Source organism: Erythrolamprus reginae, chromosome 2 (genome assembly GCF_031021105.1).
Source record: "Erythrolamprus reginae isolate rEryReg1 chromosome 2, rEryReg1.hap1, whole genome shotgun sequence".
Taxonomy (NCBI): domain Eukaryota; kingdom Metazoa; phylum Chordata; class Lepidosauria; order Squamata; family Dipsadidae; genus Erythrolamprus; species Erythrolamprus reginae.
The window spans coordinates 146557863-147134578 of NC_091951.1; the positions used below are offsets into that span (position 1 = coordinate 146557863).

At 39.6% G+C, this 576716-nt stretch overlaps 4 protein-coding genes and 3 long non-coding RNA genes across 11 annotated transcripts; 4 read left to right on the top strand and 3 right to left on the bottom strand.

Annotated features, from left to right (window-relative positions):
* Positions 1 to 23277: 23277 nt before the first annotated feature.
* LOC139158614 (phospholipase A and acyltransferase 3-like) lies at positions 23278 to 31454 on the bottom strand. Its single transcript, XM_070735940.1, has 4 exons — positions 31158 to 31454; positions 26583 to 26685; positions 25970 to 26238; positions 23278 to 23701 (listed from the first exon to the last, which is right to left on the bottom strand). Exons 1-4 carry the CDS (start codon positions 31188 to 31190, stop codon positions 23645 to 23647), a joined length of 462 nt encoding a protein of 153 aa, XP_070592041.1. The 5' UTR covers positions 31191 to 31454; the 3' UTR covers positions 23278 to 23644.
* Positions 31455 to 35351: 3897 nt separating this feature from the next.
* LOC139158616 (uncharacterized) lies at positions 35352 to 38133 on the bottom strand. Its single transcript, XR_011557722.1, has 3 exons — positions 37914 to 38133; positions 36071 to 36148; positions 35352 to 35402 (listed from the first exon to the last, which is right to left on the bottom strand). It is a non-coding gene; the product is annotated as an uncharacterized lncRNA (long non-coding RNA).
* A 15006-nt stretch (positions 38134 to 53139) lies between these two features.
* CD7 (CD7 molecule) lies at positions 53140 to 104679 on the top strand. Of its 2 annotated transcripts, none has more exons than XM_070739805.1 (8): positions 53140 to 53261; positions 61477 to 61719; positions 65539 to 65693; positions 67479 to 67796; positions 77827 to 78081; positions 98824 to 99180; positions 103123 to 103229; positions 104260 to 104679. In XM_070739805.1, exons 3-8 carry the CDS (start codon positions 65627 to 65629, stop codon positions 104377 to 104379), a joined length of 1224 nt encoding a protein of 407 aa, XP_070595906.1. In that variant the 5' UTR covers positions 53140 to 53261; positions 61477 to 61719; positions 65539 to 65626; the 3' UTR covers positions 104380 to 104679. The 2 variants fall into 2 exon arrangements, with proteins under 2 accessions (XP_070595906.1, XP_070595905.1); XM_070739804.1 differs by lacking the exon at positions 53140 to 53261 and adding an exon at positions 54020 to 54089.
* LOC139163242 (zinc finger protein 862-like) lies at positions 86401 to 91876 on the top strand. The gene is made up of 5 exons (XM_070744195.1): positions 86401 to 86534; positions 86658 to 86725; positions 86991 to 89131; positions 91180 to 91262; positions 91658 to 91876. The coding sequence occupies exons 3-5, from the start codon at positions 86998 to 87000 to the stop codon at positions 91874 to 91876; spliced, it is 2436 nt and encodes an 811-aa protein (XP_070600296.1). The 5' UTR covers positions 86401 to 86534; positions 86658 to 86725; positions 86991 to 86997.
* Positions 104680 to 112998: 8319 nt separating the features above from the next.
* LOC139161113 (uncharacterized) lies at positions 112999 to 119078 on the top strand. The gene is made up of 4 exons (XR_011558068.1): positions 112999 to 113077; positions 116854 to 117188; positions 118234 to 118340; positions 118993 to 119078. It is a non-coding gene; the product is annotated as an uncharacterized lncRNA (long non-coding RNA).
* A 17609-nt stretch (positions 119079 to 136687) lies between these two features.
* Positions 136688 to 151805, bottom strand: LOC139161114 (uncharacterized). Its single transcript, XR_011558069.1, has 3 exons — positions 151664 to 151805; positions 136867 to 136983; positions 136688 to 136763 (listed from the first exon to the last, which is right to left on the bottom strand). It is a non-coding gene; the product is annotated as an uncharacterized lncRNA (long non-coding RNA).
* Positions 151776 to 458368, top strand: SEPTIN9 (septin 9). 4 transcript variants are annotated; one of them, XM_070739823.1, is made up of 12 exons: positions 151776 to 152256; positions 212423 to 212479; positions 341274 to 341915; positions 428401 to 428592; positions 436514 to 436642; positions 436872 to 436953; positions 440897 to 441034; positions 448573 to 448690; positions 450543 to 450638; positions 452090 to 452186; positions 454664 to 454715; positions 455227 to 458368. In XM_070739823.1, the coding sequence occupies exons 1-12, from the start codon at positions 152235 to 152237 to the stop codon at positions 455363 to 455365; spliced, it is 1764 nt and encodes a 587-aa protein (XP_070595924.1). In that variant the 5' UTR covers positions 151776 to 152234; the 3' UTR covers positions 455366 to 458368. The 4 variants fall into 4 exon arrangements, with proteins under 4 accessions (XP_070595924.1, XP_070595926.1, XP_070595925.1 ...); XM_070739825.1 differs by lacking the exons at positions 151776 to 152256; positions 212423 to 212479 and adding an exon at positions 238139 to 239023; XM_070739824.1 differs by lacking the exons at positions 151776 to 152256; positions 212423 to 212479 and adding an exon at positions 294644 to 294972.
* The last annotated feature ends 118348 nt before the right edge of the window (positions 458369 to 576716 follow it).

Consider the following 576716-nt stretch of genomic DNA (forward strand, 5'->3'; position numbering starts at 1 on the left):
CAAGGACATCTAAGTAAAGTCAAAGCAGAACCATATGCTAGAATCTTAGAATTAACCTCATTGTGTATACAATAAAATTGAATTCCATCCAATACAGTTTTCACCCATACAGCAAATTGTTATAAATAAAATTGCAACAAAAACAAAAAGATCTGCATAACTAACAAACTATGCTGAGTTTTTCACCCTTCAATCCAGTGAGGAAATCCAAGCTGAAAAGGATCCGGCAACCTGTATCTCCAAAGTACATTAATTCAATCAGCAGCATGTAATATCTGACTCTTTGAAGAGAAGAGGGAACGGAAGGAAATACTGCTTAGCTGAGATTAATTTCTGCTAAAATGTCAGAAATACCTGTGATCTTCAGCCTTGTATTTATTCTAGAGAAAAGGCACATGAGGGGAAAAAGAACCTTATTGCAAAATAATATAATGCTATAGCTTTTTCGTTTCTCAACTTTCCGTGTTTCCTAGGCTTGTTAGTAGTTGACAGTTGTTATTTTTATAGGGTTCAACATTTCAACATTTTCATTTCAAGTTCAACATTTTCCACTGCCTCAACATTTGTACTGTTCAAGTCCAGATCTGTCCATTGGGCTATCTGTAATAAGAAAGAAAGGACAGCTTTGATTTGCAGTTGATTTAAAATATTTGGCCAGCAAAATCACTGCTCCACCTCTACAGTTTGTAGCTGGAATGATAAAGGTCTAATATACAGCCACCAGTATAGTTTAGCAAAAGAAACATAAATTGCCTTTTCTAAACCTTAACTCAGTTCACAAGTGAATTAACCATGAATACCATATCTTTGTAGCTAAAGATATAATTATATGGGGTACTATTCAAGTTTTCCCTGGTCTCATTTTCGGCATGACTCTGCTAGAATTAATTATATCCTTCAGATCAGCTTCTTCCTTATAACCCTTCTTTTGCTTTCTCTTTTGGATATCACAGAAGGGATTTGTCCTTCTCTTCAAAATCTTCAATGAGAAGACGGAATGGAAGAAAGCATTGCTTAGTTGAAATTAATTTCTACCGAAATGCAGTATCAGAACACCTGCGATATTCAACCTGGTATTTATTCTAGATAAAAAGACACAAGAAATAATGTGAATTTACTTACTTACTTACTTACTTACTTACTAACTTACTTACTTACCTACTTACTTATTTCATTTTATTTCACTTCACTTCATTTCATTTCATTTCTATGCCATCCAACTCCCAAAGGACTCTGGGAAGTTTACAACAGGATATAAAATACATTTAAAAACATCATAAAAGTTTAAGGAAAAACAGTTAAAAAAATCACATACATACATATCATTCAAAGCCGGACCTTGTAAAATTGCGAGATCAATGGCCCCAACCCTCCCAGAAAATCCAGATCTTCAATGCCTTTCGAAAGGTCAGTAGAGTGGAGGCAGTCTGGATCTCAGGAGGAAGTTGGTTCCAGAGAGCCGGGGCAGCCACAGAGAAGGCCCTTCCCCATGGGCCCACCAGCTGACACTGTTTAGTTGATGGGATATAGAGACCAGCTCTGTGGTATAATACCAGCCACTGGGAACTATGAGGTAGAAGGTGGTCTTGGAGATAATCTGGCCCTGAACCATGTAGGGCTTTAAAGGTAATAACCAACACCTTGAATTGAGCCCAGAGACCAATAAGGAGCCAGTGCAGATCATGGAGGATTAGTGTGAGTATACCTAGTGCACCCACAACCACTCATGCAGCTGCATTCTGGACCAACTGTAGTCTCCAAATGCATTTCAGGGATAGCCCCATGTAGAGCTTGTTGCAATAATCCAACCATGAGGTGATAAGGACATGAATGAATGGACAGAGAACCTCCTGATCCAAGTAGGGTCACAATAGAATAGAATAGAATTTTATTGGCCAAGTGTGATTGGACACACAAGGAATTTGTCTTTGGTGTATATGCTCTCAGTATGCATAAAAGAAAAAGATACATTTGTCAAGAATCATGTGGTACAACACTTAATGATTGTCATAGGGGCCAAATAAGCAATGACGAAACAATCAATATTAATAAAAATCTTAAGGATACAAGCAAAAAGTTACAGACATGCAGTCATAAGTGGGAGGAAATGGGTGATAGGAATGATGAGAAGAAAAACAAAACCACTAGTAATAGTAGTGCTTAGACTTAGCAAATAGTTTTTGAGGGAATTATTTGTTTAGCAGAGTGATGGCACTTGGGAAAAAACTGTTCTTGTGTCTAGTTGTCTTGGTGTGCAGTGCTTTGTAGTGACCTTTTGAGGGTAGAAGTTGAAACAGTTCAAGATGTGGTACACCAGATGAACTCGTGCAAACCTCCCTTAGCCACAGCTGTTAGAATTTGGTCCAATCTTAACTGTAGATGTGGGAGAACACCCAAATTGTCAGCCAGTTCTGAGGGGAACAATTTCCTCCCAGAGCCAAGGATGGACAGTCAATACAGTCTTTAGGAGACAGTACCCAAAGCCACTCAGTCTTGCCTGGGTTATGTCTGAACCTGTTGACACCCATCCAGACCCTCACAGCTTCCAGGCACTGGCACATCACATCACTGCTTCACTTAACTAATGTCGGGTGGAGATATACAACTGCATATCATCAGCATGTTGCTGATACCTCACCCCAAAACATTGGATTACCTCACCCAGTGGTTTCATGTAGATATTAAATAGGAGGGGAGAGAGCCCTGAGGCACCCCACAAACAATTGGGCCGAATGTCTCAGAGAGACATTCTGCTAGACTGAAGTAGTGGTACAATTATCCCTTTTTAATAAAAATACAGTTAGCTACACTAACATATATATTATGAAAGGCAAGTGGTACCAAATATCTGTGACTCTTATTTTCTCAGTCCAAGAAAATTCACTGTAAGCCTTGGAACTCTGGAAATCTCACTGCTCATAATAATAATAATAATAATAATAATAATAATAATAATAATAATAATAATAATAATAATAATATACATGGGATTTTTTTAAAAAAAATGTTTTTCCCATTTCCACTAAAGACTGGAAAATGTCTATCTAATCTCTGATTGTATATTTGTTTCTTCAATATTTCCAAAGAACATATAAGCCTATTCCCATTAACCTATCAATCAAACTTTACTATAAGCTTAAAATGTATAGAAGGCAAAATATCTACACTAGAAATAGCAGATTTTGCCAAGTGTCATCAGTTTTAGTTATCTCAATTCCTTATAATAGAACACAGTGCAATAGGACAGAGACCTTTATTTGACTCTGGCATATGTTTAAATTGATTGATTAATTGATTGATTGATTGACTGACTGACTGATTGACTGACTGACTGGTTCATTATCAACCTTCTTTAAACTGTTTGCAACACTACTTAGAAGATGGAATTGTATTACAAAGCATTGAAGGGGATGGAGAAAGCAGTTCTGTATTGATACATTTTGATTACATTTTAGGAATGAGTAAGTGTGAGTTTTTTCTTTTAAATTCTCTATCTTGCAGACCCAATTCTTTATCTCCTCCGACGCCTAAATAATTTTCACTCATCGGCAAACAACTCTTTGATATACTTGAAGACAGTTAGTTCAAGCTATTTATAATAAAATGGTCTGTTCACTTCAGTTATTTTTGAGGATATAATGCAGTAAGTTCAGTGTGATGCCTATTTTCTCTAACTAAATCTGACTGAGAAGAGTGGGGTTTACATATGTAAATATAAATTGTAGGTTGAATACATATATGCATCATTTCCCATTAACCTATCTATTCTGAGAATTTAAACTTCACTGTAAGATTAAACTCAGAGTCTTTTGGAATGGGAACTATAATAACTGTAACAAATCATCATTGTCTTTTTAGTTTTGTCAGTAAGAGTGACAAAATTAACCACCTGGTATAACATATTTTTCTGAGTTTTGTGCAAAGATAAACAAGATAAACAAAGAGCAAAATGGATAGCTTGCTAAAATGAAAACAGAACAGACACTTGCATCTCTTTGCACGAACAATCACACAGTTTTATTTGAATAATAGTGTAACACTACACCAATAAGCTATTCTTCTTATCCAGATGCCATAACTTTGTTTCAGACAATCAACTTGCCAAATCACTTGTATCTCAAGAAGTTAAAAAATAATTGAAACTTCAGATCCAAACCTGAAAGCCAGTTGAAGGAATTTTTCCTCATAAGGAAAAGTTCTAAACAGAAATCTTGGCTGAGATGTTAGAAATATCTCAATGGAGCCAATGGAGCTCATCTTGCCCAGCCAAAGGAAAAAGATATGGATCAATTCTTCTTCGCTAAAGATATATGGCAATTCTCCCCTCCCAATCCATGCTGCATGATGATGTTGGACTTTGTTGATCTTCAAAGACAGAAAGCTAACGAGCTACAAAAGTAATAATTCCATTTCTGAAGCCAAAAATAAATTGTCAAAAGACAGCCAAGAATTTAATTTAACCCTAATACAGTTTTACAACAGTGGACTTTGTGTTTTGCCTTAAATGCCCACATTACTAACATGGGCAACCAACTGCCCATACCCCATTATCTTTCTCGGAGACCTCAACCTACCACACATTAACTGGTCCTTAAATGAATGCAGCACGGAAATCATCCATTCTAATATATATAATACCGTCACCTATCTGGGACTCGACTAACTAGTAGCTAACAATACCAGACTTGATAACTGCCTGGATCTCATCTTCTGCAACAGCAAAAGTGCAATATATGGGTTACAAATAACAGAACCATTTTCCAATAGTGACCACAGCATGATAAACTTCAGTCTCAACCTAAGCCACACTATGATCCACCAAAATAATACAACACCCAAATTCAATTTCAAAAAAGCGAACTATGAACTCATTGAAGCCCACCTCTCAACATTAAACTGGAAAACTATTCTCTGAATGCTACACTACTGATGACCTCTACAACACATTCCTACTCGAAATGAAAATTATCATCAGACTTCATGTACCATAAACAAAAAATATAACCTCCCCATCTCAATAAGAAAATTACAAACAAGAAAAAAGTCTCTCTGGAGGAAAAACAAAAAAGGACAAGTTTCCAACTTCAAAAGCTGATATAAAAGCATTTGCAATCAAATAAAAACAGAATGCCTTAACTACTACAGAAAACAAAAGGAAAACCTCCTACGCACCAAATCTAATAGAGCTTTCTACAACTTTGTCAAAAATAAACTCAAAGACTCTAGACCAATCCCACCTCTCAAAGGACCCAACAACAAAGAATACCACGATGATTTATCCAAAGCCAACTTCCTCAACTCTTTCTTTAGCTCTGTCTTTGTTAACAGCAATGGCTCATCCCCCAATTTCATCAATCACACCTCAAACTCCCTCAACGACCTAATCCAAGTAGACTTCACTGAAGACTGAGTTGAAAAAGCATTACATGACCTTAAACCTTCTCTATCAGTCAGACTAGATTATCTATGTGCTTACTTCCTAAAAGTAAGCTCTTCTGCAATAGCTGAACCACTAAGCATAATTTTTGAAAAATCCTTCAGAACCAGCACACTTCCTAAGCTATGGTCGAAAGCAATGGTCATCCCCATCTTCAAAAAAGGAGACCCCTCTCTTGTTGATAACTACAGACCAATTTCACTATGCTGCGTCCCATGCAAAGTCATGGAATTAATTATAAACAAGTCAATTACTCTCCATCTAGAAACTAATAATTTGCTCTCTAACAAACAATTTGGTTTCAGAAAAAAATTATCCTGCAACCTGCAGCTCCTCTACTGCAAAAATATATGGACAGCTCATCTAGATCAAGGGAAATCTACAGATGCAATTTATATTGACTTCTGCAAAGCCTTTGATTCAGTGGTCCACGACAAACTACTCCTAAAACTCAAATCCTATGGCATCTCAGCATTCCTGTCAAACAGACAACAAGTGGTCAAAATAGGAAGCACCATATCCACCCCTGTCCCAGTTAAAAGCGGTGTTCCCCAAGGTAGTGTACTGTGACCAATGCTCTTCATTCTCTACATCAATGACCTTTGCAATTACATCACAAGCAACTGTGTCCTCTTCACCGACCGATAACACAACTACTCTCCAGAAAGACCTTGACGCTGTTTCTGAGTGGTCTAACACATGGCAACTCCAAATCTCAACTAGCAAATGCTCTGTCCTACACATTGGGAAGAAGAATCTGAACTCCAAATACGAACTGAATAATCAAATTATCACAGATAATCCCCACTCGGTTAAAGACCTTGGTATACTGATAACAAAAGATTTAAGTGCCAAAGCCCACTGCAACAACATAGCTAAGAAGGCTTCAAGAGTTGTAAACCTAATCCTACATAGCTTCTGCTCTGGTAATCTCACACTACTTACCAGAGCTTACAAAATTTTTGCCAGACCCATCCTTGAATACAGCTCATCTGTTTGGAATCCATATCGCATCTCAGACATTAAGACCCTTGAAAATGTCCAAAGATACTTCACCAGAAGAGCCCTTCACTCTTCCACTTGAAATAGAATACCCTACGAGAATAGACTTTCTATCCTGGGCCTAGAAAGCTTAGAACTAAGATGCCTTAAACAAGATCTCAGTATTGCCCACAAGATCATATGCTGCAATGTCCTGCCTGTCAGGGATTACTTCTGCTTCAACCACAGCAACACAAGAGCACACAACAGATTTAAACTTAATATTAACCGCTCCAACCTTGACTGTAAAAAAGATGACTTCAGTAACCCAGTTGTCAAAACGTGGAACTCATTACCGGACTCCATAGTGTCATCCCCAAACCCCCAAAACTTTACCCTTAGATTATCTATGGTTGACCTATCCAGATTCCTAAGAGGTCAGTAAGGGGCGAGTGCAAGTGCACTAAAGTGCCTTCCGTCCACTGTCCTATTGCTCTCCTATATCTCCTATACCTTTCTTCTATTCCTATATCTCTTCTATTCTTTCATTGATATGTTATATTACTACAACTTCTTTTCTATTATCCCTTAAATATATTTTACTATGAGTATCTCCTCTATAACCTTCATCATGTATTTTACTACGTGTATATAGATATATACCCACTAAAACCCTCATTGTGTATTGGACAAAATAAATAAATAAAAATAAATAAAACATTTATACACCCATTAGGGAGACATAGAATCACTTCCTATTCTACTGCAAGCAAAAAAAGAAAAAGAAATTTTGGATTGGCACAGTGCCATTGTGCCCTTTGAGTGTGCTATTAAAATAAAATCATAGCTTTTGCTTAATCATTATTTAACTTATTTTTATGGGTCTTTCATTCTCCCTGGAAAAATATAGATTAATATGACTAAGCAACAGTGGAGGCATTGTCTTACATAGCTAAGTCTTGCAGAAGTGGTAGAACAGTGTTTGATTGACAGAAATTTTTGCTTCAAATGGCTCAGTCCAGCTATTAATGTACTGAGATGTTTTGTGCCATTCAATACTTGCAGCCTGGGGATTTTAATACTGGAGACTATTTAACCAAGAGATGGTGAAAATTACTGACATTATGAATATGTTTTGAGCACTTAAGATATTGAGTATCATTTTGTAACAATTATTTTTTTCAGTGCAGGCTGAAATGTCAAATTTAAAGGAACTGCATTTTATGGCTGGGTAAAAGCTGGAAATAACACTTTTTCAAATGCAGAACTATATCAGCCCAAGGAGAATCGTTTCATAAATTCTAAGTGAATAAATGAAGCGTAGTAAGAATGAGCACATTTAATTAACCCTTACAATAAATAAAATGAATACTTATATTTTATTATTTATCAGGTCATTTTCTAAAATCATTTTGCATGGGTAGCTAAGCAAACCAGAAAAGAGTAAGAAAATATTGCTAGTGAGAGCGACAAAAACTCTTTCACTGGATAATCATTTGTCTAAGAATCTTGATATACAGTGGAACCCCGACATAAGAGCTGCTCGACTTAAGAGCTACTCGAGATAAGAGCTGGGAGAGGAGAGACATTTTTTTATTTTATTTTATTTATTACTTGGATTTGTATGCCGCCCCTCTCCGCGATACGAGCCGAGAAGAGCCGGGCTGGCTTACTTTCCTTCCTTCCCGCGCTGATGCAGAGCCACTTGAACAAAGCGTCGCGCCCCTCTGATGCTTTCGGCGGCTTCCGAAGCGACGCTGGGCTCTTTTGCCGCCAAAAGCGTCAGGGGGGCGTGACGCTTTGTTCGAGTGGCTCTGCATCAGCGCGGGAAGGAAGGAAAGTAAGCCAGCCCGGCTCTTCTCGGCTCGTATCCCGGCACTTGGTGAGTGGAGAGGCGGTCGCCTCCCCTGCCGCCCCACTCTGGGGGTCCTTGGCTTCTGCTGGGGGTGGGGGGATCCGAACGCTGTTTTGAATTTTACATTCCGAGTGGCCCAAACGCCAAAGGCGAACTTCCGCACCTCAGGAGTTAGCTCGCAAACGGCGCGGCTGTTTTAAAACATCGCTGCCGGCCTGGGGGGGGGAGAGGGAAAGGGGGGAGAGAAAGAGAGAGGGAGAGAGAGAAAGAGAGAAGGAAAGGGGGGGAGAGGGGGGAGAGAAAGAGAGAGGGATAGAAAGAGAGAGAGAGTGAGAGATGCTCAGTGAGCCTTTCTTTGAAGTTGCCTTTCTTTCTTTCTTTCTTTCTCTCTCTCTCTCTTTCTTTTTCTCTCTTGCTCTCTTGCTCTTTCATTCTTTTTTCTTTCTCTTTCTTTCTTTCTTTCTCTTGCTTTCTTTCTTTCTCTTGCTTTCTTTCTTTCTCTTGCTTTCTTTCTTTCTCTTGCTTTCTCTCCTTCCTTCCCTCCTTCCATTTCTTTCATTCTCCCTCTCTATTTTTATTTCTCTTTCATTTTCTTTCTTTCTCTCTTGCTTTCTTTCTTTCTTTCTCTTTTTCTTTCTCTCTTTTACCTTCCCTTCCTCTATTTCTTGCTTTCCTTTTCCTTCCTCCCTTCTTTCCTCCCTCTACAGGATTGGGTGGCAGTGAAGTTACTCTCCCCTTTCATAAGTTTCCTTGCTTCCTTCCTCTGTTCCTGTCCCTTCACCCTTTCTTTCTTCCTTTCTTTCTTCCTTCCTTTCTTTCTTTCCTTCCATCCTTTCCTCCCTCCATTTCTTGCTTTCCTTTTCCTTCCTCCCTTCTTTCCTCCCTCTACAGGATTGGGTGGCAGTGAAGTTGAATAAATAACTACAGTTTAATGAATAAAAATAAAAGTTTGCCATGTTGATTGTTTTGGGTAAAAAGAGGAAGGGAAGGAAAGCTCTCAGCTTATCATCTTATTAATAAGTAAAGTTACATTTATTCTTGCAATGTCTTTTTGCATAATTTAGACTAACTTTGTGAGTTTTTTGAGGGCTGGAACCAATTAAAATTATTTACATTAATTCCTATGGGGAAAAGTCGTTCGAGATAAGAGCTGCTCGACTTAAGAGCGCAGGTCCGGAACGAATTAAACTCGTATCTCGAGGTACCACTGTATCCACAAAGTAATAGAACAGAAAGAATGCCGGACTATATTAGAAGACGACCTCCCAGATCTTGTTGAAAATTAGCCACACTATCCAACTATGGTGTTGGTTTTATTTTTCTTAATCTTCATTGGATTTTCACAGCACTCTTAGGTGAGATGAACTTCAGTGTGATGAAAGGCCTTGCCCATTCAATCTGGTTTGAGCATGAGGCCAATATCTACAAAATACTTGTAAAAGCTGAGGTGAATAAGCCTGTGATCCTTTCATCAAAGCTCTGTTCCTGGGATCACATAGCTTCTCAGGGGATCAGCAAACTAAATAACGAAGTAAATTTTTGCTTTGTTTTCCTCAGCCATCATCTCTGCATTATTTAGTGCAGTGTTTCCCAACCTTGGCAACTTGAAGGTATCTGGACTTCAACTCCCAGAATTCCCCAGCCAGCATTCGCTGGCTGGGGAATTCTGGGAGTTGAAGTCCAGTTATCTTCATGTTGCCATGGTTGGGAAACACTGATTTAGTGGGTTGGGGAAAGGGATATTGTTGCTTTATCAAGCAGAACATCCCCCACTGGCATTTTGATTCTTGTGTAGAAAGTGCAATTCCAGTGTGGTATTGGGAAGTGAAGTTAGGGTCACTAAATTTTAGGCCAATAGCAATTCAATAGTTCACTGGAGACAGGTTGGATGTGTGTGTGTGTGTGATCTTTAAATATCCCAATTTATTTCCACTTCATATGATACTTCTTAACAGGTTTTTCTTATCTCATTTTCATTCACTGAGGGAGGAAGATCACAGGCACTGAAATAACTAGAAATGGATCAACTACCAAAATAATATTTTTTTAAAAACCTGGGAGATGATTCTCCACCTAGAACTATTGATTTTCTTTTCAGAAATGTAACTGACAGAGTCACAAGAGAGCAATGTTTTTGTCCATTCCAATTGTGACAACAATTACTAGGATGATTTCTTTTCCTTTTTCATTTGGGGATCACAAACTGAAGCCATTTAAGTGTCTTCGCTTAAAATCCCCCAGAGAAAGGAACATATTTCTTAAAGGTAATCAGTGGATTTACTGCTGAGATGTCCTTTCCATTAAGAACCTTATTGTGACAATAATTTGAATTGGATTGTTGAGTAACTTAAAGCCATTTGATTCTGTTTACTCTTTGAAACAACAAAGAACCAGGCATGCCAAGCTTTTACAGTGTGGGAGACCCTATAACAAGTTTACTGATTTCTTTTTGAAAAAGTTATTAAATTGAACTATATATATATAGTTCAATATATAGTTATGCCTGTTATATATGTGATATGTTATATGTTATATATGTGATACATACAGAACATAGTTTGTTGGCTATGAATAAATTAACTGCCTTGAAATGGCCCTTGGTTGGGCCTAGGGGCAAAAAGGAGCTGTAGCGTTCTTTCAATATACCAGGGTGATCCAACAGTAAAAACATATAGCCCCTCCCTGGTACAAAGCTGAAGGGATCAGATCTGGTGGCCTAGAGGTTAATTCTCTGCCTTACAAAGAAGAAGCCCTGGGATCAAATCCCAGTAAGGGTATGGCTAGCTCTAGCTGATGAGGCCAGAACAAGGCCGAAATAGTGCTATCCTAGTCTCCCTTAATTTTAAATATTCAGCAAAAATATGTGTCTTTGCATATATATATAATTGCAGAAAATAAAAAGAGGGAAGAGGGTAAGGAAGAAGCAAGACTGGGGAATGTAGATAAGAAGGGGGGGGGAAGCAATAGAAAAAGTAACTGCCAATTTTCTTCAGGGCAGATGCAGGCATAACATATAATGACCTTTTGTGTTAGAATAAATCATAGCATATCCTGGATGGCATGATAAGTAAATGTATTTAGCTAGCTTTAACATTGTATTTAGGAATGCTCATTAATGATTCTTGAAATCTAAGTGAAATATCAAGTGGAGAGTCACAAGGTTGAATCGGAAATTAAAAAAAAGAATAAACAAAAACATTCACACAATTGGTTTTCCATAAACAGGTACATCTCCTGTATGAAGTCTTTAATATAAAGAAATTTCATTTCTCAAAACAATTATTGCAATTTTGGAGTATAAAACACACCTTTTTCCTCCCTAAAAGAGGCTGAAATTTTGGGTGTGTCTTATACTCTGAATATAGCTTTTACCAAAGCTTTCCCCCCCCAGCCCTAATAAGATGCTAATGGTCTTCCCAGTCCTTACTTGCTTGCAGACTCTTTCATTGTTACAGTCTCTGAAGAATGTTTTTCCAGCCCCTTTCCAGTCTTTGCAGGCTTTTTTCATTGCTACTTACTCCAAACAAGTTTTTTCCCAGCCCTAGCCAGGGGATAAAATAATGTGTTGAAGCTGACCAGACTAAGGACTAGTCGGATGAATATCTGGGAGGCAGATTTTTTCCCCTTATATTCCTCCCCCAAAACTAAGGTACCTCTTATTCTCTGGTGCATCTTATACTCTGAAATATATGGTAATTTACCAGTATTTCATGCCCAGTATAGTCACAGTTCCTCAAAAACAGTCAGATTTTAGAGTTTTGAAATATAATTTAACATGATATAAACACCTTCAGCATTAAAAGTTTTCCCTATAAATTAAATGAAATGAACATTAAAATATTGTTCCAGAAAGATGCTAATTACTCACAGGACCAATCATATGGGTCAGACTTTGTATATTAACAACAAAGACAGTCTGACGCAAATCCTTTCAAATATATCAGATATAGATGGCAATTGTCTTTGCTTTGTATAGCTTCTCTATCCTAACAACACCTAGGCTGGTATTTCTTGTAGATGTGACATTTACAACAGATGTCTCATTTTCCCCCCCATAGGGACTCAGACCATGATTCCTGTGACAATGGATTTGTTAAAGAAAGAGTAAAACTGACATATGAGTAAAGGGGTTAATATGACAAAGGAAGACATTAGCTGGCTTGAAAATTGTACTCAAAAAGTACTCATTAAATATTTCCTCATCAAACTAAAGTGCATCTTAAAAGAATGTCACAAAGTTCAGATTCAGGACCTATTTTCAATATGTTTATTAATGACTTGTATGATGAAGGAGAAAAAATGCTTATTAAATTTGCAGGTGACAAAATTGGGTATGATAATTAATACCCTAGAAGATTAAAACATTAAATTCAAAATTAACTTGACAAGTTAGAGAGGGGGATGAGAGCAACAGAAGAAAATTTAGCAGGGACCAATGCAAAATGCTGCATTTATGAAACAGAAATCAAATGTATAGCTGTAGAAGAGAGAAAGTTTGGTTTGTGAATAAGATTTTAGGATAAGAGTTAAACACAAAAGGATTAGGTATCAACTGTATGACACAGTTGCAAATTCAGAAAGGTAGGTACAATTTACAGACAATTCTGCACTGTAGCTGAAACTGCTTGTTTTCAGTGCTACTTCCAGCTCTTTCTCAAATCAACTTCAGAAATTCCATTGCAGTTTACAGTGGGTTATCAAAAGAGTGTCACAAGGCTGAGTTATAGTTCAGCAAAACTATTGCTTCTGCAAGATTAGTAATTGGTCATCCCCATGACTATTGCCCTTCCTATCTGTGACAGGAAGCAAGCTCAATAGCTAGTCTGTGTATGGAGCAATCTACCAGTGTCTGCCCTTTCTATGTAGAGATTTCTTCGTCATCACTAATCTTTATACCTTTTGTTCAATTCCCTAGATCGCCCACCTGAATGCCTTCACAATCCCATCCCAGATTATCTCATTTGACACTAAATGCAGACTTTCTCTCCTCCCCAACCCCATAGATTATCATCATTGCTCTCATGCTGAAGTAATCCAAGGAATATTGTTGTTGGCCAATCCAAGGTTGTTGGTCATAGTTGGATTGCCTGGTTTTATTCATTTATTTACAATGAGAACATCCAGTTGAAGCTGGCAGCTCAGGATGAAATGGTTGCTAAGGAATAATTGCTTGGTCACTAGGACCACAGGTTTAGTCTTCTGAGCTTTTGGACTCGTGCTGGAGCCCATCCTGAGAAAATTTCTCTCTCACCAGAATATGTTTGAGAGAAGTTCCCTCTCATATTCTTTAAATCAAAGCGACTGTCCCAGAATGGATCCTGCAACATTATCCTATATATTTGTCTTCATTTGTGAGTACCATATTTAATGAAGTAAAAAATTACTAAGAGGTCAAGAAGCACAAGCATATTATGTTGTCTTGCTCCCTCAATATACCTAGCCGCAACCTAATCTAGAGAATCATCTTTATCAAGAGTAGTAGGATAAGATTTGTCCACAGCCACACATCCATGTTGATGAAAAATGGTAAATTTGACACTGGTCCATAATTATTAAAAAGAGAGGACTCTAAATATTTTTTTTCAGGTGGGGCCATTCTACTGTCTCTTTCATGGCAGATTGCATTAATAATCTTGTACATTTCTCTTAATGCATGCCTCTTGAACAGAATAATGAAGTAGAAGATAAATCCAGAAGACAAAGAGTATTTCAAATTTTTCAAAGCTATCTGTATCTTCAAGGTATTCAGAAACAAACAAAATCCAGACAAGGATTTTGGCCTCCTCTCAACCAACACTATTTTAGTGGTGTTAATTTGTGAGTATTTTATCAATGGAAAAAAAAAATTGCTAAATATTTGCTGCCAAAAGCACCAGAAGTCTTCCACAATTCCTGTGGGCTGAGTCAGTTCCCATTATCAGTTGGAAGAGATTTTTTGGGGGCTGGTTTTCAACAGATGCAATGGAGGTGTGGAAAAACTTCTCTTTCGTTGCTACATAATAAGCTCTCTAGTGTACTTTAGGCTGTGCTCAGTCATATACCATAATCAGAACACCCTTAATTATTAAAGATGGATTGTCCTCACTTGCTGAAGTGTACATTTTTCATTCCAAGTTCAATTTTAACTCTTCAGGATCTGTAGATTTGCATTAGGAATTCATTCAAAAGAATTAGAGAAGTAGAAGAAAAATAACTGTTCACATTAAGATCATTTAAATAGTTTAAAATTAGCTATATTAAACCAATATTATATTGATCTTAATGATCTTAATGATCTTAATGTTAAGAACAGCCCAGAACCCAAATGAGTGCAGGGGGTGGAGAGATATTAGTGGTAGTGAATAGACAAGATTATGAAAAAAGAATAAGAGAAGAAGTAACAAGTAATTGTAACAAGTTAATGTGCTCGAAGTAACAACTAATTGTACTTGAAGCAAACTGAGGTTAAATTAAATCCTCATTTTAGGGAACAATTTCAGGAGAAAGGCTATATTAAACCTAAATGACCAGTAACTTTAAGTTCACATAATTTGGGTTAATTTATATTAATGAAGCAATTGTGTAAATGATATGCATTCATACATTTAAATTGTAATTTAAATATTTGCATAAGTGCATCATTATGCAAATACTACAACTGATGCAAATATTATGAATTTACATAAATTGCTAAACTACCAGCTGCAATAAACTTTGTTCCTTACTTGGAATGGTGTTTCTCTAAAAGCTTTGGATCCATTACATCAAGGGTTTACTTTAATAGCTTATTTGAAGAAGTATTGATGTAGAGGTATAACACATATGATTTTCTACTATAATTAATATATTCCATGGTAACTAAAATTCATATTAAAAAAAGAAATGCCACCAATGGGAGATCTACAGTTTGAGGCAATGAATCTGATTAGAATTCATTTCCTCTGTCATATTATATAAATATTAGTGCCAACTTGATTATAAAATTGAAGCATTTTATATATTAAATAAGGAATAAGTCACTGAAACATACTTTTGTTCTTTGTGAGTATCTATTTTATTTAATTATTTATTATTTGGGCTTATATGCCTTTTCGAAGATTCAGGGCAGCTTACAAAATATTAAAAAACAATAAAAAAATATCCTGAGTACAAATTTAAAATTAATCTAACTAATCTAAAACCCCAAATCCTTAAAAGCCAATCAGTCTCATTCAGACAGTCAACATACATTCCATTCATTGGCCAGGGGCTAATGTCTAATGACCCCAGACCTGTCATCATAGGTGAGTCTTTAGGCTCTTGCTGAAGGTGGGGTGAAGGCAGTTCGAATCTCTGGCCCCCACAGAGAAGGCTCTTTCCCTAGACCCCGCCAGGCAACATTGTCTAGCTGACAAGACCTGGAGAAGTCCAACTTTGTGGGACTCATGCAGCAGAAGGCAGTCCCATTAGTAATCTGGTCTGATGCCATATAGGGCTTTATAGGTCATAACCTATATCCTGTATATCCCATAAGATGTGGCGTTAGAGATAACAGAGAATATGTTAATCTGCATTTTGATTACTTTGCATGCTTTTTCTGGAATAAGCAACATTAGTCTTTCTATATAGCAGTTGCTGATTTAATATACAGTTTTAAACTGACAAACTGATTTCTAGGGCACCAGCCTATATAACTGTTTGAAGAAGCAGTTTTTTCAAAGTAAGTAACCCACTTAAGATGATATTAAGAACTGATTGTGTTTCAAAAAGCTTACATTTATTTTACTATGGTTGAACTGTAAGGATGTAAATATGAATCTTATATAAAGTGTAATAAACCCACATACTTTTAAAAGATTACAGTAATGAAAGCCAGAAGGGGTTACAAAATACAATCTATTGATAGTTTTGCTCATTGATGCATTTGGAATTCATAATCCATAGACTGGAAGTCACAGGTTGGAATCAAAACTCCAAACATTTTTGTTTTCCTTTTTTGAGAATAGAGGAATTGGAGCATGAAAGAGGAGTATGAAGGAAGCTTGAATAATTGAAAGAAAAATTTGCATTGCCTTAGAATGTAATGTTAAGGCTGCAGAATAAAATACATAGAAGCATATGGCAAGGTTAATAACAAATGGTGTAGACGTGTCTCATAGATATACAATAAGAATACCCTTGTCATTTAAAAAGACCACTGAGAAATCAGCATATATTGAAAAGTGTAGCTTTCTTTTAAGAAACAACCAAATTGTTTGTGTAAGAGAATATGTAATACAAGGTCACATTGCTGAAAAATGAAATGACTAATGTAGTCTAATAAATGGAAAATGAGACAAACAACTCTTCAGCAGGAAGAACTCCATTTGGGATGACTGCCTTCAGAATTATTACATGCTGCCAATACAGAAGACTAAGATTCGTCAATATCATTTGTCAACATGAATGACAAGCAAAGATATTTGTTTTTAAAAAATCATTCAATGTTTAATATAATAAAATGTCCTTTTCATTTAATGTGTGTGGGCATGACAACCCAGAAACTAAATATGGATTAAGAAAACACTGCAAAGGGAAACTGATTTTTCAATAAAAGGTTTTATAGGTAGTGGGCAGAGAACACAACATTAGGGGGGTTTGAGCAGGTGGTATCTATTGGAGAAGTAGATTTTATAAACAAGTATTAGGAGACAGGATGGGTCATTAGATTGGACATAAAAATGACAGCAGGACAACAATATTGCTATATGTTTCCCACTAATTAAGAACAGCTCAAAAGTTATGAGCCTTTCAACTGTAAATAAAATTTGGGGCATTTGCTATTTCACTAGGTCAGCCATTTTGAAAAATCAAGCACAAAAGAAAATTCTGAGGTTTTGGTCCCATTTCCAAGATACTTCCAAATTTATTGTAAACTTCTTTTTAATTACTACTACTACAAGGTGGCTAAAAATACTGCTTTTATTGTGCTCTAATAAAAAAACAACAGTTTCCCTTGGGGTTCTTAATTCTATAGCTGTTCGTCATTTTCTGACAAGGTGGTAATAGTTATTATATTTGAATATTTTGCAGTCTAGCAATTCTCAGTGATTAATGCAGTACAGAAAAACACTTTAAAACATTTGCAGTAGCTATAAGTCCTGCTCAGTAGACCAGAGCAGGAAATCAACTCTATAGAAAAGCTAAATTTATTTTTATTGAGATTGGCTATAATGATAGAATGTTCGAAGTCCAATTGTGGTGCATCTTTCTCTCCTTATAATTCAATAAATTAGTGGTGTGTCTGCCTGAGCTACTTCCAAATGTGACCTCATTATTTTGGATGTAAAATTTAAAAAAAAACCCATCCAGGGGCTGTCTAAGGATATTCTCATTCATACCAGTCGTGGTTGAAGATGTTTCTTCGATGAGATGGTTAGGGGGGGTCTAGCAGTTTTTTTACATAGTAGGATTAGGTCAATTTGGCTTAAATTATGCAACCAGTACTAGGTTAATTTGGGGCTCAAATCCCTTTGGTCACTGGGGAAGGCGGTAAGGGACAGAAAATAGGGCAGAAAGCAACTATGTGATCTCCTTTGGGCACCTTTTGGAAGGTGATAGGCCACTCATCTCCATGATTACAAGGCTGTGCTGGCCCAGTTTATAGAGGTGGGATGCCCTTGGGGCTCAACTACTGGGTGAGCCTTCCCACATGCCTAGGCAAACAGAGAGAAAGGAAGGGTCAAGTTCAAGGCCAAGGCCAAGGTCAAGGGGACCTTCCCCTTGCTCTGCAATGGAGCCTTCACCCATAGTTGCCCAGGAATGTTTGGAACTCATGTTCTACCCCCTTTCGGTTACCTTTGCAGGTCCTGTTCTTGAATTAATAAAGTGACCCATAAATCCCAGTTCTATGGTCTGTGTGCTTATTCCGTGTTCACCGCAAGTGAAAGGTCTTCTAGCAGAAACAAAGAAAGTCCAGTTGCCTTTTGAAAAAGCCCTTTGGGCTGAACTACAGCCACTTTTCCTGCATAGATCTATGGTTCATGTGTTTCTACCTTAAGATCATATTCCTTATTCTCTACATAAAAAAAAAAGAAATCAAGGTAACACTTTGATGACAAATCAGAAACCAAACAATTCCATACAACTCCAAAACAACTATAAACAGAGACAGCTTGATCTAACTGGTATACCTTCTGAAAGATTCAATTTTCAACAATTTTTTTCTGAAAGCAATCATGGAAGGAGGGGCTACCCATATTTCCATCCAGTAGCTGCCCAAAAGAACCAGTCTTTCTACCGAGAAACAAGACCTTCTGGCCTCAGTTTCCTTTACTAAAGAAGAGCAGTGGGCCCTGTTTCTCTCTAGATGACCTAATTGGGGCAAAGGCAAATAGATTCAATTTCAAACCCTAGGCCCAGGATGGCAAACCTATAGCACGTGTGCCCAAAGTGGCACACAGAGTCATCACACCTCTGGGTTTCTGGTGCATATGTGCGCATGACAATCAGCTGGCCTTTTGCATGCAGCAGTGCCAGAAACTGAAAGAGCTGGTCTTCCATTTTCCTGTGTGAGTATGTGTGCTGGCTAGCTGATTGTTATGCATACATGTGTGCCAGAAACCCAGAAAACTAGCTGGAAGACTAGAAACCCAGATATTCATTTTTGAGCATACACATGTGCCCTGGGCAGCTCCTCCTCCAGGCTGCGGCCCACAAAAGCTGAAGAGATTCACTTGAGGCCAGGGGTAGGCAAAGTTGGTTCTTTTATGACATCTGGACTTCAACTCCCAGAATTCCTGAGCTAGCATGATTGGCTCAAGAATTTTGGGAGTTGAAGTCCACAAGTCATAGAAGAGCCAACTTTGCCTACTCCTGATCTAGGCTAATATTTTGCTAGAATTTTGCATGATACAAGAATGAAATTAATATGGTAATTCAGTTTCCAGATACAAGAGCAAAGATGGAATCCTTCTCTAGTTTTATCTGGATTGTAAAATAGAAGCTGCATTGACTTCTAATGTGGAAAAGCAATGCTAAATGATACATCTTCTCCCGTCAGGTCTAGCTTCCCAGGCCAGAGAGAAGAACCTTGGTAATTACTGCCATTATTCAAAAGTGAGGTAGATTCCCAAGGGATACAGTGTCAGAATGAAAAGGTTTTTCATTTTGAAAAAAGATATGCAAGAGGATAAATGTTAGTCATTTATTTAATTCATTTAGATAATTATTTAATGTATTAATCAACTGAAGCCAAAACAAGGACACAGCTGTGAAGGATAAATATTTATAAGAAGGAGGGAGAAACCTTGCAAGATTATATCCTTCCTTGCATAAAGGACAATATGCAGCATTCTTCTTTTGTGAATCAAATGTGCTTGTGCATGTGTGTATGCTATTTCCTTTTGAAGTAAACAACATTATTCAGGCTTCTAAAAGAGATGAGATCTAATAAGGAAATAAAATTAAAAAGCACGAGATGAAAGACGTTTATGGCTGCATCAGTCCCTTGCAAATCTTCCCTTCTTTTACTATGCCCATACAATTATTTATACACTGGCTTTATAAATTTCCTTCTCTCTCCTTCTATGTCTCTTATCAACTCCATCCAACTACAACTTTCTTTGTTTTTTCTTACTTTTGATCTTTTTGTTCCTCCTTCATATATTTCTCAGTCCTTCATTTTCTCTGATTGATTAAATCCTCTCTGCATACTTTTTAAATATAGATATGATTATGTAAACATGTATGTGAACTTGATCATGCTGCATCCACAGAGGCAATGGAAAAATGTCCCAAAATATATTTGTTTTTTACTTCCAATATTACTTCCAATAATCAGACATAGAGGCTCTTTTTACTCACACATTAAACAAGGTTTATAGCCACTCCATAAGCCAACTGCATTCATATTTAAACAGTTCTCCAATTATAATATCTACATTTCCAGTCTTACCATTTTAAACATTCTTACAGGACTTTTTCTGCTTCTTCAATTCTTCAATGAATTGTTATTTTCTTACTACTACTACTAACAACAACAACAACAACAACAACTTTGGAAGGGACCTTGGAGGTCTTCTAGTCTAAACTCCCTGCTTAGACAGGAAACCCTACACCAGTGATGGCTAACCTTTCTGAGACCGAGTGCCCAAACCACAACCCAACACCCACATATTTCTCCCCAAGTGCCAATAGTGGCAATTTACTGTTTCTTTCAGACTATAATATACACCAAGATTATGAAGAGGTAAGTAAGGGGGGGGGGGAAATTCTACACCCCCTCCGCAAGCACTTTGAACGTATCTGAAACCCACTGCGCACTCTGCTTTTCACAAAATTGGATGAAAAACAGGCACATTTTTGCAAAAGAAAATGGAGCACACAGAGGCTTTGGGAGGTCTGCAGAGTACTTCTGAGGGCTGAGGAAAGGCACAAACACCCCAGTTTTTGTGAAAAACAGGCACGGGGGCGAGATTTCAGGAGGCCCAAAATGGATGCATTCAGTGAATAAGACACACTATTTTAGGGTGGGAAAAGATGCATCTTAGTTGTTGTGGTTGGCTCTGGCCCAGCTCCTGGCCCAGGGAATGGGGGGGTGGATGCAGGGGAAAATTCAACATGTCACATGCCTGTGTTATTGCCGACAGAATCAGTTCAGAGTTTAGGTTCCACGGACAAAGAGGAAGGTGGGAGTGACTCAGCAGAGGAGGGCTTGGCACACAGCCAAGACAGTCAATCTTCCTTATCTTCTATTGCTTCAGATGATGACATTTTGGACCCACGCAAGCGCAGAATTATGCGTAGAAGAGACCAAGTAAGAACATATTACAGGAAATAAGGGAGGCCACCTGTGTTTGGATGGCACTCCAGTAATTAGGGCTACTGCTATAAATAGCAGCATGTGGGTTTGGCTGTTGTGAAAGAATATCTGATCCGAGTTTGTCAGGAATCTTATGTTGCTGGACTTTGTTGCTTTTTCATGCCTTTGAAACCAAAGCAGAGCAATGTGTGTGTGTGTCTCACTTCATTGGAAGAAGAAGGGATGTGAAGTTTCTTCACAGCTGCTAGCTAAGTACTTAATGATTGCTTAAGGGAAATTGTACAGACTACCCGGTTGTTTTGGGAAGAGTGCTCTTTGCAATACAAAAAGAGTGCTTTGTTTATTTTGAATTTTGTGATAAAGAACATTGCTTTGAATTTTCAATTGTGTATGTGTCTGAAATTTGTACGCTTGAATTTTTGGGAGGCTCCTATCAGAGAGCCCGGCAGAACATTAGTTAACACTAAATAGATCCTCTGAATCAAGCAATCGACAACAGGGATTCTCAGCTGGGGGTTCCTTTTGAATTTCCTGACCACTAGCAAGTGGAAGAAAGCAGAGTCACAGAAGAGGGGAGGGAGAGGGCTGCAGGATGTTTTGTCTGGGGAAATTCACATCCACTCCCAGACCCCCTTGGGACCAACCAGGACCCTGCAGTCCCTCCATGCCTCCTCACACTGAAATGTGTGTGAAGGGGGATACTTTTGAAGGCGACACAAGGGGGGCTGAGAGCTGGTTTCTGTCCCACATGAAAGGTCTTTTGTTTGCTCCTTGTACTCCTTGTCTTTGCATTGTTATCAACCTTTTATTTTCAGAAGTCAGGTTCTGGATTAAATGGTACTCCAGACAAAAGATGAGAAGGGTATCTTGCTTTTAGACATGATAATAGCTGTCCAGCAAGGTGAGTTATGAGCTATTTTTACATCCTCAGAAATGTAATTTCTTACATAGTAAAAATGTATTTCCTTCAAAAGTAAACACACAGACACACAGACACACACACACGTCCCAACGCCTGAGGAGGCAGGGAAGGGCTGCGGGTGTCTGGGTTTGTCCCAAGGGGCTCTCTAATTCCCTTATTTTTAAGCCAATGAAGACTGAAGGAAATTGGCACACAATATGGTTGCATTGCTACATTATCTATCTGTTTTCAGTATATCAGAAGGAAAAGGTTGCTATATGACAGATATACAAAATGAAAAGCCTCTGAAAATCTCTCTTCTTCCTTTCCTTTCCTTTCCTTTCCATTCCTCCCCTCCCGTCCCCTCCCGTCCCCTCCCGTCCCCTCCGGTCCCCTCCCCTCTAATCTACTATGCTTTCTTCTCCTTCTCTTCCCTCTTTCCTTCTTTTTTCTCCTCTCCTTTTTTCCCTTCTTTTCTTTTTTTGACATGTGGACTTCAACTCCCAGAAATAAAGCCAATTAAAAATATTCCACATAAAGAGCTGATATATAAATTAGTGAAGATTGGACTTAATCCCTGGATAGTTCAATGGATTTGCAGCTGGCTGAAGTGTAGACATCAGAGAGTTATTGTTAATGGTGAGTATTCTGAGCAGAGACAGGTTACAAGTGGTGTGCCACAAGGGTCTGTTCTGGGTCCTATTCTTTTTTAATATGTTTGTAAGTGACATAGGGGAAGGTTTGGTAGGGAAGGTTTGCCTATTTGTCGATGACTCTAAAGTATGCAATAGGGTTGATATTCCTGGAGGCGTCTGTAATATGGTAAATGATTTAGCTTTATTAGATAAATGGTGAAAGCAATGGAAACTTCAGTTTAATGTTTCCAAATGTAAAATAATGCACTTGAGGAAAAGGAATCCTCAATCTGAGTATTGTATTGGCAGTTCTGTGTTAGCAAAAACTTCAGAAGAGAAGAATTTAGGGGTAGTGATTTCTGACAGTCTCAAAATGGGTGAACAGTGTAGTCAGGTGGTAGGGAAAGCAAGTAGGATGCTTGGCTGCATAGCTAGAGGTATAACAAGCAGGAAGAGGGAGATTATGATCCCACTATATAGAGTGCTGGTGAGACCACATTTGGAATACTGTGTTCAGTTCTGGAGACCTCGCCTATAAAAAGATATTGACAAAATTGAATGGGTCCAAAGACAGGCTACAAGAATGGTGGAAGGTCTTAAGCATAAAACATATCAGGAAAGGCTTAATTAACTCAATCTGTATAGTCTGGAGGACAGAAGGAAAAGGGGGGACATGATGGAAACATTTAAATATGTTAAACGGTTAAATAAGGTCCAGGAGGGAAGTGTTTTTAATAGGAACACAAGAACAAGGGGACACAATCTGACGTTAGTTGGGGGAAAGATCAAAAGCAACATGAGAAAATATTGTTTTACTGAAAGAGTAGTAGATCCTTGGAACAAACTTCCAGCAGACGTGGTTGATAAATCCACAGTAACTGAATTTAAACATGCATGCGATAAACATATATCCATCCTAAGATAAAATACAGAAAATAGTATAAGGGCAGACTACATAGTTCATGAGGTCTTTTTCTGCTGTCAGTCTTCTATGTTTCTATGTTTCTGTATTGCAGAAAGCTGATTCTTGGAGAGAATGTGTTGAACACAGACTCAAGTTCTCGTTGCTAGATCTTCAGAGAAGGAGCGGGAGCAAAGCTGCCATCAGAACTAATGAACCAGCAATCCGGGACTGCAAATTGAAGAGAAAGACAATCAGCAAAGATTTTGTCTTTAGTGCAAGAAAAGATTATACAGTGTTCCCTCGATTTTCGCGGGTTCGAACTTCGCGAAACGTCCATACCACGGTTTTTCAAAAATATTAATTTAAAAATACTTCATGGGTTTTTTCCCTATACCACGGTTTTTCCTTCCCTATGACATCATATGTCATCGCCAAACTTTCGTCTGCCTTTAATAAATATTTTTTTAATAAACTTTAATAAATAAACATGGTGAGTAATAATTTAAATAGTTGCTAAGGGAATGGAAAATTGCAGTTTAGGGGTTTAAAGTGTTAAGGGAAGGCTTGTGATACTGTTCATAGCCAAAAATAGTGTATTTACTTCTATTTCGCGGAAATTTGACTTTCGCGGGCAGTCTCGGTATGCATCCCCCGCGAAAATTGAGGGAACAATCTATTATTTAATCCTGAGAAAAGTCGAGAATTTTCTATTGTTTTATCTAGTCTCCCCAACCTAGAACATACCATAGAAATTTTGATAGAAACATTTGGTTGGAGGTCTTCAAATGAAAATCCACCCCCACTCAATTAGGGGATATTATACTACCTTGGACCAAAAGTTGTCCAAACACTTTTCGAAATCCCCAACTTCTGGAGGCAAGCTGTTCCACTGATCAATCGTTCTCACTCTCAGGAAATTTCTCCTTAATTCCAGGTTGGATCCAGTGAAGGGAATGGCTTATTTTGTGGGTGTGCCTTGCCGGCCATGTGGCCAGGTGGGAGTGGATTGAGGATCATGTGACTGGGTGGTGGCTTGAAGGTAAAGTGATTGGCTTAAAGGTGGCCAACTTGACATAACTCACATCAAGGGTTTGGGTTAGGGTTAGAGTGCCCGGCCTCTCCTCACCTCAAAGAGATACAATTTCCCTTACTGTTACTGAACATCCAAAATATACTACAGTGGTACCTCTACTTACCAACTTACTTGGTTCTGTGACCAGGTGCTTAAGTAGAAAACTTTTTAAGAAGAAGCAATGTGTGTGACTGGGGAAACCACAGGGAGGGTGGAGGCCCTGTTTCCTCTGAGGAGATTCCTAGAGAGGTTCCCTGGAGGCTTCTCCCCACTTTTTCTGCCCCTGTTTCCTCCCAGGAGATTCCTAGAGAGGCCCATGGAGGCTTCTCCCCGCCTTTTCCGGTTACAGTTTCAGAGGCTCGGGTTTGTAAGTGAAAAATGGTTCTTGAGAAGAGGCAAAAAATTCTTGAACACCCGGTTCTTATCTAGAAAAGTTTGTAAGTAGAGGCATTCCTAGGTAGAGGTACCACTGTATTTACTTCTATGTATATATGCCATATGTGTACATACATATTACACACAGGGACACAAAAATATACATTATCTAGTATATAAAGTGTATGCACACACACATGCATGCACAGCTCTCCTAAAATTATACACATTCAACCTCATTTACTGTGATAGGAAAAACATACCCAGAGCCCAGAAGGGAAATAATAATAATAATAAATTAATCCCCTCATGGGTTTGGGGCAGAGGTGGGTTCTAATTTACCTCATTGCCGATTCGCTTCCTCTCATGCCTCGTGTGCAGTGCCCAAAAATGTGGGGAGGGGGGGGAATTTAAACAAAAACAGGATGGTAACCACATGCACAGTGAGGAAACTTAGCTTCTGCCCATGCTCAGAAGGGAAAAAAATAAAAATAAAAATAAAAAATTTAATAATAATAATAATAATAATAATAATAAAATAAGCCCCCAAAAAGATGGTGACCGCATACACAGTGCTGGAAACTCAGCTTCTGCCCATACTCAGAAGAAAAATAAAAGAATTCAAAATAAAAAATAAAAAAATAAAAAATAAAATCAAGAAAATTCAAAAAATTCAAAAATGCATTTTTTTTTAAAAAAAATATATAAATAAAAAATATTAAAAAGATAGCGGTACCCATGGACTGACACTAACTGAACCGGTTCCATGACATCATCATGACATCATCAGTGGGGTGTTACCGGTTTGGGCAAACTGGCTCAAATGGGAAGGAATCCACCTCTGGTTTGGGGGCTAGTTGAAGTGCAATTCCCAGAAATCCCCAGCTCTCAGAGCCAAAGGAATTCTGGGAGTTCTAGTCCCAACACAACCCTAGATTGGGGTGAACCTTCTCATCTTACAGGAGAATGCAGCAATGCTGGCTCTTTCTATAGCTCCCTGAGACAGGCTTCACAAGAAATATCTCTAAACCTGCAAAGATGATACTCACTTGATCACTTCGGGGCACATCATAGCGCAGGAAGTTGGCAAAATGCTCACAATTGTCGCTGAAGAGTTTATATTCCACTGTTTTGCCTTCCAGTTTGTTTGCGAGAGCGATAATCTGATCTGGGGTCCGGGCAGGATATTTGGAGTCATGTTTGTTGCTCACACAATAGCGATCGCTCCCTATCACCTGGGATAGCTTTTCCTTCTTTATCACTGCTGTGTCAGCCCAGATTGACCTCAAACTGCCAACTCCAGCTCCTGCAACTTCACCTTCAAAGGAAAACAGACACACACCCAGAAATTCATACATGTAGAAGAGAATTTGTGCAGGGTTAAACAGTAGAGGTTTTGCTCAGAACTTTCTGTTGCAGACCCATGTGAAAGAAGGAGGAGGGGGAAGGAGGGGAGGAGGAGCAAGAGGAGCAGGAAGAGGGGAGGAGGAGGAAGAGGGGAGGGGGAGAAGGAGGAGAAGGGAGAGAGGAGGAGGAAAATTTCGTAGCAGCTTGGCCAGAACTGAAGGACATGTCTATCTTAAATCCTTGCCCCAATTTAATATTGCAGCTCAGATACAAATGTTCAGATGGGGAGTTGAGGGTCCATGCCAGGTTTCTTACTTGGTGGAGCTAGATGGATGACGTCGCCCAAACCCACGTAGACTGCCCAGTGCTGGTATCCCTTCCGAAAGATCCGAATCAAGTCTCCAGGCTCCACGTCCATCTACAAGAAAAGGAAGTCCAGGTTCCAGTGTAGAGAAAGCAACAGTCTCTCAATGAGACCCCCACCCTCCCAGTATCTCTAATAAACCCCAACGGACCATTAAAGCAGAACGCAAGTATATAAGCTCTCGTGCAACAAGGCAGGAAGTTGGAGGGGAAAATGCATAAAGTTGTGATGCAACCTACTGTTGAATCAAAAGAACAACAGAATAACAGGGTTGGAAACATAGAAACAGAAGATTGATGGCAGAAAAAGACCTCATGGTCCATCTAGTCTGCCCTTATACTATTTCCTGTATTTTATCTTAGGATGGGTATGTTTATCCCAGGGATGTTTAAATTCAGTTCCTGTGGATTTACCAACCATGTCTGCTGGACGTTTGTTCCAAGCTTCTACTTTTTCAGTAAAATAATATTTTCTCACGTTGCTTCTGATGTTTCCCCCAAGTAACTTCAGATTGTACTCCCTTGTTCTTGTGTTCACTTTCCTATTGAAAACACTTCCCTCCTGAACCTTTAACATATTTAAATTTTTTGATCATGCCCCCCCTTTCCCTTCTGTCCTCCAGACTATACAGATTGAATTCATGAAGTCTTTCCTTGAGGTTCGACTACTGTAACGCTCTCTACATGGGGCTACCTTTGACCGGATTGCGCCTTTGCGACCTCTCCGTGGCGCTAGACCCCGTAGAGCCCCATGGTTCAACGAGGAGCTCCGGGAGTTGAAACGCCAAAAGAGACGTCTAGAGAAGCGATGGAGGAAGAGTAGGTCTGAATCTGATCGAACACTTGTAGGAGCTTTTATTAAGACTTACAAAGTGGCACTCAAGGCGGCAAGATGCGCGTACCATGCCGCCTTGATTGCATCAGCGGAATCCCACCCGGCCGCTCTGTTTAGGGTGACCCGCTCCCTTCTTAACCAGGGGGGAGTTGGGGAGCCCTTGCAGAGTAGTGCTGAGGAGTTTAACACGTTTTTCGCTGATAAAGTCGCTCAGATCCAGGCCGACCTCGACTCCAATTGTAAAACAGAGTTGACTGACAACGAGTCAGTTGAGGTGACTGGGGCACGTACTTGTCCACCTGTCTGGGAAGAGTTTGATCTGGTGACACCTGATGAAGTGGACAAGGCCATTGGAGCTGTGAGTTCCGCCACCTGTCTACTGGATCCGTGTCCCTCCTGGTTGGTCTCGGCCAGCAAGGAGGTGACACGGAGCTGGGCCCAAGAGATTACCAACGCTTCCTTGGGGAGGGGAGTTTTTCCATCACTCTATAAAGAAGCGCTTGTGCGCCCCCTCCTCAAGAAGCCCTCCCTGGACCCAGCCGTACTTAACAACTATCGTTCAGTCTCCAACCTTCCCTTTATGGGGAAGGTGGTGGCGCTCCAGCTCCAGCGGTCCTTGGAAGAAGCTGATTATCTAGGTCCCCAGCAGTCGGGTTTCAGGCCCGGTTACAGCACGGAAACCGCTTTGGTCGCGTTGATGGATGATCTCTGGCAGGCCCGGGACAGGGGTTTATCCTCTGTCCTGGTGCTCCTCGATCTCTCAGCGGCTTTCGATACCATCGACCATGGTATCCTTCTGCACCGGTTGGAGGGGCTGGGGGTGGGAGGCACTGTTCTTCAGTGGTTCTCCTCCTACCTCTCTGGCCGGTCGCAGTCGGTGTTAGTGGGGGGTCAGAGGTCGGCTCCGAGGTCTCTCCCTTGTGGGGTGCCTCAGGGGTCGGTCCTCTCCCCCTTGCTATTTAACATCTACATGAAACCACTGGGTGAGATCATCCAAGGACATGGGGTGAGGTATCATCAATATGCTGATGATACCCAGCTTTACATCTCCACCCCATGCCCAGTCAACGAAGCGGTGGAAGTGATGTGCCGGTGCCTGGAGGCTGTTGGGACCTGGATGGGTGTCAACAGACTCAAGCTCAACCCGGATAAGACGGAGTGGCTGTGGGTTTTGCCTCCCAAGGACAATCCCATCTGTCCATCCATTACCCTGGAGGGGGGAATTATTGACCCCCTCAGAGAGGGTCCGCAACTTGGGCGTCCTCCTCGATCCACAGCTCACATTAGAAAACCATCTCTCAGCTGTGGCGAGGGGGGCGTTTGCCCAGGTTCGCCTGGTGCACCAGTTGCGGCCCTATCTGGACCGGGATTCATTGCTCACAGTCACTCACGCCCTCATCACCTCGAGATTCGACTACTGTAATGCTCTCTACATGGGGCTACCTTTGAAAAGTGTTCGGAAATTTCAGATCGTGCAGAATGCAGCTGCGAGAGCAGTCATGGGCTTACCTAGGTATGCCCATGTTTCACCATCACTCCGCAGTCTGCATTGGCTGCCGATCAATTTCCGGTCACAATTCAAAGTGTTGGTTATGACCTTTAAAGCCCTTCATGGCATCGGACCAGAATATCTCCGAGACCGCCTTCTGCCGCACGAATCCCAGTGACCGATTAGGTCCCACAGAGTGGGCCTTCTCCGGGTCCCGTCAACTAAACAATGTCGGTTGGCGGGCCCCAGGGGAAGAGCCTTCTCTGTGGCGGCCCCGGCCCTCTGGAACCAACTCCCCCCGGAGATTAGAACTGCCCCTACTCTCCCTGCCTTCCGTAAAGCTCTTAAAACCCACCTTTGTCGTCAGGCATGGGGGAACTGAAACACCTCCCCCGGCCACGTACAATTTATGTATGGTATGTTTGTGTATGTGCTTGTTAATATAGTGGGGTTCTTTTTAAAACTATTTTAAATACTTAAATTTATTGAATTTATTTGGATTTGTACGATTGTTTATATTTTTTGTTATGAGCCGCCCCGAGTTCGCAGAGAGGGGCGGCATACAAATATAAATAATAAATAATAAATAAATAAATAAAAGTGTTCGGAAACTTCAGATCGTGCAGAATGTAGGTGCGAGAGCAATCATGGGCTTTCATAGGTATGCCCATGTTACACCAACACTCCGCAGTCTGTATTGGTTGCCGATCAGTTTCCGGTCACAATTCAAAGTGTTGGTTATGACCTATAAAGCCCTTCATGGCATTGGACTAGAATATCTCCGGGACCACCTTCTTCCGCATGAATCCCGGCGACCAGTTAGGTCCCACAGAGTGGGCCTTCTCCAGGTCTCATCGACTAAACAATGTCGTCTGGCGGGACCCAGGGGAAGAGCCTTCTCCGTGGCATCCCTGACCCTCTGGAATCAGCTCCCCCCAGAGATTAGGAATGCCCCCATCCTCCTTGCCTTTTGTAAACTCCTCAAAACCCACATCTGCCATCAGGCATGGGGGAATTGAGACATCTCCCACAGGCCTATATAGGTTAGGCATGGTATGTTTGTGTGTATGTCTTGGTTTTTAAATAAGGGTATTATTATTATTATTATTATTATTTAGATTTGTAGATATTTTAAATATTATATTTGTTTTTATTGTTGCTGTGAGCTGCCCCGAGTCTAGGGAGAGGGGCGGCATACAAATCTAATTAATAATAATAATAATAATAATAATAATAATAATAATAATAATAATAATACTTCAATTACGTTTAGAAAATCTGTATTGTCTGGAGGACAGAAGGAAAAGGGGGGACATGATCGAAACATTTAAATATGGTAAAGGGTTAAATAAGGTTCAGGTGGGAAGTGTTTTTAATAGGAAAGTGAACACAAGAACAAGGGGACACAATCTGAAGTAAGTTGGGGGAAAGATCAAAAGCATCATGAGAAAATATTATTTTACTGAAAGAGTAGTAAATCCTTAGAACAAACTTCCAGCAGAAGTGGTTGGTAAATCCACAGTAACTGAATTTAAACATGCCTGGGATAAACATATACCCATCCTAAGATAAAATACAGGAAATAGTATAAGGGCAGACTAGATGGACCATGAGGTCTTTTTCTGCCGTCAGTCTTCTATGTTTCTATGTTTCTAAAATTTACAGCTACGCCGCCTCCGAACTGATTTAGCTGTTGTTCATAAAATCTTACAACATAATGTACTCCCTATTAGCGACTACTTCACCCTTAACAACAACAACAACACAAGAGCACACGATAGATACAAAAATCACTCCAAACTAGACTGCAGGAAATACAATTTCAGCAATAGAGTGGTCAACGTCTGGAATTCACTACCGGACTCTGTTGTTTCCTCCCCCAATCCCAAAATCTTTAACCTTACATTATCTACAATAGACCTCTCCCCTTTTCTACGAGGTGTGTACTTTATACTTATATTATGTTAAACATACTACAATACTATGTTTGTATGACAAGTAAATAAATAGAAATAAATAGAATCCAGCATCTAAGAGGGGAGGGTGTTTTTAAAAAGAGCCCAACATCTGCATAAAAACACACACACACACACACACACACACACACACGCAAGCACAATGCACAATGTACACAACTTCCTCTTCAAATGCTTTTTGCTTTCGCTCTCTATCTTACGGCTTCTTACGGCTTCCGTTAGTTTACCTCGTCAGTACACAAAGCAGCAAAGCTGGTCATATTGTTGCTGGCCCACAGTATTGTTCTTGCAGGAATCTGGAAGAAGGGAATCCCCGAATGATAAGAGAAGCTGGGGAGTTTTCAAGAGATTCCAAGCAGGATCTGTTTGAGGGGGGATCCTGTCTGAAGGCAACTAATGGCATGCATCAAAAGCGAAAGTCCCATGAATAGGGTAAATGCTTTCAAATGCATGAGTCCAAAATAGACATTTGGTTTTGATTTCCGAGAAATGAACCGCTTGACTGTCAATGTTTTTTAAAAGGGAGGAAGGAAGCCGAGCCAAAAGACTTTTTGAACTTTGGTATCAAGCTGTTGCAAAAGTTGGCGATATGCCAGACTTTAGAAGGCCTGTTGTTTATGGGAACTTGGAAAGGGTGATTTTCTTTTCTTTTCTTTTTTTAAAAGAATTTTTATTGATTTATATACAGTGCTAAAAAAAAAATTTACGGGAACACTTAATCAACACAATATAAACTTCTGTAAATCAAACTTCTGTGAAATCAAACTGTCCACTTAGGAAGCAACACTGATTGACAATCGATTTCACATGCTGCTGTGCACATTCAATGTTGTACAGAATAAAGTATTCAATGAGAATATTTCAGTCATTCAGATCTAGAATGTGTTGTTTGCGTGTTCCCTTTATTTTATTTGAGCAGTATATATTAAAAACAGCACCTCCCAAAAATAGAAAAAAATAAAACTATAACACTAACCAAAACAACAACAAAAAATCCCACATATAATTTTTTAAAACATTACATCGCACCATTGATGTGAGCCGCCCCGAGTTTGCGGAGAGGGGCGGCATATAAATCCAATAAATTTAATCTAATCTAATCTTGCATCATTTTACGGTTCTTTGTATTGACATATTGATTACTATGATTCTTTGTCTTATATATATTCTAGTTATACTTTGTTTCACCTTACTATAATCATTTTGAAATGGCTAAATTGATCTAAATCATATTTCCTATTAATTACCATTTTAAAGTATATTAATTAATAATAATTATAACAACAACAACAACAACAACAGTGTTGGAAAGGACCTTAGAGATCTTCCATTCCAGCCCCCTGCTTGGGCAGGAGACTCTACATTACTTTAGACAAATGGTTATCCAACATCTACTTAAAAACTTCCAGTGTTGGAGCGATCCATAACTTTTGGGGAGAGAGCGCGTGCCAGCCCGTGCGCCCGACATTGAAAATCACTTTCTCCAGCCTCCGGAGAACGAGAGAGAGTGAGAGCGACAGAGCAAGATAGAGAGAAAGTGAGAGAGAGAGAGAGAGAGAAAGAGGTGGGAGAGAAAGAGATAGCAAGAGAGAGAGAACAAGAGAGAGAAAGAGTGAGAGAAAGAAAACAAGAGAGAAAGAGTGAGAGAGAGAAAGCAAGAGAGAGAGAGAAAGAAAACAAGAGAAGGAAAGTGAGAAAAAGAGAGAGAGAGCAAGAGGGGGAGAGATAGAGCAAGAGGGGGAGAGATAGAGAAAGAGAGAGAGAAAGAAAGAAAGAAAGAAAGAAAGAAAGAGAAAGAAAGGAAGGAAGGAAGAGATGAGAAAGGAAGGAAGAGAGTGAGAGAGAGGAAGAAAGCAAGAGAGAGAAAGAGAGAGAGAGCAAAAGAAAGAAAGAGATGAGAGAGGAAGGAAGAGAGAGAGAGTGAGTGGCAGGAAGAGAGAGAGAAAAATGATAGAAAAAAGGGGAGACAAAAGAGAAATGAGAAAATGATTGAGGCAGAGAATGATAGGAAAGAGAGAGAAACAGAGAGAGAACTGACTCTTGATTTAAAGCATATGGTAAAAGCACTTAAATAATAACAGAAAAAAAACCCAGCCCTCACCTGTTTTTATTAATAGTTTTGCTGGTTGTTTTAGTTTTAATAGTAATGGATTTTGTTTTTTTTTAATTATTAATTTCTTTTAATAAAAAAGAAGGGATTTATTATTAAAAAAATAAGAAAGTAAAAAAAAATTAAAAAATTAAAAAAGAAGAAAAATAGCAATGCTCATAAAAGCTGAATAGATACTTATTTGAGAAATGGCTTTGATTGTGGGAAGACTCATCTTTCAATTCCTGCTCATCACTGTCTTACTTGCAAATTATCTCATAAGATTGTCATAATGGTTTCTCTGTGATTGAGCTCTATTGTACAGCATATTCCATTATCATCATGAATCATTTTTAGAAATGGCTTCAGATACAACTTAGATACACTTGTGTTTACTGTGATGAAGTCACCTGGAGCTGGCTTGTTTTCTTTAAGAATATTTAGCAGAAAGATGACAAAACTGACCTTTTTGATTAGAGATGCAACAATAAGCACTTTTATAGAAGATTGGATAGATTTTATAGACTTTGCACTGAAAATGAATTGGTGACTTCTGGGTTTTCTGATTAAAAGGAGTTGATTATGAAAAAAAAGTATGCTTAATGAAATAGATGGGTCTTGCAGAGTACTGGTTCATGCTGAAAAGCAACCTATTCTCTCACTGCTGGCATCCTTTTTAAGTCTATTTCAGAACATAATTAAATGTAGAAGTTGGACTTTATATACTACAAAGTCCAAATCACTAGTCAGTGCAGGAATTCACCACATCAGCCCAGGTAAGTGTCATCCAGAAACAAGAAAAGGCTGATTAAAAAAAATGTATATTGCAATATTTGTTGAAATAAGTAAAATGGCTTATGTTGTCTATTATGAAAGTGAGAATAAATATAAGTTGAATGCACTGGGTATGAATACATATGAAGTGTGTGAAATATGTTCAGAATAGAGAATTTGAATGAATGTAGATTTAATACATAAGTGAACGACTGCATTCATGACAGCATAAAAATTCAAAATGAGATTATTTGGCTATATAGAGAATAATGACAATTAAAATACAAAATAAGAAATACAAAATAAAATACAAAATAAGAATGAAAAAAGAATGAATGTAGAAGGGGAAGAGTGAAAAAATGTATGGGGGAGGGGATCTTCAAAAAGAAAGCAGGGAGAAGAAAAAGAATAAAAGGATTTGAATTTGTGGTGGAAGTAATGTTGGCTTGCAAATACACAAATGTATGTCCATTTCAAGTCTGAATATTATATTGGCGGTTCTGTGTTAGCAAAAATTTCAGAAGAGAAGGATTATGGGGTAGTGATTTCCAACAGTCTCAAAATGGATGAACAGTGTGGTCAGGTGGTAGGGAAAGCAAGTAGAATAAAACTTATCAGGAAAGACTTAATGAACTCAATCTGTATAGTCTGGAGCAGTGATTTTCAACCTTTTTTGAGTCGCGGCACATTTTTTACATTAACGAAACCCTGGGGCACATTGAGCTGGGGAGGAGGGGGGGGGGCTAAAAAAAGTTTGGACAAAAAAATTCTCTCTCTCTCTCTTCCTCCCTCGCTCTATTTCTCTCTCCCTCCCTCTTTCTCTCCCTTCCTCTTTCTTTCTCTCTCTCTCCATCCCTCTTTCTCTTCCTTCCTTCCTCTCTTTTTTTCTCTCTTTCTCTCTCCCCCCTCCCTCAATGTCTTTCCCTCCCTCTCTTTCTCTCTTTCTTGCTTTCTTTTTCTTGTTCTCTTTCTCTCTTTCTTGCTTTCTTTCTCTCTCTCTTGTTCTCTTTCTTGCTTGCTCGCTCTTTCTCTCTCTTGCTTTCTCTCTTCTCTCTCTCTTGCTTTCTTTTTCTCTTTCTTTCTCTCTCTTCTTTTCTTTCTCTCTCTGAGCTTCGCGGCACACCTGACCATGTCTCGCGGCACACTAGTGTGCCCCGGCACACTGGTTGAAAAACACTGGTCTGGAGGACAGAAGGGAAAGTGGGGGACATGATAGAAACATTTAAATATGTTAAAGGGTTAAATAAGGTTCAAGAGGGAAGTGCTTTTAATAGGAAAGCAAACACAAGAACAAGGAGGCACAATCTGAGGTTAGTTGGGGGAAAGATCAGAAGCAATGTGAGAAAATATTATTTTACTGAAAGAGTATTAGATGCTTGGAACAAACTTCCAGCAGATGTGATTGGTAAATCCACAGTAACTTAATTTAAACATGCCTGGGATAAACACATATCCATCTTAAGATAAAATACAGGAAATAGTATAAGGGCAGACTAGATGGACCATGAGGCCTTTTTCTGCCATCAATCTTCTATGTTTCTATGTTTACCTCTTTGCAGAGCATTTTCTTTCATAACATGTTATTGTTTTGCTCTCCAAATAGAATCTCCTGTGGAAGAAAAGTGAAAATCTATATGTATATAAAAGGAATGTAGGCAGTGCAGCTGGAGCTCCATTTTGTGGAATATAGATGAAAGAAAAATGATTCAATGAACTACAGGATTACATATACTCATATTAATGGATTGTTTGATGTGTGCATTGGAAGGCTAAATACCAGAAAATATATTATTCTATAAAAACAATTTTTACCCAAATAGTAATGCTGTATGGGAATATTTGCATGTTTTAACAATAACCATAGTAACTTCACGAGTCTATTTTTATGTTACTGGTTACTTATACTCATCATAACATGATTGACCTAATCAGGTGAAAACATGGAGATCTGAAACTGCTAATTCCAGAAATAATCTGTATCTTTAAATCTTGGTTTTATCTCCTGCTTTCTGGTTTAGCAGCTCAGTTCAGAGACTTTATTTTAAATTATTATCATAATTATTTAAAATATGTTACTTTTCAGGCATTTTCTATATCTCACCTCTGTGTATTTATAACCACATAATAAACAAAATGATCTCATGCTGATACTGCTTACATTTTAAAAGTTGCTTTACCTAGCAGCCTCTGATGTGTGTGAAAAGTAGAGCTTAGCTGCCCTATTGTGGTTTAGCATCCTTTACAAGCAAAACTAAAAGAAAAGGAAATAATTCCTACCATGAAATTTCCTGAGTGTTTGGAATAGAAGACGTGACTCATAATATCAACTCTCTTGATATTTCAAACAAGATATAACTGTGGGAAAAGTAAAAAAAAGTGGTTTAATTAAATTTGCAAAAGAAAATGCAGATAGAGAACTCTATTTTGGGACTTAGGCTCTTCTTTCATTTATGCAATTTTCTTTGTGTTTTTTTACAAATCTGAAAACATTTTTTGTTCCCTCTTGCAATTCAATTTATAAATAATATATAAATAATATGTTAATTTATAGATAAGTTTAATAATTCAGTACTGTACAGTACAAGATCCAGCACAGAGTTCTCTGGTAAGCTATTCAATTTCCAGGTTGATACCATGCATTTGAAATTTTCTCATTGGATATGATTGTTTACTGAGCTCTGTATTCATTTATTGGGGATATTATTGAGCCTAGATATTTCCAACTTCCTTACTAGGATCTCATGAGAGATTTTTCAGAATGCTTTGCTGTCAAAGTATGCTACATCCAACCCATTTCCTTACTCAAGTAAACTGGCCCTCTATTACAGAAAGGAACACCATAACTTGCTCTTGGTAAATCCATTATAACTCCTGCCAAACAGTATTTTCTATTTTAAATGCTATTTTACACAAGCCAACTGTGTAATATCAACTCTGTTTCCAGCTTTTGCTGAGGTTCAGCATCAAGCTGATACAGATCCATTCCCTCACATTGGCTATTTTTAAAGACATGTTAGTCATCTGGCCTTCTTCAGTCCTCTTGTACTATATCTGACTTCCATGATTTCACAAAGTCACTAAAAGAGGCTCCATGTTGGCATCCACATATTTCTTCAAGACACTTGGATGGTCCATACTTACGAATTAGTACTTGTTCTTGGTAATCAGGTCTCCCTAAATGTCTCTGCCTTGAGAATCTATTTTTTTCACACTGGTCCGTACTTACAAATTAAGTACTTGTTCTTGGTAACCAGATCTTCCTAAATGTCTCTGCCTTGAGAATCTATTTTTTTCACGCTGGTCTGTACTTACAAATTAAGTACTTGTTCTTGGTAACCAGGTCTCCCTAAATGTCTCTGCCTTGAGAATCTATTTTTTCGTTGAAGTTTGCATTGTCCCATTCTTCTAAGACATCTGCTATCCCACGCTTGGTCCAAGATAGGAACATTAACATTGACACTTATTTAGTACTGGTATGTATATATGCAGTATGCATTCTACTAATATAAAGGGAATTATTTGTGCCTTATTTCTCTCCAACTGGTTGAAGGATTAAAGGATTGAGTAAATTAATTGCCTTTTGCTAGCACATTATTCTTGTTTCTGCAAAGCAATCATATTCATTTGATTCTGTAGAACCTTAATAAACTGCTGCTGCAAATCCAACCAAGTTGAACAGTTTGATCTTATTGCATAGCTACAGTTTGTATCCAATTTGGCTGAATGGCATTTACACGTCCCATTTCTTTCTCATGTCTGTTCAGAATTACACTTCAGTGGGTTCAATGGCACATTCCAGTGGGCTCCTTTATTCCCAAGGAGCTATTATATTGTGCTTCAACAGATTTGCTGATTTGCTTATCATTATCAAACAAATGTAATCAATAGTAACAGCAAAAGCAACAACAGCAAAATTGTAAAAGCAGTTTTCTATTTTATTTATTCATTTATTTAATTTGACTTCTATGCCACCCAATCCTGGGGAACTCAGGGTGTCTTACAACAATATAAATTACTATATAAAATTACAAATAACAATAGGAAGAAGTCAAGAGAAAAATATAGTTATAAAATCCTAATTAAAATTCCTAACAAAGCAATTCACAACACATATACATACCATTCACGTAGTCATGTTCATACAGGTGGTCAAGTTGGTGTTAATTTAGGATCCCCAAGCCTATCAGCATAGCCAGGTCTTCGTGGCTTATGGAAAGCCAGCAGGGTGGGAGCAGGGTGGACATTGGGTGGGAGTTGATTCCAGAGAGCCATGGCCGCAACAGAGAAGGCTCTGTTAAGACCTTAGCTAAGAACTTGATTACCAATTTCAGAGCAGGAAATCAAAGAATCCTTAATGAACTGGGTTTGGGACCAGACTGATGATATCTTATGTTTGAAAAACTCAGATCTTGTGTCATACTTAATAAATTAGCACTAATAAATAGCAAAATGTCAATTAATAAGCTCCCAGATTGGAAAGTGTTCCTAAAATCACAAATGAAATATGATTTACTCAATAGACTTGCTATCCATGACAACACTGCGGGGGGAGGTAATAATCAAAACTATTTGGTTTTGATTATTATCATGCAAGAAAACAATTATTGTTTTCTGTACAAATATATGCACTCCATCTCAGCATCAGATAATTAACACATTTATCAAGGGAAAAAAATAACCTTTTTGGTTTTCTTTTCAAAATATGGCGTGAAGATGCATGGAACTGATTCTCTATTTCAAATTAGCTGTCTGATTTTTTTTCTTGATTTTCCATGCTATTGCAGTTAGGTTTGCATCAGTTGCTCCTATAGTGCTATCAGATCAGTAATGAGGCAATAATTCATAAGGGTGTATGCCACAATTTTTAAAAAATTGCGGCATCGCACTCTATAAAAGCATTTTTTTCCATTTCAAGTAACTGACAAATAATTTCAGAAATAGCTAATGTAGTGTTTTGATTGGCATTTTTTTTAAAGGCCAAGATTTTCTCAAATATTAATGGTCTTCATCTACTAACAATTCTGAAAGCCACAAATTCTAAGCCTCCCATTACCATTTTAGATACTGGTGTGCAGAATTTAGAGTTTTGTTCCAATTAAAGATTAACAAATTTACTGTGATATAAAACTTTATGGACTACAGTGGGTAGTTAAAAGTGGTGTTCCCCAAGGTAGTGTACTGGGACCAATGCTCTTCATTCTCTACATCAATGACCTTTGTGATTACATCACAAGCAACTGTGTCCTCTTCGCCGACGACACCACCGATAACACAACTACTCTCCAAAAAGACCTGAACTCTGTTTCTGAGTGGTCTAACACATGGCAACTCCAAATCTCAACTAGCAAATGCTTTGTCCTACACATTGGGAAGAAGAATCTGAACTCCAAATATGAACTGAATAATCAAATTATCACAGATAATCCCCACTTGGTTAAAGACCTTGGTATACTAATAACAAAAGATTTAAGTGTCAAAGCCCACTGCAACAACATAGCCAAGAAGGCTTCAAGAGTTGTAAACCTAATCCTACGTAGCTTCTGCTCTGGCAATCTCACACTACTTACCAGAGCTTACAAAACTTTTGCCAAACCCATCCTCGAATAAGCTCATCTGTTTGGAACCCATATCACATCTCAGACATTAACACCCTTGAAAATGTCCAAAGATACTTCACCAGAAGAGCCCTTCACTCCTCCACTCAAAATAGAATACCCTACAACACTAGATTTTTAATCCTGGGTCTAAAAAGCCTAGAACTAAGACTCCTTAAACAAGAACTAAGTATTGTCCACAAGAACATATGCTGCAATGTCCTGCCTGTCGGCAACTACTTCAGCTTCAACCACAACAACACAAGAGCACACAACAGAATTAAACTTAATATTACCAGAGATTTGGAAACCAGCCTTAAACAAAAAAACATATCATAATCATCACCATGTCAATCCTTCAAGCAATTGTGATTCCACCAACCAATCAAATCACTAAAACATAGTCACCCAATCTATTTGCTACATTCAAACCAAATCTCCACCCCCAAAACTATATACAGTGGAACCCCGACATAAGAGCTGCTCTACTTAAGAGCAACTCGAGATAAGAGCTGGGAGGGGAGATATATTTTTGTTCTACTTACAAGCCCAAATTCGAGATACAAGCGCCAAGGAGCTGTCTCCTGAAGCCAAACACTAACTTCCGCGTTCGGCTTCAGGAGACAGCTGCGAAGCGGCGCGCGTGTTTTAAAAGGTTGCAGCCGGCCTGGGGGGCTCGGGGGGAGTGCTTGCAGCTTTCTTTCTTGCTCTTTTTCTTTCTCTCTTTTACCTTCCATTCCTCTATTTCTTCTTTTCTTTCTCCTTCTCACCTTCTTCCCTCCCTCCCTCCCTTCACTCATTCCTCTCTTACTCTCCCCTTTCATAAGTTTCCTTGCTTCCTTCCTCTGTTCCTGTCCCTTCCCCCTTTCTTTCTTTCTTTCTTTCTTTCTTTCTTTCTTTCTTTCTTTCTTTCTTGCTTGCTTGCTTGCTTGCTTGCTTGCTTGCTTTCTTGCTCTTTTTCTTTCTCTCTTTTACCTTCCCTTCCTCTATTTCTTCTTTTCTTTCTCCTTCCCACCTTCTTCCCTCCCTCCCTCCCTTCACTCATTCCTCTCTTACTCTCCCCTTTCATAAGTTTCCTTGCTTCCTTCCTCTGTTCCTGTCCCTTCCCTCTTTCCTTCCTTCCTTCCCACCCTCCGTCCATTCATTCACCCATTCCTCTCTTGATCGCTTAAAGCCGGTCCCTGGTGCAAAAAGGGTTGGGGACCTCTGTCCTACAGGATTGGGTGGCAGAGAAGTTGAACATATGTAAATTTAAAAGTTTAAGAAAGTTTACAAGTTAAGTGAAAGAAACTTCATTATTCATTTATATGTACATGTACATTTCTTCATTAAAAACATGTCTTTCTGCATAATTTAGACTAACTTTGTGAGTTTTTTGAGGGCTGGAACCAATTAAAATTATTTACATTAATTCCTATGGGGAAAAGTCGTTCGAGATAAGAGCTGCTCGACTTAAGAGCCCAGGTCCGGAACGAATTAAACTCGTATCTCGAGGTACCACTGTATAAGGAACAAATGACAGTTGCAAACATTCCATATTTACAACAGCACGAAGCTCAAAACTTCAGCCTGATGATAGTGAATGTGATTTCACCGAAACGTCGCATAGACACTCAAAACATTACACGGGGCAAAACCCAAACTACATAATTTTTTAATGTCAATTGATTTGCAATAAAATTGGTTGTTCTTTGCTTAAGAGAGTATTTACAAATTTACAAAGGGTGACCATTTAGTCTTTTTATAGTGTATCATCACTTTGTCTCATATATTTAAAGGAAAAGTCTTTGTAAAATTAACTTTAATTCTTGGTACATACATGGATATTTCCATTATGTTCACTTGGCAACATCATGAAAGTAGTTTGCCATTGCCTCTTTGAGGATTTAGGATTTAGTTTTTATTTATTTGACTTTTGCTCTGGGATTAATCTTACTCACCTTTCAAACTCATCAACCTTTGTCATGCTTAGCTTCTGAGTTCAGATAAAGTTGACCAGGTGTAATGGTGAGCTGAGTTTACTCTTAAATGATGGACATTTCCAAATTAGTCAAGATGGCAGAAAGTAGTTCCAACCTTCTCCATACTACTACTGTGTTTCCCTGAAAATAAACCCTGTTTTATATATTTTTGAACCCTAAAATAAGTGCTTCACCTTATTGCCACACACCCAGAAGCCTGATTGGGCTTATTATCAGGGGATGTTTTATTCTGAGGGAAACAGGGTATATCTAGTACCAAAGAACCAACCTTCCCCCCCCCCCTATTGTCAACTGACTGGAACTCCTTGAGAAGCTTAGAATATCTTTCCTTTCATGTTGGTATCCTCTTTTTGTCCTTCAGTTCGGTTAAACTTTCTTCTAGTTAAATATTCAATTAACTTTCCAGCTCCTGCTTCTTCTTTATGCATCTTTAACAATGATATTTATAACTAGATTTCACACTCAGCTGGTCAGCATCCAAAGGACAGAACCAAGGATTTAACCAATGGAATAGTCCTTCTTTAATAATAAGGCTGAAAAAAGCACTCTAGAAGCTTCCTATTTCTTGGGCTATACTCAGAGAACCTTTTTCTTTCTACAATGCCCTAATAACAAATGTGGGTGCTATTTCAGGCAAAAATCTAACCATGATAATAATAGAGCGATACATAAAATCACTCTATAGGGGTCATTGCTCACATTTATGAAAATGCATATTCCCTTCATCCTAATTAACCTCACTGGGATACTTGGGATTTCAGAAATTAGAGGACTCTAATGATCATCCTCAATGCTATTTCTAGAAATAAGCAGCAGAAAGGACTGAATGTGTAGAAAAGGTTTCACTGATGCTCAAAATTCTGTAATTATATGACAAAACCAGAAGCAACTGGAGACTTTCAGTAAGAGAAGGACATCCTGTGCATTGCTAGAAGCCATTAAATGGCTTACAATGTTATAAGCGAATACTAAGGACATTAAAGATATCTCTCTATGGAGATTCTAGGTCATCCAGGACAGGCTTGTTCCAAAGGTGCTTTTTTCAAGAGGGAACTTTCTGGTTTTTATTTGAAGATGTTTTGCTTCTTATTTAAGAAGCTTCTTTGGGGGAAAAAAAGCATATTTGGGACAATTAAAAGGCATCTTCAAAAGAGTGATAATAAATCTGAACATCCACAGTGCTCCTTTATGGCCTCATTCTCACTATCTACTAACCTTAGCATGATGATGCCCTACTAATCGTTTTTTTGAGAACATGTCCCTCATGATGCAGCCATTGTATCATCCCCAGTTTACTCTGGAGATAGCAGAAATCCTTTTTAAAGTAGTATGCCCCTTGATATATCATCATATGAATGATCTACAGTGCCTCATTCATGAGCTTAATGATGATGTGGACAAGGCCTGCCAAGCTCCTACTGGCTGCTGCACAATACCCAATTTGCTCTCCACAGTGCAAGTGCAATTCAGGCATTACTCAGGTTCCTGGCAGATGCAGGCTAATCTTCTGGATGCTGATTAGTCTTTTTACTAAATGTGTGTTGTTTCAAAAGACTGATAGTTATGTGTTGTTGGGTTTTTTTGAAAAAGGCTGCTGGTCAGTTCAAACTGAGAAAGAAAGATTTTCTGGTCCTGTTGAAATGAGTTCATTACAAGTTTTCTGCTACTTTTGTAGAGAAGGTGGCTGGTACATGGCCATAATTTCTACTGTTTGTGCTACTTGTGTTACAGTACCATTTGCCTAATAATGGGATACTTCTAGGTGCTGCCAACAGCACTGTTAATTGAGACCTTTATTGATTTGGGATATTTGAGAGCATTGATCTGAATTCTGCCAATTTCCTCTTCTAGTAGCAAGAAGACAGATAAATCTGTATTCATAGATATCAACTGAAACTTCAGTGACAAGGAGAAGGAGCCTGGGATAAGCAGGAGAAAAGTCTCTTGAAGAAGAAGAAGAAGAAGAAGAAGAAGAAGAAGAAGAAGAAGAAGAAGAAGAAGAAGAAGAAGAAGAAGAAGAAGAAGAAGAAGAGGAAGAAGAAGAAGAACAACAACAATAACAACCACAACAACCACAACAACCACAACCACAACAACAATAACAACAACAACAAAAGATGGAGGCTGAAAGCAGGGGAAAGTATTTGGAATTGAAAGCCAAAGAAAAGGCCTTTTCTGATATAGCTCAGAGGGTTAGCAGCAGGCAGGCAGGAAAGACTAATTTTCGAGACAACTAAGCTTTTCAGCAGCAACATTGGTGGTCATTTGCACCCCTCAGGACCACTTGCTTGCTTTTTTCAATGATATTGTCTACTTTTCTCAGCAAATGTTAGGACACTCCTTTCCCTTCCAGTTCATGGCCATTACTTTGGAAGAGGAAAAATACCTTGTAAATATAATATATACTAGGTAAGGGGGAAAGCCAAATCCCAAACCAAATATAGTCTTTCTTTTCTTTTTCTTTTCTTTCTTTCTTCTTTTTTTTTGCTATTTTCCTTTCCAAGTCAGGCTGACTTTATTCCCCCCCCCCATTCTCCTCTCCAGCTTTTTTCCCTCTCCCTTTTGTTTCCTAATGGGTTTCCAGAAAGAGGACAGCTCATCTGGCCATCAGGCTGAACTGATCACTTCCAGACAGTAGTTTAAAATTAAGGTGATTACCAGTCCTTCAATTATTATTATTACTGAAAATTACAGTGAAATAAATAAAGAAAGAAAGAAAGAAGAAAAAGAAAAAATAGTATGCAGTGAAAAAATAAAGCCTAAATATTTATTTACCGGTATTTATTTACTTTTATTTATTTTTATTTGTCATACAAATATAGTATTGTATTCTAGTATGGTTAACATAATATAAGTATAAAGTAGAGATAGAAAAGATAAAAACACATTAGGACAGGAACAGTAGGCACAAAGGTGCACTTATGCACGGCCCTCTTAGAAAATGGGAAAGGTCTCTTGTAGATAGTCTAAGGTTGAAAATTTTGGGATTGGGGGAAGAAACAACAGAGTCCGGTAGTGAATTCCAGGTGTGCTCAAAATAAAACATAACTAAAAAAAATAAAAGGGTAATTAACACAAAAAAGAAAGAGAAAAAAGTTCCATGTATTAACTAAAGTGATACAAAAATAATTTTACCCTTAAACTTATAATTAGGTAAATCTAGACCATAAACAGTATTGTATCATCTAGAACAAATAACTTTTCCAAAATATCAAACAGAATCATATATTGGATGCATTCCTTAAATGAAGAAAGTAAATTTATCTCTGGTTATAATAAAATATCCTCTTTGCCACTAGGATTATATAAAGTGCTTAACTTTAGTAATGAAATACTGGCTGAAATTAAGTTTCTCTTCACTGGGCCTGGAATCATTGGCTCTAGCAGATGACTAGAATTTACAATGGGCCATATCAGTTTAAAATGAAATAAATTCCACTGGATTAACCATAAATTATATTTTTTCTGCTGGCTATGATCAAGCCTGTTGTGGTTAGCTCTGGCCCAGCTCCTGCCCCAAGGACTGTGTATGTGTGGGAGACATCCACATGCTGCAGGCCTGTTTTGCCCCCCCCCCCCGGTGGAATCTGCTGATTAAGGCTCCTCTGACCAAGAAGACATGAGTGACAGGGAAGAGGAGAGTGTGGCAGACAGCTCAGAAGGAGATCAATTATCTAGCTCCTCCTTGGATTCAGAACAAGAGTTAATGATACAGCCACGCATGCTGATAGTGATGCATAGGCAACAACAACTGAGAGATTATTATCAAAGAAAATGAGGCCACCTGTGGTTGGGTGGGGCTGTGGTAATTAGTGAGGCTGCTATAAATAGCAGCCTGTGGGTTTGGCCACTGTGGAGGATTATCTGATCATTGTGTTTCATGACTGCTTTACCAACTTTGACCTTTTGTGTGCTGATTTTTCCCCGCTTGGAAACTAAACCAGAGCAAAGTGTGTTTCACTTTGTGGAAGAAGAAGGACTGTGAATTGCCTCACAGCTGCAAGCTAAGTATCACAGAACTGATAAGGGACTCGTACAAATTACCAGTTTGTTTGTAGACGAGTGCTGTTTGCTATACCAAAAGAGGGCCTAGTTTAAGTGAATTTTCATTATAAAGAACATTGTTTTGAATTTTCAAACGTGTGTGTGTCTGAAATTTGTACCTGTGAATTCTGGGGAGGAGTGGACCAGAGAGCCCGACACAACACAAGCCAAAGCATTTTTTTTTTAAAAAAGTCAAACACACTGGAGGACACAAAACATCAAATGGAAATTGACTGCTTCTCACAAAGGTTTAGACTACCTATCACTACTTGGATACACATGGAAACCTGAAAACTATCTGAGCATATTAATCTCCCCCAGTTTAAGGAAATATTTTGTGAGCCAGGCAAAATTTACCCTAAGTTCTTTTAGCTGGTAAACATATTAAAATTCCTGCATTGGAGCAAATATGTACATGTGACTCTGTAGAGTTGGAAACCATCCAGCATGTACTTTTCAAATACAATTTTATAGAAATACTAGTGAATTTTATTTAGTACAGATCTTCCTGTGAATCCTAGGAAGAACATATAGGTTTTATACTTTATCATATTATGGAATCTAATATTTTGTTTTAAAAAAATAGGTATCAACCAAGATATAACAAGAAGTATAACCAAATACTGTCTGGTGTTGACATTTGACTTCACTGGATGAATGCTACACCCTTACTTCTTCTTTTTTATACTACTAAACAACTTGTGACTCATGGGGTTATCCTTTAAAAATACTGTATTTTCTTGCTTATATAGGAAAATAGAATGGCCATTGGTATGCAAAAGAAAAGTAATAGTAGAAGGAGCTACTTCTAATTTTCTGCTTGCTTCTCCATTGACGTACTTTGTGGAAAGTTGGCAGGCAGTGTTGGAAATAACTCCTCCTCCTCAAGTGGCCCATGCAACTATCTGCCATTTTTCTGAAGCAACAGAGAACTAATGAAAACTGAACCATCACTCTCCCTCCAAGTACTGCATATGTATCCAAGGGCTCCCTCCAGAGAGGAATAGAGCTCAATTGTCAATTGCAAATGCCCCATAACCACTCAGACATCTGAGTGTCTCCCTCATCCTTCTATCACTTCCAATTTCTATTAAGAGATTTCAATTTTGTTTTGAATCCAAAATAGCCAATTAGATTTTAACTGCAAGGCCTTGCTGCCAGAATAGAATAGAATAGGATGGGATGGGATGGGATGGAATGGAATGGAATGGAATGGAATGGAATAGAATAGAATAGAATAGCTTTATTGTTACTGTGCATGTACACTAATTGCCTGTTCTGTCTGGGTTCCCCCAGACCTCAACACCAACTGGAAAAAACAGCCAGACACGCTGGTAAAAGCAAAAGTACTTTATAGCTTGAAAAATAAACACAGAGAAAAACCTGTTCTTCCCAACAGGCAGGCTATGAGACTTCACAGCAGAGTCCTGATGGCCAGACAATACAGCAAACTTCTTGCTGGCACACCCACCACTGTAGAGAAGAAGACCCACACCTTTTCCTCCCAAGGTTTCAGTAGTCAAAGTCACAAACCAGAATTCCAAGACGCCAAAGAGCACAGCCAGGTCCCAGGACTCCCAAAGATAATACTCCACAAGCCAGGAAGGGTGGGTCTGCCTTTTAGCCTTTCCAGAGAGCACCACACCCAAACCCAGCTGTTGCCTCTTTAGTGCTGAAAGTACCTAGCCAATTGGTCCCTTCTTTGTGTTTCTCTTCTCTGTCGCAGATCGATTATTGCTTGTGCATTTTCCTCTAAGGAATCCAGGCTGCTTGCTGGGGAGAGCTCCCTCTCGGGGGCCTCTGGCTGTTCCCCCTCTTCCTCAGCCTGGGATTCCTCCTCCTCGTCTGCCTGCACCTCCTGTTCCTCATCCTCCCCCTCTGAGCAGGAAACCGACAGAAGATCAGCCGTTCCCTGAGGGGCCTCGGACGGAATCACAACAATTGCCATACATTAAAATTAAATTTTGTTGCAAATAGATTTCAAAAGGTCACCACCTCCAATATATACCACATAAACATGACAAACAAACAAACAAACAAACAAACAAACAGAATAGGAACATGGCCCTCCCATCTTCCCTTGTACCAGATGACCAGATGGTTTGGGGGAAATGTAGTTGGAAGGTGCAGTGGCATTGAAGCTTCCACAATTCCACAATTTCATTCTCATGGGAGCCATAGGTCCCAGCATTCTGTAAGATAACCAGTTCACCCGAACCAGTAGCAAACCGCTGATGATGTCACAATGACATCACAGAACTGTTTTGGTTGGTGCTAATCCATGGGGGCCGCCATCTTTTAATTTAAAAAAAAATCCCTTTTTTTCTATGTGGATTCCCCCCCCCCCAGGTTTTTCCTTCTGCACATGCACAGAAGCCACTTTTCTTCCACTGCGCATGTATCACCATTTTGTTTTTGACTTTTTTGTGTGGGGATTTTTTTGGATTTTTTTTTGCACTGCACATGTATGACTATGTGACATGTGAGGAAGCAAACTGGCAGTAAGGTAAGTTAGAACCCACCCATGATGTGCTCCACAAATTATCTGAAGCACATGTTTGATATGCAGAGGTCCTGTGACCAGCCTCTGTTTTCCCAGTTAATAGGACAAAATGACTTCTGAAGCTTTTTAATTTGAAAAAAAATTATGTCTTTGGGGGCCTGGTAGATATTTTGCAGCAAGTTAGCATTTCACAAGTGCATAAATATAGAAAGGATTATTCTATTATTATGTATGAAATATTGGCCAGAATTTTGCTAAATTCTTTCACTATCTGTTCTCTCTGCTATGATGTAATAAAATAACCTACATTCGCTACTTAATCATATGCACTAATAGTCCTACAACTCATTACATAGATTTATAAATAAGACTTAATTTGGAAGCCAGTACCATTTGTGACTTCAATTAACTCAATTTTCATAATCTGCTAAGCATTTAATGGCTTAACCCATTGGGAATCCTGGAGATGTGGGGTGACAACCATAGTAGATTTTATTACTGGGAATTGATCATAAGAGATAATGTGAAGAAAGTATAGATAAGCCACATTCTTGTAACACTGGCATAACCTTGATTTTTCACTACAATAAATATATTGAATATTGATGATTTACCCTCAATCTGGAAAAATCAATTTGAAAGAATCATGCTGTTCTTGTACTTTCTGACTTTGCAAGTCCTTTGAACCTGCTGATTCTGACCATGAACACAATGTATTATCTAATGGTGTAGCAAAAAATCAATGTGGTAATGATAAAGCTATAATACTTTGTTACTTCTCTTTGCTGAAATCAGGGAAGCCTTACTGATCTGCTCAATGTAATTTGTCTTCATTTTAAGGTAAAATCGATTATAGTACGGGGATTCACCTGCTTAATTAATTCAAGAACCTTAATTAATTTTTCATCATAGCTTTAAGGAGACAACCATTATCTTACCTTTCTGCTTTTATTGGACATCTGGTTTGCATGCTTTCAATAGAAATTGGATTGCCATTGTAGGAACACAATAAAACGGGGATCATTTGTAATAGATGGATTAGGATTGTAGTGCTCAAAATTTTCAAAATTTTAAAAGACAAAAAACAACCACCCCTCTTTGCCTCTTAACTCCTAGCAAAAGATAGAGAGGAGATTTGAATGCCTTAGAAAGTGTCACAAAAATCTTTTTATTTAGAGCAAAATGCTATTTTGCTATAAACTCCCAGATTTTTCCATGATGCAGGTAATTATGTACATGAATATTATCATAACAAAGTAGAACTAAGCAACAACTGAACCTTTCTTGTTTCCTGGAACCCTCCTTTCTGATAATTTTCCTAAAAATGTGATATCATGGGTACACAAAAGCTTTTATTATCATTTCCCATCTACCTTCAAAAGTCAATATAAAGTTGGCTTTTGAACATACATGGTTGTGTGTGTGCTCCACACCATTTAATTGCCCTAAAATGTTATATTATAGAGATGTCAACAATTCCCTCTGATTATTGCTAATACCCAATCATTAGTCCAAATCTGTACTACACTCAAAATTAATACTTTTGCTTACAATATGTGTGTTGATTCAGAATCTATGTTTTGTCTGTATGGCTCACACATTTGTTTATCTAGTGATATTCTCCCAAACTTGTGTAGTACAAGGACATCTAGTGGATAAAGGAAGCAATGATTATTGTAACATTTTTATTTCTGTGGCCCTTTTTGATAGTACAGTGGTACCTCGAGATAAGAGTTTAATTCGTTCCGGACCTGGGCTCTTAAGTCGAGCAGCTCTTATCTCGAACGACTTTTCCCCATAGGAATTAATGTAAATAATTTTAATTGGTTCCAGCCCTCAAAAAACTCACAAAGTTAGTCTAAATTATGCAGAAAGACAAGTTTTTAATGAAGAAATGTACATATACATATAAATGAATAATGAAGTTTCTTTCACTTAACTTGTAAACTTTCTTAAACTTTTAAATTTACATATGTTCAACTTCTCTGCCACCCAATCCTGTAGGACAGAGGTCCCCAACCCTTTTTGCACCAGGGACCGGCTTTAAGCGATCAAGAGAGGAATGGGATAAATGAATGGACGGAGGGTGGGAAGGAAGGAAGGAAAGAGGGAAGGGACAGGAACAGAGGAAGGAAGCAAGGAAACTTATGAAAGGGGAGAGTAAGAGAGGAATGAGTGAAGGGAGGGAGGGAGGGAAGAAGGTGGGAAGGAGAAAGAAAAGAAGAAATAGAGGAAGAGAAAGTAAAAGAGAGAAAGAAAAAGAGCTAACTTCCGCGTTCAGCTTCAGGAGACAGCTGCGAAGCCGCGCATGTGTTTTAAAAGGTTGCAGCCGGCCTGGGGGGCTCGGGGGGGTGCTGGCAAGCCCCCCAGGCTGGCTGCAAGCACCCCCCGAGCTCCCCAGGCCGGCTGCAACCTTTTAAAACACGCGCACCGCTTCGCAGCTGTCTCCTGAAGCCGAACGCGGAAGTTAGCGTTCGGCTTCAGGAGACAGCTCCTTGGCGCTTGTATCCCGAATTTGGGCTTGTAAGTAGAACAAAAATATCTCTCCCCTCCCAGCTCTTATCTCGAGTTGCTCGTAAGTAGAGCAGCTCGTATGTCGGGGTTCCACTGTAGTTTGTTTGGTTGGTCTAAAAATTTTTAGCAGACAGAATCACTTACAATTGATCATTGTATACAATGCTGAAAAACAGGAAAATGTAAGAAATCATAAGGTAACCCACAGCAAGGGATAAAAGACAAGTCATATGTCAGGGACATTTAAAATTCAATGAAAACAAAAATAAAAAATAAAAATCAGTTAATATGCAAATACTGCAACTGTCAATACCAATTAGACCTCTGTTCTTAGGGAGTCTTGACTGTATTCACTGTATGAAGAATGGTTTATGCATTTATTTATTAAAGTTATAGGCTACTCCGCTCAGCCATTGAAGGGCAAGCAGGCAGGCAGAATAACCAAAGCCCTAAAAACTGAAGAGACCCAAGAAGCAAAATAGTTGGATGACAATACCCAATTATTATTTTTCATTCAGATAAGCAAGGCATCAATTGCAATTCCCCTGTTTTCTTGTTGTGTCATTTTCTAATATAGATTGTTAACATAACCTTGTGACACAGCAATAGTCATAGATATGAACTAGTTGCCAAGCATCTGAATTTTGATTACATGGTCACTGGGATGCTACAAAGGTTGTAATTGTGAAAAAAAGTCATAAGTCACTTTTTTCAATGCTGTTGTAACTTTGAATGGTCACTAAATGAACTGTTGTAAGTTAAGGGCTACCTCTACATGGATTTATAATCTGCTTTTGGAGTTTATGTGGAGCTTATTCAATATGGGTGTGAATGCAGCATCTATGCTTATTGATAGGAAAAAATACATTATTTTTCTTTGCTAGAAAGGTTTATATTTATATTGATGAATTAATAAGAAACTATGAACAAATTCCCTTATTAATATCTTGACTTTCAACTTATCAAGAGAGGAAATCAATGGAAACCAAATGTCCCCTACTACATTTCTTCCTGTACTGTGAACAAATTGTCAGTATATCTGGGCATGTATTGATACAAATATACTCCGATATCCAAAAACCTACGAAGGGTTGTATTCACGAGTGGGTTCCTACTGGTACAGGATGGTGCGTACAGACCGGTAGTAGCCTGCTGGTTATGTCACTGGCCCAGTGCAGGTCCCTGGGTGCCACCATCTTTTTAAATCCAATTTTTTTGCGGGTGTGTGAATTTTTGACTTGTTTTTGCTTCTGCACAAGTACTCAACCGTGCAGCGCAGGAGGTAGCGGCAGTAAGATAAGTTAAAACCCAGCGCTGTCCCATCCAGAAAGCCTGCACCTCTCACTGCCTCCATGGCTGCTTTCTGCTTTTGCACTTAAACATAGCACAGAGTAAAGTCTTCCCTTGTTTGGCCGGAAAAAGAGGCAAGAAAAAAGGGGAGAAATAGCCATTTTTCTCCGTGGTAAGTTTAGCACAAAAGTAGAAAGCACAGGCAGCAAGACGAAAATGTCTCCCCATGTCCCAGCTGGTGTCCCAAGGCAGAGTCTTTCCCCATATTCCTCCTGTCTCCCTGGCTTCTTTGGACTTTGCACACAGGCACGCATGAAGGCAGAAAGAAGAAAATGGGGAGACCACTCCAGCCAGTGTTCCAAAGTGGAGCATTTCCCCATATTCCTCCTGCTGTCTTCCTGGCTTCACTTTTGCACTAAACATGGCATGGAGAAAAGTCTCCCCTTGTTGCCCAAAAAAGAGGCAAGTATAGGGAAGAAAAAGCCACTTTTCTCCATGTTAAGTTTGGGTTTTTTTTCTTTTACACCCAGCTATGGATACGCTTTGTAGCTTTAATGCAGGAGAACCTTACTCTGAGAAGTCTTCTCTCCCATCCTCTTCATTCACAGGTACAGCATGTGTAGAAATGTTTTCTATGTTTCTACAAGGCACAGGAGTTCTGCCGGATTTCCCTCCCATCTTTAGTTGGCAATTCCAGTTAGATTTCATTAGCCCACTCTTCATATTGCCTGGAAGAAAACATTGCACACAGGGCAGCGGGGAGAAAATGGGAAGAGATGTATTATGAGGGGTGTATTATTTTTGTATCTTTCCAGAGACAGAAAGAAAGTGGCTGAATTTCCTTGCAGTTATTCTCTGGGTATGAGGGTTGGGGAGTGGGGGCGGGAAGTGGAGGAGAGGAATGGAGGGAGGGAGAAAGAGAGAGAGAGAGAAGAACAAGAGAGAGAGAGAGAATGAGAGAGGGGGAGGGAAAGAATGAAAGAGAGAGAGATATATCTTGCCAGAACTGAAGGAAGAGTCTCTCTTATGCAGCTGTACTCTCTTGTGCAGCTGGTGGCTAGCAGGAGACCAAATCCTCTCCACTCAGGGGCTTTTATTATTGAGTTCTCTCTCTCTCTTTCCCCCATGGGCAAAGGTGGGGAAAGGCCAAGCATGGGACCCAGCTTGATGCAGAATTTGGGGAAGGGGAAGAAAAGGCACCTGGAGAGGAAGACATTGAAGGGAGGGAGTTCCAGTTATCTCACTTTTCCCAGTAGCTTATTCCCCACCTCCCCTGAAATTAAAGCAGCAGGTGTTTCCCTCTGGTTAACTGAAGTGTTTTCTAGCTGGTAATAAGTTATCTATTCAAACTATTCTTTAAAGCACCTGGGGGTAAAACAAGAAGCAATGGGTGGAAACTGAACAAGGAGAGGAGTCACTTAGAACGAGAAATTTCCTGACAGAATAATTAATCAATAGAACAGCTTGCCTCCTGAAGTTGTGAATACACTAGAAATTTTTAAGAAGACGTTGGATGACCATTCACCATCACTGAGCTAGAGGTATCTGGATCATTTCAAGTCCAGTCGTGAGCATGGAATTTCACTGAGTGACTGGAGCAGGCATCTTTAAGTCCAAACTTCCCCCTGCAGAACTTTTGGGGAAAGCTAGAGGACACAGTGTTATGGATGCTACCTTTAGCTTTTTTGAGCAAAGACAGCATGTAAAAGTAAACACTGTAATTAGGGTAATATGTTTCTTATATGTTAATATGTTTTGCTATCTGGGATCTAAAGTGTGTGTGTGGGAAAATGGTTCTGTATGCAGGGGAGGTTGTGTGCTTGGATGCCCAGTTCCCTTTGTGCAATTAATGGACACTTGCACAGATGTGCGAAGTTCCATTTGTGCAAGCAGCTGCCATGCCTTCCACTCACACAAATTGAGCTATATGTGTGCACAAATTGAGCTGTGCACATCTGCTTGACCACCACTTTTGTGTGGCTCATATTTGAATGGACTATTGCCTAGTACTGGGCCATGGCCCAGGGATTGGGGACCCCTGATGTAAAGGCATGAACCTGGCTCCACCTGTTCTTAAGACCATTCTCCCCTCTATCATTTGTACAATCATGACCCTAATTCAAGAATCAAGTGGCAAGGAGCCCACTCTTTCCCAACAGAAAACATAGTACATAGGGTACAGATGAGATCATTCTTGCATTTACCTTAAAGTGTTAATTTTAGATGTAAGAACAGCATATCATAAAACCTGTCTGACTTGTTTGTGCTTTAATCTGAAAATGAAAGCACAACTTTTTGCTGGAGGCATTGACAACAATATTGGAATCTGTTACTATTTCTACCAAGAAACTGGAGTGTGGGCTTATCAGGTACATTTTTCTGTTACTAAAGAATCCAAGTTTCTGCAAATAGTTCTAAAAACTGCTGGTGCCTCGTTGCTAGCTCTATCTTGCTGCTCTATTAAATGCATGTGGTAAAATCTTTACTGGCTCTATTTTTAAAACAAAATATGACTTTCAGTGTACTGCTATGTGAATATGTGGCTGAACGTTCTGCATTTGTAGAAATATGTGATATATATGTATCTGTAGAAATGTGAATATATCTGTAGTTCCAGGTGACATCTGTGGTAAGGGTAGATTCTACTTACTTTCTCTATCAGTACACATTGTGACTGAAGTGGACGTTTTCCATCCTGAAGATATCAGGGCCCTGGGCCATATGGGGTTTGAAAAATAATAATCAGCCCCTTGAATTGCACCTGGTTGCTGACTGGCAGCCATTAACTTAGAGAAAAGCCACTTAGAACTTTCTGAAGAAGAGCTGTTAAATAGGAATTCTCTGCGGCCAAAAAAGCAGAGGTTCTATATACAATATATTAATTTTCACACAAGAAAGTTACTGCAGCTTTGATGAAAGTGGCTACAGCTTTGACCAGTACAGCTGTACTGTTTTTTTCTGTTGCATGTTACTGTAACTGGCATAATTGGTTTCAGTCATAAAACATTTTTAAAATTACTTCCTTAACCCTGCTGTTCTGTTCGGGTTTGAGACCCTGTAAAAAATTTTCCCTGCATATCTGAAACTTGAAATTTCATGACTTTTCATCATTTCAGGAGTTCTCTCTATTAGAATTTTTTTAGGGGGGTGGGGGTTTTCTTTCTTGCTGAAATAAAAAAGTCACACTTGTACTGTTCCCGGGTCACCCTGACCCAGACCGAAAACTCTTCATTTTGAAGTGCTTATGTTTGGTCAATTTGAAAACTTTTTTCTCTTGGAAAGTAGTCTGAACATTTCTGCACACAATGATATGAAAATTGAACTGAAAAAAAATATGCATATTGCTTTATTTTGATTATAAAAGGCAGACCCCCCCCCCGTTTTTGTGAATTTTATTTCAATTTATAGATAGTTTAGCTTGCAAAATGTGTTCAATTTTACTAAAGTTGGTGTGGGATTGGTAGTTTGAACATTTCTGAATATAAGAAAAATATAAATGAACTGAAAGAAATGATTCTTATTGGTTTTTAAAAATCAGAAATAATCCTTCCCCACCCCCTTGGCTGCTTGCAAACATTTTCACTTTTTCACTTTTCACTTTTTAGGCTCCAACATTTTCACTTTTTAGGCTCCAAATCTGAAATATTTTTAGTATCTTATGCATTCATTTAAGTTTAAGTTTAAGTTTAATCAGATTTGTATGCCGCCCCTCTCCGCAGACTCGGGGCGGCTCACAGCAATAAAAATACAATGTAAAACAAATCTAATATTTAAGTTAATTTAAAAAACACCACAAATTAAAACCAATCATACATACTAGTGTACCATGCATAAATTTTATAAGCCTAGGGGGAGGGAACATGTCAATTCCCACATGCCTGACGACAGAGGTGGGTTTTAAGGAGCTTACAAAAGGCTAGGACGGTGGGGGGCAACTCTGATATCTGGGGGGAGTTGGTTCCAAAGGGTCGGGGCCACCACAGAGAAGGCTCTTCCCCTGGGGCCCGCCAAACGACATTGTTTAGTTGACGGGACCCAGAGAAGGCCAACTCTGTGGGACCTAACTGGTCGCTGGGATTCGTGCGGCAGAAGGCGGTCCCGGAGATATTCTGGTCCAGTGCCATGAAGGGCTTTATAGGTCATAACCAACACTTTGAATTGTGACCAGAAACTGATCGGCAACCAATGCAGACTGCGGAGTGTTAGTGTGACATGGGCATATTTAGGAAAGCCCATGATAGCTCTCACAGCTGCATTCTGCACGATCTGAAGTTTCCGAACACTTTTCAAAGGTAGCCCCATGTAGAGAGGATTACAGTAGTCGAGCCTCGAGGTGATGAGGGCATGAGTGACTGTGAACAGTGACTCCCGGTCCAAATAGGGCCACAACTGGTGCACCAGGCGAACCTGGGCAAACGCCCCCCTCGCCACAGCTGAAAGATGTTTCTCTAATGTGAGCTGTGGATCGAGGAGGATGCCCAAGTTGCAAACCCTCTCTGAGGGGGTTAGTGACTCCCCCCCCAGGGTGATGGACGGACAGATGGAATTGTCCTTAGGAGGCAAAACCCACAGCCACTCCGTCTTATCCGGGTTGAGCTTGAGTCTGTTGACACCCATCCAGACCCCAACAGCCTCCAGGCACTGGCACATCACTTCCACTGCTTCGCTGACTGGACAAGGGGTGGAGATGTAGAGCTGGGTATCATCTGCATACCCCATGCCCTTGGATAATCTCACCCAGCGGTTTCATGTAGATATTAAATAGTAGGTGGGAGAGGACCGACCCCTGAGTAGGGGGGAGAAGACCGACCCCCACAAGGGAGTAACCTAGAGGTCGACCTCTGACCCCCCACTAACACCGACTGCGACCGACCAGAGAGGTAGGAAGAGAACCACTGAAGGACAGTGCCTCCCACTCCCAACCCCTCCAGCCGGCGCAGAAGGATACCATGGTCGATGGTATCGAAAGCCGCTGAGAGGTCAAGAAGCACCAGGACAGAGGATAAACCCCTGTCCCGGGCCTGCCAGAGATCATCCATCAGCGCGACCAAAGCAGTTTCCATGCTGTAGCCAGGCCTGAATCCTGACTGCTGAGGACCTAGATAATCGGCCTCTTCCAAGGACCGCTGGAGTTGGAGCGCCACCACCTTCTCAACAACCTTCCCCATAAAGGGAAGGTTGGAGACTGGTCGATAGTTATTAAGAATGGCTGGGTCCAGGGAAGGCTTCTTGAGGAGGGGGCGCACAAGTGCCTCCTTGTAGGGATCCGGGAAGGACCCCCTCCCCAAAGAAGCGTTGACAATCTGCTGGACCCAGCTCCGTGTCACCTCCCTGCTGGCCGAAACCAGCCAGGAGGGACACGGATCCAGTAAACAGGTGGCGGAACTCACAGCTCCAATGGCCTTGTCCACTTCATCAGGTGTCACCAGATCAAACTCTTCCCAGACAGGTGGACAAGTACGTGCCCCAGTCACCTCAACTGACTCATTGTCAGTCGACTCTGTATTCCAATTAGAGTCGAGGTCCGCTCGGATCCGAGCGATTTTATCAGTGAAAAACGTGTTAAAATCCTCGGCACTACTCTGCAAGGGCTCCCCAACTCCCCCCTGATTAAGAAGTGAGCGGGTCACCCTAAACAGAGCGGCCGGGCGGGATTCCGCTGATGCAATCAAGGCGGAATGATACGCACATCTTGCCACCTTGAGCGCCACTTTGTAAGTCTTAACATATGCTCTTACAAGTGTTCGATCGGATTCGGACTTACTCTTCCTCCATCGCTTCTCTAGACATCTCTTCTGGCGTTTCAACTCCCAGAGCTCCTCGTTGAACCATGGAGCACTATGGGGTCTAGTGCCGCAGAGAGGTCGCAACGGTGCAATTCGGTCAAGAGCCTCCGCTGCAGCCTTGTTCCAGGCCTCAGCCAGAGACTCTGCCGAACTGTGTACGAGTGTATCTGGAATAACCCCAAGCACCTTCTGAAAACCCTCTGGATCCATCAGGCGTCAGGGGCGGAACAGCTTAATCAGTTCCGCCTCCCTGCGGGGAAGGATTGGAGCCAGGAAGTCAAGCCACAGTAGAAAATGCTCCGACCATGACAAAAGCAACACTTCTAAGCCCCTTAGTCTCAGACCATTACTCAGTTGCTCAGAGAGGAATACCGTGTAGGGTGCATGCCCCCCCTCGTGAGTTGGACCCTGTACTACTTGGGTCAGGTCCATGGCTGTCATGGTGACCATGAACTCCTGTGCCAGTCCAGAGGTTTCACCGAGTGACGGCAGGTTAAAGTCCCCCAAGACAATAAGTCTGGGGAACCCCACTGCCAACCCGGCTACCTCCTCGAGTAGCAAAGGCAGGGCTTGTGACACGCAGCTGGGAGGCAGGTACGTGAGAAACAAGCCCACCTGGACCCCTAAGTCCAACTTCACCAGGAGGGACTCGCAACCCGCAATCTCTGGAGTAACGAGTCTACGCAAGCCAAGGCTCTCCCTGGCTATAATAGCCACTCCTCCCCCCTTGCCTGCGGTCAAGGCTGATGCCATATCTGAAACCCGGCTGGGCAAATTTCAGAGAGAGGGACTCCTCCCTCTGGGCCCAGCCATGTTTCAGTAACACATGACAGGTCGGCCTCCTCATCCAGGATCAGATCCAGGATGAGGAGAGCTTTATTTACCACCGACCTGGCATTGAGTAGCAGCAGCTTGAGCTCAGGGCCAGAATTACACTCATCACCAGCACCCAGGATTGGGTTCACAGAGCCGGAACAAGGGATTGTTATTAAGCAATGATCTCTCGTTCCCCTGGAACGGCTAGCTCTGTGGCCCCCGCCATATCTGCCACTCTCCAGCAGGACCGGAATATTCCGACCCTCTACCACCTCAGATATCAGTGCCCCCTCCCCTCCTGCCTCTCCAGTGTCAGGTAGGCTAATCAAATCATTCATACCATTTCCATTTATTTCATCCATACCAGAGTCCCACCCAGCCCACCCATAACAATCATACATTTCATACATATCATCATACCCACCCCAATAATTCATTAGTTTTAAAAACCCCTTCTAATAAATTAGCTAAAATATTAATTATTAAAAATTCCATATAAATTTACTCAATTTAACATTGCTGATCATCAAAACAATATTTTTGGGGTGGGGGGCTAATTTTTTTCTGGGCAAAGAAAAAATCACGTTGAGTCTGTTTCGGCTCATATACGACCTGGACCAAAATGATTTTTCCATTTCCATTTCAATGTGTGCAGAAATGTTCAAACATGTTTCCAAGTGAAAAAAGCTTTCAAAAAGACCAAATATAAGCACTTCAAATGAAGAGTTTTCGGTCTGGGTCAGGGTGACCCGGGAACATAACATTAGGGAGTTTTATCAAACAGAACATGGGGGTTAAGTATATGTCAAAGCCTAAACTTTGCAACTGTTGATCATGTCCTGGCTTCAGAACAGCTTGGATTAATTGTTTAGATTTATATCTTCAATTTCCAAGATGTTTGCATTTTATTTCCACAACAGTGGTCTTGTGGGCTAAGACAGAAGGAAATCAATCACTAAAACCAAAACCATGCAGTGAAATATACCATGGTTGAGAATGGATTTGAATCCAACTGTAATCCAGCACTTTCACTAGTCATAATATTTTTCCTGGATATTAAAATATCTTTGCATGTTTTCCCCCAATAGCAGGCTGAGAACCAAAGATCAAATGTTTGCTGACTATTACTTAGCTTGTTTATCTTATGCATATTATTTCACTGTGGGCAAAGTCCATTATGACAGTTGATTACTGTGATTGTGATAGGAATGCCCTTTATCATCTGATCATAGGTTACTGCCCTCTATGCAGAGAGAAAGGGGGGGAGGTAGAGAGAGAGGGAGGGAGGGTTGGAGCCTGAAGATGACGAGTGGGACCTCGTCAAAACGTCACCAGAAATGTCCAAATCCTACACGGGAAGAAACCCGAATATGCCAAGACCATCATACCTTTATATATATACACACACACACATAATTGCTTGATGAAAAAAATAGATTAAATTTTCACTTAAAGTGGGTCATTCCCCACCTTATACATTTCTAGCATTAATATATTTTACTTCACTTTTTTTCTAAACAATAATCAAAAAATACTTTTTACCTATTTTTCCTCTTTTCCTTATCATTCTTACTCTTTAATAAAAGCTGATTTTATCCTATTAACAGTTAATTCCACCATTTAATCATATTTCTAACCATCATTCAAAACTGGTTTTTATCTCTTATACCCAGGGGTGGGCTGCTACCCAGATGGGGTGGGTGGGCAGTGGGGTAGCGAAAATGGAGCTCCACCCCAGAGCACCCAATTTGCACTGAAAGATGTTGAAAGAAAATGCAGGGCATCCTGCATAAGTGTGGTAGTAAAAAGTTTGGTAGCCCTACACTGCTTATACCTGATACAAAACATTGTATAAAGTTACCAACCTTCAATCTTCTAGTTACAATGTACATTCTTCATATATTTTCTTAGGGGAGGTTAGGAGAGTGTTGACATGTTGCTGCAGTACTTTCACTTTGATTTAATTCTGGTAATAAATTGCTGTGTGGGCACAAAGATAGCTGTAAAAATACCCTTAGTCACGAAAAAAAAATCTTCACTACGTAGATGCAGCAATTGTGTTAGAGGGGAAAATGTGATACAATACTATTTACTGCAATTATCTAATTAAAATATATAGAATGAAGATATATATATATATATATTTAATCAAAAGGTGATGATTATGACATGCTATCATAATATATGGGTGTTGGAGTTTTAAGTCCAGGAGAGAAAAATGAGGGGGGGAGAGAGAGAGGGAAAGAGGGAAAGAGAGAGAGCAACCTTCTTTGAGTTTTTGCCCTTATGAGGCATCAAGGCAGTGGGTGCATTAGGAGACATATAGGAAATCAGTGGCAAGAGAGAAAAATTGCTTCAGCGTCCTAGGCTATTGGACTGTGCAGATGTTTCCTGCCTACATAAGAAGAAAAGGGTTAAAGATGTCATCTGGAGACTTTTTGGGGCAAGAGAAGTGACGAACAGACAAAGGGATGTGCTTCGCCTAAAACCCAAAGTGGACAGGGACAAAGAGTCATTGTTGCCTGCAGACAGACGACCGGAGACCAAGGATAAATCCCACACAGGGCAAGTTCAGGAAGAAGAATCACAGGGAGGTGCATTACACAACTTCAGTTGTGGAGGAATGTCTGTCAGGATCCCAAAAAAAAAAGAACAAAGAACAATTTTACGTGCACACCAAAGCCAGTCAATTTCCTTATCTTCTTATCTTTTCCATCTTATGTTTCTGAATAAAAAGCTAAGGGAGAGAGAGGGAAGGAGAGGAAAAAGGGGAGGGTTATTTGCTAAAGGCAGATTGGGTATTTTCTAACAATATAGCTCTAGGAGAAAGGGCAAGTTAAGACAGTGTTGACACTTTGCTGCAATACTTTCACTTTGGTTTAATTCTGGTAATAAATTGCTCTAAAAGTACAGCTAGTACAACTTACAGTTAGCTGTAAAAGTACTCAGTCGCACAACAATCTTGGCTACATAGATGCAGTATTTGTGTTAGTAGGAAAAATATGATACAATACTATTTACTGCAATTATCTAATTAAAATATATAGAATGAAGATATATATTTTAATCAAAAGGTGAAAGGACATGCTCCTGGGGAACAGGCACAGTAATTTTAATTGAAAATTCTGCAGAATTGTTCCTTATCTTACTGCAGAAATCTCTGGAAATCTCTGGAAAACATTCTCTCTCCCTTCTCGGATGAAGCTTTCTTCCAATTCAACAATTGGCGAGCCAGCGGGATTCCCAGCTAACCCAGCTACTGGACAGGGCCTAGAGATACATCCCAGCTGGCACAGATAATCTTCATCCAGGGAAAAATCCACGGACCCACTCTGGATGGCAAAGGATAATAAAGGGAGTCTTTTGAGTCTTAGACCCAACAGCTGCTTGAAAGCAAGTAAGTGCCACTTAAATTTTTAACTAAATTCCTAAATTTGAGGGGAACAAATGTGTGTGTGTGTGGGAGGACTTTGCCTAACTGACAGCCTACTTATACCTCTTTGAACAACCTCTAGTTGCACCCCAACCTGCTGCTAGTTCAAAGGAGCAGTGACCAGCAGGATTTGGAAAGCAAAGTGTGTGTGTGGGGGGGGGGGGGAGCTGAACATATAACTCTTTGTTTAAAGGAACAGAAACCAAGTTAATATCAGGACAAGTGTGAAACGGGGTAATAAAAGGGACAAAAGGGACAAAGGGAAACCCAGTTTGTTTAGAAACATAAAAGCCTATGAAGTGTGAATAGGAGTAGGAGGTGCCAGCACTAGTTGTGAAAGGGGTGACTATGTCCTCACATATTTTTTTTCCCCTGGATCTGATAAACCTAAGGCAATTCCCTGAGGAAGAGGCCCATACTTGTGTGAGGAATCCAAAGTCCTCCCCAGAGGGTTTTTTTTTCTCCTCCGAAAACTGTGAGCGTGCCACTAGCTAAGCCAAAGTGAACCTTACATTTGAAGGGTCATGGGAAGTGCTAGTTTGAGGGTGGCAGAGATCCATTTGAGAGAGCTGCTTGGAGCTTGAGACACTGCTTGGAGGTTGAAACTTTTGAATTCAAAACATTAAAGGCATTTAGGTCCAAAATAAAACCCAGCCACATATTTTATTGGTATTGCTGGGCTGAATTATCTAGAACTGGAGATTTAGCATTAGAAAAATCACCACCTGCTCCTGAAGATATAAATGAAGCAAGGATCATGGCTCCACTAATAAGGAAACCCATACCGAGAAGACAGAGAGGCCAATATGACTGTGTGTTAACATGTACTCCATTTTCTGCTTCGGATCTAGTAATATGGAAAAAAATGACACACCATCCTTCAGGACAGATCCAAAAATGGTTATCCAAACCCTAAAAGCCATTAAAGATAGTCACAATCCACCATGGGGAGATATGACTCAATTGCTGCATGTCTTCCTGACTAAAGATGAATTGCTGAAATTGTTTGAGACAATTGAACAAATAACCAGGCAACCAGTAATAACAACCCCAGGCCAAGAAGGCTACGAGTTGCCTGGCCACTAGAATGTCCCAACTGGGACTATAATAATACCACCAATTGGGATACATACATTAGAGCAAAGGAAAATTTATTGGAATATTGATTTTTTTTTGCTTCCTGTACATGCACAGAAGCAAAATCTCACGAGGGGATGATCATGCGTGGAAACAAAAAAATCACTAAAATCTCATACACATGAGCATCCCCTTGTGAGATTTTGCTTCTGCGCATGTGCAGGAAGAACAAAAAGCACGAAAAAAATCAAGAAAAAAGATGGCGCCACTCAATGAATTGGCACCAGAGTGGTTGCCCACAAATTGTGCAATCTGGTGGCCACTACTGGTACGGAGTCACCTATCGCACTGGTAGAAACCCACCACAGGATAGGGCCCTACCAAGTCCTACTGAACACACAGACAGCCATCAAAGTTAGAGAAAAGGACTGTTGGAGCCACTGGACACACATCAAGTCAGTAGTCATAGATCACAATCCAAAGATTCCTCCAATAAAACTAGGGAAGAATCTAGAAACAGAACTGTGGACTCTAGAAATATGTTTTTCAGAACAGTGATCTTTGATGGACCTTTTCCTTGAAATTTTTTTTCTTTTTCCTCTCTTCTCTTTAATTTTTTACAGCATTTCTTACCTTTTTTTTCTTTACCTTTTTCCTTCCCCCCCCCCCTCTGGTAAGCATGTCAGATAACTTATATTGTATAATTAGCCTATATTGTATATTGTCAGCAATGACCCAGGTCACAGCATTTATGGAACCAAACCTCTTCCTGGATAAAGGAAACATATGGGAATACCTTGTAAGGAAGGCACTCAATACCACTGAATTCTGTTTAGCAGGAGGAAAATCTGTAAAAAAATATACTCAAAACATGTTTGATGGAAGTACCACAAGCTATACTCAACCACACTAAACGTAGACATTTCTCCATTACACCAACATATTCAACCATTTATGACTTGGGAAACATCTCTAGGACAAAAGACCTAGACATGTGTACCCTTCTTTCAGGGAGTTGTGTTTGTGCATATTTGAACATAAAAACAGAAACAAAAGTTTCATCACCTGTAATCTAAAATAACTCAACCTATTCTGCCACTCAGGAGTCTATTCCTATTTTTTGTCTCCTGTGCACTGCTTGGATTGTAATATGCTTTCAATATCAATAAGCACTTGGTAGTAAAACAGTCATCTGTCAATGAAGTGGGTAGATGGGGTTTCTGGGTCTCTGTTCCTTCTACCCTTATTATACCATCAGTTTTCAGGAAATTGATTGATCCAATATAGAAAAAGCTATACAGGGATTTCTTTTTGGCGATGGGGTTGCAACAAGATATTGTCGAAGAAAAAGTAACTGACATTTGTTTGAATTGATTTTAACTTATTTTATTCATTATTTTATCTGTGTTCAGTTCTGGAGACCTCACCTACAAAAAGATATTGACAAAATTGAACGGGTCCAAAGACGGGCTACAAGAATGGTGGAAGGTCTTAAGCATAAAACGTATCAGGAAAGACTTAATGAACTCAATCTGTATAGTCTGGAGGACAGAAGGAAAAGGGGGGACATGATCGAAACATTTAAATATATTAAAGGGTTAAACAAGGTCCAGGGGGGAAGTGTTTTTAAAAGGAAAGTGAACACAAGAACAAGGGGACACAATCTGAAGTTAGTTGGGGGAAAGATCAAAAGCAACATGAGAAAATATTATTTTACTGAAAGAGTAGTAGATCCTTGGAACAAACTTCCAGCAGACATTGTAGATAAATCCACAGTAACTGAATTTAAAAATGCCTGGGATAAACATATATCCATCCTAAGATAAAATACAGAAAATAGTATAAGGGCAGACTAGATGGACCAGGAGGTCTTTTTCTGCCGTCAGACTTCTATGTTTCTATGTTTCTATGTTTCTATCTCAAGTGCTACTTTGATGCATGTTGTTAGTCATACAAATATGCATTATCAGTCTTTTAATTTGAGCTTTTATTCTAAATATATAGATTACAAAGTGCAATAATTATAAATAATAATTACAAAGTGCAAATATATAAATAAGTCCCTTTGAACAGGGAGTACAATCTTTTTATATTTTTTAAAATTTTGATTACCATTCTCTTCCATTTTTTTCTTCCTAGAGCAGGGTGTCAAACTTGCATCATCATGGCATCATCACGTCATGTTATCATGACTATTTTCCTCTTCACTAAACCAAGCACGGGCACCGCATGATGCATCTGGCCCGTGGGCCACGAGTTTGACAGCCCTGTCCTAGAATTTACCCTGCAACTTCATGGCCTGCCTTTTTTTTTTTCGTTTGCATCAACCAAATGTTGATTCACATCTTGCAATTAGAACAGAAATTAGAAATTCAGACAAGCTTGTCACTGGAGCTTGACATAATAGGCTGAGCAAAAATAACTGAGCCAAAGGTATCTAGCCAGCTTTTATTAAAAATCACATCCTCCTGGTTTCTAGCCCATGGGGCCTTCACCATGAGATCAAAATGGCTCCCAGTTACCATTTTCTTTTAATGGTGATGATATTTTTTTTGTTCTACAAAATTTTGCATCACATTGTTTTAAAGAAAAAACTTTAATCCAGAAGTGCAGAGTAAAGGATTATTTGGAAATAATTTTATTCACAGATTTATTTTAATTGAGCCAGATGGAGAAGGAATACTTAATGTCCTCATTTCTCAACAGGAAAAACACTGATTGCTATTTCAAGATGGTGACTCAGTTTCTGAAATACCTTCCACTGAGATTCTAAGCAGGAACAATTGGTGTTAGTATGGCACCTTTCCGAATGTTATCATTCACTTTCCTTCTGTTGAATGCTTTAAGTGACATTCAAGCAGGTAATTTTTTCCTATCTCAGGAAAATACTATCTCAACATATTTTATAGCTACAATAATTTTATATTGCCTTATAATAGGACATAGGTGAGATTTCTTCAACTGCATTTCCTTTTTTTGCTTTGCCTTTTATTGGAGAAGGAAAAGAGTAACATCCATTTCTAACATTAAAGTTACAGCTGCTATCTTTTTAGAGAGTTGAAATGGTGTGTTTCTATTAATGCATGTTGACTGTGTTGAGTCATATAATACTAATAACCTGTACACTAGCCAGGCAGATAGGAAGAATATCCTGCAAGTTTATGCTAAGCACCAAATGCCAAACTCATGATTTTTAGAAATTATTATAAACTTTATGTAAGTCAAATCAATAAAAACAATTCAGCTATAGGATATAGACCATCTATTTTTAAGAGTTTGTTTGCGTACAATATGCTTACTGTATATGATTCTTTTAACGCTTTAGAAAGGGAAAATATTACTTAATAACACATGGCTGAAAAACTAGATATTCTTGTTCATTGTTATACATTCAGGAATATATGGTAATTATTATTCAGTTTTTCCTGCTTACAAACACAATCTGCCCAATATGCCCATGTTACACCAATACAGTCTGCATTGGTTGCCGATCAGTTTCCGGTCACAATTCAAAGTGTTGGTTATGACCTATAAAGTCCTTCATGGCACCGGACCAAATTATCTCAGGGACCGCCTTCTGTTGCACAAATCCCAGCGACCAACAACTAAACAATGTCGTTTGGCGGGACCCAGGGGAAGAGCCTTCTCTGTGGCGGCCCTGGCCCTTTGGAACCAACTCCCCCCAGAGATTAGAATTGCCCTCACCCTCCTTGCCTTTCGTAAACTTCTTAAAACCCACCTCTGCTGTCAGGCATGGGGGAACTGAGATATTCTTTCCCCCTAGGCCTTACAACTTACGCATGGTATGTTTGTATGTATGTTTGGTTTTATAATAAGGAGTTTTTTAGTTGTTTAGTATTGGATTGTTACATGCTGTTTTTGTCACTGTTGTTAGCCGTGCCGAGTCTGCAGAGAGGGGCGGCATACAAATCAAATAAATAAATAATAAATAAATAAACCTATGTATCAATGGAAATGTCAAAGAACTCCTTAAATCCAACTTACAAGAACATAGGTATAGTTTAAAGATACGACCTTAAGTTCAAGAGCGGACTAAGATGCCTATCAAGACATTAAGGAGGATAGATGCAAGTACACAAAGGAGAAAGTAAAAGAAACTGCAAATGTCAGTTTAAAAAGCTTATTTGACCCCAATGCAGCTCACAATGAAACTCCTAAAATTACACACACCACCACATACTGGACCAGTTGTAGTTTCTGGAAGATCTTCCAGAATCTTTCAAGATCTTCTAGAGCACATTGTAGTAATCGGCAAAAAATGGCTGACTTCACAACTCACAATGAACATTTTTTTAATGTGACTTTGAGTTTGTGTGAATTCAGGCACTGTAGTTATTCAGCTAATCATACATTATTTTTAATTGCTGAATCCAATTAATGGCTATTATGAATTCAGTTTATCCATGCTTCAGACAAAACAGAGGTGACTACAATGAATAGCAGACATTGTCCCAAACTTGAGGAAAGCTTTCCTATTAGACGTATTGTCTGAACTATTTCTGAACCTTTTCTATCCAAATATGTCTTCTGGTTGTAGAAATAGTATTCTTAATTCCTAATAACTTAGGTTTGGTAAATGAAAAACATGCAGAGCAATTGTTTGCATCTTCTGTTTTTTTTTTCAGGGGATAATTGTTTATCATGTCCAAAAACCAAAATTGCAGAACTTGGAAAAGACATTAAGATTACATGCAAGAATAATGCACCCAATATCTTGATGAGATTTAGTTACTGCACTCCCAACAGAAAAAAATGTACTTTCAAAGGTGCCATCGAAAAACAGAGTGGAAACTTGTCTGATGGTGAAACAACAATGGAAATCCACAGCAATATGACTTTCCTGAGTATTAACCAAATAAAGATATCACATGAAGGGAACTATATATTAAATTATATAACTGAAAAGTGTATGACTATCCTGATTATATCTCTAAAGGTGTTTGGTAAGTCTGAGCCTATGATCAATGAATGTCAAGAAACTAGATTTGAATGTGTGTTGGCCAAAATCAGTTACAATAGCAACTGTCATTCATAAAATTTAACTATTAATAATGGCTTTCACCATAAAGGGTGAAGGGGTAGGTCGCTCACAGGGAAATAGGACTCACTGTCTTAGAGCAATTCCTTGTTCCGTCCCCTCAGGTTCACTCCATATAGCTGGTGCCAGGGGATGTCAAGGCCCTGGCTTCAGGCTGCTGCTGTTGAATGCCAGGTCTATTATCAATTTGGTTCGAGATCCACTCTTGGAGGAAGGGGCTGACCTGGGATGCATAACCAAGACCTGGCTAGGCTAGGAGGGGAGTGTTTCCCTCTCGGACATGTGCCCAGATTGGTTTTGGGCACTGCATCACTGCAACACTAGGGAAGGAGTGGAGGAGTGGCGATTGTTGTCCGGAAGACTCTTGGTTCTCACAGGATCCCTGCTCCCGAGATTGTCAGGTCTGTGTCTCTCCTTGTGAGATTGGACTAGAGTACAGTTGGGTTTGTTGCTAATGTTCCTGCCTCCCATCTGCATTGCACTGCCTGCACTGGTAGCTAGGCTGGCGGTGGAGTTTCCCAGTCTTATGGTTCTGGGGACTTCAATTTACCATTGCTTGGAAATCCTCAGATGCAGTGCAGGAGTTCATGGCTACATGACAACCAAGGACTTGACGCAAGTAGTCCAGGGTCTGACTCATAGAAGAGAACACATGCTCGACTTAGTGTTTCTCTTGGGACAGTGGAGTAATGATCCACTGGGTATATATTAAAGGGTATATATATTTATCCTTGTATGGTCAGATCATTTCCTGCTGAGGCTAGACTTTAAGACACCAAATCTCCACCCTAGGGAGGCGGAGCCAATTTAGTGGTTCTGCCCCAAATGTCTGATGGACCCAGAAGGGTTCCACAGGGAGCTTGGTGAAATACCTGACTTTCTTGCCCACAACCCAGCTGAATCCCTGGTGGCTGCCTGGAATAAGGCTTCATTGGGTTGTTTAACCTCCTCGTCATTATATCAAGCCCAGTGCAATCCAGGATTTTCTTAAGTATTTCTTCTTCCTTCGGTGTCTCCATTTCTTTCCATCATTGTGCGAAAACAATCCTAGCAGCTACTAATATATGGACTATTAAAAACTGTATGTCTTTTTTGTATTTATAATTCGAGACTCCTAACAAAAAGAATTCTGGGGTTTTCTTAATTTCTTGCTTTATGGCAAGTCCACCATGTATGGTAATAAGTACCTATTTCTGTTTTACATTTCCAACATAGAGGGGATTTATTTTGAAACATTTTTGAAATTCGATTGGGTGGTAAATGCCATCTATAAAACATTTTAACTTGGTTTTCTTTGATGGACGTTGACTTAGTTATTTTCCAATTATAGGTCCATACCTTTTCCCATGTATCTAGGTCTATTTCTTTGCCAAAGTTTCTGCACCAACTAATCATATTGTCTTTTAAAATCCAACTTATATTTTTAAAATTAATTAAAAAATTATATGTTCTCCCAATCAATTTTACTTGATTTGTGGTCAATAGCTTGCCTAAAATATTATTGTCCTTTCTAAATGTGTAAATTTTTATGTCTTTGTGAAATCTTGACTTAATCTGTGTGTATTGCCACCAATCTACCGCGACACCTGTTTCTAATAATTCCTGTCTTGTTTTCAGATTCCACTGGTTATCTAATAGGTCTCTATATTTCCATATTTTTTGTTCTTGTATTAAATTTGGGGGACATATGGCTTAAATCGGGGATATCCATTCTGGCATGACATAGAAATTGTTGTGTTTGGGCCTGGGCCAGCTGTTGCCCCCACAGATGGGGGAGACGCGGCACACAGTGACTGTGAAAGCCTGGCTGACAGCCAGGATGATGCAGCTGACAGCCAGGAAGATGTAGCCAGCAGTCAGGAAGATGGGGCAGAGAGCCAGGACGAATTGGCAGACAGTTCAGGGGAAGGGGCTGGCAATTCGTCAGACAGTTTATCTTCTCTCAGCTCGTCTGCAGGACAATACACCAATTTACGCAGCCGTAGGGCCTTACAAAGAAGGGGTCGCTTTAAGAAGTAGGAGAAACACACCTGGGCTGGGTGTGGTTCCCTTAATGAGGGCTAAACAGCATAAAAAGGGAACGGGGCGAAGGCAAACTGTGGCTGATTATCTGGGTGGTTTGTGGTTCGCTCCTGCTCTGAAGTTCCTGCTCGTGGATTGTTCTTCAGTATTGGGGGAGTTGAACGCTCTGGGACAAGCTGCTGCTTTTGTGCTGTGAATATTCAGAGACTCTTGGACTATTTCTGCTCCGTGACTTTTGTATGGGTTGGCTTTTCACTGAACTTTGTAGCTGATTGAATTTTGCAACGAATCCTCTTGGTTTCTCCTGAAAGTAAGGACCATTTGCTTTAGTCTTTTTTCTTTACTGTTTAAATACAAGTCTGCTGATTAACTATCCACGTGTGTGTTTGACCTTCTTTTCTGGACCGTTAATCATTGCTTGAGGCCGGTCAGGCAGAACAGAAATGATCTTTTTTAATATCAATCCAGACCTCTAAAAGCACCTTTCTAATTGTGTGGTTCTTAAAATACGGATGGGTTTTATATTTTTCGTACCATATAAAAGCATGACAACCTAACATCAGATCATGGCCTTCCAAATTTAATAACCTTCTATTTTGTAAAGTAAGCCAGTCTTTAATCCAAGATAAGACAGCTGCTTGATAATATAGCTTCCAATTTGGGAGGGCAAGGCCTCCTCTTTCCTTCATGTCTTCTAATGCGCATTGTTTTATTCTGGGTTTTTTCCCTTGCCATATAAATTTTTCGGTTATTTTCGTTAGCTCTTTAAAAAAACCTTTCCTGGATTTATTGGGATTACCTGAAATAAAAACAGAACCTTAGGTAAAATATTCATCTTTATTGTAGACATTCTACCTAAAAATGATAATTGAAGATTATTCCAGGTTTCTAGGTCCTTTTTAATTTGCTTTAAAATCTTCAAATAATTATCTTCTTTCAAAGACATAGACTTAGCTGATATCTAAATATTTTACTTGTTTTGTTATCTTCCTTTTTTATATTTTTTCTAGTAGTTTCATCTGTGGTTCTGTCATACTGGTTGGTTATTAATTGAGTCTTATTTTTATTAATTTTTAGGCCTGCTATTCTACCATATTCTTCTATTACTTCTATTAATTTTGGTATTGAAGTTAAAGGATCTTCTATTATAAAGGCTATATCATCGGCAAATGCCTGAAGTTTGTAGGATTCTTTTTTAATTTCTAAGCCTTTAATACTTTTATTTGTTCTTACCTTTATTACTAAAGTTTCTAATGTTAATATAAATAACAATGATGAAATAGGACAGCCCTGTCTAACTTCTCTTTGTATTTCAAACGTTTCTGTTTGGTCATTATTTAAAATAATTTTTGCCATTTGATTTGAGTATATTGCGTCAATTGTATTAAAGAATTTAGTTCCAAAGTTCATTTTATTCAGTTGTAGTTTCATAAAGGACCAATCTACATTATCAAATGCTTTTTTTGCATCTAAAAATATTAGTGCCATTTGTTTTTCAGGATGTTGCTAATAATATTTTAGTGTGTTTATAATTGTCCTTAGGTTATTTTTAATCTGTCTATCCGGTAAAAATCCGTTTTGATCTGCATGTATTATTCTATTCATAATATTTTTTTAGTGTAGAAGCATATATTGAAACAAAAAATTTGTAATCTACACTCAATAAAGAGATCGGTCTATAGTTTGGTATTTTTTCTTTCTCTGTATCTGGTTTATGTATTAGAGTTATTAATGCTTCCAACCAGGTTTTGGGAATTTTGCCATCAGCAATTATATTATTAAAAATCTCTAACATATTTGATAAAAGTATATTACTATTTAACTTATAAAATTCCGCTGGAATAGCGTCTGGGACAGTGGCTTTGTTATTTTTTGGGTTCTTAATTGCTTGTAGTTCTGTCATTGTAAATGGTGCATCATGTTTTTGTCGTTGTTCTTCTGTTATTATTGGTAAGTCTGTTGAGGTTAAGTAGTCAAAAGCCTTATCTTCACTTATATCTTCTTTATTATATAGATTTTTGTAGAATTCTAACGCTATTTCCTTCTTTTCACTTGTTCTATATTTAAGTTTACCTTTACTATCTACTAATTTTTTTATTATTTTAGATTCTCTTTTATTTCTTAATTTATGTGCTAACCAACCTCCAAGTTTATTTGCATGTTCAAAGTATTCCTGCTTGGCATATTTTATTTTTTCTGCTAACTGTTCTTGTTCTATTAGGTTTATTTTATGTTTTATAAGGTCCCTTTTCCTTTTATCTGTATTGTCATCCTGATTACTTTGGGATACTGCTTCTAAATCCCTTAATTCTGCCTCTAATTTTTGCAGTTTGTTTTTTTCTCTTTGTTCATTTTAGCCATGTAAGATATTGTTAAACCACGTATATATGCCTTCATTGTGTCCCACAAGTTTTGTGATGAAGTGTCTGTGTTTTTATTTATTTAAAAAAAAATTCCAGTTCTTTTTCTATCCATTCTATAAATTTAAAGTCCTGTAGGATATTTCTATTCATTCGCCAATGGCTCTGTTTTTTATTTCCTTTCCAGTAAATTACCAATGGGTTGTGGTCAGCCCAATTGTTTGTTTCTATTTCTATATTCAAGATATATTCAGAGATATGAGTGGATATCCAAAAAGAAGAGATATAGCAGTTTATATTGATGAAATGATTGAGACCAAACAACTTTATTAACGATGAAAAGGGCAGAATTTTAATTTTGCAAGAAAATTTGGAAACTTGACCTCTCATCATTATATCGATCTATTCTGGTCCAAATTTTATGGGGATTTGAACAAAAAGTGTACTGTTTTATTGAAGGGTGGCGTTCATGCCAAATATCATGTAATTCTGAACTCATTTTCCAGAATGTTGTTGGTAGTATTGTTTTCTTTTTCTTGTCTTTCTTTTTACCTGAATAGTCCATTTGACTATTAGATATAGCTTTAAAATATCCTATTATAATTATATTTTCAATAGATAGTTCTGTTATTTTTTCATGTAATTTCTCATAAAATGATTTTTGATTTTCATTTGGTGCATAGATCGATATAATGATGAGAGGTCAAGTTTCCAAATTTTCTTGCAAAATTAAAATTCTGCCCCTTTCATCGTTATAAAGTTGTTTGGTCTCAATCATTTCATCGATATAAACTGCTATATCTCTTCTTTTTTGATCGGCCAAACTAGTAAAAATATTGCCTAATTTTGGATTGTGTAATAAAGATCTGTTTGAATTTTTAATATGAACTTCTTGTAGAATTATAATTTGTGCTCTTTGTTTTTTGAGTTTGGAAAAGATTTGTTTTCTTTTTCTTGGATTATTTAATACATTTACATTTACTGAAAAAATCTTTAAATCTGAGTACATGTCTATTTGAAGTATTTTTTAACTTCTTTGGGTTCTTAACACCAATTCTTGTTGAATTTGAGGTTGTTTTTTCTTGGTGCCTAGGGCCTCCTCCCTTTCCTTGGAGGTTGCCCCTTGATCTTCTTCTCGTACTCTAGTTTCTTTGTAAGATTGGTCTGACTTAAAAAGACCAGATTGCTCATAAAAAGCTCTAGCTTCATCAACACTCTCCAATTTTATTCTAGATGTTTGCCAATATAAAGAGATGCCTTCTGGGATGAGCCAACAGAAGGTTATATTTTCTTTAATTAAGATTCTAGTTAAGAAGTAATATTCACTCCGACTTTCCCATACTCTTTTAGGCACTTGTTTTAATATTATAATATCTTTTTCTTTATAGTTTAAGTTTTCACTTCTTGACCATTTTAAAATGTCATCTTTTATGGTCTTCCTGATAAATTTGATATGTACCTCTCTCGGCAAGATGTGGTTTCTAGCAAAACTAGTCTGGACTCTGTAAATTTCATCAATTTATTTTATAACTTCCTGTGGGTAAAATCTCTCCAATTATCTCGGCCATTTTTGAACCCAGGTTCTCGTCTTTTTCTTCTAGAATGTTTTGAAATCTCAAGCCATGTGAAGATTGTTGTAGTTCTAAATGAGTAATGGCTTCATCAAAGCCTCGGTTTATTAAATTGCTATGATCTTCAAATTCCTCCGTTCTCTGTTCTGCTTTTTCCATTTTGTCTTCAAGAGTTTTCATCCTTTGTTCATTTTCCTTTAAGTTTTGTTGTATCACTTCAATTTTCCCTTCCATTGCTTGGACGCTTCCCTTCACATCACCTATTTCTACTTTCAGATGTGCAAGTTCAGCTTTCAGATTGCCCATTTCTGCTTTTATATCTTCATAGTGCTTTTTTGCTTCTTCACGGGTTTCTTCTCTATTGGCTTCAGTTGAGATCTGAGCTTTCTGCATAAAGTCTTGGAGGAGAGCTAGGGAGTCTTGGATGGTCTGTAGGGATGGCTGTTTCGAAGTCTTTTGTTTTTCCTTTTCTTTCTCCTTAAGCAACATACTTGTTATTGTTCTTTGTGGTGTTGGAGATGGGGATGGTGACGGAGAGCCTTGTGATGTAGTAGATGGGGTTGAAGTCTGAATCTAAGAATGTTATTTTTTTTTAAAGGTTTGAAAAGGTAAGAAAAAGCAGAGGAATAAAAAATAATATCTCTTAGGCAAATCTTCACACAATAATGATTATACTAAGTCGAAAATCAGGATCAAAAACCCAGTTGTAATGTCCATTTTATTTCACTGTCTATTTAAGATCACAAGTTTTTAACTGTGTGTATCCCAGAAAAAAAGAAAACAAAACAGCCAATCTAGTTTACTTGTTTTAATTACTTTGTTATTAGTCCATTAAAAATTAAACCAATTCAAATTCAAGTCATAATCATTATAATCCCCTGTGTAGTTCTTCCAGGATAAGATTGTTAAAAGGAAAAAAAATAATTAGAGTTTATATAGCTCCTTTGTTCTCAGGATGAAATCACGAGGAATCAAGTTCGGCTTAGTATTTTTCCACTTGTGCAAGCTAACTGATTTCGCCTTATATTCGATGTTTTTCTTTAAACAATTAATCTAGTGGTATGTAAAATCTTTGCTTTATTCCTTTAATCTTTTACCTTGACTGTTCTCTGTTGATCTTCTTCTCCGTTTGACTTATTTCAGTGTTTGGTCTTCCTTTTATGGGAGTGCGCTGCTATGGCCAGGCGTCTGCCATGGCTGAGACCCGGTTCTTCCTTGCAGGAGCTGCGGGGCAATCCCTTCCCGTCGGGCTGTGGCGATCAGCCTCTCGGGATCCAGGAAACCCCCTGTTCCGGGATCAGACCCTCCAGGTCCGATCACACCACGAATCGCAGCCCCATGAAGAAACATTTTAAAATGTGTGTGTAAACATTTAAAAAACTAATAAAAATATTATTTTTTAAAAAAGCAGCCCCATGAAGAAAAATCAGAGGTTCGGGGACAGAGCTCTGTCCCCTACCTCCCCTCGCAGCACCGCCAGAAATGGAAGACCTGACCAGTCATTGTTAAGAGCCTTTATTAGAACTTATCTAGTGGTGATATGGGTGGCATCCACAGAATCGCATCCAGCTGCCCTGTTTAGACTGACCTTCTCCCTTATTAATGTGAAGAGCATATGAGCCATTACAGGGTAGAGCTGAGGAATTTGCTCAGTCGTTCAGATTCAAATGGACCTGGACTCTGATTGGGCAGTTTAAACCAAGATAACAGGGTCAAGCCATAGTCCTATTGCATGGGTCGCCCCGAGTCTCCGGAGAGAGGCGGCATACAAATCTAATAAATTATTATTATTATTATTAATAAATTATTATTATTATGGGATGAGTTTGATCCTGTGACACCTGAGGAAGTGGGCAAGGTCATAGCAGCAATGACTCCTTCACTTACTTACTGGACCCGTTCCCTTTGTGGCTGGTTTTGGCCAGTAGAGGGGGTGACACAAGGCTGGTTCCAGGTATTGATAAATGCCTCCTTGAGTGAGGGGGCCTTCCCAAAACTGCTTAAGGAAGTGGTCATGAGGCGTTTCCTCAAGAAGCCTTCCTTGGATCCAGCTAACTTGAAAAACTATTGTCCTGTCTCCAACCTACGCTTTATAGGAAAGGTTGTTGAAAAAGTGATGATCCTCCAGCTCCTAAGGTTGTTGGGTAAAACTGATATCTAGACCCTTATCAGTCAGGCTTCAGACCCAGCTACAGCACAGAAACCACTTTGGTCACACTGATGGATGATCTCTAGTTAGATAGGGGTCATTTCGTAATCCTGGTGCTTCTTGACTTTTCAGCAGCTTTTGATACTATCCAAGGTGTAGCTGTAGGGGGACATTTGAACAGGTACACCTAGTGCACCAATCATGACCCTATTTGGATAAGGAGTCTCTACTCACAATCACTCATGCTCTTATCACCTTATGACTCGATTACTGTAATGCACTCTATGTGGGGCTACCCTTGAAAAGTGTTTGGAGACTACAATTGGTCCAGAATGCAGCCGTATGGTTGTTGTGGGTGCATCCAGGTACACCCAAATTACACCAACAGTCCGCGAGCTGCACTGGCTCCTAATTGGTCTCCAGTTGCAATTTAAGGTGTTGGCTATGATCTATAAAGCCCTACATGACTTAGTGCCAGACTATTTATGGGGCCATTTTCTGCCACTTGGTGCCTAGCAGCTGATAAGGGCCGAGAGGGTTGGCCTTCTCTGAGTCCCATCGGCTAGACAATGTCAGTTGATGGGGCTGTATAGGAGGGCCTTCTCTGTGGTGGCTCCAGCTCTCTGAAACCAGTTGCCCTTGGAGGTCCATACTGCCCCACCCTATTGGCCTTCTGGAAACCTGTTAAAACCTGGCTCTGCACTTTCTAAGGCCACCTGGCTGGGCTGCCCAGAGGGAAGTGGCAGCTCCCACCCAAGAAACCTGTGGCACCGGCCGCTGACTTAGTGGGAGGCACCGGCGGTAGACATAGGCAGTGGGAGATGGGAGACATGGCTGGCCCCACCCATTGCGAATGTGCCAGTGCCAAGCCTCCCCACCCCCGGGCTCCACAGAGAAGTAAGGAAGAGAGAAAGAGAGAACAAGAGAGAGAGAGAGTGAAAGAAAGAGAGAGTGTGTGAGAGAGATCAACAGACAGAGAGTGAGAGAGAAAGAAAGAAGGAGAGAGAAAGTGAGAAAAAGAGAGAGCAAGAGAGGGGGAGAAAGAAATAGAGATAGCAAGAGAGAGAACAAGAGAGAGAAAGAAAGCAAGAGAGAGAAAGAGTGTGTGAGAGAAATAATAAAGTGAGAGGGACAGAAAGAAAAAAGAAAGAGAGAGAAGGAAAGAGATAATGAGAGAGAGAGAGAGAAATAAAACAAGAGAAAGAGTGAGAGAGAAAGAAAGCAAGAGAGAGAGAGACAGAGAGAGAGAGAAAGAAAGGGAGAGATAGAGAGGAAGAGAGGAAGAGGGAGAGTGAGTGAGAGAGGAAGAAATCAAGAGAGAGAGAAAGAAAGAAAGCAAGAGAGAGAAAGAGAGGGACAGAGAGAAAGAAAGCAAAAGAGATAGAGAGAAAGAAAGAGGTAGAGGTAGAAAGAGAATGAGTGAGAGAGAAAGAAAGCAAGAGAGAGAAAGAGAGAGAAAATAAAAGGAATAGAGAGGGAGAGAGAAAGGAAGAGGGAGGGATACAAAGAAAGTGAATGAGAGAGAGAGAAAAAAAGTGAGATTGTGTGTGAGAGAGAAAGTGAGAGAGAAAAAAAGGAGAGGAAGGAAGAGAGAGAGAGAAAGAAAGAAAGAAAACTCGGCAAGGAGTTGGGGACTTGCTCCACTTCACCTCCTCCTCCTTCCTCAAGGTGGCGGCATTAAGAAAACTGCAGGTTTTTTTTTAATAGTCCGGCCCTCCAACAGTCTGAGGGACAGTGAACTGGCCCCCTGTGTAAAATGTTTGGGGACCCCTGTTTTATAGTCTATGAGTGATGTAGTTCTGTTCAGATTAATCCATTGTCATATTTTGGCAGCACCATATACAGAACCTGAAGTCTTGGAACGTGGGGACAGTCTTATTTGTACAGCATCTGGAGGTTACCCAGAGGAGAAGCTCTATTGGGTTTCTAAAACTGGAGCTAATCTGACCCATAATTCAACATCTCAGTCTGTGAAAAATGAGGATGGATCATTCAACCTGAGCAATACCCTTCAATTGCAATCTGCTCCCTCTGAAACTGAATTTTGTTGTACTTTGAACAACACAAAAATTCCTAGCAGACAACCAGGTATGTTTCATTTTTCATTATCATATCTATATTTCAGATTGTCAACAATATTACCAAACATTGGTAATTAAAGTTATCAAGAACTAAAAGAACAGTTAACATAAGATATTTTTTCTCAGGATAGCTTGGCAATTGTGTTTGCTCCAACCCCATTAAGATATCACTGTTTCCAATGAACGATCTTGGGAGAGTAATGAGCATTTTTGAATAATTAAATTAAAATTAAAATTTTAATTTTAAGATCTTTAGGAGTGAATTAGTTAAAATGTGAGATTGGTGCTCGGAGGCCATCACTGTCTTGCATTGAATTCTTGGCAAGCTATTGTCTGAAGTTCTGCGTCCAGCAGCACACAAAGTTCACCACACTGTCATGTTACTTGACCCTTGTATCTAATATTCAATATACTGTAATAGAAGCTCCATTTGATTGCTATAATTGTCAAAAATTAATAAGAAGTAATTTTGTTGACAGACATGGGAGAAGAGATCCTTTCAACAGAATAGGGGCAATGATTTTAGTTTAGTGTCAAAGCAGGTCCAACTTTTGGAAAGCAAATGACTTCCTTCGAGTGGTGGGATTAATTTTTTTTTAGTACTGGTTCTGTGGGCATCGCTTGGTAGGCATGGTGTGGTATGGTGTGGCATGGTGGGCATGGATTTGTAGGTGTTGCAGGGGAAAGATACTGTAAAATCTCAATTTCCATCCCACTCCAGTGGAAGGATATTGTAAAATCCCCATTCCCTTCCTGCCCCACTTAACCTGCTTTCCAGTTCTGTTCTCCTGTGCAGGGCAACCAAAGAAGACCCAGCCTATCAGCTGGGATTTAGGAAGCAATGAATAAATCAGGGGAGTACTGTAGTATTTGCTGGTTCTCTGAACTACTCAAAATTTCTGCTATCAATTTGCTAGAACCTGTCAGAACCAGTTGAATGCCATCTCTGGTTGTATCCTTGATAAGTACCATATACCATATTTTTCGGTGTATAAGATGCACCGTGTATAAGACACAACTAGATTTTATAGGGGGAAACCAAGGAAAAAAGTATTCTGAACCAAATGGTATAGTATTATATTGTTTAATAAAATACCAGTCTAGCAGAATACTTTTTACAACAATGTATAGTTTTTTAAACCATGTACACTTTTTACAAACTTCAAACTTGACAGCTTCAAGACTAGTGGACTCCAACTCCCAGAATTCCTCCAGCAATCATGCTAGCTCAGAAATGGGAATTGAAGTCCACAAGCCTTTAACCTGTCAGATTTGAAGACTCTTGCACTCCTAACCGCTAACACAAACAAATAAACAAAACAAATAAGGACAATTCATTTTGTTAGTTGTTCCTTTAGTTACAGAAATGGCTATTGATACAATCATTTACATTTACAGTTCCCTGCTGAGGCTGCCTTAATATTACCATGAGGTTTTCAAAGACCCCTCTCTTGACTACTCCAATTTTCACAAATGAAGTGCATGGAAATATATGGTAATGATCATAAACCTGAAATATTCCTTAAAAGGAGTGTTTCTAGATCTCTAACCTTGGCAACTTTTAAGAGTTGTGGACTACAACTCCCAGAGTTCCTCAGCCACCTTTGTGGGCTGAGGAACCCTGGAAGTTGAAGTCCACAAATCTTAAAGTTGCCAAGGTTGGAGACCCCCATTTTAGAGCACTAAAGATTCAGCTAAACTCCTGTTTTCCTTGAGAGAGAGAAGGTTTAAGAAGCAGAAAGATTTGCCAGGAAGTTATAAACTGGGAACACATATTATTCCTCCCCCCCTTATCTATTCTTATCTACCGTATTTGTTTCTTTCTTTTCCCACAATGATCCACTGTTTCATTTGGGCCACTCGGGTGAAAAGGCTGGCTGGCTTCGGACCAGAAGTGTTTGGAACAGTGTGGGCTTTGCGCTTTTCTCTATGGCAGCATGAATTCCCTTGTTTTCTTCTCTGGCAGGTTCTGGGATACTGGCTCGTTCACTCTCCTGAGTGCTGCTACTGCTGCTGCCACCATGGAAAGGCAGCTGCAGGGGACAGGCTTATTCTCTCCTTTGCTGCCTTTCCATGGCAGGAGCAGTGGTGGCGGCGGCACTCAGGAGAGTAAATGAGCCCACCCTCCAGGACTTGCCAGACTTTCCTCTTCGGCTGCCTTTCCATGGCGGGAGTGGCAGGACCTGGGATAGGGGTTCATTCAGTCTTCTGAATGCCGCTACCGCCGCTCCTGCCATGGAAAGGCAGCAAAGGGGACAGGCTTATTTTCCCCTTTGCTGCCTTTCCATGGCAGCAACAGCGGCGGCAGTGCTCGGGAGACTGAACAAGCCTGCCCTCCAGGACCTGCCAGACTCCCTTTCGGCTGTCTTTCCATGGCAGGAGGAGCAGGTCCTGGGGGACGGGCTCGTTCAGTCTCCAGTGCACCGCCGCCGCCATGGAAAGGCTCCTGCTCATCCCCGGGGTTGAGCCACCGGCTTCCCACTGGGTGCTGCCAGGCGGCCTCGTCAAGATTCGATGTATAAGACGCACCCAATTTTTAAAGCACCTTTTTGAGGTAAAAAGGTGCATCTCATACACCGAAAAATACGGTACTTTGCTAGATAATAGCATAGAGTTGAGCCTGGTTGAATCCAAAAGCAAAGCAGGATCAAAGTTCATACTTGGATTTAAAATCACAAAGAAAACCCAGAAGTAGACTAATTTGAAAGAAGGTAATAAATGATTTCTATGCAGTTATCCAGAAAATCATATGGAAATGTTCATGAAATGATCAGGAATTCAGCACTTCAAGAATATACTTCCTTTTAAATTATTTGCCTGGAAAATTAACTCCATTGTCTTTTCTTAATTTTATACAGCCTCTAAATGTTGGACACTTGAGCATGCTAGAGCTTCCACGTTTGAAGCAAAGGATACTAGACAGAATATGACTGGGACAATAGTCGTTGTGATAGTTTTAGTTATTTCATTGGTTTCCATTTTATTCGGTCTAGTGTATTGTCGTACAGGGAGGAAAAATTATCTTGTGACGGTAAGGGCTAATATTGATATTTTTCAATATGCAAATGACCTTTTACTTTAATTATTACTATAAAGCCAGACATGGCAAAAAAAACCCGAAAAACCCAACACTTGGATTTTCTTATTTGGCATGAAAACATTACATCAGCATTAGCGGCAGCTTGCACTTACCTGCAAACCAGCATGCTATGCGTACATCCTCTTCATTCGGGTGTGCCTGTGCACATGTCTGCACGCACATCCCTTGAATGATTTTGCTTTTGCGCATGTACAGGAAGCAAAACACACCGAAATCTTGCAAGGGGACACTCACACGCGTGAAATTTCAGTGATTTTTTTTTTGTTTCTGGGCATGTGTGGAAGCAAAACATTGCCAAAATCTCGTGCACGTATATCCACTGGCAAAATTTTGCTTCTGCGCACGCACAGAAAGCAAAAAAGCTGATTAAATCAAGAAAAGGATGGTGCTGCCTGACGGACCGGAGCTGTCGCATACAAATTTATTTATTAATTTATTTATCAATTGGATTTGTATGCCGCCCCTCTCCGAGGACTCACAATCTGTGCAATCAAATTGCGCAATCTGGCAGCCGCTACTGATGCAGAGTCACCTACTGCATCAGAACGAATCCACCATTGATCAGCATCATTATTTATCATCTCTGAGATCTCGTGCTTAAACATTCAATCTAAGGGGCCTAGAAAATATTGAACATATTTGAATGGACCCAAAGTGAAAATGAGCCACAGTTTTCATGAGAAACTCAAACCCTTTTCACTGCATCCTATGTCCATGTGCTTCTTTTCTACCTGCATTTTATCTATTAATATCAATTCCCAATAATTGAAAATGCATAGGGAATCCTATATTTAGGAAAAAAAATGTTGAGATTATATTTGAATTTATTTTTCTTACTAAGAAAAAAAATTAGAAGAAAGCAACAGTAGACCATATTTATTCAGTTGTTGAGAACACTGCTTGACTGTCTGAATATAGGTTATCAGGAGTTTAATTAAAAGGAGACTTTTGCCCAATTATTGCCTTAAAAGAAAACACATGGGTCCATTAAATACTGTAATTTCAAACACCCACCAACACTGAAAATGAATGGGAATAATTACAAAACATATTTTATATTGTAATCCATATTATAAATATTTAAAAAGATTGTTTTATTTTATTTACATTATAATCCATTTAAACTGTGTTCACTGCCAGAATCACTGTGGTAAGGGGATTACCCATGTAAATCATTTTTAAAAAAATGTTAATTAAAAATGAACAATAAAAATAAACTTTTTGCCTCATTAAGAAAAAGATAGAAAAGTTTATAATACTCATTAACTGTTTTCTTGGGCTTGTTAATTTCACTATTTGTTATTCCTTGTTTATTTGTGCAGAAATTCCATTTCAAACAAATTCCTCTATTATAATAAAGTTTTCCCTGCTTTCTTCCAATTCAATGTAAGTATATAAAGTATCTCGTGTGTGTGTGTGTTTGTGTGTGTGTCTAACATATTTTTGCTGATAATAATATTTTGTCGGCTGTTATATAAAACTTATATAAAACTTAACTGCCTTGGATATGGCCCCTCGAGGGGCTGAGAGGCAAAAAGGAAGCAGTATGCTCCCTCCCATATTTGGGTATATACATGTACATATGTGTACAACTCATCCAACTTGTCAACTCATCCATCAGGGAAAGAAATTGCTTTTAATCCAATCAGTCAATACAAGGTTGTCTTGAATGGCAATTTGAAACTGGGTCAAAAGTAGCTCTGGGGAGATCCATTGAATAAAGTGATCAGTCGTAAATCAAGATCCACCTGCAATGTACATGAACCATATGCTCTATGCAGGATCATTGTTCAATTCTATGTCCTAAGCAGAACCTTTCAATAAAACACACACAAAAATATCAAGACTCCTTAATTCATCATCTGGAGATTGAATAAATAAAAAAAGCAATTCAAACAGCTTCAAGGCAAATAATGTATTGTTTTATTTATTAATAACATTTGAATACGAATGGTCTTCAGCTTTATGAATCTATTCAATCTTTTTGTTCATTTCTTTTTTTACTTACCAGGAAAAAAAATCCATCATAGTGGGAAGAACATACTTGCATATCCAGCTGAATAAAGGAAATGGGATTCAATTTCTATTTACAGATGTAAATAATAATGAACATTTTGCAATTGCAATTGGATACTGATTCAAAATGTGGACTACAGACTTCCGGTTATGATGTCATGTTGAAGTTTCGGTCGCTCTGGGGCTGTGATCGGCGTTTCTCAATTTTTAAGCAGCTTTGAAGCAATCGCTGACTTGGAGAGCCAGGGGATTTGAAAAGGGAAGACTCAGTGCATCCATGGCTGGCAGGCGTGCTGCCTGGATAGCGAGGGGAGCCTTAGTGCTGACCGAGAAGAACCCAGTCTGACAGGCCGCCCCAGAGACGTGATGGCCCAACTCCACAGAAGAAAGCAAAAGAGAAGCGGCTTGGACGAGAGTGGGAAGAATATTGGAGGGGATCTCTCTTCCGACTGATCGATTAAGGTGGGAATAGAAGAGAAGAGAGCTTTGCTCTCTGGAGGTGATGGAGTGGAGGAGATTAAGCTTGAGACTGTGAAAAGAGTGGCGGCTGCACAGGAGGGGCAGAATGGCGGCAGAGACCTTGTAGAGCGAGCGAACACTAATGCATATAAGATGAAGATTGTGGGTGGCTCACTCTAGGTTTCTGCTGAAGATAAAGCAGCAGGCGAGTGGTTTAAACATTGGATTTTGACAGCAAGAGCTAAGAAGGATTTAGGAAGGTGTGGAAGTGAGGAATCATTTGGATTGAGCTGGATATATATTGAGAGTGAGACTGAGACTGAGACAGATTTCAAAGGGAGTTGGAGACACAATTGAAAACTGGAAGATCAGAGGATATTTACTAATGCAACAGAAGACTATCAATTTCTCCTTTTACTTTTTTTCTTTTTCTTTGGACTTTTTTGGACTCTCACCCCTGGATTTAAGATTAAACGCCATTAACATCTTGGTAAAAGTAAATCATCATAGGAGTATATTTTCCTGACCTTTGAACTATTGAACTATCCACTGACTATTGAACAATCAAATTGAAACATCATCTTTTTCCTCTTAAATTACCAAAGTTTTCTCTCAATTAACATTGTTATTTCTTTTTCTATTGGACTTTGAAATCACATATTGGACTTTCAAACTAGATAATTAAATTTAAAATATTAATCCTTTGCTTAAATTTTAAAGCTGTGTGTGTACTTTTGTTTGTTGTATATAATGTATATGAATTTACGTTTCCTAATAAAAATAATTTAAAAAATAAATAAAATATTAATCCCTTAATTAAATATATATTTACCTGCAATTAATTGTGATACAAATAATTACACTAACATATATTGATAATATATATACTGACTGATTTAAGTACAGTGGTACCTCTACTTAAGAACTTAATTCATTCCGTGACCAGGTTCTTAAGTAGAAAAGTTTGTAAGTAGAAGCAATTTTTCCCATAGGAATCAATGTAAAAGCAAATAATGCATGCAAACCCATTAGGAAAGAAATAAAAGCTCGGAATTTGGGTGGGAGGAGGAGGAGGAAGAAGAGGAGTTGGACAGTCACTGCTGAAAGAAAAAGGTGAGGGGAATAATAAAAAATCCAAAACTTTAAGGCTTAAAAAAAAAAGAGGGACTCTGAGGCAGCGAAGAGGAACATGTGTCTCCCATACACCTGGCATGAGGCTGCCTTCCATACACTGTGCCAGAGAGAGAAACCCAGGCAGGTGAGAGAAGGGAACCTCCCACTCCTTTGACCAAAAGGTGGCTGCTGCTGCTGCTACCTGCTGCCTCTTCCTTCCCATGCTTAAGGGCTCCCCTCTCCTCTTGCTCGCTCGCTTTGTAGCTGGCTCCTTTCCTTCACTGTGGTGACTCCTCAGTTTGGCTGAAGCTGAGTTGATTTGGCCAGGGCGAAGTTAGTTGTATTTTTGTATTTTTGAAGACTTAAATATATATTTTTTCTTTCCCTTTCCCTTTTCTTTTTATGATATTTGCCATTTAATGTGTGAAATTTAAACTTAATAAAGATATTATTTTAAAAAAGAAACATTTCTTCCATTATTCCCACTGTTAGGTCCTACCATCTCTTCCTACATCTGTTGAAGTCCTCCCTGCCACACGGATACGTGCACACATACACACTTTATCTATCTATCTATCTATCTATCTATCTATCTATCTATCTATCTATCTATCTATCATCTATCTATCTATCATCTATCTTTGTTAAGGGAATTTCTTGACCTTGACCTACAACATTGCTAAAATTCACTTGAGAACCACTTCAATACAATAGTTAAAGGCATTTGGCTAGAAACTAAAAGCTCATGAGTTCTATTGTTTTAGGCATAAATGCAGCTGGCTGATTTTGGGGGGAGCCACTTTCTCTTCATCATAAGAAGAATGCAGTGATAAACTTCTTCCAAAAATGTTGCCAAGAAAATTGCAGTAGTCAAGGCTAGCTTGAAGGTACACACGCAGATTTATCATTTCCAATTTGCACATATTTCAACTTCTTTTGAAACTGTAGCTCTATCATACACTTAACATATGATCTAAGCCTGGGATCGACAAACCCAGGCGCCTGGTCGCCAGTGGCGCCTAGAAAATGTTGTCTGGCGCCTAGAAAATGTTGCCTGGTGCTTGAGGAGTTGAGAAGAAAAAATATTACTCTCAATCCAATCCCACCTCCTGCACGGAGTCATCCAATCGGAGGAAGCAGGGACAGTATCGCTCAGGCCGCCTTCCCCACTTTGCTCCGCCCCCCTTATGCTCCGGGACTGGACAGGGAGAGTTGGGTTACGGGGGAAGGATCGCTGTGGCCGGGGGCCCGTTCTCATCTCCCGCTACCTGTGTAAGTACATACAAAGGCCGTGCTCCCCGGGGAGACGCCATGTGTGAGGGGGTCTATATGTACATACAGTGTGTGCCCCACCATCCCCCCTCCCCGGCCGCGTTCAATGAGGCTGCAGTACTGTTTTGGGGGGATCTACTGCACGGATTTTCCTAGGACTAGCGTGTTAGTGATGCATAGCGCATCACTAACACGCTACTGCACCCACTTTAACATGATTTTTGCAGGTGACAGGTTCCCTTTAAGCACTGTGTGGAACGGTCATGCGCGCCTAGCGCGCATGACCGCAGCTGTTCCCTGCCCCCTGCACTGACGTCATCTTTCCAGAGCAGATAAGCGCCGGAAAGATTGCGACTGCAGCCTCTGCACCCTACTGCGCATGCGCGGCTTCTGTGAGCGCGCATCGCAGGCAGTTCATTCATTCACCTCCCGGAGCTGAACCAGGACGTGCAGGGAATCTTGCAAGACGTCGCTGGACATCGCAGCTCACCGCTGAGTAGGTGAGTATGTTGTTTCATTGATTTAGAAAAGTGTTGTTCCTACAAAAAAGGATTTGAAACTTCTTATGGTTAGAAAATAAAATACATGGATAATAAGGCAGATTGATTTTTAATCTTCTCTAGAAGTGCTGAGAGACCCTATCCTGCTGGACCACCACTGAATGGAGTTTCCTACATTGCTAAATCTTTTTGTAAGTAGGGTATAGCAGTATATACACAGTATATGCTGTAATTATATGGTTACTATATGGCAGTATATTCACAGTGTATCCCATTACCAGTACTATATGGCGGACTGCGGAGTGCTGCTGGAAGAACAAAGTCGGGTGCCGCCAGGAGAACGAAGCCGGAGTACTGCCTCATCCACTCGGACAAAGAAGGGTAAAGAGTTCATGTGTAAGTTATAATTGGCATAGCAGAGCAAAGTGCACATTTTTTTTTCTTTTCTGGGTTCAGGAAAAAAATGAAGCGCAGAGCAACAGAGAGAATACCAGAAAATGAAAAGCAACTGAAAATGACACAGTTCTTTACAAAGACCTCTCTTGAAAGCGCAGTGCAACAGGTAGAAAGTGCCGGGCAACAGGTAACTGAAGAAACAAGAGAAGACCCACCAGCAGAGGAGTCCCCATCAACAAGCCGTTGTCAAACTGCTGGACCCAGGAGATTTAGGCAAGAGTGGTGTAAAGAACTCGCATGGCTTAAATTTGACCATACAACTGGTATAGCTATATGCGAGATTTGTGCTTCCTTCCCTGGCATTGCTGACCAAGCATCTAGGATCGTAAAAGGATTTTCAGGACCCTTTAAACTTGAAACCTTCAAAAAGCACGCAAAGTCTCTCCAGCATCTAAATTGTGTGGAGGCTACACATGCAGCGTTGGCTCCAGAAGCTACTCCATTGGCTGCTTGTATAAGGAAAATGGATGAAGACATGTTTAAACATATGACCATTCTATTTAATGTGGCCTATTATATTGCCAAAACCAACAGACCTTTCACAGATTTTGAAGGGTTGCTAGAGTTGACGGAGAAATTAGGGAGTGCTGTGCGACAGGAATATGCAAACGATAAAAGATGCAAAGAATTAATTTCCCATATTGCAGAAATAATCAGGAAAAACCTAATCAGTGAGCTCAAAGAGGCAAAATATGTCAGCTTGATGCTAGATGGCTCAACTGACAAAGCAGGGGTTGAACAACTGATTCTGTATGTCAGGTACATCAAGGACAACAGGGTCAAAGAAGTATTTCTTTCTGTTTCTCCTCTTGAAATGGCTACTGCAGATGGATATTTAGAAGCGCTCACAGAAGAACTTAGAACACTTGGTCTTGTAGGCTGGCTTTCTTCAAGTCACTTGATTGCCATTGGTACAGATGGTGCTGCCAGCATGATTGGGACCGAAAATGGCTTGGTGCAGAAAATACGCCAAAACATCAGTCATTTAATTGGCATTCACTGTGTTGCACACCGATTGAACTTAAGTGTATTAAGTTCAGTAAAACAAGCTAAATTAATTGATGACCTTGACTCTATTTTAAAGAAACTCTACCAATTTTATCAATACTCACCTAAGAGAATGCGACAGCTGAAGCAAGTAGCAGAAAACCTGCAGCTTACAATTCTGAAATTCCAATACTTGCATAATGTCAGATGGGTAGCAAGCAAAGTCGGTGCTCTGTCTGCACTTGTCAAAGACTGGAAATGCGTGACAATCCACCTAGAAAGTGTGGCTGCGGAAAAAGACAGTGCCTCTGCAGCTGCCCATGGTTTACTGAGAAAGCTCACAGATTTTAAATTTGTTCACATGCTCCATTTTCTACTGGACTATCTGGAAATTCTTAAAAACTTGTCACTTATATTTCAAAGGGAAGAGCTTTTTTTAAGCACAATTGAGTTGCATGTGAAAAGCACAATTTCAACAATCAATTCACTTAGAGATGCACCAAAACAACATGAGGCCAGATTTGTCTCAGGAACATCTCTTCAAGGACTGTTTCAAAATGTACAGCTACATGGACTGAGCAACACTGTAGCTGCATCAATTCAGCAGGAAAAAGCTAATTTAATTAATCATGCAGTTAAATACTTGACAGTGCGATTTCTAAGTGATATAAATATTGAAAGATCCACCGCAGTGTTTGACACCTTTGCCTGGCCAGCAGGAACAACATTGCAAGACTACGGTGTGGTTGAGATTACTGCATTGGCTCATCATTTTCGTAAACAGCTATCTCCACCTGAAAGTGATGACCAATGCATTCACTCACTCCTCAATGAGTGGTATGAGTTTAAGGTCCTTGGAAAAGGAAAGAAACTGTGTGAGCTTCTGGATTTGGCACTCTCCAACACCGAGAGATTTCCAGTTCTGGGAAACCTGTTGTCGATTGTAGCGGTGCTCCCTGTCTCAACCTCATGTTGTGAAAGAGGATTTAGTTTGATGAACATGGTCAAAAATAAATTCAGATCAAGGATGCAAGAAGAAAGTTTAAGTGACTTGTTTATGATCACCATGAATGGGCCATCTGTGAAGGCGTTTGATCCTGCCAAGGCTGTGGACCACTGGTACTTCAGCTCTAAAATCACAAGGCATGTTCATGGCCACAAAACGCAAAGTGAAAAACACTAGAATGTTGCCTAAAATCTAAAATATCAAAATATAATATTTATTATCTTTAAAAGTAAAATGTTGTTTATAACGTTTGTAATGTTTTTTTTTGTTAAATTAAAAACCAAGTTTGCTTAAAAAAAATTCTGGCTCCTAAATTTTTTGGCTGGCTCCTAGATTCTGAACAACTTTGTCGACCCCTGATCTAAGCATGCAAGTAAATAACTTGTAGATTTTCATAGCAAAAACAAAATAAAACCTCAAAGCAAAAGTTTATTACACTATATTAATTGTTTAAATATATTATTTATATTAAGTTGATAAATTTATTTTAACTCTGAATTAATGCCAATATATACCATCATTATAGATTGCAACACCCCAGCAAACATCATTTAATGTCCTCCCATATAGGGGAGATGAAAGAGGCTGAGACTTACAGGCAACATTTTTGTGCTACTGGAACTGTGGAATGGAACACACTCTCTCTTTTGATTTCCAGAAATTGTGAATGACAGAGCTATTTTGGAGGATTTTGGGGAAATGTATGGTCACTAATACATAGCAACTTTTATGACTGTTTTGATTTTTATTGCATTTATGCTTCATTCTGCTTTTGTTTTGGACTTATAAACAATCAAGTTATTTTTGTTAAATAAGGCAGTATACAACAAATAAGCCCAAGTATATGTAGCTTCATTCTATGTGTTTATCAATTGACATATATGGAAAATGTAGCATGTGAGACCCACCTAAAGCAACCATGGAAGCAAAAAAGGATTCCTTTGCAGATTTCAGCTGATGCAGCTTGTCAAAACTGATGACTTTGAAGAAAAAAGAAGGCATAGTTTCCACACCAAAAGGCAATTCTCTAAAATCAGGCAATTCCTAGATGAACTGAATGAGTGACAGGCCTATTTCATTTACCTATGAGAAAAAGCCAAGGTGGCACTGGTCAAGCCTTCTTGGAAGTTTCATGTCTGTGTGAACTGCATGCCATGAAATAGGCCTGTCACTCATTCAGTTATCTTCCTATATAATGAATGTTCTATCTGGGTATTCAACCTTGATTCTTCTGGAATTTCAATCTAGATCAGGAGTCTCCAAACCCCTAGTCTATGGACCAGTATTGGTCCACACCATGCCCACAAACAGACCTCACAAACAAGAGAAGTATCACCCCTGGGATGCAGACAGCAACTTAAACTGTGTCCCTGGTGCCCAAAATATTTGGGGCCACTGATCTAGATTATTATTATTATTATTATTATTATTATTATTATTATTATTATTATTATTTATTAGATTTGTATGCCGCCCCTCTCCGCAGACTCGTGGTGGCTCACAGCAGTGATAAAACAATATAGCAAATCTAACATTAAAGTCTAAAATAACCATTTTACATTAAAAGCCTAAAAACCCCATTATATATAAAAGCATACACACAAACATACCATACATAAAGTATATAGGCAAGGGGAGATGTCTCAGTTCCCCCATGCCTGACGGCAGAGGTGGGTTTTAAGAAATTTACGAAAGGCAAGGAGGGTGGGGGCAGTCCTAATCTCTGTGGGGAGCTGGTTCCAGAGGGTCGGGGCCGCCACAGAGAAGGCTCTTCTCTTGGGTTCCACCAGCCGACATTGTTTAGTCGACGGGACCCGGAGAAGGCCAACACTGTGGAACCTAACCGGCAGCAGGGATTCGTGCATCAGAAGGCGGTCTCATAGATATTCTGGTCCAGTGCCATGAAGGGCTTTATAGGTGATAATTATGAGCATCTAAGACTGCCAAGGAGAACACCGATAGGTCAAGCTACTGTATATACCAGTAACGGAGAAAATCCCATACTTACTCTCATGATCTTACCCAATCAGGTAGTAAGACATCTGCAAGCAAACAACCATGCTCAGGAGTGGGTTCCAACTTACCTTGCTGCTGGTTCACTTCCTCCCATGCCACCTGGGTGTGCCTCATGGATACATACGCGTGTTGCATGTGCATACACAATAATGAAAAATTTTTGGGTTGCTACCAATTCAGGCAAACTGGTCCAAACTGTGAGGAACTCACCCCTGACCATGCTCAGAGCAGCAAAGACTGCACAGTTCAACTCTGTGGTACAGGTATAAAAATATGGATTATCTAAGATTGTATGAATGTGGTTAAGATTACTATTTTTTATTAAGAAGCTGGCCAATGAATTTTGAAAAACTCTATTTGTCTCTCGATAAAAATAGAACAAGAAATACTAGACATGTCATGAAACTTCCTTTAGGATCCCCAGTGTCATAAATAAAAAATTAAATGATTCAGTATGGATTACTCAGTGTGTAAGAAAATGAAAGTTTTAACCTTACTTTGTTTGCCATTTTGCACTCCAAGATGCTAGATGGCTGGCAAGATTAAATATTTTTAAAGTGTTTTCAATTTTTTGTTTTTTGCTGAGCATGTGTGAAAAGAACAGAATCCAATCAAAAATGACTGAATAAAACTTTCTGAGTACTGTATATCTTTGCAGTTTGGTACATTAGGGATAGCAGGTATAGCCTGCAAAAAGACTAGACAACCACTAGAGGACAGTAAAATGATGTTTATGTCTGCACATTTACAGTCCAGATTTGTAACTTGTCAATCTGCCAGATTTAAAGCTCTTGATGCAGAGATACTGGATGCTGTTGGCTATATGGAACTTTATTATGTAGCATCATGTGGTCCAACTTGGTCCAGGAAGAAATGATATTGTGAACAAGGATGATTAGATGTTCTGAATGGGTGGCATAATTATTAGTGTGAATTATGAATCTTTAGGGGGGAAATTAGACATGAAAGTAAAGGAAGTAAGTGAAAGAAAGTAGAATGAAAATAGAATGACTGCAGATGAAGAAAGTATGAATGCTGTATTAGAAGATAAATTAATCTAGCAACAAATGAATGGGAAAGGTTCCTGTTCTAACGTTTCCCTCTTATTAGTACCCATCTCATGTATATAAACAGTGTTATATCTATGCATACTATCAAAACACATGACTAAACAAACAAACAAACAAACAAATACATAGATGTAATAAAAATAAATAGTAATAAATCATATAAGATAAAACTCAGGATAAAAAAGATATTGCATAACAGTAATATAGTCAAAAATTAGGAAGCAATAATAATAAGTCGGACACCGCTTAGTCGGAAACAACGTGAGGAACATCAACAACAGAACAGAGTCTAGAACAAGTTAAACCCTTATATATCTCCAGCTGGCTGAGGAGAGGACCAATGAGCTCATTTAGTTTTTCCCGCTCTTGGCTGTCACTATCTGTTTGTAACAACCAATTACAGCTCGTCTCCAGGCAAATCCCGCTTGTTTAGATGGGGACATAACACTCCTCCCCCCTTACTCCGGAATATACATAATCCTTTAAGTAGGCGGGCTTCCGGCAGATTCTACCGGAGTGATGCAGGCCCTTATATTCCTCCCAGGCTTCTGCTGTAGGAGGCGCTCGTGGCTGCACGAGGCATTCAGGAACTACCCTCTCAGGAACTGCCTCCTGAGACAACTGGTAAGTATCATCGGCCTTGCCTATACTCATAGGGGCGGTTTCCTCTAACTGGGCCCCTCTCTCCTGGTTACCTTCATTCAGCGGAGCCACGCTGTTATCTTCCGAGAGGTCCTCTGCTCTGCGTAGGCAGACCTGATCCAGGTGTCTGTGCCATACCCTCCCATCCAGTAGGGCCACCTCAAAAGAACGGAGGCCTGACAACTTAATTACGGCTGCCGGAACCCAGGCAGGACCATCCCCATACGAACAGGCGAACACAGGGGCTCCAACACCGATGTTTCTTGGAGGAGACTCTGGCCAAGGGGAGGTGGTTTCGTAACAAGGGTGCAATCTATCTAACACGATCCGGAGTTTACGTCCCATCAGCAACTTGGCAGGGGTTTTCTGAGTGGCAACACATGGTCTGGAGTGCTGGGCTAGAAGCATCTCCACTAGTTTTTTATGCCACAAACCTTGTGGCAGTTTTTTAAGAGAATCTTTTATCAAGCAGACCATGTGTTCAGCCTGCCCATTGCTGGCCAGGTGCCAGGGCGAAGTGAGGATGTGTCAGATTCCCGCAGCTGCTAAGTGCATTTCGAAAAGGACCAAAGTGAACTGCGGCCCATTATCCAACACCACAAGGTCCAGGTACCCATGGGTGGCAAACAAAACATCCAAAACGTCGATGATGGCTTGCGACTGGGTGGATCGTAAATGCACAACCTCCAGCCATTGGGAATGGGCATCCACAACGATTAGGAAAGTTTGACCTAAAAAAGGACCTGTCAAATCCAAGTGGATGCGGGCCCAAGGTCCTGCAGGGGGCTCCCAGACTAGCGGTTGAGCGTGCGGAGGCGAAGGGTGGTTTTCTTGGCACCGTAGACATGCTGCTACACAACTCTCTATATCTTTGTCAATGCACGGCCACCATACGTAGTCGCGGGCCAGGCCTTTCATCCGGACTATTCCGGGTGTCCCTTATGGAGTAGGGCCAGAACTTGGCGGTGGCGGGGGGGAATAACGACCCTGGGGACATGTAATAAGGAGCCTTTTTCTATCGAAAATTCAGAGTGGCAGCGACAGAATGGGGAAAATTCCGGAGCCTGCTCAGTTTTAGGCCAACCCCGGAGGACCCACTGGCGAACCACTGATATAGTCGGATCCCGGCTTGTCTCTTTCGCTACTTCAGAAGCAGCTAACACTAGTGGGCCTTCATTGATAGCCAGAACTGACAAAGCCGGCACGGGGTCTTCCAGGATATCTGGAAGAGGGCACCTACTGAGTGCATCGGCATGGGCAATGTGTCGACCAGGCCGGTACGAGAGATGGTATGAAAAATTGGCCAGAAAGATGATCCATCTCGACATGTGGAGGGAGAGAACCACTGGGCTCTGGCGATTTCCTGCCAGGAGCCCCAACAAGGGTTGATGATCGGTTACCAATTCAAAACTTCTTCCATAAAGATAATCATGAAACCAACGCACCTCCACAATTAAGGCCAATGCTTCCTTGTCAATTTGGCCAAAATTGTGCTCTGCCTTGGTGAGAGTTCTAGAAAAAACGCTAACATTGCCTCCGAGCCATTTGGAAGCCGATAACTGAGCACCGCCCCCACCCCGAATGGGGAGGCATCGCATATAAGCACCAACGGCAAGGTTGGGGAATATTGGGTTAACATGGTATTTGAGGTAAGTATGTCCTTTACAGCCGTAAAAGCGCCCGCCTCTCTCGGTCCCCAAAGCCACTTGGTCTTATTGTCCAACAGGCGATGTAACGGCTCCGCCACCGACACCTTATGAGGAATGAATACTGCATAAAAATTCAACAACCCTAAGAACTCTTGCAGCTCCCTGATTGCTCGCGTATTCTCGGGGGTTGGGTGGATGCCTTTTACATCCACTATGAACCCTAAGAACTCCACCCTTGGGACCCCGAATACGCACTTATGCAGTTTTAGCTTCAGACCCATTTCCTGGAACTTAGTCAGAACCCTTCTAACCCTCGCTAATAACTCCAATTCTGAACAGGCAGAGACCAATACATCATCGAAGTACGAAGCCTCTCCATAAATCCCTGGAAAATACCTGGGACTATTGATACCCCAAACTGCAATCTATGGCACTGAAATACCCCCTGATGAGTGACAATAGCCTGGGCATCCATAGTTTTAGGGTCCACTGGAAGCTGTTGGTAGGCCTGAGAGAGATCCAGCTTCGCAAACACACAACCCTTCCCTAATGAGTGGAGGAGGTACTGCACCACCGGGGGTGGGTAGGAGTGGTGAGCTAATGCTTTGTTGATTGTACATTTGTAATCTCCACATAAACGAATCCCCCCATCAGCCTTCACAGCCGTCACGATAGGTGTTTCCCATGGGGCTTGATCGGTTGGTTCTAAGACCCCTTGAGCAATCAACCGATCCCTGTTACTTTGAGGCCCAATGATTTGAACCAGTCCAATCCCAACAAGTTTGAAAAGGGCCCATTAACAACAATCAATGGTAGGAGTCCCGCAAAGTTTTTAAAACGAACCGCAAAACGTCCTTCTCCAATAACAGGTATGGTGCGACCTTAATAATCCTGCAGGTTGAGGTGGCATGGGGATAAGTGTTTTTTTGACAGTTGCGGAAAACAGCACTTCGTAGTAGACCAGGAGACTAGTGAGTGAGCCGAGCCAGTGTCCACCTGCATGGCACACGATGTCTGGCCAAGGCGAACCACCACTATAATCTTTATTTATTTATTATTTATTTATTACTTAGATTTGTATGCCGCCCCTCTCCGAAGACTCGGAGTCTTGTCCAGAGAAGAGGAAGTTTCTTGTCCAAAGAAGAGGAAGTTTCACGGATGAAAGTAGGCATCGGAGAGGGGTGCGTAAAAATTATGTTGCAATCCTGACGGCAAAAATTTGAGTCCTTTTGGTTCCCTCGGGGTGCGACAAAATTAGGGTCTCGCTGGCCGAATGACGCCGCAGGGGGCTGTCGGCGAAGATGACAAACCCGGGCGATGTGGCCACGGCCTCTGCAATGCCGGCAGAAAGCATCCTTAAAGGGGCAGCTCACTCTGAAATGGTCGCTCCCACAACCCCGGCAAGGAGATGGCGGTAGCCGAGGTTGATCAGAGGGAGGGCCTCGGTTTTGGCCAACAGCTAAACGGCAAACCTCCTCCTCTGAAATCAAAGTATTCGCTATGTCCTGAAGAAGCTGTGGAGTACCAGCAGAAGGAACTGCTGAAGTGGCATTCATGGCGCCCTCCATTGCCGCCATCGATTGCATGGAGAGCTCAAAAGCCAAGCCTCCATTAAAGCTGCCTTGAACGTCAAATCCTGGACAGCCAACAGGCGGCATTTAAGGCGGCCGTCTTTGACACCGAAAATGAGCCTGTCTAGCAAGTAGTCCTCCAGGTTGTCAAATTCGCAATATAATGCCGCACGGCAGAGAGCTGCTATGAAATCATTGATAGCCTCGCCCTCCAACTGGCTGCGATGAAAAAATTTATAACGTCAGACACAACGAGAGGGCGCCGGGGTATAATTTGAGATAAAATTACTCAAGAGTGCAAATGCTGAAAACATTGTTTTAAAGAAAAACGTGGGAAAATTAGTTAAATTAGAATTGAAACAAAGGGATGGAAATGAAATAACTGTTATGAAATGCTGAAAATGATAAGACTGTGGGGTAGATGAGATAGCGGGAAAATGTATTTATTTAATTTTAAGAACATTTATGGCCATAGTATTAATAGTAATAATATTAATATTATTTACATAGTAATCTTAGGACGCTCAAAAACCAATAAACAATTTCCCCAATTTGTTTTTAACAGTGTTATTTTTATTCATTAATAATATTTTAAATACAGATGTAGTTTGAATATGATATCACCATATGGTTTATTTAATGATGTGTATAAAAACTTCATCTTGGCCTGATGATTGGAAGTATACTATTATTGTTCCCCTTCCTATCAAATATGATTGCAAAAATTACTGTAGATTAGTTTGACATGTGTACCTTGGAGAGTGTTTGACAGAGCTCTGAAAATTGTGATGAAAAGAATATGACAAAAGGACAATAAGCAACACAAAGATAAATGAATAAAGATTGTTTTTATTTTAGTCCTCTTTCAATCTCTTTTACAGAAACTGTGATATATCACTTGTATGTGGGTGTGAAATTAAGTGGGAGCAAACTTTGCTTATGAAAGACTAGCATAAGTATTTTTGTGACTGTTTTGTGATTTTGCTATAAAACAAGGACTAAAACTGAACACATGTTGTTTGTACCTTGTCAGAAATGTGGTTTTATTTGTGGATAGTTACTCACATCATTAGATTTGACTGTATATACTGATGTGGTTTAGGCAACTCATTTGGTTGAAGATCACATGATCACTCAAATGTTAGGCAATTTTTGCTCTGTGGGTAGAGTAGCTGGTTTCAGGTTAGAAAAACAACTACTGCAAAATGCTTTGGACCCTTTGTATGTATTTTCTCTTGCTGATTTCTCCTGGAAATGCAGGATCAAAAGGTAGAAAATATCCAAAAATTATTTTTTTATTTTTAATTCTCACTGAGAATTAATAACATGGGGTAATGTTTTTTTAAGGCTATTTATTTGTCTGGATCTTGCTTTTATTCATGGTATGAAGAGAGCAACTATTTTGGCTGACTACAGGTGAAGAAATCAGATTTGGGTTTAGCACTTTGGCATAAATCAAATTTTTCTTTGAATAATGTAAAAACTCAGAATGTTTATATCAATTATTTTAGAATGTGTAGGCTTTATTTATATCTTAACATGACATGTAGAAGTATATTTGTGTGTGTGTGTGTGTGTGTGTGTGTGTGTGTGTTTGATTTGTGTGTGTGTTTGCAAGGTGAGTAAACAGCGGAGGAACCCAGTCTTCTAACTGGTTGTAGGAATTAATAGGAATTGCAATAAAATATGGTGGCTGTCAGAATTTTTGCCCTATATTAACTGTAGTATTCCATATTTTAAAACATTCCTAAACTGAATCTTAAAAATATAAACATTATACTTTGAGATATTTGGGTCGCTAAGGACTAACTTTCAAAGTATACTATATTTATTCCTCAAATGTGGCTCTTGAAATGTACTTCAAGGAAATCCACTATTGCATAGAATTCCAATCAATAAGTTTAAACCTCAGTTAATGAACTAGTGCATTAAGGCATTCAAACATGAAATAAAAATAGCAGACAGATTTACAGATTTACAGGCTAAGCAAGTAAGAACAGCAAAACATAACAGAATAGCACAGTACAGAAGTTTCTTCAGTCATTAAGAACAACAGCTTGATAGACAGTCCTCATAGGTTCAAAGAAGATAGACAATTAAAAAAAACACCAATACAATGTTATTGATTGAATGTGAGGAAAATAATATTGTCTTTCAAATGGAACTGGTCATTTTTTAAAACCTGAATATCATTGAAGTAGAAAAGTTTTAGGAGATTCCACAAGATTTCTTACAACTGTTCAGTTATTTTAGATGTAATTGTGGAGAGGAGTTTTGAAGAAAAGAATGGACATAGGGAAAAACATGTATTCAAATACTTAAGTGACAAGACTAGATGTGGTCTATGGCAGCTGAAATTGCTTCAAGAAACAATGCACTTTGAAAGGGATAGTCACTGATTTTTAGCAGTTCCACAATTCATAAGTATATTTTTTCCCTTAGCAAAACTATGGAGCAAAAGCTCCCATTCTATGATGTAGTAAAAATAATAAAAAGTTAAATTACAGGAAATGGCAAATTAAAATAAACTTGTTTATTGTGTCTGCCACTTTTCAGGAGAATTTATAGCTTGTAGTATTCAGTAATGCTTGTAGCCTTCAGTAATTCAGTAATGCTCAGTAGCCAGGCTGTTTATAATATGAAAGAAAAACATTGTGAGTGGAAATTGCATACCTGGAAAAAAAAAGATTGGGTTTCAGTATTAAGACTGAAATACAACTGAAAGGATTCTATAATGAAGCTTCCTCTTCGGGGGTTGCAGTTACATTTTTAAATAGCCTTGGAATAGGAACTGGCGCGTACTATAACACTTAATATCCATTGACAGCAATATGACAAGGGTATAAACAATATTCACCATCACCTTCACTCAGGAGATTTTTTTCTTTCCAGATAAAATGGTGAGCCAGGAATTGATGGTTCTTATTGCTGAAGAAGGGCAGTCTGTCAATCTCACCTGCAAGTTTATGCATGAGATTAAAGCTCTATATCTGAAACGAACCGTTGGAGACGTCATGGATGTGCTTTATGTTACCCAACATGGAAAAATCAAGATAGAAGATCCTGCTTATGAAAATCGCACTGAGTATTTTGAGATGAACAACATGGCCACAATCACTCTGAAGAATCTGAGAGAGAATGACAGTGATGTATTCCTGTGTAGGGCAGGCATGTTCAAAGATAATGATCTTGTTCAGGAGAATGGGCCTCCTATCCTTTTGGCAGTAGAAAGTAGGGATGGGGAAAAAGGTAACGTGGATATTTCTCACTTACAAATCATTAACCGTTTTTTCTCAATTTGGTACTTGGATTCTGATTCCCATTAGCCATATTTTCTTAGAATTCTATGAAATGTAAAAGAAAATATGGAATATCTGGATACAAATTAAAGTGATTTTTAATTTTTTTTAAAAAAAGAAATAAACTTGCTAATGCTGGGGTTGGGGAAAGTGGCAGCTCATAAAGTAAAATTCAAGTTACCCTTCCAGACTTCAGCATGTTCACATTTTGTTCTAGACTAACACAAAAATGTGTTTATACAAAAACAAAGTGTAATTAAGGGATATTAAAAAGCATTGTACTAAGAAGGATGAAAAACATATTTATATATTTGAAAAAACTACGTAACTAAGGAGAGCTTTTTAAAGAATAAAACTGCAGATTGAGGTGACAATGGGATGGTCTGAATTTTAAACTAGAAAAATGTAGATTCTCAAATACATTTGAAATTTTATAGATCAGAAAATTCAATCTATATCCTGATTCAGTCATTCAGATAAATTGCTTAATTTATCTCATCTTTGCTCATAGATTTTCTAGTTCAATTTTATTATTTATTTATTTATTTATTAATTATTAGAATTTGTCAAACAAAAATGAGAACAAGAATAAAAGAAAAATACAATGACAGGGATGATAAGCATGTTAGTGCACTTATGCACACCCCCTTCTGACTATTTAAGAATGAAGAAAGGTCCACAGAAGTCAATTTGTGACTAAAACTATTCGAGGACTGTTTTCGCCCTCCCCAGGCATTGAATTATGGGTGTGGGCACTTGTGCATGTGCTATAGTGTGCACCCATGCTCTTTTGGCACCCGAGGAAAAAAAGGTTCTCCATCACTGGTATAGGGTCTCCTCCTTGAGCAGGGAGTTGGACTAGATTACCTACAAGGTCCCTTCCAACTCAAATAAATAAACCATAATACATTTTCCAAATACACCCAAACCAATCTCATATATACAACCGTAAACTATCGTAATATACCTTTTTAAAAATTTCCAAAATCTATTTCCACTCTCTCTAATTTTTAGTTGTCCACCTTTAAAACTGGTAATGAATTATATTAAATCAAAAAGTAGCCTATCACCATTATCAATTAATCAATCTAATGTGTAATATAAACCTGTATAAAAAGAGCAGAAAACGCTTTACCCTTAATAAAATAATTAAATTAATTATGTATATCAAATTCTAAATAGTTAACATTCTTATCACAATTAACTCTAGGATAGTGATAATAATAAAGGGAAGAACAAAAAGAAGAAAGAAAGAAAATTTTTCTATAACATCCCAATACCCCTCATTCATTTCCTTTTAATTTCTCAGCCACTTCCATTATTATTATTATTATTATTATTATTATTATTATTATTATTATTATTATTATTTAGATTTGCATGCCGCCCCTCTCCAAAGACTCGGGGCAGTTCACAACAACAGAAACAATACAAATCCAAAATTAAAACAATTTAAAACCCATTAATATAAACAATTATACATATCATAAAAACCATACATAAAGCGGAAATGGCCCAGGGGAATCAATTTCCCCATGCCTGATGACAGAGGTGGGTTTTAAGGAGCTTGCAAAAGACAAGGAGGGTGGGGGCAGTCCTAATCTCCAGGGGGAGTTGATTCCAGAGAGTCGGGGCTGCCACAGAGAAGGCTCTTCCCCTGGGTCCCACCAGATGACATTGTTTCGTCGATGGGACCCGGAGAAGGCCAACTCTGTGGGACCTAACCAGTTGCTGGGATTCGTGCAGCAGAAGGCGGTCCCGGATATAGATAGATAGATAGATAGATAGATAGATAGATAGATAGATAGATAGATAGATACAAAAGGAACAAATGACAGTTGCAAACATTCCATATTTACAACAGCATGAAGCTCAAAATTTCAGCCTGATGATGGTGAATCATCATCAATCTGGACATGATCATTTTTAGTATCATGTTCTCCTTTATCACTGTAAACTCCAATGGAATCATTATAAGTTTCAATATATTCATCAGCATAGCCATTAATCAATATTTCATTATCAATATTATTTCCCTTTTGATCATCATTTTCATCAATCTTCTTTTCTTCTTCTGTTATCTTCTCCTTTTTTTCTACATGTGCTTCATTCTTTCCTTTCTTACAGCGGCCGCAGGCAGTCGCAGGGAGATGTCGGCGGCGAGAGGGAGCTCTCTCTCTCTCTCAGCTGACTGCAAGCGGGAGCCCTGACGGTGGCGGTTGGACGTGCTGCTGGCGCTGCGGGCCTGGCATATACGGTGTCCAGCAGCACGTCCAGCTGCCGCCGTCAGGGCTCCCGCTTGCAGTCAGCTGAGAGAGAGAGAGAGAAAGAAAGAGAGACATAGCAAGAGAGGCAGAGAAAGAGAGACAGAGCAAGAAAGAGAGGCAGAGAAAGAGAAAGAGAGAAAGAGAGAGAGAAAGAGAGACATAGCAAGAGAGGCAGAGAGAGAGAGAAAGAAAGAGAGACATAGCAAGAGAAAAAGAGAGACTTAGCAAGAGAGGCAGAGAGAGAGAGAAAGAGAAAGAAAGAGAGACATAGCAAGAGAGACAGAGAGAGAGAAAGAGAGAGAAAGAAAGAGAGATAGCAAGAGAGGCAAAGAGAAAGAAAGAGACATATAGCAAGACAGTGAGAGAGAGAGAGCAAGAGAGAGAGAGAGAAAAGCAAGAAAGAGATAGCAAGAGAGACAGAGAGAGAGAGCAAGGGAGAGAGAAAGACATAGAGGAAGGGAAGGAGGGAGAGAGAAAGAGAGAAAAAAAGAGAGGAAGAAAGAAAGAAAGGGATGGAGAGAGAGAAAGAAGGGAAGGAAGGAAAAGAGAGAAAGAGGGAGAAATAGAGCGAAAGGGAGGAAGAGAGAGGGTTTTTTTGTCCAAACTTTTCTTTAGCCCGCCCCCCCGCCCCGCCCCCCTTCAGTGTTCCCCGGGATTTTGAAAATATGAATAATGTGCCGCGGCTCAAAAAAGGTTGGGAAACACTGCTCTAGCCCACCAGCAAGTGCTCATCTTTTCCCCCACCCCTACAGGATGGTTCTGACCTGGTTCTGGATGTACCAGGTCTCCAAATGGCGCGGATATTGGATATCATGTATGCGCATTACATTATTCTCTTCTGTAATAAGCAAAAATATACAATGCATAACAATCTTTTAAACCAATTAAATGTATCTGAGATGTTAAATCTCACAATTAATAATGTAAGTTTTGTGAATGGTGAGAGTTGAAGACCACAGATCAAAGGAATATCCAGGTTATGGAAGGCTGGGCTCCAAAAAAGGGTAGCCTTTTTAAAGCATGTTTTAAAAGATGGCCTTTCAAATAAACTGGAACTACAATTCCCAGACTTTTCAGTTGGCATGAGGAGAGGAAATTGTATACCTTTATATTTGGAGGCTAGGAATGGTTGATGTAAAGCAGGGGTGTAAAGCTCAATTTCTTTGAGGTCCATATCAACGTTGTGTTTCAGCTTTGGGGAACAGGGTGGATGTAGCCAGGGTGGACATGGCTAGCTCGACATCACTTGTGTTGGTGGCACCTGTGATGGCCGTGTGCTCTGACAGCCAAAACAGGCTGCAAAGCTCTATTTTCTGCTGTGACAGATTCCTGAAAGCCTCTGCCAGCCTAAATGGAGCTCAGGAGGACTGTTCCCAGCACTCATAAGCTCCATTTTGGGCTGTGATGGCCTCCTGCAACCCTCTGCCAATGAAAATGAAGTTTAGGGGGGCCACACATGCACTCCCAGCTCTGTTTTAATTGGCAGGGTCTTTGCTGTATCCAGGGCAGCCCTGTGGGCCACATCTCAGCATTCCGTTGACCAAATCTGGCCCCTGGGCCTTGAGTTTGACACCCCTGATGTAAAGCATTATGATAAATCACATGTCCCATTTTCTTCGCTACAGCAGCTGCAAAGAATAATTTTGAATCTTCCTGGATGCTGTATAGCATTATCTTGGTGTTAATACTCTTGCTTATTATTATGGGATTTTATGTCATCTATCATACCAATGTAAGTATGGCTAATATCAAGGTATTATTAGGTATTATTAACTAAGCTCCATCAACTTCCTTTCCCTCCCAAAAATATATATATACATCAGTCAAGAAATATCCCAAGATAATGTCAGGAAAGTCCTTTCCTGAATAATTGTAGGACATTGGATATTTGAAATATAAAAGAATTTCCAATTCAAAGGTTTCCAGGATTCTTTATTCTGGTTTTTCTATACCAACGTAAGGACTGCAGTGTATCCATATAATAACCATAATAACATGTGCAAACTTAAAAGAAAATCCTTGTGATTCAGCACAACATTAATATTTGTTATAGGTACATGTTATTGTGACCTTAAAAATGTCCAGCTATGTCCTTCTTCCTATAAGGATTAATGCTGAAAATTATTCAGTCCAAGACCAATCAAATAAACACATGTAGCATTACAAATCCCTTTTAGAAACATAGAAACATAGAAGACGGACGGCAGAAAAAGACCTCATGGTCCATCTAGTCTGCCCTTATACTATTTCCTGTATTTTATCTTACAATGGATATATGTTTATCCCAGGCATGTTTAAATTCAGTTACTGTGGATTTACCAACCACGTCTGCTGGAAGCTTGTTCCAAGGATCTACTACTCTTTCAGTGAAATAATATTTTCTGACATTGCTTTTGATCTTTCCCCCAACTAAGTTCAGATTGTGTCCCCTTGTTCTTGTGTTCACTTTCCTATTAAAAACACTTCCCTCCTGGACCTTATTTAACCCTTTAACATATTTAAATGTTTCGATCACATTAATATATGTTTCGATCACATTAATATTTTACAACTCCTACATGTTGATTTTGGTTTTATATAATTATTTTATATACTTCATTTTTAATTTTTATATGTTTAGAGTTGTATTTATTTTTTATATCTTGTTTATGCTATGGTTTAACAGAGCTACATATAGCATAAGGAACTGTTAAGTAATTTGAATATGTAAAAAACAAAATCCCTTAGGAGTTATGCCTCTTATTTGTTGTCTTTTTAAATAGATCAAGAAATGCTTCCAAAAAGGCAAGGCAAAGACAAGGCAAAATTTGATCTATGAAGACATGAATTACAGCCTGAGACGCAAGAACACTGAAACTCAAAACAATCACTATGCTGGATAACAAAACATTATTGAAGTGAAATGCTCAAAAGTTTTGGAATAATTGAGAAAATTAAATTGAGGAATAATTGAGAAAATTAAATAATGGCTTGAAGAAATAACAGAACAAAAATTTGAATTGAAACCAGAATTATTTCTTTGGGGAATAATGAAAGAAAATGTGAAAAATAAATTTATTACATTATACAACATATATTAGCGGCAGCAATTATATTCACAGAGAATTGGAAGAAAGATAAAACCCCCTCAAATGTGGTGATTGTGAAGAAGGTTCTAGAATGTGCTGAAATGAGCAAACTAACAATGGAAGTAAGAGAGATGAAACAGGGTATTATAAAATTTGAGATAGATAATATGATTGGCTCGAAAAGAAACGTAAAATTAATTTATAAATTTATGTAAGAATGAAGTTTGTTAAGAAATGAAACAAAAAAGAAAGAGAAAATGTGAGAGCTATAACCTTAAACTTAAATGGTTGTAACATTTATTTGTTTATTATTTGAACTTATATTCTGCTCCACTCTTAGAGGATTCTGGGCAGCTCACACCCAAATACAGATAAAAACAACATTAAAACTCCTAAAAACAATGAGACAATCTAAAACCAGCTATCTAAAATTATAAAAATCAAGAACAACTATGCATACCTCAAGCTGCCAGAAGAGCCAGGTCTTTATGGCTTTTTGGAAGGCCGGTAAGGTGGGGGCAGTCCAGATCTCCAGAGAAAGCTGATTCCAAATAGCTGGAACCACCACAGAGAAGGCCCTCCCCTGCAAGCCCACCAGCTGACATTGTTTAGCTGACAGGAGCCAGAGAAGACTGATCATGTGGGCCCTTATCAGTTGCTGGGAGGTATGCAGTAGGAGGCAGTCTCATAAATTGCCCCTAAGCCATGTAGGGCTTTAAAGGTGATAACCAACACCTTGAATTGCACCCGGATCCAGAAACACAGAGAATTGGTGTGGTGCGGGTGTACCTAGGTGCATCCACAACAGCTCGTGTGGCTGCAATCTGGACTACTTGCAGTCTCTGAATGCTCTTCAGGGGTAGCCTAACCATATGGTGATAAAGGCATGAGTGACTATGAGAAGAGCCTTCCAATCCAAATATGGTTGCAATTGGTGCATTAGGTGAAGCTGTGCAAATGCCCCCCTAGTCACAACTGTCAGAAGTTGATCTAATCCTAGCTATGAATCTAGGAGGATGCCCAAATTGTGAACCTGTTCTGAGGGGAGGCAATCCCCCCCGAACCAAAGTTGCATTGTCGATGTAATCTTTTGGAGGCAGTCCCCACAGTCATTTGGTCTTGTCAGAGTTACATTTGAGTCTGCTAACTCTCATTCAAACACTCACAGACTCTAAGTACTGGCAGGCACATCACATCCACCGCTTCACTGAACTGACATAGGGTGGAGATATATAACTGGGTATCATCAATGTATTGCTGATACCTCACCCCGTGTCATTGGATGATCTCATCCAGTGATTTCATGTAGATATTAAATAAAAGAGGAGAGAGGACAGAACCCCACAAAAGAGGGGCCATGGGATCAACCTCCAACACCAACTGAGATTGACCAGAGACATAGGAGGAGAATCACTGTATAATGGTGCCTCCCACTCCTAACTCCCTTAACCACCGCAGAAAAATACTGTGGTCAATGTTATCAAAAGTAGCTGAGAGGTCAAATAGCACCAAGATAGAGGAGTGACCTCTATCTTGGGCTCACGCGGAAGCAAAAAATTGTACCAAAACATGGGCACACCTGTATCGCTGTGCACGATTCTGTTACCTGCACAGGTGCAGTAGAAAATGATGGAGGGAAAGAACAAGGGAGAGGAAAAAGAAATAAATGAGAGGGAAGGGGAGAGAAGGAAAAAAATGGGAGAGGGAAGAGAGAAGTGGAGAGGAAGGAGGAGGAGGGAGGGAAAAAGGACACTGCAGCAGCACTGCAAGCAAAGGGCAGTCCTTTCACTTAAAAATAAAAATGTTTATTTTTACGTGAAAAGACCTTCCTTTGAAGGAGCTGGCGAATCCCTGCCACAAAGAGATTCCAGGAGCAGAGCTTTGACATCACATATACCGGCAGGTTGCTAAGGACACCAAGGTGATCACTTCCTGGATTCCATGGAATCCAGGAAGTGATCACCTTGGCGTCTTTAGCAACCTGCCGGTATACGTGATGTCAAAGCTCTGCCCCCAGAATCTCTTCGTGGGAGGGATTCCCAAGCTCCTTTTGTGCCTCCATCCCATCCTCCCGACCGTCCGACAGCTCCCCAGTGTTCGCCTTCCTCCGCCACCACTGGCGCCCGGCTCCTCCTCCTCTTCTCAGCAGATGACAGCCGGAGGGTGGCTTTCGCAGTGTTCGGCATGAACGGCGAACAAAAGCGCGAATTTGTTTTAAAAATCAGGTTCGAATCCGGTATGCTGAACACCACAAAATTCAGTATGGACCCGAATTGTGCGGGTTCGGTTCGCCCAACACTATTCCTGATTCTTTCCTGTGTTCGTTTACTATGCATCTGCAGAAAGGAATGTGTGGTGGACTATCTCTCTCTCTCTCACCCCCCCCCCCGTTCCTCCATCACTAGCAAACTGTGTCAGACCAATCTTTTACTTCACATAATTACTTTGGGCCTGACAGAAGGACTTTTTTGGGGGGTTGGGGGATGTAAATCATTTTTAAATTTTCTCTCAACATACATTCAAACAATACAGTGTACCATCTAATTTTCCATGAATAAAATGTGGTATTTTGTTAGTAACTAATATCAATCATCAAAAAATTTGCAAACTTTTTTTCTTTTTTTAAAAAATAAATTTGTATTGGTTTTTCATAAAATAGACAAACAGACATACCAACATTTAACATAAAAAAATGGGGTTGTGGTTTCCCCGCTTATCTCAAAAGTATAAAATTGAATATAGAAAAAAGAATTTTGTCATCCAGGTACATACTTTTCTTTTAATTAAATTCCCTCCTTAATGCTCTTAATGTTATTAACCACTATGCCAAAGTGCTTCCTTCTTTGTATATACATTTTTCTATAAACCAAGAAAACCTTGTATAGCCAATCAGATGTTAACAAAAGAAAATTAAAAACAAAACATAAACATATAGGAATTTCAGACTTCTTCCTCCCCCTCTAAATAGCACATTTACCTAATCCCAAATTTAAAAATTACTTCAGTCCATCTAACATTTAGCCAATTAATACTTATCTACATTTCTTACTTAATTATTAATCTTAAATTTCAGTCAATTTGAGAAAAGAAAAAAATGGAAAAAATCTAAGTATTCTCTATTTTTAATCAATTAAAAATTATTAATATCATTAATCTCCCCAACAATTCTAAATTCAATTCCATTTATGCATTAATCCAAATCTTATTATAATCAATATTTCTAACTTTATTAAAACAGATCAGCAATTCCTAAATTTATATATCTAAATAGAAAAAATAATTAAAGTTAAAAAAGAGCAAACAAAACAACACTCCAAGCTTAATCAATCCTTCTCAAACTCCAATTTCTTTAATCTGAGCAGAACTTTGTACCAAACTCCTTTTTTTGGTATCCCCTTTTAATCCCTTTTTCCATTTTATTCTTTCTATTCTTCCTTTTAGGAAGGAAGGACTTTGTTAGAAAAATAAAGGGGTATTGGATCAAACTTTGGACACTTGACAACATAGTTGTTGTGGTTAGCTCTGGTCCAGCTCCTGCTCCAAGGACTGTGGATGTGGGGGAGACATCCACATGCTGCAGGCCTGTTTTGCCCCGGTAGAATCTGATGATGAAGGCTCCTCTGACCAAGAAGACATGAGTGACAGGGAGGAGGAGAGTGTGGCAGACAGCTCAGAAGGAGATCAATTATCTAGCTCCTCCTTGGATTCAGAACAAGAGTTAATGATACAGCCATGCATGGTGAGAGCGATGCATAGGCAACAACAACTGAGATATTATTATCAAAGAAAATGAGGCTACCTGTGGTTGGGTGGGGCTGTGGTAATTAGTGAGGCTGCTATAAATAGCAGCCTGAGGGTTTGGCCATTGTGGAGGATTATCTGATTGTTGTGTTTCATGGCTGCTTTACTGACTTTGACTTTTTGTGTGCTGATTTTTCCCCGCTTTGAAACTAAACCAGAGCAAAGTGTGTTTCACTTTGTGAAAGAAGACTGTGAATTGCGTCACAGCTGCAAGCTAAGTATCACAGAACTGATAAGGGACTTGTATAAATTACCAGTTTGTTTGGAGACAAGTGCTCTTTGCTATACCAAAAAAAGGGCTTAGTTTAAGTGACTTTTCATTATAAAGAACATTGTTTTGAATTTTCAAACGTGTGTGTGTCTGAAATTTGTTCCTGTGAATTTTTGGGAGGATTCTACCAGAGAGCCCGACAGAACAGTAGTTATGATGGTGGCAATGTCCCAGGGTTTTGTGAACATCTTTTAGGATCTTCTGACAAGCAACTGCATGGATTCACTTAACAACTGTGGCAAGAAAGGTGGTAAAGTGAGGCAGAACTCACTTAATAACCATCTTACTCAGGAGATAGAAACGTTGGCCTCCATTGCGGTCAGAACAGGAGTCGAGGATTATCTGTCTGATCAGTGCACTCTTTTAGAAGCAGATCAGGAGTCCATTTTGAAGCTCCACAGAAAACATCTAGGGGGGAAGGCAGGTTGTCCTCAACTTACAATGGTTCATTTACTGACGGTTCAAAGTTGCAACAGCCCTGAAAAAAGTGACTTATGCACCCTTTTCACACTTAGGAACTTCGCAGCAGCCCGATGATCGCAGGATCAAAACTTTGCTGCATTTCATATTTATGACCATTGCTGTGTGTCCTGAGGTCACGTGACCCCCTTTTGTTTCTAACTGATCCACACCCAGGCATGAAAATGTGCCGCTCAGACATTATGCTTTTCCCCCCACAACGAAAAAAAATAGAGGGAACATTGGTAAGGATAATGTACAGTGATCCCCCGGGTATTGCGCTCCCGATGATTGCGAAACGGCGATTTTTGAACCCGGAAGTAAAAACACCATCTGCGCATGCGCGCCCTTTTTTCTATGGGCACGCATGCGTAGATGGCGCCGGGCAGATCAGCTGCTGGGCGGCTTCCCTGGGTCTTCCCCCGTTCGCCGCTCGCCCGCCCTTCGCCCGGCCACCCGCCCTTCGCCCGCCGTTCGCCCGGCTCGCCCGCCGTTCGCCCGGCCACCCGCCCTTCGCCCGCCCTTCACCCGGCCACCCGCCGTTCGCTCGCTGCTCGCCCGGCCACCCGGGTTCGTTTGGCTTTGGGACATGCCGGCGGCGACGTTTTAAAACAGCCACGCGGTTTACCAACTGAGTCCCGAAGTCAAAGGCAAACTTCGGGACTCAGTTGGTAAACCGCGCGGCTGTTTTAAAACGTCGCCGCCGGCATGTCCCGAAGCCAAACGAACCCGGGTGGCCGGGCGAGCAGCGAGCCCGCCCTTCGCCCGGCCACCCGCCATTCGCTCGCTGCTCGCCCGGCCACCCGGGTTCGTTTGGCTTCGGAACATGCCGGCGGCGATGTTTTAAAACAGCCGCGCGGTTTACCAACTGAGTCCCGAAGTCAAAGGCGAACGTGGGCGTTGGCGGCGGGGAAACCCCAATCTTCGGCTCCTCGCTGCTGGGAAGTAAAAACACCATCTGCGCATGCGCAGATGGTGTTTTTACTTCCGCGGGGCTACTTCGTGAAAACCCGCTCGTTGCGGGGGGTCCTGGAACGGAACCCTCGCAATGATCGGGGGATCACTGTATATCAAACCCAAGCCTAAGCCTAAAACAAAGTATCATATTTTTTCAGAATATAAGATGCACCTTAGTTTTGGGGGAGGAAAATATCATTATAAATAAAAATGATAGTTGGATTAGACACAGAACTACATGAATTATGAGAAACAGCTTGGCATAAAATGAGAAACTGAAGACATAAAATTCAGTAATCTTTAGCATGTACTTCCCCCAGAAAAAAATGTTGGGAGGTATGAATTTACACAGTAATTTAGTTTATGGGTGAATTTGAGTCATTCATTTTCTGTCTACCATAATTGTCTGGCTACCATTTTTTTTCCTACAGTATGCAGTATAGTTCAGTAATGTGACACTGTCTATTTACATTTTTTCTTGTATTGTATGTAATATCACTTATCCTGGAAATACTACATTTTTGGAGTATAAGACACACCTTCTCCCCGCCCCTAAAAGAGGGTAGAAATGATGGTGCATCTTATATACTGAATACACCATTTTTGCTGTCCTGAAGCCCCACCCCCATGTTCCCATTTTTTGCAAATATGGGGTGGACAGAGGTTCTGGGAAGCCTGCAGAGAGTTCCTAGGTGCTGGGGATGGCAAAAATGCTCACATTTTTTTTTATTTCTTTCTTTCTTAGATTTGTATGCTGTCCCTCTCTGAAGACTCGGGGCCTTTTTTGCCTGTTCTTTCTGCAAAAATGAGGTGGGCAAAGGGTCTGGGAAGCCTACAGAGAGCTCCCAGGGAATGAGAGAAAGCAAAAATGCCATTTTTGTGGGAAAAATGGGTGAAAATGGCCCATTTTTCACAAAAACAGAGGTGGTTTGCCTTCTAATTACACCATCTAATATGACTGGAGGAACAACTCTTGGAATTGAAGTTCACTAGTCATAAAGCTCTCAAGTTTGAAGACCCCTGGGTTAGGGTTTAGGAGTGCAAGAGTCTTCAAAATTGGCAAGTTTAAGACTTGTGGATTTCAACTCCCATTCCTGAGCTAGCATGACTGGAGGAGGAATTCTGGGAGTTGAAATCCACAAGTCTTAAAGCTGTCAAGTTTGAAGTTTGTAAAAAGTATATATGGTTGTAAAAGGTATTCTGCTCTACTGGTATTTTGTTAAATAATATATTACTACACCATTTGGTTCAGAATACTTTTTTCCTTGTTTTCCACCTCTAAAATCTAGGTACGTCTTATACTCCGATGCATCTTATACTCCTAAAAATATGGTAAATGATTTGGTGGATATCCTAAAAACAACAAGAGTTAAGGTTCATTTGATGAGGTCTATATGCTAGTTATGATTAACAGTGCATTCCTATCCTTGCCTACTTAGCAATAAACCTAAATAAACATTCACGTTCAAAGCTTTTAAAGTAAATGACCGCTTCTTAATCTAACAAACAAGTTGTTAATAAAAAAAAATGTCAATTCAGAAAGATCACATAGACACACATAAATTAATCAATATTATTTATATTTTAGTCCTCCTTCAATCTATCTTAAAAACACTTCACTATGGAGAGGAGCGGCATACAAATCTAATAGATAGATAGATAGATAGATAGATAGATAGATAGATAGATAGATAGATAGATAGATAGATAGATAGATAGAGACAGACAGACAGACAGACAGACAGACAGACAGACAGACAGACAGACAGACAGACAATTAATCTGTATATGGGGGTGGAATAAAGTGCAAGCGTGCACAAGTGCACCAGAGTGCCTTCCATCCCCTGTCCTACTGTTTTTCTTTTAGTAGTATCATTTATATTATTATATCTCTGTATACCACCAATGCATACTTGACAAAACAAATAAATAAAGTAAAATAAATAAAATAAGCTTTGCTTAATGTTGTGGTTAGCTCTGGCCCTGCTCCTGCCCCAAAGACTGTGGATGTGGGGGAGACATCCCCATGCTGCAGGCCTGTTTTGCCCCCGGTGGAATCTGCTGATGAAGGCTCCTCTGACCAAGAAGACGTGAGTGACAGGGAGGAGGAGAGTGTGGCAGACAGCTTAGAAGGAGATCAATTATCTAGCTCCTCCTTGGATTCAGAACAAGAGTTAATGATACAGCCACGCATGCGGAGAGCAATGCATAGGCAACAACAACTGAGAGATTATTATCAAAGAAAATGAGGCCACTGTGGTTGGGTGGGGCTGTGGTAATTAGTGAGGCTGCTATAAATAGCAGCCTGTGGGTTTGGCCATTGTGGAGGATTATCTGATTGTTGTGTTTTGTGCCTGCTTTACTGACTTTGACCTTTTGTGTGCTGATATTTCCCTGCTTTGAAACTAAACCAGAGCAAAGTGTGTTTCACTTTGTGAAAGAAGAAGGACTGTGAATTGCCTCACAGCTGCAAGCTAAGTATCACAGAACTGATAAGGGACTTGTACAAATTACCAGTTTGTTTGGAGACAAGTGTTCTTTGCTATACCAAAAGAGGGCTTACGTTAAGTGAATTTCCATTATAAAGAACATTGTTTTGAATTTTCAAACGTGTGGGTGTCTGAAATTTGTACCTGTGAATTTTTGGGAGGAGTCTACCAGAGAGCCCGACAGAACACTTAGGAGGGACTAGTATGAAGATTTTTGTGATTGTTAATATTTTGTTAAAACAGGAACTAAGGCTGAATACATGTCTTTGTATCTTCTCAGAAATGTATTTTTATTTGTGTGTTATTACTCACACCATTAGATTTGGCTCTATATATTATTACGATGTACACTTAGCTTAGTACTTGTTAGATTGAAAATCACATGATCACCTAAGTGGGAAGTTACCAGTAATTTTTGTTCTGTGGGTAAAAAGTAGTGGCCTTCAGCTAGAAAAAAGCAGCTGTTGCAAAATGCTCTGGATCCTTTCTACACATTTTCTCTTGCTGCTTTCTCCTGGAAATGCAGAACCAAAAGGTAGAAGATATCCAAAAGATGTTTTTTTTCTTCTGATTTTAACCCTCACTGTGGGTTACATCAATTATTGATGTAGGCTAAGTTCAAAAAGACTGTTTACTTGGCTGGCTCTTTGTTTTATTTATTATATAAAGGGAGACATTGTTTTGCAGTGTAAGAAATCAGATCTGAGTTTAGCCTATTGGTATAAATTAACATTTTTCTTTCAATAATGTGAATATTGAGAATGTTAATATATGATTTATTAAAAACCTATATGCTTTCTTTATATCTTAGCATGACTTGTAGAAGGCTGGTGTGTGTGTGTGTATGAAATAAAAAATAACAAAGAAACCCAGTGTAGTAATTGGGTTTCATATGTTCTTTCAAGAGATTCCATTTCATCTGGCCAATAATTGTTAAGTATTATTTTTGTTTTACAGCTGTGTTGTACCCCATAGCCTTCATTTTCAGTCTTGGCAACGTTCATGTACAGTAAAGTAGACAATTTAAGTGTGAAAAAGCACAAATTGTTCAACAAAGCATAAATATGCATGTCTGTGTGTGGGATACAAAGTAGTATATTTAGATTTGGCTGTGAAATGTATGGTAATATTACTAGAAATTAACTTCATACAAATTCTAAATACAAGTTGTAGTGTTAAAATGTGAGAATCTTCCTTTCCAAATTTATTTAACAGTAATGGATGCAACTATGGTATTAATTTTCATGGTGTCAGAATTGTCAGAATCCCATTAACTTTCTCAGATTAAACTAATGAACTTCCTCAGATTAATCTAACTAACTTTCTCAGATTAAACTAATTTTCTCAGATTAAACTAATGACATTCCTCAGATTAATCTAACTAATTTTCTCAGATTAAACTATCAGAATAGGAAATTCCAAGAAGAAAAATGGAGATGTTATGCACATTTTGTACCTGTCAGTAACTCCTTAAATAAGCCACAGCCAATTTTTGCACGCAATCCTAAGAGAAAAATATGTTTCATAGTGACATGTGCTCTAAGTCACTTTTTCTCTTTCAAATATGAATCTCTGCACTGTTCTGATCCCTATACTGAAGCATGTCCATAATCAGAAGAATTTGATACTTATATCCAAACATTGGGTAGCTACAGTTCTTTCTGTCAGAATTTATGCTTTATTATAATGCCAGCAGAAAATACTTTTAAGCATTCCTAAAATATGTCTTAAAAATATAAAAGTTATATTTTGAGATTTTGGGATGATAAAGACTAACTCTTTAAATTATATAGATATCCTCACAGGTTCAAAGAGGGTGGGCAATCTGAAAACCAATACAGGTAATCCTTGACGTAGACCACAATTGAGCCGAAAATTTATGTTGCCAAGTGAGAAATTTGTTAAGTGAGTATTGCCCAACTTTTTGGGCAACATTTGTTAAGTGAATCACTACAGTTGTTAAATTAGTAACTTGGTCCTTAAGTGAATCTGGATTTTCCACTTACATTGTTTGTCAAAAGGTTGCAGAAGGTAATCACATGACTTCTGTAACCATCATAAATGTGGGTCAGTTGTCAAGCGTCCATATGTCAATCATGTGACCACAGGGAAGCTGCAACAGTCATAAGTGTGAAAAAGGGTCACTAAGTCACTTTTTTCAGTGCTGTTGTAACTTCAAATGGTCACTGTTGTAAGTGGAGGACTACCTGTACGATGTTATTAGTTGAATGCCAGGAAAATAAGCTTGTCTTGCAATTGGAGGTGGTAATTTGTTAGTCTTGAATATCATTGAAATACAAATATTTTAGGAGACACTCCCCACCCCCAAGATCTCTTACAATTGTTATAATTGTTCAGCTGGTTAGATGTAGAGGAGAAAAAAGAACCTGGACATAGGGGGGGAAGCATTCAAATGCTTTGACAATACTGGGTGTAGCATATAATAATAATAATAATAATAATAATAATAATAATAATAATAATAATAATAATAATAATAATAATTTATTGGATTTGTATGCCGCCCCTCTCCGTAAACTCGGGGCGGCTAACAACAGCAATAAACACAACATGTACAATCCAATAATAAAAAAACAACTAAAAACCCCTATTATAAAACCAAACATACATACAAACATACCATGCATAACTTGTAATGGCCTAGGGGGAAGGGCTATCTCAACTCCCCCATGCCTGGCGGTATAAATGAGTCTTGAGTAGTTTATGAAAGACAGGGTGGGGGCAGTTCTAATCTCCGGGGGGAGTTGGTTCCAGAGGGCCGGGGCCACCACAGAGAAGGCTCTTCCCCTGGGACCTACCAAACGATATTGTTTAGTCAACGGGGCCCGGAGAAGGCCAACTCTGTGGGACCTTATCGGTCTCTGGGATTCGTGCGGTAGCAGGTGGTTCCGGAGGTAATCTGGTCCAATGCCATGTAGGGCTTTAAAGGTCATGACCAACACTTTGAATTGTGACCAGAAACTGATCAGCAGCCAATGCAAGCCACAGAGTGTTGAAGAAACGTGGGCGAATCTTGGAAGCCCCACGATGGCTCTCGTGGCTGCGTTCTGCACGATCTGAAGTTTCCGAACACTTTTCAAAGGTAGCCCCATGTAGAGAGCGTTGCAGTAATTGAACCTCGAGGTGATGATGGCTCTCGTGGCTGCGTTCTGCACGATCTGAAGTTTCCGAACACTTTTCAAAGGTAGCCCCATGTAGAGAGCGTTGCAGTAATTGAACCTCGAGGTGATGAGGGCATGAGTGACTGTGAGCAATGACTCCCTGTCCAAATAGGGCCGCAACTGGTGCACCAGGTGAACCTGGGCAAACGCCCTCCTCGCCACAGCCGAAAGATGATGTTCCAATGTCAGCTGTGGATCGAGGAGGACACCCAAGTTGCGAACCCTCTCTGAGGGGGTCAGTAGTTCCCCCCTCCCAGGGTAATGGACGGACAGATGGAATTGTCCTGGGGAGGCAAGACCCACAGCCACTCCGTCTTGTCTGGGTTGAGTTTGAGTTTGTTGACACCCATCCAGGCAGCTGAACCAAGCTTCAACACATGAATGCCCCTTAAAAGTGATAGCCAATGCTTTTAAAGCAGCTCCACGATTTGTATGCATTTTTTTTCTTTGCAAATCTATGCAGGAGAACATAGAAACTCTCAGTCTGTGATGTGGTGTCAATAATAAAAAGCTACTGGGAAATGACAGGAAATGGCAAATTAAAGCTTGTTTATTGTGTCTGCCAGTTTTCAGAAGACTGTATAGCAGGTGATATCCAACAGGAAATGCAGACAGAGGTACATAACTGTGATAAGACTTATAAACCCGGCTGTTCCTAGTGTGAAGGAATAATTGGAACTTGCATTGTGAGTACTGAATGCCTGGAAATAATTTGGGTTTCTTTTCAGTATTTCAGTATTTCAGACTGAAATACAACTGAAAGGATTCTATAATGAAGCTTCCTCTTCAGGGGTTGCAGTTGCATTTTTAAATAGACTTGGAATAGGAACTAGCGTGCACTATAACACTTAAGATCCACCGACATCAATATGGCAAGGGTAATACTCACCATCACCTTCACTCAGGAGCATAGTTCCCTCTAAGCTGAGCAGTGAGCAATCGCTCACTTAAAAATCATCATCAACTCAGAGTTTTCCAAACCTGCCCAGAAGCCAAGAGGGAAATTTTATTATTATTATTTCTGTGCCGCCCAGTCCCGAAGGGACTGCCGCTCAGACACTATACTTTTCCGCTCACCCCAAAAAAAAATTTAGAGAGAACACTGCTCAGGAGATCTTTTTCTTTCCAGATAAAATGGTGAGTCAGGAATTGATGGTTCTTATTGCTGGAGAAGGGCAGGCTGTCAATCTCACCTGCAAGTTTATGCATAGGATTGAAGGTCTACATCTGAAATGAACCGTTGAAGATGTCGTGAATGTACTTAATGTTATCCAACACGGCAAAATCAAGAGAGAAGATCCTGCTTATGAAAATCGCACTGAGTATTTTGAGATGAACAACATGGCCACAATCACACTGAAGCATCTGAGAGAGAATGACAGCAATGTATATATGTGTATGGCAAAACAGACACTGGGCTTAAGCAGAATAATAGTAGCGTGAATATTCTTTTGGCAGTAAAAGGTAAAGATGGACAAAAAATTGATTTTCAATTATAAATCATTAATCACTTTTCCCAATTTGGTACTATCTAGATATCTTGAACTCTATTAATCATGTTGCCTTAAAAGTCTGAGGAATTTAAATATGGAAAGTTTGGATATAAATTAAGGTGATATCTTTTTTTAAAAAAAAGTAATAATGTTACTGGGGTTGGGGAAAATAGCAACTTGTTCACTTTCCCTTACAGACGTCAGCATCTTCATGTTTGGTTCTAATATAACACAAAATGTGTTCATTTGAGTCAAGTACCTACAAAATGAAAGTATAGTAGCATATAAAATACATTGTTCTGAGATGAATGAGAAACAAATAATATACCCTAAGCAAATAATATACCCTAAGCAAACATATAAATAAAATATACATCTGGTATGTGTCTATATTTCAAAAGTACATATTTGAGAAAATACATAAATGGGAAACTTGACAATGGGATGGATTGAATTTTAAACTGGAAATTTCTAGACTGTTAAATAATTGAACTTTATAGACCAGAAGATTCAATCCAGGCCTTGATTTGGTTATTCAGATAACTGCTTAATTTACCTCATTTTTGTTTAGAAACTTTCCAATTCACCTTGAAGCCTACACCCCAATCTTAATTTAGAAACTGATCATCCTTGAAAGTCAACATATTGATTGATTTGTGTATTTATAAAGTTAATACATTGTTTCAGTTGAATTGGACTTAAGGAGTTTACAGAATATATAAAGAAATCACTACCATATGATTTTCTTATATATTCTGTAAACTTAAGTCCAATTGGACTGAAACAATTTGTTAACTTTATAAATTAACTATATATAAGGAAATCACACGCACACACACACGCACACACACATACACTTATATACATACAATGCCCATACAATTGTATGTCCATGCATACAATGATAATCTTTTAAAATAATTAAATATAAATATATTATCCTTTCACTTTTAGAGGCTGGGAAATCTGGTGTAAAATACTATGGTAAACTGCATGTCCAATTTTCTTCACTGTAGCATCTTCAAAGAAGAATTTTGAATCTCCCTGGATGCTGCATATTTTTATTTCTGTGTTAATGCTCTTGGCTTTTATGTTAGGATCGTGTATCCTCTATCATGTGGATGTAAGTATGGCTAATTACAAGGTATTGTATGAATTAAGTTCCATCAATTTCCATTCTTTTCTTCCTAAAAATCATGTGCCTTAGTCACGGAATGTCCCAAAATAATTTCAAATGACTTATTTCCTGCATAATTGTAGTATAGTAAGGAATATTTACAGCACACACAAAAAATCCAATTTAAATGACGGGAGGTTTATTTATTCCAATTATTCTATACCAATGTATAACCATAATCACATAAATGTGAGCTGCAAAGAAAAGCTTTGTGATACAAATACAACATTAATATTTGCTGACAGGTAGTTGTCATTGTTATCTTGAAAATATCCAGCTATGTCCTTCTTCCTATAATGGCTGATGCAGAAATTATTCAGTTCAAGTATAACGTTTATGAAATGAACACGTTACAAACCTATTTTACAGTTCTCACATATTGATTTTTTTTAATTTTACACTATGATTTACATATGGTAATTATCAATTTTAAAAAAATTGTTAAGAATTGTGGAATTTATTTTTTAGATCTTGTTTATGTTATATGTTTCAACAGATCTACACATAGCATAAGGAACTGTTAAGTAATTTGGAAATACTAAAAAAAAAAACAAATTCCTTAGGGATAATGCCTCTCATGTGTTGTCTTTTTAAATAGATCAAGAAATGCTTCCAAAAAACCAAGGTAAAGACAAGGAAAAATGTTATCTATGAAGAGATGAGTTGCAACACTGAGACTCAAAATCAATGTGCTATGTAATATTTAATGCTGAATAATAAAATACTGTTAAAATTCCAACAAATTTGTAATTATTTCATTATTTATGATTCTTTTTTTTTTAAAAAAATGACACTTTGAGCATCAGTTTATATCTAAAATATGTGATTATATCTAAAATATGTGAAGGAGTTAAAATTTGAAATTGAAACACACAGCTTGACAAATAATGAGAAACTTAAGGCATGAAATTCAGTAAACATTAGCATGTATTTTATCTCAGAAAAAATATTGGACGGCATGAATTTACAAAGTAATATAGTTTATGAGTCTATTTGAGTTACCGGTATCCATTTTGTGTCCGCCATAATTGTTTCTCTACCATTTCTTTTCCATTTTTTTTTTATAGTGTATACAGTAGTTGAGATTATGTCACTTGCAGGAGTTAGGGAGAAATGCTATTTGTTTCGCTGATACCTTGCATTTGTGTAGATCCATATACATGGCATACGCTACTAAAGAGATTTATTTATTTATTTATTTATTTATTTATTTAATTTGATTTGATTTGATTTGATTTGAATGCCGCCCCTCTCCTAGGATAGGATTCCTAGGAATCCTATCAGTTTGTGCACATTTCTTTTTCCATCTACTTATCCACATTTCTTGCACTATCTGGAATGGCAGGTATATGTACAGATAATAATCCGTGCCATAAGATCTTTCAACCCACCCATCATCAAGTAGAGATGATCAATGACTCTACTTTGAATACTGATCAATGCATATCAATCTTATGGGATGCCTTACTTTATTTTCCAGGCTGGTCAAATGTGCTGCGCATATAGTAAATGGTGTTTATATACTCATGTTCTACAAATATTACTGATGAATTGTTCCCTGCTGTGGGTTTTAATTCTTCTGATTATTAATTCTTGCTAGTCCTCTTTGTTGGGTGTTTTAAATTGATTTCATTGTATGGTGCATCACTTTGAGTTGTTGTGATGATTGAGGTAGTTTATAAATCAAAGAAATAAATAATCAAATAAAGGTCACACATAGTGAAGCACAAGGAGTTGTTTTAAGTAGTAAAATACATGAATGAAGGTGAATATACATGTCCCAAGATAATGTTGCAGGATCCATTTTGGATCGGTCACCGGAACCAGAGGTTTTGTCTTTCTGAGCTTTCAGATTCATGCTGGGAGTCCATCTTCAGGGAATCTCTCAATAACACAGACATAAAGAAGTTTCTTGAGGATGGACTTCAACATGAATCTGAAAGAGATATATCAGAAGACAAAACCTCTGGTCCCAGTCCCTGTGATCAACCCAGATTGGATCCTGTGGTAAAATGCATCTCAACTGAAGAACTGCCGCCCTCTGGATGTGAGGTCAAAGAAATCTGAAACAGGATATATAGTGGCATAGTCATTACACAGTGGTGTCATATTCCATGCTGCCCTGAAAACAACCCCAGAATCATAGAGTTGGAAAGGTCGTCAGAAACCTAGTTCAATCCTTTCCTCAAGGTAGGAGCCTTACACCATCTCAGTCAAATGGTCCAGTCAATTTTTGAAAACCTCCAGTGATAATGTTCCATCAGAAAAATCAGCCATATCTAGAATCACTCTAGGAAGAGTGAGACCACTATTTATGATTCGTAAAGGATGGAGAGTACACAGGTGCAAAATATTTTGACATTGTAGCACTCTCACCTTAAACTAGCTATTCTAAGTGTTCTGGGCATGAAAGAAAATGTCATTTTGAATGTTTTGACTGCTCTGACCAGAGTGACTATATTTTTTTGTGGGGGTGGTAAATGCTTTCTTTAAAAAAACCCCACTTTTTTCAGTTTTGCTAATATAGTAATTCCAATTAGTCATGTCTTTACCGCTATTATTTTGACTAGATGAAATAAAGGAGAAGAATTTAGGGAGGAAATAAGCAATTAAAAACCTGACCACATAGGAAAATTGCTCAAAGTTGTCAGACGTCTTGGCAATTTATTGCTGACTTAAAGAAAAAAAAAACTATGCAGAGGTGTCAAACTTAATTTCATTGCGGGCCACATCAGGGTTGTGTTTGAGCTCAGGAAGCTGAGATGGGCATGGCCAGATAGACATAACTTGTGTGAGGGAACCCTTTGGTGACCTGGTGACCTGCTCCATTTTCAGCTGCAATGGCCTCCTGCAACCCTCTGCAACCCTCTGCCAGTGAAAATGGAGCTTGGGAAGACCAAGCTCTATTTTTGCTGACAGAAGCACTGTCGGACGGTCCTTTGCTGTTTCCAGAGGAGCCCCGTGGGCCAATTCTAAGCACCCCATAGGCCAGATCCAGCCCTCAGGCCTTGAGTTTGACACCCCTGCCCTAAGCTATAGAGAATCAACATCTATAAGAGAGGTAGTACAGTGCATGCATCTTATGGGACACTGTATTTTTCAGGCAGATGTGTCTCACATATACATGGTGTTCATGCATATTCGTGTTCTATAAATGTAAAGATTTTCCCAACATTCATTCATTCACTCATTCATTCATTCAATTGATCAATTGATTGAGTTATATGCCGCCCCTCTCTGGGCAGCTTACAGCATATAAAGAGCAGTACAAAATATCCTAAATCCAATTTTTAAAACTAAACTAACTAATCTAAAACCCCCAATTTATTTTAAAAAAACCCAGTCATTCTCATTCTAACAAACAAACATACATTCTATTCATTGACAGAGGCTGATGTCTGATAACCCCAGGCCTGTTGGCACAAGTGGGTCTTCAAACTCTTGCGGAAGGCAAGTAGTGTGGGGGTAGTACGAATCTCTGGGGAAGCTGGTTCCAGAGGGCTGAAGCCCCCACCAGAAAAGACTGTTCCTCTAGGCCCCACCAAGTGACATTGTCTAGTTGACAGGACCTGGAGAAGGCCGACACTGTGGGACCTGACCGGTCGCTGGGACTCCTGCGGCAGAAGGTAGTCCCGTAAGTAATCTGGTCCAATGCCATGTGCTGTGGTTAGCTCTGGCCCAGCTCCTGCCCCAAGGACTGTGGATGTGGGGGAGACATCCACATGCTGCAGGCCTGTTTTGCCCCCAGTGGAATCTGCTGATGAAGGCTCCTCTGACCAAAAAGACATGAGTGACAGGGAGGACAGGGTGGCAGACAGCTCAGAAGGAGATCAATTATCTAGCTCCTCCTTGGATTCAGAACAAGAGTTAATGATGCAGCCACGCATGCAGAGAGCAATGCATAGGCAACAACAACTGAGAGATTATTATCAAAGAAAATGAGGCCACCTGTGGTTGGGTGGGGCTGTGGTAATTAGCGAGGCTGCTATAAATAGCAGCCTGTGGGTTTGGTCATGGTGGATTGTTGTGTTGGTCATGGTGATCGTTGTGTTTCGTGACTGCTTTACTGACTTTGACCTTTTGTGTGCTGATTTTTTCCCGCTTTGAAACTAAACCAGAGCAAAGTGTGTTTCACTTTGTGAATGAAGAAGGACTGTGAATTGCCTCACAGCTGCAAGCTAAGTATCACAGAACTGATAAGGGACTTGTACAAATTATCAGTTTGTTTGGAGACAAGTGCTCTTTGCTATACCAAAAGAGGGCTTAGTTGAAGTGACTTTTCATTATAAAGAACATTGTTTTGAATTTTCAAACGTGTGTGTGTGTCTGAAATTTGTACCTGTGAATTTTTGGGAGAAGTCTACCAGAGAGCCTGACAGAACACCATGTAGGGCCTTATAGGTCATAACCTAATTTATTTGATTTTGATTTATTAAATTTTTGTTCTTTGTATCTGTGTGAACTTTGTGCACTTACTTGCATTCATTCTGAGCTTTGGTATACATTCAAAATGCCAAAATTCTATAGTGGCTTGAGGTGACCTGTCACCTTTCAGTTTATTACAGTCCTTTTATGTTGATATGACTCATGCAATTTAGAAACTTGTGCTTGGTGATTTAATTATATTGATTAAGTTTCTCTTTGTCCTTAGTTTGTTGGATAAGCTCATAAAAGGTGCATTTTAATGCTTTAAAAAGCTTTTTAAAATAATCTCCAGCCAGGTATTTTGCAGATTGGTTGGTAAGCAACATTTGGCATGGACTGCCACCTCTAACTAATATTGTGGTGCTGTGGTAAAAAACAAGAGATGAGCAGCTATTGAAGGCTTTTCAAGTTTTGTTCTGCTGAAACCTCAACAATATTGTTCTGAGCTTGAAACAAAACATATTTTTATTTTGTGCACAACCCAATGAAGAACACTTCCCTTTCTACTATTCAAAATTGCAGAAGTTTGAGGCTATTCATATACATTATGAAGAGGATAGACAAAGTCAGGCTTGATTCAAGCATTCCCAATCTTAATGGTTGTATATTATATCTAGGATCAAGAATAATCTATTTTAATACTGGTTATTAGGAAATGTAAGTGAAAACCTGCTGTTTGCACCAGGTTCTACTTGTGACTTTGCTTCAGCATCTGGCTGGTCTTAACACCCAAGCAAATGAACTTTTGGTCTAATTTAGTGGGATCTTCATGTTCTTGTGAGTTCCAACATAGCTTTAAATTGCATTGACCTGAAACACAGATAGCAAACAAGCAATGGTCCTGAAAGGGAAGCAGGTGATGTACAACCTGAAAACAACAGGCCTGACCAGAATAGGACTTCCTGGGTTCAGAGCCACCAAAGATGACCACAGAGTCTACTTTCTTACTTCAAGTGTTTAATCAGGAAATGCTATGATGGAACCGTGTGCCCTGTGGCTGAGATATTTATAAAGATATTTTCCAAACTACTGTTTGGGGTGGTTTAGGTAAATAATTTGTGATACCTGAGTGTAGAAATATATTTCAAAAGTCTAACACAGAAGGGATGTGGTCAACAGATACTTGCAAATAATGTGGTTCAAACTCAAAAACACAAATCATGTATGTTCTAAAAGTGCTGCCCAAAGTGTTTGGGGGTAAATCTTCTTGGGCTGAATGTCCATATATCTGTTTCTGGATATAACTATATAACATAAACTTAAGAACTTTTTTCAAAAGCAAAATGAATGTAACATAAACTAAATTAAGCTAAAATACAAAACAATTAAATTGACATAGCAGATTACAAGGAATTCTTGGTTTAATTTTCAGCCCGAAACTGATAATTGGAAAACAGGGATCAACACAAGGTGTATGACTAATGTAGAGCAAAATTGGTAAGACACAATTGTATTATTTAAATGCCAGAGTATCACAAATATCTATTGAACTCTAACTGTAAGGATCCTATTGGTTACAATATCCTCCTTTTTTGAGAAGCCCTAAAAATATTTTAAATCTAGTCAGTCTGAAAATGCTAGACCTTCTTACGCATGATACTGAATCAAAATTACAAAGTCACACTAATCTCTTTAAAAATAAATGTTATTGATAGGAAACCACCAAAATCAACGAGCATACATGAAAAAAGAGTAGGACTCAACGATTATGTGTAAACAAAGGGTAGACCAATTTAAAATTAAGATTGACCCTCAAGGAAAATAATGTTTAGGGAATTTGGGAGAATCTAGAAAATTCCCAAAATAAAATAAAAAACAAGCAATTGCACTTTTGATTTTTTTTTAATTGAATGTGGAAACCTAGGTGTGTTGGATTTTCTTTCTGAATCCTGGAAGATGTTAGTCCATCTTGGAATGGGTTCAAAATCTATGTTTTCCTCACTAGTAAGATGCTAAAAACAAACTTTTCCATAAGAAATATCTATGTGCTTAGGTATTTAACTCTTTGGTGTTCACATCAGAAATAGAAACAATTAGGATATTGCAAGACAAATTGATATTTTATTTTGGCATTATAAAATTTTTGATGTTGCTTTATTTCAAATAATGTGGATGGAATCAAGTTATAGCTTTCTTTTAGTTTCAAAATATTTCCTATATCCTATTGCTTAGTCGACGGGTCCCGTTGACTAAGCAATGTCGTTTGGTGGGACCCAGGAGAAGAGCCTTCTCTGGTGGCCCCGATCCTCTGGAATCAGCTCCCCCCAGATATCAGAGTTGCCCCCACCCACTTTGCCTTTCGCAAGCTCCTTAAAACCCACCTCTGTCGTCAGGCATGGGGAAATTGAAATTTCCCTTCCTCCTAGGCTTATAGAATGTATACATGGTATGCTTGTATGTATGAGTGGTTCTTTAAATTGGGGTTTTTAAGATTGTTTTTAATATTAGATTTGTTTACATTGTCTTTTATATTGTTGTTAGCCGCCCTGAGTCTTCGGAGAGGGGCAGCATACAAATCTAATACTGTAAATACTAATACAAATACAATTGGAGGAAGACGTATTATAGATAAGAACCATAATGTGGTACTGAACAATATTCTTAAAATGTGGAAATTGCTATCTCATAGATTTTAAACTTCAGTATGAGTTTAGCAAAGAGGATAATTTAACATCAATAGAAGGGATATCTCATTTTAAGGAATGGATTGAGGATATGTCTCTTATCTAACTTTAAAAAAATCTTTGTTTCTAATAAGAAGACATAGCAATGCATAATACAGTTAACAATAGGCTTAAACTTTAATTGAGTTCATGTCACTATTAATATATAACTATTAATAATTGTCTGTACAGTTCTTTCTTTTTGGTTGGATTTTTTTTCATAGGTAGGTAGGTATATGGTAGGTAGGTAGGTACGTAGGTAGATAGATAGATAGATAGATAGATAGATAGATGATAGACAGACAGACAGACAGACAGACAGACAGACACAGACAGACAGATAGAAATTTGCATATAGATATGTGTACATATATAGATATTTAGAGAGTGAGAGAGAGAATATATAACCTATAAGTCACCTGTGTACATGTGTTGGGTCTAAAGGGGGCACTGGAACAGCCCTTGCCAAAGGGCCCATTACTGTCATTTTTGTTTCTCAACATCCTTTCCTTGAATATTATCGTGTGCATGAAGGCCATTTGCAAATGTTATGCTCTTCATAAACATCAATAAGGGCTGCAATTGTTCTCACAATGCATCCAATTAGAAGCCATCTTTAACCATCCATCTGCGAAACAAAACAGACGAGCCAAGGTGAGGACAATATGACAGGTGGCTGTAAATCTAGTCTGAGTTTCAACTGGCAATGATCTTGTGGTGTTGTATTCAAAGCCACATTTTCTTCCTCCTAGATTTCCAGAAGCTTTAACAGCTATGTGAAAGACAACAGTTCAAAAAGGAAAGTCTCTCCCCTCCCTCTCTTTCATTGATTGATATCTCAGAAGTAAGTTTTGATCCTAAGAAGGCACATGTAATTGTATCTAGAAGGGGCCCTAATGCGCAACTGTTTTTGTCAACTGCATGGTAGGGAAGGTGGTTTTTTTCCCCCAGAATTACATGGGAGGGGAGAAAGAATTTCAGCATATGCAATTCATTCTGTCATGACTGAGAAGGGCATTGTCCTAGTTCGTGCTAAATCACATTGATTTGACTGGACCAACAGTGAATCAACTCTCTGATATTTTGCAGGATTGGCAGAAAATATGGGAGGCAGACATTCCCTCAAACAACCAAGCTAAGCCACCATCCAATAGGATAATTTAATCCAATTCATGGCCAATGGTAAAAGAACCCCAGGACCAGGGGCCCCAAACACCCACTGCCATTCAGTCTTGTTAGAGGTGAGTCTCAACGTATTCCACTTATCCAAATCCTTGACCACATTGCTTCCACAGGATAGCTGGATTTAATGTATAATTGATTATCAGTATACTGAAAAATACCTGACCCTAGTCAAGGGATGACCTAACCCAATGGAGCCATGTAGATGTTAAATAGGAGTGACAGCCATGAGTTTTGAAGTTATATGCCTACTTACCTACCTACCTACCTACATACATATCTACATACATACATACATACTGAATCCTTAAGGAGAGTATTCTTAAATTAAATAAAGAAACACATACACACATACACACACACACACACAGTTACTTTCTAATCTCTTTCTTATATCTCTTTTATGAATTTCTTATAAAGTCTATTGCTATTGCCTTCCTCCAACACTGTTTTAAGCGTCTGTTCTGCTGCTACATTCTTTGAAAGTTCTTTATAAACAAGCTGACCACCAAGATCTGCTTGCACAGACAATCCACACTGCTATAATCCAATTCTATTCACACATTTATAATCTGTCACTAAAAACAACAGAAATGGATCAAGACTCACTGGAATTTGCCTTGAGTACCTTCTGAGGGGAGCAGAATCCTATGATAACTCAGTATAAATGAGAAGTCTCAACATCTCCTGAGCCAAATCCTGAAGTCTCAACATCTCCTGGGGCTTCTGGGGCTTTTAATTCTTGTTGAGGTATCAATACTAGCTCTGGAACTCCATCTCATTTGCCAGGATTAGAGAAACAATAGAGGTGGTGGATATTTAGGGACGGTTTGGCACTAGATATGTTTAAGGGGATGGCACTAGCTACATTTTGCTTCTGGTTTAAACAGCTGATATTTAGGTGAGAGCCTGAGAAGGGAACAAAGAGAAGCAAATTATCTTCTATTGGAGGCACCTTAAGTGAAAATGAATTCATCTACTGCTGTGACAATCTGACACACAATTATAATAAAATAAAGCAAGTTTGTGGCAGTCGAAGTAGTTTGTACTAAGGCTTGAAGAAAATGTACAGGATTAGAACAGAGTGGCAGAGAGAGAACAAAGATTTATTGGACTAACAAAGAAAGTACTATTTGATAATATAGTCACTTAATTATTGTTGCAAGCCTTAAGTATAATTACATTTCTATTGGCACAACTCAGTTGAGCGACTTTAGACAATAGTATAATTCATAATGGGGATCTTTAAACAGGAGTTTAAAGAGAAAGCGATCAATGAATGGAAACACTAAACACTGGAAATGAAAACCATAACCATTGTTCCTGGAAAGAAACAATGTTCGAAGTCTTGCTGAAAATAATGATCCCTGCATCTTCAAAGATGAGGAGTGAAGCAGGGACAGAAAGATCCCCTATTGAACTGGGGATAGGATGGTGGAATAGTACAGAGTTTTCTTCAATGCAACAATGATGGTATTTGGCAACTCACTATTATAAAGGACATAAACAAATGAAACTGGCCAAATCCAGGACTGTGTAATGTGCTATCTACGAGAAATGTTGATTAGGATGATGACAGAAGAGGCTCCAATTTTTCCTCCCTGCTATTTCATGTAAGGACACATAACAGTATTGAAAAAAATCTATAGCTCTATCATCATGATATGTGAAGTTCTACAAAGGAAACTCAAGAAGCTAAGGATTCAGGCAGGGGTGCGCAGCAGGCAGGATGGGGTGTAACGCAGTTCCACCAGCGGAAATGAAGCTGTGTGCCCAGCTCCAGCTGACCATCACCCCTCCCATCCCCCTCCTCCTCCTCAGAAAGTGGCAGGGAGACCAGCACCAGCAGGAGTTGCAGGGGGCCCATTTCCTCCCCCGCTTTCTCAACAGATAATCGGCACCCATTCGCCTAGCTACCCAGCCTGAGGCAGGGGGCAACCCCAAAAGGAGAGTGCAGGAAACATGAAGCAGATTGTCACCATAGAGAGCAACACTGGTGAGGTTGTATGTCGAGGACTTAACAGTTCACTTGCACAATGATGATCCTTCAAGCCACTCCCCCCTGGTCACATGGCCGTCAAGCCACTCGTGCCCAGTCACATGACCATCAAGCCACACCCATAAAATAAGCCACACCCACAGTGTGGCAGTAAAAATTTTGGCTACCCATTACTGGATTCAGGTGACATTCTTATCATCCACTGAATCAATGGAAAGGAACTGGAAAGAGAAAGAAGACTGCAGTTAAATGTCTGGCTTCAGAAATGAGTTGAATTTGGGCCTGGGGCTGATATATGTGGATGAGGATCTGCTGGTATAAGATGGGTTTCATCTTTCAAGATCCAGGAAAAATGTGGGTGTAAAAATGTGGCTTTAAGCTGAAGTCTGAGCATATTGAAGAATAAAACTTGCAGTAAGCACCTCCATTAAAGAAGAAGTGTTATTCTAATAAAAATCTATTCAAATTTCATGCACTATCAAAAAAAATATAGCTATATACCTGCATACTTGCAATGGTATTGGTGTGGGTGGGTGGGTAGGCAAGAAGGAGTCATTATTGCAAAACAATTAACAGGAGTAAAATAATAAGAGAAAGAAATTATAGAGATCAGATGAAAAAGGAAATAAAGCAAAAGTTCATATCAACATCATTGTCTATGCTCTTTTGACCTATTCATTCTTGCAAACTGAAAGTTAGTTCTCAGAATGGAAAAAGTGGGTGACTGCCACCTAAACAAAAGGCAGGTGGAAATTATTCCTCTCACTCAAAGGTGGCTGGTTTTATTCATCATTCTTTCTGTTAAAAAAAAACTTCATCCAACTATGATTTTTACATCTTTCCATTTCTTTCTTTCTTTTTAAAATTGTTTTTCATTTTTAAACGTCACAATATTTTCACATAGATCCACACCAGTTTTCATACATTATTATTATTATTATTATTATTATTATTATTATTATTATTATTATTATTATTTCATATACAGTATGCTGCTCACTTGCTTTCAATTCAACACCCATTTATTTTAGACTATGTTTCTTGTTCTACCAAAATACTTTTTAAGTGTCTTGTTCCCCTGGATTTCACTTATTTTTCTGTTTCTGCTCATATAGCAAAAAAAAGAATCGTGTTTTTAGACACAACCATTTTACTTTTTTTGACAGACATTCACTTTTCATAACAATTTGTATTATAGGGATGTATAAGATTTATCAATCTGTTCTGCTCTAGAACATAATACTGTACACCTTTTCTGAACTATGTTGTAAATATTCTGAACCACTTCCAATTCAGAGACTTTACTTCTTTACTGGACTTTACTAGAAATCAACAAATCACCCCAGAATGATATGGTTAAAAATATTTACATGTATCAATGTATATTCCAATAGCATCCTATCATATTTTTTATATTGTCAAATTTCTTGGCCCATTTCATCCTTTGCAAAAATTCTGCTCAGGTACATTATTCCATATATTTGCTCTAGGTTTTTGTCATTTGCTGTATATATAGCTTCCAATAATTCACACCTTTCACCCTGTCAAATAAAACTACTGTAGTGTTTGACACATTAATGATGAGATTTATGCTCCTCTTTGCTTTCTGAAATCTATCTAATGTTCACTGCAAAACATTTATGTTCTTAGCCATTATTACATTGTCAGCTTATAGAAGTACCTGCACTTTTATGTTCCAATCAAGACATCTATATCACCACAAACATTCTTTATAGGCTTGTTCAGAAATATATTGGAGCAATCCAACCCTTGTATAGCTCACTTCTCAGTACTGACCTATTGATCATTAAACTTTCCATTTATTCTCACAAATTATTTATGTTATACAGCATACTTGTTGCATTAAGCTCTCTCTCCCTCCTCTCTCTCCCTCTCTCTTTCCCTCTCTCTCATCCCCCTCTCTCTTTCTCTCTCTTCTTTCTTTTTCTTTCTTTCTTTCTTTCTTTCTCTACCTCTGTCTCCATCTCATGTCTCTCTCTCATCTCTCTCTCATCTCTCCCTCCCTCCCATATTTCTTTCTCTCTCATATCCCTCTCTCACCTCTCTCTCTTTCTTTCTCCCTCTCATCTTTCTCTCTTTCATCTCTCTCTCTTTCTTTCCCCCTCTCTTTCTCTCTCTACTTTTAAAAATATTTTTATTAAGTTATGTACATTAAAAAAAAAACCAAGAAAATACAATAAAAAACCAAAACAAAAAAGAAAAATGAAAACATTTGTAAATGTTTAAATTTTAAAAATCATCCCTACCAGGAATAAGAAAGGTGACGGGAGTGCTACCTGGTTTGATTAGGAGCCTCAGTGGTGCAGTGGTTAGAGTGCAGTACTGCAAGTTACTTCTGCTGATCAGAAAGGCTTAATGAACTCAATCTGTATAGTCTGGAGGACAGAAGGAAAAGGGGGGACATGATCGAAACATTTAAATATGTTAAAGGGTTAAATAAGGTTCAGGAGGGAAGTGTTTTTAATAGGAAAGCGAACACAAGAACAAGGGGACACAATCTGAAGTTAGTTGGGGGAAAGATCAAAAGCAACGTGAGAAAATATTATTTTACTGAAAGAGTAGTAGATCATTGGAACAAACTTCCAGCAGACGTGGTTGGTAAATCCACAGTAACTGAATTTAAACATGCCTGGGATAAACATATATCCATTGTAAGATAAAATACAGGAAATAGTATAAGGGCAGACTAGATGGACCATGAGGTGTTTTTCTGCCATCAGTCTTCTATGTTTCTATGTTTCTATCACCAGCTGCCAGCAGTTTGGCAGACTGAATCTCAGTAGGCTCAAGGTTGACTCAGTCTTCCCTCCTTCCAAGATCGATAAAATGAAGACCCAGATTGTTGGGGGCAATAGTCTTACTTTCTGTAAACTGCTTAAAGAGGGATGTAAAATACTGTGAAGTGGTATATAAATCTAAATGCTAAATCTAAATGTTATTTTTGTGCATCTACCTTTTATTTCAGAAGAAATAATTGAAGTAACAGCAACATGTCCAGTCAACGAAGCAGTGGAAGTGATGTGCCGGTGCCTGGAGGCTGTTGGGGCCTGGATGGGTGTCAACAAACTCAAATTCAACCCAGACAAGACGGAGTGGCTGTGGGTTTTGCCTCCCAAGGACAATTCTATCTGTCCGTCCATTACCCTGGGGGGGAATTATTGACCCCCTCAGAAAGGGTCCACAACTTGGGCGTCCTCCTCGATCAACAGCTCACCTTTCAGCTGTGGCGAGGGGGGCGTTTGCCCAGGTTCACCTGGTGCACCAGTTGCGGTCCTATTTGGACCGGGAGTCATTGCTCACAGTCACTCATGCCCTCATCACCTCGAGGCTCGACTACTGTAATGCTCTCTACATGGGGCTACCTTTGAAAAGTGTTCGGAAACTTCAGATCGTGCAGAATGCAGCTGCGAGAGCAATTATGGGCTTCTCTAAGTATGCCCATATTACTCCAACACTCCGCAGTCTGCATTGATTGCCGATCAGTTTCCGGTCACAATTCAAAGTGTTGGTTATGACCTATAAAGCCCTTCATGGCACCGGACCAGAATATCTTCGGGACCGCCTCCTGCCGCACGAATCCCAGCTACCGGTTAGGTCCCACAGAGTCGGCCTTCTTCGGGTCCCGTCGACTAAACAATGTCGTCTGCCGGGACCCAGGGGAAGAGCCTTCTCTGTGGGGGCTCCGACCCTCTGGAACCAGCTCCCCCCTGAGATTAGGATTGCCCCCACCCTCCCTGCCTTTCGTAAACTCCTTAAAACCCACCTCTGTCGTCAAGCATGGGGGAACTAAAACATCTCCCCCTTGCCCATGTTGTTTTGTCGTCTGATTGATTGACTGTGTGTCTGTTTTTTATATATATTGGGATTGTTTTAGGAATTTTTTAATTTAAAATTGTAATTAGATTGGTGGGAATTGGATTTGTTACTATGTACTGTTTTTATTATTGTTGTGAGCCGCCCCGAGTTTCCGGAGAGGGGCGGCATATAAATCCAATAAATCTAATCTAATCTAATCTAACATGAAAACATTTAAGAATATCATTTTTAAAATGCAATTGTACTAAAATAGTGGAACTCAATAATGGCAGAAAAGAAAATGATTTCCTTCAACTTCAGAGCAGATTGTTCCTTTCCATAGGAGAGATAGAATGGACAATTAAAATCAACAATCCAGCTATTGTTGTATCAAAATGACAATAATGAAAGTAGGATATATCTCCCTACAAAGATAATTGACTGATTTTATGAGGATCTCCTTAAGTGGAAAGTCAGCCTTTGTAAAATCAAGGTTTCTGGACAGAGTGAGCCATATTGATATTTGATTCCATGCTCAAGATGTTCTATAAACTAGAATGGCTTTACTAATGGCTTTTAATAATATTCTGAAGGTAGAATGCTGACATTCTCTGATTTATTTTTCAAAAGGGATCTCGGACAATTAATATGCTTATCTTGGCTCCCCTAAATTCAGAGAAAGCATTTGCTAGAGATGGAAACCATTGTTGCACATGTTTTTGTTAAAGGCTTATTGACATTTCATTGACAAGTTCAGCACGTTTAGATATTCCTAAATTCCCAGCACTCTGAGTGATGAGAAAAGGTTCACTTCTCTGTTTATGAGATGTGTGTAAGTGCCAAAGACTGTTCAGTGCAGAAAGAGACAAAAGGAAATCATTGCTCCTATAGCAGAAAAGCAGCAAATGGGTGAATGGCAGCTGGCCATCTGAACCTCAGGAGATTTCTTGGATCATAAAGAAATGCACCAGTTTGGAGCTGAGGAATGACTTCTCTAAAAGTTTACAAATATTAGCTTTAGAGTTGGAAGAAATTTATTTCCCCTCTAGATGGCAGCTAGATTAATTTGGATACCTGACAGCCGAAAATATATTAAATGATGTATAGTTTTCATATTAGAATATCCTAAATTAGTTTTAACACATATTTCTTTTATGCCAGAAAGCCCTTTTTCTCTGGCACTGACTTCAAGATTTATGACATCGTGCACTGACTGATGAACTACAGTGATATTCCTTGGAGCTTGAGAATTCACATTCCAATTATTATATTGTGGGTGGGACTATTGCAACACTTAGTGTTGAACATGAGAGGGCAATGTTTTCCTAGGAATTGTCATACTAAAAATAATGGCCCTTTGCTCAGGAACTGGTAAGAAAACTAATCTTTAGGGAAGGAATGGATATACACAACTGTGGTCGTGATGCAGATCAATAAAAGAAGCATCATATTATGAAGTGAGCAGTCTGAGATTTCACTGCTAGCATAGACTTTGCTTCTTCCATTAAGCTCTTACCATATTTTTCGCACCTTTTTCCTCCCTAAAAGAGGCTGAAAATTCAGGTGTGTTTTATATTCTGAATGTAGGTTATTTAGAAGCTTTTCCCCCAGACATAACTAGGTGCTAACAATCTTCCTAACTCTTACCTTTATTTATTTATTTATTTATTTATTTATTTATTTATTTATTTATTTATTTATTTATTTATTTATTTATTTATTTATTTATTTATTTATTTATTTATTTATTTATTTATTTATTTATTTATTTATTTATTTATTTATTTTATTGCAGGTTCTTTCATTATTACTCTTTGCAAAGAATGTTTTCCAAGCCCTAAATCTTTGCAGGATTTTTTTTATTCCTCTACTTGCTCCAAATGTTTGTTTCCAGCCCTAACCAGTTACTAAAGATATTCCCAGCTCTTACCCACTTGCAAGCTCTTTCATTGTTCCTCTCTATCAAGAATGCTAATAAGGAAGAAGCATTATTATTTCATTCTTATTTTTCCTTGGTCTTCTGCAAGAAGAGAATACATGCTCCACCAGAAACATGAATAGGCAAGATTGAACTTGAAATTGATATACCCGAATTAGGGAAGAAGCGTCAGTTTTTCCTGATTTACTGTTAAATTGAAGAGCATGACATTGTGAAAATTTATCACATTTGGTGATGGCATGATGGCACAAATGGTGTAATATGCGTTATTTGCATTATTTTAAGTCATTTAGGAACTATCATTGAGCAAATAATGAACAATGAGATGGATAAGGAACATTGGTGCAAGGAAATGGTTCATTGCATATGAAACCCACTGTATCAAGATTTGATACACCAAGATTTTAATGTATCCATTTTGAACAATTTTGAAGGATGGTAGAAGTGCCAAATGTTCTTTGAGGAAGATCAGCTCAAGACATTGATGGGCGCCACAGCAATTATGTTGGGAAGAATTAGTGGTAAAAGTGAAACATTGCTGCCAAAGAACATGTTATGACCTTTAAAGCCCTTCATGGCATCGGACCAGAATATCTCCGAGACCGCCTTCTGCCGCACGAATCCCAGTGACCGATTAGGTCCCACAGAGTGGGCCTTCTCCGGGTCCCGTCAACTAAACAATGTCAGTTGGCGGGCCCCAGGGAAAGAGCCTTCTCTGTGGCGACCCCAACTCTCTGGAACCAACTCCCCCCAGAGATTAGAACTGCCCCTACCCTCCTTGCCTTTCGTAAGCTCCTTAAAACCCACCTCTGCCATCAGGCATAGGGGAACTAAGACATCTCACCCGGGCATATACAATTTATGTATGGCATGTTTGTATGTATGTTTGCTTAATAATGGGTTTTTAAAAATACTTTAAATTGTAAATTATTAGATTTGTCGTGAACTGTTTTATTGTGTTGTGAGCCGCCCCGAGTCTACGGAGAGGGGTGGCATACAAATCTAATAAATAAATAAATAATAAATAAATAAACATGATGGCTGGACACCATCAAAGCAGACACCAGCCAAAGCACAGAAAACCTCAAATAAGCAGTGCAAGATCAGAAGATGTGGAGAAACCTTATCCATAGAATTGTCAAGAATTGAACACAAATGAATTGGATATCATCATCATCATCATCATCATCAATTTACTAAATAAATAAATCAAAAGAGCATGCCAAAATCCTTGCTCTATGTACATGCATGATCAGTAATTCAACAAAAATTGCATACTGAATAATTGTGGCGCAACATCTAGAACATGTTTTAACTCGCAGATTTATTATGTTTTAATTTTTGTACACTCGTGAGGTGTCGAGTGAAGGCTGTTCAGAGGTGCCTGGTATTTGCCCCCTGTTATATGGACATAATCAGAAAAGGATATTTTCTTTTGATCAGACCAAATTCTTGTGTATTCCTAAGATCAGCCACATGCTCGGGGAAACTCGCAACTGGATCTTTCTGCTCATGTGGAAGATTTGTTCCCACCAATAGTGTCTCCATTCTAAACAGCTACAGTTATTACTGTAACCTGCAAGCTCAATATTACCTATTTTGTGTGTCCATCTATTTGGCATTTGCCCCTGTAATAGTTATAGTTATAGTTTATTAGATTTGTATGCCGCCCCTCTCCGAAGACTTGGGGCAATGTCAAAAAAGACTTGAGGAATGCAAGTGGTGGAGGCCCAGAGAAAGCAGGCATACATTTCCCCTTCCTATTAAATTTATACACCTACCTCTCCCGCTGTGATTAAAGACAAGTCAGAGCTGTCTAAACATCTCTTAAATCATGCCAAGGGTGGGAGGTGATTTATGCTGAGCTGAGTGCTTTCATTAAATTCCACCCAATTCCCCTATTCCTGCAGGTGAATTGCTAGTTCTCTATCTCCCTGGTGTACCCATCAACAAGGCAAGCCTGGCACCGCCTGCATTCTCTCTGTCTGCAGAATGTATGCACTGCCCTCAGATTATTCTTTTCATCTACGCTATCCTGAGAATTCAACCTAACTGCAGTGTAGCTGAGAGCTGGTGAAGTATCTGAACATATCTCATTCAAAGGAATAGCAATTTCTTCAAAGGCCTCATTACAAAGGCATCTGGGATTAAGGGAGTAGAAAAGAAATACCTTACTTAGGCCTTCCCGCTCTTGGGTATTCACAAGAATTTCCCTGCTTGGAGAAACCTGAAACAGTCAAATGTTTGTCTAAGGAGACTGAACCAATACTCACAGTCAAGGAACTTTATTGATGTATTTTGGACTAGTCATTCTGTTTCAGACCAGCCAACACAGAAAGTTACTACTGGAGTGGTATAAAGGGGAAAAATGAGATACAAATCAATCAATCAATCAATCAATCAATCAGAATAGAGCTGGAAAGGACTTTGGATGTTTTCTGCTCTTACCCTTTTCTCAAGCAGGACACCCTATGCAATTTGAGACAATTGGCTGTCCAGTCTTGTTTTAAAATTATCCAGTGATGAATCACTCACAACTTCTTCAGGCAAGCTGCCTCAGATGGCCTTGCAAAAAAGAGAGAATAGAATAGAATTCTTTATTGGCCAAGTGTGATTGGACACACAAGGAATTTGTCTTTGGTGCATATGCTCTTACTGTACATAAAAGAAAATATACATTTGTCAAGAATCATGAGGTACAACACTTAATGATTGTCATGGGTGTTAGATAAGCAATGAAGAAACAATCAATATTAATAAAAATCTTAAGGATACAAGCAACAAGTTACAGTCGTAAGTGGGAAGAAATGGGTGATAAGAATGAAGGAATGAAAGAAGTACAGTCCTAAAAAGAAATTGCAGGCATTTCTATGAAAACAGACACAGATGCATATACACATCTTTACATCTCTCTCTCTGTGTATGAATAGAAGGATGAGTTAAAATAGAAGTGTCAACCGTAAGCAAACCAAATGAATGAATAAATAAAATAAATAGTCATTAAGGCTATCATTGTGCTAAGATATAATACCTAAAGTGATCCACCTAAACAGATACCAGCCTGCATTTATAAATGCAAGCCTCTCCAAGGGAAAGGAATTTCATTAAAAAAGATATAAATACATAAGGAGCATTGTTTTTTGGTTTCAAAAATTGAGCATCTGCCACCTAATTCTTTAGGCCAAATTTTGTGATAAGTCTGACCATCACATTAGTTTAGCTTTGTACCTATCCTATGAATTGATGTGACAGACACAATTATTATTATTTAAATTTATTAGCCGACTAGCTCCAGTTGATTTTTTAGCCATTATGTATCAATCTGATTACAAAGAGCACATTCTATGCCATTTTCAACAACGGAACTCTGAAATAATCAAAGTTACTTTGTTAACTTACTTATTTGCCTACTTAATTTATTTTGGGTGAAATGCATGTCATGTATGTCTAGATTGATACATTTTTCCCCTTCTGTTTTTACAAAGTACATTCACTCCAATGATCAAAAGGATGCAGTAGAAATTCGCTGCTCGTCTACGTGTAGTCATGAGCAGAAGGTTGTTCTCAAGCTCCTCTTGAAACTCATCCAAATGCCTAGGCTATTTTTCTGTTAGATGTTGCCCATTGAGGCAGAACTGTAGCATCTCCATGCCATGGAGCACCTGCAACAGAACATGAAAAGACTGAACTGGGAGTCACCTGAGGAGAGTTGCAAAATGAGGGGTGGCTTATTTGAGCTGGAGATGTCAAACTGTTATTTGTTATATGGCATTAATCTTCCAAGGAAAGATTGAAGGCAAACAAGCTCCAGGCGAAAGAAGAATATAATGGCTTCAAGAGACTGGTTTGGACAAAACTCAACAGCACTTTTTGGTGTTGATAAAAAATAGGATCACCAATGTCTGATGATGGATATGGAAGAAGAAAAAGAAGGAGGAGGAGGAGTCACTTATATACAAATTTAGTTTAAATAATGTGTCATCAGCAAATAGACACACATACAGGCACATGCATACATACACAGTATGTGTGTGTGTGTGTGTGTGTGTGTGTGTGTGTGTGTGTGTGTGTGGGTCTTGGCATATTCGAAAGCACCAGCCTGAAGATGACGAGTGGGACCTCGTCGAAACATCACCAGGAATCTATGAAATTTACACGGGAGGAAACCCGAATATGCCAAGATCTAGGCAGAAAAAGAAAGGTCACGTTTTATGGTTTGGTATGGTCTAAAAGCAAATACTGAATACCTTAAGAATGAAGAATACAGGTAGTCCTCGAGTTACGGCCACAGTGAAGTCCAAAATTTATGTTGCTCAGTGAAATATTTGTTTATTATTATTATTATTATTATTATTATTATTATTATTATTATTTATTAGATTTGTATGCCACCCATCTCCGAAAGACTCGGGGCGGCTAACAACAATATAAAAAGACAATGTAAACAAATCTAATATTAAAAACAATCTAAAAAACCCCAATTTAAAAAACCACTCATACATACAAGCATACCATATATAAATTCTATAAGCCTAGGGGGAAGAGAAATTTCAATTCCCCCATGCCTGACGACAGAGGTGGGTTTTAAGGAGCTTGCGAAAGGCAAGGAGAGTGGGGGCAACTCTGATATCTGGGGGGAGCTGGTTCCAGAGGGTCGGGGCCGCCACAGAGAAGGCTCTTCTCCTGGGTCCCGCCAAACTACATTGTTTGCCTCATTTTACAATTTTCTTTGCCACCGTTGTTAAGTGAATCATTGCATTTGTTAAGTGAGTAACATGGCTATTAAGTGAATCTGTATTCCCCATTGAGTTTGCTGGTCAATAGGTCCCAAAGGGGGTGGTGGTGTCATATTACCTCGGGACACAGAATCAGTCATAAATATATGTCAGTTGTCAAGCATCAGAATTTTGTACAAGTGACCACGAGGATGTTGCAATGATCTTAAGTGTGAAAAAATGGTCATAAGTCACTTTTTTTCAGTGTCATTGAAACTTTGAACAATTACCAAATGAACTATTGTAAGTTGAGGACTATCTGTACTGGACATTGAGGCTGCTACTCATCTGTAGTTGAGTTCAGCAATCTTGGATTTGGCTTACTTGCTTTCATCATCTGGAATTGCTTTTTTCCTGGCAGTCAAATCCAGATAGTTACATACTTTCAGAAATAAGGAGAAGGGAAGATTGAGTGGCTTTCCTTACTAATGGGCAGAAGCCCATTGAATGGCTATTATTTTATAATATTATAATGTTTTATAATATTATAATGTTAATAATTTTCTTTCTGCCACTGACACTCAAATCTACATAGTATTAAAAATATTATTCCTGCTATAAAGTTGTTGGGGGTCTCTGTGCTACAGATATTCTCTTCCCCATGCACCTGCTGTATCTGAATTGCAATCAAGTGTCAGAAATTCCTGTATATCTTGGATGCTATCTAGTGGTCAACCCTAAATTTGCAGGTCTTATACAATGGGCTTATTGTATCTGTATTGCTTTATTATACAGCATATACCACTGATGGTTTTCCAATGTGTGTGCTATGGAAATGGGATGGATGGAGAGACTTGTGAGGTCTGGTGTTCCACATTTTACAAAAGCATCCTTTTGATGATAGTTAAACTCTGAAACTAAGGTGGGGAAATGAACTTGTGTCACAGTAGTGAGAGGAAACACTGGCTGAAAAATGGAATCCTAAACTTTAAAATTGTATGTAAACTGATTGCAATGTCCTCTTTTCATTTACCAGGAAAGCTAATCATTCTGAAAGATAACTGGCTAACTTTAATTCCTTTTACAGGGTAGAAAACAGGATAAATATGAGTCCATTATATTTATCCTGTTTATATATCCTGTTTATTTTTCCTTCAGAAAAGGAAGGAAAGATTGCTAAAATGTTATGACTCAACAAGTTTGGCTAACTTAATTAATGGGAGGGCGTATCTGTTGTAAATTTCCTCCTCTTCTTGTTATTTAACCATAATCCTTCTAAATTTGTGTTTGCCTAAAACAATGACAGCACTGATAGTGATGATATAGAGATCATCAGCCCTGCATGCCTTTTAATTGCCTCCCTCCTCTGATGATTGGGTTCACACACATGATTTGATTAAACTTACTTAATAGCAATTGAGTGGATTCCAACATCACGCTAACCAAAAGCAAAGAAACACACAATTTCACTCAAGGATTTTCAAACTTTGTCGTGTTCTTGAGTCATCTGCAGAAAACCACAGTGGTACCAACTTGACAACACACATAGAACGATTTTACCATGCAAATGCCACAGTATGTACTTGTATCAGTATATTTTACAAAGAATGCAAATACTACTTAGATAATTATGTCGTACACATTTGCTCCTTCTCTTTGCTGGAAACAACCCCACAGTAGAATATACACTGCTCAAAAAATATAAATAAATAAAGGGAACACTTAAACAACACAATATACCTCCAAGTAAATCAAACTTCTGTGAAATCAAATCCACTTAGGAAGCAATACTGATTGACAATCAATTTCACATGCTATTGTGCAGATTCAGCTTTGTACTGAACAAAGTATTCAATGAGAATATTTCATTCATTCAGATCTGGGATGTGTTATTTGAGTGTTCCCTTTATTTTTTTGAGCAGTATATATATACACACACATTTTTAATAACTTAATGTTGATGCATAGTTCACAGGTGTTGCCGTGTAACTCAATAACCTACTTTAAGCTAGTATGCAGGCAAAAAATGGAATGGAGCCAGAGTGATTTTTGACAAGGCTACCACTTAAACTTCACATGCTGTGTCATATGTATAAAACATTTTGACTACTTACATTGCTCATATTCTGACTCAGAGTTTAAACCATTGGGTAAAACAATATATTAATCCATTCATTGCTGTGAATGTACTGATCTGTCATTTCTCCATTTTGCTTGAACCTATGAAATATCCAGTCAGCAAAATACCAAACTGAAAACGTTGTTTAAAATATAAATCTAATTAAACTTAGGCTGCTTTTAGGATAGCAGTCTACCTCTTGAAACTCAGAAACCTATACATAGGCACATCATTAGTCATTGAAATTGCTTTGGCTGTAGTGATTCTGGGCCCAGGCACAGATTTGGTGTGGTTGGCATCTGCTGTGACAATTTGGTGTGAAGTTTTTTTCTCCCCCAGCTATAAAATTAAATTAAATTTCACAATGCAGACATCTAATGGATTATTTAAGCAAAATTGCTAAGCCCCCCTTTTTAATGAACTGCAGGCCTGATGGCTTTACCAAAATGCATTTGACAAGTCAGCACTTGGCTGCTGCTGTTTGTGGGAGCCAAGATTGCTGGTGGGATCACAAACTGGCAGTGGCTGGGAAAGCCCTTGAATTGTTATGAGTTGGAGCTGCAGTTGAAATCTGATGCCATCTCCATTTGTTTACTTTGTTTCTGCTATTTAAATCATTTTACAGTTAATTTTCAGGGTGTTTCCCCCACCCCCTTTCCTCTTTCTGGTTCCTTTTCTGCCAACCACTGGGTGGCATTGTACATCTATTGTTTGTTTTGGCAGTTTCCCCCTTATCCCTCCGTTTTGCCAAAGCTAGACTGGATAGACTGACAAGAAGGCAAACCAGATGGAAAACTTTCCAACCATGGAGGTATAGAAGAAGAGGGTTTGTGTGCTAAATGAAGCTGGCGGGGCCAGAGGTAAAACAAACACAGGAGTGGGGAGGTGGATATGCTTGATTTACAGAGCCATCACTCAGGTTTCCATCTTCACATCCACCAACAGAGCTGTTTCCCACATATTATGAAGGTGCTTGGCAGCTAGTAGCCTTGTAACTCTAACCTATTGTTTCCCTACCTTTTCTTATTCACACAATTCATCTACCCTTTGGTTCCCCAACTCTGTCATGGTAGGAAGACATTTGGTTACATTCCCTTGAAACTTCTCTGCTCTACTTTCCCATCCTGAATGGAACACATTTCTACTCTGGAGATCCTCTGGGGAAGTGTTACATCTAATGCAGAAGCACTAATAAGGCTCTTGTACATCACAAGAAGAGGTAACATGGAAGAAACCAAAAGGTCAACAGAAATTTCAGCTGATGAACTACATAATAAGTTATCTATAAACAGTTTCAGGGTTTTGTTTCATTTTGAATCTCAAAGAAACGTAATCAGTATTAATAAAACCACAAGAGTCGGGGAAGTGGTAGAAATCTCAATCCGACACAAACACACTTATAGTCTTTCCTTTTTGTTTAACTCTAGTGGACAAGATATTCATTGTCTGAAAGAAGCCCTCATATTTCTTGTCCTAAAATGTTCCATGAAGTAATATTACATAGAATAAGATGGAAACTAGTTGAAGTCCATCTATATTATGAACTTTTTCATAATATCTGTCAACAAGAAAAATAGCATTTCACCCAATGTGTATTTGCATATGAAATACATTGCCAGCAGCAACTCTGATTCTGTAATTCCCCTAGCTCCATGATGGGGTAAAAACATGTAATATGCTGCTGGTGTGAGTTAATATAGATATTACTTTGTGCCCCAGAGGTATAAAACAATTCCTGCAATCCTACTGTGAGAGTACGACAATTTCTACTCTTTATTTGATCAAGAAAAGACTAAAATTGTCTTTTCTGTTTGATTCTTTGGTTTCATCTCCAGATGATAAAATGGCTGTACTGTCCAGAGACCGTGCATTATAGTTTTCAATTATTTTCACATTTTGTATTATTTGGGTGGTTGTATTATTTTGGTGGGATTTGGGTACTCTTTGTATCTTAATTGTATGTTGCCCAGACAAATGTGAAATGGGAGCTATATGAACTGATTGAGTGACTGATTGAAAAATAAAATAAAATAACATAAAATATCCCTCTCAATTTCAGAAGTAATAATTGGTTAGAAAAAAGAATATTGAAAACAGAAAAGACTTATATTTTAGGATTAAAGCAAAGGATAAATACTAATAGAGTAGCTATTGTATGAATTTTCTAGCACATGTATAGTACTAGAACAAGAGGGATGTAGGACCTATGGTGCTTTTGCATAACTGCAGGCATAAATCTAACCCAAGCTCTTATGTGGAACACATGCAGATGGACACAAGTCCACTTCCACTTTAGATTTACATAATGGAAGTCTGAAGTTAACTGGTACCGCCTGATACCCTTTCATTTTTTGTATATTTAATAGGCATATTGGAGAGAAGCCCAGAGTGATAGCTTTACATGAAACAGAAATGCTGGATAGTGGATAGTGCGATTCAGAACATTCTGAACCAGGAAGACAGACCTCTCTCTCTCAAAATATTTTCTGATTTTGACACCCAAATATCCCAGCAGTGGGTGCTTTCTTCTTAGCCATGTTAATTGGCTTTTTTCCAGAGGCATTTGAAGAGTTCCCTTTTTTTACATAAATCATGCTGCATCACAGCTTTCGGTGTAGACAAATGTGGGCTAATTTACTTAGCATATTTTTATTCTATCTTTATTAATTCATAAATAACTCAGGATAGGGAGCATGCATAATAATTCTTGATCTTCCTATTTCCCCCACAACAACCAAACTGTGAGGTGAGCTGGGCTGGGAGAGAATGACTGGTCCAAAGTCACCCAACCAGCTTTCATGCCTAAACAAAACTAGAACTCACAATCTCCAAGTTTCTAGGCAGCATTTTGACCGCTACTTGGCTCTCTCTAGTTCTCCTTTATCAGGTTACACCTGACTTCTGAAAGCTTTAAGTAGCACATACACATACATGTGCAGTATGTCACAAAAGTGAGTACGCACTCTCACATTTTGTAAATATTAAAGTATATCTTTTCATGTGACAACACTGATGAACTGACACTTGGCTACAATGTAAAGTAGTGAGTATACAGCTTGTATAACTGTAAATGTGCTGTCCCCTCAAAATAACAAAACACACAGCTGTTAAGGTCTAAATTGCTGCAACCGCCCCGAGTTTTCCGAGAGGGGCGGCATACAAATCTAATAAATTAAATTAAATTAAATCAAATTAAAAACAAAAGTGAGAACGTCCCTAAGTGATAATGTCCAAAAGGGGCCCAAGTAGCTGTTTTCCCTCCCTGGTGTCATGTGACTGTGGAACAAGGTCCAGGTGTGAAAGGGAAGTTGGTGTGTTAAATTTGGTGTTATTGCTCTGATTCTCTCATACTGATCAATGGAAGTTCAACATGGCACCTCATGGCAATGAACTCTCTGAGGATCTGAAAAAAAATGTTACTCTACATAAAGATGGCTAGGCTATAAGAAGATTGCCAAGACCCTGAAACTGAGCTGCAGCCCAGTGGCCTAGACCATACAATGGTTTAACATGACAGATTCCACTCAGAACAGGTGGAATCTGTCCATGGTTGACCAAAGAAATTGAGTGCCAATGCTCAGCATCATATCCAGAGGTTGTCTTTGGGAAATAGATGCATGAGTGCCGCCAGCATTGCTTCAGAGGTTGAATGGGTGGAGGGTCAGCCTGTCAGTGCTCAGACCGTACGCCATACACTGCATCAAATTGGTCAACAGGGCTGTCATCCCAGAAGGAGGCCTCTTTTAATGATGATGCACAAGACAGCCCACAAATAGTTTGATGCAGTCAATCAGACTAAGGACATGGACTTCTGGAACCATGTCCTGCGGACTGATGAGACAAAGATAAACTTATTTGGTTCAGACGGTGTCAAGCATGTGTGGTGGCAACCAGGTGAGGAGTACAAAGACAAGTGTGTCTTGTCTACAGTCAAGCATGGTGGTGTGAATGTCATGGTCTGGAGCTGCATGAGTGCCGCAGGCTCTAGGAAGCTTCAGTTAATTGAGGAAAACATGAATTCCAACATGTTTCCAACTGAAACAGAGCACGATCTATTCCCTTCAGCCACAGGGCAGTATTCTAATATAACAACGACCCCAAACACACCTCCAAAATGACCACTGCCTTGCTAAAGAAGCTGAGGGTAAAGGTAATGGACTGGCCAAGCTTGTCTCCTGACCTAAACCCTATTGAGCATCTGTGGGGCATCCTGAAATGGAAGGTGAAGATGCACAAGGTCTCTAACATGTGCCAGCTTTGTGATGTCATCATGGAGGAGTGGAAGAAGACTCCAGTGGCAACCTGTGAAGCTCTGGTGACTCTCTGCCCAAGAGGGTTAAGGTAATACTGGAAAATAATGGTGGCCACACAAAATATTGATACTTTTGGACATTATGGGGATAATGCCCCATTTGGACATTATCATTTAGGGGTGGACTCACTTTTGTCCCTAGCAGTTTAGACATTATTTGTTTTTATTCATTTATTTTCTTTATTAGATTTCGATGCCGCCCTTCTCCGCAGACTCAGGGCGTCTCACAACAGAAATAAACACAAGATACAAAGTTGAACATACTAGAAATCTAAATTTAAAAATAGTTTTTTTAAAAAAAAAACCTCAATTCATAAAAGCAATTATCCACATTCATCCTATCAAATTACACATTCATATCATCAGCTGGAGCTGGATGTTAACACTCAACGGCCCCAGTCCTGCCTGCAAAGATGAGTCTTCAAAACCTTTTGGAAGGCCAGGAGGGTGTGGATGCTACGAATGTCCGGAGGGAGTTGATTCCAAAGGGCCAGAGCCACCATAGAAGGCATTGCCTGGCTGACGGGACCTGGAGAAGGCCAACTCTGTGGGACCTGACCAGTCGCTGGGATGCATGAGGCAGAAGACGGTCCCATAAGTAATCTGGCCTAAGCCATGTAGGGCTTTATTGGCTATAACCAACACTTCGAATTTTGTCCAGGGACCAATTGACAGCCAATGCAACTCACAGAATGATGGTGAGAGGTGGGCAGAATTGAGGAGGCCCATGGTGGCTAACGTGACTGCATTTTGCACTACTTGCAGTCTCCAAACGTTCTTCAAAGGTAGTATTACCTTGAATTTAAAGAATTTACCTTATTTAAAGGGTTAAATAAGGTTCAGGTGGGAAGTGTTTTTAATAGGAAAGCGAACACAAGAACAAAGGGGCACAATCTGAGGTTAGTGGGGAAAGATCAGAAGCAACGTGAGAAAATATTATTTTACTGAAAGAGTAGTAGATGCTTGGAACAAACTTCCAGCAGACGTAGTTGGTAAATCCACAGCAATGGAATTTAAACATGCCTGGGATAAACACATATCCACCCTAAGATAAAATATAGGAAATAGTATAAGGGCAGACTAGATGGACCATGAGGTCTTTTTCTGCCGTCAATCTTCTATGTTTCTATGTTTCTATGAATGTTCTTCAAAGGTAGCATTAATGGCTGTGTGTTGTGTAATTTTGAGGGGCTGTTATAGAAGTGTACAGTGATCTCTCGGTTAGCGCGGGGGTTACGTTCCAAGACCTCCCGCGCTAACCGATTTCCGCGTTATATTGGATGCGGAAGTAAAACCACCATCTGCGCATGTGCGCCATTTTTTTCATGGCCGCACATGCGCAGATGGTGGAGTTTGCGTGTGGGCGGCGGGGAAGACCAAGGGGAGGTTCCTTCAGCCGCCCAACAGCTGATCTGCTCCGCAGCGCGGAAGCAGCGAGGAGCCGAAGATGGGGTAAAGGCAAAGGGGAAACCCCATCTTCGGCTCCTCGCTGCTGCCGCGCTGCGGAGCGGATCAGGTGTTGGGCGGCTGAAGGAACCTTCCCTTGGTCTTCCCGCTTGCCGCTTGCCAGTCCACACACGCCCCCCTGGATGAGCCGGCCACAGGGGCGAGGGGTGGGGATGAAGGGGCAGGACTTCCCGGGCGGAAGGCATGCTCGGCTCTGCCGCTCCAGCCCCTTTCGGCCGAGCAGCCAGGGAAGTCGAGCCAGGCGTGGCGGCGGCCTGCGCCGATGTTCCCCGCTGCGACGGAAGGCAGTCGCTTGGCTAGGGAGGCTCGGCCGAAAGCGGCTGGAGCGGCAGAGCCGAGCACGCCTTCCGCCCGGGAAGTCCTGCCCCTTCATCCCCACCCCTCGCCCCTGTGGTCGGCGGGAATGAAAGGGCAGGACTCCCTGGGTGGAAGGCGTGCTCGGCTCTGCCGCTCCAGCCGCTTTCGGCCGAGCCTCCCTAGCCAAGCGACTGCCTTCCGTCGCAGCGGGGAACATCGGCGCAGGCCGCCGCCACGCCTGGCTCGACTTCCCTGGCTGCTTGGCCGGGGAGGCTCGGCCGAAAGCGGCTGGAGCGGCTGGAGCCGAGCACGCCTTCCATCCAGCGATTGTTCCGCTGCCGCCAGCATGGCCTGGCTGGCAGCGGAAAATGTAACGGAGCCCACGGGGGATTCGCCTTCCTCCCACCCGCAGCCGAGACTGATTGTGGGCTCCTTCGCAACCTCGGAGAGCTTCCGGGGCAGGGAGGAAAGCGAATGCCACGGGGCTGGGCTCGGCTCCCCCCTCGGCTCCCCCCCCTTACCAGCCCCGCCGCGGAAGGCTCCATTCTGTTCCCTGCTGGCCCGATTGAGCGGCCGGCGGTCTCCATTCAGGGAACAGAATAAAAGAAAAAAAATTTTTAAAAAAAAATTTTTTTTTTTAAATAATATTTTAATATTTTATTTTTTAAATAATATTTTTTGAAAAACCGCGTTGCAGCGTTTCGCGCTAATCGAGAACGCGCAAGTCGAGGGACCACTGTATACTCATTATTTTACATTGTAGCCAAGTGTCATTTCTTCATTGTTATCACATGAAAAGACATACTTAAATATTTACAAAATGTGGGGTACTCACTTCTGTGACATACTGTGTATACATATACATAGTCTTCGGATAAGGGCGGCATACAAATCTAATAAATTATTATTATTATTATTATTAATTATTATCATATTCCTATACCTATACCTATACACATACACATACACATATACATATACATATACATATACATATACAGGGGGTGGACAGAAAAATGGAAGCATCTTGAAAATCCAGATTAGGAATCCAGATTTGTGAAGCTCTCTTCGAACAGTTTTTGTGGAAACTGGGTTCTGTACGTGTCTATTGAGCTCTGCAGTGATTTTAGGAGCTGTGGTCTTGCGATCCGCTCTAACAATTTGCTTTAGAGTCTGACGGTCTCTCTCAGAGAACTTCGACTTTCGACCAGACCTGTACTTGGCTGAGGACGTTTTCCCTTCTCTTTCAAAAGCAGTCATTACTTTTGAGACATTACCTCTTGAAATGCCAAACATTCAGGCACTTTCTGTTACACTTGCACCTGTCATTCAAGCACCAACAATTTGGCCTCTTTGAAAGTCTGAGAGGTCTGCCATTTCTAGAAGGTTAACCAATTTCCTTAAATTTCTGTCAAAAAAAAGTTAGTTTAAAAAAACATATCAAATAACAGATTTATTTTTTAAAAAACATTAAAATATGTCAAGTTTTGATTGATTTGAACATGTTCAAACATTATGATGCCAAAAAGTCAAGTGTTTCCATTTTTCTGTCCACCCCCTGTACATACACATACACATTCACATACACATACATATAAATCTTCTTTTCTTCTGTACTGCAGATGTGCTAAACTGTTACAGATGTGCTTTGACAAAGGACCACAATAATGTTAGGTGACCTTACTTATTGGATAGCTTCTTAAAGAGTAACAATTAACTAGAAGCAAAACTTTTTTCCACTAAAAATGAAACTAAGCAAAACAAAACCAGCAATTTACTGGTTATATTTTTTTTGTCTCTCATGAGACAATGGAACACACTTTTCAAAAGCAAGTTGACCTGACCAAAAAAAAACCTCCCACAAAACCTCAAGCTCACAGAGAGATCTGCTTTTTTTAGAAAGTTATGGACAGAAATCCCAACATGAGGAAAATGAAGGGTACTCTTAGAAAAAGCCCTGACCCAGCTGGCATAATTTGTGCATTTTTCTGGGCTGACCTGAGCTGTTTGGCATGACTACACTCCACCTGGCTCCTGCTATTGCTCCAAATTCTCCTTTCTTTAATGAACTATACATTCCCTCACTAATCTTGCAAATGTAGGAGAGAAGGTTATATAAACCCCTGACTGTTGAGGGTTTCTGAAATGTGTATTTTATGAAACATTAACTTGCCCATTCAAAAGACACAGCAGAAAAAAATAAATAACTTCATTCTGTGGCCTCACTCTTTATTTTTTAAATCATTTCTGACATTTTTGGATATTTTCTTTTTCTGTTTTGGCTCCCAGAGTGGAAGAAATCCACAGTAGCACCAGAACAAGTTCATTGCACTTAGAAAATAATTCGTCCTCAGAAATGTTGCATATGTGAGACTTTGTTTAAGTTATGTCAGTGGTAGGAGTCAAATAACAATGGATTCTCTGCCCTAATGACTGTCTAGGTGGGTGTGGCCATCTTGGGTGTGGCAGGCAGTGTGACAGGCAGCACTCGGTCTCCTGCACCCCCATGGAGCAAAAAATGGGTCATGGGGTGATGCGCTGCTCCTCTTGTGCTGCATAGATAGATAGATAGATAGATAGATAGATAGATAGATAGATAGATAGATAGATAGATAGATAGATAGATAGATAGATAGATAGATAGATATCACAACAGCTAGGAAGTAGGGTGAGCGGAGAGACACTGAGTGCATTTCAACTCAACAGACTTGATGAACTTTTGAGGGCCTCAAGCATTTGGCTGCATTAGCCCATTGCTGACACTGAGTTAATGTACTCCATTTTGCTTTCATTCTCACTGGTTCAGAAGGCTAGCACTTTGCTGGTGGACTGTCTGTGGCTTGATAGACTGCAGTCCATTTCTTGAAAATTCTCTTCTGATTCATGAACTGCATGCATTCTCACCGATGCTGATAAGAAATTGTTATTAATTTATTCTAGAGCAAGTGTGTCAAGCTCAATTTAATTAAGGGCCTCATCAGGGTTGTGATTGATCTCAGGGAATGGCGGGGGGAGCATGGCTGATTTGTGGGTGTGGCCAACTGGGTGGGTGTGACCAGCTTGACCCCACTCACTGGGTGTGGCCAATGGGTGGATTGTGCATGTGCATAATCAGATTGATGCCACTCCCCAAACTGCTGGCATGTTTCCTCTTTGCACTGGGGAGACTGGGCCGAAGCCACACTGGCTCAATGTTTCCTCTTCCTCTCCTCTTAGACCAGGCCGAAGCCATGTGGAATGGCCCCTTACATTTTGAGGTTGGCCCCATGGGCCGGATCCGCCCACATCTTGTGTTTGACCCCCCCCCCCCCACTTTCCTTCATTTTTGGCATAGGGATATAAGATAGCTGCTCCTAAATGGTACCTTACTAATCTCAATGGATTTATGGAAGGCAAATAATATGTGTACCCTTTTCTCTGACAAAAATAAAAAGAAGCCTCCATCTTCATCCCCCTCCCAATAGAAAGAGAGACTTTTCATAATTATATAGGCTGCTTACTATTCAAAATCTATGGATACTATTATGACTTTACGTTATGATTTACCTGCATGTAGCAAGCTATGCCACAATTTAAGCTTTCATTATGAAAAATTAACTAGGTCAGACCTACTCAGGACTTGGATGGGAGACCACCAGGAAGAATCTGTATGCTATTTTACTGAAAAGCCAAAAAAGACATAAAAAAGAAAAGCAAAGAAAGAATAAGAAACAGCAAATCGCTATTGGAAAAAAAAATGACTTCAACGTGGACATGAAGTCTAAATGAGCAAAACTTAACTCAAAAACAATGTTCTTGCACATATACACTTTCGGAGTGTGTTATTTGTAGCTAACATCATTGAAAACAATAACCACAACATCTTCTGACAAGACAGGGCAAGAAAGGGTAGAAAGCAAAGTCAGTTGATGAAACAAACTGCAAAGATTAATCATTCTTTAGTCCTAAATACATATATATCTTTCTCAAGTGGCAACCCTCCAAGAAGTGAGAGCGAGTAAAAAGCATATTGGATTTCATTTCATTTCACTAAATATCAATTGCCTGGTCCCATATTTGAACACATACACACACACACCTGTTTTTTTTTTAAATTCCCCTCCTAAAATCTTTTGTTTTCAGATGAAATGTTCATGCCTACTAAGTGAGCTAATGTTGAAAATCACTCAGGCACCATTACCTGGCCTCTTTATACCTGGGGATTTTGTGGCAATGGCAAGGCAAGCATGTCGATTCCCCATTCCTTCACAAGCCATGAAGGGCAGCACTTACACAAACCTTACAAACGATTAGCATCAATATATTTACAATCAGCAGCCATGAGCAATGAATTACCTTCCCTGGGCCTTTGCAAGCAGGAAAAGAAGTCATGTTTACAGTAAACAGGAAGGCAAGCCACCTTGCCCTTTGAACTGGAGCCTGCTGGAACGAGTCCTGCCTCCAACCTGAGTAGCCAGCACAGCTGAGAAGGGAGAGCTAGAAAGAAGGCTCAAAGTTGCAGCAAGACAATCCAGGTGGGGGAAGACGTGCAAAAGGGGGCATATCTGGTAGGGAGTGGAGCATGTACGTGTGCCAGGGCTGGTTTATTTGCAGAAGGGGAAAAGGGGAAATTTCTCCTGCAGCTGAACTCTTCCCTGAACTGCCTCTCTCAGCTTTAGCCTAGTTGGAACAACCCACGGATTAGAAAAGGTGTGTTCTAATGAATGGGAGTGCTGCGCATTCCCTGCCCAGCTGCAATTGTGATTAGGTCTGTATGTAACCTGTAAGAAAAGAACACTTCCTCTGTGGAGCCCTGCCTGCTACAGCAAAAGGATTATCAAGCCCCCTTTCAGAGCATTATTTACAAGGGAGGGCAGCTTGGAGGAACTTTCTTCCCTTCCTATGTAACAGCTGGGATAAGGACAGCATGAAAAAGACATTGTATACAGGTGAGTGGATGCAAAATATTTCCCGGGGAATATTCTCCTCCTTTGCACAGAACGAGAAACTACTTGTTGCAAACTACTGTCTGTCTTCTATTGGCTCAACTCTTTCTAGAGTTGCAAATGTGTTTCAGGGGAGAGGAGAGGAAAGGCATTGGCAATAAATGAAAAATCTTGAGTGAACATATGCTAAATTCTCAGACTGAAAGACAAATATTTGTGTGTTTGTACAGGTATAGAGAGATCAAATGTAGCTGAAAGCTTTGGTATGTAACAAATTCACATTTAAAATGGTAGTTACGGTATTTTATCTAGAACTAGCCCAAAAGTGTGGCTACTCAAGGCTCCTACAGTGCCTTTATGGATTTTTTCATACATTACAGTCATTGTCATAGTTCCCTCTAAGCTGAGCAGGTGAGCAATCGCTCACTTAAAAATCATCATCAACTCAGAGTTTTCCAAACCTGCCCAGAAGCCGAGAGGGAAATTTTATTATTATTTCTGTGTCGCCCAGTCCCGAAGGGACTGCCGCTCAGACACTATACTTTTCCGCCCACCCCAAAAAAAATTTAGAGAGAACACTGGTCATTGTAGTACTCTATACCTTTCTGACCCTTGAGTTCTCATAGGTTGTATGTATACATTGAAAATACATTCTAGACCTTTTATTTATTTTATTTTATTTTTTATTTTTATTTATTTGTCGAGTACATATTGGTAATGCACATAGATATAACAAAGTTTATATAACAACAATTTAGCCTATATTTAATAATAATAGTAATAGTAATAATAGTAGTAATAGTAACAACAACAATATTAATAATAATAGTAATAGTAACAACAACAACAAAATAGTAACAACAACAACAACAACAACAACAACAAAGTTGAAAGGGATCTTGGAGATCTTCTAGTCCAACCCCCTGCTTGGGCAGGAGACCTTACACTACTTCAGATAAATGGTTGTACAGTATCTTCTTTAAAACTTCCAATTTTGAAGCATTCACAACTTCTGGAGGCAAGCCATTTCTCTAAGCAATTATTCTAACTGTCAGGAATTTTCTCCTTAGTTCTAAGTTGCTTCTCTCCTTGATTAGTTTCCACCCATTGCTTCTTGTCCTACCCTCAGGTGCTTTGGAGAATAACCTGACTCCCTCTCCTTTGTGGCAACCCCTGAGATATTGGAACACTGGTATCATGTCTCCCCTAGTCCTTCTTTTCATTAAACTAGACATACCAAGTTCCTGCAACCATTCTTCATATGTTTTAGCCTCCAGTCCCCTAATCATCTTTGTGGCTCTTCTATGCAATCTTTCTAGAGTCTCAACATCCTTTTTAGATTGTAGTGATAAAAAATGAATGCAGTATTACAAGTGTGGCCTTACTAAGGCATTATATAGTGGTATTAACATTTCACGTGACCTTGATTCTATCCTCTATTAATGCAGCCTAGGGGTTTTTTGCAAGCTGCTCATATTTAAATGCTTGTCCACTATAGTTCCTACATCCTCTCACAGTTACTACTGTTGAGGAAGGTACTATATATACTGTAGCTGTGCATTTTGTTTTTCTTGCCTAAATGTAGAACCTTACTTTTTTCTCCATTGAATTTTCCTTTTGTTAGATAGATAGTGCCCAATGTTCAGGTCTGTCAAGATCCTTCCATATCTTGAGCCTATCTTCTGGAGGGATAGCTTTTCCTGCCAGTTTGGTCTCATCTGTAAATTTGATGAGTTCCCCATGTATCCCTTCATCCAAGTTATTGATGAAGATATTGAAGCAGTACTGGTCCTAAAACAAAGTCTTGGAGTACTCCATTGCATAATTCCCTGCATGTAGGTGCAGTTCCATTGAGCACTACGCATTGAATATGGTTGGTTAGCCAATTTTGAATCCATCTGGTGGTGATAGATAGTGATCATGCATAAGATGGGCACTGATAAGAGAGAACATTAAGACATGGATAGGAGCCAGGCTGGTGCGCTTATGCACATTCCTTACTGACCTCTTAGGAATCAGATGAGGTCAACAGTGGACAGTCTAAGGGTAAAGTTTTGAGAGTTAAGTGATGAAACTCCAAGTCAGGTAGTGAGTTCCAGGCATTAACCACTCTGTTGCTAAAGTCATATTTTCTACAGTCAGGTTTGGAGCGGTTCAGTTTGAGTTTGTATCTATTGTGTGCTTGTGTATTGTTGTGGTTGAAGCTGAAAATGTTGTTGATGGGAAGATGTTGTAACAGATAATTTTATGAACTATGCTTGTGTCATTCCGATGGTGATGTAGTTCTAAGCTTTCTAAGCCCAGGATTTGAAGTCTGGTTGCATAAGGTATACTGTTGTGGGTAGAGGAATGGAGGGTTCTTCTCATAAAGAATCTCTGGATACTTTGTTTATGTCCGATATGCAGTGTGAGTTCCAGACAGATGAGCTGTATTCAAGGATTGGTCTGGCAAATGTTTTGTATGCTCTGGTTGTAGAGAAGAAGCTAGGTAAGATTAGGTTAACAACTCTTGAAGCCTTTTTAGCGATGTTGTTGCAGTGGGCTTTGGCACTTAGGTCATTTGATATGCATATTCCAAGGTCTTTGATAGAGTGAGGGTTGTCTGCAAGGTGTTGTTTATTAAGCTTGTATTTGGAGTTTTGATTCTTTTTGCCAATGTGTAGGACAGAGCATTTGTTGGTTGAGATTTGGAGTTGCCAGATGTTTGACCATTCTGACACAAAGTCAAGGTCTTTTTGGAGTGTAGCAGTGTTGTCAATGGTGTTGAATATTTTTACATCATCAGTGAAAAGAACGCAATTGCTTGTAATGTGATCACAAAGGTCATTTATATAGAGTATAAAGAGTATTGGTCCTAGTAGGCTGCCTTGGGGTACACCGCTGATAACAAGATTTGATAGGAATGCCGTTATTCAGTCATGCAGCTGCAGGGGTCCAGAGATGTAGGATTTCAGTTTTAGAAGTAGTTTATCATGAACCACTGAGTTGAAAGCTTTACAGAAGTCTATGTAAATTGCATCTATTGTTTTGCCTTTTTCAAGTTTTGAGGCCCATATGTTTTTGCAGTGTAGTTGTTATAGATTGCAAGATAATTTTTCCTGAAATCGAATTGCTTGTTTGAAAGTAGGTTGTTAGTTTCTAGGTGGAGGGTAATGGAGTGGTTTATGATTGATTCCATGACTTCGCATGTGATGCAGCATAGAGAGATTGGTCTGTAGTTTTCCATCAGACTGGGATCTCTGTTTTTAAAGATAAGGATGACCATAGCTAGTGACCATAGGTTTGGTAGGGAACTGGTCCTGTAGGATTTTTTTCAAATACTTTGCTTCGTGGTTCTGGCTGTGGAGAGCTTTTTTAGGAAGTATGCACATGGTCCATCAGGTCCGATTGACAGAGAAGATTTTAGGTCATGCAATGCTTTTTCAATGTGGTCTTCAGTGAAGTCTATTTGTGTTAAATTGTTGTGAATATTTGTGGTACCTCTAGGGAATGAGCCATTTCTATTTACAAAGACTGAGCCAAAGAATGTGTTGAATGTGTTGATCTTCCACTTTCAGGAGGCAGCAGATCTCTGTAACACTGAGGACTATAAAATTGTCATAAGGATGCATACACATTTACATACTGGAGGGATTGCATAAGGTTTAAATAATGTATAATTGAACAGACTGAGAATGTCAATATTCTGCAGATATTTCTCTCTTGCTGGATTGCTGACAACAGTGTTAAAATTTGGAAGGTATTTCCAGAGATTCTAGCTTGCCTAGAGTAACAAACATGGTTGGGTTAAAAACTAGAATTTGATTGCACTTGTAGCATACTGGCTAAAAAGACAAGTTTCTGTCGTATGCAGCCCATATCCTAATTTGCATCAGTATGAATAAGACTGGTAACCAGGTCCACTCCCATACTATATTATTCAAAAGTGTTAGATATACTGTACAAGGAGTCCTTGACTTACGACCACAATTGAGAAATCAAAATTTATATTGCTAATTAAGACAGCTGTTAAGAGACTTTTGTCCCATTTTATGACCTTTCATGTCAGAATTGTTAAGTGAATCACTGCACTTGGTAAGTCAGTGACATACGTATTAAGTGTCTGCCTTTTGATCACATGCCCATAGGGATGCTGCAACAGTCATATCTCTCAAAAAAGGTCATAAGTCCCTTTTTTCAGTGCTATTGCAACTTCAAATGATCACTAAATGAATGGTTGTAAGTTGAGGAGTACCTCTATATCAAATAGCATACATGAGCAGCAGGTAGACATATCTAATGTCAATCATGGCATAAGGAAAATTGATTTACAATGTAAGAGGGATAAGTGACAACAAGCATGAATTAAATGAAGTGAAATAAACATAGATATGTTGTTCGGAGAAAGTTCAGCAGTTTGAATTTCACCAGGCTCAGCATTGACTCCATCCTTCCATCCTTCCGAGGTCAGTAAAGTGAGGACCCAGATTGTTGGGAGCAATATGCCAACTCTGTAAACTGCTTAGAGTGGTGTAAAGCACTGTGAATTGGCATATAGGTCTACATGCCATTGCTATATATGTAAAACATTGCATCTTTGTGTATCCAGGCTGGACAATTGTAAAAATGCTGTAAAGGGGATGAATAGCAAGGATGAATGCAAACATACAAAAGAGTGACCATTTTAAGTGTCCCAGGGAGGATGAGGGAATTTTGACTGAAAGAATATGAGAGATGGCACTCGGCAAAATCTGAGAATTGCAGTGCCATGTTTTACCAGGCAGGGTATGTGGACCACAGATTTGCTCCTTTGTTGAGAACTGTGGGAAAGTTTATTGTGTATTTTGTTGATTCAGGAAATGAACAAAAAATCCATTGGCTTAAAAGATATGCCAGGCTTTAACAATATGGACCAAGTTCAAATTAACTTTATTTGCTTAGGGGGTAAGGAAATAGGGGAGAGGGAAGTTTTAAGAAGTGAAACAGATGCTTGTAGCCTCAGCAAATTTTGAAGCACCAATTAAAATCCCCACCTTCAAAAATAAGCCTAACTTTTGGGCACCAGCCCACTCTTGGGGCATTCATGAGGGACACCTCGATCTCCTGGCAAAGCAGCCTGTTTTGAACCTCTATCTAACCCCTCTCACATGTCCACAGTACCTATGAGCCTTTGTGGAGTGGTTCTGTATAGCCAATCCCTGTGTGCTTTGGCCGAGCTTCAATCAATTGTGAGAAAGGGCCTGCCTACAGCTCTGCCAGATGCATATAAGTTATGACTAATTGGATTTTTTTTTCATATCTATATCTAAACTATAATAACTCTTCGTGTAATTGCTAAAATGGGGCTGATAGGTGCATTGGAAGTCAACTCTCCATGCTGGCCAGAAACATTTTTGTTTGAAATTGAGGTTATCATAAAGCAGTAAAAAAATAAATAAAATTATGCCACAGCATGCACTTCACGAGCCCAATTAAGGTAATTTCTAGGTTTGTCCCAGAAGCTAAATCTGAATTGCTGAACCAGTATTTCATAATTCTCATAATATCTCAGAAAGTGTTATGTGGAATGTAAGAAACAAGGGTAACTGTGGTTTAACCCAGAAGATTCCCAGATTTATTGGGTGTTGATGCTGGACCTCAGCCTAATTTCACATTATGTCATCGTCTTATTTATTTGTAACATGATATTATGCTGCTTCAATCATTTTAGCAGCTTAACAAAAGCCGTGTAATGATAACATGTACTGTATATTCCACTTTTCTACTTCTGTAAGCCTTCTGGATACCTTGTAACAATGAAGCAAAATTGCAAACTACAAAATGCTGCAGTACCATTAATATTACAATCAAAATGAATAAAGTTAATTATATAAATATTAATATATATATTATATATATATAAAGTTAAAACCACTTTATAATGCCTTGGTAAGGCCACAGAATACTGTGTTCAGTTTTGGTCATCACGATGTAAAAAAGATGTTGAGACTCTAGAAAGAGTGCAGAGAAGAGCAACACAGATGATTAAAGAACTGGAGACTAAAACATACGAAGAACAGTTGCAGGAACTGGATATTTCTAGTTTAATGAAAATAAGGACTAAGGAAATGTGATAACCATGTTCTAATATCTCAGTGGTTTCCACAAAGAAGAGGGAGCAAACCTATTCTCCAAAGCACCAAAGTAGGACAAGAAGCAATGGGTGGAAATTAATCAAGAAGAGAAACAACTTAGAACTAAGAAGAAATTTCCTGACAGTTAGAATAATTAATCAGTGGAACAAAATGCCTCTAGAAGTTGTGAATTCTCCAGCACTGGAGATTTTTTATTAAGAAGATGTGGATAACCATTTGTCTGAAGTGGTGTATGGTTTCCTGCCTAAGCAGGAGATTAGACTAGAAGACCTCCAAGGTCCCTTACAACTCTTGTTGTTATTGTTAAATTCTGATTAAAATCAATAATGTAAGGTTCGATAAAGAAATGGGTTGGGTCTTTTTGCTGTTTTCTTACACTGAAAGAATTATTATTATTTGTATGCCGCCCCGAGTCTTCGGAGAGGGGCGGCATACAAATCCAAATAATAAATAAATAATAATAAATAAAATATTATTATTATTATTATTATTATTATTATTATTATTATTATTATTAATTAGATTTGTATCCCGCCCCTTTCCGGAGACTCAGAGTGGCTCACAATAACAAATACAGTACAAATCTAATGATTAAAAAACAGTTTAAAACCCATTAACATAAAAAACAGTTATAAATCCCAAACAAACCATACATAAAATGGAACATCCCGGGGGAATCAACTTCCCCATGCCTGACAGCAAAGGTGGGTTTGCGAAAAGCGAGGAGGGTGGAGGCAGTCCTGATCTCTGGGGGGAGTTAATTCCAGAAGGTCGGGGCTGCCACAGAGAAGACTCTTCCCCTGGGGCCCGCCAGATGACATTGTTTCATCGATGCGATCCAGAGAAGGCCAACTCTGTGGGACATTGCGGTGCAGGCGGAGTAACAGTCGGACACCAGGTGTGGGTATAATGGGGTCACTTTATTAAACTGAAATCTCAATTAACTATTTAACCAATTAAACCACGTGACCTGCAGAGGTGCACAAATCAAATGGGGGCGGAGTTAACTTTCAACAACCTCATCTGAGCAACTCTCAGGCGAAAGCTCCTTGCCTGGGTGCAGGGGCATGGTAAACTTACACCTGCCCCCTGCCCCTTGCCACGCCCCCATGGCGTGTGGGATGGCTCGCCACTGGTCTCTGGTAAGCCCCAGCCAGCGAGCCTCAGGAGCGACCCCCTCCCCGAACCCAAGCCGGTCGAGCCCTGTAATCCAAGAAGGAGATCTCCCCTCACCTCACTAGAGGTGCCCCTAAAGGAGATCACACAGTTGCTGCTCACGCCCATTTCCGCCCCCTATCGGCCTTTCCCTCCCCCCCAGTGACCTTGGGGGGGGCACTAGTTGGTGAGTCCACCCCCTAACCGCACTCCTACGCACAGAGTGGAGTAGGCGAAAAAAACAATCACAGTTCAGCCAATTTACTGTGACTGCCAAAAATTCCTACTCGGCCCCCCGAGGGGCGACCCATCATATGCACCCTGTAACAGAGGGAGGGTGGGCGGGTGTCCCACGACGCCGGGCGAAGAGGAACTGCGCCACGAGGCAGCCCCTTATATAGGGCTGCTTCCCTCTCGCCCGGTGGCCAATCGGTGCCCAGCGCACCCAAAAAACGTCACTGCGGCCCCCGGCGATGATGTGGGGCCGCAGGCTCCGCCCCAAAATGGCGGCCTCCTTCACCCGGCCACGTCGCAACAACCACCGGCTGGGGTGAGTCGCCGACGGGCTTAATCAGTCGCTGGGATTCATGCGGTCCTGGATATATTCTGGTCCGATGCCATGAAGGGCTTTATAGGTCATAACCAACACTTTGAATTGTGACCAGAAACTTATCGGCAACCAATGCAGACTGCAGAGTGTTGGTGTGACATGGGCATACCTAGGGAAGCCCATGATTGCTCTTGCAGCTTCATTTTGCATGATCTGAAGCAAACACATATCTCTGGAGTGCACATTTCTATAGCTCAAATATCATACCAGAGAAGAGCCTCCCTTGTCTATCAAACATGGTAGAAGGGACATCATCAAGAGACCTTCTCCTGCTTATCTGAGCAATTAGATGGATGCTTAATGGGAGAGGGGATGCCTGCAGAGAGATGCCATGAATATCGACATCAAAAGCTACCAATATGCATTGCACCCATTAATGAATCTGTTTTGAATGGAATGGAAGAGAAGAGGAGGTTCCATCTGAATTTAACAGTCATCAAGGGTGGACAGAGAGACTTTGGTTGACAGAGAAGATAAGGGGAAACTTTGGGGGGCAACTGCTGCTGGATGGAGGAAATTGGGGAGCCATGTGACCCTCCACTGTCCTCTTTCCCTGTTTGCTCTCATTTGCTGCACCACAAAATAGGGCTTAGTGCATATGTTCTCTCAATATTGTGATGTCTCTTTAAGAGATTTACCCTCTTCATGTTTCTCAACTTCCTGGTAAGCCCAAGTGTTAATCAAACTCTGCTAGAGGAAGAACGATGTCAACTATGCATAAGCCAACTATGTATGTGCAAAAGTGTATAACTTATTTTGTGGCCTGCTTCCTATAAAAATAAATAAATCAAACAGCTATTCGGGGGACTATAGAATCAGAGGAACGTAACCCATCCCCTGGTCACCGTTCTTCCATTCTGAATCATCTCTCATTCTTCACTTATTGTTCAATAAGGTTTAAGCAGGTGTTTCCTCTCTGAATTTCTTTTTATGAAAACTGAGATTGATTTACACACACTTGCATTATAGCATGCACGTAAAAAGACACTGATTCTAGAAAAACCTCTGTAGCCAACAGTTCCACAATTCAATCTCGATTATTTTTATATTGTAATTATTTAGCACTAAAATGGATGAAAACTAAAGCAAAAGTCTTGATTCCTTTATATCATGGGTGTCAAACTCGATTGCCTCATGTGACTGTTGTGACATATCATGACATTTTTACCTATTGTGGAGCTGGGATGATGCATCCGGGTTGCCAATTTGACAGGCCTACTATAGGATGTGTTTCAGAACACACGCCTCAAACAATTGAAGAATTACAATGTAAACCTTGCATATTCTCTGAAGATATGTCTTTTGTGCTTCTAGCTTAAAACCAGATTTAGGTGTTCTGGATAACAATGCCATATTGCTCTGACCAAGGTCCCCAAACATGACAAAACCCTCTTTATTTAAATCAGTGATTCTTAGAAACATAGAAGACTGATGGCAGAAAAAGACCTCATGGTCCATCTAGTCTGCCCTTATACTATTTCCTGTATTTTATCTTAGGATGGATATATGGTTATCCCAGACATGTTTAAATTCAGTTATTGTGGATTTACCAATCACGTCGGCTGGAAGGGGCGTACGTAAGTGCACTAGTGTGTCTTTCGTCCCCTGTCCAATTGTCTCTCCTTTATCTCATATATCATATATCTTTTCTTCCTTTCATATATATTCTTCTCTATTTTTATATATTTTCTTCTATTCTTTTCTTTATATATATTACTACATGTCTATTCCCTTCTATATGTATTGTGTATTGGACAAAATAAATAAGTAAGTAAGTAAGTAAGTAAGTAAGTAAGTAAGTAAGTAAGTAAGTAAATAAATAAATAAGTTTGTTCCAAGGATCTACTACTCTTTCAGTAAAATAATATTTTCTCATGTTGCTTTTGAGCTTTCCCCCAACTAACTTCAGATTGTGTCCCCTTGTTCTTGTGTTCACTTTCCTATTAAAAATACTTCCCTCCTGAACCTTATTTAACCCTTTAACATATTTAAATGTTTCGATCATGTCCCCCCTTTTCCTTCTGTCCTGCAGACTATACAGATTGAGTTCATTAAGTCTTTCCTGATAGGTTTTATGCTTAAGACCTTCCACCATTCTTGTAGCCCGTCTTTGGACCCGTTCAATTTTGTCAATATCTTTTTGTAGGTGAGGTCTCCAGAACTGAACACAGTATTACAAATGTATTCACCAGCGTTCTATATTCTTTTATTAGGAGCGCCAGTAGCTCTGGTGAAGTTTGTCTCTCAACACAGGCTAACATGTCTGTCCTGCAGAAAAGTGAATATTTGTTCTGCCACACCTATTCATCTCCGCCCCTGCTAGGGTGGGGCTTTACTAGCAACCCTGACTCTTCCATCCCAAGGATTGGCCCATAGATTTCTACTGCTCTCCTCTCCTCTCCTCTGCCTCCTCCACATCCACATGTCAGGCACTGGAACCAGCTGTTCCTCCTCTTCCTCCTCTTCCTCATGAGCCTCTGATGGACAGACCAGACTTTCTCTCTCTCTCTGACAGCTTCATTCCCTCTTCCCCTCAGAGCTCTCAGGTTGCCTTGATACTGACCCTGACCCCCACGCCTCCTCCTCATCTGATTCGGCTGCTGGAGGAGCCGGTGTCCAGCAGGCCACAACACATATGGATGTGATCGATAGTTCTGAGATGACCCCATTCTGGATCATCTTTTGTATGACGCCCAGAGGAGGTGGTCAGCTTATAAATCTAATAAATTAAATTAAATTTTGAAGTGGTCCAGCTGTTGCCTCCATTTGGTTTGCCAGCAAACCCTTCTAACTCTTCAACAGCAACAATCGCTACTGAAATGCAAGTGAAACCTACAACAACTGCTGTGATATAAAGTTTCTATAATTGCAAATAAAGAGCCTTGCATTTTCTGGCTAGCCCTCCTCACCCAAAATAGTAGATAACAGCTGGACTTGCCAACCACAACAGTTGCCCTTCACATTACAGTTGACCATAAGATACTACAGATGAAGCAACCTCTGTTAAGATTTAAAAAAAAAACATTTTACATAAAACTATCGTATTTCAGTAACTATTCATGCCTTGGTGAAACATTATTTTTAAATGAATACCATATTACTCATTATCTTGGCATGAAATTTAGCCTGCCTTGACATGTTCAGTTCCTGGAAGATAGAAGAGTGGTTATACATATATGGCTTTTTATTGGTTTCAATTAAAAAAAAACCCAACACATACTGCTTATTATATTCATTTTAACTCTAATGATGATGTTCAGCACCAGAAACTAACTACAGCTGAGCTCTTAATTTGTAACACTGAATTTAGTTGCTGTCGAAAGAGGGATATTTAGTGTACCTTAAACAAACACAAGGAAGCATTCGTCTTGACATATCATTAGGAATGTATGGAAAGTAGAAATGTTTGCCAATACAGCCGTATCAAAGTGATATCTGATTTTTATGACTTTTGAGGTTTTAATGCTTTTAGCATGCTAATTGTTTTATTTTACGATATAAGCAGTCCAGAGTTGCTAGGCACTGACAGCCTATCCACAGTAGTATATCTGAACAATAATAAGAAACAAAACATGGTATCATTTTAATGGAAATCTACTGGGGTTTTTTAATCTCAAGAACATTTATTTATTTTATTTATTTTATTTATTGGATTTGTATGCCACCCCTCTCCATGGACTCCGGGCGGCTAACAACAGTGATAAAACAACATGTGACAATCCAATAGTAAAACAATTAAAAACCCTTATTATAAAACCAAACATACATACAAAACTTATTATAAAACCAAACATATATACAATTTGCGTCTTTGGAGAATTTCTATTCCAGTTAACCACGAGGGAAAAGCTAAACAAGAGAGGAGGTTTGATACGAGTTGCCATCTGAGATTTTCCCCATGTCTCTTGGCTAAACTAAACAGGGCTTGATTTGGTAAGGAACAAGATGGAAGGTGATCAGAGAATTACCTGCTTTGAGTTCTGCTGTGGAAGAAAGGCAAGGTTTAAATGTATGAAAGAAGTAAGAGTTCTTTATACCAAGGGATTGTAGCCCTTAGACATTTCTAACAGATTTACCAGCCTATTACCCTCTTTATGTATTTGATATCTGTTTCCCAAATTCTTTAGCCAAACAGCCAGCCATTTACAGAAAATAACAGTTTGGGTAAAGCCGTTACTGAATATTTTCAATGAAAAAATAAACATCCTAAATCTTCATAAAAAAAATAAACATCCTAAATCTACCACCTGACTGCATCTAACAGCAGTCAGGCAGTAGGGAAAGCAGGTAGGATGCTTGGCTGCATAGCTAGAGGTATAACAAGTAGGAAGAGGGAAATTATGATCCCGCTATATAGAGTGCTGGTGAGACCACATTTGGAATACTGTGTTCAGTTCTGGAGACCTCACCTACAAAAAGATATTGACAAAATTGAACGGGTCCAAACACGGGCTACAAGAATGGTGGAAGGTCTTAAGCATAAAACGTATCAGGAAAGACTTAATGAACTCAATCTGTATAGTCTGGAGGACAGAAGGAAAAGGGGGGACATGATCAAAACATTTAAATATGTTAAAGGGTTAAGTAAGGTCCAGGAGGGAAGTGTTTTTAATAGGAAAGTGAACACAAGAACAAGGGGACACAATCCGAAGTTAGTTGGGGGAAAGATCAAAAGCAACATGAGAAAATATTATTTTACTGAAAGGGAAGTAGATCCTTGGAACAAACTTCCAGCAGATGTGGTAGATAAATCCACAGTAACTGAATTTAAACATGCCTGGGATAAACATATATCCATCCTAAGATAAAATACAGAAAATAGTGTAAGGGCAGACTAGATGGACCATGAGGTCTTTTTCTGCCGTCAGACTTCTATGTTTCTATGTTTCTATGTTCATAGGTCTATGCAGGTGACATCCAACAATTCATTCAGTGACCATGTAAAGTTACAATGGCACTAAAGAAAAGTCATTTATAACTATTTTTCATACTTATGACTATTGAGCATTCCCATGGTCACATGCTCAAAATTCAGACACTTAGCAAATTGACAGTTACAATGTCCTGGGATCATGTGATTCCCTTTTGTAACCTTCTGACAAGCAGTCAGTGGGAAAGCCAGATTCATTTAACAACCCATGGTACTAACATAACAACTGCAGTGATTCACTCACCAATGGCAGCAAGAAAATGCATACAATGGGACAAAGCTCATTTAACAACTGTCTCACTTAGCAAGAAAAAAATTGGGCTTAATTGTGGTTGTAAGCTGAGGGCTACCTAGAGTTGGCCCCTAATTCCTCTAGGAAAATGTTGGCACCAAATTAATAAAAGCATGTAATAGTCTCGCTTAATTGAATTTCTAAGGTCAGAAAATCTAGTGTATAAGATGGTTCAAGAGAAGAACTAAATTCCAGGTAGTGTAAAATATCCTGCCTCAGGGCATAATGCAAAAGTTCATCTGAGTGTGAAAGTTTTAGTTGTCAAGTAGGATGTTAGACATTAATCTGGCCTGAGCCATAAACTGTGAATTGCCAGATTTTTGTCCTACTCTTGATTCATTGTTCCTTCACCTTGGAAAGTTCAACCTCTCAACTGATTTAAAAACAATTGGTCAGTTTTGTCCTCTCCTTCCTATTTGCTTTCAAATAACCCATTTTTCACCCTTTGAATCACTCAGAGAGCAAACACACAGTAAATGTTTGCTTTCTTTTAATCTGCAAGCAACAGTAACTGTTCTACTGTGTGAAGACCTTTGTGTTTTTCCTTTAACATACTAGAAGACATTCCTGTGGCCTCTTTTTGTACAATTATGTGAACTAGAGCAGCATGAGTTTACAACATCATGTTAGAGGTCAGCTTTTTTCTCCAATCGTTCCATACTTCAGTCTCCTTCCTCACAACTAAAATGCACCTTTTTTTCCTTCCATAGAAAAGGCTGTGCCCATATTTTAAGCAACTGCTTTTAATTTTTATTTTTATTTTGGTGGTACAGTCATACTGTAATGCTGGTAAACAAAAGTCACAGTGCACTGTCAGATTGCCTGTGGACTTTGGGATTATGAAATATAACCAATTCACATAGAACATTTGTCACACTCATTCATTAGTCACCTCCAACTTTAGGGCTAACAGCAATCTTAATTTCAATATCCTTTTGCATTGTTGTATAAGAAAATCAATACTTTCTTAAGCCAGACACTTGTGGTTAGAAGAATTGTATTTCTTATTCCTTCATCACATTCCTGTCTCTGTAGAATATAGACTCAATGTTTGATTATTGACTAATGGCCTGAAACACATTCTCAGGTATATTTTGAAGTCTAGGTTCTATTCCCAATAAAGTTTCCATTTATATAATCAGCAAGAAAGATGCCAAAAAGGAACACAAATTCCATAAACACATGCATTTTAAAAAGGTATTCATAATTTATAGTTGTTCTTTGGAAGTGTTTTGAATAATGAAGATTTCTACATAATAGACCTGATAATAGCAATAGCGCTTAGACTTATATCCTGCTTCACAGTGCTTTATAGCTTCTCTAAGTGGTTTACAGAGTCAGCATATTGTCTCCAACCATCTGTGTCCTCATTTTATCGACCTTGGAAGGATGGAAGGAAGAGTCTACCTTTTTGCAGGTTGGGATTGAGGGAATTGGACTTCTGGCAATGTGAACAGAGTTAATATGCAGTACTGCATTCTACCACTGCATCACACAGCTCAGTCTGTAATAATAGAATTATAAGTAAAAAAGGAACTTAAAGATCAGGTCCAATCTCTGTTCATCTAGTAGCAGATAACCATCTAACCTCGGTGTGAAGACCTCCAGTAAAGCAGAACTCATCACCTGATATATTGGTTTGTTCCTCTGGTGGACAACATAAAAGCAAGAAGTCCTGATGTCTAGTTTCAACCTGTTTTCTTGTCTTACCACATTGCCTCTGATCTTGTTGAAGGCCATTACCAGAAAAGTCCCCTGCAAAACTTTTTCTTTTAAAAAATTATATCTTATAACTTTTCAAAATTTATATCTTTTTTTAAATTTCTTTTCTGTATGTTAAAAGTACACAGGTCCTTTAACTGTTTCTCATAAGGCTTGGTTTCCAGACATTCACTAATTTGGGAGCCTTCCACCAAACCTATTCCAATCTGTCACTGTCCTTTTTGGATTACGATGCCCAGAACTTGACACAGTATACATGGCAGTATAAAGTAGAAGAATTGCTTCCTGTGATCTGAACTCTGTGCATCCCGGAATGGCATTTTTAAAAAAAATAATTGCAATATTTGCTGGTCTTTAACTTGTGGTTGACAATCCTCCCCAGATAATTTTACATGTGCTACTGCCAAACCAATAGAAAAATATAAAATGCATCTCTCTGTAGAGAGGAAACTTTGTTGTAAACCTTTCAAAGCAGTTAGCCAGAATTGATGGAGAGTTTAGTTCTCTATATTCCTTTCAGATAGTTCTTTATAAGTAGAGTTGTGAGGATACCTTCAAGAAAAGGACTGTTCTCTATAAAATAGGGCACACTGCTATCCTTTTTCCAGTGGAAGAATAGATTCTCAAAGACTTGGCTAATCTGAAACTGTACAACCCAAATACATTTTAAGTATATTTGATTTGTTTATTTTTCATATATTTCATAGTAGATATAGTAATAATAATAATAATAATAATAATAATAATAATAATAATAATAATAATAATTTATTAGATTTGTATGCCGCCCCTGTCCGACGACTCGGGGCAGCTCACAACAATAATAAGAAACAGTGTAACAATGGGAAAAATCTAATAATAAAAAATATATAAAAACCCCAACAATTAAAAACCATACAGCACATACATACCAAACATGAAATATAAAAAGCCTGGGGGAGATGTCTTAGTTCCCCCATGCCTGGCGATACAGGTGGGTCTTGAGTAACTTGCGAAAGACAAGGAGGGTGGGGGCCATTCTAATCTCCAGGGGAGTTGGTTCCAGAGGGCCGGGGCCACCACAGAGAAGGCTCTTCCCTTGGGGCCCGCCAAACGACATTGTTTGGTCGACGGGACCTGGAGAAGGCCAACTCTGTGGGACCTTATCGGCCTCTGGGATTCGTGCAGTAGAAGGCAGTTCTGGAGGTATTCTGGTCCAATGCCATGTAGGGCTTTAAAGGTCAATGTTAACATATAACAGTTTTTATTTAAACTGTGTCTTTTGTATGCACAATTAGAATACAATTGTGTTTTTAAATTGTGCCTTTTGCATGCACGATGAGAATATAATTGATAGATATTAAATTAGAGCCAGTTTTTAATAGCAAAACCAAGGCATGGTTTTTAATGAAGCCACATTCGTCCGTGCATTGGTTTGGGACACAAGCAGCATGAAAATAGAAAGTCTTTTCTCATATCTTTTTTTATTAGTGTATTGGAAGTGGGTTTGTATTTTGGCGTCGGAACAAAAATAGACCCATTATTAAATTTCCGTCTTTGGTTTGCTCCAGCCAGAAGAAGTCCTTTATTTGCATTCAAATGATCCAGCAGTCTACAAAAACAGCCCAAATCAGCAATCTGCTTAGGAGAGTTCTTCCTGGAACATGAGGCTAATACAAAGGACATCAATAATAGCATGTAGTTACTAGGGAGATGTAGTTACTGATTGTCCTCTGTATTCTGCATCCCCTTTTTTATAATCGTACCACAGAGGTAATGCTGCCAATTACATGCATCTTCTATGGCACACATGCCAGAACTGACACGCGGAGCACTCGCCCCTTGCTCTTCTAGGTTCTGGTGTGCCGGCCAGCTGGTTTTCATGTGTATGTGTGCCCCAGAAACCAGAAGAGCAGCTACCCATTTGTGCACACATGCTCCAGGAAGATGATCTTCCTGCTTCCGGTATGTGCAATGCACATTGGCCAGCTGGTCTGGTTTCTGGCACTTTATCGCATGCCATTCCCGGGCTGGCAGCAGGCTCTTTGCCCTCCCCATCACCCTTAACGAACAGCATTAGCAGCAGTTGAAGGGAGAAGGGCAACAGGGACCAGCCAGCTCACATGCACAGGGCAGCATTTGCTGGCTGGGCGGCTGGTGGGGCTGTGGAGGAGGAACGCTGGAGACTGGCAGCAATGCCCAGGGGACTTGCAGGACTGGTGGAGTGAGCAAAGAGGGGCATCTCAGCCCCGCTTTGATGGCAGCCGTAAAGTCATCTGTGCAGGCAGCACCCGCCCCCACCCCTCCTTTACCAACTGCTCATCCAGGAAAGCTCTGAATGCAAAGCCTTGCAGGGGTTCCTCCCTGCTGGAAGCTGCATTCCCCAGCCAGTGACAGGCCCTTTGTCCTCCCCCCCCCCAAGCATCTCAGCAGCACCATGTGCCGACTGGAGAAACTCCAAACACTTGACACAGAACAGACTGGTAAGATCAGTAAGAGGAACACCAGCCCTCTTGGAAGAAGTGGGAAGGCACATGCACAGTGGGGGGTTTGCATGTGCACATGCACACTGGGAGGCACATGTGCAGTGCAGGATATGGGTGCACACAAATGGGTGCACACATTGCATTATGGGTGCCGGCAAGTGTGAACACAGTAGCATTCTCTTGCTTGGATTTTCAGCACGCAACACCAAAAAGGGGCTTGCATAAGCGCACCACTATGCCTACCGTCCCTGTCCTATTGTCTTCTTTTGTTATTTTTTATCATTACTTATCTAATGTTTTATTTGTACAAATTACCACCCTATAATTGTTTGACAAAATAAATAAATTAAATAAATAAATAAAAGGTTTGCCATCACTCCTATAGAAACTATGGGGGATGCATATGCCCTTAGAAACATTTTACACGACAGAAAGTCACAGCAGATTTTTCCCCCTAGAGGGGGCTGCTCTCTCGGCAAATGCTAATAATTTTGGGACTGAATTCCATGAACCAGGAAGTCATCCCAGGGAAAGAATGCGTGTGCGTCTGTGCACCTTTCAGACAAACCTAAATCCTGGTGTTTACGTAGACATATATATGCACTTTCTTGACAACGTTTACAGAAGTGGAATGCCCTTGCAGTCTTCCGATGGCAGAGAAAGGATGACTGGCTTAAAGACAACCAGATGGATTCAGACCTTAGATAGGGCTAGAACGGAAGCTTTCTTGCTCAAAGTCTAGATCTTAACTGCTAGACCAAACGGGCTGTGCCATATGGTAAAATTAATTTCAAATATTCTGAAAAAAATGCTATTGATATATATTATTGTTTTACATTGATAAGAAGTTATTAAGTTCTTCTAAAAGTTCCTCTTAAAACACATACTTTCCATTTTGATTTATTTTCTTCTTAAGTTTGACAGCTTTTCTTCACTGAAATCTGTTGCAGAATTTTTTACTTCAATATTGAAGTTAGTAACCTTTCCGGTGTGCATGCCCATCTGTAGAGCCTTTGACTAACAGGGTGTCGTTTCCTCACTTTAACCTGTTCCTAAGATTTCTCATGTTTTTCTTTTTTTTTTCTTAATTATGATCCTGGGGCCTTTGTGATTCATTGCGACAGGATTTCCTGTCCATTCTTACAATGTGGACAGGAAAAATTATAGAGCTTTATTATCAAGATTACTCAACCCTTGGTCCACAGCTGTAACAGCCAGGACCTGTCTTTCCCACAAAATATATCACCTTTGTTAAATATTATTTGAATGAAGAAACACCTACACGTCACAAAAGGCAAATACAGACAATCTATTGTCTACTCTGTGTAGATTAGTTTGCAATTTTGGTCAAGCAAGGATTGTAAAAACACTGTGATGTTTCCTCTTTTCTGGGTATTAGATATTTGTTTGTGGTGTATAAGAACAGCTTTAGGCTGTTGAGCAATAATTATTTGCTTCTTTTTACAGGATAGGGAGTCAAGAGAATGCTGCATGCAAAAGGCCAAAAGAATTTAGCCAACTTGTCTATTCACCTACTAGTGATCTATATCAGTAGTGGGTTCTAAAATCCTTTGCTACGATTTTTTTGGGTACACATGCAATGCTTCTGTGTATGCGCAGAAGCGTCCCGGGCAGGGGGCAGAGTTTCCCATAGCCGGCGCTACCAGTTCACAGAACTGTACTGAACCGGGAGCAACCCAGTGCTCTTCTATATGTGCATTCAATGAAGCCAGATACTGTTCTGTTGGGCTCTCTGGTAGAATCCTCCCAAAAATTCACAGGTACAAATTTCAGACACACACACATTTGAAAATTCAAAACAATGTTCTTTATAATGAAAATTCACTTAAACCAAGCCCTCTTTTGGTAAAGCAAAGAGCACTCGTCTCCAAACAAACTGATAATTTGTACAAGTCCCTTATCAGTTCTGTGATACTTAGCTTGCAGCTGTGAGGCAATTCACAGTCCTTCTTCTTTCACAAAGTGACACACACTTTGCTCTGATTTAGTTTCAAAGCGGGGGAAAATCAGCACACAAAAGGTCAAAGTCAGTAAAGCAGTCATGAAACACAACGATCAGATAATCCTCCACAATGGCCAAACCCACAGGCTGCTATTTATAGCAGCCTCACTAATTACCACAGCCCCACCCAACCACAGGTGGCCTCATTTTCTTTGATAATAATCTCTCAGTTGTTGTTGCCTATGCATCGCTCTCCGCATGCGTGGCTGTATCATTAACTCTTGTTCTGAATCCAAGGAGGAGCTAGATAATTGATCTCCTTCTGAGCTGTCTGCCACACTCTCCTCCTAACTGTCACTCATATCTTCTTGGTCAGAGGAGCCTTCATCAGCAGATTCCACCAGGGGCAAAACAGGCCTGCAGCATGTGGATGTCTCCCCCACATCCACAGTCCATGGGGCAGGAGCAGGGCCAGAGCCAACCACAACATATCCCAGCATGCTGGTGTTTTCTCAGAGCTCTTTATGATTTGATATTGCTACAAATTTAGTTGAATGTTTGATTGTGCTGTAATTTTGTGCAATTATGTCTGTTTTTATAATAAATGGGTTTTATTATGGGGTTTAGTTTTTAGTTTTAGTTTTTAGATATTACATTCAACTTCTTTTATTGTTTGTATCTTTTGTATTTGTATTATTATTTTGTAAGCTGCCCTGAGTCCTTCGGGATTGGGCAGCATAGAACATGAACGAATGAATGAAAAAACGAACAAACGAATGAATGCTGGAATGTTTCTTGCCATTTTTCTTTAGCACAGTCAAAATATTTTCAGACTAACACCATTAGTTAATGGAATCAATCCTTGAAGATTAAGGAGCTAATCTGTATTTTGTGTCTGCTCCAAATACATGCAATCTTAAAGTGTTCTTCGTTCGCAGTTTTTAATTTGCATTTTAATTAGGCACTTTCATCTCAACTGTGGTATATGTGGGTGTATATTGTCCAATTAGAGGAAAAGTTAACCACAAACATCCCTGTAAAGGCAATTTCTTTATTTAGTAAATTTTTATCCTGTTTTCATTATTTTATAAGTAATTTATAAGGGGGAGAAAACACGTAATAGTTCTTCCTCCTCCTGTCTATGGAGATTCTCAGTCATCCAGGTCATGGTTGTCTCAAAAATGTTTTTTCAAGAGGCAACTGGATTTAAGTCCAATTGTAGCTTGAAAAAGCACCTTTGAGTCTTCCTCTAATTTCCCCCACAACAACAACCCCATTAGGTGATTGGGTTGAGAGAACATGACTGGCCCAAAGTCACCCAACTAGCTTTCATGTGTGATGTGGGACTAGAACTCACCGTCTCCTGCTCTCTAAATCAGCACCTTAACTAATACACCAAACCCGATAACTACGCAATGATAATAAGACAATGAAATTTATGAGTCTGAGGAGATGATTAAAAATATGTTTTTAGTTCAGCTCTACCATCTTTGTCCTTCATAGGCAATAAACAACCTAAGTATCATGATAAAAATGCTATCCCAAAGAACTTTTCATAATTAGCTCAGAATTTTGTTAAGGGGTGTGCAGACCAAACCTTGAGTTATCAAGGACATGCACAAAAGAAAAAGTGGGATTCCAGCAGATTTCCAGGAGACATGAGTAATTATTCAGTCATACAAGACAGATACATTAACAGGTATAAAATAGTATTTACTTTAGAAATAGCACATTCAACACAATAATAATAATATTACAATCCTGTTTTTGTCGTACATATCAGACATACATTAGAGCTTACAAAAACATCACAGAGATTATACATTAGTATCAGTGAAAGAGCAGAGAGAAAGAATCATGCTTTCTGGCTTCCTCATATGGCAATAATACTTCAATACAAACATTCATTGTTAGCTTCTTTATATATACTCTTTGTACATAGTACAAACAATGGTTGTTAGAAAATAAATGGTAAATCTGCCCTTTTCTCTTTTAGTCAAACATTTGGTTCCCTTTTAGCATGCCACCATTGTTAGGATTGACCTGTAATATGATGAACTCTTTCAGAGCTGATTCAGGGCATTTAAGAATAGAATAGTTCTTTAAAAATCTAGAATTATTCCCAGAGGGATTCTGACAGTTCCTCTATAATTGGGCTTGAAATAAAAAATTAAATAGATACATTAACCTTCCAACTGATTTAATGCATTAATTCATGTTAAAGCAAAACCTAGTCCCCCATAATGAAAGTTCACAATTCTTCCAAATTTTAAAAGAAACTCGCTTGATTGATTTTTGTCCCACCCAGATTATTTTTTCTTGAATTTTTAAAGAGAAAAGCAATTGCTGGTCTTACTGTTCAAAAAACGATTTAAGTAGTTTGTACTGTATTAGTCTATCACATCAAGTGTTCTCTGTGGAGGGTATAACAAGTGAGGCCTTAGTTAACCATAATGTTTAATGCAGAACTCATGCCAGGCAGGCAGGTACAGGCTTAGAGCAATAATATCACATACAGTCTTATATAGCACAAACAGGCTGAGGCAGGAACCAATCCATAACCCGTAACTTTCCCGCTTACAATGTAACTGGGGATACGCGCCCTATCAGCACCTTGGATAGGGACGCCTATCGCACGGCTCTAACCGGCCTGCTGTTGCTAAGCAGACACAGCACTCCTATCCCCTTGAATAATACATACATAATCCTTCAAATATGCCGGTTTGGAACGAATTCTTTCCGAGCGCCGAGGCTCGCCTGGAGGCTCTACCCTGGGCTCTGGGTGAGGTTCCCTTGTTTCAAATTCAGGAGTCGGAACGCTCTCTGCCCGTGGAAATTCCGCTTTGGCTGGCTCCTCAGCATTCCTTACTGGCAGACAATACTCCTTGCAAGCGGTTCCAGGCTGATCGGGGTTATAATCTCCGTTCCGTTCACCCCCTCTGTCCAGACGGATCTGTTCCAGGTGTCTCTTCAAAATCCTACCATCTGTTAAATCTACCTTGAAAGACCGAGGCCCCAGCTCTCGGCTTACCCTTCCTCTTTCCCAATTCCGCCCCCGGAGTACGAGCGCACGAACACGGCATCTCCTACCTTCACCTCTCTAGCTGGGGGTTCCGGCCAGGGAACAGTCTGGGAGTACCATGGGTGCAACCTGTCTAACATAATCCTAAGCTTGCGACCCATTAGTAACTCCGCCGGGGTCTTACCCGTAGCCACACAGGGGGTGGCATATTGTGCCAACAGCAAATCAGCCAGCCTTGCCTGCCAGGAACCTTGTGGCATCTTTTTGAGGGCATCCTTTACTGACCTAACTGCCCGTTCAGCCTGACCATTACTAGCCGGATGCCACGGCGATGTTAATGCATGTCTGATGCCAGCTGATGCCAAGAATGATTCAAACAATAGCGCAGTAAACTGCGGGCCGTTGTCCGAGACCAGGAGGTCGGGGAACCCATGCGTGGCAAATAGTGTCATTAAGGCATCTATGATGGCCTGGGACTGAGTTGACTTCAGGTGCACGACCTCCACCCATTTGGAATGGGCATCCACGATAATTAGGAATGTCTGTCCCATGAAAGGACCGGCTAAATCTATATGTATGCGAGCCCACGGCCTGGCAGGCGGTTCCCACACTAGCGGCTCGGCCCGCGGGGGTAATGGACGACTCTCTTGGCATGCAGCACACCCCGCCACCCGTTGTTCCACTTCCTTGTCCATACCTGGCCACCAAACGTAATCTCGAGCTAGACTCTTCATGCGCACAATGCCAGGGTGGCCTTTGTGCAGAAGTGCCAACACCTGGCTGCGTAGCCTTCCAGGAATAACTGCCCTGCACCCCCTAAGCAGGATCCCTTTCTCTATGGAGAGCTCTGTCCTGCATCTGAAAAATGGGACAAATACTTCTGCAGGGGTAGCTGAGGGCCACCCACTCAGTACCCATTGCCTTACCTGGGACAAAATGGAATCCCGTCCTGTCTCCCAAGCCACTTCGGGCGCAGACAAGGTAACGGCTCCTTCAGAGAGAGAGAAAACAGAGCATGCCGGAGCGGGGTCAACTAAAACATCTGTCAAGGGACATCTACTGAGGGCATCTGCGTGCGCTATGTGGCGCCCAGGTTTGTAAGACAGGGTATAACAATAGTTAGCTAAAAAGACAATCCAACGTGACATTCTGGGAGACAAAACAGTCGGACTCTGTCGGGTGCCAGACAATAGCCCCAATAATGGTTGGTGATCGGTTACCAGTTCAAAATGCCGGACATACAGGTAATCGTGGAAACGTCGGACCCCTGCTATCAATGCCAGTGCTTCCTTGTCTATGTGCCCATAGTTCCTTTCCGCCTTGGCCAGGGTGCAGGGAAAAATGCCAAGGGGACTTCTGCTCCATTGGGCAGTTTGTGGCTCAAGACTGCGCCCACCCCATACTGTGAAGCGTCACAGGTGAGCACTAAGGGCAATCCAGGTGAGTATTGGGCCAGAACATTGTTAGAGGTGAGTATTGCCTTAACCCCTTTGAATGCAACCTCCTCCCTTTCACCCCAATGCCAATTTGAATGCTTGTCCAATAACCGGTGCAAAGGTTCGGCCACCGACGCCTTATGTGGAATAAAGACCGCATAGAAGTTCAGAAGACCCAAAAAGGCCTGGAGTTCAGCCTTGGATGTTGGCCTTGGGGCGTCCCTAATCGCCCGTGTCTTCTCAGGGGTAGGATGGATTCCCTCCCCATCCACAGTGAACCCCAGGAATTCCACCTTTGGGACCCCAAATACACATTTCTTGGCTTTCAGTTTAAGCCCCGCGTCCCTGAATTTGGATAATACCTTCCTTACTCTTGCCATCAATTCATCTATGGAACTCCCCGACACCAGAACATCGTCAAAATATGGGACCGTTCCTTCCAGCCCATATAATAATCTTTCCATCAACCCCTGGAAGATCCCTGGGGCTATGGAGACCCCAAACTGCAAGCGATGACATTTGAAGACCCCCCTGTGGGTGATGATTGACTGGGCCTCCGCGGTCAGGGGGTCTACGGGGAGCTGCTGATAAGCTTGAGAGAGATCAAGCTTTGCGAACACTCGACCCTTACCCAGGGTATGCAATAACTGCTGCACCACTGGCAGCGGGTATGAATGGTGGACCAATGCTTTGTTCACGGAACACTTATAGTCCCCACACAATCTGATACCCCCATCCCCCTTGAAGGTAATCACCACAGGGGTCTCCCACTTGGCCTGGTCTACCGGTTCCAAAACCCCTTGGGCAATCAACCTGTCCAGCTCAGCGTCCACTTTCGGGTGGAGGGGAATGGGAACCCGGCGGGCTTTTAAACGAACCGCCGGAATTTGGGGATTTAAACTAAATGAAATAGGGGTTCCCGTATAACATCCCAAACTGCCATCAAATACTGAAGGGAATTCCCGTGCCAAAGTCTCAAATCCCCCAGATTCCTTAACTGCATTTACCCCCGAAACAGAAAGTCCTAGTGACTTGAACCAGTCCAATCCTAAAAGGTTAGAGAACGGTCCATTTACCACAATCAGTGGCAATCTGCCAGCAAAAGTTTTGAAGCGGACCGCAAAACGACCCTCTCCCAGAACCGGAATCGGTGCTCCTTGGTAGTCCTTCAAATGTAAAGTACATGGCTGCAGGTGACTTCTGCTCATAGTGGGGAAACAACGTTTAAGTGTGGCCCAAGAAACTAACGAATGGACAGAGCCAGTGTCCACTTGCATAGGGCACCTCGACCTACCCAGTTGAACCTCAACCGAAATTTTCTCCGTGGAGTCAGACGTCTCCCTGACATACGTGGTAGCCATACGTGGCTGGCTGTAGATGGCATTACAATCCTCGCGTCGACTTGAGGAAAATTTCCGCTGCCATCGGGGAGTGAAACCTTGGGGCTCTCGCTGCTCCCTGGCTGTGGCTGGAGAAGATCTGCGAGAACGGCAGACCCTGGCAATGTGGCCCTTGGCCCCGCAGTACCAACACGCCGAGTCTCGGGAAGGGCAGCTGGACCTGAAATGATTACCCCCGCACCCCCGACAAGGTGACAGTGGTGGATGGGGACGTGCAGGAGGCAGGTCTCGGCTCCGACTAGCCGCCAGCTTACAGACATCTTCCTCTTCTGCCCCAAGACTGCCTTCCTCTTCTGGGGAAACCTTGGCCTTTTCCACTGTTCCCGATCCCTTTTGAGTGACATTTACGGCGCTGTCCATGGCAGTCAGCGACTGCGTTGACAGCTCGAAAGCACGAGCCTCCGCTAGCGCCGCCTGAAATGTCAAATCGCGGATGGCCAGGAGGCGCCGCTTAAGGCGACCATCTCTCACCCCAAAAACTAACCTGTCAAGCAGATAATCATTAAGATCAGCAAACTCACAGTATAGAGCTGCTCGGCGTAGGGCGGCCACATAGTCATTTATCGACTCTCCCTCAGCTTGGTTCCGCTGATAAAATTTGTAACGCCGCACACACCGCGAGGGCGCTGGGGCAAAATGGTCCTGTAAAGTCTTTAAGAAATCTTCCCAAGAAACATCGTGGATGGAGATTGGGGCAAACAATGCTCGGGCCGTCTCGAACATCTCGGGGCCGCAAAAACCAAGAAAATATGACCTTTTCCTATCCCCAGAAATCTCCATGTAGCCATTGGAGATCAGGAAGCAATCAAAACGGGCAACATATGAGTCCCACGTCTCCCCTTGTGGGTCAAAGGGGGCAAAAGTAAGTTGCACAGACATCTTCACTTACTGTCAGTGTGTGAGTATAAAAATCCCTCAAGGAAAAGCTCGAATCCTCGTCGCCAGTATAACAAGTGAGGCCTTAGTTAACCATAATGTTTAATCCAGAACTCGTGCCAGGCAGGCAGGTACAGGCTTAGAGCAATAATATCACATACAGTCTTATATAGCACAAACAGGCTGAGGCAGGAACCAATCCATAACCCGTAACTTTCCCGCTTACAATGTAACTGGGGATACGCGCCCTATCAGCACCTTGGATAGGGACGCCTATCGCACGGCTCTAACCGGCCGGCTGTTGCTAAGCAGACACAGCAGAGGGGCAGTCCAAATAGTTGTACAATAAATAACATGCAAACTATTTGTTCACACAAATCCTCCCTTACTTCCTTGTATTCCCTCATATTGCAATATCTGGTTAGAGAAAAAATGAATGCTAGCCACAATCATTTTGTTTGAGATCAGCACTTTTTTTTGAACAGGAATTGCTTGCTCCCATAGAAAATTTCATTCCCAAAATTGATTTTAATTATTAAATTAAAATATTTTGCCTTATTAGTGAAGTCACATTGAAATAAAATGTCTTTCTCTTTGTCTGAGTACCACGAACACTGAGGTAGTCAGTACTGGAAATGCTACTAAGTCCAACTTTATCTGATTAGAAATGGAGAGAATCTAAATGGCTGCACGAAGTTGTGACATCAGCACATAGTAGTGGAACGTTTTCTCCTCCCCCAATATTTAGCAAATCTACCAAGCAGCTTAACAGTGATGGAAGAACCTAGATACCACTGTTGTCATATTAAGCTGTTAGTATCTATGGAGATTCTCTTTAAAAAAAAAAAAGTATTGATTTTATAATATAAAACGCACACGCAACATATAACAAGTGCTCAGTGATTGTGCCCACTACCAGACAAACATTTGTACCCCACCACCAATCGGGGGTGTTTCTTGTATAAACCATTTTAACCCAAGAGCAAAATATTATTTACATAGTATAAAGTGATTCCAATTTGTTTCTTGTAGCTTGGTGTCGGATTCTACTCGCCATGTATCATCTTACCTTGTCCCATCGTCCCATCAATTGTTGCAAGTCAGTTTCATTAACCAAATTCATCCTTTTGTCCATAATCTCAAATTGAATGTGGTCCACCATATACCGGTACCAATTTTGCATTGTCCATTTTGTCGCATCCTTCCAACCCAAGAGTATTACCGCCTGAGTGCTTTCTATCGCTGCTTGTTTTATTTCTCTAAATTCTCCCATCTCATTACTTTTGACTAATACTGCCACTTCCTTAATAATTGTCCATCTTATATTTAACATCCTATTAATGTCCTCTTACACTTTTTGCCAAAAATTCTGCACTACCGGGCATTCCCAAAACATATGCATAAACACTCCTTTATCTTGGCACCCATGCCAACAAATACCCTTAACATTCTGCTGAAAGTATGCGAGTTGAACGGGTGTGTAATACCACTTATGTAATATATTCCTTCTCATTTCCCTAACTCTTGTATTCTTAGTTTTCCTTATATTCTCTACTATATTTTTCATTTCTTGCACCTCTATTTGTATCTCATTTTGCCACCATTTAGTCAATCCTTGAATCACATCCCAGTATGACTGCACTAACATCTTATATATATTACTTGCTTGCACCTTGGTACCCTCACTTTTTTCTCTTATTATTTTCTCTAACTCTATCTCCTCCCTAAATAGTGCTTCTTTATTCTCCCTTTATCTAAGTTGCTCCTATTCCACCTTATAAAAAATAATTCTCTATTCTTCATCCCATTTATCCGTTTATTCCAATTTCACCCATTTATTTTCGAATAATTGCAGCTCCATTAATCTTTCAATTTGAAATGCTTCCCTATACAACTCCAAACAAAGAATTCCCTATCCACCCTCTTTTTCATTTGCTATTAACCACCTTTTTCCTTATTCTTGGTCTCTTATCTTCTTCAACCCAATAATTAAGTTTTTTATCCCACTCTCTAAACTTGGATGCTAATAAACCCCCTGGCAGTACCTGAAACAGGTACATCATTTTGGGAATTATCATCATTTCCAATCTATGGAGATTCTCAGTCTTCCATGTCATGATCCATGATCTTCCAAAGGTGCTTTTTCAAAAGAAAACTGAACTTTCTTTGGTTTTCTTTGAAGACATTTCTGAAGCTTCTTCAGTTCTAAACAAGAAAAGAAGAAAAGAAACTCTGAATATAACATACCAGTACAAGAGTTTTAACAAATAAAAGTAAAAGAAAGGCACCCCATTTCCACTGTAATTAGGATCAAATGATCCCTTTAGAAAGAGAACGTTGCAATCAGGATTCCTATATTAAGTTCACTGAAGAAATAATTTCTCTCCTTTCACCACTTAAAACAACTCTTCCATTCAATTATTTCTCAAATTTTACAGAACTGAGCAAGCAATGCTGCAAAATCCTGGCATACGAAGCTGTGAAAACAATTAATGTACACTGTATAAGACTTAATTAAATCAAATATGTAGCACTCTCCTTAAATTAATGGAAAACCCCTAATACATATCACTGTGCAATATATAATTATTGCTTTTCAAAAAGGTATTTGCACTTCAAGGGGCTCACAATTATGATATCCCTCATCTCTTCTCTAGGGAACAGAGTTTGGTAGATAAATATAAACACTTCACTAATAAATACCGGTAAGTATAATTTAGGCAAAGAGTGTAGTGGGAAAATGAGAAAGATACTTCTCTAGCTGAAGTATCACAGCTGTGGAACATTGATTCCATTCTAGCCATTTAAGAGTGCCAATTTTTAAGCCACTTAAAGCTGCCAGCTACATTTAATAATGGCAAAAGTTGTTATAAGGAATGTTTTCATCTGGGTGGTCTTTCCTGTTCAAATGGGAAGATGAAATGCCTTGCTGTGATGAATTTCCTGGTGTTGATCTGTGTGTGTTTGTGTATGTGCACAGAGCACAAAAGACAGTATTATATCACTAAGAAGGCAGGTATAGTATCATGTTAGAACTTGCAATGAATCTGTTCCATGGGTTAATGTGGATAGGGACAATTTCAATTTGTTGGATTCCGTCTTTTAGCTTGGTAACATTTTTACTGTTAATATGGTTGTTAGTAATTTTTGCAGCATAAACTTTCCAACATAATTTTTCAAATAATAGCCTGGAGCTATGCCTTTAGACTGTAACAAATCAGTTCAAAAGTACATGATTTAATCAAGAGTCAGTGAAGCAAAATAAGCATCTACTCATTGCTGAGTAAAGAACTATGCACCATTCTAGAGTCAGCAGAATATTTACTAGTGTGAAATTTGTGGATGGTTTCATTGCCAGTTTCTATTATGCTTATTCTGTTGTTTCTGCTGCAAGTTACTGTCAAATGGCACTATTCCGGCAATACACAGGACAAGTAAAATTGATTGGTGCTTGTTTTTTTTCCTGACAAGGAACTCAGCAAAATTAAAATAATCAATCATGGTGTTGTAGTTGAAAGGGGGCTCAGTTTAGCATATTCCATAGTGGTGCAGTGGTTAAAATGCAGAATGGCAGGCTAATTCTGCTGACTGTCAACTGCCAGCAGTTCAAGTCTTATAGGCTCAAGGTTTACTCAGCCTTCCAGCCTTCTGAGGTTGACAAAATGAGGACCCAGATTGTTGAGGAAAATATGCTGATTCTGTAAACCGCTTAGGGCTGTAAAGCACTGTGAAATGGTATACAAGTCTAAGTGCTATTGCTCAGGGATGTAAGCTAATGTTTGAAATATATTTGAAAAGTGTTTGAATATTGATTGATTGATTGATTGATTGATTGATTGATTGATTGATTGATTGATTCATTCATTCATTCATTCATTCATTCATTCATTCATTGCATTCTTATGCTGCTCACTTCGAAACGGACTCTGAGCGGCTAACAATACAAGTAAAAACAGTAAAAAAAATTACTAAAATCACATATATCATAAAAAACCTGACATTGTTTGGCAGATGGGATCTGGGTAAGGCAGACTCTGTGAGCCCTTACTGGCCCATAGAGTCGGGAAGAGGCGGTCCCGTAAATACTCTGGCCCTGAGCCATTTAGGGCTTTAAAGGTAATAACCAACATCTTGAATTGCGCTCAGAGACCGACTGGCAATCAATGCAGCTCGCGTAGAGATGGAGTAATATAATAAGTATCTCAGGTTGATAGTTGGGCTATTGGTCTGAGGTTCAAATTGCCAAGCTCAGAACTCAGCTCAACAGTCCAGCTAATACGATCTTTGACTGGTTTACCTTGGTGGATGGGTGACTTTAGAACAGGGGTGTCAAACTCAAGGCCCATGGCCCAGAACTGGCCTGTGAGGTGCTTAGATCTGGCCTATAGACCTTAGGCCTGTGCACCCCTCCTGAGCTCCATTTTCACTAGCAGAAGGTTGCAGGAGGCCATTGCAGCCGAAAACAGAGCTCGGGACCTCATTTTCACTGACAGAGTACTTGGGCCACCACAAGTGCTCCTGACACGAGTGATGTTGAGCTGGCCCAACCCACCCTGGCCACACACACCCACACACTGACGTCAAACACAACCTTGTTGTGGCCCTGCTTTAACACCCTGCTTTAAAAGGTCAGGTATATTTGATAATTAGCCTTTATTGCATTCTACAGTACACTGTAATTTTGGATCCATGACCTGATATTAAGATCCTTGCAACTTTGGCAGAAAGCAAGCTTATTCCACAAGCCTTTATCTCTAAAATGATCAGAGGTTATTAGAGGAAAAGGTTTTTTCCATCTTCTTTTGCTTGACAGGACGAATAAAGGAAATGAGCACAAATTTCCTCGAGCCATCGGAGAAACTAAGTGGCTCAAGAACTCAAGAGACAATGTCTGGACATGTACAAAAATGACTGCAAAAGATTTCAGAGGAACCAGTACAAGCCAAAACGGGGGATTAAGCAATGGATGGATGAGCAGCATAATTTAATCAATACGAATTAGACGCTGGGAAACTGCCCAGGACTACTGACAGCATGGGAGAATGTTGTCATTACTGTAAATAGAAGGGAGTGAGACTGCCACCACGATACAGTGAAGCAAGCTTGTTCCCTGCCATTTCTTTAGTCATCAGACTGAAGTTCATTGTTCAATACCTAAGACTATTCAGGCCCCTGGCATGCAAGGCTGGTCTGCCATCCTCCTGAGACAGAACAAATAATCTGCTTTAGACAGTGAATTAAGAAGAATATAAGAACCAAGTAATCCCCTTTCTACTGTCCCTGTGCCCTCTCATTCAGGAAGTCTGTAGAGATTCTCAGTCATCCAGGTCATGGTTGTCCCAAAGGTGTTTTTTTGCAGGGGGCAACTGGACTTTCTTCTTTTCTTTTGTTTCTTTTCCCTTTTGAAGATGTTTTGCTGCTAATCCAAGAAGCTTTTTCAGTTCTGACAGGATAGTGAGGAATGGAAGGATTTACATTCCTTGCAGGCAGCTGGCCATTTGCATCCTTTTAAAGAGTTTTTGAAGCATTTGGAGGTTTGTGTCCTCGGGATTATCTGGGTAGTACTCCTGGTTTCTGTAGTCTGTAGTCTCCTTTGGAAAGCCATTTCTACTCCCACACCATTCAAAGGGTATTTGTCCCAAATCTACAGGCTCTTAGCTATACAATTTTAGCTAAACAAAATTGTATAGCTAAAAGCCTGTAGATTGTACAGGCTTAATTGTATGTATGTGTGTATGTATGTATGTATGTATGTATGTATGTATGTATGTATGTATGTATGTATGAATGTATAAAAGAAGAGACAGACATTGCAATCTCCAGAACATAACATGTATGTATGTGTTGCGGTTAGCTCTGGCCCAGCTCCTGCCCCAAGGAATGTGCAAGTGGATGTGGGGGAGACATCCACATGCTACAGGCCTGTTTTGCTCCCAGTGGAATCTGTCGACGAAGTCTCCTCTGACCAAGGAGGACTGAGTGACAGGGAGGAGGAGAGTTTGGCAGACAGCCCAGGAGGAGATCAATCATCTGTATAATCTCTGGATTCTGAACAAAAATTAATGATACATCCATGCATGCATAGCGTGATGCATAGGAAGCAACAACTAAAGGATTATTACAAGAGAAAGTGAGGCCACCTGTGGTTGGGTGGGGCTGCTGTAATTAGTGCTGCTGCTATAAATAGCAGCATGTGGGTTTGGCCGTTGTGGAGAATTATCTGTTGTGTTTCATGAATATCTTGCTGACCCCGGCCTTTGTTTGTTGACTTTTCACCACTTTGAAACCAAAGCAAAGCAAATTGTGTTTCACTTCGTGGAAAAAGAAGGGCTATGACTTTCTTCACAGCTGCAAGCTAAATACTTACGAACTGATAAGGGACTTGTACCAACTACCAGGTTGTTTTGGGACGAGTGCTCTTTGCAATAAAAAAAGAGTGCTTAGTTTATTTTGAATTTTGTGATAAAGAACATTATTTTGAATTTTGAAACATATGTGTGTCTGAAATTTGTACATTTGAATTTTTGGGAGGATCCTACCAGAGAGTCCGGCAGAACATGTATGTATATGTATAGGTTCTCCTGTTTGAGTAAGGGCCTGGACTAGAAGACCCCAAATTCCCTTCCAGGTCTATTCTGTTCTAACTCAAATCCAAGAAGCAATCACTGACAAAAGCATGGCAAAATTATATCCTGCAGAAGGAGAAGTGACTGAATGACTAAACAATTTTCAGCTCAGGCAGGCTAACATTTTGCTTTCCTGCTTGTTTGCCTTTCTCTTCTTACAAACCAAAAAGCTCACCTGACTTGGGGGTTATGCAGGGGTGGGCTGCTGCCCAGATGGGGGGAACGCAGTGGGATAGCAAAAGTGGAGCTCCACCCCAGAGCACCCAATTTGCACTGAAAGATATTGAAAGAAAATTCCGGGCATCCTGCATAAGACACACCCACAGCGTGGTAGCAAAACCTTTGGTAACCCTTCACTAGTGTTATGAGGAAAACAGAAGTTCTTGCCTTGGGTGAGCATGAAACACTGCCCAGAGGAAGCTAAAACAAATATTACTTTTCCCTTTGCATAGGCTAAGGCAAATAGCATAAGAAAATACAAGTTCCTCATTGTAAAAGTTGTAAAGTAAATGCAGTAGTGTTGTCACATCTCCCAATAGCCACGTGCAGAGTTCTAACTCTGTATTAGAAGCTTGTCCCCTCTCATTATTTAATACAAGGACACATGATTTATAATAGGTTGTTTTCGAAAGAGCACAAGAGATATGGGCAATGACCCTTGAATTCAGCTACAGAACTGAAAAGTGCAGCAAATGAAAACCCAAACAAAGGAAGTAATTTAGTGCTTCTGAGCTGTCTTTTAGTAGTAGAAGCTGAGAAACCTGTTATATAGCAAAACAAAACAACAATCTTTGCCTTGGGGCTACTTTCCATTCTATGTAAAGTTCATGTGATCCAGAAAAAAACTTTCAAATAATGGGTTTCTCTTAGAAATACATTGCTATTATGTAATAAAGCCTCTCAGAATACATCTTCTGGAAGAAAATATTTTGCCCCTATGGCAGGGTGAATTTTCTCAAGCCAGGGCCTATGAGGGTTATACTCAGGTTGAATTCCAAAGGAATGAGTAGTTCCAGGACAAAGAACTAAATTTTGTTTAAATTGTGTTAAATGAACATTATAATTAAATTTAAAAATAGTACATTATTCTTCATGTTGTATCCTGGGGTGGTACCAATATTTATTAGCATACTGGTTCTCATAAAAATGATCATTTTACTAATTATATCACAATCCACAAAGGAAACTTCATGCATAACTCTGTAGCTAATGCTAAAACTTCAATTTTTATTTTTTGTGACAGTTAAAATTTGATGAAAACTTTTTGATGGCTTGAGAGTTTGACCCCAAAGTCGACAAAATACAAGGTCCTAGACCCATGATGGCGAACCTATGACATGTGTGTCACAAGTGGCACATGGAACCATATCAGAGAGCATGTGAGGCATTGTCCAATGCACATGTGCACTGGCCAGTTGATTTTCAGCCTTCTTTTTGGCTGTTTTCGCTCTCCCCAATCTTCAGGAGCCCACACTGCTGCCATGCCACTGCCACACCGCTGCCATGAGTGGACCAGCCAGTCACGTCAAAGCAACCAGCAGCTGCTCGGTCCATTTCCTGGGTTTTTTTTATTTCGCTCACGCGTTTCGTTCCAGTAGGGCTGGGATTGGTAGCCCACCCCTGCATGTGTCTGTTCTATAAATCTGATGGCCAGCGGGAGCTACCTATGCGTGCCATAGGTTCACAATCACAGTTGAGACCTTCCCTTGGTACTTACACATTTTTCTTATCACAACTTTTTTACTATTAATTGGAAGCCAATCTGTCCATAGGATCCCATATGCATTCACAATAAATAAAAATGGTGGATAGATGCAATCCATCAAAATGGTGGGTTGATTTATTTATTTATTTATTTATTTGTTTGTTTGTTTGTTTGTTTGTTTGTTTGTTTATTTATTTATTTATTTATTTATTTATTTATTTATTGATTGATTGATTGATTGATTGATTGATTGATTTAGTAGGGAAACTAGATCTGGACTACAAAAACCCAATAAATACAACAGAAATGTATCCAGAGGGTCTAACCTGGTGGTAAAGAAGGATCTCCTGATTTGACTTCAAGCAGTGTCTTCTTCTTATTGGACATGCTTCTGATGGCTGGCTATCAGCTTGGCTGATTTCCAGAAAGGGTTGGACTAGTACCTGGAAGTTCGCCTGTTAGCTGTCAGCCTTGATGGAAATCTGACTGCTTTAAACGGCCATCTTTTGGGAGTCTAGTGGGCTTCCTTTTGCAGTTTGTTGGCCACTAATGAGAACAGATTTTTGAAGTAGATGAGCCAAGGTCTATGTCAGGGTTCCATGTAACGCCCCCATGAAAGACAACTCCAAGGCTTGTGTTTCCTCAAAGTTCGATTTTATTAGAAATGTCATATTGACACATCTGGGGAAACCCGAATCTGAAAGCTACCTGTTTTCCACACCCAAAAAGAAAGTTCAAGTCCCTGCTCCAGTACCCACATGTCCACCATGTTGTCCAATCAAAGCACTGTCCCAACTGGAGATGCCTCCCAGGACCACCACTCCAGCTGCAGGGCAGAGTGACCTTGACTCTCAGAAAGAGGAATGTTATTTTGACTATATCTCCCCAATCACACAATCCCCCTCCCAGTTTCCCACAGCACTGAATGTGGCAGGCCTGAAGACCCAAGACCCAAGATGGTTTCCAGGCCTGACAGTAGCACTGCTTTTATATTATTATATTTGTTTGACTGCCTTTTGTGAGTAGATCCACAGCATTGTGTTCTAAATGTAAAATATGTCTTTAAAAGTTGTCTACTCCTATATTAAGAGCCACTGGAGTGCAGTGGTTAAGGCTAGAAACTGGGAGGCTGAGAGTTATAGACTCATCTTAGGTATGAAGCCAGCTGGATAAGCTTGGAGCAGTCACTCCCAGTCCTAGGAAGCAGGCAAGGGCAAACCACTTCCAAAGAAAACACTCTGCATGGACTTGTCCAGGCATTCTCCAGGAGGCAATTGGAGTGTGAACTATACACATACTTGTGCATTTATCTATAATGGAAACCAATACTATGCTTACATGGAGAAATGTATGATCCATGCTGCTTTGGCTTTTAATATATTCTCAGTATTTGAGAATATTGATTATTATCAGATATAAAGAGAAATAGAAAAAAATGTGACATATGTTATATACGTCCGACCTATCCACCCCTTGATTGGTTGGAGCAGTCCCAAAAGATTCTTTTAGGTTAATTTAGCAAAATGGTTGGATTTTTAGAGGATAATATTCCCCAAGAAAGCACTCCTCATCCTTTCCTAAGTAAAGCAAGGTGTTTTTCATTTTGTCTTATTTTTTACTCCCCAAAATATAATTTCTTGTTCTGGTTTTGATTTGCAAAATGACTGAAGGCATCATTTTGGTGAAATTGTGGGAGCCAGGCTGGGTTTTTTTCTTCAATGATGCAGCTGTCTGATCTCAACTTTTCCCACCAAACTGGATATAGTATAACTCCCTTCCCATCTCACCCCACCCCCTGCTTTTCCCAGTCTACTCCCTTTCTGGGAATATTGAGTTGAGTCTGATTTCAATTTGTTACCTTGTTTTCATAGAATACAATTTAAAAAGACAAAATAATTGGCAAAAGACTTCTTTCCTCCCCAATTTCTATATCCTGCTATGGTAGGGATTGCTGGAAAGGGAATGTTAAAGATCTTATGAAGTTATAGGTGGAAATTCATCCCTACAGAGCACTGCTTGAGGCAGAAGAAAAAAAAGATAAAGCTAGGTTGAAAGTTTCATAAAAGTACTTCAAACATGACTTCTCTAGGCTTCTGTTATGCTATATCTTAATTGGCCTTGAGATCAGGTTCAAAATAATTAATACTTGAGTATGAGCCTTCGGGTGGTGGGAATAACTTGTTACATTGACAGAGATTTTGTTAGAGACAGTTGAACTCTCAATTCCCCCTGGTTCAATTAGTATCGCCAATTATCAAACAAGCTTGGGAGTTTCAAACCTGCATTTTCAAAAAGGATCACAAGTTCTTCCCATATCTTTTTAGGAGAAGGGGTACAAGATCCAATCAAAGTTGGTCACTGGGACCAGAGGTTTTGGAAGTCATGCTGGAGTACCACCAGAAATTCCCTGAGAGAGAGAGAGAGAGAGAGAGAGAGAGAGAGAGAGAGAGAGAGAGAGAGAGAGAGAAAGAGAGAGAGAGAGAGAGAGAGAGAAGTTCCCTGAGGATGGACTCCATCATGAAGGAAAAGGCGGGACATGATGGAAACATTTAAATATGTCATAGGGTTAAATAATGTTCAGGAGGGAAGTGTTTTTAACAGGAAAGTGAGCACAAGAACAATGGGGCACAATCTGAGGTTAGTTGGGGGAAAGATCAGAAGCAATGTGAAAAAATATTATTGTACTGAAAGAGTAGTAGATGCTTGGAACAAACTTCCAGCAGATGTGGTTGGTCCAAAAACTCGGAAGACTAAACTTCTGGTCCCAGTGACTGACTCAGATTGGATCCTGTAACATGTATATTCACTTTCATTCATGAACAAGGGTACATTTTAAGTGGCCATAGCCGCTTCTTTGATTAAAAGCAATTGAGAGAGTAAACAAACACGGACATTAATGACTAAAGAAGGAAAATGCAGATTTATCTTTGCTGCTTTGTCTTGCCCTACCATTAATTCCCTGATGCCTAATTTCCTGCTTTCTGAGCTCTTTGCTCCATGTCTTTATGTGATGACATGTTTAAGTGTCAAGCAAATAGATATGAGTTGACGTTGTCAGCACTTCGAGGTTGGCAATGCGAAGAAACAGAAGCAGCTGGGATGTTATAGAGTAGAGTAACAGAATCTTGGAGGCCCATCCATTTCTTTCTATGTACCTTACCCCAAACAAAACAAGGCTTGAGTTTCTGTCTCATGCTTTCCTTTTTCTCAGGATTGAATAAAGGTTTTCATAAACTAATCAACTGTATAGGGTCATTGCTCCATTGGCTCCATCCTAAGTCTAGTTTAGATTCTTTTACAGGTGAATGTCTGCAGAGTCATCTGTGGTAAACATCCTTGTGCACTTCTCATATAGTAGAATAGATTTGGTCTGCAAAAATTAGAATAGCAGAATATTTCAGTGCTGCCAGCTCATGGTCATCTGGATTTTTGAACTGGCAGGCCGAAAGTGGTAGAAAGGAAAATGTGATAAATTAAGTTTTTATAATATATTTATTTATGTGATTTCTATAGCTGTTCAATTCAACAAATGACTCTGGGTGGCCTAAATGTGTATGACTGCCACATTAATGAATTAACCAAAAAGCAGCATTTTTGCATTGACGAATTTCAACTCTGACACTTATTAAAAGAATAGAAAAGCCATTAGAAACAACCAGTATAATGTCTGTGTACTTTGCTGAGCAATTTACAACATGATGCAAGTTCTTCATCCTATATAGGATAACATCTTTCTACATTAATGTGGTGGTTAGATGAACTACTGCAATTGCATAATCCAGCAGTCTGCTCTTACAGGGGAAAAATGCAAAGCAGGTAGCAATTGAAATTAGGGTGAGATTGAGAATGCTTCAGCTGCAAGACACAACAGTGACAAATTAACTTTTTGTTTCATGTAGTTGCTTTACAAGGGTAGCACTTCCATGGATGACACATAGGGTGTGAATGCTTGGGATGGAGCCATATTGCTAAAGCTAAGCAGATCTGGTGACTGTTAGTCTAGTAACAGTCTAGTTTGTGACTACATTATCATAGTACATTGTGTTCAGTTCCATGAGAAGAAAGGAATTAAATAAATAAATGAATTAAATAATAGGAGCAAGGATGCTTTTAGAGCTAAAAATTCTTTTAAGAAATATTGTAGGTAGAAAACCAGGGTGGTGAACTTTCTATCCTCCATATGTAAGCTTCCAACATCTCATCTTATTGATAGAATTACTGAAGACCATGAGGTTCCCATTCTTGTAGGAAATGAATGGTTTAGATGCCAAGAGATTTGACAGGTCAGGATAAATATTAGTATCTTCCTTTATAATTCCTGCTTTCACCTACCTTATGAAATAAAAATAATCCCTGGATACTTTTTCAGATTGCTTCATAGTTAATTTCATTTGATTTCTGCAAGTCTCTTGAATTTAATACCTTTAGATAAAAGGAAATTTGGTTTTCTTTTTTCTAAATCATTCATTCATAATAAACTTTTTAAAACAACCCATTCCTAATAGATGGCATTTTTCTAGGCAAATATAAGAAATGAATTACTAAGACCAGATTAACGATTGGGTGATGCTTGATTCTGTCTAGTTATTATGAAGATTCTTCTCTCAGGGAGCTGAATGAATTTGGAACTAATGCGGCCCTATTTTGTTCTGAAAACATAATTACTCTCTTCTACTTCCTATTACCAAAACATCTTAATTTGGCATTTCCTGGTTATATCTTTTATTTATTTATTTATTTATTTATTTATTTATTTATTTATTTATTTATTTATTTATTTATTTATTTATTTATTTATTTATTTATTTATTTATTTATTTATTTATTTATTCATATGCCGCCCCTCTCCGTAGACTGTAATAGACTATATTACATTTAATGATGTGCTTCTCTTCTTTCTTTCTTTCTTTCTCCATTCTTTCCCTTCTCCTATCTAATGTACATTTATTATAATTTATTTTATTTTTATTTTATTTATTTTAAAAACATGTACAAGATAAAAGGTATAAACATAAACAAAAAACAAAGTAGGTATAGGTAAATTTGGACAATAGGACAGTGGGATAGGGATGGTAGGCATGATGGTGTGCTTATTCATGCCTAACAAATCATTGTATCACCATATGATTTTTGACTGGGATGCTGAATTTACTACACAATCTGTGTATATGTGCATTTATCCGATATTAGTTCTCTGGAAGCAGTTCCTTCCTCCTTTATGTTGTGGTTCCGTCTGAGGCCCCTCCGGGAACGGCTGACCTTCTGTCGGTTTCCAGCTCAGAGGGAGAGGCTGAGGAACAGGAGGTGCAGACAGACGAGGAGGAGGAATCCCAGGCTGAAGAAGAGGGAGGACAGCCAGAGTCCCACCAGGGGGAGCTCTCCCCAGCAAGCAGCCTGGATTCCTTAGAGGAAAGTGCACAAGCCATAATTGATCTGCGACAACGAAGAGCTACTCAGAGACGGAATCAATTGGCTAAATACTTTCAGCATTAAAGTGGCAACAGCTGGGTTTGGGTGTGGTGCTCTTGGGAAAGGCTAAAAGGCAGACCCACCCTTCCTGGCTTGTGGAGTTTTATCTTTGAGAGTCGTGGGACCTGACTGTGAACTTTGGCGTCTTGGAATCCTGGTTTGTGCCTTTGACTATTGAAACCTTGGGGGGGGGGGTGCCAGCAAGAAGCTTGCTGTATTGTCTGGACATCAGGACCCTGCTGTACCGTATTATAGCCTGTCTGTTGGGAAGAACAGGTTTTCCTCTGTGCTTATTTTTTCCAGTTATAAAATACTTTTGGCTTTTACCAGAGTGTCTGGCTGTTTTTTCCAGTTGGTGTTGAGGTCTGGGGGAACCCAGACAGAACACTTTATATAGCTTGTGGTATGAAGATCATAATAGTCACCTGAAATCCAAAACAACAAACAAACAGGCAAACAAAAAGAAATAGGAGTAAGAATTTTTCAAAGATACATTTTATAGCACCCTGGATTAAAGCGATACAATTTCACTGTAGTTCATTCCATGGAAAGAATTGTTTAACTAATTAGTTACATTTTACACTCTTGCTATGCTAGCAACATCACAGACGTTTTGTTAGACTGGACACTCACAGAGGAGAAAGGCTTCAGGCCTCAAATACAGGGTGTCCCAAAAAATGTATACACATTTTAAATAATTATAAACTTGGTGTTTATTATAATTTTATTATTTCAAAAATGTAAAAATATTTACAAGTATCATTTTATTGTTTTTTATTGTTTCATTGTTTTATTGTTTTTACTTGTTTTTGAAAGTTAGTCTGGCTGTTATTATTGTGTTCAGGGATTGAATCTGCAAAATAAACACAAACAATTTAATTATTGGATATTTACAATTAGTTAAAATTAGTGAAAATGCAGTGAAAAAAACAATAAAATAATACTTGTAAAAAAAATTATATTTTTGAAATAATAAAATTATAATAAATACTAAGTTTACAATTATTTAAAATGTGTATACATTTTTTGGGGGGACACCCTGTATATAGCCATTTTTATGGAGATCCAGGAAACTCTGCTGCCCTCTACCAAACAGACTGATGCTTAGTGATGATATTAGCCATCCATTAAAGAAAATACCCACAGAGAATAATCCAGATGTTGTAACATGGAATGCACATATACAAACCACAAGGGAATTGCCCTGATATTTTCCCAGTTAAGCTGGAGTTGCTTTCACATTAACTTTAAAAGCTGAATTGTAGAAGAATCTAAGTTGTCTCCCAATCAAAGGAGGATGGAGCACATGAAGGTTCGGTATATGTGCCTTCAAGTCAATAGACTCTTGGCAACTGTTTGGATTAGTCCCTGCATAATTTATTGGCATTTCAGAAGTGGTTTGCCCTTGCCTACTTTCTAGGGCTGAGAGAGAGAGTGACTGGTCCACAGTGATCCAAGTGGCTTTTGTGTCCAAGACAAGTCTAGAACGGTCTGCCTCTAATCCAGTGATTTAACCACTACACCTAACTGGCGTACAAATCTACATGAAGATTTAATGATCTTGTTTTCTGTTAAAATCAAGAATAAACTGCATCTAGGAGAGACATCTTTGTATGCCAAGGAATGCTTCCATTATAATACATTTCATAGTTTTAAACTATGATTTGGGTAGAGAACTGGTAGTTCAAAGTGGAAAAAGAAACTAAAGCAAACTTTGAAGAAAATATACCTAAATAAATTTTGAGTATCCAAAGTCACTAGAACTACAAGTGTTTGACCCCCACTAGGAAGCTGATTGGTTCTTTTTGAATATGCCAAAGTAAGTAACCTGATGAGTTTCAGCCTCACCAAGAGAAAGATAATAAACAATGTCTATTAATAAATCTTGTTTCTCAATTGTTAGAGTTGCCTTTATTTTCTTTCTTCCACAACCCAGCAAATCTGCACTCTTTTTGTGGCTTCTATTCCTTTTGTGCAGCTACTCTTTTTGATAAAATCCATAGGGTTAAATAAATCCAAATTTGTTCTATGCTGTACTTTATATTTGATGGATGAGGGGTTTATCCAGCAGTTTTAGTTCAACTGCTTTATAGCATAGTGAGTCTTTTTAATAATGGAGTATGAAAGTCTACTTTGTTTGCAAGTGAATTGATCACATGTATTCCCGCGATCTCATACTTCAGTGAGCAATTATTTTGATAAATACAAAGAGATGCATTCAAAGGTTATAGCCTGGAGCAGACCTTTATGGATGCTCAGGAGGAGATTCTGCTTGTTTTCCACTTCTCTGCTTTATAAACAGAACTGAATTCTCACTGACTGAATTCTACATGATCATATACGTGCAACTCTATATTCTTGTGAACCTTAATTAAGGACGAATGGTTTTAATTTGTGAACTTCTGGACTGAGGTGCTGCATGGAACAGTTATTGTCATATTTAAATACAATTTGACAAGTATGATTTTGTTAATCAAGGACTGATCAGTCCTCAGAGAGGGGTGGCATACAAATCTAATAAATTATTATTATTATTATTATTATTATTATTATTATTATTAATCAGCTAATAAAAATGACATTCTGTTCTTTAAGGGGAATAATTTACAAATAAAACATTATTAAACTACCATATTTTTGGAGTATAAGAAGCTTCGGAGTGGTTTTGGGGGAGGAAAATAAGGAAAAGCATTAAAGGGCATACATAAGTGCACCAGTGTGCCTTTCGTCCGTTGTCCAATTGTCTTTCCTTTATCTCATATATCATATATATTTTCTTCCTTTCATATATCTTCTCCTCTATTTTATATTTTTATTTATATATATTATGTCATGTCTATTCTCTTCTATATGTATTGTGTATTGGACAAAATAAACAAATAAATAAAAAAATATCTGCTTACCAGGTATTCATCTGGCTAGCACCCTTAGTTTGGTCAGCTTCAGCACATTATTTTATCCCCTGGTTAAGGCTTTAAAAAACTTTATTTGGAGAGAGCAACAATGAAAGTGCTTGCAAGCTGGTAAGAGCTGGGAACATTATTAGCACCTGGTTAGGGATGGAAAGAAATGTATTTGGAGAAAGTTAGAGCAATAAAAAAACCCTGCAAAAACTTAGGGCTTGGAAAACATTCTTCACAGAGAGAAACAATGAAAGACCATGCAAAGTAAGCTGGGAAGATCATTAGCAGTTAGTTAGGGCTGGAAAAAGAGTTTTCAGAGTATAAGACGCACCCAAATCATCAGTCTCTTTTAGGAAGGAAAAAGGTACATTTTATACTCGGAAAAATACGGTAATGACTATTGGACTGATTGCTGATTGATTGAGCAGGAATGGTGGCAAGGTACATAATCTGGGTGCTGACATTAAAGGAGGGGGGCAATGGGGATTCCAAAAGTGTCTTGAGGTTGCAGTTTGGCCATCCTTACTTGATTGGGCAAGGATCGAGTTTGGTTATTAAAATACATTGGTCTTTCTCTTCCCTTTATTCCTGTCCTTTCAATATAAGTTTTGATGCAACATGTAAATGTGACTGCTAATTTTATAATTTTGGTTTAAGAAGCCCAAATTAAGTAGAAGTTAACAATCATATTCTGAAATACAGGAAGTTTATGTAGGTGTGCATGAACGTACTGTATCCAAAAGAAAGTGTGTTTGTAACAGAAATCTTAAAAGAGAAATCTGCCATAGATTTAGGTCCAAAACAAGCTGTTGGAAGTGGTGGTAACAAATTAGGTTTGTATATAGGGGTCCCTAAACTCCAGTCCATGGACTGGCACCGGGCCGCAGCATGCCAGAAAACAGTCTAAGCAAACAAGTGAAGCCCTATCCACGGGATGCAGGCAGCATGCAAACCCTCTTGTCCATAGAAAAACATTTCTCTATGGAATCAGTCCCTGTTGCCCAAAAGGTTGGGGGCCACTGTTCTGTACTATGTTATTCCTTCCTCAAGAACAACTCGTTTTCCCCAGTCAGGATGGCTCATCTTCTTTTAATATCCAAATGGACAGTGAAGGGAAGAATCTTCTCTTTCACAGAGCCTTCAGGGAATATCCTGATATTGTATACCAAACTAAATTTGTGTTGGCCTTTGATAAGATACAATTAAGTACTTGAGTTACCCTTCATTTCTCACTGGCCTCTAACACATGGGAAAAATAGCACTGACAATGTTTTTCTCTAAATAGATCATCTTCTGGGAAAATCCAACATTAGATGGCTGGAATCTGACCAACAGGGGTTACAGCGGTTCGCACGTTTATCCTCATGACAGTTAAGTTCATGAAGTTGCAGCATTGGCGTAATTAATGCTGAAGCTTCATTTGAAAGTTTGAGAGATGCGCAGGAAGATGAGCCTTTTAAATAAAGTGTACAAATGAAGTGTTTTTGAAATCAGGTCAGAAAAGAAGGCAAGGGCCTCAGGGGAAATTCTGCAGCCAGAAAGCAAGAGCATCTGATTAAAAGACCCTGGCAAATGCGTTTAAAAATATCTTTGATAAAGCAAATGTTGGATTTAAGAAAGCATTGCTGTTTCGTGTCGGAAAACTCTCCGTGGTGTCAAAATGAAGAGGTTTTCAGCTATAGGAATAAAAGAGATTCTATACAGCGCGTGATGTTCCCAACACAAAACTCAGGACAGAGAGAAAAATGAAGTGCAGGGCAGCAGAGGGAGTTTGAGGACAACTAAGGGTTCCAGGCAAATACTAGAACTATTGGTTTAAAATTCTCCTTTTCTTTTTTGAGAAAGAATTGTGCTGGGTGGGCTGGCTTCCACCTGCTTTAGCACAAATCAACCTGACTTTTTAAGTTTTACAATTTATTATGACATTTCCTTAATATTACGGAATAGGTGTTTCCACCCCCAAAGAGGCCTTTTAAATGTATTAACCATTTTGCTCCCATATCTAGGAAAAAGTATGTCTCTAAGCAAAAAGGAATCTCTCATTGCTTTTCTCTCTCTGTTACAATGGTTGAAGGAACCTCTGGAGATATTTTTTCTTCTATGCACATTGTCAGTTCTGTATTGTTCAAGAATATGGTTTACGTGTTCCAAGTCAGCAGGCTTTAGAATGAATTACACCCCTAAATGGCCATCTTGAGAGCTTTGATTCAGAAAGCAAGGGTAATCACAAGATTGCAGGAGTCCCTTACTCAATTAGAAAACTTTTAATGTAGAAAACTGAATTTGCCTGGCATGTTTACTGGTGCAAGCCTTTAAAAACAAAAGCAAAAGAAAATTATTTATCTACTGCTTATTTGGGGGGATTTTTTTAATGTTCCAGTCTGGGTAATTTAATTAATTTAATTTAATTTAATTTGATTATTTGATTTATATGCAGCCCAATCCCATGGAAATACCCCCAGAATACCCACTTGGTCTGACCTTGTTTAACTTCTAAACCAAAGTCACCCAGATTGTGTCACTTGCTGAGATTGTAAATAACAGGTAAATAGAGGTATTTCATGTATTTTACAATTCATATTTACCTCTCCTTGTCAGCCTGTCTGCCCAGTTTCCATTTGTTTTGTCAACCACTCTCCTAGAAAATTGGTGCATGAAACCATAAATACTGCCTTTCCTCCTTTCCCATTACCTGGTACCTGGTAAGCAAAACAAGCCATGCATTTTAGCCTTCAAACCATGCAGTCAATAAAGTAAGCAATCCCTGAGATGTTTATATGCTGGCTAAATTGCAGTGCCATCCTCATTTGCTTGTGAGTGACATTTCTGAACTTTATTGTCTTGGATTAGAATTGCCCTAGCATTAAACCCTAGAAATCGTAAGGTCTCCAAATTGTTTTTCAGCTCCTATCAATGGTGACAGTGCTTGTGGGTGAATAATTGTTGGAGAAAGATTAGCTGCTCTTACAAAGAAAGGATTAAGGATGAAAGGCTTTGCCTGCAGGCCTGGTGGAGTTTCTATTACTAAATTATACACAGAAGACACTGAGAAAACATACATATCCACATAGCAGATATAATTCTGCCATCAGTTTTATACACACAAATGGCATTTCCTTCTGTTTACATATGTGTGTACATTCTTAGGACTTTATGTTAACAGAGTGCAAATTTGTCTGTGTTCATAACATGGGACTTTCCTTTCTTTTACTTTGCTTCTGATCAGGAACAGATACGTCACCAGATTCCTAGGGTTTGCTAACAGGAGGGTGAATGTATCTATCCCATCACTGAAATCCTTCCAATTATTATACCTCTGGAATTAAGGCAAGATGCATTAGTGTATTGTGTGAATCCAGTTACTGTGGTTTATAAATCATGATTTATGGCCTAGCACCCAGCAAGTTGTGTTTCATTTAATAAGCGATAATAAAACAAACTATAGTTTAGCATAATAAGTAAACCCAATCACTGTGTCGTGGACGGAATGAAACTGGGGTTGGAAATGAAGATGCACTCCAGATTCTGTGAGGAACGTCTTGTTTTCAGGACTCAAAGGGACAAAGGAAATGTATATGTTTCTTTGAAATCAATCTATGGCAGCAGCAGGAAAGAGGGCATTCAGAACCAGACACATATGCCACAAAAGTCAATCGGAGCTCTGGCTGATGTCCTCCAGGAAGAGGGTTTGGTTCTGGCAATCTTACCGGTGAGTAAGTCAATGGGCTGCAAATGGGGGCCTCAAGCCACCCAGGGGGCTGTTGCCAATCTGAAGAGCAAGCTGCCAGGGCACTTTGCCCTCCTGTGGAGCGAGCCGCCTGCCTCTCACTGCTGCCAGGCAAAAATAAATACAAAACATCCCAACACATGGCTTATGTTTTCAGTGCAGCTGTGCTTGGCTTATGTTTGACAAGGGCCTCCCTTCCACAGAGGCTGAGAAACCATCATTTTTTTCAATGAGTGTTTCTGATTAATGTTGGAAAGCATCTGTGGCTTTGCCAATTCCTTTTGCTGGTTTAATTTCAAGGCTAATAAAAGGGAAGTGCTTTTCGACCTGATAGCAAGCAGCCATAAGCAACAAACTTTGCATTTCTCATTTACCCTTAGTTACTCCATTTTAACCTTTGCAAAGAAATGCTCCACACTCAATCCAACCCTCTTGTAAGGCAGGCCAAATTGGTATAACTCTGAAGCAGCCTGGGAGCTGACCTCAACCCTTCTCCCACTGACCCTGCAAAGACGGGACCCAGGACTGTTCAGTTTGCATCTGCTTGCTCTATTTTACTACTGTACTACTATTTTATGACTACTGTAATGCTCTCTACATGGGGCAATCTTTGAAAAGTGTTTGGAAACTTCATATCATGCAGAATGCAGCTGCAGGAGCAATCATAAGCTTCCCCAGGTATGCCCATGTTACACCAACACTCCGCAGTCTGCATTGGTTGCCGATCAATTTCCGGTCACAATTCAAAGTGTTGGTTATGACCTATAAAGCCCTTCATGGCATCGGACCAGAATATCTCCGGGACTGCCTTCTGCCACATGAATCCCAGCGACCAGCTAGGGTCTTCACCAAGGGCTTGCAGCTTGTTAACCCAGCGTCCTAACCAGATAAACCACTGTGCACCCAAATAGGGCAGATTAAAAGATAAATTGCATAAAAGTCGTTCAAATCCAAGCTTCAATCACAGGTCCAGATTACTTCCAGAAGAAAAGTGGTGGACAGAAGATGACTCACAAAAGCAGAGCTGATGACTTCAGTGGAATGAAGAGCCGGCATGTTAACCAGATCTTCAATAATATCAATAGCACATAGACTTATCTACCACTTTAAAGCCGTTTCTAAGTAGTTTACAGAGTTAGCATATTGCCCCCAATATTTTGGGTCCTTATTTTACAGACTTTGGAAGGGTGGAAGGCTGAGTCAAGCTTGGGACTAGTGAGATTTGAACTGGCAAATTGCCGGCAGCCAGCAGGTAGCAGAAATAGCCTGCAGTACTGCATTCTAACCACTGTTCCACCACGGCTCTTATAATAGCAATAATAATATAACAACCCCTCTCAGGACAAAGAGAGGGCTTGAGTTAGGCCACAGTGGTCACCAGTGGGGTTAGAGCTCTGGGAGAAAAGGAAAAGCCATGTTGCTCAAACCATAGTTGGTGCCTTTGAAAGGACACTAGAAATACATGTTTACATGCTTCTAATCTCACTTGGGAATTGCTTGTTAGCTGTTTTCCAGCCATCAGAAACCTTTGGATCAAAGTGTTTTATAGCAGCAGATGATTTACCTTCAATCTGTAGGGAGTTTATGGTCTTTTTAAGGTCCTTAAAAAGAACTACTTTGGTATATGCAGCAAAAAGATTTTGAAATTAATAATAAAGAATCCTTCCTATGGGAAAAGTGTTGTTTTATTTTTTTTTAAAATAAAATAAGTTAAGATTTTAATAACTGAACACTAGATGGAACTAAAGATAACAATTAAAGGAAAAGTATCACATAAAACACATCTTATAATTAGAAAATGAAGCAAAATATTTGAATTCTGGAGAAACTGGAGGATATGTTTGAATAGAGAAGTAACTTAATAGTGCTAAAAATGTCTATGAATCTACAAGTATCTAAAACATAGAAACATAGAAACATAGAAGTCTGACGGCAGAAAAAGACCCCATGGTCCATCTAGTCTGCCCTTATACTATTTTCTGTATTTTATCTTAGGATGGATATATGTTTATCCCAGGCATGTTTAAATTCAGTTACTGTGGATTTATCTACCACGTCTGCTGGAAGTTTGTTCCAAGGATCTACTACTCTTTCAGTAAAATAATATTTTCTCATGTTGCTTTTGATCTTTCCCCCAACTAACCTCAGATTGTGTCCCCTTGTTCTTGTGTTCACTTTCCTATTAAAAACACTTCCCTCCTGGACCTTATTTAACCCTTTAATATATTTAAATGTTTCAATCATGTCCCCCCTTTTCCTTCTGTCCTCCAGACTATACAGATTGAGTTCATTAAGTCTTTCCTGATACGTTTTATACTTAAGACCTTCCACCATTCTTGTAGCCCGTCTTTGGACCCGTTCAATTTTGTCAATATCTTTTTGTAGGTGAGGTCTCCAGAACTGAACACAGTATTCCAAATGTGGTCTCACCAGCATTCTATATAGCGGGATCATAATCTCCCTCTTCCTGCTTGTTATACCTCTAGCTATGCAGCCAAGCATCCTACTTGCTTTCCCTACTGCCTGACTGCACTGTTCACCCATTTTGAGATTGTCAGAAATCACTACGCCTAAATCCTTTTCTTTTGAAGTATTTGCTAACACAGAACTGCCAATACAATAGTCAGATTGAGGATTCCTTTTCCCCAAGTGCATTATTTTACATTTGGAAACATTAAACTGCAGTTTCCATTGCTTTGACCATTTATCTAGTAAAGCTAAATCATTTACCATATTGCCGACGCCTCCAGGAATATCAACCCTATTGCACACTTTAGAGTCATCGGCAAATAGGCAAACCTTCCCTACCAGACCTTCCCCTATGTCACTCACAAACATATTAAAAAGAATAGGACCCAGAACAGACCCTTGTGGCACACCGCTTGTAACCTGACTCTGCTCAGAATACTCGCCATTCACAACAACCCTCTGGTGTCTATGCTTCAGCCAGCTGCAAATCCATTGAACTATCCAGGGATTAAGTCCAATCTTCACTAATTTATCTATCAGCTCTTTATGTGGAACCGTATCAAAGGCTTTGCTGAAGTCCAGGTAGGCAATATCCACGGCACCACCTTCATCCAACACCTTTGTGACATAGTCAAAGAAATCAATGAGATTAGTCTGACATGATTTGCCTTCAGTAAAGCCATGCTGATTTGGGTCCAATAATTTATTGTTTTTTAGGTGCTGATTTATCCTCTTTTTCAGTAGAGTCTCCATCATTTTAACGACAACTGATGTCAAGCTAACTGGCCTGTAGTTACCAGCTTCTTCTCTACTGCCCTTCTTGTGGATAGGCACAACACTTGCCATTCTCCAATCCTCAGGAACATCTCCGGTTAACAAGGATTGGTTAAACAAATCAGTCAGGGGGGTAGCAATGACAGATCTGAGTTCTTTAAGAACTCTGGGGTGGATGCCATCTGGACCCATTGCCTTGTTTATCTTTAATCGTTCAAGTTCTTCTAAGACATCGGCTTCTAAGATCACTGGAGCTGAATCCGTACAGTTGGAGGCAATGCTATATCCCTCTATAGTATTATTTTGTAAGGTGTCTTTTGAGAAAACTGAACAGAAGTAGCTATTGAAATGGTCAGCGATCTCCTTATTCCCATTAATGCATGTATTTTTCCCGGTACTAAGCTTCGTGATGCCGCAGTTTTTCTTCTTCTTATCACTAATATATCTGAAGAAGGTTTTATCCCCCTTCTTTAGAGATTTGGCAATTTCTTCCTCTTTTGAGGCTTTAGCAGCATATATTATCTGTTTCGCCTCCTTCTGTCTCATTTTATACACCTCCCTATCAGCTATACTTCCAGACTCTTTATACCTCCTATAGGCAGCCTTTTTTTCATATTATGGAAAGATAATAAATTCTACCTGCCAAGATTGGGATTGAGTAAAATGACAGGCTACAAGAATGACATGGCTAAAAATATATTGGACATTAAAAATAGTTGTTGTCTTAATAATTAGAAGAGATGTACAAATGAAGCAAGAGAGTGACTGGATAATTTCTCTACATTGGATTTAAAGCAAGGCTTATTAAAGTTTTACAGAATCTTGTGAGAAGGGAAAAAAAAGAAAAAACAATTAAAAAACTCAAGTTCTACAACATTACTTGTATGGACTAGGTATTAAGATTGTTAGAAGTAAAAGGAATATAAGTGTGCTTTATTTGATCAAGGTTAAAATAGTGTAAATAAGTTGTTAATGGACTTTTTCTGACACCAGGGCTGAAATGATAATGTGTTGTAAATTTGTTTGTAAGTATGAGATGGAATATGGAAAGAAGAGATTATTTGTTGTAGTTTAAGAGGAAGCTCTATATTGCTAAAATTGTATATATTTGTGATTAAAGTGGGAAGTCGCTTTTGATATTCTATTTTCTTTACTATATTCTTATTTTTCTATTTTTTTTCCTGTTTTCATTATTTTTGTACTTGGTCCTTTTTATTCTATTTCAGTGTATGTCAGTAACTTCTAATTACAATCTTTAGTAAATTTCCCCCCAAAACTTCTTGACTCACAGTTCCAACAAAATAAAAGATATTTTTTAAAAAGAATATAGCAAAGGTGGGGGGGAAAGGTAGTTACAAAGTAGAGGAATGACAAAAACAACATATCAGCACACTGAGACAATACAATGATTAGTTGATCAGATGAAGAGGGCAAAGAGTATAACACTTCCACATTTGTTTATTTGTTTATTTGTTTATTGGATGGGTGGTTGAAAAGTAGCAAAATTTGCTTTGAAGAAGATCCTCTTTTTACTCTGTGAATATAGGCAATGTGCTCTAAGAGATCCTGTCATTCTGGAATTTCTAGAAAAAGGTGTCACAGCAGTTGCCAATACATATCCAATCTTGGCTGATATCTAAAAGCTGAGTGGGATTGGATCTGGGTCGGGTATGGATGGAAATACATGAAGAAATCTCATATACAGGCTTGTAAACTGAAAATAATTCTGGAAAAAAGAACAGAAAGCCACTTCTGTATTGTTGACAGACAAAACTCATGCAAGCAGTAAATAAGGCCCCAATCAAGAAGCCACTAATTCGGACAAACAAGCTAACAGTAAACAACCTAATCAAGGAACCACTAGTATATAGACCAAGTCCCACTCCCTTCTAGCATTGATGTGTTGCCAGGTTTGGTTGTCTCCAATAAAACAACCAAGCTCAGAAAGAAAACAACCAAGCTTGGTGACCTACCAAACCATATGGATGTGTCCACTAGGATTTAAGAATATTTTAAATCATGTTAAGGAAGGATGGACTGAAAAAGATTTTGAAAAAATTGCAGCACTGGAGGATAATGTAATGGCTAAAATATTGGACTAGAAGTGAGGACAGCAAGGTCCAATTCCATCATTAGCTATTAAAAGTAACTGGTGACTTTGGACCAATCATTCTCTGTCAGCTTAATTTACTTCATATACTTGCAGTGGGGGAAAACTGGTAAGGGAGTATTAGAGAAATGGTCTTAGTTACAAACCTAACAAATAAGTCAGATTGTTTGCAGCATGAGGAGAAATGGCTAAATATTGAGGATCTTTTTGGCAGCTCTTGCGACAAAAGTATGTCAAGAGGCAAATAGTAATTTTTTTTTAGTAAGTTGATATAGAAACCCAGTTTGTATCTGGAGCACATTTTAGATTAGAGCTTCATTTCGTTCCTATTCCTTAAAAATCAAAGTGGCTTGCTTAAGTGCGTGCTTTGAAAAAAAAAGCAGGCACAATGTACTGTATAATTTTGCCCAGCAGGAATATTTTTAATATACCACTGTTGAAAGATGCTGCTTTCCATGTGGTTCTGCTCTTATTGCATTATTATTCTTAGGGGAAAGTTGGAGAGCAGACCACAAATTCCTTGTGACTGGCTTGAAGAGGGAATGTTGGCAGGTGCAGCATTTGCTCTATTCTCCCTTTTTTCCTTACCTGAATCTTTTCTAATCCAGTGTCCTCAAGTTATAGGGTCATGTTAGATTGTGGTTCATGTTTTCTCCAGCCCATCCTTAATTGACAAATGGAAACAACAGGTTTATAATCCAGTTATGGAAACCACCATAGCCAGGAAGACAGCCTTAATATTTTCTACTTCAGATCAGTGAGATTATTTCATAAAATAGAACAAAGTAGTGATTAAGGGAAACTCTAATCCTGTATTCCCACTGATTCTAGTTTCTTGCTTCCTGATATATACATACAGTGTTCCCTTGATTTTCGCGGGGGATGCGTTCCGAGACTACTCGCAAAAGTCGAATTTCTGCGAAGTAGATATGTGGAAGTAAATAGACTATTTTTGGCTATGAACAGTATCACAAGCCTTCCCTTAATACTTTAAACCCCTAAAGTGCAATTTCCCATTCCCTTAGCAACCATTTAGATCATTACTCACCATGTTTATTTATTAAAGCTTATTAAAAAAAATATTTATTAAAGTCGGATGAAAGTTTGGCGATGACATATGATGTCATCAGGCGGAAAAAAATGTGGTATAGGCAAAAAAACCGCAAAGTATTTTTAATTAATATTTTTGAAAAACCGTGGTATAGACTTTTCGCAAAGTTTGAACCCGCGAAAATTGAGGGAACACTGTATATTGTAAATATACTGCTCAAGATAAATAAATAAAGAGAACACTTAAACAACAGAATATAACTCCAAGTAAATCAAACTTCTATGAAATCAAACTGTCCACTTAGGAAGCAACCCAGCATACCCAAATATGGAAGGGAGCTCACTGCTCCCTTTTGCCTTTTCAACCCCACTCCAGGTGCCATCCAGACAACAAGCCATATTTCCCAAACTTGCAAAGAACTAATAAAGAAATAAAGGGAGACTGGTATAGATCTATTTCAAGCTTCTTAGCTTTCGTCAGCCAAACCATACCCTCTAGGATTCGAACTTGGACTGCTTATGCCTAGCTAACGGCTAAGCTAATTACAGGAGGGAAGGAAGGGTGTGGGCCTATGACATGGACAATGAGCAAAGTGAGAAGCATTATATAAAATCAACACTCTTCAATGGGGATTTTAACACTCTGATGATGTTAGTAGAGGACTAACGAAAGCTTAGTTAATGTTAGTAGTTTTAAATAAATGTTAAATGTTCCGGAGATCACAATGGCTGTTGCCTCTCTTAAGCAGTTTACAGAATCAACATATTGCCCCCAGCAATCTGGGTCCTCATTTACTGACCTCAGAAGGATGGAAGGCTGAGTCAACCTTGAGCTTGATGAGATTCGATGTGCCAAACTGCTGGTAGCCGGCGATTATTTATTATTTATTATTTATTTTATTTTATTGGATTTGTATGCCGCCCCTCTCCGTAGACTCAGGGCGGCTAACAACAATGATAAAAACAGCATGTAACAATCCAATCCAATACTAAAAAAACTAAAAAAAACCCCTTATTATAAAAAACCAAACATACATACAGACATACCATGCGTAAATTGTAAAGGCCTAGGGGGAAAGAATATCTCAGTTCCCCCATGCCTGATGGCAGAGGTGGGTTTTAAGTAGCTTATGAAAGGCGAGGAGGGTGGGGGCAATTCTAATCTCTGGGGGGAGTTGGTTCCAAAGGGCCAGGGCCGCCACAGAGAAGGCTCTTCCCCTGGGTTCCGCCAAATGACATTGTTTAGTTGACGGGACCTGGAGAAGACCCACTCTGTGGGACCTAACTGATCGCTGGGATTCGTGCAGCAGAAGGCAGTCCCTGAGATAATCTGGTCCGGTGCCATGAAGGGCTTTATAGGTCATAACCAACACTTTGAATTGTGACCGGAAACTGATCGGCAACCAATGCAGACTGCAGAGTGTTGGTGTAACATGGGCATATTTGGGGAAGCACATGACTGCTCTTGCAGCTGCATTCTGCATGATCTGAAGTTTCCGAACACTTTTCAAAGGTAGCCCCATGTAGAGAGCATTGCAGTAGTCGAACCTCGAGGTGATGAGGGCATGAGTGACTGTGAGCAGTGATTCCCGGTGCAAATAGGGCCGCAACTGGTGCACCAGGCGAACCTGGGCAACCCCCCCCCCCACTTGCCACAGCTGAAAGATGTTTCTCTAATGTGAACTGTGGATCGAGGACGACACCCAAGTTGTGGACCCTCTCTGAGGGGGTCAATGACTCCCCCCCCAGGGTGATGGATGGACAGATAGAATTGTCCTTGGGAGGCAAAACCCACAGTCACTCTGTCTTATCAGGGTTGAGTTTGAGTCTGTTGACACCCATCCAGACCCCAACAGCCTCCAGGCACATCACTTCCACTGCTTCGCTGACTGGATTAGCAGAAGTAGCCTGCTTTACTACAGTCTAACCACAAAGGCTAATTACAACATAATAATAGAATTGTAGGGGTAAAAACAAGAAACCATGATTTATACCTTAGGTTTAAGTGCGGCAATCTGAGATTGACTTAAAAAAAAGGAAACTCTTCATTTAATTTATTTTTCAAATATGGATTCAAATAATTTATTTAAATATATTATTTGTGGTAGACAAATGATTATTATTTTGCATTTTTATGGCATGGGTTAGGGAGGGTTTTTTTTCTTCTGCCTTTTTGTTGTTGTTTTTCAATATTTTTGCATTTTTTATACTGGAATTTTTAAGTACTGTGTTTAGTTATTGTTGATATTTTTTAAATGAAACTATAGATAGTGAAAGTGAAAATAAGAGATTGAGAAAGAAAGAGAGGCAGAGACCAGGCAGAGAAATGTATGAAATGCTGGCTGGAATTAGGTTGAAGTTCAGAGGTTTGCCCACAAAAATTCTGCTTAGAGTGGATATTTCCACTCACTATTAATTTATAACATTGGATGGAGTCAGAACATCATCATGTGGCAATCTAAACCTATCTTTATTAATGATATATTGTCACACTGTTGTTGCGTGGCTTTATAAACTGCTGTGTTGGTGTTTCAAAACTTTAAAAACATAATATAGCCATATTTTTCAGAGTGCAAGACACACTTTTCCCCCCTGAAAATAGGCTGAAAATTTGGGTACGTCTTATATTCTGAATGTCGCTTTTTCGAAGCTTTTTTTCAGCCCTAACAAGGTACTAAGAGTGAATTCTGTGCTTTGCTTGCTTTTTTAAAATTGCTACTCCCTCTGAAAATCAGCTGTGCTTTAGAAGCTAAGAGTGAAACCATCTTCTGTGCTTGACCTGCTTTTTTTCATTGCTTCTCTTTATCAACTGTGCTTTAGAAGCTGTTTTTATCCCACTCAAAACCAGCAAACTAATGTGCTGAAACTGACCAGACTAAGGACACTAGCCAGATAAATACCTGTTAGACAAAATTTTTCCCCTACAGTGTTCCCTCGATTTTCACGGGTTCGAACTTCGCGAATAGCCTATACCACGGTTTTTCAAAAAATATTAATTAAAAAATACTTCGCGGGTTTTTTCCTATACCACAGTTTTTCCCACCCAATGACGTCATATGTCATCGCCAAACTAATAATTTTTGCAAATAAATAACAAAAAAAATAATTATTGTTAATAAATAATTATGTTTATAAATATTAGGATCACTAAGTGTCTTATTCAATGGTGAGCACCAGTAATAATGGTGAGTAAATGGTTGTTAAGGGAATGGGAAATGGTAGTTTAGGGGTTTAAAGTGTTAAGGGAAGGCTTGTGATACTGTCCATAGCCAAAAATGGTGTATTTACTTCCGCATCTCTACTTCATGGAAATTCGACTTTCGCGGGCGGTCTCTTAACGCATCCCCCGCGGAAATCGAGGGAACACTGTATTTCCCCCCCAAAAGGTGCATTTTATACTCCAGTGTATCTTATATGGTATATGTTTCCTAAAATTATATGTAAAGTAAAAAACTTCACAAGACAAGTTAACTGGACATATGTTCAGAGCATGCAACTAAACTCGCAGAAAATGATTGTCAGAAAAAGAATTTTCAAAGTGAGGAGATGGTATTTGTCAAGTTGACAAATAGTTGTTGATGGTGTTTTTGCAGCAATAGAAAACACTCCAAATTAACCTTGAAATAATATATGGTTGAAAGGATTAAAATTTACACTATGTTGTACTCTTAAAAAGAAAGATCATAAAATGATGTATTCTTGGTATATATCACTGGAAAAATGGCTAGAATATATAAAGATCCTTCAAATTTATGTTGGAAGAGTAATAAACAGGAAGGCACATTTTATCATACTTGATGAATGTGTAAAAGAGCTACAAAATTTTGAGCTCAGCCTGCATAAAATAATATAGAAGATTTTAAAGATTGATATACAATTAAATCCAGAGACTTTTTTTTGGGGGGGGGGGGTGTTTGATGAAAAATCAGTTGGGGAAAGCAGCCAGGGAAAAAGTCAACTTTATTTTAATAAATGACAATTGGAGCAAAGCTATTAAAGGCACAAAGGTGGGAAGATTCAACTTTATCATTTAATTTTATTCTCCCCACAATGGGGGAATGAATGGTGAACTTGTTGATATGGGCAAATTGAGCACTTTAATTAGAAAGAAAACATTGTCTAACAATGACTGGAAATCCCTTATTGACTTTCTGTAGGAAAGAAAATAATGTAGTTATGATATGGTTTTAACAACTAGAGCCAAAACAATAGATCATAGAAAAAATTATGCTGTAATCATACTGTAAGAAGGTTAATTTGCTCCCATAACTGTTGGAAAAGGAAAATCATTTTTCATTTTTTCATTTTCTTTGATTTCTGCACTTTGCTCTTTATTCTTCTTTCTTTTTCCCCTTGTTCATTCTAATATTATTTCTTGTTAGTTTTTATTCTGTTGTCAAAATTCTAAGATAGATAGATGGATGGATGGATGGATGGATGATGGGTGATTGATAGATGGCAGATGACAGATGATTGATGATGACAGATGATTGATGATGACAGATGATAGAGAGAGAGAGAGACAGGAGCAGGGGAGAAAGGGGAGAGAAGGAGAGAGGGAGGGAGAGAGGGGTGGGGGACATTCCAACTACAGATTCTGTTTTCATGGGGTGGAAGCAAGTGGATATAATTACAAACATTCCAGAATAATCTTCCAGAAGGGGCCATTCTTAAATCAGCAGTTACAATATATTTTCCAGGAGTTGAGTTTTATTTATTTATTTATTGGATTTGTATGCCGCCCCTCTCCATGGACTTTTATTTTAGTAACTGTATAATAGCCAATTATTAACCATCTGCTTTAACCATCTTAACTCTTCTTCATTAGTTTGCACTGTCACTAACAAATCCAGATTTGCTTAATGTGGGCCATGAATTATGCAGTCTTTTTCTACTGTTTCACTTGCTGCAAAACACAAATACCAGGAAGGAGAGTAAGGGGCATAAGTGTATAACAGGTCTTTCTTTTGTCAAGCAAAGGGCTGGGTTCAGCGAGATTTGGCCATGTCATGTGGAGAAATTCAATGCAGAAAGCAATTATGTTTGGAAAACTTAGCTGCAAAAGGAAACCAGGCCACCAAAGAACATAGTAGCTGGACACCAGCCAGAATATGGAACAACGCAAAGAAGTAGTGCATGATGGGAAGAGAAACCTAGCCCATAGAATTGCCAAGAGACGGACATGACTGAATGGATAATATCATCATCATCACCACCCATTTTTATGGCACTAGTTCTCTGCTGCTGTCCAGTGTTTAATGTCTTGCTAGAATTGAAGCAAGGAATAAATAATTGTCCCCAATGGACTAGAATGATTGAATAACAGTTTGTGGTCCTTTTCTGACTGTTGAAATGCTTTTCACTCATCCTTGAACCAGCAATGAATTATAGAGTGAAACCGCTGATGTTTCCTCTGCCTCTATGGCCTCACTCACTAGCCTTGGAGAGTCACTTGACTTTCTTAGAAGGTTAATGGGGAACAAACTCTTTCAGATTCAATGCACCTGGAATCTGTCCTTGGATTGTGTGGGAATAAATGGGAAAATACTGCACTAGTAGAAGTAAGGATACCTTATTGTTGTCTTACTCATAATCAGTGATGGCCTGCTACCAGAACTATAAGGTGCTCCGTTCCAGTAGTGATTTTTGGGATGCATGCACAGCTGTGCACTCTCAATGCACACACACACACACACACACATGCAAGATTTGGCTTTTGCACATGTGCAGCAAGCAAAATATTGTGTGAAGACGCTCATGTGATGAGATTTTGGTGATTTCGCCCATTTTTTTCTTCTGCGCATGCGTGGAAGCAAAAATATTGGTGAAAATCGCCAAAATCTTGCTCACGCACATGTCCTCATGTGAGATTTCGCTCTCTGCACATGCACAGAATCTTGAGTCAATGGGCATGCATACACCCACTGGGTGCATGCACGCCTGCGATGGCCTCAGAGGGCGCACAGCTAGTGCCGAAGACGGCAGGCCTTCGCTGCTCATAAAATAATAAAAAAAATAACATTACAGTTTAAGAATAGTACAGAAGAAAAATGAGTCCAGGCTTTTGGTAGGAGAGGCTTCAAGAGCGTTTTGATTTACATATGAAATACTTGACCCCAAATAAAAGCATCCGTTAGAAGGAAGTCAATTATCAGGATTGTTGACTTGTGGAAAATGGTCTGGAGCTTGCCAAGTCATATGTCATAAAGTCACAAGGAATAATGTTTAGCCACAAATCAACTAGCCTTCCTCAACGTTGTAATTTTGCAGAGAGTTATGCTGTGGAATGTTCCAGGATGGTCATATTTTAATTTTCCGATGCTTGCCTTTGAGTGTTGGAAAAAAGTGAGAGAATTGTCATTATAGAGTTATATTTCTTTCAAGTTATCTTCTCCCTTGCTCTACAAAGCATTGAATTTGTTGTGGAATGTTTCTAATAGAACTAAAAGTATGTTTCAATACTTTCAAAGCTGGATTAACCTTCTGATCCCTGGAGAAAATAAGTGCTGCAACTTTATCCAAATTATACTTAAATGTACATATTCTGATACGCTTGCTGTATAAAAGGTTTGAGGACTTGTAATGCTTCCAGCCTGGCTCCATTTTTGACCCCTTCCCCAGGCTGGAGGCTAAAACATATGAAAAATGATTGCAGGAATTGGTTATGTCTAGTCTAGTGAAAAAAAGGACAAGGAGTGACATGATAGCAGTGTTCCAGTATTTGAAGGGCTGCCACAAAGAAAACAGGGTCAATCTATTTTCCAAAGCACCAGAAAGCAAGAGAAGAAGCAACGGATAAAAACTAATCAAGGATAGAACCAACCTAGAACTAAAGACAAATTTTCTGACAGTGAGAATAATTAACCAGTGGAATGGCTTGCCTCCAAAAGTTTTGAGTACTCTATCACTGGAAGTTTTTAAGAATAGATTGGGCAGTTATTTGTCCAGAATGGTAAATTGACCGAGGGTTGGCACAGAAGACGTTCAAGGTCTCTTCCAAATCTGTCATTCTGTTATGCTTATGCTATTCCATTCCATTCCATTCTATTCTATTCTATCCTATTCTATTCTATTCTTTTAATGGAGATAATGAATACCTCTTGGCCTGTGCTGGAGGAGGAAAAACAAATGTGCTTCAACGTGTATATTTTTAGTCATCTTTGCCTTTTATGATTTTGTTGATGAAACTGCAGCCATAATCTGTGATGTGCTGAATACATTCAGTTGATTTATAACTGCATACTCAACATTCCAAGTTTATTTACTGTATTAGCTTTTGTCAAAACAGCCAGAGGATGCCCCGAATCTAGCATCTGTTTAATCACCCAAATGCATTTTTGTCTTTGTCCCAGGAACCTCAAGGACCTCCAGTGGGAGACTCCGAAGATTTGGAAATCCATCAAGTCCAAGTAAGCTGCCTGGGTAGGATTAGATTAAAGAAATAGACTCCTTGATGATGGTTGCAACGTTACAAAGAGACAATCCTTGAGGATCCTTCTCAGTAATTTTTAGAAATTTACTTAGAGGTTTATTCTATTCCATTCCATTCCATTCTATTGCAGTGAAGTTCAAACAATAGCTACCATGGAAGGATCAGAATACGGATAATGGAAGGAAAAGGCAGTCTATATTCCATATCAGAGAGTATTGAGGTTTTTTAGAAGTTATAGCCAAAACAATACTTGCTGTAGTTTGCAACTATATTTATTGCAACAGGAACTCTTGTAAAGAACAATCACTTTGACAAAAAATGGACTCCTAATTGCTTTATGTTTATAACAAAGCAAGTATGTCTCCAGTCTCCCCTCCACCCGCTGGGCTAGCCCATGGAGGATAATTACAATGCAGGTCTGGCCCTCTAAGAAATGCAGTCTGACACCCCTGTCATGGGAAGAGTGAAATGCTGATAAAAGAAACCTTATAATAATTGCTTTCTCTGAAAATCATTTTTTTCATAAAAGATGTAAACCTTCTCAGCTGTCTTCAAGAAAGAGAAACTTAGACAGTTTGCACAAACCTAAGAGAATTGGTGTGTGTGAAGCTGTACCCATTAGACCTACTGACTCATTGTTTGATGGGCTGGTTCAATAAATAGTCTGCTACAATTCTCATTTGTTTACTTTGTTTGCTAAGTGCATTTTGAAGCATGTCATGCCCTTGTGAAAGCGGCTGCCTGGCACAGATGGCGCATCACGTCACTCAATAATATGCCCCATGTATACTCTCTGCCTATGGTTCTTGGATGGATTGAAACCACAGGTGGCTCTTTGAGCTCCGAACGTAACATTCCAAATATGGCTGACTTTGCAGCATAGTGTTGAGGCACAAAGAGCTCATCTTAGGCCTGCTTAAGAAGTTGACTGCCAGGCTGCTGCATCTGTAATATGGCATCATAGAAAGAAACAAAGAACGACTTGTGCTAGTTTTGTATTTGTAGAACCAGAGACAGATTGCCACCCCTTTTGAATGTGTGTCCTTTCCAAAGGCCCTGTTGCATTTGTACATTCCAAAGGACCATACTTATTTGATACAATGCTGTTCTCCAACTAGAGGCTGGATGATGTGATATGGCAACACAGATGTCCAGTTTCTTATTTGTCAAAAGGTTCAAGAGAGAACAACATAAAGACCCATATCATCTCCTTCAAGATCACCCATAATTAGAAACATAGAAACATAGAAGATTGGTGGCAGAAAAAGACCTCATGGTCCATCTAGTCTGCCCTTATACTTTTTCCTGTATTTTATCTTAGGATGGATATATGTTTATCCTAGGCATATTTAAATTCAGTTACTGTGGATTTATCAACCACATCTGCTGGAAGTTTGTTCCAAGCATCTACTACTCTTTCAGTAAAATAATATTTTCTCACGTTGCTTCTGATCTTTCCCCCAACTAACCTCAGATTGTGCCCCCTTGTTCTTGTGTTCACTTTCCTATTAAAAACACTCCCCCCCTGAACCTAATTCTGACCACTATATAGGGAATCCTATGCTTTGTTTTTAGTGGAAGCTACAGACACACCATCGCCGCTGGTTGAGCATTTTTTAAAATAACTTTTACAAAAGTAAGACATTGAAGAGCAATTTTAACATTATCTTTCTGTAACATTTTTATAATTAATTCAAATGAGAAAGGTTCTTGTTACAATACATATAAAACAACACAATCAATAGTGTTTGCATGCGTATTAACTTATTTATGTTTTTAGTTTATACAATTTTTATCTTTTATGATTGTAAACCACCCAGAGTTACCCTGAGATAAAATGGATGGCCAATAAATTTAAAAAACAAACAAATAGGTAGTTTAGTGAGGTTTTCCCATTAGGGGAGAACAGGTGTGTGAAAAATGCAGTGTGTGTTCCCCATACCTAACACCTAAAAATATTGTAAGTCTACCCAAATTGTTAGCATCTCTTTTTCTCTTGTATACTGTAACTCTTCTTGAATGGAAAAAGAAGTAGACCAAACTGTTTCACAGATAATGCCACAAATCTGTTTTTCCTTAGACATCTCTGTGAGCACTTTTTAAGTAGGGTAATATGCTCCACAGTGAATTGAAAAACATTTCAAACTTGAAAGATGGGTCCTAATTTTTCTTTGACCAGTTGATTTTTTAAAAACAGTATTCAGACCTTGCTGGAAGGGATTTTTCTTTCTTTCTTTCTTTCTTTCTTTCTTTCTTTCTTTCTTTCTTTTTCTTTTTTGAAAAGAAAAAGTCATTTACTTTTCTCCCTTGCTGCAATATGAAACCATTAAAAGAAAGGCTTTATGTTGGAACCAACTACAATGTAGGTATTTGCTCAGAGTGTGTCAGCGGGCTTGTAACCCCATTTCTGCACATTCAGCATCTGGCCACTGACCGATCATGGCTTGTTTTGAGGCTTCTTGGATGCAGAGTACATAACTTGTGTTGTAATAAAACCACAGAGCCATTAACAGTAAATCATGTGCTTTTGCTGACAGCAGGGAAACTTCAGTTAGAAATGTTTGTCCTTCTGATGAATCTGTTGTTTCTGTCACATTTTGTTCTTGGTTCACCTTAGAATTCAGATGTTGAACAAATACTTCATTTTCACATAGACTGTGAATTTCTTTGGCATCGCGGGATGGAGCAGAAGCCATGAAATGCTCCGCCACATTTTACAGTCGGTATATTTAGAAAATTTAAAGCCAAGGAGAAATTGGGTTAAAATTATTGAATGTTCTACCACAGGGGTTCACCAACCCCCAGGCAATGGCCCTATACTACATGGTGTATTCTGAACCGGGCCCCACAAGTGATTTGCACAAGCAGTGGGCTGACACACATATACACGTGTGTGCAGCTCAAGTTGAACTGCATGTGTGCCAGCCCGCTACTTGAGCATGTTGAGCTGCCTATGTAAGTCTGCACTGGACCACTGCTCACATGGCACATTTCCCCTGCCTCCCCTTGATGGGCCACCAAGCCAGAAGGTTTGAGGATTGCTGCCTTACCATCTATATCTCCTTTCGCCTTAAAAAAACATCTCAGAATCAGAAGAAGCATTTATACCATTTTCTTTCCTCTGAATTTCTCTTTTTTTATGTTTATAGCTAAATGGGATGCATGTATGGTATTTTGCCCAGCCATACATATCCATATATGTATGGATATATGCCGCTCCGAGTCTACAGAGAGGGGCGGCATACAAATCTAATAAGTAATAATAATAATAATAATAATAATAATAATAATAATAATAATAATAATAATAATTATTATTATTATTATTATTATTATTATTATTATTATTATTATTATTATTATTATTATTATTATTATGTCAATACAACACAGCAAACAAGATCACTATGCTGGATTTCGTATTTCATCACCAGTCAGGTGCTTCCCAAGCACCTAGGACTGTGTGATGTAGCGGCGAATTATGTTTGCCGTTCCCAGTAAAGCAGCCTTTTGCAATTGACAAATGGAGATTTTGTCAATTCCGATGGTTTTTAAATGTCCGCTGAGATCCTTTGGCACTGTGCCCAGCGTGCCAAGTACCACTGGGACCACTTTCACTGGCTTATGCCAGAGTCGTTGCAGCTCAATTTTTAGATCTCTGTATTTCACTAATTTCTCAAGCTGCTTCTCCTCAATTCTGCTGTCTCCTGGGATTGCGATGTCGATGATCCATGCTTTCTTTTTCTCCACAATCAGGATATCTGGTGTGTTAAGCTTCAGAATTTGGTCAGTCTGAAGTCGGAAGTCCCACAGTAGTTTTGCTTGCTCATTTTCGACCACTTTTTCGGGCTTATGATCCCACCAGTTCTTTGCCACTGTTAGATTTTAGTTGTGGCACAAGTTCCATTGGATCATCTTTTTTATATTATTATTATTATTATTATTATTATTATTATTATTATTATTATTATTATTATTATTACCTTTATGGATTTTACAAAAAAATCATCCTATGTGTGCCCTATAATATACCAATTATATAGTCCTCAACTTAACAACAGTTCATTTAGTTCAAAGTTACAGTGGCATTGAAAAAAATGACTTATGACCATACTTCACACTTATGACCATTGCCGCATCCCCATGGTCATATGATCAAAATTCAGGCTCTTGGAAACTGACCCCAATTTATGATAGTTGCAGTGTCCTGGGATCATGTCATCAACTTTTGCACTTTTCTAACCAGGTAAGTCAAAGGGGAAGCCAGATTCACTTAACAACCATTATGATTCACTTAAGTGTGGTAAGAAAGGTTGTAAAATGGGGCAAAATTAACTTAGTTGTCTCAGTTAGCAACATAAATTTTGGCCTGAATTATGGTTGTTAGTCAAAGGCAAATAATTCATTTATTTATTTATTCGACTTCTATGCCACCCAATCCCAAAGGACAGGTTGTCTATTAGTTTCCTTTGGCAGAGTATTGCTTCATAATTTTCCAATCCAAAAGCAAAAATTCCTTTTAAAATAATTTAAAAATCTTTGGTACATATATGATTCTTTTTGATGTTTAGCGCAAGGTGAAATTTAATAGGGCTATACGAAACTTGGTTTCAGTGAAACTTCAGTCATATTATCCTATTGATGCATACTCCCAAATCGAAACAGAGACTCTTTTGATGCACTAAATAGAATCAGATGATGATGAAATGTTTTGTGTCTGAGCAAAATGCTTCACATTTTGATAACAGGTGAAAAAAACCCAGGCTAATACTTATAAGTGTTAGTCCAAATGTTTATGTCACCCCAAAAGGACAAGTTGTCATGACCTTGAATTAATTGAATAGACTGAATCACATTTGCCCATTTTGGACTTCCAACCACAATAGTTATTATTAAAAATTCTGGGAGTTGAAGTCACTTACCTGGAGGCTACCCAGACTGGAAAAAAATGTGGTATGAAGTGATGGGAACAATATGTGCATGGGGTTAATGGAAACACGGGAGAAAGAGAGGACAAGAGAAGAAAAGAAGGAGGGGGGGGTGTTAAAGAGAAACCTTTGGTGAAAAAGCATTGCCAGCTGCTAAGTAAAAAGAGGTTTAGTGCTCTGGAATTTCTTTTCTCATCTGGCAGGATTTAGGAGTAGGAGGTTCTAACCAGGAGTGAAATGCTACCACTTCAGCCCGGTTCGGCGTACTGGTAGTAGCAGCTGCCAATGGTTTGAAGAACCACTAGCGGTGGTGGCACAAACCCTTCACATGCACAAAGGATGAAAAAGCACATGTGATGGTGGTGCACAAGGGCAAAGCTAGCGGGCAAGCAAAGCTACCACGCATGTGCAAAATCAATAGAGAAAGTAAATAGATTTCACTGCTAGTCCTAACACAGATGTTGTAGTGAGCAGCAAACTTTATCTAATTTGTATGTTTAAATTAAGCTCTTGTGTGTTTATAATCATCCAATTTCAGACAAAGACTTGGTAGCCAGAAAAATATATTCCAAGCAAGGCAAACCTATCATTGGTCCTCTATGGTTTGTATTTTTAGTTGCTGTTTTTAAATTACATTTCTGGATGGTCATGTTACATTATTTTGTAAACTGCCCTGGGAAATGTTTTTGTGGGCAGTAAATACAATTTAAAAGGAAGTAAAATGGAAGCTTTCTGCAATCTTCTCCAATGCAAGGAGGCCAGTGGCCCCGTGAACAGGCACCCAAAAGGATATTGACAGAAGAAGACCTCAGGCAAGCCTCATTTGGGATTCTCTGTGGGAGTAGATATCAGATGCCACTCCTGAAACAGGACATTCTGTGATTTGATGAAACCTTTTGCTATGAAGGATGTGAGACTGTAGTGCTGGAACAGATGGAAGGGCTTTGCACTGTTCTCTTGCCAGGGAAGACAGTCGTGCCATCTTAATAATAGACAAAAGTGCACTATTTTTAATAACTGGCAGCAGATGATCCACATGCAAAGCTAATTCCGACTTTACAGTTGACAGCCCATGCTCAACGAAATAAACATCAGCAAGGGAGGCCAACCTACACAAAGGTTTAGAATTTTGTACAGACTCATGCGTACACACACACAGAGAGACTTCAAAACTCAGGTTCAACATTTGCTTTGAACATTCCCATTCAAACATTGGCGGAAACAGATTTTATTCCCAAATGTGGAATATTTATTTATGAATTGGAGAACTGAAGAGAAAGGCAAGTGTAGACATAATGCAAATTATGCATTTGCCATGGAGCACTTTATCTGTTTGTTTGTTTGTTTGTTTGTTTGTTTGTTTGTTTGTCAAACATGTACAGGATAGTAGTTTGTAAAAAAATACATAACATCAGTAAAAAGTAATGATAAAAATACATAACATAACAATAGGACAGTAGGACAGGGAGGGTAGGCACAATAGTGTGCTTACACATGCCCCTTACAAACCTCTTAGAAACAGGTCAACTGTCGACAATCTAAGGTTAAAGATTTGGGGGTTTGGGGAATAAGGAGACCATGCAAGGATGATCTCCTTATTTTCAATCCATGCTCAGTGCTTTTTTGCCTTTGCCAATGGCCAAATTAGCTACATGTTGGCTGATACTGCCCATCTGCTTTGAATGCCTTCTTAGCTGAGATCATTTGCATTTCCTGTGGCTGGTCTGCTCCATGTGCCTCATTAGCTGGGTGAGTCAGCTCATGAACAGTCAGTTTCCCTGCTACAAAACTTTGCTCATTGCTCAATGCACACATACTATGCTGAGAAAGGTTATTGACAACCAACAAGAGAATAAAGTCAGGCCATTTCCAAATCTCCACATCTCTAGTATGTCTGTTTCCATTTTCCATAATCATAACCAACAGTTACTCTGACTGGAAGAGAGTTAAAGCTGAAGTTCTATATACTGTATGTAGGTTAAGAGTGACTGCTTTACATGTCTTTGAAATCTCTATATTTTCTCAAGTATATAGCTTGACTTCTTGTGACTTCATAGACAAATCCACGCTGGAAATCTTAGGGATTTCTAGGAAGGGATTCACCATTGCATTCTGGGACTTTTAGCCAATTTCCCAAGGTTGAACACAGCCCTGGGATTTCCTAGTGACTTCCCATCCTTAACCAGATTTAACTCAGCTTATTATTTTTCATTGGAGAAGACCCTAATGCTGGGAAGGATTGAGGACAAAGGAAGAATGGGATGACAGAGAATGAGGTGGCTGGATGGAGTCACTGAAGCAATAGGTGTGAGCTTAAATGGACTCCAGGGTCTGGTAGAGGACTGGAAGGCCTGGAGGAACATTGTCCATGGGGTCATGATGGGTCAGACATGACAATGCAAGTAATAACAACAATCATTTTTCATATCAGTTATTCTTTGTTTATTGGTGGCTGCATCAGTGATTTGGATGTCCCAATTTTTGTTTTCTTTTTTTTATCTATGGCTAAAAATACTACATTACAGTATGTATCACTGAGTTATTATTATTTATTATTATTATTATTATTTATTAGATTTGTATGCCACCCCTCTCTGGAGACTCGGAGTGGCTCACAGCAACAAAACACAGTACAAATCCAATACTTAAAAAACCAGTTTAAAACCTTAATATAAAAACAGTCATACTTGAGTTCCTTACTCTACAGCAGCACCTTCCTCCCAAGCAATCATTTCTTATTCTGGCTCTCATCAACACAATTTTCTACATGTTGTAGCAAATATCAGTGTTTCTCAACCCCGACAACTTCAAGATGTATGGACTTGAATTGCTGGTTGGGGAAATCTGGAAGTTCAGTATGCATATCTTAAAGTTGCCAAGATTAAGAAATGTTGATATATATTACAGCATTCAATGGATTTTGTATTTTTAGGGATGCAAGTGAACATAGGATAGCTCATTTAATCTTGAGTAGGGCAGCCCATCCTGTTGCATACAATATCATTTATAGTACAGTATATTGTACTGTATGGAAGCCTTCTCTGAGTATCATTGAGGATGGGATTCCTGGCCATCATGAGGTTAGATTATCTTTCTCTTTTCAGCTTCTTCTTTTAAATATACTTGATATTGAGGTGGATTTAGGTTATTTCTTGTTAATTCTGATTTAAACCTTGAATTGTCAACATGGAAAGCATGTGCTGCACTGTGAGGCTGCAGCCTTCCAAAAACCACCAAGCCACAGAGTTCAGTTTTTTATTGACCTGCTGCATAGTGAGATTCCCAAACTTTTCATCATTTAGCTAATTGCCAAAGTTGATTGAGTAATATATCTTTTGGTCTCATAAAGCACCAGCTAGCATTTTAGAGATACTGTACACAGACAGACAAACACAGACAGACAGACAAAGTTCTGTGGGAACTTCTGTGGAGTAGGTATTAGCCGTTCCTTTTGTTGGATTGCAAGATTATAAGATTGTTTTACTATAATCTATGTGCGTACATTCTGGCTATCATTTTGCACTGACCAAAGATTATCCAGATTTTTGTCAAAATCATATGACATGCCACGTTCTTTTATAACAGATATATGCCACCAGTGGGGTGCTTTAGGGTTTAGCTTGGCTTATTGACAAATTAAAGAGAAAACCACCTTGGTCATTTTTAATCTGAAGGGGGCAACCTCATTTCAACCCAAGTTATCATATAGGCAATGGTAAGGGATGCTGGGGTAAGATCTTCAATATGTTGCTGGCCACAAAGGCCATAATTCTGCTTTTGCATTCTGAATTAGACTCTTGATAAGCTGTCCCGTACAATAGACATGGCTATTTATATTTTTCTGCTTAAATACATATGGCGTCTCTTCAACTGTGCATAGGGCTAATACAATGCTTGTAGGACACATGCCTAAACATTCCTATTGCTTTCTACCTTATCCTTGGGTGATACAATGTACTCTTAGCACATATATATTTAAGAAGTTGCTTTTCCTTGGTTTTTTTGTTTTTCTGAAATATACATTGTAATTTTCTCAAGGTTAGAAACAATCACATCTAGTGACTGCAATAGCATTTTATCAAGACAGTCATGGAATAAATACATTTTGCTTGGTCTCTTTCCCAGTTGCAATAAATTTTAAATTCCATGACACAAAGCCTGTTTTCATGACCAGAACTTTTATGAAATGTAACCCAAAAGTCTATAATTCTTTTCGCTGGTGGTAATGCTGGAGGGAGATGCTAAGCAATATAATTTTATGGCAGAGTCTATAATAAAGGATATGTTTTGTGAATGTTCTCACCTCCTGTGAAATGCATCCTTTATTTTTTGCAAAGTTAAATTGTATCTCTTTACAAAAATGGGACAGTTGTTGCTGTAGCGGTAGTGCCCATCAGTGAGGGCAAAAGGGAAATGGGGATATGTACCTTCTGATAAATATCAATAGAATGCATTGGGTTGTTCCTGGTTCTTAAAACCAGTAGTGCCAGAGGAGGGAGGCTCCACCCACCCTCCTAGGACATTTCTACACATTATTATTATTATTATTATTATTATTATTATTATTATTATTAATTAGATTTGTCAGCCGCCCCTCTCAGCAGATTCAGGGCAGCTCACAACAACAATAAAACAATGTACAACAAATCTAATAATTTAAGAATCACTAAAAACCCCTTATTAAAAAGCAAACATACACACAAACATACCATGCATAAACTGTATAGGCCCGGGGGAGATGTCTCAATTCTCCCATGCCTGACGGCAGAGGTGGGTTTTGAGGAGTTTACGAAAGGCAAGGAGGGTGGGGGCAGTTCTAATCTCTGGGGGGAGCTGGTTCCAGAGGGTCGGGACTGCCACAGAGAAGGCTCTTCCCCTGGGTCCTGCCAAACGACATTGTTTAGTCGACAGGACCCGGAGAAGGCCAACTCTGTGGGACCTAACTGGTTGCTGGGATTCATGCAGCAGAAGTGTCATGTGTGTGTTCATATGCAAAGGGTTTTAGAACCCTTTACTGATTTTACCCCATCTATATGTTGGAATAAGGTTAGCCTAGAAAAAAACAAAACTTTGCAATGTAGCACTTGGAGGCAACCATTTCCCCAACGTGGTATGATAAGGAAGAAAACATTAACCAATTTGTCTGTTCCTCTTCTCCTGCTCAGAGCGAAACTAATAAGAGTGTGAAATGTCAATGCATTTGTTATGTAGTTCTAAGGTCATAGACAAATGCGGTAAAAGACCCATTTCTGCATTGGTTGCCTCTTAATTTCTGGACAAAATTCAAAGTGTTGCTTATGACCTATAAAGCCCTACATGGCATCGGGCCCGATTACCTCTGAGACCGCCTTCTGCAGAATGAATCCCAGCATCTGGTCAGGTCCCACAGTGTCGGCCTTCTCCAGATCCCGTCAACCAGACAATGTTGTTTGGCGGGGCCTAGGGGAAGAGCCTTCTCTGTGGGGGGGCCTGCCCTATGGAATTATCTCCCCTTGGAGATTTGCACTGCCCCCAACCTCCTTGCCTGCTGTAAATGCTTATTTGTGCTACCAGGCTTGGGGCTATTAGATCCTCACCCGCTGACCGACGAGTGTATTAGTATGTTTTGTTGAGTGAATGGAGATGAATGTTTTAAAATCATATTAGAGGTTTTTTTAAGTCTTTTTAGCCATATTAATTGGATTTTGAGATATATTTCCTATATTGTTTCTGATATGTTGTGAGTCCTCGGAGAGGGGCGACATACCCAATAAATAGATAGATTGATAGATAGATAGATGGATGGATGGATGGATGGATGGATGGATGGATAGATAGATAGATAGATAGATAGATAGATAGATAGATAGATAGATAGATAGATAGATAGATAAATTTCAAAGAAGACAATGTAGATAAACTTGCAGCCTATTTGGGAGAGTGAAGGTGCTGGTGTAGATGGCACAGGCTTGAAAGACCATGGATAGATAGATAGATAGATAGATAGATAGATAGATAGATAGATAGATAGATAGATAGATAGATAGATAGATAGATAAATTTCAAAGAAGACAATGTAGATAAACTTGCAGCCTATTTGGGAGAGTGAAGGTGCTGGTGTAGATGGCACAGGCTTGAAAAGACCAATGAAGAGGTTTTCTTCACTGATCTTTCTGTACTTTCCCTGCAAATAAGAATTGTGCTATGAAATATAAAACTTTGCTCAAAGAATTTATCATAACATTGCGTGGTTCAAGGTTGATCAGTTTTTTTGTTTTTGTTTTGCCAAGTCAAGGACAAATATTGAAATGCCATGAACTACAGGTGGTCCTCGGCTTGTGGCCATATTTGAACCTGGCTTTTTTGTTGCTAAGCAAGACATTTGTTAAGTGAATTTGCCCCATTTTATGACATTTCTTGCCACAGTTCTTAAATGATTCATTGCAATCATTAAGTTAATAACATAATTATGAATCTGGTTTCCCCACCAACTTTGCCTATAAGAAGGTCACAAAATATCACTTCAACCATCATAAATATGAGTCAGTTTTCAAGCATCTGAATTTTGATCCCATGACCATGGACAAAAGGTGGATTCTTACCAGTTCTTTAGAACTGGTAGTAAACCGGTGATGACATCACAGATCCAGTTCTATCGATGTTGGCCCGTGGATGCTGCCATCTTGTTTTTGGCTTCTGCTCATGCACAGAAGCTGTTTTTTGCTCTTGCGCATGCACAGAAGTGGAGTTTTTGGTACTGCACATGCACCTGGTGAAGCCACACAGTGTGTAATGCATGCGCAGATACACAGCATGGGAGGAAGTGAACCGGTGATGAGGTAAATTGGAACGCATCCCGACCAAGGAGATGCTGCAGCAGTTATAAGTCATTTTTTTTCAGTGCTGTAGTAATTTTGAACAGTCATTAAATGAATTGGTGTAAGTCGATGACCACCTGTATTGATTGCCATTCAGCCAGCAGTCTGGTTGAAAGATGAGGGTTCCCTCCCCTAATTAAAAAAGAATAAAAATCACAAATCACTAGATTCCATTAATGTTGGACTCCTGACATTATTCATATTCTTTTCAGAAATCTTGAAAGATCTCATGTTAAAACATATTAGATTTGTATGCCGCTCTGAGTCTCCAGAGAGGAGCGGCATACAAATCTAATTAATGATAATGATAATGATAATGATAATGATAATGATAATGATAATGATAATGATAATGATAATGATAATGATAATGATAATGATAATGATAATGATAATGATAATGATAATGATAATGATAATGATAATGATAATGATAATGATAATGATAATATGTCATGATTATCTCATGAGACCTTAAACATTTTAAAAGATTGAATCTAGTACAACAGACTCAAACTCAACCCTGATAAGACGGAGTGGCTGTGGGTTTTGCCTCCCAAAGACAATTCCATCTGTCCGTCTATTACCCTGGGGGGGGGAATTACTAACCTCCCTCAGAGAGGGTCCGCAACTTGGGCGTCCTCCTCGATCCACAACTCACATTAGAAAACCATCTTTCAGCTGTGGCGAGGGGGGTGTTTGTCCAGGTTCGCCTGGTGCACCAGTTGCGGCCCTGTCTGGACTGGGAATCACTGCTCACAGTCACTCATGCCCTCATCACCTCGAGGCTTGACTACTGTAATGTACATGGGGCTACCTTTGAAAAGTGTTCAGAAACTTCAGATCATGCAGAATGCAGCTGCGAGAGCAATCATGGGCTTCCCCAAATATGCCCATGTCACACCAACACTCTGCAGTCTGCATTGGTTGCCGATCAGTTTCCGGTCACAATTCAAAGTGTTGGTTATGACCTATAAAGCCCTTCATGGCACCAGACCAGATTATCTCCAGGACCGCCATCTGCCGCACGAATCCCAGCGACCAGTTAGGTCCCACAGAGTTGGCTTTCTCCGGGTCCTGTCGACTAAACAATGTCATTTGGTGGGACCCAGGGGAAGAGCCTTCTCTGTGGTGGCCCCGGCCCTCTGGAACCAATTCCCCCCAGAGATTAGAATTGCCCCCACCCTCCTCACCTTTCGGAAGCTCCTTAAAACCCACCTCTGCCGTCAGGCATGGGGGAACTGAGATATTCTTTCCCCCTAGGCCTCTGCAATTTATGCATGGTATGTTTGTATATATGTTTGGTTTTATAAATAAGGGTTTTTTAGTTGTTTTAGTATTGGATTGTTACATGCTGTTTTTATCACTGTTGTTAGCCACCCTGAGTCCATGGAGAGGGGAAGAATACAAATCCAATAAATAAATAAATAAATTTGACATTCTTTCGCATAGGTTTAAATAGCTGTTCTGTCCCAGTGATGAGCCCTCCAAGAAATAGGTCCACACACATGGATTTTACAAGATTTAAACATATAATTCTAGCATTTTTATAAAGCAGAGAGGTTTTAAAATGCAGCAATAAAGCAAGGAATGTCTTTTCTGTGCCAGCTAATTATAGTCCGAGTACAGATATCAAAGCTCATAGTTATTTCTCCCTTTGATCACATAGCTTTCATTTTCACTGACTCACTTTGAGTTGGCAGGAAGCCTGGAGATAAGAATTTCCATTTTCTTGATTGGTAATTCATCATAATAAACCAAATAGTCCAAAATCCAGATCCAATCAACCATCTCTCACATTAGAAAGTTGACTTCTGCACTCACTCATCACAAGACTAACCCTGAAATACCAAAAAGGCGTGGCTAAGTGTTCTAGAGATCTATTCACGCAGAGACCTCCTCCTGCTCAGCCACTCATGTCTTTTGACACTTCTGCGCACCCTGGCATCAAGAAGAGGCTCTTCTTCTTCTCCTGAGTGACCTCTGAAGGAGCAATGGGCTCTGGTTGGCTTTCAGCCTCTGACCCCACATTGTCTCCGCTCTCCTCGCAATCAGACTCACGTGCTAAAGTACACTAGCCTAGGATACCAACCCACACCTGTCTCTCGATTCTCAGAATCCATGATCAGTAGGACACAGATGGGCCACAACAGTAGGTAAATACAGATAACGAAAATAAATTCAGATCCTGTTTATCCATTGAATGATGTGGCCTATTTTGATGTCTTCTGTTTGATGTGAGCCCTTTTCCCCCAGAAACTTTGTATCTGTATTTAATTTGATGATAATGATTTAGCAATCTGGCCTTGGAATGTTCAGAAAAATGGCTGTATTGGATGTAAATGTTTTACTTTGTACAACACTTTTATATATTCATTTTTCAGTTTCTGATTAGAAAGATCTGTAAATCACTCGTCATTTTTTGTATAGATACATTAAAAAGAACATCTGATTTAAAAACAAGTTAACTGAAGTTTCAGAAAATGTCATGTGGAGCATTTTGGCATCATATGCCAGCAATTTCTGACATTCTTGTTCAGTGAGGACAATTAACTAGTGGACCAGATTGCCTTCTGAAATTGTAGGTGCTCCATCACTGGAGGATTTTAAGATGATTCTAAATAGTCACATATCTGAAATGGTATAGGATCTCCTATTTGAGCATGGGGCTGGACTAGAAGAACTCCAAGTCCCTTCCATCTTCCATCTTCCATCTTCCATCTTCCATCTTCCATCTTCCATCTTCCATCTTCCATCTTCCATCTTCCATCTTCCATCTTCCATCTTCCATCTTCCATCTTCCATCTTCCATCTTCCACCTTCCACCTTCCACCTTCCACCTTCCACCTTCCACCTTCCACCTTCCACCTTCCACCTTCTATTCTGGAAGCAAAATGTGTCTTCCTTATAGCATTCCAGGATAACTGCACACTGTTAAAAAGGAAAGTGAAACCTAGCATTATGCTCCACAAAAAGAAATTCTTTTTTAAAAATTATTATTATTTTGTAAACTATATGCTTTATTTTCTTGGTTACTGAAGCCCCCCCCCCCCCCCCCCGCTCCTCCCCTATAACTGTGCTACATCTCAACCTTGCTATTTTCTGAGATCTCAGACTTATACTCCCAGATTCCAAATATTCACTTATTTAGATAAGGTCTGGATATTATTCTCATTTTTTGGGAGAAAAAATAATGGTTGAGGAAGACATGGAAGAGATAAAGTGCAGTCTTTGGCTGATTACCTTTGAAAGCTTTTTGGATGGGGTGACATGGTATAGAAACAAAATTGTTTTGTAAGTATTGAACACTAAACAAAGGACAATGGAATTTAGTTGTATCTAGCTCTTCTTTTGGTGGTATTCCAGTTCATCCTTTTCCTGGGCACAATACCTCAGTAGAGAGTTAAATCATTCATTATCTCTTGATGCCAAGCAATATGTATCTGTTCAGGAATGCTTAGCCTTGAGAATAAAGGGGAAGACACAATGGGAGGAGACCAGGCTAATTCCACAATGCTGGGCAAACAGAATTACTCTGAGAAACTTCAGCATCCAGACAAGCAGAGGTGAACAATTCATTACGAAGGTGTTGAAAGGTAAAAGTTGTTCTGCTGCCGGCAGATCTGGAGTAGGTTATGGCTGTGCGAGGAGGAGGAAGAAGGAAGTGGGAAGGCATAACTGACTGTCTCCCAATTTATAATTAAATTCAAAGTGAAGTGTCAACTGTATGTCAGAAAGAGATAGAGGGGATGGTGGGAGAGGAAAGGGTGAGGGAGCAGGGAATAGCGTACATATGCCGTAGAATCCAATGTGAAGGAAAATATTCCTTGTTCGTATTACAAAGTCACAATAAGTATTACAACCCTTGTGTAGACTTGCCGGGTGCTGGGGCTTGATCTGTGCTGTGTTTAACTGCATAACCTTTCCTCTGCATTCAAGTATCTTGAAATAGCTTTGTCTAAAGAAAAACGAAGCAAAATAAAAGATGTTATTCAACATTTCCCATGCTCTGCCTTACAGTTATTACAGAAGGTAGACCGTGGTCAATGAGCAATTTGTCAATCAGTTTCTGTTAAGGCACCCAGTGCTCAATTGAATTATTCTTCTATGCTGGCTGGACTTTCTGCTCATTTAACAAGGGTCTTTATATCTTCTTAAGTAAACAGGTCCAATTGTCTGTCAATCCACTTAATATGGATTATTTATGTTCAAGCTATTAAGCCATTTTCTATCTTGCTTTCAAAGTGTGAAACATCAATGGACGATCAAGGATTTTTGCAAAACAGCAATCTCATCCCAGCCTTCAGGCCTTTATTTAGAAAGCTTTCTGATAAGTGAGTCATCTGACATCAGCTCCCTTGATTATTGAAATATGTGCGTGCTCTTCTTAGCTTACTTTATTTTCCATAAACCTGGTATAACATTGCAGAGCACCATATGCTGTTAACAGTTTATAGGGCATCTTCTGATGGTACAACAATAAACACTTCCCTGAACCATTAAAAGAAACAGAATGCACTCCAAAGTCTGCAATCTATAAAGGCTACCTCAACTGTAAACGGAGGGTAAAATGAAAAATCCATCAAAAGCAGCCAAGTTATATAATACTACTGGGGAGCGAATAATCGCCTCCAAAACATATCTGTACAACCAACAGTCTACCATTGTTGATAAATTATAGTGGATGAATATACTTGTTATGTGAAGTGAGGTCATAATGATTTATTCAATAAACTATGGTTAAAACAAAACATACTTAACCATAAGCGAGAAAAAATGACAGGAAACATACAGGCAGTCTTCAATTTACAACAGTTCAAAGTTATGATGACAGTGAAAAAGTTTTTTACACTTATGACCGTTGCAGCATCCCCATGGTAACATGATTATGATTTATATGTGGTTCATATTTATGATGGTTGCGGTGTCTCAGGGTCAAGTCATCACCTTTTACAATCTTCTGACAAGCAAAGTCAATGGAGAACCAGATTCACTTAACAACCATGTTATTAACATAGCTGCTACAGTGATTCATTTAACAACTGTGGCAAGAAAGGTTGTATAATAATAATAATAATAATAATAATAATAATAATAATAATAATAATAATAATAATAAGTCAATACAACACAGCAAACGAGATCACCATGCTGGATTTCGTATTTCATCACCAGTCAGGCGCTTCCCAAGCACCTAGGACTGCGTGATGTAGCGGCGAATTATGTTTGCCGATCCCAGTAAAGCGGCCTTTTGCAATTGACAGATGGAGATTTTGTCAATTCCAATGGTTTTCAAATATCCACTGAGATCCTTTGGCACTGTGACCAGTGTGCCAAGTACCACTGGGACCACTTTCACGGGCTTATGCCATAGTCGTTGCAGCTCGATTTTTAGATCTTCGTATTTCACTAATTTTTTATTATTATTATTATTATTATTATTATTATTATTATTATTATTATTATTATTAATATTATTAATTTATTTATTTAATACATTTGTATGCTGCCCCTCTCTGCAGACTCGGGGCGGCTCACAAAAAGACTTGTGGTGGCTCACAAAAATGGGGCAAAGCTCACTTAACAAATGTCTCACTTAGCAACAAAAGTTTTGGGCTCAATTGTGGTCATAAGTGGAGGACTACAGATAAATAGGGGGTCTTTGGGAACAGCAAAGAATTATATCTGTGTGTGAAAATGCAGAAATATAACTATTTCAGATGAGGAGATAGCACTGGAAGCAATGACTATAGTTCTTTCAAATCTAACTGAACTTAAACATCGCCACTGGCGTAGTTGTACTTGATTGCAGAAAAGAAAACATCTCACATTGAAGAAATGATTAAAAACAAGGAAGTTGAAAGAGAAAACCCAGGGACTCAGAGCTTTCTACAAACTCTTCATGATTATTCAAAATTTAACATCTATGTTATCGCCAGCATCAGGTCCAATATGTCTGACTTCATTGTCTCTGAAGTGTCCCATAATGTGTCCCATAATGATTTATGTGGTCAATGCAGCCTGGTGGTCAATGTAAATTTGAAATAAGATTATGTCAGAGGTGGGATTCAGTAGGTTCTAACTAGTTCTGGAGAACCAGTAAACTTTGAGGAGTTCGGAGAACCGGTAAATGCCACCTCTGACTGGCCCCGCCCCCTTTTTTTCTGCCTCCTGAGTTCCAGCTGATTGGGAGGAAATGGAGATTTTGCAGTAACCTTCCCTAACGGTAGGGAGGGAATTGAGATTTTATACTATCCTTCCTCTCGCATACCCACCAAGCCACGCCCATCAAGCCGTGCCACGCCCACAGAACCAGTAGTAAAAGAAGTTTGAATCCCACCACTGGAATCATTATGTCCTCTGAGGCCTACAATTCTGCGACCAGCGGAAGCCAAATTTGAAAATAATATGAAGTATGCTGATTTGGGTTAGTGGTTAAAGGGTCTGGATTAAAATATGGGAGAAAGTTCCAATCCCACATTCAGTATAAATCCAGTTAATTGTCTCTTGGCCCTAGGAAGAAGGCAAGGGTAAACCACTTCCAAAATCTAGCCAAGACAATTAAAGAGACTCCTCCATATAGTCACAAGGAGTCGCGGCTGGCTCAAAGAAGCGCTCAAGTTCCTGTCCTCTTGTCTCCTGAACCCTTCTGACAACCCAACCCTTTGTCCTGACAATTTTCTCACGTGCAAATATTTCATTTCTGGGATTGGCTTGCAACATTTCCTCAGGTTTGCTGATATTTCAGCTGATTTCTGTCTTTCTCCATTTCTCTGTGTTGTTTTCCTAGATGAATAACAGTTTCCACAACTGGGAGGGGAGGGTGGAGAATAGAGATTGAGAGAAAAAGAGCAATCTTACTGGTTATGCACAACTTAAGAGCTGTAAAGACAAGATCTTCAATGACTCTCTGGTGCATTCCAAAACCTCTAATTGTGTAACTTAGCCACAGAATAACATACCACTTCTAAATCCGTCCTTGGAGCATAGCTATTCATGGTGTGGGAGTCGAGGCTGTTCCTTCCTGTCCCAGGATTTATTTTATTTTCTTTTTTTGTTTTCCTTGTGTGTGTGTGTGTGTGATTTTAAAACTTGGTCCAGATCAGACTGTGAAATGGTGTTCATCTCTTTTCCACATGAATTGTCCCTTGAGGAATCGCATTTCTCTTCAAACATGTATTAACATTATTGAAACAAGGTATGTGTGTGTGTGTGTGTTAGGGCAGAGCAGTAATTTCCAAATAAATGTCTGTGTCTATATGTGAGATTAAGAAGCAGTGGGGAGAAAACCCAATGGTTGGGTTCAAACACTATGCTATGGTTTGTTTAACCAGGCCAATGAATAAACTGCATCAAAGTTCCACCGACATGCTACTTGAACATTTTAACATTGTATGCTATGTTGTGGAACCTATAGAACTTTAGACCATTTATTCACAGCTTCATCAGATTTCATTTTGGATAATATAAATGTCTGTCTTTGAGACAGTGTTGATGCCTAGCGACTGACTGGATAAGATAAATTGGCAATATTTTGTGGTTTGTCTTTGATTCCTTCCTGGGACTGAGGAAGAGCAACTGGCCCAAGGTCACTCAGCTTGCTTTGTGCCTAAGGCAGGGCTCCTGATTTCTTAACCCAAAGCACTTAAATCACTACACCAGACTGAGTCTTGATATGATATATATGAGATATTGGGTCAGCAATTGGATGAGTGATGTCTTTGGTCTGTTACACCTTGCATCTAACTATGGCGTAAACATTCTCAAGAGCATTGATGTTGTTACCTAATTCGATAACAAATTGTCTGTGAGAAAGCAGCTAAGCTCAGAGAGTATCAAGGACCCCGCACATTCTGTAGTACTGGATGTTTTCTGCCATATTTCTACGACATTTTTCTTTTGGCCCCTAAGTGAGATAAGTTAAATTATTCTCAGCGATGTCACTGTTAAAAGATGATTGGTTAAAAGACTGATTGATTAAAGCCAACATTTCTTGGGGGGGTGGGGAGAGAAAAGATAGGTTTCATCAATCGATTCAATCAATTTTTGGAATGAAATTAGCTGACTGCAATGCCTTGCAATAGAGGTGGAAAGAAAGAAAAAAAATTGAAATCACGTTAGAAGCTTACAAAAATGTCACTATATCACTTTTGTAAATGATGGCGAACCTATGGTATGGGTGCCAGAGGTGGCACATGGAGCAATATCTGCTGGCATATGAGCTGTTGCCCTAGCTCAGCTCCAACATGCATGTGTGTGCTGGCCAGCTGATTTTTGGCTCAAACAAAGACTCTGGGAAGGCGGTTTTGGCTTCCAGAGAGCCTCCTGGGGGATGGGGCAGGGTTTTTTACACCCCTCCCCCTGGCTCCACGGAAGCCTTTGGACTTGGAGAGGGTGAGACATGAGTCTACTGGGCCAACCAGAAGTTGGGAAACAGGCCATTTCCATCCTCCAGAGGGCCTCCAGAAGGCAGGGGTAGCTGTTTTTGCCCTTTCCAGGCATTGAATCATGGTTGTAGGCACTCACATATATGCGATAGTACACACCCATGCTCTTTTCTCTCCCGAGGGAAAAAGGTTCACCATCACTGGCATAGGAGAAAAAAAATCATATTCCAGTTAATACTAAAATAGGGAACGGTGTTTAATTTAAAAGCAGGGCTAGGAGAGACATGTAGGTTTCAGAGCAGACAATGTTGAACTATTTATTAGTGATCATTGGATCCTCCATAAATGATTTTTATTAACTACAATATGTGAAGACTGGACTAATGAACATATCACAACTATTGGAAACAGTCGTGATGATTTATCTTCCAGTATAGTCCTTTATATAAAGGAGAATAATTTTCAAATTTGGAATTCTGTGGTAATCTCTGTATTTCTGAAACTACTTGAATGTCTGAGTATGTTTGCATAATGGATGCTTCCAGCATTGTCCTAGTTGTCTTGAAATTTATTTTTAAAAGGCAGGCACTGTCCAAACCCAAGCTCCTAGCCTATAATTGGATTTTCTTCCTGTCTCCACACTCTCTTTGAGAGAGAAAAAAAGCTTTTCTACTGCAGCAATGCAGTTCAGCTGCCCAAGATGATGAAAGAGGATGGAAGAAATGACTACCTCAGTTGACCAATGCAGGAAGTTTGCTGAGGAGGCCTCTAAATTTCCATTTGCTGAAAAGAAAGTCCCCTGCATTTCTGACAGAAAATAAATTCTCATTACCCTGCCTGGTAAAGCTCAGGCAGTGGTGAGAATGGTAGCAGCTGGGAGTATTCTTCACCAAAGTAGCATTAACACTACAGCATCATTTAGAGAAAATGCAAGTATCTTCTATGTTAGATTTAGATTTAGATTTAATTGGATTTGTATGACGCCCCTCTCCGAGGACTTGGGGTGGCTCACAGCATATACATAAAACAGAAAACAGTAATAAACAATCAAATTAATAATACATTAAAACAATCCTTAAAATTCTCATTAAAAAGCTATCATTACAATTCATTCGACGATCATACTAAAAACATTCATTGGTCAGGGGGGAAGATCTAAAAACCCCAGGACTGGCAGCAGAGATGAGTTTTTAAACTCTTTCGGAAAACAAGGAGGCTGGGGACAGTGTGATTCTCCAGGGGGAGCTGATTCCAGTGGACCGGGGCCCCCACAGAGAAGGCTCTTCCCCTAGGTCCCACCAGCCGGTATTGTTTGGTCGACGGGACCCTAAGGAGACCAACTCTGTGGGACCTCACCGGTCACTGGGATTCATGCAGCAGAAGGCAGTTATAGGGTAGTGTCCACATTGTAGCGTTCTGTTTTGGTTTGTAACAAACTCCTTCCCTTATTTCTGTATCAGGATGCAAGAACAGGGAAATGGGCATGCTGCAAAGCAGACTGTGAGCCAGTGGCATCATTTCTTATTTCCAAGGGCATCTTCAGCTTCACTGGCCTTCTTAGGAGATAAAAATAGTGGCTGGCTTCTGCTAGTGCTTTATTTGAACATGTACTCCTTAGAAAACAGTGATGTTGGGAGGTGGTAGCAGCTGGGAGGAGGAGGAGGAGGCTAAACCTCACTAATCCATCCATGGGTGGGTTCTAGCGTATCTCTCTGCTGGCTTACTTCCTCCCATGCCACGTGGGCATGCCATGTGGGTGTGCTTGCACTTTGTGCACACATGCATGCACAGTGCCAAAAAATCCAAATTAAAAAAATGTAAACCCAAAAACAAAAAGGTGACTGCATGCACAGTGCTGGAAATTTGGTGTCTGTGCATGCTCAGAAGAAAGGGGGGGGGGGAAACAAATGCAAAAACAAACATTTTTTTTTAAAAAAAATGGCAGTGCCCACTGACTGAACTAGGTTGGTGATGTCATTGTGACATCTCCAGTGGGTCTCTACTGGTTTGGGTGGACCAGTCCAAACTAGGAGGAACCCACCCCTGAATCCCTCTTTCAGAAAATTGACATCTTGTGACTGGTTAAAATGTTTCATGGCAACTATCACAAAATTCCCCTAGAATGCTAGAAATGACCACTAATCCCAAATTTTGGGACATTTGGGTTGGACAGCACTAAGATGCTACCTTTAAACCTTCAGTTGAACAAAGATGGGTCATATAAAGAGTATGCCTGTGGATACAGTGGAACCCCGACATAAGAGCTGCTCTACTTAAGAGCAACTCGAGATAAGAGCTGGGAGAGGAGAGATATTTTTGTTCTACTTACAAGCCCAAATTCGAGATACAAGCGCCAAGGAGCTGTCTCCTGAAGCCAAACGCTAACTTCCGCGTTCGGCTTCAGGAGACAGTGCGAAGCGGCGCGCGTGTTTTAAAAGGTTGCAGCCGGCCTGGGGGGCTTGGGGGGGGGGCTTGCAGCTTTCTTTCTTGCTCTTTTTCTTTCTCTCTTTTACCTTCCCTTCCTCTATTTCTTCTTTTCTTTCTCCTTCCCACCTTCTTCCCTCCCTCCCTCCCTTCACTCATTCCTCTCTTACTCTCCCCTTTCATAAGTTTCCTTGCTTCCTTCCTCTGTTTCTGTCCCTTCCCTCTTTCCTTCCTTCCTTCCCACCCTCCGTCCATTCATTCACCCATTCCTCTCTTGATCGCTTAAAGCCGGTCCCTGGTGCAAAAAGGGTTGGGGACCTCTGTCCTACAGGATTGGGTGGCAGAGAAGTTGAACATATGTAAATTTAAAAGTTTAAGAAAGTTTACAAGTTAAGTGAAAGAAACTTCATTATTCATTTATATGTACATGTACATTTCTTCATTAAAAACATGTCTTTCTGCATAATTTAGACTAACTTTGTGAGTTTTTTGAGGGCTGGAACCAATTAAAATTATTTACATTAATTCCTATGGGGAAAAGTCGTTCGAGATAAGAGCTGCTCGACTTAAGAGCCCAGGTCCGGAACGAATTAAACTCGTATCTCGAGGTACCACTGTACTGCCATTACAAATCATGAACATGCTGGACTGAAGTAATTTCAAGATGACCTTAAAGTTTTGCAATGAGACAGCAGACTTCCTCTTGGTGTACTTTCCTGGAATAATAATATAGCTGATGGGCACAAAGAACACATACACACACACACACCACACACACACCACTCTGTATCTGCTGTATTTTTTTTTTTTAGTAGGCGGACTATTTCAATTCACCTCCACAAAATTTTACATTGTTAAATTGTTTAACTTTATAGCATTTTCCATTATGGTTCTGTTTTGTGCTATGTCATCCAGGAAGGATTCAACCTAAAATAAGTGTAGATAATCCAGTTTGGCCTAATGGCCAAAGTGGCTCTTATAAAAAATAGTGAGGCTGCTAGATCATATGCTCCATTTTCAATCTCGGTATTTCTCAATCTTAGAAGATATGCAAGTATTACAATAATTATTATTCAGAAGTTAGAGTTATTTATTTTCAAGGTGACTACAGCTTGACTTTCCCCCCTCTTTCTTTGAAGGAACAGCATTAGTTGACTCCCCACCCTGGGTTTTGAGTAACCAGAAAGCTATATTTAGGAGAAACGTAGAAAGACAAGCATATATGTAGATCAGGACATGGCAAAATGTGGAGGCTGCAATACTGAAAGGGATTTTATCAGCCCTTTCTGCTTCCATGGGAAGATGATTCATCCATTTTAATAATCTGGAATGGAGATGACTCACTCAATACAGCAGTATCATCCCCTTGAACCCAAAGATAAATGCCATTTTTGGGAGTAGCTGCAAAGTATCCAACATGGACAATGATCCCACTTCAGCGCAGGTCAAGCAGGCTAGAGCAGCCCTAAATTTAGAGTTCCTGCCTTGGTCAGCATTCTCAGTCATGGAAAGACTCAAGAAAAAAACAACAGTTGCAGAAGGCACCTTCTCAAACTGAATGAGTTGTAAAGTATATATGCAGCAAAATAAAGCACACCAGTTCCATCCCCTAAAAATGTGGTGCCAAGAGGCCCACTTGTATCAATCATTTCTAATGAATTGATTGATATGATTGATCTGTTAGAGAGATTTGTTATGAGGATCCTGCCTCTTTTATGGACTAGCTAAGCAGAAATAGATTTCTAGGCATTGTTCCGCAAGTCTGGGAATATTTTACTTCTTCCAGAGCTCCCTCTGGAGAGTTTCCAGTAGAGGCCTACTTATTAGTATTGGCTATTCATGTTGAATTTTTCTAGGGCAATCTTGTAAGTAGCAGCTGGCAGGAATCTCTGTGTTTACTCCATAAGTCCTTCCTAAAATATATGTATAACTTTTCCAGGGATGGTTTTGATTGCTTGTGACAGAGGATCTTTGAAATTAATTTAAGGGAAGTTTGTTGACGGAACTGTATTGTATTGAAAAGGAAGAAAGCACTAAATAACTTCTGGCCCGACTCCCCAATTACGCCTTGCATGAGACAGTTTGCTGAACCAGGGGCATTTTGTCAAGCCCCATGTTTTGTTTAGTGCTAATGGACCTTAAAAGACTTATTTTCCCCTAGCAAACCACCCATTCCTCTCTAGACCTGCCTATGTGACCCATACTGGCCTAACTCACATTGGGAGTGCTCAGGTCCCTTTCTGAAGATAGAGTTAGGGGTTGTGTTCGTGCTACTGTTGATAAAAATACGATTGCCAATATGATCCCCAATGTCTGAAGATTGATAAGGAAGAAGAAGAGGAGGAGGAAGAGGAAGGAGGAGGAGAGGAGAAGAAGGAAGAAGGAGAAGGAGGAGAAGAAGAGGACGAAGGAGAAGGAGAAAGGGAAGAGGAAGGAGGAGGAAGAAGAGGCAGAAAGAGAAGAAGGGGAAGGAGAAGAAGAAGAAGAAGAAGAAGAAGAAGAAGAAGAAGAAGAAGAAGAAGAAGAAGAATTAGTGTGACTGAGTTCATTCAATGGCTGAAAACAATTCCTTATGGACCTGCCCTCCTCTCAACTGCAAAACCACCCAAGATCTCTTCCCTGAAAGTCCCAAGGGAGAACAACCCTCCCTCAATGCTTTCTGTGTTGCCAGCAGGGGCATCCCCAACTCTCTGAAACTCCTTTATGAAATGGGCCACCCTATCCAGTCTTGTGATAAGGTGGCAGCGGTTGCACAATTGCATTTCTACCTTCAAAGCCTACACCCTGAGCCCTTTGGACAGTAATCAGTGAACCCAATTTGCCTTGGGATGGGGTTGAGGGGTGGGTGGACTATCTGCAGGAATACAGCCCAAGAGCAGGGCAGCTTGTATTGCCTGCCTGTCACTTCTAGGCCAGCTGCAACGGCTCAGCCTTATTGGCCCGTGGGACAAAGAGGAAAGTCCGACAGGCAGCTCCTTGTGCCAAGGCAACCCTGTGGCTGCTGGCCAAGACCGAGGAGGAAGAAAGCCTCTCCAGCAGTGAGCGAAGAAGTGCTGCAATCCTCCCGGGCAGCAAGCAGACGGGCGAGATTCTCTCTCTGTGTCATTCGGCCGAAGACTGAAGTCAGCAGAACAGAACAGCACATAGAAACTGAGTTAAAAGAAAAAAGAAAAAAAGCAGTTTGAAAGCCAGACTAATTGGAGGAGTAAGTCCGATTGGAGGGCTTTATATGCTCTAGCCAAAAGAAAGAGAAAGAAAGAAGGAAGGAAGGAAAGAAGGAAAGAGAAAGAAGGAAAGAAAGAAAGAAAGAAAGAAAGGGCAGAGAGAGGAGGAGAAACGACGGCAGCGAATTAAGCCTGGAGAAATCGGAGGACACCGTTTAATATCGATGGATTAGTGGCTTGTTTTTGTTTCAAGGAGCCGAGTTTGCCGAGCGCCTTCCGGCTGATTATTAAATGACAAGTCGAGCGAGCCGCGTTGTCCCGGAGGAAGTGCTTGCGCTGCGCCTTTAAGAGAGTCTTGCGGGAGGGGTGGTGGTGATTGGGTTTCTCGGTAGTCCTGCACGTGGCGGAATATATTTTTGGGTTGGGGGGGCCAATAAGGAAGAGAAACTGCGTTCCGGGTTTTTTTATTTTTCTTTTCTGGGTCATGCCCTTGGCGTTTCTCTTTTTTCGCTCCTTTTCTTTCAATGGCACAGAGCTGCTTTAGTGGGGAGCAGAAACGTCTGATCGGCGCACGGAAATGTGGTAATCTGGAGGCACTCGCGATTGCAACCCATTGAGGAAATTTCGGCTGGGGACGTTTGCTTTAGTTTGGTTTTGGACCGAGAGGCTAAAAGGCAGCAGCAGGGAGAGTAATTCAATACACTTCGGGACACGTGGATGCTAAATCTATTTCCCAGTCATGGACAGGGACCGGATTACAGGTGAGTGGCTGGAACAAGTTTGGCTAAGGCTATGAAGACGTGGTGCCTCCTCCTGCCTTTCTCCCCATTCACTTCTCCTGTAGTTTTGGCTGTATTGTAAAATCTATCTATCTATCTATCTATCTATCTATCTATCTATCTATCTATCTATCATCTATCATCTATCATCTATCATCTATCATCTATCATCTATCATCTATCATCTATCATCTACCTACCTACCTACCTACCTATCTATCTATCTATCTATCTATCTAATCTATCTAACTCTTGTGACATTTGGGCAGTCCCTTGGTTTAGCTCTAGTATCCTCTCCCTCACAAGTGCTGCACGAGCCCCACCACGGGTCAAAACAGTGTTGGGCTTCTGGATCCCATTAGTGCTTCCTTCAGGTTTTGAGGAGGGCTTTTTGCTTCTGACAGAGAAAGGACTGGACTTTTTGGAACCTCTTTTGCATGAACTTTGACAATTTGGAAGTTGCAGTGGCAGGGGGGGTCTTGGTGCAACTTGGGAGTGGGAGGAATGGGAAAGCCTACCCCAGCTGGGTGGCTCAAGGATGGCTTTATGTCCTGGAAATTGGCTGCTTGCTTTGTTTGCCTGGCGTGTTGTGGTTTAGCACTGGCTTTCATGCCAAAACTTGTGTGAAAGGCAGAAGCTTTGCCGCCTACTCCTTTGTCCTCTGGAGATGTTTATACTGCTGCAGGGAGCACTGGCTGATAAACAAGAGGGGGGTATGGTTGCTAGGGGAGAGCATCCTGGATATACTCATGTTCCCTGGGTAGGAAACATTATACTAGAAGGTTGCTGCCCTTGGGCCCTGTATTTCATCATGGAGTATTATTTGACATGGCACTTTTCTGCTAATGGCGTGTGCCTGAGAAACCCACTGTTCTCCGCAGAGGTCCACTTGCTTGAGACAAGGTGTAAATTGATCGCTAAGTAAAAAAGAAGAGGCTCACAATGGGCCCGCTGTGTACCTGTCACCACCGTAGACACAATAACCAGCTATTGACTCTCCCTGAGAGCCTTGAAGCTACTTTGTTCATTATTTTTCAGCCCCGGACTGATGGCAGGTTTATGAGACATCTGTTTTTGCAATACTTTTTTTAGAGGTTGGTATCTTCGAAAGGATCTGCAAGCTGCTCTCTTGTGGTCTTAAAAATACTTTACCTGTAAACAACAGAGTTAATGGATGGAATTCATGTGACACAGCAGATAACAGCAGGGATGTTTTTGTCACTCATGTCTCATTATTTCCCTGCACTCTATCTAGAGCAGTGTTTTTCAACCAGTGTGCTGTGGCACACTAGTGTGCCGTGAGACATGGTCAGGTGTGCCATGAAGAAGGAAGCTCAGGTTCCAGTTTTGCAACTTTTTGCTGAGAGCAAGAGAGAGAGAGAGAGAAAGAGAGAGAGAGGGAGAGAGAGAAAGAAAGAAAGAGTGCAAGAGAAAGAAAGCAAGAGAGAGAGAAAAAATGAGAGGAAGGGGGAGAGAGAGAGAAATGAGCAAAAAGGGGAGGAAAAAAGAGAAATGAGAAAATGATTGAGGCAGAGAATGAGAGGAAAGAGAGAGAAACAAAAGAGAGAGAGAAGTGACTCTTGATTTAAAGCATATGATAAAAGGCACCCAAAGAATAAGAGAGAAAAAAACCCCAGCCCTCACTTGGTTTTGGAAATGGTTCAAGAGTGTACACACACACACACAAGTGGGGGAGGAGATAGGGATGGAAAAAGAGAGGAGAGTGTCTTAGAGTGTCATTTTGGTTGGTGGTGTGCCCCAGGATTTTGTAAATGTAAAAAATGTGCTGCGGCTCAAAAAAGGTTGAAAATCACTGATCTAGAGAATGTGATTTGGGACTGTACTCAATATTCAATATGGTCCATGCCTCAAGGGAGAATCTGCTGCTGGTCCCCCAGTCAATAACACAACCATTGTGGGAGTAGTAGGAGAATTCTGCCTTAGCAAATAAACCAGACATGGTTAGAACAACCTTAAATTCTGCCACTGAATGCTGTTGAGGAAAGCTCCTGCTCAATTCTTCTGGATGAAGAAGCTGCAATGATTTGTAATCCAATTTACCTTTAAAATATATCCAATGGCAGGGCAGGCAATGTTCTATCTCCCTCCAATTTTCAAAACCTGTCTGTTTTCCCTGGCATGGGTGAAAACACTAGTTGGGAAGCCATTCAGCTCTCCTGGGCGTTGCTAACTTTGTTGGGTATTCACACTGGAAGCAAAACCACATGTTCTAGAGAAAACCACCAAGCAAGGGTGGAGTGCAACAGTGGCAAAGGAAAAGTGAACTCTGTGCTGATCTAATCTGGGCTGTGTGGAAGAAGAACAAAGTCTGAGTTGCTCATTTACGTGGCTAAGCAGGCTTATTGCTTAAGGGAACACAGAGAGGAGCGGCATACAAATCCAATAAATAAATTAATAAATAAACACTACTTTACGTTCTGATTTAGGCAGCAGTAATATAGCATTATAGCATTTAGACTTATATACTGCTTCCCAGTGCTTTACAGCCCTCTCTAAGCGGTTTACAGAGAGTCAACATATTGCCCCAACAAACTGGGTCCTCATTTTACCAAACTTGGAAGGATGGAAGACTGAGTCAACCTTGAGTTTACTGAGATTCGATCTGCCAAACTGCTGGCAGCTGGTGATCAGCGGAAGTAGCTTGCAGTACTGCACTATAATCACTGAGATTTATATATCCAATAAATCACTTCCATTCTTCAATGTCTAATATGTTTGGATTGCAACTCCCCAAATTCCCAGCCAGCATATCATACTAAGAAAAAAATAACCTAAATTGATTAGCTACCATGCTATTTTAACCTTTGTCTCCTCCCCCACCTTCAAAGTACTTGGGAGAATAAAGTAGACATGGCAAACACATCTCATTTTAAATATCTTTTTTTTCTGTATGCTTTTATAAGGGATTATAAATCCTGTTCTGCCAATTTGCAAAAATGTAAAATTGTACAGAGTATAAATAAAGCTGCAACCATGAATATTTCATCATTAGCAGTAACACTTAGAGATATATACCAATTCACAGTGCTTTTATAGCCCTCTCTAAGCAGTTTATTTAATCAGCATATTGTCCCCAACAATCTGGGTCCTCATTTTACCCTCCTCCGAAGGAAGGAAGGCTGAGTCAACCTTGAACCGGTTGGGATTGAATTTGTGGAGTGAACTGTGAGTTGCAGTACTGCATTCTAACCACTGCAGTACTTGCAGTACTGCATTCAAGCCACTGCACCACCAAGGCTTTTCCTTATGACATGAAAGGAGCAGAAAAGGCACTTGATGAGGTCTGTACCAAGGGAAGATGGCAGACACTGGGTCATCATTACTGGTTTTCTGTTGAAATGCACCCCACAAATGAAGTTGTTTGATAAATTACAAGGATCTGCAATAGATAGCACTTATTTGCATGACCTTCAATGACTGGCGCCTGCTTTAGTTTTTAAATGCCTTTGTGTTGAGCAGATTCCATTGAAACAATAGTGCAGATGTTTCAATGCTTAACCATCCACTCCATGTTTGGAAAATATCTTGAAAAATAAGAAGCATCATCAGCCATAGCTGCCCTCCCCCAAAATCTGTTTGCTGTTTGCTGTCCTTTCATTAGCTGTTACTCTGAATGATCATTTGTGTGTGAGCGAGTTATTAATCTGAACATTTCCTATTAGGAATCCAATTAGTATTCTACTACGTGCTTGTCAGTCAGGACTGAGTCATGGATGGGATAAACAAGGAATGAGGAGATACGGAATGACTCAGTAATCAGTAATCTTTAGTAAATCTGAAGAGTAAATTGGCAATAGCAGACAAGATAGGAAGTCTGAACTAGGGCTAATAATGACAAATCAGGAGGTCTGAATAATGCATCAGCTTCGGTTCTAAAAATATGCTTTGGAACAGAAGGAGCATACACACTTTAAAGCAAAAACCTCTTCTCTCAGGATCATATGACAGTTGCATTAGGTACCAAAGCAAATCTGGACAAAATATGTGGCTAATTTAATTGTAGATAGTTGCCTCATTTTCTTTAAGGTACATACCAAAGCACCTGTTTGGGATCATGTGCTATATACAGTCCTGCAAATCAGTAACGCTAATGAAAGTATAATTGGTGGTGTATAGGAATGTTTCAGTGTTTCTGATATTACATAATTATATTACATAATTTATATTAAAACTCAATTTTTCTGTTCATTTAGAGTCTGATGCCTAATCTGGATGGACATAATCAGTCCAGAAAAGGCGTAGAAATATTTCATCAAAAAGTTCAGTTCAATGGTTCACCACACAGAGGAGCTATATAAATAATGCATCAGCTCATAGTAATGACAGTAATCTCAAAAACATTGTAAAATATTTAACAAATCATGAAGCCTTCAGTCGCTCATTTATTTGCTTAGATGAACACTCAAAGATGGCTAACCGAACTTTATGTAATACAAATGAAAATAAATGCCATTAATAGTGTGGTCAAGTAATTGTCCAAATCTTGCTGAAAAAGATATATTTTTGAAATGCTTAGAGAATTGGTCCTTTAATGCTTTTCCTAGCCTGGGCTAGGCTTTTTCCTAGTGCTAGATCAAAGACCTTTGACAGCAGAAGTATCTTCAAAAGAGAATCTCCTTAATTACTGGGTAGACAAATATCAGAAATCAATTAAACAGTCTGCTCAGTAAAGAACTAAGTATTTCAGTACAGTCATCATGTGAGTCTTCTAATTTGTGAGCAAGTTGTAGTTGTAGCAGGAGAGAGTTAATGCAATTGCATCTCGTGTGCCCATTGTAGCCATTTCTGGATTTTGAAACTTTTTAATATTTCACTTCACTCTACATGGAGTGAATACACTACATGACCTTGAAGACTTTGACATCATACAGAAGCTTCAACTGGCACAAGTAGTTCCATATGGTTATGGATAGATCCACATTTTTTCAGGTAACATGCCACTTTGGGAATTACATTAGTTGCTACCTAGTCTCCCAGTGCAATTTAAGATGCTGCTTGTCACCTCTAAAGATCTTAGTGGCTTAGGACATACAAACATGCATGCATGCATACATACATACATACATACATACATACATACATATACATACATACACATACATACATACATACATACATACATATCCGTCTCCATATTAAAATTAACCACCCATGGATATGCTGAAAATGGCATTGGAATGGGGGAGTAAGCCTACTTGGTGATGGCCTTCTGTTTATAGAACGGCTTAGTCTGTTCAGCTTCAGAGGGAGTGCGAATGGAAACAAGCCTGCAAAGACTTAGGGCAGGAAAAACTGCTTTGCAGAAAGTAGAAAACAAAATAAATGCTGCTGACCAGGAAGATTGTTAGCACCTAGTTAGGGCTGGAAAAAAGAGCTTCGAAAAAGCTACATTTGGATTATAAGACGCACCCAGGGTTGGGCTATAAGAATTTGGTGCGGGGAGGAGAATGGAGCGGGTAGCTTAGCTCCATTGCTGCTGGCTGTGCACGCGCAACCCAATAAAAATTACTACTAATTCCGGTAAAAATTACTGGTTTTATTGCTTCCGTGCATGCGCAGAAGCAAAGAAACCAGCAACTTTTTCTGCTGGAAAGACATCCGCGTGAGAGATTTTGACTGAATCTCACAGTGCCTAGAGTGGCAGCTGGGGCCAGCGGCAAAAGTGGCCTGCTTGAGCTGCAGCCGCGTGGCCTGCTTTTTGCTCTTCCACACCACAGGCATCTCTCAAGAGAGAGAGAACAGCATTCTTTCTCTCAAGAGAAAAGAACAGGCCATGTGGCTAGAGCTCGGGGCCGCGCGGCCGCCACCCCGCACCAAATGCCAGCAAGGGAAAAGTTGTTGCGCAAGGTAAGGCAGGCAGCAGGGGGCAGAACACTTGGGCCACTCATGGTGGAGCTGCCATTTGTGGCAGGGTGGGGTGGGTGGGTGGGCAAATAGGCAGGGGGCAGGGCACGCAGTGGGGGGTAACTTACCTTTTCGTTTTCCAGGGGGGGGTTTGCTTTTGCGCATTTGCGGAAGCAAAAAAAGCCAGAAATTGCACATCCTTGCATGAGATTCGGCTTCTGCGCATGCGCAGAAGCTGAATCCTATGCCATGCGCACACGCATGCACTCCCTGCCCCATTGCGGTGACACCAAGAATGATGGCACGTCGCTGGACGCACCCAAGCATCTTATTGCACCTTTCAGCCTCTTTTAGAGAGGAAAAAGATCCGTCTTATACTCTGAAAAATATGGTAGTCTGCTTTACATTATTAAACTCTCAAAGTACTGTAAAGACTTGACTCTTCAGGAATGATTTTGGAGATGTGGGAATTTAGTTTACCCAGTGAATGAAATTGTCATGATAGATGGCTTGGCATTTCATATGTTAAATGTTTTTAATGCTATATTTTGGTGTTTAGTAGCCATAAATAAATACTTTTGTACAGTTTCACACTCCAGATTTTTTTTTTTTACAAATTAACCCTATATAGAGCACATTGCAGTAGGGAAGACATTATGTAACCAAGACCTAGATCGCTATCACCAAATATTCATTTGAGAAGGGTCAGTCTTTATTATTGTATTCAATTTGTATAGCCGCCCATCTCAAACCAGTGACTCTGGGTGGCGAACAATCATAAAAACAAAGTTACTGAGTATGCCAAAAACTCTCTCCACAGCTTTCACTTGCAAATCCAGTACTATCTGAGAATCAGGAACTCCCAGTTTGTGAACTTGCTGTTTTAAGGGAAGTGGAGTCTTGTGCAACTGGTACACAAGCACAAACGTGTAAGAGAAATTCATTGTCTCCCTGTTTCATTAATATGGTTGAGACTGAGATATGGTTTTGGATATTGACATATAGAAAGCAATGTTCATTCCATGGCAGCTTTGGCTTTTTCACTCTGAATGAGAGAAATAGTACGTGACCAAAGCAAATTGCAGATGAAGTGAACTTTGCTGGCCATAAAATGCTCCAGGAGTTGGCACTTTGACTCCAAAGATTTATCTTGTATTGGGATGACTTTATCATATGCGTGCTCTGATTCTTAAGAGCAAACCAGTGCAGATTGAAGTGAATATATCAGATAGGTGTCATGACACATTGCAAACATTCCTTGGAAAAATAAGACCAACTGTTTGTTGTTTCTTGAATCTGTCTTGCTGTACAAGCACAAATTTGGCATGTTAGACCTTAACTGAAAAGTATAGGCATACCTAGGTTAGGAGTCTATTTTGTAATTTCTATACTGAAATGTCAATACTGAAGCTTGGCTATAAATGCTTGGATTATAGCCGCTCTGAGTCTGCTTTGGAATGAGTGGCATATAAATACAATAAATAAATAAAGTAAACAATACATAAATATATCTACTTGAGCCTAGCCAATCCTGATTCTTCCAGAAAGTTTATCACTCTCAAATAGTGTTATGTTGTTTAGGGATGATGGAACTAATTTTACCACACTGACATGCTGAGGATCAGGTTAGTAATTTTTCATTGTAGTTATTCTCCAAGAATTCACACAGGCATTTTTTGCTCTGTCTAAAGATAGCAATAGCACTTAGATTTATATATCACTTCATGGTACTTTATAGCCCTCTCTGAGCAGTTTACAAATGCCAGAATATTGCCCCCAACTATCTGGGTCCTCTTTTTATTAATCTGTTGATCTATTTATTGCTCCTCGGTGGTGCATTGCTTGGAGTGCAGTACTGCAAGCTACTTTTGCTGATCACCGTCTGCCAGCAGTTTGGCAGATCGAATCTTAGTAGGCTCAAGGTTGATTCAGTCTTCCATTCTTCCAAGGTCGGTAAAATGAGGACCCAGATTGTTGGGGGCCATATGCTTACTCTCTGTAAACCACTTAGAGAGGGCTGTAAAGCACAGCAAAGCGTTATTGAGGTCTAAATGCTATTCCTAAATGCTATCTTAGAAGAATGGAAGATTGAGTCAACTTTGAGCCCCTCAGGATCAAACTCCTGGCTGTGAGCAGAGTTAGCCTGCAATATTGCCTTCTAACCACTGCACCACATGGCACACCTTCCTCCACCACATATTTTAGAACTAAGTTTCACTCATTTCATAGTGGCTTAAATCAAAGTATGCTTGGGTAATTTAACAGAATAACAAAGACCTTGGAGGTCCTCTAGTCCAACCCTATGCTCAGGCAGGAAACCCTATACCAGTGACGGCGAACCTTTTTTCCCTTGGGTGTCAAAAGAGCGTACGCGCATGCTATCATGCATGCGTGAGTGTCCACACCCATAATTCAATGCCCCGGGAGTGCAAAAACAGTTACCCTCACCCTCCAGAGAATAGAATAGAATTTTATTTGCCAAGTGTGATTGGACACACAAAGAATTTGTCTTTGGTGCATATGCTCTCAGTGTACATAAAAGAAAAAGATACATTTGTCAAGAATCATGTGGTACAACACTTAATGATTGTCATAGGGGTCAAATAAGCAATGAAGAAACAATCAATATTAATAAAAATCTTAGGATACAAGCAACAAGTTACAGTCATACAGTCCTAAGTGGGAGGAAAAGGATGATAGGAATGATGAGAAAAACTAGTAGAAATAGAAGTGCAGATTTAGTAGAAAGTCTGACAGTGTTGAGGGAATTATTTGTTTAGTTGTCTTGGTGTGCAGTGCTTTGTAGCACTGTTTTGAGGGTAGGAGTTGAAACAGTTTGTGTCCAGGATGCGAGGGGTCAGTAAATATTTTCCCCACCCTCTTTTTGACTCGTGCAGTATACAGGTCCTCAATGAAAGGCAGGTTGTTTTTTCTGAATTCTGATTATCCTCTGAAGTCTGTGTTGGTCTTGTTGGGTCTTGTTGAGGCCCTCTGGAGGCTACTTCCCAACTTCTGGTGGGCCCAGTAGGCTCATGTTTCACCCTCCCCAGGCTCCAAAGGCTTCCCTGGAGCCAGGGGAGGGTGAAATGCCTTCCCCATCCCCCTAGAGTCTCTCTGAAAGCCATAAACGTCCTCCCAGAGCCTCTGTGCAAGCCAAAAATCAGCTGGCCACCACACACATGCACAATGGAACTGAGCTAGGGCAACAGCTGGTGTGCCAGCAGATATGGCTCCGCATGCCACCTGTGGCACCCATACCATAGGTTTGCCATCACTGTCCTATATCATATATAATTTCTTTGGATGTTTGTGTGATCTTCTGTTTTATTTATTTTGAGAGAGTGCCCTACATATCACTGAAGAGGCCCTTTCATTTTATATGCTTTGCTGTTCCATTTGCTTTTTAAAAGACTATATGGCTTTTGGGATTGTGAGCTTGGAAAGGACAAAGCCAAATCAGAAGCAAACCAAAGGTTTGGGTTTGTTTGGCATTTCAGTGATAATTCAGAGATGGGGACAAATTAAGGCATATGGTGTACTGCAGAGCTGGTGTGATGTATTTTTGACTTTCTCATTTTTATACTCTGCCTGTCTTGGTCTGAACCACTTCAAAGCATTCCTCAGTACCACTCCTGAGTCATACAATGGAGTAAGCATGTCCTGCCTGCATCAGGGTTGCCAGAGAGCCTTTATTTTAAAGATTTTACCACTATTCCCCAATGTCATGGCTCTGAAGAACCTAATGGGTATTTGCCTATCTTGGTAAGGACCACATGCTCTCTAAGGTTTGAGAAGTGGTGTAACAGACTGACTAAAATATTAAATAAATTGTTGGATTTGGACTTTTAGAACTTTTAGAACTTAATACTGGATACTCTTCTATGATGTAAAGAACTTCTAATGATTGCAGGCTACAATATGCCAGGGTTTGTTTGGTGGGGGTTTTTTTCAATTCAGAAATGTTAATGTTAATTATACAATTGGGGTTTATTTAATAAGCAGCGGTTTAGGACAAACCACTGGAATAACTTGTGGCACCTTTGCCAACAACTCTAGTTCTACTCAGCTTCTCCCTATGAAGAGATCTTAGTTGAAAGTTGAGCTGTCTGGCTTTGCCCCATGACCTCTATGGTTTCAGCAGAATCTTTGAAAGTAATTCTTACACCTATTCAGCTCTACATGGGTATATGCCTTTGATGTTCATCTGAAACATGGAGGATTGCACCTTCTGTTTGTAGAACAGTCTGTATCCAGACAGCTGTATTTACACTGAATGGATGGCTGGAAATTGGAGCATAGGACGCCTGGGAAAAATCTGGTTCCTGAAATTCAATTTATATGTGCAATTAATGTGTGGAAAAGTCTAATTCTACTTTGGCTTGTGTGAACCATTCTGAAAAGTCAGAGTTATTCAAGTGTATGGTTATATTACAGTTTCAAAGTTTTTTAATCTGGAGAATGTGCTTCTCCCTCTTGCCCTTTGCTTTGTAGAAACAAAAACACAGGTACAGCATTGTATTTTAAAGGGTTTATGGTTCATCAAGTTTTGCCTGTTCCTTATTTGTGATATTATAGGTTCTTAGTACTTGTGAATTGCTTTTCTGTAAAAGCACATAATTTGTGGTAAGATATAGGCTGATTCATCAAGACTTTTAAAAAATATGGCAGGAGATGAGTGATTGTATTATGCCTTGCAGCTAGATGTGGTTGATGACCCAAAATGCAGTTGCATAGATGAGATAATTTAATGACCACTTCATTGGACACGATAGTTGCTGCAAGAACATTTCAGTCTGCGTTTTTAAACCAAAGGGGTTGCATGAAAATATTTTATGCAGTGAAAATGACATGTGCTTAGATTTTCGAAAAACAAATTTCTAGTAACTAGTAGAAACAATCCCATGTAATTGCAAAACATGTGCCATCTAAGACTTCTTCTTCTTCCTATGGAGTTGATAGGCAAAGCTAAAAGATAACTCTTACAAGACTGAAGATAGAAATGTTGCTGGGAATATAAAAGTGCTTTTGAAGGAACTTTGTGGGAAAATATCAACATTTTGGAAAACCACAGAATTTCCAGGCCTTCATCCACTGAGACTTAGATTTCCAACACCCCCCAATATCTTCCATACTGTATGTTCCACCTGATTTTAGAAACAAGCATGCTACCATCAACCCAAATACAGTATATTCTTTATTTCCCAGAATGACCCTGAACCTGGCAGGTATCTGCAGATATGCTTCTGTAGAAAAAGATTGACGATACTTATGGTAAACTATATACCAACTTTCATTTTCTTACGAAAAAGTTCCATAAGCCCTTATAGCCCCTTCCTACCACTGAAATGAAGTTTTCTCCACACATTCTTGAGTCAACAGAAAAATATACTGGCATTAAATTGATGAGCCTTATTGCTGATCCCTACCTTACCTATATCTGTTTCAGATCATTGCAGTTGTCGGTCTTCCTTCCAAAGCAGCAAAGCTGAATAAATTTTACACCCCAGATGGTTGATCTCACAGAGCATTGGAATAAGGGAACAAACCTTAAAGGAAATTTCCCCATTTGAACTTTAACCATGGAACAAATAGGTTCCAGCAGCAATTGTTTTCCCTATCATATCCCCATGGTGTCATCTTCACTTGATCTCAGCATATGAGTGAGACAATCTTAAGTAGAATTTACCTCTTTCAGGGTTAAAGTTGTATTTAGTCCCTTATTTGGACTAGGGGTGAAATTCAAAATTTTTCCCTACCAGTTCTGTGGGTGTGGCTTGATGGGGGTGGCAGGGGAAGATAGGATACTGCCAAATCCCCATTCCCTTCCTACTCCAGGAGAAAAACACTGCAAAATCCCCATTCCCACTCCACTCTGGGGCCAGCAAGAGATGGTATTTGCCGGTTCTGCAAACTACTCAAAATTTTCACTACTGGTTTTCCAAAACCTGTCAGAATTTCACCCCTGTTCTGGACAGATGGCAATTAAACATCACATGGAGGACCTAATCGTAATACAGAATAACTAACATATCCTTGCAATTACACAGTCCCTCTTCCTCAAACAGTTGGGGCCGGAGTTTGTAGAAATAAATGTTTCTGCAGAAACGGGCTTCTCTTTTTTTTGTGCCACCTGGACAAGTTGTGGTCATGGGAGACTTTCTATACACAGTAAGTTCTTAAGTATGTGTTGCCCTTTTGTATTGAGTTCACCGCTATATAGAAAGTGTGTGCAATTGTAATTATGTCTGGAAGGGAGGGAGTGGAAGAGGCATCCAAGCTACAATGAGCTCTCCATCCCAAGCACATCACATCTGTCAAAGCTTAAATCCTTCTGTGCTGGAGCCCCAGAGTATTGAGCCAATTTGGCTCTGACTCAGACATAGTAGCTGCCAAAGCTGAACCACAGATCTGGTGGGGATTTTTCCACACTCGGCCCTGGCCAATTGTTAGGCAAAATGAGAGAACTTCTCCCAGAGGTAGACACTAGGGAGTAGTAGCAGCAGCAGCAGGCAACGCACTGGAGCTACCTTGCTACTCCACTCCCTTTGAGGGAAAACTACACTACATAGTTATCCTAGGCTAGTTGGCTTGATACTTTCTTACAGAATGGAGAATTTTATCCCATGCCCAGGGCTGAATTAAATTTAATCCAGTTGTCTCATTCATGTGGAATGGAAGACTATTTCCCTTTTTTACTTCAGGAACTACTATAATGCCCTAGATTAGCCTTTCAGTGCTTGCTTGCAAACTTACTAAGCTGGAGATGACTGTCATTTCAAAAGATGAACCTAAGCACAATAATATTTAGGGGAAACTCCGGTAAAGCAGGACTCTTATCACTACAACAATCATATGACTCTCTTTTAGATTTGTCCACTTTTCAGGTTTGTCCTTTACTGTTTCCAAACAAATGTGGTCATGGTATCTACAAAACTACCTTAAGAGTTTCTAGGCTTGGCTGTTTGATACAAGTAGTCCTCAATTTACGACTACAAGTTAGGCCAACATTTCTGTTGCTAAGGGAGACATGCGTTAAGTGAGTTTTGCTCCATTTTATGACCTTTCTTACAATCGCTTACAATCATTAAGATTTGTATCTCATAATTCTTGACAGATGTATATTCTTTTATGTACACTGAGAGCATATGCACCAAAGACAAATTCCTTGGGGGTCCAATCACACTTGGCCAATAAATAATTATATTCTATTTCTTGCCACAGTTCTTAAGTGAGTCACTCTAGTTGTTCAGTTAGTAACATGGCTGCTAAGTGAATATGGCTTCCCCATCTGATTTTGCTGATCAGGAATTCACAAAAGTTGATTACGTGACCCCGGGACACTGCAACCATCATAAACATGAGTCACTTACCAAGCGTCTGAAATTTGATCACACAACCATTGGGGTATTACAATGGTTGTAAGTGTGAAAAATGGCCATATGTCACTATTTTCAGTGCTGTTGCAACTTTGAACATTCACTAAATGAACTGTTGTAAGTCAAGGACTACATGTAGTAGCCCTATTTCTCCCCTACCCACTTCCGAATAGGGAACATCTAGGTTTCCTCATTTTATGCACATTATCAGAAGTAGATTTATGTTGTTGGACTTGTGATCTTTTTGTAACTGATTAAGGGCAAAGTCAACCTAATTGTGGTAAATAAACAACCCTGGTTAATTGCCCCCTGTAGGCAGTTTATGGCTCCAATTGTATCCCAGATTCAGATTCACTATTTGCTTGAGCAATGGTTAGTGCAGAGAGATTTGTGTCTGACACCAGCTATCTTTGATAAAGGCAACCTTAGTCATAAGTTGATAACCGGAATCACAAACACAAAGAAATATGACTTGTCCTGATAAATGCTTCACTTAAATATTACTTGATAACCCACTTGTCAGGATAGGGTGGAAGGGAAGTAGAGAAGGCATTCTTGTTTTGTTTTAGAACTGCTGATAATACAGTCAGATTCTGCTTGCATTGTTTCATTCTGTTTAAGTGCTGCAATCCTAGCCCTATTATCTTTCCAGCCTTTTACCTGGAAAAGCAAGCCTCTTTGAATTTAACTGGACTTGCAGCTAGGTAAATATGTATAGAATTGCAATCTATCTCTCCTAGGGGGTGGGAAACTTTCCATAGATGGTTTTGTCCCGGCCAGAAAGAAAAAGGAGAAGAGATTGGAAGACGTTGCATAAGTAATAGGACAGGTTATTGCTTAATTATCTGCAAAAGGCCATCATACTCGCTTTCCTAAGAATAAACTACACAGGGTTTCATGTACGTAACTCATTTCTCAGAAGTCATGCCAAGTCTAATCCCCATTGCATACTTATTGATGTTGGAAAAAATATTTTACAAAAGGGAGCAATGGTTTTCTTAACCCCCTCAGCCTTGGAATATAACCTTTAGTGGAAATGAAGAATTAAAGGTATCCCATTTTGGTGTATGCAGGAGGCTGTAAGGATGAGAAATAATTATTTTTATTTCATTTATTAAATTTGTGTGCTACCCATCTCTCTTACAAGGTGGGTTATTTGAAGGCTTGTTTGGTTATACTTTTAAAGGTATCATGAGGGTTTGAAAAATAAACAAGTACTGAGCTTGGAAAGAGGGAAGAATCTCTCTCTTCCCACCCCTCTCTCTTTGTGTGTGTGTGTGTGTGTGTGTGTGTGAGAGAGAGAGAGTATCAGAGGTGAGTTCCTGCCAGTTCATATTGGTTCTATAGAACCAGTAGCAGGAATTTCCCCCTGCTCGCAATAGCTGGCTGGACACTCCCCCAAACTGGCTCTCTCACCATAGGCGGTGCCATCTTGTTTTTCACTTCTGCGCATGCACACAAGCTTGATTTTTAGCACTATCCATGCATGTGTGCCCACGTGACACGTGAAGAAGGGAACCGGCAGTGAGGTAAGCTAGAACCCACCCCTGATGTCGATATTGAATAATATTTGGCACATGTCTCTTTTCCCTATTCAGAAATGTTGACTTATATGTTTAATAATGCAATAGTGGAGCCTTCCTTCCTTCCTTCCTCCTTCCTTCCTTTCTTTTCTCCCCCTTCCTTCCTTCTTCCTTCCTTCCTTCCTTCCATCCATCCTTCCTTCCATCCTTCCTTCCTTTTTCCTTCCTCCTTCCATCCTTCCTTCCTTCCATCCTTCCTTCCTTCCTTCTTCCTTCCTTCCATCCTTCCTTCCATCCTTCCTTCCTTCCTTCCTTCCATCCTTCCTTCTTCTTTCCATCCTTCCTTCCTTCCATCCTTCCTTCCTTCCTTCTTCCTTCCTTCCATCCTTCCTTCCATCCTTCCTTCCATCCTTCCTTCCTTCTTCCTTCCTTCCTTCCTTCCATCCATCCTTCCTTCCTTCCTTCTTCCTTCCTTCCTTCCTTCTTCCTTCCTTCCTTCCTTCCTTCCATCCTTCCTTCCTTCCTTCCTTCCTTCCTTCCATCCTCCCTCCCTCCCTCCCTCCTTCCTTCCTCCCTTCCTTCCTCCCTTCCTTCCTCCCTTCCTTCCTTCCTTCCTTTGTCCCTCCCTCCCTTCTTCATTTTTAAGTATTAATGCTTGTCAATCAAAATATTTTCTTGCCGTGTACAAAGCATCAGCAACCTTTACAAAAATGACATATTGGAGTCCCTGGGTTTACTGAATCAAGCAAAGCAGTTGCCTAATGAAAAATGGTTGCTAATGTGGCTCAAATTTGGGCAGTGTGACAAACCTTGAAAGAGCAGCAGATTGCTCATTAAGCCATGGGAAAGGGAGCAGCACAAAGAACCATAGTGTAATCATGCTTTCCCGTGGAAAGAAATCAAAGCTGTGAATCAAGGAAAAATGCCTTTTGCAACCTAAACAAATTACATCAATAATGTATGTTTTCTTAATCTATGTTTTTCTTGCTGAGGATATGTAAACACCAATACCGGATAAATAACTCACTGTGTGTTTCATTTGACAGTTCAGTCCCCCCTGTTTGTGGAAAAGTTCCCTGAGGTATTGCCTACACACATTTAACCTGAAGCTTTTGTTTCCTTTTTTTCCCTCCAGCCTAGGGCAGATGTGATTTTTAAAAATGGGAGTTTGCCTCTGTGTGTGCTGCATGATGAATGTCATTATCAGCCTCCTGTTTCTCCTTTGTCCTTATATAGTGTTTGTGAGGCTCTTCATTACACTGGGATTTCTTTCTGTCTTTGGCGTATGTGTGTGAGAGTTCACAAAAGGCTATTTCAGGGTCTGAAGCTGTGTAATTTTTCTCCCCCATTCAACTGCAGTGCATTTGCGATGTTGGCAGCAGGATAAAGGGGGTCCATATCATGTTAACACAATGAAATGTGATTAGGTGGGAAGGAGAGGGAAGGGATGCAGGCAGGGCTCTCTATGGCCATTCCAGCTCTAAGTATGTTTGCAATTATTCTTCTGCTTCGGAGACTTTGGGGGAAGGGCAGAGAAAGCAGAAAATGAGAAATCCCTGGCCGGAATCCTGGTCTAAGCCCAAGTCTTTGCAAAAATGAAAATGTATTCTGTATACTAGGGTGGGATTTTTTGTTTTGTTTTTTTGTTCCAGAACCCCAAAAGTAGATTTTATTGATTATAATTTTAGAGTGTTTAATTTTAATATTGATGTCTTACTATTATATTGTATTGTTTTTATATTGTTGTAAGCTGCCCTGAGTCCTAAGGGATTGGGTGACATAGAAGTGAAATGAATGAATGAATGAATGAATGAATGAATGAATGAATGAATGAATGAATGAATAATATTTATGACTATGTCAGCCAATGGGAACTCGAACCGGCTGGGCCTGTACAGAGAATCAAAATTGAAACTTACGGTTAAGGCTGGGCATGGCTCAGCTAACTCTGTGCTCGTAGTCCTACTCTATTCTCTATCCTATCTGTACTGCTCTGCTGAAATGAAACAAACTCCTGCTTGTGTTTCCTTGAAGCACTCTTCTTTGGGTACTGTAAATTCATCGGTTATTATGTTTATAAAGAAGTTATTGAATCCAGCTGAGTCAGTCATCTGTGTGCTTCTGGTTTTGATTTTACAACAAACTTTAATAAATTTCTGATGCTACAGTTGTTAAGTGAGCCATGTCTGATTTTATGACTCCCCCCCCGTCGTTAAGCAAATCACTCCACTGAAACCATTGTAAATACTCACCAGTTGCCAAGAGCCCAGATATTTTGATGACATGATCATGGGAAAGTTGCAATAATTGTAAATGTGAGGAGGACCAGTTGTAAATTACTTTTTTCAGTGCTGTTGTAACTTAAAAAGTACAGTTTATAAGTCGGGGAACTACCTGCATAGTAGGGAAGACAGCACTGATTGTAACAGCCTTCTCCCATCAATGGAAGTGTTAGAGTTCCCATCTCTCTAAGCCAGCCTGGGACTGATGGGAGTTGTGTTCCATGAATTTGGAGAACATACAGAGGATATTGAAGAGGTTAGCACACCCTTGTTGCATCATCCTTAGACTCTGCTTACTATCCTAAAGGAGCCCTTCCTACTCTTTTTGTGTTTAGTTCATAAAAGCACTGCTGTGAATTCTGGAGTATCCTATGAAAAAAAATTCCCTGTAGCAATTTACTTGAGTGTGAAACCCAAACCATGAAAGAAATGGCCACTCTGAGTTGTTGTGAACGGTTGACCACTTGTGGGTAAATGCAGAGGGAAAAGCGCAGGAGATGTTCATAGAGCCTTGGTGGTGCAGTGGTTAAAGTGCAGTACTGCAAGCTACTTCTGCTGATTACCGGCTGCCAGCACTTTGGCAGATCGAATCTCAGTAGGCTCAAGGCTGACTCAGCCTTCCATCCTTCCATGGTCCATAAAATGAGGAGACAGATTGTTGGGGGCAATATGCTGACTCTCCGTAAACCATTTACAGAGGGCTGAAAAGCACTGTGAGGCTGCTCCAAATAAAGGACACCTTGTACTTCTGTGTGCTGTCTCCCATGTCCCTTTACTTGTTATGGGAGGCTCAGACCCCAATTCCTTTCATTGCAAAGACTGATGGCTTCATTTTACCCCCCTCGGACCCCATATTCCAGATTACATTTTGTAGAAGCAGCTGGTTCACCCTATTCTGCCTCCATGTCTCTTCATAGTCTCCTTGGCTGGTTTGTGCCTTGTCCTGACTATCCAGTACGACCATCCCTCACTCTCAAGGGAGTAATAGTTGAGCTTTTAGGAAAGGGGTCCCTGGACTTTTTAGTTTCAGATTATTTCAGATGTTTACCTTTTCAGAGCTGAACTAGGCTGCAGGAAGGGCCATTGCTGGAATCCCATCTTCTAGCAAGTCAGAAAATATAAATGGTGCAGTTGTCAAGTCAAGGCTGGAAGCCAGAGCTGGGAGGAAGAAGCAGGTACAGAACCCTAGAGAACGTCTAGATTTTTCAGGGAGGGAGAACAAGGGGAGAAATCTCTTTTCCTTCCCAGCCCATGTGGTATATGGTCCACATGATGACTCATTGCCTTAGCATGTGGTTCAGGATCACAGGCCCTTTGGGGCCTGAAGGGCATAATGGAGCACAAGAAAAAATGTATGCCCTTAGTTAGGATTGGAGGGGACTGAGTCAGTGGTGGAAAGGAAATGGCTAATCCAGCCAGACTGCATTTGAAAGGTCCATGGGTTTTTCCAGTAAGGGGGAGGGCATAAGGAAAGTATAATCCATCTTTTTTCCATTTCTGCTGACATCCAGCTTTCTTGCCATGTTAAAGCCTGGGCTTGGCTGCAGAATAAAGCATGTAATTGTTTTGATTATGTTATTGAATTCATTTGATTTCTGTCCCAGGATTTTCTTTCTTTTTTTAATCCATTCATTGGTCGCTTGATACTGGTTTCTGTTTTGGGAATTGGTGGCTAGGTGACCTTGGATATGTATCTTTCCACTTTCAAGGTCTTCTCCCCCATCAATCTCCCCCATCCCTTATATAATAGGATCCATTAAAATAAGGATCCAAGGGAGCTTTGTGGGATGGGACCAAAGAGCCATCTTATCAGACATTGCTTTTGTGTAGAATGGCCAACCAAGGTGGGTTTTGACCAGCCACAAGCAGACCACAACTATTGTCATGAGTAGCAATCACTGGTAATCTTATAATCTACTCGAGTCATCTATGTTGGTGGTCATTTCCATTTCTTATGATTGCATATACCATTGTTTAACCATTTTGTATAGCATTCTAACCCCAGACAGAATTTGGAATGTCAAAGAATATTTGAACTGGCTCATAGACACTAGAATGAAAATATTCAATCAAACACTGAGGTTTCTCATGTTATTCTTTAGGCTCATCAATAAATGGGTCACAGAGTGTCAAGAGTTCACTTTGGTCTCTGCCAATGTCTTGACTCATGCACCTTTGGCAAACTCTTTTAAATCCCAGGGCCTCTTCTGGCCTGTGGACAAAGCACAGTGTGTTTCAGATGTACTCAACAGACATGGCTTTGTGTTCACTATACTAGAAGATTAAAAAATCTCTTTGCCTATTTGTTTTATAAATGTGGCAAGGAAAACCAGATATTTTTATATTCTTTCGAAATTATTTATTGGAAATGTGTACAGATGTATACATAAGAGTTGGTTTGGAAATGTCCTTTCTTCACTGAATGTCTTATTTCTCCCAAAATAAGACATTCCATGATAATAAGCCCAATTGAGCCTTTGAGTGCATGGCAATAAGGCCAAACACTTATTTCAGGGTTCAAAAAAGTATAAGACAGGGTCTTATTTTGGGGGAAATATGGTAGGTGTTCTTCATGTGGGTCAAATTCAGAAAAAATAACTTCTCATGATTTGTTTTCTGGCCATGGAGAACCACTTGTATCAATGGAAGCTGAGGAGTAGCAGGATAATATTGAATAGCTTGACTTTATGTTCCATATGAAATGTGTATTGACCTTTCATGCAGCCAGTGTTGAAGTTGAAGGAGCCAAAGACCAATTTAGCTGGTTTGCGGAATGAAAATTGCAGAAGGGGATGCCTTCTCCTTTTTCAAGCTGGAAAATCCTTGGGCCTGAATGGCAGCATTTGGGGTGCTTATGGCTTCAGAGTCTGCACTTTGGGTGGAAGTTATGAAAGAATGTTTGGATAAACTGATATGCAGCACCCTGTACAGAAATAATAAAGTGAAAGCTAGGTTGGGGGAAAAGGGAAAAAAAAAGATGGTTTAACCATCATCTGAATAAGTGAAACTTTTATCTCTCAATGATATTGCAGAATTGGGCATACTGGACTCATAGAAGTAGCAATGCAAGCAATTTCATTATTGTGAAAAAAACCTCTAAACCCAATTTCTAGAATCATGACTCTTTGTGTGCATGGAGAGTCTCTTTGTCTCTCCATGCACAGACACAGATATATACATCTCCTGCATTTCATAATCTCTAAATTTTTCCCTTCCTGGAAGGTAAGCAAAAAGGCTGTATCATGAGCTGTCCAGTGGAATTACTTGTGTTTGACTAAAGATTGCCTCTTTAAGTTGGACTGATTATTTTTTTCCTGTCTAACTGATAAGCCAATAATTACTGAGCAATGCCAGAGTCTGTTGACTGCTTAGCCTTTTGCTCTGAAGAACGACATCAAGAATTTCCTTTGGTTATCCTGGAGCACTCTACACTTGCAGGAGATACTTAGATTAGCTTTCCTGCAGGTGGTACCTTCCCAGATGCATTGTCAAAAATAATCCCAAGGATGTTTGGAGAAAAGTTGGTTGAGAGAGTCTGCTTTATACTGTCAAGACCATTTGGCTAGAGCTTGGCTGATCCTATGGGTTAGCTTGAGTTAATCTTGCCTTTTAGGGGGCTATAATGTTGCATCTTTGTAAACAGCGCAGAAGTGAACCCAGTTGTTTTTGTCCCCTTTTTTATCCAATAGCATTGAGATTTTTTTACTGGCCATCCCTACTCCAATATTAACTAGCTTCAACTCAGTTTAGCTACTGAAAAGTCAGAGAAGGTCATGTACACGCTGTCCGTCGGCTGTCAACAGCAGCATCAAAGGTCTGATCATGAGAGGGGAGAAGCCCAGAGGCCTCGAGTTGTGAAGCTGGGTCAGAGAAACGCCAGAACTGAAATGTCATTTTAAATGTGGTTTCTTCCTCCCTTGTTGACCTTTCCCATCCTTCTCACCTCTTCTTCTGATGTTAACAGTCTTTTTGTCATTAACTGCTGCTGAGACCTTTCCGAAGATAGACAAAGAACTATACATTATACACTTCGCTAGAAGGGTGTAATGAAGGAGGATGGTGACTTGGTTCATCACAGCACCCCGGTGCTTTCCAGGAAGTGGCTTAGGGGAGGAAAGAGTGCTTGCCGCCAGTGCCCTCTTTTGCTCTGCTCCTGAAGCCATTGGGAGACTGCGAAGCCCGCAGTTACCCTGGATGGGAATAAGTAGGGAGCGGCTCCAGCAATTATTCGTTCATAGTAATAAGGGGATTAAGATGCAGCCAGGCTAATTGCAGGGCAATTGTAAGTATAATTGGAGTAATGTATGCAAATCCTTTTTAAAACTTGATGATCTAGATGAAATGTCAGCCTGAAGTCCCGTTCAGCATTAACTGGGAGCCTATTGTGTATGTTACACTCTTGTACTGCCAAATATACATACTAGGGTTTTTTTTTAATTAAGAAAAAGAAATATGTGTTGATGGAGTGTCAATTACTGTCAAGGCAGTGGCACTCAGCTGAATTGGGCAATGGAACAACTCCCTCTTGGTGAATTAGCTCCTCCATTAACTAAGTAGAAATTTACCATATTTTTCGGAGTATAAGACACGCCGGAGTATAAGACGTATCTTAGTTTTGGGGGAGGAAAAAGGGAGGAAAAATCTGCCTACCAGGTATTCATCTGGCTAGCATCTTTAAACTGGTCAGCTTCAGCACATAATTTTATCCCATGATTAGGGCTGAAAAAACCCTTCTTGTGGGGGCGGGTAGTAGCAGTGAAAACAAGCCTGTGTGTGTGTGTATATATGCATATGCATATGCATATGCATATGCATATCTATCTATCTATCTATCTATCTATCTATCTATCTATCTATCTATCTATCTATCTATCTACCTACCTACCTACCTACCTACCTATCTGTATGTCACATGTTTTTGCTGAATTTGAAAATTAAGGGAGATTAGGATAGATCTGTTTCGGCCTTATTTTGGCCTCATCAGCTAGCCATACCCTCACTGGGACTTGAACCTGCAATCTTTGCCTTGTAAGGCAGAGAATTAATCTCTAGGCTTCAGTATCCAATCCCTGCAACCTTTACATACATACATACATACATATATACATACATACATACATACACATACATTTGTGTCGAAGGCAAAGGTTGCAGGTTCAAGTCCCAGTGAGGGTATGGCTAGCTGATTAGGCCAAAATAAGGCTGAAATAGATCTATCCTAGTCTTCCTTAATTTTCAAATTCAGCCAAAACATGTGACATATGTATGTATGTAGGTATGTATGTAAAGTTAGAAGAAGGAATATTGTGAAGTGTAAATATATCTGGAAATTAAATAGCTGTAAAAGTGGTTAGTATTTATTTTTTTTTTGGTTTATATTTCATGTGTTTTTGTATATATTGTTTGTTTTTAACTAAAAAACTCAATAAAATTATTAAATAAGAAAAAAAGAAAAGAAAACAAGCCTGCAAAGACTAAGGGCTGGGGGAAAAAAACCCCATCTTCGGAGCAGCAATGAAAAAATCCTGCAAGTCAGGAAGATTATTAGGACTTTGTTAGGGCTGTGAAAAAAGTATCAAAAAGCTACATTCAGAGTATAATTAATATGCCCCGAAATTTTCAGCCTCTTTTAGGGGAGAAAAGGGTGTATCTTATACTCCGAAAAATGAGGTATGCCCCCATTCCCTGTTTTATATGTATAGTTGTGTGTGTAATGTGCATAACTGTGCAGGTAGTCCTCAAGTTACAATAGTTCATTTAGTGACCGTTCAAAGTTATAATGGGACTGTGAGAAAAAAGGGGATTTATGACAATTTTTTACACTTATGACCATTGCAGCATCCCAATGATCATGTAATCAAAATCCAGTTTCTTGGCAACTGACCTGTATTTATGATGATTGCAGGGTCACTTATCATGCAACCTTATGACAAGCAAAGTCTATGGGGAAACCAGATTCACTTAGTGACCGTGTTACTAACTTAGCAAGTGCAATGATTCACTTAACAACTGTGGCAAAATAAAAGTTGTAAAATAGGACAAAAGTCACTTAACAACATTTTCATTAACCAACATACATTGGGGCTCAATTGGGGTCGTATGTTGAAGACTATCTGTGTAGAAGGCTCTACCATCTCAGATGCTTTTATACAATATGAGATATGGTTAATTTCTGGTTAGGTGAAATACATTCTTGCAAAGAGCTAACTGCTATGGAACAGCCATAGTCTTTTGAAACTATTCTTGTGTCCTTCATCCTGTTATGTTATGTTATTATGTTTTCCACTAGGTGGCAGCATTAGCTTTTCAGTTAAATCCCATATTGCAAATTAGGCATCTTGGGGAAATGGCTTCTGCTGGGCCTTCTTGTGAATAAAATTTTTGTGCTTTATGGCTCTCTCCCCACCGCCACTCCAAGAGAGTTATGGAATGCGGCTAGCTTGCATTCCATGTGCAAAATATTTAGGATGGGAGCGAGGGCTGCACAGCGACATATATAAGCTAGATAAACACAAAAAACCAAGTGCTTTTCTGTAGGATCAGTTCAACAAGCATCGTATGACACCTCACAACTTGCTGGATGCTTGAATATGAATAAAAATAGGCAAAGCAGCTTCAAAGTTCTTTGCACAGCAACCTTGTAACATCTTATCCCAGAGTTTCAGTTTCTGAATCCCTTTAAATACTCTCATTACTGCTCAGCTGTGGGTTTGTTTACACATCCCTGGTAAAAGAGCAGGGAGGATTAGAGGCCTACAGACATAGAAAAAGAAGCAGAGAATTAGGGAGGATTAAAATGGAGAATTCCACCAGAAAAAGAAGGAAAAAGATTGCTGGTAATCAGATACTTTTCCATGCATAACTTTTTCCAGCCCACTTTGCTTTATTAAAAAGCCTCTGGATGTCGGATATCCAAGTGGCAGTGCTGAAAAAAAAAAAGCAGATTTGTGATCACTATACATCTGGTGGGACATAACTTTTTCAGAAGATTTTCTTCAGATTTGCCCAGATTTTTCCCAGACAAAGGAAATTTGAGGATTGTCTCCAGAAGTTGTGAATGCTCCAAAACTGGAAGTTTTAAAGAAGATGTTGGATAATCATCTGTCTGAACTAGTGTAGGGTTTCCTGCCTAAGCCGGGGACGAGGGTTGGACTAGAAGACCTCCAAGGTCCCTTCCAACTCTGTTGTTATTATTGTAAATATAGACTCAATAGATTTAAGTTCTCCTGGGTTCCTCCGAAGTATTCTCTCTTTTTTTCTCTTTCTTTTTTTAAAATAGTTTTTATTAAATTTTTGTATTGTATTGTCTTTTTGTTTTTGATATATGTATTTTTTAAAAGAGAAATTTAATTTAAAAAAACCCTCCAAAGTGTTCTGTCTGGGTCACTCTGGAAGCTATGACCAACCCAAAAAGATAAGCCAGACACACCGGTAGAATCCAAACACAATTTTGTAATGGTAAAGAGAAAAGAAGCCAACAGAAAATGTCCTTACAAATCAGGAAAACACTGGAACTCCAAATAGATACATGAAGATACAATTGTTCATACAGAAACACAGGATCCTTAATGCCAAGACGAGGCTGTTGAGATAACAGACATACACCTCCCACGGGTCTTCAAGACTGCTTGGCCACGAGCCAGGAACAGAAACGCTGAGAGACAATGCAGATAATAGCAACTCCACTCTGATAACACTCCACGCTGCCGAAAGAGTTTTCCTGCCTTATAAACCCTTCTCTGCTAATGAGGACCACACCCAACCCCCTGGTGTTCCTCATTCAACACTGATAATATTTCTTCAATTGATTCCTCCTTTGATTTATGCGTCTCTGTCACATACTAATGATAGCTTGTGCTTCGTCATCCAATGACTCCAGAGACTCCAAGCTACTGGCTTGAGAGAGCCCCTCCCCAGGGCTCCCAGGCCTTTCTTCCTCGTCACTTTCCTTTCCGCTCTCATCCTCCCCCTGGCATGGAGCCAATAGAGACGCAGCTGGTCTTTCATCTGACTCAGGCTGAACCACAACATAAAGTATTGTCAAAGCTGGGGTAACATGTAGGTAAGAAAAATCGCAGATGGCCCTAATCCTAACTTTCAAAGAGCATCACAGAGTTAGGAATAAAACAACATCCAATGGGTGTCAGAGTTCATTTGCCTTGCTGGTCTTCCTAATTCTGTGTTAACTCTTGCCCACAGTTGGAATGCTATGGAATGCAAGGGCCAAGCTTTGACGTCCAGGCTGAAGTTCCTGAACATCACTGTAATGGAAGTCATTCTGCTTTGGAGCTGATTTCAAAGGATTTGCATATCTCTACAAAGCTTGGCAGGATGGCACTGGAATTTTTTTAGGGAGTACTCTGCCCTTTCAGTCCAAACGTCTAGGGAGGGGCTTTGAGAATTCAATGTGCAAGAGATATGGGCAAATCTGATCATGCGTGCTCGGAAGGTCTCTCTCTCTCTCTAAGCTCAGGTGCTGGTCCTAATACCAATTTTACTCTGGAGGAGTATCCAGATACAGTATTTATAAGTATCTGGATACTTATCTCTGAAAAGTATCCTCTTTCAATGGAACATTGCCCCTTATGTTGCTGTCAATAACTCTTGTATTATTTTGTTTAAATTGTTACGTTACTTATGCTACTGATTGGTGCTGTACATAGATTAGAGTCTGCTAAGAGTAGAATTATATAGGAGTCAATGAGCAAACTTGTATTCCAAGAATTGGGCAACAACAATGCAAAGCACAGCAAAACAAACTCTTTCCCTGCATATTATTTTATTTTATTTTATTTATTATTTTATTTTATTTTATTTATTATTTTATTTATTATTTTATTTTATTATATTTATTTGTTTTGTCAAGTACATATTGGGGGTATGTAAAGATATAATAATATTCATATACATGACACTAGTAAAAAAAATTAAAAAAAATAAACATTAGGACAGGGGACGGAAGCCATGCTGGTGCACTTATGCACACCCCTTACTGACCTCTTAGGAATCGGCAGAGGTCAACAGTGGATAGTCTAAGGGTAAAGTTTTGGGGGTTAGGTGATGATACTTCAGAGTCTGGTAGTGAGTTCCATGCATCATATATGTTAGTATAGATGGGTTCCGTAGTGCATTCATTTAGGGTCCGGTTAATGTGGGGTAGGTTGAGGTCACCAAGGAAGATAAGGGCGTATGGGCAGGAGGCTGCCCACATTAGTAGTGAGGTTAATTTATTTGCATGTGTGATGTCGTAGTCAGGGGCTCTGTAGCAAAGTAGGAAGTAAAGTGTGGCATTTAGGGATCACAGACAATAGTTTCAGGTAGGGTAAGATCATGTGCAACTATTAAATATTAGCTGTGCTACTTTGTGCTACCCCCACATGTCTGATACAGCATGAAGTATCTTTCTGTGATGTCTGATGATATAACATGAAGTTCTTCTCACATGTCTGATATAGCATGAAGTATCATTTCCATGTTGATAAGGGAGACTCTGCGGGTAATCCTTGGCTTACATCAATTCACTCAGCTGCCTTCTCTGTGGCAGCCCTGGCCCTCTGGAATCAACTCCCTATGGAGATTAGAACGGCTCCCACCCTCCTTGTCTTTCGCAAATTACTCAAGACCCACCTATATCACCAGGCATGGGGGAACTGAGACACCGCCCCAAGGCTTTTATATTTTATGTTTTGGTATGTATATGTTGCATGGTTTTTAATTGTTGGGGTTTTATATATCTTTCTCTTTTAATATTAGATTTGTTGCAATGTTATATTGTCTTTGATTATTGTTGTGAGCCGCCCCGAGTCTTCGGAGAGGGACAGCATACAAATCTAATAAATTGTTGTTGTTGTTATTATTATTATTATTATTATTATTATTAATTACCATGGTGCATTGGCACTGAAGAAAATGGACTTAGGATCAATCCTCAATGTTCCAAGGGTCGCCTCCATGGTCCTGTGGCCATGATCAATGCACTCAAGTGCCACAATTTTGTGACTGCCAATAATGACTTTCCTTCCTAGCTCTTCACAAGCACAGTCCCTCAACCCACACCCTCTGTGGCACATACACAGAGCCTCCACCAGCCCCTTCAATTCACATGCAGCCTCCACCAGCCCTCTCCAGGCTTCCCCCCAAACCATGTAAATGATCAGTCAGGTGACATCGTGCTTTACAACAGCATTGTTTAGCAAGGGCGATCCAAGGCACATTGCTGTTGTAACATTGTCATTCAGAATTGACAATAGCAAAAGATTAAAAGGCCCATCTATTAATTTTTTCCCAAATGTATTAGACCATACTGTAGTAGAAGATTGTGGCCCAATGTTGACACTGCATGCTTAAAGAGTCCAAATAATTTTCAAGGCTTTGGCTGAAAATAATATTGCAAATAATGGAATGTGCAGGATTGCAATCTCAGTTGAAAGAATTCATTTTCAAGCATGCCTTCTGATTTTCTACTAATTTTTTTTAAAAAATCATGTGAATATGCATTGCACGAAATAATTCAAAGTACACATGAATCCAGGTTGTGGATTTTCTGAACAAATGACTCTAAAGTTATTTGTTGCAGGCCTGTCCATTTAGACCCATAGACATCAAGACGATATGCATGTCATTTGTATGCAATATATTAAGCCAATCTCTGAGATGCTAGCCGCATTTGGGGGCTTTCAGTAATGACTATGCACTCACTGAAATGATGACCACAGTCTCGGACATCCCCAGTGTAGCCAGAGCAGAAAGGAAAGGAGTTGTCTGATGAAGCTGGAATGTAAAAATGTTTGTGGACATGTGTTTCAACATATGTTGGGGCAGAGAGAGAAGAGAGAGAGAGAGAAATAAGCAGTCTAGGCTTCAATTAAGCAGAATTGTTGCCAAACCATCCCTGCATCTGGACCTTCCACATCTTTGCCATGATTTAGAGTCTGCCATATAAAGGGCTGAATAGTGTAATATATTTGTTTATCGTAATTGCTAAAACAAAATTGTAGAACCAAAACTATGTAATTTCCTCTGGATGAAGTCATTGTTTTCACCAGGGAGAATCCAACAAAGGGAGAGGAACAATTTTTAATTTCTGCTCAGAGGTCCTCTAACTTTGTGGACTGATCTATATCTTTATTTTTGACTTTACTGGAGCTTTCAACAGCAAGATGATTTGTGTTTGCTTTTTAATGGTATCCAAATGCTTGGGGAAAGATTGGCCTGTCCACTCCGAGAGGCTAACGGCAGCTCCTGATACTGCTGCTCCATTCAAAGCTGGACGAAAGGAAATGGAATGGACAATATGTTCATCAATTTGACCTTCTTCCTCTCTGGTTTGTTTGCCTTGGGATGATGGAAAGATTGTTGCAGAAACTCATGTTATTTCTATTCATTTTTGCTCTAAGCCAGGATAGGCAAGTATGGCTCCTTTACGAGCTGTGGACTTCAACTCCCAGAAGCATGGCTGGCTCAGGAATTCTGGGAGTTGAAGTCCACAGGTCGTAAAGGGGGGCATAGTTGCCCTCCCCTACTCTAAGCAGCCTTAGGGAATCTCCATGGCCTCAACCATATAAGATTTTTGTGTAAAACATAAGAGGACGTGTGGACTTTTTATAGTTGTGCCGTAGACAGAATTTCAACCACTGTAATACTAAATATATATTAAGGGAAGCTGGATTGGAAGAAGATGAGTGTGATTCTAAAATTGGAAAAAGACACATCAAACCATTATTATGCAGATGATGCTCCCTTGGTAGTTGAAAAATGCAAAAAAATCTGGAAGCCGTAGTACTAAAAGTCAAAAAGTCCAGTGAAAAACATAGAGCTAAAATTAAAATATAAAGAAACCAAAGTAATATTAACAGTTAGAACTAGCAGCCTTAGAAATGAAAAGAAAACAAAGTGGTCTATAGTTTCTGTATCTTGTAGGATCGAGCAGAAATAAATAAAAAGAAATGCCACATTTTCCCCAAAATGAAATAATTTTTTTTGGGGGGGGGGATGTTCAAGTGCTGTGATATGTCTATACCTATATAAACCAAAATAATGCAAGCCATAATATTCCCTGTGGCACCCTATGGAAGTGAGAGAAGCAGGATAGGAAAAAATATTAGTGCCTTTGAACTTTGGTGTTGGAGAAGACTCCTGAGAATATCATGGCTAGCCAGGACAACAAACTGATAAGTCAATGAACAAGCCAATCCAAAATTCTCATATGAGGTGCAAATGTCCACACTTGAATTGTTTCATTTCAGACGCATTATGTGGTCTCTGGAACAGGCTCTAAGTCTGAGAAAGGGAAAAAGAGGATGAACCAAGGTTGCTGAACTCAGTTATATTGACAATGAGTCCACCATTGGAAAATTCAAAAGAATATGTTAGAACAGGTGTGTGAAACTTGTGGTTGTCAGCCATCGTCACATGACTTTTCCCCCACTATGCTAAATTGGATGTGGGCATGGTCAGCACATGACATATCTGGCCCATAGGCATCATGGGGGAAACCTATATACAGTATGTGGTCATTATGAGTTGAAAAAAGTTAATCGAAGCAATTAAAGGTGTCAGATCCGCATCCTGCTTTATGCCTAGCCACTTTTTGCAAATAGTATAAATTTCTACTTCTAAATGATGAACCTTTTCTCTTGGTAATGTAATCAGATCTCCTTACATTCAACTCCAGAAACTCTTTAAAATAGAAAGCAATATTTTATATAGATAACTGTGCAGAGTCGGTTTATTCAGTGAATGAATTGCACAGGACACCAAAAGCTTGCACAGGATAGTAAGCAGGAGAGACAATATCTATACCTAATGATATACACATTAGCTACATGTACGTTAGCAATGGGTTGCTCCCGGTTTGGCCCGGTTCTTAAAACTGGTAACACTGGTGGTGGGAGGCAATGCCCATCCGCCTGGGTTGCTTTGGCGCACAAGCGCAAACTGGTAGGAAAATTATTTACAACCCACCACTGATTCACATACAATAAGTATGTGGCCTAATTTGCCTATCATAGTAAATCAGCTTAATAATGCACTAATTAAATTTGTACAATTAAAATGCTTATACTAGCACTTTAAAAGGTGGATTTAACCTGTAAGGCAATGATGTGGAAGAATCATAGTCTGCATCCTCAGGAGTAAACGAGTGAAGAACTGTGTGAAGAGACTAGTCATAAATTATTTCCTGAATGCTAAACCAAGTTCTATATATTGAGCCTCCCTTCTGCCTCCCTGAAAGAGCCTTATTATAATTCCTAGGGTAGGTTATTATTTTTTCAAGTAGTACTGTTTGTACTTGGCAGTGCCTTTGCTTAAAACAAAACTCTTTGATGACTTTACATGCTGAGGAGTACCTGGTGAACTTACAAAAAGAATAGGACAAAACCTGTTGATGGCAATCTGTTGGAAAGGAAAACGCAGGGCTAATTCATTTTCCATTACATTTTCCATTATTTCAGGCAAGATCTCTTTGGAAGCCACCAGCCAGTACTCTGATTTCTTAGGCTAATGTCAATGACAGATCCACGTCTCTGTTCCTCCCACTGACCAGTTGTGCAAAGAGCTCCATGTATCTTCAAAGACAGGCAGCCTTAGAGATAGAAGCCAGGGCATCGTTTAATGTATCCTCCACAGCTGAGGCAGTTTCCATAGATGGTGAAAAGTTTGCACAAAACTGGATAAAAACTCCTTGGCCTGTCTCCCATCTGTTCTCCCCTCCCCTTTGCATGGCTGCATTTCTCAGCAAAGAGCATCTCTAGTTAACCTCATGCTTTTATCATCAGTCTTTATTAAGCTGCTGCAAGTTACACAATTTGCTCAGATTTTCCCCTCTCCCCACGTGTCATCAAGATATATATGCCTGACCTGCCAGAAGGGTACAGCACTTACCCAGAATTCCTCTTTTTTATGGGCAAAACTCTGGTTTCATCTCATGTGAGAATTGCCAGAGGGATATCTAGCTCGTATCATTTTTAACCTCTGAAATCTGGGTCCCAGCCACTCATCTTTCTGATTGCTGTGCTGGCAAACATCTTAACTGGAAGTAAAACTGTTCTGGATCATACAGAATATTGGTCAGAGCCCAAGGTCCATAAAAGGAAAACAGGAAACAGCTTTGAAGAAACATTTCACTCTAATAGCTTGGTGTTCTCCAGGCATATGAGATTCCTGAGTCCATGATTAATTTATCTAGCATATGGCGTATCATACTATGAACTAGCAACATAAATTAACAGTTCAGCCAGATTTGTAGAATCCCATAAAATATAAATGTTAAAAATATCTATGTTCAAGTATCAATGTCTAAGCATTGAAGCACAGCATTGTTTATATTAAATATATATATCAGATACTGGACCAGTATATGCCCTCCACTTACAGACGATCGCATTGTGATCTACGGTTTGACATAGGACCCTGAACTACAGTCACACTAAAGGGCAAATGCTATGCCCTATTTATACAGAGAGTCCCAGCAAACAATGTGTGAGGTGCGAATCTTATTCAGGATTGTCCATCGCTGTTGTGGTAGTTCAAAGCCTTTCACTCTTTTTTGTGGGGTCATTTATGTTTTGCTATAGCATGCTAGCTATGGATTCTGGGAGATCTAGTTCAATGTATGAGTTGAGGAATACTGGATTGTAAATCTTGCTGAAGATTTCAAGAGGCTGATCCAATTTGAAGAAATTATTTTGCAGGAAACCCTATCCAATTTGCCAGGCGCTTTTCTCATATGTCTATATTTGGGATTATTTAGCAGATCTGGCCTTTTGCAAGAGTTATGCAACCGGTCCAGGATTTTGTTTTTTAAGGGCTAAATGGAAAGTCTGGGGGGCGAAGGAGAGAGGATGGCTTCCAAGTGCAAAAAACTTTCTGACGCTTTGGATGGGAGCGGTGTGACTACAGATGCTCTGATCTGAGAGTAAGGTCCTGTTTTCTTGGCATGTGGAGAGTTTTGAATTCCTTAAATGAATATATTTGGCCTTGGAGCTTTCAATATACCAAAAACATTTAAGCATGAGTAGACACAGACTATTCAATCTGGCTCCACCTCAGATACACTTTAATAAATCTGATGTGGAAGTCAAATCAGGAAAAAAGAAGGAATGTAGCTCTTAAGTAGAATGAACTTTTCTTATCCAGTTCATGATTTCAAGGCAAATGTTGTTTAGGCCATTTGTTAGTACCCTTATATCCTCCATGGTTTTAAGACAGGAGGGCATCCCTTGAGGACTGAGGTCACATGCAGCCTTGGAAACCGTAGTAGTGGCTTTAACAAAGTTGTAATATTTAATGTGACCAAAAAAAGGGGAACAATGAAACAAATCACAGGACAATAATCATATAGCATAGGTTGAATTAATTGTTCAATAGTGTCCATGAAATCAAGAAATTTGAATGGCATTCCTTCAAGTGGAAGAAACTATTTGTCCATGAAATGAGTGCTTGCAAACAAGGGAACTGTCTCAGCCATGACCTGATGACACACATATTGTCACCTTGATGCAGTCTCAGGTTGCCATGGATGTATTAGGTGGGTGGTTGATCAATGATGGGGCAGAAAAACCAGAATGCCAGCCATTGTTTCCTTTTGATGTTTGATTTTGGACCAAGAAAAGAAGGGAATGGCAAAGCTTTGTCTTGAATATCAAGAGCCGAGGTAGCACTATGGGTAGAGTGCAGTACTGCAAGCCACTAAAGCTGACTGATAAATCTGCAGGTCAGCGGTTCAAATCTCATCACTGGGTCAAGGTTGACTCAGCCTTCTATCCTTCCAAGGTGGGTAAAATGAGGACCCAGATTGTTGGGGGCAATATGCTGGCTCTGTTAAAAAGTGCTATTTGCTAACATATTGTAAGCCACCCTGAGTCTAAGGAGAGGGGCGGCATAAAAAACTCAAACAAACAAACAAACAAACAAACAAATAAATCAATAGATTCTAGCAAAATAAGAGCAGCTGTGGAAGGACTACTATAATTTTACTGCCAACTTCCAGGGCAATGAAGCCAAATTGAATTGTCTGCATCTTTGCTGCTCATTGGTTTAGGTAGCTCTAAAGTTGGGTAAAAAAAAATCAGAAGTATCCCAGCATGCATTTTCTACCACAACTGTTGATTATGACCTATAAAGCCCTTCATGGCATCGGACCAGAATATCTCCAGGACTGCCTTCTGCCACATGAATCCCAGCGACCAGTTAGGTCCCACAGAGTTGGCCTTCTCCGGGTCCCGTCGACTAAACAATGTAGTCTGACGGGATGCAGGGGAAGAGCCTTCTTTGTGGCGGCCCCGACTCTCTGGAACCAGCTCCCCCCAGAGATTAGGATTGCCCCCACCCTCCTTGCATTTTGCAAACTTCTTAAAACCCACCTCTGTCATCAGGCATGGGGGAACTGAGACATCTCCCCCTGGCCTATATAATTTATGAATGGTATGTTTGTGTCTTTTAAAAAAAAAATAAGGGGTTTTTAGAGACTTTTTGACATTAGATTTGTGATACATTGTTTTTTGTTATTGTTGTGAGCCGCCCCAAGTCTGCGGAGAGGGGCGGCATACAAATCTAATAAATAAATAAATTTCCATTGCCAGGAGTTCGATTGTGACCGATTCATAGTTGACTCAGATTTCCATCCTTCCAAGGTTGGTTAAATGAGAACATAGATTGTTGGGGGCAATATGTTGATTCTGTAAACTGTTTATAGAAGGCTGTGAAACACTATGAAGAGGTATATAAGTCTTCAGGCTATTGCCTCTATTCTTCAGCTGCACCTTCAAAAGTTAATGGAGCTCTTCAACAAATTAATGCAACATCAGTTAAGGTATTTTATGAGCTATAGTTCCTTTCCTTCAATAGGTAGCTCTGGCTAATGTGTCTACCTGGGTCAAATTATGCATTATTATAGCTCAGAAGTACTTTGAAAAAACACCTCTGAAAGAAAAAGAGCTTTTGAAATCTTGAGCTCTACAAGAAACAGAGATTGTTGGCAGAAAAAAGAATGCCTTTCTGCTGCCAGTCATTATAACAGCACCTCAAGCACAACAGTAATTTTTTGATTAAATCTTCGGAGCTCGAAGAGAACAGGAATGGAACGAAGCTTGTAGCTTTCAGTTTCAAAACAACAGGGAAAGCTGAACAATTGCTAACAATTGCTCAATAGAATAGAATAGAATAGAATAGAATTCTTTATTGGCCAAGTGTGGACAATGGACACACAAGGAATTTGTCTTGGTGCATATGCTCTCAGCGTACATAAAAGAAAAAGATACATTTGTCAAGAATCATGTGGTACAACACTTCATGATTGTCATAGGGGGCAAATAAGCAATGAAGAAACAATCAATATTAATAAAAATCTTAGGATACAAGCAACAAATTACAGTCATACAGTCCTAAGTGGGAGGAAAAGGATGGTAGGAATGATGAGAAAAACTAGTAGAAATAGAAGTGCAGGCTTAGTAAAAAGTCTGACAGTGTTGAGGGAATTATTTGTTTAGTAGTGTGATGGCGTTCGGGACAAAGCTGTTCTTGTGTCTAGTTGTCTTGGTGTGCAGTGCTCTGTAGCAACGTTTTGGGGGTAGGAGTTGAAACAATTTGTTGGCTAACAATTGCTGCTCCAGTTTCTTTTTTGCTTCCCAATTAGCAACCCAGGTCTGGCCCAGTTATAATATCCAAGTCTCTCCTAGCTTCCACCTAAGCCATCTTGAGTCCATACTGGGAAGGATGCCATCTAAATCAGCACCCACAAATTCACATGAGAGTTAGAACGCAACTACCTGGGCTGAATGTTCCCTTTGGCAATTTTTCCAATGACACTGCCTCCAGCCTTGATGAAACATAGAAACATAGAAGATTGACAGCAGAAAAAGACCTCATGGTCCATCTAGTCTGCCCTTATACTATTTCCTGTATTTTATCTTAGGATGGATATATGTTTATCCCAGGCATGCTTAAATTCAGTTACTGTGGATTTACCAACCACTGAAATCCTTTGAAATACCAATGAAATCCTTTGCCCATTTATTTATTTATTTTTCTGGCCAAATGCCAGGTGAAGAGCAAGGATGGGAACAGCAATTATGCTTGAACTTCTATGAACTGCTTCAAAAATTATTTTCTCCCAACCTCTCTTGCTGGAGTGTGAGAAGATCACCAGCAGTTTTTTAACTCTGAAATTACTGAAACAAGAGAGAGATGTGTAATTGTTTCAGGGGTACTAGATGCCAAGTAGGAAGGGAGAGCACCTTCCAGAGAAGGCGCCCCCACTCTTTCTCCCTCCCTCCCTCTCTCTCTCTCCAGGCTGCAACTGATTTTCTTGCCAGGGAAAAGTGCCAATTCCCAGTCAGTGGTATATAACATTAAGAGGAAAGAACAGATCAGAACCAGAAGCCAAAAACCAAACCATGAAGGACAAAGTGCAAATTAGGCACAAAAGCTGCATCATATGCTGAACAGTAATTGTTGCTCCCTTGTTAATTTGAAAGCTAGAGCTGCTTCACACAATCAAAGAGAATTGGTTGCTTTGTTATAAAGAGTGTCTGAGTGGCCCTTTGTCCAAGTGGCATCAGCTAGCCACCTTCTTTTGAAGCTGGCAAGACCTTAATGCTCTTTCCAACAGCGGGACTTGAGTGCTGTTTTGAGAAACTTGCTCACAAGCAGCTGTGCTAACTACAGACTCTTCACCAATATTTGGCATTGTTGTATGCCACCCTTAAAGAACCTACATTGTTCCATGTTTCTTGAAATACATTTTCTTGTAGACCATGGCATGCTTGTCTGTGCATCATTGCCACGTTCAAGTGCTCTGCTAATTTTCATGTTCCCACATCCTGGATTCTGCTATACAGTTTTGGAAATAATTTCCCTCTTGTTAGTTAGTAAAATGAATTTAACATGCCACTGCAGTTGTCTGCTAAGTTGCTTGCCAAAGTTAAAATGAGATTCTAAGGTGACATGATAACTGCTTCTCCCCAGATGTTTACAGTATGTCCAGCCACATTTCCTTATTTGACATGTCTGCACGTGACATAGGATTATATTTGTGCATATTTATGAGAGAGCTTTTCAGATAGCACAACTTAATGGAGAATCCCTTGCTCATATTTTCCTGATTGCATCAATAAAGTTTCCCACATGTTCCTCTGTAAACGTTTATAACTATTCATCAACTGGTATGAGTAATATACATAGAATTCAATAGATGGTTCTGATCTAAAAGACCTGGTTTGTGGAACAGCAGAGCCAAACCAAGGAGGAGGGACCATGAGAAGTTGTGAGGTGGCATTCAAGGGCTCAGAGCCAAAGACGAACAGAGGAAAGTACTTTAGCTTATTCAAACTCTTGCTGCATTTAATACAGTTATCACTGTGAGCAGCAGCCACATTCCAGCTTTCATGCAGGAGTCCTTTCTGGCTATTTTGTGGCTGGAACTCCCATTTGGCCCAACACTTCTAAGAAAAAAAGATTCTATTGTTCCATCTTGTTCAGATCTCTTTGGATGACATTTTAAAGCTTATTTTTAATAGTGCAAGTGATTAGCAGAGTGTGTGTTGCTTTCTTCCCCATTTATTTTATTCATCCTTCTCTTACTTGGCAGCCTACCTGGCTGCTCTAGAACTTTGTAGAGGATCTAGAACAGGAGTGTCAAACTCATGACCCATGGGCCAGGTGCATCATGCACTGGCCATGCCCCCCCCCATTTAGCAAAGGGGGAAAAGGTTGCAATACTGTATATTTAGCTCTTCTAGGGCGGACAAGCGGCGGGCGGACAAGCGGAGGGCGCGGCAGCAGCGAGGAGCTGAAGATCTGCGTGGGCGGCGGGGAAACCCCAATCTTCGGCTCCTCGCTGCTGCGGCGGAAGTAAAAACACCATCTGCGCATGCGCGGATGGTGTTTTTACTTCCGCACCGCTACTTCGCGAAGAATCGATTGTCGCGAGGGGTCCTGGAATGGAACCCTCGCGATAATCGGGGGACCACTGTATAGCATTTCGCGAAGATTGAGATCGCGAAAATCGAGGGATCACTGTACATCACATGACAACATGATGCTGCGAGTTTGACATGCCTACTTTGTATGTCATCTAGGTTTTTTTAAAATCAATGATGATTTTACCTAGTTTGAATGACATCTGCTGGAAAACTACCCAGCTCAGAAACCTTGAGGACATCTCATCTCTCTGTTCATCCTTGGAGGAGGAGTTCCCTGTGATATCTCCTTTGGAATTTATTTAGGCTTGGGAAATCAGGGAGGCTCTAGGCACCCGGAGAAATGATTGTACAGTAAAGAATATTGCACATATTGTAATTAGAATGGATTAGAATTTAGAATTTATTAGAATTTATTAGAATTTATTAGAATTTATCAGAATTTATCAGAATTTATTAGAATAGAATTTATCAGAATTTATTAGAATTTATTAGAATTTATTAGAATTTATCAGAATTTATCAGAATTTATCAGAATAGAATAGAATAGAATAGAATAGAATAGAATAGAATAGAATAGAATTCTTTATTGGCCAAGTGGGATTGGGCAAACAAGGAATTTGTCTTAGGTATGTATGTGCTTTCAGTGTATACAAGGAGAATAAAATACATTCATCAAGAATAAAAAGGTACAACATTAGTGATAGTCAAGGTTACTAATAAGCTATCAAATAGTACTAGGAAACAAATAAAAACAATATAATTGAAAGATACAAGCAACATGGTTGTAGTACTGCCTGCTTCACTTTAAGAAGGCGGGGGCAGCCCGACCCCGCTCAATATCCCACTACCAAGTTTCAGATCCCCTTCCCATTCTTCCCGTTCTTCCTTCCCCTGTTGCTGGAGGCAGCCATGGCGGCAGAATCCGTGATCCTCACCACTGGAAGAAGCGGCAGCGGCAACTTCATCTCCCTTGTGTCAGTTCAAGTGTACCAAGCTTTTTCTGCGTGGAAATTGCTCCCGTGCAACCTTCACGTGCCATTCAATTCCCGGGCACCTTTCCCAAGAGAGCACCTGAGTCCTTCCACCCCCTGCCCGCCCTTCACCCTGGCAGGAGAACACAGCTGTTCGGTTGCTCGGCTGTTCGGTCTCTCGGCATTTCCTTGCTTCATCCACAGAAGCAAGGAAACACCGGGATTCGCTAAATGGTACACTGTGCATGCGCAGGATGCTGAAGAGGGAGTGCGGGTACATGCATCCGCGTACCCTCCCCTCCGGAGCATTCTAGTAGGGCCACGAATGGCTGCCGTTCGCTGGATACTAGTAAGGAAGAGAAGAATAGTAATACAATCTTAGCAAATTATTTGACAGTTAGAGTGATGCATCTCTGTTGGGGTGAATAAAAAATCCAAAGCAATTTCTTTGCCATCAAATGAAATGAAATGAAAATGGTTTTTTAAAAAGTATCAAAAGAATTTCAGTTCATTCTCAGAGATCTCCGGATTTGAATCTTGGTTCTCAAGTCTAATCCTAAAGGAAATGTACTTATTTATTTATGACATGTATACAGCATAGCCGCCCGTCTCTGGGTAGCATACAGCAAGTGAAAGAACTACAGGTTCTCCAGCCAAAGTTTACTTGATCTGAACAAGCGCTGGTGTTTTCTAGGGAGTAGGAAGAATGCTCAGCATTTCCATTGCACTGTTCTGGTGATCCCCTCATCACATCCTTTATTTTATTCAGAAGCAGAGTTAAATAAAATGGCCTGATATTTTTTGATCAAAATATGCTTGGGTTGGCTCCAAGTTCATCATGCTTGACTTGCTGCTTCCTCATTCATGCTAATTTTATTGCCAAATTAAAAAATATAAAAGTATGTAAATCAGTTGCCAGGAATTCAGCATATATTTTGATTGCCTTTCTTGCTCCTCCTGACTGTCTAATTGTTTCCCTTTTCCGTAAAGCCCTTTTCTTCATTTTCCTCATTCTTTCTTCTTTCCCTCATCCCATGTTTAAATCTAGCTTGGTTCCATTTCTCTTCATTCCATGATTTCACTGTCCCCTTCCTTCCTCCTAGCACAGTTATACTCAGTAAAGTAAAGAATATCTCCGGGACCGCCTTCTGCCGCATGAATCCCAGCGACCGATTAGGTCCCACAGAGTTGGCCTTCTCCGGGTCCCGTTGACTAAACAATGTCATTTGGCGGGTCCCAGGGGAAGAGCCTTCTCTGTGGCAGCCCCGACCCTCTGGAACCAGCTCCCTCCTGAGATTAGAACTGCCCCCACCCTCCTTGCCTTTCGCAAACTCCTTAAAACCCACCTCTGCCGTCAGGCATGGGGGAACTGAAATATCTTCCCCAGGCCTATACTGTTTATGTATGGTATGTTGTGTGCATGTTTTTTAAATTATGGGTTTTTAGCTTTCTAATTATTAAATTTGTATTATATATTGTTTTCTGTTGCTGTTGTGAGCCACCCCGAGCCTGCGGAGAGGGGCGGTATACAAATTTAATAAATAAATAAAATAAATAAATGGGCTGCAACACTTTTTACTGCCACTCTGTGGGTGTGGCTTATTTTGTGGGTGTGGCTTGATGGTCATGTGACTGTGTAGGAGTGGCTTGCCAGCCATGTGACCAGGTGGGAATGGCTTGAATGAATGAGTGCTGATCAGCTGCTGAGAAAAGAGGGTGGAGGAAAAGGGCTCCCACAGCTCCTACCAGTGCTGGTCTCCCTGCCACTTTCCGAGGAGGAGGAGGAGGAGGATGGGAGAGCCGACGGAGAGTTACATGGTTATTATTGCTGCACAATGCCTTTTCATCTTAGCTGCAGGCGGAGTGAGGGCTTTGCAAGGGGAAAAAGATTGCAGCCCAGACCGCTTTGGCATGGCATGGATCAGCTCTTCTTTTTCCCCCTGCTGCTGATGCTGTGCACTCATCACTTTTTTCCTCTTTCCACCTTCTTGGCCTCAGGGGGTGGCCGTGTGAGGCTGGAGGGGAGCCAGGCAGGAGAGAGGGAAGCTTGTCCGAGGCCAAGAAGGAGGAAAGAGGAAAAAAGTGAGCAGTGCAGACGCAGCAGCAACAGCAGAGAAAAAAAGGAGAACCTAGCCGAGACTGGTAATCCTGGAAGTGACTGCCACTGATCAGCTGGAGCTGGGCATGCCACTTCATTTCCGCCGGTGGAACTGCGCTCCGCCCCGTCCTGCCTGCTGCCCACCCCTGGGTATACTGTATATCTTTATAACTGGCCATAAATCCTTTATAGTTATGCATTTTTAATTATTTTCCTCTTCTCTTTGCGTTCTTAATGATTCTTTAAAAAATAAATAAATGAGTTTTCCCAACTCTGGTGGGAAAAAAACCTGCTCATGTCTTTGTCAATGTGTAGAACTATGGAATAGGTTTATCCTTTCATTCTTAAGATAATTTTCTCTGCAACTCTATAGGCCCAGCAGCTGCAGAGTCGCTTCCAGAAATGATCATATCTCCTGCATTGTGTATTGGGAGAAACTGGTTCCATTTGTTTTCCAGTCTATAAACAAGCTTTGTGGTTGTCCTGCCTAATAAACGTATTTGTTAATTTTTCATTTACATTTTCATGCAAACAAGAAAATATACTTTAATGATTTGATGCCCTTAAATTAAATCATTTTGAGGCAATGTCTCAAGAGGCTCAGCATGTTAAAAATTAGAATATGACTGATGAGATTCTTGGTTGACAGTTCCCAAGGGAGACAAATTGAATTTTGTTAGAGATGGAAGATGAATTCTATAGTTGGGTGCAGTTCTAGCAACTACCAACCATCAGGGGAAGATGTTGTATATGTTTAAAAAATGGCTAGTTCACTCCAAGTGCCTATTTATATGACATTTTATGTGGAAATTTTAAATAAGTCTTAATCATAGATTTATTTAAAAAAAAATAGAAGCCATATAGATTTTTAATATTTTTTTTATAATTGTATTTATAAAACATATACATAAGACAATAAGACAAACAGAACACTATAAAGGAAAAAAATGGACAGTTTTGTAACGTGCCTTTGTTACATTTCTATTAGTGTTTATTTTCTATTACACAGAATATACTTACATCATATACTGTATATAAGATCTTAATTAGGTATATCTATATTTTTTCCCTTTTTTATCCAAAAACTCTAATCTTTATTCCCCAAATTTCCTATCACTTGTTAACTCTCTTGGTTGGGTTTTTTTTTCTCTTCCCTTTCTTCCTAGCCATTTGTAAAATTTATCCCAACAATTGGCAAAATCTTCCTCATCTTTGTTTTTTATTTTCTTGTTTAAGCTGTCCATTTCCGCACATAGTTATTTTTTCAATAGTGTCTTCTTCAGTTGGTATAGTTTGATTCTTCCAGTATTGTGCAATCGTTATCCTTGCTGCTGTTGTTATATGCATTTATATGCAACAGGCTCAAACTCAACCCTGACAAAATAGAGTGGCTGTGGGTTTTGCCTCCCAAGGACAATTCCATCTCTCTGTCCATTACCCTGGGGGGGGGATTACAGATCCCCTCGGAGAGGGTCCGCAACTTGGGCGTCCTCCTCAATCCACAGCTGACATTAGAACACCATCTTTCAGCTGTGGTGAGGGGGGCATTTACCCAGGTTCACCTGGTGCACCAGTTGCCGCCCTATCTGGTCAGGGAGTCACTGCTCACAGTCACTCATGCCCTCATGACCTCGAGGCTCGACTACTGTAATGCTCTCTACATGGGGTTTCCTTTGAAAAGTGTTCGGAAACTTCAGATCGTACAGAACGCGGCTGCGAGAGCAATCATGGGCTTCCCTCGATCTGCCCATGTTACATCAGCACTCCGCAGTCTGCACTGGCTGCCGATCAGTTTCTGGTCACAATTCAAAGTAATCACCTATAAAGTCCTACATGGCATCGGACCAGAATAACTTTGAGACCGCCTTCTGCCGCACGAATCCCAGCGACCGATTAGGTCCCATAGAGTCGACCTTCTCCAGATTCCGTCGACAAAACAATGTCCCGTTTTATGCATGGTTTGTGATTGTTTTTAATAAGGGTTTCTTAATATGTTCTGTTTTAATATTGGATTTGTAGACGGTATTATTTGTTGGAAGCTGCTCCAAGTCCTCGGAGAGGGGCAGCATACAAATCTAATTAATAATAATAATAATAATAATAATAATAATAATAATAATAATTTATTAGATATGTATGCCGCCCCTCTCCAAAGACTCGGATAGATATAGCTGATCTTCATCAAATTTCTCTCGGGCAATTCCTAATAAAAAAAGTTCAGGTTTTTTCCTTATTTTCCTTTCTAATATATCTTCTAGACAAAAATGTATTATTCACCAGAATTTTTTAATTTTTTCACAATCCCACCACATATGATAATATGAACCAAATTCTTTGTGGCATCTCCAGCATCTGGGTGAACGATTTTTATCTATCTTCGCTAGTTGTGTGGGTGTCATATGCCATCTGAAATACATCTTAAACCAATTTTCTTTGTAGGCCATGGCTAGTGTTAATTTTTAATTTCTATTCCATATCTTTTCCCATTCGTTAAGATTAATATTATATCCAAAATCCTGTGCCAACTGGATCATATTTTCCTTTACTTGTTCGGTCTCCATTTTATAAAATAATAGATAACAATACAATTTCTTAATCAATTTCTCCTCTGGACCTAACAATATTTTATCTAATGCTACTTTTATTTCCATATTCTTTTCTCTTCTATATTTTCCTAATCTTGATTTGATCTGCAAGTATTCCCACCATAGGTTTATCCCCTCTTCTTTCAGTTCCAATCTTGATTTTAAGATCCCTTCTTCATTTATTCCTTTTTTATATGTTATAATTGGACCAGTTTTTCAGAAAATCCCCATTAAACTAAATCAAGACTACTTTACAACTTTGAACAGATTAATTAGTAAATTTATATGGCAACAAAAAAGACCAAGAATAAGATTGAAATATTTAGAGGAAGCCAATGATAGGGGAGGAATTGGGCTACCAGACTGGAGAGGTTATTATAACTCTGCAGTTCTCATGTGGCTAAGAGATTGGGTGTCGTTAGAAAACACTAGGACTCTAACACTTGAAGGCTATGATCTACATGCTGGCTGGCATTCTTTTCTGTAGGACCAAAAGTATTTAACTCATCGCTATTTCACCAAACATTTTATAAGAAATTCATTACTCTCTGTATGGTTAAGAATAAAAACACAAATGTATAGAGGGATCCCAGACTGGTTTTCTCCCCTACACACCCAAATTTTAGATGCCATATAGATTTTTGTGAGCTTTTCGATGGTCCAGATGTCCTCCCACAAAGCCAAAATCTCATGGAAATTTATATAGTCTTTATGTGTATCTGTGCAAGTTCTTGAACTCATATGTAATAACACCACATTGTGTGAAATTTCAGTCAGTAATACAGTAATTTCTTTAGAGAAAAAAGGGGAGGGGGAAAACTCTGTGAGCACCATGATCCCAACTCCAATGCTTCAATGCTTTGCTCTTTATCTATTGAAATAAGTTCCTGTAGGATTCTAATACAACCTCCCCTATCTTGGTAGCCAGCCATATTCTCCATTGATAAACTCAGTCCAACAGATCTGCAAACATGAGGCTGGTAAGGATTGATCTAAGGAAACGTACATAAGATTGTGTTTCATACAAGAAGAACATTATAATTTGGAATAGATTTTTATTCTGTAGCTTTCAGTGAATTTTGGGCACAGACTATGATTGGTCATTCATTGTGTACTGTTCAGTCCACAGACGCACAGTCAGAGGAGAAAAGTACTGTCATTGTCTTCATGACTATAACAAGGCCATTGATTCTGGTCTGTTGACAACCCTATGATTTGCTAGCTAATCACACCATTGCTTTGTGTCCTCTGGTGTTACTAAATAGCATTATGGACCCAGAAACGTCTGTAATGACTTGACTCAGGACTTATTCTATGTGATTAGATTCATAAACGTCAAAGTTTGGTTAATAACTGAGTATTTGTTAGCATTGTGGGACTTTGTCTCTCTCTTTTAACCGTGAGATTGAAAACTGTCTAAACTGCTAGGTGAGCTTCAGGATATGGTTGCAGTTAGTGGAGCATCTCATAGTGTGGTTTCTAAGATGTAATTTAGCACTCAGTTGCTTAGTATTCAAATGCTACACCACATAGTGAATGATTTTAATATGTGATGAAAATTGCTCCTGAAGGGCTGTAGTTCTTCAATGGAAGGGCAGAATTTAAATTATCTTTTCAGTTGCCTGGGTATTCTTCATGCCCTGAAGAGGACTTAGCAACACAAGGATGTATGCATTGTTTTAAAATATAGGAATGAACACACACACACAAAGTTCTATGGTGACTTATTAAAAGGTTTGGTTTAAATCAATTCTGTGCATTTATTCAGACTTTGACAAATTTTTGGGTGATTATGATAGAGTATGGGAACTTATTTGTTCCATCGGCTCCAGACCTTAAAAGAAACTGGGAAGCAATGTTCGCTCTAATTTTTTTCCGGTGTGGGCGGAAAAGTATAGTGTCTGAGTGACAGTCCCTTTGGGACTGGGCGGCATAGAGGTATAAATAAATAAATAAATAAATAAATAAATAAATAAATAAATACATACATACATACATACATACATACATACATACATACATACATACATACATACATAAATAAATAACCCCCTCATATATACAATCCCATGTAACATCCCCTTATAAATACAGTCAATCATCAATCATCCCTCCTGAAATTTATACCACTGTCTTATTTCTGGGTACTTCTCCTGTCTTTCCCCCTTTTCTCTCTCATGTTTCTCATTTCTCTCTCTTCCTCCCTTTTTCCCTCATTCCTTCTCCCTCTCACTTCTCTTTTTCCATCCCTGTCTCTCTCCCCCCCCTTATGTGTGTGTGTGTAACCATTTCCAAAACCAGTTGAGGGCTGGTTTTTTTTTCTCTTTTATTCTTTTCAAAAACAGGTGTGGGCTGGGTTTTTTTTCTTATTATTTGGATGCTTTTTACCATATGCTTCAAGAATCACCTCTCTCTCTCTTTTGTTTCTCTCTCCTCTCACTCTCTGCCTCAATCATTTTCTCATTTCTCCTTTTTTCTCCCCTTTTTGTTCTCATTTCTCTCGCTCTCCTTTCCTCTCCCTATCTGTCTTGCTTTCTCTCTCTCTTGCTATCTTTTTTTCTCTCTTACTTTCCTTCTCTCTCTCTCTCTCGTTCTCTTATTTTCTTTCTCTCTCTCTCTTGTTCTTTCTCTCTCTTGTTCTTTCTCTCTCTGTTGCTCTCTCTCTCGTTCTCTCTCTTATTTTCTCTCTCTCTTTCCTTTCTCTCATTCCCTTTCTCTCTATCCTTTCTATCTCTCACTTTTTCTTTCTCTCCGTCCCTTTCTGTCTCTTTCCTTTCTCTCATTCCCTCTTTGTCTCCTGGGGCTGACTGTGCCTGCCCTGCACCCCCCACCACGGAGGGAAAGCATTTGGCATCGGCACCGCCAACCCCCCCCCTCCACGAGCAGCAAAAGCCTAAGCGACGGAGCCGAAAGGCAAACGGCGCACCCCGCCGCTTAGGCTTTTGCTGCTCCTGGAGGGGGGGAGAAGTTGCGGTCCCGAGAGGAGCGAGCGAAGAGGAAAGAAGATGGGGAGAGGAGGGAGGAGAGAGAGAAGCTCCCTGATCGAACAATCGCTTCAAATGTTCGAGGCTCAGCTAGCCCAGCTTCGATCTCTCTCTATCCCACTGCTCGGCTTTTTTTCTCCGAGAGGAAACGCCGCGCGTTCTGCCTGCTTTTTCACCCGCGCAGCCAATCGGCAGCCCCCGGCAGCCAAACGGCGCTGAGGCTTTCGGCATCGGCGCCCACCCCTCCAGAAGCAGCAAAAGCCTAAGCGGCGGGGCGCGCGGTTTGCCTTTCGGCATCGGCGCCTTCCCCTCCACGAGCAGCAAAAGCCTCAACGATGGAGCCCAGTCGCTGAGGCTTTTGCTGCTCGTAGAGGGGTGGCGCTGATGCCACTGCCCCCCCCCCCCCCAGGAAAGAGGTGCAGGAAAGCAGCGTGTTTAAAAGGCACGCTGCTTTCACGGAAAGCAAACCCGGCTTTCCTGGCCGGCACAGGGCTTTCCCGCCGCTCCCCCCCGAAAACACAATGGAGGATGACAAGTAGGACGAAGCGGGGTGGAGCAACGCGGGGCTCAATCAGGCAGCTTCCGTGCGTTTCTTTCGGCGGAAGAGGAGAGGGAGCAGATTGGGCGGGCGGGGGGCAGCACCTTCTACTGCCGGCGCCTCCTCACCCCCGCCCCCCCGCGGGCTGGCAGGGGGATGTGGACTGCGCGCCCATGGAAAAGGGCACGCGGGGGGTATTTTGGGGTGCGCGGGCGCGCAGCCTACGGGGAACGGTGCTGGGAAGTTTTCATTAATTTGGAAAACAAAATGAAGCAGAGATCCCAGAAAGGAGCAATGCATGAATTGATTTTTAAGTGTCTACCTGATAATGTTATTGATGAAAGTTCACTATATAAATGATCATGATCCCGTTTATACATTTCCTAGAGCTTTAACATCCTCCTCAGGAAATGTCAGCAAAACTCCATCTGAGGATTCCACACAATGAGAGAATCTGCTTTATTTCCACTTGCATAAAACCTAAACAAATTTTATTGTGTTGACTTTGTTTTGGTGCAATGCACAGAAGATATTCTGGGAACAACTCCATGGAAGTTAAAAATCCAGCCTATTCACTAGACTTAAAAGGCAAAAGGAGAAATAACTAGATTCATTAACCTTGGCAAAATCTTTTCTAAGTATGGGGGAATGATTGGAGAAATTTTGAACCATTGAAACATCCCAAGTGAAAAGTAGAAGGTGATGGTTATCTGTTATGTGAAATGACTGTTGAAAGAAATGTAAGTGGTTGTGCAAAAATGGATGCTTTCAGATGCATTGTTATATGGGAATGACAAGTGGGCATATAAAGAGAAACATAAAAGTGAGTTGAATGCAACATACAGTAGGTACCTGGTAGTCTAGAATTCTCCCATGTCATTTTATGGTGGATTAGTGGGTAGGTTGGAGGGTTGGTTGGTTGGGTATGTATGTATGCAGGCATGCATGATTGTATGGTCCTCTTATAGAAAAGGTATCACTTCAGGGAACCTTTAAGATGGTTCTGTGGCACTGGCAACTGGCACAACAACAATAAAAACAATATTATAATGGCACAAATCTAATATTAAAAAACTAAAAACCCTATCATAATTAAAAACCAAACAGCACATACATACCAAACATAAATTATAGTAAGCCTGGGGGAAAGATGTCTCAAATCTCCCATGCCTGGTGGCATAGGTGGGTCTTAATTAGTTTACGGAAGACAAGGAGGGTGGGAGCAGTTCTAATCTCCGGGGGGAGTTGATTCCAGAGGGCCGGGGCCGCCACAGAGAAGGCTCTTCCCCTGGGGCCCGCCAGACAACATTGCTTAATCGACGGGACCCGGAGAAGGCCAACTCTGTGGGACATTATTGGTCGCTGGGATTCGTGCGGTAGCAGGCGGTTCCGGAGGTAAGGCCTCATGGCCAGGAGACTCAACCAGCTCTATGAACCCCAAAGGCTTTTTGGTTGATGGATTTTTGCTGTAGTTATATAGGTACTCAGGCTTATGTTTTCTACCATGATATGCCACTGTTTGGTAAAGAATCACCAAGAACAATGTCAGGTTTTGGTAATGATGCAATTTAACTTTACAAGATAATAGTGTGTGAGTCCAGTAACACTATACATTAAAGTTCTTACATATTTAAATCTTGACAATTACTCATTAGGAAATCCAGCTTAATTGTTGCATCTTGGGAAGTGCAAAAATCTTGAGACTTATAAGCTGTAGTGCTTGCCAAAATCACAACCTCCATCACTCATTCTTTTTTCTTAGAAAATGAGCCAAAATTGGACTATGAAAAAAAAAAAGTCAGCAAAGAAGCAAGTACAAGTACTGGAACTGCCATCACAGACATTTGCTTTGTTTGTGCTGAATGACATAATCATGAAGTTGAATCATGTTGGCTCTGAGATTAATTATTGTTTCCAGGAAGAAAACTCAATTAAATAGCTGCTGTGGTCTTTTTTTCTTTTCCACAAAGAAAACAAGACAGTGTTGCAGAGATGTTATCTAAGGTATTATATACCTGTCCAAATCCAGGCTTGGGAAATTTGTGACTCTCCTAATTTGCTTGAGTGCTAATTTCAAGGAGCTCTGCCTAGTCAATGGTTCAGGAGGTTGGGAGTGATGGTCCATCAACATCATTGCTTGTCTTATGAGATACAGTATTTCTCTATTGTCTGCTAATACTCTATTAAATACGAACTGTTGAGAACAAGGTGATAAATAATCTCTCTCATATGCTCTCTTCCAAAATACATTTTCAGAATATCATTTGAAAAGCAAAGCTTTTTCTCTAAAGTACCTTCTCTTCCTTCATCTATCTCTCTTTTTTAATCTGAGTTCTCAAAGATTCATGGCTTTTTTTCTCCCTTTCTGACGTCTTGCAAACAAAAATGTCATTTTCACAAATAGACATATAGAAAAACTATAAAATTAATTTCTTTTTAATCTTGCCAGTTCATCCCTTTCAATTTTCTAGGATGTTGTACTGTACTTTTTTATTTTATTTTTATTTATCTTTTGTTACTGTGGAAGATTGATCTCACAAAACAATAGAAGGCACAGGATTACATATTTATGAGTTCCACATGGCTGTCTCTCCTTTATAGAGATCAGATGTGTTATTACATCATCCTACTCATATGGCTTATTGGTAGAGCACATGCTTTCCAAAAAGCTCCTAAATCCAATCCCAGCATCTTCAGGTAGCATTTGAAAGGCTTGGAAGGGATTTTGTAAATCCCTAGTCCAACTTCTTAAAATCCATTCTTATATCATCCAATCTGGTATTTGTTTAAATACCTCCAACGAGAGAAATCTTTGGGCATCTTTGAATAGTAAACACTTCAGGTTAATTGTGACACCTTGGCCCAAGAAAGATCTTTTTCCAGCCTCAGTCCTGGAGAACTAAGAACAGCACTGGGAAAATGATTTGGAAAAATGATTTGCTAAGAAAAAGTAAATCATGCCCATCAATTTGAAGAACCACCTGTCCCTAATGGTCCCAGTCAAGCAGTGGGTTGCTCCCAGTTTGACCTGCTTCTGTGAACCAGCAGCAACAGGTTTTAGAACCCACTACTGTCCCAGCCTATCCCACCAAATCTGGGAGAATAAGGATGCTCTGGATTTGTTCTCTGAAATAATCTCATCTGATAGGATTTAGAGGATTTATCTTCTCCTGGGGCATCATATAAGGTACTATAGTTTTATTGGAAACAGCCTTTCCTCTGAGATCTTCCTCTATTGGCCTTCTGTTAAACTGCAGATCTAACCTTTCCTTCATATGTTAGGTTATTACTGAAGCCCAACATGCATATTGTAAATTATTTGTGTGGTGCCCTAATTACGATATAATTAATTTGAATTTATTTTTGTATTGACTTTAGAAAAGGGTTTGTTTGCTAACTGCCCAGAATTACTAGTTTAAAATGGATGGTTATGTAAATTATTAAAACAAACAAACAAACAAACAAACAAACTTTTCTTTCCTATTCTTGCTGCTCCAAATCACTTTTCCATTCTCTTCTCCCTTTCAGGGAGGGTGGGGTTAGTACAGTGAAGCTTTAACTTAATGTGTTATCCTCTAGATCAACAGTCTCCATACTTGGCAACTTGGCTGGGGAATGCTGGGAGTTGATGTCATCAAGTTGCCAAATTTGGAGATTCTTTCTTTAGATCAAGGGGAACAACCTGTGGCCCAACTGCCAATATGCAGCCCAGCCCTCTGGGGGGAGGTCCTTCTCACTTCCTTTGCTCAGACTGTTGAATTTTATCTGCAGTCACCAAAATCAGACGTTGTGGTTTCCTGTCTTTTTGTGCAAATGTTAAAAGAAGCTTAGTATGACTTTAGAAATTAGCTCAAGCAAAAATAAAAAAGGGGGGTGGGAAGGAATAGAATCTGTGTCTTTCTCTGTGTATGGCACCCTTCGCCTCCTTTGCACTATTGTTTCATCCGATTTGCGATTTGGCTTCTTTCAAAACTGTCATGTCAGATACCCTCCAGAGATTCCTCATTCCTGCCCCATGACTATCATGCTCTTCAACAGTATGTGGAGTAGTTCTGGATGGCAGCATTGAACTGCATCATAGATTACACATTATGGATAAATCAACAGGGAAAGAAACACTCTGCTGTTGGAATAAATAGGGCTCCTTGCCCCTTCCCACCCACCCCATATAGACACTCAAAGGCATGGGCCTTTACTACTACTACTACTACTACTACTACTACTACTACTACTATTATTATTATCATCATCATCATCATCATCATCATCATCATCATCAGAACAGTAATACACAGCAGATTTATATTGTTTTTCATCAATTTGACTGTACCTGGTAGGGTAACATCAATGATCCACACCCCCTTCTCTTTCACAACCGTAAGGTCTGGTGTATTGTGTTCCAAAACCCTGTCACTTTGAATCCGAAAATCCCAAAGTATTTTGGCATGTTTATTTTCAACTACTTTCTCAGGTTTATGATTCCACCAATTCTTTACCACTAGTAGGTGGTAGTTGTGGCACAGGTTCCAATGAAGCCTCCATTGTGCCTCCATTTGTAGTCCATCTATGCAATTTTCTTGTAGCCGCTGAGGATGTGATCAATTGTTCCATCAGCTTCCTTGTAAAGTCTGCATTTTGGGTAATCAGCCGATTTTTTGATCCTGGCCTTGATTGCATTTGTTCTGATCGCTTGCTCCTGGGCTGCAAGAATCAAACCTTCTCCTTCTTCAGTATTCCATAATAATAATAATAATAATAATAATAATAATAATAATAATAATAATAATAATAATAATAATAATAATAAATTTCAGGGGACTTTAAAATTTAAGGGAAATGAGTAATCAAAATGTGCATTAAGAGGGGAGGGACAGTGGCAACAAACTGGTCAAATAGGTCAGTATTACAGGCTATACCAGCTATATAGCCATTAAATGAATCACACCAGATTTTGCAATCTTCTTTGCTAAGTGAATCATTCAGCATATAATGCTGTGGTTAAGTGAATCCATCTTTCCCCATTGATTTTGCTTGTCAGAAGCTGGCTGGGAAGGCCACAAACAGCAATCATGTGTCTGCAGTGTAAATCACAAAAATATAATGCCAAGCACCCACATTTTGACCTGTGATCACAGGACTTTGGGACAGTTGCAGCCTCTACTTGACATGATGACCTGGGGGGATGATGGAATTGTAATTCACCACATTTAGTGGACATTAAGCTAGTGGGGGAGGGGATTAATAAAGCACCCTAGTAATATATAAGTACAGTGATACCTCTACTTACGAACTTAATTTGTTCCGTGACCAGGTTCTTAAGTAGACAGTTTGTAAGAAGCAGTAATTTTTCCCATACGAATCAATGTAAAAGCAAATAATGCCTGCGATTGGGGAAACCACAGGGAGGGTGGAGGCCCTGTTTCCTCCCAGGAGATTCCTAGAGAGGCCCCATGGAGGCTTCTCCCCACCTTTTCTGGCCCTGTTTCCTCCCATGAGCTTCTCCTTGCCTTTTCCAACCCTGTTTCCTTCCGGGAGATTCCTAGAGAGGCCCCATGGAGGCTTCTTCTTCCCACCTTTTCCGGTTACAGTTTCAGAGGCTCGAGTTTGTGAGTGGAAAATGGTACTTGAGAAGAGGCAAAAAAAAAAAATCTTGAACACCTGGTTCTTAAGTTTGTAAGCAGAGGCGTTAGTAGGTAGATTATTTTCAGGCTTTTTCTTCCATTCCATTCATTCTTACAGAGTGAAAAACAGCATCCAAAGGGGATTGTGTGGTTGCTCTTTAGCACTGCAGGAATAGGAAATACAGGGTTCCTTGCAGCCCCAGCACCCAGGGCATTTGCCAACCAGTAGGTATCTTTGTATCATCCCCGGGTTGATTCAGTGGTGATAAAGAGATGCTAATCACAGCAATTCTTTAGAATTAAGGAAACGATGCCAGTTTTGCATTCAGAGTAATGCTGCTGCTTAGAAATCTACTGTGGCCTAACACTAATTTTCTTCTGAAATACACCGCAGGGTACATTGGAGAGAAATTTGGTTCTTACCTGTTTTCAAATAGTCACCTACTGTTAATATGAATGGGGACTATGTATTTCACAAACACTGACTGCAAACAGAGCTGGATGGCAAGAAGCTATTCGGAATGTTGCAGTTCAGCAGTCCCAAAATTAAGCTTGGAAACAGCTTGAAACATTCAAGGCAGGCAAAGTTCCCTTATTACTCTTTTTGATCTTATACAGTATGGCAGACACATTTCCCCCCCTACCTTAGATTAAAGAGTATCCTGCTGAGGCTTCTATTCTGATAGCTTTTCTTTAAAAAAAATAAAACAATTTTGTCTCATCTAAAATTTCCTCTATGTCACGCTGTTAATAAAAACAGACATTAAACATGGAAAAGTCTCGCCAGCGCAGGAAAGATTGTGTCACCATAGAGAGCTCAGACCCATATTCACAGTTAACATTAATATGTAATTTATAATGAACAGATGTTCTTAGTATGTTGAAAACATGTGTAGGCATGCAACAGAAACTCATTGCCCTATCAATAGAAGAGTTCTACAGCTTGCTATAGTGCATGAGGAAATGCCATATGAATATTTTCTTAAATTCTGTAATTATTTACTGTATTTTTCAGAGTATAAGATGCACCTTTTTCCTCCCTAAAAGGGGCTGAAAATTTGGGTGCGTCTTATACTCTGAATATAGCTTATTTGGAGCACCCTAACAAGGCACTAATGATCTTCCTCGAACTGCAGTGTTTTTCATTTCTACTCCCTCTGAAAAATGTTTTTTCAAGCCCTAAGTCATTGCAGGTTTTTTTCATTGCTACTCGCTCTGAATAAGATTCTTTAAAGCCCTAAGCAGGGGATGAAATAATGTGCTGAAACTGACCAGATTAAGGATGCTAGCCAGATGAATACCTGGTAGGCAGATTTTCCCTCCCTATTTTCCTCCCCCCAAGTGTATCTTATAGTCCAAAAAATACAGTATTTAAAATATTTTATCCTATTTTTCTGTTTAAAGAAGGATTCACAGTGGTGCTTTAAACACACAGAGATTTAACTTTTTTACAAATTTACTACATTCACAGTCACATTTCCTCCAGGAAGCTCAAGGCAATGTACCATCATTTTTGAAATAGGCTAGGATAAAAGAAAGTGTCATTCTTCAGATTGAATGGCTGAAGGCAGATTTGCAGCTGAATGTCCCTAGCTGTAGCCCAGTCACTCTAAAACACTTGAAAAGGTTTGTCTTTCATTAGCATCTTACATCCATGTGACAACCTTTTAAAACTCTTCTGAAATAAGTTACAACTTTTACTCCTTTTTTCATTCATTGGTAATCACAGTGACAAATGACTTTCTTATACACGAAAGCAAAAATAGTAAGCTGAGTGTTGAAGATGGGCGAGGGATAGTTGAGCTAAGGGCATGAATGAGGAATAGTGCCACGTGTCATTTTGTGCTATTGTTGGGGTGTGTGTGTGTGTGTGTGTGAAGCATGGATGTATCCCTGAAGTCACCAGGAGCTAAGCTTGATCGACAGCAACTGTCTATTTACAGTTAGAAGCAGAGATTTTTCTGTGTAAAATAAAAAGATGCCCAGGAACACTGATCAGGCTAGGGGAGACATGATAGCTGCATACCAATATCTCAGAGGTTGCAGCAAAGGAGAAGTCAACCTATTGTCCAAAGCACCTGAGGGTAGGACAAGAAGCAATGGGTGAAAATTAAACAAGAGGAGAAATTTCCTGACAGAACAATTAATCAGTGAAACAGCTTGCCTCCAGAAGTTGTGAATGCTTCAATAAGGGAAGTTTTTAAGAAGACGTTGGACAACCATTTGTCTTAAGTAGTGTAGGGTTTCCTGCCTAAGCAAGGTGATGGACTAGAAGGCCTCCAAGGTCCCTTCCAATTCTGTTGTTGTTGTTTGTTTGTTTGTTTGTTCATTCATTCATTCATTCAATTATTATGCTGCCCTTCTCCTTAGACTCAAGGCGGCTTACAACATGTTAGAAATAGCACTTTTTAACAGAGCCAGCCTATTGCCCCCACAATCTGGGTCCTCATTTTACCCACCTCGGAAGGATGGAAGGCTGAGTCAACCTTGAGCCAGTGATGAGATTTGAACCGCTAGCCTACAGATCTACAGTCAGCTTCAGTGGCCTGCAGTACAGCACTCTACCTGCTGCGCCACCCCAGCTCTATTGTTGTTGTTGTTGTTGTTGTTATTATTATTATTATTATTATTATTATTATTATTATTATTATACAGCAGGAGGAATGATAAGAACAGAATGGTCGTGGCATAAAAAGCTATTTTCCCACTATTATCACCCTAAAGATGTGTTGGATTACAACGCCCACTCCTTCAGTGGTCAGGCACAGGTGGGAGGGTCACCCAATTTGAGTGTTGCAAAGCTCTGTTTATTAAATTTTGAATCTAGCAAAGGAAACTCATTTCCTGGATCCATACTAAGAATTCCTCTGGGGTAGCCAGTCTGTCTGTAGCTCAATGCCCCCGAAGGGCACCATACTTGTATGTTGGGGAGGGGAGGGAGGGGGTGATAGATTCCTGCAGTCACTCCTAATTATTAGCCAAGTTGTTGTTCTCTAGCAACACTGCATGCATTGGCCTGAAGGTCCTTTAAAATTATCCCTTGCTCAGACTTTAAAGACAGTTAACTTAGTTTTACCTCCCCCCTTTTCTTTTGCTTTTCCAGACTTTCTAGTTCAACCTCCCTTCCAGGATTGTTTTAATGCTTCGAAATGGATTGCTCCTGGTTAATGCTGCTTTGATTTCCTTGGAAGGCAGCTTGAGATGAGAAAAAAAAAGACAAATGATTTGCTCTGAGAAACAAAAGGACTTCTGGTTTGTTGGTGGGCTGGGGATCGGGTCCTTGGGCTATGAGAAGATTACTTGTAAATATTCCCTTCTGCTAACACGGTGCCTGAACTTTTCAGCTATACAATAGGTGTCAAGACAATAAAATTCTATTCTATTCTATTCTATTCTATTCTTCAGTGAAATGAAATAATGGGTTTTAGAGTAATTCAGTGTAATAAGAATTCCCCCTACCCCGGCCCAACGTACCACTTTTCTCCTGGATTTGTAGGTGCAGGGTATATTCACGTTAATAGAAGTCTGCGTATGCTCAGAAACTAGTTTCCAGCCCGCCGCAGCGCGGACGGCTCTGGAATTTTAATTTTGGTCCTTGTTGCTAGCGGCTCTTTGGAGGCAGGACGACAGCCCCGTTATCACCACACACACACACACACACACACACACACACACACACACACACACACACACACGGTTGGTTTACGGACCAGACCGTAGCTGGCAACGCTTTTTTTAAGGACAGAGCCAGCTCGCTTCCTTCCCTCCGGGCCAGAGAGCCCAGCCGCTTTCTCGCCAGCCTCTCTGATCGGCGTTGCCCTGCTGCCGGGCTGGGCTTGACAGGCGTGCGCCGCAGCCTGTGCGCAAGCGAGGGCTGCCAAGTGCGGAGGGGCGGGGAGGGCCGCGGCTCCCCTTCCTTCCTCCCCATTCATTCGACTCTCTTCAGCGGGACGGAGCCACGGGGCGGGAGGGGGGCCTCTTGCCTGCGAGCGCCCGAGCACTCGACCTCCTCTCTCGCTTGTTCAGGGGGCCTTCCAAGGGCGCCCCGCTCCTAGCCGAGAAGCTCGAGAGGAGGCATTCCCAAGCGCACGGCGGCGGCTGAGCGGCGGCAATGTCCGATCCGGCAGTCAACGCGCACCTGGAAGGGATCATCTCCGACTTCGAGGGTAAGGGAGATCACGAAGGCCGGGAGGGAGAGAGGGGAGAGGAGAGGAGGAAGCGGGATCGACCCCCGATTTCCCCTTCCTGCGGCTACTCGGGCGCCGCTTTCCGCGCGCCTTTCCCTATCCAAGACAACATCCCCCTCCCCTCGCTGTAGCTACGAGCCAACGGGAAAACACCCGGAGCAGCAGCCCCGGTGTTGTTATTGGGGTGGATCGCGGAGCCGATCCCCCCCCCCGGCGGGATGCGATCACTCTATATTGGGTTTGCTGCAAGAAAGAGGATCTTTGGTGAAATAGACGCAGAGGCGGATTGATGGGGGCATAAGGGCGAGTGACTCGCCCGGTTCGATTTTGGACGGGTACATGCTTCCCTTAAAGTGGAGTTTCCATTGGACGGTGTATAAATGTGAGACGCATTTTTCCCCTCTTGGTAAAAAAGAAAGAAAGAAGGAAGGAAGGAAGGAAGGAAGGAAAAAAGAGGAGGAAGGAAGGAAAGAAAGAAAAAGAAAGAAAGAAAGAAAGAAAGAAAGAGGAAAACTTTGGGTCCGTTCAGGCAGGCGAGACCTGGGTCCTGACACTTGCTTCCACTTTCCTAATGTTGTAGCTGGGGGGGGGGGGGAAAGTGAATCAGGAAAAAGTCCTCTTTTCTGACTTCCTCCATTCCAATAACAGCCTTTGCCTGCTATGCAGAGAGCAAAAGGAGGGTACCCCTTGTCCCAAGATGCTTGTCCACCTCACCTGGTAAAAGGTTAATTTGGCTTGGAAAGAGGGTGTGCTGCGCCTGAACCTTTTGAGAGTGTGACCCTAGCATCTGTTTCAGGGTGTGTGTGAGGACAGGGACCCCCCCACCCCACGCCCAAGCTTGTAGCTAAGGCAGCGCCTTGTAATTTGTTGTGGGTCGGACCAAAATGAGGCTGGAGGGTGCCTTCCCTCTCCCTCCCTGTTTGTTTTGCTTGGCTGCTAGTTTGCATGCCCACCCATTCTGAAAATTCAAGGCTCAAGTGTGTGTGGTTGTGTGTGTCTACTTTTCCCTCTTCTGTACAGTGGCTTCTGATTTCCCAAGGCAGAGAATCAGGAAGGCCTTTAGGGAGTTTGGGTCAGTCTGTCTTTTGGGGGGTCCTTTGGAGGTCCAGTTGTTGGATTGTTATCCAAACATCAAATCTGGTTATGTTCTGGCTTTGATCCAATATTCTGCTGCATTGTGGCGACTAGTGCAGCTATGTAAACATTTCCTTTCTCTTTTTGATACTCAAAGGTTCTTTTAAAAAAATAAATAAATAACTTAAATGTATCCCAGTCCCAGAAATGGCCTCTTTTGTTTACTGTCTGCAGGAAGCCATGTCAGGTCTGCCTGCTACTCTTTCGCACTGTTGCTTTCACACTGTTGTGGTAACTTGAGAATCAAAGCTACAGAAGGAAGGGGAGGAGAAAACACACCTCGCCTTCCCCACTTTGGATTGCAAAGAAAGGCGATTGTACAAATGTTGGGGCCTCTGCTGTTCCTGCGGCAGATATGGTGCGCTGCATCTTGAAAACCTCAGCTTTGAAAGAGAGAGTTTAAAACATAGAACTGAATGGGGGTGGGGGGGATGCTACAACTTTGGGTGCAGCCCTTTTTCACCTGATGGTCCAGCATTCAAAACCTTGACCATTTCCAGTGAATAGAAGCTGAAGTAGCAGATCATGAGAGAGGCTTTTCCAATGAGAACTTGAAAACCTGCTATTAGTCAAAGCAGATCCTTTTGCTTACTGGCTAATGCAAACCAGGAATGGGCAACTAGTGATCTTCCAGGCACTGCTGAACTTTAAGTACCAGCATCAGTCTATACTAACCTTGGTTTGGCCTGTGGTAAGTATAGGTTCCTCATCCATAATGTAAATAATATATATAACATCTTTCATTTCCTTGGCCCTTCTGCATGATAATGATGTTTTATAACAATATCTATAATGCAGCATATGATAGTGCATTAGTAATAAAAAGAGAAAAGACATAAATTGAAAGCACTGTGTCAGTCAAGAGTTAAATAAGGAATTGAAAGTGTCCTTTGTCAATAAAAATATTTGTAGCCAGTACCAAAAAAAATGCAACAGAGGTGTTAGAGGATGCTAAACTGCTAAAAAAAGTACGTCATTTCCTCTTGTAGCTAAAAGGTAGGTGGTCCTATTTACTAACATTTTAACTGAACTACAAAGCGAATATGAAGTCAAGGAAGTTGTATAGAATCAAGGGAATGATGAGCATGGTTGCTATGTAAATAAATCTGATCAGAGAGCTCCAACTTCCAGCAGATTTCTGCAAAGTAATAGCAGTTTTGAATTATATTTGTATCCGGTTCCATGTATAGTAAATTATAGCATATAAGGTATTGGAAATGTATTTCAACCTATGGAAATATTTTGGGGGAGGGGATGCAAACCAAATGAGGTCAGCGAAGCTACCTACTGTGAACAATTTCCCCTAGATACTACATTTATTGCCTTGATCTTTTGCTACTTCCTTTCATTGTTTTTTTTCCAACCCTGCCTTATTGTGAGGTTTAAAAATGGCCTCTATCAGGATCTTAGAAGTTATTTTAAAGCCTTGTTGAAGTTTGCTGAATTGACTTTATTTTAATTTTAAAAAATGGGAATCACTTCATGAGAATTGAGAGTGGGCCTTTTTGTTGGTAGCATTGACTCGTCTTTGAAAATAGTTCTACATGGCAATGAGATTTTAAAATAGCTTCTGCTGATGTCAGTTTTTGCATAGCCTTCTTAAAAGTACATGGAGATAATTTTTTTTGAGGAAGGTTGACAAACTGAGGGTGACACAGTCTTATTCCTTTCCAGAAATGGTTTTTCCTTGTTAAAAAATATTCTCCCTGTCTGCTATGAGTACTTAAAACCATATGCACTCACCAAAGGCAGGGAAAACTCACATTCAAAAAGCTGCTGACCTTTCTCTTTTCTAGGCCTATAAACGAAATCAGGGTGGATCCAAGGACAAGGACAAAGTCTTAAGAATGGGCAAATCTGGGGAACAAGGTAGCAAGCTGTAAGACGGACCTGGCCAACCTGGGCATCATTCAGGTGTGCACTTCAGTGTTGGAATTCTGAACCTTGACTGAGAGTTAAAATCATCTCCCAGGATTCACAGCAAACACAGTCACACCTAATGGGCACCAAGATTAGGGATTCCCCATGGGGCAGTTTGGACTTAAAGTCACATATCTCACATGTCAGCACTGAAACAGGCAAGCAGTCTCCAAACTGAACATAACCAGGTCCAAATCTGGACATTCTCTTATGCTATGTTTTTTAACCATGGCATATTAAAATTGTTCACACCCAAAGCTCGTGCATACGGAATTCACATAGCAAAACAGCCAGTTTCAAGGGCACGCCATCCATGTTTCTGCATAGTATTTTTCGATTTATTTACCCAAATTAGTACTCCATCTGCAGTTGGTATTACTAAGGTGGAGAACAGTTTTGGTAAAATATATTTGCTTATTGGTTAAGATTATCCATTTCCCACATGAATCTGGTGTGTTAATAACTTCATCTCAATATGGAAAAGGTTACTCTTTCAGAAATTGAAATATAATAGTTTCTCTAGTTTTGGAGAATGTATTTATTTGTTGATTGATTGATTGATTGATTGGATGTATATGTCACCCCTCTCCGAGGACTCGGAGAATATCAGGGCTTTGGTGAAAGAGGGAGAGATACAGATGAGTTCAAAAAACTCAAGATGGTATTATGGCTATATGATTGAAACTTTTCATATTTGCAACATATCTAGGAAGGGGCTGCCTCCCATAAGTACTATTTTGACTTTTAATTCCCTCAGATACACCACTTTCTCAGACAACCAATCTAGACTAGACTAGACTAGACTGGACTGGACTGGACTGGACTGGAATAGAATAGAATAGAATAGAATAGAATAGAATAGAATTCTTTATTGGCCAAGTGTGATTGGACACAAGGAATTTGTCTTGGTGCATATGCTCTCAGTGTACATAAAATAAAATATAGATTTGTCGAGAATCATGTGGTACAACACTTCATGATTGTCATAGGGGTCAAATAAGCAATGAAGAAATAATCAATATGAATAAAAAATCTTAGGATACAAGCAACAAATTACAGTCATACAGTCCTAAGTGGGAGGAAAAGGATGAGAAAAAACTAGTAGAAATAGAAGTGCAGACTTAGTAAAAAGTTTGACAATGTTGAGGGAGCTATTTGTTTAGTAGAGTGATGGCGTTCGGGAAAAAACTGTTCTTGTGTCTAGTTGTCATGCTCTGTAGCGACGTTTTGAGGGTAGGAGTTGAAACAATTTGTGTCCAGGATGTGACGGGTCAGTAAATATTTTCACAGCCCTCTTTTTGACTCATGCAGTATACAGGTCCTCAATGGAAGGCAGGTTGGCAGCAATTGTTTTTTCTGCAGTTCTGATTACCCCCTGAAGTCTGTGTCAGTCTTGTTAGGTTGCAGAACCAAACCAAACAGTTATATAGGTGCTGTTATATGGAAAGTAAAATGGAATAGACATTCCTGGTTCGAAATATTTTTTGAAAATCATCAATCTGCATAAATTAGACCAACTTAATATTTATATTCAATTATAGTTCCACAATTTAGAAGAATCTTATTCTATGGCCACTTTAAAACTCACCTCACAACCATCATCGAGATGAAGTTTAAGAAAATGTAATATGCCATTACATTTTGGTCTTGTACTCTTGGAGACCACAATTCGTGTATATTGTCACCTTTACAGGAATATTTCCTTTGGCCTCATAATCTTTAATAATAAAATTCTCAAAACCCTTTTTTATTATTTATTTTCCAACAGAAATCCATCCCTTTCCATAAATGTTACAAAGTTTTGTTTTATAGTCTGTAAAATTTAGTGAAGGTAAATAAGTCAATGCTCGAGTAGATGGTACCTTATTGCCTACCTAATTTACTTTGCAATGATCAATGACCATATTTGTCTATCTACTGCAGGGATCCCAAATCCCTGTGCCTTTTTGCAACTGGGCTGTGGGAGTGGTGAGCAGCTGGAGTTATACATACAGTGGCCTGGTGCACAGGAACATATATGCACAGCACCACTGGTTGAACTGTGTGCACGTGTGTGTGTGCTGGCCCACTACTTCCATAAGTCGAGCTGCATGTGCACATGTGTGCCAGCCTGGTACTCATACTCTCTCTCTCCACCAAGTCACCATGAATGTTAGAGTCCACTGATCTACTGCAGGTTTATTAAATCTATAGATGATTGGGATTAAGCTCTAAATTGAGGTTTACAAACCAAACATCACATTTGGTCAAATCAAGCAAAGCACAATGGGTGAATCAGCACTACAGAGAGATTGTAGTTGAGAATTAGGAAAGACCAAGAAATCCAACTCTGTCTGGGGTAGATAAAATGACTTGTTGCTTTATCATTTTCTCTCTCTCTTTTAGATAACTTGCAGAAACATGTGAGGATTACTAATTCATTCCTATTCTGTGAAGTTACAAAGAAGTTCAGTGAAGCACATTGGTGGGACTCTCAATCTCTGAGCTACAACTAATATTTTAAGTTGCAAAATTGTAAAGTTGGCCTCACTCAGGAAGTCAAGGGATAGGTCATAGCCTCTGATCCCATTCTCTCTCCCCCCCACTAGTTTCACTATTGCAAAATTTGTTTGGATGGGGGAATAGTAAAAAATGTTAAAGGTTTCCATGTGCAGTCCTGTCCTATTCCAACTTGCAGTGCTCATTATCATTTCTTAGCCAAGAGAGCCAACCTTGTCTGAAGACATTTTCTGTAATCATTGGCTGGCATGGCTATATGCCAAAGGCACATGGAACACTATTCCAGTGGCAGGTTGTACTTACCTGCATTCCAGTGCACTGCGCATGTATGCTCTTGATTGGGGCGCGCCTGCCCATCCGCATGTCCCTTGCACAATTTTGCTTCCATGTATGCGCAGGTGTTCTGTCGTGCTCTCTGGTAGACTTCACAGGCATAGTTCCCTCTAAGCTGAGCAGTGAGCAATTGCTCACTTAAAAATCATCATCAACTCAGAGTTTTCCAAACCTGCCCAGAAGTCGAGAGGGAAAGAGTGAGAGGGAAGGAGAGAGAGAGGAAGAGAGAGAAACAGGTAGAAAAAAGAGAGGAAGGAAAAGAGAAAGAAAAAGAATGGGAGTAAGGAAGAGAGAAAGAAAATCAAAATCTAGTTTGAAACTAGCTCAACTATTTAAGTGGCATTTTGATATTGATAGAGTTGCCCTATTATGAGCTCACTGTTATAGACACACAGTACAGTATTTTATTTTGAAATTCTCTGAGGCAAAACAGGGTGGGTTTTTTATTTATTTATTTGTTTATTTGTTTGTTTGTTTATTTAATATTTCTGTGCCGCCCAGTCCCGAAGGGACTGCCGCTCAGACGCTATACTTTTCCGCCCCCCCCCAAAAAAAAATTAGAGCGAACACTGTTCACAGGTACAAATTTCACACACACACATGTTTGAAAATTCAAAACAATGTTCTTTATAATGAAAATTCACTTAAACTAAGCCCCCTTTTGGTATAGCAAAGAGCACTTGTCTCCAAACAAACTGGTAATTTGTACAAGTCCCTTATCAGTTCTGAGATACTTAGCTTGCAGCTGTGAGGTACTGTAATTCACAGTCCTTCTTCTTTCCCAAAGTGAAACACACTTTGCCCTGGTTTAGTTTCAAAGCGGGGGAAAATCAGCACACAAAAGGTCAAAGTCAGTAAAGCAGTCATGAAACACAACGATCAGATAATCCTCCACAATGGCCAAACCCACAGGCTGCTATTTATAGCAGCCTCACTAATTACCACAGTCCCACCCAACCACAGGTGGCCTCATTTTCTTTGATAATAATCTCTCAGTTGTTGTTGCCTATGCATCGCTCTCCACATGCGTGGCTGTATCATTAACTCTTGTTCTGAATCCAAGGAGGAGCTAGATAATTGATCTCCTTCTGAGCTGTCCGCTCCACTCTCCTCCTCCCTGTCACTCATGTCTTCTTGGTCAGAGGAGCCTTCATCAGCAGATTCCACCGGGGGCAAAACAGGCCTGCAGCATGTGGATGTCTCCCCCACATCCACAGTCCTTGGGGCAGGAGCTGGGCCAGAGCTAACCACAACAGCAGGAAGCAAAAAAGTCAAACAAATAAGGAAAAAGGATGGATCGGCACCAGAGCAGTTGCACACAAATGTGCAATCTGTGGCCACTACTGGAAAAGAGTAACCTAGCACACCAGTAGGAACCCATCACTGCACTATTCCCTTCCTACTGAAGTGGTACCTATTAATCTACTCGCATTTGCATGCTTCTGAACTGCTAGGCTGACAGGGGCTGGTCTCATAGAGGGGATTGTATTTGGAAGATTTTGACTTCATATTTCCTTGGACATAAATTGGTAGGCTTCTCTCTGCCAGTAAAGAGCAGTGACAAGCTCCATCATGAAGTGGGATGATCAGAAATGCAAAGCAGTTGAATGGTTTATACAGCATTGATTGGAAGCTCTCGGGAGGCTGCTGTTCTTGTCCTTGGAAGCAAAACTGAAGGTATACTGGCCAAACCTGAATTTGTGGATAACGTGCACGGGTTATTATCTTCATATGTTTTTACAATCTTAAACTCTAACCCCAAAGTAAATTGTATAGATGTTTACATGCAGTGACTCCCAGCATGTGTGTATACTGTAGTGGTAAAGGATGCTGTAAATTGTTTTTGGGAGAGTTGTATATTTTTTTCCCCATGCAAATTAGAATAGCTCATAAGATGTCTCTGTCACTTTGGCTCACCCTCTGCCATGTTTTCTGCTGCAACTGTGGTGTGCTCTGTTCTCGGAAGAGTAGAGCATTTAAAAAAAAAAATTAATCTACACAATGGGAGATTATTGAAGTATGGAAACAGCTGCATCTTCATTGAAACATGGCTTCTGGCCACAACTGGAGCTCTCTTACTCAGAAGTTCAGTGGGCAGGTGTGAGTAGGATTTGACCTTTGTCTTGGGAGCCCAAGAGATCCACCATTCCTTTTGTTACTTTGAACTGGAGGGTGGGAGCAGAAGCGAGGGAAGCTGGAAAAATTGAGATGGTTGGCCACTGCCTCACATCCCTTTGGCAACACCGCAGAGTTTAGGGCGTATTATTTTCCATTTAGATACAATCAGGACTATATTATGTTATTATTTTCTTAACCTAGAAGTGCACGGTTTTATCCCGCGCTGACTACTCACTTAAGTTATATTCTGATTCAGGACTCTGTAGCCAACTTTCATGTTGTGTTTATACAGTTGCTCAATATAGTAATAGACTGAATGCCAAACCTGAATTAGTGGATAACGTGCATGGGTTATTATCTTCATATGTTTTTACAATCTTAAACTCTAGCCCAGAAGTAAATTGTATAGATGTTTACATGCTGTGACTCCCAGCATCCCTAGCCTGTGTGTATACTGTAGTGGTAAGCGATGCTGTAAATCATTTTTGGGAGAGTCATAGATTTTTTTCCATGCAAATTAGAATAGCTCATAGGATGTCTCTGTCACTCTTCTTCCCCAGTATTTATCACTTCTATTCTTCATTCCTTCATTCCATCCACCCTCTCACCTCCCTCCCTTCACTCAAATTTCTACCAGAATCTGTTAACAACCACCAGTTATTGGCTTTGATTATAAAAAAAAGAAATATGACTGCTTGTGCGATATGTGGATTCTCTCTCTCTCTCTCTCTCTCTCTCTCTCTCTCTCTCTCTCTCTCTCTCTCTCTCTCTCTCTCTCTCTCTTTCATGTGTTAATCTGCAAGGAATTATTGCATAGATGTGTATGTTGGAGATTGATTTCAAAAAAAGGAAGAATAAATTCAGGTTAAAGTGTAAGAATCCAGTCTTGCTAGCTCAACCATACATGCAAAACTAAGCATTTGACTGGCCAGAAAGATATGACTCTGTTCCTTAACATGCAATATAAATACATCCTCAAAACAGCTTGACAGGAATTTAAGGAACAACAACACACATTACTGGAGAAAATTAATCTTGTTTCCACAATTTCCTGCTGTGGCGTTTGGCTGCTTATGCTGTATTTGAAGTACAAGCATATTTTTCTCAGTTTTTTCAGAAGTAGCCGTTCTAATCCTATCAGCTTTTGGAAATGAAACAGTGTATTAACCGAGTAAGTAAGTAAATAAATAAAACTAATTAATAAGGGATTAAACTGGAATTAAAAATGCTTTCTTTTGTGCTCTCAGTCTATCGATCTCTGAAGCATATGCTTATTGCTTAGAACTTGACCCAGGCTGAAAACTGAGTTGTTTGCTGCGTATTAAGACTGCCACACTTTAACTGATCAATTGCCCTTGTGTGGTAATATCTAATATTCAGATTATTCTGAACTAAACTAGTCTCAATCCATAAGCTTTAGTGCTGGACTCTGTCATCTCCAGCCATTAAACCTGATGAAAATGCTAGTTGGAGTAATAATCCAGCACATTTGTAGATCTCGGAATTGAGGAAGGCTAATTTGTCCTCTCCTTTGCCTGTTTGGATTTACAAGAATGGGCATCTCTCTTTTCCTCCAATTTTCTGCAGTCATAGGACATAGCAAGGCTTTGAAGGCATTTCCTTTCACATTAGCTCAGCTTTTCCCCCGTGCTGGTATTCACAAGCTCTGGAGTGTTCGATTGGCTGGGCACCACAGCAAAGAAATCAAAGCTCTTGATGTGAAAGACATTGCCACGCCACGCCAGAATGCTGTGCTTTTCTGTTCAAGTCGTGCCCTGAATTGAAATTCAATCTCTGCAACTGGTTTAGCAGGAAGTGGTACTGTATATTGTTGTTTGGGATGTGCATAGAGATTCCAGGAACTTTGTTCGTGTTCCATAAAAAGTAACAGATGCTCATTTCAGATATTTCATTGCTGAAGGATCCTTATGTTTTTGAAAATATGCCAGACTTCTCCATTCTCACCTCCCTTACTCCCCCTGAGTAGCAGCAAAACAACCTTGTAACTCACCCAGAATCATTGATTGAGATGGGAGGTAAACATTGATTGATTGATTGATTGATTGATTGATTTATTTATTCATTCATTCATTCATTCATTCATTCATTCATTCATTCATTCATTCATTAGAATGAGCATCTTTCTGTCCTCTTTCTCCTTGAAGTCATAGGCTGTGGTTTTCCAATTGTCTGTTAAATTGACTCTTCAATATAAATATAAAAAAATCATATTAGTCCCAGTTGGGTGCTTGGGAATGACATACTGTACAAAAAAAATGTGTAGTAGACATGAAATGTCCAAGTAAACAGTTTATAATGGGTGAAGTGAATTAATATTTTTCTTTTTTTCCATGATGGTATTTGAGGTAGGGTAAGGTAAACATAAAGGTTCCCCACACATACGTACTACTCATTTCTGGCTCTAGGGGTAGTGCTCATCTCTGTTTCTAAGCCAAAGAACCAGCGCTATCTGAAAATGTCTCCGTGGTCATGCAGACAGCATTACTAAATGCTGAAGGTGCATGGAGTGCTGTTGCCTTCCCACCAAAGTGGTCCCTATTTTTCTGTTCGCATTTTCTATGTGCTTTGCTAGGTTGGCAGAAGCTGGGACAAGTAATGGGAGCTCACCCCATTACGCGGCACTAGGGATTAGAACTGCTGAACAGCCATCCTTTTGATTGAGAAGCTCAGGGTCTTAGCCATTGAGCCACCGTGTCCCTTTGAGATAGGGTAAGCAAGGTCTAAATGTAGGTCCACTTACATGTTAATAGCAAAGTTGGAGAAGATGTCTAGGGAAAATTGGGTTGCTTTTTTTAAAAAAAAATCAAGAATGTGAATGAGTTTCCTTATTCCTTTTAATATATATTGCACCATTCTGTTGATGAGGGAGAACCAGTTTATTCAGACTATCAATCCTGGCAAATCTTGTTGACATACATAGATATACAATTTTATAATAATTTCATATTAGAAAGAACACTGAACTGATACAGATAGAAATATTATATATAGTAAATACAATGCCATATTATTTATTAAGGATTGCCAACTGGAGGGATTATTCATTCCAAGGTTTATGCCACACACTCCTTTGATCCAGGGTTAAAAGATGTGCAGTGAGGGTTTCTGATAGCCAGCGTCTACGTGGAGAGTGTCTGAGATATTGCTAGTTCTATAAAGCAGTGTTTCCCAACCTTGGTCACTTGAGGATATCTGGACTTCAACTCCCAGAATTCCCCAGCCAGCATTCGCTGGCTGGGGAATTCTGGGAGTTGAAGTCCAAATATCTTCAAGTGACCAAGGTTGGGAAACACTGCTATAAAGCATAGCTCAGCTGGATTTGTAACAATGCACATTTTTCTGGTGTTGCCCCAGAAAAGCAATCAACTTGAATAGCAGTTAATGTAATTAAGTGAGTAAAATCCAAATTAAATGTGGCCAATTCATCATCATAGTTTCTGTGCAGATAAAGATTAGTAATGGAGAGCGAGAGAAACACTAGTGTAATAAAGCAAAGATAGTTGGTCTTGATTTGTTTCCTGGATTCTTAGTCATTTGGGACAAATATATGTGGCTCTAATAATTCTAACTCTGGAAACTTTTTGCCTTCTGGTTCCATTTTTATTAAGCACCAAACAGGAAACATAGGAGACAACCACAGCTTAAAAATAAGTTGCACCATGGCATGGGAAAGTTCTGTGACAACATGAGATGGAGTTTTATTTAGACAGTGTCTCTCACACTGGCACCATTTCATTTCTTTGCAAAGCAGGAGAGTAACCAGAAATTTGTAAAGTTTTGGTTGCACAAATGAGTTCATGCAGACCTACAGTATTTACAATATGTTAAGGTTTGTCCATAATTAGGTAAACTAGAATTTCTGATTAACCTTGCAATTCTGATTGTATTCTGATATATTTCTCCTAGGCAAAGTTTATAATTAAAAGATTTTTTAGGTATACTCTTGTTCTGCACTGATTAAATCTTGACCATTGGCACAAGGGAATGCATATTGTTCATGAAAGATGATCTCTAATACTATGTGTCTTTTCTTTCTTCTCTGTTCTTCTCAAGTAAATAAATCATGTGTATGAACTGCTAAAATTTTGGATTAGTGCTGGAAAATAATATAAGGGTGTGAGGTAATACTCATGGTAATACATAAATATCCACAAAATAGGGTCAAATATAAATTGACTCTGTGTACAGCTTTATTGATGAACCGTACTTTGGGAAAATATGCACAAATAAATTTATCTTTGAGTTCTTCAGATTAGGAACTCTAGAAATTCACTTTCAGAACTTAAAATAATTGTTATTATGAGCTTATAATTTGTTCTTCTCTTGGCTTAGTGGATGTTTGAACAATTCAAGAACAATGGTTTAAAAACCACTGGTGTAACATTATGAACCCAGCCATTAATTGGTTAATTTTATAGCTCATAGGCAGTAAATCAACTCTGAACCCTTCCAGTGCTCACATACAGCTGGTGGACAATTAACACAGAAACATAGACGATTGAAGGCAGAAAAAGACCTCATGGTCTATCTAGTCTGCCCTTATACTATTTCCTATATAGGATGGATATATGTTTATCGCAGGCATGTTTAAATTCAGTTACTGTGCATTGAGCCACCTGAAATTAAGCTATCTGAAACCCCATGACCATCCTTGAGTGGCACAAATGATGACCCATAATGATGCAAGTCTATTATTTCAATATTTTTGTGTAAATGCCATTGCACATGAGTCACTTTGGCATCATTCAACTGCGCAGTGGGCCCCAACCTTCCTGTGCCAATTCTATTTTTGCAGTTCAGCCACAGTCCATTCTAGTGTTTCTCTTTGTATCAACCAAATATATTTAAGAGGATGAGCATCCGTAGTTTATTTGTCTGCCTTCAGGCTATCTTTATCTTAAACCCAATTTGGAGGTATGTGGAAGAATCTATGCTAGAAGATTCTGCTGCCGACACATAAGAGTTCACCAACCTGCAAAGCATCCAGAAGTTGCCTTCAATTCCTACAATTCCACAGATGTCGGTATCCTGACAGCTTTGGGAATGGAGACCCATATTCCTGGAGGTCATTCAGGAAATTGTGTAACGTAGGGAAGGAACGTTTCTTGACATCTCCTTCATCATAGCACATATAACCCTCTCCACAAAGAGGAAAGAGGTAGAAAAGAAAACTGTCCAAGGGTGACTGAACTAAGTCTTTTGGTAAAAACCTAACAAGGACTTGTATCTTTTGGGGTATCTGATAAAGTTGATCCTGAAACTGGGCCTGACTTACCATCTTCAAAATGGTAGATGTAGTATTTTCATAGTGCTTGTGTATAGTTTCAACAAAAATTAAGGTCCTATAATAATAGTATAGGAGGAACACAAGGAACACATATGCAGGTTTTTGCATAGAAGTTAGGCATGTCCGGAGGAAAACATCTTATTCTAGGTTTAAACATTGTCCATGAGAGTCAATAACCATGCAGTATCTATCTATCTATCTATCTATCTATCTATCTATCTATCTATCTATCTATCTATCTATCTATCTATCTATCTATCTATCTATCTATCTATCTATATTATTTTCAGGACCATGAATCCTGCTTTCCTTCCCACTCACACCGTTCCTTAAAATGTGTTGCATTTTAAAGCAAATCATCTGGAGTTTTATTGAAGGTACACAGATCTAACACTTCCTTGGAATTCTCTTCCCACTTATCTGCTATATGAAAAAAATAGCTGCTGATTCAGTGCTTTAGCTTCTATATATCGTTCCATGTGCTAAACTTAGTTATTTCAATGCTGTGGAGAATATGTATTGTTTAGGTAGGCAGTAGGACATGAATTTGCTATGACAAATGTTAAAGGAAGTGAAAACTACCCAACATTTTCAATCATTTCACTCCTACAATACAGAGTCAGTATGCATTTATAGAATGGAAGAGATTTTCTTATCACTCATGGAAAAGGAAATGAGACATTCCTTGTATACTAATGAATTGATTTCAGCTTTTCAGCAGAAAGTGTTTTGAAAAAGAATTTATTTTCTTCACTTTCCTGGTACCATCAGGCTTAGCTTCATTAGATATATTAATTTGTGTTATTTTAGAGGTATGATGCAAATAGCTTTTCTGTAGTGGAAATAGGGAGAGCCAAACATCAGAAGGAATATTATTTTATTTTTTAAAATTGTATTATTAGAGTTTGAAGGGACCTTGCAGGTCATCTAGTCCAACCACCTGCTGGTGCAGGAGACCCTACATCATACTAGTCCAATAACAGTCCAGTGTTTTCTTGGAAGTCTCTAGTGTTGGAGTGTTCACCACCTCTGCAGACAAGCCGTTCCACTGGATGATTGCTCTCAACTTTTATGTACTGTGCAAAGCATTTCTCTTTTCCCCGTTCTCTTTTTCCTTTTTTACTGCATTTTAATTTCAAAAAGATAATTGGAGACAGTTGGGAATGGTGGTTAAAGGTGCCACACTCAAAACTGGGGAAACGGAATTCTAGCTCTACCTTAGGAATGATGTCAGCTTGGAAACTTTGGGCCGTTTACATTTTCATAGTCTTAGGAAAACAGCATGCACAAGCCATGTCCATAAATTTTGCCAACAAGATTGCAGTTGACTTGTTCTGTACTGTCAGTCACTACGAATCCAAACTGAGTTGAAGGAATAAGGAAGAAAAATAAACCTATTTAAAACTTAGATGGAATGCCATAAGGATATCCTTTGGCTTCTTGATAATGAAACATTACATTCTTGAGTTATTTATTTCTCCTCTTCAATTTATATAACTGCCAACTTAATCAATTCAATTCCATGTGGCTTTCACTCTCCTACTTAAAGTCTGCCTTGGCTACAATACCATAACTACTAAATAATTTAAAATATAGGCAATTGTATAAGTTTTCACTTGACTAAACATGCTGTCATATATTTTGTTAGCCTCTGGATGCAATAAGTTACACAATCTGTTATGCAGAAAACACAGGAGGGATAAAATTTCCACTATTTGCTCTAGAAGATTAGAGAAGCAAGATTAAGGAGATTATATATCCAAATGCAGAAATCTAGCAAGGTAGCAAGACCATGAAATGATAATCAGGATTACATTTCATGCTGCCTTACTATAGTTTTATGGTTACTTATTTCTGGGGAAAAACCAGTATGCAGATATGTAGTATCACATTCTAGTTAAGATAGCACTTTAGAAAGAATCTTGGGTCTCCTGGTTTAAGATGTTTGTCTTAATTGCAGAATGGAGATTTTATTCCAGATTTGATCAACTGTAATTTTCCTTTGCTTTTTGTTTGTGCCACTTTATCTAGAAAGTAGGGGTTAGTTTCAGAAAGTCCTCCTTTCAGATCCAAAGTACACTCGCTCCTTTTGATTTCAATAATCCGAATGGGATGTTGCCAAGGCTGGAAGTTTAGGATTGATTCATCACACTGCCTAAATTTGTGCATTTCACTTAGTCATCTTGCAAACTTTTTGGTTTTATCCTAGATATTGTGTACACCCTGTCATTTTGTTTTCTAGCCCAGTTTTTGGCGCTTAGCGGGATATGCACTCTGCCACGGTGTCTTGTTTAACAAAGCATGGGTTAGCTTGTTGAAAATAATCATTGTTCTGCATGACGTAGGAACTGAATTTCCTGTGCATCTCTGTACTGATGATTTCTGGATATCACTCCTGCCTTCAAAGATCTGTACTGTCAATCATGCTTCGTGTAAGTTGCTGTGAGAAGAACTTAGACTTCCCAACTTACAATGATCATCTGCATGCTTTCTGCCTCTGACTGCATTACATATCATTATATTGAAGCTTAGTCGCTACCATCAATGGCAAAAGGCTGATGTACTAATTTGGTCTGGTATGAGCAGCTGTTCACAGTTAATATGTATGATATAAACTGCACGCACAGGAGTCTAGAGCCACTGCTGCAAGCAGTGCAGCTTCTTGTTCAGAATATTCATGCTATCAACACTTGCTCATTTGGTCTCCTGAGGCTTCAAAAATGGGCTTGAGGGTAAAGTCAAACCAGTTTGTCTATGCCGTCCCCTACATATGTCCTGCCTACATTATGAGTTGGTAGAAAGGAGCCATTGCAGAGGTTTGTGAGTTTTAAAATTCTTGTCCTATTGTTATGGCACATGACACTTCTTTCTCCATTTTGAGGAGGCATTTTGTTTGCCTTCAGGGAAAGATATTTTGTTGGGCTACAAATTCTGTTCTGCAGAATGCATAGAAACATAGAAGTCTGACAGCAGAAAAAGACCTCATGGTCCATCTAGTCTGCCCTTATACTGTTTTCTGTGTTTTATCTTAGGATGGATATATGTTTATCCCAGGCATGTTTAAATTCATTTACTGTGGATTTGTCTACCACGTCTGCTGGAAGTTTGTTCCAAGGATCTACTACTCTTTCAGTAAAATAATATTTTCTCATGTTGCTTTTGATCTTTCCCCCAGCTAACTTCAGATTGTGTCCCCTTGTTCTTGTGTTCACTTTCCTATTAAAAACACTTCCCTCCTGGACCTTATTTAACCCTTTAACACAAGGTTCGACAAACCCAGGCGCCTGGTCGCCAGTGGCGCCTAGAAAATGTTGTCTGGCGCCTAGAAAATGTTGCCTGCTGTACTGTATGTGTATACAGCAGTGTTTTTCAACCGGTGTGCCGCGAGGTGGCTCCTGCAAGTGGGAGCTCCAGGGCTGAGGCTTCAGCCCTGGAGCTCCCACTTGCAGAAGCCGCCCCCCGGCTATTGCCCGCCGCCGCTACCCGCACACCCCAAAATACCCCCCTGCGTGCCCTTTTCCATGGGCGCGCAGTTCCCATTCCCCTGCCTGCCTGGGGGGGGCGGGGGCGGGGGCGGGGAGGCGCCGGCAGTAGAAGGCGCTGCCCCCGCCCACCCGATCCGCTCCCTCTCCTCCTCTTCCGCTGAAAGAAACGCGCGGAAGCTGCCTGCTTGAGCCTGGCGTTGCTCCACCCCGCTTCTTCCTGCTTGTCATCCTCCGTTGCCAGGAAAGCCGGGTTTGTTTTCCGTGAAAGCAGCGCGCCTTTTAACACGCTGCTTTCCTGCACCAGCGACGTTTGGCTGCCGGGGGGGCGGGGAGGAGAAAATCCTCCCCCCCCCAGGAGCAGCAAAAGCCTAAGCGGCGGGGTGCACCGTTTGCCTTCCGGCTCAGTCGCAGAGGCTTTTGCTGCTTGTGGAGGGGGGGGGGGGTTTGGCGGTGCCGATGCCAAATGCTTTCCCTCCGTGGTGGGGGGTGCAGGGCAGGCGCAGTCAGCCCCAGGAGACAAAGATGGAATGAGAGAAAGGAAAGAGAGAGAAAGGGAGGGAGAGAAAGAAAAAGTGAGAGATAGAAAGGATAGAGAGAAAGGGAATGAGAGAAAGGAAAGAGAGAGAAAGAGAGGGGGAGAAGGAAAGAGTGAGAGATAGAAAGGATAGAGAGAAAGAGGGAATGGAAAGAGAGAGAAAGGGAGGGAGAGAAGGAAAGAGTGAGAGATAGAAAGGATAGAGAGAAAGAGGGAATGAGAGAAAGGAAAGAGAGAGAGAGAGAGAAAATAAGAGAGAGAGCAACAGAGAGAGAAAGAACAAGAGAGAGAAAGCATGAGAGAGAGAAAGAACAAGAGAGAGAGAGAGAAAATAAGAGAACAAGAGAGAGAAAAAGATAGCAAGAGAGAGAGAAAGCAAGACAGATAGGGAGAGGAAAGGAGAGTGAGAGAAATGAGAACAAAAAGGGGAGAAAAAAGGAGAAATGATAAAATGATTGAGGCAGAGAATGAGAGGAGAGAGAAACAAAAGAGAGAGAGAGAGAGGTGATTCTTGAAGCATATGGTAAAAAGCATCCAAATAATAAGAAACCCCCCCCCAGCCCACACCTGTTTTTGAAAAGGATAAAAGAGAAAAAAAACCCAGCCCTCAACTGGTTTTGGAAATGGTTGGAGTGTGTATACATACACACACATAAGGGGGGGAGAGAGACAGGGATGGAAAAAGAGGAGAAGTGAGAGGGAGAAGGAATGAGGGAAAAAGGGAGGAAGAGAGAGAAATGAGAAACATGAGAGAGAAAAGGGGGAAAGACAGGAGAAGTACCCATAAATGAGACAGTGGTATAAATTTCAGGAGGGATGATTGATGATTTACTGTATTTATAAGGGGATGTTACATGGGATTGTATATATGAGGGGGTTATTTATGTATGTATGTATGTATTTATTTATTTATTTATTATTTATTTATTTATTTATTTATTAGATTTGTGTCATTTTGGTTGGTGGTGTGCCCCAGGATTTTGTAAATATAAAAAGTGTGCCGCGGCTCAAAAAAGGTTGAAAATCACTGGTATACAGTATATTTTTCCCGCCTTGTGTTTACGCCCAGAAATGGTACATCTTGGCTTCCGTAGCTCCGCCCATCAACCTCGGAGCGAGCTGCTTTCCCAGCGTCCCCTGCGCTTGCGTGCGTCTCTCCCTCCCCCCCTTGCCTCCATTCCGCCTCCTACTCGAACCCCTTCACTCCCCCCCACCGCACACAGACGCTCCGATCTTGGCCGCTCACCCGCCTTCGGAGAGAAGCGGAAGCCCCTCCCCTCCCGGCGTGAGGTTTTGTTCATTCCTCCTCCGGCCGCGTGCGCGGTGACTTCCGACCAGTAACCCCTCCTCCCCCCTCACCCCCTCACCCGCGTCCCCGGCCCGGTCTCCCTTTCCTTCTTCTCTGTTTCGGTTTCTGACTAACGGTCTCCCCTCGGATCCCGACGGGAGTACAGCAGAGCCGGCTCGGCGGAGCCAGGCCTGCGCCGGGGGGGAGGGGGTGAAAGCGATGTCAGGTGGAGACTCGGCAAAAAACCAAGTTTGCTTTAAAAAAATTCTGGCTCCTAAATTTTTTGGCTGGCTCCTAGATTCTGAACAACTTTGTCGACCCCTGCTTTAACATATTTAAATGTTTCGATCATGCCCCCCCTTTTCCTTCTGTCCTCCAGAATATACAGATTGAGTTCATTAAGTCTTTCCTGATATGTTTTATGCTTAAGACCTTCCACCATTCTTGTAGCCCGTCTTTGGACCCGTTCAATTTTGTCAATATCTTTTTGTAGGTGAGGTCTCCAGAACTGAACACAGTATTCCAAGTGTGGTCTCACCAGCGCTCTATATAGCGGGATCATAATCTCCCTCTTCCTGCTTGTTATACCTCTAGCTATGCAGCCAAGCATCCTACTTGCTTTCCCTACCGCATCATTCTTAAAACCACCCCTTCCCCTAAATAAGTGCAGTATTGCAGAATAAAATATCTGAATCAACTTGCCAAAGGAAGAGGAAGGGAAGTACCTTGGGAAAAACATTGATAATTCCTTGGCTGGGCTGAACTTTTAGTGTTTAGTATAAATGAAGGGAGGAAAAAATTAGTAGCAAAGTTGTACATCACTTCCTTCTTCTCCTCATACATTAAAAAAAAATTCTCTAGAGAACCAAATTCAGTTTGTGTAGGAGAAGAGATGAGAATGTGGGATGGGTTAGAATTGAAAGGAGATGCAACATCATACATAGAATATTCATCTCTGAGATGCTGGATAGACAGGACTGGCAGCTGAGAAGTCAAAGGTGCATATTGTTGCCTTATCTGCGTCAATCAGAGGCCTCTTTAGGGCTCTCACAGATAGAAATTGATGCTTTGCACATAATATCACTTACTTCCCTTAGGAATGCTGTTCAGCACAAAGGCCAGCTGGTGTCCATTTAAAATCTTTCAGGACCGATTCATGCAGTCCTCGGCTTTTGATTACAATTGAGCCTGGAATTTTGGTCTTAGGTCATTGTGGTCATTAAGTGATGTGTTCGTATGATTGCCTCTCAAAAACCACAATCCAAGCTCCTTTGTGGTCGTGCCACATGGGATGTGGGAGGTTCTGGGGGGGGGCGCATTGCCCAACAGAATATAGAAAGCTGCTGCTGGGAGGCATTGAACTGGCTGAGCCCAGCAGTGCATGGACTCTCTCTCTCCACACCAGGGGTGGGTTCCTCCTGGTTTAAACTAGATCGCACAAACCATTATCGACCCACTGGTGACGTGATGATAGCATCATGGATCCAGTTCGGTTGGTGCTGGTTTGTGGGTGCCGCCATCTTCTTTTGGGAATTTTTGGTGAATTTTTCTATGTTTGGATGGCTTCTTGTCTTTTGGCGATTGAAAAAGAGCTCTCCCGCTCACCCCTGGGTTAACACTAACCTTTATTTCTTCACCTGAAGCACAACTGATCAGCTCCTCAGCTGTGTTTCAAGCTGAATCCTGCTACAGAGCATGCACAGAAGTGAAATAGCCTGAGGGGATGCATGCATAAAACATCGCAATGCAAACAAGTGGAGAAGGAAAGTGGAACCCACCCCTGCTCTACCCACCACATGATGAGAATAACGGCACTCGCTGGCATTTTCTCCTCCAGAGAGAGGATAAAGCTTTTGAAAGGCTATGAGTTTCAGTGTTCTGAAATGCTCAGAGTTTTTCCAACTGTTGGTTTTGGTAGCATTTTTAACAGATTTGAGGCCCATTCCCCCAATGAGCAGGAGGATTTCCCTTCCCTACACAGAAGGGAAATATCTCCTCTAGAAAAAAATTGTAAATGATGATCACCAAAGTCCCCTGTAACAACGTTACCAAAAACGCATTGAGTTGTAAACCTAATCTTACATAGTTTCTTCTCTGGTAATATACAGTGATCCCTCGATCTTCGCGATCTCGATCTTCGCGAAACGCTATATTGCGATTTTTCCCACCCGATGACGTCACTCTCTTCCTTACTTTATCATCTTTCTTTCTCTCTCTCTTTCTCTATCTTGCTTCTTCCTCTCTCACACTCTCTTCCTCCCTCTCTCATCTCTTTCTTTCCTTCTTTCTCTTTCTCTATTTCTCCCCCTCTTGCTGGCGGGCGGCGGGTGGGCGGGCGGGCAGGCGAGCGGGGGCATCAGCGAGGAGCCGGGGTTTCCCCTTTGCGTGGGCGGCGGGGAAACCCCGATCTTCGTCTGCTCGCTGCTGCTGCGCTGCCGAGCAGATCAGCTGCTGGGAGGCCGCAGCAGCAGCGAGCAGACGAAGATCGGGGTTTCCCCGCCGCCCACGCAAACTCCACCATCTGCACATGCGCGGCCATGGAAAAAAAGGGCGCGCATGCGCAGATGGTGTTTTTACTTCCGCAACCCTACATCGCGAAAAATCGATTATCGCGAGGGGTCTTGGAATGGAACCCTCGCAATAATCGAGGGATCACTGTACTACATAACAAAAGCATACAAAATATTTGCTAGACCAATTCTTGAATATAACTCATCCATCTGGAACCCACACTGCATATTGGACATTAATACAATTGACGGTGTCCAAAGATATTTTACGAGAAGAATCCTACACTCCTCTACACACAACAGAATACCACCAGACTTGAAATTCTGGACTTAGAAAACTGAGAACTATGTCACCTAAGCATAGTTCACAAAAATTATCTGCTAAATTATCCTATCTGTCAATGACTACTTCAACTTCAACCACAACAAAACATGAGCACCCAACAGATCCAAACTCAATTGCAGAAAATACGACTTCAGCAACAAAGTGGTTAATGCCTGGAACTCACTACCTGACTCTATGGTTACATCCCCAAAATTTTAATTTTAAACTGTCCTCTGTTGACCTCACCCCATCCCTAAGATGTTTGTAAAGGATATGCATAAGTGCACCATCCCTGTCCAAATGTTCACTTTTCTTTGTACTCATCTTATGTAGTCAAATAATATTATACTTATGTATATTATCAAATATAGACTTGACTGACTGACTGACTGACTGACTGACTGAATGCATGAATGAGTGATCACTGATTGCAAAGAGTGATTGTTTGGCAGCCAGTTGTAAATTCGAACAAGCACCTAAAATGTGGTCATGTGACCAGGATAGGGTGGCACAACATTTTATCCCGAAGTGATTTATGGGCTATAAAGCATCTACTCCTTGGCTGTCTACTAATAGTTATTAAACCACCAGTCATAAGTTGAGGACTATCTGTACTTAAAAAGTCTTCTACTATCAGTCAGACAATGAGTGGTAAGTTGAGAAAAGCCTGTACTTAAAAAAGTCTTCCAGCATCTGACATTTGTCTCCTTTCTTGGGGCCTTCTAGAGCTCCTTCCTCTGTTGCAATGCAAGGATAACCTTAGCTTCCCCTATTCTGATGCCGTGCAGGAGTTAAAATCTGTAGCCTCTGAGACACTTCTCCAGGCCAGCCATTAGTTAGGCATCTGAGCCTGCACACGTTAGGCAAACTCTCTTCCTACTCTCATATTCCATAAATTTATTATTTGTTTATTAGTCAAGGAAGCTAATGTATGTTCTAGCAATGGGACATTGGCATAATGGAAAGGAAGGAAGGAAACAGATGAGTTGAACTTGTGACCTTCTGTACCATATCCCACAGAATGTAGTGTGAAGTTAATAGGTATATGGTGTCAGGTAAATGTTTTCTTCTTTTCTATGACAACATCCTCCCAAAGTATTTTACAAATACACATATGCTTCCATGTTGGGTCAACGTTATTTGCTCTGCTAGTTTCTATACTCTGTTCTAAACAGTAACAATTAAATGTCAGCATTTTTGCAAAGATAACAGCTGTTTCCACCCAAAACACTGCCAAGGTTATTACTTTTTCCCCTTCTCTTTCTATGTTTTTAAGTGTTGCAGTGATAAGCTCTGGTTTCACACTTTCTTGGATTTAGTATTTGTTGCTTCTCTGTGAATAGACCATGATTGCATTTCAGTTTTCTTTAAATGAGTGCCTCCCAAATGGTTTGTAATATGAAGAGGGAATCAGAAAAGGGAACTTTGCTCTGCCTTTTATTATTTCTATTTCTTCTATATTTTCATAATTTAGTAAGTAATTGTACATTTTAGTAATGAATTTTTTGTCTGGGCCTGTTAGAATTTTATCAATTTCGTTTTGTTTATTACATATTCCGAATTCTACTAAGTCTTTTTTATATCTACTTTGTATTTGATACCGGTAGTATGGCAGGCAATCTAATTCTATACCTTCATTTTTAAGTTTTTCCCTGGTTTTTATACCTCCTTTAGTATTTAAGAGGTCTTCATATGTTATTATTTGTTTTGGATTGATTATATTCTGGTGAATTTGGGCTTCCAATGTAGATAGCCATCTGGGTATTTCACTGTAGTGTTTTTTCCGCTAGTGTTCCAGCAAGGTATTCCTAATCTGATGTTGTTTGAAATGTGAATGTTTTATTTGTTCTTTTTCCCATAAGTGTGCGTGCCAGCCTTCATTGATATTATGGCCTTCTATTGTTAATATTCTAGTACTTTCTAGATTGATCCATTCTTTGATCCATAATAATTTGGCCGCCTGGTGGTATAGTTCTAAATTCGGGAGGCCGAAGCCTCCCCTTATTCTCAAATCTTGTAGAGCTTTCATATTTATTCTAGGTTTTTTGTTGTGCCAGATGAATTTTGAAATTATTCTATTTATTTTTAAGAAAAATGATTTGTCTAATTGTATTGGTGTTGTTTGGAAGAGATAAAGCCATATTGGCAATATGTTAGTTTTTATAGTGTTGATCCTTCCCATTAGAGATAAATTTAGGTTGGACCATTTTTCTAAGTCCTCTTTTGTTTTATTTAATAATTTCATGTAGTTTAGTTCTTTTAATGAAGAGTATTTTGCTGTGAAACAGATTCCTAAATACTTTTTTTTTTCTATTTGAAATCTGGTTTCTTCTGTTAGCATCTTAATTTGATCTTGTTTACAGTTCTTAGTTAATAATTTGGTTTTGTTTCTATTTATTTTTAAACCGGCTACATTGCCATAAGCTTCTAGTTCTTTTAATAGGTACAACATTGAATTGGCTGGTTTTTCTAGAAAGAAGACCAGATCATCGGCGAATGCCTGTATTTTGTAAGTTTGTTGTTTAATTTAGGTGCCTTGTATTTGTATATTCTCTCTAATTTGATTCAATAGAATTTCTATTGACATTATATAAATTAGGGGGGATAGTGGACACCCTTGTCTCACTCCTTTCATAATATCGAATGTATTTGTCAAATCTCCATTAATTAAAATCCTTGCCTTTTGTTTAGAGTATATTTTATTTATCATATTTTCAAAATTGGTCTCACAGTCCACAATTTTTATCAGTTTTTTTAAAAAATCCCAATTTAGATTATCAAAGGCTTTCTCGGCATCCAAAAATAGCATTGCAAATTCCTTGTCGCTATGTGTTTCATAGTATTCTAACATGTTTAAAGTTATTCTTGTATTATTTCTAATTTGTCTGTTCGGCAGAAAATCATTCTGATCTGGGTGTATTGTTTTATTTAGTTTTTTTTCAATATGTCTGCTATAATTGACATATATATTTTATAATCTACATTTAGTAGAGATATTGGTCTATAATTTTTAATATAACTTGCATCTGTTTCTAGAAAGTAGGGGTTTCAAGCGACTTCTCTTGCCCATCCTCTGATAGCTGAGTCATCATTGAAGGGTATGGTAATATTGAAGAATAGTGAAAGGGATTTGAGAATTTTAACTACTCCAAGAGCAATTCCAATCTTCTCTAAGATCAGACCAGAAGTCCTGATCTTTAATATTTACAGGGTTGCCAAGTTTAAATGACCCATCCTTGAATTGATACGTATTGGTATTACGTCCAGTCCCTATTCCTGATCCATATACTGCAATTGTTGCCCTTGATTTGGCTTGTTGCAGGTCCATGGTGTCTGGATTTCATGTGTCGAAGATGTGCAAAGCAACTGGTAAAATCCTTCATCTTTGCTGTCCTCCCACTTTGTGAATGTCACTAAAAGACATGAAATCATCTGTTGAACATGTCCACAGTCTGGTGATGGGTGTTAAGGGGGTGGGAGTTGAGGTTTGACAGGCATCTTGACTCATGTTCCTGTACTTTATTATATGTTGCAAAGCAGAAAAAGATAATGTCTGTTGCCTATTCTAAAGTTCAGTGGGCTGCTATTGAGAAGTCTTGGCATCAGGAAGCATTGCTCACCTGCTCAGCCATGCTCTCAGGAGCAAAACTTCTTCTGACTTCTCTCTTTCTAAACTCATTCAGCTTTCTTCAGTGGGTTGTGCAATGACGTATTTTGAATTTGGTCAGACGCAAGTAGTCGGTGGTCTTTAGAGCTTTCTTAGTCAACTTTGTCAGGTCTCTCCTTGACAAGCCAAAATAATTTCATTCATAATTTAAAATTCTGAAATCTCAAAGGAAGACACGTGTGTTATCTTTTTAAAAGGGTATTTTGATAATGAGTCATTAATACCACTTGACAAAATGATAGTGGGTGTTAAAAAGGGAATTAACACAAATCTTGAGTGGTCTTTACAAACACTGTCATGGTATACCCATCTAGTAAATGAAAGTGGTTTGAAATTGGAAAGCAGTGTGGTCTATGGCCAAGGTCAGTTTAAAGGTTGTTTTCTTTTTCTACCAACTTTATTGCTTTTTTTAAAATAGCAAGATTACCAAAGATTAACAGAGCACAAAAATTCAAAACAATGAAGGAAATAATGAAAAAAAAACCCAAAATTCAATAAACAATGAAGGAAAAAATGAAAATAAACAAAAATTCAATAAACAATGAAGGAAAAATTCAATAAACAAAAATTCAATAAACAATGAAGGAAATAATGAAATACTAAGATTAAAAAAGTCCACCCAATCCTAGACAAACTGAGTTGGAGTTTATAACTTGCTCTTTTAAATCAATTTTTATAGCCCTTATGATATCTTTGGATGCATGAGATAAAGGATTCAAAGAATAGGCAAGCTTATGCAAGCCTTGAACTCGGGCACTGAGATTTGACATCCCTTCACTTGCTTATACAGTATGTGCTTTTGGGACTTGAAGAATTCTATTGGATATTTGGGGATGCAAGATCTTGATCAAGGAGGAAGAAGAACATGCAATTGATTGTATGTTTATAAAATAAAAAGGCTAGCAGTCTAAAAGCATTGACAACAAATCCTGTAAATTTCTTCTGTGTAGAAACATGTTAGTGTTGTGTAATTTAAGGGTGGAGAGTCATTTTCTCCACCACTAATGATGTGCTGGAAGAATAGCTGGAAAGCATAGTTCTCTTTCCTTATAACCTCTGGCTTAACTGTAAGCATAAATTTCTCATTGCTTCACAAAGAAGCCGCCTTCTCCTTCCCTTTCTTAGAAGGGAAGCACAGAAGGGAGAAGTTCATTCCGCAAATCCTTAAAATGGGAGGCAGGAAGAGGTGGGCCTTCCTAGGAAACACTACCTAACTTTGATCATAGCATTTTCTCTAAAGCAAGAATGAAGCAATTAACATGTGACTTTCTGAGATCATCAGAAGCATCACTACATGCTTGTGTAATGCCATTACATGGTATTATGGGGACTTCTAGGGCAAGTGCCTCTTACATCTGGAAAGGATCATGAACAAAGGTTGTTTAGGAGAGTGAGATGGGCAGCATATAAATTTCAAAAAATAATAAAATAAAATAAAAACTAATAACAAAAGTATTAAAAAATAAACCAGTGTCCTTTCTCTCTCTCCTTCCCTCCCTCTCTCTCCCCCTCCCTCTCCCATTCCTTTCCTCCCATCCATCCAACCAAACATCCATCTTTCTTACATATTATGTAAGGCTCATTGGGAGCATGCTATGAATTCAATGATAATAACCGAGTTTTGGGGACTCAGAACCATTCCAAATATTTATCTAACTGATAAATAAATTATAGTCCAATTATGAGACAGAATGCCTGCAGAGGAATTGAGAGAGAGAGAGAGAGAGAGAGAGAGATCCTGTGAAAGCTACGCTATTTTCTCTTTGTATTTCTTTTCTCTCTTCCTGCTTCATATCCTGAAGGAACTGCCAGATGTTTCTCTGAAAGAATAAGACTTATTCTTTTCAGGCATTCATTTAGGAATGCTGATAACTACGGAAATATGTATGATTTTCTCTCAGTGCTGTTTCTGTCCCAATCATACTGCTTAGAGGAGAGAAGGCTACACCGGAGTGGCTTGGCCTCCATGTCTTTGTAATTCTTTCCTGTATTCATCGGTGAACAGCCAGAAGAGATAATGCTCTTCTTGAATGTGTGGTTAGATGATTGAAGGCATGATTGTACGCTGCCCCAGGTCCTCGGAGAGGGGCGGCATACAAGTCTAATAAATAATAATAAATAATAATCATAATGATATGGCTCTCAGCTTTCCTGATTAGAAGACAAGTAGAGGAATTGGAGAATTGCTGTATAGTACATATAGGGTGGGGAGTATGGTCTTGCCTTGGTAGGGAACATTGCCCAAGGCTTATAAGCTCCCATTAAGTGAATCAGGAGCCCTTCTATCAGTCCTATATGGAGATGAAGTATGAAGTGAGTTTTCATTGTTCAGAAAAAAATGTTTCTCCTCACTTATAGGAGGTTCATTTTACTTTCATGCTTCTTATCTTTTGAATGTTGAACTGAGTCCCATGGGATTGGGCGGCATATAAATCTAAACAAACAAATAAACAAACTTGAGGCCACTTGTTGTAATATTTAATATTTCAATTTTGCAATTGCAATATCTACTCTAGCCCTATAATGAGAGTTCTGTGTCTAGCACCACTCTTGCTCTCAGTGTGAAGCATGCAAACTACAGCTTGGATCAGAGTAGAAACTTTTGAATTTATCTCATAATTCTAAAATATCTTAAAGTACAGGATGGAATCCTTTCTGCAACAATTGGAAAGGGACTCGTGTTATAATGCAATAACCATAACAGTAACATAACTAACACTCTCAAAGGAACATTTTGTTTATCACAAGGGAATTAAAATTGGACTGAGCTGCACGTGCCAAGGAACAGTTTGAAGAACACAGGCTGCAAAATATGCCTAATTTGCTTTGTTATGTCTGTTTGCTCCAGTCAGTATTTGAAGTAATCTCCCAGTCTCTGACTTTATCTAATAGGAACTTATATAGTTTCCAAACAGACAAATATGTTACTCTGTGGCAGCAGAAATGATGGTGAAATTGGAAAGCGTACAATGTTTGTTATAAAGTTTCTCTAGCGTTTTGAAGCTTTAATTCATTTTTACTGTTCAGATCTCTTATATTATTGAAATGTTGACAGTTTAATTAATGATAGCTTTGCCTGTCATTTTCTTCAGTTAATAAATTAAGATTAAAAGAGGATTCCAATCTGGTCTGAGTTGAACTTCACAAGTGGTACCTATAAAAAGAAAAAGAAACTTTGGGGTTGGGAGAGAGGAAGAGAAAGAAATAGGGTTGAAGATAGGACTAATAGATGGACTCCATGGGAGAGAAACAAAGTGGCATTTGCCATTTGATATAGATTCATAATACTGTATTATACTATGTCCATTTACTTTCAGGATTCATTTTGGAAGTTTGGCTTGGGTTAGATTGCCAAGAATTCCTTCTGCCCCTTTTCAAACATAAAGTTCCAACAAAAAGGAATGATTCCTAAAACATAATTTTGATACAGATGTATTTTGAGGAAAACACAGTCAATTAATACTATGGTTGGAAACATTTAATCAGAGGTGGGTGACACATCTAAACAAAAAATAAACTTTTCTAAACATTTAACTCCCACTAAATTTTACTTTCTGGTAGCCGAAGGGTATTTCACACATTATTATTTCCAGCATGGAATGTGCATGATAACATGATAATGTTCAAGAAACTGCAGTGGGCTGAAGTTTTTTTGGCTCTGCCCATGCGAGGAGGAAAAAAATAGATGCATTGTGTGTATGTGAGGTAGAATCCTTCAAATACCAAGTGTTTTAAGAAACGCAAGAAGGATAGGGACTACAAGCCTGATATTTATTAATTTATTTATTAATCAGATTTGTATGCCGTCCCTCTCCGCAGACTCGGGGCGGATAACAGCAATAATAATACAATGTAAACAAATCTAATATTTAAGTTAATTTAAAAACCCCAATTTAGAAACCAATCATACATACTGACATACCATGCATAAATTTTATAAGCCTAGGGGGAGGGAAAGTCTCAATTCCCCCATGCCTGATGACAGAGGTGGGTTTTAAGAAGCTTAAGAAAGGCAAGGAGGGTGGGGGCAACTCTGATATCTGGGGGGAGTTGGTTCCAAAGGGTTGGGGCTGCCACAGAGAAGGCTCTTCCCCTGGGTCCCGCCAAACGACACTGTTTAGTTGACGGGACCCGGAGAAGGCCAACTCTGTGGGACGTAACTGGTCGCTGGGATTCGTGCGGCATATATTGGGATAGGCATGAGCAATTGAAATGAATATCCTCCTCTCCTCTCCCTTTGGAACAACACCACTTTAGGATAATTTTAAAGATAATTTGTATTTCATGAAAAGGGACATTGGGCAGGACAGTCTTTCTCTATCCACACAGTTGTGTTGCATTATAACTCTCATAGTTCCTATCAGAACATCACAAGACATTTGGGGTTTTTTGGGGCTATAGTGGAACTTAGTTAAAGGGGAACACTAATGTAGGAAAAAAAATATGTGAAGATTTTGCTGCACTAATCTGCACTATTGCTCTATCCCAATATATCTGGCTTGTGTCCCTATCCTTAGAATAAAGTGTTCTCCATCCTGTCAGCTTCTATACTGTGTTGCACTATAATTCCCAAATGTTCTTGTGATGTTCTGATAGGAACTATGAGAGTTATAATGCAACACAGCTGGGTGGATTGAGAAAGACTGTCCTGCGCAATATCTCTTTTCGTGAAATATAAATTATATCTAAAACCGTCCTAAAGTGATGCTGTTCCAAAAAAGGGAGGAGGGGACGATATTTATTTCAATGGATAAATGATACAAAATTTGTGTGTGCTCAGTTGTAACTAATCTCTCTAACCATCAAACCCCAGAAGTGCCAACAGCCCAAATTAGTAGTTATTCTTTGAAGTTCAAATGTAGTGGATCACATTTTTGTTGTTGTTAAAAAATTGCAAGAAGCATGAAGTGGGGGGAGAGGGGAAGAATAAAGAGTAGAGTCTTGATTTGATCTCAAAAGTCCTTACATGGAATTGTGAGCGTTTGTTTTGCTGAATTGTTATGACTCAGTTTTCTGCAGTAATTGTATTTTCACTGTCAGAGATCAGCGCTTGGCTCTTTGAATAGATTATGTGAGGGGCTGGGGATCTGATTAAAAGGCTGCTCCCAATATACAGATGGCATCAACCACAATAACTGAAAACTCTGGTAACTAATCTATATATATTTTTTAAAAAAATACTTTTTGTCCCTGGAATTAAAAAGAATCACGGTGACATCTGACAACCCTATAAAAATCTTTAAATGGGACAGGATAAATTGCATAATATAATCTTCTTTTGGAAGCATGCAAAATATTTTAAGGTCTTACGTTCTTTGCTCTCTTGATTCCTTGGCAGTTCATAAAAAGGGGGTGGGGCTTGCCTCTTTAGTCACATATTCCATTGTAGCTGAATTTATTTTGTAGTTCTAAAAGTCCGCTGTATATCTGGCAGAGAACTGTCTGACAAGCTGGTGAGAGAGATTTCAGAAGAATTATGGTAGTTTAGGATCAAATGGTATCTGGGGGAATTTCTGCTTTAGCTCATTGCCTAAAAATATTGAAGGTCTGAGCTTAGGTCTTCCCTAGCCTTGAGTCTTCAAAATACATGATGACACTTCCAGAATTCACTATGGCTGATAAACTCTGAAAACAAATAATACTTTAGGTCTAGTTCAGGGGTGTCAAGCTTGCGGCTCGCGAGCTGGATGGGTCACGTGCTGGCCACGCCCACCTACAGTTTAGCAAAGGGGGGGAAAGTTTAGCAAAGGGAAAAATTCACATGAAGACAATGCATCACCATGAGTTTGACACCCCTGGGTTAGTTGCTTGTCTTTTGCTTGATTTGCTTGTGCTCCTCCTTCTGAGAGTGTGTCTCCCCAGTTACTTGCAAACCTTACACACTCAGCTGGCCCATATTCCTAGGTGCCATTCACAGTTATAGTCAGGCCGAAAGGGGCTCTATCTGGGTCAGCCATCTTTACAGAAAAATTATGACTTGGAAAATTACCCAGGAAAATTAATGCTTGGGCAAACAAGAGCTAGCAAAAGACATGTCTGCCTGACATTATATATGCCTTTCCTGCTAAGTTTGCAAGTTTCCCAGATGTTGCAATAAACATTAAGAGTGGTAAGTCAAGGTACTTCTTTTATCTCATTGCAAGGTCAAGATCATGAAGTGCCTTCCGAGTGCTTTCCCTGCCTGCCCAGTCTCGTTATTATAATGTTCTGCCTTTCTGACATCCCCATAATTTTAAGATATGAAGAGAGATGCAGCAAGAATCCTATGCAAATTGGTGGTTTTCTTTAAAAAAATAATGGGTCTGACTTCCCTTGTAAGCGCTTGGGTTCACTATGTGAAAATTGTACTTGGAAGAGCAGCCGAGTGAAGGGCAACAGGAGGAATGGCTCTTTTTCCCATGACTGCTCCTGTTAGAGCTCTCTGCCCCTCACACTGCTTGTATTTGTTGATCTTTGCTTGCTTGCACTGGATTCCCCTTGTACTACTGACCTTTCCTTTCCCTTGCAGCTGGGGGATGGCTCTGGTGATTGGTCAGCCATTTGCTGTCACTTTCCTCCTCCCCATCCTTTCTGGAGCAAAGAGAACTGTACTGTAATTGGTTTCCTATCAAGTTGCTGCTGTTACCCAGAAAGATCTAAAAGTGTGTTTATCAAGCTGTCAAAACTTGTGGGGGGAAATGTTTATATTTTAATGCTGCTATGATCAAGCTGTCTTGGGAATGCATGACTACATAAGGATTTCCCTTGGAGAAGCAGGAGCCAGAAGAGTTTTGTGTAAATCTAGGGATTTGAGGGACTGCAGTTCATATCCCTTTACTGTGTGTCTCTGTTGCAAAAGACTTTCCAATCTGGGGATTGCTAAATGAATTGAAATTCTATTGAAATGCAAGCATCTGTGACCAGTACAGCTGGTACTATACACTATAGTGACTGATGTATGGAATAAGTTCCTATATGGTTCAGATTTTCTTTTTCCAGATTGTAATTTAAAAAAATTGTCATTCTTGCTGTATTAATTTTCCTTTGAATATGTATCCCTAAGGCAGGGATGTTAAACTCATGGTCTGTGGCCAGAAAGTGTCACATGCTGGCTTTGCCTGGTTTAGCGTAGGGGGAAAAAGTTCTGGTACATCACGTGACACCACTGGGTTTGACCACCCATGCCCTAAGGCAATGCACAGGTATAGTACATCTGATACCTGGATCAATAGTAGTAACTGTGAGAGGGCTCTTGGAGTCCTAGTGGACAATCATTTTAATATCTGCCAGCGATGTGCTGCAGCTGCCAAAAAAAGCCAACATAATTCTAGGCTGCATTAACAGAGGGATAGAATCAAGATCATGTGAAGTGTTAATACCCCTTTATAAGGCCTTGGTAAGGCCACACTTGGAATACTGCATTCAACTTTGATCACCACAATGCAAAAAAGATGTTGAGACTCTAGAAAGAGTGAAGAGAAGAGCAACAAAGACGATTAGGGGACTGGAGGCTAAAACATATAAAGAACAGTTGCTGGAATTGGGTATGTCTAATTTAACAAAAATAAGGACTAGGGGTGCAATGATAGCAGTATTCTGATATCAAGGGTTGCCACAAAGAAGAAGGAGTTAACCTATTCTCCAAACCCCCTGAAGGCTGGACAAAAAGCCATGGATGGAAACTAATTAAGGAGAGAAGCAATAGAGAATTATGAGAAATTTCCTGAAAGAACAATTAATCAGTGGAACAACTTGCTTCCAGAACTTGTGAATGCTTTTAAAAAATTCAAGATTTTAAGAAGAGATTGGACAACTGTTTGTCTGAAATGGTATAGGGTTTCCTGCCTAAGCAGGGGTTTGGACTAGAAGACCTCCAAGGTCCCTTCCAACTCTGTTATTAGTATATTCTGATAGCTGACAATTGCATGGAAAAGTTTCTTCTTTGACTCAGACCTTGTCTGATCATCAAGGCCTTCTAAACTGTTGTGCATCTCTGTGTATTTTGGTGGTCCATTATTTAAACTATTATTCAACATTTCTGGACTGCTTCTCAGTTTCTCTTCCTCCCTGTTCCCATGACTCCTCCTCCCTGGCTCAAATTTTGGCCCATGATGCGTCTCAGGCAGCTGCCTCCAATCCTGCCCTTGACTTACTCCACAAAAACCTTGGGAATTATTCTCAGTGTTATCTCATGAATGCAAAACAATCCAAATGTTTTTTTTAATTATTGCAGATGAAGCAAGGGGTGTTCTCTTATTCAGTATATGCATATTTTATAATTTATAGGAAGCAAATTCCGCTTCTTCCATTTTTATCACTGATTTCCTGTAGGAACTTCCTTGCATATGGTTTCTGTATCATTTGAGTGGGCTCTTTACAAACTTAACTTCTTTTGTTCTGGGTGGATTTTAGCCAGAGCTGCTCAGGCAATGAAGTTAATAAAGAGACTGATATTAAGTTTTATTTGATCCAGCTTGAACAGATGGAAGGACTCTCTTGGGAAGGCTTTACAGAAAAGTGTTGTAACACAGACAGGAAATATTTGAAACTAATTTAAATGAGGCGAAGGTGGTGTTTTGTTTTGTTTTTTTGCTATGATTACCTTGAATATCAGATACTTCAACTGCAAGCTGTAGGATAGAAAAACCTGCCTCAAAAATTATGCATTCACTGAAAAAAAAGGGAAGTCTTTGTCTGGAGGTCAATAGATACTTGAATCAAAGTTTCAATTGCCCATATCTCTTTTATATGGATATGAGACCTTTGTTTTGGTATACATGTCTTCTCCTACTCAAATATATCATCATTTAAGTATCACTGGAATGTGTGTATGTATGTTGGAGAGAAAATATATTATATGATCAAATGCAGCTTTCCTCACCCATATGGTTTGGAGATTTAGAGAACTGGAATTGGAAAGCTCTAGGTCAGTGATAGTGAACCTTTTTTGGTTTGTGTGCCAAAAGGGTACATGTGTGTGTTCTAGCACATGCGCATGTGCCCACACCCATGCTGCACAAATCCCCCCATCCCCACGTATACGAACAGGCCTCACTGATGCCTGGGACAGTGAAAAAAATGGGCAAACAGGAAGTTCAGAAAAACGGACTTCCAAATTACCTGTTGTGCTGTTTTTTACACTCTGGAGCCTTCTGGGAAGCTTCCTGAAGCCTCTGGAGTGCAAAAAACAGCACAAGGGGCAAACTGGAAGCATGTTTTTTCTGAACTTCCAGTTTGCCCATTGGGTGTTTTTTTGCACTCAGGCTTCAGGGAAGCTTTCCTGAAGCCTCTGGATGGCAAAACGGCCTTTCCCAAGGCAAAAAATCAGCCCGCTAGCATACAAATGTGCACTGGAGGCAGCGGTGGGCTACAAGCCAGAACGTTAATTGGGCTTGTCGCCGTGGCTTGTAGTTATTGCGGGGCCAGTGCGATTTTGTTGCTGCACCTGTGGAGGTAGCAAAATCGCACATGGAGCTGCAGGTAAAACCTCGCTGAAACACGGGTGCACCTGCGGTTCCGTGCACAATTTTGCTACCTCCACAGGTGCAGCAGCAAAATCACGCTGGCCCCGCAAGAACTTACAAGCTGCGTCAGCAAGCATAATTTAGTGTTCCGGCTTGTAGCCCATCATTGACTGGAGGTGACATTGAACTCCTCATGTGCCGTCCGATATGGCTCCACGTGCCATCTGTGGCACATGTGCCAGTGGTTCACTATCACTGCTCTAATGTGTATCAAAGGTACTTTTACAAAAGGCAACTGGATTGTTTTTTCCTTTGAGGAAGAAGAAGAAAATATTTTGCTTCTCATTCAAGAAGCTTCATCAGTTGGGATGGTGCAGGAGATGGAAGGATAGGTACTGACAGCGTCTATGGAAATTCTCAGTCATCCAGGTCATGGTTGGCCCAAGGATGCTTTTTTCTTTTTTTTCAAAAGGCAACTTTTAGTTCTGAAGAACTAAAGAAGCTTTTTTGGGATGAGAAGCAAAATGTCTTCAAGCAAAAAAAAAAAGTCCAGTTATCTTTTGAAAAAAAGCACCTTTGGGCAATAGGAACTGACAGTTGAGACTGGAGTGGGGAGGGGAATGGAAGGGTAAGTTCTGACAGGATGATGTAATATGTACTATTTCATGCTTTTTAAAGTGCATTTCTTTTTTTTTTTAAAAAAGATGAAACTGAAATATTCCAGTGGATATTTAAAAAAATATATATATAATTTTATTTAAACTCTTCCCAGGCTCATGCCTTATTCTCCTAATTGGAGTCCCACTTTTCAAGATAGATTCCAATGAACTTTGAAAAAAGTTTGGTATTTACTGGTGGAAAATATAATTTTAAGGTTGGAAATGCATAGAAGCTTGTTGTTACTATGCACAGTTAAATAAAAGTCATAACTTTAGAAGAAGCAGGTTTGTTTTGTTTTTGTTGTAAATGGACAAAGCTTAGGAGAAGGAAGACAAGCCTGTGGTGTAAGATGTTAAATAATTTTCTTTAAGCTTTCAGGAATGAATTTTTCATATGTATAGGCATATTTTGAGATATTCTTTCGGCTGTGGCAAGGAGGGCGTTTGCCCAGGTTCGCCTGGTGCACCAGTTGCGGCCCTATTTGGACAGGGAGTCATTGCTCACAGTCACTCATGCCCTTATCACCTCGAGGTTCGATTACTGCAACGCTCTCTACATGGGGCTACCTCTGAAAAGTGTTTGGAAACTTCAGATCGTGCAGAACGCAGCCGCGAGAGCCATCGTGGGGCTTCCCAGATTCGCCCACGTTTCTACAACACTCCGTGGCCTGCATTGGCTGCCGATCAGTTTCCGGTCACAATTCAAAGTGTTGGTCATGACCTTTAAAGCCCTACATGGCATTGGACCAGAATACCTCCGGAACCGCCTACTACCGCACAAATCCCAGCGGCCAATAAGGTCCCACAGAGTTGGCCTTCTCCGGGTCCCGTCGACTAAACAATGTTGTCTGGCGGGCCCCAGGAGAAGAGCCTTCTCTGTGGCGGCCCCGGCCCTCTGGAATCAACTCCCCCCGGAGATTAGAACTGCTCCCACCCTCCTTGTCTTCCGTAAACTACTTAAGACCCATCTATACTGCCAGGCATGGGGGATTTGAGACACCTTTCCCCCAGGCTTATAATAATTTATGTTTGGTATGTATGTGCTGTTTGGTTTTTTAAATTGATAGGGTTTTTAGTTTTTTTTCTTAATATTAGATTTGTGCCTGTACAATATTGTTTTATCGCTTGTTGTGAGCCGCCCCGAGTCTTCGGAGAGGGGCGGCATACAAATCTAATAAATTATTATTATTATTATTATTATTATTATTATTATTATTATTTGTGGTTGAATCATGTTGTACTGTTATACATAATTATATGGGAATAAAGTCAATTGAACTCAGCTGGGTCTATTTATGAGTGGATATTTATAGGATTGTGCTGCAAAAGAAGCCAGTTCATTCATCAACTTGAAATAGTTTGCAAAGATTCTGTGTTGATTTATTCATTCCACATATTGTTGAAGTGGCTTTTGCAGACAAACAAACTTGAGGTATATTGGCTTATTTGTAGTTTTAAATCTCTTGAAAGGCAATACAGCAGGCTGTCTCTGACCACATGTATTTGTTTTTTTGCCCTTTGACAATGTTTATAGGGCTTTCTTTGTGACTAGGTTTAGAGGTGGTAGTTCAAATTGTTCCTGCTTCACACCAGAGTGGTTATGCAGATGTTATTGAACTTGAGCTTCTATCAGCTTTAAATAACCATGGTCTAAAGTAAAGGATGATGGGAATCAAACCACATCTGAACAGCCCTATGTTGCCAACAGCTAATCTATAGCAACCAGCAAATTCTATCTTTAGCCATGCTAAGAAAGAAAAAGAAAAACTTGGACAATTTTCATTACTCTCTTTTTCAACTCAGCTTCTTTTAAGATACATTTTGCTCTTTAAGGCAAAAGGTTGTGCCCTAGGGCTGAGGGAAAGGTGACAGACATATCCAACACACCTTGCTCTTACTATTTTCCACACAATAACAACCCTACGAGGTGGTTTGGGCTCAGAGAAAATGACTGGCCCAAGGTCATCTAGCTGGCTTTTTTCCTAAGGTAGGATTAGAACTCACAATCTCCCAGTTTGTGTATTGATGTCTTAACCAAACACCAAACTGATTATCATTTACCTCTATTAATATAGTATAACTGCTTTAAAGTTAAAAACAGTGGAAGTGCTGTTCACTTATCATCTCTTATTATTGGCCCTTTTTCTGTTTCTGTATGGGTTAAATATATTTCCCATGTGTGGAGACAAGATCAGTCCTCCCTCCCATCCCTTTTAAAGGAGTTCTGTTGTCCTTGTTTTGACAAATCACGAACAATTTTTTAAAAAAACAAATTTAATAAAGAAAGAAGTTATAAATTAAAAAAAAGAACAAAACTTTTATCATGGTGGCCTCTGAATCAAATAGGATAGAAGGCTGCCTTGTTCTGCAGAATATTATTATTATTATTATTATTATTATTATTATTATTATTATTATTATTATTATTATTATTATTATTATTGGAAGGACCTTGCAGGTCATCAGGTCCAACCTTTTGTTCAAGCAGAAGTTCTTACACCATTTGAGCCAGATGTCAGTCCAATCTCCCCTTGAAGGTCGCAAGTTTGGGGCTCTCACAACCTCAGTTGGCAGGTTGTTCCACTGGTTGATTGCTCTCACCATCAGGAAGTTTATTCTCACTTCCAGGTTGAATCTCTCTTTGATCAGTTGCCATCCATTATTCCTTGTTTGGCTTTCTGTTTCCATAGAGAACAGCCTAACCCCCTCCTCTCTGTGGCAGGTCCTCAAGTTTTGGAACACTGCTATCATGTCACCCCTGGTCCTTCTCGCCAGACTGGCCAAACTCAGTTCCTGTAACCACTTTGTGTATGGTTATTTGCCAGATCCTTTATCATTCTGCTTACTCTCTTCTGCACTGTCTCTAGATAATATTTTTTTTTGTTGGGGGGGAGAGGAAAGTTTGCTCAAGAGGCTAAGATATGCCCAAATTAAACTTGATTTTCCTGAGATTTTAGTTGGGATTTGTCTTTTCACACTACTATCATAAAAAAATAATTTATCTTCATTCTGTCTCCTCAAACTGAAGAAAACAATACATGAACAGAGATTAAAAAGTCTTTGCAAAACAATTTTTTAGCTGGGGAGTCTTTCCTCTTCCTGTCCTCTCTCAAACCAAAGTTTATTATGTGTTCTCTAATCTCCTTTGTGGTCTGCCTGAACCTAGAAGATGAGCATGCACCATAAAAGTCTATGTCTGCTCTTTATGCTTGCTAAGATGCAGATCTAGACACTAATGTAGGCATTATGCATGGTGAAATCAGTTCTGCGGGAGCTAGACAAAAGTCACAATTGCTATGGACTGTAGATTGTGTTGCATCTACATTGCAGGAGGACTCAGGCATGTTCTGAGTTGAAAAGTCTGAAATCATCTGAAGCTTATTTCACACATTTTTCCCCTTCTCCTATTCAGCCTCTCATATGCTCTGGTATACTTAAGACCATTGGCCCTCTAATGAGAAAGATTTTTCCCATCTTCTGTTTCCATTTGGAAGAATGTGACATTTCTAGGGGTCTCAAGATTCTTCAGCTGTCTTTCCAAATCTAGCATCTTCCAGGTGTCTTCCCAGCCAGCCAGATAATTTGGGGAATCTGCTAACAAAGTTATTATTTCTTGAGAGTCCATCCACAACCACAAACCGCTCTCCTATGTTATTCTTCCCCTCCTGAATTCTATGACCAGATTACATTTCGAAATTTACTGGAATAGCTTGGATTGATTTGGAAGACTAGGTTAGTTAACTCTTACTCTGTAAGAGTACGCAATACCATTTTGTTTCATTTGTATGCTACTTGTCACTGAGTTCTTTTGAGTTTTTTGCTCAGTGCTTTGAAATTTTTGTTACTCATGGTTCTGTTGTCTTCATTTGATAGCAATAAAGATCTGATGTTTTCTGAGTGCTAGTTTTAACACAGCCGACACTTAACCTCTTTCAAAAGATAATGTATCTCATTACCTAACAAATACACTATAAAGCATGTAAACAGCTATTTATCTTAATTGGCGGTAATGCAGAAAGCAGGAAGGTTAAGTATAATGTTGCAAGCCCACTGTGATGTTTGCAGGCTGCAATGATTGTGCTGCTGGTGCCAGTAACACGCCACTGAAATTTTAGAATAACAGTCTTGCTGTCAATATACCAGATGTGGTCTTGCATGCTAAGCATTTCAGCCTTCCTGAACCAATCTTCAGACCTCCCAAGTGCTGTGAAATTAAATAAAATTGATTGTAATAGGGAGGTAATTCATAATTAAACAGAACCCAAGTAAAATAATTAGAGCAACAATGTGTTGCCACCATTCCTCAACCCCTGTATACATACCAATATTAAAATGGTGTTGTGGTAGATGCATGATCACACTGGGATGGATTTGCTTCTCTGTACACTGTCAACACTTCATGTACGTGATCCCACAGATGTTGCTAAAATATAACTTTCAACAATCTCCGCCAACATGACCAGTGCTCTTGAGGTGATCCAGCTATATTTCTATATTGAGATATTCACAAAGTTTAAGCAAACTTTTAAACATGATTTTAAAAAGTTCTCCAAATGCATTCTAGGTCATAACTTATATGCCATTGGATCAGTGGTGAAATCCATTTTTTTAAACGACTAGTTCTGTGGCTGTGGCTTGGCTGTGGTGTGGCTTAGTGGGCATGGCTCGATTGGTGTGGTAGGGGAAGGATACTACAAAATCTCCATTCCCACCCTATTCTGGGGCCAGCCAGAAGTGATATTCGCTGGTTCTCTGAACTACTCAAAATTTTCACCACTGGTTCTCCAAACTACTCAAACTTTTTGCTACCTGTTCTCCAGAACCTGTCAGAACCTGCTGACCTCACTTCTGCATTGGAATCTCATTCTTTTCCCATTTACTAGATCAGGTAGTTTCAGTTTATTCAGTCTGCAAAACGTTAAAAATGGTTTTGATTTGTTTTTATCCCAGAAGAGACAAGACCTGAATGACAAAACTAGCAAAAAGATGCAATGCATGATTATTGTAATTTATGGAAATGTATGTAGGAACATTGTTTGTATTTTACAAAATAGATGCTTTAGTTACTATCCCAGAATGTTCACCATTTGTGACAAATATTAAAAAGTAAGTTTTTTATTGTGAATACAAAATGTTTCCAATGTTTATAAATTAAAACTTGCATTTCACAATTATCTGGGAGCTTAATGTTTTAACCAAATTAATCATTCTCAAATGACTAGGAAGCAATTTTGACCTTTTCCTTAGGGGGAAAAAATCTATATATGCCAGATTGTGAATTTTGAGCAAACTCTTTTGTTACCCATGGTCTGTCATAGAATTCCATCAAATTCAATTTGGGAATCACAGTTTTAGCCATAGATATGATGACTTGTATGGATTTTGTTGTCTATTTCCAAAAAAATGTCTTGCAATGTGGACATTGGCCTACAGGTCATCTTGTATTGTGTCTTTGGTGTTACATAAAGTTTAGAATGAGGATTTTGTAAATCATTAATTTTCTATGTGGAAAGAAACCACACTCCAGGCATACGAAAATGTTTTCTTAGTTCTGAAATTCGTGCTGCGTGGAAAGCTCAACTGACCTAATAAATAAATGTTTCCCTTTGCTGCTTTTCTAATGAAACCTAAAAGGGCTAAGTACAAGCAAGAGGCTGACAGTGCAGTTTTTGAAACATGCCAAGTAGTCAATGAATGTAAGCCATGTGTCTGGCCGACTCACTCTTGGGAGTTGGACAAATTGATGTGTCAGACTTGTGCCTGATGCTTTCTTCGTTTTATAGATGTTGATCTTGAACTATTTTTCTAGCCAATGTCCTACAATTATTTTGATCATTTGACTGGAAAACTTGGAGGCTTTTGTTGTTTAGGATGGCATTCGATATTTTGGTTAGACTATATTTATTGGTTTTAATAAGTGTCACAAAGGTGTTGGATGAAGGTGGTGCCGTGGATATTGCCTACCTGGACTTCAGCAAAGCCTTTGATACGGTTCCACATAAAGAGCTGATAGATAAATTAGTGAAGATTGGACTTAATCCCTGGATAGTTCAATGGATTTTCAGCTGGCTGAAGCGTAGACATCAGAGAATTATTGTTAATGGCGAGTATTCTGAGCAGAGTCAGGTTACAAGCGGTGTGCCACAAGGATCTGTTCTGGGTCCTATTCTTTTTAATATATTTGTGAGTGACATAGGGGAAGGTTTGGTAGGGAAAGTTTGCCTATTTGCCGATGACTCTAAAGTGTGCAATAGGGTTGATATTCCTGGAGGCGTCTGTAATATGGTAAATGATTTAGCTTTACTAGATAAATGGTCTAAGCAATGGAAACTGCAGTTTAATGTTTCCAAATGTAAAATAATGCACTTGGGGAAAAGGAATCCTCAATCTGAGTATTGTATTGGCAGTTCAGTGTTGGCAAATACTTCAAAAGAAAAGGATTTAGGGGTAGTGATTTCTGACAGTCTCAAAATGGGTGAACAGTGCAGTCAGGCGGTAGGGAAAGCAAGTAGGATGCTTGGCTGCATAGCTAGAGGTATAACAAGCAGGAAGAGGGAGATTATGATCCCACTATATAGAATGATGGTGAGACCACATTTGGAATACTGTGTTCAGTTCTGGAGACCTCACCTACAAAAAGATATTGACAAAATTGAACGGGTCCAAAGACGGGCTACAAGAATGGTGGAAGGTCTTAAGCATAAAACGTATCAGGAAAGACTTAATGAACTCAATCTGTATAGTCTGGAGGACAGAAGGAAAAGGGGGGACATGATCGAAACATTTAAATATATTAAAGGGTTAAATAAGGTCCAGGAGGGAAGTGTTTTTAATAGGAAAGTGAACACAAGAACAAGGGGACACAATCTGAAGTTAGTTGGGGGAAAGATCAAAAGCAACATGAGAAAATATTATTTTACTGAAAGAGTAGTAGATCCTTGGAACAAACTTCCAGCAGTTGTGGTAGATAAATCCACAGTAACTGAATTTAAACATGCCTGGGATAAACATATATCCATCCTAAGATAAAATACAGAAAATAGTATAAGGGCAGACTAGATGGACCATGAGGTCTTTTTCTGCCGTCAGACTTCTATGTTTCTATGTATATGGCCACCCATCTCACAACAGTGTCTGTGGGTTGGGTGCAAGGATTAAAACAATAGCTTCGAGCAATGACCCATGACACCCAAGATGTACATTACATCCCAAGCATAAAGCCACATTAGCAGCAGAGGTTGCCTAACATTTTGGCCCAAATTTATTGTTTGATTTGATTTGATTTGATTTGTATGCCACCCCTCTCCGTAGACTCGGGGCGGCTAACAACAATAATAAAACAACATATAACAAATCTAATATTTAAAATAACTAAAACCCCTTATTAAAAACCAAACATACACACAAATATACCATACATAAATTATATAGGCCTGGGGGGAAGAAATATCTCAATTCCCCCATGCCTGACGACAGAGGTGGGTTTTAAGGAGCTTACGAAAGATAAGGAGGGTGGGGGCAATTCTGATCTCTGGGGGGAGCTGGTTCCAGAGGGTCGGGGCTGCCACAGAGAAGGCTCTTCCCCTGGGTCCTGCCAAACAACATTATTTAGTCGACGGGACCTGGAGAAGGCCAACTCTGTGGGAACTAACTAGTCGCTGGGATTCGTGCGGCAGAAGACGGTCCCATAGGGGAAATGTCAGGTATTCATAACTTAAAAGGCTAAAAGGGTCAGTTCAGAATTATCTGGCTCTCTGATAGGATGCTGTTCCATAGGACAGGTGCTGCCATAGAGAAGCCAAAACTTTGGGGTCCAACAAGGTGATGGTATTTGATAAAAGGGGACTGGAGCCTATTAGATTGGATGGGGCAAGTAGAAATAATTATTTCTACTTATAATGGGAGAAAGGCAGTTGCCCCTATCATCTGGCGGTATCTGATGTAGATCTGTGTATAGGTGACAAAGTGATAATTAGCACCTAAAATTGTATTTAGAAGCCTACTGGAGCAGCTTCTGGAGTAGGGTGTTATGAGTATGTGAAACTCTCAAAAAACTCCCTATGCATTCCGGATCAGCTTCAGCTTCCAACTACATTACCAGAATCCTAATGGGAAATTATTAAGATTGCATTGTCATGTACAAAACTAAAGCCCTGGGAAAGATGGAGGACTTACAACCACAGCCAGTAAATCTTAGTAGGGTTAAACCAGAATTCTCCTCTATCCAGACCCTCATAGTCTCTAGGCATCAGGAAAGAATTTTAGTGGCATCACTTGGTGAACCCAGGTTAGAGAAGTTCAATGCACCCCATCCTCATGGATGACTTTACTGAGTAGTTACTTGTAGATATTATATAGGTAGATATTATATAGGTGCAGAATTCTCCTCTATCCAGACCCTCATAGTCTCTAGGCATCAGGAAAGAATTTTAGTGGCATCACTTGGTGAACCCAGGTTAGAGAAGTTCAATGCACCCCATCCTCATGGATGACTTTACTGAGTAGTTACTTGTAGATATTATATAGGTGTAGTGAGAAAGCAGAAGCTGGAGATTCTCTACAAAGCATGAGTCTCAGGTTCAAGTCCCCACCCCCACCCCAAATTAACATCAATTTGAAGTAGCCATGAATAAAGGAAGAGAACCATAGAAATACAGTAGTCTCAATACCCACTTTCCTTGGCTGGATTAGAAAAATACCATGAACAATGGTATTGACCACCACTGAGACATCAAGGAGGGCCAGAATAGATGCAGTGACTGAGTCTGAGCCCATCAGAGATCCTCAATCACAAGTACAGTCTGTACATAAGTACAGTCACTGATTTCACAGAACTATAGCCAGGCCTGAATTCTAACTGGAGAGGATCCAGATAATCTATTCCTAGGGCCAAGCTGGAGACTGGATGAAAATTGTCCAGATCCCTTAGTCCACCAACAATTTCTAAAGAAGAAGGCAGACAATGATCTCCCAGGGTGCAGCATTTTCCCCTGTCTGGACCTAACCATTTGTCCCAGGAAACCTTAGTCAGCCAGGAGCAAAGTAATTAAAATACAGGTGGCTAAACTCACAACACCAGTCTGGGAACTCTGCTCATTTAATCAGAGTAATACCTTCTTTCAGTTTTTTTCTGAATAACTGTCTCACACAATTCCAAAAGTTCATCCAGATTCCAACTCGAAACATAGAAACATAGAAGACTGACGGCAGAAAAAGACCTCATGGTCCATCTAGTCTGCCCTTATACTATTTCCTGTATTTTATCTTAGGATGGATCTATGTTTATCCCAGGCATGTTTAAATTCAGTTACTGTGGATTTACCAACCACGTTTGCTGGAAGTTAGTTCCAAGGATCTACTATTCTTTCAGTGAAATAATATTTCCTCACGTTGCTTTTGATCTTTCCCCCAACTAACTGAGTGACTTTATTCACTAGATAGAATAGAATAGGAATGGGAATAGAAATAGGAATAGGAATAAGAGCAGGATAGGGTAGAATAGAACAGAAAATAATAGAATAGAATTCTTTATTGGTCAAGTGTGATTGGACACACAAGGAATTTGTCATTGGTGCATATGCTTTCAGTGTGCATGAAAGATACATTTGTCAAGAATCATGAGGTACAATACTTAATGATTGTCAAAGGGTACAAATAAGCAATCTGGAAACAATCAACATTAATATAAATCATAATCGACAAGTTACAGTCATAAGAAGGAGGAGATGGGTGATGCCTTGAAGAGTCATTCTGTGGCCCTTCTTATCAATTTTGTAGATATACTAAGGATTGAGAAATAAGAATTCTCACTTATTGCCACAAAACAATCTTTAAGAAAGGCTGTTCCCTATGTTTGATGAGATTCATTCGTTGTCTTCCTCCAGAGGCTAGGTGTCTTTTATGCCATGATATAAATGTAATGTTGGGAGCAAATGGGTGTAATCCAGTAGGTTTTGACATGTTCCGTAGAACCAGCAGTGGAAATTTTGAGTAGTTTGGAGAACCGGCAAATACCACCTCTGGCTCATCCCAAAGTGGGATGAGAATGGAGATTTTGCAATATCTTTCCCCCAGGAGTGGGGTGGGAATAGGGATTTTGCAGTAACCTTCCCCTCTCATGCCCAACAAGCCATGCCCACAGAAACTGGTAGTTTAAAAAATGGATTTTTCTACTGGGAGCAAAGCATACTTCAAGAAGAAATTCTAAAGCAAAGACGAAGGGATTTTATGTGCTATATATTTTTTATTCAGAATCTAGAAATCTTTTGAGACTTCATGGCCTCTTTCAGATTGCCAAGAAGGAGTAAGTTATTCCTTATTTTTTCAGCTCTGTTTGGGAAGGCTTGAAAATCAGATTAAGTTTCCTAATACATCAGCACAAATTCCCTAAAGATACAAAAACTCAGCTTTTTAAAGTATTTAAATTAACAAAAAGGAATATCATCCAGTGCAGTGTTCCCTCTAATTTTTTGGGGGGGTGGGCGGAAAAGTATAGTGTCTGAGCGGCAGTCCCTTTGGGACTGGGCGGCACAGAAATAATAAATAAATAAATAAATAAACAAACAAACAAATAAATAAATAAAAAACCTACCCTGTTTTGCCTCAGAGAATTTCAAAATAAAATACTGTACTGTGTGTTTATAACAGTGAGCTCATAATAGGGCAACTCTATCAATATCAAAATGCCACTTAAATAGTTGAGCTAGTTTCAAACTACATTTTGATTTTCTTTCTCTCTTCCTTACTCCCATTCTTTTTCTTTCTCTTTTTCTTCCTCTCTTTTTTCTATCTGTTTCTCTCTCTTCCTCTCTTCCTCTCTCTCTCCTTCCCTCTCACTCTTTCCCTCTCGGCTTCTGGGCAGGTTTGGAAAATTCTGAGTTGATGATGATTTTTAAGTGAGCGATTGCTCACTGCTCAGTTTAGAGGGAACTATGATCCAATGTGAGGGATATCATCCAATGAAGTGCAATGTTGATTTGTATATAATTTGCAAACTGAGGACAAAAACTATGTAGTTCTGATAGTGTTGTTTAAATTCTATTTTTATGTCTTTCAGCTTTGAAGAGATCCTTTGAAGTTGAAGAAGTAGATCAGCCTTCAAATTCTTCTACTCCACAAAGACGGGCACCCAATCCTCTTGCAAGGTCCACAGTGTCCAGTTCCACACAGAAATTCCAAGATCTTGGGGCCAGGAATTCAGAGACTCCTTCCAGACATGGGGAGTCTCCAAAGTCCTCTTTAAGGAGAGTTGAGATTTCTGGGCCAAAACATCCTGAACCAGTGTCCAGAAGAACAGAAATCTCCATTGACATATCATCAAAGCAAGTGGAAAATTCCACCCCGGGAGCATCAAGATTTGGCCTCAAGAGAACAGATGTGTTGGGACACAAGCCTCTTGAGATTCCTCCCAGAAGGACTGAGATCAGTATAGGTAAGCCACAGGACCAAGCTCTTCGCAGAATGGAAGTCCCCTCAAAGATCCCTGAACCAACCCAGCGCAGAGTTGAAACCACTAGTCCGTCTTTGCCTGATGTTGCTACCAAACGTGTGGAAATCCAGGTGACAAAATCTTCTGAGGCCCCAGTGCCACCGATCAGGCAGACTGAAAATGTGGAGCATTTTTCAACCAATCAGCATCTGCCACCAGAACCAAAGATACAGTCAGCGGTGACCGAACTACCACACAAAGGCCAAGAAGGTAAGCAGATGGTCTCGTTTCAGCTCTTTGTCCATGTCTTCCTTTCCAAGATCTTTTGCCAGTTGCTAAGATTATAATCAGTTACTATTCTAAAGAAAACAAAGAGAAATAAATTAACATATTGATTCATGGGTGTTATTTCAGTTATAGCTCAGCTTTATTTTATTTATTTGACTTACACTTCTCCTTTTGTACAGGAGCTCAAGGTGGCAACACATAAAGGGCTACCCTATACCAGTGATTTTCAACCTTTTTTGAGCCGCGGCACACTTTTTACATTTACAAAATCCTGGGGCACACCACCAACCAAAATGACACAAATCTAATAAATAAATAAATAAATAAATAAATAAATAAATAAATAAATAAATAAATAAATAAATAAATAAATAAATAAATAAATAAATAAATAAATAAATAAATAAATAAATAAATAAATAAATAAATAAATAAATAAATAAATAAATAAATAATACATACATACATACATACATACATACATACATACATACATACATACATACATAAATAACCCCCTCATATATATAATCCCATGTAACATCCCCTTATAAATACAGTCAATCATCAATCATCCCTCCTGAAATTTATACCGCTGTCTCATTTCTGGGTACTTCTCCTGTCTTTCCCCCTTTTCTCTCTCATGTTTCTCATTTCTCTCTCTTCCTCCCTTTTTCCCTCATTCCTTCTCCCTTTCACTTCTCCTCTTTTTCCATCCCTGTCTCTCTCCCCCCTTATGTGTGTGTATGTATACACACTCCAACCATTTCCAAAACCAGGTGAGGGCTGGGGTTTAATTCTCTTTTATTCTTTTCAAAAACAGGTGAGGGCTGGGTTTTTTTTCTTATTATTTGGGTGCTTTTTACCATATGCTTCAAGAATCACCTCTCTCTCTCTCTTGTTTCTCTCTCCTCTCATTCTCTGCCTCAATCATTTTCTCATTTCTCCTCCCCTTTTTGTTCTCATTTCTCTCTCTCTCTCCTTTCCTCTTCCTGTCTCTCTTGCTATCTTTTTTTCTCTCTCTCTCTTGCTTTCTTTCAGTATCTCTTGCTATCTCTTTTTCTCTCTTGCTTTTCTTCTCTCATGCTTTTTCTTGTTCTTTCTCTCTCTCTGTTGCTCTCTCTCATTCTCTTATTTTCTCTCTCTCTCTCTTTTCTTTCTCTCTCTCTTAGTCTCTCTCTCTCTTGTTCTCTCTTATTTTCTTTCTCTCTCTTTCATGCTTTCTCTCTCTTGTTCTTTATCACTCTCTCTCTCTCTCTCTCTGTTGCTCTCTCTCGTTCTCTCTCTTCCTTTCTTCTCTGTGGAGGCCAGCGAAGGTTTCCCTTAGTTTGAATGTTCCGAGCAAGCAGCCCCTTTACTGACAGCCTGGGACAGGACTGTGAGAGGGGTGGGCGTTCCCACAGCGCTTGGAGCGGCTAGCGGCCGGATCGCCAGCACCGCTGCAGCCACCGCTGTGGAAGAAGCCGCACCCCAAAAAAGCTTGAGAGAAGGAAGGATCGGGCTGGCGGGGACAGCCACAAGTGGAAGCCTCAGCCCTGGAGCCCCCTTGCGCCCATGGCTTCTCGTCGATGTCTCTGCCTGCCCGATCCGCTGGAGTGCTAATAGCAGCGGCGGGCAGGAGCCCCCCCGCTATTCCCGCCGCCGCCACCGCTATTAGCACTCCTGCGGATCGGGCAGGCAGAGGCATCGATGAGAAACCATGGGTGCGAGGGGGCTCCAGGGCTGAGGCTTCCACTTGCAGCCCCCCCCCCTATTCCCGCCGCCGCCGCTATTAGCACTCCCGATGCCATTGCCACCGTGGGGAGGCAGGGGCAGCCGCGGCTCCCTTTACTCCTACTGCCGCACCTCCCTGCCCCTGCCTCCCCACGGTGCCTCCGGCCAAACGCGCCTCTGGCTTCTCCGCCCTGCCCCATTGCCCGCCCACTCTCCTCCGCCGCCGCCTCCTGCCTTGGGGCGAGGAGTCCGGGACTGTGTGGCTTTGCGCCATGAAGAGAAAACGGCAGCAGGGAAAAGTCGGCCGTTTTCTCTTCATGGCGCAAAGCCACACAGTCCCGGACTCCCGGCCAAACGCGCCCCTGGCTTCTCCCCCCTGCCCCATTGCCCGCCCGATCCGCCCACTCTCCTCCGCCGCCTCTCGCCGCGGCACACCTGACGGTGTGTCGCGGCACACCAGTGTGCCACGGCACACCGGTTGGGAAACGCTGCCCTATACGTAGTGGGCTGAGAAAGAGAGATCTGCCCAAAGTAACCTAAGGGAGCATCTCTTAGAGTGGAGTAAATTTTTATCTTCTCCCTTCAAGCCAAACACCTTAACCACTATACTACATTGCTTTTATTATTTGTCTGGATTATTATTTTTTATTTTCTTGGGGTAGCAATAAGATTTTGATTACCAATATTTTAATGTAATAACCACTGTTATTGCTTTATACTAATTGTGAAAAGCAATTGTGTTCATATTTATTTTAGATTATTGTGGATAAATTGTGTCCTTCTGAAATAAATGGCATTGGATTTCTGTGTTCGTTTTTCTTTTTGCAATTAAAGAAATCTGAATGTTATGATTTATAATGGATGAAGTAAACACGTTACATTTGAGGTCATTGCTAGCAAAGTAAATCACTGGCTCTTTCCATTTTGAAAAAAAACCCATAAGGTAGATACATTTTATGTGAACAGTATAGTTTCTGGTGATCATATGATAGTAGCATTACCCAAACTATAACTGCATTTCTTGAGGCTTGTACTATATGGCTCCACCCAGACAACTCAAACAGAAAATATTCAGAATTGCAACCAGGTTGCACTTCTGAGTCCAAAATAGATTGTATAATGAATGCCAGGATTAGTGTTCAATGCAAGAAAGTGTGTTACTTTTGGAATAAAGTCCTCCTTCAAAGAGCTGTCATGTCCAGATAGGAAGGGGTTGTAGAATAGAATAGAATTTTATTGGGCAAGTGTGATTGGACACACAAGGAATTGGTCTTGGTGCATATGCTCTCGGTGTACATACAAGAAAAGATATGTTTGTCAAGAATCATAAAGTACAACACTTAATGATAGTCCAGGTACAAATAAGCAGTCAAATTAGCAATCAAGCAAAACCAGTAGTGGGGTTAAATTTGCAGATCTTTAATACATACCCAATTGTAATAGCATGATTATTTGTTTATGATTTGCAGATATGTTAGTTGACCTTAAGAAAGATGTTAGCATGGTGTGGGTTTTGGTTTTTTGTTCTTTAACACACCCGCCTAGCTACCTACACTTTTTGAAAGATTTCCATTACAGTTGTCTAGTTTGTTTTGACTAGTAAGACAGAATTCTAAAATCAACCACAATTGTATATAATTAATATCATGAATAATTATCTTACCCATGCTGTCACTTTATTTGGTGCTAGCCATGAGACTGAGATCTTGTCTAATCCTGACTTTCAGATGGCAATTCAGAGAAACTTTGTAGTTTTAACAGGATGAGAAGATTTCTGGCATGGCATTTGCTGGGTTTGGACCTTCCAGAGTGAGGATTTCATATACGTAGATGCTCTTAATTTTCTTTTTGTAGAGTTGAAGGAATGCAGTCAATCAAAACATTGTGATGTCTGTATGCTCTGCATTGTGTTCCCTTTTTATGATGCTTTGGTGTGCAGAACTATTTTATGGTAATAAAAAAACTCAAGTAAGAACAGTCTGTTTAAGAAGATCCAGAGCTTTCTGACCTCTTGCAGGTGAAGAGTAATGGTTTTAATGCAGACAAAAGTAACTTTCAAGTAGTTGGACTTTATATTCAAGAGGCGAATTCTGCAAGTTGGAGATAAAAGCTTTTATTTAAGATTTGGAGAGTTTTCCTTTGTTCTTTCAATTGTGTAAAGTCTACCTTTATTTTTCCATGTTCTACCTTAAAATAATAGAAAATCCTATTGATTTTTATATTGCCAATAGTAAGATGACACAGTGCAGGGTTTTGGTGTCACAAAAAAGAACATGCATTGTATTTGTTTCCAGTCCTAGATGGAAGCATATTTTATTTATTCTATATTTTATATTTACTTCCTTGTTGTATTTTTGTTCTTTTTCCGTATTACTCAATTGATATGAGTTCAATCTCCTACTCCTCTTAAAAAATTCACATATATTTTTCTAACACTTTCATGCTTCAAGGCCCAATAGTAGCAGCATTACTATTTGTTTGCATTTGAAAATAGTTTAATTGGACCTAATAAAAATGGTGCCATTATGTGGTTTTTAGGTGGGGTTTTTTGTTTCTAAGAATGTTCCTTGAGTCCCAGGTCACTGATTCTCTTTTCTACCTTCTGCTAACAAGGTCCTACTTTCTCCTTTGTTAAATGTCATGAGGTATTGTGAAGGATCCTGTGCCTAAAAAAAGAGATTATGAAAAGGAATAGACTCAAGTTATTAGAAAGCTGCTCTTTTGTGGAAAAATATTATGTATAGTGTTTCCATTTTTTTAGTTATGAAAAAGAATAGATAAGAGGAATCAAGAAATCAGTATATAAACTCATGCATGATAAGAATACTTGAACTTTCTTATTGAAGTGAAAGATAGCATTGATGTGGAAGAGGTACCTCTTATGTAAGATATAATGCGGAAGAGGTACCTCTTATGTAAGATATAATAAAATAATGGACAGTGAGTAGCAGTTTAGAATATTTTTAAAGGAGTCAAAGTCATATGATGTCAGAGTTAATTTTTGAACTTGCTTTGGAAACATGGAGTATACCAGGCACTGGACAGTTTTCTTAATAAAGACACTACAGCAGGAGTTCTTTCTTCAGAAGGATTTTACTTCTTTGTAGTATCCAAAACTATTAACTCTATGGTATATTACAGAACACCTAACCAAACTATTACACTAGATGACACTATCACAGACCAGCCAACTACGACTATACCAGACCACAACTAACCACTGTCAGACCTCACCAAACCAACCTCACCTATGCAAAGGTGTATTACAATATATACAAATATTGACCAATCAGTTGTAGAACAGATTAAATCTGCTGATGCACCATGACTCAGCATTCCTTCTACTTTACTGTAATTACAGCATTTCCACTGTACTGTACTTAGAATATTACCTCAGGTTTTAAATCCTGACATATAACTCTATAAATGGTAAATGATTTTCATGGCTACTTAGTATATTCAGAGTAACAGGCATACCTCTGATATACCAGTGGTTAGATAGTAACAGTAGAAATAGAAGTAGGAAAGTGAGTTGTCCATTTGTAAGTTTTATTTGTGAATTAAATCAGTCACTTTGTTGACATTAACCTGATCAAGAAAGCCCATCTTAAGTTTCCATGTTCCAAGTTTCATTGCTACCTGTTCTAGGCCAGGCTGGAGGTTTTAAGTAAGATATTAAAAACATATGATAGAAACAGCTCCTCTACTCTGTTCCATCCAGCTATTTCTCTGCTTTATTGAATGATATTCCTAGTGCCCAAGATAGCTTTATAAATTGTCCTCCTGTTGTCTCATATTATCATAGCCAGTGGTGATTTGTAAATGATTTTGCTACTGGTTCAAGCACATGCAATGTTTCTGCCCATGCGCAGAAGTGTCCTGGGCAGGTGGACGGAGCTTCCTGCTGCCCACGCTACCTGTTCCAAGAACTGGTCCGAACCGGGAGTAACCCACTGCTGATAATAACGTCTTGGGATACAAAAATGAAACTGCACAGTGTTAAGTATCAATTTCATTTCTTGTACACCAAATATTTTAGATTGTGACTAACTTGATTTAGCAGTACTTAGGGCTCCTTTGCAGCAACTGTTCACTGTAGCTCATAAACATCCAGTTTTAGAGGACATGTCCTTATGGTTCAGGCTTTGCCTCATTCCCCAGCTTAGTGCAGAGACAATCTAAATTTGTCCTTAGCTGTTCCAGTTCTAAAATAATGCTTTCTCTCTTGGGAAGTAGGCAATTTCATTTGGCTACTCTACTTCCATTTTGCAATCTTAATGGGATCTTTGAATTGTTGCCATGATGACAGTACTGTTATTCTTTTGCAATTTTGCCAATTTGGATTATTTGAGAGTGGCTATTAGTGACAAAAGGTCTACCAGTTTCATCCTCTAGCCTTAGGACAGAAAGACCAGCAAAACTATGTACTAGTCTTCTGGAAGACTGTAATGTAGTCTGGCTTAAAGGTTGGTGGGATGGAAGATAACTGGGATTAAGTGAGAAGGTGGTTCCTCAAATATTCTGTGATGCTCCTTTTTGCTTCCTTTCACCAACCTGGGTGATATTTGGTCACTGGCCTATATGTCTTCTGGCAAATTAGCAGATTCTTGTTCAGAAATGGCGTAAGTCAGTGATGGTGAACCTCTGGCATGGGTGCCACAGGTGGCACGCAGAGCCATATCTGCCGGCATGTGAACCGTTGCCCTAGCTCATCTCCAGCATGCATGTGTACACCAGCCAGATGATTTTTGGGTCACATGGAGGCTCTGGGGAAAAGTGTTTTTGCCCTCCCCAGGCTCCAGGGAAGCCTCCGGAGCCTAGGGAGGGAGAAAAACGGGGCAACCAGGCCCACCAAAAGTTTGGAAACAGGCTGTTTCTGGCCTCCACAGGGGGCAGGAGAGGCAATTTTCACCCTCCCCAAGCATTGAATTACAGGTCTGGGCACTCAAACAGGTGCGATAGTGTGTGCACACGCACTTTTGGCACCTGGTGGAAAAAAGGTTTATTATCATTGGGTTAAGTAATACAGTAGGTTACTATCATAGAGCACTTCCACGCTGATGATGTTTCATTTGAAATCTGGCTAAAATACCAGGCATCAACCCACCTTCACCCAAGACAGCACCACATATTTTAAGGCATGTAAAAAGGTGTGAGTGGGAATGGTGTTGAGTAGGAATGGAAAAGCCAGGAATATCACTACCCTTAAATCGTTGCACAGTAGAGCTGTAAATACAAAACTTACTACCAAGGCAAATTAAAGATAAACCTTTGGGCACTGAAAAATTATGCTGACATTTTTTTTTTTTGCCAGATTGAGGACTGGAGGACAGCACAATAATCCAGGCATGATGAAAACCCTAGAAAGCATGGATTATTACCAACTTTCAGGTTTTGGTTGTGACTGTTGAATTCTCATAATTCATGAACTTTTTTCATTTCTGATTTACAGGAATTGGAGATGTCTATGGAAATCCAGGTCCTTATTGGCGTTTCACTTCTCATCCATTTTCTTCAGATCTGACTGGATGGTGGGAAATGGAAGGACTTATATCTCTTGAAGACTTTATATTCTATATATTATTATATATGTCCCCAAGGAATATAAACCATTCCATTCCCCACCATCCAGTCAGACCTGAAGAAGCTTCTTCAATGAGAAGTGAAATGTTTTCAAAGAAAAAACAAGAAAATCCAGTTGCCTCCTTTTTTTAAATTGGAGATGTGTAATAAATCAGTGCGATAACGCAGAATTCTTCAAACCAAAACAAAGCACAGACTGGAAGGATTCTATACCATTGTGTAAAATTAAGAAGGCATACATTTAAAGTGGGATGGATGAAAACATGTGTTTCATCCATGCTCCCATTCACAGTATAGGTATCACAATATCTCAGCCTTTTAAGCAGCTGAGCATAAGAATTACTAAGATTATTTATGAAAGGAATAAGTTTTCAAAGGATATGAATATTATTTTAGATAGAACTTTGGAAGTGATTTTTTATCTCCTCTGGCAGCACTAAGATTCTAACAAGGTAGATGATGAAAAGGTTAAAATGCATTGAATTGTTTTCACAGGAATAACAAGTTGGAGTCAGAAAAACAAAGCTTTGAAACTTGTAAAACTAAGATGGGAATACCCTATCTATCCATTTCTTTCAGTTAGTAAGAAGAGGAGATCATTAGTGGAACATTAAAATAAAGTAAAATAAATGATCTTGGTTGGCCAATTTATACCTGTTAGGTCGCGGCTGATGAAAGCAGCTGAAAAACAAATAAATATCAAAGTTAAATCATAGCTGAAAGGAGATGGGGAGAAGCATTTTCTTAGCATAAAAAGGACATTTTAAGCTAACATTTTAGAATAATGATGGAAATATATTGTTTACCAATTTATTGAATTTATGCTGATTGACTACAAAATTTTGTCCATTAATGGAACTTTTTGTTCCTTTGTAGTGACATTTTATTATTTATTTGGCTTATAGACTTTACTTAATCTGTAAGAGTGGCTTACACATTTAAAACATAAACAGTACTACACATAATTGACTATAGCTATATAAACAAGAAAACATTACAAGCAATTGAACAATGAAAAGGTATACAGTACAATACAATCAACAGGAAAACACAGCCATCAAGAACTGTACAGCCATTTTATGAGAGCTTGATATCATTCTCTGTTCCTAAGCCAGATGGCAAAACCAGGTCTTCAGGTCCTTCTGGAAGACCATCAAGGTAGGGGCCATCCTGACTTTGGGAGGGAATGATGTTCCATAGGGTAAATGCAGCAGTAGAAAAGGACCCTGCTGGATGGCACTCTCTAGTAGATAACAAGCCTCTTCTGATGTACCTGAGGAATCGGGTGGATGTCATTAGGTTGAGGTGTGCCTTCAACCTGACCCCATGCCATGTAGAGCCTTATAGTTTATCACCCAAATCTTTGCAAAGGCCTTCCTAGTCACAATTGCTTCCTGCTTTTTTGAGTAGGACTCATGAATCTGGAATGAATCCCAGAATGTGTACTGAGTCTGGGGAAGTGCAATGTCATCCAGAACCATAGATGGATAAATTCTTAGATCCTGGTGGTTCCAAAACTCAAAGCCACTCAGTCTTGCAGAATTGAGCTGAAGCTTGTTATTCTCCATCCCACCCCCTTCTGTTTCCACATACCAAGACATGGCAGCACCTCCTACTTCAATATGGCAGAGATATAGCTGGATATCATCAGCATATTGCTTACAGCTCACTCTATGGCTCTGGGGACCTCATCCAGCACCTTAATGTAGATTTTAAACAAGAGCAGAGAAGAATGGATCCTGTGGCACACCACAATTTAGGAGCCAAACAATCACAAAGAGATGCAAAGATAAGGGAATGGGTTTTTTCTTGCCCTCAATCAACATTGATTGAAACTGGACCTAGAGAAGGAAGAGAACTAACCACACACAATGCTGCCCACTCCCAACTACTGCAGCTGATCCAAGAGGATACCATGGATTTGAAAGCAACCAAGAGATCAAGTAAGGCAAGGATGGATGCATTTGATCCTATCCTACTATTTCCAGAGGTCATCAATAAACATGATTAATGTGTCTCAAACTTATACCAAGATATGGAACCCAACTGAAAGGGGTCCAGATAATCTGCTTCATCCTGGACCTTCTGAAGATGTTACACAATCATCTTCTCAACCATCTTCCCTAAAAAGGGAAGACTTTGTCTTTGTAATCATCTAAGTGTCTATGTAGCTACATCATACAGCAAAGTCTTTTATCACATTTTGATAATCTGACAAATAATCAGTTGTGATTATACAATTGTGTAATCACAACTGATTATTTGTCAGGTTATCAAAAAAAGAAGAAGAAACAATCAGGAGAGGATGCAATTGTTTACATGATACTTTACTTTCGAGCCAAACAGTCACAAAGAGATGCAAAGATAAGGGAATGGTTTGTTTTTTTTAAAAAAGACTCTCCACTTCTGAATTTTAAAAATGGTTCTGTTTACAAATTAATGAATTGCATGGAGACATAATTAACCATCAACTTAAATTACCAGCAGGATTGATATAAGCATCATTGCTCATTCAAGACTCAAGATAGAATCTGAATCCTAGAGTTGGTAACAGCTGCTTAAAGATGGGAAAATGTTGATTTAAAACCAACTCTGGCATCCTGGGACAGCTGCTGAGTGTAAGACTTGAACAATGAAAGCAGCTGTCTGTTGGGAGATTTAAAGCAGGAGACAGCCTCATTCAGTGCAATCAATAACAAAGTGGTCTTTCACTTCTAATGAAGTCTTGTATATAAAAAATAAAAATTAAAATAGATGTGAAAGATTTATATACCACTCCTTTATCTGCCTTATCTGCCTTTGCTACAAATGTTTTGAGGCTGAAACTCTCTGAACTCCATGCCATCAGCCTCAACCCATTTAATGAGTACCAGCTTGTGAGTGAAAAGGCAATAATGTTTGCTTAGTTCCAATATCCTCACCTCTTTCCCTCATCATCTTCCCATCTAAGTCCCATCTGGCTATGTTTCGGCAGAAATTCCTTTTAGAATTATAGAACTGTAGAGCTGGAAGGATTTCCCTGTGACATGCCTCCACTCATTGCTTTTTGTCCTGCCCTCAAGTGTTATGGAAAATAAATTGATATCCTCTTTCCTAGTGATAGCCCTTTAAGTATTGGAAGACTGTTATCATATCTTCCCTTTACTGTCTGTCCGTCCGTCCGTCCGTCCGTCCGTCCGTCCATCCATCCATCCATCCATCCATCCATCTATCTATCTATCTATCTATCTATCTATCTACCTATCTTTGTTTGTTTTGTTTTTTATTTGTTTATTTATTTACATTTGTATGCTGCCCAATCCCGAAGGACTCAGGGCGGCTCAATTAATAACATTCATATCAGTTTTAAACCCTTAAACCTGGTCCATGCCATCATACAATTTATTTACAGTTTATAATTTCTGGAACTGATGGCTGAAAATTTTCCAAATTAGAGAAAATTTGGCCAAATTTAGTGGAAGCTGGATGCCCCTTTTTGATTTTTTTTTTTTTTGGTTCAAAACAGAAAAATAAAATAAAATAATGACATGTGGATGTGAATGCTAGTAATATTAGCAGATTATTCTAAAAAATGCATGCTATGCTGTAATTGTAGAACAAGTTAAAATAGGTTTTATTTATAGCGGCAGTAAAAAATCAGAAGTCGTTTTTGTGCATATTTTTTTTATTTTATTGGGCTTCTATCTGTTATTTTTTCCTGTATTCTTACTTTCTATTCTCCCTCTTAACTGCTAATTTATTTTTAGTTTTTTTACTTTTACTTTAAAAACTTAATAAAGTTAGATGCAAAAAAAGAGATTTTCCTTTCCAAATATTGCAATTTCCTATCTGTAAGATAACCTTTCCTTTACCTCCATCTTATTTCTAATAGCTAACATCCTAGAACAGGGGTGTCAAACTCAATTTCATTGAGGACTGCATCAGGTTGTGTTTGACCTTGGGGGAGGTTGCAGGAGCATGGCCACAACAGTGTCAACAATCAACCAATGGAACAGCTTGCCTACGAAAGTTGTGGGAGCTTCATCACTTGAGACTTTCAAAAAGTGATTGGACTGCCATTTGCCAGAAATGGTATAGGGTCTCCTGCTTGGGTGGGGGGTTGGACTAGATGGCCTACAAGGTCCCTTCCAACTCTGTTCATCTGTAATCTGTAATTTCCGTCATAACATGGAAGTGGAATAGATTCTTATGGATTTTAATTAGATTAGAATTTTGCTTTGGAAGGTTAGATAAAGTTGTGCCTGGACAAAGTAGTGACTTGCTTACCTAGAAAATATAAAATCCAATCATAAGCTACTGATATTTGTGATTAAAACATGCATGCAACTTTTATGGCAGAGCAGAAACAAATTTTTAAAAACCCAATAAACAATTGAAAAAAGCAAACCAGAATTTTTATAACAGCAACCTTTCTAAGATTTCCTCAGCTTTTATTTTGTCTATTTTCAATTTCCTTCCCAATTATGCATCTATGGAAATTTGTGATGCAGACAAGCTCTTTAAACAAATTATATTATTGATTAATATGCATACTATTAGAGCCCAGTAACTCAATAAAGTTATTTCATGCTTTTAAAAACAATTTTTGTTCTTTTCTTTAAATTTCTTGAAGATTAGTGTCCTTAAATACCTTGGACATTATTTTATGTTTTTCCTAAATTTGGGAAAAAGTAGGTGATCCTTTACATCTTCTTTTTTAATAGCACCAGAAATGGAATCTTATTATCTGAAGCTGTTTATAATCAGGCTGTGCACTCATGCACCTGCACAAACACATATATAAATAAAGCCATCCCTAAAAATTATAGCGTGCATCAACGCAAATACAAATATTTAGCAGTAAGCATCTCAATTGCCATTGTTGTTGAAATTCTAATCACCTTTCAAGGATGGATGTCTATGGAGATTCTCAATCATCCAGATCATGGTTGTTCCAAAAGTTGTCCCCCTTTGGGACAACTATGACTTGGATGTCTGAGAATCTCCATAGAATCTCTTCTAGTTATGCACCTTGCTATGGCAATATGAATGGATTTCCAGAAAAAATGCAAACTACAGGAACCATTTGCACTTCAGTTTGAGATCTCCAAGAGGCTGCACCTGTGTTCAACAGTGAAGGGGCATGGGGCATAAAATATCCTGCAGCCAAGAAGGCTCCATACCCATTTGCACTACTCAGGTGATCCACAGATAAAACTCCAAGTGTCCTCAATGATTCTTTAAAAGAGTGCAAATATTCAGCTGTCTACAAGGAATATAAATCCTCGCATGATAGATTATGAGGGATGAATTCTCCAACTCAGCCGTCCTTTCCCATATTGATTTGAAAATCAGGGGTGCTCATTTTATCAAACCAAAGTTGACGTCAATAGTGATTCTCATAATATTTCTCCCCTCCCTCAATTCTGCTATTTCTGGACAGAAACTTAGCTGGTTTGTTTCCTACAAATGCTGATCATTTAAAGGATCAATTCTGTCATTAGAAGTTGGAGTGATCTTCCTCTGCTCAGACAATTTACTAAAATGTGCTTTCTCTAAAAAAATGGGTCTGAGTGCAAATAATAGCATATTCCCTGCCCAGAGCATTAAATTAAGTGAATTTTAAACTAATCTTGATGTTTAAAGCTTTTTATGTTGCTAAATTGTTTAATTCCACAGGCTGATGACTCAATAATGATCTCATGTAACATAGAGCTTTATTGATGTTTGCCAGCTTGTAAAATGCTTTGCTTGTAAAATGTTTATTAGAACTTCAAGTTGTAGATAACCCAGCGAACAATTGGTTTTCATAGTTATCAGAAGAATTTACTTGATTTTGAGAAATTGAGTCCCCCTCGCCACAGCCGAAAGATGATGGTCCAATGTCAGCTGTGCATCGAGGAGGACACCCAAGTTGTGGACACTCTCTGAGGGGGTAAATAGTTCCCCTCCCAGGGTAATAGATGGACAGATGGAGGCATCCTTGGGAGATAAAACCCACAGCCACTCCGTCTTGTTGTGGTTGAGTCTGAGCCTGTTAGCACCCATCCAGACCCTAACAGCCTCCAGACATCAGCACATCACTTCCACTGCTTCACTGAGTGGACACGGGTGGGGATTTAAAGCTGAGTATCATCAGCATACCGATGACAACTCACCTGGTGCCCTCAGATGAACTCACCCAGCGGTTTCATGTACATATTAAAAACAGGGAGCAGAGGACTGACCCCTGAGGAACTCCACAAAGGAGGAACCTAGGAGTCGACCTCTGGCCTCCCCATTAACACCGACTGTGACTGACCAGAGATGTAGGAGGAGAACCAACGTAAGACGGTGCCTTCCACTTCCAACCCCTCCAGTTGGCACAGAAGGATACCATGGTCAATAGTATCGAAAGCCTCTGAGAGATCAAGGAGCACCAGGATAGAGGATAAAACCCTACCCCGGGCCTGCCAGAAATCATCCATCAGCCACTATTGTTATGCTTACATAATCCTTCTACCACACAAATCCCAGCGGCTGATAAGGTCCCACTGAGTTGGCCTTCTCCGGGTCCCATCGACCAAACAATGTCGTTTGGCGGGCCCCAGGGGAAGAGCCTTCTCTGTGGCGGCCCCGGCCCTCTGGAATCAATTCCCTCCAGAGATTAGAACGGCCCCCACCCTCCTTGTCTTTCGTAAATTACTCAAGACCCATCTATATCGCCAGGCATGGGGAAACTGAGACACCTCCCCTAGGCTTTTATATTTTATGCTTTTGGTATGTATGTGTTGCATGGTTTTTAATTGTTGGGGTTTGATATATTGTTCTCTTTTAATATTAGATTTGTTGCAATGTTATATTGTCTTGATTATTGTCATAAGCCGCCACGAGTCTTCGGAGAGGGGCAGCATACAAATCTAATTAATAATAATAATAATAATAATTATTATTATTATTATTATTATTATTATTATTATTATTATTATTATTATTATTATCCTAACTTATGTTGGGGAAAACAACCATATGTCAGACTCTATTCCCAGTAAGCCCTTGGGAAGAACAAAATCTTGTACAAAAGATTCCAGTGAAATTTAGCAAATGCTCTATGTAGCAGCTTTTTTCTCTCCTCCTACCCTCCCTAATTATATATCCTATAAAGTGATAGGCACAATCTGTCCTGGTTCCTAAGCCTATTTTTATAGGATGCCACTTTTTCTACAGGATTTCTTTAAAACGTGCAGACAGCCTAATGGTGTATATTTGCCCCATAAATTACAATTTTATGGTCTTTTCCACGTTCTCAGAGCACCTTTACTGCAGCGTCACCTGCCACATTGAACAATAATTGAACATAAGATTAATATCTTGTCAGGCACTTTTGTTTTCAGATATGAATGCATACTAGTTCAATATTTTCCTGTAGGGAAAAAAAAATCTAATTCAACAAGAATAGTAAATAAATTAAACATTGCAGGTTCAGTAGCCTATGTTAGAGTTTAATGCAGATATGGCCAGTAAGGTTAAAGCCTACAAAGCTGGCTTCGGCAGGTGTTTCAATATTAAAATGTTTCAGATTAATTAGTTGAGTTAAACTATGTTTTAAAACATCATTGGCACCGAAAGCTGTACTTGCAGTTGTTTTGTCTCCAGTGTGATATTAGGATTTCATTTGGAGCAGGAAGGAATTGCTTCCTCTGCCTAACAAGCTATCAGGGTCTAAACTGATGTTGAAATCAAAGGAATGATATTCATGCTACATGGCTTCTTCCAGCAGATACCTGGCAAATACCAGGAGCAAAGATAATTTATGAGCACGCAAATGCAGGTATTCTGTGACGTTTTAGCATATGGTTTTGGTTGCCTGATACTCTTATTTTTATAAACTTAAACAGAATTGTTTTAAAAGAATTAAGGTATCGTGGTGCCTCATTGCCTTGGTGCTAAATGTACTCAGAAGACATAGGGGATGAAGTCTATATTTGATGATAAATATCAGGGTAAAATTAAAGGAGTCCCTGTGGATTTTATTCTGTTAGTCGTTGCCTAACAGTGCTCATCTCCATTTCAAGGCCATTGAGCCAGTGCTGTCTGAAGACATTTCCATGGTCATGTGACCAGCCTGCAGCACTATTACCTTCCCACTGAAATAATACCTATTTATCTACTCACATTTGCATGATTTTGAAGAGCTAGGCTTGTAGGAGCTGGGACAAGAATAGGAGCTCACTGTGTCACATAGCCTTTAGGTCTCAAACATGGGTCGCCAAGTTTTCCAGCTGGCAAGCCCAGGGTCTTAAACTACTGCACCACCAAAGATAAGGAGGCCAAAGAATAATCTGATGAAGGGAAACTATAATATCATGCAGTTATGTGGCTGAAAGGGGGGCAGCATATTGCCCCATAGTTCTACTCTTTTTGTCTATTGTCTAACAGGACATTCTGTTAATGTTTAATGTGCAGTTTCTATTTATTGTGAGTCCTTCATTGGTTGGCTGCACATATCATACTAAATCATATTATGGTATGTTTAAATCTAACTATTATAATATAAAAACCCAGTTGCATGAGTCAGGCTATTGCACCTTTCAGATTCTTCAATAAAACAAGGCTTGAAAAGTTTTACTTTGTCGTTACATGAGAACTTAGTCTTCTCTTTTTGCTCTGTTTGCTTGTTACAAAGCCTACCATGATATGAAATAACTAGAACTGGGAATATGTTCTCCAAGGGATTGAGCCAGGGATGGGCTGCTACCCGGATGGGGGGGGACGCAGTGGGGTAGCGAAAATGGAGCTCCACCCCAGAGCATCCAATTTGCACTGAAAGATGTTGAAAGAAATGCAAGTAGCCCTTCACTGGATTGAGCCCATTAACTTTCATCGATTCCATTGAAACCTCCAATTTCAGGAAGATGTTTATCACTTTATGAAGATTTACGTAGAATTTCCGACTTTTAGTGCACAAAGTAATTTCTCATCATGCCCACTCTTTAAATATCTATCTTTTCTATTGTTGTATCAGAGAAGCTCTGTTTTGAGGAAACATAGATAGTGTTGGGGCTTTTTGACCCAATAATCAGAAAAGTTAAATCCCTAAAAGATAATGTACATTGTAAGGGAACAGTCTTGTCAGTCTATGGTTACCAAAGTTAGAAGCAATATGATAGCTACTTTTTCTGACTGATTTCATTATTAATTCAGTATTAATGTATGTGAATAGTGATGAGCGAACCGAACTCGCACAATTCAGGTCCGTACCGAAATTTGCAGTGTTCAGTATGCCGAACACGAACACGAATTTTTTTGAAACTTCGGGCAAAGTTTGGGGTCACGTTCGGTGTTCGGAGCTTTGATGTCACCGGCAGCTTGCTAAGGATGCCAAGCTGATCACTTTTTCTTCAATGAGCCTCTGCCCTCCGTTCTCTCCACCCCACTCTCCATTATTCCTACATACTTTTTCTCCTATTTTTTCTTCAATGAGCATCTGCCCTTCTTTTTCGTATTTTTTTTTTGTAATGTGAAAGGACCGCCCTTTGCTTGCAGTGCCGCTGCGGTGTCCTTTTTCGTTAAAAAAAAAATTACGTCAAAAGACCTCCCTTTGAAGGAGCTGGGGAATCCCTCCCACCAAGAGATTCCAGGAAGTGATCGCCTTGGTGTCCTTAGCAACCTGCCGGTATACGTGACATCAAAGCTCCTCCCCCAGAATCTCTTGGTGGGATTCCCAGTTCAGGTTCGGGTTCAGCCAAATTTTGTGTGAAGTTCGTCTGAACTTGCCGAACCCAAACACCGTTGGGTTCGCCCATCACTATATGTGAGTTGCAACACTTAAATCTTTTTTAAAAAATTATTAATTGGAAAATATGCTGCCGAATCCTTCTAATTTTTGGCATGGAAGTTTATTTGCCAGAATATGTTTGCAATGCCTAGCTAAAAAAAAAGATCACGTACTGTGCATCATGCTCTATCCATCTTAGAAGCAACACAGAGCTACTACTCAAATTGACAATTAACCATCTACTCACACTTTTTCTTTAATAAGCACTTACTGGTAAGCATGTAGAATTTTCTTAAAGAAAAGAAAGAATGAAAAAGAATTCTTTGCGTGAATTTGAAAATTCTCCAACATGCAGTGCTTCTCAAACAGCCATCTTCATGCTAAGGGGATTATTGAATAATGATTTTCTCTCAACCATCATTGAGATCAGTGATGTCCTTTGGCTCTTTACATGCAGACATTTTGTTATCATTTCATTCCTTCGGATTTTTCTATCCTTGCAATTTAATTCTCTTGCACTAAGCTCATGGGCTGCACAAAACAGTTCATAAGTAATAGCATTTCCTCCTTGTATTATATACTAAGACCGTATCTGGAAATTTCTGAAATGCTGCATCCTGGTAGATATTGCAGCAGATTTGGGTTCTTGATTGTAGTTGGTTTTTCTGATGTTGTCATAATAGATAAAGCAGAGAGATTAAAATGGTGTGTGCGTGTGCAGATGTGTATGAAAATATTTTTCATGTTCCATTTTATCAGATGGAACAAAACACCATACAGATAAGAGCCGAAGTAGTACAATGGTTAGAGTGCAGCACTGAGCTGAAATGGAACTTGGAGGTCTTCCAGTCCCCTGCTTAAACAGGAGAACCTATATCCCTGATGGCGAATCTAGGACACGGGTGCCACAGGCGGCACGTGAAGCCATATCTGAGGGCACGCTCCAGCACACATGTTTGCACTGGCCAGATGATTTATGGCCTTCTGGAGGTGGGAGGGAATCACTTTCGCCTTCTTCAGGCTTCAGGAAAGCTTCATGAAACTGGGGAAGGCAAAAAAGGGCACAACAGGCCTATCAAAGGTTCAGAAAAGAACTTCCAGTAGGCCCGTTGGGCCTGGTTTTGGCCATTCATAGGTTCTGGAGGCTTCAGTGAGGTCTGCTTACATGCGCAGGAGTGTGGGGAAGCACAGGGGGTTATGCATGCATGCATGGGAGGAGGGCTTTGCATTATGGGTGCGGGCAAATGCATGCATGCTATCGCGGGTCACACACACACTTTTGACACCCAAGCAAAAAAAGGTTTGCCATCACTGATCTATACCATTTCAGATAAGTTACTGTCTATTCTGTTCGGTGATGGATGCCCTTGATTTGTGAAGGCAAACTGTTCCACTGGTTAATTTTCTTCACTGTTAGGAAGTTTCTCCTTAATTTCAAGTTGCTTCTCTCTTTCATTAGTTTCCATCCATTTTCTTGTCCTGCCTTCTGGTGCTTTGGAAAATAATTTGATACCCTCTTCTTTGTGGCAGCCCATCAAATACTGGAATACTGCTATCATGTTACCCTTAATTTTTTTTTTTTTAGACTAGCCAAACCCAAATCCCAAAGCTGTTCTTTGTATGTTTTAGTCTTTTAGGCCTTTCATTATCTTAGTTTTTCTCTCAATTTCTTCTGATACATTGTAATTATATACATCTATAACTATCATTTAATATCAGTGATTTCCTTTTCTCATTTTGGCAGATTTCTCCAAGATTTATATTTTTTTAATTTATTGGTTTGTTTATATGCAGCCTTTGTTATTTTTACAAATAACTCAAGATGGTGAACATATCCAACACACCTTCTGCCTCCTATTTTATCCACAGCAAACACCCTAATAATATAATATAATAATAATTATAATAATAATAATAATAGTAATTTATTAGATTTGTATGCCGCCCCTCTCCGAAGACTGGTCAGAGGCAGAGTTTCAGGTCCAAAGTCATTTAGATGGCTTTCATGGCTATGACAGGACTTGAATTAATGGTCTTCTATTTTCTAGCCTGGCTCTCAAATTAAATGCTGTAATTTGGACAGGCATGAACAAAACAAAATAAGTTCAATGTCTTTTAACAGTCCTCTTCTTAACACCGCCAACTTGGTACTATTAACTCTACTACAGCACTAGTATTAGGAGCTAAGAAAATTTACTGAAGGATATGCATCAGATATGAACTGGAATCAAAACATCTATCTGGCTATCTCCTTTCTGAAGTAGGATCTTCTGCAAGAAAAGTGAAATATATTAAAATGAAATTGCACTAAAGGAAGTCCAATGAAGAAAGATCTCTTTTATCCTGGAGAAAGAGACAGAAAGGGAGATTACTTGGTAGAATAGTCGTTTTTCATATTTAGGAATAACACATGCTGATCAAACTTTGAAGGGTATATTTTCCAAGGCTTTATTGGACTCTTTCTTTTAATGTTCACTCACAGTTGCTTAATTGTGGCCAGCAGTTTAAAGAGATTTAAAGGACAATAAACACAAAAATATTTAATCAAAATAGAAACCAGGCAAAAAGCTGTGGATTAACAGTGAGTAATCCTTTCCAACTCCCTGAGCAACTTAGCAGTTTAATTGCACTGAGAAACTAAAAGCTGTTTGGGAAATGTTTCCTTAAAACCAGATGACACATTTGGGCTAGATTATGTGTGTTGATATTGTTTTAGGCAGGAAAGAGCTTTCAGCCCTGAAATGCTAATTCACAGAGAGGCTAAGTGTGTGTGTGTGTGGTACATGGAGCGCTGGGGGAACATACAGTCCATTTCTATGGTGGGAAGGCAGGTGCCGAATGTGAGATAAACTGAGAGGGGAGGGGGGAAGGCAGTGTTTTCAATTTGAAAGAGTTAGAATGAGCCAAGGCAAAAGAGCCCAGGAGAAATGTTGGTGGGGAAATATGGTGTGGGTTGGGGGGGGTTGCCTCACTGTTTTGATTTCAGTTAAATCACACCTGTTCCAATTGCTCTTATCAGAATGATGTGAGTGAGGGTCCCATTTCAAAAAGCATTTGGAAAATGCCCAGGCTGAACTGTCAGTTTGGTAGAAGGCTCTTCAGGAATTTGGATAGCTACATTTAAGTAGCAGGAGTTGCAAAGCAATGGCATCATCTGGAATATTGGAATTAAATGAGAACTTTCCAGGCTAAGAAAGCACATCCTCATGCAGTTTGGTAGTCCTTTCCAAACTGTTTGTAGATGATTGAGGATGGAAAAAAGCAGGAAGGAAATTTTTGGAGAACAGCACATTGATTTTCAGTTTCTTTCCAGAAAGCCATGGTAGGAACATAGGAAAAGGAAAATTTAAAATAATTATCCAGATATAGGGGTCAGAGTGAGGTGTTGATTGTAGAACTTTTTCCTTTCTATCCTTCATCTGTGCCATAAAAGTCTTGTGAAAGCAAAGTGCCTAAATATCAAATCTGAGAAACTACTTCACCTATCCTTGGGAATAGAATAAAGGAGAGAACGGTTTAAGAATGAGATCTGATTGGCAACTTGGAATGGACAATAGGAATTTCAATTGGAACATGGAAGGATTGGTGGAAAATTTTCTTAACTGGGTGCTCACTTAAGGCAATAGTTATTAGCACTTTCAATCTACCAGAAAACAGTTTTTTTTACTCCAGAAGAATTTCCTTTATTAGCAGAAGTTAAAATATAAATAATTGTTATTGTTTCTAAAAGTTTGGAAGGAGGGGGAAAAATTGTGGTGGTATCAACATGCTCTAAACAAAAATTGGGGCATAGAGAAGGCTATCTCAACAGAGACATGAACTAGTGAGAGAGGCCTCTTAACTAATTCAAGTAGTAGTTAATAATTGTAACTGAATAATAAAAGTTCATCATCCTGAGTATAAATTACAATCACAGTCCATGAAATAATAAACCAGTCTTAGATATATCAGGAAGCTTACAATGGTTGGCAAAATGTCCAGAAGCAATTTGCAGGAAGAATTCCAAGAGAGAAAAAGAGCCAAACAGACATTTCTGAATTCAAGACATGAAGGCATAAGAATGAATGTAGTTTCCTGCAAAAGCCTACTCCCAGGGAGAACTCTTCCTGAGGAACCATTCCTGGCTTTTTCGCAGCTCTACGTGCCCATGCATTAAGAAAGGGCTCCTCCTCTTCTTCCTTATCACTGATGGGAGCTTATGGAGTTTCTGAAGGCTCTGGCTGAATCTCTGGTTTGAGTACTCTCCAGCCTCCTCACTGTCTGACTCAAATGCTAGCTGGTGCATCACATCAGTCTCTTCTCTGGTGGGATCCGCTACCAGCTGCACAGGTTGTTAGCGGGCCACAATACAATGTCTGAATTTACAATACATGCACATTAGCTGATTTGCCCAAAAGTAATAAATATACATACAGAATGAATCTTTTGCTGGTAATCCCATTAGAGTAGTTCCAGAGAAAAATTCTGAGATCTTAAATACTCTTAAAAAGAACTGAAGTGTTCAAGATTTTAAAATTGATTCTTTATTTTTAAGTTAACACATATGGTCAGCAGTTATAACTTGGTCTGTTTCCCTTGCCCTGTTTCTTTTGGTGGGTGATAGTGGTGGTGATATTATTGTCGCTATTATTCAGTACCCTTTTTATAAGCCTACAAGTGCAACTTGGTGTCCTAGGTGAGGCCTTGATGGTGTCCAACTACTCAGTCAATGCATTCCTTTGTAGTTTACAAAAAGACAAGAAAGGGATGGTTTTGTCACAAACTGTTTTTGATCTGTAATTATACAGATCTGGTTCTGCCTCGACACAAAGGCTTGCTGTTTTTGGCCAAGATGTAATAGGACGAAAGATTGGTAACATGCAAATGTAATAAATCATGAGAAAGGAGTTCAAGCACTGGATTAAGACTTCACAGAGCCTGCTTTGTTTCCAGGAACATCAAATCTCATGTTGATTGGACAAGATACTTGACAATTAGCCAGTTTCTAGCTTCTTTCTTCTTCCTTTTATCTTTCTCTAAAGCTATATATATTGTCACAGTTTATTTCCTAGTGGTGGGATGTTGCAACACATTCAGTATATCAATAAATTGGGGGAAGGATTACATTTTGGAATGAACCTAATTAAGTTTTTGGGTCCAATCATTTTTGCTTTGTACATAGGGTTCTAATAATATAATAATAAAGATAAAGATAATCCGTGAATTAAAAATAAAAAAAGAAATTCTGAATTTAAAAGGACCACACTGCTTGAATCTGGACTTATGCTATGCCTGTACAATACAATATATTTAATTCTCATGAACTCAATGCATATGAAGGCTGTACTAGAAGAACAAATTAGCAACTGTGATTTCACATTTTGGAGTATATGCAGCAATAATAAAGAATCAGCAACAAAATACCAAGATCTGAGAGCCAAATAATACACCAGGGTGATTTGACACAAAAATATGTAACCCTTCCCTGGTGCAGAGCTGAAGGGATTGGATACTGTAGCCTAGAGGATAATTCTCTTCCTTAAAAGGCAAAGGTTGCAGGTTCAAGTCCCAGTGGGTATGGCTAGTTGATGAGGCCAAAATAAGACCGAAATAGATCTATCCTAGTCTCCCTTAATTTTCAAATTCAGCAAAAAACCCAGGTGTGACATATATAATATGTGTGTGTGTGTGTGTGTGTGTGTGTGTGTGTGTGTACGTGTACGTGTATATGTGTGTGTATGTGTGTATATATATATATATATATATATATATATATATATATATATATATATATGTTTTCGTAGATTTTCACGGGTACAGGTATGACGGTCTTGGTATATTCGGGTTACTTCCCATGTAGGATTTGGAAATTTCTGGCGACGTTTCGACGAGGTCTCACTCGTCATCTTCAGGCTGGTGTTTCTGTCCTTCTTCTCAGGCGAACACTGCGAGACCTGAGCTGCATTCCTTCTATAAATACTGCTGGATGGGTGTGGTTTGATGGCTCAGCAATTGCCTGCTGTGTAGAAACTTCCTGGTGAGTCAGTGGGGTAACAATTGGGGTCGTTGATGTAGCTGAGGTATGCTGATTAGTTAATGGTTGTAGATTAGGCGTGATATCCTGAGTAGTTGGAACTTGCAGGCTGCTTGATTGCTTTACAATGTGTGTTCTGAGTCTGGTTTCTATGGCTGGGATATGTTTGAGGGCTGGTTTCCAGATGTCTGGTAAGCGAGAGGTATCATCCCGCTTGTTCATATTTTGGGGATGTTTTTCTATCTCGATTGCTTCCATGATTATTCTTTTGCTGTAGTGTTCTGTTTTGGAAATTAATTTGGTACTGTCAAAATCAATTTCATGTCCTGTAGTTTTGAAGTGTTGGAAAAGGGGGGATGTTTTTTTCTTTTTTCTTTAATGCATTCTTATGTTCTGCAACACGTGCATTTACTCTCCAATATATGTGGCTGGGCAGATTTTACACGGTATTTGATAAACTCCCTGGTTTTCTAGTTGGATATTGTCTTTCGGGTTTCTTAGGATGTTGGCTATTTTTTTATCTGTACCAAAGGCTGCCTTGATGTTGTGTTTGCGGAGAATTTTACTGATTTTATCTGTGGTGCCTTTGATGTAAGGGAGGAGGGCGGTGCCATTGTCCTGTTCTGTGTCTTGGTTCTTGGGGGGTGTCTCTTTTTGGATTAAGTTGTTGATTGCCTCTCTTTGGAATCCATTGGAAATTAATACATTTGTGAGACTGTGTAATTCAGGTTCCAGGTGGTCTTTGTCGGCTAGGCGTTTGGTTCTGGAAATGAGGGTCTTGGCTACGGAATTGATCTGTGCGGGGTGGTGGTGGGATTTTGCGTTCAAGTAGCGGTTGGTGTGTGTCTTCTTCTGGTAGACGGTGTGTCCTAGGGAGCCATCGGGTTTTTTGTAGATTAGGACATCCAGGAAGGGAAGTTTGTTGTTGGTTTCTATTTCCATGGTGAATTGTATTTTGGGGTGTAGGCTGTTGAGATGTGTGAGAAAGCTGTCCAGTTTTTCTTTCCCATGTGGCCAAATTACGAAGGTGTCATCTACATATCTAAGCCAGAGTTTGGGTTTGTATTCAGATTTGTCCAAGGCATTGGTTTCAAAATATTCCATGTATAAGTTTGCGATGACGGGTGACAGGGGTGATCCCATGGGGGCTTCTTCTATCTGTTTGTATCTTTGTCCATTGTGGATGAAGTATGTATTCATCAGGCAGTGGTTGGTCAGATCTAAGATGTGCTTCGGGGGGTTGTATTTGTTTTGGATGGCTGTCAGGGCTTCTTTGATAGGCACTTGGGTGAAGAGAGATATGACATTGAAGCTTACGAGAAGGTCACTGGGTTGTAGGTTTTGTTCCTTTATGATTTCTATGAAGTGGAATGAGTTTTGTACATGAGACATGATGGATTCTGCATAGGGCTGGAGTTGTTTGGCGAGAAATTTGGTAAGATTCTGTAGGGGTGAGCCTATGGAGCTGACTATGGGTCTGAGTGGTGTTCCTTCTTTGTGTATCTTGGGGAGGCCATAGAGCTTGGGGCATCTGGATGATTTTTCTCTGGGGATGATTCTTTGCTGGATTTCTTCACTGATGGGAGAAGCTTTTATTTTGGATTTGGTGGTTTTTTCCAGGTAGGTGGTAGGGTCTGTGCTTAGAGGTTTGTAAGCGGGGTCTTGGAGTAGGTTGGAAAGCTTGTCTTGGTAGTCAGATGTGTTCATCACCACAGTGGCATTGCCTTTGTCTGCTGGGAGGATGATTATGTTATTGTCTTTCCTCAAGTTGGTGAGTGCTTTTTGTTCATCTTTATGTAAGTTGCTTCTGGGTGGAATGTTGGAGCAGAGGACATTGGTGACTTCGAGTCTGATTTTGTTGGCTTCATCTTGGTTGATTTTGGTTAGGGTGGCTTCAACTCTGCATATGATGTTCTCAGTGGGGATGTGTTTGGGGGCGACTGCAAAGTTGAATCCTTTGGAGAGGACGTTGGTTTCTGCTGTGGTGAGGGTCCTGTCCGATATATTATGTACTGTATTCTTCATGAGTTGCTGTGGAAAAGGTTTGGGCTTCTGGTGTTTTTCCAAATTGTGGAGTTTCCTGGTGTGTATGTCTGTATTGAGAGAGGTTTCTGTTTCAGCTCTCCAGAGGGCTAGTTGTTTGGATTTGTCCCAGAGTATTGGGTGGATTCTGTTGCTGAGTTTGAGGTGAAGACTGAGTAGGTCTTTGTTGGTTTGGTCTAGTAGGAATCTTTTTCTGTGGAGTTCGTTTCTGATTAGGGCTAATTCAGTTCTTTTCAGGATCCGATCAGTGGATGGGGTTTTAGAATGGAATTTTAGTTGGCAGCATTTGGGGATCAAGTTTCTGTCTCGGCAGTTGCGTAGAAATTTGAGGTCACATAGGATGGTAGCTCTTTGGACCTCGAGTTTCTCGTAGGTCCTAGTCAGCAAGAAGGTATCCTCCCCATAGAGGTAAGATATTTGTTTTCATAGATTTTCACGGGTACAGGTATGACGGTCTTGGTATATTCGGGTTTCTTCCCGTGTAGGATTTGGAAACTTCTGGCGACGTTTCGACGAGGTCTCACTCGTCATCTTCAGGCTGGTGTTTCTGTCCTTCTTCTCAGGCGAACACTGCGAGACTTGTATTTGGGGTGTAGGCTGTTGAGATGTGTAAGAAAGCTGTCCAGTTTTTCTTTCCCATGTGGCCAAATTACAAAGGTGTCATCTACATATCTAAGCCAGAGTTTGGGTTTGTATTCAGATTTGTCCAAGGCATTGGTTTCAAAATATTCCATATAGAGGTTGGCGATGACAGGTGACAGGGGTGATCCCATGGGGGCTCCCTCTATCTGTTTATATCTTTGTTCATTATAGATGAAGTATGTATTAGTCAGACAGTTGTTGGTTAGATCTAGGATATATTTGGGGGGCTTGTGTTTGTTTTGGATAGCTGTTAAGGCTTCTTTAATAGGTATTTGTGTGAAAAGGGACACGACATCAAAACTTACAAGTAGGTCACCAGGTTGTAGGTTTTGTTTCTTAATTATTTGTATAAAGTGGAATGAATTTTGTACATATGAGGTGATAGTCTCTGTATAGGGTTGGAGATATTTGGCTAAAAATTTGGCAAGATTTTGTAGAGGGGAGCCTATGGAACTAACTATTGGCCTGAGAGGTATTCCTTCTTTGTGTATTTTTGGAAGGCCATAGAGTTTTGGACATATGGAAGATTTTTCCCTGGGGATGATTCTTTGCTGGATTTCTTCACTGATGGGAGAGGCCTTTATTTTGGATTTGGTGGTTTTTTCTAGGTAGTTTTTCTGTTGTAAATATGGAAATATTTAAATATTTAAATATTCCATATTTACAACAACATGAAGCTCAAAACTTCAGTCTGATGATGGTGAATGTGATTTCACCGAAACGTCGCATAGACACTCAAAACATTACACGGGGCAAAACCCAAACTCAGAACAATCTACATACATATACCCGTGAAAATCTACGAATATATATATATATATATATATATATACGAATATATATATATATATATATATATATATATATATATATATACGAATATATATATATATATATATATATATGTATATGTATATGTATATGTATATGTATATGTATATGTATATGTACAGTGGAACCCCGACATAAGAGCTGCTGTACTTAAGAGCAACTCGAGATAAGAGCTGGGAGGGGAGAGATATTTTTGTTCTACTTACAAGCCCAAATTCGAGATACAAGCGCCAAGGAGCTGTCTCCTGAAGCCAAACGCTAACTTCCGCGTTCGGCTTCAGGAGACAGCTGCGAAGCGGCACGTGTGTTTTAAAAGGTTGCAGCCGGCCTGGGGGGCTCGGGGGGGGTGCTTGCAGCTTTCTTTCTTGCTCTTTTTCTTTCTCTCTTTTACCTTCCCTTCCTCTATTTCTTCTTTTCTTTCTCCTTCCCACCTTCTTCCCTCCCTCCCTCCCTTCACTCATTCCTCTCTTACTCTCCCCTTTCATAAGTTTCCTTGCTTCCTTCCTCTGTTCCTGTCCCTTCCCCCTTTCTTTCTTTCTTTCTTTCTTTCTTTCTTTCTTTCTTTCTTTCTTTCTTTCTTTCTTGCTTTCTTGCTTTCTTGCTTTCTTGCTCTTTTTCTTTCTCTCTTTTACCTTCCCTTCCTCTATTTCTTCTTTTCTTTCTCCTTCCCACCTTCTTCCCTCCCTCCCTCCCTTCACTCATTCCTCTCTTACTCTCCCCTTTCATAAGTTTCCTTGCTTCCTTCTTCTGTTCCTGTCCCTTCCCTCTTTCCTTCCTTCCTTCCCACCCTCCGTCCATTCATTCACCCATTCCTCTCTTGATCGCTTAAAGCCGGTCCCTGGTGCAAAAAGGGTTGGGGACCTCTGTCCTACAGGATTGGGTGGCAGAGAAGTTGAACATATGTAAATTTAAAAGTTTAAGAAAGTTTACAAGTTAAGTGAAAGAAACTTCATTATTCATTTATATGTACATGTACATTTCTTCATTAAAAACATGTCTTTCTGCATAATTTAGACTAACTTTGTGAGTTTTTTGAGGGCTGGAACCAATTAAAATTATTTACATTAATTCCTATGGGGAAAAGTCGTTCGAGATAAGAGCTGCTCGACTTAAGAGCCCAGGTCCGGAACGAATTAAACTCGTATCTCGAGGTACCAATGTATATGTATATGTATATGTATATGTATATGTATATGTATATGTATATGTATATGTATATGTATATGTATATGTATATGTATATGTATATGTATATGTATATGTATATGTATATGTATATGTATATGTATATATTATCTATATGTCATTTTTTTTGCTGAATTTGAAAACACTTAGAAAATATGTGTATTAATAAAATTTCCTTCTGTTGGCAACACAAGTTTAGATAATGTTCTGGTGTTTATAGAGATGGTAACTCTCCAGAAATATTTAGAAATTTGATTTCATATAAAATAAAGACATATCAGAAAAACAGATGTTTTTTCCTTAAGCATTTGCTTATAAAAGTACTTTTTATTTAAAACAAAATGTATGGATATTTATGTGAGCTGAGTTTCAAAAATTGTGGAGCAATGTGACTCAATTACTTCATCCTTGTTTAGTTCATTCTTGTGATAGTTCAAGGGTGAAGTTCATATAAAATATAATAAATTTGACTGCAGTTGTAGTTCCATTATCATAAACTGCTCCAAAAATGGGAAAAGAATCAGAACAATACAAAATAGTGATAGAATAAATTTTAAAGATTCTGGTTTATACCTGGAGGCAAGTTGTTCCACTGATTAATTGTTTTCTCCTTGGTTCTAAGTTGCTTCTCTCCTTGGTTAGTTTCCACCCATTGCTTTTTGTCTTGCCTTCTGATGCTTCGGAGAATAGGTTGACTCCCTTGTCTTTGTGGCAATCCCTGAGATATTGGAACACTGATATCTCCCCTTCTTCTTTTCATAAAACTAGACATATCCAGTTCCAGCAACCATTCTTTATATGCTTTAGCCTCAAATCTCCTAAATAATCTTTGTTGCTCTTCTCTGTACTCTTTCTAAAGTCTCAACATTTTTTTTTTACATAATAGCTACCAAAACTGGATGCAGTATTCCAAGTGTGGCCTTACTAAGGCATTATAAAGTTGTATTAACACTTCACATGATCTTGATTCTATCCCTCTGCTTATGCAGCCTAGAACTGTGTTGGCTTTTTTGGCGGCTGAAGACTGTCACCATATAGAATTTGTATTTTTTACATGCAGATACAATATTTTTTCCAGCTTCATTACTGGCTTCAGTTGGACCAGTTGAATTTACCTTCATGAAGCCATTAAAAGGATAGTAACTCTTCCCAATAAAAGTAACTATGGCCTTAATGATCAATAGGATAGATGGAATCTATCCCAAGAACCCAGATGGGAGTTGAGTCAGCAGATTGATAGTTTGCTTGATCTTTGCTTTTATTCTTGTTTTTATTGATGAGGATCACAATGTAAGATAGGCAGCCATGCGTGTTCAAATCTAAACAAACAAACAAACTTGGTGGGTTGGTGATTAGGCCTTAGTGTTTTTCTAACTCAATTGTTTTCTGGTGATTTTATTGATATATCCATGTAGTTTTCTTGGCAAGAAAATGGGAGTGATCTTATATTGTCTTTCTGGGGATGATTTTTTGACTCTGCAACCTAGTCTACAAGAGTCAGTTTGATGTATGCAACAGGCTAGAAACCAGAAGATGTAAATTCTAGTCGCGCCTTAAGCAAGAAGACAGCTGAGTGACCTTTTGAGCAAGAGCCTGAGGAAGAAGGCGAGGGCAAATTGTTTTTGAAAACCTTGTCAAGGAAATGACAGGGACTAATCCAGATAATTGCCAGGAGTCAAAGCTCATTTAAAGTATGCACACACACACATACAATGTAATTGACAGCCATAGTGGGCTAAGCCTGGGCTTCTCCCATTCCTGCCGCTTCTAGGAAGATTTCAAATTTCGCCGTGTAGGCGTCCCAGGACGACTTCTCGGGGTCGAAGTAGTCGGGAGCCCGGCCGATCTGGAGGTGATTCATGCTTGACTCGTGGATTCTTCGTTCTCTCGTCGCCAGTGAAATGAAGGAGACTCAGACGAAAAGTACAAGATGGTTCCGTTTATTCAGCTCTTCCGCAAGTGACTCCAGCAAGGAACGCATCTGAGCTGTCAGTGTCAAAACAGCCCTATTTATACTTTAAAGGCTCGCGCCTAAAAGAAACGGCCGTGCGTCTTAGCCAATCAGACGCGGCCAAGGTTTATTCATAGTTAGGAACAGTATTTACAAAATCTTTCTTTTACAGAGTTTTACATTGGTTATACAGACTTAACAAAGCCCAGTTCTACTTAGCTTTTCGAGATTAGTCCAAGATTGGTAGGTGCTTCCACCTAAGTATCTGTATGTATTAGGCTAAATCTAATGTATCCTGAATCTGTGAATTTATAGGACAAATAGTAGATATTCAGTACAATGTCTTCTTCTTTATATATGTTGTACATTTTAGTCAATCCTGAAAATAGCAAATTAAAATATTATATATATATATATATATATATATATATACTGTATATATAGGCTGAAATAGCGCTATCCTAGTCTCCCTTAATTTTAAAAATTCAGCAAAAACATGTGATATATATAACAATATATATATATATATATATATATATATATATAGTTGTAATATTTTAACTTGCTATTTTCAGGATTGACTAAAATGTACAACATATAAAACGGTATGTTACTGCCAACAGTATAAACTTCTGTTTTAAGCATTTTACTGGCCATACCACTATATCCAGAAACTGAGGTCAGCAAGATATTTTGAGACTGTATATTTTCATTAGCAGATCTCTTTTTTTCTCCCCTCTTTCTACATCCTCTCATTCTATTTCCATTTGTAAAGAAACATTTTGATTTCACTAGGTGGCAGTTTTATATTTAGTTCATGTTTTATAATAAAGGATGGATCAATTAATGTTTGTTCAGTACTGTATCACTAATTCTTTATGTTAGCAGAGTATTTTTCCTTACTGGTTCCAACTGAAAACAAAAATTGTAAATGCTCCAACACTGACAGTTTTAAAGAAGCCATTAGATAACCATTTGTCCGAAGTGGTGGAGGGTTTCCTGCCTAAGCAGGGGTTTGCACTAGAAGACCTCCAAGGATCCCTTTCAACTCTGTTATTCTTCTATGAATGCTCGCTTAAATACAGATTCTGAATTTTAACTACAAAATTAACAAAGATGATGAGCAACATTCAACCTCTTGTTAATCCTTCAGTGTTAAGACTGCGCAAGAATATTGTTGACTGTCAGATATGCCAAAGGGATATAGCAACAGGATCTGCAGGAAGGGTCAAATAGACAAGGATGATGAAAACAATACAGCATCATGTTGTCATGACTAGCCCCACTCATTTTGTATGTACATCATGATATTGCATGCACAAAAATGACTGAGCTTGTGGCAACCTAACATGATACTTCTTTCCATACCATTCGATGAAAATGGAAGACATCTCTTAATGTCTCTGAACCTTTGTTATTCCAAGTGTGACCTGTTCTGATTCAAAATAGGTCCTATTAGGAGAAATGATTACATTCTTCCTGGCAAACAATTTTTATGTTTATATTGTTTCCCAATAAAACAACTTAGCCATATATATTTATGATGTATAATTTGCCTCTAGAATCATAATGGCCACAAAGTTGAACTGCTTTGAAAAAACACTGACAACATTCATAGAGGACAAATCCATCAAGAACTATTAATCTCGAAGACAAACTGTACCTCTTTATTGAAAGACTGCATGCCTCCAGTTGATGAGTGGAAGTAGAATAGCAGCAGAAGGGAACATATGTCTTCATTTGATTGGCTACTGAAAAGATCAGAAACATTTGGAAACACAATTTAGATAGGAAATATCTGTGGATGCTTAGATTTAGGAGGTTAGTGCCCAGGAAGAATACTGATATTAGCAAGGAGATTTAAAATTAAATGGCAAAGGGTTTTTAAAACTTAACTTGTAGCTGTATTACTGCTCTACCCAATGCTAAAAATTGGCTCTCTGTGTGTTGCTTGTTTGTATATTTGTACTGTTAGACTTACAAGATTTATGTCAGCCCACCCAAGTAAATGAAACAAGGAACATGACTAGCTGAGCTAAATCTACTTTATTATAAGGCTACATCATCATCAGAATCTGGCAAGTATGAAGATTCAAACTTCCCACTTCCACTGTAAACAACCTGATCAATTAGGGTGGGTTCTTCCTATATTTTTTTCCTTTGACCATGGTGGCTCCTCCTCCTTCATAATACGACATCTCTTCCCCTCATCCTCCAATGGAATCATTCCATTATAAATATAAATTAAATTTAAAGTAATAAAATAGAAGGAGTAAAAAGTGCAAAGGAAAAGAGAAAAATAAAATAAAAATAAAGAATTTTTAAAAAAGAAAATAAATATATAATTAAGTTACAGTACTTCCAAACTTCATCACAAGCATGAATGAATTTAGTAACTCTTCAGTTATGAGATGGGATAAGGGATGAAGAGTTACATTTATCTCTTCATCCCTCATCCCATCTCATAACTATGAACAGATTCATAAAACATTATATTTTCAGGCTTGGCGTCAGCAGAAAGTCTAAAACGTGTAGCCAGAAATAACTATATATCATATTTTAATCCTTATCAAATAAACCAACTTTAAATTCTTTCTTTTACTTCTAACAGTCTTAATCTTCAGTTCATTCAAATATTGTCACAGGATTTGATTTATCTTCAATTCTAGTTTATCCCATCACAGAGAGTTCTTCAAGGCTTTAACAAGCCTTTGTTGTAAATCCAGTAGGGGGGAAAATATCCTTGGTTTGCCGTTTCTATTTCCTTTTTAAATGTTGAAATCCCAATCTGTTTATTTTGTAGAATCAGTGAAATATCCTTTTCTAAATCATTGGCCTGTCAGTTATAAATTAATTATATATTTTGGGCATATTAATCTGTGCAGCAAAGCAAATGTCATTACTGGCTTCATTTACTACATGGCTATTATTTGCTGATATTATTTTTATTATTATATTTATTATTTATTATGATGATATTTTTTTCCATTCTTCAGAAGTGTCCCTTAGTATTTTTTATTATCATGACTATCTTGCAGGCCAATATATTTTTCCTCTACCTAAAATCTCTAGTCCCCTCTAGTGTCCAGTTTTTGAAATTGTGATATTAATCATCTCTGTTGTGTCTTGGAAAAACCAAAACATGATCTATTTCCCACGAGAAGCTGCTTGTACTTTAAAATTAATTCTAAAATCTTATTGTAAAGGTTTTACTATTTCATTTTTAGCTGACGCCTTACTCTGTTTATAACTTTCTAAGACCAAAATCTTATTTCACCTTTTACTGTTTATTTCCAACTCTTTAAATTCTTAACTTTTTATTAAAGGTTTTTTTTCATTCAAGATTAAAGTGGTTTAAAACCTGGAAATTTCAAACTTGTTATTTTAAAGGGCCTGGAATAGCTTAGAAGTAGTTAATAAGCAATTTCTGAAAGTAATTAAAAATGAGGTTTGTGAGTTTAGTGCTACTTAAAAGTTTCTACCACAATTATGAGCAAAATGGCTAATATCAGTATCATCAAACCTAGAGAATATCACTGCGCTGCAGTTTCCTCATAAGGAGCAGCCATCCAGAGCATATGTTGGCAATCTCCCATTCTCTCCTTAGTTGGAGAGGTTCTAAGTCCCCGATTCCTTGATTTTTGCTGCTGTCATCATCTCTGCTTTTGTGGACCTCTGCAGCTCACCACTCCTCCCTTGGATGTCTATTTTATAACATATATAATTGAAATAAAACCTCTTTTCTCCATAGTTATGTGGGTGTTTCTTCTGTGAACCAGTGAGCATGAGTTTAAGATCTGAAATCCAGCAGGTTCTAATTGGTTCTGCAGAACCAGTAGCAGAAGATTTGAGTAGTTCGAAGAACCGGTACTGGAAATTTTGAGTAATTCGGAGAACCAGCAAATATCACCTCTGGCTGGCCCAAGAGTGGGGAGGGAATGGGAATTTTGCAGTATCCTTCCCCTAAGCCATACCCACCAAGCAACACCATGCCCACCAGGCCACGTCCACAGAATCAGTATTAAAAAAATATCGATTTCATCACTATTTCTTACAGAGTGGAAGAACTCTTGTGATAGATCCTTCTCATCTGATTATTATTTCTTTTTGTCAAATGTTACCTTGGTCTCTTTTTTTTAACACTGCAAGGTTTTTTTTTTCTGAAAACAAAATTGTTCAGAATCACTTCAATTGTTCAGAAGTTTGAAAACCCAGTTGTTCTATACATTTCTTTTGCCTTCTGGGCTGCAAAATACTGCAAAAGGAGAAGAGATTGAAAAAGCTTTGTTACTGCTGCAGAAAATGTTTGTATTGTTTCCTTCTGTTCTTCTCATCTTGAGTTCATTGCAAAAACCAGTTTTTCTTGGCAAATGGAAAAATAAATTCACAAAAAAGTCCAAATACCACTTTAAAACACCCTTGCTTTGCTAAGTGCCATCATCTTATTTCCCTTTTGTGCTTTTATGTGAACAGAATCTTTCCTTTTTAAAAATAAAAGTCTACTCACAATAATAACTTGGTTTTATTTAATTGATTTTATTTACATGACATAAAAGAGATGTTGAGACTTGAGACTCTAGAAAGAGTGCATAGAAGAGCACCAAAGATGATAAGGCGACTGGAGGCTAAAGCATATACTGTAGAATAGAACAGGACAGAACAGAATAGAATAACAGAGTTGGAGGGGACCTTGGAGGTCTTCTAGTCCAACCCCCTACTTAAGCAGGAAACCCTACACTACTTCAGACAAATGGTTATTCAATCTCTTCTTAAAAATTTCCAGTGTTGGAGTATTCACAACTTCTGAATGCAATTTGTTTCACTGATTAATTGTCCTAACTATCAGGAAATTTCTCCTTCTTTCTAAGTTGCTTCTTTCCTTGATTAGTTTCCATCCATTGCTTTTTATTCTACCCTCAGGTGCTTTGAAGAATAGTTTGAGTATGTCTAGTCTAGTGAAAAGAAAGATTAGGGGTGACATGATAGTATTCCATTATCTAAGAGGCTGCCACAAAGAAGAGGGAGTTAACCTATTCTCCAAAGCACTTGAAGGCAGGACAAGAAGCAATGGATGAACACTAATCAAGGAGAGAACCAACCTAGAACTAAGGAGAAAGTTCCTAAATTTAAAAGAACAATCAACCAGTGGAATGACTTGTCCCGGAAGTTGTGGGTGCTCTAACAATTTCATTTTTAAAGAAGAAATTGGACAACCATTTAGTATAGGGTTTCTGCTTGAGCAGAGTTTGGACTAGAAGACCTGCAAGGTCCCTTTTCACTCTGTTGTCCTGTTCTATTCCATTCCGAAATGAAGGAGGCTACCATGTTGATAGATAGATACAATAATTATGAATGTCCAAGGGGGACTTGCTGTCAGCTTCTGAAATTTCCTAGGATCAGAAAGGATAAATCAATTCCTTCCCTCTTCCACCAATTTCCCCCTTTTTTGTATTTTTTTATCTTTTTTGAAATTTAATAGTGCTGATTTGGAAACACAGAAAGAATAATTGAGTGAAGTATCTCAGCAGACTGCTTCCAAACTACTGGAAGTATAGCATCAGGGTTAAATAAATTCCATAGAATAAATAAGAATAAAGAGTTACTAGCAAAATCCATTGCTTTTAGGAAAGTGGAAAGTGATTACCTCTGCATAATGAGGTATATTTTCCTTGTATTTCTGTTGCTTGGGGGTTTCAGATTTCCAAAACAGAACAACCTCCTTCCAAAAAGACAACTAGTTTACAAATTTACAGGTTTACAGTTTACAGAGTGGGTGACTTTCAAACTCACTCCTATCAATAGGAGGAGGGGAAAGGGAAAAACAAAAAGCAAAATTATCTAGGTTTGCTAAGGTGTTACTCATAGAACTTCATTGTTAGTGAAACAAAATACAACTTCACAATTGTCCAACCACTGGTGATTTAGAGTGGTTTTCTGCTTGTGGCTGTCTAAAAGTAGTTCATTTGTTTATTTTAAAAATTTAGTTGTCACTCAGCTCCCTTCAAAAATGATGCTGAACTGATGAAGAATGCTGCAATTTTAACTCTCTTCTTTTTGACTGCGTCAAACTTTAAAAAATCCCAATATCAAATAAATCTCATAATATTGAAATCTACAAGGAAGAAAATGTTGATAATGCCTAAATACCTATCTAATACACAAATTACCGGTAACTCCAAAAACTAATTAACTTTAAAGTTGTCCTTTCTTATTCTCCTTTGAAAACTTCCAACCCCAATTCAAATATTGACGGATCACTTCTATCAGCAAGTCCACTATTGCATGTCTGGCATAGATTTCTTCTTCCAATATTGTTTAATAATTCTTTTGGCTATCTCTGTTGTATGAATGTTTCTCAGTTCTTGATGTCTAGATAGATTCCAAATGCTGGGGAAACAGCCAAGCAGAACATATGGATCTTTAACCAGCAGTAATCAATCTAAAATCATGTTAACAATCTGTGGATTTCAGCCCCAAATGTGCCAAGAGTCAGATGAACCCAACCAAACTCTTATGAATCAGTGTTCCAGCAGAAGTCAACTGCATCCAAACCTTATTAAACATTCTTTGAGGTATCCAATATACACAGAATAGAACTTTCGGCTGCATTAGTCTGATTTTAAAATACAAAGATGTGAATTTCACATTCTTTAAGGTAGTTATCCATTGGTACCCACCTTTTGTAATTATTCAAATTATATATATATATAATTATCACATGTTTTTGCTGAATTTTTAAAATTAAGGGAGACTAAATCAAGGCAGAGAATTAACCTCTAGGCCACCAGATCTGATCCCTTCAGCTATATGTTTTTTCTGTTGGAGGGATCAGATCTGGTGGCCTAGTGGTTAATTCTCTACCTTACAAGGCAGAGGCCCCAGGATCAAATCCCAGCAAGGGTATGGCTAGCTGATGAGGCCAGAATAAGGCCAAAATAGCGCTATCCTAGTCTCCCTTAATTTTAAAAGTTCAGCAAAAACATGTGATACATACAGAACATAGTTTGTTGGCTATGAACAAATTAACTTCCTTGAAATGGCCCTGGGTTGGGCCTATAGGCAAAAAGGAACTGTGACGTTCCTTCAATATACAGTGATCTCTCGGTTAGCGCGGGGGTTACGTTCCAAGACCTCCCGCGCTAACCGATTTCCGCGTTATATTGGATGCGGAAGTAAAACCACCATCTGCGCATGTGCGCCATTTTTTTCATGGCCGCACATGCGCAGATGGTGGAGTTTGCATGTGGGCGGCGGGGAAGACCAAGGGGAGGTTCCTTCAGCCGCCCAACAGCTGATCTGCTCCGCAGCACGGAAGCAGCGAGGAGCCGAAGATGGGGTAAAGGCAAAGGGGAAACCCCATCTTCGGCTCCTCGCTGCTGCCGCGCTGCGGAGCGGATCAGGTGTTGGGCGGCTGAAGGAACTGAATGTCCCTTGGTCTTCCCGCTTGCCGCTTGCCAGTCCACACACGCCCCCCTGGATGAGCCGGCCTCAGGGGCGAGGGGTGGGGATGAAGGGGCAGGACTTCCCGGGCGGAAGGCATGCTCGGCTCTGCCGCTCCAGCCCCTTTCGGCCGAGCAGCCAGGGAAGTCGAGCCAGGCGTGGCGGCGGCCTGCGCCGATGTTCCCCGCTGCGACGGAAGGCAGTCGCTTGGCTAGGGAGGCTCGGCCGAAAGCGGCTGGAGCGGCAGAGCCGAGCACGCCTTCCGCCCGGGAAGTCCTGCCCCTTCATCCCCACCCCTCGCCCCTGTGGTCGGCGGGAATGAAAGGGCAGGACTCCCTGGGTGGAAGGCGTGCTCAGCTCTGCCGCTCCAGCCGCTTTCGGCCGAGCCTCCCTAGCCAAGCGACTGCCTTCCGTCGCAGCGGGGAACATCGGCGCAGGCCGCCGCCACGCCTGGCTCGACTTCCCTGGCTGCTTGGCCGGGGAGGCTCGGCCGAAAGCGGCTGGAGTGGCAGAGCCGAGCACGCCTTCCACCCAGCGATTGTTCCGCTGCCGCCAGCATGGCCTGGCTGGCAGCGGAAAATGTAACGGAGCCCACGGGGGATTCGCCTTCCTCCCACCCGCAGCCGAGACTGATTGTGGGCTCCTTCGCAACCTCGGAGAGCTTCCGGGGCAGGGAGGAAAGCGAATGCCACGGGGCTGGGCTCGGCTCCCCCCTCGGCTCCCCCCCTTACCAGCCCCGCCGCGGAAGGCTCCATTCTGTTCCCTGCCGGCCCGATTGAGCGGCCGGCGGTCTCCATTCAGGGAACAGAATAAAAAAAAAATTTTTTTAAAAAAAATTTTTAAAAAAAAAAAAAAATTTTTAAATAATATTTTAATATTTTATTTTTTAAATAATATTTTTTGAAAAACCGCGTTGCAGCGTTTCGCGCTAATCGAGAACGCGCAAGTCGAGGGACCACTGTACCAGGGTGATCCAACAGAAAACACACACATACACACACACACACACACACACACACACACACGCAAATATCAACAATGGTACCATCAGAATTCAGTTAAAAACAACCAACATTTATAATCTATTAAATGAACTAAATGTAACCAAAATGCTAATAATATCAATTTGGTACCAATATGGAATTAATTCAATCCATAAGCTTATCATCTAAATCAGGGGTAGGCAAAGTTGGCTCTTCTATGACACGTGGACTTCAACTCTCAGAATTCCTGAGCTGGTATGATTGGCTCAGGAATTCTGGGAGTTGAAGTCCACAAGTCATAGAAGAGCCAACTTTGCCTACCCCTGATCTAGATAACTCATCATTTCCCTCTTTTTAGGCTATAGAGACTTTTCAAAAATAGATAACAGATTCAAATTCTAAATGTATTACCGCACTTAATATTAGGATAGGTTCCTTTCTGCTTATGTAAGATTATCCTCTTTACCAAGCCCCAGGCTTGTTGGAGCTAAAAGCTTTCGTGAAATGATAAATTCCAAAGGCTGCTCTCTTGTGAATTTCCATGTCTTCAGTATTGATGCAAAGAATTCAGCAAAAAATGTGTGGCTCAGAGAGAAAATTAGGATTCATCTTTTCTTATGGGCTAGTTTTGATGTTACAGATTATTCTTTCTTAACAGCTTTTTTCCCAGCTACAGCCCAAGTTGCTCTCATATTGTCAGCATTTGATGTCATTTAAAGGATGGATGGATGGGCAGTTATATCAGCCCATGTCAGCATAAATCCAAATTGGGGTCAAGGAACTTGTGCATGACAATTTGTATTTCTTTTATGGTAAAAATGCAAATACACATTTTAACAGTGCAGGGCTGAAAAGTGTCTTCTGATCCACAAGTTTTGGAAGATGCAGAGCAGGTCATATTTGACTCAGGATTCTCAATGATTTATTAATACTACTGCCTTGCACAGTTACAATAGAGTCTCGATTATCTGACATAAACAGGCAGGCTGATAGTCAGATAGCTGAAAATGTTGGATAATCGAGACTCTACTATATGTGGACTTGACCTGACTCAAACTCAAGGTAGGAGAAAAATAAATAGGTCTCCAGAGGTCCTGGGATAAATCAATTCAGGAGATACAAATTAAAGACGAATCCAACTCACTGCACGCTTATGACATGTATTTTCAGAGACTGCTTAGTTCCAAGTAGTAGTTATTGCAAACTATTAAAAGCCAATGGGTATTCCATCCGCCCCTCTCTATTTATTTATTTATTTGTTTGTTTGTTTGTTTGTTTGTTTGTCCAATACACAAATACATAAGAAGAAAGATAGACATGTGATAATATAAATGAGGGTGAGAGTGAACTTAGAGGAGAGGATATATGAAAGGAAGAGAATATATAAGATAGGTGGAAGAGAGAAAAGACAATTGGACAGGGGACGAAAGGCACACCAGTGCACTTATGTACGCCCCTTACTGGCCTCTTAGGAACCTGGAGAGGTCAATCGTGGAGAGTCTAAGGGAGAAATGTTGGGGGTTAGGGGTTGACACAATTGAGTCCGGTAATGAGTTCCACACTTCGATAACTCGATTGTTGAAATCATATTTTTTACAGTCAAGTTTGGAGCGGTTCATATTGAGTTTGAATCTGTTGCGTGCTCTTGTGTTATTGCGGTTGAAGCTGAAGTAGTCATTGACCGGTAGAACATGACTAAACTTGTGCACTCTTTCCTTTCCTCCTCCACTTGTCCCAAGCCACCGCCGCTGTTGGCATAAACATTGCGTGCCGGCAGGACTCCTGCTACCCTCCACTTCGCTCCTCCCAGCTCACTCACCCACCCGCCCACCTGGGCACAGCAGCAGCCTGTGCCTTCCCCGCCTGGTTCCTGGGCAGCCAGGTTGGTGTGCCTGGGAATGGGGCAGAGGGCGTTGGGCATTGGGCGCCTTAGGCAGGCCATTGGGCATATAGGCGCGGAGAAGAGGCAGGGTGGGAAGAAGTGAATGGGGCGTTGGAAGGGTTAGGTAGTGCATTCCTCCTGGCTGGGCAGCCAGTGCCTGCAGGGGAGCTATGTGTGGAGGAGTGGTGAGAAATGGCTCTCACTCGTCCCCACCATCTCCACCTCCCTGCCTCTTTCCCCCCAATTGAGGCTTTGCAGAGAAGTCAGTCCTTGGGGACTGCTTCCCAGTTGTGGTTGCCATGTTTGGGGGTCTGTCTGGGGGTGTGGAAATGCCTACAGTCACGCCCACAAGCAGCCATGGCATCAGATAATCCAGAATGTTGGATGACCGAAGGACGGATAATTGAGACTCTACTGTATTACCATTTGCTTCTTACTGATCATTTTAACATGCTACTTCTCTATTTGGTTATCCTATGTGGACATTGTGCATTTGACATGTTGCATCATGGATTTCCTGTTTGTTACTTGTCACATGGTAATTGGCATATAGCTACTTTGACAGGATGCCCAATACAGTGGTATAGATGGAATTGAATGTCATTTATATATTTTCTATCTTTGTGCTTTTTAAAGCTTTTCTAGCGTTTAGCCTGCACAAAGTCGCTAGAATTTAATGTTAGAAAAAATAGTGTATTGCTTAAACATGTCTTCCAGTGGATTCTGTGAAGATAAATTGGGAAAGGAAGCTTGAAGGTTGGGCAAGGAACATTAGGAAATGGGGAAAGGAGCTGATATACTAAAAAGGCTGGTCTCTAGCATGCATTTCACATCCTGTTGATGCTAGAAGCTGCATTTCAGAGAAAATAATTCCCTGTAATGATTTAGAACATTTTGCAATGTTTTTTCATCATGAAGCCTCCTGCAAGGTCTCCAGTAACCTGGGTGTATTCTAGATCAGTGATTTTCAACCTTTTTTGAGCCGCAGCACATTTTTTACATTTACAAAACCATGGGGCACATTGAGCGGGGGAAGGGTGGGGGCTAAAAAAAGTTTGGACAAAAAATTCCTCTCTCTCTCTCTCTCTTCCTCCCTTTCGCTCTATTTCTCTCTTCCTCCCTCTTTCTCTCCCTTCCTCTTGTTTCTCTATCTCTCCATCCCTCTTTCTTTCTGTCTTCCTTCTTTCCTCTTTTTTGCTCTCTTTCTCCTTCCCTCCCTCCCTCTATGTCTTTCTCTCTCTCTCCTTTCTCTCTCTCTCTCTCTTGCTCTCTCTCTTGCTTTTTCTCTCGTTCTCTTTCTCTCTTGCTTTCTTGCTTTCTCTCTCTCTCATTCTTTTTCTTTCTCTCTCTCTTGCTTTCTTTCTCTCTCGCTTTCTTTCTGTCTCTCTTGTTCTCTTTCTCTCTCTCTTGCTTGCTTGCTTTCTCTCCCTCTTGCTCTTTCTTTCTCTCTCTCTCTCTTTCTTTCTCTCTCTCTTGTTTTCTTTCTCTCTCTGAGCTTCGCGGCACACCTGACCATGGCTCACGGCACACTAGTGTGCTGCAGCACACTGGTTGAAAAACACTGTTCTAGATGATGATGGTGATAATGATGATGATGATAACAATGACAACTAAATCCAAATTTGCAATGTATGAAAAGGAATACTTTACAAATAATGTGAATATTTAACAATGAATCAAGGTTTGTACAATACTTATAAAGATCAGTCTCTGTGTAAAAGGCGAGCCACCTTTAGTTTTACAATATGATATTGTTCCATTTTCAGAAACTAGTTTTCTTTATAAATGTACTATTTTAAGAGCAGCAATCCATATTCTAACTAACCTGGGGACACATGGATTTAAAGAAATGTATAAAGCATGTAATAGGCCACAATTTATCCACATGAGTTGATACTGTGTGAGATCAGTATACAGTATATCATTTTTGCATCAAATAGAGAAAACCTGGTTTAAGACTGAAATAATTGCTTACGAGATGGGTTGTGGTGGCGTAGATTTGAGTAATATGCTTGATTATGGAAATATCAAAACTGGAATAACTTCCCCTCCTTGCATACACATAAATACACACATGTATGAGAGCCAATTTGCTCTAGTGGTTAAATCACCAGACTTGAAAACAGGAGATTGTGAAGTCAAGTCCTGCCTTAGCCAGCTGGGCAACTTTGCAACAGTTACTCTTTCTCTGCCCAATTTAACTCACAGAAATGTTGTGGAGAAAATAGTAAGTGGCATATGTGTTAGATATGTCTGCAGCCTTGAGCTACCTTATTTTTCAGAGTATAAGACGCACCATAGTTTTTGGAGAGGAAAATAGAGGAGGGGAAATCTACTTACTGGGTAGTCATCTGGTTAGCACCCTTAGGCTGTTTAGCTTCAGCACATTATTTTATTCTCTGGTTAGGGCTGGAAAAAAATATTTGGAGGGAGTAGCAATGAAAACAAGCCTGCAAAGACTTGGGGCTGGAAAAAAACTTCTTTCGAGTAGCAATGAAAAAAATCCAGCAAGCTGGGAAGATCGTTAGCACCTCATTAGGGGTGGAAAAATAAGCTCCATGGGAAAAACCTGCTACATTCGGAGTATAAGATGCACCCAAATTTTAAGCCTCTTTTAGGGGGGGAAAGGTGCATCTTATACTCTGAAAAATACATTAATTATAAAAATAATCACCGTTCTATCTGGACCAATTTGGAACTATTGTCTGTGCAAATAGGCAGCACAATTTTGTAGTCACTTGATGTGCTGAAATGGAGTTTTAGAAAGGGGTAAGAATTGGAGGAATTTCTTTTATGTTGACCTGTCTCCTAAAATGGCTACAGAAGTGGTGAAAAACTTAGTCAAGCCTCAGGATTGCTATCAGCCAGCAAAAGTGAAACTGGTTCATCATTTTATAAAAATGTTTCTATTTAAAAATGAAAGGTTTTGAATGAGTCTGGCCCTGTTTCACCCCACGCTCAAGCTTCTCCCTGGTCAACAGTGTTAACAGAAGAAATCTTCTAGCACTGTGTTGTGTTTGAAGCTGTAAATGTTGTGGAGTCAGGACAACATCTGTGATGCGCTGTGGACTTATGGTGCTCTGGGAATTAGTGCTCCGCAAGAAAAGGTTTCCTTGAAATTAAAGCCATCTGGCTGCTCCACTGCAAGCATTAGGCCTGGAGTTTGCAGCATTGCTTTGAGAAATGAATGTTGCCTTTGGCTATAACCTGAGTGCATCAGGAAGGAAGCTACATCCTTCCTGTGCAACTAAAAACCCCAAATGTAGAGCACTGCTGACCTCTCTCTCTCTCTCTACAGCTCAAATCCTGTCTCAAACCTAAGCTGCTGGCCGGACCAAAATGTGCCCAGTCATTACATTAATAATCAGATTTAGTATTTATATAGTGCATCTTAATAATGAATTCCACATTGCAGCTGGGAAGTTGGCACTGAGAGAAGAATAGTTTACAAAAGCTGACTGTGAATTTGTAACTGAGGTGATACTTGAATGGGAGTTATTTCATTCTTCCTGTAGTTGCTGCTGTTCTGTGTTAGCTCTCAAATTCTAAAAGGGGAAGTAACTGCCAAATGTTATTATGTTTGTTCTGAGATAGTCTCCCAAAACATGCAGTTCTGTTCCAAAATCAATTAAACGGAAGTATACGGTATAATAAAGTTTGATTTCTCCCAAATTCATTTGGTAACATTATTCTTCAACATGGGGCCCTAACCAAAGTAAGGAAAGCTGGGACCATTTGTCCCTATATTGTACAGAAAACAAGATCTGAAATAGTAGTGCTCTCCTTTGTTGAGTTCCTCAAGCACAAAAGTAGGATTTGAGCCCTGAAGTCATAGCTCAATGGTCCGTGATGGTGAACCTATGGCATACGTGCCACAGGTGGCATGCAGAGCCCTCTCTGTGGGCACTCGTGCTGTCACCAGCTGCTCTTCTGGTTTCTGGAGCACCTGAAAACTTTCAAAACCCAGGTCATTTCCTGGCCTTTATTCAGGCTGTTTTTCGAGCCATTTTCACGCCATTTTCTGGACTGTTTCCAACACAAAGCAGCCTGAAAATGGCCTTGGAAAATGGCTTGGAAAAACAGCCTGAAAAGAGCCTGAGTTTTGTCCATTCTTGCATCATTTTCAGGCCATTTTGCGGGCATTCTTCAGGCTGTTTTCAATACAGAAAACAGCCTGAAAAGGCCCCAAAAATGGCCTGGAAAATGGCTTGGAAAACAGCCTGAAAACAGCCCCGAAATGGCCAAAAAACAGGCATGCATGTGCCAGCCAGCTGATATTTGACTTTCCAACGCTCCTGCACATGCACATACATGTGTGTTACGGTTTGGGCACTCAGTGAAGAAAAGGTTCGCCATCACTGTGCTAGGTCCTTATTTTGCATGTCAAAATGCTCATATTTAATTGCTCATGCTTTTTAAGTGAAGGGTTTTATCCTGCTAGGTGTGAACAACTTTAGGGAGCAATGTTTATCTCTGCTTCTTAAGTCAAAGAGCCAAAGTTGTCCATAGTCATGTGGCCAGCAAGACCTCCTACTGCAGCACAGAGTATGACAAAACATGGGATGCTGTTACCTTCATGCATGCTTGAATTAGCAGGCTTTTGAACTGCTAGGTTGCTAGAACAAGTGATGGCAGCTTACTCTATCTCATAGCACTTAGGCCTCAAACTGCCAAACTTTAATGGTTTGAGACTCAACATCCTAACCACAGAGTCACCACATCCCTTCAGATACTTCTAATCAGGGTTAGAATATTCTGTGTCTGAATCTCTAAAAGTCATTGATACTCACTCCCAACTCTGCTTAGCAGCTTTCAGTAAAACCTATAACTAGTGTGAATTTGCAGTAACTTCAAAACACTCAAAAGCTACAGTTGTGACGATACAGATGGTAACAGACAGGCTATAGTATGCACTCTGGTTGCCAGTTGATTTTGAGGTATAATTCAAAGTACCGATTATCATTTAAAATTCCCTTTATGGTGTAAAGCCTGGTTAATTGAGGGCCTGTTATCTCTGGGCATTTCTGCTAATTCAGGAAGATTTGGCAGACCCCTTCAGTTTAAACAGTCAGAAAAGAATATCTTAGGGAAACATACCTTCACCGATATAGAACCTATCTTCTGGAATCATATCCCCCTAAGAATCCCTATGGCTCCCGCATTGATGACTTTCCATAAAACTTAAATTATTCTCCCAGACTTTGAATAGGATGACGGTGAGCTCTGTTAAGATTTGGTTTTGTCTAGCATGTTTTTTCTTCTTCTTTCTCTGGATGCATATTTCTTTGACCTGTTAAATTCCTTGTTCTAGCTTTTCATAGTATATAGTAACCAGACATATTTGTGAATCAATGTTTTTAAAGCCTGTAAATAAAACTTTTTATAATCTCATAGCATGGAAAACAGACAAAATTCTTAAAGTCTCCTAAATTCTTAGACAAAGCTTTCAAAATCTCTTGACATTTTGCACCTTGGGGGAATAAATTAAAAATAACTGAAAACATGTTAGCTCCAATTGGTAAAAATGAATGCATTAAACAACTGGTGACACTTGATGTCATTCTGGCATGTCCATATATGAAAAGAAACCCTTTTGCTCTTTTCAGTGGTGGGCTGTTGCTGGTTCAGATCGGTTCAGGCAAACTGGTAGTTGTGACCTGTGGGTGGGCCCACCTGCGTGCAATCCTGTCATTGTGTTGTTTGATGCTGCACACGTAGGAACAGCATATGTGAATGAATTCCCATGTCTTGTGACGCTGCACACATGTGCAAATAATGCACATGAGTGAATTCCCATGTTTTGTGATGCCACACATATGTGCAGATGTAAGCATACTCACATTTCTGGTGGTGTGCAAACTGGTTGCTACAGTATGTGACACCACCTCTGGCTCTTTTATACACTGCTCAAAAAAATAAAGGGAACACTTAAACAACACAATATAACTCCAAGTAAATGAAACTTCTGTGAAATCAACCTGTCCACTTAGGAAGCAACACTGATTGACAATCAATTTCACATGCTGTTGTGCACATTCAACTTTGTACAGAACAAAGTATTCAATGAAAATATTTCATTCATTCAGATCTAGGATGTGTTGAGTGTTCCTTTTATTTTTTTGAGCAGTATATCTCAATTGACATGACACTATTGAACTTCTTGTCAACAGCACTCAATTCTAATTGGTAAGAGTTCATAGTGAGTGTAAGTATAACTACGCTGAGCAAATTTAATGTTTATATACTGCTTAAAGACATAAAGGGAGCACTCAAATAACACATCCTAGATCTGAATGAATGAAATATTCTCATTGAATACTTTGTTCTGTACAAAGTTGAATGTGCACAACAGCATATGAAATTGATTGTCAATCAGTGTTGCTTCCTAAGTGGACAGTTTGATTTCACAGAGGTTTGATTGACTTGGAGTTATATTGTTGTTTAAGTGTTCCCTTTATTTTTTTGAGCAGTGTACTTTATGGACATTGATGTGGAAAGTAGGAAGGTGTGTGTGTGTGTGTGTGTGTGTGTGTGATATTTAACTAGGAACATGAACCTCATAGATTTATCTGGTATTGGAGCTAATAGTGACCAAGACGGATCAGATACACCTTCCAATATTTCCAGTTTGACACTGGCATCAGAATATAGCATTTAGCTATAGCATTTTCCTTTATTCAGTCTCCTTAAACAAGAATAATATTGGAAATCTTCTGCCATCCCTACTTCAAAATTTCTAAGGGAACATTCCAGATCTTGCTGGTGTAGAAAAGGGAATTTTCCAATCTGAAATGAATAGAACACCGTTAGAAGCAAATAAACAGAAGCTCTCTCTCTCAAAGGCTAACATGCTGATTTTCAAGATGCTGGACAGTTGCAGGATAAAGAAACTCTGTATACCTTCTGCAACTGAGGAGGTCTTTGTATATATAGACACTGCTCAGCTCATTCCCTTCTGTGAAGTGGGAAACATATTCCTTCAAACGTTTCCCAGTGTCCAGGAAACCAGGCTGTCCTCTGTAGCTCACAAACTTGGCACTTATTTGGAACAGAAAGGAAGAACCAAGCTGCCCTCTGGAGGAGAGAGAATATCCTAGTTCATAAACATATTTAATTTTTTAAACCTTTGCATGAGCACACATAGCTTACTGAGCCCCACAGAGGTATAATGGAATTACAGGTCAGTAATATGAGCTGTTCTCTGTTGACCTGTTTGGACTTCATTTGACTTCACTTTAATATTAGGTTTTTAGACCATCCCAAAGTATCTCTCACTTTTTTATATTTTATATTTTTAATATAATTAAATCAATATATATATATATAATCAACAATCAATATTACAATCATAACCACACATAAATTTTAATGATCAGAAGGGGGGGCATGTGCTAGTTGCCCCATGCCTGGCGACATAGATAGGTCTTAAGGTTCTTGCAAAAGGCGGGGAAGGCGGGGGCAGTCCGAATCTCCAGAGGCAGCTGGTTCCAGAGGACTGGGGCCACCACAGAGAAAGCTCTTCCCTTAGGCTCCACCAGACAATATTGTCTTGTCGACGGGAGCTGGAGAAGGTCAACTCTGTGGGACCTGATCGCCCACTGGGATTTATGCGGCAGAAGATGGTCCCATAATTAATCTGGTCCGATGACATGTAGGGCTTTATAGGTCATCACCAACACTTTGAATTGTGTCCGGAAACCAATCGGCAACCAATGCAGTGTTGACGAAACATTGGTATATCTGGGAAGACCCATGACTGCTCGTGCGGCCGCATTCTGCATGATCTGAAGTTTCCGAACACTCTTCAGAGGTAGCCCCATGTAGAGAGTGTTGCATTAGTCGAACCTCGACGTGACAAGGGCATGAGTGTCTGTGAGCAGAGACTCCCTGTCCAAATACATGACTCCTTGTCCAAATCACGTGACCATGGGGATGCTGCAATGGTCAGTGTGAAAATTGTCACTTTTTATCAATGCCATTGTAACTTTGAACAGTCACTAAATGAACTATTGTAAGTCAAGGACCTATATTTGTAGCTTATAATAATAATACTTATAGTAGCATTTTGAAGATCATAAGTTCAAAACCTCTGATATAAAGAATTTCATAAATCTAATTTAAATAAAATTAGTTTAGGATTTCAAAATGCCAAGGCCAGTCCCTTAATTTCAGGAGAATGGAATTACATTATTCTAAATACTGACCAAATTCATCACATTTTAATAGCACATTCTTTGAAAAGTCAATTCCAGGTTATTCCTTTCTACTACGTATTGTTTCTGGCAGTCCTTTTCCTTTTTGCTGTCTCAATATATATCTCCCTATATCAAATACATATTAAAGAAATAGATCTTGAATTTCTGGAGCTGTACTCTGGAAGAACCCTGGCCTGGAAAGAATGTGAAAGCCCATAGTAAAATAGAATATGTATGTATGTATGTATGTATGTATGTATGTATGTATGTATGTATGTATGTATGTATGTACAGTGTTCCCTCAATTTTTGCGGGTTCAAACTTTGCGAAAAGTCTATACCACGTTTTTTCAAAAATATTAATTAAAAAATACTTCACGTTTTCCCCCCCTATACTATGGTTTTTCCCACCCGATGATGCCATATGTCATCGCCAAACGTTTGTCCGCCTTTAATAAATATTTTTTTAATAAAGTTTGATAAATAAACATGGCGAGTATTAATCTAAATGGTTTCTAAGGGAATGAGAAATTGTAATTTAGGGGTTTACAGAGTTAAAGGAAGGCTTGTGATACTATTCATAGCCAAAAATAGTGTATTTACTTCCACATCTCTACTTCGCAGAAATTCGACTTTGGCAGGCAGTCTTGGAACGCATCACCCGCGAAAATTGAGGGAACACTATATGTTATGATTGTTGATCCAATGCATAGTCCATGGTAATATGGCATAGACTGTCAATCCATAAAATAGCTGATGCAAGATTTTTCCACTTGAAATTTCCATCAATAAAAATCTGAAAGGAATGTGCACAGTAACTTTAACCTTAACAAACAGTTTTCATTGATACATGGAATGAAATTAGAGAAATCCTTTAGAGCAGCACCGACTTTGCTTGTTTTTTCTGGTTTTTGGAAAATATATATATTTTTAAGGTTATCGGATTTAAAGGTAGAGAACTCTGGGAAAGTAAAATAGAACACAAAAATAAAAAGTAAATAAGAATACTGAAAACAAAAAGTAAATAAGAATACTATAGCATTAATTTACCAATTACATTATGATTACACGATGGCAATCTGGACAAAAGTTTGTAAAGATCTTTAATGTTTTGAAATATTCATAATGTACCTTGAAAGTGTTGATTGATGAATAAGTCCTGTTTTGTAACAATAATCTATGTTATGTTCCAATCAGGGCTTGATGGCTTTAGAGAATGGGTGTCAAAGTCGCAGCATCACATTGCCGACACGGTGTATCGCAATGTTGTTTCCCTTCATGGAGCTGGGGTGGGCATGACCTGTGGGTGGCACATGCAGTCCACAGACCACCAGTTTGATGCTTCTGGCTTAGAGTAAACTGCCATTTGCCAGGCAGTTTTTGTGGCTTTGTATAACACTGTCTTCATCTAGAATGAAAACTTCAGAGCACACAGATTTTTTTTTTTGGTCAAAATAATTTTGAATCGGTGTTTGGATTGCACAGCATTAATTGGCTGGCTTTATCATCTAGTCATAAAAGGTCTTCTTTTTTCAAAAAAATCAGCATTGATTCTAATTAGTCAATGACAAATCCTGTGATTCCTCACATTGAGCAGCTTTGAATTTTTTCTAAGGTCATTTAAAACTTTAGAACAGCAAATAGGCAATCTGTGTGAATTATAGAAATAAATTAAATAGGAAAAGACTGCTATTTAGGTGGTATGAGAGAACAGTTATAAATCATTTGCCTTGATTGTGTTTATAGATTTATCCACAAATTAGTGAAATTTTGGTATGCTTTTGCCTGGAGGCAAATTTATAGTCTTAATGTAAAATACCATTCATTCTTCTTAGTTAAAGAAAATAAAAAGAAATGTGAGATAAGAAAAAATATTGATCTTGGCAGTCATTATCTTAATGGCTTTACAATTTCATCAGTGAATTTTCTCTCTTTACAAAGTTTGGAATATCAGCTCAAAGGACCTATATCTGAAAAGAGCAATACCATAAATGCTATTGAAGATAACCAGTCTAGCTGATCATATTTTTAAATAAATAAAAAAAAATCCTCTAAAAAATATGTTTTTCTGAAAATTAAGAAGTTTGTCTTCGCCAATCAAATAATCTCTAACTGCATTGGGAAAGAAAATCCCAGAATTACCAGCCAATATAGTTACAGGATGGACAAATATAAATGGTAATATACAAGTGAAACTTGCATTACATTTAGTTTCTAAGATAATTGCCCCACCAGAGAAAGATTCCTTAGAGAATCTCTGAGAGTCACCCACCCATTGCTGGTTTATATTATTTACGTATGGTGGGTGATGCAGTGATGACTATGCTCAGGAAATGACTTATCATTTCCTCTGTAGAACATTTGCTGTTCCTCTGTAGTATTTTTATGTTGTTTATATTTATTTTGACTGACAAACACATAATTTTTCCTAGAAGGAGGAAGATGGAATATATATAGATGAATGATATTAATGTTGGTTTTGATAACAATATCCCATCATTATGCTTGGTCACCTACCTTCCAATTAGAAACATAGAAACAAAAAAGATTGACGGCAGAAAAAGACCTCATGGTCCATCTAGTCTGCCCTTATACTATTTCCTGTATTTTATCTTAGGATGGGTATATGTTTATCCCAGGCATGTTTAAATTCAGTGACTGTGGATTTGCAAACCACGCCTGCTGGAAGTTTGTTCCAAGCATCTACTACTCTTTCAGTAAAATGATATTTTCTCACATTGCTTCTGATCTTTCCCACAACTAACCTCAGATTGTGCCCCCTTGTTCTTGTGTTCACTTTACTATTAAAAACACTTCCCTCCTGAACCTTATTTAACCCTTTAACATATTTAAATGTTTTGATCATATCTCCCCTTCTCTTACCAATTTTATTTTCCCCTAAAAGAAATCAACTCATAAAACAAGTACCATACCTTCACTCTTTTCTCTTCCCCTTTTTCCTTTATTATGTTGACTTCATTTTCGTTGTATTTTATATTAAGAAAAAAGATATAATCCAATAAGGAAGACAAAGCAATTGAGAGATTACTAGGTTTATCACCACAAAAAGGAAAGACTATTCCAGAAAAAAAAAAGCTGAAAGGGTGACTGTGAATGGAGCTAGATGGATCAGGGGCAAGGTGGCAATCTATTCTATTTCCAGAATAAACTGGTATACCAGTTGTGGCCTTATTTTGACCAGGAGGCTTTGCACACAGTCACTCAGGCCCTTTATCACATCCTGTCCTGATTATTCCAATGCGGCCTACATGGAGCTATCCTTGAAGAGTGTTCGGAGACTGCAGATAATCCAGAGCTGTCGTGGGTGTACCACCCGCTCCGAGTTCTCGGAGACCGCTCCGAGTTCTCGGAGACTGCTCCGAGTCCTCGGAGAGGGGTGGCATACAAATCTAATAAATTATTATAATATTATTATATAATGGAGAGGGGCGGCATACAAATCCAATAAATAAAATAACACCAATGTTTCACTGGCTACCGATTAGTCTCCGGTCACAATTCAAGGTGTAGGTATAAAGCCCCAAAAGGCTTAGGACCATATTATTTATGGGACCATCACCTGCCACATATACCTCCCAGAGACCAATAAGATCACGCAAGGTTGGTCTTCTCCAGGTCCTGTCGACTAAGCAATGCAGGTTGATGGGACATGGGGGAGAGCCTTCTCTGTTACTGCCCCGGCTCTATGGAATCAACTCCCCGTGATGTCCATACTGCTCCCACCCTACTGGCCTTCCATAAGGCTGTGAAGAACTGGCTTTGCCAGCATGCCTGGGGGCCATGATTACTACATCTGTCATGGCCAAATTGTGTTGAATGGTATATATGTGTATATTTCATTGGTTTATTGTTTTAGAGGGTTTTATAATTGGGGGTTGTATGGGTTTAGTAATTAACATTTGACTTCTTTTTATTGTATTATATTTTTTTATATTGTTGTAAGCCACCCTGAGTACCATTGGGATTGGGAGGCATAGAAGTCGAATGAATGAATGAATGAATGAATGAATGAATGAAAGAAAGAAAGAAAGAAAGAATGAATGAATGAATGAATGAATAAATAAAATAAAATAAAATAAAATAAAATAACTAAACTAAACTAAACTAAATTAAATTAAATTAAATTAAATTAAATTAAAAATTAAATTAAACAAATAACTCAGGGACTCTCAGCAACTTCTTCAACATCTTCAAGGCATATGATTCTCTTTTCCCCAGGACCTCAAACCATGTGGTCCTCTGTCCAGCATTAAACCATCTTTCCAAGCAGCCTCCATGTTTCCAGTGTTTTATTTCCGACTTGAAATTGAACCCAGAAGGATATTTCTTCCAACAGGACTTATGGCTTGGAGTGATGTATGTATCCAGCCAAAGTACCTAATATTGATTGTTCTGTTTGATTGACAGCAATTCTCTGGTGTGCCAGAGAAAGAGAAGCTTATCCCAGCTCTCTTACTTGGGATTCTTTTGGCTGGGAAGCAAAAGAAGTATTTAAGCTTAGCAACCTCTAAATTCAAAGCATGTCCTCTAGTTATTGACCTATTGCCCCTATTTGCTTTATAGACTTGATAAGTGAGGGTAAACAACAGCTGGTTTAGAAACCCTTTTGTTGATTTCTTGAAGCTCCCTGCTATCTTTGTAATAATCTCTAAATGTAGCCCAAATGTTAATTGCTTACTGTGCTGATTCTGGAACATCTCAAGCCATAGCATACCATGATAGAGCAAAATGCAGATCATTTCCTGTTTCAGCTGAATGATGGCATTCATAGTTTGGCCTAATGGCCTTTGACTTATTTATCAGTTAACCCCCTTGGTTTCCTCCCTCCTCTAAAACCCAAATTCTGTTTGATCCTTCAGTTAAGCTGTTGAAGTTGAAACACTGTTTGACTAACTACAGCTGCTCTCTCAGTTTATAGCTGATAGTTCTTCTATGTTTATGTATTCTTATTGCCATCTTATGTTGCTAGGAGAACAGAAAACTCAAGAGCTTGAAATATTTTCAAACATTATTTTTATGCCAATAATTTCCTTAAAAGAATGGTTTGGTCACTTTACTTTTAAATTTCTTAAAATGCCAGGCTAGCTTATTCTCCACCGGTTGCTTGGTACTACCGGTATATTCTTCTGAAACCAATGTCTAAATTGTATAGGGTCTGGTGGCTAAGTGGGTTGTCCTTTTTTTTCCTTTTTTCTTTTGGTCAGGGTAACAACCTTGAAGTATGGAGAGGCACTGATAGGAAAAGCTTCAGCTGTTGAATTTTATCTACCATATGACACTTGAAAAATAAGAGGGCTCTTACCTAAGGGAAAACATCAATCAGACCAGATATGAAAAGAACCAGCCTGTCTGATATGAATTGCAAGCTTACAAAATGTGAAACCCTCTCAACTGTGCAAGTCTGCCAATAGAAAATCATTCATTTTTCTTAATCCTGTCTTTTAGTACTAGACTGGTAGCAATATTAAATGATTATTCCCCTTTGGAATTTATTTAATGTAATTCAAAAGGAGCTTTGAAATCCCATTTTGATAATTGTTGACTGTGAGGAACTAAATTGAACTAATATATTGGAGAACTAATATTTTCTTCAGAATCACTAAAATAACCTACTCTTCCTCCACTAACAATAGCCATTTTATTTAAAGCTCACTTACAGTATTCATTTCTGATGTTTCCTCCTAATGAATTTATGTTTTAGTATCCGATGTTTAATACAGTTTAGTCTATGCTTTATCAATAGTACTCCTTCCTCATAATTACCTACTTTTTTGTTTGTTTGGTATGCTTGCAACCTTAAATACAGTTGCTACAAAAGCAGTTACATTGATTTCAAGAGTTCCTTGTCAAGTAATAAGATCCACCTGATCTCATGTGAAACTCATCATGGCTAATCTGGTTATATCAAACAGTTCAGGCATACAAAACTCAATGGAGGATAGTGCTAAAAGTGCATTCCTGTGGTTCCAATCACAACTGGCTGGACTTGTATTTGTCATAGTACAGTCTAGTAAATAGCTTATTTCCTTCATCTACTCAAAATCTAATCTGAAGGGTTGGGGGACTCTCCAGACATATTTTAGATTGCAGTTTGTTAACACAATAGGAAACCTGTACTCAGTGAAGGGCTACCAAAATTTTTACTACCACACTGTGGGTGTGGCTTATGCAGGACACCCTACATTTTCTTTCAACATCTTTCAGTGCAAATTGGGTGCTCTGGGGTGGAGCTCCATTTTTGCTACCCCACTACATTTCCCCCTCTTTCCAGGCAGTAGCCCACCCCTGCCCGTACTAGTACAAATCACTTTCCTGAATGCCAGCCTGCCAAAGAGCCTAGTTGTCCTCTCCCCCCCACTCAAAAAAAAAAGTATTCAGTTTGCCATCATTTTGCATGTTTTGTTCACGTTTCCATATATGCCTATCCAGGACTGTGGCTTGTAGAAATCTATGAGTGTTTAGTTTATTAAGAATCAATATTTTGTGTGCAGGAGTTAAGACTCACAAGTGTGTTTAAGATGTTTGATGGTAGGTAGCTCGGAGTTGAATCTAACACTGTAAACACAATCACTTTGTAAAGTTAGATGTAAATCAAAAATGGTTTCAATAGAAGAGAATGTCTATAGCTCAAGGTTGAACTGTGGAGCTATTGGTGCCAAGTGTGGTTGTTTGCTTGCAGCCATTTCAATACCCAGCCTAGATAACTAGATAACTTCATTATCAGAGTTTGATTTTCCCCCCTCTATATCTATATCCAGCAAATATATTTTTAAAAAGTCTGATGTTCCTTGATCAAACCAAATTCCTACCAATTTTTTTATTCTTTTTTTTAATTCTTTTATTATATTAATATATCCTTGGAACAAACTTCCAGCAGACGTGGTTGGTAAATCCACACTAACTGAATTTAAACATGCCTGGGATAAACATATATCCATCCTAAGATAAAATACACAAAATAGTATAAGGGCAGACTAGATGGATCATGAGGTCTTTTTCTGCTGTCAGTCTTCTATGTTTCTATGTTCCTATTATTCTCAAGAGAGGTCCCATTTTTGTCCCTGTGTTTAGCAAGAAGCACACCTGCGCTATGTTTTTAAAAAGCACTCTTGTTTTGAATTATCACTCCTCCTTTTGAAGTTGCTGATATTGAGCATGTTGACTCACAAGCAAGTCCCAACGTTTGTTTCTTTGTTTTGTTTGGCTTTCCATAAGATGGCATGGAGTTTCACATATTCTGTAAACGTGTATGAAATCAGGATAGGGCTTCTGAGCCAGCCGTGGTCTAGCAGCTTCAATACTCTCCTGCATTTGAAACAATTTATACCGTACTGTACAGCCATTTCCTATTTGAAAAGCTTAAAAAAAAAACACCCTCCGTTCTCTCTTCACTCCCCACCCCGCCCCTTTGGACGAGGCTGCTTTGCCATTTGCACCCCTGGGTAGCAATTATCCCCTCTCCCAGCTCCTGCCTACCTCTTTTGCACTGTGGGATGCTTATTATTCACAAGAATGACAATGCTCCTTTGATCATTGACTAGCAGCCTGAACCATGTGACCCTGCGAGGGGCGGGTCTTTCGGTAGTAACATAGCCAGGAGAATAGAGTGTTTCAGCTGCTTGGGTAAGTCTCCTGAAAAACTGCCTTTGTTCTTTGAGATAGAATTCAAACTTTTGCTGCTCTCTTCTCCCCCCCACCCTTACCAATCTGCTTGCAAGATAGTTTCTGCTAACCTTTCCCTCCCTTCCTTGGCTTCAGGTTGCTCTGCCCTTCTGGCTTTGTGGAAGGGAAAGGAGGGGTGCGCAGGAAGGGTGGGCTGGGTTGGAGCAAGGGAAAGAAACCCTTGTGTTTCGCGGGGCTGTTTTTTGTGACAAAGCCATCGGTGTGGAGTGGGTGTGGGTGGGGGGGAGGGAAGGTTCCGGATGTCTTTCTCCCATTCGGGTTCAGGGAGTGTTTGGCGTTTGGGTTGAAGGTATGTGCAGGTTCTCGCCTTTTTAGTCGCACTAGCAGAAAGCCTTCGCAGCCTCATGGCTTGGAGCTGCTGTATCCAGAGACACGGTCTGGGGAATGCAGCTTTCCATGTCTTAACCAGATTTCTTGCTGAAGGAAGAAAAGAGCTTTGTGCCTCACAGCTATCTCTTTGTAAATATTTGGCCAATACAGCCGAGTGTGCTAATTTCTCCTCACTCCCCCTCCCCTTCTTTCTCTGCTTCTCTCCACTCTGCCCAGTGTGTTTGTATTCTGAAAAGGAGAGACAAGCCTTAACTGTGATTCCCCTCCACCATCCCTCTCTCCCTTTCATTACTTATTCCTGCAACGAACCATCTGGCTTTGAGAAAGCAAAAGTATGGGTGCCTGGCTTTTCCAGTTTTTGGTCGAATGTAAGCCTTGGATTTCTAGTGTCTTAGTTTTTAAATTCTGCCGTTTCTCTGAGCTTTTTTCACCATTGAGCTGTGCTAATTGCAGCAGGGTTGCTAGGGTTTTGCCATTTCTTGGGGGGGGGGGTCGTGAAATATAGACTGAGCTACAGTATTCCTATGGTTGATTGATATTTTTTTAAAAAAGGGGGGGGGTTTGGGGAAGGAAGAAGGCAGTATGTAAGGAAGGTGTTTGTCCTAAATATTCTGATTGTCTCGTTTGTCCTCTTGCAATAGCATAATGTGGTGGGACATTATATACACTGCTCAAAAATAAATAAATAAAGGGAACACTCGAAGAACACATCCTAGATCTAAATGAATGAAATATTCTCATGGAATACTTTGCGCTGTACAAAGTTGAATGTGCTGACAACTTGTGAAATTTATTGTCAATCAGTGCTGCTTCCTAAGTGGACAGTTGGATTTCACACAAGTTTGATCTACTTGAAGTTATATTGTGTTGTTTAAGTGTTCTCTTTATTTTTTTGAGTAGTATAGAATAGAATTCTTTATTGGCCAAGTGTGATTGGACACACAAGGAATTTGTCTTGGTGCATATAGTTATAACAGTGTATCCAACATCCCTTTTTTGTTTGAATGGGGAGCAGCTTTAATATGCTACAATTTCTATGTCATGTTTATTTTCTTAAACAAAGTAGCAAGTATTCTAACTATACAAAACTAATTTTGTCCTGAGTAAAGCCATTACAGTGAAATCTAATGCTCAAAGAAGTAATAAGGCCTGTTGTAGGCTATTTGGCTATAGGGGTAGGATTCTCACTCACCAAATCACCTCCATTTTCTTTCCAGCTCAAAACTCTGCTTCCTAACCAAATACCGGTACATAATGATGGTGATGTTGCTGGTGGTGTTTGTAATAATCTTGATAGTTTAATGGACTACACAAAAAATAAATTACATTGCCAGTGCAGCACTTAAAAGTGGCACATAAAGTATAGAAGCATAAGGTACAAAAGAAATAAAAAAAATACTCTTATTTGTGAGGTGAAGAGCCAGGGACAAAAAGAATCTGTGATTTTCAAGAATGTACTGATTGAAATTATTGAAATGTTGCATTCTGCAGCTACTTTCAGTCACTTGTGCAAAGAAGAACATCTTTAATAGTTCCAAAGATACCTTTGCCTTTAAAAAAAACAAAACAGTTCATCTGGAGAGATTCTGAATAAATTAACCTCTTTTCTAGTGTTTAAAAAAAATTCCATAATGTCTTTCTTTTCAATCTTTTAAAATTTTCAATCTTGACCATCTGCTCAAGTCAATATCTGAATTTGTTATTACTATTATTATTATTGCTTCCTCCTGTGCTTCCAATTCTTGATTGCAAGATCTTTGAGGCTTTGAAATATATACTTCATTCATGAACATGGGATGCCCTAGAGGGATGCAGGTCATATGCTAGGGTATATTCGTCATCTGTAATTTGCCTAAATGTTTTGATTGCCAGAACATAACTTGTATTTCCAAAGCTATGGATTTTTTTAAAAAAAGACCACTGGAATAAGACCACTCTTTTGAGGCACTTTCTACAGTTCTTTCAACAATCTAGATACCCTTGCTTATCATTTGCCCCCCCTCTTATTAAGAAGAAGGATATAATTCAGATGCTGGATTTTCCATCCCCACAAGCAGTAGTGAGCTCATTCTTCAAGTAGCGTGCTTTAATGGGATGAATATTAGCTTCCTTATTCTTGACTTCTTGATTTTATTAAATTTGAATCACATGTTTCAGGAGGTCCCATACCTCACAGAGAGAATGCTCTGATTGTTTTATGTAACAATAGTTCAAATCGATGCTAATAAAACTCAAGGTGCAGTTTTGTTTTTCAATTTTCTGTGCATGGAAGAAACTACCTCTTGAGGGAAGGGGCTACTGAACAAGGAAGTCAGTGAAATTAGGGCACATCAAGGGCAATACAGTATTTCAAGATTATTGTTACATACATGCTAATCTCCAAGCTTTGGTAGTTGAGTGAGTGGAGCGTGCAGGTATAACTGCAAACTTTCTCTAGTAAAGTAGCAATGGCAGGTCCTTCAGGTCACAGAAAGCCTCCATAATAATAGGCACAAATAGCATAATACTCATAATGGGCTTCCTACATAATTTCAGAGACTAATTCTAGGACTAGAAGAGATTGTGCCAGGAAATACCATATGATTCAATATCTGAAAGTGGCACATATCTCCTTTCAAGTATTTTTAAACATGTGTTCAGTCTATGGGAACACAATAGGGTTATTCCTGAATAAGCATACTCAGGAATAACTTGGGGAAAGGGACTTCTTGTTGAAGAAGCTTGCAAACTAGATAATTTATCATTATTTCGGGGGGGGGGGACCAGAATAATAATTTGTGTTCCACTTCATATTTATAGTATGCAGAAGTAATAATACTAATCCTGATTTTAAAAAAGATACCCATTTAATAAAAATAAGAAAATACATTCCTTTTCCCCCATATATTTATTTGTGTTCTTTGTGAAATATTACTACTTTACGATAATACTTAGCTAATGTTAATGGACTCTCAGAAATACTAAGAAGAGTTGAAAATATTTTGCATTTAGATGGGAGACTCAGAAAATCCTAGTGGGTAGTTAAAACAAAAAGGCATTGGAAACTGCATACTTATTTTGCCAAATAAACTGCATGGAAGCGTCATGTGGTGACCATCAGTTGAGTTAAATCTTCCTCTTTGTCCAGATAAGTGGGTGGCAAAACTTTGGATGATTTGAAAAGATAAGTGGAATTGGAACAAGGTCATATTCAGAATGTGACACTATCCCCCAGGATATACCATGGCTATAGACTAGAGTGAGAAAAATAAAAATAAAATACCAGAGAAAAAGGAAGTGGCAAGCTACTTCCGTAAATGAAGACCAGCATCTGACATGAGTGGTTTTCGGTTATCTCCTCCTTTGTGTACTTGAAAAACACAAACATGCAAAATATTATAAAGGCTGCTTTTTAAAGGGAGCAAACCAAATTAAAATAGGAAAAATGGAATTAAGTATATGGAATGAAGACCCAGGTATAGGGTTATGTATTTGTTTCACAGTGTGGATATAAACCAGGAATACAATGGAAATGATAAAAGCAGAAATATAAGATAATAGTGCTACTCTGTTTTCATGGATTATTTCTAAGTTGGATCTCTGAACCCAAAGATACAAACTTATCAGAAACTGTTCATCTAAAAAAAGTCTTGAGATATATAAAGATTTAATCACAGATGTGCTTTAGCCTCCAGCAGAAATTTCCAAATGGGAACATGAATGACAACTTCAGGAAACACCACGAAAGCTGTATTAGTAAAGGCACAATCACATTTTGCCTTTAAAATGAAAGACAACTCTGTTGTGGCCTGGCAAAAAGGAAGGTAGCTGTCTTTTTCTAAAAGTTTCAGGTCTTGCGAAATAAGATTAGAAAGGTAAGAATTTATTCATTTGGTTTATATTACTATACATCCTTAAACAAATGACTTTGGGCAACTAATAATTTAAAAAGCATACTACATACATACATACATACATACATACATACTTATATATACAGTAATACCTCATGATACGAACTTAATTGGTGCAAGGAGGAGGTTCGTAAGACGAAAGGTTCGTAAGACGAAACATTGTTTCCCATAGGAAACAATGTAAAGTCAATTAATCCGTGCAACCAAAAAAACCCCCGCAAAAAAAACGGCTTTCGGAGACTGCTGGGAAGCCGCGCGGCTGTTTTAAAAGGTGACAGCCAGCCTGGGGGGCTTCCCAGCACCCCCCCCGAACCCAGGTTTGGGGTTCGGGGGGGTGCTGGGAAGCCCCCCAGGCCGGCTGCGACCTTTTAAAACAGCCGCGCGGCTTCCCAGCTGTCTCCCGAAGCCGAACGCGGAAGTTCGGCTTTGGCGTTTGGCTTCAGGAGACAGCTGGGAAGCCGCGCGGCTGTTTTAAAAGGTCGCAGCCGGCCTGGGGGGCTTCCCAGCACCCCCCCGAACCCGGGTCACTGTACTTATACAGTGGAACCTCGACATACGAGCAGCTCTACTTACGAGCTACTCGAGATAAGAGCTGGGAGGGGAGAGACATTCTTGTTCGTCTCCCGAGCTCAAATCCGGGATACGAGCTGAGAAGAGCCGGGCTGGTTTGCTTTGCTTCCTCCCCGCACTGATGCAGAGCAAAGCGTCACGCCCCCCTGATGCTTTCGGCGGCTTCCGAAGCGACGCTGGGCTCTTTTGCCGCCAAAAGCGTCAGGGGGGCGTGACGCTTTGCTCTGCATCAGCGCGGGAAGGAAGCAAAGCAAACCAGCCCGGCTCTTCTCAGCTCGTATCCAGCACTTGGTGATTCCTTGGCTTCTGCTGGGGATGGGGGGATCTGTTTTGAATTTCACATTCCGAGTGGGCTAGGGAAGCGTTTCCCAACCGGTGTGTGTGCCGCAAAGCTTCCCGCCCGATCTGCCTCCTCTCTGACTTCTCTCGCGGCGGCTGCGACTTCAGCTCCTCGGGACGAAAGCGCTCCCAGCCAGGGAGGAGCGGGGCGCGAGAGGAGCGGGGCGCGCTTTCCCGAAACGGACGGAGAAAGCCCTCTCTTGCAGCCCCCTGGCTGGGAGCGCTTTCGCTGCGAGAGAGGCGGGCGGGGGGGGAAAAGGCAAAAAAACCGGACGGAGCGCTTTCGCTGCGAGAGAGGCGGGCGGGGGGGGGGGGAAGCAAAAAAACCGGACGGAGCGCTTTCGCTGCGAGAGAGGCGGGCGGGGGGGGAAAGCAAAAGAAACGGATGGAGAAAGCCCTCTCTTGCAGCCCCCTGTCTGGGAGCGCTTTCGCTGCGAGAGAGGCGTAAAAAAAAAAATGCAAAAAAACCGGACGGAGCGCTTTCGCTGCGAGAGAGGCGGGCGGGGGGGAAAAGCAACGTTTTAAAACAGCCGCGCCGTTTGCGAGCTAACTCCTGAGGCGCGGAAGTTCGCCTTTGGCGTTTGGCTTCAGAATCGGCGCGGCTGTTTTCAAACGTCGCTGCCGGCCTGGGGGGCCTCCTAGCCCCCCACCGAACCCGGGCTGGGGGTTGGGGGGGTTCTGCAAAGCCCCCCAGGCTGGCAGCGACGTTTTAAAACAGTCGCACCGCTTCTGAAGCCAAACGCCAAAGACGAACTTCCGCGCCTCAGGAGTTAGCGGCGAAGTAACGTGAAGGATTGGAAAGCTGAAACTGCCCGGTTTCAGCTCCCCAATCGTCCACGTTACTTCGCTCCTGTCCTGGCTAAATCGTGTGGAAGCAAACATGCTTTGGGAGTTTGGCTGGGGGGGAGGGAGTTAGGAAGGTGCAAAGCATGTTTGCTCCAACGGGGAAGGGAAAAGGCGGCGGCTTAAGCCCTTCCCTGTGCTTCGGAAGCCGCTGACGCGCCCCTCTGACAGCGTTCGGCGGCTTCCGAAGCACAGGGAAGGGCAGTGAAAAGGCGCGATGCTTTTCCGGGCAGCCGGCTTGCTGGCCGGAGAAGCGAGCGATCCGGGAGTCCAGGAGGGGGAGAGAAAGAGAAAGAGAGAGGGGGGAGAGAGAGAAAGAGAGGGATAGAAAGAGAGAGAGAGTGAGAGATGCTCAGTGAGCCTTTCTTTGAAGTTGCCTTTCTTTCTTTCTTTCTTTCTTTCTTTCTTTCTCTTTTTCTTTCTCTCTTTTACCTTCCATTCCTCTATTTCTTCTTTTCTTTCTCCTTCCCACCTTCTTCCCTCCCTCCTTCCCTTCACTCATTCCTCTCTTACTCTCCCCTTTCATAAGTTTCCTTGCTTCCTTCCTCTGTTCCTGTCCCTTCCCCCTTTCTTTCTTTCTTTCTTTCTTTCTTGCTCTTTTTCTTTCTCTCTTTTACTTTCCCTTCCTCTATTTCTTCTTTTCTTTCTCCTTCCCACCTTCTTCCCTCCCTCCCTCCCTTCACTCATTCCTCTCTTACTCTCCCCTTTCATAAGTTTCCTTGCTTCCTTCCTCTGTTCCTGTCCCTTCCCCCTTTCTTTCTTTCTTTCTTTCTTTCTTTCTTGCTCTTTTTCTTTCTCTCTTTTACCTTCCCTTCCTCTATTTCTTCTTTTCTTTCTCCTTCCCACCTTCTTCCCTCCCTCCCTCCCTTCACTCATTCCTCTCTTACTCTCCCCTTTCATAAGTTTCCTTGCTTCCTTCCTCTGTTCCTGTCCCTTCCCTCTTTCTTTCCTTCCTTCCCACCCTCCGTCCATTCATTCACCCATTCCTCTCTTGATCGCTTAAAGCCGGTCCCTGGTGCAAAAAGGGTTGGGGACCTCTGTCCTACAGGATTGGGTGGCAGAGAAGTTGAACATATGTAAATTTAAAAGTTTAAGAAAGTTTACAAGTTAAGTGAAAGAAACTTCATTATTCATTTATATGTACATGTACATTTCTTCATTAAAAACATGTCTTTCTGCATAATTTAGACTAACTTTGTGAGTTTTTTGAGGGCTGGAACCAATTAAAATTATTTACATTAATTCCTATGGGGAAAAGTCGTTCGAGATAAGAGCTGCTCGACTTAAGAACCCAGGTCCGGAACGAATTAAACTCGTATCTCGAGGTACCACTGTATATATCACTGTACTTATATATAGTGAAGGGCTACCAAATTTTAACTACCATACTGTGGGCATGGCTTATGCAGGACATCCTGCATTTTCTTTCAACATCTTTCAGTGCAAATTGGGTCCTCTGGGGTGGAGCTACATTTTTGCCACCCCACTGCATTCTCTCCATCCGGACGGTAGCCCACGCCTGAATCTGTGTGTGTGTGTGTGTGTATATAAAATTTTAAAAAATAATATATAGACAATACAGATATTTTAATAAACCTAATGCACCCCAGGGGGTGGGTTCTAACTTACCTCGTTGCTGGTTTGCTTCCTCCCATGCCATGTAGCCATGCTTCATGGGTATGTGCTTGTGCATGGGTATGTGCTTGTGCACACGCCAAAAATGCCCCCCCCCCCAAAAGCCAAAAACAAGATGGCAGTGCATACACAGTGCCGGAAACACGGCTTCTTCGCATGTGCAGAAGAAGAAAAAAATCAGCAAAAAGTTCCCCCCAAAATGGCTGGATCCACAGACCGGCACAAACTGAATTGGTTCCATGATATCACCTGGAGTTTGCTATCTGTTTAGGCGAAGGAACCCACCTCTGCCCTGACCTCCAACCTAATTGTGTGTATTAGCTGAACCAAATGCAAAAAAGAGTGGGTACATAAGTTTTGATATAATGCTGGATCTATTATATTTGCTAACATTTCTAAAGCAGGGAAAATAGAAGGGTTGTTTAGAAAGTGCTTGTAAGCTTAGAGCAAATGTTAGAGAGCCACTTCAGCCTAGTACAGGTATGAGGTTCGACTACTGTAATGCTCTCTACATGGGGCTACCTTTGAAAAGTGTTCAGAAACTTCAGATCGTGCAGAATGCAGCTGCGAGAGCAATCATGGGCTTCCCAAGGTATGCCCATGTTACACCATCACTCTGCAGTCTGCATTGGTTGCTGATCAATTTCCGGTCACAATTCAAAGTGTTGGTTATGACCTATAAAGCCCTTAATGGCATCGGACCAGAATATCTCCGGGACCGCCTTCTGCCGCACGAATCCCAGCGACCGGTTAGGTCCCACAGAGTTGGCCTTCTCCAGGTCCCATACTAAACAATGTCATTTGGCGGGACCCAGGAGAAGAGCCTTCTCTATGGCGGCCCTGACTCTCTGGAACCAGCTCCCCCCAGATATTAGAGTTGCCCCCACCCTCCTTGCCTTTCGCAAGCTCCTTAAAACTCACCTCTGTCATCAGGCATGGGGGAATTGAAATTTTTTCCCTTCTCCCTAGACTTATAGAATTTATACATGGTATGCTTGTTTGTATGAGTGGTTTCTTAAATTGGGGTTTTTTAGATTGCTTTTTAATATTAGATTTGTTACATCGTTTTCTTTATTGTTGTTAACCGCCCCGAGTCTTCAGAGAGGGGCGGCATACAAATCTAATAAATAAATAAATAAAAAATGTCAAACCACATTTGGAGTACTGTGTTCAGTTCTGGAGACCTCACCTACAAAAAGATATTGACAAAATTGAACGGGTCCAAAGACGGGCTACAAGAATGGTGGAAGGTCTGAAGTATAAAACGTATCAGGAAAGACTTAATGAACTCAATCTGTATAGTCTGGAAGACAGAAGGAAAAGGGGGGACATGATCGAAACATTTAAATATGTTAAAGGGTTAAATAGGGTTCAGGAGGGAAGTGTTTTTAACAGGAAAGTGAACACAAGAACAAGGGGACACAATCTGAAGTTAGTTGGGGGAAAGATCAAAGGCAACATGAGAAAGTATTATTTTACTGAAAGAGTAGTAGATCCTTGGAACAAACTTCCAGCAGACGTGGTTGGTAAATCCACAGTAACCGAATTTAAACATGCCTGGGATAAACATATATCCATTGTAAGATAAAATACAGGAAATAGTAAAAGGGCAGACTAGATGGACCATGGGGTCTTTTTCTGCCGTCAGTCTTCTATGTTTCTATGTTTCTATGTAAACTTGCCACCTGAGTGCCAGATGCCATGTCCAACCTCGTTTTAATGAAGGAGAAAAAGGTTGTGATACGTCATGTGATGACAATGTGATGAGGCGAGTTTGACACCCCTGGTCTAGTTAAGGCGCCAGACTAAATACCAGGAGATTGAGTTCTAGTCTTGCCTTAGCCATGAAAGCCAGCTGGGAGACCTCAGGCCAGTCATTCTCTCAGGTCTTACACATCTCACAGGATTGTTGTTGTGGGAGAAATGGGAGGAAGAAGGTGCATTGGCATGTTCACCATCTGAGTTATTTATAAAAATAATAAAGGTAGGATATTAATTAATTTGGGATTGGGAAGTAGGCGCCTGGGTTTAGGAGAAGGACTAAATTATTATAATCTTATACATATGTTCAGTAGTGAGAGTTGAGAGTTTATGAGGCGAGACAGAACAAGAATGAGAGAGTTCAAATTTTAGAAGTTACAAGTTAAGTGAAACTTCTCAGGTTGTCAACAGGTATGGAATGAGATAGCTTGAGAATGTATGGGACATCTCCCTTTGCTCACTTTAGAAGAAAACTGAACATGCTGTGTCAAATATAGATCTTAACTGATGTATTATAAAATGGACTCCACTCTTAATTCTATGGGCTGCTTGGAACATCTGCAACCTGGATTGTTGACCATGTTTACAGTTGATTGTATGGTTATTCTGAGGAAGCTGTTCCTGCCTCTGGTTCTCTGATTTCAGATATTAAGGTTTTTTGGGGTGTGAAGTCTTTACCACAAAAGATGGGAAAGATTTCACAGCTGTTTGGAGGCTCTGAATAGAAAATAATGCAATACACTTAAATGTTAATGCTGTTCCTTCCTTCGGTATATTTCAAAGGTGGAGGCAAGGTGGCTCTTTGGAGTACCATTGAAAAAGAGGCCCTTCCCTTGCTTTTGGTCTCCTTGGCCTTTCAAGAAAAATAGGGTATGGATAAAGTGAACATCCACCATTTGTATGCATTTTGCAACTCGTGAATTAGAGAGGAAAACAAAGTGAATAATCTTATCAAATAACAAGGATATTCTACCTCATTGCCATGTTAAGTCCAGGTTGCTTGGGAGATGTTTGCTTTGGCACCAAATGTGTAATAAGGATAGTATGTATTGGTTTCTCAGGGAAGTATTTCCTTAATAAGGAACTGGGTGGGAGAAATGTTTTAAGCAAGACAGCACAAATTCAGCATCCAGTTCTGCCCATAAAGATAAACAGGAAACATATAACAACTAATTTGTCATTCCAAATGAAAACAGACAAGTGGTAAAGCTAGTCCACACTCATGAAGCCCCGACTTTCTATTCATATCAGAAAGTTGTGGTCCTGAACAAAATCTAGGAAAATGATAATGTCTACTGTGATCTATTCTTAAAAGATTATTTTTAGTTCATTGAATTTGGGGATACAGCTGAGGTTGGTTCAGACCAGTTCTATAGAACCATTAGTAACTTGGCAGCCTGGATCACTGGTTGACCTCACATTTGCTAACACTTCATTGTCGTATTTTCTGGGTTCTGATTGTTTAAGATGAATTAATATATTCCTCCTTCTCCTTCTCTTAACCTAGCTTTTATATGTGTTAAGCAATTTTGCTTGTTCCAGAAGTAGATTTACAGTTGTAAACATGACCACACAGTTGTAGTTCAGATTTAAGCTTCCCCCCTCAATCTGTGTATTGTGGTCTCATGAATATAAATGGCTCCATTGGGCCAAGGATAAAGGACATATGTTACATAGAACAATGTTCTATTGTTAGCCATAGAAAACTGTAGACAATCTAATATGGAAAATATTAAACTGTTTTTCATAGTGACAAAAAATTATTGTGGGCAAGCGGTCAATGCATTCTATTTTTGTTTCCATTTTGTAAATGTTATTTTAAAACAATTAACATTTTTACCTCAATTGTGGTCATAAGTTGAGGACTACCTGTAAAGAAAATAAAAAGTGGTCATGTTCTTAGGAAGGCACTGATGCAGCAGAAAATAATTTGCTTGAAATTAACAGATTTAAAGATTGGAGAGTCGGTGCGATTTAGTATACTTGGGTGTAGAATCAAAAGCCTCAAAATGAGTACTGCTGTAATTATCAATGTAGACGCCCAGGAAAAAAAATTGCATTCCAGTTTGTTAATGTCTTCCTAGGTTATAGTTGGTGATAAAGCTTGAAAGGGTCACAGAGTAATACATTTAAACTATATTCATTATCTTTCATGCTTAGGGATAACAGATAAAAGGGCTAGAAACTAAGAGCAGGCCTAGTAATATTTCAGAATGAAGATTTGTTAAATCTATTTGTTACATATCTTGAATAAAGCCAATTAACTGAAGTACTGATTATGTTCCCAATCTTATTTTAAAATGAAACTGAGACAATTAACTAATTAATTAATAATTAATTGATTACTGGAGAGTTGCTGCTGGTCATGTAACATTTCTATAGGAATACTGTAAAAAAAAAAAGACTTCATAGTGTAACCTTTTGGACTTAAGTAGCAGCATAAGTCAACAAAGTTGTCCAAGGTACAGCCTTAGTCCCATTATGAATCTAATCTTGCTACAGTAATTACTATTACTATTGGATGATGTAATAACTCTACTGTTATTTTCTTACGTTAAAGATAAAAACTTCTGGATTGGGTGTGTATATTTGGTTCCAAAAGTAAGAAATTATTAGCAGAATAATAATTCTGATGATAATGATTAGCAGAATGTGCTTATTGGCTAAAATGGGCAGATAGTAGTTTTAGCTTTTACAATTAAGTTTTGCATTAAATTACTCCTTGATTATTTGTGGTTGATTCCAATGTGTTATTCATTTACTTAAAATATTTCTAAGGTATTTATTAAAATAATCTCTCAGTGATAAGAATGTGAAAAATAAAGCTAATAAATCAGTACAAGAAATGTCAAGCCAAACAGTTTCTAGAGGGCTTGGCTATTTGAAGTGAAAGACAAAAAATAATGAATGTTTGAGATGCAATCACAGCTGATCATTTGTTTGTTTCTGAAATATTAACATAAGCTCTCTGTCAAAGCAATAATGTTTCTGATGCATGATATGATGACTTGTGGCGTGCGTATCCATGGACAGGGACAAAATAAAAGTAAAGGTAGCTTGTTCCAGATGAAGTGTGTTTAATGAACAGATTTCATGTGTTCATTTTGCCTTTGTTGTATGGCCTCCAGGTGATGTTGCTATTAGACCACATTGCACTTTTCTTGGATCCATGGGATAGGCCACTTAGACAGGAAAACTAAAGATGTAGCTCTTCAAAAACACAGGTGTTTTGTAGGGATTGGAGAAGGGCTATTCTTGACATCAACAGTCAATGCATTTCCCCTTCTTTCGTCAGAAAAAACATTAATAGTCTTTGAAATATGTTGAAAAGTGTTCCATATGTCAACATTTACATGTCATTATTTTTCATACAGGATTTTTGGTTTGCTAAAATATTGCAATTTTGAAATAAACCTTGTACGTCACTTCATGTCCATCTCTGTTCACCCTTCTAGTATAGCTTTTATTTTATTATATATTAAACATTTTAACCACCAAACTCCTTCACAAAGCGGTTCTGAGTGGTGTACAATTTCTGAGTGGTGTAATCAATACAATAAAATATTACAATCAGAATACTGTAATTTTTGGAGTATAAAAAGCACCGGAGTATAAGATGCATCTCCGGAGTATAAGATGCATCTTAGTTTTGGGGGAGGAAAATAGGGTGGAAAATATCTACCTGCCAGGTATTCATCTGGCAGCATCCTTACTCTGGTCAGCTTCAGCACATTATTTTATCCCCTGGTTAAGCCTGGAAAAAAATCTTCACAGGGATCTTCAATGAAAAAATCCTGCAAGCTGGGAATTTCATTAGCACCTAGTTAGGGCTGGGAAAAAAAGCTTAAAAAAAGGGAAAAGGCTACATTTGGACTATAAGATGCACCCAAAGTTTCAGGGAAAAGGTGTGTCTTATACAGTGGAACCCCGACATAAGAGCTGCTCTACTTAAGAGCAACTCGAGATAAGAGCTGGGAGGGGAGAGATATTTTTGTTCTACTTATAAGCCCAAATTCGAGATACAAGCGCCAAGGAGCTGTCTCCTGAAGCCAAACGCTAACTTCCGCGTTCGGCTTCAGGAGACAGATGCGAAGCGGCGCGCGTGTTTTAAAAGGTTGCAGCCGGCCTGGGGGGCTCGGGGGGGTGCTTGCAGCTTTCTTTCTTGCTCTTTTTCTTTCTCTCTTTTACCTTCCCTTCCTCTATTTCTTCTTTTCTTTCTCCTTCCCACCTTCTTCCCTCCCTCCCTCCTTTCACTCATTCCTCTCTTACTCTCCCCTTTCATAAGTTTCCTTGCTTCCTTCCTCTGTTCCTGTCCCTTCCCCCTTTCTTTCTTTCTTTCTTTCTTTCTTGCTCTTTTTCTTTCTCTCTTTTACCTTCCCTTCCTCTATTTCTTCTTTTCTTTCTCCTTCCCACCTTCTTCCCTCCCTCCCTCCCTTCACTCATTCCTCTCTTACTCTCCCCTTTCATAAGTTTCCTTGCTTCCTTCCTCTGTTCCTGTCCCTTCCCTCTTTCCTTCCTTCCTTCCCACCCTCCGTCCATTCATTCACCCATTCCTCTCTTGATCACTTAAAGCCGGTCCCTGGTGCAAAAAGGGTTGGGGACCTCTGTCCTACAGGATTGGGTGGCAGAGAAGTTGAACATATGTAAATTTAAAAGTTTAAGAAAGTTTACAAGTTAAGTGAAAGAAACTTCATTATTCATTTATATGTACATGTACATTTCTTCATTAGAAACATGTCTTTCTGCATAATTTAGACTAACTTTGTGAGTTTTTTGAGGGCTGGAACCAATTAAAATTATTTACATTAATTCCTATGGGAAAAAGTCGTTCGAGATAAGAGCTGCTCGACTTAAGAGCCCAGGTCCGGAACGAATTAAACTCGTATCTCGAGGTACCACTGTACTCTGAAAAATACAGTGCTTTAAGATTAATTTTTAAAAAAATATAAAACAATATTATAAAATTATGGGAGTTCGGGGATGCAGGGATTTAAGAGTTATTTATCAATTTTATATAGTTGCCCATCTTACTAATCAGTTTAAAACTCATTTTTCTTAATCAGCTCTGAAATGGAAAATCTATAAGAACATTTTTTTAAAAAATCATTATCCAAAAACCATTAGTTATTTGTAACCTTAGTAGTAGAATCAAAATTCTCCATCTTGTGAAACAGATGGTTTTACCCAGTCTAAATTGGGAGCAGTGATCTGGTCAAAAGTACTTGAAATATCTTCATCAAAGATATAGGACTACAGTCAAAAATGGAGATAGAGGTTAAGTTATAAACATGTGGAGATGAACTTGCATAACACTGAATTCCAGCTGAGGTGCTTTATTTTTCTAATCAGCAATGAACTAAGATTTCATGCTTCAGGGTTTCAGAGTGCCAATGTGGCAACAACTAAAAATATATCCTCAGCTGTATAAACGGCTGTTTTGTACAGTGTTTCAGTAAAGAAACAATGAAACAAAATTTGCACCACAGCTGTACCTCACAATTTATAATTCATGTGGTTTAAAAAAAACAGTAAAATGCATGTCTGTCATTTTATAAAATGTTAGTATTACAGATTAGTATTTTCTACTTCAGAAATTCTTTAAATCCAATGTGAAATAATGAAAGAGACACATTTGCACTCAATAAAATAGCTTTATACATACTGTATTCTTTTTTGGGGGGGAGTAAATGTGGACAGAAGAGAGACTATGCGAACAGGACAAGCATGTAAGTTTGAATATGCTTTGGTCCGCTTATTGATATGGGTGAATTACTACAGATGCCTTTGGAGTAAAGTACAAAGTAGGAGCAAGCTGATTTTTTCAACTTTTTTTCCCCAATAACTATAACAAAAACACAGAAATTGATGGCATAATGCAAAAGGAAATTTGTGTTTGCACAGAACCTATCGCTGTGAAAAGAGAATATTCCCATAGCATCATCTATGTTGAAGGAATCCAGTTTTTGGAATTAGCCATAAAACATTTAATTTACCCGTTTGTATCCATATTTCAATTTTGAAATAAGCAGTTAATTGTAACTGATGGTAGGATTGGAGACTTTTGAATGGTAGCTATTTTTTTGCTGATGGTTGTCCAAGCAAGAACCTATTGGATTGGCTGGTAAAATGCAAATAAAATAAAAGCTGGCTTACTAGCTCCCCTTTTTTCCTGCTTGGTCTTAAAACAAGTTTCGAAAGAAGTGGAACCAGTTACTTGTAGACAAGTCTCATGTTTGGCATTGAGCGGACTAAGATTAAGGAGATTATAAATTTAATGCCCAATGCAGTGAATAAAATTCTGTCAAATCTTAAAAAGGGTTGTAATTCATCTAAAAGTTTCTTGTTGCAACAATGCCAACAGCCAGAGTGAAGTTGGATTTAGTGTCTGGTTTACACCACAGTGGCAGTGGATTTTATATTTGTTGTGTATGTGATCCCCTAATGTTTGAGAAAATAAAATCTAATTTATTTAACAATGACAAGCTTGTGATGCCATAACTCTTGGCAACAAAATGATGGAAAGGAAAACATCCAACTGCCCTGACCCAAATTTTTAATGAGTGCAAAGAAGAGCACCGGGTGGGCAGGGGAAATAAGACAGTTAACAGCAGTTCATCATGGAGAAGGAATGCAAATTCTGAATATACAAAGGGTAAGACAGTTTGTTGCACTTAGTACTGGGAAGTGATGCAGCTCATTTGATGTAACCTAGTTTTCACTAGTGGGGTTTGAATTTAGTGTCCAAATTTCATCTTGACCATATATGCGTTGGATAGCATTCACTAGAGACTGAAGATCCTACTTAGTAATTCCAAGTAAACACCTAAGCAGATAAACATAAGATCAGAATACATGTGAAAATTAGAATACTAAGTCAAGGTTTTTGTTCAGATACTATGTAAACTAAAGTTCCTATTAATGTTTGAAATAGTTACTTTTTGAATAAAAGATGGTGTTTTTATTTACTAGACCAGCATGATTTTTCAAGCTTTCAAACTCTCCAAAGATCTTCATTGAAATAAGATTAGTTATAAAATCAGGAGAGAGCCTGATATTTAAATTTTATAGTTTGGACTGTTTATATGGGTGGAACAAGGAACTATACAATTTTAATTCATCGGGTACATATAGGATATCAGGCTACATCATGAACTTCCTAAAAAACTGCTGAGAAAAAAATAAATGTTTGATCTAAGTTCTGAATTTTTATCAAGTATATCATCTAGGTTTATCTCCAGCTTTGTTAGTGTTGAAAGATTTATATTGCTAGATGAGTTGTATCTGCAATTCATTTATTTAAACATTTAGTTATTTGATTTATGTTCTGACCAGATTCCAAGAAGGCTTAACATTATTCATTTGAGAAAAGAGCATTGATCTTATTAATACGGTTCTTCTTGATGATTCAGTCTCCAAAAGAAAGAAGGCAGAGCAATACCCATACTTTGGATTCTCAAGGCAGTACATTGAGAATGGAGACATTTCAGAGTAATAGCTGGGTGTTCAACACTGGGATATCTATCGCAATTTGTTTCTTTAACCCATCAGCTGTGGAAAACATCCTTGCAATGAATATCAGCATTGAGCACTACTTAATAAGACAGATTGACTCCAAAATTAATAATGTCATTATTACCAATCTATAAGTAAACCCAAAGAAACCAATGTGATCCCAATTTATTTCAGAATAATATGATAGATGTTATTAATAAGAAATATTATTAATAATATTGTTTCCTTAGCTGCTTATTATTATTGGATAAACAACATCTCTTCAAATTTACCATTTCCAAAATTATTTTGATTAATTAGATTAAAGTGTGAATCACATCATTTGGGAGCCTTTTACCAGATATTAATTCATACCAATCAAGATATTATACATGTTTTTTGCTGAGCAGATTGTGAAAAGATTATGTTCTGTTCCCTGCAAGCACAGTGGTATGTTTATATAGTTAAAGAAACACATTTACTGATATAATGGTACTGTAATCTGATGTTGAAGTTTGATTCTCTGTAGACAAATCAGTGGAAATACTTTTCTACCCCTTTCTGTAACTTTAGTAGCAACACTTTTTTCTTTCAGGGAGGTTAGAAGTGTGCAAAACTTTCCAGTGTGTAACATTTTACCATATGGTATTCAGTGTTTGGTTTGAACTGTTATCTTTGATTAGTTGTCCCTTTTAACCTTGTTGTTTCTTTTGCTATACAAGTCCGGGTGATTGGGTTCAAAATTTATCCATTGCACCTTTGTTGTTTTCTAACTTGGAGTTCAGCAATTTCCCATTATTATCCCAGTTACTGGAGCCATCATTCCAGACCACAAAGAACTTGTCCTCCAACCAATCTCTGGTGAAAGTTGGGGCAGTGATGTCCTTTTCCAAACTGTCAAAATATAAGAGTTCAAGCAAGTTTGTCTATCTTTCTTTCTAATAACTCTCATGCTTTTACCCAGATCTTTGGCATATCTAATAATCTAGAAGTGCATTATCCAAATAAAACCCAAATCAGATACAGTCATACCTCGTCTTACGAACCTAATTGGTTCCAGGGGGAGGTTCGTAAGACGAAAGTTTCGTAAGACGAAACATTGTTTCCCATGGGAAACAATGTAAAGTCAATTAATCTGTGCAACCAAAAAAACCCCCCGCAAAAAAGACGCTGCCGCCCGGCTGTCACCTTTTAAAACAGCCTGGGGGCTTCTCAGCGACCTCCCGAACGCCGAACACCAAACCCAAACTTCTGGGTTCGGCATTCGGGAGGCCGCCGAGAAGCCCCCAGGCTGTTTTAAAAGGTGACAGCCGGGCTGGGGGGCTTCCCAGCAGCCTCCAACGCCGAACGCGGAAGTTTGGGTTTGGCGTTCGGCTTCGGGAGGCTGCTGGGAAGCCGCCCGGCTGTTTTAAAAGGTCACAGCCAGGCTGGGGGGCTTCCCAGCAGCCTCCCGAACCCCGAACTTTTGCCGAACTTCCGGGTTCGGGGTTCGGGAGGTTGCTGGAAAGCCCCCCAGCCCGGCTGTCACCTTTTAAAACAGCCGCGTGGCTTCCCAGCAGCCTCCGAATGCCGAACGCGGAAGTTCGGGTTTGGCGTTCGGCTTCGGGAAGCTGCTGGGAAGCCGCCCGGCTGTTTTAAAAGGTCACAGCCGGGCTGGGGGGATTCCCAGCAACCTCCTGAACCCCGCACTTTTGCCGAACTTCCGGGTTCGGGGTTCGGGAGGTTGCCGGGAAGCCCCCCAGCCCGGCTGTCACCTTTTAAAACAGCCGGGTGGCTTCCCAGCAGCCTCCCGAAGCTGAACGCCAAACCCGAACTTCCGCGTTCGGCATTCAGAGGCTGCTGGGAAGCCCCCCAGCCTGGCTGTCACCTTTTAAAACAGCCGTGCAGCTTCCCAGCAGCCTCCAAACGGTTCAGAAAAAAATTGCCTCTTACGAACTTTTTTCGTGTTACGAACGCCAAACCCGAACTTCCGGGCTCGGCGTTCGGAGGCTGCTGGGAAGCCCCTCCGCCCGGCTGTCACCTTTTAAAACATCCGGGGGGCTTCCCAGCAGCCTCCCGAACGCCGAACCCGGAAGTTTGGGTTTGGCGTTCGTAACATGAAAAAAGTTCGTAAGAAGAGGCAAATTTTTTCTGAACCCCCAGTTCGTATCTCGAGTTGTTCGTAAGACGAGGGGTTCGTATCTTGAGGTACCACTGTATATACAAATTGGAGAGAAAAAAAAGATTCTATGCAAGGTAATGTATCCCAGGCAATTCTGTTTTTAAAGAAGAGTCCACATTAAAGGACAGCACAATGTATATTTGGCCGAGTAACCAAAGAATTGAGGCCTTTGAACTATGGTGCTGGAGCAGACTCCTGTGAGTCCTTTGGACTGCAAGGCAATCAAACCGGTCAGTCCTAGAGGAGATAAACCCTGACTGCTCTTTAGAAGGCCAGATCCTAAAGATGAAACTCAAATACTTTGCCCACCTAATGAGAAGGAAAGGCTCACTGGAGAAGAGCCTAATGCTAGGGAAGACTGAGGGCAAAAGGAAGGGGATGACAGAGAATGAGGTGGCTGGATGGAGTCACTGAAGCAGTAGGCATGAGCTTAAATAGACTCCAGAGAGTGGTAGATGACAGGAAGGCTTAGAGGAACATTGTCCATGGGGTTGTGATAGGTCGAACACAACTTCACAATTAATAGCAACAACAACAATGTATATTAATTTGGGTCAGTAAACTATGGGATGATTGTTAATCTCTAATTCTTCCCAGTAGCAAGTAGCCCAGATGGAAGCATTCAGTGCTTTTCTGTCACATGTCAGACATAAAATCCATCAAGCTGCACATGAGATCCATGAGGGGAGTGCTTAAGCTCCATCTCTTTTGTCCTTGCCTTGTCTATGTAATTAATTTCCCCAGCGCCATAAGAAGATCCTTTGTTTCCCAATTCCTGACCCCCTATGGTTGAAGGCTTGCCTAGATGCTCCATATTTGCTTACCGTGGAATGAATGAGCTGTCTGTGTCCTTGGCAGAGAAAAAAAGACCTCTGTGCTGGCGAAAATTAGGCACACCAGTGGATCAGCACTTCTGTTGGTACAGTTATAATAATGGCAAAGAGTCCTTTTTGAAGTCTCTCCCTCCCCAACCGCACTCCCATCTTACTCTTTCTATCTCTTTCATTTTTGGTAGTCTACTGGAGAAATTCACAGTTTTTAAACTCTACATTTGATTCTGCTTTGAGGTTAGCGTGTGCCCTATGTAAAGCATTACAGCAATGGAAGTACATTATCCCAAACTTCTATTAGTGAATTAATAGCTGCCCAGTCTTGATCAAAAGAAAACCCTCTCGAGATCTAGCTATTCATGGCTTCTCATGAATAAACGTACGGTAACTGGTTGGGTTTGCATTGTGGAAAGCTAAGGTAGCATTTTCGTATTAATGATTCTAGCACAGCCTATTACATTTCTGAAATGGCGAGATTGATACTTTCTGAAGCAGAGGCCTGAACCAGGGTAATGGAAGTACAGTATACCTCTCTTTTTTTTCCAATATAAAAATATTGTGAGGGTTTTTTAGTTGGAGCCATAATTCTGTTGTTTGCTTTCTAAACCTTATTTCTTCCTTCCTTCTTGGAGCAGTACCTTAGGAAGTAGAGAAAGCAAAATCCATTGAGTAACTTTCCCAGCCAAGGTTTCTATCTCCTCCCTTCTGGGTCCCAATCCAGTTCTTTCTTTCTAGAGATTTCAACCATGGTCATGAATCTTTCTGTGGCTTAGCTTGTGTCGCTTTCCTATTAGGCAGAACTGAACAGACTGCATGAACCCATTCAGTCTTGGATCTCTAGCAAATGGAGATATAATTTAGTGTTTATTGGAGCCAGGTTAGCAATTTCAGATCCTTCCTTCCACTTTTAGTTTGCTTTGGGCTGAGCAAATCTAAGCAGCTTACAATAATTAATAAAACAAATTGTATAGCATGGAACAAGCAAAATTATGTCAGGCAATTTAAATTACAGTTCAGTCTATCAGTTGCAAACATAATCTTCATAAACCGTAATAAATGGCATTGATGCATCCCAGATGTCTATTGGTTACATCCTTTATCTCCCTGTGTCTGCTAAAAGAGCCAAGTTTTTAACTATTCTCTGGATGTTAGCAGTTAGGAGGCAGTTTTTATTTCTGGTGATAGCTGGCTGCACAGGAGGGAAACCCTGCCAAGGAATGCTCCTCTCCAAGTCTTCTCCCATCATATATTCCTGGGGGAGGAATACTAAAGAGTTCTCTACTAGCACTCATCAGGCATTCTTACCAGATATCTAGATATTTATTTCCTGTCTTTGTTCTCTTGTCACTCAAAGTGTCATAAAAGATCCTCTCCTCTTCTTTTTGTTTCTCCACAATCCTGTCATACACAGACTGAATTCTGAGAGAGTAAATATTGGACTTGTAAGCAAGTAAAACATTATTGGTCATCTTCTCTCATCCTATGGTTTTAGTGAAGGGTTAGGGTTGTGTTTTCCAATCATTTCCTCCATATATTCCCTTACCAGGGGTAAAATTAAAAAGGTTGCATGGTGACTTTGGATTTGGCTGGATGTGCTCTGCAATATCATGGTCACTTGTCTTATTTTCTATAGTAGCGTCTGTTCTTCTGCAGGGAGAGTTGTGGTTTCCCTTCATCTGGCCCATCTTTGTGCGCATTTGACTAAAAAGCCTGTCTGATCTTGCTGTCAATTTTAATTATTGTCTAACTGTATAACCTTGTTCATTTTGCTTAGAATCAGGGTTTCTCGTTTGTATCTGATTTCGAAGAGGTGCTTCAGAATGTGCAAAAATGTTAATGCAGCACCTTGCTGAAAATCACTAAAATAATGGTGTTTTTCCCCGGGTTGCACAGCTGCCGTGGGGAGGCTTCCACTCTAATTGTTTGATCCTAGAAAAATACCATGCTATTTTGAAGTGTCAAACATTTGGTGTTTTATTTGTCCTCCTGCCCATTCCAAAGAACCTGTTTCAAATCAAATAAAAATATGTGCTCATTCTTACAACATTCCTTCCCTTTTTAATTGAGCTGCTAGGAATAGGTACTCCTCGGGTAGAATATCTGTAAAGATCATTGTGTGTAAATTCTGAAATATAGATCTATGATTTTGCTAAACTTGGCTGCTTGATATTTAGGAAAAATCATTACTACATCCATTCTCAGTGATCCTACTTAGCTTCAGTTGCCCTGAGAACAATAACCAGAGCATGGAAGTAGGAGAAATAATTGCATTATGTGGGCAGATACTTTTGTTCTTCCTTTTTTCTTTTGGATTTGGAAGAAGTTTCTTGAAGTTGAAGGGGGAAAAGTGTGTTTTGTTGTGTATAACAATGAAACACACATTAAAATACGATTCATGGGGTTAGGGAAATAGTTTTGTTTGCTGCAATGTGTTCCCTGCTTAATTTTTAAATAGTTAGCTGTGTTAAATGGGAGCAATTGTGGGCGTGGGATGTAAGCCTCAAAAAACGTTTTAGCTTATTTAATTGGTATGCTGTGGTTTGCTTTTACTGTAGAATAATTAGTTGGTGTACTAATTACTACGGGTTGAAAGAAAGTCTCTTGAAGCTAGCAATACTTGGCTTGAATTTAGCTGTTGTCAGAAGATTAATTAGATTGTTCATGAAGTTTCCCAAGTCAAATTCAATTTGAGGGAGCCTTTTCTTTTTTGTATGATCTTTGACACACTGTAGCCTTTGAGATGAATGCCTGAGTAGGTATGTAAGTGGCTTTGTTTAGTTTTTCTTTTTCTAGTTTCTGCTTGGTTTTTAGCTTGTTTTGTTTGTCTATTTATTTATTTATTTATTTATTTATTTATTTATTTATTTATTATTAATTAATTGGATTTGTATGCCGCCCCTCTCTGTTGTCACTGTTTGTAAGCTGAGCGGCTATATAAATTGGTTTAATGAATAAACGTTGTAATTAAGTTGAAAAAAATAAGTGCAAAGGAGTGTGTAGGAGAAGGACTTGTACTCTATTCTCCACAATTGTTTCGTAGCAATGTTTTTTAGTAGTAAGAGAATGAAAGTTCCAAGAAAAGAATTGAAATTGCTTCTTGGAGCAGTTGAAAAAGTTGGGGTAGGATAGTAGCAAGCCCTTTATTGCATTTGGCTACAGCTGGAGATATACGGTAATTCCTAGGGGACGGGATGATCAGAAACTCCAGATAGTGGGAAACTGCCCTTCCCCATAGTTCCTGAGAAGGCATTTCAATCAGGCATTTGCAATGTTTCTTAGTTAATTTTCCAACATCCAATCAAATCCCACAACTTTGAAGTGAAACATGTGGAAGAGGCCAGTATTTGCTCTGCATCTGCATTATCTCTCCCTTGCATGGTTGTTGCAGAGAGCCTTTCTCTCTGTTCCCATTTTTCTCACGCTCACACATCCTAGCCAAACAACAGGGATCTCCAAGCCTACAGGAAGGGTGAGACTAAGGATGTATATACACTCCTTGCAAAATTGGGGTGAGTGGGAGAGAAAAATTCCCACAGGGACTTCCTGTTCTAAGTTGGAGGCTAATGCTAGTTAGTAATGAGTTCCTGTCATGGGAGAGGAGATGGAAAGTCTACCCATCAGCTGAGTAGAAGGATTCAATTTTCTATACTTTTTGCAACACTATTCTTTTTTTAAGGAAACACATTCTACAACATAACAGCTTCTATCCAGGCTTCACTACTAAACATATATACATTAAACACATAACACTGTCTTACTGTTATTCTTCTCATCCTTCCTAGTACCTATCTCTTCCCACTTATGACTCTAACCATGTTGCTTGTATCTTTATAACTTATATTGTTTTATTTCTTTTTTGGTACAATTTGATTGCTTATTAGTAACCTATGACTATCATTAAGTGTTGTATCTTATTATTCTTGATGGATATATTTTATTTTTTCTTTATGTACACTGAGAGCATATGCACCAAAGATAAATTCCTTTATTACCTTGGCCCATAAATAATTCTATTCTATTCTATATTTGCTGCTTGCCAATAAATGGGGTAGAATTTCATCTAGGGGAAAGTGCATGGGAACTGATCATTAATTGAGATGGGGAGTCATTTATTTATATTTATTATTTTTTAACAAATTAAAGATGTCTCCAGATTCCACCATGAACTGGTGAACAAATGCAAAAGACTAATGTAATTGCATTGAAGTCTTCTCTGTAGTTTGACAATGAATCCCAAGTAGGCTCAGTGTTTTAGAGGCAGGATATGCAAAGATTTTGTTGCTTGCTCTTTTCCTTTCTGGTGGAATGTTTTCTTCTTAGCCAGCTGGAATCAGTCTTTCCCGGAACAGCAGTTTCTGGGGCTCAGGTCTCAAGCGTATTACATATGTGACACAGAGAAGGAAAGAGATGTGTTTCTGTTGGGATTGTTAATATTCCGTTTACAGTATCGTAAATCACAATTCTGAATTAATCCTATGCCTGGATTACAGGCCTACAAGCAGTGCTTTGTTCATATGATTGAGTCCATATCTACATTTTCTTTTCCTTCCCAGAATTCTTTTCATATAGAAAATTAGCAAGTTAAGAATAACTCCTCCTTCCAAAACGTGAATATCCTATGTGGATATATTTTGTGTAAGGGATTTGATTGAGGCTCTTGAGACTTAGAGTTATCATCTACAGGGGATTTCCTTGCAATTGCTCTATATAATGTAATGTAAGACAGTCCTCCATAGATAATGTAAAAACACTCTCCTCAATACTCAATTCTTACTGGATGAGAGTTCAAACAGAGAATCCTGCCTGTTATAAAGATACTGTCTTGTTGGTACAATGTGAAGATTGCATCCATGGCAACAGATACAGTGTTGAGTCAGTGGACAGAGGAATGCATTTGTGATTTAGAAGCTTTTTAGGTCCACTAAGGTTTTACTGGCATTACATTTAAACTGAGTTTAATTCTGAGAAAGTTATTTTTGTGCCATTAGGCTATAAATGTTCCATACATCCCACATTCTGACAACCAAATTAGAGGTGGCTTACTCCCGGCTCGGACTGGTTCTTTAGTAGCTCCGACTCCAAGCTGAGAGCGAACCAGTTCTCTGTCTCTGTGAAAGTGGGCCTGCCCGCCCCTGGGGTTATACTGAACTTTATTTCTGCTCCCGAAGCCCAGATGATCAGGGGAGGCCGATTGCATTGCCTCTCTGCAGCTGTTTTCCATGCTCCTGAGCTAGTTTGTAATACGGAAAGGTTTTTTGTTTTTTTTAAGTACTGAGCATGCCCAGACAATCCGTTCCTGGAAGGGGCTTGTGCAAAACATGCACTTTCGTCGCAACATGAACTGGTGGGAAAGTAAGTAGAACCCACCTGAATCAGATATGTGGGGTATCCTTATTATCTCCTGGGTGTCAATATTGCAAGGATGTTAACATCGTTTTTGTATTTTTACTTTTTGTTGATGACCTTTCTGCATTGCTGACTTCCCATGGGGAAATTGGGAAATCTAAGCAGGTTTGAATGGATACAATGTTTTTAAAATATGGTTTAGTTTGTATTTTTAGTTTGTATTTTTACTTTTTGTTGATGACCTTTCTGCATTGCTGACTTCCCATGGGGAAATTGGGAAATCTAAGCATGTTTGAATGGATGCAATGTTTTTAAAATATGGTTTAGTTTTGGTGTAAATGGCCTACATTTGTTTTTGGCCTAGATTTTGGAACTTTCAGTAGAAATCATTATTTTTCTGTTCTTTTCAGTCAGCTTCTGAAAAGGCATAGATAGAAATTAAAAGTTATGTGAATACATAGTACTTTTCCCTTTTCTTTTTATGTCATGAATTAATGTTTATTCAAGAATTTCATGTAGACATATACCAGCAACTAGCAAAGAATAGGGATAAAAGAATGGTTCTCATTATATAGGTAGATGTAAATGTAGAGTTCCCTGAGGCTCTAGATTGGAACCTGTACTTTTTAATTTGTTCAAAAATTATCTGGATTTAGGAAGGAGCTGGGAGATAGCCAAGGTTGAGGACCAAACCAGATTATGTGGGGGGAGTAGAATTTTTAAAAATGCATGCATGAAACATTTAATGAGATTAATACTAATAAAGATTTTACAGAGTTTTTGTATTCAACTAATGGGTCTACTTAACTGACTTAATTAAGTAAACACACTGCCAAAGGAATCAAATTGCTGGAACAATTTCCACATGAGAGAAAACCTTTGAGGATTAGCAAGGAAGGCAAGATTAGGGCCAGAGGCTCATCTAAAACGTTCAGAGGATTTGGACACTCTGAAAACGGCTGCCACCATAGACATAAATACCCATTTGCCAGAAGACAAAGTAGGCAAATAATATTCTTTACCATTACAGAGGGGTCCTTAGTTTTACTGGAACTATAGAATAATCATATAATAACCGCTGATGTTACAGGCCGTATAACTATATAAAGAAGGAACTGTGAGGATAACAGTTCAAAAGGGATGGGGGTGGTGTTTGTTATGTTGTGTTGTTTTGTTGCTTGTCTTATAAAATGCAAATACAAAATTTAAACAAACAAATAAGTATATTGTAAAATGATAGATTATGTACTATCTTATTTTTTTAATGTTTACATAATAACTACTTTTTTTTAAAAAAAATCATCTGTCTGAAGTAGTGTAGGATTCCTGTCTAAGCAGGGGGTTGGACTAGAAGACCTCCAAGGTGCCTTCCCACTGTTATTCTATTCTAATTATCCAGGGGGTTGTGTAGTTATCAGTGGTATTAAAATAGGAGCTGTTAAAAAAAAACCAAATACAATTTCATATTGCTTCACATCTCAATATCCTTTTCGATCTAGTTTTTACGCCCATCGGTGAACGCAGGTCTGAACGAGCCCGTGGTATCCAAGTTAATTTCAAAGTACACTGCTCAAAAAAAAGTGAAGGGAACACTTAAACAACACAATATAAACTCCAAGTTGTCAATCAGCATTGCTTCCTAAGTGGACAGTTTGATTTCACAGAAGTTTGATTTACTTGGAGTTATATTGTGTTGTTTAAGTGTTTCCTTTATTTTTTTGAACAGTGTAGATAGAGCAGGAGGTCTCCAATCTTGGCGACTTTAAGACTTGCGGACTTCAACTCCTAGAGTTCCTCAGCCAGCGAAGCTGCCTGGGGAACTCTGGGAGTTGAAGTCCGCAAGTCTTAAAGTCTCCAAAGTTGGAGACCCTCTGATAATACAGGGATTCTATCGTTGTATAAGTCAGTGTTTCCCAACCTTTTTTGAGCCGCGGCACATTATTCATTTTTTCAAAATCCTGGGGAACATTGAAAGGGGGGGCGGGCTAAAGAAAAGTTTGGACAAAAAAACCCTCTCTCTTCCTCCCTTTCGCTCTATTTCTCCCTCTTTCTCTCTTTTCCTTCCTTCCCTTCTTTCTCTCTCTCCATCCATCTTTCTTTCTTCCTCTCTTTTTTGCTCTCTTTCTCTCTCCCTCCTTCCCTTCCTCTGTCTTTCTCTCTCCCTTGCTCTCTCTCTCTGTCTCTCTTGCTCTCTCTTTCTTGCTTTTTTCTCTCTCTCTTTCACTGTCTTGCTATATGTCTCTTTCTTTCTCTTTGCCTCTCTTGCTATCTCTCTTTCCTTCTCTTTCTCTCTCTCTCTGCCTCTCTTGCTAAGTCTCTCTTTTTCTCTTGCTATGTCTCTCTTTCTTTTTCTCTCTCTCTGCCTCTCTTGCTATGTCTCTTTCTCTCTCTCTTTCTCTGCCTCTCTTGCTGTCTCTCTTTCTTGCTCTGTCTCTCTTTCTCTGCCTCTCCTGCTATGTCTCTCTTTCTCTCTCTCTCTGCCTCTCTTATATGTCTCTCTTTCTCTTTCTCTCTCTCTCTGCCTCTCTTGCTAAGTCTCTCTTTTTCTCTTGCTATGTCTCTCTTTCTTTTTCTCTCTCTCTGCCTCTCTTGCTATGTCTCTTTCTCTCTCTTTCTCTGCCTCTCTTGCTGTCTCTCTTTCTTTCTCTGTCTCTCTTTCTCTGCCTCTCTTGCTATGTCTCTCTTTCTCTCTCTCTCTGCCTCTCTTATATGTCTCTCTTTCTTTCTCTTTCTCTCTCTGCCTCTCTTGCTAAGTCTCTCTTTTTCTCTTGCTATGTCTCTCTTTATTTTTCTCTCTCTCTGCCTCTCTTGCTATGTCTCTCTTTCTCTGCCTCTCTTGCTGTCTCTCGTTCTCTGCCTCTCTTGCTATGTCCCTCTTTCTCTCTCTCTCTTGCTATGTCTCTCTTTCTCTCTCTCTGTCTCTCTTGCTATGTCTCTCTTTCTTTCTCTTTCTCTTTCTCTCTCTCTCTGCCTCTCTTGCTAAGTCTCTCTTTTTCTCTTGCTATGTCTCTCTTTCTTTTTCTCTCTCTCTGCCTCTCTTGCTATGTCTCTCTTTCTCTCTCTGTCTCTCTTTCTCTGCCTCTCTTATATGTCTCTCTTTCTTTCTTTCTCTCTCTCTCTCTCTCTCTCAATTGACCGCCACGTCAGGGCTCCCGCTTGCAGTCAGCTGAGAGACAGAGAGAGCACTCCCTCTCGCCGCCGCCATCTCCCTGCGACTGCCTGCGGCCGCTGCAGCCCCCCCTCCCACCGGGCCACAAAGGACATTTGCCGGTACTTCCCTCCTGGGGCTCCCGCTCGCAGCTGTCCCCCGGCTTCTGCTCGATGCCGCGGTTTTCGGCGCTGTCCTGCTGTGCCCCAAAGAAGGAAGGCAGGAAAAAGGCGAGAAGAATGGAGCTCTCCTCCTTCCTGCCTTCCGTCTTTGGGGCCCAGCAGGACAGCGCCGAAAACCGTGGCATCGAGCAGGAGCCAGGGGACAGCTGCGAGCGGGAGCTCAGTGCAAGGAGCCGCTGACTGCTGGCCTCAATTTGCCCGGGGCCCGGTAGCGCGCTCCCTGTAGTACCCGTCTATCGGCGGCCCTGCATACACGCACACATGTATGTATGTATGTATGTATGTATGTATGTATGTAAAGAAATTGTAGGAGCCAGTGATGAATTTCCCAATTTCTTAATTTGGGATGGCAATTCCATAAACTCTTTTCACCAGGGTTAAAGATTGACTGTATATGAATTGTATTCAAGACTTTGATCCATATCACACTGGTAAGGGAGAAAGGGTTATCAGATATGAAAATTTTGAGTAAATATCCTTACAATTATGGTCATTTGATGGAGTGGAGTGAAGCATTTGGCTTATTGCCATCCTTACTGGGATTAACAACGGTGATATATTTCTTCTTCCTAATGAAAGAGTCTGGCATGATGTCCATACTGTCATTTATTGTTTTTATACTCAGTTTATTCTGGAACCTTGGGTGCTAAATTCATGTTATTGGCTTATAGATTTCTCATATCCCTAATGGCTGTAATAGACGGCCCTGTTTTTAAGATATTGCAGGAGCCAAGTCTTCCAAAGTTTTTATTGAGTAGACAAATTCTTGCATCATGGAATAAGATGAGATCATGACAAAGAGGCCTTGCCAACAAAGGAGAAAAGAACTAAGGATGTTAGTTGAATCCATGACAACTTACAAACTTTTTAAAAATCTGAAAGTACTATGTGATTTTGCAGTTAAGAGGCCCTTAATTTTACAGTGATAAGTAAAAAATAACTGTTCTTATGTGCGTGCAAAAAGAGGGAAAAAAATGAAAATTGCTGTTTCAGACTCTCTCTCCCTCTTCCTCTCTCTCTCTCTCTCCCTCCCTCCCTCCCTCCACTCCTCTCTCTCTCTCTTTTAAACTTGGGGGAGCCTGTTCAGCCCTCTATAGCACAGGGGCTGCAGAGAACTAAACTAGAGCTAAGCTTAACTACAGTAGGATTCATCACAAGCTTTGCACAGAATCCACAACTATTTGGAAACTATGCAAAATGTGGTTTAGCATGAGGATTAATTTGAAGGCCAGGAAGTGGCAAACTGGATAGAGATGAAGCATCAGGAACTGGGCAAATAGGAACTCGGCTAACCTTACCCTGTGTCAGAAGCTTAGTACCTGCAGTGTGATTTTCAGATACCAAACTATTCTTATAGTTTCCAGATTTTTTAATCAATAGATAGAAATATTGTTATTTCAGCAATCCTTGCAAGGAATTTTGGCAATTGCTTCCTCCCTCCCTCATTTTTTGATCTAACAGTATTAACACCACTCCATGTTATAAATCTAGAATCTCAAGGTATGTTGAGGACCTGAATTTCTATCAATTCACATTTTAAAATGCTTTTGATAATTTAGCATTTAACATAGTATCCAGCTAATCAGACTACAAACTGTCCTCAGTAAGTGATGTGAATTCCCAGAGATAAAACACAGATTAAAAAAATACTGATTTGTAACATGCTTTAAGGTAAAGCAAAGTAAAATCCTAAACTAAGAGGAAAGAGTCCTCGGAGAGGGGCTGCATACAAATCTAATAAATGAATGAATGAATGAATGAATGAAAATAGAATGAAAAGAAATTATTGGTGGTTATCCTAAATGTATATCCCACTTTTTATATAAAGTGAAGTATTGCACACAAATGCATCTCATATTTTTTTCTCACAAACACTATCTTTTTCCCTTTCCCTTTTTCTATTTTCTCTTTTCCTTTCCCCCTTTCCTTTCCTTTCCTCCTGGGCCTATGAAGATATTTTGATTATTTTAGTTATGTGCATTAATAATAGACCAGTGAATGTATTTTATTGACTGGTGGCTTGGTTTTCCACTAACAGGTTCAGAGACCATTCCCAGTTATCCCAGCAGTGTGATGGATGCCACTCGAGATGCTGGCCTCAAGCAAGTTGCACCAGCAAGGACAGAGAAGCCAGCTGCCGATTTTGCCTATGTTGGGATTGATGCCATCCTTGAACAGATGCGAAGGAAAGCCATGAAACAAGGCTTTGAGTTCAACATCATGGTTGTTGGTAAGTCTCCCCACCTTGGTGTCACTGAGTAGAGACTACATTAGTTATATTGGCTAAGATTCTTGACAAGGGTACCAAAAGTATGCCCTTTGATTTCCTTCCACCATTCTATGGTAGGTTTTATTTTTTATTTTTTTTAGCCATGTGAATGAACAACAGTAACTAGCATTTGTGAATTCTTAAGCTAATGCAATTTGATAAAATATTCTGCAGATTACTAAAATAGATGTTTTATCCTCTGAATGTCAAGGTGATTATGTTTTTCCTCTAATAAGCCTCTTTGTCCTGACTGGAGCATCAAACGTCAAGGACATGTGGCTTTTAATCAGCCATTTCAACTTTGATAAGCAGCTATATTGCTTGGCACTCTGTGACTGAATTTCTTCCACTAAAAACAAAACCAGGTCCTGCTTGCCTGTGCCATTCTTGAAGGTTATTTGAACCTGCAGTATAATTCTCTTTTTTTTAAAAAAAATCACTCTGTAATCTCTTAAAAGTAACAAAGATTATTTAAAGAAACGTCTTATAAGCATTTCTCATCTAAACAATGACCAACTTCCTTTAGTCCCTTCTTAATCAGTCAGAGTAGATGGTTAATTCAAAGTTTACTCTCATTAGATGCAAATCTATTGAGCCAACATCACAGCTTTGACTTCATTCTTGCCCCTCTGTTCTAAACCCCACACTTTTTGTTCGTTTTGTTCATGCATAATCTCCCTTCAACATTAAGGGTTTAAAGAAACTGAATTTTAAAACACTTGCAAAATCCAGCAAGTCTAGTGCTTGGTGCCACATCAGCTTCTGATTCTTAAAGATAGCATGGTGCACTCCTTGCAAAAGTTGATATCCACTCCCTGATTAGGTTGTGGCTTGCAGCTAGCATTTCCCCCCATGCTTTGATAATAGGGTAAAACATGTTTCTTAAGGGCAAATAGCAAAGACTAATGACAGAAAAGGTCTAAAAGATAAAAGTGTTTGCCTGAAAAGACAAATAAAGACATCCTTCAATTTATGTACTTACTCTATAGTTAGACTTCACATTGTAGGAAGAGTAAGTGTTGCTGAAGAAGAATCTGCTGATCACTGACTGCTCTGGCCAGCTAAGTATAACATCACCCCCATTTGTATATGTTAGTTCAGGGAAAGTATTTTCTTTCCATGGGAACAAAGGATTTCTTTCATTTTTTAGAGAAGGGGAAGAAATGTGTCGCTTCTACATTCATTGCTTTCAACTTTGAATTAAGGACAGAGCAAATAAAAAGAGCCCTTGCTCATCAGAACCTACATTTTTGATTGGGAGTGGTTGACTGCGAACAATAGAGACCCAGTTTGGTATAGTGGGGAATGGAGCAACCTAGAAACCAGGTGACTGAGTTCTAGTCATATCTTAAGCAGAAAAGACAGCTAAGTGACTTTGGATCAATTCCTCTCGGCCCAACTTACCTCGAGGTTGTTGTGTGGAAAATAGGACACAGAAAAATGAAGCATGTTTGCTACCTTGAGTTATAGGTTTTTAAAAAGTGGGATAATATTATAATTTCCCTAAGCAGCTTTGTGTCTGTATAGAAAATAGGGCTTTTTTCTTTTTAAAAAATGTTCTTCTAAAGTGACATCTCCTATATGATTGCTACAATGACACATTGTTTATCATGATTAAAAAAGACAACAGGAAATACTGATATTGTATGGCCAGTTTAATGGAACAACCTCATTCGTTTTTGTTCCGGTAAATAGATAATTTGTGGTTGGTCATACCCAATCTTTGGGGGGAGGGAGGAATGAAATTTTCAAGCAAAAAAGAAATGAGAGATCAAACATGGAATGGTGGCTAAAACTTCCCAATGATCTGGGGATACAGAGTGAAAGTACTATGACGAACTGTGACTATTACACCTTTTTGGTGAAAATGTTTTTGTGAAAACAGGCCAAGGCAGGGAAAAGAGACAACTGCAACTTCTGTTACAAAATAATTAAATTTGCTTTTTGGGGAAACAGAAGGGATTGTTTCATTTCCAAACTTATAAGCCATTTCTGCTTTGCCTGATTGCTTTTTGGTAATTCTTGCTCACCTGACTTATCAGTGAAATGTTTATTTCAAGTTTGCTTTAAAACTTGAAGATAACTAAAAAATCCTGCTTTGTTTCCTCAATAATTTTTAGCCCAATAGTTCAGTGCCATCTTTCTAAGATTCTCTAAAAGTTGTATTGAACTTTTTTCATTTATTCTTCTTTTTCTAGGATTTTATTGTAGACAGGGTGCATATACTAATTAACAAAGGTTTAGCTCCAGATGGTTAGAAGATTAACAAATGTAGAAAGTTGACATTTATTTAAGGGTTGTTAAAATTGCAGTTTTGATGTGCACGTTAACTGAATATTTGACATAATGCCATATAAGATGCTCCAAACTATAAAACACACCTAGCTTTTGGGGAGGAAAACAAGAAAAAAAATCTGCCTCCTAGCAATTTTCCTCCTTGCAGCAAACAGCCTGGTCAGTTTCAGCACAGCCTGATTTAGCATGAACAGCAGATTGGCGGTTAGATCGGTCTCCAGGAATACAGCCTATCAGCTGTTCTAGGCTGCAGGGATCACCACCGCCCATTGCTGCCATTGCCGCCACCTATCCCTGCCACCTGGAATGGGCCAAAAATGGGGCATGCGGATGCTGAAAGCGGGATGCATGGAGGCCAAAAATGAGATGCACAGAGGCAACAATAGGTGGTGGTGATGGACAGCAGCAATGCCTGCAGCCTGAAATAGCTGGTAGGTGGTATTCTGGTAGACCAATCCAACTGCCAATCAGCTGCTCATGCTAAATCAGGCTGTGCTGAAACTGACCAGGCTGTTTGCTGTTTGCTGCAAGGAGGAAAATTGCTGGGAGGCAGAGGCCTAAGGGTGGGGGCTGGTGGGTGGATGGGACTTCAGTAACATTCGCTCTCTAAGACACACAGACATTTCTACCTACTATTGGGGGAAGTCTGTCTTATACACTGAAAAATATGATACTTTGTTTCATTTCCCTGGAAAGGTTGGTGTACCGTTTTTAATAAAATCTCAGAAAGTCCTGGCTCAGACAGACTCAATATGCTTAGGAAGTGAAGCATTCAGTGTAGAATTTTTCTGTCTTTATATGTGGCTGTTTGGAAGGCAGTGCCAGAACTATAGCCATATATCTGGTTTCCTGGTTTCTTTCACACCCATAAACTTTTCATTTCTCTTACTGCTTTTCAACATTCCTAGGAAGATTGGATTCATTTCTGTGTCTGCTTATATTTATCAATGAATCAAATTGTGTGCAAAATTAAAACTGCACAATTCTTATATCAGCATTTCTTCCATTATAATCATCTCACTGTTAATACTATATAGCTATGTACAGTGTAATAGATCAGGCTATAGAATCAGGACAAATTTCTGTGGCTGTTCCTCCTCTGACATTTAGACCAGCCCCATCATATTAGATTTTCAGAAGGCTGTGAAAACCTGGCACCTTGCCCAGTCTTTGGATAGGGCACAAGTGAGCCAAGCAAATGTAAGAATATGGGGAAGTTATGTGATATTGTGTTGTATTTGGCATTGTTGGAGTTACTTTATAATATTCTGGTTTTATTTAATGTTAGTTCTCGGAGAGGGGCGGCATACAAATCTAATGAATTATTATTGTTGTTGTTGTTGTTGTTGTTGTTATTATTGTTATTATTATTATTATTATTATTATTATTATTATTATTATTATTATTATTATTGAGCTGCTCAGATTATCTTGCATAATATAAGGCAGCCATGTAAGTTTCCAAATAAATAAATATACTGCTAAAAAAAAATAAAGGGAACACTTAAACAACGCAATATAACTCTAAGTAAATCAATCTTCTGTGAAATCAAACTGTCCACTTAAGAAGCAACAACTGATTGACAATCAGTTTCACATGCTGTTGTGCACATTCAACTTTGTACAGAACAAAGTATTCAATGAGAGTACAATGGTACCTCATGATATGAATCCCTCATGATATGAACCCCTCGTGATACGAACATCTCGAGATACAAACCCGGGGTTCGGAAATTTTTTGCCTCTTGTTACGAACTTTTTCCAGCTTATGAACCCACCGCAGATTGCAAAATGGTGCTCCGCTGGGTGCCGCCGCCCGGCTGTCACTTTTAAAACAGCCGGACGGCTTCTTGGCATTCTCCCGAACCCGAACTTTTCGGGTTTGGGAGGCTGCCGAGAAGTGCCGCCGCCCGGCTGTCACCTTCTGAAACAGCCGGGGGGCTTCTCGTCGTTCTCCTGAATGCCGAACCTGGAAGTTTGGCAAAAGTTCGGGTTCGGGTTCCAGAGGCCGCCGAGAAGTGCCCGGCTGTTTCAGAAGGTTGCAGCCGGGCGGCGCCACCTGGCGGAGTGCCGTTTTTGCGATCAGCAGTGGTGTTTTCGGCCAATCTGGAGGCTGAAACGGAGGTGGGGAATCCCAATAGGGAATTTCATGGGCGGAGCTTTGACGTCACGAAGACATCCTTCCTGGAGGCCACGTTTCTTACGAACTTTTCATCTTACGAACCACCTTCCGGAACCAATTAAGTTCGTAAGACGAGGTATTACTGTATTTCATTCATTCAGATCTAGTATGTGTTATTTGAGTGTTCCCTTTATTTTTTTGAGCAGTATATAAACATAACTGTAAGAACAGGAGGAAGGTTGGAATTAAATTGGGTTAAAATGAAGCTTTATTACTCAGTTGGCCTTGTGCTGTAGGATGTCTGCAAAAGAATTAAGAGTTTTGCTGGCTCTTTAAAAATGAGTGTTTGGTTATAGCAGTTTATGCCTCATGGCAGGGACAGATACTGTATATTATAGTTTTAGAAACACCATGTGATTTATTGGCTACCCTCTGCAACTAAGCAAGATGAAATATAAACTTCTTTGACTGAATATCCAATCCACTATTCCTAACAGGGCCTTCATTTATTTTATAACCTTTCTGTGTCACGCTTTCACACAGGATGATTTATTTATATGTTTAATCCATTTATGTAGCTGTCCATTTTCTAACCAATTCTGGGTGGCTTGTGATCGAACATTAAAACAACATACGGACCTTGGGCTCATGTCTTATAAGCACAGGGCCTCTTGGGGTAGCTTCAGTGTTGTTTTCATTTGCTTATGGACTATTATTTTCCTTATCTCCCATTTGGTATTCTGTCTGTTGTGACTGAAGCTGTTCTCACTATTCTGCAGGAAAAAGTTTTGTATTTATTTTCACACCAATCACATATGCAATATATCATCAATCTTAAAATACAATACAATAATAAAAATTTTGAATTGGGTATTCATAATCCGTCCAGTGCTACCTCCTGTACATTTGACATCTGGATAAAAAATAATTATTCAAATTTCTTATATGCATTTAAAAAATTATTAACTAATACAGTTTCTTTTTGCTGCTTCTTTTCTTATTACATCTGATCATTTAGGCCGTCATGCTTCAATCTCCTTGATATATCCTTAATATCAATTTCGTATATATTTCTTACCATTACTTTTATTGTAATTGCCCTTTAAAAAAGAAAAGAAATAAACCAGAATTCCCAATCATAATGACTAAATCTTAAATTTGATCTAACTGTTACAGGGATCTCACTATTCTGAACTCTCTTCATCCCCCCCCACTTTTTATAAAGAAATAAAACTTGTGCTGTTAGTTAAAGTACAACACATTTTATGTGATTAATTGTGTTAGACCAAATATTTCTTCACTTTTGTAACTACATCCCCATTCCCTTTGGGTAAACTGTATACTGGGATTCAGTGTCCATGCATTAATAACCTAATAATGAAAACAATAAAAACAACATTCTTCCACTTACTGCCTTCCAGATCATTGCTTTTTTTCCAGCAAGGTGTGGTAGTACACATTCATAGAAGAGAGAAGTTAGAAAGAGGCATTTTAAAATGTTTTGTGATTTTGATGTTAAAAGGCCCTGACAGTTGAGGTTTTTGTAACTCATACATGTAGATTACATTTCCTGTGTTCTGCGCAAGACTTAACCACTATGACAATCCCCTTAAACACCTCTTATCTAAATAATGTCATGCTCCTGTATTTTTTTTCCACTGGTGTTTTTTTTGATCTGTTAACTTTTTTGAGTTTTGGTTTAAGTTGTGGTTTCAGAAGACTGTTAAATTCATGTAGAGGAATGTCTGGACTTTCAAACCCAGAATTATCATTTTGATCTAATACTTAGTTGTCGTTTTCAACTTGCTAAAAAATAGAATTCATGAATAATTTTCAGAAACATGAGCTTTATTCTCACATTTTTAAAAGCACAGGTTTACTATACAAGCAGAATATCAATGTTTTTTGCAATGCATTTTTTTAAAAAAAATAGAAAACAGCTTATTTTTCCGTCACTTATCTCAGACCATTCTCTGAAAAATAAGATACATTTATTTGTCATCAATGCATTTCATTTCCACTATTAACAAGCACAGTGCTCCCATGCCGATAGCAACAGATAGAATGGGATTTCTGAAACCAACAGGGCAAATTTGGATGCACCTCCCCATTTATATAAAATATCCAGATTTCCCTCGAAAGCAGGGAATGGCATGTCTTCATATCAACCTCATAGATCCTGAGCATACACAAGTATACATGGATCACATTGGCATTCTAAATTGGGAAAGAAAAAATGGGAATCGTAGACAGGATGTCACACAATTGTCTGCCTGGGATTCCTGTTAAAAGGCAATAATAAATTACAATATACACGGTTCAAAAAAATAAAGGGAACACTTAAACAACACAATATAACTCCAAGTAAATGAAACTTCTGTGAAATCAAACTGTCCACTTAGGATGCAACACTGATTGACAATCAACTTCATATGTGTTGTGCACATTCAACTTTGTACAGAACAAAGTATTAAATGAGAATATTTCATTCATTCGTATCTAGGATGTGTTATTTTCGAGTTCCCTTTATTTTTTTGAGTACTGAAACAGAAATTTTGGAAGTCAAAAGGTGCTCATTTTTGAAGAAGGTGGGATACTGAATTGGAAGAAGCTGAACATGAACTTCATTAGAAATGTTGTTGTAATTTTTTTTAACTTGTTGATTTGACTGAATTAAGAATTAAGCATAACCTACTTAATTTAAACCAAACTGACATTACTGTTTGCCTTCTAAAATTAGTCCATAAAGTTGAAGCAGAAAACCTATGGACTCCAAATGTTGCTGAAGAGCCACTAAGAGCCCCATTTAGCATGACCAATTCCAGTGTGGTTAAAATGCCACTTTGAGCTTCTCAGATAACAGAAGGCATGCAGATGTAACCCAAACAGAAACACACTCTCCTTTTTTTTAGTTATAAACTATGCACATCTTTCTCCTTGAAGTTCTCATAAAGAGATGAGAAGACTGAAATGATTTTCTTGGAGAGAATATTGTTTGCTTTTTCGAAAATAGGGTTAGAGATAGAAATTACAGAATTGGAAAGAATAACAAACCAGGTTGTAAGCAGAAACAAAAGACCAGAAATGAAATGAAAGATGTATTATTAAAAATATATTCTCTTTTGCTTCTTAATTATCCTACTCATTATTAATTGTTCTCTTATTTTTGCTTGTTTTGGGGCTCATAAAGCAAACTTAACAAACAGCTGCTTGCAAGGTGGTCTTATATTTGTAATTCCTATGCTTTATATCTGGTGTACAATTTTATTTAATGCCATTTTGCCCATGAAACAGAACAAAATAAGTGTCATAAAAATAAAATCCAGTCAGAAATCAAACAGTAGCAATCTGTGTGTGTATCATCACATGTTTTCCCAGGAGATTCTGGATGTACTCAGACTAGTCATGGGGTGGCTTTAGTAAAAAAATGTGGCTTTCTGAAATTTATTTCCTGCTGCCTTTTAGGTCAGAGTGGCTTGGGAAAATCAACTCTAATCAATACCCTTTTCAAATCCAAGATCAGTCGCAAATCAGTGCAACCAAGTTCTGAAGAGCGTATTCCCAAGACAATTGAAATCAAGTCCATTACACATGGTGAGTGTTGCCAAGAGATTGCCTGTTTTTTGTGGAAAGTTAGCAGCCAAGGAAAGAGAGTCCTTTTGGTTGACTCAGATAGAAGATCTTTGAAATGTTAAAATGCTTAAACCTCTTCATCAAGAGCATCTTTGAGAAGCATACCATGTAAAGAAGGTTTTCCCACATATTCATTGTGTTCATCCCAAAGCGATATGTTGCTATTTGATGTCTTCACATTCCATTTCAGATATTGAGGAAAAAGGTGTTCGTATGAAACTGACCGTCATTGACACTCCTGGATTTGGGGACCACATTAACAATGAGAATTGGTAAGGGACTTTCAATGGAGAAATGCACCAGGACAAGGGGAACTTGGCATGTCAAAAAAATACCTAGCTATTCATACAATGTGGCCTATTCTTGCTTTTTTGTTGTTGTTGTTGTTGTTGTTGTTTTGTTGTTGTTTTGTTTTGTTTTATCTGAGATTGACTATCTTGACTGATTTGACTGACTGACTGACTGACTTAGTGCAAAACCAGTCCAGACTAAACTTTCTTCCATCTGTGGGCTGTAAACAAAAAGAAAAGACTCTAATCAGGATAAGGATAAAAACATTATTTTGATTAAAGTGAGGATAGATATTTGCTAATATTGCAAAATTATTTTCAATTGAAGTTACTATTTATTTATTTATTTTATTTTATTATTTTATTTATTTATTTATTTTATTTATTTATTTCATTTATTTCATTTATTGCATTTATTTCATTTATTGCATTTATTGCATTTATTGCATTTATTGCATTTGTATGCCGCCCCTCTCCGTGGACTCGGGGCGGCTAACAACAGTGATAAAAACAGCATGTAACAATCCAATACTAAAACAACTAAAAAACTACTATTGTTGATTACCTCCCAAGAATATGTTTCACTTAGCATGAGGGGAGAATAGAATGGAATTACTCTGCTTTAGATAATAAAAAGAGCAAAAATTATGCCAAACTTTATTGATTCTTCAAAAGCTAGGAAATTGTCTAAACCAAACTGTACTCTACAGACATGGAGATTTGCAGTTACTTATACCTCTTTTCTCATGAGGATTGGCTTACCAATTAAATTAAGAAAAAAACTACGATGGAATTCCTTCTATAATATGTAGGAAAATGTGATTCTATGGTGCACTATTAGCAAAGGGTCACCTCTATGGTTGATGTGAATTATATGAGTGAAAGAAAGGACTCTTGAGAATACATCTTACTGTTTCCTTACTATTTTGCAAGGGATCATCTGAAATAAGGAATATCAAATGACATCAACCTTCCAAAGTCAACAAAACAATGGTGGCATGCCTCCAAATACAGCAAATGCAAATTAGCTTCAGATTTCATTCCTTTCTTAACTTTAAAGGGGGCATGCCTGTCAAAGAACATAAATAGAAATACAGGGGAGAGCTGAGGGCTGTGTATTTCTACGATAAAGAGAACCTGATACTGAACACTGCATGCTTGGAAAATTACCTTTATTTGAACATTCTCTAAATAAGTAAATACATATACATATGAGGCAGAGAGGTACATGTATTTTAGCTGTGTTTTTATGGACTGACTTGCCTAGAATCATATGAGATAAATGACCATATAAGTTCTCTAAATAAGTAAATACATACAGGTAGTCCCCGGGTTACGTCGTCCCCGACGTACGATGTTTCATTGTTACGACGACCCGGGGACAGCTTCGAAGCCACCGCTGCCACCGCCTCCTCCATTCGGGCAAAGGGATCTCCATGGTGGGCGGCAGCTTTGGAGACCCTGCAGAGATCCCCTCGCCCAAATGGAGGCGGCGGCTTCTTCAAGGAACCAGCAGCCGGTCCTTCTTGGTGCTGCGTTGCTGCAGCCTCCGAGGCTGCTGCCACCGCCACCGCCTCTGTTTGTGCGATGGGATCACCGTGGTGGGCAGCCTTGGAGTCTACAGCAACGCAGCGCCGAGAAGGACGGGCTGTTGGTCCCTTGAAGAAGCCACCGTCGCCGCCACCACCGTGTAAGTCGGAATATTAATGTAAATTGGAATATTCCAACTTACACCAAACTCGGCTTACGACGGGCCGTGGGAACGGATCCCCGTCGTAAGTCGGGGACTACCTGTACTGTGTTTTCCCCAAAATAAAACCTTGTCTTATATTCTATTGAACTCTGAAATAAGTGCTTGTTCTTATTGCCATGCACTCAAAAGCCTGATTGGGCTTATTTTCAGTGGATGTCTTCATCGGGAGAAAACAGGGTACACATACACATGTATGTATCTATGTATATGTATATATATATGTATATATGTATTTACTTATTTAGAGAACTTCTATAGTTATCCACGGGGGTGGATTGCTCTTAGCTGCTGCTACCGATGCGGTGCAAGTGCAACTTAAGTCATCCCGCATGCGTGCGTACACCCACTGTGATTTTGCTTCCATGCATGCGCAGGAAGCAAAAACATGCCAAAATCTTGTGAGGGGATGTGCACGCACATGAGATTTTGGTGATCGTTTGCTTTTGCGCATGCACGGAAGCAAAAGATTGCCAAAATCTTGCGCACGCGACATCCCCTCCTGAGATTTTGCTTCTGCACGTACATAGGAAGCAAAAAATTAAAGAAAAAAGATGGCGGTACCCAAAGAACTGACCCTGGAGAGGTTGCATGCAAATTGCACAATCTGGCGGCCACTACCGGTGCACAATTGCCTACTGCACTGGTAGCAATCTCTCCCTGGTCATCCATCTCTTATGATTCTAGGCAGGTCAGTCCATAAAACAAGAGCTAAAATAGAAGTCCCTCCCTTTCTCATCCAGGTGGCAAGACCAATCAGTCTCCCAATGCTCAAGGCAAGAGTCAGGGCTTCACAGCCCTCTAGAAGCTAAAAGCATAGGAATCCCTTGGATGCCAGGTGAGGGGCTGGTCCAAAGAGCTGTGTGTGGCCACTATGAAGGTTCAAGGTTCCATCAAATGATAACATTGCGGGTAGGTACCTGGGAGTGTATCTATTCTGTCTAACTTTTCATAGCATACTTGAGAATTTCTCTTTGCCAATACTGGGCAGCTGGGATGTGTCTCTGCCAGCAAGCAATAATCTGCTGTGTCCTGAAAAAGTCCAAAATGGAAATGTTAGCCTTCTTAGCAATTCTGTCAAAATGATTTTTGTAATACAGTGGTACCTCATGATACGAACCCCTCGTCTTACGAACAACCCGAGATATGAACCCGGGGTTCAGAATTTTTTTGTCTCTTCTTACGAACTTTTTCCTTCTTACGAACCCGCTGCCGCCGAGAAGCCCCGCCGCCTGGCTGTTGCTTTTTGAAACAGCCGGGGGGCTTCTGAGCGTCCTCCTGAACCCGAACGCCAAACCCGAACTTCCGGGTTCGGCGTTCGGGAGGCCGCCAAGAAGCCCCCCGGCTGTTTTAAAAGATGACAGCCAAGCAGCGGGGCTTTTCGGCGGCCTCCCGAACGCTGAACCCGGAAGTTCGGCAAAAGTCCAGGTTCGTGAGGCCGCTGAGAAATCCCGCCGTCCAGCTGTCATCTTTTAAAACAGCCAGGGGGCTTCTCAGCATCCTCCTGAACCCGAACGCCAAACCCGAACTTCCGGGTTCGGCGTTCGGGAGGCTGCCAAGAAGCCCCCCGGCTGTTTTAAAAGACGACAGCTGGGCGGCGGGACTTCTCGGCGGCCTCCCGAATGCCAAACCTGGAAGTTCGGCAAATGTTCGGGTTCAGGAGGCCGCTGAGAAACCCCCCGGCTGTTTCAAAAGGTGACAGCCGGGCGGCGGCGGTTTTTTGCAGTTTAATTGATCTTACATTGTTTCCTATGGGAAACAATGTTTCGTCTTACGAACTTTTCGTCTTACGAACCTTCCCCGGGAACCAATTAGGTTTGTAAGACGAGGTATTACTGTACTTTCTTATTGCTCATAATAGTATACTTAAAGTAGACTGTGAGTTGTTTCTACGATTCTTTGCCCATGCACTGTTCCCTGTAAAGTGCTAGAAAGCAAACGTTTAAATACAAACAAACATTTATAATTAGCCAACATCATCTCCTTTTATTAAACTCAATGTGCTTAAGAGACAATCTAGGAGAAAGCTTATGTGGTTACTCGGAGTCGAAAATTACTTGATGGCAATCAATCAAAGCTTGAGCAAGTGAATAAACTGATTTTGTTTTTTAATGGTAATGCCTGCACAGAGATATTTGCCACTAATATATCATATTTCTTTCTTTCTTGCAACAGTTGGCAACCTATTATGAAGTTCATCAACGACCAATATGAAAAGTATCTCCAGGAAGAGCTAAATATTAATCGGAAGAAGCAGATCCCGGATAGCAGAGTTCACTGCTGTATATATTTCATCCCTGCCACTGGCCACTCGTAAGTATGCTCTTTCTGAACGATAGCCTCTGATTTTCGGTAGATGAGCTCAGTGGCACAGATTGCCACCTTTCCTTAGAACCAGACATCCAATAAAATATCTGCTTGCTCAGTCCCTGCCTTCAAATAAGCCTTGCATCATTACTAACCCTGTTTGCCTTCCCCCTTGCAAGTTACACAAACCCATCTTTTCAGTTGTAGCTGAACATAGGTGCTGATTCACAGCTTGTCTGGCAAGGAGACCTATCTTTCCTTGAGAAACCAGCATACTTCCACGTATTAGCTCTTCCCCTCTTATAGCCGCTGAAACATTAGACTGCCTGGGAGAGGCTTTCTAATTGCGCCCCACGGTTTCCCTCTCACCCTGCTGCTGGCGTGGTAAGCGGTGCCTAAAAGTCTGCCTAGTGTATTCCTCTTTTCCCAGAAACATGTGTTTCCAATATAAGGCTAGGGGTTTGAAGCTATGAGACACATCATTTCTGACTTTCATGTAGCTTGATATCCCTGCTGGAGGTTAGGCCTAGGTGTTCCTTGGGCCTCTGCCCCAGACAGTTCATTCTAGGGCTTTGCTTTCTTATCCCATGTCAAAAGAAAAAGACATATGGGTTGAGGGAGGGGGAGTTGGCAAGAATTAGTGAGTTGATGGGGAGGGACAAGTTGCAGTTTGCAGGCAGATTGTAACTTGTAAAGGATGTGGGGGGGGGAAACATGGAAGTTCCCAGTTTCTCTCTCTCTGACCCCCCTCCCAAAAAAACCCTCTCTTTCCCTTTTTCTGCTTCCTTTTAAACTTTTCTGTAATTGCTCCTGGTAGTTAATAGAATAGAATAGAATAGAATAGAATAGAATAGAATAGAATAGAATAGAATTTTATTGGCCAAGTGTGATTGGACACACAAGGAATTTGTCTTGGTGCATATGCTCTCAGCATACATAAAATAAAATATACATTTGTCAAGAATCATGTGGTACAACACTTAATGATTGTCATAGGGGTCAAATAAGCAATGAAGAAGCAATATTAATAAAAATCTTAGGATATAAGCAACAAGTTACAGTCATACAGTCAATATGGGAGGAAATGGGTGAAAGGAATGATGAGAAAAACTAGTAGAATAGAAGTGCAGATTTAGTAGAAAGTCTGACAGTGTTGAGGGAATTGTTTACTAGAGTGATGGCGTTCGGGGAAAAACTGTTCTTATGTCTAGTTGTCTTGGTGTGCAGTGCTCTGTAGATACACTGTGAGTCTTTCTGGTCTTTGATACTGTACTCAGGCTTTTTTGTATGGCTTTTGATAAAACTTTTAAGTTTAACGAAGCACCTTATATACCCGTGTATAAGCCCATCTACAGACAAACTGGTCCTATGTTAATCAAAACGCCACTGCAACCACATCCATCCACAAGTAAGCCAACCCTTGGAAAAAATTTTGTCTTTTAATTTTCACAGTCAGCTTATATGTGGGTGGCACATTTTTTTTCATGGTGTTTTGTTTTTTTAAATCTGCATGTGCAGAATATGTGAATATTTTTTAAAAGTATTCCTGAATATTCTTGTGGTTAAGCCTGTCCGTGGGTAAACCAAACCCAATTTTCTGGGTGTATTTTGGCACCTTGTATATTGTGAGCATATATAATATGTGACACGTGTGCACACACCCGTTTCCACTCTGAATCGATTTGGCACCGTCTTCCAGTCAGTGTAAGTTTCTGTTCTTGGGCACCAGGGAGGAGGAGACAGAGGGAAGCTGAGTCTGCTCTTTGTTCTACGTTCCTTTACTGCTTTACTTCCCCCCCCCCCTCCATCCAAGACCCTTTAAGGAAGTATCCTTCTTGCCTGGGCTCCAATGCATCAGTGTATAGATAGTCAGTGACTTGCAACATTCATTTTGGGACAGTTTGTAAGTTGGGACATAGAAACATAGAAGATTGACAGCAGAAAAAGACCTCATGGTCCATCTAGTCTTCCCTTATACTATTTCCTGTATGTTTATCCCAGGCATGTTTAAATTCAGTGACTGTGGATTTACCAACCACGTCTGCTGGAAGTTTGTTCCAAGCATCTACTACTCTTTCAGTAAAATAATATTTTTTCACGTTGCTTCTGATCTTTCCCCCAACTAACCTCAGATTGTGCCCCCTTGTTCTTGTGTTCACTTTCCTATTAAAAACACTTCCCTCCTGAATCTTATTTAACCCTTTAACATATTTAAATGTTTTGATCATGTCCCCCTTTTGCTTCTGTCCTCCAGACTATATAGATTGAGTTCATGAAGCCTTTCCTGATAGGTTTTATGCTTAAGACCTTCCACCATTTTTGTAGCCCGTCTTTGGACCCGTTCCATTTTCCTCAATATCTTTTTGTAGGTGAGGTCTCCAGAACTGAACACAGCATTCTAAATGTGGTCTCACCAGCGCTCTATACAGCGGGATCACAATCTCCCTCTTCCTGCTTGTTATACCTCTGGCTAGGCAGCCAAGCATTCTACTTGCTTTCCCGCTATCACAGATTTAGGAATATCGGCCCTTTGAGATTGGCCAGGCCAAGAAACATATGCAGGATTCCAGGAATGGTACTTCATTATTGCAGGGTATATTGAAAGCCTGTGCATAACCTTCACTGCCCCCTTTATAAAGAGAACAGAGTCAAGGTGGTGTTATTCTGAGGACTTTTTCAGTCTTTCTACTTTCCCAGGGCTGAGGAATCAATTGTCTCATTTTTTCTTGAGGTCAGAGCTCGAGTCGCCTTGAGAAGGGCGGCATAAATATCAAATAGATAGATACTGTAGATAGATAGATAGATAGATAGATAGATAGATAGATAGATAGATAGATAGATAGATAGATAGATAGATAGATAGATAGATACTATCCCTTGAGTGTATTCTTTAACATTAAAAAGCTGGGATTTAGTGGAAACTACTGCAAATTGACTCTTTCAATTTGCAGCAATTTTTACTAAATCCTAGTGGGGACTGTGCCCCAAAGTATACTCTCTAGATATACTAGAGAGAGCAGTATACGCTTGCTAAAGGCTGTATTTTTTTTAATTCTTCCCTTGATATACGTTAATTTATTTGGGATACTCTAGAGGCGGGTTTTAGCAGGTTCTGACCAGTTCTGGAGAACCAGTAATGGAAATTATGAGTAGTTTGGAGAACCAATAAAAACCACCCTCTGACTGGCCCCACCCCCATCTATTCTCTGCCTCCTGAGTCCCAGCTGATCAGGAGGAAATGGGGATTTTATAGTATCCTTCCCCTGCCATGCCCACCAAGGCAAGCCACACCCACTATTCTTCCTGTACTCAGTAACCAAACATCAGTATACAGTATATTCGTACAATATATAATTGCTAAGAAGGCTCCTCACAGTATACTCTGACTTCCACTTCATCATTCTGTTTCACAAAGGTTTATGGCATTCATTTCTTTGAGATACCACTAGCCCCACATCTAAAATATTCTTTTTGGAATTTTTAAAAAAAATTCAGCTCTGTCCTAAATGACTCCATTGCTTTAATTTTTTTAGTCATCCAGACTTTTTTTCTTAGCCCTTCTTTTTATTTTTATTTTTTAAAATCTATATTAATCTCTCTCTCTCTCTCTCTCTCTCTCTCTCTCTCTCTCTCTCTCTCTCTCTCTCTCTCATGTGTTAGTTAGTTAGTTAGTTAGTTAGTTAGTTAGTTAGTTAGTTAGTTAGTTAGTTAGTTAATTAGATTTATATGCTGCCCTACTCCCTAAGGACTCTGACGGCTTACAACAATGTGTGTGTGTGTGTGTGTGTGTGTTTGGTTTTTGATTTTAAAAAGATAAGCAAAAACAACCATTTTAAATTATTCATGTAAACTGTGTGAATCCATCTGCCCTATTTGCTTCGTCCTTTTATTGTATGTACAATGAATGTATAAATTTCTAGGGTGAACATAATAATGTCATATTCAAACTGGGTTGGTCACAGGGACACAGAGGTTTACTCTTCCAAGCTGTGCTGGAACCCCCGATATATAATTAATTAATTAATAAATAAACAAACAAACAAACCCATCTTCTGGAAACTTCTCTGTGTGTGTGTGTTTACATAGAGTGTGTTACACTCTGCTAGAGAGAAAATGTCTGAAAATGGGCTCCAGCACGAGTCTCAAAGCTTGGAAGACTAAACCTCTGGTTCCGGTTATCGACCTAGATTGGATCCTGCAAAGTTATCCTGGAACATGTATACAGTGGTACCTCATCATACAAACTTAATTGGTTCCAGGAGGAGGTTCGTAAGGTGAAAAGTTCGTAAGATGAAACAATGTTTCCCATAGGAATCAATGTAAAAGCAAATAATGCGTGCAAATCCTTCAGGAAAATCCCAAACTTTAGAAGGGAGGCGAACAGAGAGCAGGGAGGAGCAGCTAAAGGGGGCGGGTGGAAGAAGCAAGGCTAGGCTAAAGGGTGAGTGGGAAGGAAGAAAGGCAAGGGGGGTGCCCCTCCCTTTTCTTTCTTCAAAAGACACCATTTCAGTGCTTTTGCAAGCATGCAAAATCTTTACTCCTCCAAGTTGCCCCTCCCTTTTCTTTCTTCAAAAAAGGGGAAAAAAGAAACCCCTTCATCCCAGCAGCAGCTGCTTGGGTTCGTAAGGTGAAAATAGTTTGGAAGAAGAGGCAAAAAAATCTTAAACACCGGGTTCGTATCTTGAAAAGTTCGTTAGAAGAGGCGTTCGTAAGATGAGGTACCACTGTATTTGCCTTCATTCATGAATGTAACACGTTAACATGGGAAGAAATGAAGGCTGCAATTGTTAGGCAGGACTCCAGCATGTTCTTAAAGAGCCAATGATCAGCTTAACCAAGAGTGTTTTGTGACAGAAGAGAATGCGTCTTAATATATATATTTTCTAGATATCACGGTGATTAATGCTGAAATCAATTAGGATACCCACAGCTTTCTTTATAGATCACAGCAGTTGGGCTGGAAGCTCTATCCTAGGTAGCAGAATGCAAAATAGGAGTTTCACTAACATTTTTGTTATTTATTTTACTGGGGAGATTTACAACCCACCTTCCAGAACATGGTTCTCGGGAGAGAAAGAAATTGTTATAATATGAAATATCTGGAAACCACTTGGCAGAAGAGCTTCCATTCAGTTAATTAAAGTCAAATACAGCTAACTTGGAACCTTAAGCCTCTCAAAGCTTTAAAAAGCATTCTTTGTGAGAGGTAACTGATTTCCACGACAAATTGGCTCCATCCTTCTCCATCTCTGATATGATGGACTTGTCAGAACATTTAATTTTTTAGATTTTTAAATCTTTCCTATTATTTTTATAAATTTCTCCAGGCAGTAAACATATTCCTCATCTTTTCTCCACCACAACAACCCTATGGGTGTGTTGAGCTAAGAATGATTGGCCCAAAGTGCCCAGCTGGCTTTCATATCTAAAGAGAGATTAGAACTCATAGTCTCCAGGTTTCAAGCCTGGCACCTTGATCAATACCACCATCTGCTTCACAATATTCTCTTTATGAAATGTATCATAATAGCAATAGCACTTAGACTTATATAAAGCTTCACAATGCTTTACAGCCTTCTCTAAGGCAGAATCGAACGGCTAGCAGTCAGCAGAATTAGCCCGCAATACTGCATTTTAACCACTTCGCCACCACAACTCTGATCTAGGCTTATTGAACGCAGCAACCTTTTCTCCCTTGACCAAGATTACCTGATCACTTGCAGAAGCCTTGAAGACTAAGAAAAGAAACAAATAAACTCCAACCTGAATAAGAAATAAAATGTAGGAATGGGGAAGGAGCTAAGTAAAATGTGTATGTTCTGTTTTGTGAGGGAAGAAGAAAAATTGGCACTTAGATCTGCCATCCAACAGAAGGCAAGCCCATTTTTCTTACCGGAAGCTAAGCTCCCTTTTCTCTAGGCCTAGATTTATTTATTATATCAATACATAATGAGGGTTTTAGTGGGTATATATCTATATACACATGGTAAAATACATGATGAAGGTTATAGAGGAGATACTCATAGTAAAATATATCTAAGAAATAATAGAAAAGAAGGTATAGTAATAGAACATATCAATGAAAGAATAGAAGAAGAGATATAGGAATAGAAGAAAGGTATAGGAGATATAGGAGAGAAATAGGACAGGGGATGGAAGGCACTCTAGTGCACTTGTAATCGCCCCTTACTGACCTCTTAGGAATCTGGATAGGTCAACCGTAGATAATCTAAGGGTAAAGTGTTGGGGGTTTGGGGATGACACTATGGAGTCAGGTAATGAGTTCCATGCTTCAACAACTCAGTTACTGAAGTCATATATTTTACAGTCAAGTTTGGAGCGGTTAATCTTAAGTTTAAATCTGTTGTGTGCTCTTGTGTTGTTGTGGTTGAAGCTGAAGTAGTCGCCGACAGGCAGGACATTGCAGCATACTTAGTTCTTGTTTAAGGTGTCTTAGTTCTAAACTTTCTAGGCCCAGGATTGAAAGTCTAGTCTCATAGGGTATTCTATTTCAAGTGGATTACTATAAACTAAGAATAGGCTTGGGTTTGTCAGTTTTCCATTTTTTATTCAACCATATCTGTTATATCCAATTCAATATACATTTGCAAATATTAAAAAGCATTTTTAAGAATTCCTTTTTAAAATGCAATTGTAGTCATTTCTGTATCTGATTTTTGAGCAGGGAACCACATTATAAAAGTCACAACACAGACCAAAGAAGAACTGTCTGTATTCTATTTTTGCTAGTAATGTATACAGTATAATGTAAGATTTATATGCATTTTTGTCTCTGCACGCATGCATAGACATATTCACATAATGCAAATATGTCCTGAATTACAAGGGGACACAGGAAGCTAAAATTGTATTTGTTTGCAAATTTGGTTGCATTTGTGTGGTGTGTTTTTTTTTAACTCTAAAGCATTGAGGGAAGCATCCAAGGTTTAGAAACATAGAAACATAGAAGTCTGACGGCAGAAAAAGACCTCATGGTCCATCTAGTCTGCCCTTATACTATTTTCTGTATTTTATCTTAGGATGGATATATGTTTATCCCAGGCATGTTTAAATTCAGTTACAAATTTCATTTGTAAAATTGCTGCAGTGAGTTAGGCTGAGAGAGTTAGCTGAATATTGCTCTGGCTTGTGATGTAGGCAACTTTAAAATGGGATTGAAGACATTTACCAAATAATTGCTGCCAGAATATTTTTTTAAAAAGTCAAGATAATATTATTTCAGTGTTCTAGGCAGCCTGCCCCTGAGTGTCACTTCTTGATGAGCATGAACTGCTGCTCTCACAGACTGCATCTTTTCCTTAGGCATCTCCATGACTTTGTGAGACCTTGGTCTGACTATATATTGAATGGATGGATCAGAAATAAGAATCACGTTCAAATCTGCTTGTTGACTTTTCATTCACACGTCCTTTTGAAGTATCCTATGGGGGAAGGAAGCCATTTCTTTCTGACATTTCTGAAGCCAGAAGGTTTCCACTTTCCTGGTTCTCATTTAAGAAATTTCTTCTCTATCTGGTTTTCAGCCTCCGGCCGCTTGACATTGAATTCATGAGACGCTTGAGCAAAGTCGTTAACATTGTGCCTGTCATCGCCAAAGCAGACACATTAACCCTGGAGGAGAGGGACGCCTTCAAGCAAAGGGTAAGCAAGGCCCTTCCTGAATTTTTTTCTGAGTCTCTTCCTTTTTTTCCTTCCACACTATCCTGGGGGTCCAGCCCGGTCCTTGGGCCACAGTTTGGAGCAATCTTGTCTAATAAGAGGAAAGGCCTTCGTCAATTTCCAAGCACTATATTGCGTTTCTCTTCTCTTGTTCATTCTTCAGGATGGGAAAATAGACTCAATGGCCCCTTCCAATTTGCAAATCTTGCTGCACGTGCATTTTTAAAACAGATTCGTTATTGCCTGTTCTGTCGGGCTCTCTGGTAGAATCCTCCCAAAAATTCACAGGTACAAATTTCAGACATATGCACGTTTGAAAATTCAAAACAATGTTCTTTATAATGAAAATTCACTTAAACCAAGCCCTCTTTTGGTATAGCAGAGAGCACTCGTCTCCAAATAAACTGGTAATTTGTACAAATCCCTTATCAGTTCTGTGACACTTAGCTTGCAGCTGTGAGGCAATTCACAGTCCTTCTTCTTTCACAAAGTGAAGCACACTTTGCCCTGGTTTAGTTTCAAAGCGGGGAAAAATCAGCACACAAAAGGTCAAAGTCAGTAAAGCAGTCACGAAACACAACGATCAGATAATCCTCCACAATGGCCAAACCCACAGGCTGCTATTTATAGCAGCCTCACTAATTACCACAGCCCCACCCAACCATTTTCTTTGATAATAATCTCTCAGTTGTTGTTGCCTATGTATCGCTCTCCGCATGCGTGGCTGTATCATTAACTCTTGTTCTGAATCCAAGGAGGAGCTAGATAATTGATCTCTTTCTGAGCTGTCTGCCCCACTCTCCTCCTCCCTGTCACTCATGTCTTCTTGGTCAGAGGAGCCTTCATCAGCAGATTCCACCAGGGGGGGGGGAAACAGGCCTGCAGCATGTGGATGTCTCCCCCACATCCACAGTCCTTGGGGCAGGAGCTGGGCCAGAGCTAACCACAACATTGCCATTGTTCTGAAAGGACAAACCTGCTACATGTGACTCAAGAATAGTCAGTAGCAATTCTCATTGCTTAATTGTACCACCCACAAGCCCAGCCCTGTTTGAAGGGGCATATCTCTGCTCTCAATCTGTGAAGTTAACCATCCTGACTGTTATTATTTGCTTTCTTCTAACTCTTATCATTAATGGTTATATTGTTCGGTGCTGTTAAAGGGCTTGTGATTTGCTTAACTGTTGCACTAACTTTATAAACATGGGGAAAAAAGATGGCCACTGGTTCTACCACATATGCCCCAAAATAATTTGGCTGGTGGTCTTCAGTATTTTGCCCATTGACTTGACAGCCTAAAGAAAGCTACTCCCATTTTGGACCAGTCTACAAATGAATTACAGCTTGTGTGTAATTGGAAGGAGAAAGTTGACTATTGGGGCCAATTTCCCAACAGTGACGTATTTGAGCGGATGGCTTAAGAACCCTAATGTGCTATCACCTCAGTGCACAAGGACTGTCGGGAGCTGTTTTAAACAATCCAAGAGGCGTACTGAGAGTTGTATCAATATTGTGTGTTTCTTTCCAGTGTTTAGTTAATTGATTCACAGATGATCATGCTTGACTGACTGATTGGTGTCTTTTCTCCAGTTTGTATCTCTTTCTTGGATGGCAGTGTATTCAATTTCCCAGGCTATTTAAACATTGTTTAAATTTCACACCTCCCTAACTTCAGCAAAATTGTCTTAGTCCGTACTTTGCAGGTTCAATGTGGGCGACAAGAATGAGACCAAATATGAAGGCCAGTGCCATTCCTTTTTGTGTAGCTCAGTCAATAAGAATCTTTTACTGGTGTAGTTGTCTTATTATGTTCGATGTTTTTTCTTCCTTTTAGATTACAGCAGATCTCCTTGCTAATGGCATAGATGTATATCCCCAGAAACAGTTTGATGAGGATTCTGAAGACCGATTAATAAATGAAAAATTTAGAGTAAGTGTGTAGATCTCTCTTAATACACATTTCATTTTGATCAGAGATTTACAGCTTCCCAGAATTCTTCTCCACGATATTTAATTATTTCTGCCTGTTAGATTTCTGAATCACTGTTAAATATCTGCAAGTTGGTCTACTTCCTTTTGTTTGATATAAAACTGATATTGGTTTAAGGGATCTTTGGATTAGGGGTGCATTGAAACACACTAAAGTGAACATTAGGGAAGATGTTAGAAGACATGTTCACAATTTTTGTTGAGAAGGATGTCAGCTCTCCAGGGCAGATCAGACTAGCAAATCAATGTCATGTAGATGAGTACTACTTGTATGGTAAAGCTATAATGTATTTCCCCCTCTCCCCCCCTTTCCTTTCTTTTATTTTGGGTGAACTAGGGAGGGGGTTTTCTAAGATGTTTACTCACATAACATTCTTGACTTGACTTGGTAGAGATTCTTCCTCTTGAACTTCATGGCCATTTCCTCTGCCCTCTACATTGGAGGCCATCTAAGTTTTCTTTCAGACATATTTTATTGGTTTATTTCAGGGGTTAAATGTTCCTGGTTCACTCATGCCTGTGGGTCGTAGAAGAGCCATTCACGAATGGAGCGTGAGACTCCGCCCACCTGCCAGACTCTGCCATTTGGATTCTTTTATCCTCTGTGCATCCACAGAATGCTTTGCGCATATGCAGAGGGCAAAACAACCCAAATGGCGGCATCTGAGCAGGTGGGTGGAGCCTCACACTCCCTTCACAACTGGCTCTCCTACAGTCCAGAGGCACAGGCGAACCAGGAGTATTTCACCCCTGGTTTATTTATTTAACTGACTCTCAGATCAGCTGATTCGGAGTGTTATACAACTTCCCAATATATAATTGGGAATAAACTATACAAATAAATACCAAAATAAAAACAACACGTAATTTTAAATTAGATGGTGAGCTATTGCAGGTGAAAAAAGACTCTCAATAATTTATCCACAGTGCCTGGTTCTGATTAGCAGTCTTGCTATCATATTGTTGATTCTTAAAAAATAAGAGGTTTATCTCTGAATTTACCATTCCTCATCAGTGCTTCACAAAAAAGCTTAGTTTCTTGCAGTGATGGCCTCCTACGGTCAGGAACGCAGTACCGGTAGCAAAATTTGAAGCTCCACCCAAGAGCACCCAATTTGCACTGAAAGTGTGGTAGTAAAAAATTTGGTAGCACATCACTGGTTTCTTGAAATAAAACCACCTTATATTTAATTTGACACTGAACTTTTGTTAATCCCTGGATGTAGGACAACTCTTTTAGAAAGACTGGACCAAACCTAAGAAGTCTCAAAAATAAAGTGGGAAGACATAAAGATATTTGCTTTAATTGTTTTAATATGTGCATTGTTTAATGCAATAAAAAGTTGGCAAATTTTTTTCACTCTTCATTTTGACCCTAACATTTCACCGTAGGAAATGATTCCATTTGCTGTAGTGGGCAGCGACCAAGAATACCAGATTAATGGGAGACGAATTCTGGGAAGGAAAACAAAATGGGGCACAATCGAAGGTAAGAATTCCTGTTTTTTGTTTTCTTGCCATTATTGTGACTTTCGATTTGCTAAAGTAACATCTTAAATATGCAAAGATGGCAATGTGTGCATCTCTTTTTGCAAGACTATATGCTCTGCTGCCCTCTGCTGGGCAGAATAAGAGTCATGTTTTTTGTGTTAGGTCGGCCGTTGATCGCTTGAAAAGGGATTAAGAATTGTCAGAGTAGGAGAAAACAACTTTGATTTGTTGCTTGATCAGAAAGCTCCACTGCCTCACGTTTAATTCTATATCTCCACCCAAATTCTCAGCTTTTAGAAGAAATGCAAGTCACAAAGGAGAGATTTCCAGAATCCCAGCCTGGCCCAAAAGTATTGAAGGAAAATGGCTTCATGTCAATGTTGAAATGAAACAGCATCTTGAGACTCCCTGAAAGCACGAGAGGGTTTCTTGTGATTGATCACTGAGCAGTAGCAGCGTCTTTGGAGATTAGAGGAAAGATAGTTGTGGGTTGTAGCTTGGATCAACATACGTTAGCTGAAAGTGGCAAGCATTCTGGGTGTATGTAAACAATTATATTCATTCTGTTGGCTAGATCTTAGCAATTTAAATCCAAGTTATAATATATATTTTTTGCATTCGGGGAGAACGCAATTATGCTGTGAAAGACTCCATAAACTCTGCTTTAAAGAGTGAGCAGAATAATAATAATAATAATAATAATAATAATAATAATAATAATAATAATAATAATAAATTAATAATAATAATAATAATTTATTGGATTTGTATGCCACATAATTATTAAAAGAACAGTGGTTGCAGTGGTTTCCCAGATCATTTGGGTGATACCCTTTCTTCCAATCATTTCTTTCTCCTTTCTCCTTTTTCCTTCATTACATTTTATGTGAAGACTCAGCCATATGATCTTAAGCACGTGCAATAGATTCAACAACCCCAGATTCATTCTTCATCACCCCTTCTTCCCTTTACTCTGTTTCCCTTCTGCTGAGTTTTAAATTGCTAACTTTTCATGGCAAAGACCTTTCCTTCTATACAGGGAAGTGCCATGCAGACTATTAGTCATGCATAAGTAGGATTTAATTCATGCCCTGTAGAGATTTTAATATATATTAAAAAAATGGCCACTGTGGAACCAAGTGAGGTGAAGTAGATGTTTCAAAGTAGCATCCCTTACATCTCTCATTATTGACAGTAATAAGAAAGAGAGGAACAGAGAAGGGCGGCATACAAATCTAATAAGTAAACAAACAAACAAATAAACATTATGTATCCCATTTTCTGTAGCAGCTAATACAAACAAAGATGGAATCTCCCCTCACTCAGAATCAAGCAAAGGAGACAAAGACCATTTTAGCCTATAGGATGTTTGTAGTATGTGTTTTATTACTTTCTTAAACTGGATAGTGATTCTATTATGGCATTATGTAAAGTAGAAAGATATATAGGTAGTGAACAGTTACTCATAATTAAGCATTTGGAGTTCCAGTGGACTTATCTGGATCCCATACGGTCACGTGACTATAGCCCAGGTGCACCAGCTGCATCCTGTGGTCATGTGATTGCATTTTTTGATCGTTTTGCCCAAAATCAGGATTTATTTGCATTTTTCAGCAAAACTGCGCCTATAACAAACCATTGATTTACTTAACAACCAGTGCAATATACAGTACAGTATATGTATACGTAAAAATCAGGTCAGTAACATGAGTGACACAGTTTATGAACATCACACGTTACAGCCAAAATGGACAGGCTCCCTTTCGGTTGTAACTTGAGGAATAGCTGTGTTTTAATTCTCCTCGAATCTTTGAGATTGTAATAATTTCCTCCTTGAAACAGTTTTGAAAGGAAAGGATTGCAGAAACATTTTTGCTAAACATATCTAAGCTTGCTTAGCTGATCAAGAATGGTAGAAGCTTTTCAAGCAATTGCTGTAAATACTTTTGGCATTTCTGTGTCAGCATATATTGCTTCTACTACAAGGTTTGGATGTTTATTTTTAAAATCCTGCAAAGGACTCCCAAGTGTTAAAACTTGAATTGCAAAAAAAAAAGTCCTACGTCAGAGGACTGGAATGGATAAGTAACCTGGCACTGAAATAAATCACTTTTTTAATTGAAAGGGGTGGGGAGGAAAGTTATTTTAAGCCTTCTGCTTCCACCCTGTGGCCAGTTCCTGTGTCTTATGAAATCAGTGAGGATGTTAGAAGGCCAAGGTTTGTGATAAATGATTTTGGAAACACATCATCCAGTGGAATAGCGCAAAGTACCGCCAATCATAAAACAATAACAATTGGACCACTGTGAAAGAAATCCTTCCAGTTCTTCTAATCTATTAGAATTAGGGAACTGCACTATGCTTTGTGCCGCACATACTTTATGAACTGAATTGCATTTAGAACCCTATCTTTGCTCTGGAATTTAGCAGGTAAGAGTTTATGCTAATTGTTTGTCCCTTCTTCTGCATTGACAGTTGAGAATACAACACACTGCGAGTTCGCTTACTTGAGAGATCTCCTGATCAGGTTGGTGCCAATTTAATAAAAGGTCATTTGGATGCAACAAAGCAATTTACCTTCCAGACTGGGACTGTGGGGAAGTTTGCACCATTCCATAGATACTTCAGAGACCCCGCAGTCTGGTTTTGTTCCTACAAAAGTTGGAGAAGATGCATGTAACTCAGTGGGATTTGGTTTCAATGTGTTGCCATCCATGTCTTACAGCCTGCTATCCAGTGCTTAAATCATGACTTAAAATATGGTGTGTGATCAAATCAAAATTTGCAAAAGTATCAAACCCCATTTGTCAATTTATTGCCAATGTTAAGATATGCAAAAATTTAACACATCTAATTTTCATATCTCCTGAAAATGGCAAAATTCAGATGTGGGTATGGTAAAACCTTTTTTTAAAAAAACAAAAACTATTGTATTCTAGATCTTTTAACATTCCTGTATAATATTGGTTTTATCTCCAACTTTCAGATCTGAAGACCTCTCTCTTATTTTAAAAATATTATCTTCTCTTTTTTTCTAGGACACACATGCAGAACATCAAAGACATTACTAGCAGCATCCATTTTGAAGCCTACAGAGTTAAGCGTTTAAATGAAAGCCAGAACGCACTCTCCAATGGCGTGGTTGATAAGGAAGAACTGGTGGCCAATGAAATGTAATGCTCTGTAGTTGCCCCTCCCCCTTCCCCTTTTCCACCCTACTTTCTTTTAAAAACACAATCCTATAAATACTTTGCTGGTGCCATTGTCCTTTCCTCCTCTTTGCCAGTGGTATCCAGGCTGCTGATGTTAATTGACCAAATAACAGTGCTTTCCATAACAAACATCGTATCTTGCTCTTTCCCAGTCTCTGTGATGTGAAACATCTCTCCTGTCCTTCCTTTTAGGATATAGTAATGAATTGTGTTAGGGACAGCAACTTCAGGATGAACTTAACAGATGGGGCTTTTCTTGAGTTTTGATAGAATGGTGACCACTTTAGCATAGGTTTTTGACCAGGACTGGTCCTTTTTCCTTCCTTGAGGCTAAGGAAGAGATTCTCAAACCAATATAGTAATTTGAGTTTCCTGAAACTCAGATGAACAATGATTGAAATTTTCTTTTTCTGTTAATCAGGAGGTCTTTTTCATAGATTCCTGTGCCATTGTTTAAGTCAAGTATCATTGGCCCAATTATTTGAAATGATTGCTAGTATTGTGCCAATCTAGTAAATATGAAGCACAGCAATGTTAATAAGAAAAGAGGGTGTCTTACTGTCTCCACGCAGCTTCTGTTCCCAATTAAGCAGTGGTATATGGGAACAATGTTGAAAGGGCAAAATCAGATGTGGACAGGGCAGCTTTCTTTAGCAAATATATTGGATGAATGTGCTACAAGATCATCTTCTTCACTATGAGTAGAAGATAATTAAAGAAAAGTCTATTTCTTTTTCTTTTTCTGCTTCAGTGCCTCGGATCCATGCAAATCTTTGCAAGCCACTTGGTTTATCTAGTGCCAAAGTTTATTGTTTTCTAAACCTTAGAAAGAACAGACAGTTGTTTCTGTTTTATTTCCAGTGTGGGTAGATATGGTTTTTGTTGTTGTTTTGTTTTGTTTTGTTTTGTTTTGTTGCTTTATGTACCTAACTCCATCCATTTCAGATGAAATTTGTTATGACTAGGTACATTTTCAAAGACATGGATAGAAAAAATATATGATGGTTGCATGGCACAATTCTACACAGCACTATATATTTCTTACTCCAGCATGCCTGACTTCTTCCCCCTTTCCCTTAAAATGACAACAATAGTAGAGGAAGCTAGTAGACTTAATAAAAACTGATGTTCTACTATGGTATAATATGGGAACTCTATTTTAAGAGTAAGCCACCCTTTGGTAACATAGATCAACCTAACTTTTAAAAAGCGATTTTTTTTCATCCTCCTTATTCCCATCTCTGCCTTCATTTGGCCTGAAACCCCCAAACCTCACTTTCTAGAAGTGAAGCGGTTCATCATACATTTGATTTAGACTTCTGTTCAAGCACCGTTGGTGTAAGCTTTCCAATGGTGGAAGTTCATATGCTTTGAAGAACCCCAATAATTAAGGTTGAGCTTAGCTCTTTTTATCTCTCTTGAAAATTCCGAAGACATTCTTGAGATCTGGATAGGTTAAGCTATCTCAGTGTTCAGTTTTTGAGCGTAACCTCTTCACTTAACACTTAAAGCATCCTAGCTATGCATCCAAAATCATATCATATCCGTATTTGTTCATCTCAGAAAGGCCACACACTGCATTTTTTTCCTGGCTTGGCACCATCCAGATTTGTTGGGTTTCAGGCTCCCTAACTCCAAAGTTTAACCATTGAATATCCCAACTCATTGCACAGTGAAGACTTTGCCAAGGTGGGCAAAAGGCAGTGTAAAAAATCTCCCAAATACTATATGCTGAAACTTATTGAGAAGGTTCATTTAATATAGAATTCCTTTACATTCTCCAACCAGTCCTTATGCAGTGAGGGACGCCTATATTCCTAATGGGGGGAAATGTTTTCCTTTGAGGAAGCTGACAGAAAATTTCTCCATAACAATGAATGTAGGGTGAGAACTGAATGCTAGTGTGATCCAGGCTTTAGCCAATATTTATGATTAAACAAGAAACCCAAATGTTATAGCATTATAGTGTTTGGACAGAGACTCAAACGAAGCAGCTCTGAAGGACCACATGCTGTTAAGACTCCTAATTGCTCCTTTTTGAAACCAGAAAGCAATATTGCCCCCTTGTGGAACACTCTGAAAAGAACAGCCTAGGTATTGATTCTCGACTTCCTTCAACATTAAATGTTCTGATTTCCTCTTGCTCATTTGGGCACCTGTGTGGCCATTCTTAACAGGCAGGAATGCCTCATGATAAGACATCAAATACCAGCTGTAAGATGCCAGTGGATGAGCACATCTTTGTGCAAGTCTTATAAAGTTGTCTTCCACCCAGACCTCTTGTGAGCCATTAATGCATCCTTCCTGCCCAGGGCAGAAGTTTATTCCCCACTGAATGCAAACTGTCAGGAGATGTGAATCTTGTCTGTCTGTCATTTCTGCCCATGGTGAATATGTATGTCTTCAAGTACTCTTTGCTCTGTGGCTGCTACACATTTGGTATTGCAAGTCAATCTAAACTACCCTTTTTAAAGTTTAAGTTGCCCCTCCCAAGCAAAAAAGAGAAGAAAAATGGAAAAAACTTTACTGAGCTGTGTTAAGCTGAGGAAAAAAATATTTTTTTTACTTGCTGACTTGCTATATTTTAGCAAAATAAAAATTGTGCATTATCTAAAATATATATATAAATATCTATATTTCAAGTGTTTATGAAACGGATAACTAAGAAACAGAAACAGTGTCCATAACCCATTCCCATGCATTTCAGTAAAACAAAAATTAAAAAGTAGTTGTATCAACATACCATGTTTGCCAGTATTTTTCAGCCAGCAAAAGCAGGACTAAAGCAGCTTTCTCCTTTTATATTGTATGTTTGGAGGAGTGTTTACTGAGTAAAACCAAAAAAGTTCACCCAAATAATTAAAAATGGCCTTTTTGAGAACAGTATGCATTATGATAAATTTAGTCCTGTTTTGTATAATAATAGTGTTTAATATGTATTTCCAAAAATAAATGTTTCAAATGGAAATAATCAGATGAGGCTTTTTGGGGTGATGGGGAAATTGGGCTCAAATATGTAAATATTTGACACTTCTACATACATTAGTTCAGGATGTACAGCTATGGTATGATATAATAACAGAGTTGGAAGAGATCTTGGAGGTCTTTTAATCCAACTCTCTGCGCAAAAAGACTCAAGACCATTCCAGACAAGTGACTGTCCAGAAAAAAAGAGAAAAAGAATCATTCTTTAAAGGAGGACAGTTACGAAATTACGTCTTAATATGTTTGTGAGTGACATAGGGGAAGGTCTGGTAGGGAAGCTTTGCCTATTTGCCGATGACTCTAAAGTGTGCAATAGGGTTGATATTCCTGGAGGGGTCTGTAATATGGTAAATGATTTAGCTTTACTAGATAAATGGTCAAAGCAATGGAAACTGCAGTTTAATGTTTCCAAATGTAAAATAATGCACTTGGGGAAAAGGAATCCTCAATCTGAGTATTGCATTGCCAGTTCTGTGTTAGCAAAAACTTCAGAAGAGAAGGATTTAGGGGTAGTGATTTCTGACAGTCTCAAAATGGGTGAGCAGTGTGGTCGGGTGGTAGGGAAAGCAAGTAGGATGCTTGGCTGCATAGCTAGAGGTATAACAAGCAGGAAGAGGGAGATTGTGATCCCCTTATATAGAGCGCTGGTGAGACCACATTTGGAGTACTGTGTTCAGTTCTGGAGACCTCACCTACAAAAAGATATTGACAAAATTGAACGGATCCAAAGACGGGCTACAAGAATGGTGGAAGGTCTTAAGTATAAAACGTATCAGGAAAAACTTAATGAACTCAATCTGTATAGTCTGGAAGACAGAAGGAAAAGGGGGAACATGATCGAAACATTTAAATATGTTAAAGGGTTAAATAGGGTTCAGGAGGGAAGTGTTTTTAATAGGAAAGTGAACACAAGAACAAGGGGACACAATCTGAAGTTAGTTGGGGGAAAGATCGAAGGCAACATGAGAAAATATTATTTTACTGAAAGAGTAGTAGATCCTTGGAACAAACTTCCAGCAGACGTGGTTGGTAAATCCACAGTAACCGAATTTAAACATGCCTGGGATAAACATATATCCATTGTAAGATAAAGTACAGGAAATAGTATAAGGGCAGACTAGATGGACCATGAGGTCTTTTTCTGCCGTCAGTCTTCTATGTTACTATGTTTCTAAGAGAAAGCTGGAAATGCTTTATATTTTACACATGGGTACAGAGCATATATTCGAATAACGTGTCCTATCTCTCAGGAAGATCAGCAGAAGATTCTTCTCACTGCTCAGATATATATCATCCAACTGTTGTTTATTCACTTTATGTGGTATCCGATTCCAGTTTAAAGATATCTTTATTTAAGAGCAAAGTGCTCTTGAACAATAATTAAGCTTGAATTTGAATTCCATATCCTGTGATTCCACAGGTGGCTGACAGACTACAGCTAATCCAAGGTTACAAATCAGATGGGTTAATAGACCCAACTCAACAAAATTCAAAAGAGAGCCAGATGATGAAGCTACCAAACAGAGCTTTAGCTATCACAATATGTCCCACTCTATGTACAGGTATCATCCTTTACGGGAAAAGTTGTCCAGAATTGTCTACCATATAATGCTGTAGAATTTATTTTGCTGACTTGAGGTGAACCTTTCAATATAACTCCAAGAATAATCATCAACGAGTGTGTTTATCCCTTCATGATTAATACAGGCAGCAAAAGATCCTGTGGTACATTTAAAATCTTGACAGTTTTATTGTGGCAAGCTTTTTCCTGAGTTAGCACCAACTATGTCAGCGAAGTAGACTAGTCTATGAAAGTTTATGCCGCGCAGTCAAGTCTTTTATGAAGCCACTTGATTGCTTTTCCAAGAACAAAGTAACTATAACATTGCTTTTCAGTCAATGGCATCAAATCCTGCTGAAATAACCTTACTAAGATCAATATTGAATTTTAAGTCTTTAATACTTTAGCTAATCCATTTTGACAGCTAGGTTTGTAGGTAATTTTAGTTGACAGGGTGTCCAGCAAACCTGGAAAACAGGAAAATCAGAATTATTAGGAAAATCGGTGGTTTGGGAAATATGAGGGAATTATCAGGGAATTTGTGAATAAATCAGGGAATAAATTGGGAAAAACTATTAAAATGTCTAAAAGTCAAGGAAAAATCATGTAAAAAAAAAACCACTGATTGCGCTGCCTGACAGAGTCAAGCAAAAATGAGCATAACTGTGGCAACAACTTGCTTCCTCAGCTACTGGTATATCTCCATGGCTTAGCTGTTTGGTATGACACCATCTACGACCGCACCTTAACTAGATTGCAAGTGAAAGGGGAAATGTCAGGGAAATATCAGGGAATTTTAAAATGCTTTCCCCCTGGACACCCTGAGTGGACTACTGAGCTGTCAGCTGGTCGGGAGGTTGGGAGGGAGGTGCAAAAGGAGATGGAAAATCCATGATGGGATTCCGGGGGCGGAGCTTTGATGACACGGAGACTTCTTCCTGGCACATGGCTTTATTTTGGCTGGCCAGGAAGAAGTATCTGTGATGTCAAAGCTCCATCCCTGGAGCTGCTGCAGCGCCCTTTTCCATAAAAATAAAAATAAATAAAAAATCCCACAATGGGATTCCAGGGGCGGAGCTTTGACATCACGAAGACTTCTTCCTGGCCGGCTGAAATGGGGAGTTGAGGAAATAAAGCCACATGCCAGGAAGGAGTCTCCATGACGTCAAAGCCCCGCCCCCGGAATCCCATCGTGGGATTCCCCACCTCCTTTTGCTTGCAAAAAGGCGGGTAAATTTTTATTTTTACGGAAAAGGACGCCGCAGCGGCGCTGCAAGCAAAAAGAGGTGGGGAATCCCACAATGGGATTCCAGGGGCAGGGCTTTGAAGTCATGGAGAAGGGTTCGGGTTCAGATTCGGTGAACTTGCCCGAACTCCGAGGCCAAGTTTGAATGAGTTCGCCGAACCCGAACTTCGTTGGGTTTGCCCAACACTACTTATCATCCAAGAGGCTTCTTCAGTTCTGCCTAAATGGTGGATGATGGAAGGATTTATATTCCTTGCAGTCATCTGGTCATTAGCACACTTTCTGAGATTCAAGGCTGCATGAGGCCACTATGAACACAAGAACAAGGGGACACAATCTGAAGTTAGTTGGGGAAAAGATCAAAGGCAACATGAGAAAATATTATTTTACTGAAAGAGTAGTAGATCCTTGGAACAAACTTCCAGCAGACGTGGTTGGTAAATCCACAGTAACTGAATTTAAACATGCCTGGGATAAACATATATCCATTGTAAGATAAAATACAGGAAATAGTATAAGGGCAGACTAGATGGACCATGAGGTCTTTTTCTGCCGTCAGTCTTCTATGTTTCTATGTTAGTTGAACTTTTCCTCATTAGTTTCCAAAAGTTGATGAAATGAGAGACTAGGAAAGAAAGGATGGATAAATATTCAATTTTTTCTCAAAGAGCTTAAAAGTGGTGAATTTTTATTCCTATCACAAATACTCTGGCTGGGGCTGAGAGTGGCTGGTCCAAAATAGCCCAATGAACTTCGTGGATGATTTGAGACTAGAAAACAATGTCTCCTACCACACCATCACTTATACCAAAGGTCTTCAAACTTGACTTGTGGACTTCAACTCCCAGAATTCTCCGGCCAGTACAGCTGGGTTTTGGTTATCCTCCCTGGTTTTTGTAAGATCTGGCTTTTAAGACTCTTTAGGGCATTTTAATCTCAAAATCATGAAGGAAGGTGGCTTTATAAATTGAATAAACAAACCAGGGTAAACCATCCAAGCAGCAGAAAGCCAACAGAAATGTCACAGAACATTACATTCTTTACAGGAAAACTCTTAAACGTGTGTAAAGATTGTATTTGTATTGCACTTGAGCAAATGCTGGGAACAGCGCACGCAAGACAATCCCTAAGTGAAATTCAGGATGAGAATCCAGTAATTTGCAGAAGTGCATTTTTGTCCCCTGGGACAATATTGTTCAAATCATTTCTTGCCCCTCCCCCCCTTTTTCCTTTTATAACTGCAATTTCACAAAATGAAATGTGTTTTTAGTGCCATGAGATTTGGCTGGAATATTTAAGCATATGTTTAAGGAAAGTAGCTTTGAGGAGGGTGGGGGAGCCCCTATATGCTGATTGCTGCCTATAATGAATGGGAGAAAGTAAGAAGTGAATGTAAATAAAGAAGGTTGATGGGAGTCCCAAAGGAGAGATTATAGGGGAAAATGTGGCCAAAGAATTCCTATCCTTGTGGCTACTGCCGATAGGGAAATTCTGAGATAAATTTTTTGACAGACGGTGACTTGTGATGAAAATGGTTTTCAGTTCAGGATGCGTGGCCCCATCGCACTATACTCTGCCTGTATGTGAGAATATTTGATAAATAATAAGAGTAAAAGAAAACGTAAATAATTAAAATGGCTCCCAAAATGTCTGCCTGATTTAAAAACTAATTACTTGGAAGGTAATCTTCACCATAAATTGCATACCTTTACCCACAGTGCTGTTTTCCCACTCCCTCCCTGCCAGATCATTCTATCTCCTCATCACTATCCAGGTATTCAGTATTCAGGATTATCTTTTATCACCTGCAGACAATAAATGACCTGACTCTTCCATCTCTTGATTAATAACTTCATTGGAGTCATATGTCAAAGAGCAATAAATCCTGGCTAGAAATAATGATCTAGGAGTCAAGGGTTTTCAGTTTTTAAAGGCACCCGTCAGCCAATGTTCTCACTATGGAACAAAAGGTGTCAAAACTATGGTGTGGAATGAGACAAAAGGAAATTCTCTGACTAAACCACCACTGTCATTTAAAATGGCAGCTTGAAATTTAAAGGCAGGAAATACTAGATCCAGTCCAAAGGGTTGACGTCCAGTTTTGGTAAATGAAACAAAATGGCGACTTTGGAAATTGGGGACATAAGTCCACGAATATACATCAGAGGTTTTATAATTCAGAGATCCAAGTACTCAAATTCAGACTTTTTAAATGGCCACAGAGGAACTAGGACTGATAATGCAGGGCCCACCTTATATGTTGGCTTCCCAAGTGGCCAAAAATAATTTCAGGTGTTGCTAGTGCTTTTACAAGGTCTCATGAAGCCTTTGCAATACCTGGGCATGAGAAAACACAAATCTTACAAGATATGTACAATCATAAAATATCATGACATTTTGTGCTCTCACAAGAATTTGAACCTTTTGGGAGGAGAATATATGCATTAATGCAGTTCTGTCCTAAACAACAGAAGTTTGAAAACCCTTGCTGATTTACCTGAAAACACTAAATCTAAGAACCCATTCTGATCTGTGTTGAGACTATATCTGCACAGAGAACTATCTTCTTTAAGAGACAACCTAGTCCCAAATCAATGTAGCCTTCCTTAAATTGCTGCTGTCTGGATGAGCCAGAATTATATTTCCTAGCGAGTGACATCCAATGGGGACCATTACACTGGAGAAGACACTTTGGATGCATCTAAAAAGGGTGTTTGGGAAGATGTTTTGCCTAATTATTGAGGATTTGAGAAGAACTAGAACATTTTTTTAAAAAAGGCTCTTATGCTGGTATGAAGTATTTTAAAAAGTATTAAGCTAACATTAAGCATTTAAAACTAAGCCCAGTTATCTCCAGGTTGGAAAACAATATGAATGGATTCTAAGAATTCAGAAGGGCAACAAGGCAATCTCAACTCCTAACAACTCCTTATCCTCTGTCCTGGTGCTTCTTGACCTCTCAGCGGCTTTCGATACCATCAATCATGGTATCCTTCTGCACCAACTGAAGAGGTTGGGAGTGGGAGGTACCATTTTACAGTGGTTCTTGTACCTCTCCGGTCGCAGTTGGTGTTAGTGGAGGGTCAGAGGTCGACTCCTAAGTCCTACCTTGTGGGGTTCCTCAGGGGCCAGTCCTCTCCCCCCTGCTGTTTAATATCTACATGAAACCATTGGGTGAGAACATCCAAGGGCAAGGGGTGAGTTGCCATCAGTATGCTGATGACACTCAGCTGTACATCTCCACCCCATGTCCATTCAGTGAAGCAGTGGAAGTGATGTGCTGATGTCTGGAGGCTGTCAGGGTCTGGATGGGTGCCAACAGGCTCAGACTCAATCCAGACAAGATGGAGTGGCTGTGGGTACTGCCTCCCAAAGACACCTCAATCTGTCTGTCCATCTCCATGGGAGGGGGAAATTATTGACCCCCTCAGAGAGGGCTCACAACTTGGGTGTCCTAGATCCACAACTGACTTTAGAACACCATCTGTCAGGTGTGGCGAGGGGGGGGGGACGTTTGTCCAGGTCCACCTGGTGCACCAGTTGTGGCCCTATTTGGACAGGGAGTCTTTGCTCACGGTCACTCATGCCCTTATCACCCTGAGGTTCAACTACTGCAATGCTCTCTACATGGGGCTACCTTTGAAGAGTGTTTGGAAACTTCAGATCATCTAAAATGCAGCCGCATGAGCGATTTTGGGCCTTCCAAGACATGCCCATATCTCATCATCACTCCGCGGACTGCATTGGCTGCCGATTTGTTTCCGGACACAATTCAAAGTGTTGGTTATGTCCTATGAAGCCCTACATGGCATAGGACCAGACTACCTCCGAAACTGCCTTCTGCCGCACAAATGCCAGGTCCCACAGAGTTGGTCTCCTTAGGGTCCCGTTGATCAAACAATGCCAGCTGGCGGGGCCTAGGGGAAGAGCCTTCTCTGTGGGGGGGGGGCGACCCTCTGGAACCAGCTCCCCCTGGAGATTTGCACTGCCCCCACCCTCCTGGCTTTCCCCAAAAGTTTGAAAACTCATCTTTGCCACCAGGCCTGGGGCCACTAGATTTCCTCCCCCCATGACCAAAGAATGTGTTTAGAGTGACCTATTGAGTGAATGATAAGTTGAATGTTTTTAAGTTTTTAGGATCTTTTTAAGTCTTTCAATTGTAATTAATTGGATCAAATTGTTTTACTATGTATTCTATGTTTGTTGTGAGCTGCCCTGAGTCCACAGAGAGGGACGGCATACAAATCAAATCAAGAATGAATGAATGAATGAATGAATGAATGAATGAATGAATGAATGAATGAATGAATGAAATATATTGATTCCCAGAAGGCGAGGCTGCTTACTAATGGGCAAAGAGGCAGGGAAGCTTGGAAAGAGAGATAAGACACCCCCTCTCTAGCATTTCAGGTATATCCATAGCTATTCAGAAAGTTGCTTTAGCCTGGCATGAATCAGAACAATAAACTATTCAAAAGTATCTGTGTGTGTCATTCTTGGTTCTTCGGGCCCAACATGTACAAACTCAAAAGATTCATATCAGGAATGCTAAATCAGAGTTCTGGGCAATCCTGTAAAGGAAAACACCAACCTTATCATTTTCAATTTCATTGCCGATTCCTGCACTTCTGGAAAGTAGAAGACAGTGGATGGAATCCAAAGATGGTTTGTAGATACTGTATGTCCATCTGCCCAAAAACAAACCAACAAATCTATAAATATAAGCCAGAGCCAGAATGCGTTATAACAATACAATACCTTCATTTGGCTTTCTGGTAAAGGAAACCATCAGGACCATCAGGGGAGATAGTATGTAGAAGAGAATGCTTTCATTGTGATACATTTGTCTGGGAGTGCCCACAGTATACTCCTATCAACAGGAACAAGGGCACAGTATATTTGATTTCAAATCATGTTGGTGCAAGTGTGAGGATAGGAGAGAGAGTAGATAGATATGATATAGATTAGATCAGGGTAGGCAAAGTTGGCTCTTCTATGACATGTAGACTTCAACTCCCAGAATTCCTGAGCTAGCATGATTGGCTCAGGAATTCTGGGAGTTGAAGTCCACAAGTCATAGAAGGGCCGACTTTGCCTACCCCTGGATTAGATAATGATCAATAATGATAGAAACAGATACACGCACAGTGTGTGTGTGTGTGTGTGTGTGTGAGAGAGAGAGAGAGAGAGAGAGAGGTGAATGCTACATCTAAAATATTTGTAAAGAAAAAACAGTCCCATTCCAGCAAAGGGTAAGTAGGATGACATGTATATAGATTTTGAATTAAATATTAACTTGCTCTATTGGGTTTATAAGAATAAACACTGCTATCAATAATGCATCTACTCATTATTAGGGTGGCAGCAGATCACTACAGCTAAAATTGTGCAAACAATTCCATTCACTCCCATTCCCCTTTCTCTAACTCCATCCCATTTATCATTTATGTTTAATGATGACATGCCCTATCTTAATAGTTAATAGAGGTGGGATTTTTTTTTTTTTTTAAGAAACGTTTGGCTCAACTTTTATAGAGTTTTATACACAAAGCACAGAGCTTGCATAACTGTAGGAAGTTTGGGGATTACATTTGGAAGTAGCAGTTATTCCTTATAAGCAAAGAGAGAGAGTATGTCATAACCATTTTTCACACTTATGACCGTTGCAGCATTCTCATGGTCATGTGACCAAGATTTGGATACTTGATATCTGGTTCATATTTAGGACAATTTCAATGTTCCCTGATCAAGTGTTCCCTGAACACTTTTTGCAACCTTCTGACAAGCAAAGTCAGTGGGGAAGCCAGATTCATTTAACAACCAGGTTATTAATAACTACAATGAATCACTTAACTGTGGCAAGAAAAGTCATGAAATGGGGCAAAACTCACTTAACAAAAGTCTCACTTAGCAACATAAACTTTGAGCTCAATTATGGTTGTAAATTCTAGGACATAGTCATTTGCCACACTGGTCATGGCCTCAGACAATATAATTAATTATTATATAATATACAGTAAGCAATTGGTGGAAACTAATCAAGGAGAGAAGCAACTTAGAACTAAGGAAAACTTTCCTGACAGAAGAATTAATCAGTGGAACGGCTTGCCTCCAGAAGTTGTGAATGCTCCAATACTGGAAGATTTTAACAAGATGTTCAATAACCATTTGTATGAAGTGGTGTAAAGTTTCCTGCCTAAGAAGGAGGCTGGGCTAGAAGACCTACAAGGTCCCTTCCAACTCTGTTATTCTGTTCTGTTATTCTGCTATAATACAACAGAATTGTACTTTTCATTAAATACCCCAATTGTGATCAGATCAGCTCCACATGTACCCCGTAAAATCTTAAAGTATAATAAATGTTTGTTTGTTTATTGATTTGATTTGATTTGATTTGTATGCTGTTCCTCTCCGTAGAATCTTTACTTTTATGTACTCTGAGATCATATGCACCAAGACAAATCCATTGTGTGTCCAATCTCCAATCGCACTTGGCCAATAAAGAATTCTATTCTATTCTAAATTGGCTAGCAGGGTGTGTTGTGTGGAATAACCAATTTTATACAATGAGTTGAATTAGGGTTCTAAACACTTCAAAGCTCATTGCTCTTTTGATGACCTTTCTTGTACCTGGTGGGATTTATAAAGTCATGTTTATAAAGCCTTGTTACTTAGATATTCCTTATATAGCTGTGATGGAGAGCCTATGGCACGTAGCATGCACTGCTCTCTCTACTGGCACACCCAGCCAGATCTCACTGCGCATGTGCATACCTCCTGCCAGCCAGCTAGCCTTTGGGTCTATGTTATGCATGCATGAGGGACGGGGCATTTCCTCATACTGCACTGGGGATAGAAATTGGGGAGATCGGAGAAGACACAGAATGGAGGAATCCAGGAGGAAACCAGCATGCACTGGGAAAAGACATTGTGGAGATTGGCAATAGCCCTCCCCCTTGTTTTGGCACAAGCAAGCCTTTCTGAAGAGCCTCCTGGGTCTTCTAGCACCAAAACAGGCCATTGGGGGGGGGTCACCCATACATACATGCGGGGCAAGGGAGCATGGGTTGCCTGTGCATGTGCGGGGGGGGGCCCTGCGGGGCAGCATTGCATTGGGGGTGGCACACAGCACATGCTGTTGTGCACAGGCACTTTTTTGGCTCCTAAGGAAAAAAGGTTAGCCATCACTGTTACCTAGCAAATGGAGTGGGGGAAATTTATTTATTTATTTATTTATTAGATTTGTATGCCACCCCTCTCCGTAGACTCGGAGCAGCTCACAGCATGCAATAAAACAATTCATAACAAATCTAATAAATTTAAAAAACATTAAAATACCCCATTATTAAACCAGTCATACACACAGTCACACCATACATAAATTATATAGGCCCGGGGGAGGGAGGGGGAATGCCTCAATTCCCCCATGCCTGACGGCAGAGGTGAGTTTTAAGGAGTTTACGGAAGGCAAGGAGGGTGGGGCAGTTCTAATCTCCGGGGGGAGCTGGTTCCAGAGGGTCGGGGCCACCACAGAGAAGGCTCTTCCCCTGGGACCCGCCAGATGACAAATGTTGGTGGGATAGGCTCTCTGAAGCAGACATGAGCACCTGGCCAATGAGATCAGACATTCTCATCCAACCCTTTCCACCAAAGCTCTTTGGGTCTAGGTAAGGCTTACCTTGTGATGGGCTTTGTTTCCTCCCTTAGCTCTTAGACCTTTGAACTGAAGGCAGCCATAAGCCTTAACTTTGCAATCTCTTATACTTCTTCACTGGTCCCTTTACCCCAACAACACTTCAGCTCTCAGCATGAAGATTACGGGCTTCAGGAGAATGAATCCAACACATACTCTTGTCAAGAATAAACAATATTCTAGGTGATATTCCATGTAAGGTAAAAGAAGGTTCTGAATATGTAAAACAGTGATCATGTTGAGTCACAATGACTCAGGCTGCAACCTAATTGGGCCACATCATTATAAGAAGGAAAGCACCTTTGCAGTGGGTGTGGTTTTTGTTGGGTTTGTTGTACAGCTGGTTGATGGTTTAGTTTGTGGTTTGATTGAGGCATTAAGATTGAGCTGCATACTGGTGGTAAGATAGTTCAACCAGAGTTAGTATAATAGCTACTTTGTTATACCTTCATGTACATAGTTAAAGTGAAGTATATTCTGTAAATGGAAGAAGAAAGAAAGTATTTTTTTGAATACATTGAAGAATAAAATTACTTAAACCTGTTCCTCCTGAACCGTCTTCATTATTTATCTATGTTGGTTCCTGAGTTCCTGGCTGAACATTCTGACAACTATCTACTTCCTAACCACTCGCTTTCAAATGCAAATTTTCTGGACAACTCCTGGGTCAAATCTTGATTTTAAAATGGGCATATTTATATTGCCTGTGAAAGTGTCAGGCCAAAGACATCGTTTGAGTTAGAGACTTTGTCCTGCCATAAATAGAGTAGTACCGTGGGAATTGGGAAGGGTGGTTGCATGAGGGGCAAAGATACTAGCCACAATAAATTCCTTTCTTGAAACTTCAAGGTCATCTTTTGCCCAGCACCAGTGGAAACACACAGGAGATTCATGGATGTGCAGATGCCAGACTGGTGCATGTGATGAACTTGTGGGTGTGGGGATGATGGATGAACCTTAACCTGGATGGGGTACTGTAGGATCGTCAATACCAGATTGACCACGGTATGTGCCAACATGGCTCTATTAATACATTTGAACTTGGAAGAAATCCAAGGATTGTACTCTGATTTATTTCTCAGCTGTTATTTGCAACCTTGACAGAAAGCTTCTTAGACTAACATTTCAGGTGCTAGCTATCTACAGTTAAAAAAAATAGAGAATAGAAAGGTTATGTATCTATCCCCCTCCTAGAAGAACAAAATATTTTGAGAAATATTTTTTTTAAAAAGGCAGAATATTATATTCCCTGGATGAGAAAAGGAGAAACATGTTTCTAAAGACAAAAGCTGAAAGATTGGGCCAACCTATCTACAAGACAAACTCTAGGGTGATAGGATTAAGACATGACCCTCCAGGACATAATAGGATTATCTATCAGCAGAACTGACCATATAGCAGAACCAAGTCCCTACATTACATCAGTCTAAGGTTCAAACAAACGTGACTTCAAGTTAAACATGATCTTACATGGCCCCATGGCAGTCTGACAGCAACCAATAGAATACATGCTCTTGACACAGGAACAGGAAGCTCAAGTTCAAAGCCTCACTCTCCACTCCATGTGGTCTTCTACCCAGAATCACACACATGCTTGGTGTTTCTGCTTCATTAAACCAGCTTTCCAATCAGCCTCCATATTTCCAGTATCTTTCTTCCCACTTGGAATTGAACCCAGATGGACATTTCTTACAACAGTTAGGAATGACATTTTCATTGTATCAGCTTCTTTTAGTAGGGCTTCCAATTTCTGTGCTAATGTTTGCCTTTTATATGTGACTTTTTAAAAAATGTGTGATTTTTTAAAAATGTGGACACCCATGATTGAATATAACATCAAAACTGACATCCCAGAACAGCAAGAAGGTTTTAATTTAGGGGTGTCTTTTTTTTTTGTCCACAATTTGAAAGTTACAGTGCTGTGTTTTAGTTATTCCTGCTATCTCTGCCTCCAAAACAAGTACAGAGGGGATATTTCAACAATTTATTATGATGATCCCCTTTAAGGCATCCTGCTGAATTAATGCAGGGTTAATGTCCTCTAAAATATCCCCCATTGCTGCTACTTTCAACTCAAACTGTCCAAATGTATAGCAGCTGTGAATATTTTTATGCTTCCCCATTATAGCATATGACTGACTTTTTTATTTGAGTCAAATCCTGAAGCAGATTGCACCAACTCTGTTTGCTTTATAATCTCAAATTGCAATATTTAATTGAATCATTCCACGTTTAGATCTTGCCCTCCAATTCAACTTAATGGAGATGATTTGCCCAGGTGTGGAACCTATCCTGTAGTGACTGGGTTCCCCTATTTCCTTAAATTGAAATGCAGTTTGGTTTTGTCTTAGCATATGAATTCATCCAATTATAATTTTTAAACTGCAGTATATGGCCCAGCCATATGTAGCTTGTTCACCGAACTATGGCTAAAACAAACAATTTCAGACTATGTAAACGCAGCCTAAAAATTCAAAACTAAAATTTGGGCTATTTTTCGGTTTGCCCATCAGAGTGTAATTTTCATATTGGCTATGTCTGATGGTGAACCCCACTGAAAATTAAGATCTGTCAACAAACAATAAATAAATATCCAACTTTAAATGTTTTCTGTTATCTCAAGACCCAAGAGTATCAAATTTGGGCCCTTTTAGTATTATGATATACTTTACAATAACACACACATTGCATATGGTACTGTTAAGGTAGTTTTTCCAAGTTGTGGAATTCTAGATGTCAGTTTCCAGCCAGCATCACCAATGAAACTGAACCCCAAGGAACACCAAGTAGAGAAAACTTTTCTGTGGGATATGTTGGGCACATTGAGTCCAGAAATGTCATTGGCCTTGACAAACACATTGTACAGTCACTAATTTAATTTAATTTATTTGACTTCTATGCCACCCAATCCCGTAGGACTCAGGGCAATTTTTTTAAAAAAATATTTTAAATTGTAAATTATTAGATTTGAGTCTACGGAGAGGGGCAGCATACAAATCTAATAAATAAATAAATAAATAAATAAATAAATAAATAAATAAATAAATAAATAAATAAATAAATAAATAAATGAATGAATGAATGAATGAATGAATGAATGAATGAATGAATGAATGAATGAATGAATGAAATATTACAACAATAAAAAATAATATAAGAGTACAATAATAAAAAGAAGTTGAACATCAACGGTAGATTAAAACCCCATTTTAACCCTAATGAACCCATTATAAAAATCCAAAAAATCAATCTAAAAAACATACATACCAGCCAAACATAATTTGGACACGTCTGATGTTAGAGTTCATGGCCCACATTCCTGCTGACAAAGCCAGCTTTTCAAAAAGCCAGTAGAGTGGGAGCAACATGAACATTGGGGGCGGGGATGTTGGTTGCATAGAGCCAGCGCAGCAACAGAAATGGTCCTCCCCCACAGTCCCACCAACCTATATTGTTTAGTTCACAGGACCGGGAGGAGACCAATTCTGTGCAATCTAATAGGCCTCTGGGAGGTATGTGGCAGGAGACAGTCCTGTAAATAGTCAGGCCCTAAGCCATGTATAGGTGATAACCAACACCTTGAATTGTGACCGGAGACTAATCAGCAGCCAATGCAGCATGCAGAGTGTTGGTGTTATATGGGCGTACCGAAATACACCTATTACAGATCGCACGGCTGCATTCTAAACAAATGCATTAAACAAATGATTGTCAACTATTCTGTCTAATGACAGAACTTACACCTGCAAGTTTTCCAACTTGTCAAATGATGGACATACAGAGGAGTCTGTTGTAACTGCATTTTCCCAGAACTGGTCATAAAATGCCCATCAAGGTAGCTCCACTTTGCTTGCAACTTGACCCCTATTCTCAGAGACCAACATTGTTCCATGATAAGCTACTTTCAGATCACGGCCCTCCAGTCCTTGCATCTCGTGTGACTACTTAAATTGTCAGATTTAACATTTTTATTATTTGTAACTGTGCTGTTCCCGACACAATAGTCCTTGGCTAGGTCCTCTAGGTGCTAATGCAGCCGTAATAATCATCATAATCATCATAATAAGAATGTCAGACTATAACTTAGGACTCCCTGGGTTTTGTCTGCCAGAGTCAGCCCCTGCCTATTATTAAAGTTGGGGGGGAGGTCAGAGTTGTGTGCAATGAAGCAGCCACACTATAATTTAGCAATTACTGTAACCCACACTTGCAATTTGAATGGTTTTGTACAAACTCTTATCCTGCTTTCTCTCCACTTAGTTTAATGCTTAATTTGATAAGCTGCCTTTAACCCACTCAGTGCTGGCTGTTATCTTAGTGCGTGGAGGGAGAGAACAGTTACAATTAACCCAACAACCCAAAAACTAAGAGGCTTGGTTAGAGTCCTTGGTGGTCTGGTAGCTGAGAGAGTGGATTGGCTGTGTAACCTCCAGGAAGTCACCTTAAGCTCTCACAGCCTCCCACACAGCACATCTGTACCAGGTCATTAATTATTACCTACCTTGCAACGGGTATGTTGAGGAATGAAGTGTAATTAGCTAGAGTTGGTATTTGGAGACTTAAATGCAATGTTTTATCCCCTGCTGTTCAGTAACTTGTATTTATCCCTTTCAATAGCATTTCCCACAGGTTCAAGTATTCAGAGCTGTGATTCCTTCAAGCCTAGCAGTCAAGTTAACCAGTCATTTAGAAACAAACCTCTATTTATACTTGGTTCTCTACTACTGATATCAGTAGAAGACTTTTGTAGAGGAATATGCCTCATACAAAATCCTTGCAGCCTTCCAACTTGGGACTCTTCTGCCTGCTGATGAAACTACCCAGAATACATAAGAGGCCCAGTTGCTTCAAGCAGGCAACTGGGCCTGTCCTGGCATGTGCATTCTCCTATTGTGTGGAGGTAGACAGACCTTTATGAAATAATAGAGTCTTTTGTATTTCAAACTGTTCTGCCTGACCGGGCTCAGGCAATGCATAACAGTCCAAGGAAAAGAAATCAAACACACACGTGCTCTGCTAATCAGCAAACTTGTATTAGATAAACAAAAAAGGGTTACTCAAAAACAGTTCTTAGTGTCCGAAAACAATGAGAGTGCAAGGCTTACTTCAGCCGCATACAAAAACACAGGAAAAAACAAACAAAGACAACCTGGAATGAGCAAAGACATTTCAGGAGTCCTTTTGAATCTTTGGAGCAAACAGCAAGTCCCAGAGTTTTCACCTCCCACTTGTCTGAAAAAGCTGGGTTGAAAACTCCAACGGCACGGAACAGAAACTTCAGAGCAGGAACCACAAAATAACACAGATAAACAGCCACAGTTTGCCTTGGCCTTTGTTCCCTTTTATCCCTTTAGCCCTCATTAAGGGAAACACACCCAGCCCTCAGTATAAGAACCACACCCAGCCCAGGTGCTCCTATAATGACTTGTAATACTCCTTAAAGCGATCCCTTCTTTGCATAGCTCTTCGGCTACGCAGATCAATATATTGATCTGCAGAAGAACCCAGGGACAAAAGACTGTCTGAGGGACTGCATGCCAAATCCCCTGGGCTGTCTGCTGAATCCTGCGTCCCAGTGGCCTCGTCCTCCTGGTTGTCTGCCACGTCTTCCTGGCTGTCTGCCACATCTTCCTGGCTGTCAGCCAGGCTTTCGCATTCACTTTGTGCCGCATCTCTCCCATCTGTGGGAGCAATGGCTGGCCCAGGCCCAAACACAACACAAACCCTTGGAGTATGGGGTGAAGTGCAGGGTTGCTGTCTGAATCTTGTGCTTCGGAAAGGATCTGTGGAATCTGCTGGTCCTCCAGGGCAACCAGCATAGTGCAATAGTCAAGCATGAAATGACGAGGGCATGAGGGATTGTCTGATCCAGAAAAGATTGCATCTGGCACATGGGATGAAGCCGTCAAGTAGGGAGGCATCAGCCAACCCAGGACCTGAAATCTCACCATATCTAGGGGCCCTAACAACCATAGCCAATAAGTCTTGGTAGATTATGCCAAAGATGGTCCTTCCCCATTGATAGCTTCTAGGTACTGAAACAGGATTTAGATTGCATTACTTAGTAAACCTATAATTGAGTAACATCAGCATGATCACAATGTTCATCCATCATGTTCAAAGAGGATCTTGACATCTAAATTAGGGGGATGTCAAGACTTTCGCGTGCACATCACTTGCAGAGATTGCCTTCATGACTGTTGTCCTATTCGGGTAGATTTCATCTGCTCAATCCACCAGAATCTGTCTTTACATGCTCGGGATAGACAGATTCAAGTCCCTAACTCACTGAAGGTCAATGACCCAATGGCTATTCTCAACCTGGTTTGTATAGCCTGTCAAAGCTGTTGTCTGGGGTATGACCACAGTGCATGCTACAGCTACTAGGAGCCACAGGTAAGAGCTGAGTGACAGCTGGGGACCAAAGGTGCTACCCCTCCTTAAACACCCCATACACCCCACCATCAGCATACTGATGATAGGAAATCCCCAACTACTAGATGATCTCATCCAGAATTTTCATGTAGAAGTTGTATAGAAGGGGATAGAGAGCCTTGATACACTCTACAAAGGAGGACCATAAGGATCAACTCCTTCTACACCAACCAATGCCTGACACCTTTGTAAAGTCACTATTACCTAATTGCCTAATTATTACCTAAGGTTCGTGCAACAACAAAGTCAGAAACAAAAGTTATGCACTGAGATTTGTTTGTTCTACTGTTTTTCAATTATATTTTCTAATCCTATTGAATTAGAAAAATCAGGCCAAATCAGTGGCAGATCCTAACCTCAAATTCCCCTGTTCTGACTCCAGATAAAATATTATTGGCATATAATTCATAACTATTACTAGGATTTTTTTTAAAGAAACTGAGATTATCTTGGATATGCCAGAGTTGTGCTTGAAAAACATCTGAAAACTGCAGTTTGCACAGAATTTGATAAGAATGCAGTGGTAAATGCATTCTAATATACTTTGGTGACCCCATTAATTTTGGAACTGAACTGTTACCAATTGATTCTGGATGAGATTTAAATTGCTAGTTATCTTTAAGGTCATTTAGATCTGGTTATCTGGGCACTACCTTTTCCTACATTCACCAGTGCATCCAACAGATGAAAGAAAGTCACCTCCTTCCAGATATGCTCACTACAAGATTGTGACTTGATAGGACCTTGAAAATGGGTATTCTCAGTATTCTTCAGGAAAAGTTTGAAAATTTACTTGTTCTGTATCATAAAGAAGGAAGGATTTAAACCTGTGATTTAAAGGGGGAGTATATAAGTGCATTGCCTTTGTATATGTAGGCAGAGGAAGGCTGTTAAGGTAGAACACTGATGTGTTCTCGCCCCTGGGGCTCTGAGCGCTAGCGGAGTCCACCACAATTATGCTACTGCACCTTTGCAGGTAGCAAAATCACGCATGGAGACACAGATGCGCCCATGTTTTGGCACTTTTTTTTTGCTTCCACGCATGTGGAAGTCATATGATAAGGACACTGAAATACCCAAAGTTGTGACCATTGTAGCTGAGAATGATGGGAATTGTAGTTCCAACATCTATATGGTGTCCTGCCGGGCTCTCTGATAGGAGCCTCCCGAAAATTCAAGGGTACAAATTTCAGACAAGCACACACGTTTGAAAATCCAAAACAATGTTCTTTATCACAAAATTCAAAATAAACTAAGCACTCTTTTTGTATTGCAAAGAGCACTCTTCCCAAAACAACCGGGTAGTCTGTACAATTTCCCTTAAGCAGTCATTAAGTACTTAGCTAGCAGCTGTGAAGAAACTTCATACCCCTTCTTCTTCCAACGAAGTGAGACACACTCACACACGTTGCTCTGCTTTGTTTTCCAAGGTGTGAAAAAGCAACAAAGTCCAGAAAACACAGGATTCCTGATGAACTCCGATCAGATATTCTTCCACAATGGCCAAACCCACATGCTGCTATTTATAGCAGCAGCCCTAATTATTGGAGCCCCACCCAAACACAGGTGGCCTCCCTTATTTCCTGTAATATGTTCTTACTTGGTCTCTTCTACGCATAATTCTGCGCTTGCGTGGGTCTAAAATGGCACCATCTGAATCAAGGGAAGATAAGGGAGATTGACTGCCTGGGCTGTGTGCCAAGCCCTCCTCTGCCAAGTCACTCCCACCTTCTTCTTCATCCAAGGAAACTAAACTCTGAACTGATTCTGTGGGCAATAACACAGGCCTGTGACATGTTGAAGTTTCCCCTGCATCCACCTCCCCATTCCCTGGGGCAGGAGCTGGGCCAGAGCCAACCACAACATATGGGAGTAGGAGAAGGCTGCCAGAGATTAAAGACTAGAAAAATCCATGTATATACTGAGATATTTTGTCCAGTTTTAATGGAAGAAATAAATTGAGGCAAAAAACCACGTTGAAACATGGGCACACCTATGTCTCCACACACAATTTTGCTACTTGCACTGGTACAGGAGCATAATTGTGCTGCACTCCACTAGCACTCAGAGCCACGGGGGCGAGCACATGTCAGTGTTCCACCTTGGCAGCCCACCTATGAATGTAGGTTTTTATGTCCTTGATATTTTACATATAATTGGGGTCTGGGGTTTTCTGAGATTTTTTGGTTTGTATTAGCTACCTACATTCTGAAGGAATGGATGGCATAGAACAGGGGTTGGCAACCTTAAACACTCAAAGAGTCACAAAGGTCCTAACCGGAAGCCCCACGTTAAATTCTGGAGCTGGCCAGAAGTCCAATTCTTCTACCATACAGCCTCCTCCTAGCAGGGCATCCTTTTCCCTCTATTTATCCTAACCGAAAGCCCTATCAGTTGTGGAGCTGACTGGAAAACCCACCCCTTTTCATAGAGTCTCCTCCTGACACAACCTGCTTCCTCCCACCAACTGGAAGCTCCTCTCAAAATTGTGGTGGTGACCAGTGACAGGGAGACGCAGCAGAGAGATTAAAGAGCCGCATGCAGCTCCAGAGCCACAGATTACTGACCCCTGCATAGAACAAAGGAATCAATCAACCAATTTTTTTGGAATTATAATATTTAGTAAGAAGCATCTCTGGAATTGAACCCAATTCACAGCCCCTCCCCTTGCCATATGCTAACATTGTTTTTGCTCTTGAATGATTTATGAATGGGCATCCCTCTGCCTTTCCTCCCTTCCTTCTGGAATATCGCCAAAAAAGCTTCTAGAGTTGTTAACCTGATCCTACGCAGCTTCTGCTCCAGCAATCTCACACTACTCACCAGAGCCTACAAAACTTTTGCCAGACCCATCCTTGAATACAGCTCATCTGTCTGGAACCCATACCACATCTCAGACATCAACACACTAGAAAATGTCCAAAGATACTTCACCAGAAGAGCCCTTCACTCCTCCACTCGAAACAGAATACCCTACGAAAGCAGACTATCAATCCTAGGTCTAGAAAGCTTAGAACTACGACTCCTAAAACACGATCTAAGTATTGCCCTCAAAATCATATGCTGCAACGTCCTGCCTGTCAATGACTACTTCAGCTTCAACCGCAACAACACAAGAGCACGCAACAAATACAAACTTAATATTAATCACTCCAAGCTTGACGGTAAAAAATGTGACTTTGGCAATCGAGTTGTCGAAGCATGGAACTCATTACTGGACTCAATAGTGTCAACCCCTAACCCCAACATTTCTCCCTTAGACTATCCACAATTGACCTCTCTAGGTTCCTAAGAGGTCAATAAGGGACGTACATAAGTGCACTAGCCTGCCTTTCGTCCCCTGTCCAATTGTCTCTCCTTATCTCATATCTCATATATCTTTTCTTCCTTTCAGATATATTCTCCTCTACTTTTATATCTTTTCTTTATATATAATACTTCATGTCTATCCTCTTCAATATGTATTGTGTATTGGGCAAAATAAATAAGTAATTAAGTAAGTAAGTAAGTAAGTAAGTAAGTAAGTAAGTAAGTAAGTAAGTAAACAAACAAAAAAAATGAAATGAAATGAAATGAAATGAAATAATAAAATAAAATAAAATAAAATAAAATAAAATAAAATAAAATAAAATAAAATAAAATAAAATAAAATAAAATAAAATAAAATAAAATAAAATAAAATAAAATAAAATAAAATAAAATAAAATAAAATAAAATAAAATAAAATAAAATAAATAGGGAAGCATGGGTAACAGAACATAAGGTGGTAGGGCAGGAGCCCTAGTGCCTCTATGCTCTTCTAGCACATTGAAGAATTTTAAATGGCTGGCGGGCAGGCAACATTTTGAGGTGATATATGTAACCGTTGGAGGCCAGATCTGGAGAGTAACAACTGACAACTGCAATAATTATCTCTTCTGGCAGCTTCCCAACCAAAAATATTGGCTGTGAGGTGACCTTGAAATACAGGTGCTAGAGGACAGGGAGAATCTGGGCTCCTTTTAACCGCAAGGGCACATGTGTTTTGAAAAGCTTTTTTAACACATTCCTTCTATTTCAACCTCTCAGAAATGGGGCTGAGATGAAAAGAGTATTAACTTCTCTAATGCAAGAGAAGTCTGTGACCGAGAGAACTCAAAGCCAGCAAGCAATAAGTAATAGAGCAGCCTGTGGAGTTTTATATTAAAACCATTCCTTCTGCTTCTGGTCCCTGACAGCTGCCACGGTGAGACCATTTCAACAGCTCTTTTCAGCACCTGTGTGTGACCCCCATCATTTTAACAATTTCATAATCCAGTGGGAAGGAATCCAAACATTTGGTGTATCACTTTTTCTTCCCTCGTGGAAAAAGGTATTTTTTCCCCCTCAGAGACATGCTTTCAGTTTCTACAGTCATTGCAACTTCAGAAAGATTCTCAAAGCCTTATGGAAATAGTATTTCAATGACCTTCTTCCCCCATTCCATGCTAGTGTTTTCCCAGTATTCTCCCCTCTGCAAGGGGATAATACTTTATCCACACTTCTGCAATTCTTTGCCATATCATTTCCACCCAACAATCCCTTCAACATCTGGGTTTTCCATATAACAATTTGACTTAGGTCTCTACAAATCAGGAAAAATCTAATCTGAATAGATGATTTTGCTCAGAAAATTATTCTAGTTCAAAAATGTGAACCATTTCTGGAAATCAATTCAATTTGGGCATTTGAATGATATTGCAAAATTATTTTGATATGTGTTTCCAGTTTGATTAAGAAAAACCTGGTACTACACATGCACAAAAACCTTTGAGTAATCCAAATTATTTGAGCTATAATCAGTTTGATTATTCTAGGGCTTGGGAAGTCAATTCTACTTGGAGATAAATTGAATTCAATAAATTGTATCTCTTAACCGAATATTCACACAATCCTACTCGCTAGCTTGAAGTTGCGAGAGCAACTTGGGCTTTCCCAAATATGCCCATGTCACACCAACACTCCGCAGTCTGCATTGGTTGCCGATCAGTTTCCGGTCACAATTCAAAGTGTTGGTTATGACCTATAAAGCCCTTCATGGCATCGGACCAGGTTATCTCCAGGACCGCTTTCTGCCGCACGAATCCTAGCGACCAATTAGGTCCCACAGAGTTGGCCTTCTCTGGGTCCCGTCAACTAAGCAATGTTGTTTGGCGTGACCCAGGGGAAGAGTCTTCTCTGTAGCGGCCCCGGCCCTCTGGAACAAACTCCCCCCAGAGATTAGAATAGCCCCCACCCTTCTTGCCTTTCGCAAGTTTCTTAAAACCCACCTTTGTCGTCAGGCATGGGGGAATTAAGATATTCTTTCCCCCTCAGCTTCCACAATTTATGTATGGTACATTTGTATGTATGATTGGTTTTTAAAATAAGGGTTTTTAGCTTCTTTAGTATTGGATTGTCGCACGTTGTTTTTATTACTGTTGTTAGCCGCCCCGAGTCTACGGAGAGGGGCGGCATACAAATCCAATAAACATAAACATAAACATAGCTTCCTAGGGGCTTTTGCTGAGTTTATAACAGACAAATAGAGAGAGTGTGGGGGGGGAGGAGTGGCAGGAAGGGATGAAAGCAAATACAAAGAAGTTAATTTCTTCTATTTTTATAGAGGAACATGGAGATTTTGGTTGTCACTCTAAACTTCTAAATTCTAAACATGCACATGTTCCGAAGCAACAAAAAATGGATCTGCAAATGAGCGACTTTCACTACTGCTCACTCACCAACAACCCAGCACTGGGAATTAGATGGAATAGTATGAATGCTAAACAAAAGTTTTGACAATCCAGTTATTACTTTATGTTTGCAGAGTTTAGGTAAAATATGATGTACTTCTCTGGTTTACTGTAATCCAAATATTACACGAAAGGGAAATATTAAATGCAGAGGAAAGCTGAAATATAATTAAAGCTGGACAAAATATCTCAGTATGTGCATGGATTTTCTAGTCTTTAATCTCTGGCAGCCTTCTCTCTCTCCCGTATAGAGGTTGGAACTACAATTCCCTTCATTCTCAGCTACTATGGTCACAGCTTTGGGTAGGTCAGTGTCCTTATCATATGACAAACCGTGCAACCCACCTGATAATTTTAATCAGAATCATTCATTTAGGGACCTCATGTGTAATTCGCTAATAGCATCTTATCAGGCAGTCCCCTTCCTTTGATAAAGAGGCAACATTTCTCTTGCAGAAAATGAGCCAGGGTGAAGTCTGAGGACACCCCCTTTCCAAACAGCCATTTCAAAGGTGCACGGACAATTCCTTGCCTCTCTCCTCAAGCACGAGAAAATGGCGGCAATGAACACTGTCTGTGACTCTTCTCTCTTCCTTACAGTGATGCCGTTCATGCTTCTCCTCTTGTCATCCTGACACAGATGGCTGTAAATCTCCCGAATGCCAATTTGGCGCCTGCAGGTTAGGCACGCTGCCTTATTAGTGCTCAGTTTTGTCATTCAGCCATGTGGACCAAGAGGGAAAGGCAAAGAGCGTTGCAGACTGAAGCAAATTTACAGCCGGGCTTCCTTTGGCTTATTTGCATAGTGCAGCACTCCCTTTCCCCTACCATGTGCATCTTTGTGTAATTAACTAATGCCACATTCATCAGAATTTAATTCACGCAGTGCACAAAGATGCGCAATGGCCGCGAGAAGGACAACAAACAGGCAGGCAATGCCTGGCAGGGGTACCTCTTGGCTTCGGTCGTCTACCTCAGCTCCAGCGTGAAATTTAGCATAGCTTAATTGGACTGTAGGATTCCATTAGATCAGCATCCCCAATCCTTACTTCATGGGCTTGGAAATATTTGACTCCCCCTGCCCCCTCTCCAGTCTGGATCTGACAATCACTACAGCCTCCCAGAGTTGGTACGTTTTCTTTTGCACATTCAAGGGCACGACAACATGTGCCTCCAAAATCTTCTTGTTTGCCCGCAGGAACAGGAGAACGGGTGTTGCAAAGAGCAACGTAGCATCTGCCAGGTTCTCCCACTATAATTGGATGTAGCATCTTTGCAGAAATAAGTGAAAACCACAATCAGGCTGCAACAAGCCCCCAATATGTCTAGTACCGTAGTTGTTAATGTGTGTCTTACTGGGGTTCCTTTGTCCTCCCCCCCACCCCCAGTTTTTAAATCATCTATTTTTTAGAAGCCACAGCTACTCGGGAATTGAAATATAATAATATAATATAATATAATATAATATGATATGATATGATATGATATGATATGATACGATATGATACGATACGGTACAATACGATATAATAAATATAATATAATATAATATAATATAATATAATATAATATAATATAATATAATATAATATAATATAATATAATATAATATAATATAATATAATATAATATAATATAATATAATATAATATAATATAATATAATATAATATAATATAATATAATATAATATAATATAATATAATATAATATAATATAATATAATATAATATAATATAATATAATATAATATAATATAATATAATATAATATAATATAATATAATATAATATAATATAATATAATAATACATATATACATACATACATACATACATACATACATACGTACATACATACATACATATACAGTATTTCCAAACTCCCTGTGGCCAGAGCAAGAATGCCTATGGGAAAGGAGAAATGGATAAGCGTCTCTCTCTTCCCAACCTCAGCACTACAGCAAAGACAAATGAAGTTTTAACAGGGGGGGGGGGCACCCTAAATCTTAACCAATATGAAGTGTTCAGAGATATCCGTGGAGCCTTGAAGACCCTCGACAAACCCATCTAATCTTCAAGATAACTAATTGCCGGTTGTTTAATTAGCATTAGTCTACTGAGAGCATTAGGATCTATGTATGTTGTGATTTCTCATTTCATTAATCTCATCTCCTCTCCCTCCCCCCCACCCCAATATTTTGCAACAATTCATTTATCAACTGTGCATAAGAGAAGTCACAAAGGAGAAGGGGAGGAAGGCTTTTTCTTTTAATTGATTATAAATGCGGTTGTAAGTTGATTGGAGAGAAAAAAAATCATCGTATCACTTCAAAAGACCTCCTTTTTCTCTTTTTCTCATTTTTTCCTTTCTCTCTCTCTCTTGCATTGGGAGATTCGGTCTATTTGTTTATTACCCATCAAATAAAACAAAAACAGAGTGGGTTCGATTTCTTTTTTTAAAAAAATAAAATAATAAAATGCGGAAATAATGGAGGCGGAGAGAAAGGCTAATTAAAAAAAAAACAACCCTCCTTTGCCAAAAACAAAGACTTAGTCAAACAAAAGCAGCAAATATAGTGCCCGGCATGCTGAGATATTCAGTGCTGGATTGGGCTCCTTGCCAAATGAATTCACAATACGCAGTTTCAATGTGTATGCAAAATGCCATTGTCTCAGCTAATGGTTGTTGCAGAAGAAACCCCACCATTTCTTGATCGCTGTGGAGGGTGACTTGTTATAGGGAGAGCGAGCGGGATGGGTGGAAGATGAAAGCAGAAATACCTATCTGGACAGGTTGGTGTCTTGTTGTCTTATCTTTGCCCCACTGTTTTCTTTAAATCCAAAATGGCTGGTCATGTTACCCCATGACTTCCCACTTTCAACTTTCTCTACCCTATTTTCCTTTCCTTCCCTCCTGGTCTTCCTTCCTTCCTTCCTTCCTTCCTTCCTTCCTTCCTTTTTTCAAGGCTCCCTCTGTGGAACGTCATAGGTCCTGAGCTTGAAGGGAAAGGCTGCTTTCTGTTCGTCTGGCACATCGTCCCTGCAAGATGCCATCTCGCTCGCATTCTTCCCCACACCATCCCAGCCAGGGCTGAGGAATCTGAAAGGCATTTCTGATGCTCCAGCCGCTTGATGCGCCTCGTGTACTCGAGTCGCCCGATTTGCATATGCCGTGCAGCCATACTTAATGAGTGTGAGTAATTATGCCAATCAGACTTTCGGGTTTTGTGTGCTGTTGTATTATTTGGGGTTTTCGTTTCTTCACCCACCACCCGCCCCTGCCCAGCCGATGGCATTAAAACTTCACTACCTCTTTGGTGGAGGGCTGGGGAGGGGGGGGGAAGGGGGGTGTATGTTGGCACAGCAACTGTTGTTAAGGGAGAAGAGAAGCAGCTGCCAGCTTGCATAGCAAATCTGTAAGACTTGGCACCATGCCAGCTTCCTTGAGGGTTTCAGAGGGATGGTATGTTGGACGGTAAGACTAGCTAATTAATCTTCCGGCAGGGAACAATGTAATATCAGGCAATTACAAAGGCAGAATGAAATTACAGTGGTGGGAAGGCTGGCGCACGAATTTCTCATCAAGTTCTCTTCCTTGGCTCTGCGGTTATAGATTTTTATACCTCGAGATGAGCAGTGGAAGAGGGTGGGGGGAGGAGGGGGGAGGAGAAAGCGAGCACATTTGAGCCAAATGCACAGGGGACTTTTCATTTGGAATAATTTCCACTGGAAATTGTTTGGAAGTTGAGGCTAGGAGATCTAAATGCAATTGGAAGCTTACTTTTAAAAGATATATGGGACCTTGGATTTCTTCTCTCAATTTTCCTCATTGGAGCCCTTCAGGATAATGGAGAAATGTGCCCTGTCTTTGGTGTCATCACAGTCACTGGAGTTCTGTGGTAAATGATGAGACATAGCCAAAACTTGGAAAGGCTGAGATGCTTATTGGTTGACAAGGTGAGGTGAATTATTTCTCCCTCAAGGTTGGCAAGTAACAAATTCCACAGGTATTTCATTTCCACAGGGATGACATGGCCAACCTCCACAGCTCAGTCGTTCCAGCTATTGGCAACTCCTCCACCACATGATGAGAAGCCTTCTCTTCCCTATAGGAGGGAAAGCAGAAGAAATACAGACAAGGAGGCAAATTGCAGGGTGTTCCAGTAATAAATAGGCCCTACTTCCTTGCTTCCCCTTCTTTGCAAAACTTTTAGCCTTTTGTATCCTAGAGGAAGTTGAGAGCAAAAATCGTGGAGTTTCAGAAGAGTGATTAATGCACACATACACACAAAAAAGGTTATAATGATCCAGCTGAATCAGTCAGGGACAGAAAAACTTTTTTCCCCCTTAAATACATTTTTTTTAAGGGAGAAGAAAGTATGCACTATTCACTCTGTTCATTTATCCCCACCCGTAACCAGCCTGACATTGTTTCAAAAGAAAAATACCAGTTTCTATATCTCAATCCTTCTGTTTTTCTAATTCAGGGATGCTGTAGAAATCTCTACTTGATTTGCTGGGCTTCACAATTAAGAATGTGAATCCCATCCTTGCCTACAAACGTATCAGAAAATGGAAATAAACATATGGCAAAATATTGGAAACAAGTCTCTTAGAAGATACCTCTTGATGGCAGTAACATCAGAGAATGCCTTCCATATGGACACTACTTCAAATTTTTAAAAATCATCTCATTGACCTACTCAATCTCCCCAAATTCCTCATAAAGCTTTGAAGATTTTCTCTCAACCCTTAAGCTACCCAAAGAATCTAAAATCCATCTAATCAAAAACTTCCTGGTTTCCTCCTATTACTTATGCTCCATAGAGCGTAAAAGTCCTAATATCAACATGAATGTTGTAGATAAGTGTGTTTACCTATCTTTCAGGATATTTTCCTGACTCTAACGTCACTCACCCAGCCTTGGAATTACCTGGCGTTCTCCAATCAAATTTTACTCAAACACATAGCCCCTCATAGTTTCTCAGCTGAGATAGTGTTGACTAAATGTCGTTACCTGCTAAGATTATACCATGTGTGGGGCAATGCAAATGTTGTTTGTAGCTGACTCATGATTATTCATGAATCAAGTTAATATTTACTGATCATTACTGATCCTGCACAGATATTAACATCACATATTTCTAATAAATCCCTCTACATTATGTTCTTCAATATTCAATACTTGAATCTTCAAGTATTGGTTCCTTCTTCATGGTTAGACCTGACCTATTGCATTAGCATGAGGATTATTCTAATTAATTTCATGTTGTTAATCTTGGTGCTACTAAAACAATGTACACTGAATTATTTCTGCTGAGCAAGCATCTTCCCTGCTTTGCTGTTCTGTGCATTTCTGCAGAAACCTAACAGAGTTCTGTTGGTCTAGATTAGACAAGCTCTGTCTATAAGAGGCTAATGCCAGACCTCTGGGCTTGCCTAGATTTAGTATATGTTTACCTGTTTATAAGGTTTATAAGGTTTAGTATCTGTTTATAAGGTTAGAAAAAGTTAATTACGATTCCTCCCCACCACCACCACCGTCTGTGAATGGCGGTGGTGATGTGCATTTGTATATTTGTAAACGATAAACTCACATCTTCTAAACATTATATCATGAGGTGTCTGGCACACCAAAGATCAATTACTGAAAGTCAGGCTGTCACATCAGGTGAAATATGTTACATCACAACACTTGAAAATTGGAACCATACATTATTCTTTTGTAAGAAACTTTGCAAGAATAAGGCACTGAGCAGGGTCCCAGTACAGCTACTGGGGTTATCTAAGTTTCTGAGTTTTATCACTCAGAGTTCAGGGATGTTGTCTAGAACAATATTTAGTACTTTAAAAAGGTAACTTCCTAAATAGAGTCTGAAATTCTTGACAGTGACTCTGAATAAATTCTGGGATATGGACAGCTTTATGATATCTTCCATAAATCAGCAGTGGAGACAGCTCATCTTGATGAAGACATATTGGAATTCCCTCAAGAGAAAATGAGTTGTAAAATGTATGGGGTTGTTAGCCTGTTGTGGTTGATTCATTACTAAATGCTGATTGCTTAGAATCTACTCCCAGCTTCTCAGAAAGGCAATGATAATGATGAGCTCAGAGAGTGGTCCTAACCTAAAGTTTAAGTTGGGCCATATGAAATTGCAAATAAAGGAAACAAGAAATATTGTGGAGAAAGAAAATTTTGTCAATTTCTTGGAAGTAATTGATTTAAAAACAGCAAAGCAAGCAATGAACAGATATTTTTAAATTGTTTATTGAAAGGATAGGGTGAATAAGTGGTCCCAATTCCATGGAATTCCAATTAAAAATTGATCAAAAAGGATTTGTTCCACCTTATTGTGGTTTTTTTTAATAGTATATGCAACATGAATGTCTAGTAGAAGAGGGATAACATTTGTGGAGTTCTAATTACAGGATCTAATATGGGTCAGTTACCAGGACCAGAGGTGAAATCTACCAAGATTTGGGACTTCTACTAGAGCCCATCCTCAGGGAACTTCTCTCTACCAGAATGTGTACTTTGGGCTACTCTATGCATAGTATTTAGGTGGCACCAGATTGTGTATGGTTTTTTATTGTTTGATTGGGATGCTGATGGCTGGCAATTAAGTTGTTGGCAGTTGTTTCCTTGTGTTGCCAGATCATTTACTGTAGATGATGATATTGGGGTTTTTTTAATTTTTAAAAAGAATTTTATTGAAATTTAAACAAACAATAAAAAGAAAAAAACAGAACATTTGAATAAAAACATTAAAAACAGTACAGAAGCACCACTGTAGAGTACATACATAGAGAAGGCGGTTACATAACACACCCTTATTTCCTTATTTTATATTTCTAATAAATTTGGAAAGAAGAAAATATTAATATCTATGCTTTGCCTGTCTATCAACTATATTTCCAGCTGTTTCCATCAGATTTCTTATTTATAATTTTCCCTTTATTTCATATTTATTTGTTTGTATTACCTCTTCTGATATTTAGCCATTTGTTTTCCCATACAGTATAGAAGTCTCTCTCTTGTTTGTTTTGTAATTCATATGTAAGCCTGGTCATTTTGGCACAGTCCATTACTTTATTAATTATCATGTTATCTGAAGGGAGATTTTTGCCTTTCCAATTTTGTGCGCATGCCAATCTTGCAGAAGTTAGTATATGAATGATGATATTGTTAAGTCTCTCTCTACTTCCTTCTTTTCTTCAAGTAGATGTGAATGGGAAGAACAAAAGAGATCCATTTGCCTTCTGAACATGAAATGGATTTGAACACTAGCTAACTTTTCTTTCCCAGTTTCCCTCTTTTTCTCTTTTTCTTTCTTTATCTCTTTGCTGATGACCATGTTCTTAGAAAAATAAAGGGAACCGTATCCAGCAAGACATTTCCCCTTTTATTAATATGGAATTCTTCCAGTCCAAATCTTGACTAATAGGAATTTTAACCTGTAATAAAGAAGTAAGATATAATTTTATGAAAATTAATTCTGTACTTTACCTATTATATCATAGATTTTGAAATAAATTGGCTATACTGGGCATTCTAGTATTCCTAGTTGGCATTCCAACTAGATGGTCAGAGAACATGGTAATAATCTTTCCTGTCATTTTATTTTCCTAAATCCTTTCCCTTGTCCCATGCTTAATAGACATATTTATTTATTTTAATTTATCTTATCAACAACTGCTCATGTACTTCTCTGTGATTACAGTTAGGGGTTGGGAGGTATGGTCATTATGCTTTGATGTCCAAGGGGCCAGCTGTGAATTTTTTTTATTAGAGTTTCATATTTTGATCTCCAAAATATGCTTCAGAATATGAGGAGATCAGAACACCTGTCTGCTACTTCCTTGGCAGATGTATCTGAAACACTGCCAACCCAATTTATTATATTATTTAAGTGGATAGGTTGATGTATACAACACCAACAAAAATGCTTAGTAGCCTGTTATCTGATATTCCTTAGTTATCTCCGTCTACTTCCTTCTGTAGATTCTACCCCCTGCTGGGATTTCTAGGAGAAATTAGAAACATGTTAAATCAACCAAGACTAAGAAAAGCATTATGTGAGAACCATATGGAGAGCTTCTGAAGCAGGTGGAAGATGGTGTAATGAAGAATATGTGACACTCTTATTGGCTGACACAAAGCTTGACTAACACATGGTACCAGCTGGCTTCTTCCTCTGTTTACCTGTTACAACCTCTTAAAAAGGGGGTCAATTTAAGCTTACCAAGACGAAATCTTTCCTTCTTTTTTCAAAATATGTTATTGCTTTTTAATCCAGAGTCATAAATAATAACATAAAACCAAAGCAAAATGTACTAGAAAATAAATAAAATATTAAAAATAAATTCATAAATTAAAATAAAATGATAAAATATAATGGTAGAGCAAAGCTCAATGACATTCAACCTTCATCATATAGGACTTAAGTCACATGTCACCGTAGTATCATTGAATTATAAAGATGGAAGGGACTACAAGAATAATCTATTCCAAACTGATCAAATTGCCCATAGAGGTGGTAGAAAGTGGACTCATGTTGTAGAAAATTGAAGAGTGTCTTTCAACATGAATTACTTTCCATCCAAGTAAAGTATTAATCTTAGCTTCTGCCCATGCACAATAAATCCAAAGTTTTTCATACTTCGATAGGTTCCAAAGTTTTGGAATACTGTATTATTCAACAATACATTCCCATCTTTGATCTTTATTTTTTTAAAGACGTGTGTACAACTGTATGAATAATAAATCAAAGCTATATCAACATAGAGCAAATCCAATGATCTATATATGAGTCAGAGTCCCGTCCAATATATTGCACTTCCAAAATACAAAATCAACCCCTACTGTGCTCCTCTATGATGCCTAATATACTCAACAATTTTCTGAATTAATTTTACTTTAGGAGCATATATTATTCTAACTCATTATTCCAATACCTGCAAATTGGTCATCTCAATGTATCTTTTGCAGTTGTGAATAAAAATAAAGTCTAGATTTAAGGACTTCAAATATATTTTCTACTGGTATTATTTGTTTAGAAATGTCAGAAGTAACTAATACATCTGATCCAAATTGTACTACGTAGAGATATTTTAATTGCATAAATGTATACTGAGCAGACTTAGGTAATTCACTTTGTTGATACAAAATATGACATGTTTTGAAAAATGACTTAAGAGTAAGATGGTCTAAAGTATTAATGCCTTTTTTCTTGCCCATGAAATTCAGAAAAAATGTTTGTCAGCAGTCTTTAAGTCTTCCCAATCTTTTCTTCAGGTGTTCTAAAGAAATAATTATGCTAGAGTATCAAATGTAGGTCGAACACACGCAAACCTATCAAACAGGAGCATTTTTTATTCTTCTAAGGATCTATTTCTTCAAAAAATGGAAAGAGGGATGTTGTAATTGTTCCTCACAGAGGTCAGAAATACAAATCTGTGAAAATGGTGGTGGGAAATTTGTACTTTCAGACTTGTATGATTATGTTAACTCGTCATAATAAAGTGGAATTAACACATCTAGTTGTGTTTCGTGTCTGGTTTACCAGGAAGAACTGACATTACTCTTGCAAGTTCCTGGTATAAATTTCCTGCTACCATTTGTAACTGCCTGATTAACTGGGATGGGACCTACTTACCTTTCTTCTACTGATCATTAATCCATTAGGGGCCCCTCCATCTCTTGTCTGTTTGTTTCTTACGCAGCCTTCACACATTCCATAACAACATATACACTCCTCCTTATTCTTATTTATAAGCTGCCCAGCATTACTAAGGAGTTGGGTGGTCTCAAAATTTGATAAATAAATGAGTACATCTATTTTGTTTGTTTAAGAGATTAAATTAGGAATCAACACCTGCTATCCAACCTTTTAAGCAACTCAACAAACTGGACAAGAAGTGAACTAATGGCGTGAATGAAATATCTTCAATAATAATATTTTCAAAAGACCACTTTAGGAAATTAAATAGTGGGGAAATAAGTCGATTTAGAGCAACCTGAAATGGAATTGGATTGAGTAATATTCTTGGAGAAAATTGATTTGAGATGATCTTCCTATTAATTGGAGAAAACAAAATAATTTTAGGGGAAAATTAATTAGAGATATTTGAGGAAATTATTTATTTATTATTTATTTTATTTATTTGTTTGTAAAAACATGTACAAGATAGCAGATATTGGTGTGAACATAAACAAAAGCAAAGTAGGTACAGGTAAATTTGGACAATAGGACAGTAAGACAGAATGGTAGGCACAATTGTGCACTTATGCACCATTGTTGGATTGGTAGAGCAGGAAACAGAATCAAAAGAGTGATGCTGCATTTGGTGGCTCCAAACACATCTCTACCTTGAAGTTGGGTTCTTGAGCAAATTGTGACACTCCAATGAACATCTATTGGCAAATACAGAAAGTTATGCTGACTTAACTAGACAGTTTGGTTTGTTGTCTTTGTGACTTTCTCTTGTGCTGTAGTATTCCCATTGCTATGACTGTAATAGATACTTTGTTGCAGTAACAAATTTATAAGTGGCCAGATCTTGATTTTATTTAATATTTTTTTAAAAAATCTTTTAAACTCGTCATGAATTAGAAAGATCGAAAGTCTTGAGTCTTGTGTTCCATAAAAATAGGCAAACTTTAAATTAGAATCTAAAAAATATTTCATTAAAATGACAGTTCTGATATTTTCAAGTTCAAGTGTGCTACATGTTTGGTCGATGAAAACACAATAATTGAAATGGTAGAAATTATCAAGATTTTGGACTGTACCTAATTAGCCTGCCTTAGTTCTTTATTTTCTATTAGGTTGCACCCAAGGAGCAAATATCTTTCTTATGCTTGTTACTAGGAAATGCTACTTATCTTAGAACTTTGATTGTCTAGCATATAGATAACACCATCCTAATTAAGTAATATTGAAGTCTATACACTGTAAAAATATTGAAAGTAAACCCATGAAATACAATTTTACAATATCTTACATACTTCAAAACATTATGAAATATTTATGAAAGAACAAGACCCATTAGGAGTGGCCAGAAAATATATAACAATTCAACTGAGGTTGTTTTAATAGTAAGACTTATTTCTAAAATCTTTAATAGTTTGGATTTCCCCAAGGTCATATTTCTATGGTACCTCAAAAGTAGAAGAAAAACCAAGATGAACAGTCTTGAAATCATACCGCTTTCTCCTGAATATTGCTATGATTCTTGATGGTCTAGTATTTAATAATTTACCATGAAAGGAACTTAAGTATTTCTTTTTTAGAGAGATGCTCATTTAATCAAAATTCCCAAGGCTTAAATGCATTCATCATGTTTGCTAAGTACTTCTAAACAATAGCCATGATCACTTCCTTTAGTCATTATTGTATCCATGGTATATTCAAATACAACCTTTTTGAATTCTTTCAGATATCTCACCTTCTGAAAGGCATTAAAAACACATTATACCCAGCAGGCCTGGGGACCATGAGTGATAGTTCCACTCCGGCCATTAGTATGAATGAGAGATGAATGATTGTTTTCACATTAGGTTTTATGAGTGTGTATGATTGAGTAGCAGATAAGTTTTTTATAACAATATATTTTTATTGTTTTATATGTATTTTTAAATTAGTTTTTTAACATTAGATTTGTATTTATATTGTATTGCTATTATGTTGTGAGCCGCCCCGAGTCTTCGGAGAGGGGCGGCATACAAATCTAATAAATTATTATTAAATTATTATTATTATCCATTTTTTCTAATGTTTTAATTGTATGCTATTTTTACCTTGTCTTTTTTATTCTTGTAAGCTGCCCTGAGTCTGTGAGGAGAAGGGCAACCTATAAACCAACCAACCAACCAACCAACCAACCAACCAACCAACCAGACAGACAGACAGACAGACAGACAGACAGACAATTCCTCATTTATTTTGTCTCATAGCTTTTAAACATCTTTGTTGCTATTTGCATTTTTTCCTAAAGTCTCAACATCTTTTTTTGTAATATGGTGATGAAAACTTGATGCAGTACTTACAACAGTTTTAGTGACCATTCAAAGTTATAATGGCAGTGGAAAAAATGACATGTTTATTTTTCACACTTACAACCATTGGGACCTCCCCGTGGAAATGTGATCAAAATTCACATGCTTGGCAACTAGGACAATTGCAGGATCATTTTATCCCCTTTTGTGATCTTCTGGCAAGCAAAGTCAATGGGGAAGCCAGTTTCACTTAACAGCCATGTTACTAACTTAACAATTGCAGGGGTTCACTTAACAACTGCGGCAAGAAAGATTGTAAAGAGGGGGGGTCACTTTACAAATGTCTCATTTACCAACAGAAATTTTGGGCTCATTGTTGGTCGTAATTCAAAGACTACCTGTAAAAAGAGAAATAGCTTAATGCAGCAATTGGTTATTGGGGAAGGGGAAAAATAATACTGCGATAAAACAGCATATCTCATTAAAAGTTTTGCACAGTTATATAACTCGGTGAAGCCATTTGCATCTGAAAAGCACCATACTAGCCAGGGATTTAATAAAGCAGATTATTTACAGTGCAGAACAAATGTAAAAGGGATTCAGGAAAAGTAATGTCAAAGAGAAGCAAGTTCTCAGCCCAACCTAGTGTGCACAGTTCTTCATGTCTTTAGCCGGAGGTTCCCTTCACTGACTGAAGTATGTCTTATAAAGCTCTCTCAGGTTGGTTAACCTCCCATTGTGCTTGTCCTTTGAAGTGCCACTTAGCTGGGCTGGGAGCAGATTGATAAAAAAGTTAATTTCTATTTGCTGTTGCTTCGTAATTGGATGAAACATGAAAGCAATTAAATATTAAAACATACAAACAAATAATGAAGTCACCATAATTAGCCCAAGTTTGATCACTGTCATAGTTATTTAGGAGGGGATGATATGCCTCAGCAGGTGACATTTTAAGCAGCCTGGGATACTCTGGATATGGCTTTGGGGAATGCTGAATCACAGACCCGGGATTTTAATTACAGCCCACTGCAAATAAGTAACGATGACAGCCACATGATGGAAAATTAGGCCACAGTGAGAGATATCAATGAAACAGACTTGGTAATATTTAGCTCCAACTTCTGGAACCACTAGTTCTGAGTCTGCTTCAAAGCGTCTGAATATTGTGCCGGAAATTGTGTTTTCTACTCCTTTAAAAACACTCTCTTTCTGAAAAAGTCTCTATTTATTGGCAAAACATTTGGGAATTTCTTTTTTGATCCTTTTCATTGTCTTTTTGAGCTTGAGCTGGTTTGGTAGAGCTCTTAACTTAGTTAGACATGATTGTAGGTGGTCTTCATTTTAGACACACATTTAGTTGCTCTATTGCTCTGAAGCCCTTGATTCAGTATCCAGAAATGCATCCTTGGAAACTGATGACTTCTTTCTTTAAGTATCTTGCCCCAGAGTTTAACTAAAAAATTAAAATCCAGGGAGGCTACGAGTTTTCCAAAAAAGAAGATTGAAACCATAGCTCTGGTCATCTTTTTTGCCTAGGTAAAGAGAATATCCTATATATCCGGTAGTCATAGAATGCCATCAACATTTTTGAAGAAAAAAAACATTTTTTCACTGAAGTGAATGAACACTTTTCTAAAATGGCAGAAGAAAAATTCAGCACAACAATACATGGATTTTAATCTAAGATTAGAGTAGAGTAGAGTAGAGTAGATGCATAGCATAGCATAGCATAGAATAGCACAGAATAGAATAGAACAGCAGAGTTGGAAGAGACTTTGGAGATCTTCAAGTCCAACTTTCTGCTTAGGCAGGAAACCCTATACCATTTTAGATAATGGTTGTCCAATCTCTTTTTTAAAATTTCCAGTGTTGAGACATTCACAACTTCTGGAGGCAAATTGTTCCACTGTTGATTACGGTAATTGTTCTGTCAGGAAATTTCTCCTTAGTTCTATGTAGGTTGATCTTCTTTCCTTGGTTAGTTTCCATCCATTGCTTCTTGTGCTACCCTCAGGTGCTTTGGAGAATAACTTGATTTCCCCTTTCTTTGTGGCAACCCCTGAGATATTGGAACACTGCTATCATGTCACCTCTACTACTTCTTTTCATACACAATTCTAGCAACTGTTCTTTCTATTTTTTAGCCTCCAGTTCCCTAATCATCTTTGTTGCTCTTCTCTGTACTCTTTCTAGAGCCTCAACATCTTTTTTACATTGTGGCAACCAAAATTCTAACTGTGGCCTTACCAAGGCATTATAAAATGGTATTAACGCTTCATGAGACCTTGATTCCTGTTTATGTAGCTTAGAACCGTGCTGGCTTTTTTGGCAGCTGCAGCACATTGCTGGCTCATATTTAAATGGTTATCCACTAGGACTCCAAGAGCCTTCCTTAGTTACTACTATTGAGTGAGGTACTGCCTATATTGTACCTGTTCATTTTTTTCTTGCCTTAATTTTTTTGCCATTGAATTTCATTTTGTTGTATAGCACCCAATGTTCAATAATCTGAAGGTGATTCACTTCAAACCTGGCAGTTGTAGCACATTTAAACAATTTGACTCTTGGGAAAGGGAAGAGCAAAGCGGGTAGCCTTCTCCAACCTGGTGCCTTCCAGCTCTATTGTCCCTTCATAACTATTGTAGCTGGAAAAAAACATGGTAGGAAGATTTGCAGAGACAAATATGCAGAATACAGCTTATTCTTGTAGCCTGCACTGCACAGTAATTGCTTGTTTTTAACTAATGATGTGATACTGGAACCTTTTGCGAGCATTCATGTGCTGCACCATAGGAGGCAAAGTCTGAAAAATGCATCGCAATATGGATATCTTTTGTTCCTCTTGCACTCTTCTTAGATCAGTTTTTTCCAACCACACATACAATTCCTAACATTCCAAAATATTTTTCTTTTCGCAAGTAGAAAATCCCCCCCACCCCAGCTCTTGAATATATTTGTGCAATTAGATTCAATAATTCAGTTAGTCTCTCCCTTTATAGAAGGGCAAGAGTTTCATTACAAAAGTCAAATTTGTGGTTCTTTAGAGCGGTCAGTACTGACCCACAAAGGTCAGTGGGACTATCCAAGGAATAAATGTTCCTTGGATAAATGTACTATTGGTTTAATAAAGTAGAATTCATTAAATTATTTTAATAGAAAAAATGGGGGTCAATGAACAACTGGAAGCCTTTATGAAGGAGTTGATGAGTTGAAAAGTTTGAGTACTTCAGGCCAATTAGAATGTATTCATCTGACCCGCACTAACTGACCAACATTGTCCAAAGAATAATAATATGCAAATTGTAATAACTGTGACTTTAATACCCTGCTGCATTAACCAAGTTAAATACCAGAGCTGGCCCTACTATCAGGTATAATTGTGGCTGTATGTGGCTCCATAGAAACCTGTATGCCATCCAATTAATTTTAAATTCTATGCATCCAACCAGTGAAGGGCTACCAAAATTTTTACTATCACGCTGTGGGTGTGGCTTATATAGGATGCCTTGCATTTTCTTTCAATATTTTTCAGTACAATTTGGATGCTCTGAGGTGTAGCTCCATTTTCACTACCCCACTGCATTCCTCCCCATCCGGGCAGTAGCCCACCCCTGCATCTAACACAATAAAATTCAAATTAAAAACAGTCGCAGTGACCAAAAACATCACATTTGATTACTAACTATCTTCCCCTACCCCTACTCAAAACTGTTTGCAGATATCTGGGATCACTTGCACTGAAAGTTCTGTGGAACAGTTTTGTTTTAATGCTGAGAGGCTTGAAAATGGGACTTATGCCCCCAAACCTCTCTTTGGATATTATGTGGCCTATATAGGAGTGAGTTAAAGAGGAAATGGAACTATTTGCAACTGTGTTTCAGGGACCAAAACGTGTTCGTTTCCAAGATTTTGCACAGCTCGAAAGGACTCTCTGTTTAATGCCAATATATAATGGTCTTTTCCATCTAGAAAAGTTAATGAATAGTCCTTAGTCACATAAATTGCATTCATTATAAGGGCTGTGTTAAAAACCGGAGCATAATCGTTAAGGTTAGAAATACTCTATTTAACAGGTTTGAATTCCTCAGGAGTAGTGATGGGTGAACCAAACCGCACAATTCGGGTCTGTACCGAATTTTGCGGTGTTCGGTATGCCGAACCTGAACCTGAAATTTTTTGAAACTTCGGGCAAAGTTCGGGGTCACGTTCGGCATTCAGAGCTTTGACGTCACCGGCAGGTTGCTAAGGACGCCAAGGTGATCACTTCCTGGATTCCATGGAATCCAGGAATTGATCACCTTGGCGTTCTTAGCAACCTGCCAGTATACGTGACGTCAAAGCTCTGCCCCCAGAATCTCTTGGTGGGATTCCCCATTCGGGTTCGGGTTCGGTTTGGGTTCGGTCGAATTTTGCGTAAAGTTCATTTGAACTTGCCGAACCCGAACACCGTTGGGCTTGCCCATTACTTCTCAGGAGACAAATATCTAGCCTTATGAAACACTAAGAGGAAAGTATTTACCACCGTTTATGTAGCCCTCATTTAGAGCCTGCCTTGTTTAGCAACTATTCACAGCTATGACAATAATAAAAAAGTAACTTTATGACCAATCCCCATGTTTATGACTTTACAGGATTATAAAGCAAAGGACGGACACGATGGCTCAGTTGCTAAGATGCTGAGCTTTTCAATCAGAAAGGTTGCCAATGGTTCGAATCCCTAGTGCCATGTAACGGAGTGAGCTCCAGTCACTTGCCCCATTTCTGCCAACCTAGCCGTTCGAAAGCATATAAAAATGCAAGTAGAAAAATAGGAACCACTTTGCTGGGAAGGTAACAGAGTTCTGTATGCCTTCAGCATTTGTTGTGCCAGCCGCATGACCACGGACACATCTTTGGATAGGGCTGGCTCTTCAACTTTGAAACAGAGATGAGCACTGCCCCCTGGAGTCAGGAATGATTAGCACGTATGCGCAAGGGAAACCTTTACCTTTATCTTTAAAGCAAAGGAAACCTGAAGTAAGATCCCAAACACAGTTTTGAGTTCACTTAATTACCAAGTTGCTAGTCCCAATAGTGGTTGCTAAACAAGGAACACTATTTTAAAGTCCGTCTGTAAGTTTTATTACTAGCCAACAAAGCTTATAGCATTCTCTCTCTAAAATCTGGAAATCCTTATTATTTTCCCTTACTTTATTTGTTTTGAAACAAATTTTATATGCACATAGGTTATGCCGAACATTGGATTCAAACACCTAAAGATGTCTTGGAAAGTGTGAATGGAGCCCTGCCCACCTGACCATAAAGCAACAAAGCCCTTTCTCAAGATTGTGAAGTAGCTATAAAAGATATCCATGGATCTCTGGGAATAGATATGGTTGCTTGAAATTATCCAGAGGTTTTCCTGTCTGTCCTCTTGCACATTTTGAAGCATCTTTTAGAGAATGAACACTGCATAGCTTTAATGTGTGTGTCTGCATTTATAACCACATTTTTCTTTATTAGGTAGAAGTCTGATTGAAACCTCGGAATTTATGTTATCTCTATAAAAAAAAATACAGTATACCCTATTAATATATATACATCATTCAGGACAGCAAGAGGATCTCTTAAGAGAGATAATTCTTACAATTTGCCCTTTAGAGGGAAATATCTATCATAGCTAGTGGAAGGTGATATAAATCTGCTTCCTAGCTAGGGAAAAACCAAATCTGTATATGCATGAAAAACTCAGCATTTTGGAAAAAACAGGAGGAAAAAATACCAATAAAAAGAATATGAACAGAAGGAACATGATGACCAATAGTTGAGAATAACAGAGGGATTATGTTGATCTACATATTTTTGTACATATATGCACAGATAGACATGTAAATAGGTAAATGTGCTGAATGTTCACTGCTTGTGTTGCTGAATTCAGCAGGATTCAGAGGATTTCTGGGATCTGACACTCTTTTGTGGATGTTTCCAGCATGAACATTTAATGTAAATAGTTTAATAAGCCTTTTCTCTGTACTATTCCCTTCAGCCCGCACCCCAAAACCCAAACAGCACAGCTAAAGGAAATTAGTCATACAGATGACAATAGTATTTTTGTGTTTTACTTCACCCAAAAGTACTATAATTTATATGTATCCACAATTAAAAATTACCACGGTATTCACATGAAGAAAGAACAACATAATAATCATCATATGCAAAATAATAAATAATAAATACAAAAATATAAATCAATTGAACGGCAGAATTGAGGGTGGTTTTTTTCCATAATATGCTACCCACCAACACTGAAATGACTGTAGGAACCAGGTTAGGTTAACCCAGCGAGAATGGTGAGAGTAGAATGCGAACATAAATAACGAATGACTTTGCATTTTATGTACCCTGTTTGCAATTTAAATGTTTAGTTGCTGTACCTAGGCTGCTGAAGACTATTCAGTGATTCAGAAGTAAAACACTGGATGCCACTTGTGAACTCAGTAAAGCACTTCAAAGAAAATAAAAAGGGGAATTTTGAATTTCCAGCATGTAGTCTGGAATAAGAGTGATCTGGAGATAACTTTCAATTGATACTATTATGTAAAGTTTTCTCAAGCAAGCAAAATAGACAGACATCTTCTGTTGTCTAGTGAAGATCATATGAATAAGTGAGAAGAAATCAGGGAAATGGAGCATTTATGATGTCCTGACAGACATCACTCAATGCACCACATTTTCTACCTTAAGAAGGGGAAACAGTTGTATTGATCTGTGAAAGGATCCAATATACAGTATTTTTAAAATCAATGTTAATTTTTTCTGTTTGCATTCTTATTGTGTGGTTAACTGCAGAAGTGAGTTACAATTTTTTGAGCGGATGAAGATGCCGCCTGATTAAGTCACTTCTCCAGATAGCCAACCCACAAATGAATTTGAAAATTGACCCGATTCAGAGATTAGGCAGAAACATGAACTAACCATGAAGTAGCTTTAGTACCAGGATACACCATATTTTTCACACTATACAACACCCCCCTCCCCCAAAAAAGTGGTGGAAATGTCTGCATCTTATAGAGCAAATATTGCAGCGGGGGAGGGGGGTTGGTGGAGCAGTGGCATTTGCTGCCACCGCCTGTCACCACTGCATGTCACCATTTGCGCCGTTTGCTGCTGCCAGGTAACTCTGAAGCCTTTGCTGCCAAGCAGCGGATTGGTGGTCAGATCAGTCTCCTGGAATCTGGGATTGTGGATCTGGAATCCAGGATTGCCCTCTCAGAATACTGTCAATCAGCTGTTCTAGGTGGCAGGGATTGCCACCATCATTCACCACTTTCATTTGCTGCCCCTGCCAATCACTGCCACCAATCATCACTACCGATTGCCACTGCCATTCACTGCCACCATTTGCCACCACCACTGTTTGCCACCACTGCCATTCAATGCCGATTGCCACTGCCACTAATTACCATTGCTACTAAAAGCTGATCAGAGGTATTCTGGGAGGCTGATCCAACTGCCAATCAGCTGCTTGTCAGTGAAGGCTCCAGTGGTCCCTGGTAGCAGCAGCAATTCAGCTCAGTTGACCGGTGTTGGGCACAATGGAGCAGAGCCCTGATGAGCCACCTTCTGGGGCTGTGATAACGTGCTGAAGCTGACCAAGCTGTTTGCTGTTTGGTAAGGACACTAGCCAGATGAATACCAGATGGATGCTGGGAGGCAGAAGTAGATTTCCCCCCTTTATTTTTCTCCTCTAAAGCTAATGTGTATCTTTTGGTCCAGTGTATCTTATAGTGCAAAAATACGGTACCTGTTATGGATCCTCAGCAAGTGTGAAAATTGCACTCAAAGGAGAATAATAGTTCATTCTTGAATACTTTTCAACATTTCCATTAATACTTTTGATGAAAAGCAGAAAAAATGCTTAGCAAGGTTAAAGGTGATGTAGAACTCGGCAAGAAAGCATATAGGACTAAGAAAGTGTTAAGAAATACTTCAAAGCTGCTTCAAGAACAACATTGTCTCCTGCCTCTTCAGCAAATTTAAGGCCAGACAAGACTTCTTCCAGTCAACTATTATAAGCACCAGTAAAGCAATACACCTAATATTCAGCAAGATCCTGAAGAGATAGAACTTCTGCCCTAATTATTTGCCTCCATGCTAGAAAGAGAAATTTCATTGCTTCTGTGAAGGGTGAATATCTCAGATGAAACATAATTGGGAATACTCAGGAGCAAGTTTCTCAACCTTAGTTACTTTAAGAAGTACGGACTTCAACTTCCAGAATTGCCCAGTCAGCGTGCTAATTGATCAGTAAGTGGGTTCGCACATCTTACGGACTTAAACATAAACAAATAAATCACATTATGATTTAGCATGAGATGTAATATCCAGTCAGCATTCCTCCTTATAAATGATTTAAGCTAGTCTTGTTTTCCTTACCCAGGAGAGCCACTAATCTCCAGGAGGTTCCTCATGGAGGATGGGCTTGAATGGCTTTTCGTGGGAAAGTCAGCATCAAAGATTCTGCAGCCCAACCTAACCAGGTAAAATGAATTATATGAACTTGGATTAAAGCCCAATTTTATTGAAATTTGATGATGCCATAAATGTTCAATTTTCTGTTGTAGAAAAAAAATAGATGTCATGAATTCAAGCTGGACCATTTTTCTGCATTCAGATTGATTGCCGATGTTCTCAGAATTTATAGCTAATATTGGATAGATTCCAACTTCCCTTTTGTACGAATTTCTTGACTGTAATCCTAACTGCTTTATTAAATTATTGTCTCTTCAGCTGAGATAGTATTTACTAGATGTTGGAAACTTTAGAACTTGTCATGACATTTTTAATTATACAATGAATCAAGTTCATTCAGTGATGATAAATATACCTTTACATGCTCCAAGATAATATATATACAGTATGTTTTTCATTTATTGTAAAGCTTTGGGAAACATCCAAAATACATACATAACCAGATGTTTAAAGTGGAGGATATGATAGTTAAGAAACCAAGCTGGTTGGAAGGATGAAAAATAACATGGGTAATGAAAAAGGTTAGATCTGAAAATTCCGACAACTGGAGATTTTGTGGTATTTTGAAGTTTCATATTTCCAATATTTTCACAACTCATAGAAATCAAAACTTACTTTAAGGGTTGATCACAGCTGTAGTGTGCAGAACTTGTGTGCATAACACAAACCACATGTAGCTGTTTTGGTTGAACAAATCAAGACAATGGAAATCTGGATTTCCATAAACACACAACAAAACACTTTATATGTTATATTTCCTCTGCACCCTTTTTAAAGGAAGGCATGTGACTGAGGAAGTAAAAAGGTTCTTGTCCTCTTGTGCAGTTTGGCAAAGATAGGAAATAAAGAGATGCAGATAATTGATGAATTTTCAGGATGAGAGGTCAGCCAATGTTTCTTTGTCCCATAAAGACTGACAGAAAAGCAACTTTTCCCTTGAACTTGGTGCATTGCTTGCCTTAGCTGCCTTTATTTTTCCTTTATAGTTAAAATTTCTCTTTCTACTCTCATGTTTATATACAAGAGTACCTTTGTACTACAGACAGATCTTATAAACTTTCTTAGAAAGTAAGAAGGGTGGGAGCTTTTATGAAATTATGGTGAACTCTGAAGATGCTTCTGTGAAAATAGACCTAATGACTGCAGCAGTAAGTGAGTAACTATGAGTAGATGGGTTCCTCAGAAACACTCCAGCAAGGAGAGGACAAGAGATCACACACACGTGTGGTACTTACAGCTGATACTCATGAACAGACCACAGGCAGTAGTTTTCCATGAGCTTGAACACTGAGACAGGAAGAGATCAGCCATTTTTCTTGCAATTATGGCAGAGCCTTTAAAGGACACTAAGATTGCAAGAGAGGGCTGTGAAGTACTATTAAGTAGTATATAAGTCTAAATGGTGGCAAAATATTAATGTGCATTTCTATGGTTATGATACAATGACATACAGCAAACTCCTATGACTTCCTTGCTAAATCACACCAAAGTTACATTTGAGTCTTTGACAGTGCTGATTATGTTCTTCCAAAGAAAAATCAAAAATTGCAATATTTTCTGTATATACATGTCTTTCTATCCATTTTCTATCCATTTGCTGTGCTGGAAAAAGAAAATCTTACAAAAACTGTGGGAGGGGGTATTTTGTAAGGGGGGGGACAGTCAATACTTTTGTTAGGGTTAACCAAAGGCATGAAAAAATTGTAGGCAAGTTTTTGACGTTTCCATATATCTCCCCCGTCGGATTATAGGAAGGAAGATTAAGAACAGCAAATACAAATATTAAAAACATTGCAATAAATAGCATAAAAATGCAAGCCATAGCTGAAGGTAGAATTAAAAATATAATGTTCTCAACAATGGAGTAATCTAGACAAGTCTTCAGTTCCATGGGAACGCCATGCCTGGTCATATAATCAGAACTTGAAGACATTTTTGAATATTAATAGCAATGGGACCAATTGTAGGTGAGGGAGTGGCAGAGCTGGGGTGGAGTCAAAAGAGGACTCAGCCTAGAGTTGCTATATAGTCACAAGTGAATTAAGTCCATCCCTTCTTGAATTCTGTTAACCTTTCTCTAGCACCAAAACAGTCAGTTGACCAGATTCCTGCGCATAGGCAAGAACAATAAATCAGTTTAATTGAACCTTAATGGGTAGCCTTGGTCTTTCATGCCTGAGGTTAGTATAATTTGGGAGGGAAGGATGTTCCCTTAGATGGGCACCTTGGAAGAGTATTGCTGGGTAACTGTTGTGTATGGTTCAGTCTTTAAAAATGCATTATTGGAATGATATTTCAATATGATATCATTTCTGTAATTAAAATAGAACAATTAATATAAAATCATTGTGCTAAATAATATTAGTGATTTATCCACATCCATAATAATTAATACTATTTCTATATTTAATCAGTAATATTCATCAACATGATTTATTACAGGTAATAATTAATAGGCCCTTTTTCTCCAAATAGGTAGTCCAAAGAAAATCCATTTCCAACAATTATGGCTAAGTGTATTAAATAAGCATTAACATAGACTTGGGAAAAATTAAAACTTACAAGTTGTTAATATAAGACTAGAAACATCATGTGTTTGTAGACGAAGCGACTTTTTTTTCTTTAAAATCTAGTCAGAGATTTATCTTAACTGCAGGAAATAAATTTCATGCTGTAAGAGGGTTAGAAGTTAAATTGGGTAGGCTATCCTTTAATAAATTAAAGGATATTGATAAAGAGGCACACAAAACATCTCAAAGAAGTTCTTAATCTTCATATTAGTCCAGGTTGATTTAGGATAAATTATTAAATAGAACTGACATCAATTAAATACGGTATTAATGTCATGCTTCTGATTGAGAATTGAAATGGAATTTAAATCAGGATTAAATTCTGCTTAATTAATTCTACTAAATAGCAATCCTGAAAGCAGGATTGCTATTTAGTAGAATAGCTGCAGTTAAAATGTTTTCCTTCTTAAGAATCTGCTTTGGATGCAAACATTCCCAATTCCATTGTCCATTACAGGTCGTTTTTGACTTATGACCACAATAGAGCCCAAAATTTATGTTGTTAAAGGACACATTTGTTAAGTGAGTTTTGCCTCATTTTACAACATTTCTTATCACAGTTGTTAAGTGAATTACTGTATCTATTAAGTTAATAAAATGATTGTTAAGTGAATCGGGCTTCCTCATTGACTGTGCTTGCCAGAAATTTGCAAAAGGTGATCAAAACTTCAGATCGTGCAGAATGCGGCTGTGAGAGCAATCATCGGCTTTCCTAAATATGCCCATGTTTCATCAACACTCCATGGCCTGCACTGGCTGCCGATCAGTTTCTGGTCACAATTAAAAGTGTTGGCTATGACCTATAAAGCCCTACATGGCATCGGACCAGAATACCTTCGGGACCGCCTTCTGCAGCACGAATCCAAGCGACCGATTAAATCCCACAGAGTTGGCCTTCTCAGGGTCCAGTCAACAAAACAATGTCGTCTGGTGGGACCCAGGGGTAGATCCTGCTCTGTGGCAGCCCCGGCCCTCTGGAATCAACTCCCCTCAGATATTAGGACTGCCCCCACCCTCCTTGCCTTTCACTAACTTCTGAAAACCCACCTATGTCGCCAGGCTTGAGGAAATTGACATACCCCTAGCTGTTCCATTTTATGTATAGTTTGTTTGGATTGTATGACTGTTTTATAATGGGTTTTTTATAATTGTTTTTAATATTAGATTTGTATTTCTGTATTATTTTTGTGAGCCGCTCTGAATCTTTGGAGAGGGGCGGCATACAAGTCTAAATAATAATAATAATAATAATAATAATAATAATAATAATAATATGATGATGATGACCCTGGGACATTGCAGCTATCATAAATATGATTCAGTTGCCACATGAATCACATGAATTTTTATCATGTGACTATAGAGATGCTGTAATAGTTGGGAGTGTGAAAAATGGTCACAAGTTTTTTTTCAGTGCCGTTGCAACTTTGGTCACTAAATGAACTGTTGTAAATCAAAGACTACCGTACTTGGTTTCATATCTTCCTTTATAATTACTGCGTTTTCATTTACATTTCATTTTGAAAATCCAAGCATTAACTGAAATACTACTAATAATAAAATGAGTATACCTCATTTTAAACATTATTTTTACGTTTTTCAACTAAGACCATCCTTTTTTTAAAAAAAAAAAAGAAGTTTTTTTAAAAATTCAACAGCTATAGGCTAGAACAGTGATGGCACACCTATGGCACGCGAAGCCATATCTAACAACACACGAGCAGTTGTCCTAGTTGAGCTCCTACATACATGTGCAAACTGGCAGCTGATTTTTGGCTCACACAGAGGCTCTGGAAGGGCATTTTTTTACTTCCAGAGGGCCTTCAGGAGTGTCAGGATGGGGTGATTTTGCCCTCCCCAGGCTCCAGGGAAGTCTACTAGGCCCACTGGAAGTCAGGAAATGGACCATTTCTGGCCTCCGGAGGGCTTCAGGGGGGGTGGAGAGGCCATTTTTGACTTCCCCAAGCATTGAATTCAGGGCGTGGGCACTCGTGTATGTGCAATAGCAGTGCTTTCGGCACCCGAGGGAAAAAAGGTTTGCCATCAGTGGGCTAGAATTATCCCTGCACGTTGTATCAGGGCAGTGCTTTTCTCCTTGACAATGAGAAATAAATAGCCGTCCTCTCAAATCTGTAGGTAAAAATTTCTTAGAGGTCTTGAAATGATAAAAACAATTTTTGGTTTTTTGACCTGCTTACACTGTTCCCGTTTCATAGATTTCTCTCTTTTAAAATAGGCAGCTGTTGAAAAGGCACGTTGAACATATGTAATAATCAAGGCATATGAAATTATCGATGCATTGAGAGCCTGGCATTATGTTTCCTGCTCAGGAATGCTGAAGTCAGGTTATCTAGCTGTCATGCTCTACCTGTATTGAAAGAAAAAAAAATGGCATAATGACTGATGCTCTCAATTTTAAAATATAAAACTCACTTGTTTCCCAGGCTTGTTTTATGAAACAGGCATCTAGTTTTGATTTCCCTTTCATGGAGATAATGTGTTTGGTCACCTGGAGAAAGTAAACCAGCTGTTAAAAGTAGTGCACAGGGAGCCATCTTGTGGTGAATGTTAAAGCCACGTGAAAGGTATTTGTATTGATTTTGTGTGCACAGCTAAGGAAAGTTTTGAAGGGCTCTTGCTGTTTTTATTTTTATTTATTTCTCTTATTACTGTTTCCCTGATGACATATCTACAAAAAGTTCAACTATTATTTATGTGAAAATGTTTATTTCAAGAGGGACATTGCATGTTTGCTCTCTGTTCTGTTAATGTGATAGTAGCAGGAAATTGTAGAAGGGGTTTATTAATAACCCATGGTCTGATAACATAGATTTTAATAGTGATGGTAGTGTCAGAAGTAGCCACACAAAAACATGATGACCAGTTGAAAGAGTGTGCAGATAAGATACCAGCATGCTACCTGTGAGGATTAATATTCTCTATATTTGTGGTGTCAGTTCTAACGAAAACGTTCATTTTTATTACCACTGATTTCACGTTAACAGTGAGAATCTTCTTATAATTTGAATAAACAATGTTTGTGTGGTAGTACCATAAATATACAGTAAGTGAAAACCATCAGTGGAACAGCTTAAATTGTAGTGTTCTATCACTGAAAGCTTTAAAGAAGATATTGGACAACTGTTTATGCAGAATAATAAAGGGTTTCCTGCTTCAGCAAGGGGTTTGACTAGATCAGTGTTTCCCAACCTTGGCTCCTTGAAGATATTTGGACTTCAGCTCCCAGAATTCCCCAGCCAGCGAATGCTGGCTGGGGAATTCTGGGAATTGAAGTCCAGATACCTTCAAGGGCCCAAGGTTGGGAAACACTGGACTAGATGACCTCCAAGGTTCCTATTATGTTCTAAATGATAGAAACTTAGTGAAACCTAAAATATAAATTCCCTTTCCCCACCCCCTTCTTCCTGAAAAAATTGCTGGAATAATAATCTCTCCCTACACACAAATTTTCTAAATAAAACTTTTCCAATCTGACACCCTGAGATAATTCCCAGTTAAGAATTCTAGCTGTCTCAAAGGTGCTAGGTTATTATGTATCATTTGGGAACTAGGAGACTATTTCTATTCAATAGTTATTATTCATTCATTTTTGTTCACTGTGGAGTTTTTTTCAGTAGGAAGAGAGCAGAAGAGGTTTACACTCTTGTGGTACAGACTCCTCTTACCTACCTACCTTCTTACCCACCTACCTGTCATGCAATTTCCTTTTGGGATAAGTAATGCTATGCAGGTTATAGCAAATGCACTGATGAGTGTCATACCAGGCTATTACAAGGCCACAATTAAGTCCAAAGTAGAAATTCAAACACACACAGTTGTAAAGTAAACAAAGTTGGTTTATCAAAAGGAAAATATTGTCCAAACGCACTTTAATCAGCCGAAGTGCTCTCCCACAAACTACAAGCCTTGAATGCTGTGAAAAACAAAACAAAAGCAAAGCAGATAAAAGGCAGCTGTGAAGATGTCACAGCCACCCCCCCTTCAAGAGTCCTCATGCTGAACTTAACTGTGAATTGTTCCACAAAGTCCTTGAAAATCCTGAAGCAGACCACACTTCTCTCCCACACAAAATGGATAATCTCCCATGCCCGAGAGGCAACAACCCTGGCAATTTATCAGCAGTCCCATTATCCTAATTGCCCCAGCCACAGGTGTTCTCCCTTAATTCCTATAATACTTGCGCAGTTGTTCCTTCCTTGTCATCAACCTGCGTCTGCACGCATCTATGAATCCCTCCTCTTCTGAATCTAACGATGATAATGATGGCTCACCAATGGGGAAATTAGCTAATGGGCTGCCTGTAATTACCTCCTCATCCGATCCTGCTTCACTCCCAGAATCTTCCCCTGACACAGAAGCTTCACTGTCTGAAGCTGTTGGCAGTAAAACCGGCCTCTGATAAGGTGAGGATTCTCCCACACCAACCCCCACCATCCTTGGAGCTGGCCCAGAGCCAACCACAACAATGAGGTTATCTAGTTTGGGCAAGAACCACAACAACAACCCAACCAAGCTCAGAGAGCACCCCTTACTTCAACCCTGAGCTACAACTGTTCTCCTTTACCTGCAAAATATAGAAATTTAGTAAGAGATGGTAAAAGACATTAGAAGCAAGATACAAGAAAAAAAAGAGATAAAGCTAAATATAGTTGACCATTCACTCTATTTCTTCATAGCTTTTTATGCTTGCAAATCATCTTTGCTTCCCCTATGCTCATATCCTGCCTTGCACATTACCTTTTTTCTTTCTTTTAGTTTCTCAGCTCTCTCTTTTTCATGCTCTTGTTGATTCCATCCAATCATAACTTTTTAAAATATTTCTCTTCCTCTCAATCTGTTCAAACTTCCTTTATGTATTTGTTTTGCGCATCAATAATTCATTCTTTCGTTATCATTAAATCACTGGCTGTCCTTCTTTCGAGCTGTCACTCATTCTTGTATTCAGTATGCATTCATTTGGTACCCATATATTCCTGACCCTATTTCTTTGTGCTTAAACAAGCACACTCTTTGTGAAGGATCCATTTCCTCTGCATTCAACTTACTTTTCTTTTTCCTCACATCTTTTGCTTCCAAATAACAAAGTGAGGTCTTATATGCAGTCATTTTGCTTCTTTCAACAAACATTCATTTCTTACAATAGCTCAGGTGATAGCTATGCATACTCTCTGATGGTTATTTTATCCTTTTCATTCATAATTAAAGTGACATCTTCACTTTTTGTATCACCTCCACTTCACAAGATCAGACTATGAATCTATTACAAAGATAATTAGGGGATTGGAGGTAAAACATATGAAGAACAGTTACAGGGACTGGGCATGGTTAGTCTACTGAAGAGAAGGACCATGGGAGATATGATAGCAGTGTTCCAATATTTGAGGGGCTGTCATAGCGAGGGGAGGGGAACAAGTTGTTTTCCAAAGCACCTGAAGGGCAGACAAGGAATAATGGATAGAAACTGATCAAGGAGAGTTTCAATCTGGAAATAAGAATACATTTTCCGACAGTTAGAACAATCAACCAATGGAACAGGTTGCCTGCAGAAGTTGTGGGAGCTTCAGCCTTAATCATACTCTTTTTTAAAATAAAATTTTTATTTAAAACAAAATAGACATATAAAAAAAAATTAAAGATAAAAAAAACATAAAAGAAAAATATACATATCCAGGATGATTTACATCCCAATTTTTGTCAGAAGCACATACCGAGTTGTATATGTTTTTACATCAAATTGAAAACATTTTAGTCTATGTTCACTGTACATTTTTATGTAAGAGAAAATAAAGAAGAAAAGAAACACTTTAGAGAAGAACTTGAAAGGGAATAGAAAAAAAAGACTTCAAAAAAGCAAGAAAAACTAATTTCCAATTTTTAAGTACTATATTCTGTGCAAATGGTAAACAAGCATGGTACCAATCAGTTTTGACATAGTCTGATCACGGCAAAATCCAAATCTATTTTCACTCCAAGCAAACTCACATTTGAATTTCTAATCTGGACACCTTTTCACCAGTCAGCATGCTGTTGCTCAAATTCCCTCAACTAAGAATTTCACTGAGACATTTGTAAGATATTACTCTTAAATCTCCTGATTTAAGACAAAATGAATGCATGTCAACAAAGTAAATTTTTTATCCATTTTCTGTGGTTAAGTTATTTTAAGACTGGGCATAGGACTTTCCTCCACTTTAATTAGTTTCCACCCCCACAAATTAAAAAAAGACCACACCTCTTTCGATAACTTTATTACCAAATGGCGAAAACTTTGTCTTATGCAGTCATTCTGTCTTGCAAAGTTCTCCTCTTTCAATGTTTATACTTGTCTACAAAGGAGAACTTTATGCTGACTTTCTGTAATTTTAGAAATCTGAAGTTCCAAGATTCTAAAACTCATAGTTAGAAGGACGCAAAATTGGTTGGAATTGGTGGGGAGGATAGACTGTCTGTATGCATTCTTCCTCATCTCCACTTATCTCAACTCTTGATTCTCAGCTGCAATTGAATAAGCCTTATACTATATACCTTTCACTACACAACCTGTGCTGATCTGTGTCATTAGGAGTGACAACTCATGTGGTCTTTTAAAAAAAAATACATAGAAATAATAAACTTGAGGAACAAGAGAAGCTACTACCAAGACAATGGTCAGATAAAATATGGAGAGAATTATTACCTGAGAAAGGTCATTTCTTTCTTTCTGGGGTGCATGAGACATATCATGCCTCATGCACCCCAGCAGCCGATTAGGTCCCAGAGTTGGCCTTCTTCAGGTCCTGTCGGCTGGACAATGTCAGCTAGTGAGGCCTAGGGGAAGGAACTTCTCTGTGGAGGCCCCGGCCCTCTGGAACAAACTCCCTCCGGATATACATACCGCCCCCTCCCTCCTGGTCTTTCATAAAACCCCTTAAAACCCACGTCTGCTGTATATATCTCAAACAAGAGCAGAGACCTCCAACCTTTTAGGCACCAGGGATCAGTTCCAACAGAGAGAGGATTTTCCATGGACCAGAGGGGGCATTGTTTTGTTTGCTGCTACAGATGGGACTTTGTTTGATGGTGCGGCCCGGTTTTTGGCATGCCACAGCATGGTGTTGGTCCATGGACCAGGACTTGGGGACCTGTTCTTTAGAGATAAAGAGAAAGAAGAGGAAAGCACATTCATACTGGCAATATTCTATAATTATATTCTTATAATGAAAGTAGCATTAGCCTGCCTGACTTTGGTTCCCTAGTCTGGTTTACCCTGAAAGGCTGATGCTTACTGGCAATCAGAAAGGCAAAAACAGGGAGTGGAGGGTGAATACAATATTTTTTTGTAATGCAATTTATCATGCATAATGATGTATTTCTAGAGGTTTCAGCTCTTCATTGGGAGACACAAAGGTTTCACAAGAGCCAAACAAAATCAAGCTATTAGTAAAACAGCACACCATTAACATATGCAAATAAAATAATTCTTATTGCAGAAAATCATTGTTCAGAAACAATTATGAATCTAATTATCAGACAAAGGATTATTCAAGCTGTACAGTGTCTAAGAGGAATTAAAGACGATCATTGCTTGAGCTCTGCGGTTTCAGCAAAGGACATTTCTTCCATTCAGTTGTTCAACTAGCCAGCCAGTGGTGGGATTCAGCCGGTTCAGGCTGGTTTGGGCAAACCAGTTGCTAGCTGGCCCCTCCCCTCCCTGACCCATCCAGGAGTGCCCCATTTTGGCTCCAATGTAAGTGCAGGGAGGGCTAATAGGGCCAAAACAGGATGAGGGGGAGCCTCCATGGCTCATTTTTGCTCCTAAGAGGCTGCAGGGAGGCCTACTAGGCCCAAAATGCAGTGCGGGGGCGCATCCCCTGCATCCCGTTTTTGCTCTTGGCGGGACAGGGGCAGAAGGCCGAATGCTGCCTGTCACACTCCCTGTCTATGCCCACAAAACTGGTCATTATGGGCAGAAAACCAGTTGTTAAATTATTTGAATCCCACCATTTTATCCATCCTTTCTCTTTCCCCTTTCACCTACATAGTGATCTCACTTTAAGGGCAGCACTGATCCCGAGGATGCAAACTGGAAAGTGTCAGAGAGACCACTGTAAAGCTGCCTTACAGCCCTGGCCAAATTTCTCTGACAGATTTCTATAGAGATTTTATTGATAAGTGGAAATGACAAGGCCCTGCAGGCTGCCTCTTCCATTCACAAGGAGCCTTCTTTCCCCTTGTACACTTTATCTTGTCAGCTGAGATAAGGCCTTGATTACGGTGCTTCTTTCCCACCCCTTTGTGGTGTCTTTTCCTTCTCTCTGCCGTGCCTGCCTGTCTCTAGAAAGGAGAGGTGACATCTCCACATCAGTTCTATCTTCCTCGGGTGAACAGGGGATTTAAAGTAGAAGAAAGGCAAGTGGAACAACATCAGGCTATGTCAACTGCTCCCAGCCAAGCCCCAGCTTCTTTTTGTCTGCATGAAGGCAGATGACTCTGGGTACAGAGGCAGACATAATTAAAGCCCACGGAAACAGTAGGGAGCTCTCTGGCTGGAGAATGTTGCATTTGACTGCAGATGAAAACAGATGTTGCCCTCTGTGGCTGTTCTCTGAGTGCACACCGAACAGATGCAAGACAACCTTAAAATGGTAGCAAGACTGTAAATAATCACTCTTAATTACTTTGCCAGGTAGCACCACTGGCAGCAAGCTTTCTTTTTTTAGAAATTATTTGCTTTTTAAAAAATGTATTGGTCTCTTCTCCTCCTCCCAGAAAATATTCTTCTGTTACGAGGGCTTGAAATAAACTTCTCTCACACACATACACATCAGCGGTGGGTTGCTCCCATTTCAGACTGGTTTGAAACACACATGTGCATTCATACACACACACACACACACACACACACACACAAAATCATTCTCTTTCTCTCTCTCTCTCACACACACACACACACAATCTCTCTGTTTCTTGGTCTCTCTCTCTGTCTCTCTCTCTTTCTCTGTTTCTCTCTCTCTCTCTGTGTTTCTCTGTCTCTCTCTCTCTCTTTCTCTCTTTCTCTCTCTCACACACAATCCTTCTCTTTCTCTCATACTCAACCTCTCTCTGTCTCTGTCTCTCTTTCTCTCTTTCTCTCTCTCTCACGCACACACAATCTTTCTCTTTCTCTCTCTCACACACAGTCTCTGTCTGTCTCTGTTCTCTCTGTCTCTCTCTTCCTCTCTCTCTCTCTCTCACACACACACTCCCCCCTTCTTCTTACCCATAAAGATCCAAGGTGAGATTGAGCTCTCTCACACACACACAATCCTTCTCTTTCTCTCACACACAACCTCTCTCTGTCTCTGTCTCTCTGTCTCTCTTTCTCTCTCTCTCTCTCACGCACACACAATCTTTCTCTTTCTCTCTCTCACACAGAGTCTCTCTCTGTCTCTGTTCTCTCTGTCTCTCTGCTTCTCTCTTCCTCTCTCTCTCTCACACACACACTCCCCCCTTCTTCTTACCCATAAAGATCCAAGGTGAGATTGAGCTGTGGGAGAATACGCCTTAAAATCTGAAGTGAAAGGCAGCCATAGATATTGATAGAGAGGCTGGGAGGAACAGGGACTTACTCTAGTCTTCCAATTATCTCAGTAGAATTTGGTCAGCCCACATAGAAGACAAACATCTTAATAAACCTAATACAGCAATGTACAGAGGACGCCAGGTATAAATCTTTAGTACAGAATAGTCAAGTGAGTCAAGTGAAACTCTTAGAATTCTCTCGGAGTAGAAACCATACATAAGAAATACAGTCAGGGATTCTGATACTCCATTCAGTGGGGTTTTGTTGTATGGGGGCCCCCTCCCCCCTCTGGCTGTTCTTCCTGTCATGTAGCTAGCTAACTGCATCTTAACAACAAATTTGAGGAAAGTGAGTATTAAAAACAGCTGCACACACAATAACTATATTATTCTTAAGGAATGAAGCATCTCTTGACCAATACTGTATCTTCACATGATCCTGTTACCTTTAGCAATTGTATTAAGAAAGTTGACTCATCTGTGGATAAAGGAGCAGTCCCTTCATTTTTCTTCTGACCTGAACTCCTTGGTGCAAAGTTATTCTGCTTATGGTCACTCTATGCATCTAACATTTAAGATGAATGTGAGAATTAATAATGGACAAGAAACTCAGGCATGGCCATTTCAGCTGCCTAAACAATATCACTTATCACACATTTAAGATCATTCAAAGCATACCCATTTATAATACAATTACAGTATATACCTTGAACGTCTGAGAATGTAACAGGCTTATATTATCTAGACATGCTTATAATAATTCTGAAGCACTCTTAATAAGAGTCCCTTATGTACTATCCTTTTATCAGTCTATATAATTAAGTGCTGACGTTGAAGTTAAGAGGTGGTGATTTTTCTAAGTGTTTAGTGAAAAACAACAGGTTGGAGGGACTGTAAAGTGGGGCTGTAGCTATCTTACTGGAGTTGGTGTTGGGCACTCCCATGGTAGCTGGGAATGTCCAGCTTTTGAAGATCACCAGATTGGGTTGCTTGTTAGGTTGGCTTAAGTAAGGAAGCCTTTCTAACCTTCAAATCAGATTCTTCATCCCAATATTACTTCTCACTTCTTATTTGGCAGGCACTTCTTTGTGATCCAAGATCTCTGAACTGTTTCAGAATTAACTAATTCCCACAACACTATCAAACTATTTACTAAGACTGTATTACTATTATTCTCATCCTTCCTATTACCTATCTCCTCCTACTTATGATTATAACCTTGTTGCTTGTATCTTTATGATTTATATTGTTTATTTAGTTTCCAAGTATGATGTGATTGCTTATTTACATAGCATCCTATGACTCTAAGTGTTGTACCATATGATTCTTGACGACTATATTTTTTTACATACACTGAGAGCATATGCACCAAAGACAAATTCCTTGTGTGTCCAATCCCACGGCCAATAAAGAATTCTATTCTATTCTATTCTATTCTATTCTATTCTATTCTACTCTACCCTACCCTACCCTACCCTACCCTACACTACACTACACTACACTATACTATACTATACTATTCTACCCTATCCTACCCTATACTATTCTACCCTATCCTATCCCATCTCATCCGGGGTGGATTGCTATCACCAGCTGTTACTGGTGTGCTGTGCACAGAGCTTAAGTTGTCTTGTGTGCACGCTATGCTTGCATGCATAGCATGCACCCCCAGCGTGTTTTTGCTTCTGTGCATGCACAGGAAGAAAAACATGCTGAAATCTGATGAGGGGACACATGCACGAGAGAGATTTCAGCCATTTTTTGCTTCCACACATGCATGGGAGCAAAAAAATGCCAAAATCTCATGCATGTGCGCATCCCCTTGCAATATTTTGCTTCGGCACATGCAGAATATTAAAAAAAAAAAAAAGTTGATGGCGCCCGCAGGACTGGCACCGGTAGCAATCGTGTGCAAATTTCACACTCTAGTGGCTGCTACCGATGCACCATCCTCTACCATGCTGGTAGCAACCCACTACTGATCCCAACCCATCCCATCCCATTCAGAACCACTGTCTCTTCTGAGTGATGAAAACCTATATAAATGTACTGACCGTACATATCTGTGATGGTTACTTCAATCATTACAGCAAAAGGCAAAAATGAAAGAATATGTATTTTAACAAGCCGTCCTTAGTGATTTAAATTCCCATGAGACTTTGACAAAAGGTGCAAGAACTAATCAAGCCGCGGTTTCAAAATGATGATTGCAAATTACTAGCCTTAATAGAATTCTCATAAGGGAGTCATTTAAAAATAAAGACAATATACTTGACAGTCCTTTGTTCCTACCTTCAGGTGAACTGATAACACTACTGCGGTGCAGGGGTTTTTCTGAGTGCCTAACCTTGAGGCTGCTGCCCTAAAACCAAGAAGGTCCTGACCAAAGCAGATGCTGAGGCTGCTGGTTTGAATCACCCATGCGCATTCACACACAAACACACCCACAGGCACACGCCTTCTTCTTTACATCATGTTCTTTTGTCCTGCTACAGTCAAGCTGTCACTAATTGGCAATGTGCCAGCTGGATGAGCTTGGTTGTGGATGGCTGGCATTTTCCACACTTAGGGAAGTGGCAGCCTTGTGCACCTCTATGCGGGTTTCCTTGGTAACCACATCACTCTCCCAAAGTCCTGCAGTGGCATAAAATAAAAGGAGCTGACAGTGGAAAAGAACCTCACCTCTTTCTCTCCAGCGAAAGGCAGGGATGTTTGCAGAGTTTTATGTTTTGGATTTGGTATGATATTTGGGGTGAGCAACAGGGCTCATTCTTATTGTCTGTCCGAATACATTACTCAGGTGTCAGCCAGATGCTTGCAGGCTCTTAGTGTATAAAATGGCTCCCAAACATAAAGTAGGCTGAATAATTCTGGATGACCACCCAACAGCAGCCAAGAAATACTGAAAACCATCCTGCCTTGCCAAAACTGAGCAGTGCCTGATTGACAGCATCTCAGCTCAGATGGAAACAGCCAAGCGAAAGGAAAGAGGATGGGCAGATTTCCTATCTCCAGGAGCCCTGGATGGTTTAGCTGCTCTCTTTTGCTTCTCCGGTCAGGGAATTCGGCCTTAGCACAGTTGTGGGTGGGTGGGGAGATCAAGAGAAAACAGAAGAAATAAACTACAGCAGGGGTGAGTTCTAACTTACGTCACTAATGGTTTGCTTCCTCCCTTGCCACATGGGTGTGTGCTTTACATGAGCACGCATGCACCACTGAAAAAAAAACCCAAGGCAACAGCATGCACGATGTTAGAAACTTGGCTTCTGTGCATGCTTAGTAGAAAAAATAATTCCAAAAAATTCAAAATAAAGATGGCACACGTGTGGACCGTCACCGACCAAACAGTTTCCCTGACATCATCATGATGTCACCAGTGAGTCACTACAACTCCAGATGAACCAGTCTGAACTGGGAGGAACCCACCTCTGAACTACAGGTAATACAGCAAACAAAAGCTGGATCACTGTTCACTTCCTGGAAATGGAAGATTTTCAAAGTCTATGCGGCACTTAAATCTAAGGAAGAATAGAATAGAATAGAATAGAATGGAATGGAATGGAATGGAATGGAAAGGAAAAGAACGGAACAGAACAGAATAACACAGTTGGAAGGGACCTTGGAGGTCTTCTAGTCCAACCCCCTGCTTAGGTAGGAAACACTACACCACCCTACACCTGCTCCACTAAAATTAACGCATTTAATTTTACATTGTGTGAAATGGAACAAACATGTGGTAGAAGGAAGAATGATTTGCAAGAATGGAAAGAAAGAATAGAGATGTCATATCTGAGCTGCAAAAATTGGTTAAGATGGAAGCCAATATTAACAATATTAGGCTTTGCTGTCTTTTTCTTTTATTTAAAAAATAGAGAGTTTTTGGTCATTATAAGAACAAAGCACATTATAGGGTATATAGTTTATATTGGAAGATGCTGCCTGTAGCATGACAAATTCCCATTCATTTCAAAAAATATTTTTGTAATTTTCCAATAAATGGCAATGTGAGCTAAGGAAGTTTGTCTTGGGAACCCAAGTTGAATTGGAAGCTTCCAATAAAACAAATTGAGCACCTGTTTGAATCCCAGAAATCTAGCTGCAAATCAAATATTGAGGGTGATGTATATCCCTAGTTGATAACACCATAAAACTAAATAAATCTATAATAATACTTATGTGATATGGAGCCAGAGTAGTAGTGGCAGTTCTCTTTTTAATACTTCTTCTAAATCACTTAAAATATGAAGATTTCTTTGTTATTTGCACATGAGATTTTCTAAAACTAAAGAGCACTGAATGAGATTCAGGGGGCATATTCCCAAACCATTAGAAGCAAAATAGGATAGTTGAGATAAAAACCTTTAAATGTCATCTTGAAATAAGCACTAAGAAAAGCAATTGTAAAGGCCTTGCACAAGAAACAATGTGTCAACTAGTTCTTATTCCTTCCCCTAGTGATTCTTGTTTCTAATCACTGGTGGTTTCTTAAAAAAAATATTGACTAATTCCATTAAACTATGTTTTGATCACACAACGCACTAAAGCAACCAAACTATGGAAACTATAAAAATTTGCATGATATGCAAACAGTAAATCATTAAGCAGATTTTCCTAACTTGATGCTCTCAGATGTGCTTAGATCTCAATTCACATAGTAGTACTGCAGCGGACCTCTGGATTGGTAAGGTTTGTAATTTAATTTACAAGGTTTGGCAGGGACCCAGTCTTCGGTAGCATAATCAGAGGTGGGTTCCTCTGAGTTTGGACTGGTTCTATAAAACCGGTAGTAATTTGGTGGCCTGGGTTGCTAGAAACAGTAGCAACCCAGGCCTGCCACGCCTCCCAAATCGGTTCTCCTGGTGACGCTGTAGGCACTGCCATCTTGTTTTTAGCTTTTGCGCATGTGCAGAAGATTTTTAAAGTACTGCACAATGTGCATGCTCCCTTGTGGCACATCCCTGAGCAAACTGGCAGCAAAGGAAACCAGAATCCACCCCCGAGCATAATATAAGTGCACCACAAAGCTTCATAATTGATTTTCCTCCTTGGTTTCTTTTTCTTGAATTATATTTCATCTTGAATCTTGTTGTTCTGTATGTACACAAGTAATGAAAATAAGCATCTAATGACCCAAACCCTTCTTTTTGGTGCAAATAAAAGTTGTTTACTAAGCATATATTTTTTATTTATTTATTTATTTATTTATTTGTTTATTTGTTTATTTATTCAATTTTTATGCCGCCCTTCTCCTTAGACTCAGGGCGGCTTACAACATGTTAGCAATAGCACTTTTTAACAGAACTAGGCTATTGCCCCCACAATCCGGGTCCTCATTTTACCCACCTTGGAAGGATGGAAGGCTGAGTCAACCTTGAGCCGATGATAAGATTTGAACCTCTGACTTTCAGATCTACAGTCCGCTTCAGTGGCCTGCAGTACAGCACTCTACCTGCTGCGCCACCCCGGCTCATATATGATTATATTTAGTTCCATTCTTTATGAAGAACTGTATGATCCTTCTATTTACAAATGGACTTGACATAGATGATTTAAATCATGCCAACACACAAAAACTATGCAAAATGACTGGCTTACTGTCATGCATTTCATACATTTTGGAATTTACACATATCTAACTAGATTCCTGTCATATTCCCCATTTAGTTTCCATACATTTAATGGGAAAAAAGAGTCAAATACAACTCATGAAACAGGAATATCAAATTCAGAGTGATGGGAGGGCCAAATTATGCATGCAGAAAATCTACGTGAGTTACACTGATACAGTAGCTCTTCATTCTTTTCTTAAAAAGTAAATTTTATCTAAATGTAATACTGCATTTAATGCTATACCATTAAAATACTAAAATTCAGATTTTATTCTTTGTACTCGCAGTAAGTCAATTCTTCTTGAATATTTATAGCATGAAAAACCTCTATAGTGCAAAACTTCAAAAGTAGTAACACAGGCCAATAGCATGTTTGAAACAGAAAGTAGCACTTTATATTCTATAAAGATTATTATTCATAAATGCTGGCATAGAAGTTTAATTTTGTTTTTTGTGCAAAAGAAATAGCAACTTCCTTAAGAAGGTGAAGAATCTGTCAAGGTTTCTTGATTTTGTTTTGTCTTACAAGTTACCGAAAGTATCTGAAAGTGATTTTAGGGAAGAACAAAAATGAACTTTAGAAAGATAACGAGAATAAAATACAAGTGCCTGAAAGTCAAGCAGCAGGTGAAGTTTGAAATTCTTACAGAATGCAGTTTATTTTCCTTTGTGCTTTTCATTTCGTCATTTTGGATTCAGCTATGGAGATTTAAGTCCTTTTATTCCTGTAGCTTCTCTAAACTGATGTAGACTCATGTCTACAAAACAACTTTGAGCATCTCAAAGTTTCAACCAGCATATGGACCAGGGTTTTCTACAGGAGGGAGGAGGGAAAAGTCATATTGGTGACCACAAGGATGTGATTGAAATCCAACTATATCTTTATGTACAGATTATCTCAGGGACCGCCTTCTGCTGCACGAATCCCAGCGACCAGTTAGGTCCCACAGAGTGGGTCTTCTCCGGGTCCCGTCAACTAAACAATGTCGCTTGGCGGGACCCAGGGGAAGAGCCTTCTTTGTGGTGGCTCCAGCCCTCTGGAACCAACTCCCCCCAGAGATTAGAATTGCCCCCACCCTCCTTGCCTTTCGTAAGTTGCTTAAAACCCACCTCTGGCCTGGCATGGGGGAATTGAGATACTCTTTCCCCCTAGGCCTTTACAATTTTATGCATGGTATGTGTATATGTATGTTTGGTTTTATAATAAGGGTTTTTAACTGTTTTAGTATTGGATTATTATTATATGCTGTTTTATTGCTGTTGTTAGCCGCCACGAGTCTGCGGAGAGGGGCGGCATATAAATCCAATAAATAATAAATAAATAAATAAATAAGTAAACAAACAAACAAATAATAATAAACGTGCAAAACAGATAGGGCTTCGATTGCAGTGTTACATCTGCCATCTTGACTTCTTTTTTTTTTTAAAGTCATCTAAGTCTATGGATATAGGTAATAGGAACTATGAATCTGCAAATGTCATAGATGCCAGCCGTACCCCAATATAAAAAATCCTTGATGTTAATAATAATTTGTCTTTCTTATAATCATTGAGAAGAGTTAAAAGTTAAGAGTATGTTGCAGGGTATATTTCCATTTGGGCAATCAGTTCAGGAGAGTGCTGCAACCCTACATTTCCAATTCTGAAAGCTGTTTGCTGCACAGTCTGTCAGAAGGCTTGGTTATTGCTGGGAAAAGGAGCCTTTTTAAGACATTGGATTGGAACATACCCATGCCATCTCCCCCTTCCCAGCAACCCTACTATTCCAAGTGTTTCATGGATGAGGGAGATTAAATGAGAGAAGAGATGTCTAAAGCATCATGTCATCATAGTGGTGTCATGTGATCTATTGGGACTCCTCCGCCTTTGCTAAACTGGACATGAGTAGCGCGTGGCACATTTGCCCCGTGGGCCAGGAGTTTGACAGCCTTGGTCTAGAGCATCACTCAACAAAGGATGAACATGGGTTAAAGCTGCTATTAAGGTCTATCTTGCAGAAGGGTGGGAAAATACTAATATTTGCAATAGTGGTGAATATCTCTAGCTCAGGTGTTGGATGAATATGAGGCTTCATTCTCTGAACTTGTGGGTTGGTTTCTGAACATTTCATTACCAACATTACATCCTCAGCAGAGTATAGGGGATGTCAGTGTTTCTTCTGTTTATAAGGGCTTCAGGTGTGGGTGTGTCAAATGAGGGTCTTGTGGTGGGTTAACTGTGAGTCATCAGCGAGTCTTATGATGGGTCTTGGATTGGATCTCCTTATCACAAGACCCATCTCACTGATGACTCACAGCTGACACATCCCAAGACCCTCACTCGACACGTCCATACCTGAAGCCCTTATAAAGAGAAGAACACTGATACTGACACTGATCCTAAACTCTGCTGAAGATGTTACCTAATATGTTAATGAAATGTTTGGAAACCAACCCACAAGATAATTCACCCCCGCGCTAGTGTTTCTCTGCAATTATAGTGCCCGCAGAAAGGCACTCCATAGCTCTTTATCAAGTAACCTAAACCTTTTTGGTAAAGGGGTTTCACAGAACTACTTGCAGGGAAGTGTGGAGGAATTAGTTCAGCATGTGTTGGACATTGACGTATCCCCAGTTAGACACTGGCCTTGTTGCAGGCTCAAAGAAGATGCCTGGGGAGGAATCTTACTGAATTATGTGGGAACAGTTTGAACTTGTTGGACCCAAGGAAGACGACAGAGTTCTTAGAATTGTGAACATAGCTTCTCCCAAATTAAATTTGTCCACCTTGTTAGATCTGGCAGAGATTATATCCTTTGGATAATGTATTCTAAGAAACCTACATTTGGCAGATCTAAAGAGGTGGGACTTTTCCCCCATTCCCCCATGGCACTCCTTCCCCACTCCCCCCAATGTAAGGTTAGCTGCATCCCAGATATTGTTCTGTAAGTCCTCAAGATCTGGCTCTATTAGAGATCCCAGGGAACTAATGACATTTTACAATGTTACTAACTACTCTTTCTTGTCCTGATGCTGTCTCTGTGTTTATGTCTATGCATGTATGTACACACACACACATCACTGGGACTTGAACTTGCAACCTTTGCCTTGTAAGGCAGAGAATTAACCTCTAGGCTACAATATCCAATCCCTTCAGCTCTGTACCAGGGAAGGGTTACATGTTTTTTGTGTCAAATCCCCTGGTATATTGAAAGAACATCACAGCTCCTTTTTTGCCTCTCGGCCCAACCCAGGCCATTTCCAAGGCAGTTAATTTATTCATAGCTGACGAACTATATTCTGTATTTGTCACATGTTTTTGCTGAATTTGAAAATTAAGGGAGACTGAGACAGATCTATTTTGGCCTTATTTTGGCCTTATCAGCTAGCCATACCCTCACTGAGACTTGAACTTGCAACCTTTGCCTTGTAAGGCAGATAATTATGTAAGAGCCATTGTGGGGCTTCCTAGATTTGCCCATGTTTTTGCATCACTCCGCGGCCTGCACTGGCTGCCAATCGGTTTTCGGTCACAATTCAAAGTGTTGGTAATGACCTTTAAAGCCCTACATGGCATTGGGCCAGAATACATCCGGAACTGCCTTCTACCGCACAAATCCCAGCGGCTGATAAGGTCCCATAGAGTTGGCCTTCTCCGGGTCCCGTCGACCAAACAATGTTGTTTGGTGGGCCCCAGGGGAAGAGCCTTCTCTGTGGCGCCCCAGCCCTCTGGAATCAACTCCCCCCAGAGATTAGAACGGCCCCCACCCTCCTTGTCTTTCGCAAATTACTCAAGACCCACCTTTGTCACCAGGCATGGGGGAGTTAGGATATTCCTTCCCCTAGTACATTACAAGTTATGTATGGTATGTTTGTGTGTATGTTTGGTTTTTATAATAAGGGTTTTTAGTTGTTTTATTAAATTGGATTGTTACATGTTGTTTTTTATCTCCGAGTCTGCGGAGAGGGGCGGTATACAAATCCAATAAATAATAATAATAATAATAATAATAATAATAATAATAATAATAATAATAATAATAATAATAATAATAGTTAACCTCTAGGCTACAGTATCCAATCCCTTCAGCTCTGTACCAGGGAAGGGTTACATGTTTTTTGTGTCGAATCACCCTAGTATATTGAAGGAACATCACAGCTCCTTTTTTGCCTCTCGGCCCAACCCTGGAGTTATTTCCAAGGCAGGTAATTTATTCATAGCTGACAAATTATGCGGAGAGGGGCAGCATACAAATCTAATAAATAATCATAATAATAAAACTATATTATGTATGTGTCAAATGTTTTTGCTGAATTTGAAAGTTTAAATGTATGTGTGTGTGTGTGTGTGTATTCTGTTGAATCATCCTGGTATACCTAAATATGGGAGGAGTTTAATGCTTCCTTTTGTCTATCAATCCAACCCAGGGCCATTTCCAAGGTTGTTAATTAATTTATTCATAGCTGACAAACTATATTCTGCATCATATATATATGATTTTTTTTTGTTGAGTTACCTTTTCATTATCAGCAAAAATCTGTTATATATATAGATAATAATTGTTAGCTATAAAAAAGTTTATCTGCCTTGGAATCTAATAATATGACCTCTGGTGGGGCCGAGAGGCAAAAAGGAAGCTGTGATGCTCCTTCAATATGCCAAGGTGATTTGACAAAAAAAAATCACACATAACCCTTCCCTGGTACAAGCTGATACAGGAGATGAGCCTGTAGCCTAATGGCTAAGACTCTGCCTTACAAGGCAGAGGCCCCAGGTTCAAATCCCAGTAAAGGATTTGGCTACTTGATGAAGGCAAATAAGCCTGAAATAGATCTATAGTAATCTCGCTTCCTTTTTGTTATCAGCAAAAATATGTTACAATTGTGCATGTGTGTGTGTAAAATTTTATATATATAATTTTATATTTTATTTTATAATTTAATAGTAATTGTTTTTATATATATTTGTGCTACTTAAATGTCATATGCTACCCAGAGTCATTTTAGGTGAGCTGGGTGACTATATAAATGTGATAAATAGATAAATTCAAGTAGAATAATATATTGAGTTTATGAGATTTCCACTTTTGAAATCACTTCATATTCCTTCTGCAAGCTTCAACATCAATCCATTCTGACAACCATGCCTGTGAGACAAATACTGTTGTCCATGCTTTATTTGCTAGAGCATCTTACTTTCTCCTAAGTGGACCCTGCATTTGCAGGGATATGAGAAGGAGGAGAAGAAGAAGGAAGAAGAAGGAAGAAGAGAGAAGAGAGAAGAAGGAAGAGGGAAGAAGGAAGGAGAAAGGTAGAAGGAGGAAGAAGAAAGAAGAAAGAAGAAAGAAGAAAGAAGAAAGATGATCTTACTTTCTCCTGTCCATAAAATGATTTTTCTGAGGCTGTATACTGCAACCTCCAATGGGTAGCCTATCAAATATTTGATCCACATTGAACAGTCATCAATGCTTGGTTTGGTTTCCAGTGCTGTAGGAGATGCTTGCAAAACAGGGTGATGCTATGAATGGTGCTCTTTCATCTTCTGTGCATCTTCTCATCTATAAGGCAATGGCTCCAAGTGGGAATGTTCATTCATTTGAATCAGAAACTCATCATATCATCAATCATCCATCCTTCAGTGTAACATGATCCCTCTTTGTCTTTGCTGTCTTATTGATTTTCCCCCTTTCTTTATTGGCCAAGTGTGATTGGACACACAAGAAATTTGCCTTTGGTGCATATGCTCTCAGAGTACAGTGGTACCTCAAGATACGAACCCCTCGTCTTACGAACAACTCGTGATACGAACCCGGGGTTCAGAAAAATTTTGCCTCTTCTTACGAACTTTTTTCGAGTTACGAACCGGCGTTCGGAGACTGCTGGGAAGCCACGCGGCTGTTTTAAAAGGTGACAGCCGGGCGGCGGGGCTTCCCAGAAGCCTCCCGAACACCGGTTCGTAACTCGAACAAAGTTCGTAAGAAGAGGCAAAATTTTTCTGAACCCCGGGTTCAGTTCGGGAGGTTGCTGGGAAGCCCCCCAGCCCGGCTGTCACCTTTTAAAACAGCCGCGCCGCTTCCCAGCTGTCTCCCGAAGCCGAACGCGGAAGTTCGGCTTTAGCGTTCGGCTTCAGGAGACAGCTGGAAAGCGGTGCGGCTGTTTTAAAAGGTCGCAGCCAGCCTGGGGGGCTTGCCAGCACCCCCCGAACCCCGAACCCAGGTTCGGGGGGTGCTGGGAAGCCCCCCAGGCTGGCTGTCACCTTTTAAAACAGCCGCGCGGCTTCCCAGCAGTCGCCGAAAGCCGGTTTTTTGCGGGGGGTTTTTTGGTTGCACGGATTAATTGACTTTACATTGTTTCGTATGGGAAATAATGTTTCGTCTTACGAACCTTTCGTCTTACGAACCTCCTCCTTGCACCAATTAAGTTCGTATCATGAGGTATTACTGTATATAAAATAAAATATACATTCGTCATAAGTATAGAGGAAAAATCATGAGGTGCAATCATGAGGTAAAACATGGAACATAAAAAAAATAGTAAGCAAATCAATACTCATTCATTTGAAATAATTTTTTAAATGCAACTGAAAACTATTGAAGTAAATTACAGTATGCAGGCGAAGAAGAAAAAGGCTACTTTATATTATTAGGGTGAACAAGCTATACAGCTATGTACAGTAGTTTGGATCGCCTGCTGTATCCAGAGCGGTTCTCTTGTTTGCCAGTCAATTCAGGAGCAAAGGACTGACAAGAATGGAAGGGAGTTTAAAGTTCCGGCTGCTCATTTGATCAGGACAATAGATGAATTGCAACAAAGAAGAAAACGCTTCCTCCAGATCCGCTTGAAAGGTTCTGCAGTTAGCTACAGGCAGTTTCCCTTCCAGTGCCTGCTTCCCTCTCTGCCTTTCAATGGCCATATAATTTTAACTGTGGGTGGCAGGGATAGTAAATTGTCCAAATACTGTATTTATTTGTAAAGGAAATAGAAATTTAACTCTGCCTTCTCTGCATACACATCAGGTAGGGTGTGTTTTCACATCATCTTCCCCTTTGCTGCTGCTTGATATTCTTTATTGACTTTCTTATATAAATCTTCTTATCTCCAGTGTTTTTCCAATTATAGATAGCAACAGACAATCACTCATCGGTTTCTGAAAGATCATCAAGATATAATATCCATTTGGGAAGAGAGTAACTTACAAAGCTAGCTTGTATAAATTAGGGAAGGTTTGATGCAGAAGTAAGGAGCAAAAAATATGATTTGGATCTTTATAAAGAAAATTAAGATTGGTGCTGTTTAATGAAAAGTTTGAGTCTGTAGAGAAGGGCAGCATAGAAATCTAATTAATAAATAATAAATAAATAAAACAAAGGTAGTAGCATTTATTTACTCCATCCTTGGGCCTTATGTACACGAAGAAATAAATCTTTCTCATATCTTTAGGTGCTAGCCTGGTTCTTAATGCTAGCATTTCAGTTGTTCAGTTTATAACCCAGGATAAAGATACTGATAGGTAGCATTGGATTATTTTCTCAATAAAGCATTGTAAACAACTGACAAGCAGATGAGCCATTCCATAGTAGAAAAGTGCTGATTTTCTCAACCATTAACAGAGAAATCCAACAATCAAAATATTATATTGGATTGTGGCAACAAATTTATTTAAAAAAATTAAATTTGGCAAATACAAAGATAAATTGAAAACAAAGTATGAAAAATAATGGAAAGAGGAAGAAAAATGAAAAGAAATAGAGAAAAGAATAAAAAACAGAAAATAAAAAAATTATATATAATGACTCTTCTCTGACAAATTTAAACACCATCTTCAGTACTTCAATTAAAAATAATATTTTCTTCTCATATGTCACCTATTATCAACAGTCAAGTTACAAGATATACATCATTCAATGCTAATCAGCAAATCTCCATTAGAGCTGCCAGAAATATTAAATGTATTTTAATCTTAATCAAAACAAATTCAGTTTTATAATCCATATCACATTGATTCTATGCATCCCTTTTGTAAATCCAATGTAAAGAGTCTTTCTAAGTCATGTTTCTGATTTACTATTTGATGCCCCCCTTTGATTATTAAGACATCAATTGGTTCCATGTATAAATCCATTTTGGCATCATTTTCCATATCAGTTTTATATTCTGGCATTTTAAAATCCATTTTCAGATTTTAGTCTTTTTCCATATTATTGTTATAATTCAGCAGATTTAAACTCCAGATCTACATTCAGAACAATATCAGTCTCTGTTTCATCCAGTAGCATATATTGTTCTTCTTTGTATCCTCTGCTATATTGTCTGGATTGCTAGCAGAGAAATGGGACAGAAATATCAGTATCAGAGTGTTCCTTTCCAGATTCAAAGTGCTGTCTTCAAACTTGGTAGTGGGAACCAATTTATCCTATAGCCTCGGTCTCAAGACTTGGAGGAGAAAACTAAACATTTTTATATGAAACATTTAAGTAACTTTGGTGTTTTTCAAATATTTAGAGACCTTCACTATCACAGAACCATCTCAAGAATTTGTATTTTCATGTGTTGATATGCAATCAACCCTGAATTAATAACTTCCCTAGAGGTCGGTTTCTATGTACAATAAATCAGTTGGCCAGCTATCCTTCAGATGATGCAAAATTGTAGGATCATAAATAAAGTAACTATGTGTAAAAATATGTCTGTTAGCCTGTTTTATGTATGCTAAGTGGTCATTGCTGCTGGTTTCTTTGACAATAAACTTTATCTTGCAAAGGTAAAAACTGAACCATTGGAATATGCAGAAGAGACTGCCTGTGAAGATCTTTTCATGGACAACTGTAGAGAGTGTGGCAAAGGAAAGCAAATGAAATTTATGTGGTGGTGCAGTGGTTTGAATGTAGTGTTGCAGGCTAATTCTGCTGACTGTCCACAGTTCGATTTTCAAAGGCTCAAGGTTGACTCAGCCTTCCATCCTTTCAAGGTTGGTAAAATACAGACCCAGTAAACCTCTTAGAGAGGGCTGTAAAGAACTGTAAAGTGGTCTATGTAGTGAAGGGCTACCAAATTTTTTACTACCACACTGTGGGTGTGGCTTATGCAGGACACCCTGCATTTTCTCTGGGGTGGAGCTCCATTTTCGCTACCCCACTGCGTCCGTCCCCCATTTGGGCAGAATCCCCCCCCCCCGGATGTCTAAGTGCTGTTGCTGTTGCTAAATACCCTGATTCTTCATATCTCCTTATTGCTAATCCTTGGCCCTCATAATGGATAGTTTGCTGTTGCCTTTGTTGTTCAGGAAGACATTTTCTCTCATTTCGATTTAAATTTGATTTAAATCATAGTCATGCAGCTTAAATCAGAATCATGTGTGCATGCCAGTCACATATTTGTGGCTGTCTTTTAATACTGTATTTGAAAGTCTGTTTTCAAGTAAGAAATTATTATTCCAGATTTCTTTATAATCAGTGTTCACAATCAAAAGTCTCTATCTCATTGCAAGTGAGGATCAATGATATTTGCTTGAATATCATTGATCCTCACATCCTCACATTGATATCACATCTGATTTTTTTTTTAAATCACTTTCAGGTAATTAAAGTTATATTAAAATGTAACATTTGATATTAGATATTTTTCATGTGAGATTGATATTTTTGGTTAGCCACTGGATAGGACAGAAACTGCTAACCATTGCCAAGGTGGCGTATCAAAATACCAGAAATAAATGGTTGGGTACAATCTTTCTAGGTCAAACATAATAACACTACTGTAATCAAATGCAGCCTATGAAATTGATACTTGATTCTCAGTAGACAAAGCAAATAGAATCTATTTAAACTTGAATGCTGCGCTTTGACAGATTTCAAGGCAGTAAGGGTATAAAATTCATTTATACTTTCAACAGAAATAAGGCTTAATCAATCAATGTAATTCAGCTTCCATATATAGTGTTTTAAAGGTCTACAAGTTGCGGCACAAGCCTGTGCTTTACAAATGCTACACATGTTACTAAAAGAAGATGCATATAGAGTATTTCTTTTATATATGCTGTGAAGCTGTATTAAGAGGCTTGGTTGTTTTCTGGATCTAGACTCCCAAATATATCTTTACTCCAAGGTTTTTCTTTAAAGAAGCACCTTGGTGACATATTCTTATTGTCCTAATTTCCTGCTCTCTACCAAAAATGACTTATATGAGCAGAAGAATTATAGAAGAGAGAGGGTGGCATCATCGAATGTTTGCAACACCAAATTTGTTCCCAATTAGGCTCTTTTATCATGTCTTGCTAAGTTTTCCAACCAATGAAGTTATATAAATAAAGTACCAATAAAGTACAGTAATAAAGATATAGCAATGAATTTCTTCTCAGACTTTCATGGAATTTAACAAAAATATAATGAATTTGTGCATACTTGTATGTCTATCTATCAAGAGTCTCATTCATCCAGGTCATGGCCATAGTTCCCTCTAAGCTGAGCAGTGAGCAATCGCTCACTTAAAAATCATCATCAACTCAGAGTTTTCCAAACCTGCCCAGAAGCCGAGAGGGAAAGAATGAGAGGGAAGGAGAGAGAGGGGAAGAGAGGAAGAGATAGAAACAGATAGAAAAAAGAGAGGAAGGAAAAGAGAAAGAAAAAGAATGGGAGTAAGGAAGAGAGAAAGAAAATCAAAATCTAGTTTGAAACTAGCTCAACTATATAAGTGGCATTTTGATATTGATAGAGTTGCCCTATTATGAGCTCACTGTTATAGACACACAGTATAGTATTTTATTTTGAAATTCTCTGAGGCAAAACAGGGTGGGCTTTTTATTTGTTTATTTGTTTGTTTGCTGTTTGTTTGTTTGTTTGTTTATTTATTATTTCTGTGCCGCCCAGTCCCGAAGGGAGTGCCGCTCAGACACTATACTTTTCCACACACACACCCAAAAAAAATTAGAGGGAACACTGGTCATGGCTGTTCCCAAAGGCTTTTTCAAAAGGCTACTGGACTTTTCTTGTTTTTTCTTTGAATACATTTTTCACTGGTGCACCAGTTGCGGCCCTATTTGGACAGGGAGTCATTGCTCACAGTCACTCATGCCCTTATCACCTCGAGGTTCGATTACTGCAACACTCTCTACATGGGGCTACCTCTGAAAAGTGTTCAGAAACTTCAGATCGTGCAGAACGCAGCCGCGAGAGCCATCGTGGGGCTTCCCAGATTCGCCCACGTTTCTACATGGCCTGCATTGGCCTGCATTGGCTGCCGATCAGTTTCCGGTCACAATTCAAAGTGTTGGTCATGACCTTTAAAGCCCTACATGGCATTGGACCAGAATACCTCCGGAACCGCCTACTACCGCACAAATCCCAGCGGCCGATAAGGTCCCACAGAGTTGGCCTTCTCCGGGTCCCGTCGACTAAACAATGTCGTCTGGCGGGCCCCAGGGGAAGAGCCTTCTCTGTGGCGGCCCCGGCCCTGTGGAATCAACTCCCCCCGGAGATTAGAACTGCTCCCACCCTCCTTGTCTTCCGTAAACTACTTAAGACCCATCTATACCGCCAGGCATGGGGGATTTGAGACACCTTTCCCCCAGGCTTATTATAATTTATGTTTGGTATGTATGTGCTGTTTGGTTTTTTAAATTGATAGGGTTTTTAGGTTTTTTTCTTAATATTAGATTTGTGCCTGTACAATATTGTTTTATCGCTTGTTGTGAGCCGCCCCGAGTCTTCGGAGAGGGGCGGCATACAAATCTAATAAATTATTATTATTATTATTATTATTGAACAGAAGAAGCTTCTTGCATGACATGCAAAATGTCTTTAAAAAACAAAGAAAATCTAGGTGCCTTTTCAAAAAGATTTTTTGGTATATCTGTATGTCATACACAGTTCTGTGTGCAAAAGCAGCTGTGAATGTCAACTATTAGTCATTGGTCCCTATAATTGCAGATAGCTCAATAATTTGTCTCAAGTGAAATGAACAGTAACATAGGATATAATGGGTGTTCTCTAAATAATATGGTGTCCTTGGTCTTCTGTTTGACATTCTTGTACAAAATATTTTAGCAGGAAACCCACAAATCTCTCTCACACACTCTCTGCCTCTCTCCCTCCCTCCCTCCCTACTTATCTATCTATCTATCTATTTATCTATCTATCTATCTATCTATCTATCTATCTATCTATCATTTATCTATCTCACACTGAAGTCAAGATGAGGTCATGGTTGTTTATGGGTTAACTTCATCTCATGCAAATAGTCCTCTTGCCCATGAAAAGCAGGGAAAAACAACTTCATCTCTAACTTCCCTTGAGCTCTAATGTGGGCTCCTTCTTGATTATCAATCACTTCTGAGAACACAAAGAGAAAAGAGACAAATTCAGGCTATAGATATTTTAGTTTTCTCCAGGACAAAAGCTAGCAATTGAGTGAGATTTTCTGTTTCCAGATTGAAATGGCCTCCAGGAATCTGTTCATTGATGCATTTATCACTTCACTATAAAATGGGGAGCGGGTGTATGACCTATAATGACAAAAATGAGACACAGAGCAAAGGTGGGAGAGAAAGAAAGAAGATGCCATTTTTCAGCACCATTCACTTGTTTTAATGTTCCTCTTGATTATGCCAGGCAATCATAGCCAGGGGTATACTGATGTTTTAGACATGAGTAAAATTTAAAGATTTAGCAGGAGGGAGGGAAGGAACATACTTTTAGACATTGCATATTAGGGGAACATTTACAGAATAAAATGTTTGGGGGGATTAGCTTCCTTATTTAAGGGTCAGGCAAAGAAATATATAATTTTGCCATTCAAATAATTAGAAGACCTGGATTAGTTGTTCTGTGCATATAATTGAGCCCTCACAGTTATCCCTTAAGGGAAGGAGTTATCAAGGGATATACAGTATAACTGTATACTGCTCTTGCATACTGAACATACAAGAAGTTCAACTGGCAACTGTAGAAGCAACTAGACCTCATAACCATGAAAACCTGTCACCACAGTCACATAAGGAATAGGGACTCCTGCTTGAACAGGGGGTTAGACTAGATGACCTACAAGGTCCCTTCCAACTTAAACAAACAATCAATCAATCATTCAATCAATCAATCAAACAATCAAACAAACACATACATACAGAACTACTTACATACATAACTGCATACATACACACACACACACACACACATACATACATAACCTGTAGGTTATTTGGGTGCTGAAAAATAAAAGGCTTCTACTAGAAATGACTGGGAAAATAATTAAACAATGAATTGCTGAACTTAACATTTAAAAGTATTGAGTATTGAGAAGTTCAAAGAGATTTCTGTATAGACAAAGTTAATGTGTGTGGAGGAAAAATGATAATACAATGAAGAAATAGTGATCAAATCTATATAAATCTATTCCTAATAGCCAGACAAGTTCTTTGTTGTTGTGTTTTTCAGACAGAGCCATTCCCAATCCTTGTAAATGGGTCTGATACAAAGAGAGAGATAAATATAGATATATCGATACATTTGTTTCAGTGTTTCTGATAACAAGTCTAGTAGCTAACAACATAAATAGAATCCCCCTTCCTGTCATATATATGAGTAAAGACTCAGATCACACATTCGCGGGCACACACACATGCACATCTAAAATCTGTCTTCAGGAAAGAAAGAGCTCAGTCAATGATTTACTGCACCAGAAAAGATAAGAACATAAGAACATAAGAAGAGCCATGCTGAATCAGGCCAAAGCCCATTGAGTCCAGCATTCTGTGTCACACAGTGGCCCACCAATTGTCTTTGGGGATCTTGAGCAGAAGGAGAAGGCAAAACCCTCCCTTTCCCTTGACCCCCAACAAATGGTACTCAAGGGAATCCTGTCTGCCTCAACCAACATAGAAGTGGAACTTGGACATCCATTTCAATAATCATGATGGGCTTTGGACTATTGGGATGGGATGGCAGCCAGAAATCCAGACTGGATACACATTGCATGGAGCTGTCAAAGTGTTTCAGACTAAACAGAATTTTCTTAAGATATTTTAGGGTTCAGCTATCATGAGTTAAGGACGGGAGCAGCTTAAATGTAAACATGCCCATAGACATATAAGGTTCAACTAAGTGCCAGGCATTGAAAAGCCAGTTTAAGGAGCCATCAGTAAGGCTACCTGTGTACGGCTACTAAAGGTAAGTAGTCAACTCTTCTGAAACTTGCGATGAAGATTTGAGTGGAGCTCTAACAATTCAAACTTAACAGTGGGTCTGCTGTTTATTGGACTAATCTCTGCCCTTCAGCTTTTGAACCTCAGTCTGTTGCTTAAGAACTGGTGCTGAAGAACTCTGGCTTGTGATTTTTCCCTTGGTTCTTTGGCCTTGAATATGTACTGCCACCAAAACTCTGTGAGTCTTATACATCTTTGCCTTTATGTGCTGGCTCATCCAGATGTCTTCAGAAGCTCTCTGGAATGGCAATCAGAAGACCTCTACTTGATGCAAGATAATGTGTTTGATACTTCTCTAGGTCAGCTAAACAGCTTATGTGAGGTTTGCACTAGAAATAAGCTTCTTCCAAATGAAAGAGTAAGCTGTAGATCCTTCACATTATTTCTGTGTAACCTATCTTTAGTCCTGACAGGTCGTAAGGATAGACCTTCAATTTCAGCAGGTTCTGCTATGTTATTCCATGGCCTTAACAGTCACATGATCTCATCTTGAAAGGGCAGGGCAATCTGTCTTCCCAGTTCTGATCAATGTCCAAATCTTCTGCTGAGGTCAGCCCATCAGCAAGCAATTGCCACAAGGGATCCTTGAAAAGCAATCTCTTCTCTCTCTCTTTTCTTTGATGGAGACAATGTCCCTGATATCTCTTCCCATTAAACAAGCCCCACTTCCATATTTCTTGAATAAAATCAATCTCTGAAGGTGGGAGCTGAAGGCTTTATTTTATCTCCATCTGTGGTCAGCCTATCCTAAGAAATCTGAGATGGCATAATAATTTGAAAGGGGGCTATTTAAATTAGGAAGGTCCACAAGCTAGATGGATAAATGTTTCAAGGGTGATGGAGAGCTGGAGAACTAGGGCCGAGGGGCAAAGTGACGTGCATCTCTTTGAATCGTTCATATCTCAGGGCAAGGTTGCTCCAAACTAATAAAAATCCTTATGAATTATCTTTTGCCTTTATTGTCATTGCTACAAGGAAGGGGGGGGGATAAGAGAGCAGACCAACTTTTTTTTTTTTAATTTGGACAGACTTAAAGAAGTGGCATCAAATTTGAAGGGCACCCTATCAATCTGTTGTCCTAGCTGCATGAAATTGTATTTCCCTGCCACTTCATATCTTATTTGCAGCAGCTGGGCTGTAAGTCACTGGTGATAACATTCTTTATTATGCAGCCGTGTTTATGAACTGTGCCTGGAAAGAGATGATAGAAATATGCAGCAATATGCAAAGAGTAAGGGGAGGCGGGAGAAGGAATGGAGGCAAAATAAATGCTAGTTGCCAAGGTAACCGAGGGGCTATTTTGAGCATCAAAATTTTGCAAATGATGAAAACATTTTTATGCAATGATTGGTCTTGCCACAATGAGGGGTGGAGGGTACAAATAGGGATCCTATTTGGAAAAGCAGCAGCTTATTCTCCTTTCGTACATTTAAATTTTTGCAAGATCTAATTTTGCTGAAAAGAAATTAGTTTCAGCCTGCTTAATGTGAGTGGTGGATATTTTAATTAATAAATATGAGGACAGTTGAGCAAGTTAATCATTTTTCCATATCTCAATTCTTTGGCAGAGTTCCAAATAAGCCTGAGCCCAATAACTCCCTACAAAACTGACTTCCTGAAAAGACCAGCATACATCATAGAGCAGGTGTTTCCAACCTTGACAATGTTAAGACTTGTGGACTTCAACTCCCAGAATTCCTAAGCCAGCGAAGCTTTGCTGGATGAGGAATTCTGGGAGTTGAAGTCCACAAGCCTTAAAGTTGCCAAGGATGGAGACCCCTGTCATAGAGAAGATAGCCATTCTCTTTTCTGGAGTTTCTTCCTTAGCTCCACTGTGGAGAATTAAAGAAGCTAATTTTTTTAAAAAGGCGCTTAGGTTTCCCAGGGGATTCTGAGGGGTTAGAGAGGGAAGAAAATAAAGTGATATAGTTCCTTCCTCCTAACAGAATTGCCGATAGTAAGAATAACCAACCATAAAATTTAAGTCAACACACCACCACAAAGTGGCATTCTTATATATTATATAACACACTCAGAATTCATTCATTAGGGAATTAGAAATTGTTTTATTGGAAAATTCTGGGTGGGTTGACCAAAGGTTTAAGTTGTTGAAAAGTCCATATAGTAACTGAAACAAAGCTAGCATTTTTATTTGAATTTTTCTTTTAAAAAGGTGAAGTGACCATTTCAATACATAATATTTCATCATGTAACACATACAGATAGAATTGTCGGCTATCAATAAAATTAACTGCCTTGGAAATGACCCTGGGTTGGGCCGAGAGGCAAATAAGGAGCTGTGATGTTCCTTCAATACACCAGGGTGATTCGACACAAAAATATGTAACCCTTCCCTGGTGCAGAGCTGAAGGGATTGGATACTGTAGCCTAGAGGATAATTCTCTGCCTTACAAGGCAAAGGTTGTAGGTTCAAGTCCCAGTGGGTTTGGCTAGCTGATGAGGCCAAAATAAGGCCAAAATAGATATAGTCTCCCTTAATTTTCAAATTCAGCAAAAAAACATGTTTGCTATGTTTGGTTATTTATACCGAAAAATAAAACAGATAAAAATAATTCAATCAAATAAATAAATAAATGGTATATATGGAATTGTTAACAGATGTCTTTCATATAACCTGCCTCTGAATAACTAGCTGGTTTTCCTCTCCCTTTCCTCCCTACTTCATCCCAGTTTAGGCCCTACATAAACTTAGCACCTCCCTGCATGTGACGAAGGGAGATTTAGTTCATGAAAGTTTATGTATTTAATAAAATGTATTGACAAGAAGAATCTAGAACTAAGGAGAAAGTTCCTAACAGTGAGAACAATTAACCAGTGGAATAGCTTGCCTTCAGAAGTTCTGGGGGCTCCATCACTGGAGACATTTAAGAAGAAACTGGATAACCAATTGTTTGGAACGGTATTGAGTCTCCTGCTGGAACATGGAGTTGAAGTAGAACAGTGTTTCCCAACCTTGGCCACTTGAAGATATTTGGACTTCAACTCCCAGAATTCCCCAGCCAGCGAATGCTGGCTGGGGAATTCTGGGAGTTGAAGTCCAGATATCTTCAAATGGCCAAGGTTGGGAAACACTGAAGACCCCACAAGTCCTTTCCATCTCTCTTATTCTGTTCTGTTCAAATATAGGTGCTACCAGACTCTTTCTGAAGTAGAGAGGTAGCTCTCAGTAATCTTCTATCTGTCAACAAATTGATATAGAGAGTGAGAGTAATGGGGATGATTATGTGGAAGTCCACAAGAGCCAACATGTCCCTGACACATTGATCTAGTGTGGATTAAGATTAACACAAACACAAAGAGTGCTTTTTAGGTCAAGTGTCTTTCTGAGTCTATTTGCTTTAATTTCCACCAATCTTCCTCTGTGGCTTGGGGGTGTTTTTCTCACAACCGTGCCAGAAGAACATTGGGGTTCAGCCAGCATATTGAAGGCTTCAGCAGCAGCAGCAGCTCCGTACTTAACAACCCTATTAATTTTTAAAAGCAGTCTTTTAATTAGAGCTTAAATACTTGGTTTTGGTTGTCATTTGAAAAAAAAATTCAAATATTAATGAATTCCTGCTTAAATGAAAGGGTGTTGTAGCTCAACAACACTAGGGTGCTAATTAAAACATGCACAAATAAATTTCTAATCACCACTTTAGTATTTTTCCTCTCCAATTGAACATCTATATTGATAATCCATTTTTTAAAAAATCATCATGAGTAATAAGCAATCAAAGGTAAAATAAATAATATAGGGCTATTAAGGAATATTTAAAATTTCCACCCCCCCCCCCCCAAATGATTGAATTTATTCAGTTTACTCAGGATTCTTCACAACACAGTAGGAAGTACAGAAAGTCATACTATAGTGTAATACATCCATTTTTTTAGTGTTTTTTAAATTATTAGATTTGTTCTTACATTGTCTTTGTTACTATTGTGAGCCGCCCCGAGACTACGGAGAGGGGCGGCATACAAATCTAAATAATAATAATAATAATAATAATAATAATAATAATAATAATAATAAATAATTATAACTCCATTTGCAATTAATAGGCAGCCTAATATCTGGAATCAGCTCATGATAGGTCTCCCTTTCCCCCATCTATCCATCCATCCATCCATCCATCCATTCATCCATCCATCCATCCATTTCCTCAAACTACTCATACTTAAAGGGATTTATTTTTTTAACCAACTTCCCATAAAATTGAGCCATCATTTTAACTACATTTGCATGATCCAATACTTTTATTTATCTAGAATACTGTTCTATTTTTTCCAAAATTAATCAGATACAACACTGCTATCTCTTCTGGACAGATGGCCAGAAACTGACCTGTGCCTGGCTCATCTTTTATTGCAATGTGTACTGTATCTACTTTATCTCACAGCTGAATTAGAATGAGGTGGGTTGTAAAGACCCTGCTTTATTATTATTATTTTATTATTAGTTATCAGACTTGTATGCCAGAAAGTTTATAGTATAGTAATTTCACACGCTCAAAATTCAACATAATTTTCTAATAAGGATTTCATAACTTGTGTCCCGATTGTCAGATTTTTCAAAATATATAGTGTCCTGCAGATATCTGCAATGTAGAACTAGCCATATTATTAGGACAAACAACAATCCAGTATCTTCTGCAACATAATGATACTGTTGCTCTTACAGCTGTGAAAATGGCCACCCACCCCCTGTTAACAAAATTAATGTAACTGTTTGAATGTGCAGTAAAATGAAGAAAGTCAGGAAACCTCAATTAAAATAATGCAAACTTATTATTATTATTGGCTATTTTCAGTCTTGAAAAACTATGGTATCATGCTCTGGAAAGTGTTCCTAGAACAGCATCTAGTGTGGCTAAAATGGTCAATCCCAGAGTGGCAATCCCTACACTGAGGGCAGATCCATTTTGTCCCCTGCCTGGCCTCCAGATTTCGCTGGTTCTGGGACTGCCTCTTTGCCTCAGCCTGCCGAACAAGTGTCTCCTCGAAATGGAGAAGGCCATGCTGCGTCTTTAGCCTCCAAGCTGAAGAGTTTTCCTAGCTGTTAATGTCTATTCCCAAGACCTTTAAATCCTTCTTACAGATATCCTTATATCGCAGCTGTGGTCTTCCTCTGGAGCGCTTTCCTTGCACTAATTCACCATACAGGAGATCTTTTGAATCCTCCCATAATGCGAACTTATTTCCTTAAATAATCATAGATGATTCACTTGGGGGAATGTAGCATGCTAACCACATCTGTGGCAAGCTTGCTATGTTTTTCTTACACCTTATCTTCCTTTGAAAGCCTACTTTCTCTTAATCTGAAAATTTGGTTTAATTTGAACTCAGAAGCTTTTCAGTGAAACTGGAACACTGTCAGAACATTCCCAATCAGGTTGAAAGAAACCATGTTGAGCTTGGACTGTGTCAAATCCAAAATATTTTGCACACCTCTATTAACAATGTTGGTTGTCGACTTAGAATAATAGTGGAACCAACCATGTAACATCTTAACTGCACCTCTATAACTGTCTGGTTTGGTTCTGCAACCCAACAAGACCGACACAGAATTCAGAGGATAATCAGAACTGCAGAAAAAACAATTGCTGCCAACCTGCCTTCCATTGGGGAACTGTATACTGCACTAGTCAAAAAGAGGGCTGTGAAAATATTTACTGACATCTCACATCCTTTACACAAACTGTTTCAACTCCTACCCTCAAAATGTCACTACAGAGCACTGCACACCAAGACAACTAGACACAAGAACAGTTTTCCCCGAACACCATCACTCTACTAAACAAATAATTCCCTCAGCACTGTCAACTTTTTATTCAGTCTGCACTTCTATTTCTACTAGTTTTTTCTCATCATTCCTATCATCTTTTTCCTCCTACTTAGGACTGTATGATTATAACTTGTTGCTTGTATCCTAAGATTTTTATTAATATTGATTGTTTCTTCATTGCTTATTTGACCCCTGTAACTATTATTAAGTGTTGTATCACATGATTCTTGACAAATGTATCTTTTTCTTTTATGTACACTGAGAGCATATATACCAAAGACAAATTCCTTGTGTGTCCAATCACACTTGGCCAATAAAGAATTCTATTCTATTCTATTTTCCATCTATCTTTTTATGTTCTGTAGGTTGCCCGAAGTCACCCTTTTGAGGAAATGGGTGCCATATAAATAGACAGACAGACCAGGTTCATATGAAATGACTGATTGAAGTGTGTTACATTTTTCCGTACCATTTCTCTTTAACATTATCAGTGGCATTCCAAAACCAAGGAAATGTATCATAAGAAGCCACCTTTAACCTCGCTGGTTTATACTCACTGTTACAGGGTGATATTCAGTTTCTATATGTACTTTCTGAGTGTAGATATATATCATACAGCAATCTTTATAAGTATCATAAGGGGTAGCAATCATTAACATTTTAATTGCAGTTTCCTGACTTTCTTCATTTCACTGCACATTCAAACAGTTACATTAAGAACTCTCTGACAAATTGAAAGACAAAAAGGACAAATATAAAAAGTGGAAAGGGGGGCAAATAACTAAGTCAGAATATCAGCAAATAGCCTGAGCCTGTAACGATGAAGTGAGGAAAGCTAAGGCTCACAATGAACAAAGGCATGTGACAAATAACAACAACAGAAAAGTTTCTTCCAACATGTTAAAAACATGTTGGAAGATTCTTCAAAATTCTTCGACTCAGTCTTTGTAAACATGCCCAATATTTCCTATTCATACCACAAATAATTACAACAATCTAACACAAATTGATTTTACAGAAGATAATATTGCAAAGGCTTTATGCAACCTTAAACCATCCCTATCTATTGGACCCAGTGGACTATGTGCATACTTCTTTAAAAAACTCTCCTCATCCATATCTGAACCTTTAAGCATATTTTTTTGAAAAATCCTTCAGGATTAGCTTTTTACTCAACTTCACTAGCTTCATCCCTATCTTCAAAAACGGATATCCAAGTAATGTTGAAAATTACAGACCAATCTCTTTATGTTGCGTCACCTGCAAAATCGTGGAATCAATCATAAATCAATCCATTACCCTCCACCTAGAAAACAAAAACCTACCCTCTAACAATTTGTGTTCAGAAAAAAAACCCTGTAACCTGCAATTCCTACACTGCAAAAACATATAGACTATACATATCGATAAACGCAATTTACTTAGACTTCTGTAAAGTTTTTGACTCAATGGTGCACAACAAACTTCTGAAACTCAAATCTATGGCATCTCAGGTCCCCCTCATAACTGGATAACTGTACTCTTCCCAAACAGACAACAAGTGATTAAAATAGGGGGTGCCCTATCAAATTCTGGACCTGTCAACAATGGTGTCCTTCAAGGCAGCATTCTAGGACCAACACTATTCATACTTTACATAAACAACCTCTGTGATCACATTACAAGCAACTGTGTCCTCTTTGCTGCTGATGTTAAATTATTTAATATCATTGACAATACTGCTACCCTTCAAAAATTTCATTCTTGTAATACACCCTTTCCATCAGCTCCTCTCATGGGTTTGTGTATATATTTTATGCCTTGGGGAATATAATTCATACCATTGTTACTTATTTTTACTTTTTATGCATGCTTTTCTGAAGCTGTAGTTCTAAGAGGCTCACAAGCAGCAGTACTAGTACGATATCAATAATAGAAGAGCCAGAACTGAATAATAAAAACTAATTCATAATTATAATGGTCTCACGTATCTCCATTATCACCTTTTCATTACTCATGTCTCAAGCCCCAGAGGCTTTCTGAAAGCTTTTTAAATACCAAGGTGTGAGTCTGAATGAAGTTAGACCTAGTATTCTATAGGAGGAGAAAAGGCCCATCTCTGGGTCCTCCTTTCACTACACTGCATCAGGATTGAGGATTCTTAGCAACCCTTTTTTAGAGGTACACCATAGTTGGACTGTTTCTAGGTGGAATGAGTGGCTTTTTAAAAAAAAAAATTAAAAAATTAAAAAACCCCCACAAAGGTTTCAATTAGCACCTTGAATTGCATCCAGAAATAGACTGGCAAATAATGAAACCCCTGCTGCACTGTTAGATCATAGCATGGAGTTATCCTTGTTAGTGTGTGGGCTGCTACATTTTGCATTAGTTGTAGTTTCCAGATGGTCTTCAAGGGTGGTCCCATGTAGTGTATTACAGTGCTCCATCTGTGAGGTCACAAGAACATAGTGACAGTTGCCAGCAACTTCCATTCCAGAAATGGCCACAATAGACAAAGGCTTCTTGGTTACAGCTTCCAAGCTGTACTGAGAACCGAGAGTCCAGAAATATCCCAATTTTTACCCTACTCTTTCTTAGGGAGCCCAACTCTATGCAGAGCATTAATAAATGATTTTACTTGTTGTCAGCTTTTGAACCCATGGCATTCCATTGTCTAGTATTAAACCTAAATGTATTTCTTCCAACCCAAGAGCTTGCAGCCTCCAGATATTGGTCAAGTTTTCCATTGCATCTCCTGGATGCAAAAGTGAACTGCTGGATACTATCTACATATTGATGAATCTGAACCCTAAACTATTTACAACCCAGTAATATCATGTAAGAAATAGAGAGTGAGCTGAACCCACACTGGAGTACACAAGAGTGTTATTTGTCTTCTAACATACACACACTTCCCTTCTTTCAGGAAGGAATGGAAACACCAAGGACACTAACTTCCAACCCATGCAGATTGCAGATAGCCCCAAAGGGTCCCCTCTATTTCTGGATGCAATTCAAAGTGCTAATCCCCAATCCCAAAGAACTATGATATTGAAGGTTGTCAAAAAATCAGTGAGAGTGAGCAATGGTAGACTGAATTAAAAACATGCAGATAATTCAGGCCTTTTAAGGCCTTTGTAGCTCATATCACATAATCTAAAAAGGAAGGTGTTCTATCTAGCATCGAGCCCCAGTAATCAGATGCACACCAGAAATAACAAATAAAAGGATTTAATATGTACCACAGTGTTGTGATTCAGCCTGAGGCTGCTCAGGGACCAGCTGTGCCTCTGCTGGCTCCATGCCCGGAGGAGGAGGACAGCGAAGAGGAGGGGGCTGAACAGTCGGATGGGGGAGAGGAAAGTCAAGAATGGGACAAAGGAGAACAGCATGAGAGCCCCAGGGGGGGGGGCTCTCCCCAGCCAGTAGCTTGGAGTCATTAGGTGATGAAGCACAAGCCGTCATTGACATGCGACAGAGACGTTCTGATCAAAGAAAGGAGCAATTAAAGAAGTATTATCAACACTGAATTAGGAACAGCTGGGCTTGGGTGTGGTCCTCCTTAGCAGGGTTTAAAAGACAGGCAAGCCCTTGAAGCCATGTGGAGTGTTATCAGTTGGAGTTATGGTGACCTGCTTTGGTCTCGGCGTCTCTGTTCCTGGCTTGTGGCCCAGCAGTTTGGAAGACCCGTGGGAGGTGTAGGTCTGCTATCTACAGCCTCGTCTTGGCAGCAAGAATCTTGTATTGCTGCATGGACTTTTGCCTTCGTGGATATATTTGAAGATACAGTGTTTTCCTGTTTGTAAGAACATTTTCTGTTACCTGTGTTTTTCTTGAATTTTATAAACTGCCTTTGCCTTTTACTGGTGTGTCTGGCTTCTCTTTTTGGGTTGGTATTGGCTTCAAGAGTGACCCAGACAGAACACACAGTTTCAGTATTTTCAGAGTCTTTTAAAAGTCTGCTCAGAAAGTCTGCTCATCCTGTGATAATCCTGCCCCTGGACTTTGAATATTGGCATAAAATTTCCCTCCTTCATCTCTCTGGCTCCAAAATATGTCATTTGGAAGCATTCATTGTACTTGCAGACAGCAAAAAGAAAGAGCTTTGCCATTGGATGCTGGTGGTTGAGAAGGCTGTGTAAGGGTTCAGGGTAGGGCTGAAAGGGTGTGGACTTTGCCACCAGTGCAGCCCATCCCTGGACTCTCATCCTGCCATTTTAGAGCATGACACCAGATACAAGGTAACTGGAGTCCGAGATCAACAACCTTGTCCCTGGAGTAAACAATCTGAGGTTCATATTTAAAACCAGACACATAATTATTAGTCCAAGGCATTGATGTTATTTGTGACTGATTAATGTGGGTGTTATTAGATGTATTTTACAGCCTGTCTACTGACTTTGGGATGAGTTTGAAGATATTTGTATGCAGCTTCCCTTACTTGTGGTTTCCTAATCGGTAAATTTCTTCATGTATTTTTTGCCTCTTTTCCCTTTAATTGATGTTACAGATTCATCTGAACTCAGGAGGAAACTAAAGGGTGGGGGATCTATCTCTGCCTACCAGCATCCATTGTTATTCATGTGGCTAGTGTTCTGTCAGTGTGTGAGAAAGTTGAGGGGTGTTTGGAAACTCAGACAATACAGTGTTCCCTCGATTTTCGCAGGGGATACGTTCCAAGACCGCCCACAAAAGTCAAATTTCCGCGAAGTAGAGATGCGGAAGTAAATACACTATTTTGGCTATGAACAAGCCTTCCCTTAACACTTTAAACCCCTAAATTGCAATTTCCCATTCCCTTAGCAACCATTTAGATTATTACTCACCATGTTTATTTATTAAAGTTTATTAAAAAAAACATTTATTAAAGGCAGATGAAAGTTTCGCGATGACATATGATGTCATTGGGCGGGAAAAAACGTGGTATAGGGAAAAAACCCGCAAAGTATTTTTTAATTAATATTTTTGAAAAACCGTGGTATAGACTTATCACGAAGTTTGAACCCGGGAAAATCGAGGGAACACTGTATTGGCAGTATGAGCAAGGAGGCAGGAAAGAGACTATGCATGGCTTAGCTGTGCAATAAAGCTACTTGGTGTTGTGAAAGCAAAAGCGAAACTGAAACTCCTCTGCTTGTGTTTTGCATTTGAATCAGATTTCTTTTCAGGTGGGGAGGGGAGTAGAACTCCTTAGTATCAGAGCTTGTTAATAATAATATAAGAAATACTAATGCCACAATGGTCATTTTGAAAAATCCTTTCGTAGTGAGAACCTACAAAACACAGGAACACAGCAAATTTAAGGGCTTTACGGTTCTGAAGATTTCATGATTAATGTCTGAGTGGTTTCTGCTTTTATAGAGAGAGAGATTTCCACCCACAGTGAGATATTCACAACTGTATAAAGCCAGCTCACTCACTCACCTTTCCTGATAGCACATATAATCCAGATGGACAGAGAGTGAATCTGTAGGTGGAGACTTGTTTCACCAAGGATTCTTTCCATTTCTTTAAAATCAACAGGTTCTAACTATTCCAGTTTATGAACTGTTACTTGCTATCACAGATACATGTAGTTTGTCTCTCGTGGGTTTCTCCTGCTATTTCCTTTTTGAATGATGTACATCTTATCTCAAAGGAACAGATTCCATTGTCTGCCATAAGAATAAAGAACAGGTTTTTGAAAATAGTTTTTGGAAGAAAGCATCAGTTCAGATGAATACACAATTCTTTTGGTGAGAATGCTTGGACATAGATGGTGGAGAATAGGAATAGGCGCTGCAGGTTTACTCAAATAAAACTGCCATTAATTATAGAAACATAATGAATTCATGTTCAGCAACAACAAGTGAAAAGAAGGTCAGGAATGTCTTTCATTCCCTTCCAGTTGCTGTGTTTATTTGCTTCTTCATTGGTTTATGTGAATGCAATGCCATCCAACTCTAGAGTGACTCTCAATATAACAAACAGAATAAGAACAAGAATAAGAATAAACTATAACAAAACCAAAACCATACAACAGAAGAAGCAGACCAGAAAGGAAGGGAAATAACAAGATGGTAGATGTGGCAGATGACATAGAACATATACACCACCAACATGTGTGGTCTCCTTCCTTGTTTGCTCTTTCAAGCATAGCAGTGAATGTAAATACTATTCTTTTCAAAATCTGTATGCAACGGTCTGTTTGATTGTCCTGTGCTGGAAAACTAGAACGACAAAATACTCACAGGGTAGCATACGTTTTGGTGTTTCCATTTAGTTTTATATAATAATGAAATAAAATCATTTTTAAACAAAAACGATAGCATTATATATGCTTCTGTATGAGTCTATCCATCCATATGTCTAAAGAATTTTTATGTGTCATCTTGAGATCCAAGGAAAGATTTATAAAAGCCAAAATTCAAGGACAACTCTCTTGCTTGCTTATCTGTTTTTTCTTCATAGTAGAAGTATGTGGGCCTTCTCTGGGTCCCGTCAACTAAACAATGTCATTTGGCGGGACCCAGGGGAAGAGCCTTGTCTGTGGCGGCCCAGGCCCTCTGGAACCAACTCCCCCCAGAGATCAGAATAGCCCCCACCCTTCTTGCCTTTCGTAAGCTCCTTAAAACCCACCTCTGTCGTCAGGCATGGGGGAACTGAGATACTCTTTCCCCCTAGGCTTCAACAATTTATGTATGGTATGTTTGTATGTATGATTGGTTTTTAAAATAAGAGTTTTTAGCTGTTTTAGCATTGGATTGTCGCATGTTGTTTTTACCACTGTTGTTAGCCGCCCCGAGTCTACGGAGAGTGGCGGCATACAAATCCAATAAACAAACAAACAAACAAAACAATATGCTAAAAAAGAATTTTGGTGTGAATCTCAGTTCAATTGAATGGTTGATCAATTGTTAATTAATTAATTATTCTTAATATATAATATTAATAGTGGCTAATTTCTTGTATTTTCTGTGTATCACACTTTGAATCATGAAGTATTATTCAATAACTGCTGTAAATGAACCCATATGTTCAGTCCAGTAATGCCCAAATACGTCATGCTATACAAATAAATGACTGACCAAAACCAAGGCTCTTTTTACCATATATGGTGGCCATATACAGAAACAAAGAAATACTGGGTAAAAATTTATAGATGGATACAGGAAATAGCAGGCCTTCAGGTAAAATAAATAAATAAATAAATAAAATACACACCAGAATTATTCTGGTTAGGGATTACCAAAGGGGACTACAGTATAGCAAAATTACCACATACATTAATTTATATATTATAATAGCAGCAAGAATAGCATTTGCACAATGTTGGAGACAAAAGAAAATACCCTCAGAAATTTTGATAATTAAAAAAATATATGATTCTGCAGAAATGGATAAACTAACATTTGAACTGAAAGGACAAATGAATTCAGAGTATTATGCAATGTAGAAGAAATGGTACAAATGACTGAATATAAAAAATGAGGAAAAAAGCGGTAAAATATAAGAGAAAGTAAAATGTATATTTGAAAAGTATGGAACATATGGATTTGAATTTATTTATTTATTATTTATTTATTAGATTTGTATGCCACCCCTCTCCATAGACTCGGGGCGGCTCCCAGCAATAATAAACATTATATAACAAATCTAATAATTTAAAAGAAACACTAAAAACCCCATTATTAAAAGCAAACATACATACAAGCATACCATATATAACTGTATAGGCCCGGGGGAGATGTTTCAATTCTCCCATGCCTGACAGCAAAGGTGGGTTTTAAGGAGTTTACGAAAGGCGAGGAGGGTGGGGGCAGTTCTAATCTCTGAGGGGAGCTGGTTCCAGAGGGTCGGGGCTGCCACAGAGAAGGCTCTTCCCCTGGGTCCCGCCAAATGGCATTGTTTAGTTGACGGGACCCGGAGAAGGCCAACTCTGTGGGACCTAATCGGTCACTGGGATTCGTGCGGCAGAAGGCGGTCCTGTAGATATTCTGGCCCGATGCCATGAAGGGCTTTATAGGTCATAACAAACACTTTGAATTGTGATCGTAAACTGATCGGCAACCAATGCAGACTGCGGAGTGTTGGTGTAACATGGGCATACCTAGGGAAGCCCATGACTACTCTCGCAGCTGCATTCTGCACGATCTGAAGTTTCCGAACACTTTCCAAAGGTAGCCCCATGTAGAGAGCGTTACAGTAGTCGAACCTCGAGGTGATGAGGGCATGAGTGACTGTGAGCAGTGAGTCCCGGTCCAGATAGGGCCGCAACTGGTGCACCAGGCGAACCTGGGCAAACGTCCCCCTCACCACAGCTGAAAGATGGTTCTCTAATGTGAGCTGTGGATCGAGGAGGATGCCCAAGTTGCAGAACCTCTCTGAGGGGGGGTCAATAATCCCCCCCACCATGTTGAATGAAAGGAGATGTAAATATTATGTATGAAATATTCTTAAATTTGAATGTAATGATATGTAAAGAATAGACATATAAATAATAGGCAAATAAGCAGTTATGTATAAAGTATGAAAACTTGTTAAATGAAAAAAAAATACAATAAAAATCTTTGAAATGAAAAAAAGGAATGACTGACATTTGACTGAAGAATGAATCTTTAGACACTGACAGTTGAATTCTTGACCGCTTGATAAAAGGACCCAAATCGCAAACAACTCTCTAGTTTTCAATACAAGATTTTCAATATTTGACAGTAATGGGAAGGCACTCCTTTTTCCCCCAGGACATGGAAACAACTACTTGTGAATTTAAAACCAAAGAAAACGAGACTCTCTGTGAGAACAAAAAGGTCAGTTTCCATATTTGCTCTACATAATTTAATTGCTGCACCTTTCCAGTCAATGTTTATTTGGAAACTAAAGTTCTTTCTCTAAGAAACAGCAACCAAGGAGGTTCAATCAAGATGTCACAAGCAAGAAAGAATATGTGATTTTATTTTAAATGATGGGATTTGATAACTCAGTGTACTAATTAAGGTTACATAAACCTTTTGAAGGGATTCACTCAAACATGGTAGATTTTTCAAGAACCATGCTTCTAGGTGCTTTTAAATGCAATAGAATGGGAAAATATTGGCTAAAATGTATTGGTAAGTTTCTGCAAAAAAACCCAATTTCATTTACATTGAGTGCCATCAATTTTTTTCTGAGATGGGAAAGTTATATATTTTATGCTTATGTGAGATATTACAATGTGGGGGTTTTTTTCTGACATCAATGACCTGTTTCTTTCCCATCCTTCTGATGATGACGATGGTCATTGAATTATTCCAGCACTGTCCCAATCCTTCAGATGTATCACACAATAATTATTCCCTGGAAATCTCACTGAATGTACAATTTTTAACCATTCTGCTAGGTAGTTAAAAGTTACCACTGGGTGTATTTTGCATAAGATATGCCCTTTGTGGTCAAAACCAAATCTTGCAATGTTCTTTGTAGCATCTGATCACCATACAAAGAGATAGCTGCTGGAATTCCAGGAGAAGACACACCCTATCAATCTGTCTTTCCATTAGCGTACTGTTGGTGTGTATGTTTAATGTACAGCCTTGTCTTAGCTCAAAATCCCTTTCAATAAGGATAGGGGTACAGAATTCGGAGGTTTGAGCTTCTTCATGATATGTGTTCAATGTTCATGCCACTTCAGATAAACCATTAGGCACTTTTGGGTCTGAAAAAGCAGTCGCTAGTCCATGCCATACAATTTGTCCCCAACTAATGCTGTTAAGATTTTTGAGGACTCCAGTTCCCAGAAGGGCTTTGTAACATTTTGTTGTTATTCTTGCTGGTTTCTATTTTCATTATGGACACTGGGCATAATAATAATGTTCTGAGAGTTGCATTTTTCTGCCGAGTGAATTACATACTTCAAACCAATCTATAATCAATTAAGCAAATGAGTGACTCTTGTTTTATTATTCTTTGGCTTTATTAATTATACATTGTGCATTAGCAATAATGTCTCGTGTTCTCTGACTGTTCCTAAAAGCTGGCTTCAACAATTAGCATCTTTTTTTGCCATGAGTTATTCTTCTATTGCTTGACAAATTTTAGCAATATTCCATCAGTTCCTGTTCTTGGACACAATCAGATTTGTATTTTGGTTCTTGAGTTTCTTTTAAGCAGGCAGTATTTTAGTCATTGACCAATAAAATCACATCCAATAAAACTAATGACATCAAACTATTCCCTAACAACAAGAACTATTGGCAACCATTTGTGGATGAAGCTTACAAAAACGTGGCAAAATTGGTTACTTTTAGAAAAATAATTTTATATGGATTAATGTAGAAACATAGAAACATAGAAGTCTGACGGCAGAAAAAGACCTCATGGTCCATCTAGTCTGCCCTTATACTATTTTCTGTATTTTATCTTAGGATGGATATATGTTTATCCCAGGCATGTTTAAATTCAGTTACTGTGGATTTATCTACCACATCTGCTGGAAGTTTGTTCCAAGGATCTACTACTCTTTCAGTAAAATAATATTTTCTCATGTTGCTTTTGATCTTTCCCCCATGTAAATTTAAATAAAGGAGGAGTAATCAGCTGGTGATACATGACCCTGTAAAATAGAAAAGAACAAAATTTGTGGTTTCCATGGTAGCCTTATCACTGGGGACTGTCAGGTTTTATATGGTGGTGGTTTTTTTTTTGCATATTTCCTTTCCAGGACAGCTGTGGGAAATCAATTAAATTGAGCTAAAGATAAGCTCTTCTGAATTTGGGAATTGTGATATAAATATGAGGTTGGTTTCAGCACACAGTTTTGACTTTGCAATTACTAGTAGCAGTTTCTGATTAATTTTCTATATAGAAGAATCTTTGCGTTAGATTTGATCTGGTTTGATCTGACTTTGAGGTTAAGATGGCATTACCACAGAGACTCATTTTCCTTTTTCCCAGTAAGATTTTCGAGTAAGAGATGTAGTTGTCTGCCAATAATAGATGGATCATTATACCAGTTATTGTCTGTCCATTGACATCCTTGATATACAATTCAAGGTTGGAACCACCTTCTGAATTCATTCATGAGTGTCAAATTGTCTGATCTGTACTAATTTCAATATTGAATGAAAGGCAGGTTTGATGAAAAGTTGTTACTGAATTATTATTATTTTTCCTCTGAAATTTGCTTATGGGATAGAAGAGTCTTCATTAAAATATTGCAGTCTATATTCTTTTCTAGTGGCCAAGAGCTGGCTTTGCTAATAATGAGCAGCTGTGAGTAATTATTATGTCTGTAACCGTCACTTAAGTTGCCCTTAACAGTGCTGACTTCACTGAATTTCAGACTCTATTTTTTTAAACTGTAAACTGCTCCAAGATTTCTTTTGATAGGAAACAGAATGAAAATACTGTTACTCCTTAACTAAACTGTATCCAAACTATATAATTATTAGACTTTCTTACCTAATTTGTACATCTCCTTCTATCAGATACCTTGCAAACACTGCATACATTGTGATCTCACCTGGATGCTAGTGCAAGATAGTATGTAGATAGAAATGCATCTCTTTCTACACACAAACACACACAAATACCCCTTGTAAATTATAACGTGCATTTTTCAATTTTCTTTTCTATTGTCATTCATACTTGATACTGTGTATTTCAAACGCTTTATATTTCTAATTATAGTTCTTTTGTTATGAAATAAAAAACCTTTAGTATTGCTATTAATGATTTTTTGCATTTTTATGCTACTTGGTTTTCTGAATGCAGGTTCAGATTTGTACAAGTGAATAGATCAGTTAATGAATATAGTGATTTTTATTGAACCAATTGATTTTACCAGACCTGAACACAACATATCATCAGTGCTATTGCATAGCACTGAGTTCCTAGAGAGTTGGGTGACAAAGACTAGTGTTTCCCAACCTTGGCAACTTGAAGATATCTGGACTTCAACTCCCAGAATGCCCCAGCTGGCTGGGGAATTCTGGGAGTTGAAGTCCAAATATCTTCAAGTTGCCAAGGTTGGGAAACACTGACACAGACAGACAGACAGACAGACAGACAGACAGACAGATTCTAGTATTATCAGTTTTGTCCTTTAAATCAGGGCCAAGCCATTTTTAGAATTCCAAAGGACATAGCAAATGCATTTGAATATTTATGTGCTGTACCACATAATCACAGATTTAAAGGGATTGTGTCTGCCTTTATATACACACTACCTCAAAAGGCCCCCTCCAGATAACTCATTCATTAATTCATTAGAGCAAGGGTCTTCAGCCTTTGCAACTTTATGAGTTGTGGACTTCAAGTCCACAAGTCTTAAAGTTGTCAAGGCTGGAGACAGGGCCGCCGATAGACGGGTATTACTGGGAGCCCTGTCCCGGGCCCCGGCCAAATTGAACAATTAGGGGCTCCGGCGTTCTGGCGCCAAATCAGCAGCTTCTTGCACATGCACAGACTGTACCCTCCCTCTTTTGCAGTAAAAGGCGGGGCAGAACTAGAAGCCCCGACGAAGGTAAGCCGAAGAGGAGCCTGAGAGAATGAAGAAGGCGGGAAAAGCTCCCGGGTTGCTTTGTGCGCGCTTCCTCAGCCGTCGCGGAGCGGAGAGAAAAGGGCCCCGCAGGGGGGAGGCATTCCTTAAGGGACGGGACGGCTTTATTGATTTCGGCCGGCCGCGGAGTGGGGCTGCTGGTGTGGGGAAAAGGGCGGCGAGAGGCTTTTCTCTCTCTCTCCTGGATTGCGACCTTCGGCACATGGGGGGGAGTGCAGGGGACAGGGGAGGCGGAGGGACAACAACTTTGCAGGGTTTTTTGCTTGGTCTTTCTTTCTTTCTTTGCTTGCTTGCTTGCTCCTTTCTTCCTTACCTTCTTTCTTTCCTTCCTTTCTCTCTCCTTCCTTTCTCTCTCTATTTTCTCTCCTTTCTTTTTTTCCTTCATTCCTTCTTTTCCTTCCTTCCTTCTTTCTTTCTCTCTCTTGCCTTCCTTTCTTTCTCTTCTTTCTTTTTTCTTCCCTTTCTTCCCTTCCTTCCTTTTTTCTTTCCTTCCTCTCTCCTTTCTTTCTATTTTCTTTCTCTCTCCTTCCTTCCTTTCCTTCTTTCCTTCATATCTCTCTCTGTCTCTCCCTCTCTGTCTCTCTCTGTGTCTCTCTCGCGATCGCTGTTAGAAAGGAAGTTCAAGTGAGGAGTTGTGAAATCGGCAAGGCCAGTCGGCGGCCACTCCCGCAACTTAACTTTTTTTAAAAAATGGCTCTTCTATAGGTTACAGTTAAGCTGCCGATTACGTTCTGTCACCTCAAAGATGGACGAGATTAAAAATGAGAGGGAGCTGGAGGGGGCGTGGCCTAGCCCCGTTTCTGGTTCGAAGAGGTTTTGCAGGTTTTTTGTGGTGCTCCTTTCGGGGATGGGTGCGGTGGGATGAAGCCGATCTTCCCACTTTTTCCCAACTCCTGAAACTCAAAAGTTTTTCCTCCAGCCATTTTTTTTTAAAAAAAAAAAAGTGGGTTACATCTGTACAGGTAATCCTCGATATATGATCACATTGGAGCCCATACTTTCTATTGTTAAGTGAGACATTTCTGGGGTGAATTTTGCCCTGTTTTATAAGGTTCCTTTGTTAAGTGGATTGCTACAATTCATAAGTTAGTGACCTGCTTGCTAAGTGGATCAGCCTTCCCCATTGACTTTCCTTGTCCAAAGCTTGAAAAAGGTGAGGGATTTTTTGCTAAAGAATCATTTGATGTTTAATTTAAAGGAGCCATGCTCCTGAAGGGATAAAACAACTACACTGAGGACTGCTATAAAGAAGATTGGAAGTTATTCCTTTACATTTTTATGCCTCTTTTCTTTTCTTCTTTTCTGTCTCTGTTCTTTATTTCTTATTTATCAATTTTGGTTTTTTTAAAAAATTCTGTAAATTTTTTAAAAAGAACAAGGAAAAATATGTTGATGTTAAAGAACAATCAAAATTGACTGTAAATTTAAAGTAGAATGCAGTGGACTTGATAGGATTAGGCTGAGAGAGAGGAGAGAGAGGAAGAGGAGAGATGGAAAGGAAGAGAGAGATATAAAGAGGGATAGAAAGAGAAAGAGAGTGAGAGATGCTCAGTGAGCCTTTCTTTGAAGTTGCCTTTCTTTCTTTCTTTCTTTCTCTCTTTCTTTCTCTTTCTCTCTTTCTCTCTTGCTCTTTCATTCTTTTTTCTTTCTCTTTCTTTCTCTCCTTCCTTCCCTCCTTCCATTTCTTTCATTCCCCCTCTCTCTTTTTATTTTTCTTTCATTCTCTTTCTTGCTTTCTCTCTTTCTTGCTTTCTTTCTTGCTCTTTTTCTTTCTCTCTTTTACCTTCCCTTCCTCTATTTCTTCTTTTCTTTCTCCTTCCTACCTTCTTCCCTCCCTTCCTTCAGTCCTTCCTCTCTTACTCTCCCCTTTCATAAGTTTCCTTGCTTCCTTCCTCTGTTCCTGTCCATTCCCCCTTTCTTTCTTTCTTTCTTTCTTTCTTTCCTTCCCTCCCTCCATTTCTTGCTTTCCTTCTCCTTCCTCCCTTCTTTCCTCCCTCATTCCCTTCTTTCACTCCTTCCTCTCTTACTCTCCCCTTTCACACCTTTCCTTGCTTCCTTTGCACCCTTCCTCTGTTCCTGTCCCTTCCCTCTTTCCTTCCTTCCTTCCCACTCTCCGTCCATTCATTCACCCATTCCTCTCTTGATCGCCCCTTTTACCATTCCTCCCTCCCTCCCTCCTTCCTTCATAGCTCGCCCTCGCCTTTCTTCCCTTCCTTCCAGATGGGAGTGCCCCCTCAAGACACCCGCCTGACTGCTGGTACCCTGCTTTTTCTCTCCCCTCATCCTTTCCAGCTCCTCGCCGGTGGCTGCCGGGTGTGTGTGTTTGCTGGCTGGGGAATTCTGGGAGTTGAAGTCCAGATATCTTCAAGTTGCCAAGGTTGGGAAACACTGGCCTATGGGACCGCCTCGCTTGGCGTGAAGCGGGAAATGATCCCCGGGGGATGGAGTGGCTTGGCGACTTAAAATAGTTTTAAAATGGCGGGGGGGGGGCAGACACTTAGGCTGTATGGGGCCCCAAAATTCCTGATGGCGGCCCTGGCTGGAGACCCCTGGATTAGAGAACTACTGTACCTGGCACAGGTAGAGATAGGAATGATCAACAGCAGATTCCCAAAGTGAGTTCAGACAACTATTTCCTTGCTTGTCATTGCCTTTCTTCTTGCCCCTTAACCTCAACTCAGGGAACCATGTTTTGATTTGGATCTAGCTGCATTCTATCACTGTTTCAATTATTCCCAGTTTGTTGCACTTCTTTCAGCCTTATGCTTCATTTCTGTAGTTAAAGACATGAAGCTGGAAATAACATGGAATAATACTATGCAAACATGGCTATCAAGTGTAATTCTTTCTCCTTCCTTTTGCCCTTCCCATGTACTGCACTCCATACATTGCCCTTCAATTCCCATAGTCCTCAATCAGCCTAGCTGCTTAATTTGAAAAGCACCAGGTTGGGGAAAGCTGCTTTAAGCTATTAAGCAGACAGACCTGTAGTCCCTCACAAGCATCATAGTTCGTGGGGAAATGTAATTACCCATTCCCTTTGTTATTAGCATTCAGAGAGGAAATTTCTAACCATCCTTGCTTTCATGGCATTTGAAAGCCTTGTACATAAGATGCATTTCTGATATTAAATACAATGAGATGTCCTCTTTTTTAAAAAAAAAAAAATCAATTAAACATATGCCTACTGTGACTCTTTATTCACAGCAAATTGTCTGTAAATAGTCTTCATCAAAAGTCAGAACCAATCCCCATTAGTTGTTTAGATTAATTAATGAGTCCCCCTGGAGCCACCCAAATGAATTCAATTTAAACGTCAACAACTTGCTATGGAGTTTCCCAGGTTGGCATTAAGACAATATTAAACCTGCAATAAGTCACATTTAAAATGTTAATTCGAAGAAGCTCTCCATTTAGAGCACTTAATTAAATCCTTAAATAAACTGCATGGGCTCAGTACCAGATGGCTTTGCATTCTCATTGCAGCAAAGAGCCTTGAAGTCATTGAGGGAAGTAATATTGGAGGCATGGTGAAGATAACCAGGATATATAGTGTAATAAAATCTAATCTTGTTTCCAGCCGGGAGATTCAGTGTATGTACACAACCCAGGATAAAAATGTAAATTAATTACATTAACCCCAGTGTTCTCCGATATCTGAGCAGCCAGGAGACAAAATTAGTCTTTTCCCATCATAAGATTCTTTTCAACTTCAGTATATTAATTTTTCACCAAATACTTACTCGTAAGGAAAATTGAAGTTAATGTAACCAAAGACAAAGTAATGCAGTCTTAATATTCTGAAGGGATTAGAAAGGGCTGCATAAATACACTCTGCAAATGTCATTCACTTGGAATGGATTTTAAGGAAGTGAAGGGGGGTGGGGAAGTGGAGGAGAAAAATTATAGCACCCTGCTGTGTTATGCATTATGTGGAGGTGCTCTGGAAGTTAACAGTTTCAGGAATGCCAGACCTATCCATTAATAGCTTCAGAATAAAGCCTCCCAGTAAAAGGTCTAGGCTGCTAAATGGCTGGAGATGGTGCACCTCCTTGCTATTGGATCCTCTGGGACACAAAGTCCCTGAAAGTGAACAATAGAAACTGGCCCATTAGATGACAATCAGCATGATACCTCTGTTGTGCCTGGCTACTACTAACCACCCACGAGCCCAGAAATAAGTCAAACACACAACAGGAGAGCAATAAAACAAGAAAGTCTCTTTTATGTACAAAGGCTAAATGCCTGCTTGAATTCAAGACCAAAATTGATTTGCGAGTCCAGAAGGTCGGGGTTACTCACTTAAAGTTTAGGCTTGTGCCAAAGCAATGGTGATTTATGAGTCCATAAAGTCAGAATTCCACACTCAAATCCACACAGCCTTCCCTGCTTGAGTGTCCGAGAGTTCACAGAAATCCAAACCAAAAAGCAAACATGCTGTAACCATGTTTCTTTCTTCCAAACGCCAATGATAAACACCCAGGCAAAGCACTCCGACCCTCCCTTTTTATCAGGGTTTCAGCAGCGTCATTAACTCTTTAAATTTGTTTCTTTGCTTGCGCAGCTGCTCCCGCCTTCTCAAGATCCTTCCTACACAGGGATTCAGGATAGGATTATTCATGGCGTCTTCCCCTTCTGAGTCTGAGGAACCTCTAGCTGGTGGGCTGGCTGAACCCATTCCCCTGTCTGTCTCTTCCTCCTCAATGCCTTCCTCTGCCTGTGATTCTGCTTTGCTATCTGAGGCATCTGGCTGCAACCAGACAGGTCTTCTGTACACAAATGACTCCCACTGATCTATATCAAGATCCCCAGATACAGGAGCTGGCCTGAAGCCAACCACAACAACCTCCAAGAAGGCTTCTTTAATCTTTCTATCTTCTGAAACTTAAAACAAAATACCAAACCCCCTTACACTTGACATTTTAATGATAGGAAAGGCTCACTGCAGATCATAGAATGTTTACAATGGGAAGGATAGATTACAGCAAAAGACTTCATGATGGTGCATTAGTTACTGGAGATTCTTGAGAAGAAAAATGTTTGCCTGACAGGTGCCTCTCTGGTTGGAATATTCCATCACATCGCTTCCCACAATTGTCAAACAATCCCCAATCCTGTTCTCTCTCTCTCTCTTGCTTTCTCTCTCTCTCTCTCTCTCTCTTGCTTTCTCTCTCTCTTTCTCTCTCTCTCTTCTCTCTCTCTCTCTCCAGCAAAATTAACACTTGAACAGGCTGACTTTTTCTCCAGAGCACACCTGAAAGAAGAGGTGTGTCATATCTTCCATGCTTATACTGGCAGAAATCTTGTGTTTGATTTTCCTACCACCATAGAGAGTAGGCATATTGGCGGCCTAAGTAAATATCATTGAAAATGAGGAACAAAGAAGGCAAATGCTGTCTGACCTTTCTCTCCTATGCGGAGGTTGTTCCTGATGAGTTTCACTGCCACAAAGGTAGTTAAGAAAGTTGTACTTTTAGGGGGGGGATCAGTTACACCCATTTGCTAGTTGTAGAGGACAGGTTGTGAATGATCACATCTATATCGAGGTTTGCAAATATCCCAGTGGAAAGTCTAATCACACTTCCTGTTATCACCTTCTTTGGGACTCAGATGATTGAACGTTCATAACTATGTCAGAAAACCAATTAAAAGTTAGATTTGGGATAAGAAAACTTTTCCCCTTTGTCCTCTTTAGGGTGTCTGTTTCTACAGCTGTGAGAATGCAGGCAAGCACGAGATGGTGGGCGGACAGATGGATGACCTAAGTCAAAAGATGAAATATAAATAAATCAATAATCTGCTGAATTTTTGGCAGTGTTTACATCTCAACATTTTCTTCAAGGTTTTTCCTTCTCTTTCTTTGCCTATTTCATTCTCAAACCATTCTCTAATGCTAACAACTTTGCCAAAAATCACCCAATAAGCTTCATGGCCAAATGGAAGTGGGTGACAAGTTGTCTCTGAGAAGACAGAATGGAACTGCATATATTTGTGTGCATAGCTTCTCCTAATACATATGTGCTTCTCTGAACTGTAAATCATGTTGGCATCTCCAGAAGTGTTCATGGTGCTGTGTAACTATAATTTGGTTTTATTCCTTTTTCTTCTTGAAGAAGAAATGTTTATTTATTTATTGGATTTGCATGCCGCCCCTCTCCGGAGACTCAGGGTGGCTAACAACAGTGGTAAAAACAGCATGTGACAATCCAATACTAAAACAGCTAAAAACCCTTGTTATAAAACCAATCATACATACAAACATACCATGCATAAATTGTAGAAGCCTAGGGGGAAAGAATATCTCAGTTCCCCCATGCCTGACGACAGAGGTGGGTTTTAAGGAGTTTACGAAAGGCAAGGAGGGTGGGGGCAATTCTAATCTCTGGAGGGAGTTGGTTCCAGAGGGCCGGGGCCACCACAGAGAAGACTCTTCCCCTGGGTCCTGCCAAACAACATTGTTTAGTTGACGGGACCCGGAGAAGGCCCACTCTGTGGGACCTAACTGGTCGCTGGGATTCGTGCGGCAGAAGGCAGTCCCGGAGATAATCTGGTCCGGTGCCATGAAGGGCTTTATAGGTCATAACCAACACTTTGAATTGTGACCGGAAACTGATCGGCAACCAATGTAGACTGTGGAGTGTGGTGTGACATGGGCATATTTAGGGAAGCCCATGATTGCTCTCGCAGCTGCATTCTGCATGATCTGAAGTTTCTTTAAAAATGTTCTTCACTCATACATGTCTCTGATTTTAATTGCACCCATGCATTATGATTTGCTGGGCTTTGGGTGGCAACTAGGAATGGGTATGGGTCGCAATGTACCTCACTGCCAGTTCACTTTTTCCTGTGCCTCGTGGGTGCACCTCATGCAGTGATGGGCTACCAAATTTTTTACTACCACACCATGGGTGTGTCCTTTGCATTTTGTTTCAACATCTTTCAGTGCAAATTGGGTGCTCTGGGGTGGACCTCCAAATTTTGTTACCGGAACTGCATTCCTGACCATTCTCATAGGAGCCCATCACTGACCTCATGGGCAAGCACGTGATTTGCGCAAATATGCATGCGCAATAATGAAAAATCAAAAAAAAAAACCCAAAGCCTAAAAAAGATGGTGACCGCATGCACAGTGTTGGAAACTCAGCTTCTGCAAATACTCAGGGGAAAAAAAATTCAAAATTCAAAAAAATAAAAAAATTTTAAAAAGATGGTGGTGCCCACAGACTGGCATGGACTGATCTGGTTCGCTGACATCATTGTGATGTCATCAGCAGGTCGCTACCGATTCAGGCAAATCGGTCAGAACCAGTCGGAACCTACCCCTGGTGGCAATGTGAACTTGACTTCTGAATCAGGTGCAAACGAGTCTTCGGAGAGGGGCGGCATACAAATCCAAATAATAAATAATAAATAAAATAAATAAATAAAACTAGCAGTTCCTCACCCTTGTCTGTATTTTAATGTCACCAAGAGAAGCTTCTTCTCTTGAAAGTTTCTGGATTCTGGCAGGCCAGAAGATGTTGCTCATAGAAGTGAATTCACAGTTCTGTTGTTTTAATACCAAGTTAGACTTTGTTCTTCCTGAACTTTTAAATCATTCCAGAGTTAATAATTTGGTATTTTAATATTTAAAAAGTGATTAAAACTCCTGTGCCTAATTATACTTTTAATTTTATACTACTGAAGATGCATACCTATCCAAACACACAGCATTTATACTGAGTTGCCAAGACCATTCGTTTTATATTCTATATAGATCCCTATTGTGATTTTATGATATAATCCATTTGTTTTAAATAATACAGTAGAATGCCTAGAGGACTTTATTTCTATGAAATGTTGAAACAAATAAATCAAATATGACTTGCCTGGAAGTCCCTTTCTAAGTACCTTGAAGTAGGAAACCTCCTCCAATATTAAATTAAATTGAAAAATGGCCTTGTTGTATAATACAACTCCCTCTGTTTGCATCTTCTTTGTTTTAGGGAAACTATTTCTGCTATTTTATTTTTTATTTTTTGCTTGAAGAACCACCTCATTTTCGCTAAGATAGAATTGTTGTAGACCAAAGAAGGCAGAATGGCTTTACACTTGTTATGCAGGTCCTGAGGATTTCAATGAAGTATTTTGGGATGTGGTACTTTATTGGATCTTAGGATTTCAATGTACCTTTGGTTTTAATTAGCTTTTATGAATTGTTGTAAGTTGCCAAGAGTGATATGAAATAGAAATCCATATAAGTCCAATAAATAAATAGCCTTCCAGACACCTTTTATGGAAATCTACTTGGTGTGTGTGTGTGTGTGTTTGTGTGTTCATGTGTGTAAACTGGCCAGGATACCCAGAATGGTATGCAAAACAGAAAAACTACTCTGGTGAGAAGTCCTGCATACAAGCTGAACTCTTGGCTCTTTTGATAATAAGTGGAGCCTAGAGTTGGACATGTGGCCCCAACTTTCCTCACATAAGTGTGCACTTTCATCTACATGTTTCACCAGAATTACTGCTAACAAAGGAATAGTTACAAGCTTCCCACCAGCCTTCATAAAGATGTGTGTCAAAATTTCCCTTTTCCCTTGATTTAACCTAAAGGCAAGTAGAGCATGTGGCCTTTTCCCATTCCATTCAGGAGGTGGTCTGTAAATCTTCAGTTGTCAATTGTTCTTGTTTACATTTCTGTTGGAGTAATCAGTGTTTTTAAATATATTCATCTCAGGTTGCTGTAAGGCAAGCAAGGAATGGTAACCTCTAAACAGGAAGGACACTGTACCTGTAATTGCCATCAATTAGTTATGTTCTGGCTACACGCTGGAGTGTTGATGGACACCCCTAAACAAAGGGTGAGATTGAAAATTTTGTTCTCTGCCCTGTTGCTGGGTGGACATGGCCATGAGGATATGGCCTACTCAGCTTCCTGTACCATGGCAGGGAGGCATTTTTACCCTCCCCAGACTCCAGAGGCTTTTTCAAACCTCTAGGAGGGTGAAAACAGACTGCCCTCTGGAGGCCAGAAACGGGCTCGCTGTTGGATTTCCAGCACTTCCGCTAAGCACATTTTTCATCCTCCCAGAGCCGCCATGCGGGCCTGCACTTATCTGGCATCCAAAATGGACCACATGGAGATTCCTAGGAGAGACAGGGTGGGGTGGATAGGTTCAGCAAGTCCTTGCAACTAACATTTTGGTGAACCAGATGTAAAATTAACATCTGGTTCACCCAAACCAGTCCAAACTGGATGAATCCCACCCTTGCCCTCAACTCAAACTTACCATTTTTCAGAACCAGTTGTTTGTTTGATATTGTCTCCTTTTCCTAAAGCCGCAAATGCAAAGAGTTGAGTTGGGGTTCTCATGACAAGTCACCCTACAATGACCTTTCAGCACCCTGCACTTTCACTTCTCTATTTCTCCAGGTAAACCTTTGCCAGGTACCTGGATGGGGGGTGTTGAACCCCCATAGCTTTTGGTGTTTGCATGGCCAACTATTCATGAACTGCCACAAAAAGTATCAAACTGAATATCTTGATCAAGATGTAGGCCCTGCCAACAAGTGTCAAATGGAGCTCTGTGATAACCAGATTGCACTGTTATCTGTGTACTCTCCAGGGTTCTTGCTGGTGACCTACTCACCCAAACAACAATGAGAAGTGAGGAGATCTTGATACATTTGCAGAATGTCAAGCATAATTCTGTTCAGGGATCTTCTCCCACCTTTGACTAATTGCTGACCTGACATCTTTCTGATAGTAACCTTGTTTCAGCTGGTAATTCAGATATCTTTCAGTGTCAGAAATAATAAGTGCCACAGCGAGATGAACAAGCAGAGCTTAAGTTGAGCACAGATTAATGGGGTTTTAATATTCCTAATTTAATCACTCCTTTCTGTCTGAATGTGTGCAACATGATGTAGCAGCTAATTATTATTTTTTTAAGCATGATGGTGATCTTTCCTAATCATTTTTATATTTAACATGGATGAAGGGAAGCCAGTGATTAATGAGGGAATAAATCTTAAACTTTAGCCAAGGACAGGATCAGTTAAAAAATATGGCTGGAATTTTTGCTTGAATTCCTATTTTCCATTCTGCAAATGGCCACCAATGGTAAGACGCTCCAACCTTGTTCAAAGAAATAAGCTGAATGTTGTATTCTAAACTTGTTCCAGGGCAAATGGGTTTCTTTCTTTCTTTTTTCCCCCTCTAGCAGATTCATACAATATACTTGAGCAGTAAGGTAGATATCTTTTCAAATATTTTTCATGTCAAGGTGTTTGGAAATGGTTATGAGGCAGACTCTCGCGTTGGGAGCCTACTACATGATTTAAAATCCTACTGGCTGCTTCAATAATCCTATTGTGCTGTGGAGAAAAAAAAAACTCAGTAAAATCCTGTGCATATATAAGACTGAAGCTCACTTCCTGGAGAGAAAAGGGTTTTACTTTATTGAGCCATCAAATTTGATTTGATAAATGGATTTTTAAGTATCCGGTCTCCATAGGTTCAGGATCAAGATAGGGATGTGCACCAGTTTAAAATATTAGCATTTACCTAAATGCCCCTTTCCCCCCAACATATAAGTGAAGTACTTCACATTCTCATTATCTTAATAACAACTTGATACAGTTGTCCAGGCGGTAGGAAGCAAAGACTGAAAAACAATCAGCAAAGATCATCTTCAGGAGGAATTTAAGTTGAGAATAGGTTTGCACTAAGAACTTCCTAATTAGATAGTTGCAATTTTATAGCTGCTGTGAGATGGGTTTCTGGGAGCAAGTACGTTGTCTGTGTGATAAAAAAACAAAGCTAGAAATCTCCAAACTCTATCAAAGTATTGGGGAGGGAATAGGAGAGAATGGGTTCTAGCATCATTGCAGATCTCTACTTCTTTTAGCAGTTAATATCAATATTGGGTTTTCATGTTATTTTCCAGAGTTAACCTCAACTATGTTCATGTAAAAAGGCGGTTTGTAAATCTAACTCTGATTAGGGCTTGTGTCAATATAATTCTGCTGTCAATGTAATTAATATAATTATATAATTCTAATACCAATATAATTAATGCAATTATATAATATAATCCTGGTGTCAATATCATTTAACAGTAACCAGAGATAGATGGAGGATGGATAGATGGAGGAAACTGAAATGTGTGAGGGTATGTGTGTGTGTGAGAGAGAGACAGTGTAGTTTATTCCCAGGATCCTGATTATAGTTGAGAGAATAAGTAATATTTTGTTACTGAATATTATTCCTTATTCTATTCCAACTATCAGTAATGCAAATTAAAACCTGATATTTTATGTTTCAAAAAGTTCCCATTAAAGTATGTTTTAGGTTCTGCAAAGTCAGCAATCTAAATGTATTTTTTTTTTACAAAAAATCCCAACACTCTGATAAATCCAGTTGGATAACAAATCTCTCCACAAAGACAAAATAAATCTCATGAATATGGATACAGTGTTCATTTCAGAACAACACAAATAAGACCCAAATGTGGTTGTAACATCTGATTGTTAGCAACTTTCATAATTATAGATAGGGAAACACAAGCAAAGTAGTTGTAATATGTGATTTTCAACTTAGTATTTGTGTAATGATGAAGCATATTGGAAGACAGATTTATTAAACATGTAGATTTTCTTTCCCAAATAAAATTTATTGCTTAGTGTTCCCCATTTGTTCTATAGAGTAGTGCGCACATTTGTCTTTCAAAAGTTTTTTCATTGAAGGTATTTATTTTATTATATTCCTCTATTTTCAAAGAGAAGCTTAACATGCAAGTATTAATTATCAAATTTCTTTTGACACTGCCTATCTCCTCTGGCCTAATTATGCCTCTCCTCCAAAGATTACGTCTTTATGTTGTTCTCTTTTTAGTTCCATCTTTGATTCTTCTGAAATATGGCTCTGTGCATCAGTTCATAATATAAAACAATTCACATTATAAATGAAGTTGAGGCTGGCTTTGCTCCGGCACAAAATTAAGCTGGAGAGGGAGGGGAAGAGGTGGGGCTTTTTTCTCAAAAAAAAAGCTCATGTGTACCATTTGGTACATTTTGGGTAACTGAGGAGAGGTAAGCCAATCAGCTCTGTTGATTTTTAATTATTTTCCTAATAGTCATCTTGCAATGGCTGCAGAGTATTAAAGAGACACATAGGTGATCATGTTTGCTTACAGTTAGAACAATTAATCAGTGGAACAGCTTGCCTCCAGAAGTTATGAATGCTCCAATATTGAAGGTTTGTAAGATGTTGAATAACCATCTGTCTGAAGTAGTGTAGGGTTTCCTGCCTAAGCAGGGGGTTGGACTAGAAGACCCCCAACATCCCTTTCAACTCTGTTGTTGTTGTTGTTGTTGTTGTTGTTGTTATTATTATTATAGTATTATATTCTCTGATTTGAATGCCTTTAGGGTTTTTTTTAAATCTTTCCCATAATCTATTGGCAATCTCGTGAAGAGCCCTAAGATCCAGTACTCCTTGATATTTGTAGCCACTCCAAATCAGTCAGACAAAAAAGCAAATGCAATCTAATCCAAAACAAAGCTAAACGCATTAAAAATAGATAGTTTACAAATTGATTAAAAGATAGGGGAAAAAAATAAGAATATAATAAGAGTAAAAAACATAGACCAAATTGCCAGACCCTTTAGACTGAATTATTCACTAATTATTTAAAGTTGTGATATGATTGGTGGGTGATAGAGTAGAAAAACAAGGGGTCAGAATAATCTGTTCTAGAGCAAGTAACAGAGGTTGTATCTGTGTCCCATTGGACTGCAGGATGTCCCTCCAACATTTATTCCATCTATCAATTTTCAGAAATCTTAGTAATGACTTTCACAAAATTTGGAGAAGGGCTGATTTGCTTATACAGTGATACCTCGTCTTATGAACGCCTCTTCATACGAACGTTTCGTGATACAAACCGGAGATTTAAGATTTGTTTGCCTCATCTTAAGAACCATTTTTGTCTTACACTGGGTACGTGGGCTCTCTTACTGCAGGTGCGCTTGCTTACTGCCGCAGGGATTCCCCTGCCTTGTGACTGTCACCACCAGGATTTCCCATTTGCTTCCCGCCCTGCTGGGATTTCCCACCTCCGGATGTAAATAAGAAGACAAGCCAGACGGGTGGGGAGGGGGGATGAGAGAAAGAGGGAAGCCACCGCTGATGAAGCCCTTGGGGTGATGTCCAGCTGGGGTCCAGAGTCGCCCCTCCTCAGCACCCAAAGCCCAAGAGGGTGGCTCCCTGCTGCTCTGACCCTCCCCTCAAAAATCCCAGGTCTCAGAATGAAAGACAAGCTCAGAATGAAAGACAAGTCATCCAGGGGGGCTAAGAGAGAGGGAAGCCACCGCAGATGAAGCCCTTGGGGGGATTTCCAGCAGGGGTGACTCTGGACCCACAGCTGGACATCCCCCCATGGGCTTCATCTGCGGTGGCTTCTCTCTCAGCCCCCCTCCCCGCCCGACTGGCTTTTCTTTCGTTCTGAGCTTGACTTTCCTTCTGAGAGCCGGGGTTTTTGAGGGGAGGGTCAGAGAAGCAGGGAGCTGCCCTCTTCAGCTTGGGGGTGCCAAGGAGGGGCGACTCCAGACCCCAGCTGGACATCCCCCCAAGGGCTTCGTCTGTGGTAGCTTCCCTCTCTCTCAGCCCCCTCCCCCAGTTGGCTTCCCTTTCATTCAGAGAGCCAGCAGCCGGGAATGGAGCACGGGTCCCGGCTTCGGAGTTTCTGAGGGGAGGGTCCACCCATGAGGCTCCTTCTGGGCAGCCTGTGATGTCTCCCCCCCAATCCGTCCCCGAACAAGGATCCGAATGCCGGCAGTAATGAGGCAAAAGAGGCGAGTTTTGGGATTGCACGCATTATTCGCTTTTACATTGATTCCTATGGGAAACATTGTTTCACCTTTTGAACTTTTCGTCTTCGAACCTGATCACGGAACAAATTAAGTTCGTAAGACGAGGTACCACTGTATATCAAAACTAGTGTGTAATTTAATTTAATTTATATTCTCTCCTAATTCAAAATTATCTCTCTCCTCCACCCCCAAGAATAAAATATACAGAAGACATGCTTCATTATGATCTAATGTGCTAGGTATTTCTATTCATTTAAATGACTGACAGCTGCTAGAATTTGGTAACTTGCTACGATCTTGTAATTCAAATGCACACATTGGACATTCTAGCTACTGAACTGAATTCTTTAGTCCTCATACTAAAGATTGAAGTTATTTCACCACTACGGCTTGTTAGTGGGGAAAACAGGTAAAAATAATTATGCTAAAATAATTAAAAACAAAGAAAGAAACCGTGTTGTAAATCAGTACTAAAATCCTGCTCAAATCTATACCAGGGCTGTTTCCAGTTCTGCAAAACCTTTGTTCCTTTTCCCAGCTACTGGATGTGATTGGTTCACACCTTGGCTTGTTAGAGGAAGTCCTAGTAAATTAACATGCTTTATTAAGCCCTCACTTGAGAAAATGAAATGGGAGGAAAGGCACTTGAAAGCTCTGACAGAAGGCTCCCTCCACAGAAGGCATGCAGTCATAGGGCTTGGCCATATATAACCAGATCTCAATGAGAGCATTCAGGTAAGGCTGCAGGGCTCAGCTGTGTGAGCTGGAAATAATTAGACCCCGTTTGTCTTTATCTCAGACTTGTGAAAATGGAAGTGAGGGATGAGCACCAATTTATTGGGCAGGTGGGAAGGGCAGGAATGCTACTGTTGGTAACTGGGAAGGGCAGAGCTTCACTGGGTTCCCACACTAACTCTGTTCCTCTTCTTTTCTCCCTATAACTGCCACAGCAAAAAGATGTTTGCTTTTACGTAATACCTGGCATAAACATTGAGTTTCTTATCTCTGCCGAAACCTGAAATAGTTCTGAGACTGCTGTTCCTAATCATTGGATTTGTTAAAATCAATATCAGAACATTCTACATTAGCTTCCCCTCCCCCCTTGACAGATATATCTCAACAGCTGTAAGATCTAAAGATACTTTGGTTTCAAGGGAAAGATGGCACCATCTAAGATTACATTTCTAAGATTAGTCCCGTATTGGAAATAGCATTACATACATATAATAAGAGAGAAATAATGTATCTTCCCCCAAATCTCCTCTCCCTCTCCCCCACTCTCTCGATAAACAATTTTAGCTACTGCTCATAACCATCATTATATGTTTCAGTGAAGTTATATGTATCTTCTGTATGAACAAAAGTATGCGTTTTTCAATTATACAATGGCTTTTCCTCTCTCTGCTCTCAACTTTTTTAAAAAAAAATATTTATTTGTTTTTTTCAAATATAACATACAAAAAAGAAAAAACATATATAAAAACATACATATACAACATTTGGGAAATGAAAGTTTCCCCACTTTTTAGGTGTTTGATCAGAGAATTTTGCTTCTTTCACATAGTATTAATTTTTCAATTCTTTTATTCAATGTGTTGCTTTGCGTAGATTTTTATTTATTTCTTTGTTGCTCTTTTCTTTAGCCAATCGTAAAATTTTGCCCATATTTTATAGTAATCTGATTCTTCTTTTCCCTCTAATCTTTTAGATAACCTGTCCATCTCCGCACAGTCTCTGCTCTCAACTTTTGTTGAACTACACATACAACCTGCACATCTATTCCCCCATAAATTGTTATCCATATATTTTTAGCAGGACATTCCTTTTTGTTTTCTTTCCTTCAGATCCCTGGCACCTTCATTTAATTAAGTGTTCCTCTTCTTTCTCCTCCTCCTTCCGAGGTCACTTCATGCCATCTTGAAGCTTCTCAGAATTGGGTGGAAAAGACACTTGCTGGGCAACTCTATTGCAATTCCCGAGGGCTTTCCAGAAACTGACTCAGCAAGGTGGTTCCATTTTTTCCAGGTGTTTTAGATTTTTTAACCAGTTCCTTTTTAAAGAAAAAATGTGGATCCTATCTTTACCGAGGTGTTGAGCATCCTTTAAATGTTTATGTTATTACCCTGATCATGTAAATCTAGCCAATAATGAGCTAATTAATACAAACTCATTCAAGCAGGACTAACAGAAATTGGTTGTGATGAAATTTGTATTAATCGAATTGCATTGGTTGCCAATCAGTTTCCAGTCACAATTCAAAGTGTTGGTTATGACCTATAAAGCCCTTCATGGCACTGGACCCGATTATCTCAGGGACCGCCTTCTGCTGCATGAATCCCAGTGACCAGTTAGGTCCCACAGAGTCGGTCTTCTCCAGGTCCTGTAAACTAAACAATGTCGCTTGGTGGGACCCAGGGGAAGAGCCTTTTCTGTGGCGGCCCCGGCCCTCTGGAACCAACTCCCCCCAGAGATTAGAATTGCCCCCACCCTTCTTGCCTTTCGTAAGCTTCTTAAAACCCACCTCTGCCACCAGGCATGGGGGAACTGAGATACTCTTTCCCCCTAGGCCTTTACAATTTTATGCATGGTATGTCTGTATGTATGTTTGGTTTTATAATAAGGGTTTTGACTGTTTTAATATTGGATTGTTATATGCTGTTTTTATTACTGTTGTTAGCCGCCCCGAGTCTACGGAGAGGGGCAACATACAAATCCAATAAATAAATAAAATAAATAAATAGCTTGGGATGGTCCTGAACCTAGCACTATCCTTCATAAATGGCAGCAGAAGAAAGGAATTCCTTTACCAGATTTGGTTGATTCTTAAATAACACAAGAACTGGCCCTAGACTGATGGCAAACCTTTTTTTTCTCAGGTGCTGAAAGTGCATGCGCACACACTACTGCACATGCTTGAGTGCCCACACCCTTAATTAAATGCTGCCCTGCCACCCATGCATGTGCGCATGATCCCCTCGCTCCCTGATTTCCTGACTTTGGGTGGGGCCAGTAGGTCTGTTTTTTGCCCTTTCCAGGCTCCAGAGGCTTCTCTAGAGCCTGGAGAAGGCAAAAGCGCCCTCTCCTGCTCCCAGAGGTTCTCCAGAGGCTGAAAACACCCTCCCACAGCCTCCATATGAGGTGAAAATCAGCTGGCAGGTGCACATATATATGTGCTGTGTTCTGTCGAGATCTTTGGTAGAATCCTCCCGAAAATGCACAGATACAATTTCAGACACACACACGTTTGAAAATTCAAAACAATGTTCTTTATACCGAAAATGCAAATAAACGAAGCACTCTTTTTGTATAGCAAAGAGCACTCGTCTCCAAACAAACTGGTAATTTATACAAGTCCCTTATCAGTTCTGTGATACTTAGCTTGCAGCTGTGAGGCAATTCACAGTCCTTCTTTCACAAAGTGAAACACACTTTGCTCTGGTTTAGTTTCAAAGCAGGGAAAAATCAGCACACAAAGGTCAAAGTCAGCAAAGCAGGCACGAAACACAATGATCAGATAATCCTCCACAATGGCCAAACCCACAGGCTGCTATTTATAGCAGCCTCACTAATTACCACAGCCCCACCCAACCAAAGGTGGCCTCATTTTCTTTGATAATAATCTCTCAGTTATTGCTGACTATGCATCGCTCTCCTCATGCGTGGCTGTATCATTAACTCTTGTTCTGAATCGAAGGAGGAGCTAGATAATTGATCTCCTTCTGAGCTGTCTGCCACACTCTCCTCCTCCCTGTCACTCATGTCTTCTTGGTCAGAGGAGCCTTCATCAACAGATTCCACCAGAAGCAAAACAGGCCTGCAGCATGTGGATGTCTCCCCCACATCCACAGTCCTTGGGGCAGGAGCTGGGCCAGAGCTAACCACAACATGCTGGAGCTGAGCTAGGGCCATGGCTCATGTGCCAGCAGATATGGCTCTGCATACCACACATCATTGCCCTAGACATTCAAACCTGACAAATGCAGTGCCATCTGAATGCAATTACCGTACATAAAATTGAATTAGTTGAGAAATGGCCATTAGTTTGATATCAACATCTGGAAGTATTGATCTGAATATTGACAAATCTTTATTAGCTGTCCATTTGTTTCCAAAATCAATTTAGAGTGTTGGTGAGCTAGGATCAAATTTCTACCAATCTACCGTTGCCTCAATCTTTACGAGAAGCTTCAAAAAGCTTAGTTATCCTGTTCCAGGAGATCAATGTCAACTCTTATGAAGGCCAAATCAGAAAAAAAGACACATCAATGTCAACCCTAAAAGGAAAGCCAGGTCAGAAAAAAGAACAAATGAAACGTTATTGTTTTAAGGTAATAAAACAGTGTCTGAATTATTGGGTAATTTAAGAGGGTTTGTTTCTCATGATATTCAAATTCCAAGTAGTCCTACAATACTATGACATCTTAACTCTGAGTTTACAATACACATATATTTAGAAGCTGCCCATATCCTTCACAGAGTGACTTTGGATAGGGCACAAGTAAAATATAAAAACTTAACAGCTTTTAATTGATCTTAGAAACATAGAACATAGAAGACTGAGGGCAGAAAAAGACCTCATGATCCATCTAGTCTGCCCTTATACTATTTTTTGTATTTTATCTTAGGATGGATATATGTTTATCCCAGGCATGTTTAAATTCAGTTACTGTGGATTTACCAACCACGTCTGCTGGAAGTTTGTTCCAAGGATCTACTACTTTTTCAGTAAAATAATATTTTCTCATGTTGCTTTTGATCTTTCCCCCAACTAACTTCAGATTGTGTCCCCATATTCTTGTGTTCACTTTCCTATTTGTTGTTTTAAAAGCTCTGATGGATTCACTTAATGTCCAGGGTACAACTGGATTTCTTTGGACAATCAGCAGTCCTTCACTCCCCAATAAAAAGGTTTTCCTGTTTCTAAGTCAGCTGGGTCTAGATTTCTAGAAGATGTAATCCTGTTTAAGATGGGAAAAGACATATGCTCAGATGGCGAATCCCTCAGCTTTGGCAAATAGGTCTCTTGCTCTGTGAAAGCCCGTTGCCATGGCTACCACAGGGTGCAAAGAGTTCCTCATCAAAGTACTTGCTTTTGCTGCCAGCATCACTCCTGTGCACTCAGTAGAGATTGCAGGCAAGGGGCATGCTTGGGACGGCTTCTTGGCAGGAGCACAGGGGCAGCATCAAATAATAGCATCCAAATAGCTTTGTAATTTGAACTGGAGGCAGGTGAAGGAGAGGGGAATGGGGGAAAAATATATATGGAAAAGTGACCCCGCCAGGGGCTTGATAGACCTGTCAAATGCAAAGGTGCTATTTTCTACTTGAGAACAATGGAAACAGGGAGGGTGGCAAAACTGTATATATAGGACAGGAATTTAAGTTAAAAAAAAACCCCAATCCTGGATTTGGTATCTGTCCTCCCTCCCCCCTCCCTCTTCTTTCTTTCTTTCTTTCTTTTTTCCTTCCTTTTTCTTTGTTTTTCTTTTCTCGCTGCCCTTGTGGGTGAATCAATCTTCCGATGAAGCAAGTCAATTTCCCTGTTTCCTCACCCCTAAAATGGGAATAATGGCCTTTTCCCCAGGTGTGCCAAGCATTTTGCAATTTATCAGCTAAAACTGCCATATATGTTATAGGTGTTATTATTAGTTGCATTTGCTGTGGAAAGTGGCTGTATGCTGGAAGGGATGGCTAGATTATGTGTGAGACATAGCAATTTGCAAATGGGATAAAGCCCTTTTTATTCATATTAAAATAATAAATACCTTTTACTCCTATTAAAATAAAATAGAATTCTAATTACTTGGGGAATTAATGCTCAGTCAAATTTACAAATTTAAATCCACTTACAGAAATAATTGTCTCTTTTAGTTTCTTGGTTGTTTTACACTTCCACCACCACAAACACCTAACAAAACCTACTGGAAAGATAAGAGATTATTTGCTGTACTATCATTCTGAGGGTGACATGGGTGGGAAGAAAGGGATTTGCAAATCTCACTTACTGTGAGATTCTGGATTCCAGATCAGTGAGGTGGTGATATGTGAAACTCACTTCCATTGTATATTGGAAGTGATAAAAGTGTAGTTCACACGTCTTTCATTTTTTGTTGCTGTGCGTTTCATACCTGTGATCTAAAAGTCCAACTGTTGGTGGGTTCAGGCGTGCAAGGACTCAATCATTGTCAGGAAAGAAAAAAAGAAAGGAAGGAAGGAAGGAAGGAAGGAAGGAAGGAAGGAAGAAACTCACCCTGAATTTTGTCCCAGAAGACATCTGAAAAAATTGCTTATCCCAATGCAAACAATGTTTTGTATTTCCATTCTGGAACTAGGATCCAAAGATGCTTCTTCACACCTGCAGAAGAGATGTAGGTCCTATGGGAGCTTTTTGAAAAGGAAATGAAAATTATTTTCCCCCTTCATCTTGCAATTACAGTCACCTCCCGAGTTATTCCCCATCTTCTGGAACAGATTTTTAGCAGGCGTAAGGACATGAAAGAGCTGGCACTTGGAGTTTGTCATCCAGGAGTATGGAAACTTTGTACTGATCAGTACATGGAATTATATATATGGAATTTTCTGTATCTTGTTCTTGCCACCTAACATTTTAGATTAATAGAGTCGGAAGGTATCTGGTTAGGTCATCTAGTAGTGGTCGACTAAACAATGTCTTTTGGCGGGCCCCAGGGGAAGAGCCTTCTCTGTGGTGGCCCCGGCCCTCTGGAACCAACTCCCCCCAGAGATTAGAACTGCCCCCATCCTTCCTGTCTTTCGTAAACTACTCAAGACTCATTTATACCGCCAGGCATGGGGGAGTTGAGATAGCTCTTCCCCCTAGGCCATTATAAGTTATGCATGTATGTTTGTGTGTATGTTTGGTTTTATAATAGGGGTTTTTAGTTGTTTTTATTATTGGATTGTACATGTTGTGTTTATTATTGTTGTTAGCCACCCCGAGTCTGCGGAGAGGGGCGGCATACAAATCCAATAAATTATTATTATTAATTATTATTACAATATTACCTCTTAGTCTAGTGTGTTTCTTTTTGCATAATTTCAGATTCTAAGCCTGAAACATTTTATCTCTACGTGCATTTTTTAAAAAATTCCAAACCCATGCTGAGTTATACTTCCAAACTAGGAATAATAAGTGGTGGTCCGCTTTTGCAACATTTACTTGGCTGTAATATCAGTTAGGGCTGATGCCTAACTGAATTGCAAAATCCAGTTTTTAGAACTGGACACTTAGATACCAAATGTAAATGTAAATCGCTTCAAACTAGACTGCAGAAAATACAATTTCAGCAATAGAGTGGTCAACGCCTGGAATTCACTACCGGACTCTGTTGTTTCCTCCCCCAATCCCAAAATCTTCAATCTTACATTATCTACAATTTTCTAAGAGGTCTATAAGGGCCGTGCATAAGTGCACCTTCGTGCCTACCGTCCCTGTCCTAATGTCTTTTTATCTTTTCTATATCTACTTTATACTTATGTTATGTTAAACATACTACAATACAATACTATATTTGTATGACAAATAAAATAAAATAAAATAAAATAATAATGTAAAGGGAATTTTTCCCCCACGCTACTTGTCAAAATCCATAGGCTTTTGATTATTGTATGACCTTCAAATGCTAACCATGATAAAAATGATTTTTCCCCCCTGCCTTCCCTGTTGTGGATGAACTAATCTTCAAGATCTCCCTAGGACACAGGACAAGTTTTGCAGCTGGTCATCCCCAGGGAGAAGAAATATCATGAGGAAAATATATATAAGCTGTTCAGTTTCACTTTGGGAAAATCTAAGGTCATAGTATTTTTTCTTTCAATTTCAGTTGCTATTAATTGAGGATTTTTAATATGAAACCGCAGTGGATTGTCTTATTAAAATGGCTTTGTGGGACTGGAAGCTCTGCATTTTAACAAAAAACTTGAAAATCCCCCCTGAGCTGCGATGTGGAAATCCAATTCTTTGTAGCTGATAATTCTGTAAATACATTTCCTGGAATTCATGAAAGCCGCAGAAAGCCTCCCAATCATTTGAATAAAGCGAAAGATTGTTTGCTGACAAATATTCTCATATGCATATTCAAAACTCTCAGCTCTATTCTGTGGCAGCATCTTTTTAAATGAATAAGGCCCATCAAGAGGCAAAATCGTAGTGCTGGGAATTTAACCAAACCTATTCGATTGAAATGAGTCACATATGCTCCTTTCCTGCCAATACAGTCCTATTCGTTTTTGGTAGAAGATTGGCTGGACTGCTGTTAAAGAAAACTGTACAATTCTATCTCTGAATTAGACAACTCTGAGACAGGAGAATGTTTTGGAGTTTCCTTCCAGAGCAAGATAATTGCTTTTCTGTCTTGACCTCATCAAGGAAACTACTAACTACAATGAATGTTGTCATTAGAAATGCAGCTTTCATTTAACCCCATTCTAGCTCTTTGCAGACCGTCTACTCCTTCCAGCCTAATCTCAGGTCTTCTCTCAACTTTTCTGATCCTGCCTAGCCTTCTTGCCTGTTCTCTTCTATCTTCCGGCGCTGTCTTTCACATCCCTTGCCCAGCCTGTCCTGTGCTGAAGCATTGCAACTTCTGTATCCTGTACCCCACACTTCCCAAAAAGAAGTGGAGAGGCCAAGCGGCAACACCCCCCCACACACACAAATAGAGGGAAATGTAACCCTCAGATAATTTCATGGGATTCTCCACCTTCACTTCTTTTCAGTTGGTGTCCTCTGTTTCTTCCAAAGGTTGAAAATGCAGCAATTCCCCCAACACACACACACACACACACACACACACACACACACACACACACAAAGAGAGAGACAGCTTGCAAAACAGTTTTAACATCACAGTGCTCTCTACTGTTGAAGAAAAAACCTGCAGGTTTCTTTAAAAAAATAAAATAAAACACGCTTACAACTTAAATAATAAATGCACAAATGAAAAGAAGGTTGATATTTATGTATGTTGTATACAAAATAAAATACAGGGTGAAAAGTAATCATTCCCACTTACTTTGGGCCCTCAAGCCAATGCAAGCAGGTATCTAACTAAACCAGAAGATTCAGCTTATTTGCGTTTCTCTTTATGAAAAATATCTTAACCAGTATCAGAAAACATAGAATAAAAGGATTGGAAGAAACCTTGGAGGTTTTGTACCCAATCCCCTGTTCAAGCAAGGAGTTGTGTGTACATTGAGGGGGGCGCATGTGCAGGGACCATGCACGCATTGCATTTTGGGGCTTCAGACACATGCACCCACATTCGCGCACTCATACATGCACTTTGGGTACTTGGTCCAGTGATGGCAAACCTTTTTTTTCCCTTGGGTGCCGAAAGAATGTGGGCACGCACTATTGTGCATGCATGAGTGACCAACCCATAACTCAATGCATGGGGAGGGCGAAAACAGCTTCTCTTGCCCCCTGGAGGGACTCTGGATGTCAGAAACAGTCTGTTTTCCAACTTCTGGTGGGCCAGATAGGTTCGTGTTTCACCCTCCCCAGGCTCAAAGGCTTCCCTGGAGTCAAGGGAGGGTAAAAACGCCCTCCCTATCCCCCTGGAGGCTCTCTGGAAGTCAAAAACGCCCTCCTAGAGCCTCTGTGTGAGCCAAATATCAGCTGGCTGGCACACACATGCACGTTGGAACTGAGCTAGGGCAACAGCTCGTGTGCCAGCAGACATGGCTCTGCGTGCCACCTGTGGCACCCATGCCATAGGTTCGCCATCACTGCCCTATACCATTCTGGCCAAATGGCTGCCTAGTCTCTTCTTGAAAACCCCCAGTGATGGAGTACTATAAGGCAACTCTAGGTAGCTTGTGAGCCTTAGAAACATAGAAGATTGATGGCAGAAAAAGACCTCACGGTCCATCTAGTCTGCCCTTATTCTATTTCTTATATTTTATCTTAGCATGGATATATGTTTATCCCAGGTATGTTTAAATTCAGTTACTGTGGGTTTATCAACCACGTCTGCTGGAAGTTTGTTCCAAGCATCCACTATTCTTTCAGTAAAATAATATTTTCTCACATTACTTCTAATCTTTCCCCAAACTAACCTCAGATTGTGCCCCCTTGTTCTTGTGTTCACTTTCCTATTAAAAACACTTCCCTCCTGAACCTTATTTAACCCTTTGACATATTTAAATGTTTCGATCATGTCCCCCCTTTCCCTTCTGTCCTCCAGATTATATAGATTGTATAGACTATACAGCCTTTGGTTTGAATTTCTTGATGTGCACAGGTTTTTGTTTTCCTCATGTGGACCTCTAATCAATGGAAAGCTGTGAGTTGATTAAGACTCCACACACAATGGTATTCCAGTATTCCAGTATAGAGGGGGGGGGGAAGCAAACAAACTGAAATCCAAGACTGTGTGTTTCAATTTCTGGAATTAGTTTTACAAATATTTCAAGTTAAGCCTGTGGAATTAAGGATGAAATTGCAATGTGCTGGGTCAAGCCAATTTTGGAAATCGAGTAAAATAAAATGTATCTGTTTCTATTGGACCCCAGTCTGCCACATGCTGATTCCATATACAGTGGTACCTCATCATACGAACTTAATTGGTTCCAGGAGGAGGTTTGTAAGGTGAAAAGTTCGTAAGATGAAACAATGTTTCCCATAGGAATCAATGTAAAAGCAAATAATGCGTGCAAATCCTTCAGGAAAATCCCAAACTTTAGAAGGGAGGGGAACAGAGGGCAGGGAGGAGCAGCTAAAGGGGGCGGGTGGAAGAAGCAAGGCTAGGCTAAAAGGTGAGTGGGAAGGAAGAAAGGCAACGGAGGCGCCCCTCCCTTTTCTTTCTTCAAAAGACACCCTTTCAGTGCCTGTGCAAGCACCTTGTTCTCGGCAAAATTTTCCTACTCCAAGCAGCCCCTCCCTCCTCCCTTTTCTTTCTTAAAAAGACACCATTTCAATTCCTTTGCAAGCACCTTGTTCTCGGCAAAATTTTCCTACTCCAAGCAGCCCCTCCCTTTTCTTTCTTCAAAAAAGGGGGGGAAAGGAAACCCCTTCATCCCAGCAGCAGCTGCTTGGGTTAGTAAGGTGAAAATAGTTCAGAAGAAGA

What these genes read in the sequence shown, in the direction of transcription:
- SEPTIN9 (XM_070739823.1), top strand. Translation starts at nt 152,235, where the DNA reads ATGAAAAAGACATTGTATACAG. An exon ending in GTTCAACATCATGGTTGTTG is followed by an intron (nt 428,593 to 436,513) that starts GTAAGTCTCCCC and finishes GCTGCCTTTTAG; the next exon opens with GTCAGAGTGGCTTGGGAAAA. An exon ending in TAATAAATGAAAAATTTAGA is followed by an intron (nt 450,639 to 452,089) that starts GTAAGTGTGTAG and finishes ATTTCACCGTAG; the next exon opens with GAAATGATTCCATTTGCTGT.
- LOC139163242 (XM_070744195.1), top strand. Translation starts at nt 86,998, where the DNA reads ATGAAGCGCAGAGCAACAGAGAGAATACCAGAAAATGAAAAGCAACTG. An exon ending in AATCACAAGGCATGTTCATG is followed by an intron (nt 89,132 to 91,179) that starts GCCACAAAACGC and finishes CTACCAATTCAG; the next exon opens with GCAAACTGGTCCAAACTGTG. An exon ending in AGTTCAACTCTGTGGTACAG is followed by an intron (nt 91,263 to 91,657) that starts GTATAAAAATAT and finishes ATATCTTTGCAG; the next exon opens with TTTGGTACATTAGGGATAGC.
- LOC139158614 (XM_070735940.1), bottom strand. Translation starts at nt 31,190, where the DNA reads ATGACCAGCTTTGCTGCTTTGTGTACTGACGAG. An exon ending in CTGCTTTGTGTACTGACGAG is followed by an intron (nt 26,686 to 31,157) that starts GTAAACTAACGG and finishes CTTTTCTTGTAG; the next exon opens with ATGGACGTGGAGCCTGGAGA. An exon ending in CATCCATCTAGCTCCACCAA is followed by an intron (nt 26,239 to 26,582) that starts GTAAGAAACCTG and finishes TTTCCTTTGAAG; the next exon opens with GTGAAGTTGCAGGAGCTGGA.
- CD7 (XM_070739805.1), top strand. Translation starts at nt 65,627, where the DNA reads ATGGCACCTTTCCGAATGTTATCATTCACTTTCCTTCTGTTGAATGCT. An exon ending in TTTAAGTGACATTCAAGCAG is followed by an intron (nt 65,694 to 67,478) that starts GTAATTTTTTCC and finishes TTTTTTTTTCAG; the next exon opens with GGGATAATTGTTTATCATGT. An exon ending in AATTCCTAGCAGACAACCAG is followed by an intron (nt 78,082 to 98,823) that starts GTATGTTTCATT and finishes TTTTCTTTCCAG; the next exon opens with ATAAAATGGTGAGCCAGGAA.